General features: G+C 41.3%; 17 protein-coding genes and 1 pseudogene across 24 annotated transcripts; 9 read left to right on the top strand and 9 right to left on the bottom strand.

Moving 5' to 3' along the window:
- Nucleotides 1-8085: 8085 nt before the first annotated feature.
- On the top strand, nucleotides 8086-60996 carry malrd1 (MAM and LDL receptor class A domain containing 1; the record flags this gene model as incomplete). The annotated part of the gene is made up of 33 exons (XM_084566686.1): nucleotides 8086-8263; nucleotides 10769-10900; nucleotides 10981-11069; nucleotides 11151-11315; nucleotides 13438-13534; nucleotides 15017-15148; nucleotides 16614-16766; nucleotides 18583-18688; nucleotides 19233-19600; nucleotides 20123-20568; nucleotides 22788-22875; nucleotides 22967-23146; nucleotides 23240-23396; nucleotides 24965-25121; nucleotides 25209-25319; nucleotides 26816-27029; nucleotides 27133-27380; nucleotides 28254-28542; nucleotides 35074-35319; nucleotides 36676-36833; nucleotides 43321-43501; nucleotides 45658-45786; nucleotides 45919-46080; nucleotides 48155-48312; nucleotides 49599-49800; nucleotides 50338-50616; nucleotides 51338-51463; nucleotides 52975-53041; nucleotides 56666-56757; nucleotides 56884-56980; nucleotides 57062-57122; nucleotides 58157-58264; nucleotides 58363-60996. The coding sequence occupies 33 exons, from the start codon at nucleotides 8086-8088 to the stop codon at nucleotides 58459-58461; spliced, it is 5475 nt and encodes a 1824-aa protein (XP_084422812.1). The 3' UTR covers nucleotides 58462-60996.
- Nucleotides 60997-66977: 5981 nt separating this feature from the next.
- On the top strand, nucleotides 66978-159132 carry plxdc2b (plexin domain containing 2b). The gene is made up of 14 exons (XM_084566369.1): nucleotides 66978-67388; nucleotides 102038-102258; nucleotides 112281-112427; nucleotides 116015-116084; nucleotides 123115-123237; nucleotides 127917-128035; nucleotides 129886-129985; nucleotides 135596-135691; nucleotides 135854-135935; nucleotides 140791-140851; nucleotides 141062-141215; nucleotides 147854-147892; nucleotides 152444-152610; nucleotides 153888-159132. The coding sequence occupies exons 1-14, from the start codon at nucleotides 67295-67297 to the stop codon at nucleotides 154005-154007; spliced, it is 1593 nt and encodes a 530-aa protein (XP_084422495.1). The 5' UTR covers nucleotides 66978-67294; the 3' UTR covers nucleotides 154008-159132.
- A 493-nt stretch (nucleotides 159133-159625) lies between these two features.
- gimap4 (GTPase IMAP family member 4) lies at nucleotides 159626-165140 on the bottom strand (the record flags this gene model as incomplete). 2 transcript variants are annotated; one of them, XM_084566424.1, is made up of 3 exons in its annotated part: nucleotides 164947-165137; nucleotides 163440-164210; nucleotides 159626-162652 (listed from the first exon to the last, which is right to left on the bottom strand). In XM_084566424.1, the coding sequence occupies exons 1-3, from the start codon at nucleotides 164975-164977 to the stop codon at nucleotides 162648-162650; spliced, it is 807 nt and encodes a 268-aa protein (XP_084422550.1). In that variant the 5' UTR covers nucleotides 164978-165137. The 2 variants fall into 2 exon arrangements, with proteins under 2 accessions (XP_084422550.1, XP_084422549.1); XM_084566423.1 differs by lacking the exon at nucleotides 159626-162652 and having other exon boundaries at nucleotides 163432-164210; nucleotides 164947-165140.
- A 1406-nt stretch (nucleotides 165141-166546) lies between these two features.
- On the bottom strand, nucleotides 166547-170014 carry chmp4c (charged multivesicular body protein 4C). The gene is made up of 5 exons (XM_084566249.1): nucleotides 169649-170014; nucleotides 168448-168625; nucleotides 168072-168180; nucleotides 167702-167828; nucleotides 166547-167328 (listed from the first exon to the last, which is right to left on the bottom strand). The coding sequence occupies exons 1-5, from the start codon at nucleotides 169872-169874 to the stop codon at nucleotides 167267-167269; spliced, it is 702 nt and encodes a 233-aa protein (XP_084422375.1). The 5' UTR covers nucleotides 169875-170014; the 3' UTR covers nucleotides 166547-167266.
- A 424-nt stretch (nucleotides 170015-170438) lies between these two features.
- On the top strand, nucleotides 170439-174036 carry zfand1 (zinc finger, AN1-type domain 1). Its single transcript, XM_084565640.1, has 8 exons — nucleotides 170439-170532; nucleotides 171027-171069; nucleotides 172137-172176; nucleotides 172302-172429; nucleotides 172554-172645; nucleotides 172828-172946; nucleotides 173113-173268; nucleotides 173797-174036. Exons 1-8 carry the CDS (start codon nucleotides 170478-170480, stop codon nucleotides 173971-173973), a joined length of 810 nt encoding a protein of 269 aa, XP_084421766.1. The 5' UTR covers nucleotides 170439-170477; the 3' UTR covers nucleotides 173974-174036.
- A 683-nt stretch (nucleotides 174037-174719) lies between these two features.
- On the top strand, nucleotides 174720-179819 carry maf1b (MAF1 homolog, negative regulator of RNA polymerase III b). Its single transcript, XM_084566134.1, has 8 exons — nucleotides 174720-175274; nucleotides 175652-175736; nucleotides 177741-177872; nucleotides 177951-178113; nucleotides 178194-178315; nucleotides 178402-178521; nucleotides 178637-178729; nucleotides 178823-179819. The coding sequence occupies exons 2-8, from the start codon at nucleotides 175654-175656 to the stop codon at nucleotides 178845-178847; spliced, it is 738 nt and encodes a 245-aa protein (XP_084422260.1). The 5' UTR covers nucleotides 174720-175274; nucleotides 175652-175653; the 3' UTR covers nucleotides 178848-179819.
- Nucleotides 179820-181196: 1377 nt separating this feature from the next.
- Nucleotides 181197-187289, bottom strand: arl8 (ADP-ribosylation factor-like 8). Its single transcript, XM_084566135.1, has 6 exons — nucleotides 186900-187289; nucleotides 185060-185120; nucleotides 184830-184977; nucleotides 183099-183182; nucleotides 182758-182909; nucleotides 181197-181351 (listed from the first exon to the last, which is right to left on the bottom strand). The coding sequence occupies exons 1-6, from the start codon at nucleotides 186943-186945 to the stop codon at nucleotides 181303-181305; spliced, it is 540 nt and encodes a 179-aa protein (XP_084422261.1). The 5' UTR covers nucleotides 186946-187289; the 3' UTR covers nucleotides 181197-181302.
- Nucleotides 187290-188364: 1075 nt separating this feature from the next.
- Nucleotides 188365-195836, top strand: nsun6 (NOP2/Sun RNA methyltransferase 6; the record flags this gene model as incomplete). Its single annotated transcript, XM_084566780.1, has 11 exons — nucleotides 188365-188439; nucleotides 188948-189103; nucleotides 189200-189288; nucleotides 189516-189622; nucleotides 189741-189894; nucleotides 190008-190089; nucleotides 190210-190329; nucleotides 190469-190613; nucleotides 190694-190839; nucleotides 192696-192821; nucleotides 192905-195836. The coding sequence occupies 11 exons, from the start codon at nucleotides 188365-188367 to the stop codon at nucleotides 193082-193084; spliced, it is 1380 nt and encodes a 459-aa protein (XP_084422906.1). The 3' UTR covers nucleotides 193085-195836.
- Nucleotides 195837-196060: 224 nt separating this feature from the next.
- LOC311503881 (voltage-dependent L-type calcium channel subunit beta-1-like) lies at nucleotides 196061-257235 on the bottom strand (the record flags this gene model as incomplete). The annotated part of the gene is made up of 14 exons (XM_084566779.1): nucleotides 196061-197404; nucleotides 198610-198792; nucleotides 199276-199371; nucleotides 201113-201264; nucleotides 202708-202817; nucleotides 204181-204239; nucleotides 204339-204419; nucleotides 207255-207388; nucleotides 207670-207746; nucleotides 207849-207985; nucleotides 208083-208205; nucleotides 213920-214039; nucleotides 255335-255427; nucleotides 257152-257235. 14 exons carry the CDS (start codon nucleotides 257233-257235, stop codon nucleotides 196559-196561), a joined length of 2295 nt encoding a protein of 764 aa, XP_084422905.1. The 3' UTR covers nucleotides 196061-196558.
- A 4105-nt stretch (nucleotides 257236-261340) lies between these two features.
- On the bottom strand, nucleotides 261341-268386 carry LOC311503847 (zinc transporter ZIP12-like; the record flags this gene model as incomplete). The annotated part of the gene is made up of 12 exons (XM_084566738.1): nucleotides 261341-261669; nucleotides 262853-263040; nucleotides 263151-263309; nucleotides 263412-263484; nucleotides 264776-264856; nucleotides 265019-265174; nucleotides 265263-265435; nucleotides 265842-266013; nucleotides 266162-266325; nucleotides 267002-267209; nucleotides 267288-267617; nucleotides 268141-268386. The coding sequence occupies 12 exons, from the start codon at nucleotides 268384-268386 to the stop codon at nucleotides 261541-261543; spliced, it is 2079 nt and encodes a 692-aa protein (XP_084422864.1). The 3' UTR covers nucleotides 261341-261540.
- Nucleotides 268387-271490: 3104 nt separating this feature from the next.
- Nucleotides 271491-288017, bottom strand: mrc1a (mannose receptor, C type 1a; the record flags this gene model as incomplete). Its single annotated transcript, XM_084566248.1, is given in 34 exon segments — nucleotides 271491-271723; nucleotides 271804-271836; nucleotides 271916-272074; nucleotides 273046-273162; nucleotides 273264-273416; nucleotides 273511-273676; nucleotides 273763-273995; nucleotides 274585-274690; nucleotides 275188-275357; nucleotides 275490-275598; nucleotides 275749-275888; nucleotides 275973-276073; nucleotides 276169-276233; nucleotides 276351-276514; nucleotides 276896-276934; nucleotides 277045-277189; nucleotides 277283-277364; nucleotides 277454-277569; nucleotides 277650-277849; nucleotides 278363-278511; nucleotides 278697-278812; nucleotides 278911-279027; nucleotides 279112-279269; nucleotides 280279-280458; nucleotides 280556-280696; nucleotides 280787-280900; nucleotides 280981-281136; nucleotides 281650-281823; nucleotides 282522-282923; nucleotide 285510; nucleotides 285513-286048; nucleotides 286672-286795; nucleotides 287488-287560; nucleotides 287746-288017. Coding segments are annotated over 34 exon segments (5244 nt in total).
- A 1892-nt stretch (nucleotides 288018-289909) lies between these two features.
- Nucleotides 289910-296520, top strand: hacd1 (3-hydroxyacyl-CoA dehydratase 1; the record flags this gene model as incomplete). The annotated part of the gene is made up of 7 exons (XM_084566058.1): nucleotides 289910-290028; nucleotides 291964-292081; nucleotides 292179-292197; nucleotides 292310-292398; nucleotides 292610-292731; nucleotides 294627-294805; nucleotides 295019-296520. 7 exons carry the CDS (start codon nucleotides 289910-289912, stop codon nucleotides 295099-295101), a joined length of 729 nt encoding a protein of 242 aa, XP_084422184.1. The 3' UTR covers nucleotides 295102-296520.
- Nucleotides 296514-338235, bottom strand: LOC311503379 (collectin-12-like). The gene is made up of 10 exons (XM_084566057.1): nucleotides 338039-338235; nucleotides 337030-337080; nucleotides 313529-313651; nucleotides 300509-300595; nucleotides 299385-300428; nucleotides 298673-299170; nucleotides 298195-298331; nucleotides 297990-298099; nucleotides 297390-297535; nucleotides 296514-297304 (listed from the first exon to the last, which is right to left on the bottom strand). Exons 1-10 carry the CDS (start codon nucleotides 338043-338045, stop codon nucleotides 297291-297293), a joined length of 2217 nt encoding a protein of 738 aa, XP_084422183.1. The 5' UTR covers nucleotides 338046-338235; the 3' UTR covers nucleotides 296514-297290.
- A 4868-nt stretch (nucleotides 338236-343103) lies between these two features.
- Nucleotides 343104-345688, top strand: LOC311503273 (clusterin-like protein 1; annotated as a pseudogene). Its single transcript has 6 exons — nucleotides 343104-343194; nucleotides 343279-343427; nucleotides 343774-343944; nucleotides 344034-344703; nucleotides 344808-345022; nucleotides 345134-345688. The product of its transcript is annotated as a clusterin-like protein 1 (transcript).
- A 1722-nt stretch (nucleotides 345689-347410) lies between these two features.
- Nucleotides 347411-352148, top strand: tyms (thymidylate synthetase). The gene is made up of 9 exons (XM_084566246.1): nucleotides 347411-347554; nucleotides 348508-348831; nucleotides 349772-349969; nucleotides 350245-350318; nucleotides 350415-350589; nucleotides 351019-351120; nucleotides 351234-351409; nucleotides 351492-351563; nucleotides 351655-352148. The coding sequence occupies exons 2-9, from the start codon at nucleotides 348627-348629 to the stop codon at nucleotides 351790-351792; spliced, it is 1140 nt and encodes a 379-aa protein (XP_084422372.1). The 5' UTR covers nucleotides 347411-347554; nucleotides 348508-348626; the 3' UTR covers nucleotides 351793-352148.
- Nucleotides 352069-356443, bottom strand: enosf1 (enolase superfamily member 1). Of its 2 annotated transcripts, XM_084566244.1 has the most exons (15): nucleotides 356298-356443; nucleotides 356099-356201; nucleotides 355111-355226; nucleotides 354573-354659; nucleotides 354454-354480; nucleotides 354301-354373; nucleotides 354156-354194; nucleotides 353884-353966; nucleotides 353678-353800; nucleotides 353466-353600; nucleotides 353069-353110; nucleotides 352858-352987; nucleotides 352635-352734; nucleotides 352472-352553; nucleotides 352069-352361 (listed from the first exon to the last, which is right to left on the bottom strand). In XM_084566244.1, exons 1-15 carry the CDS (start codon nucleotides 356376-356378, stop codon nucleotides 352269-352271), a joined length of 1314 nt encoding a protein of 437 aa, XP_084422370.1. In that variant the 5' UTR covers nucleotides 356379-356443; the 3' UTR covers nucleotides 352069-352268. The 2 variants fall into 2 exon arrangements, with proteins under 2 accessions (XP_084422370.1, XP_084422371.1); XM_084566245.1 differs by lacking the exons at nucleotides 356099-356201; nucleotides 356298-356443 and having other exon boundaries at nucleotides 354301-354338; nucleotides 355111-355215.
- A 63-nt stretch (nucleotides 356444-356506) lies between these two features.
- Nucleotides 356507-379919, bottom strand: LOC311503496 (tyrosine-protein kinase yes-like). 3 transcript variants are annotated; one of them, XM_084566243.1, is made up of 12 exons: nucleotides 369443-369535; nucleotides 367919-368216; nucleotides 366119-366218; nucleotides 365538-365636; nucleotides 365238-365341; nucleotides 364082-364231; nucleotides 363437-363592; nucleotides 362819-362998; nucleotides 362062-362138; nucleotides 361669-361822; nucleotides 359674-359805; nucleotides 356507-357911 (listed from the first exon to the last, which is right to left on the bottom strand). In XM_084566243.1, exons 1-12 carry the CDS (start codon nucleotides 369515-369517, stop codon nucleotides 357703-357705), a joined length of 1734 nt encoding a protein of 577 aa, XP_084422369.1. In that variant the 5' UTR covers nucleotides 369518-369535; the 3' UTR covers nucleotides 356507-357702. The 3 variants fall into 3 exon arrangements, with proteins under 3 accessions (XP_084422369.1, XP_084422368.1, XP_084422367.1); XM_084566242.1 differs by lacking the exon at nucleotides 369443-369535 and adding an exon at nucleotides 376915-376933 and having other exon boundaries at nucleotides 356508-357911; nucleotides 367919-368229; XM_084566241.1 differs by lacking the exon at nucleotides 369443-369535 and adding an exon at nucleotides 376905-379919 and having other exon boundaries at nucleotides 356509-357911; nucleotides 367919-368229.
- Nucleotides 379920-383192: 3273 nt separating this feature from the next.
- On the top strand, nucleotides 383193-388669 carry adcyap1a (adenylate cyclase activating polypeptide 1a). Of its 3 annotated transcripts, XM_084565791.1 has the most exons (7): nucleotides 383193-383479; nucleotides 383681-383785; nucleotides 384260-384394; nucleotides 384978-385082; nucleotides 385891-386025; nucleotides 386533-386653; nucleotides 388162-388669. In XM_084565791.1, exons 2-7 carry the CDS (start codon nucleotides 383688-383690, stop codon nucleotides 388168-388170), a joined length of 603 nt encoding a protein of 200 aa, XP_084421917.1. In that variant the 5' UTR covers nucleotides 383193-383479; nucleotides 383681-383687; the 3' UTR covers nucleotides 388171-388669. The 3 variants fall into 3 exon arrangements, with proteins under 3 accessions (XP_084421917.1, XP_084421915.1, XP_084421916.1); XM_084565789.1 differs by lacking the exon at nucleotides 388162-388669 and having other exon boundaries at nucleotides 386533-387208; XM_084565790.1 differs by lacking the exon at nucleotides 388162-388669 and having other exon boundaries at nucleotides 383193-383545; nucleotides 386533-387208.
- The last annotated feature ends 53829 nt before the right edge of the window (nucleotides 388670-442498 follow it).

Below are 442498 nucleotides of genomic sequence, written 5' to 3'. Positions count from 1 at the left end.
CATAGCAATGACACTCCTTGATGGCAGCAGCCATCCCCAGCAGGATGCAGCCTGACACGGGTACACACACACACAAAAACAGTTTAGGAACAACTTAGGAACAAAAACATGAAAAACAGCACAAGGTGTTGACCTGGCCTCCAAATTCACTAGATCCCAAACTGATCAAGTATCTGTGCGATGATCCACAGAGGCCCCTCCCCTCAACTTATAGGACCCAAAGCTCTCCCTACTAACAACATTCTGTTGCCAGATACCACAGGACACCCTCAGAAGGACGATATCCATTCTCTAATGAGTTAGAACTGTTTTGGGGACCTACACAATATTAGGCAGGTGGTACAAACACAAAAATGTGACACAAACAAATGTGAGACAGTGAAAAGACAGAACTCAAAAAAGAATAGACATCATTAGTTGCATTGAGTCCATAATGGGAAGCAGATTACCGTATTAATTATTAATAACTGCAACAATGGCTCATGTTTATGGATTTGATGTCTTTAATCTAGCTTTAATTGAATTATTTAACTACTGCATTAAAATATCTTCCATGAAAAAAATCTGCTACCACTCACATTCAGCTTCAGTATGTGTTTCTGTTCAATCTCTTCCCTTTTATTTGAAATCTGTTATGTGTCTTGTTATTTCCACGTTTACACTGTTAGGTGGGCTTCGTGTTAACCGAGTTTTTTAAATTGTGTTTCCCTCCACGGGGGGGATGTGTCAGAATGACACATAAATAGAAAGACAGTGTTAGTATTGGTGAAATAAACACAATATGTTCAACAGACAGTTGGCAATGAAGGCAGAATGGAAGAAAACACTTCTTCTTTTTTACATTGTTTTGCTTTACAACAAATGCTTTGCTTTTTAATCCAACAAAGAAAACCAACACTGGATTATATTGAATTACAGAAAAATCTATAAAAATGCATCTTAAACATATTTTAAGCGCTCTTGCAACCTTATAGCAGCTGTAGAGTCTGTAGTAGGTCAGAAGCCATACGATAGTTGTGGCCTTTCCCTGCTGCGTGAACACACTTTCATCCTTGCAACTTTTCTTACCAATCCCATGTAATTTAATTTGACATGAAATTCCTTCCATACTCATAGGAATACAATATCTTCCCAATTCCCCACCAGTCAATCAGATTCACAGTTATATGTTCCTATTAATGCACCTCCACCCTGAGACAATTACTGTACCCGAGCTGCTGATTAATTTATAGATAAATTCCATTTCCTAGACATGATCTGCAGCCACCACTCTCGTGACGCTTACCCTGTCACATTAGTGTCAGTTACAACTTGTCTGCTTATACATTTGACACTTTCATTTGCATTTTACAAGGATTCTTCCCCGCTGAACCATGACCTACCCCAACCCCCTACACTTCCATCACATATACTGTATGACCTGTACAGGATGTTCCTATCATACACACTGTGGATAAACCAGGTATTATCCTTACTTTAACACGATGCATTTAAAACAGACATTAAAATGCGGAACTGGCTGTCCACTTCTTGAAATTAATTTTCTCTACCAGACCCAAAATTCCCACCATTGTTCCTTTTGTTTTCAGATTTCATTTGTGTGTAATATTTCACTTGCAGTCTGGGAAAAATGCCAGACATTTCTGGTTTGTCCCCAGAAACAGCCGTGCTAATGTTAGTGGAGAGCGAGCGCTTAACCTTTCTGTTCCGAACAGAATAATGCATCATATTCACTAATGCATATTTAAAAATATATGTTCAGATAAAAAAAAATAATGAAAGCAATTTTTTGTTACACATGAAATGTCAAATTACATAGTCAATGGAAGACAGAATTAAATGTCACTTTATTCTTTTGTTTTTTGTGCATGTTGGAAGTAATAAAAAAGATGCACTCAAAAATCCATTACATGCAGTCTTGCAGCCACTGAAACTGATTGGTTACAGTCCCAGATCCAGTCTGACTTGGGGAATTTGTTGTGTAGCATTCCTCAACTCATTCCTCTCATTTCATGTCACCTGTAAATCTGTAAGAGAAATGTGTTCACACTTGAGTAGTATTACCAGTCAGCAACATTATTCAAAAGACATACTGAACTTGTATTACAGTCAATAATAATTTTAAAATAGATCTTATTTCCAAGGATGACCATGTAAAGAGAACAAAAGTGGACCCAGAATTGATCCCTGAGGCACTCCGCCAATTATATTGTAGTGTTTATAATGTGTTTTTTTTGTTGTTGTTGTTGTTGGTTGTTTTTTGTTTTTTTGACCAACGCATCTTAACTCAAGGTCTAAAGCTTTTTCCAGAGAATGAACCTTGTCACTGCATGTGCAGTTTCACATGAATATGTTTACAACATCTCTGCCTAGATGGACCATAAGATGTTGTAGTTGTTATTTTACCTGATAAAGACCCTCATTGATTGATAAGATAAACATGAGTTCAACATGTGCGCTGTTGAGTTGATTCATTGACTCTTATATAAGTTTTGATGTTTTGTCCTATTAAGGCAGCAGTCATTAATCATGTAGTTTAATTGTGTAGCAGTTGTCAGACAAATGCCAAATGCTTTGCGTGTTGACATGTGTAATCACAATCTCTCAATTTCCCAGTTTCCCAAAAAGCTCTATGAATATACAACGTGTCCTCATGTCAGTTCATTATTCACACACATACATGGCAGCTGTGGTCAAGGTTTATGTCAGTTTCCCCTCTAATATCTAAGCTGCTGCACTCCAATATCAAAAAAGATTGAGGTGTCGTATTCCTTTTATTTTGTTATCTTTAATGCCATACTTTTTAGTTAGTTAGTTTGATATTTTGTCAAGAATGCTGAATTTATTGCAGTCTTGTTAATTCAGGTCAGATTTTTAACTTCACCTTATAAAACATCCCCTCCTCTAATGAACCTTCTCTCTCTCTAAGTCATTAATCAAGCTGTAATTATTCAGGTGATTTACTCTGAGGGTTATTGAGCACAGAGAGAAAAGAGGAAAATATGCTTGCTTATTAAATATGCAATATTTACAGATTCATCATCTGGAGCTGCTCATTTACAACAAGCTCATTATGAGTTATATATACACACACATTATATATACACACACACACTGTATACTGTATATATAGCTTTATTGCAATGTTGGAAAGTCAGTTAAAATGACATTTACTCACATATGGATTTTACATATAAAACATCTCAATAAGCTAATAAGGTAGATGTGATACAATAAGCGTAGACTTTATTTAGAGTTTTTTATTTTCTGACGAGTTCTGCTGACCTGAATACAGACACAATACCACCAACAGCATCGAAGCAATCCCTTGTTAGTTTACTAACTAACATTCAGCTAGTGGATTAGTGATTAAGTTATGACATTTTGGCTAATGTCTTTCCCACTAACCTTGCATTTAGAATTTCTTCCATTTGTCTTGTGGAAAACTGTAGCATGTTCAGGGAGTTTACGTATTTTAAGGCAAATGTATGCAAACCAAATTTAGGCTTAAGGTTTATCTAACTGGGCCATCAAGAGCGGCGTGGTGGTGCACTGGTTAACACTGACAGATATAGCTGATCCTTTCCAGTGCAAAAGCTATTAAAATACTGCACATTTAACCACCAAAATATTAGATCAATATTTTTCTATCTTAGTACTTTAACCACGCAGACTGCTGACACCAGTGTAGCCTATCATAATAAGCAACCCAGTCTTAAGCATAGAAATCATACAGCAACAGACTGCAACAGCGAACCACCACAGCTCACACCTGGCTACTACAAAGCCATTAAAACCTGTAGTCCTGTAGGTAGATGGAATACTTCTCCAATCTTCAGAAAGCAGCACAAGTAGTGCACATTCGGTGCGCTCAAGCCAAAGTAATTAGAAAAACTGCCAAAATGAAACTGCCTGATTTGGCAACTCTGCCCCTCAGCAAGGTTCTGGGTTCAAACGTGCCGGCCAGCTGCGACCTTTTTTGGGGTTTGTTCTCCTGCGCCTGTTCTTTGAATGTACTGGCTCCCTCCCTTAAACATGCATGCTGGGTTTACCTGTGATACTGAATAAGCCTTAGATGTGAAGGCTCCAGACAGCCGCAGCCTTTAGAGGATAATTTGTAATAGATAAAGGATGGATAGATAAGTAATCAGCAGTGAGTGTTTTTAAGCAATCCTTTTAGGCATCCTCTCAGTATAAGAAAATGTGGTTTGAAATTTAGCACAAATGTCCTTAAAATGTGTTATAGTAAGTGATGACTGGCTTGAACAAATGCATCAGACCCACATGTCCAATAAAATCCTTCCACTTTTTTCTCTGAAATAATCACTTTGACTTATATGTAATGGAGTATATCAGCAGATCTGAATCATTTCTTTCTAATGATGTAAGATACATCTATAAAAACTGTTTGGTCACCTGCAGGTAGTTTACAATTTTGACATTGCAGCCATAAAACAGTTAACAGACTTCCTCTCAGTTGCCTTGTAAGACATTTTCTCAGTGTTTTGGCAAAGTGCCTCTTAAACACTGACACGTGGTGGCTTTGTAGCGAAAAAAAAAAAAAAAAGAACCTGGCAAATAGGATGCACGAGACTCAGGTGTTTAATGCAGTCTGATTTTCTGGCTCGTGACGCTCATATTAAGCTCATTTGTCAACACTTTGCTGGCATCGCGTCACAGAGCTCTGCAGGACGTTCCTCCTCAAACTGTGTTGATTGGAGGTGCTTAGTAAAGCATCTCCTGCAGGAACACCATTAAGATTAAACCCCAGCTGTTAACGATCACTCAGAAATGAATCACTCGATTCAGGTTGGAAGAAAATTAGCAGGTGCCGCACATCGCCACAGATCGTGTACGAGCGAAAGCAGATTGGCTGCTTTCAAAATGCAATGCAAATGTTCCTCGCTGTCAATGTGTCCTAATTAACCAAGTGTCTGAATGCAGCAGTGTAGGAAATGAAAAACGATTATGAAGATAAATGATCAGACACAACAACTTTGGCTTCTTTTTCTCTCTTGTAGAGAAAGGCTTCTTTTAAAAACAGTCACATAGAACACTTCATACTTCTGCTGAATGGAAATATGTCTGGGAATGTAAAGTTTTTACCTCATTGAAATTCTCAGAGGTTTCGTTGATTGTTTTCCTATTTTTTTTGTTTCAGCTCTGCTTTAAAAGATGATCCAACAGATTTGTTTTATATAATCTGTCTTTCTATTCAGCACAATGCCTTAGCAGGTTTTGGGAAATAATGGATTCTGTAAAGCTTTTGTGAAGGTAACCTTTCCCTCACTATAACGCAAATGAAAGTTTTTGAGGTCAAAGACAATCAATCTGCTAACAAACAGGACCAGGATTGAATCTTTGTTTTAATATGTACAAGACAATGTGTGTGAAACAGATTAGTTCACATCTTTGACAAATAGTTGCACCCCAGCCCCCTGGCAGCCTCAGCAATAAATTGGTCTTGTTGAACTCGCTTATAGAGGAGCTTTGCTTTGACCTCCGTTTCAAATAAAGGTGAAGTGAGAGTTCTTAAGAATTCATAAGCTGTAAAAAAGAAAAAGGAAAGAAATGCATGAACGCATTTAAATTAACGAGGTGAGCTGAGCTGTGGAGGCAAGAATTCATGACAATATGCTTCATTTGCTTAACCTTCTTTTCCAACCATGCTTGTGCTTCAGAGCTAAGTATGTCACAACTGTAATCCAAACTGAGGTATCCTTAAAAATGACAAAACATGACATGAGATCTTGTCCACAGAGGATGAATTTGATTGACCAGACTGATCCCGGGTCTGTTGTTCTCTAGCAACACGTGAGAGGTGTTGTATTCATTGTCTCAGAAACTATCAATCTAAATTGGGTGTAGGCCTTAATGTCGTTTTTTGGGTGAATTGGTTGGTTTCCTTGAAAAATGAAATTAATTCGTCAAGTTTAATGTCTATTTTCTTAAGACAGGGACATGACAAACCGTCATCAACAAATGTCCGACTGTGATTTCACCTCAACTCCCTGTGTCTTCCTAGCCCCAGTTAGATGGGGCTAGGAAGCTAGGAAGAGCTACAAACCTGGTGAACTGAACTGAAAAAATGTTAGGAGTCTGACCAGTACCAAGAGTGTGGGACCTAACAGAAAAACTAGGGCCACAGAGACTCTTTAATAACCCAACACCAGGCAATGGCCAACTGTCAGCTTGGTGTGTCACAGACAATTATTTCAACTTTTTAGATGTAATTTCCACTCGCCTCTAAACATGTACAAAGATGCCTGCCCTAGCTAGCACATCCATCTTTAAGAAGTGTTTGTTAAAGGCCACCTAGGTCTCTCTATACATTCAAAACTACACTCACAGCATTTTAATCAGCCTCAGCTGTTTCTGCTAGCTTGTATTGCTATTTAGCAAACGTTAGCATGCTTAGACACTAAAAGGGTGAACATTATAAATGTTACCTGTTTAGGAATGTTACATCTGTTATTTTGAGCATGTTAGCATGTTGAGAGTCAACCTATCAAACATGTGGACATTAGCTTTGTCTTTGTGAGTCTATTAGCATACTAACGTTAACACTTAGCTTAGGATGCTGATGAGAATCTCAATGCTGTTGGCAATCTTTTCTTTACTGCTGCCCTTTGTTTAATGATATTAATGACGTTTCCTTGTTGAAATCAGCTGGTTGTGGTATGCATCACCATGTCCATGTCGCCTCACCCTGTCACATGTTAAAACTGAAATACTGTGATTATCCGTATTGCCCCAAGCTGACACTGCTATTCAGAAGGGCTTATTGCTGTTTGGTTGTAGAAACAGCAGCTGAACAGGTCACAGTTCAAACCTTCGGCCTTTATACTACATGTCCCTGCATGGTGTACACGCTCACTGCCAATAGGGGTCAATCCAGACGTGATCTTTTCCTTGTTTCGTTGGTTCCTCGTCCCCCAAGGAGCCATCAAGCTCGCCTTTTCTCTCAAGGTTAATTTCATTTGAACTACACTAGCTCTTGTACTGCCTGTACTGCCTGTTGCTTTCTGTTTTAAGGCTCTGTCTTTATTGATTGCTGTGAAATGAAATTATGCCTCACTCTAAAGTGGAGCTGAGCCCTGTTGGGCACAGTTAATGACCCTCTCATAGCAGTTCATATAATCCCCATCTATCTCTTCTCTCCCTTGTCATGTGTTCAATCTATCAGCTTCTAATTAGCTGCAGCTAATATGTCCTATCTTGTTGAGAATTGCTAGTCCTCTGCAGGCTTCTGTCAGTATTAGATCGTTTTTATGCAATAAGATAGGACTGTAAATACTTGCATGTTGTTTAAGTAGTGGCTCCAACACTATAAACAGTATAAATCTATACAGGTGTTTGTATTTAGCCATGCTAGTAACTTTGACATGAGTCGAAATGCTAGCACGGCTTGGTGCATTTAAATCTTTAAAGTTAAAGTTAGCATATTGTAGCACATTACACTTGTATCCACTTGATTAATGAAAGGAATTAATATGATAGTATGTTATTTTAAAATGATTCAGACCTTAGCATAAATTTAGATTTTAGTCTAATTTAAACAAATCTCATTATAATCCCAAATTCTTACATCTTTTTGGAAAATTGGGCATGTTTGCTTTTGTGTTACATTTTGTTGTATTTAATAAAACATGTTTTATGACATTAACTATAATATACTACAGCATGTTCATTGATGAGCTGTACAGGTGAAGGTAATGTGATGTAATCTTCAAAAAGTTTTTAATGCTAATTTAATTTTAATTTAATGTTAAGCGTAAATCTGTTTCAAGAAGACACATCCACCAAACATCTTGCCTTTTGACAGACATGCTCCTTCTTATTGTAATAACAAGACTCTGGACACATGAACAAGCAAAGTGAGCTTGAGTAACAGCCATAAAAGCCATTTATTGCTCTTTACAACTGGCCAACAGCTTGTATAGTCGAAAATAGGACCAATCCAAGTAAACTGTTCACCGACGGGAAAATCTCGACTGGTATTATTCCTGATGTCTTGACGACAAAATGCTTAACTTGGAGGTGAAGAAAAGGTGATTGAAGAGAAGGACAAACAATAACCTGTTGATGGCTTTGCTATTGGACTTGGTGTGGTTGCTGTTGGCCTTTGCTGTGGTTTATAACCCAGTGTCTGCCGGAACCTGTTCAACACAGGAGTTTAGCTGCACTCAAGGGGTTTGTGTGGCTGAAAACTGTGTGTGTGACTTCACTGACGACTGTGGAGATGGCAGCGACGAAGGAAACTGTGAGTATAAATTCAAAACTTAAAACTGATTGTTATAAAGAAGGGTTTAAAAGAAGCACACTGATTACAGAAGCTGGGCGGGAGTGAAACAGAAAGCCACTTATGTGTAAATTATACATGGCTGCAGTCATTCATTTTTGTAAATATGCAAGTGAAATAAACTTTTCCATTGGACTGTAACATTTATAGTAAATTGCCTCTAAACTGTAAGAAGATTAGGACAAGCCTGTGTACAACATATCCACGATCTACCATTATTCAAAACTCTCAAGCCTACAGTTGTGTGTTCCACACGCGCGTGTTCGTTGGGCTGCCTTTAGCTTTGATTACAGCACGAATTTGCTGTGGCATTGTTTTGATAATCTTCTGCAATTAATTTTTACACACACCACATCTCAAAGATTCTCAATGGGGTTAAGGTCTGGACTCTGTGAAGGCAAATCCATGCTCCCTGAACCACTCTTTTACAATTTGAGCCTGATGAATCCTGGCATTGTCATCTTGGAATATGCCCTTGCCATCAGGGAAGAAAAAAATCCATTGATGGAATAACCTGGTCATTCAGTATATTCAGATAGTCAGCTGACCTCATTCTTTGGGCACATAATGTTGCTGAACCTAGACCTGACCAACTGCAGCAACCCCAGATCATAGCACTGCCCCCACAGGCTTGTACAGTAGACAGTAGGCATGATGGGTACATCACTTCATCTGCGTCTCTTCTTACCCTGATGCCCCATCACTCTGGAACAGGGTAAATCTGGACTCATCAGACCACATGACCTTCTTCCATTGCTCCAGAGTCCAATCTGTATGCTCTCTAGCAAATAGAGGCCTTTTTTCTAGTTAGCCTCACTGATTAGTGGTTTTCTTAAGGCTACACAGCTGTTCGTCCCAGTCCCTTGAGTTCCCTTCTCACTGTACGTGTGTAAATGCTCTTACTTTCACTATTAAACATAGCCCTGAGTTCTACTGTTGTTTTTATTCTTCGACGATCATGATCAATCAGGATGTTTTTCCGACCGCATTTCTTCCTCAAAGACGATTGTTCACCACTGTCCTTCCAGTTTTTAATAATGCTTTGGACAGTTCTTAACCAAATTATAGTGGTTTCTACAATCTCCTTAGATGTCTCCTTAGATGCCAATGATTTGACCCTTCTCAAACAGACTAACGTCTTTTCCACGACCATGGGAGACATGGTCGTTTAAGAAATGAGAAGCTACTCATTGCATCAGTTGGGCTTAAATAAATTGTTGTCAGCTGAAAGATAATCAACCATGCAGTAAGTATCCAATAGGAGGCTCGTACCTATTTGCTTAGTTAAATCCAGGTGGTGACTATTTTTTGGCCAGGCAGTGTATTAATCCCATACCTTCCTGCATTATTTAAACATCATTTGACTTCACGCAAATGATCTAAATACCTTTGTTAACAATCCTCGTTAATTAAACAATTATGTGTATTTGTTTTCTGCTTTGGCATAATACTGTAATCACAGTTGTGCAGTTGTGCATACTGTTTTACATTTCTTTACAGTAAAAAACTAAGCTGTTTTGCTTTGAACAAATGTTTATCTATCCTCCAATGAGCCCCTACAGCAACGCTTTTTCTGACATAATTGTTGCTTTTGAAGTCTCCATAAGCCTAAGAGCAGAATGTGTATCTTGGTTCCTTGTTTTCTAGAATAAAAATTTAAGTAGAAAAAGTTAAATATATGAATGTGCTTGAGTGCAAATATACGAGCCAATGCAAAGGATTCACAGGGGACGATGCACATGAATATTTTATACATTCATTCATTCATCTTCTGTAACCGTTTGTCCTCTGAAGTGTTGCAAACAACCATTCACACTCACATGCACACCTACGGCCAATTTAGAATCACCAATGAACCTAACGAACATGTCTTTGGAGTGTGGGAGGAAGCCGGAGTACCCCGGGAGAACCCAGACAGGCACAGGGAGAACAAGCTTATTTTTATAGCATAAAAATACTATAAGAACCACTAATGGCCTTCCACTGAATTGCCTGAGCTAATATTCTGCAGTGTGACATAGCTAGCTAACATGCTTCTTTGTACGCTAGTTAGCTAACATGCTACGGTGTGAAGTAGCTAGCTAACATGGTAGTGTAACTACTAGCTAGCAAACACTGTAGCTGTGAAGATAATTAAACATTTAACAATAAAGGGGCTTACATCTTTTTCTTTGTTACAGACTCATAAATAATGGGGTTTTTTAACACATGGGAACAAATAAATAAATATACGTTGTAAGTAAATTTGTGTGATAGATTAAAACCTTTCATAACAATGCTGTAGTGTTGTGCCCCCTCAGAAAGGTGACTGTATGACAGCCTTGTATGTAATAATTTGTTGCATCAGTGCTAATTCTTCTTTCTTATGCATCCACAGTTTAAACCAAATGTACACAATAATGGTAAAAGGTATCTCAGGGTGAAACAGAAATAAATAATGCGGTGTGTTACTGATTCATGTTGCAGGTTCTACATATCAGAGGTGCGACTTTGAGGAGAGTTTCTGTGACCTGATCCAAAGCTCAGAGACCTCCTCTGAGTGGAATAGAACTACTGAGGTCGCAGGACTCAAACATGACCACACAAACACAACATCAGGTTGGAGTAACAGACATTTCCAAATGGAAACTACATGGATTATGACTGTTTCCTTCATGTCTTCTTCCTCTCTCCCCCAGTACATTTTCTGTCCCTCTCACCTGTCAGAGGACAGAAAACCTCAGCTGACCTGAGTACTCCTGTCTTCCTGCCCAGTGAGACATGCCAGGTATCTGATTATTTTAGCATAAAATAAGCCAAAAACCATGTGAGATCAGTTGATAAGATTCTGTTCATTGTTATTCATCAGATGAGTTTCTACCATTATGTTGGGGCAACACATGGAGATCTTCAGGTCCTGGTTCAGATTCATCCAACGGGTCAGAGCACAGAGGTGTGGAAACACTCCACACACCTGCAGAAGGAAGCATGGCTCAAGACAGTGATTCAGTTGTCCAGCAATCACAGTTTTCAGGTCAGTAGCATCCATACGCTTAATACTGCTGTTTAATATTGTAACAGTGCGTCACATATCACATCAAGGTATCGTGATTGGTCAACAGCATCATGTTAGTGTTTCATTTTCTGTCAGTAGCCACATTCTGTGTCATAATAATGATATTATATATGAATAACAGGTCATTATTATTTCATAACTCCAGATATCTTTCAGCTCATTGTTTTGGTTTTATGGCCCCAAAACTTTACTGTGCTGGTTCCATCTTTCTTATCTGAGGCATTTTCTCACCAAAAACTGCCGCTGTTTTTGGTGAGAAACCTCTAAAAAACAAACCATAGAGACCACAAACAAAATTAACAGAGGCGGAAACAGCTAGAATAGCCGAGAATTTTCCTTAGAAAATAAGAAACTTTGTTAATGAACACTTTTGCCCCACTAACCCCCAACCTACCACCTTTTGATTACAGACCCTGATGATACCAAGTCTCCATTAAGTCCATCTGCCAGACCCAATCAGATTGAACATGACGTTAATAAGAGTTTACTCCTGCTTAGGTAAATGTTCAGTAAAATAATAAAGATCGCAAAGCTACATACTGACCTGGGAGCCCTCTCACTAATAGTGTCAGATAATAGTTGATATTTCACTCTAGTGGTGCAAATAACTTCACACATGTAACTAATCATATTGCTAAAACCAGTGGAGACTGATTGACCTAGTTTATTTGTTACAAGAAACCACCTGAGGTCATCCTTGGAAACTTGGAAAAGGCAGGGAGGTAGCTGGCAGGTGACCCCGTGATCCCGTGATCTCCCAAATGTTGTGACACTCCACTCCATCTTTCTCTTGATATCACAAATCTGTGGCTTTTGGAGCTCCTCATTGTCTGGTTAATTTATTCGTGGACATTGAACTTTATTAGGTCATCAGGAACAAATGATTAGCCTGTGATGTAAACAATGATGGACTGCTGCTTACATTTCAGCATTACTGTATCGTACCTTAATGTGCCATATTTGTTAGTATTTTTATGGCGTTGAATATATAATATAAGGTTCTTGGAAACTAATAAAGTCATTTCAGCAGAACTGAGCTGCACTGCAGGAGCCGTTTATGTGCAGTTAGAGGGTACTGACCCAACTGGACTCTTCAGGGGCCATCTGGAGTCCTATGAAGCCTGCAGTTTGTGTCCTTCCAGTATCTCTTGACAATGTCAATGTGTCACCTTTTCCTCTTCTCTGCCTTCACCATCTGTCACCTGGCTACAGCAGATTCTTTACATGGCTGGCCGGCACTTGGAGTAAAGTGAGCTCTTCTCTCTGCTTTCATTCACTTTCCCCTCCATTAATCCGGTTCCTGTTTCAAAGGCAGTTTAGTTAATTGGGTTATTACTTTCCACCATGATTTAACGTGAGTTAAATGTGTGTCTGTTTGCTTAATGAGCTGCTCTTTCATGTTGAGGTTGTTCTCTGTGTTAAATAGTGACTTTTTTTGATCAGCTTTAGCAAGATTAAACAATATATATAAATATTTAGCCTAAGGCTCGAAACAGAAAATCTAATCTAGCTACGTGATCTAGGACTCGTATGTGACTCTGTGTATAAAAATACCCAAATGTTTCTGACAGTGAGGGGTACATTGTCCGGATCAGATAAACACACTGGTTTGCCAGTGTAATCCTAATCCTAATCTCAATAGTGTTTATTACTTTCATGACCTCAATGTCCAGTTTTGGCTTTAAAAGAAATCCCACCTGAAATGAAGTGTATTTTCACATCAACCATCTTGCCACGATCTAACATTTGTTTAGATCAGTCATAAATGACGGGGTGTAAAACTGCACTGGTGTAGATAAAGCTGGTCTGTGGACTTTGACCTGTGCATCCAAGATATTATTGTGATAACACGCTGATAAGAAAATTTGTGTTTGTAGTATTGCGTCTGAGGTTATGCTGATGTACGTATGTCTGGTACATGACATTATAACTGGACTGGCCCGTAAGAAGGGTTAATATCAGTCTTATGCATGTACACACATATGGAACATACTACGTGCACTCCACTAGCAGCATGGTATTTTAAATATAAGGTGGTGACTGAGTGACATCTCTTCTCTTCTTTCTATTTAACTTCAAGGTGGTGATTCGAGGGGAACTTTCAGCTGACAGCGAATCCTCTGAGGTCCTGGCCATCGATGACTTATCCCTCAGTCCTGGCTGCGTGACTGCGTCTGGTACTGCTACCATTAATAACATCTCGCCACACAGACGGGACAAGTTCACACCTTGACATTTTGAAATATTGCCACACATAAACAGACTGCCACAAACTTGTTTTGAATACTGATGAAAGGGAGGGGATTCATAGCGGAGTAAGTGAATCATTAAAATAGTGCTTACTGAACATTTCTTTGAGCTGAATATGGAGGGATGGGTTTACTTGTGTCTGCTACATTGTGCTGCCAGCTCAATGATGAATATGATACAGCTCAACGTCTTGGCTGGGGGTGTTCGATGAAGCGCCGTTTACTGGGCACTTTGGATAGAAATTTAACAAGTGGCTTTGGTGATTTATAGTTTTATACAGTCACAAGCACGCCATCCTCACAGCTGCTATTATTTATCCAAAGCAGGATGATCTTCCTGCTCTCTGCCCATTAACTTTACATTAAATAAACCTATTTTATTGATTGTCTTGTTTAGACTATACAGCCTGTGGCTTTCAGCGTTCTAGGGCCTTCTTAACCTCAGGGCTAATGTCGCTGATTGAAACCAAAGAACCTCAGTCATATCGTTGTTTTTTTTTATATAGATTTTTAAATTTTTTTTTTCTTTTCTTAATCAGATACCAATAAGAATCTACTTTAAAAAGTAAATGTATACAGGAAACTCCTTCGATGGAGTTTAGCCACTGGTTGTGGTGAAGCATAAATCTGGTCGAAACACATTTATCTGGCCGCCATGTATCCTATAACAGCTTTTTAATAGGGAAATTATGCTTTTGTTTCACAAATTAGTTTTCCCAATTATGTTGTAGTCACAGACATAATTATCTGCTGGTTTGTGCTACTTTCTTTTAGTTTAATGAAGCACCTCATGTAGCACAGAATCTCCTTCTTTATTTTCTTCATGACAGGTCCAAGCAAACCTGCAAAAAACATTTTTTGACATTTTTTTTTAATGGTATAATTCCACAGCATTTTTGACAGGTGATCTGGTGCCTGTGGTCAAGCAGAGTAGAAAAATTCCATTTAAATTGACGTGTAAACAGTCAACATTTCAGCTAACTGTTTAAGTGGCAATCTCAAAGTTTTTAGGCAAAATATTAAATTTTGTTTTTAAGAAGTTAGACAGTAATTGGCCTTTTTCCATCATTCTGAAAGCAACCGTTTTTATTTTATTTTATGACGCAAAAAGTGTCAATGAACAGCAGAGCACAGTGAAAGGAGTTGTTTGCCTCACTGAAAGGTTGGAGGGGTGCGGCCTGTCGTCTGCAGCTCTTCATCTATCAGATCACTATAGCTGCTCCTTCTTGTTCCATTGCTCCCTAAAATATTACAAACTGCTGTCAAAAAATGCCAAAAACTGAAAGTGCCTCTCGCAAGTGATTAGAGCAGTTCCATTAAAATGATAGATAGATAGATAGATAGATAGATAGATAGATAGATAGATTCGGTATTAGAGTATTAATGTCTGATTTTTGATTCCTATTTCAGAGGGCACTGTTTCCCCTCCACCTACCTGCCCTCCCTCATGGTTTGCCTGTGGAGATGGGAAGTGTATTGAGGAGAGCAAAGTGTGTGACTTCACCCCACATTGTCCACATGGAGAGGACGAGGCCAGCTGCCGTAAGAACCTTATTACTAAACCACATTAACACCTTAAGATCCATAGTTGGAGTTTTTCCTTTTGCCTTTACACAAGTTCCTTTGTATTTAATATAAAACCACAGGATGCCTCCAGGTTATGTAAGAGTGACAGTATTATTTTATTTTTATTTGCTGCAGTACAGAGCTGCGAAGTGATACAAGACGTTAGGCCCGATGTGTTTTTCCCCGTCCTTTTGTTACTGAGTAGACAACATGAGACTTTCCTAGATAATGTAACAGCTCTTTGGGTTTAAGTTGCGAAAATTATGTCAACTTTATGTTTGGTCTGTCATTTTGACACCCTGTCTAAACCAAGCATCAACCTCCGGGGCTAAGACATGCAAGTGCCAACAATTTCAGCCACTTGAGGCATGTTTACAACCTGGTACAGCAAATAGTTTTCGTCTATATAGCTAAAATGGATGTGTGATTTTTTTTATTCAGTTATAGAGTTCTCAAAACTTATTCTTAATTTAGGGCATGGCCATTTTGAGCGGGTGCCTTTACAGGTTGCTAGCTTGCCTGCCTTGCCTCACTCTTCACCTCTTTGCCTATTTTGGATTACTTGAGGGTTAGGCAGTGTCAGGCTCTGCTAAGATGGTGATGACCAGAGTGACTGTCACTTTGAGCTTCAGCACTACTCGTCAGGAATCCTCTGAGTGGAGAGTTCCTCCATTTTTGTATAGTCAGTGGTCTAAATACCATAGTACTTCTAGTTATTAGCCTACAGTTAACAATAATTGGATAAAATGCACCTTAAAAGCAGTTCTTAACCTTTTTTCTAAAATGTTTTGGACATTATCCAGATACTTTATGACACAGTCGTTAATCAGAGAGTTTTATTCGGATCTGAGCCATGCTAGTGCTCCATCTGTGACTCACCCAACATTTTCTGAAAAGAATGAGGATTTTACTTATATGAACAGGCATGCCTGAAATACCTGCTCCCTAAGTCTCTGCACAGTCAGACTCGGGCCATAATTTCAAAATGAATGCAAAATTGGCTGAGAATCCACAAGTAAATTGATTTAAACTGCACATTTTATTGTGAGCTTTCTCAGCACTGCAGCCTTCAGCTTTCATTGGATTTTTCGTGCTGAAATGCACTTTCATTGACCCCACTTGTTTTATGCACATAGGGTTATACCGTACCTTGGCTTTTCTTCATCAAAGAATCTCCTTTTATTTAATGGAGTTGTAAATCATTTGGACTGGTGATTTAACCAGGGATTACTGCAGCTCCTCACACTTCATATGCAATATTCCTAAAACGATAAGATAAGATAAGATAAGTTAAGATGAGATAAGATAAGATGAGATAGGTAAAATAAGATAATCTTTTAATTTATCCCACAATGATTTGCACCATGTTGGGCCTGATAATTCATTCATTTACTCTCAGTCTCAACTTTTTTTAACCGTTTCTCTGTCTCTGTTCATTCAGCCTCTGAGTGTGACTTTGAGGCTGGTTCTTGTGGCTGGTACGAGCTCACCCTTGGCGATGGCTTTGACTGGGTGAGGGGCTCATCTGTCGAGGTACCCCCAGAGTATTATGGTCGCCCGCCACCACTGGACCATTCTACTAACGGCACTGAAGGTACGGAAACAAACTCATCAGAAATGTACAATAGCGGTACAAGCAGTCAGTGAAAATAAGAATAGAAATGTGATGAGCCGATAAAGGGATTACACTCTGTCCAGGGATCTTGGTCAGAAATAACTGGAAAAAGATAATATTGTCTACTGATTAAATCACAGTTTAGTCTGCAGAAAATAAGTTGCTGTCTGTGCTTTTTAAAAGATAAGACATTTGTGGAGAAATGCTTCCTCAGCCATTTGACCACCGGAAATAAATCCACATTATACACTTTACCACAATTCATTGAAATGACGACAGTACAATAGTCTCTCCCAGCTCTATGTACCACACCATGTTACTTCATGTTATACTTGATAATGTTCTCCATATCTACCCTCCAGAACAGACCTGACACTTCAAGGCATGGTTTTAACAAGGAGTCTTATTGCAGGCTGACTCCACGCAGGCACCATCTGTTGTTTTTGTTATGTATGTTGTGTGAACACGCTGTGAAAAGATGCTCTGTTAGGCTTTGTTTTGGAGGCTGTGCAGACACAAAACTAAGGCTTTGTGAAATTACACATGTCCTGATGGGAGCATCTGTTTGAAGATGTAAAAATATGACTGTAAGCATCCAAAGTCTTACCTTGTCTGCAGCAGTGTGAAAGCATGTGGTGTTGTTCAAACTGAGCTTATTTGACATATCCAGTGGCTTCATATTCTGCCGTGGAACAGGTGTCATTTTTCCTTTTTGAAAGAGTTTTAATGAGCAGTACAACACAAACATGTCACAGGAATCTTTTAGCATCTGTTTTGCCACACAAAAGCATCTTGTGTCAACCGTTAGCTGCAGTAGCTAGCTAACATAGCCATCATGCTCTTCTTCTTGCTGCAAAATATTAATTTTAATCAAATGACATGTTCAGCTCCCTCTGCTATTCAATGAAACAACACAACTGCAGTCGGTAAGTTCAGTCATGATGAGGAATAAATATCTAGCTAGCTAAACTCTAGCTTAGCAGTAGCACTAGTAGCTTAGCATAGCAGCCATAACTGTCTCCTCGGCTTGTTACCAGTGGAAGTTGGTGCAATTAAACTGCCTTCATATTTCATTTTAATATAAACTTAATTTTGAATTACATTATCATTATGAATTCAACATATATGTATCAAGGGTACATAGAAACCAAGCAAAACAGAGCTAGCGTCACATTTACACTATGAATTATGGATCCTAAATCAAAATCATTTTCTCGGGAAAAGCTGAAAGAAACGATGTTAGTGGATTCAACATTTTTTCCACTTACAATATTATAGGTATTATGTGGCTTAAATTAAATGTTTTCCATGCGTTTAGGACGACATTAAATGCCCTTTTACTGAGCTTTGTTGATTAAGCAGTTGTAATGTTATATTGTCAGGAAACCAGCATGGTTTGAATGATTGTATGAAATGAAATGGTCTTCTAAACATCACAGCTGCATGAATTGTTCATTTGTTGTCTGGCTGCAAGCTAAACTGCCAAGATGCCGTTGCCACAGTAACTTCAGTGGACAGGATGTACGATTTACTTTTTAATACTCGATTATTATAGACTAGACACTGAAATACAAACGTTGAGGGAGAGGAAGATAAAAATGTTCCATCCGGCAGGAAAAACGATGTGGGAGCTGAAGTTGTTCAGCAAATGAACCTCTCCACTTGTCTGCTTTCGTAACAGTTTCAGCTGTTTTTAAAGGTGACTCACTGACCGTCTGGTGGAACATGTTGTTTGTAGAAGTGAAATGAATGCTGAGTATGGTTTGAATACTAATTGTGGTCTCACTCACTGCAGGTCATTTCATGTTTATATTGAAGAACAGCAGCAGTCTGTATCCGAGAGCTGTTCTCCGAGGACCCTGGTTCAAGGAGTCCGCCTCTGGCTGCACCATGACCTTCTGGTGAGAGCCACAGTACATCCTGCCTCCTTTATAAACTCGGATTTCTTTTGTAAGGCTACATCGTTGTTCAACATGAGTCCTTATTATAACTTCAATTACTCCATCTGTAGTTTCACCCACAGCTGTCTCGCCAAGTTTCTGTCTTTCTTAATCTTTCTTAACGCCCATCATTTCATCCTCCGCAGCTCTGCTCTCATAGCACTTCCCTTATTTCCCAGTCACAAACAATGAAAAGATACGCATCTGAATCTGTCATGTTTTGACAGTTTTATTCGCCCTAAAAGTTCGTGTCAGATGACAGATTATATTTTTCCACTCTGTGACTGCCTGAATTCTTCAGGCAGAAATGTGCAGGACGTTTATAAATTTATTTTTTTCTTCAGAGTAGGTAAAAGCCCTGATGCATTAAGTCTAGTAAACATATTCATTATCATATGAGGAATTCGTGATATATAACTTCTGAAGTGACAAAGTAATTTCAAACAGGCTTCACTGGAATATTTCTGTCTGTAAAATTTTCCATCTTTCTCTTTTCCCCCCTTAGGCATTATAACTCAGGCATATCTGTGGGGGCTGCTGACATGTACCTCCGGATCAATGGAGATAACAACAACACTGTCATATGGAGAGCGTTGTATGATCAAGGAACCCGCTGGATCAAGGTCACCGTGCAGCTTGGACGCATCACTCAGCCCTTCCAGATCTCTCTAGCCAAAATCAGCCTGGGCGTGTTTGATGGCTACTCCGCTTTGGACGACGTCACCTTCAAGAACTGTTCGATGCCCCCGGCGGTGGAACAGTGTCCCCCGCACACACATTTCCACTGCGTCCACACAAAGGCATGTGTGGAGCATCTGCAGCTCTGTGACCTTGTGGACGACTGTGGGGACGGATCAGATGAGGAGGGATGTTGTGAGTCTCTACTGTTGAAAAAAACAATACAAAAAGAAGCACTGTCAGTGAAATAGGCTTAAAATGAAAAGTCAAAGTACTCATTGAGATGAATTTATTTACTTTAGTAGAATCCAAGTTTCAAACTGACTCCAGTCCAAAGTGTGATAAATCTGAATGGTTGTGAATTGATTAATTGGGTAGGAAAGAATAAAAACTCTGTTGGTTTCTGGAATCAAAGTTAGTTTACAGGGCTTCAAATCTACAAAGAGTTGTATATAGCCTTTTTGTAGCTCCTCTAGGAGCTGCATGAAATGTGGTTTCATGTGAGTTGGTGTTGCTAACGCAAGAGAATCTTAAATCGAGCAGTCATATTTTCAGATTATTTTATTTTTTACATTTTATTATAGTAACTATACAGTGGTTATATTATAGCTAGTTGTTCCTATGCCTGCTTGAAAATCTTACTCATCAATCAAGTGAAGTTTTATGCTGTTTCCTGACTCCAGTGACATCCAGGTGTTTTTCCTTCATGTCTTACAGCTCCAGAGCTGCAGTGTAACTTTGAACACGGTCTGTGCAACTGGAAGCAGGAACAGAGTGGAGGAGACGTATTTGACTGGACTCGCATCCAAGGCCCGACTCCATCCTTTAATACGGGCCCCTGGAAAGACCACACGTTAGGCACCAGACGCGGCCACTACCTCTACATCGAGTCCTCGGAGCCACAGGAGTTCAAGGACACAGCTGTGCTGCTGAGCCGAGTCTTCCAACCCACCCACCTGCGTGACAAGGATCCATCCAAGTCCCGCCACTACTGTGTTTTCCGCTTCCATTACCACATGTTTGGATCACATGTGTTCTGTCTGGCAGTGTACATGAGGACCACTGCTACGGGCCGTGGTCACATGCTGTGGGTTCGATATGGAGACCAAGGAAACCTATGGCACAGGAAGACTCTCTACCTCAACAGTGCTCGGCCTTTCCAGGTAACTGAGTAAAATAGTCTTCTGCTCCAGTAAATAGGACTCAGTTAGAGAGTTTACATCCACATTAGTGACACAGTTTTGAATTTTATCCTGTGATATGTTGTTTTTTAATTGGATTTTAATTATTACCCACCACTGGCCAACAAATACAAAGCATCAGTTGACATTGTAGCTGCAAACTTAGCAGAGAATGATCAGACACTGGTGAAGGTGTGCAGGGTATATTTTGGTATGTATTACTTTGAAATTAGCAAAAATGTTAATATCTCACTTCACTTGAATTCCCTGACTCATTTGAGCAGTGCTGGAGGAAATATTCAGATCTCTTACCTAAAAGTAGCTAGTGTGGCGTAGCACGTATGAGTCCGTCGACATGCAATTTAGATTTCATTATGGGGCATGTTTCAATTCATACAGAGAAAAAATACCTGTGTATGCAACTGAACAATCAAAGAACAAATTCAACTCCATGGTGCTAAGTGGTGTCATGATATCAGATTTTGGCACAAAGTCTATGAATGAAGTAAGATTCTGACAATTTTAGCTGTATTCAGGCTTTTTCGGTCATTATCAGCCTGTCAGGCTGCAGGAGCCGCCATAATAGTGGTTGGACCTTAATGTTACCCCGCTATAAAGATTTGTGACTGATTCCTTTACTATAAGCAGTATTTTATTGGTGTAGCTGGTTAAATTGGGGCCACACTGTGCGCTTTAGTTTGAAATAAAAATAACTACCTTTGAGGCAAATAAAGTAGAGTAGAAGTAGGCTAAATTGTAAATTAAAAAAATGGATATGACGTACACATATGACAATGTATCTCAAATATCTCAGTGTTATACTCACTGTTATACAGTACTTGTGGATTTATTTACATTGCACACTGGTTAAATCTTAGTTTAAACGCTGTAACATCCCACTGTGAATCATTTGCATTCATTTATTGTGTAATCAAGGATAGACAGGTAGACACGAGCTCCATGTCAGTTCCCCAGCTGGCAACAATGAAACGCTAGTGGAGCATGGACTCTTCATTTAAAAGCGCACTTTAATACGTTTCGTGCTTAACACTAATCACTGAAAAGATGGATGTTCTGTTGTCAGTACTCATGAGTGAGAATGACTTGACAGACCATACGCATCAAAAACAGGAGCTGTGTTTGTCAATTAATTGACTGCAGAAAGGGTAACTGTAAAAAAAAAAAAAAAAAAAAAGATGCTCTGTTGAATTTAATTTGGGCGAAGAGTGATCCACTTACTTTCACAGTTGGCCTGTGGCCATGAAATGACAAAATGGAATGATCTGAATTGAGTTAGTCATTCGTCCCAAGAGTCTTTCAGCTTAAAAAAAACCCCAAAGAACACAGAGTTACATCGCAGCCGAGTATTACAACTGCTGAATTATTTCCAAGACATCCTGTTTGCGTAGGCAGCGAGTGGAAATGGTTGTTTATTGGGAGGATATTTCAGAATGGGTTTGCAAAACACTGCATCTTGAAACACTCACATGCTGCTTCAGATAAACACTACACAAGCTCTCCTTGCCGTCCCTTGTTCTGCAATGAACATGTGCACTGGTCTGATTAATAGAGTAACGCTATCAGCAGAAAACCTTCCCTTACTGTTGAATTTCAAGCAGTTTTTTTAAAGCCTGATATGAGCTTCTCTTTGTTCAGTATTTTGTAATTACAGTCCAATAAACAGATCTGTAAACTGTGATACAACTTTAATAGTACAGTGAGGAAGAAGAAAATACTTTAACACTATGAGAGAAAATCAAAAGGCACACAGAGGTACCTTAGATATCACCATTTTAGTGATGTTCTGTACATAAAAGACTTTAAAAATGATGGCTGCATACCATTATATTGATACAAAGGCACATTGAGTACACTCATATGAATCACTAGAAAGTTTTTATTTAGTATTCACTGTAAATATGTTTTCACATTGTTCACGTGATGTAACCATGATCTGAATATTACTTTAACTGAATTAAATGTGTATCATGTTAAGGAGATTCAACGTGACGTAGTGATACGTTAGTACTGACTACTACAATCTGAACCTCACTTATACATGGTTGATTGGATCATTACCTCACTTGCAGAAAGTACACAAAGGCTTGGTAATACTGCAGCTAAATCTTGACTCCCACACAGTGTGTAGCCTGTGACTATAATCTTGTGTGTCTACTGATGTTTATTTTTCCCATTCCCAGATTTTAATTGAAGGTACAGTTGGAGACGATCTTAACGGAGACATTGCCATTGATGACCTCTCTTTCCTGGACTGTGAACCATATGAAGGTAGATGATCTTTTAAACGAGATGAACTTTTTAGGGCGATGCTGTTTCCTTTGTTGATCTTTTTTCCTTCTTCTGCTGTACATTGCTCTAGGAGAGCTCCCAACAACAAACACCACCACACCTGTAGTGACCACCCCAGCTCCCACGGTTCAGCCCCACAGCTGCCCTGAAGGGGAGTTCGTGTGTGGGGCGCATAAGGAGTGTGTTCCCCTGAGTCAAGTGTGTGACTTCAGGCACGATTGCTCTGATGGATCAGATGAAGCCAACTGCGGTAAAACATCCACAAAGCATTGTCAGTCTCTGCGGTGTCTCTCAGTTCTTTTTTTCTTCTTCTTTGTCACATTCTCCTTTTATTTGCCCGCAGTGAAGGAAAGGTGCGACTTTGAAGGAGGGGATACTTGTGGTTGGACGACTGTCAGCCCCTCTTTGATCCCAGCCCACGCATTTTGTTGGTCGCCTGATCAAGGGGAAAGCATTCATAACGGAGAGCAGTTCCATCGTCCTATTAATGACCACACCCTGTAAGCATCAAGTTTATGTCACAGATTTTAAGCAAACATTTTAAACATCTAATTTTATAATCTGTCTGAGGAAGATGTTGTTTCTCCTAATGACCTCATTGTTTTCTTATGCCTTTGCATGCCCTATTTCACTAGCTTGCTAAACTGTTTTCCTTAGTGGCATCTAGATGCCAAAGGTTGCCTAGCAGAGGTGTTGTTACAATTTATTACCTATCCTAACACTTGAATGCCAAACATTTGGGTACACAACTTTCCATTTCCTAACCACAAGCCGATGAGATCCACTTCAAGACAGCAACTAAAGAAAAATTGCCTTTTTTAAGTGTATCATTGCTGTTATTGTTACTGAATGTGTGTTGGTCCCATCTGTAGCACATACACGATCGCCTAATTGCCCTTATCTATGTTTTACTGACGGGGCGGTGAGAACAGACAATGGCAGCGCACTTTGACCACTGCATTTATGTCATCTCTTCCCTCGGCCAGAATTGCAGACACTTATCTTCCTTTCTTCCGGCCTGCCTGAAACCCTTCCCCTCACTCCTACAGCGGCCTTGACTCGATCGATAAGGAGTGAGTGAAATGGAGATGGGAAGCGATGTCTTATTTAAGCCAAGCGGAGCCGCGCCTCTTATGGGAATTTAATAAAGTGAAGCAATGAGGGTTGGAGCAGACACAGGCATCGTCCTGACGACACAGATGAGACCAGTGAAGGCGATTACAGCACTACTTATCTTACTCTTGCTGCTTGTGCGGCTTAGTTATTGACATGCCGGGCTATAGGCTGGAGAACAGAGATGAATGAGTATCAATATTCATACATTTAGCTATGACGGTTCTGCTGTTTATTTTCTGAATGAACCAGTTGAGTCTTTTGTTCTATAAAGTGTCCAAAAAATGTAAGGGGGAATGTTTTCAGTTCAGTTTGTGTGATGGGACTGGGTGTTACATTCTCTTGAGATTCAGCACAACACTGATCGAAGTGGGGAGAATTGGTTTGTTACAACAGCTAGAGATCAGGAGACGTGCCTCAACCGAAACACACTGATTAGGCTACAACACTACAACACTAGTCACACCGGCGGGGGACAATCCTCCATGTTGCACCCAGGTCCTCCTTTGCAGATCACATAATATCACATATTTCGTCAGAAATAAAACCTGATACATTCAGTTTAGTATCCATATCCTTATTATTCTTATATTTAAGAAACTAAAGAACTAGAGAAAACAAATGCAGCTAAGAGGTTTGAAAATATAGCCCAACCTTGAAAAAGCTCCTTTTCTTTTTTTTTTTTTAATTTAGAGAAAGTGAAATAACTTAAGGATTCAGATACATTTAGTTTCAGTCTATTTGTTGTGTTGTTGCTGATAAGCACCTACAGCATATGCTCTTGTTTAACAATGCACTATACGCCTACAAATCAGACAACAAGTCAGTGCCTGAAGGCCTGCATCAGAGCATGACTAACGTTAAATAAACGGCCTCCAGTACACAAGACGGCCCAACTATTGACATAAGTATTCTTGAAACTCTGATTTCACTGCTCTCTCTATTCCCCTGACAGTAACAGCGCTGTGGGTTGGTACATGTGTGCGGACAGTTCAAACGGCGGCTACGGTCAATTCACCGACCTCGAAACACCTGTCATCTCCTCCACTGGGCCACAGTGCACCCTGATCTTCTGGTACCACATGGTTGGGTTCACTGTGGGATCGCTGCAGGTGAGAAGAGCAGAATAATACAGCTCTAGTCTGTGAACAGGGTCTAGAGCAACGCTGCTATCAGTTTGCTTTCTGTATTGTACGCAGGTGCTGCTGAAGAACTCGAACTTCACTCATGAGGTTTGGGCTCAGACTGGTAACCAAGGCAACAAATGGAGACGAGGAGAGGTGTTTTTGGGGTTATCGAACAACTTCCAGGTGTGTAATTTTGTTTGTATGTTATATAAGCAGATTAAATGCACGCATGAGGACCGGGAGTTCACTGGCTCAGAGAAGGCGGTCAAAGAGGCAAATACATTATTCACTCTTATTAGATAAGAGTGGTGACGTAGATTTGACAGCATGGGAAAGTAGAAGAGATGAGGAACTAAAAATATTGATCCAAATGTCTGTTGTGATCTTCCGTTGAATGTATTACATTGCCTTCACCACCACCTCCGTGTTTTGTTTCCCAGAATTTATATTTATTCAGTGAATCACTAAATTCTGTATACGGACCTTTATATGGACCTATTATTAGAGACTATACTATATACTACTATATTATTAGATATAGTGTATTTTAATTAGAAGCCCTGGGATAGACTGGTGACCTGTCCAGGGTGTACCCCGCCTCTCGCCCCGTGGCCCTTCACAGGACAAGCAGTTACAGAAGGTGAATGAATGAATGAATTAATTTTAATTAGATCCATCTCTGCCTTGTAAACATCTGCACATACCCAAGTCAGTGTTTATACTGGTCCTTTAGAGATCCCCACTTACGGGAATTAAGTTACTTACTGAAGTTAATAAATATTTCATTCCATTCAGTGCACCACCATGTCAGCATCTTTTGGACAAAATACCCTCTTATTGACTCTTCCTTCCCAGCGTGTCTTGTTGAAATGGAGCAGTACATAGATTTTTTTTACTAAAAACAATGTCACATTGTTTGATATTGACTTTATTTGACTAGCTTTTGTTAGCTTTAAATAAATATTTATGCAGAAAAAGTGAAGAAGCTGAGTAAGCAGACAGATCTGCTTTAATGCTTAAAGCAAACAAATGGGACTCTTCATGGTTTGGGGTTTTATATGTCAGAGTAAAGAGCCCCTTTGTCATGATTTGTATCCCATTGTTTTATACTCACTGAAGGATCGCCTCTTTGCTTACACACACATAGGAGTTGCTGAGTGGGATCACTTCACTTACAAGGGTCTCAATCAGACATGTTTACCTGTTGATCAGTGGTCGTCTGACTGTCTGACTCTAATTCATTCTAATGAGTGTGACAGTCAGAGTCTGCTGGGTGCTTGTGATGGTGTCTGTCTGCTGAGGTTATCCCAGGTCACGGTGTCCACACACGCACACACACGCAGAAACCCAGTGTCGGCTCTGGTAATTGCAGTCAAAGCCATCCATTTGACCAGATACCACAGCGTTTGCACATTCTCATTGGTACACATTAACCTTTATCAGACCAGAGAGTCAGATCAGCGCTGATGGGCCTTTTCACATCAAACCTCTTTGAGAGACTACAAGTGCCCTTTTCCTCTATTCCTCTGAACTCTTCATCAGCCTAAAGACCCAGGCACAGATTAACTTGAGTCATTTTAAGACTATCAGCTCTATAGTTGCTATGTCCGATAATATTCTATGTCTAAAATTGTGATTATGTTCAGAAGGATGACCCCAGGTTTGTTGTCCTTTCTCAGGTGGTGTTCAGAGCCAAGCGAGGGATCAGCTACATGGGTGACGTGGTGATAGATGACGTCAGCTTCCTGGACTGTTCCCCTCCTCTTCCTTCAGACGAGCCGTGCACACCTGAGCAGTACGCCTGTGCAAACGGCCACTGCATCCCTCTGGACAACCTGTGTGACTTCATTAACCACTGCGGGGACAACTCAGACGAGAACCCTTACATCTGCCGTGAGGCCTCTTCTGATGTCTGACCTCTGACTCCTGGTGCAAGATTAATTTCCAGATAACCGCATAGTTTGGATTGATTTCTTTCTTTATTGCTGTCTTTCAGAGGGTTTCAGCGGACGCTGCAATTTTGAGTTTGACCTCTGTTCCTGGCGACAGTGTCGAGAGGATGATTTTGATTGGCTGATCAAAGCCGGCAGCACTCCGACACTTGGAACGGGGCCGTCCAATGACCACACCCTGCGAGATCCCTCCGGTCACTACCTCTACCTGGAGAGCTCTTTCCCTCAGGCATTCGGTGACACCGCCCGTATAACAGGACCCCTACTGAGCAGCAGGAGCTCACAATGCAAGGTCAGGTCAAGATCAAATTATACTTTAGGGAGAAAGATCTATCTCTCAGAAGGGAAGTGCATACTTGTAAAACAGTCAAAGGATTCCAATAAGCTTTGAATTTCAAGAAATTCATTCTTAAATTGTGACCTTGTTGTACTTGCATTTACAGCTAAAAAAAATGTGATGTAACTAAACGAGCAATTAGAAACTGAGTGGATGTGAATTAGAAACTGAGTGGATGTGCTTGTGTACGTGCCAGTGTGTGAGTTTGTCCGTCCTCCCAGCTGTCAGACTGATGCTCCACCAGGAATGAGTTTTTGATTGACTGCCCAGTTTGCTCCGCGTGTCGTGTCGGTCTTATCCTACTGCTGACCTGTCAATCAATCTTGCAGTCAGCAAAAAGGCCCCAATTAAAATGAACGGAGGGCTGTGCAGGAGAGGGGAGAGGGGAGAGGGGGGAGGGGGTGCTGTAAGAGGGAGGGAGGAGTTGTGCTGCTGTTGCTCATGAACATGCCTCTGTTTGGAAAGGAAGCAATAAAACATGTCACTGCCTCACTACTACATGATGGAGAAACCCTTTATCTCTCCATGCCTTAATAAAGAGAAGAAGAGACTCATGGGAAAAGCTCACTGATCTCGTAACTGACTGAGTGGATTAAAACTTCATCGCCTTTGTATGGCGTTTGGTTCTTTACCTATTTTGTTGTGGAAATAGGAAACTTGTTAAAATGAGTGATATCAGTGTAGCAAGCAAGAGTATTTCTCAGTAGACACAGAACACATTACTTAGAAATAGTTCTATAAATGTTAATTACACTTGTCACTGTAAGGATAGTAGTTTGTAACTGATACACAAATGAGACGTATGTTTCATTTCCCTTCTTTGCCCAGATGCATTTCTACTATCACATGTCTGGAGACGGTATCGGGACGCTCTGCGTGTTCAGCAAAAGCGAAGGACATCTTGATCTCCTACTGAACCTGACAGGAGATCAGGGCAACTACTGGCAGATGAAGGAAATCCCGCTGAGCGGCTCCAGTGACTTCCAGGTCATGTTTGAGGGCAAGGTGGGCCGAAGTTCAAAAGGCGACATCTGCTTGGATGATATCACCTTCTCTCCGGGGTGTCTGCTCGCCACTTCAGACAGCTTAACGGACAACACTCCTACACCTCCTCCAGGTAACTGGTGTCTTTCTTTTTAAGCCATGCTGAAGGCTTGGCTAGGGATGCAGTGGCCGCCTGTTGGTCAGTAAATGCACGACTTAGGTTTGAAATGGGTTGGACAGGACCAGAAAGTGTTTGACTTGTTGTAACAGCAAGTAAAGCATATGTGTGTTAATAGTGGCTACGTTTCACTCAGTGGAGGTCCTGTTTTCGTGCATGGTGATCATCATGAGTTATGAGTCAGTGGATTACCTAATGGAACCGGGCCGTCATTGTTTCCACCTGTGCTTTTCCAGCAGTGATAGGTTTAAGTCTGTTATGAAGAATGTCTGTTGATAGGCCTATAAAATCCAGTGGTACACTACCAGTGGTGACCTTTGGTAGCTTCAGTACAACATTAACTCAGGTGCAAGATTTCACATGATAAAGACTAAGGCCCTGGTCATACCTGGTACTGACATCTGCCCTGAGTGATCAGATCACAAGTAGCCAGGTTTAAGTAAGTAGTGTTTCAGAACCACAGTCGGCGTTGTTTGTAGAGGTGTGTCACCATGTGGGGACACGATACAAATTCAGACCGTGCACTTACATCTGACCTGGGCAATCCGATCACACCTAGCCACCTTTCAGTGCATGTGTTCAGACCTGGCATTAACAAATGCGTCTCCAGCCACTTCTCCAGATCCAATCTCAGTTTTGCGCTCTGTATGCAAACTTTCAGAAGAAGCTTTTTGTGTGCGCATCCTGACTTGGTCACTTTATTTCTGACTTGACATAAGTTGTTATGCATTGATTTAAGACCTGTTAGTTGTTTTCGAGACCTGCACAAAACTATTATAACCCAGGACGCTTCTTTATGCACCATTATCTCCAGTAATAATGGTAAATGAAGACACCGTTGATTGAGGCTGCTCCAAGTGGCTCCTTGTACATTAACATGACAGGATCAGTAATTAACATGTCAACACATTATTTAATGAGACAGGGTACTCATATTCAGTAATTTAATTTGTTAATTCATATTCATATTAATTTATTATTTAGTTAGTTAACAGCTACAAGGTATTTTAAAAGTCTCTCACCACTGATAAACAGACATCACTTACAGTGCTTTTCCCTTTTTTCTGCCAATCATTTATAACAGCAGTTGTGTTTTTTTCTTTTTCTGAATGTTTGAGGCAAATCTCTGCTGATGCAAGAGCACGCGTGTTGAGTATAGATGGTCAGTAATATGTGACTCAGGACACATTGCGTTCACACTATTAAAGGAATGCAGACACATGTGACCCAGACCAGCTCCAAATGAGGTCAGAGATCAGATCTCAGTGCATCCTGGGGGTGTTCACACCTTTACTTGATGCTGGTCGCTTATGATTAGATTCCCCAGGACGGATGTTAATGTAAGGTCTGAATGGAGCCAAAGACTCTCACTCACTGAAAACACGCATGTTAAGTTATATGTTTATTTATTCCAAACTGGCCTTAGTTATTTTATGGACCCACACAAAGCTTTTATTAAATTAGATTTGATTATAACTCCCAACTCTGGAAATTCCCATACACAGAGTCACTGCTGTGCTGTTTGCACATAGCCTACTCATATTCAGTCATTTAGTTTGTTAATTCTTGTTTGGATTACGTGAAATTTAGTTTATTAACAGCAACAAGAACAGGATATTTTAAAAGGCTGTCTGTGCTAATGAACAGAAAACAGTTAAACTATTTTTGTCTTTTATCGTGAGCATTAAAAAATATTGTATATATATTTTTTTTCACATGAGTGAAACAAAACTTGGTCAAGAGGACGTCAGTTGCCTGGACAGTCTTTAATTTGACTGAGGACACACTTAGTGTTCACACTACTAAGATAATGTGGCCCCCAGTCCGCCTTTAAATGCGGTCTAAGTGATGGGATCTCGAATGTGTCCTCTGTGCCTCCTTAGCTGTGTTCGTATCCTTACTTTAAGATGACCACTCTGGATCAGATCATAACGATGCATGTTAATAGCAGATCTGAACCGGGCCTAAGATGCAACAAGACATTGTCTCTGCCAAACAACAATTACAGCGAAAAGCTTGGCTTGTTTGTACTTGAGCTGTAAGGAAATGCCAGCAAATTTCTCCAAAAGACTGGATACCCAGATGAAGGCCAGGGTGTAGCTGGCACATAGTTGTGATGGCTTCTGAAAGGCACTTTAATAATGTCCTTTTAATTCCACTTTAGAAGGGAGAGGGCTGGCACTGTAGTCCCTTTCTTACTTGTAGTAAATAGCTGTGCTCCTGATTCCCTTAAGCTCTGTTTTTGTATATGGGAATTTTATCGCAATACTTAAAAATGATTGTCTGTGTGATAGGAACTTAGCTGTAGAGCCCCAAGTGCCAAATCAACTTATTTTATGGATTGAGAAAAGATATTACTCTACTAAGATGGAGATTTCTGTGCAGTTTTAATGACTTTCACCATGATAGTTTGCTGTTATGAGCAATCAGAAATGAATAGCTGCTGGGATATTACAGCATCACTTACATTTGGTGGCCGTTTTAGAAACTCATGTCGTATTTGGCTAAAGCTAAAGGCTCTGCCGTTCCAGAAGTCATTACAGTAAATATGCGTCGGCTTTCCTGATAATTGAGTTCACATCTGTTGGTTATTTGTGTTGAATGTTTGGATTGTCGAAGTCTCCTAGTTTTTCATTTCTATTTAAAGAATAGGAGAAGTTTGTATTAAATGTGCAATTACATGAAACACTAGGCGCTGAGTTACTTTGTTTTCTGTGCTCTGAGCAGCTCAACCAGACCAACAGTATGTCTAGATATGCTGGAAATGAATAATAAAATGTTGTTTTCTTTTGACATAAATTATGAACATTGTACGTTACCTGCTGAAGGCAGCCACACTGTCTAAGCACCGACTACAGGGAACCCATCATCGCCTGCATCTCAGCCTTGGGAGCTATTCAGATACTAGAAGTTCCTCTGCATCACTTAAATTTTTCATAAGGGAAACCCTCAAGAGGCAAGAGAAAACAACAAGTAATGATTTATTGCCATTGTCACTGTGGCTATAATTGGCCTATTAAATGAAAGGGCTTTCTGTTGTATCGGATATCTGGCAGACGAGGGACTTTCTGGATTGTCTGTGAGTTAAAAGGGATGAAACCGTGGAGCTGCCTGTCATTTTGACCAAACCTTCTCTTCAGCTGGGGTGTGATGTGTGGGACTTTTCCTCGCAGCTGTCTCTTCCCCTTAACCCTCTCGCTGGTTCGCTGTCTCTTTGCATTTGTCTGTATTAGTGCTTACAGTGAACAGCAAGAGTTGCGCAGAGAGGGAGCATTAATCAGTCACTGGATGTAGTGTGGTCTCGCTAAGATCTAACGCAGGCCTGCACACTAAAGATAATCCTGTTAAAAACATTGAATGTCTGTTCAACAATTTATCTTCTTAATCTTCAGCTCCGTTCGCTGCCTGTTCTGACTTTGTAGAGATTCAGGGGGACAATCTAATGCTTGTTTCTGCCTCGATGATGGTAACAGCATTGGTGACTTCTGAAGCAGAGCCTCGATTCTTAACGTGTATGTCCACAAAAACTCAAATGATGCAAAATTTAAATACTTGTTATTTGAGTGACCTGAGCTGTTTAGTACCTTGATTAAATTATGTGAAGGTAACTTACTTTTGATACTATTTAGGTTACAGTTCCTCTGGACTGTCTGTGCAACAACATGGATATGTTTAGATGTATAAACCTTGAAGTTAATTTAATGTGTGTGCATGTACTGCATATACAGTATGTTTATATGTTTATGCATGAGCTATTGATTGACTGTTTAATCACAGCAGCTGGCAGAGGCATTTCAGTTTATAGAATTACTAGGCCAGACAGAAAAATAATATAGAGAGGGCAAAAATAGGCAGAAGGTGTTATTTTTCTATTCTAAAACAAGACAGAACCATTTTCTGAACACGTCAAGGAGGTGCATGCGAAGCAAGATGGAAATAGACGGGGAAGTGACTAGAGCGTGGAGGTATTTAAAGTTAATCTTGAAGGTTAAGTCAGGGAGCAACAGCGCTGCCGTGACAGTGAAGTAAAGTTCATCCTGCCATTAAAGAGTCTGCAGGGAGAAACCTATTCCACCTGTGTCTTAGCAGCTGACGGCTGCAGAGGACGTACAGTAATACCGATGAGCCCAGAGACAGCAGGAACTGTAATTATGTACTGCAGCCCCACAGGGGCTTTTTCTTCTGCAGCTTCAATCTAAATAATCCCATCACAGTACACGATAGAGCAGAACGCCTGGCTGCTCACATGCTTTGTGTCTGTGGGTGAGCTTTTATCCAGGAGAACGTAACTGAAGGACAATCCATTCAGATAATGTAAATCTCACGGAAAGGCCTGTCATCATATGCTTAACATATTCTGAGACGTCTATGTATGAATGCATGTATATCCTCCATACAGTATACTGTGTGTGTATGTGAACACTGTCGATCAATAGAAGAGAATATATCTTTACTGATGAGGATGTCAGCAAATCCATTAGTCAAACCACTCATCTGTGTCTTTTCTCCTTAAGAGCAGCTGTCATGTTTCTGACAAGTGGATGCAGGATATCGGAAGATTAATTCGAATCAGAAAATAATGCAAAAGCTGATTTATATTTGCACTTAGAAATCTAACTATTGATTATGCTTTACATATTGGTGACATTGATGCTGTGAGCAACACATAAATACAACCCCCAACAAACCCATGTTCAGGACCGCAGAGCTGTTTTGCAAAGTATTGCTTTAGTTTTTCAATGGTTTTGAGAAACAAACATAACCTCAAACAGCGAAGCTTGACATCTCAAAAGCGACAGTTCCCAAATAAGAGCTGCAACAAAGACCGTTTACACTATTACCGGTCTAAAAATACAGCTCTGGAAACAATTTTTTTGTTTGTTTAAAAATTGTCAGAAAACGATGAAAAAAAATCCCCAATGCCAAAGATGTAGACACAAGACCTCCGGGACCTCCAAACGCTTAAATCAATACAGTAGCAAAATACATATTTAAGTCCATTTGTAATGCATTTCTCTCTTCATATTGTTTCTTTGTGTTAAAGTCCCATCAAGTCTAAGGAAAGCCAAAAGGGACTTTTACATGCCCCTCATTCAGCGGCTGCTTTATTATGTTTCAACTGTATAGTCTAATGCACCTCTATGTATAAAAAGCGCTTTATGTTAATATTTCAAAAATATGTAAATCGTGTTTAGTGATCAGGTCATAGTTAAAGGTGATGTAGTGGACTAAATAATATTGAAAATTGTTTTGGTAAATTAAATGCAAAGAAATGTAAATGTATGATAATGTGTCAAATGGCGATGGGCAATAATGATTCCATCGTATTTTAAATGTAACAGGAGTAGATCAGTGTGATTGATCTTTAAATGTTCATCTCCAGCAGCGTTCTTGCACCAGGGGGCAGTATGCCACTCAGGGTGTCAGACCCACGTACTGTACGTGAGGAGAGCGGGTCATTGGTGTGAAGGCCACATTGCACACAGCAGTGCCAGCCCTAAAGCTAGAGTAACAGGTGTAGAGAGACTGCAACTGTTGCAGGAATTTCAGAAATTGGAGCTTTTATTCTAGATGAATCCACGTTGAGCTTCAGTATGCAGCAGAGCCGCCTGGCTCCACGGACAGGATCTGTGGCTTCCTGGCTTCCTATGTTCCTTTGTTGGGGCGCATTGCTTCTGGTCCTGTGCATCTGAAGAGGAACAAAGGATTAGGAAGGACTTATACCCCTTTCTCTCCTTTAATTACAGGGACCACCCCTCTTCATCACGCCTCATCTCCCTTTCTAGCACTCCCCAACGGCCAAGCACTTACCCCACAGGAATGTCTGGCTCCAAAAGAAGCAGATTCCTGCCCCCTACAGCAGCACCACCCAATGATACAGTGATCTGGGCTCACAGCTCTGTGATCCTTTGTCTTTCTAAGCCTCTTAAAGAGACCCCGATGCTGCATGCTCATGGTCCCCCCTCTTTTGAGCTGACTTCTGCAGTAAATACTCACTCTTGTGGTGCTGATTAATCCAGTGAAGCACACATTAGCTGTTTTGTAGCAGGGTCATCAGTATATTGACTATTTATTTCGGTCTGACATTTTATGAAACACACGCCAGCTTCCTTTACTTAAAATATGAAGCCTGTTAGCATAACACAAAAACTGTCCCCTTTAAACCTTTGTTTAATACGTATAAAACTTATTTGTAGGGATATTTCTGGGCCAGGGGCAATGATTTCCTGAAATCTCTTTCTTAAACATGGTTTAAATATATGGAAAAATGCTGATCCTGTTATGCTAAGTTAGCCAGTTTCTGTGTGTAACTTCATATTTAGCATACGGTTGTTCATCAAACTCATCAGACAGAAAGTCTGAATAAGTGTTCTCTGACCTCAGAGAGCCAATGCCAACCTACACTACCCTTCAAGGCAGAACTGTTCCTGTATATACATTTATGCAGCGGCCTAGTTTTATTTTGTGTGTGTGTCTTATATTCAGGGTCCTGTCCCTCCGGCTTCCTGCCTTGTGAAAATGGCAGATGTTTCGCTCCGGGGCAGGGCTGCGACTTCACAGACGATTGTGGCGATGGCACAGACGAAAAGGATTGCGGGACCTCCTGCTCTTTTGAGAACGGCCGCTGCGGCTGGAAGAGCTCCCAGGCTGATAATTTCGATTGGACGCTGGGGACCGGATCTGTCCAAAGCATACGGCCTCCGTTTGATCACACCCTGATGGATGAGAACGGTACGTGTTTGTCACGTTTCCTCTCGACCAATTTAGAATTTGTTGATTAGCTCAGAGTTTCTTGTATTTCTGTGGCGGTTTATCCAGGTCGTGATAAACCTAAAACAAGGCAACTGGACATGACCTCTTTAAACTCCTCACCTTGTATAACAGTCAGAATCTCAACAGAGGCACTAATAATTAAAAAGAAGACACCATCCAGGTTAATCTGAACAGCATCCTCATTTTGCAGGTGATGTAGGTTTCAGCTGAGCACCACCCACACATGTTTTGAAATAAAAACCCAAACTCCTCACCCGTCATTTAAAGAAGCTACTTGGATGAGTGGTGGAACATTTTCTAGAAATCCTGTTGCCTTCATTTTAACTTTGTTTTAGATACTCTCCATTTCCCATTAAAAACAGAATCCCCCTACCGTCTTTGAATTATCATTGTATAATTGAGCGTGTGCACTCTTTTCGTTTTGGATAATCAGAGTGAATGAAACTCCACCAATTTAAAAAGTTTCACCCAGTGAAGTCTGAACCGCTCCCTCGTCTCTCCCCAATGTTTAAATGCATGGCTGAATCACTTAAGAGATAAAATCAATAAGCTGCGTCTCGGCGTGCGAACGTGCTACATGTGAGAATTCAGGTGATTGATGCAGGCCTCAGATTGCTTTATATTAGTGTCCATGGAATAAATCAACACGTGTGCACATAAGACGGTGGTGCTCTTTCTTAGCATCTTGAAGTTAACCCTGACATTTTCAATCCTGATTGATTTGGTTACACTCACTGTGATTGCTACGGTAGGAGGGGGTGATCTCGCTGTGGCTTCTTGTTCCATTGCAACCTGGCAAAAATGAAATATTATCCACTGAAACATGCTGAAAATGAGGGCATAAATATGCTGTCATCCTTTTAACTATATCCAGATACCTGGATTAGCTGTGTGAAAGATTGATTACATGCTGCAGGGTTTTTATAAAGACAAGTGCTGGACTGAATGGCTTTTGGTGAAAACACGCACATCAGAAAAGAATCTCAAGAATCTCTCAACAAAACTTTAAGACATTGGTGTTAAGACTGTTTGATTTACTGTTGAGTCTAATTGACATATATTTGTGGAAAGACAGACACATAAAAGAGCAGCTGTACTCTGTTTGGTTTTGTATTTAATCCATTTTTCTCAGGTTTCCTCCCTACGTCAAGAGTTTCACTGAGGAACTGAGTGGAGCCAAAAGGTGGTGAGAGATTAGGAGACGTGTCAGAGATTTCTCCGCGACCCCTGGGCCTCACTACCCCCTTGCACCCTGTGACCGTCTCAGATGATAATCAGCTCCTCTCTCCTCACTCGTCTCTTCTCTCCCTTCAGGTCATTTTGTCTACCTGGAGGCTACACCAGTGGGGCTGAAAGGTGATAAAGCTCATATTAGGAGCTCCGTCTGGAAAGAGTCCAGCACCATCTGCAAGCTCTCCTTCTGGTACTACATTTCCCGTAAGGCCTCGGGAACCATCCGACTCCTGATCAAGGTGAGCCGCGTGGAGGGGAGTGTTTTGATTCAGATACGCACTCAGTCATGATGAGGATTCATGTCGGCCCATGACAGTCTATAAAAGACGAACTGTCCTCCAGTCAAGAGTGGTTGTCGTGGTTACGCTCAGTCAGAAATAAAGCTTGATCATATTAATTTATGTTAATGTGGACAGTAATCACATCATATTAGCACAGCTGTCTCGTGGTCCCATTAATTTGGTTAAAAGAGCGGTGCGGCTGTCAATCTTTGCCAGTGTTTGAACTGTTGATCATCTGTAGGGGGGGTGGAGCAGAGTGATGGGGGTCACGGTCACTCCCCAGCCAAGAGCGTCCCAACCCCACCATCTGGGCACACTCCGTCCCTGCCAGTTCTCAAGGCCTCTAGCTTGTTAGGCGTTCAGCCATCTACTTTGCGTACGCATGGTTGACTTTCAGGGATTAGGATTTCTGTTTCTAGCTTTCTGCCTTTTAGATTCGGCTGTGACTTACTGAGCCTCCATCCTCTGGTACTTTCAGTTTCACTTAACTTCATCAGGTGTGACTCGAGGTTTACGGTGTAGGCATTGTGCATGAGTAGATTTATTGGCCCACGTGGGGACATGTCGTAAAATACTCCCAGATCAGCCACAGCATTAAAACCACCAACCAGGGAACCATTGATGATCCCATTACAGTGTAATGTTTTTCAAGGAAATGTGGGTCCTGGCTTTTTTGTGGATGTTACTTTGATACGTACCACCACCTGAACATTGTTACAGAGCGAGCACATCACCAGTGCAACTGCAAGATGGTGTTTCTTGTATCCTGGTACCGTATGTTCCCGAGATAAGTGACGCAGCTATCCACGTGATGCAAATGAAATGTGATACATCAGACCAGGCCACCTTCTACCATTGCTCTGTGGGCCAGTTGTGATGCTATCCTGCCCTCTAAAGTGTGATGAACTGTGTGTGCTCTGACACCTCTCTGTCAGAACCAGCATTACCTTTTTTTTTTTAGAAAATTCAGCTAGAGGTACTCATCTGTTGGAGCAGACCACATGGTCCAGCCTTCGCTCCCCGCACGCGTCAATGGGCCTTGGTCACTCATGATCCTTGTCTATCCTTAGACCACCTTTGTTCCGACCACTGCAGACCAGGAACACCCCACAAGTGCTGGAGATGCTCTGTCCCAGTTGTCTAGTTGTCCTGTGCAGGCAAAAGCGTGATATAGTGTAGCTTGTTTTCACTGAGTCACAATGTTAAACTGGTTGTATACATTACCAAGAACACTGGCACTGCCAACGTTATGGATAGAAATATGCATAATTTATGTTTAAATAATGTTGGCTAAAGGTTACGGTGCATGTGCAGCCGTGTTATGAAATAATTTAACCTTTGCAAGAATACAAATTATATTATATATATTTATGTTTTTTCTTATAGATTTGTCATGAGTCGAGTCACATGTATTGCAAATCACAAGTGAATATTATTTATTTTGATCTCATCATGGGATTTATAGACACAAATATACAACATCAGAAACCTTTTCATTTATTTGTGCGACTGAGCTCCAATGGAACATAAATTTACATCACAGCACACGTGCATGTACACGTTACACATACTGATGCTTCATTTAAATTTGCCTATTATACAAATGCGCTGAGCTTTTTATTTCCTGGTGCAGAGAGGAGGCAGCTGATCTTAGATATCATGTGGTGGGTTTTTACCCAGTTTTCAATCAGGTGCTTTGGCTGATAGATTGATTATGTGACTCTCTGAGGGGCAGGACATGATGAATGCGCGTGGGCTGTTTTACATCTGCGCCTCTTTCACATATGGATGAAAAATGTAAAATCTGGCCTTTCAAAGAAGGTCAGCTCCAGACATTAAAATGAGGCGCGGAGTCGTTTACACACAGAGATGCAGACATAGAGGGTGATGAGTTCAGGGGTCATCCTGTGCAATTTAACACATTTAGTGAAGTGTGTGCGGGAGAGAAAGGAGGGAGAACCAGCGTCTGAGCCCAGCTTTATGTTGCTTTAGCTTACCACGGCTCATAAATGACGTTAAGTGCATGTATGACCTACAAGGTTCAAAGACGTTAGCACTTACAGATTATTGCTTTCATTTACATTATACTGTAGCATTTTATAGCTTGACACATACAAACAAACACACACATTTGCACAGCCAAGTCACTCTCTGCGAGCGTCAGAGTGTAAATACAGTTTGTGCCATCTTTAAAGGTTGATTGAAGAACAAATGGAGTTATGTTAATGAAGCTATAGACAATGGGTGGGAGGGAGGGGATCATATTTATCTGGCAAGTGTTTCCCCCTGTGAAGTCTGTTAGGGGCTCAACAGGCCTGTCTATTTATATAACCAGGACTGTAAGTACAGTAAGCTAGGGACTGAATAAAATTGGGGGTCTTAACCAACTGTCCAACTCCCAAATGTACAATGATGTGTCTGCATGCATGTCCTATAGTTGGATTTATACATGAAGCGTGTAACATATGCTGCAGTGGGAGGGCCCGGAGCTTCTCGTGAAGTATAAATTACTTTTCCAAAATGAACTTTTTTCTTGTTCTCGCAGCCCCGGGAGCAAGAACAAATTTCTCGCTTCTCGCGGAGTATATAATAAGCTTCAGTGTGAAAGTGACTAAATCTGCCTACCAGTACCTGAAAGCTCACACATTTTAAGTGTAAAGTGGCATAAAGACACAGCTCATTGTAGTGATTATAGGTGAGGCTAGCCTAGGGTTAACATATTTACAATAACAGACGTAAGAGTGATGTAAATGTCCTACTGTAATTCTCTTCCATGTTTCACAAAATGATGAATTCTTCCCTTTACATACTTCTGTTAAATTAAGGATTTTCTGTAGCTGCAATGACTTTTCTTTCTTTTTGTCTCATCAGTATAAATCTTTCCCCTCATTTTCTTTCTCTTTCCTTGCAAGGACTGTGTTATTGTTTCTAAAGGCAGGGTGTTTGTTTGCCTTACGAGCAGAGGTAATTTGAACAGTCTACCTTTATTACAATTGCTGACATTTTCTCATTTATATAATTATGTATAACTATATAAGTGTTGTTTGTTCACATGTGGCTGTACATCTGGCAGTCAGCCCGACCGATATTTTCCTCCAGTGAATTATAGAATGACAAAGCTAATTATCTGAACATATTCTGGATTGAAGGCATTGTCCTGTAACAAAAACAATATGCTAATATCCCCCCGGTGTTTTTAACTGAGCGGAAGATAAGTAGAAAAAAAAGCAGCGTGAATTGACGGTGAGCTGACAGAAAAACAGCTGCCAGCGGTTCTTTACAATGAAAAAGTCATGAATACAAATTGGATTCCAGCTTAGTGGAACATTCAGTATATGGCTAAAACACTGGGGATTACAAAACTTCAATAAAACAAACATTTTGTTGTGATTACAACTGGGTTTTTCTTTTGGCCTCTTGACTTTCGCTGCAAGGGGATAATAAAATGAAATTATGTAAATGTACATCCACTTCTCTTTGAGAGAACTGAATTTGCGGCTGCGCCGCTTTGACTGCGAGCTCAGGAAATGAAGCTTCACATTGATCGAATAAATGCCTGGACTGATATGCCACCCAGACATCAAATGTGAGCCGTGTATGCCGGTATCTTACACTCGTCAGTCGCTCTAAGGCTGCTTTTATGGATTGAGCCTTTACTCCATGACATAAATCTGGATAAGTCTTGCTGTAACGCTGCCTATTAATCTGTGCGCTACTCTCACAGTAACAAGATTATTTCAAGCCAGGGCTCTACTGGCGTAAAGCGGAGGAGACAGCCTGTGCATGCCTCACCCAAGGGTGCATTTTAATAGGCTTTCAAACTGCAGAGTCGAATGTGACATTGCTCGTCCTCTGGTTTTGAGTACATTAGACCAGGTCTCTTTTCACTGTAGCCAAGCCTCTGGCCACGTATTCCAACTTCAAGTGCAGCAGGTTTGATGTCTTATTTTTGAAAAGCCTACAGTTTCTGGGGTGTTTACTCGTTTACCTCCAGAAAGTTTCACCCCTATGAGACTGATTCCCAAAACGTGAGACATTATAGACTTGCAGTTATGCAGTCACCTTTACAGAGACCAGAGGACGAGGAGGCTGTTATGAATTATTGCAGGGTTACACCATTCTTAAAATTAGACTCATAAACCTCATCAGGGTGGGTAGATAAATCTATACGTTCCACTATTAAACACTAACCAGCCGCGGCTTCTCTGCATTGACCTGAAGCTTAAATAGATTTTTAACTATCACTTTAATCATCACAAGTGAGAAATGAGGTAGAAAGTGTGTGTGCATATTTCTAAAATATCTGAGCAATGGTTCTTTCAATCTCCAGTATATTGCCTCTGCTTGCCAAAAATCCAGGGTGATGTGCTTACTTTACACTTCATTCTTCTTGTTTGCTTTTGCAGATCTGACCCAATCAGGGTCTGTCTCACTGACTTGTGAGCCACAGTCCCAATCATTTTGGTAAAAAAAAAAATATATATATATATAAGAAAGTGAAAGTGTATGCTACCATTGTAAGAGGAGAAGATATCTGGACAGGCAGATGCCAATCAAAAACGCATACTCCATTCCTGATATCTAAAAACAAGTGCCACTTCTTTAGAACTGAAGAAGAGCTTGGAGGACTGGAGAAATGTCTTCAAGAAAACTCAGACAAGTTCAGCTGCCTTTGTTGTAACTTTGTTTTTAGTTAAGCCGTGACCTGGATGACTGAGAATGAACCATGAATGTGACCTATCCAACTATTTGTTGTTTTTTTTTGTTGCAGTGTCTTCTCATGCTGTGTTCACACCATAGACTGTATAAATATGGACAACGTGTCCCCACTTCCTTGCATTGGCCAAACTGACGCTATTTTCCCGGGGATACATCCCATACACTAACATGGAGGAGGTGGAGCTTATGACTTATACTGCAAACAGTCACCAGGGGGAGCTATACTTGCTTTGGCTTCAGTTTTGAGGAGCTGTTCCGCGCATATTTATACAGTGTATGGTTCATACCAGTGGTAAAAACACAACAGACTTATAGTCATTTACAATGGAAGCCGGCGATATGAAACTATGCCTGACACTTAACGCTACGAGTGAACATTAAGCTAGCTTCTGCCTCATTTAGCACTCCAGTGACACGGCCCCCAGTTCATTTATAGATGGATGACGGGCTAATAACAACGCAACTTGCAGATGATGCAGCTAGCCACGCTTGGCTGTTCTGAAACGTCTCTCGTAGTGTGAACAGAGCAATAGCCTTCATTTCTGGTCCCACTACGTCCTTCATGAGCGTTGATGGCAGAAATCCATGAATGGACAGCAATGAGTTAATTGCACAAAAACAACCCCGTGGCGCAAAGTGAAGATTATATTTTATGGAAATTGTTTTCTGGTTTTTCATCAGATTAAAACATGCGGATTGGGTTTAGGTTAGTCACACCTAATTAATTAATTTTCAAACATTAGATGAAGCAGACAGAAGAAATGCAGCGCATGGGACTTTCGCTCATTGGTGGATGAAACTAGAGCAGAAACAATTAATTGTTTCATCAATTTCACCAGAAATATGAATTACAATCCTTTTGTTTTTAAAATGACAAAATAGTCTGTAGATTAAGTGATAATGATTGTAACTACAGTATTGTATGTATTCCTTTTTTTTCAGTCTCTTTTCCTTCTTGGGGAAATCATTTATCTGGATGTCCTTCAGTTTTCTATTCAGTGTTACTGTATGGAGCATGCTGTATTTTACAGTATCTCCTCTGGAGGATTGTTAAAATGTAATAAACCTTCATGTGCTTGTTCCTCATATTCTCAAGACAAAGCATTTTTGTTTTAACGTGATATGTCTTTGTAAATGTCTCACTGATGCTTTTCGCATGACATTAAAGAACCACCGGTGAGATGCTGGCTCATAAAAACTTAAGGCCCACAAAACCCCTGTCAAAGTCACATTGGCTGTCTCAAAGCAGTATTAGCCCTGATTTAGTGCCTGGCTCGTACCATGGGAAAAGACATAGTGGACTTACAGAGGAATACATGTCGGTCTGTCTTTTAATATGTTCCATATGTGGCATGAGAGAAATCCATTACCATACCTCAGGGAGGGCAGGGTTTCAGTCTGAATTGCAGGTCTCAAGGCAGGGAACTTATTACTGCAGTGTTATGCTAATGAGACTTTAATGACTCCTCTTAGATGCCATTCACTGTTTCTCAGCAGCTGTAGCCTGTCCAGAAGCTAATTTCAGCTCATTTTAAGTTGAAGCCCTTCACTCTTGACATGTGAGTCAATAATGCTCAAAGCCTGAAGAGTATATTTTGACAGTAATCGCGGCTGTAGCTTTGAATCCACTTTGAGCCACTTTGAAATGATCTTACAGTCGTGCTCAGTGTTATAACCAGAGCTGTATGTGAAATCCATTTATTGTAATCTCTGCTCTTCTCCACAGACAGAGAACGATTTGTTGGAGGTTTGGAATAAAACGGGGCATCAAGGGAACAACTGGAACCGAGCAGAGGTTCCCTTGAGGAAGCTCAGGAACTTTGAAGTGATATTTGAAGGGATCCGTTCAAGGGACGTGAGCGGAGGAGCTGCCCTGGATGACCTGGAGTACATAGACTGTGCCCCAAGTAGGTGACCTGTATGAACAGTACACTCTTCATGCTTCCATACCAATGACAGCCGCCATAACTATAGGTATTACGTATTCAGGTTGTCTGTCTGTCCGTCCCATCTTACGTGATAGAACAACATGGTGGAAATTCTTCACATTTAGGGCAAACGTTCACTTTGACTCAAAGAAGTGATTACATTTTGGCCGTGAGGAGTCAAAGATCAAGATCACTATGCCGTCATGTGAACTTGATCAATATCTCAAGAATACACCAACTGAGGGAACTTCCAGTTCTTCACAAAAGTTTATTTTGACTCAGGTATCGAAAGGTCAGAGTTTAAACTAGTGACATTCCCATCAGCCACTGCTGTACTACGTGTTTAGTGCTAACTAGCAGATGCTAGCATGCTAACACACTAAGTCTGAAAACCTAGCAGGCATTAGTTCTACTGAGCCCCAGCATATCTTAGTTAGCATGTCGGTGTTAGCTTTTAGCACTAAGCTCACAAACAGATCCTCAGAGAGCTGCTAGCATGGCTGTAGATACCTTGTTATATGACTGGACACATTTTTAATTCAAGTGTCTGCTTATTGTTATATATTTGCTATATTGAACACTATAAACTGTACAAATGATTCCTGGTTCAGCAAGAACTGAAGCCACATTGACTGAATCCTACACTTTCTTACTTGTTACCTCTAAAACAAAAACATACAACCCAGAGCCAACCAACAAACAAAATTTTACACAATAATTCAAGTAGCCTACTGTAAATGAGGTAGGAAGGATCTTTGAATTTCATTGTCCAAAATTGGACTGGGCCTCTGGACTTGAAAGTTTTCTCCCCACCCAGCAAAGTAATCACAGACTCCCTGGGATTCAGCAAACCTCTGCACGTATTTTATATATACTCTCTGTGTGCACATTGGAAGCACAAATCATTCTTATGGCTTCTGTAATTTAAAAGGAGCTTTAATTCTACTACACATTTCATTGACTTATTTACTGCTTGTACCAGCTCATATTAACTCTGGATTAGAAGTCTTACATCCTTAATCTTAGCTTTGAAATTCACTGAACCCATGAATCATTGTCTTTGTTCATATAAGATTATAGTAATAGTTACAAACAGTGTAAACCTTTACCAATTCCAGGTGTTTTAAAGCAATGAATGAATAATTACAGCAGTAACAGTGGCCTAGAAAATACAAACTTATTTGTAAAACATAATGTGGAGCAAGTTTTATTAAATTATTCCTCCAGTAATCTTCATTTAGATATAATTACACTTTTGAAATATTTTATGATATTTCTAACTGGTAGTTTGTGGTATAAAACTGATTCTGTCTCTGGCGCACTCAGAGAAAGAGAGCCAGTTTGTATCGAAGGAACAGGGTTTGATTTTCTGTGTGATGACAGCCGCTGACAGACGCTGTTTGATGTTTATGTCCGAGACAGATGTTCCACATTAAACAGGAGACCTGGCACAAGGCTGGACACCGTGTGGGATGTTTCCCGTCTCTGCCAAGGCCCAGCTCTGACAAAAAAAATGCAAACATCCATACACAGGCAGGCATAAATACTGACCTGCGGACAAGTGGAGACATAGATCAAAACAGACTGAGAGGCCTGTGTGCAAAGACTGACAAGTAGACAAACTGTATTTCCAAAAACCAAATGACAAAGACGCTCAACTTCCATCAGCCTTAAACTACAATATTGATTTTCAGTTTAATCTATGAGGGTTTTAACCGCACCGACCTCCTGGAATAAAATCCAGCTCTTCCCTCGTTTCAGTCATCACTTAATGTCTCTGCCTTTGAAGCTTAACAGTGCACACAGACTCACATAATGTAGTTATACTGTCGACTGTCTCTGATCCACCTCATCTCTTTTCCTTTCTCTCTGTTCTGTCTAACAAGGCGGAGCTGGAGGAGGGAGACTTTGATTTCCATGACAGGCCTTTGTTGGATTTTGTTTACTTTCGACTCTGATGCTCGTGTCCTTTGGTGTAGAGACATAAGAAATAAAGTTATTCATCGGAGCACCTGCTGTAACTCTAGATTTGATGAATCTGAATATAAAAGGAGAGATGGGGCAGCCCTAAAAAGAGTAGAGACATGAATAATAGTCGTCTGTGCCTCACCTCTGTGTCTGTCTGCTTGTTTTAGGCGATGTGGAGCTTGTTAGTTGTCCTGCAGTCACAGACTTTGTGTGTCGCTGCGGCCACTGTATTGAGTCCCACCTGGTGTGCGACAACAAGGCCGACTGTGCTGATGAATCTGACGAGATAGACTGCGGTGAGTCAAAAAAAAAAGAAAAATGGAAATGGCTTTCATCGGCCGCGAGAGTGAGTCTCCCGTATTGCAGAACAGAAAGACAATTTTCAGTCTAGACGTTTCACTCTTTCCTTCCATCTTTCTCTCTTGCAGACCACATGATTGCCTCTCCAGGTGCTTGTAATTTCAACATGGAGGAAGACCAGTGGGAAGAGAGCTGCCAGCTTTCTCAAGACCTTGACGACGACTTTGACTGGAGGATCAGTCAGAAGACAGAGACACCGGGGGCCGGACCTCAAACTGACCACAGTCCAGGTCTGAACCAGAAGTTACATAAACAAAATACTGAACCACTAAGCGAATGTATTTCTTAAAAGTAAATGGTCTTGCCCGCCCACCGTCGACCCTCCAAGTAAGTTTGATGCTGTGCGGGAGCTTTTCCTTTGCTGGGAAAGAAAAACAGTTGTGGGCAGCTTTGGCTCAGTGGGTAGTGCGAGTTGTCCAGTGATTGCAAGGTTGACTCTACTGCTCTAAGTGTGTGAATGGGTGAATGAGAAAAAGCTTTGAGTACCACTGTACTGTACCAAGTGTAGAACATTTCCCAGTGAACACAATTAATGCTGTTTTACTGACCTTTGACCTTTTCTTCACGACCAAAGGAGCATCCACACAGCTGTAAAATTGAACTAAAGGTCTTGTTTATGTTCAAAACTCGCTGTTGGGGTTTGCTTTCTCCCGTGTTTTTAGTGAAACAAATAATAAAGCTGTCAAAAAACAATTTCTCAAAATTAACACCAAACATCTCCAGCGTCCTCTTGACACCCTCCCACGTTTTCAGCGCCTTTGTAATTACAACTTGACAGCAGGGAAATAGGACCTTCTGATAAACATTTGAAGACGGGTTAATAATAGATCCTGATCAAACGGCGCTGGGCTTGTTTATGCTGTATCAAACTTTTATTTGTCTACAGATTAATTGAAAATTGATGGTGCTGAGGTTACAGCAGCCCCCGTCTATAAAAGGGAATATGAACATTCATTTCCACATGACTTTGCCTGTAATTTGCATTCATCAATGCCTCTGCTGTGCGTTGGCCGCTGGAATTGCCTTTGTTAGTTGATGCTGCTTCCTCTGCTTGGTTCGTAAAGCTTGAAAAATGACTCTTGATGGTGAGAGGATGACCCCGATAAACAAAGAATAGCAGCGTGGAAAAAAAATGTAATTATAGTTTTGAATAGTGGGAGTAATTTGAGTGCTTTATTTCGCGGAGCAAAAGATGGCGAGCAGCACAGAGCCATGTCTCCATCTAGTTAGTGTGATAAGTGAATTATTCAGTTTATCATAAGAAAATGTAGTCAGCAATAGTTCTATAACAATGTGCTCATTTTTGCTCTTTTTTTCTGGGTTTTATATGTGCCATTTATATTTTTAAAGCCAGGACTATAGATCTAGAGACATTGCAGCAGAGCTTTTTACTAAACAAGTTATTGGTTTACCATATCTGTAGCCTATCATATCTATAGTGGATGCAATTTGATCCAGAACCATAATATTTGAGCAGGAAGCCATTCCTATGATGTGCAGCATGTTTTCACTAGATGCACAGATGCTGCAGAGCTGATGTTGGAGTGTACGTGTGTCATCATATCATCCACACACGCATACGCTGACTATAAAGTTTAGGACAGCCGTGTTTTTTCATGGGCACCCATTGAACCGGATGTCTTATTTTGAGATATAGCTGTTTCTCCTGCTTGTACTGGCCGCCAGTGAGTTACTGAGTCCATAGCCACTTCTGATCGGCAAAAGGAGTTTATTGATCGGAGAGGTGAGTCCGGACATCGGGCTCTGGGTGGATGATCGATAAATGTAATCATCTGTAACATTCATAGATCGCTGCAACAGGCCAGACCTTGGCAGAGGTCCTTTAGTTACAGTTAAAATGATGGAGCAACATGTGTTCCCAGGAATGAACCTTTATCTGAATGGCTTTATTTTTTATGTTTCGACTCAGAGAAGAAGAATCCAGTGTTATGGGTGGGTGCAGGGTTTACTGAGCACTGTGGATTGTTATGGCCTTAAATCCTTCACTCATGTGGAAAACTCCCACTTTGTTCTGGCTTGTACAGATGCTGTCTCATCTCCAAGCTTTTTTGTAGCATTTGGCCGGAGGCTACAGCATTTCACCACAGCCCTTTTCTACAAATCTCATGTATATTGTAACCATCATAAGAACGTTATTGGATTTCGTTCCTGCAGTGAAGTCAAAATTGGATGGTGGAGAAGGATTTGGTTGTGGATTTTCTTACACTGTCTCATCTCACATAAATGTTACTCATATCTTACATAAATGTCTACGAATGTGTTGTGCTGCATTTCTCTCCAAAGGTGGTGGAGGGAACTTCCTGTACATACACTCAGCCACTCAAAGGGAGGGGGACGTTGCCAAGGTGACTACCAGGAGGCCGTTTCCTGCCAGCATCGGCCTGTGTCACCTGCGCTTCTGGTTCTTCATGCACGGCTCTGAGAGGATGGGAACACTGAAGGTGACCTGATCTCAGCTACATTTCAAGAAATTTACATTTGTTGTAATTTTCTTTAGGTGTTATGAGACATTAAGTTGTTATTTCCCTGCCATCAGACGATCCATCACTGTCAACCTGAATTTGGCTTCGATAGACCGATATAGACAGATACATCTATCCCGTTTTTCTGGGCCAATCACTGCATCGCACTCTGCTTACTGTCAATCCCACAGGAGGACGGGTGTCTTGAAAGCCTTCCTGCCTGTAAATAATCCATCAAAGCCTTCCACCTTACAGACTCAATTATCATATCCGTCTTTTCATGTCTTTTTTAGGCCGCTTTGTTTGCTGGGTTAATTTCAAAACAACAAGGCAATGCTAAAAAAATTAAATAAATAAATAAAAACTAATTAGACAGGAAGTGTACTCCTCATGCAGCCACAGAACAGACACTCAGAAACGTCTTGAAGTGGAATATAGACAAATGATTCAAATTTCAGCACTGTGTCAAAAAAGTATTAAAAGTTGGAAGCAAAACTGATAATTAAAGGCTCAAAAATGTTGCTATTCTATAATATAATACTCTGAAATGGCCTATCTACATAATAACTATGTTTACTTTTAATAAGCCCAGTAGTACTGCATGATGATGAACTTAATGACATTTATATCCCACTTTTGACTAAATCTACAGCGTGTAACATTTGTAATTACACAAACACTGCTGACACACTCGCGTATGATGTATGTCTACACTATAGTCAATATCTTTCAGTTCCCCAATAAGGAAAAGCCACACCACAGGTGTACAGGCCCGCGTCCACCATCAGTACTTTCTGTTCTTGTCCTCGAATTCTTTCTCTCAAGTTTCTTTTTATCTTGAGCATCCCAAACTGGATCCACAGAGCCTTCTAGAGTTGCATTCAAAACTACATTTTTCCATTATTGGCTCCAACATCCTCCTTGGAGTCTGTCTCTTTCGCTACCGTTGCCGCCCTCTTCAGCTCAACAATCGTTGCTGGTTAGTGTAATAGGCATTGCTATTGATGGGCCAATGTAGGAGTGTTGCCAAATACACAAAACTCCAATATACTGACGGATACAGAGAGAGACTTCTTCAACGTCTGATGGTTGGCAATATATTTGCATTATAGTTGGAGCGAGATAATTTAAACATGAAGCACGCTCTGACTTAACCACATACAAAATATAAAATATCAGGATGGCTTTGATATGATAAGAATATTGTAGGTTTTTATTATTTTGATAGAGGTTACCGTGATCAAACTGTCACCTAAACTCAACAGGTCTACACTATTGGACCCAGCGGGACCCGTCTATTGATGTGGGCAGCCACCGGAAACCATGGCAACCAGTGGACATACGCTAATGTCATCCTGTCCAACCCGGCACCTTTCAGAGTGAGCTTCCAGGCGGAGGTGGGTGGAGACATGTGGACAGACATCGCAGTGGATGACATCTCCTACACCGCAGAGTGTTTGGTTGGAGGTAAAGACATTAAAGTTGTTTTCCCCTCTTTGGACTTTCATTTTTTCCTTCTTTCCTGTCTTTCCAGCACCATCCTCATCATTCATTTCTTTTCCTCCAGTCGTCACCTTCTCTTGTTTCCTATTTTTTTTCCCCCACGTTTCCTGTTGTCCAACATTCACCTCTCCACAGTTTCCATATGAACTGTGTGGGCATTCTGGGAGAGAGTAGTGAGTTAATGGAGCCTGTTGCCTTGTGGGTCTAAATAAATTCACTGTGGAGACTGGGTCAATGCCGAGGGACAGCCCAGAGGGCAATGGGGAGGAAAAGGAATTACATTTATATTGTGTTGTTTCCTCACCTGCTCCCCTCTGTTCTCCCTTCACCCCTGAAATGCTGCTTCTACTGACTTCCTGAAGAAACAGTCTTTGTGAGCTAAAACAATCCTTTGAGATTTCCCATGAAGGATGTTTCCTGCGTATAAAGTTAAACCAATAATAGAGGATATGAGGTGTGTTAAGCCTTCTGTGCATGTATCCCTGTGGTTTTTCCTCTCAGAGCCAGTAACTCCACAGCCTCTGACCTGTGGTGCAGACTTGTTCCAGTGTGCCTACTCCTTCCAGTGCATCCCGAAGAGCTGGCTATGCGACGGAGAGCCGGACTGCGCCGACCACTCTGATGAAGAGCAGTGTCCGACCTTAATCCCTGGAACTCTCCCTCCCCAAGGCCTCTGCCCTGCTGCGTATTATCAGTGCTCAAACAATCAGTGCATCGCCTCCATACTGCGCTGCGACGGAGTCCTTGACTGCCCCAATGGAGAGGATGAGTACAGCTGCTGTAAGTTAGCCAGCGGTCTTTGACGTGAGACATGTAAAATATTTTACTAGTTGGGCCACAACAGGTTCGCTGCATTGATCCACCAACAGACACATGCACTGCTGAGTATGAAAGCTTCTCATGAATCCCCTCAAACATGTCGGTGACCAAGCTAAATAGTTCAAAAATTCAGCACCATCATCTTTTTCCAAAAACATAATGGTTACTTTTGGATAATCCACAGACCTCACTGTGAACGGCTTCCACTGGAGCTATTTTCCACTGAGGAAGTAGTCCCTATAAAAACTGCTGACAGAATGTGATGGTGATTATCCAAGGCATGTTTGCAGTGCTTTGTGAATCATTTTCATCTTCTTCCTTGGTTGAAATTTGTTGTTTTAACATGTGCCCCTCGAATAAACTTAATGTCACCGCGTCTTTGATTGAAAGCAGCAGGTCCCTTTTCTTAACAGGAACCAGTTTTTCTGCAAGCACGAGCTGAACTTTTTGAAGTTTGTTGCAGCAACGGGCAGCATATCTACTTAAACAGATCTAAACATGGCATGAGTAATGCGCAGTAGGGAAAGTAAAGAAGTAAACAGAGATTATAGCGGAGATTAGGATCAAAGTATGAAAACAGAAGCATTGAGTTCTGCCATTTACGGTATGCTGATTGTAATCTGTGAATTCAACGCTCGGCCTTTCATCGGTTTTTCTGTCCTTTTTTTTTCTTTTCCACCAGCCTTGCAGCAGTGTGAGCTGGGAGAACTGGTGTGTGAGAGTTCGTCTGGTTGTATCCCACTTGAGAAGCGCTGTGACAACTTTGCCGATTGTCTGCCTTTCCACTCAGATGAGTCCAGCTGCCTTGGTAACACACTCTTAGTTGCCTTACCCTTTTTTTTCCCCATTAACCGTCGTTCAATTTGTAATTTCCAGACATCTCCCAAGATGCACTGACTCTAAAGACTAATGGCTTTAACCTCTCTTTCATCAGTGACGAGACTACTTCTGCATTTCTGATACCACACCTGTTCCATTAGTGGCTGCGTGCTTTTATTTAGCTTCTCTTAAATCTTTTCTTTTTTTTTTTTTTTTAAATAAGTATTTTAACATTACATTTAAATTAACAGATTCCTTTATACATATGTCATACTCTCAGCCAGTTTGTGCTGCCAAGACTTCATTCACATCTTCCCATTTCCAGCCTAAACAGCGACTCTCAGGCTATTTTCAAGTCTGGCTGTTTAGTCTTCAAAGCACACCGCACAGGTTACTGCGAGCTGCCAAAATCCATTAAAACCTCTGCTTTTCTGTGTTTTCAGGAATGAGACCAAACCTCCCATTTAGCCCCTATTCAGTGCCAAGCCATAGTCACTTTATCAAGGGCTGAACGGGACTTGAGAGTTTCGCGATTATGTTTCAGACATGATGATTTTTTAACAGGCAACCCTTACAACCCTGAACCAACTGATGGAGGCAGGAAGAGAAAAAGAGACACACTAGGGTGGTTTAATCTACAGTACTGTGCAACCGTTGGATGCATTTTAGATGTATACGTTCTCATCCGCCGTGCAGTGCTATCAGGGAAACATCTAATCAGCCCTAAATTCATTCTGCAGCATGATAACAAGCCCAAACATGCAACCAGCATCATAAAGAACACCGTTCAGTCCTACAACAGATGGTCTGCTCCTGATCTGAACACGTATGAATCAGTCTGGGGCCACATGAAGAGACAAAAGACACTGAGACAGCCTGAATCCACAGGAGAGATAGGGCAAGTTCTCCAAGATGCTGGAAATAATATACCTGCCAAATATTTAAAAGAAAGGAGAGCTGGCACTTTCTGAATTTTGTGTGTCTTTTACTAATAAATTAAAACAGTACCTAGCATATTTTCTTTTTCCCCTTTCTGCTATTGTTCCTGAAACACTTCCCTCCAGTAGAGTCAGTGATTTTAAGTGCCCAACTGATCCAACTACTACGCTGTTTTTCTTTGTCTGCAGGATCAGCTAGAATCCTCCACTTGCCACTATTTATGTTACTCGTGACCCGTAACGTACAGATAAGATCAGACATCATATTTATAAAGGGTATATCTCAACACATTAACTTTAAAAAGGAGAACAATAGGCAGTATACTAATGCCATGGTGAGCTTCATTGAGAGTTGTGACCAAGACCCAAGCACAGCCCAAAGACTCTTGCCCTGCAAGTGCACAACCAGACATGAAGGCAGGCACAGAAGGATGTAACAAGATAGCAATAGACACCGCTCAACAATGAACTGTTTCCCCAACAACATAATTCACCGATTTCATGGTCTGAGCTGCAGCATGTGTGATTTCCTAATGGTTACTTTCTTCTGCTTCATATGCAGATTGTCCTCCAACGTATTGTCTGGATCACGGCTCCTGCCTCGTAGAGACTCGCGGGCCTGTTTGCACGTAAGATCAGCTTCACCCTGACAGACACAAACATGCGTTTATAGGCAGAATAAAGCACCCATTCACAAACATACACAAACAAAGATGAGTATCATGTCTGTTCCTCCTACTCCCCCTCCTTTCCTTTATCTCTCTTTGTGAGACTTGGAACATGGAAATCCCATCAGTCTTATTTCTCTCCTTGGAAAAGACACGCTCCGTGAAGCATGTGGGAATCTGGGAATCTGCTTATCCCCTGCTGATTAAACACGGTGGTTCTGCCTTCATTTATCCTCCAGCATAGTGTGTCCTGGGAATTTCTGATCAATTCTCCAGGTCAATATTTAAATGCTGTCTCCACTACCAATGGCCATAAAGGGTAGACCACAAAAAGAAGTCATGCATCAGATTAAACTGCTGGTACACTACCGTCTACCCCTCAGAAACACTTTTGAGACGCACACTACACTGACAGTGTTGGAGGTTTTATATTGCGCTCATGAATCTAGTCGTCTGCATCAGCAGTTTGGAATGTCTGCAATGAGATATTTCATTATAAAAGTAAGAATACAATTAAACTTGCTGCTGGATCTGCTAACATCATCATGCTCCAGTGAATCCTCTCAGAGATTCATTTCTCTCCATGCTCTTGTCACAAGGTTCAGTTCTCAAAAACGGTTGATCTGATAGATGGAAAATATGTTCTAACTGCTCAACATGTCAGCAGTGCAGTGTGTGGCAATGTTTTACACGCATGGTATTTTGATTTATGAGAAAACTTGTTTTCATGAACGTTAAATAAAATGATCTGATAAGATACGTGTGTTTATATGCAAGAAACTGGTTCTGCTGCTGCGGACTGTTGAATCTGTGAGAAATATAACAGAAGAAGGAAACGTTTTTCCAACTCAAGATGAACTCGTTCAACAGAAAATCATGACCGAGACAAACTCACATGAGGGTCAACAGCGATTTGTTCATCTTTTCAAACGCTTGTTTGAAGAACCTGTTGTTTTTCTACCTCTATGTTTCGGTCCGTCCAGGAAACTTGTCCCATCTTTGGATGTTTACCCTATACACAAAGAGAAGCAAACAAGAATTTAGATTGTTCTTAGGAGCTAATATCTTCCTCAAAGGTTTACATTGCCCCTCTCAATCCAGTGTGTTCCAGAAAGTAATGATCAGAAACCAGAGTTTACAAAAGTAAAAGTTTTATTTCTCTAAATAAAATTACATAAAAAGAGGCAACAAAAAGATTAGGGCAAGCATTAGCAGCAAAAACCTGGTGCTCTTTTTCAGTTCTTATATCTAAAAAAGCTGAAACAAAGGCAACTGGATTCATCTAAGTAGCTTCGTCAGTTCTTGGATGAGTGGCCAAATGTCTTGAAGAAACACTACAAGTCCAGTCGCCCTTGTTTTGAAAATATGATGACCTGGATGACTGAGAACCTTCACAGACTTTCAGTCCTTATCCACACCCTCTCAGATGTCGACAGTTAAGACGAATTAGACCCATGCACAAACTCTGCAAAGTTCATGAGGATGCAGAGGGCTGTAGTATCTATAAAGTCAAACAATACAGTATCTGCTCTGGAAAACATTGTGTTTATGTCGATCACATCACTTCATTTTAAAACATATTTGCATGAAGGATTAAAATCATTTTATGTGTCACACGCAGATGTCACACATGACTTTACAATTAATTTTCCTTGTCTGGCTTGGAAATATGAACCCGTATCTTTTTATCTTGAATGCGCCATCAAACAAATATTGACTGATCCACCTCGGTTTTCAGGCTAGATGGTAGAATGTACCTGCAGATGCCCTTTCAGACAGAGTAGACGCTGGTGTGGTCTTTACTTTTCAATACCACTAACAGCAAACTGTCTGCTGATGACATGTGGGCAGCACCGCACATCTGTTTAGTTTGTCTCAGATTTCTCAGCCTGCTAGATGCTGTCAATCAAGCACAGACACCGACAACCCTGTCCAGCTGGCAGAGAGGGAAAGGAGCATTTCCTACTGTACATTTAACACAAAAAAATACTTTTCTTCCTTCGACCAGGAATCATTTTTGATTGCTTTTTGTCACAGCAATACATCTTCTCCCTCATGCTCTCATTCTGTCAGCCTCCCTGTGTTTGATTTCCTTGTCCAACGTTCCCCAATGCAGTGCTGCCACCGCTGCCTCCTCTCATTATGTAACAGAACTTTACCACAATCATCCACAACTCGATGTGGTGCGGAGGTCCAGCAGCTGTTCCAGCATTGATAACAGCCCTGCTGTAGCAGAACCCGAGGCCAGCGCTGGGTGGGCACCTCTGGCTCAGCATTTGCATCACGTTCCTCCAATCTGCTGAGCAGGAACCACCAGGGAACCGGGCCAGGAACAGCCCACTGCCACGACTAGACTGTCACACAGTGTGCATGCTGACCTCCTCTGAATGATAATGACTCAGTCGCAGAGAGCTGTGTGTTTCGCATTAGAAGGTCAATGTTGCTCAGAAATCAAGCTGATACTCAACAGATGTTGACTTGGAGCAGGGACTCTGTCTGGAATAAGAGGAACTTCCTTCCTTTCTTTCTCAGAGATGTAGCTCACCAGATGGGCCAAACTATTTGCAATTATTCTGTGTTTCCATGCTGGATGTCCAGCAGATAAATCCTGCACCATTTATCAAGGCAGACAGGGTGTGTATATGTTTTATAGAGATTATGTGCTGGAAGTTATTTATTTTAATGCAGTATTTCATTGTGTTTATTTTGTTTCACCGTTGTAAAGCAGAAAAAGGTCAAAAAAACAACTATATCATACTGTCTGGGTCCCTTTTCACATCCTGCATTGTACAGGCATAGTAACTTCCTAAATCAGTAGTAGTAGTTTTCATGAGGCGTTTCATAAACCACAGTAACTAGTGCATTTGTTGGAGACTATTTTTTTTTATATATATATATATGTAGTGGAAAGATACACTCTAGTTAGTGGTTCATACAGTGTGTGCAGTTTAATATGTGTGTTTTTAATGTAATTTTTTTTTTTTTTAAATAATGATACTTGTCTTGTTACTGTTTTGGACATTTTGTGGGATTTACTGATGAGAAAATGCAGTGTGTATACCAGATGTATACTGTAATAGCTTTTGTTGGTTGCTGACTTTTGAGAAGTGATCCCGACTGTATATAAACATGGATGAATCAGTTCAGTGTGGGTGGTACTGGCTGTGGCCATCGTGGGAGTGCCTGACTTCGTCAAACTCACAGCTAGCTTAAAAATTGTCAAAGAGGGGAGGAGTGTGAATGGAGATGAGGCAGACAGTTAACTACGTATGAGGCTGCTCACTTGTCACTCCGTTATTAATCACACCTTTATTTATGCATACCTTTAAGCCTTGGTGTGATTAAAATAGGTGAGTTATATGAAAATCAGCGTTAAACATTGAACTCTACGGAGACTCACTCACTTTGGTGTTTGCCTCAAGTGGCCGTTTGAGGAACTGCAGCTTCTAGCACTTTTCGCGTTAGCTTCGTATTTCAGCAGCGAAGGCTGCCACTTGTATTCAACCAAAGTTTGATCGTTCTAGGTTTGCCTCTATGCCACCCTACTAAATGTAGTCCTGGCATCATTTCACATGTTTCTTGCAGGTGCTATCCGGGATGGACAGGAAACCGTTGCCAAGTGAGGGAGAAACCATCCCCCTCCACCCCGTCACCCACACCAGAGAACAGAAATCTGGGTAATAAAGAATAACACCTCCTCACTCTATTAAACTGTCTCACATGAATTTAATTACGGTTTCCTTGCATACACTGTTAATGTCTCTGCGGTTAAAGAGAGAATTAAACGTCTCCCTCTTGTTTAGATGCTGTGTATGCTGGCATCGGCATCGGGCTGCTGCTGCTCGTAGCTGGAGTTGCTGTGTGTGTTCTGGCTGTATACAAAGAAAAATGCCACTCAGTGTGAGTTCTTGCCTCAATGACATATGTCTCTGATGTTGTTCACAACAAAGGTGATGATGAGTTTGTTTGCTGGCTCCACAGAAAGCCCGACCCGATGAACTACGGGGTGATGGATAACCTAGACGTTCACTGGAGAGCAGAGGTCAGCGCACAGAAATGTCCGATCAATCATCAGCGAATTTGAGTAGCATCAGCTTCCTAGGCTGTACAAATCTAATTTTTCTAGCATTCGGCTCAGATTTATTCAATCAGCTTGTTTAACATCAGAGGTCAGAAGGTGATCGCCAAGCCTTTCTGCTAAATTAGATCTTTGATTCAGGGCTATTGATTTTGCAGTTTATGTGGCTTTCTTACCTCTGTGCTTTTGAGTGGTATATATATATACATGTTATGTGATCAAATGCAACAGCAAACCATTTAATTTAATGGTTTGCTGTTGCAGTCTGAACAAAAATAAGAGGCTTTAGAAACCACATGCTTTCAGTGCGTGCATTGTTTCCTGCAATTTTGATCTCTACTGGAAATCACTGGAAATTATACACTTACTGCTATTCAATTTGGATAATGGCTCTTCTGTGTCTGTGATGAGTGATATGTATTTCTGAGCATGCGTTTTTATCTGCACTGGCACATCAGTGATTATTAAAAGTCGGAGTGATGCGGAGAGCAACTGTCCTGACTTTGATAATGGAGATTATCCTGGATTTAATGAAGCTGTTTGTGTTGGCTCATGATAATGTACCCATTCTTTAGCAAAATAAGGTTTTTTAATGCTGGCAATTACAAGCTGATCATGTTCCTGTGATATAATTTGCACACACTGTGCATTTACAGGTGTTTCTGTGTATTTTCTATGTGCGTTGGCACGTCTCAACATCTTTGCTTTCACGTGGCCAATGCTGTTGACGCAGCTATAAATAGAGAGGTGTAGGTGTGAACCTGTATCTCCACAATGCCGACAGATCAACACTTCAGCACTTGTTTTGGAGAGCAGTGGTACCAGTCTGTGGTTATCACACCTTTAGAAGACGATGAAATGTTTTATGGAGGTTAGAAGTGTAATTATGGATGCATAACGGGTCAATTTGATTTTAATTGCGTCTGCATTTCATGGGCTCTCACACATTAAAGCTCATCAAATTTTAAGCACATGTACACGTTTGGTTTTTTTTTCAGCTCCCGTCCCTGGATGAAAGGCAGGGCAGTGATCCCAGCATAAAGCCCCAGAGGAGTGATGGTCGTGGGCTTTCTATCAGTGTCTACCCCTGGAAGAAAGAGGAGGAGGTAAGGTGTCTTTACTCAGCCAGCTGGCGTGTACTCTAATTATCTTTAAAGAAGTCTCTGTCTGTCATTTGATGTATGTCTCTTTGTCTCTTTTTCAGAGTTCAAATGGGAAAGATGCCAAGCTGTCCTTCTCTAACCCAATGTACAATTACCCTCCTAATGCTAATGGCGCCAACGCCAACAGCTCTGAAGCATAAAAATGATGGACTTACCTTTTCATTGTCACTTTATATAGCTAGCACTGTAGGAAACTGGAAAAAGGCTTTGGAGTCAAACCTGGTACTTTTAGACCATTTAGCCATTAGGTCGGACCAACGGACGCAACTGACTAAATTGACACAACAGGCGATCTGAATCAAACTCTGTGTGTACACAATGGACCTTATTATGTCACAAGTGAAAGCAGTATTTTAATGTCAGTACTAATTAATAGCAACATTGTTACTTTACCTGTGGACGATTTGATGTTTACATGTCAAAATTGAAATTACATCAGTTGTTAAACACACAATAAATATCAGTAATTTGAGTCCAGGAACACTTATGTAGATTCATCTGCCCTGTGCACTACGCTGCTTTCTTGCTGAGACTTGCATAAATGAGATGATCAATACTACTCTCATATTTGTCTGGTAAATATACGACTGGAGGCTCAACCACTTAGCTTAGCATAAAGACTGGAAAATGGTTAGACTGGCTCTGTCCAGAGGTGACACCATATGACTGCTGCTGTTAATTCACTAATTAACATCTGTTATATCTGCAGTAATGCCACATTAACATGCTGCAGGCTGTAGCTCATATTTACTGCACAGATATGTGTCTGGTGTCTAATCGTTTAAATAGTATAACAGTTGTGTTCAAAATAATAGCTAGGATAAAATTATCTCATATGCTTTAAAATGCCAAAACCGGAAAGATGTGGAAGAAAAGTGTAAACTACTATGTGAATGGATCGAGGAATAACCAAAATGGCCAAAAGACTCGGCTAATGATCAGCTCCAGGAGATCAAAGACGGTCTAAACTTACCTGCGAGTACTGCAACAATTAGAAGACACCTATGTGAAGCCAAGCTATCAGCAAGAAGCCCGTGTAAAGTCCCATTGTTGCGAAAATGTCATGTGCTGAAGAGGTAACAGTTTACCAAAGAACGCAACATTTTGTGGAGTGATGAAAGCACGATTGTTCTTTTTGGGTCTGTCAGATGACACCCAAACACTGAATTCAAGCCACAGTACACTATGAAGCATGATGACACAAGCATCATGATATGGGAATGTTTCAAATTCTTATACTATGGTGTCAGGCCTATTTATCACATACCAGGGATCGTGGATCAGTTTGAATATATCAGAATACTTGGAAGAGATCATGTGGCCTTATTCCAAAGAGAAAATGCCTTTGAAATGAGTGTTTCAACAAGATAACAGACCCAAACACAGCAGTAAGGGACAAGTATCTTGGTTCCAGACCAACAAAATACATGTCATGGAGTGGCCAGCCAATCCCCGAACATTGCTATTATTTTAAACACAACTGTAACAATAAATTTTAACATATAAAGAGAGGCCTTAGTACAAATCCAGTGGAGATGTAACACAGCCAGTGTAGACATTTTTTTTAATTAAGTGCTACGACACAAATTTTCTGAAAATGGTTGAGGGTGGTTTAAAGGTGGTGCTGGCAAAAGCAGAAAACATCAGTTACAGTGAATGGAAATGCTGAACACACAGAACCTCCAAACAGAGTTCATTAGTAATCCCTTTTAATCCTCACAAGTGTAGATAAAATAGCTTCCCTCTGTTTTATTTGCAAATTACAATCCATTACAAGTGTTCCAGCTGCTGTGTGTGGTGTGGTGTGAATTGACTCCCTAACAGTCTCTGTATCAACCAGCGCTGAGCAGGTGGATCATAAACAACACAGTTAAACCAGTCTGTATTAAATTTCATGAGTGTTCAGTTATGGCTCTTTTTAGGTGTGTCGTCATAAATAATTTACTCATATCTGACAGCAGGCGCTTTGATTTACTACATCATTCTGTACTGTATAGAGAGCATGCTAGACATTTCATGTCCAGTATGAGCCTCTCGTTTTTTTCCTGCAAGAGTTATGTGATGAGATTCAGCTTATTAAATATGAAGCTACCTGCCAGTCACTGAAGGGAACACATATTTTGTTTGCTTTGGCCTTGCAAAAGTGAAATTTAAAAAGTACAATTTGTAGTGACTAGTTTTCACTGTGGAACATTTATGGTGCGAAACCAGCGGACATACAAGTGGATAAAAGGTCCACCAGTGTCCAACCAACCGATACTGTATATGTGGACAGGGCTTAACTTTCAGCCGAAGTATATATTTTATACACATAATACAATACCCAATGTTTCATAAAGTCAGTGCGATACTGAGGATGACCTCCTCACACTTTCCGTCACACCGCCATGGCTGTCGACTTATTAAATGTTAATAGCTTGACAAAAATGGTGACGCACCACTCACTTCTTCTTCCCATTTATAATAAATGTCAGGTATTGTTCCAGTCTGAGCTCTTGCATTCTGTCAGAACCCATCAAAACACGCTCCCATCCATCCCTTCATATCTGTTCACATCATGAATCTTTAATTTTTAGACTCCAGATGACCACAATCTCCAGTGTCATTACTGCTTACTCTCGTTCTCCATCACTGCAGAGGCTTTGCTGAGTCTGTAGATGGATTCTGGGTCAGAGATTTATTGGAGGGCCACGGGATCAATTTCAGCCTTTGAGTGGTTCCTTTGTTTTATTGTTTGTGCCCTAACCTTACTCCCTGGCTCCCTGGCTTTTTCTCAGGTACACTCTTCTTCCCTTCAAAGCTAAAAACAACAGCTATGAACTTGGTCTGAACTGAGATAGGGCTGCAATCTGGATTCAGTTTTAATTACACAATGTTGTGCCATAGAAATGTTAAATTTATGTTAAAACTTTATTCAGAGGGACAAACTGATAGCTGGACAGCCTACAGAGAAAGGACAGATAGATAGATAGATAGATAGATAGATATTCATCCCGTGGGATATCCAGAGTTAGCTTTAGCTAGCCAAAGTCAATGTTCAATATACTTGCAGATTTCTAATCTGAATTTTAAAAATCTACACATACAATATATTCTTGTTAAACAGACTCCTTGTGTGTTAGTAAACATGTACTGGTCAATTTATATCTGTTTAAAATGCGCCATTCCTTTTTCCTCAGAGTTTTCCTGCCAATATGGCGGTGTCAACAAAAAAAGTCACGTGACGCCCGGCACTCTAGTCATCGTTCGGTACATTTACATATACTACTTGACAGAGAAACCAAGCGTGGACACTAAATGAGGAAATATCAATCCGAAGATGCCTACAACTACGTTCTGAATGATCACGAACAAAGACTTGACTGACAAAGATTTAACAGATGAGTTTTTTGTTGTGGGAGCAGAGGCGCTGCCTAGCTAGCGGCGAGGCTGGAAAACAAACCTGCATCAGGCTTGGGTTATTGTGAACAGAACCAACGGCTACGTCTTGATAGCTAACTGCGCTAGCATGACCGGGTAAGTAACCAACATCTCCTATTTGTCAGCCATAAAGTTCACTGCATTTATGTTATATAGGCTGTGCGATAGTTATAAAGGTTAGCAATGGAGGCTCTTAGCTATTAGCCTATTACCCAGGCTAACGGCTAAGAGGATGGGGGGTCTGAAGAGTATTTGCATTTTTACCTATTACCTGTTCCTTTTACAGTTATGATAAGGTGTAAAATTTACTTTAAAACAATTTTTCTGTTTCAGCAATGACACTACCTTCATAAGGCAAGGAGCAGCTTTAACCAATTAATTTTATTTAACTCATAAATGAATTAAAATGTGGTGCAAATCATTACAAAAACATTGATCAACAGTCATGTTCTCAAACATCTCTCTGTATTCTACCTTGAATCATGAAAACACCAGCTCAGCCTTTTTATAAGCTCTACATCAATGTTTGTCTCACCCCACTGACATTTGACCTAACACAACAACAATCAGTGGCCTACACAAAAACCTTTCCCACTAACCACATGCGCGCTCAAACAATGCCACCTTCCACTTGCCTTGCCTAGCTTGCACACTCTCACATGATGGCCTGCTGACTGACAATGTGGCGCTATCAATGTTTTTTGTCCTGGACAAACATCTCTCTAGTAGTTTCGTTATTTGTGCTGCTGAATAGCAAATGGGAGAGCTGCTACTCACCACCAGCATTGTGAAGCAACATTAGTCAGCTTTCCTCACCGGAGCTATTGTTGTCATCGTTGTGCTAATCACAGAGCAGAGCCCGTTTAAAGGTCACTGTTTTGTTGGTGTACCTCTCTGCTCTGAGAGGCCCCTGTAATGAAAACGCCTCCGTAGAGTTCAGCCATGACAGCCTGGAAGGACTCCGGTTGACTCTTGCATCATTTGCATAACTGTTCAGCCGTTTCCTAGTCCTCATCCTTAGCTGTCAGCTTGCTATCATAGCAGTCAGTCCAATTTCCTCTTGCCACTGCAGATGGGGTTACCCAACCAGCCCAGTCAGGTCAAGGTGTAATTTACACCCTTTCCTTGGAAAGATAGCCCCGATTTCTCATTCTATCTGGATGAATGCAGGGGAAAATGTCTGTTTCTCCTCTCTGTATTAAGTGGATGACCATCAGTCCTCAGTGAGCTTCCAAAAAACAATCTCCTCTCCAGGTCTCTGAGGAGAGAAGGCACTGCTCCTCTGCCTCTTGTTGTTTTTCAGCTATAAAACTGTTTCATCCACACATTGACTGCCTCCCGTGTTGGACGCTTTATTATGACCTGACAGATCTTGTGAGCCGTGTTTTATACATCTCTCACAACTAATTACGCCCTATTGTGATGTGCGGTAAATATTTGCCTGTCTCAGGCTCCACTGCGTTTCCTCATTGGTGTCTGATGCTTGATTGAGTCTTTTAATGCAAGGCAGAGAAGTCAATATTTGATAAATTATTGCAAAATGAATGAGATTTTTAAGTTTGTTTTTTTGTTATTTTCTTGTGAGAAACCATCAAGACCTTACAGAACGAATAAATGGGGGAGACTGCAGTTAATTGCAGAAAGAAAATACAACGAATTTCTCATGGCAAGTGGATCAGTATATGACTACTGGTTGCTTTCCTATGACTTTGCACTATAGTAAGCCTACCTCTATTTTAAGTTGTTATACTTCTCATCCATTTTTTATCCAGGCTTGTAACTGACAACATGCTATTGAGTTTAACTGTTCAATTTAGAAATGTATAGCAATGGGGACAGAGAGTAAAGAGTGTAAAGTCTGGATCACAAAGACAGTTAAACTTGTGTTTCTGGTTCGCTTGGCTGTGCAAAAGAGAAATCTGTTATACTATTATCAACGTAAGATTTATCAAAAGGTTGCTGTTAAGACATTCATTGGCAAGGAGCAATATTATCATTAACTGATGATCTTCTTTTACCTCTGTTTTGGTCTCCACCACTTCCCGAGGTAAATATCAGACTGTTTGGCATTTTGCCAATAGTTTTTTGTGTGGTACAAAACTGACAGTTAAAAATGACACTCAGGAGCAATCAAAATGAATCAAAACTGTAATAATCCAAGATGTAAAACAAAAAATATAAGCTGAAAGACTAGAACGATAGTATTCATTTATATTTATGACATGAATGCTGTTTACAAGCAGGGAATTAAAATTGACTTGTAGGTTGATTGGTTGCTCTCTGCGTTGACTGCTGGACCAGGAAACCAGCAGCAGGCACAGACGGAGGCATGTCACATAAAAAAAGAAGAAGAAAGACAAACATGAGTGTAAAGATGGTTGTTATTGAACTTTTAAAATAGCTTTAAGTTTGTTTACTCCGCAGACGACGCTGTCCTTTTGATTTGTGCCGTTATTATGAGATTCCTGTTGTGCAGGTTTGCAGCTTTTAAATACAACCGCAGAAGAACAAACATTTTTTTCAGGTTTACACTCAAGGCAAAACTAAATGGTCGTGTGCTTTCAAGTCTCGTTATTACCACAGCAAGACGGAAAAGGTAATAATGAGCTATGCTCTAATGGAACGGCCAACAGAGCGGAGCTTGTTTCTCTGACTGCCACACGGCCTCTTTGTCCAATGTTTATTAAGAGGCCAAGCTGTTCTGCAACTCAACAAGTGGGAACCAACTCTCAGCACGAGCTCCCGCTGGAAAAAGTACATATGCCTCCAGCCAGGCTTTGAAGTCACTGTAAGCCTCCGTCTTCATTTCACTGATTGAGTCACAGACGTTTTGATGCTCTTTAAGGTCGACCCTGTGGAGGCCGAGTGTGGTGTGGTCTGCAGCCAAGCAAAAGTTCACAAAATCTGATCCTGCTTTATGTCACTCTGGAAAGAGTCGGAGAGCGAATGGCTCAGCGAGGCAGTGACAGAGGGTGCTTTGGGTAATTTTCAGAGTGTACTAAGCTTCCTTCTGCATGAGTAGTGGAACAAGGTGATTGGAGCGCGGAGAGCTGAGGCTGTTGAGTCCAAACCACTGTGACGATTGAACGGGAGCGTGTGGAGCATTCATAGTTTAAATGGCCACTGTGAACGTTTCAGGAATAATCCCTGTCTTTTTTTCTCGCTGGGTGGAATTGCTGGTGTTTGCTGTGTCTGATCTGAGCCGCCGAGCCTGCAGAAGAGGCTTGTGTTGATCGAGTCACGCCGAAGGGTGATTGGGATTTACGTGAGAAAATGATGGTGACACATTAGGGACAGGGGCTGTCAGCGGATGTTTATTCGAGTCTCATGATCAGACCAACGTCTCCCAGAGCTATTTTAGAGGGAAGTGAAAGAAACACGTCAAAATTATTTCCCTAAAATATCTCTGCTCATCTGCAACACTGAAGGGCTCGGACAAATACTTGAATTTACAGTGCTCACATCTCAACACTCAGCTGTTCTTGGTTAATTTAGAGACCAGTCAATAGGTTGATATTTTATTGATTCATATGTTACTACCCCTTTCTTTTTATTTTACCAATTTTGCAGTTGTCTTTTAGGAAAGTTATTTTAAAAGGAAGGAAAATCGATTGTCATGAAGACTTTACTGTCTCAGAACGATGTTGATTCAGTTCCACTTAGTCGTCTTTAAAAACAATGGGATAAACGCTTCTGAGTCTGGTGAGGATGATCAAGTTAAAGACTAATTACCGACAAAGCCATAGAGAGGAAATATCTACTTATTGATCTGTTTTCACTCTGGGGCTCGGATTGCACACTGCGAAGACGTTTTAATGACCTTTATTATAATTTTCCCCCAAAAAAATCCCTTTAGCACAGGAAAGCCACACATTAAATGTTCAGAATGCACATGCCAGCCAAGTAAATTACAAAAGAGGTCCTTCATGCAAGAGTTTCCTGAGCCATTACTGTGTGGTGCGGCTCCTGAATTCCCACAGCGAGTGTCTTAATTGGAGCAAGCATGTGGTCCAAGTTATCCTTCCTGTGCAAAACGAGCGCCAGAAAAAAATATTTTTTGGTGAGTCTTCCTGAGAGCTTGGAAAAGAAATGTTCCCTCATACGAGAGCTGTCCAAGTTCCTGCCCTTCAGCGTCTGGCTGCTTCAGACAAAAGTGAAAACGCACAACCAAGAAAGAGATCACCATCATCATCATCCACCATCAGGTCATGCAGGCCTGCACTTTGGTTTAGGATTCTGGCTCCGTTAGAGAGGGACTACGTTATGATTTACATCCATCCACTGACCCACATCTAGTGTTTGGGCTGCTGCAGACTTTGTGGTTTCTCTAACAGCTCAGAAAACATGGCTTTAACAGCTCTATACTTCCATAATATTTTAAAAATTTATGAGAGCTGCGTGTAGACTGAGAAATAGGCTTCGATTTCAGAGAGCCCAGCTGTAAAACATGGATTTTAAAGCGCTCTATGTCTGTGATTGAGGTAGAGAATATTTTTTTGCACAGCGCTGCACTCCTGAATCCAAAAGGAGTCCGTTTGGATTCCTGTTTTTGGTGAGTTTCAGGATCTAACAGACTCCTAATGTAAGTAACACTACTGCAAATAAGCCCATTCGTTCCCATGCAAATACTATATTTATCTTTAACACATTAAAAGAAAATAAGATGTGTTTTGCAGTTATTTTGACTTTTACTAAGTGCAACAAAGAAAAATGAAGGGGTTCATATCATGACCTGCCTTGCACCTGAAGAGGGCGCTCTCACGGTTCATTCACCTGACTGTAGGTGAAAGGTGAGAGATGGGGCACGACTAGAAGTGTACAAATCTTTATTTTTCAGAAAGAGAAGGGGCAAATAAGAAGTGACGAGTCTTAAAAGCTGCCACCAAACTCAACTTGAACCACCTGAAATACCCTTTAGTATGCAGTTCATATAAAACAAACCCCTCTTGAAGGAAAGAAATGCCTTTGTCTGCAGCAGCAGCTCCAAACGCACCTCTGCTCCCGACATTTTTCCACATCACTCAAACTGCTGCTTGTCAGACAAGATGCAGAAAGCGCCCCGAGGCTGAATGTGACTGCCAGCTTGGTGCGTTTGCCCCCTCGGTTTCTTGAGCACACATCCAGGAGAAGAGGAGTCATTGGCTCTGAGGAGTTGATGACGGGGGGGGGGGGAGCGCACTGTCTTTCTCCAGGAGCGCATTAGCCTTCCTCTTTCTCTCTCACACGCACTCCGCACCTCTACGCGGTGGGATGAGAGCACAGTGAGGGACTGAGATGCGCCTTTACGCCGTGAACTTTTTCCCTTTCTCGCATTCATTTGGTTTATTTTGAAGGAGCGCGTTTACTGGCCAGGAGCGCGCAGCGGTGTGGCACACGCTGGAACAAAAAAAAAAAAAAAAAAAAAGGACTCTAACAGCTCAGTGCAGCGCAGGCAGGTTTCCCTTTTAAAAAGCAGAGGCAGGAGAGTTCTCTCGGGGGAGCGGCGCCGGTGCATGAGGAGAGGCGGACTCTGCAAACCAAACGGGGATACTGAGGAGAAATCACAACTTGGATATGGCGGCTACGAAGACGTTCCACCTTCTCGTTGGAGTTGTTTTAGTTTGGCAGTGCGTGGGGAATGTGCAAGGCGAGATCACGGCCGGTGACGGTAAGGAAACGAGCCACCGCGTCTTATTAACGACTCAAGTTGGTTCCAGGAGTCGATGTGCAAAGCGTGCGGCAGAGAATGATGCACGCACAGGTGGAGTGCTGGCGGCGGGTTGCTTCTGCGCCAGAACGACTTTGTTTCCCAGATTGCATTGTTTGTTGCTGCAGAGATCCTCAGTGTGTCGGGTTTAAACAGCACCAGAGGCTCTGTGTGTGTGTGTGTGTGTGAGTATGTGTGTGTGCAAGAGAAAGCGTGGACAGACTCCCCTGAGGCTGTTTCTCTCTTTTATTTTTAGGAATCATTATCCTGAATGAGGCTCTAATTAACATATTTTCACAACTTCTCCAAGGTTCAGTTAATTGCTTTTCCATATTTGCATTAACTGCAGCTGCCTATTCATGTATTGGTAATTCTGCATGAGGGAACCTTGAAAAAATTCCTCTCAACATCCTGTAACGTGCAAGTGTCTTCAGTCTGAAACTTTAAACAGCTCTGTTGCAGCAGGGAAGGTGTGACAGTGCTGGTGCTTCCTCTCCTGTTTCACCTGCATCCTTGATTGGATGAAGACACCGGTGTGAAAGTCTTCCTCATATCAAATCTACTGCCTCCTCGCACAGAAGGTGCACTAAGTTCAAGTTCTGTCCTCACAGGCGAGATCTTGTTTCCCACGGCTGTTATTGCTGGCGGCGGATTTTCATCACGTATCAGATCAGTGGTTTAACAGAAATGCTCTCCCGCTGACACTGGCTGTAAATTAAACTCGCATGTGCGTGAGCGCAGACCACAGGCTTACAGGAAGGTGTGCCTTTGTTTGGGGAGCGGCGCCAGCGGCCGTGTGTGTGTCATGTCATGTCTCACACGTCCTCACAGTCATATCTTTACTGGAATTAGTGTTGCCTGTCTTGTGACGGCTGTCAGATTGACACATCAAGGGAACACCGACGTCCATCTCCTCAGTGTGACTGGTCGCACCATCGCCTGCTTCAGGTGGAAGCACAGTTAAACTGTACACCGATCAGCCACAACATTATGACAACTGAAGTAACATAACATTGACCATCTTGTGACAATGCAGTGTTCTCCTGTGAAACTTTTGGACCTGGCATTTGTGTTGATTTTACTTAGACGTGTACCACCCACACCAAATCCATAGCAATGACACTCCACCCATCCCCAGCAAACACACAAAAACGGTTTAGGAACAAATCAAAAAGCATGAAAAACAGCTCAAGGTGTTGACCTGGCCTCCAAATTCACTAGATCCCAAACTGATCAAGTATCTGCGGGATGATCCACAGAGGCCCCTCCCCTCAAAGGCCCCCACTAACAACAATCTGTTACCAGACACCACAGGACACCCTCAGAAGGCCCATGTCCTCTGATGAGTCACAACTGTTTTGGAGGCACACAGTATTAGGCAGGTGGTCATAATGTTATGCCTGATCTCTGTATGTAGGACAGTATTTTTAGACATCTGGCTGAGGTGCTTCCCTTGTCGTAGACTGACCTCAACTCTGCCGGAAGGAGCAGCCCCTGTCCTTCCTTGCATCGGCCTGTATTATTAGAGCACAGGTGGACTCCTCCACTTCTCTGAGTCCTTTGGGGGACACATAATGCACCATTCACTGCCAGAAAGGCTTCAAGAGTCTCTGAAAGTGCCTCGGCAGCTCCACCAGAGAATGACATATGAGGTCTGGTTGAAGCATTCATTTCCCTTCCTCACATTTATTAGTTAGATGAGCAGTGGAGAACATCTGGGTGAAATTACACAACATCCTGTCAGCTTAGTGCATCATTTTTTGTTTTTTTTTAAGCTTTCACTCTGTGCCTCTGTGATGTTCACACAGCGATACATTCAGCAGTGGCACTCTCTCAAAATTGGGGCTGATTTTGGGGTTCAGCTCGCAATTGGTCGCTTTTCTCACAGTGCGGAAAAGGAGATGTTCCACTAGAGTCTGTGGAGCATGTGCGATAGAGGAATAAGAGCGTGAGAGAGCGAGAGAGTCCTGCCTCGTGTAATGATGTGGTCTGATTTAAAAGCCAGCGCTGAAGGCTGTTAATGTGCTAAGATTGCGGTCGTGTGTGGAATTTCGTTTCGCTGTGGATGCTGGGAGTTTTCTTTTGCAGACTCGCGGAGGCCGATAGAGGGTTAACCCGCTCGCAGGCTGCAGCGATGTGGACGTCCACGGCTCCAACGCGCCGCTCCTCATCCATCATGCTGCCAGCAGCTGCCTCTGCAGTCACACAAGCACACAGCCGCTCATAGAGGCACAGAGGAATGTGAGCTGCAGAGAAACACGCACACTGGCCCTCAAAGAGTTTCATGGATTTTGGATCCGGTTTCATGTTGCTGAAATACCTGCATTCACTGAGCTCCATAGCCAACAAACCCTCTGTAGTGAGTCACATCTGCCGCTCTCTGACACTACAGGTGTCTGACAAACAAAAACACTGATTACACTTAAGAACATGTCCTACCACTGTGACATTGGATGCATTTCCATCCACCTGTTCTTGTGCACATTTTCTGCACATAAAAAGAGGTGAAAGCTAAATTATCATGAAAAAGGTTTCACTGCTTGGCTGAGGTGGGGACTTAAATGTGATATTGCCCTCTTGTTTTCCACATCACATTTGTTTGCTGGAGCTTTTTTTATTGAATTCACTTTTGTGCACCCTCTTAGCAACTGTTTAACCAACTCGATAATAGTGGACTGAACTGCAAATGCATTTTCTGATTTCCTGGAACAAGTGTTTGGATGGAAACATGGCTTTTCAAGACAAATACTGCCACACCTCCCTCTTCCCTTTTGTCATGCTCTGGAGATGATTCCCAGCACAAACTGTCTGCAGACACAAAGTGCGGCTCAGCCTCCTTTAGTGAGGAGATTGTAAGCCTTCTTGGAATCTCACCCCCGCCGTTCCTCCCCCGTCTCTCTGCCTCTTTCTGACATTGCACATTTCAGAACGCACAGAATGAGCTGGCTTCTTTATTGGCCCTCTGAATGACCCGCTGAAAGGAGCTGCCATGAATGGATGACGGGGGCGGGGAGGTATGAGGACGGGGGGTGACAGACAGGGAGGGGTGGCGGCGGTGGCGGTGGCTGAGCTTATTGTGCTGCCCCGTATGCGGCAACAGCGGGCCATGCCATACATCGCAGAAGCAAGGAGGTGGGGAGCCCCCCCCCCCCCCCCCCCCCGCCCCCCCTACCAGCATGCAACAGCAGCACCAGGTTCCTGCATTAGTCACGCCTGGCCCTTGACGCTAAGCTCTCCGCCCCTTTTAGTCCGGGAAGAATCTCAACCTGATGGCTTGAGAGGGCCGGGGCACCACACAGAGTTCAATAGGCTCCGAAACAAAGAGCAAAGAGGCCACTAGTTAATGATGCCCAGTGCAGTTAAGCTCCTCTTCAGGCTTTTTCGTATTGTCTTTCATGTGGTTCAAAAGCTCCTCCACTTCCAATTGTTGCAGTGTTCAGCCTGAGTTATCACATCATCGTGGTTGCGCTAATCACTCCCAGGCATCTTCTCCTCTCCCTCATATTTGTTTAGTTAAATCAGAGCAGCAGAATCCAAAATCATGTCTTGTCAGGCGGGCTTGACAAGGCCAGAGGGAAGAAACTGGTGACGGTTCAAGCAGTGCTGATCTGAATGTCAGTGGTTCGGTGAGGGATGACGAGCATTTTCCGCTCGTGACAAACATCCCTTCTCCACCGATGAGTGCAGTGCCGCCAGTAGACCACAGTCAGGCTGTTATCTGCTCCTCCTGTTGACTCTGCTGAGGGATGCTGCCGCGTGAGACATCATCAGCAAGAGGAGTGGAGCGAGTAAAATGGTTTTTATTTAGGTGGGAGGAGCTGTGTTTTCTTTTGCCTGGGGGGGAAAGTTTGAGGATAGCGAAGAAAAGGAGGAGGCTTAGAAAAACAGGCAGTTCTTTGCAAACCTTCACAGCCTATAGGAGGACAACTATATTAGAATAAAACCTAGGCTCCAACGTGGAGTAAGTAATGATTTACAATATGCATAAAATAAATGGTTTAGTTAAAGGAGAATTGATCCCTACAGCCCATAACATATGAAATTTGGTCTTATAAAGTAGTGGAATGTAGAAAAAATGCCATAAATAGAAGCGTAGTTGAAAATGATGCTGTATCCGAATTTGTCTCTGTGGATTTGTTGTGTTTCTCCTTGCAAATGATGGCGCATAACGACCAGGACGATGTAAACTAGAAAAATATGGTGGCCCAAACTGCTGCAGGGAAAAGGCATCAAAAGACGGCAAAAAGAAAGAATTCAAAAAAGCAACAATGGCAGTTTTCCACCAAGCAATGCTAGCATGCTCCATAAGTGGTGTGTCAGAAATCCAACAAGTCCTGCTGTTGGAAAAAAACATTTTCATCCTCCTGTTTTTATGTTCATTTTACAACTCATCATAAAAACAAAGCGTGCAATGGAAACAGGCTCAGTAAATAAATCGCAATGTACATGGAGCATGGGACTCGGAGCTTAAATGTCACTCAAACTGCCTCTCCACCAAAGAGACAAAAAACTCTCTTTGAGGAGGTTTTCTTAAATGTATTATTTTCCACATGGGTTTCTGTTGTTTGAGGTTTGACTTGCACTCTGGTTCTTCCACTGTACGTGGCACCAGATGGGAAAACTCTTTATCTGAATGCGCTCAACTCCTAATATTGGTATAAAGTGGAAGCAGATGGAAATGTGTCTTAATTCGCATTTTCTTTTGCGCAAATTTAAACCAAATTTCTGGAACTTTAGGATGCAAATTTTACGACTGATCTCCTAAAAGCAGGGAAATGTGACGACTGAAATGAGACAAACGGTTGGACCAAGCTGATGTTGGCAGGCGGCAAATAAAATCTTTTTTAGTCATTCACATCAACTTTGTTTTGAACTGTTTTGCAACTTGCAGTAGCAAATTATGACATCAGGTTTGTGCCATCTGAGGCAAAGAGATGTTGTATTATTACAAGAGTTGACTTTCTTCCAGTTCCCTCTGTAGGATCTACAATCTCACATGGCCCTCCTTCCGGGATCTCAGCCAAACTGAGCTTCGTCCATCAACAAGACAAGCTGCCACTTCTCGTCCATTTTTGTTTTGGCAGTAGAAAACACCCGAATAGGCTTTGGATTGTTGGGTCATTTACTTTGGTATTAGTCATTTTTAAGGCGTATGCTCCTTCCTGAGTGTCTAAGGTTGAAATCTGTGCAAGTTGTTGGAGACAGTTTTGGGTCTAGGTGTACCAAGAGCTTCACTATATCCTGTGGATGATAGATTTCATACTGTGATTTCTGGAGTCTCTTTTCCTTCTTTGGCTGACACCTAAATGTCACTTCTCTGCGGACACTGAACTAGACTGTAACACAGAATATCCATAACATACTTTATATTGACAGTCCTTTCGCTTTGTGGACAATCTTTTTAGATGCATTTGTCCTTTGAAGTTAATCCAACCGTTGTTAATACCATTCACATGCACAGTGTTTCTACTTTTCTACCTTTGACAGCATGCTGAGGACTGCTGGACCGTTGAATCATTGGTGAACACATTTCTCTACTTTGGCTGATTTGATCTTCATTATGCCTGATGTTTTGAGGGACTCGTTGAACTGCAACAGGTATTAGAGGGCAGTGAGGACACACACCAGCAAACTGCTGGTATTTGAAGACAATAACTTCAGGTTCAAATGCAGACGTTTATGTGTTTCATGGCATAAAATGACTGGTTTTATTTCAGCTGTGGGATCTGAACAGGGGTCCCTTTTGACCTTTAAAACGTCTCCAAGAAATAATGATGGGAAACACAGATGTTGTGATTTCATGCTCGATAGAGACAGTGTTCCTTTATTTCTATCAAATGGAACTTACAGAATGACGTAAAAATGAAATTGTCTTTTCATATAATTACTATATTTACAACCAAGCAGTGCCTCTACTACTATGATGAATGAAGAACATTGAAAGAATCATGAAGCATAGGAGAGACACAGTGATTCTTGAAGTCATGCTGAAAATAGATAAGGTGTCCACCGGACACAGGAGCCTGACACCCCCACCCTGCAGCGGGTTTCATATCCTAAACCCAGCAGGAGCGGCGGCCTGGCTTTGTCCTGCAAAAGCAAGTGTCACTCATGGGGTTTATGGCATGCTGCTACATGCCTTCCCTTCTCGCACTGTGTATCTGTCTTCCTCTGTCTGTCCCCATGCAACAGTTTTTACTGTCGTCTTCTTGGTTTTGCTCTTCATTTTTTCAATGCAGACAAGGAATTAAATAGTTGAAGGTGAGCTCAGCATGTTGCTGTTAGGCCTTCTTTTCAAACCTCAGTCCAGATTTAAATTTGGCATTGAAAGCCTAGTTAGACTCTTAGGTGTGTTTATTTAGATTTTAGGGGCTGTTGGAAACGTTTAAGAGGTGTGTCACACTTGGTTAAAATAAAATCTGGCTTTAGTCACATCTCTTGAGTTATGAGTAGGAGTTGTTTTGGTATTGGTGCCAAAACTTCAGTTTTCCATTGACACGATTTTGACTTTTCAAACTGAACTGTTGCGAAAACTCGACCCGGGACTTTCTAGATCTTTCTGGTGAATCAGATCTTTCAGTGACGCGTGATCTTGTGGTTACAGCATGGAAAGTCATGTACACAAAATGTTGGCTGTTCAAGATGCAACATCGGCTGTAAGTCTTGAGAAAACTACTGCGAGGCAGCTGTCAGCATCTAGCTTAACAAGCTAATGAGCAAGAAATGTAATGAAGGAAAGGGAAAAGCAAAGAGACGAGGCAGTTATAAATGTCTACATTTACCTTAGCTATATTAATTAAAAAGGAAAACAAATAAATTACAATAAATCACCAGCCACCAGCCTTCATCATTTTCAGAAAAAGATAGCAGAGTTATGACCACTCGCAAAATTAGACTCGTCAATCTCTATAAACTCCTCCTGTAAACATCTTAAACACAACCCTGATGGCACCGTGATGCTAAATAGTTTGTCGGCTCTAAAATTTGCCGCAAATATTGCCAAGGGCATGAATGCTAAGACATCAGAGTTTAAACTAACAGATTTGGTTTATTTTTGTTAAAACCACTCTGGCCTAAGCCTGTTTAACAGTCACAAAACCTGAAAATGCAAACAAGAGTTCATCTATCTACTATAACCTCTGTCTTACTAGTAACAAGTCTATGTAAACAAAGCAGTCATACTTAGCAGTCATAGCTAGCATGTTGTAATGTCTTGGAGGGGATGCTAACGTTTAGCTTTGACATAATTTTCAATTTGAGTACAGTGTTGTGTAGTGTGTATTAAAAAATCACTTTTAAATCTCCGAAAAGAAGTCAGCTGTAGAATGTCTGTTTTCACCTAACTGAAAGAGCTAGCTTGGTTAGCATAGCTACAATTTATGAAGTATGTCAACACACTAGAGATAATTAATGCAAATTTCTACAAATTATGAGACTGTTTTTGTGCAAGCCTTAGCTCAAGAAGTTGTCGTTTTAAGCCTTATACGAATTTTATATATCGTTTTTAATTGACTGATGTCGCAGCCTTCATGGTGGCAACGGTTGACTGCCACTGACTGTACTTGTGTGATGGATTTGTTGATTTTCTGAGGTTCACTGTGTCAGCAAACACCTTCATCTTTTAGTGAGTGCAATCACATTTGAGGTGACTTCCAACCCAAGCTCAGATTGATGTGTTTATTGGTCTGTTTATCATGTTAATGACGTGTTCACTCCAGGAGCCTTCAATTCCACTTTTATAACATGCTGTTGGTCGCTCCCTGCTCTAAATTAAAGCTGCCCGGTGTAACGTATGGCCTTTGCCATGATTAGCCTGGTACTGCTGTGCACACTTGAGTCTGTTCAAACGATGCTGTGAAGTGCACTCAGTGAACAGTTGAAGACATTGATGTGTTTTTCCTTGCTGTAGGTCCAAACAGCGCTGCCTTTGTTACTCTGCCTGGAAAGTGTCTCCACGTCCCCTGTCCAGAAGTTGCTCTCTCCCCAAACCAAACTCATCCTGACAAAGAACAAATATGCCCCGCAGCAACAGCTTTTCAAAGTGCAACACAGACTACCAGACTCTGACAAGTCAGAGCATTTTTGGGTGAAATAAAAAGGTTTATAGACACTAGTGTACTTCTGTGTGAGAAGACAGAGACTTTGATGACGGCATCAAAGTTGTTTTCTGTTTTCTGCCTTGCATCCGTAATGTGTATTGACAGAACAAATTTTCAGGTTGTGAAAACTTGTTTTTACTGTTGTCATGCGTTCCTCTAGTTAACACATCATTGTTCTAAACACTCCGAGACATGTTTTGGCGCGTCGAATGCCATAATGTGATGTCTTGAAACACTGAACGCCACTGAAGCTCAAACTGACTCAGATTTATCGGCTCTGCAGCCTCAGGGAATTAAAGTTGGACATCGTCATCTGTCTCTGTGCTTGCTGGAAAGAGAACGGTTAACATTGTTCTGCGCCTTGTTTTGCAAATTCCCTCCTCAAATGAGTCATTGAGATTCAACAGAGTCATTTTTGTAGCACATCTGTAAGGGTTTCTTCTAGCGTTGCTGTTCATCACTTAACCCTTCAGACATCAGGCCTGCAAGGAATAGGAGAATAAAGGAAGCCTTCCAAGAAGCCAGCAGAGGTTTCTGGAGGTCAGGGAGATTTTTGTTTGGAGCGCACAGTCTTGGACAAGCTTGTTCTCCAGCTGCCTGACCTCCTACGTTTGCACTGAGCTCATTCTAAATCTGTAAACAAGATGGCCAGTCATTTATAATGGATGTTGCAGCACTTCCATTTGCGTTGTTTATGGGTTTTAAAAAAAGTTCTTGCTTCACATATACTGGTGACTTAACTGAAAGAAAAAACACTGCATAGTACTTGAACCCAACATTTTGGTCCTCAGACCTTCATCAAGCAATACTCATACTAACAAAATGAACCATGTATATTCATTGTACTTGCTACCCCTTCCAACATACATAAACTAAGCTCAAAGGGCTCCTAAGCTGCATATACAAACAAGATACTTACCAAACTACATATACAACAAGAAATATGTTTAAATCTACAAATCTGATCCCTCTTTATCAATTATTTTTCTTGTCCTGACTTGATCTAACACAGAAATGCGAACTTGATTAAACAAAAAGTGAGCCAGACCATACGCATCAACAAGTGGTTCTGGTAAATGGTTTCGTTTGTGCCAGGCGTTCAGGTTTCTGTCTCCATGCCAGTGCTTGCTTTCTAGCTGAGCGTTGCTCCCCGAGCCAGGAACAGCGGTTTTCTATGAGTCTTTGTGGGGATGAATTGCAAGGTGTGAGAGCTGCCTGTGTGTTGTGTGAGCTGGAGAAAGCGGCCATGCTGTGGCCAGGTTATTAGAAGCTCGCAGGTCTTAATCCAGTGGTCCGCCCTGCACCGACTGTGAGTTTACTGTGTTTTCTTATATGTTCAAGCAAGAATGACCTACCTGATATCAAGGGAGGTCTGGGTGTGGTGAAGTGTCTTCATGTTACGATCCACAAGGCAACAACACATCAGTTTAATGACTGCAATAGATCAAAGTCTGGGGTTTGGCTTGGTGAGCACTAAATAATTGGCTGCTGTGCAAGCTTTGGTCTGGCTGCTTTAATAAATACAGGTATTAGTCATGTGTGACTGGGCATGAATATGTTTCAGAATATTTAGCTTGTTCCTTTTCTGTCTTTTCTTCAAAAAAGACAGAGCTGGTGCAGGGAGAAGAAAGAGATCCTGATCTTGGTCAATCCTGTTGAAGTTCTCTGTCACTAGGAGTGTTGAGCTGCTCTTTGTAAGAAATGTATTAGTTATTAATATTTACATTAGGAATGTGTGTATTATAATGCTACCATACATTCACTGTAGACGGCTAACAATGTGTTATCCAAACAAATTGATGAACAACTTATGTGGCAGGATCTTTAGAAAGGAGCCCTAACCACATCATAAAAAGGTAATTGACTCGCATTTAAAGGCCCCAGAATTCACTAATTAGATGACAAGTAAATTAGTGCAAGCAGTTCATTTATGAATGTTTTATTTATACCAATGCTCAAAGGTAATAAATGCGCCCTTCTGTCAAACAGGTGAAACCATGCAATCAGGTGGAGTGACAACAAAAGATTTATGTTCACCCATAGATGTACGGAGGCCCCGAGATGCCAAACTATACACTGGACAGTAACAAAATAGAAAAGCAAGTTTAGGAAATGCAACTGTAACCGTTAGTTAAATTATTATTATTTTTTTAAATACAACATTTTAGAAAGTTCAACATTTAAGAAAAAAATATATGATCTGATTTAAACTTAAAAAGTTTTAAAGGCTAACCACCATTTTCAAGGTTTCAAACCTGGAAAACAAACCAGCAACAGGAGAAACAGTGACCAATTTGAAAGTCTGTCAATGTGTTGGAGAAGCATTGCAAAAAGTACTGCAGATGTGAAGATGGAAAAATCAAATATAAAATGATATTTTCATACAATTTTTTTTTTTCCCCCAGAAATTCAAAACAGTGTGCAGGCTTTCAAAACTTAAATTACATTCATAGCATGATCTTAATCCCATAACGTAGCAACAAGATGCACAATTTTGCAAAACAAAACAGTGTTGATATGTTGTCCTATTTCCATTATTTATTTTGTCTTGTTTAATGTTGTATTTTGCTCCCGTGTGCCTCCATATAAAGACTAAAATAGACTAAAAAATGCCTTTTTCTCTGAACATCCATCCCCAGTTTTGTGTTATTGTCCAGCCCAGTGGTGTTACTGAGAAGTTTATCATTGCACTGGTGTCCCACAGCATCTAAAAGCTGATATGTGTCTCGGCTTCGGGAGGTCCAGCTATTGATTAAATGTCTGGCCAGTTCCCCGTTCAGCTCAAGGCCTCTGGTATCGCACAGTCTAGAAGTGGTCAAGGTGCCAACACACTGTGCATCATTGCAACTGGGACCTGCCCACTGCCAACCCAACTACATCTAAACACATTCATCCAAGTCATAAATAAGGACTTGTTGGAATGTAATTTGACAGCCGTGATGCATTAAATTCTCTCTTCTGTTTTATCTTTGGCTTGGTAGAATGAAACACCCGCTTCCATATTGGATGAGGGTCAAATATGAAAACCAAACCAGTAATATATGCCCTGAAATGGACAAGGAGACAAAATTGAAAATGAGTGCTGGCATTGTGAATATGAATGAGTCACTCAATGTCCTTTTTGTCTGAGCGTACCCCAAATGGCTTGCAGAGGTATAGGTTTTCTGTCCAAGGTTACTTAGTCCTTCAATAATCTGTCATTTCTTCATTGCTGCTAAAGCCAATTGGCACTGATGTTTGTGACATAAAATGATTTTTAATTTGACACATTTTTTTAAAAGTCAGTCTAATCATGGCTTTATGTGTGTGATTTATTAGGTGTTAGATTTTAAGTTTAGGTGTCATTGTGCCAATCAAAGCAAAGATGACAAAAACATTTGAAAGTATTTACAAAGAATAAAAAGCTCAGTTATGAGCCCAAAGTGGTAAAAAGCCAGCACTGACATGGACGTTTTTATATTTCTTTTTATGAAAGACATCCTGTTTTGGGACTTCTTTTGTCTTACCGGATGTTGAGCCACATGCAGGGAGTTTGTGGGAGTGTTTTCTTTGGTGGTTTAGAGGATCAGCTCAGATCAGAGGAGGCAACCAGATCCTGAGATCATACGCTGAGAGAAATGCCGCGTCTTATTTGTCATCGCTGTGAGCAATTAGGACTGAACGGGATGAACTGGAGAGTTTACGGAAAGCTCAGAGCCAGTACATGCTTGCTAAGCATGAGTGAATGTTTGTCTCAAATAAGACTCACAAATGTGGAACTGGAGATTCGCATCAATAACATCAGCTATGTGACTGGAAATTGTACAAGAAAATAACTGAATTTTGCATAAATATTCAGAAACAAGTGTATTTTATTTTTTATTTTTTGCTTTTGCACATTTTCAGTATGTTTAAATAATGCGTAGATAGTATTTGAATGATGGATGTGAATTTTTTATGGTGAGTACTGCTTACTGTAGGTCTCACTTGAGTCATAACATGACATGTCTCCATCTATTTTAATTCAACTTTAAGATCAGAAAAGGAGAGATTAGGTGTAATATGAGTCTCAAACTCTTTCTGCCTGCAGTCAGGTTGCTGCTGATTTCCTGCTTCCTGTTAATGTTCCGTGTCACATGTGATTAGTAGTCGATCCCTAATGATCGGCTGGCTGCTGCTGCCCACAGCGGCCCAGAGTGACCCTGATCAGCTGACTGAGGATGTGTTTTTAATAAGCTGGTGGTCACAGTAATATGCTGCTGAGAACAGAGGACAGTCTGCCTCTTCTCACAGCTCACATCCTCTGCCCGGAGAACAAGAAAACACTGCAGCCGCTGCTTTATGAGCCTTACCTCATGTTCTGTCCTATCTGCTCCTCACTATCTTGCTCTCACCCCCCCGCCCCCATCCAGTCCCGTACTCTCATTTCTCTTTCTGCCCCAGTTTTTTTATGCATGTGAGCTGATTAACAGTCTTCTGCTGCGCCATCCGTCACCTACTTGTGTAGCCTGTCCTTCACCCGCTCCCAGTCAGAAAGGTAGAGTCTGGAAATCAATAACACACAGATAGCGCGCTCAAGTAAGAAGGATGTGAATCAAAATGCTCTAATCACCCCAAGTATTTTTAAATGAGTGTCACAGCCAAAGACAACGTGTCTTGCATGACACAGTAGATCAAATTAACCATATTTTAAATAACAGTAAAGCCTTGGCTCTAAGGTGAATGGAGACCTGAGAAAAGTTTGAAGCCCCTAATCGTTTCAACAATAAAATGTCAGTAAGATGAAATCATGTTTAATTTGGCTGCATACCGTTCACTGATGCACTTTGACCTTTGACCTTTGATTACAACGATTAAACGGGCCACGCTGGAGAAGCGTTTAACAAATAATAAAGGATTTTACAAATCTGAACGTATCATGCCAGCAGCTGTTTTAGTTTTGCTTGCAACAGTTTTGAGGTAAACTGCAGTGTGTCGAGTTGCAGTCCAGTAAATAAGATGTGCCGTCTAGAAATCTGAAGTGTTTATGGGGCACATTTTTAGGAACTCTCTACATAAATCCTGCCATGAATTGAGTCAGGTTCAGTTTGTTTTTTGTTTTTTTCAGCCTTCCTGGCAGTCTACATTCTAGTTACTCCAGTTCCTGAGAGCAGTTTTGAAGCTCAGTGGTGGGTGGCGATGGTCCTTGCCATCTTGGCAGTGACTTCTCCTAACTCCTGGGTAGCTCAAAAGAAGTGGAGTGTGAGTGGAGCTGAGGCAGGCAAGATGATGTCTATGTTGACGGCATGCAGCATGTATGGGCACCCGCCTGTCACTCAGCGTCTTCACCCTAGCCTTGATGAAATTTAAACAGATGATTTACATATATATAAATTCATCTACATGTACTAGTTACAAAGCATTAAAATTTCTATAGAAACTACCAGACTGTTGAAAAGTTTATTTCTGGATCAAGTCACTTTTGGAGCCAGTCTCATGGCTTCATCTTTCAGCCGTGCTTGGTTTACTTGGTTTGATATCAGGTCTCAAAAGGGACACTGTTGAACTGTAGAGGACATTATTTAAACTGCTATCACAAAGTTAGAGGTCTATAATATCACTGTATGTTGTTGGATTAGGAATAGAGTTTACAGCCTGAGGATGAGTTCAGTTCAGGGCTTTATTGGATACTATCCACCACATCACCATGCATGTTGTGACTGCTAAGAAGCAAAACACTGCTTAAATATAGACGAGTCAGACAGTGGGAGAACAGCGGGAGACAGAGCAGGCAGTCAGTCTGATCATATGTCCCCCAACTTGACCCCGACCTTTCCCTCGTGACAAGAAAAGACCTCCATCTGATTCCCTGACTCGGCAGCCTGGTGGCTAAATTCATCTCTGTGTCTGGCTGAGAGGGAGGCAAACGCATTAACACTGTGGTGTCGGCCTTTGGCCAAATAAAGCTCTCTCAACAGAGCCTGGACAAATACCCGACTGAAGGCAAATATAAATATGGACATACAGACACTGGGAAAGGTTTCTAATCGATGAGTAAATACACGTTTGAATAGGCACGTAACCCCCTCAACCTTTTACAACCTTAGTAAAGACTTTCAGTCTGGCCTCGCAAAGTAGTCCCAAAGGAGAAGGAGGCTAACTGATTTAAAGAGGAAGAGGATTTGTTGGGAAGACTCTTCATGATGCCTCATCAAAAAAACTGACAAATGATTAGCACGTGTTCTTCTGCTGAGTGTCAGAAATGCAGTAAAACCAGAAGTGTCGCTGGCTGCTTTTTATCAACTTGTGGTCTGGCAGTTTTCAGTGTTGTCTGTTTTTTTCATTTTGGCATTTGCAGGGAACAGATTCTGAACTTTCAGCAATAAATCTTTGTTTACAGCAGAAAGCCACTGACGGAGAAAAGCTTCGGGGGGGCTTTTAGGATTGTTAAGGTCAGTGGAGCCTCATAAATTTTGTCATTTTCAGAGGAAAAAGTACTCTCTGTCTCTTTCATGGCGTAAATATGCCGTACAATAGACTCATAAAAACATACTTTTTATGAGCTGGCTTTATCAGAAGAGACAAATTTGACAATATGATAATAAATACTTTCTCCTCTCCTTTTCTAAGTGTGTCACTGAAAGTTATTGTGCATGTTTAAAAACATAGGTCACTAGGTCCAAAGTGAACTTAAGAACTTAACTGCAGATGTCAAGTTCGATGTTTTTAAATGCTCACACATGTTATTCTGCAATATCTGCTCACAAATTCGCGTTTTAGCTTGTTCGCTGGAATTAAAAGACTAACAAGCAAGAACCAAAGGCTTAATGTGATTTATTATGCACTGACAATGCATTTGATGTGACATTTAAATGCAAACACGGACGAATTTGGAGCCTTTTGATGCGATTTAAACCAGTAAAAGCGATTAGCTTAACTATTTACTGGCAGATAAAAGCAGCTGTAAACACACTGACCTATTGTACTCCTTTAGGTTTACGATAAGTAATAAAAGTCATGCAAATGTAGAGAAACATTAGCATTCAGTTGGAGCTGGGTTCCTGGAAGTGTCTGAAGTTATTGTCCTACAAATAACTCTTATTTTAGCTCACTTGTGGAAAATATTTCCCTAATAAACAGTCCACTGTGTTTTCAGCTATGCCTGTTGGTGGTTTGGTGCTGAGCAGAAAGTTTTTTAGATTTTTTCAAGCTCTAAAGGCGTACAAAAATTGTGCAGTTGGAGGGTGCCAAAACTGTAAAGCCAAAACAACGATGATGCCCATAGATGAAAGATTTGGGTTTGGTTTTAAAGTTTCATGCGTTGGCGTGGTCTGTTCATGCCTGCATCCCCTCAGGTCGTACCTCAGCTAAATCCTCTCCTCTGCTCTGGGCAACTCTGGGGTTTCTGTGCTTAACCCCCGGGGTGTTTGTGTCCTGTGGCAGATTTGCAGTGACAGGACCCGTTCGAGACATGACAGGCAACACATCCGGCTTGATATGAGGCTACAATCGCGCTGACAGGATGGTAATGAAAAGCCCCGTCTGCCTGACACCCCGACCGTCCTACTCAGTGCCAGGGCTGGAGTGGATAGCGGAGTGATTGACGGTGATAATTTGACCCTGTCTGTCAGGATGACTTTCTTTATGGAGTGTCATCACTTCGAGCACCTGATTGTCTCTGTGGTCAAAAGTATCCGCTCTGATTGCGGGATGTACTTAACCTGTCAAACAGTGTGTGTTTATGAGAGTCTGGTTCTTGAATTTGGGGGATTCCCATCATTTTCATGGAGATTCAGTAGCTTTAAGACGATGAGACTTTCTGGAACTGGTCAGATATTCTAATAAGTAAATTTAACGGCACATTTAGCACTTTCCCGTCGATGAGCCTCCCTCTGTCAGCTGTGTCAAGACCTGGCATTCATAGGGATGGAAACAAAAGAGCAATGCGCATCTGTCCTAAGGGGGAAAAAGAGCTCTGGCCTTGAGAGGACGATAAATACGGACAGAGAGAGTTTTGAGAAGGAATATGAGCTGTGGAGGAACAGCATCAGGGTCTGAGCTCATGGAGCTGAACAGCTGGAGCGTCCCCAGCTTCCTTTCTGCCATCCTGAAGATTCATAAACTTCAGCTGCAAGGCTCCTCCGTGAAACTAATGCTTCATGGCCGTAACTTTTAAAAGGTCACCGGAGAGTGCATATAGACTTTAAATGTTGCATTACAGGAATAGTGGCGCTCACGTTGCTCAATGAGAGGCCAGAGTTCAACCTCAGGGATTCTTATCTTTGTTAGTAGAGTGAGCCTGTTACAGTTTCTCGTGTTTTTCTTGATCTCCCACATCTCCCTCTACTCTCTCAGTCAAATAAACAGAAACAGTTGACACACACGCGTTCACATGGTTGTTGGCAAAAAGAGCCTAGGCTCCACAGCCTCCACCGCTGTCATGAATATCTGAGGCTTTTTATTTAAAAAAAAAAAAAAAGAAAAAAGAAAAAAAAAAGATGAATTTTCTACAGATGTGTTGTTTTTGTCCAACCCTGTTTTTCCACTACTCCCCTCCTCCTCTCTCTCTCTCAATTGCAGATGTGAAGGGTTTTGTTAGTTCTAAACATCAGACTCTCCCTGAGCTCTGGATGATTCAGCTTTGTTGGAATTAATTTATATTTATACTGAATACTAAATAAGTAGTTTTCATGTTGGTTTTTCGAAGCGCAACATCAATGCTCCTTCATCAGGTTGAGGCTAGATTATCTCGTGGATCTGCTGTTTTTTTATGTTCTAAAACTTCCAAATTCATAAAGATTAAAACAGATACGGCTTAAAAACACAAAAGAAAAGTTAGCTTAAAAACATTTGACATTTTGAGACACCTAATTCCTTTCTTACCAAGAGTTTTAATCCAGTCACCACTGTACAGCAAATATGAAACTCCTGCTAGTTAGCTTAGCTAGCTTAGCATAAAAATTGAAAACAGTGAGGAACAGTTGGCTTGGCTGTGGTTTGACAGGGGGTTACAACTCACTATAAAACTACAGTGTGTTGTGTTTGTACTTGCGCTCAGGTAATTATCTAATTAAACAAATTAGATATGTTAATAGTGTCAACTGATTAGCTTTCGAGGTGCTGACGTTTAGCTGTTTTTTACTGATAACCTTAATAAGTATGTTTCTTTCTTTCTTTCTTTCCTTCTTTCTGAGTTTCCATATTCTCATGTGGTGCGGGACAGATTCATCCCGTTTAACTGTCATATGGTGGAAATATTTGTCATTTTTGCATCGGTTCTTAAGATTTTGCAAATATTTCTCGTACAATTTCTCAAAAAATGCGGTTTGGTCATTGTTGCTGCTTCTGTATGTTTGAGCTTCACTGTGCTAAATGAGATATGTTCAGAGTTCAACGCCTGAAGAATGTTTTCAGATTCCTCTGATGATCTCCCCCCTTAGTTTAATATATTTACCTGTGAGGAACAGGTCGTTTTTATGGGAACAAAATGACATATAGTGACTGACTTTATAATGAAGCTTTAGCGCATTATTCATAAGTGAAAATAGTTTCTGTACATCAGGTATTTGGGGGTTTCCCCCTCATCTCTTTAATGTGTAGCCTCTTTCATGAATGTGCTGAAAGTGCATACAGTAAATCACCTGAATGTCAAAGTTTCCATATGTTGAGCCTGTAAGCTAGTTACCTTGAAAGGACAGATGTTAATAAAACTTGACAGTCTGGTGTGAGAATGTGTGTTTGCATGCTTGTCTGCATTTCATTTCACATATGAATGAGTGAAATGGTTTCTGTGTGTGCAATGCCGCGGTACAGCAGTAATCCTCTTATGCAGGTGTATATCGGTTCATGACACAGGATATGGATCAGCCTGGGTTAATGATAATTGCCATGAAATAACTAATTTGCTGCTTGTCACACAGGCGTCAGGGGAAAAGGAGCAGATTTCTGGATGTATTTCAGCACGAGGACAAGCTTGTTAGTCAAGGTCATTTTCCGAGCTCGAGACATGCAGCTGTCTGCGGCGTGTTCCTGCAGGTTTGTGTCTGTGCAGTGACCCAGTTCCCCAGCTGACGGGGTCATAAACACAATGCAGTAGATTGATTACAGGGAGCAACGGCTCAACGCATGACTCTACAGCCTTTATAGACTTTAAAGAGTCTTGGACGTCATCGTGCAGTTTCACACATGCTGCTGTGGAGCAGGTCTATACAAAACCTCCCTTGCCTCATTGTCCTCCAGTGGCCTGTAGAGGATGGGATGTAGAAACGCTCTCATCCGAGACAAATCACCAAATCAAGCTTCTGCGTGTCTACAGCCCCGCTGTGGGTTTATCAGATTTACTGTGTGTTTGATAAAACCTGGTGCAACAAATAGAAGCGCACTCACCCTGCATCCTCCCTCACATGCAGTACATGGCACTTTGAACAATGTTTTTCATTTTAAGTTTTGAAGCCCAGTCAGAGAATGATAGGAAATCAATTAGAGAAAAGGGTATAATCTCACTATCTGCCAAATACTGTGGCTACGTTTGGAGTAGCACCAAACCGAAGTCATGTTGATCTATTGTCTCACTGCCAGCCAGTAATGGCACACTAATGCTGCAATTATTTTCCTTGTCAAACAACTTATTTTTCTCTTTTATTTCAAGGACAGAATTATACTGTGTTTATTATATATATTTTTTGAGGCAGATAAAGTATTGCTAAAAATCGCTGCTGAAACAGCCATCGTTACCTCATGACAATCACCTCCTGCTCACTTTAATTATTTAAGGAAGGAAGAACAGCATGCATCGGGAGTCTACCTCTCTCTCAGGTACATTACTGTATACCCTCCCTGTCTGTCTCAGAGTAATGGAGCTTGTGTTTTCTGCCTGTAAAGGCCCTGGCAGTATCTCTCCTGTGGTTGAATCTTCAGAGACAGGATAGGATCTGCTGCAGGTACGTTGATTCAGACTTTGACTCAGTCCAGCGTTAAATCTCTCAGGGCCTTCCCCCCTCGTGCACAGTGGCTCTGACAGCCCTTCCCTCCCTCCTTCATCATAACCTACCATTGCTACATGCGAATGTGGCCGCTTGTACAAACACCTTTTGACGCTGTGTTGTTCTTTTTAGACTTGCTTTTCATCCAGTTTTCAGACTGAACGGTTAGTTTCTCACATGTTTCCGAGCAGAGCCTATATTTACTCCATCGATGTGTTTGGAAAAAACCTTTTTAAGTTATCGCCACTAGGAGTTTGTCATGTTTTATTCATGTGTTGCCATTTCTTGGTGTTTGAGTGTAAGCATTTGTCCTCCAGGGGTGCACTGGGAAAGGCATTCAGCCCTAGACTTTTCTGTTTTGACCACTCAGACACGTACAGTATGTCAAATGACAACTAAGTCCAGTCCTGATATATGCTCTTATTTATATCCCAAATGATGTTCTTTGGAAAGCAGCAGTAAAAGAAAGACTTTAAGTTAATTTATTGGAGTGCTGGACTTAAACCCTCGGCTATTCTTTTTTTTTTTTCCTGAAAAACATCCTTGAATTCAGTCAGTAATAGACCAAACTGAACAACCTTAGTTTTTACGTCCGCCTAATCGAAACTGTAATTAGAGTAAATAACAGCATTGTTTTCTTGAGCTAATAAACAGTGATGTTATTGAACCTGAGCTAGAATTTCAGCAAGGATACTTTCTGATTAGGGATCAGCAAACAGTATCGTACAATTGCCAAACCCTTGTAATTTCCCTACAAACTAGCATTCATGGGCGTCATCCATGTAACATTTGTATATTTTCATGCAGGAAAAAAAGTCTGTTGATGCTTTTGTTTTGGTGGCACAGACAAGGAGGACGGTTGGAAGGACATTTTTATGTCTAAAGTTTAAATGTTTAGTAATGTTAGTAATTCATGCATGTTTGGACATGGATTAAGTGAACGGGGAGTCAAAGAATCTCCATATCCTGTCTTCATTGGTGTACACTCCCTGATTTTGGTACACCCTGCCTTCAATTGATATGCTCACCACACCTGAATCTGCTTTTTCCAAACTGATGAAACACATAATATAAAGTTGCACCCTGGTTTACCGTATTGCAACATCCACGCTTATCAAACGTAATGGACTTTGGCCTGATATGTACTCATGTGCAGTAGGGAAGGTGTGAAAGCACCCTCAAGCTCACTCAAACCTTTAACATTTGATGACCTGGTTCAGATACAAGGACCTGACCAAAAAAACAAATAATGTACTGCAAGACATGGTTTAAAGCAGTGGTCTACCATTAAAGACATTTCAGATGCCTGTACATTGTCAAATAAGTGGATTTAACTAAAGGTTAGAAGTCCACATAACGGATAAAATATTCTATATTTCACAAAATGATTGTGGGTGGAAGAAATACAGAAACAGATTTGCAAATAATACTCCTGTATATCTGGAAAATTTAGCAATTGTGCTTTAATTTAGGTAAAGGAATACCATTTCATTAAGTAGGAGAAGCTAGCCAAGGCTCTGTCAGTGCTGGAGGCCCCCTAGGTTTGATCAGTGAACCCCAGAGAGGCAGAACATGGGGCCCAGCGCTGGTGGCAGTGTGCCCAGAAGCATGGCATGGAGAGTAGGGGGTGGAGGCAAGCTGTCACACTCGAAACTCCCCAAACAGGAAGATCTTCTAAGGTAGAGTGGGTTCGGGGCACAGCACTCCCATAAAATGTCAACTCACTTACAGTGCTTTTTATTTTATTGTAGGGACTTTAAATTTATATAGATTTCTACAAAATTCTTGCACACCTGAAGTGTGGCTTTGTCCGTAGATCTCACCCTGGGAGGGTTTGTGAGTGTGGGTTGAGATTGCCAAGAAACATCCATCTCCCTTCCCGAAAACACAACCACTGCTCCTCCTCCTTTCCTCTGAAGCAGCTAACCAAGCGCCATCCAGACTGACGACAAAAGCAAGAGACAAACAGGAGGGAAAGTTGGAAGAAATGGTAGAACAAGTGCCTCGTATTTGCATTCAAACTCTGTCTCCTAGCTGTTTGACAGAGGGCACTGACCTGTCTGTTTCTATTAAAGCCAGACTCAGCTGCAAGACAAATGGCGCCATCAGTGCTGAAGTGAACAATTACTCCCGTGTCCTCTACAGGGGTCAAAATTATGTTTGGGTTAGATCAATAGGCATATCTGAGGGATTGATGGTGTAAACTACAAACAGAGAAACACATTAGCTAATTTCACCCTCCATTAACACTGAGAGGGTTTTACCACAAATGCGCGCACCGCTCTGAAAGGACGGTTTCAGCGGGCTGCTGAGGTTATCGACATTAGCGACTGTCTAGTATCCCCAGGGGGAAGAAGCAAGCAGGAGCATGCAGGCTTCTCTCACCTGGGACATTATTGGCCTGGGAGACCAGGAAGTCCTGCGAATTAGACGGTGTCTTATATATAGCGATCTGATTTGTAGTTACAGACTTCAGGGGTTTCCGCATCTGTGGCTGAAATTCAATTCTTCTATACATGTTACAGTCACATGCACACGAGAAAATGATGAAGTCAGTGGAAAACGACAACAGGGCCAAGGATGTGTGTTACAGTATAAAGATTCTCTGATTTTGGGTCCTTAAAGACATGACCAGATGGTGAAATTTACTCCGCATGGACATGGAAACCATTGATTGACCTTTAGAGAGAAAGTTGCTGGCAGTATCTCCCATTTTGTGAAAAAAAAGCAAACCATTAAACATTGCTTGTAGGTACAACTTAAATTAAAATATTAGACATTTACGAAATTAAAAAAGATCATTTTAGCAATTAGTAATTTCTTCTGATGTTGCGTGACTGCAGGGCTAGTAGCTTGTGTAGCTAACTACGAGTTGTTGCTAACTATAGCCTATGAATAGAAAAACCCATCACAGTGTTTAATTTCCTTTATTACTGTATGTTTTACTTTTAAGATTACAATTCAATTTAATAGTTTTATTGGGCAGTGAAATCACTTAGAGCTGGCTGCATTACAAACTGTCCGTTTGTTTGCATGTTAGCTTATTGCTTTATTGGTTATAGGGCTTCATGAAAATATTAGTACCTCTTTATGCAGTAAATTTAAATTTACAGCAGTAATATCTTAGCATCATTATCTCTTGTTTTATAACTAATTTAGTCAGTTTAGAATAAAGCCTATTACTTTTAAACAGAGCAAGTTCTGTTGCCCATTCCAGTCCTCTTCATGCTAAGCTAGGCTAACTGGCCTGTGTCTCCAGCTTGATATTTAACATATAGATATTAGAGTAGCACTGCTTCTCTTCTAACTCTCTACTAAACTCTTTCTAAATATCGGGGTGTTCCTGATAAATAAAAGTTCTGGTTTTCTATATTGGAATAGCTTTTGTTCCCTCAGCAATATGATGATGGTTAAAGGTAAAATTTGTTTTTAAATTCACAAATTTTCTCAGTTGATGCACACATTTGCATTGCTTTAATTTGGTTGCAGTAAAATAAATCAATTTCACAGCTACATTTGGTTTAAATGCTGGTTTGATGGTGTCTCAAGTGTTTCGAGTTGTAATTTACAAAGTCTGTGACACTTATATTCCCGATCTTCCTCCCAGGATATGTATAAATTACTCTGTGTTTCCCATTGTCTGGATGCACCGACTCACACACTCATATGTTAACAGCCTGCAGCTGCACACACGTCTGTCCAGGGTTTGCAACAAGGAGTGATAAAACTAAACGACCTGCTTTCTCCGGCGCTATTTTATTTCAACCCTGGAGACCTTGCCTCAAAACCAGGTGATGTCTGTCTTTCTTATCGTTTCTATTAATGTCTTTGCCAGGATCCTTGAAAAACTGCTAAAATGAATGTGATGGTTAGTCGCCTTACCTCCAAGAAAGCAGTTTAAATCCCAGTGAGAGCACAATTCTTCAAGGAATGACAAGAGAAATTGAAAATGTGGTTATTTAATCGAGTTACTTTCACTGCTATCATATTCATTTTGGTACCGGTACAAGTACAGTGAAAGACTGCACAGAGTAAAATAAATAAATAACAGATAAATTGTATAGTTAGCTAGAAATTGCTGGATCACTTACTGGATTTTCTGAGAGCTGAAATGCAATAGTTATCATTGTAGAATAAGGTCTCAATGCTGAAATGTGATATTTAACTGGTAGAATTTGAATCTAAAATGCAATATCAATATCATTTATAAAAGTGGTTTAGTACTACTAAACAAAACTAAAGTAGTTTAGTACTACGACTACTACTACTACTACTAGGTTTATTGTTTTAGTCATGTTATTTATTTATCTTTTTCTTTTTTCTGTATTTTGTAACCTCAGAAATAGGCAATGAGTAACATTGCCAAGAAACTGAAAGACTGGATGACATGACTACCGTAAAAAGTAGTATAAATGAACAAAAGAAAATATTTGAAAATCTGTATACAACCGTAAACTTATAAACTAAAGTCAGAAATCAGCAAACTGTTGTACAGAGCCGAGATACAAAAAAACACATTGTTTTTAATGTACATTAAAAATAATACAGAATTAAATTAAATTAGAAATTATAGGTCCATTACAGAGATTGCAAGGTAGTAAAAATGGGATGTTGAGATTTTTTTTTTTTTTTAATGGTATATACAATCTGAAAGAGGGTCAGTGAACAATGGTAAAAGCCTTCAGGGCAGAAATCCAAGTAGTACTGTATGTAATGCACTGAGATCCATTGAAAATCGCCACGGGCCATTTAAAAAAAGAAGAATACACAGATTAACACTAACACGAACAGTAGTCAAATAATAAGAAATGGTAGCAAATTTAAATAAATAGATTTTTACGTTTCATAAAAGAAATGAAGCAGAAATCAGATTGAATATTTTTCTCTGCCTAATGTCTGTAATCAGTAGCAGGTAAAGAGGAAATCAGTGTAAAGTGCAAATATTCACCAGGATTTCTAATTGGATTGAAATTTGAATGCCTTCCTGAGAAACACTTTTCTGGATACATAATCCCCTTAAAATTGAATTGTTGGAGGAACTCATCCGTCTGTTGTGCGACATGCTGCTCTGCGGGCCTCATTTTCTGCACAGCAAAACTCCTGGTGAAGTTGTGTTGTAAACAATATTTTATATTGATTTCCTGTGCATGGCTGAGGTCTCCACCGCTGAATGGCAAGAGGCTGAAGCAATTACAGACTCAGTGTGACTTGGATGTGGCTCACAGACTGTCAGCAGATACATGAAGCGGCCTGGGAATGATCCTCTGGTTCTCTTTGTCTCCCTAGGCTCTGTGTATATAGCAGGAGTAGAGAGTCTGAAAATATATATATTTGTTGGTGTGCCTCTGTGGGATGCTGGTGCTGTGGATTTTTGGTGCTTTCAGTGTTTTTGTTGTTGTTGTTGGCTTGTGGGTGTGGGTGCCTGGAGGCTGAAGGTGGGAGGAAATAGGGTTTGCCAAAGTTTTTTTTCTCCACATATTTTTGGCGAACATTAAAAATCTTGGTTAGAATATGTTTACATCTGTTCACTGGGAAATTACCCAAATCTTTGGGAAAACACGTGTAATGCATGTTTTTTAAGAGGTTTTCTGTTACGCACATGTTAAGTATTTATGGCTTCAGCAAATTGGCTTGATTATAAGGAATCTCAAGAGTGGATATGAGTCCTTACTGCTGGAAATTTGACCAACTGTGCAGTTTGACAACCACAGTACGTGTTGTTGGTTGAATCATAATGATGGATGAGACACTGAATTGAGAGTAAAAGATTCATCCCCGGCAAAACTTGGGAAGATTCATATCAGCAGTTACATGAGGAAGCATATTGAAATGAGTGGAGCCCCAGGGACAGGCCTACCTACTGTGAATGTGATATCAAAACAAGATCTGGTAACAGTGTGAGCCGATAGGAGAGGAGACATTTAGTCAGCAAGCAACAACAAAAATATGTAAACACAGTTGCTATTAATCCTAAAAAGCAAATTCTGAACTGTAAAAAAAATTAATGTAGTGTGTGGTGTTGGCAAACCTCATAAAAGGCCTTAAATATTTTATTTTTTAATTTTTTGTGTGCAAATACCTCATTTTAAAGCTAACTTGTGTGAGCGCTGTAGCTATCTGGCTAATTGTTAAAATCGTAGCAAGCTAACGCTGATTAATCCCAATTAACTTTCTCTGAGCTTCTATCTAATTTCTCCCATGGCATTTTGTGGTCAGGACAATACATCACTTTTAGATCGAACAGTTAAAAGAAAAATAAGTTAGATATCTCAACAAACTAGCTAGCTACAAGAAAGCTTAAGTTGCCTAGCTGAGCAAGCTAGTTAGCTACCTACCACAACACACCACAAAGCATATCTTGGTCAAGCAGCAACCCAGCAAGATTTACTGTTCCTCTTCTCCTTTTTCTTCCATTCATGCACACTGCCTGTCTTTCCCTCCCTCTCCTTCCTTGTTGATAGTGTAATAGTGTTATGTGGATCAGTTTGACTAAAATCATCCTGGATTAGAAGGTCTTTCTCCACCTTTAGTTTAGTCGATACATTTTTCGAACCACTCAGTTGTACAATCAGGTCATGTCACCAGGTTAAACTTCAATAATTTTTTTTTGAAGTTACTGAATATCATCATAGTCCATATTAGAAGAATAAATGATAACATTATGATTATTACTGGTCCCCTAACTGTGGGAAATGGCAGGTCCGTTGGGCTAAAAGTTGGACCTGTCTGCATGTGTTTACACAGCACTCAGCTCTGAGAACATTGGCGTGTGGAGAGGTTTGGCAGGATGGAGGGCTGAGAGGCTCGGTGATGCTGATGGATTAGCAGGAAGGATGAAGACGGGCACAAGGGCCCCATCGGGCCTCGCCTGGAGCCCTCTGCGTAGAGAAAAAGTGGACAAAACATGGTTAAAGCACTCACACTGGCACTCAATCAATCGCCAGTGCAGGACGACACAAATACATCCACACAAACAGAAGACTTTCTCACACTACAGGGAATCAGTCTTCAGTTACAAGGTTGTTGCTTACCAGCAGGCGTGAAAATTCTCACAGATGAACATTATTTGTGACCTTCAGATTGATAGCTTTTAGAGAGATGAAAATGTACTAATACTAGTGCTAATGCTGACCAGTATGTATAAAATCACCATAATTTAGCACTGGAAGCTGCAGTGGCTGTAGAGTCTTGGAGTGTAATTTTCTGTGTATAATGTGGAGTAAACATAGCAATTGTTGGACTTAAATACATAAAATAAGTCAGATATGGTGCCTCTAACAAAACCATTTTGTTGCAAGTAATATATGAAAGTAAACCAACATTCCATCTTGGATGGCTCGTGACCTCTCAATAGAAATATAAGCGTGACTGTAAATATTTGCCTGACTGACTTTGACAACATGTCTTCCACGAACATGGCAAAGAGAAGTGACCTTTTTGTTTGGTTTCATTGAACCTGTAACCATTTGACTGACACATTTGGGTCAGGACAGAAGCTTTACACCGTATTAATCACACCTCTGATTAAACAATTGGTCCAAATGATTTGATTATTTATTGCAAAACTATGGAAAATGCATGTGAACATTTCCAAGATGGCCTCTCCAGATTGCTCGTTTTGTCTGACCAATGGTACAGAAGAACAAAATACTGGGTTTGACAGTGATGTAAAACACATGAAGGTGTTGCTGCTCTTTTTGCATCATGGACTGTACATAAAGATGGATGAAGTATTGGGGACGTTACCCATAGTTTTTGTTTTGAAGCTTAATGTGGTGGCTTTGACTGTCACCAATCTTAGCAGTCTCGGACTGCTGAGCTATGTCTAAGCTATGTCAAAGCCTTACATTCACATAACTTTAAGCCTTGACATGATTCATATTATAATTACCCCCAGTACAGCTGTCATGAAATCAGCTATAGAGACCATAGCTATTAAGTCAGACATTTTATCATGGAGGTTGATGAGGATCGACTGACTTTTGGAGCCAGTCTCAAGTGGTCATTTGATGAAGTGTTGCCTTCTGTTCTTAACCCCAGACACTTGGCCTCGTACCCAGTGACTCTACCCCATCTACAGTACTTTAGATACGCTCTGTACCATAAAAAACTAGTACTGTTCATCCCTTGGTTTGAAATATCGGTTCACGTGGCATAACTAACGTAGAGGTCAGTCTGTAGTGACTGACAGGTAGTGTTAGAGATTAATGATTGTTGTTGGTGCTGTCATGCAGAACAGTGACGATGGTCCCTGGTGCCCTATGGATCAACTATTTACATCTCAAGTCAGATGATGACCTATGACCTTTTTTGATTTATGCTAATTATCTGTTATTTTATTTTGGTGTCTGACTGAAGTACTTTAGCTTCCAGATGCTCAATACTGAGCAGCTGAAAATGTACTAGGTGACATTTATCGGTCAAAGTAAGAAAAGCGCTAATGTACACAGCACAATTAAAGATGGCTGAATTCCATTTGTTTCCATTTCAGGGTCTTGTTACTTTGCTCGTTGCTACTGAGACACTTAAACAGGACATAGCAATTGTCAATGTTAATATTTAGACCTGTGGCAGCGTCTGTTTGTGTTGTCCTTTAAACCAGTCAGGATCTTGTCTTAAATACTGCAGGAGTTTAAGGAGGTGGGCCTAAAATGTGAGTCTCTGAGACTGAAGTGATGGAGATATCAGCTCTTGGAAGAGGCTCGTAATGTTTTGAAGGTTATTCAACAAAAAGAGTGATTATTATGTTGATTATCCTCAGTTGCTAGGTGTGTTTCTGTCCACAGAAACTCAGCTGAAGAGTGTGTAAACCCGCAGGATGAAGTCTTTTGTTTGTGATGCGGCATGTCGGCATGAAAGTGCAGGCTTTTGTCCTGCTTATCCCTCTCTATTCACCTGTTCCGATGTGACCGTTTCCAATTTTAAGGTCTGTTAAGCAGGTACTAAGAGGACCGTGGGATCAGTGAGAGGTCTGATTTTGTGTTTTCATGGGGAGATTTAGGCAGAGTGAGAGCTGCTGAGATTTTTCTCAGCAGGGATTTCAGCCACTGACCTGTAAGAATACAGTAATATTAACAGAGGTAATGGTCTGCACTGGAGGGAGGAAGAATAATCTGTTACAGGAGGTCCAGTGTCCAGTGATACATTACCTGCCAGGTCCAGGCTCTCTCATGATGGAGTAATTCAAGGCCTCGGGGTGCCTGAGACGTCCTACTCATTCTCAAAGCTGAAAAGTGGAATGAGAGCCAACAGCAGCGCTTCATCGTCCTGCAGTCTATCACTCAATCTCCTGAAATATGAGACAGACCCTGCGCCTGACTGGAATCCTGAATTCCTGTGTGACTCAAGAAGCACTCTACTGTTTGTAATCCTGCTGCCTGCAGCCCTCCGTGCCTGTCAGTTTGTGTCTTTGCCAAAGCATTTTTGTATACACTTCCTGCACTGACCAACGGCGGAGCCAAGACAACCACCAATTACACGAAGAAAGCCACGGTGGTGACAGCAGACTCCACGATGGTTGACTCCAGCACTTTAAACCCTGTGTTTTGGGGTTTGATACTGTGTGCTCGTGTATGTTTCTGGGTGCGTTGTGGCTTAGCCCGCTTGGATTTTCTGTTTGGTTGTCTTGAGCAGATGCTCGGAGGGCAAATTAGCAATTCTCCACAAAGCCTCTTGAAAAATCGCTTATGTTCCTCAGGGTTAAATCTTTGATTAAAAATCTCAAGACATAAAGCAGGACTACCTCCTAATGCCACCTTGGTTGAATTCCCTCTGGCTTCCATGCTTCCTCTAATGTGCAGTCCTGACACCTGTCCTCTTCACGGACGCCTCCTTTCTTTTCTGCAGAGTGTTATTAACACTTTCAGATTTCAAAGGTTGGCTTTTATTTATAGCCTATATCTCCTTTTTCATCACTTGCACTCTTTGTGGTCATCTCCCTATTCTTGAGTTGCCAGAATCCATCCTGATAAAGTTTATTGTGATGGACACAACAAGCATCAGAAAACATCCATTCAGAATTCACAGGATATGTTTCCTCTGAAACAAGCCTTCAGGCCTGCACCCAGTGGTTTGTAGTGACTGTTTACTGAAGAGAGACATCAGCATTGCTATATAATATCTCCAAGGTGATATCTCCAGCCAGCGGGTCATGAGAAAAAGACAGAGGTTATCATTTGCGTCTCTATCTGGGGTTCCAATCTGAGAAAGATTGAAAAGATGTGACTAATTGTTTGCAAAACAAATCTGTGGTGAAGTAAAGCATCCGTGACAGGCAGGACGCTCACTCAGTGCTTCTCACCAGAGGGAAAGCCACGGTGATAAATCCGTTTTAGGAGCTTTTCTGCAAGAAGAATGGTTCTTTTGTAAATCTGCATACTGCTGCACAATTCCATTTCATGTCTGAACGCGCCTCTCGCCCTGATCATCTCAGATTTAGATCAATTTAGGTGCTCGTCGCTTTGCGAGCTGCGTTTGAAAGTGAATATGGTCTGCAGGTGCTGCCTGTCTGTCTACCTGTGTTTAACTTTCTCCTGCCGTCAGCTTTTTGACTTTTATGTGTTTGCTTAATGACAGGCTGTGTCTTTGAGGGAGGATATGTAAAATGCAAGATGTGGCAGGCCAGTAAAGCACGCTTTGCTCTGCATAATAATTTCAGGCAGTTGCATGTCAAGGCTTTCTGTATTTTGAAAGGTTGGAGTCCTTGGTATTTAAATAATTACGTTTATATGAAAGTTGACTTCCATATAATCCGTAATCTATTGTCAGAGATAGAGAGGCTTGTGTAATTCATCATGAGATCAAACCAGCAGCCACCTCCTATTAAACCCACTTTATTAGCTCATCAGTCATGTTCAAATGTCTCAGGTTATCAGTCTCAGCCTCTTTATTTTAGTGTCGCTTTGTCAGGGGTTTTCATGTTTGGTTCCCATACTCCTGCTCCATGATTAATCTGAACATCGTTTGGTTTGTGATTGGCCATAAAGTCTGATACTTCTGATCAGTGGTAGCTCTAACTGTATAAAGACGGGCTGAAAACATTTGCAGACAGTTCGCAAACTGTGAGTTATGAAAAATTCAAAGCCCTGTACAGTTGTCACAAACGATTTTTTTTTTCTTCCTAGGTTGTAAACATGTTTATTTCTGGTCATTTGAGGAACTGTAGTTTTGTTGCGCTTCAGCCTTGGCTTAATTTTTCAGCTGTGGAATTTGCCTTTAGGTGCAGATGTATGCCTTTGTTAACAAATACATGGTTTACCACACAGATGTCATGTAACGATGCTGTTTATCAGACAACAATTTGGAGATTCAGAGGCATTATTTCTCCTGTGCACGCCCCAACCCAATGAAAAAGCTCATTCTCTCTGACCTCTTTACGGAGCCTCAGATGGGGTGTTTTCTTCTGGAGATTAATAACAGGCCTGTGATCTGATGAAATACTTGAAGGGTTAGTTCAATAAAAAAGTTTTTGTTTTGGGGTGGAGGGAGAAAATTTCACGGCCCAACTCTCAGACTGACTGACTCTGAAGACTCTGGCTCTGGTTAGGCAGTGTTTAAAAATCAATTCTTTTGGTCAAGTTTTTCTGAACCTTTCAGTTTGCTGCTCCCACCATGTTCTTGTAAAATGTCAGTGTGATAAATAGTGATGGAGTATATCTCCTGTCAAATGTTCCCAAGGAATCATTAGTAATGAAAAGAACAAGGCTTTCTGAATGGAGTAAAAAATGACCATGTTCTGTGTCTTGATGTGAAGCAAGAATTTGTTGTGTGCTGTTCTAACAACAGGTCCTTTCTTTGCACAAATTACATTATTTTAAAAATAAAACTCAGCGTGAATTCAATCAGGAATATTATTTTAATCCTCACTCATTTTCAGCCCTTTAATCGACTGACTCTGGGAGTTTCTGGTTTAGCCAATCCAATATTCCCTCGATCTCAATCAGCCAATCTTGTCTTTGCTGTCAAATTTATATATGTTTCTCCTCTGCTGCTGCTGCCAGATACCATTTCAAAGCTACCGCAGCCCTCCTTCATCCCGTTCACCTTCATTCTTCACATCCAGGGTCCATGTGGAGCTCATCAGTGTCGTCTCTTTATCCCGTGCAGTACTCAATCATTGTTTTCCTCTACGAACAGTGTCTAGACCTGGGGGATTTCCTATCCTAAGCACAGCCTTACTCACCAAACACAAGTGCAAGTTATTAAATTAAATCTTTACCGTTCACTCAGAAAAACGTCTCTCCTGATTGAACGAGCACGCACACAGTTCCAGAGAGTCAGGGCTTCTGCAATAGTTACATTAACTTAATCCATGTCGGGCCTGGTGAGTCTGTGTGTACAGAGTCAGCGCTGGATGAAGTTCCTGCAGAGTGCTTGGCAGGGTCTGCTGGTACGCTGATAAAGCAGCTTTTAGTGGCCACTAAATTAAGCACTCTGACACTCAGAGATAAAAAAAAAAATAAAAAACCCTAAGAAGTCGTTGACGGATGTGACTTTTTTATCCTTCTCTGCTGGAATTATGCACACCACTAGCATGCACAAATGCAAAGAAGCATTCCAGGTCGTCCACTCGCCAGTCATGTGTGACGGCCCCCTGTCAGCAGCAGTGAGTCAGGTGAGAACCGAGAGAAAAGGGAGGAAAACAGGCAGAAACTGAATGAAAGAAGGGGTGCCGACAGCACCTTTATTCCGAGGCTTTATGGCCGACTTAAAGTCCTTGAAAGGTTTTAGGTGGAACCAAATTACAGTCCCCTTGGTGTTTGTGAATCAGAAGTGTTGACAGGCGTGAGTCCGGCCAACGAGGCTGCTCGACAGAGTCAGGGTGAAGGTATGCGGGGGCTTTCACAGGCACTGAAAGAAACGCAGACGGGAAAGATTTCCGTTCACACAAAAGCAGAAGAACAGTCTCACCCCGAAGAGACGCTTCGACCTGCTGGAGTTTTTTATAAGTGCCCCTCAGGGGTCTGCCCTCAGCGCCCTCCTAAACAACTTGACAAAAGACCCCAACTTTCCCCTGGAGAATAAGATATTCTGTCATCCCTGCATCTCAGAGGTGGAGGAGAAATGCAGGTGCATGTGCTCCTTTAAAGGGTGAGTCACCATGACTGTTCTCAAAGGAACATGCTGGGAAAAGAGCAGCCATTTATCCCAGGCCCCTATTTTGCGGTCATGGTGAAAGTATCCACTGTTTGCCAGCTTTCCACCGTATATTGAAGAGCTGACAAGGATCCTTTAGAGGATAGAAATAGACGTTTATGCGTTAGTGGAACAGTATGTGTGCCTCCTGGATTAGTGTATATAACTGTTGTTGACAGGAAGGAGACGGCGATACTTTGTTCGAATGTGACTAATGACCATTAGGGATAGAGAGAGTGTCAGGAAGCATTAGAGGTATGCTGAGAACGAGACAGTGAGTGAATATTTGGCCGAAAGAACTACTGCAGAGACTAAACAACAAGTCTGAAATGATGCACAGGGGAAGAAAGCTTGATTTTGCCTAATTTTTTTTGGGGGGGAGGGGGGATCCATCTGGAGTTTGGATTGATTATGGTGGCTTTAACAACCTTTTAGGAACCATTACATCAGTCCAGCCAAGTTAAAAGTTTGGGCAATTTTATAAGTTTTGCTGAAATAGATTAAATTTCTGATAAATGGTGCACTTTTAAATTTCCGTATGGATGTTAAAATTAAGTCTGTGACAACACGGCTCTTTAACATTAGTGAACAAAAGCAGTCATCCTTGTTTAATTCTCTGCCTTCATCTCTTGAAGTCTTCCAGTGTACATCAACACCTACCTACGAGGACATTGGTCCCATTGCTCTTTGCTTTGCCAGCACTCATTATAAAGTAAATCTGTCAGCCTCCTCTTTTGGGGCAAATTAGCATCTTAACCCTCTTCACTTGCCTCTCTCCTCCCCTTCGGAGAACCTCTGGTCAGAGGCCCAGGGAGAGGAAGGTGGCAAGGAGAACGAAATGTGAGCGTGAGAGAGGAGAAAAGAGTGGAAACACAGTCTGCTAGTTAAACCTAGTGGCCTCTGTCTCATAAAAAGAGAACCAACATAGAGTAATAGTAGAGGAATCAGCAGTTCTCTTTGTCCTAAAGTCAAAACTATTTGCATAGCTGCAACAGCATGCAAGCACTTTGTGGACTTTGTGTTTGAATGGGTGCTATGATAATGAAGTTTATTACTAATTGTCTCTCAGTGCTTAATCCTATTAGGGTCATCGGGGTGCAGTTTATCCAGGCATGCTGAGCATTAGCCTGAAGGCAGGGAAACAAGTCCGCAGTCCATCACAGGACTATCAGATAAACACATCTCTTATTTTTGTACTTGACTTATTTTCATCTCCTGTTTGCATTCTTTAAACTGTCTGCTGCTGCAATGCTGCAAATTTCCCCACTTTGTGATAAAAGGTTATCCTAGTTTATGTTCAAAACTGCAGTTCTTCAAATGGCCACTGGAGGCTGGCTCCAGAAGTGAGTCAGTCCTCATAGACCTCCATGTTAAAAAGTCCAACTTTACATCAGAAATAAACATGTTTACAGTTTATGTCTAAAGCCAATTTAACCATTCCTAATGAAAGCAGGCTTAAAGTTTTACATAACTGAGAGCATGGTGGCTAGGTCCGTGCCTAATTAACCACTAGATGGGCAGAATCAAGCTCTACCAAGATGGCGGCTACCAGAGACAACACGCTGAGCTTCAAAACCTCTCCTCATGAATCCATCATGGAGAGTGGTGTTTAAATGCAGTCAGTGATGTCCTGTCATGAAATGATAAGCTGTGACTACTGTGTGCGTGCACAAGACAAACAAACTCTACTCATTAAAAACCGCTCCATGTTGCTGCTAGAGGTCGAAACTCCACAGACAACCTTCAAGTTACGCCAACAAAATCTGAAAGTAAATCTTTTCGGCCATCTGTTGAAGTTTCTTTGTGAAAAGAAACGTGGTGTGAATGTTTATTGGTATAAAATACGATCTGCATTGTCAGTGGCTGTGAATGCCTGAACTGAAAAGAGTGATTGAAATCGGCAAAGTAATTTGCGACTTCAATTTCCTAGAAGGAAAAAGGGTCTTTTCAGTTGAAGAAGCTTATAATGACACAGCACATTTCTCCTCAGATCCAGGAGCCCGTCTCATTCTTGGTTAATCAAGTCAGTGTTTACATTAACACCATTTTTCACCTGTCACCAGCGCCTCATTTGAGACTCAGGGATGTGGATGATTGTCTGTGACTACTGGTCTGCATGATGGCTGCTGAGTCACTCCTAATGTGCATCTTTTTCATGCAGAGAGATTTTTCCCTAAAGCACAAAAAAAGATCCACACAGACAGTGAGTTATGAGGAAGGGGCACGAGATTAATGGCTTGACCAATCCCTGTCTCTGTTATATGACTGTTACTTTAGTGAAAGTAAATATATTATTGTGCCATGTAATTATTTTAGCTATGCAACCCTACAATTTGTAAAACACAACAACATTTATTTGCGACACAAGTTCAATGTATGTGGTTATATGTTGTACAACTATTGATGGTCTGATTTTCCCCTTTCCTGTTTCCTTCAGGGGTCTCTTACTCCTACGTGCTGGGGCAGGCGGGGGATGAGGATGCAGGAGTGGACGTGAAGCTGTACAGTCACCGGTGGAGGAGATGGCTTCCCCCTAAACCTCGTAACATGGACAGTAACAGGGCCAGTCAGGAGCAGGACCAGGACTCTGAACCGGAGCCCGATGGCTTCCCAGGCCTGCTGTCAGCAGAGGAGACCGACAACAGCTCCCAGATAGAGGTACGTAGAGCTCATTGTGGATTATGTGCATCTGATTCCCAGAACCAGTGTAGGGACTGAAGTGGATTATGCTAGAAGAGAGACAGCATATAAACAGTATACAGTATTTCCATCACAGGATCTTACATACTTCATCTACTCATTAGAGGCGTCTTCTTTATGTTTTAGTGACATTTAAAGATCATCAAACAGACTTAGATGTTAGCAAAAAGCAGTGAAGTATACCGATCAGCCACAACGTTATGACCACTGACAGGTGGAGTAAATAACATTGACCATCTTGTGACAATCCAATGTTCTGCTGGGAAACATCTGAATCTGGCATTTGTGTAGATGTAACTTAGACATGTAGCACCCACCTAGACCAGACCAGACCAGACCAGACACCCCCACCCCATAGCAATGACACTCCTTGATGGCAGCAGCCATCCCCAGCAGGATGCAGCCTGACACAGGCACACACACAAAAACGGTTTAGGAACAACTAAAAAAAAACATGAAGAACAGCACAAGGTGTTGGCCTGGCCTCCAAATTCACTAGATTCCAAATTGATCAAGTATCTGTGGGATGATACACAGAGGCCCCTCCCCTCAACCCATAGGACCCAATGGAAGCTGAAATTCTTAGTTCAAGTTCAATTTTAATGGGGGAAAGTTGGTCTGGAGTCTCTCCATTGGGAGTTGTTTATACCTCGGGCCAATCAGATCATTTCTTCTTTTCTTGGCTTTTTTGGAGTGGACCACTCTGTTGTAAACCAGATAAACAGCACATGTCATGCCACAGCATTAAAAGAAGTGAAACATTTTCTGTTAAATCATATGTTAATAAAAATTGGAAAATAAGGAAAATAATTGGGATTTTTTAACGTCAACCTCAAACCTCACTGTCTGGTAAAAAGACAAAACAAAAAAAAACAAAAAACAGTATGAAGCAAATGAATCAACATCATCTTCTTTTGAGCTGTTCCTAAAAATACTGCTTGGTCGCTTACCTCCCTGGAGCAATTATAAATCTCCTCAGAAGACTGGATGTTTAGTAATGAAAAAGAAGATGAGGAGGGGCCTCAGGATTAATATTTTATATCACATTAAGCTCAGCCCTCAGGTGTTCATCTTCTTCTGTGAGGGGCTGGAGCCTTTTAAATTTGACCTCCGAGAGACCAGAACAGGAAATTAACCCAACCTCCTACAGTACGCTGAGGACAGGTTGGTTTTGCTGGGGATTAATAACCACAGTCAACCTGTATTTGTGTCTATGTAAATGAAAGGCATCGCCCGTGTCCGCTGTTATGGCGCCTTGCCTTGCGAACGGCATCGAGACGTTCAGTCATAATGATGGCGGCCGCCCGGGTTTAGACGGCTCGTTAAGTTTTCCTGTGGCTTCTAATCATCTCAGGTTCACAGCGAGGAGGGAGGAGGCTTTGATCGTCAGCTGTAAGCGTTCACGCACACACTTCAGACTTCACATGCGCACACAACTGTAAACACACATGGACTAGAGCATGAACACCACTTCAAACGTGACATCCGCACACACACTCTCATGCCTGCATACCAGAGCACGGACACACAAACACGTCCCCCCTCGTTGTTTTCGCTCTCTCGGGCTCATTTGTTGTTGCAGAATGGAAAAGCAGTCCACAGCACAAACATCCCGTCATTACCCAACGCACACGGCCCTCCCCCTGCCACCAGCACTTTATTGCCAAGAGAAAAGCCTTCATATTCAGAGGGCATAAACAGTAGATGCTGAGCTGAAATCTCCCACCCCGCAGTGAGCCGAATGGATTCAAGAAACCGTCTTCTCCACGCTGAACGAGCTTTAAATGAGGAGAGCGGATGATAGACGAGGGAGAGTGTGTCCTCTTGAAAGAAAAATCTGCTCTTTGACACTTTAGCCGTATATTGTCACTCCGCGATGGCAAACACATTCCAGGAGTTATTTTCTGGCACACCTGCTCGCCATCGACCTGCTGTATCTGTTCCATTCATTTTCAACTGGATTTCCTGTGAGAACAAATGTGAATCAAAACCTTAAAGGTCTCAAGTGTAAATTACACTTTAGTCTGCAGAGCATACTTTGTCGTCATTAATTTATCTCTGTGGTCAGCATGTCTCTGTGGCGCAATCGGTCAGCGCGTTCGGCTGTTAACTGAAAGGATGGTGGTTCGAGCCCACCCAGGGACGACAGACTTTTGAGTGGGAGCATGTGGAAATGAAACTAAGGGCTTTGAATACCCCTACCTCCACGGTTCAACTGCCTTTGAACAAGGCACTTAACTCTTGAAACTGCACGGATAGCTACCCACTACTCCTTGGGTACATGAATAGGTTTCATGTAAAGAACAAATTTCCCTAGTGTAGCATAAAATAAGGAATAGAGTTTAGATGATTTTGCTCAATTACAGCAAAGCTTCACTAACACAAATGTCTTTTTTTAAAAGAATAAGTTTAATATTGTTTAATATCGTGTCTGTCTGCTCTGTATGAAGATACCGCTTCATAGGAGCCAAGAGTGGAAGGGGTAGGTGGACCTGGCTACACAAAAGCTCTGGCTAGATTTTCCAGGCCTTTAAGCTAAGCTAACTCGTTAAACAGGCGTGAACACAGGAAGAGGTGTGGCGTCAAGAGGCCATGAAATATTAGCAGCTCTGTCCTGACGTTTCCAACCAACAAGCAGCAATGAAATGTCAGCGTGTTGTGACGATAATATGAAAAAAAATAAAATAAAATCTACTCAATACAAAGTGGGCAGATACAAAGTTAAACTAAACTCAACTTTGAGGCAATGTGATTGAGGTGATGACCGGTGGGAGTGATTGATATATTTGATTGACATATGACGCGAATAAATAGTTGTCCAAAGGGTTGCCACAGGGAAACACCGTCCATGACTTTGGTTCCTTCCGCCGTGTTCACCATGCTGATAGCTGAGGCTAAGTGGTGGCAGTGATGGCAAGAAGAGCTAGCTGCATACACTAGCAAACATTATTATGTTCTGCTTGTTTCAGTCAGATATAACAGCGTTACCTAGGCAACCAGAGCCTGGAACGTCCACTAGCAGCCAGCTGTCAGCTACAAAGCGATGGTCGACGAGCAAAATGCTTTATATGTTGAAAGGGATGAACTCTTTGCAAGAACGCAAATGATCATATCCGCAAAACTGTCAAGCTATTCCTTTAAAAGCCGATAGGCCTTCCTGTCTTATCCTAGATGCCAGTTATTTAATAATGTTGACTGAATGTGTCATAGATAATCACTGTTTGCTTTCAATCCCATAAATCAGGTGTCACATGTCAAGGCATTTCCGTCTTTGTCTTGGGTCTGTCTATGTTTGGGTTAACTGGTGCCACGGCGCAGGTTCCCAACAATAGCTCTATCTCACCTCGGCATACAGGTTTAAAACTGTGGCTCTAACAGCAGACTGTCTGACGCCCCGCGTGACTGTTACTCACTATACCAGCTCTCCGGATCATTAACCCAGATTAAACAGCTTCTCCGCTAAAGGTGTCTTCAGGTCACCGCGAGGAAGAGTAACAGGCTGGAGGAAGCTGTGTGGGAACTCGTCGGTGAACCGAGGCCAAGGTCTTATCAGTGTTGCTCTTATTCAGCGCGGTTTCTGCTGCTGCAGAGGTGCTGTCATTAATGGCTTGTGGCTGCTAACTGTTTGGCTTTTATGTGTCTCCTAGTTACCCTTCCTCTTTTCAGGAGCTCATGTGTATTTTAAGTTCTTCAGAAAAATAAGGCCTAGAGGAAGCTTGCAGGATACTCTCAGGTTGAAACTAAAATATTTCATTAAATGAAACATGTTTTATTGTATTCAGAGAACATTTGGAAGGTTTTCATTGGGTCCTAATGCAGGATGGTGTTTTTTTTTTAATTAGCAAATGTGAGTGCATAAAGAAACAGTTGATGTTATCTAAATGAAACCACTTTATAGAGCTAAAGGAGGCAATAAAGTATGTGAGACAATCTCCACAGTCAGAGGCGTAAAGCTTTTTTCTAAAGTATCATCGATACTAAGTGTTGCTCCTGCAGATTTTTTTGACTTGAGGACAGCTCAGTGGTTCAGCAAGATGTATTCCTTTATCTATTGTCCTTTGTCACTCAAATAAGTCAAATATGCAGAGTGCTGGTAGATTAAACACACAAAATGTTTATTGTTCATTGAGATGAAATGCATTACAACCTTTCTACTTTTACACCACTTCAAAACCACCTAAACATCATGTCAGCATACCAGGCAGACCAAAGTCAAGCCAATTTTGATTACAGAAAACTGCCTCATTGGGACTTCACTAACTACAATGAGTAAACTTCTTCTGGGAAAGCGGATGAGAAATAATCCTTCTTCCACACAGAGCGCAAAAGAAGAATCAAGCTACTTGCAGCTGTCAGGTGGCACCATTTCAAGTCTTATCTTTATGACTTAGTCTTATCTCTACGAAGGGTAAAACAAACCGCACACACACACGGACGACGTGCAGCAGCCACTCAGATGACAGACTGCGCAGACTACTCATTTTTTAAATCCGGCGTCGTATTCCAAGAACACATGTGAAGCCATGAAAGACACACAACTCCTCACGTTCCCTCCGCAACGTACATTTTACAGTGTCGTTTTTCACGCCTTGATCTTCATGCCTACACTGAACTGTAGTCAGCGCTGATGATTTAACCGGTGCCAGGCGTGTCAGGTTGCCAGTAAAAGCGCAAAAGCAGTATACGAGTGTTCGGGGGGCTGTATCCATCCTGCTGTTGCTGTTGTGTTTGTTTAGCTACTTTGATGTGTAGTAATAAGGGTGTGGTTTATGGCAGAGAGTTGTTATTGGATGTGTGGGACTCTGCAGCCCAGGAAACTCTTCAGGGGTTACATGCTTCACTGCATTCACTGTGTATTTGGTGTGAGGATTCACACAATGTGGCGGAAAGCTCGCTAATTCTGATTACCTAATTCCCAGTGCTACGTTTGTCCTCATTGCACGCCATGTTCAAAACCTGAACTAAATGTTTTGTTTTGTGTCTCAGTTTGTCACATCTCCTCTAAGAGGATAATGTGTTGCTGTGTAGGAAATGCTCCTCAGATGAACCCTTCTAACTGCCTGCAGTGAGGTTGTGCACTTTTCCCAGCCGGCCCGCCATCGCGTCGGTTTATATTTCATTTCAGATGAACAAAGACAGCTGATGTTGTGAGTCTGTGAATAATATAGTAATAGTGCAGCCACATCTGACAGTTTGCAAACCACATTCATGAGCTGTGCTCTACAACCACAGATGAGAGTTCACTTAAATTATTCATTAGATGCCTGGATTCACCTCAGAGCGAGTACTGGATTCATTCTCCAATATTTCCATCGCTTTTTTAATTTTTTTTTCATCTGATATTTATTAGGAGTTTCTAAATTGATCCACCCTTTCTTGAGCTGTTGTACACAGTAGAGGATCTGAATTAGGTCCCTTTTTGACCCTGAGACTCCAACTGAACTTAAGAAACACAGGCAAACCAAGAAAATGCCTTTATCAGTTTGTCCACACATCCTCAACATATAGAAGGATATGTAATAATTTGTATTATCTAGCCTGGTGTAGCCAGACTCAGTTCCAGTAAGAGCCTGGTAACACACACAGGACTTGGTTTTCATCCTTGGGTGTGTTCCAATCAATACAGAGGAACAATAGCTCTGCATGTAAATAGATAGTCTTACAATCAGTCGGAGCCAAACACACTCAGTTTCACATGTCGTTCTATGTGTACTCTTCTGTCGTTCAATGTGTCAGTGTGATTTCTGAGCCTCCTGAGTATCCTTCAGCATGAGTCACAGATCCTCCATCACACAATGTACACTGTGTACAAATACAAATACTTTGGTAGAGGATATATTTTGACTTGGGTCATGTTGTTTCAGACTGAACCAGACAAGTTGCCGTCATCGGAAATGACAATAGCAACATTTGAACCGGCTAGCGAGCATGCTAGCATTTTGTGGTACTGAATCATTATAGACTACCAAATTAACCCGGTAAACATACTTAGATAGAGGTACTGTACATATATACACAGGTATATTACTTGACTTCTTTTTAAATTGTGCTGTGTATTAATCGCTCCAGCTACAACATCTGCATCTTCCTTCCTGCAGCCCTCATTTTAAAACTTTGAGGCTGATATGAGGTTACCTTAACATTCGTAACATTCGTTTACCTTACAGTGCAAACGAAGTTATGCCATCAAATCTGAAAACCATTTGATATATGGTCTTATCGTCTCAGTCTTTTGGACTGTTGGTTGACAAGCCAAAACCTTAGAAGACGTCATCTCCGGGTCTTTTTCCAATTTCTTGAAAATGTATAGAAATAGTTTAGTGATTAATTGAGAAAATAATCTAAATATGAATGTATCTAGTTATACTCTGTTTTGTTTGGTCATGTCTTCTTGAGTTTTGGAATATTTTCCAAATGTAAACATTCAGAGTCCAGCATTTGTATTCATGAAGACCCCTGGTTCAGTTTCCATTCTTCTGTTAAAGGGAATCTAAAATATTCTCTGTGCAGCACAGACCAGTATGTTAATGCTTCACCACTATTACCGCCAAGCTGGTGCGACTGGCAGGAGACGGAGCGCAGCAGCGAATAATGGATGGCGGGCATTATCAGCTGAAGAAGAGCTGCACACATGAGCGATGGTGTCCTTTAAATGGTTTTTCAGACGGGCTTCGTCGTGACTTAACTGTGCAGGATGGCGTTGTGTCTTAAGAGAGTCGGCTGACAAGCATTTTAATCCCAACATACTGAAATATTTATCCAAGGTTTCGAGCTCTCCTCGAGCAGCATTGAGGGGATTACAGTTTTTACTGTACTTTTCTTTATTTTCTGAAATACCCAAGTGAATCACATCCACAGCTACTTCTTCTGAACACAATTTAAAAAAATAATAATTCAAACATCACATTTCAATTCAACCCAGAATAATCTCATAAAGGCAAAGCGCTACATACCTCTATTCCATTCTCTCGCTTTTTATATAGAGCTGTTCAGAAAATATGTTGGCACAAGATATTCAGGTCTCAGTGTAATGCAATATTTATGTAGTGGGCAGCTTGAGTAAATGTCTCAGACAGAGATGGGAGTGAAACTGGGATGGTTTTTGTACTGTGTAACCCTGAATGGAGCTTTTCTGCAGTTTGTTTTTGAGCACTGGAGACACAAAGTGGTCCATTATCAGCTGCAGTTTGTGTTTTCTCCATTTAGATGCAGCGTTTGAGTTCATAAAGGAGAGAACTACAGCTGAGTGGCAGGGTTTCAGTCCTCCTATCCGGCCATATGTTTTTACCCTCCTCTGAACTTTGCAGTGCAGCCTCTCCACTTCTGTAGCATCTGTGTGGATCAGCTGGAACTAATCCTCCCAGAGTTTTGTATTTTATTAAAAATAAAAAAGGCAGGATACAGCGAAGATATATGTAGATAAAAATACATCCACAATATACTGTAGATGAAATGTGTGGTTTGCAAGGTGGAATTTAAAAAAATAGGTTTTCCACTTGAAATCAGTCTTGTTTTGAAAGATCCGAACTCATTGGATGGATTTTTGAGGTGCACATCGTTTTCTGCATCCTCTCATCAGAAATCTCGCTGCGTCCTCGCAAGACGGGTTTTGTGCGGCGAGTCTCGCAACGAGATTAGTCCACTTGTGAGGGAGATCCAGAACGGTCACGGCACTGAGAGCACCGTCAGACATGAAAGCTGAATGAATTTAAAAAGTATAACAACAGAGAAGAGCTGAACAAAAGCGAAGCCATGCCTAAAATGTGAAACTGGAAACTAAATACCACAAATGTCTGGAACAACGACGACATTAGTTTTGTGTCAATCTCTTTCATAATTCAGTAAAATGGTTTAGCAACTGAAATATCTCTAAATGAATTGATTATTGAATGGAATCGAGTCAAACTGGGACCTAATGAAACCTGATGTACTAGGTTTACATCAAAATACACAATAACTATAGCTCACCTGCATTGGCGCAGGTGTGATTCCTGTCTCTCACCCCATTACATCTTGTCTCTGTCCTCCAGAACCATCAAATAAAGGCATTAAAGGCAAAAAGAATATTTTGTGAGTGAGACATTGATTTTCGCCTAAAAAACCACAATAGGTTTCTCGATATCAAATACGCTGGCTGTCATTATTTCCCAGCATGTGTTTGACAGTTCGGGGGTGCGTATGTGGGTGACTCCGCACTCACCGTACCATCAAGTGAAAAGAGGCTCTTGAGGCTTAGACTTGTCAAAATGTCACCCATGACTTAGCCCACCCCTGGACAGCTTTCATGAAAAAGTACGTGAATGATACCTCAACATTTAATGAATACAGCTGCTCTGCGTGGTTGAAGTGCTCGGTGGGCCAAGGGGCAAGCGTTTGGAAGAATTTTGATTTAAAATGTACTGTTTTTTAAATGTAATTGAGCCGAGGTGCTGTGCGATCTTTGGCTTGGGACCAGCATGTTCTATTTGCCCGTAAGGGCCAAGCTAGCGCGGTAGCACATTTCACACCATGTTTGTATTTTCACACATAGATATCCAGCATTACACTTCACTTGCTGGCACATTTTGTGACTGATTTGAAGAAACACAACCTTCCTCCCACAACCCTCCAGCCGAGCTCTCTCTATATGTGTGTATTTTTGTCTGTTTCTTTGGTCAGACTCCATGTATTCTGTTTGTTGTGCTCCTGAGAAGCCCTCACAGCTTCGTGTCCACCTACACCCGGCTGGACGATGGCAACCTGCCCGCCTTCCCCTTCACTCTTCCCCCCGAGGCAGAGAACTGCCAGCTGGCTTCTTTCACCTCTGAGGCCTGAATCTCCCTCGGCCCCTCTCTGTGAGACCAAAATCATCTTGTGCTGATTAGCAGGAAACTTTACAGCCCCGCATTTATGCCTACTCCTTTTACAAGTGGCCCCGTTTTCTATTCTGAAAGTAATGTGCTGAATAAGGCTGCCTGGAAGTGCCTCTTTCCCCTCGCTCTCATATGATTTGTCTGCACTTTAGGCTGTGATGAAAAGCTTCTGGCAATGTTTGTTCAAATCTACAAATTAATCAAATGTACTACCTACATTACTGAACTCTTTGGAACTCTGATATTCATCACTCCCACAGAGGCTTTGCTAAAACTGAAACATTATCTCCTTTTGTCTTATATTTCAAGCTGAATATTGAGAAGAGATATTAGATTATAACTCTCCAGGGGAAATATGAATCCTTCAAGCTAAACGAACCGAACAGGGAGGGATTGTGCTTTAATTAATGTTTATCTCATGGCCTTTTGACAACCAAGGCACTGTAGTAGCTCTGAGTAATACCACCAATATATCAAAGTATCAACGGAGCCGTGTGAGTTCCTATTAGTCAGATCACAGTCAAAAGCAGCGTACACTTCCCTGACTCCGTCCAGAAAAACATTGTCAGTGTTTTAGATAAAGGAAGCAGCTGTGAGGTTTCTCATTAGACCCAGAGGGGAAGAGACGGCACGCGCATTCTTCCTAATTCCACACAGGAAACAATAAAATCAGACAGCCCTCTCCCACATGGCTTATTAAAGTCCGTGACTGTGTCTGTTATAAAAGGATTGACTTTGCAGTCGGCTTTTTAAGACTGGAAGAAGTTGATTGGCTTCTTGGTTATTTGCTTTGATTAGGAGACGTTAAAACCAGTGCATCTGCTGATCATGTTTTAATAGAAAGAGTTGAATTAAAGGATATTTCTGCTGCAGCCAAATTAAACTGACTCTTGCTTTTTGTCTTTCCATGTTTAGAGCTAATAGTGAACTGTAGAATATCTCTTTATGAATACTTGCTTTCATTACTCTTGTAATAATAAGAGCAGAAACTCCAGAGCATCAGCATAATATCCTCTCTCTCCTTCAAGCTGTATTACATGACTCTAAATAACATTTGTTGCGCTGCGCCTCTCCCATTGAGCCAATTGTGTAGACTCACATTATACGCTTTGTTTTGTCATTCTTTAGGAGGACACAGATCACAACTACTACACGTCTAAAACATACGGCCCGTCGGATCCAATGAGCAAGGACTTGTGGGTAAATACTGACCAGATGGAGAAGGACAAAGTGAAGATCCACGGGATTCTCTCCAACACACACAGACAAGCAGCGGTGAGTCAACAAACGGCATGAGAGGAGATTTACTGTCCGCAGGAGACTTGGTTTGGATGTCTATCTTGGCAGATTTTAAGACACAAAGGTTTAGTTACTTAAAATGGTTGAATTACTTTTCCAGAGTATTAAAAATACACAGATTTCATTAAAATTTAAAAGCCTGTTAGGTGCAAGAGATTTGACTTCACATTCTTAGTGAGTGTTGGCTTCTTTAAGTTACATATTGAACCTTGACTGGTCTCCAAACTAGTTGTAATGTCACAAAACCCCCTGCCTGTGTTAAACTCTAATTCCAGAGAGCAAAGAGAAACGAATTCAACTTCAGTTTTCTGTCACTGGACGTGCACCATTCTGCTAGGGATGTCGTAATACCAAAAAAGTCAATCTGATGGATGTGACTTAGTGTATAAATGTAATGTATTGAGTTGTGAGAAAACCGCTGCTAGGCAACTGTCAGCAACTAGAAGCCACCAAAGCTAACAGTAACAGACAATAGGAAATGCAGCGGTATAATGAAAACTAGTTTGTGAATACATCAAGTACACAACCCAGTTTAAAAGCAGCAAATCACTGCATTAGCCTAGACAAGCTAATATTAGCCTTTTTGTGGTGGTGAGGTGCTGATATAGGTTTGAGGTATTTCCTCCTTTAGATGAAAATAGTTGTCTTTTGATCGTCATTTGATCACGTGACTCAGACGCAAAATATCTAATACGTTCTGTTACTGAACCTTTTGCTGCTTCTTGCGTGCAACCACCATTGGACATATTATTCATTATCTTTACGATCTACGTTACCTCCTTAAAGATACCACAGAATGTAAAAAAAGTAGTCTATCACTAGGTTTTCAGAGTTTCATCAGTGACTTGATACAGAAGTGTCAGACGTCTCTCATTTCTGCACAGTGAATGTCAGTAGGAAGTAACGATAGCTATGATTTAACTGAGAATTTAATGTGGCGCTCCACTGCATTGACAGTGTTTATCTAATCAGACAGTTCACTTGATGTAGTAGAAACACAAACACTTCTTGTATTTGTGTGCCTGAGTGCATGTGTATACACACACTGCAAAAGAAATCAGATCAGTCGTCGGCTACTAGAGCTGAGTATCGCTGCTGATTTCCTTAATTGGTTTGTTTACAATTCACAAGGTCCCATGGCCAGTCAGTATCAATTCATTTTGAGATAAATCAGTTTCTAAATAAGTTTACTTAGTTATGAAAGGGATTTTCACAAGATTAATGTTTTCATTGGTTCCAGAGATTTGTGGTGATTTCCCCAGTATTTTCCCTCTTGTTTCACATCTTGCATATGGCTTTGCTTTTGTGCAGCTCTTCTCTGTCATCATTCTTTTTTTGCTTTGGATCTCCCTCAAAACAACTAATCGCGTTGCACGTTCTCGCAGGATTGATTGCACAAAATCAGTCTTGTGAAACCGCAGTGAGATGTCTACCGAGAATCAATCCAAAGACTTTAGGATATCGGGTCTTTCAAATCAAGATCGATATGAATGAGAAAATAGTTTTTTTTCTACCCAGCCCTATTCACGCACACTAGCCGGTTAGTTTTGGCACTGAAGTGTGTTAAAAATTTAAAAATGAAAGTTAAAACCAGGTACTGTATGTTTTCATACTAATCAAGTGAGGCATAAATGTATTCAACTACATGCTCACAGTCAAACTTTAATCCACGAACCCCAGGGAGAGGTTGTAGTTCTTGTCACTATTCAGACAGCTCTGAATGGACCTCAGTGCTATTCTTTATTTTTTATATATTATTGTAAAAGCACTATTATTGAAAACAGCATTTAAACTGTTTAAAAGTTCCTCTGCAGTGAAGCTGGAAAGCTTCCTTCCCTCCACCTCAGCACAAGCAGGTGACCCATGTGAGCTGCATACTGATAAAGTCACACAAGACAGCAGTAGATGGACTGGAAAAACAGAACAGCAAATAAAGTACCCAGGGTAAACAATAGCTGGCGAGGAGATAGAATAAGATTCCACATTGTGCATTCTGCTCCTCAGTCTTCAGTCATTTAATGATGGATTGGACCGTACAATTTAAGACAAGCTATTCATTTTAGCTTCAGACTGTCCTGGCTAAGAGGCGAGGCATTTTATTTTCCAAACAGTCTAAGAGGTAAAGTTGGAGGTTTCTCAGAGTTGGGCTTAGTCTGAGAAAATCAATATGTGTATTCAGCCAAGGCAATTTGGAGTCAAAATCAGACATGGGTTGTGGCACAAGGAGAAGTGAAACCCACCTGTGCTTAACTGATCTGTGACAACGCGTCAGCAGACTAACTTTTTAAACAAATAGAGTTTAATAGGATGGCAGTTATAGTCCTGAGAACCTACATTAAAATCTGCAAGAGCTTGCTTCCTTTTGGCTCCACTGCCTACCAGTGCTTTGGCAAAGACACTGAAAGAAATTGGCTAATAAGGTCATAAAACAAAACACGGCCACAGAGGTCAACTTCATCACAGGATTGCAGCGAAGTTAAGCTCTGGATTGGCTGTACAATCTGTGAGATTCATCATGGTTTGCCACAGGATTACTCCCCCCTGAATAATCTAGGAGCTTGTAAAATAGCTGCATATTTACTGAGGACTGTCGATCTCCATAACATTTTCTGGCAGTGACCGTGGCATGTTCATTCCAGGGATAAAATAACGATTACTGAATAAAGCCATGGATTGTGGTAATTATTGTGGTTATTTCAGAATGCTGTGTTTATTTAAAGATCATTTTATTATGTGTTCGTGCATGTGAAAGTATATGTTTCTACCAGGAATAGAAAACAGATGAAGCTAATGCTAAGTCAAAATTAAGTCAAAACATTGGCATATAACATGGAAAGTCTTTTATGCTCCATCCAAGTGATAACATCAACTGTGAGACATGAGAGCACTGCTGCTAAGCAACCGGTGGAGTCTACAAGCCACCAAGGCTAACCGTTTAGCATGCTAACAACCAGGAAATTTAATGTAGGAAATGCAAAGGCATAATAGGATGAAACTGTTAGTAAAATAAACATTTTCCTCTGACATATTATAAAATTGAAAAACTAAATATGCTTACTGCTAAGAAATGTCTTGTTACAATGCTCCAGATTTACCCATTTCAACATTTCTTGTAAAAGCAACCCCATTTTAAGGCAGCAATAGTAACAATACAGGTGTTCAGCGGGTATAGGGTTACCATTAGTATTTTACAGTAACATTAGCATAAAGTTTTACAGGCATGTGACCTTAAACCACAGACATATTAAAACTTTGACAACAGAGCATGTTAGCACAGTACCAACATTTTACTCTCTCATAAAATGTTTACATAATTCTTGAACAACTGTGTGACAAAGGCCAGAATTTGTTTTAAATTTCTTAGATTTATGTATGTCCTGTATTTCTTCTCTGAAATGACCAGTGGTTATCCCACAAACTAAACCAGACGGAACACAAAATTAGTATTTTCTTTCCACATTTTTCTTCTGATCTAAATCTTCAGGTTGCTTTTAGATGAAACAGACCCGTTTTGATTATTTATCTTCCTGACTAGAGTCATCTGTCTGTTCTTCCCCTCACAGAGAGTTAATCTGTCCTTCGATTTCCCTTTTTATGGACATTTCCTGCGTGAAATCACTGTGGCGACTGGTGGTAAGTGAACACTGTTCTTTGGCTCTCTCAGTGGTAGTTACTAGTGTTATTGCTGGACATATGTATGTGCTCGGCATATTAGACTGTACACAGACAGTTTTTATTGCTGTTGGGGTTAAGAGGGAATGTGGTGAGATTTGTAAAAGGAGTCTGGAATACAGAGGCATTTATGAAATGGAAGAGAAAACAACTGTGTGTGTACACAGTGCATATATGTGTACCTATATTTTGTGTACCTGCAAATGTGTCATCCCTGAATTTAGGATCAAACAATGAATTATTTCTTCAGATGTTGTTTCTGGAAATCTAAATCAAACGATTCATGGTTAAAAAGCATCGTCTGGCAAAAAAAACCACAGTGCAAAACCACCATCAACACTCTGCCAGCCAAGTAGTCAGCTTGATACAAGACCATTTACAGCTCTCACCTCCGCTGGATAGTCTGCTAGACGGGGGGATAAAAAAACAAACCACTCCCAACACTCCAGCACCAGACTTAACTGGAGGAGAAACCAGACCAGTGGGTTTGGACTGGAAACAGGAGTCGCTCTGCCAAGTGGCACAGCACACCCCGATAGGCACGGATAAGGAGGTAGGGGTATCTGAAGATGTGTGGGTGAGACACGTGACACAGCAGACGTGTTCGCCAGAGTGTGCAAAGCAATTTTCCACTTGAGTCTTGACGGCGAAACCGCAACACCCCAACCGGCTATTATCACATCAAACACCAAAGCCCTGCTCTTACCCAACTATTTCAGAGACGTGCTGCGTTTAACTGCCACCAGAATAATAAAGAAATAATCTGTTGTGTCTCTTATCGTCATTATTATCACTGTCTCGTTTCCAACCTTGATTGCTGAAAGCTGAGTTGGCTCTAGAAACGTTCTGGTTGCTGTTAAGGAGGAATGGACGGGCGCAGACACTATGAGGAGATAACCAGAATTTGCATATTTTAAGACAGAGATGGAGAGGCAAGCCCGAGGAGGAGAGGGGAAACTGAGGAGGAGGAGGCAGCTATCTGACTCTCACAGGCCTCAGGGGCTTTGTCTCCAAGACGCCCTCCTCATATTACTCCATTTCAGCCCTATCAGTCAGCTCGTCTTCCGCTCACCACCACTGTACCATCGTTTCTCGCTGCCTTCATTTCTTTCAGCAAGTCACTGTTTTCACTTCAGCAAGTATTTTTCCTTTTCTCTTCCTACGCTGAAACTCTGCAGGAGAAGATAATTCCTTAACCAACTGAGACAAAGCAGCAGCAGAGTCACAGTTACATTCACTTCTTTATTTTCAGGGTTAGTTTCTCTCTAAACAGTGAAGCAGCCAATCCTCAAACACATGAAGAATCTGTGCAACAAGGTTGCATTGGCCTCCAGCCCTGTCAAACACCTCACGTCCACTTCCACCTTAGTAGTTGTTTACCCTCTGACTCTGATAGACTACGTTTTGGAAATCTGTGTCTCTAATGATACAGGTTTAACAAAATGTGTCTAACATGCAAGGGTAGGAGGCCAGGACTCATCTTCACCAGATGCCATAACCACTTCAGCTGGCCCCTTCCAACACGAAGGAACAACATCCCTACTTCAAGCTCTTGAGCTCCTCACCCTATTTATAGGCTAATCATAAATGTACGTATCAGTGTATCAGTTAAGAAGCTGCATTGTCTTGCTTGGAAAAGGGAAACCAAAGACCCACATTTGACACAGCTTTCACCCTGTTGGCCCACCATCTGCAGGAACAAGCACTGGGGATGAGTACAGTCAAGGAACTTATATAAGTTGGGTCCTGTCATAGCTTCTACGGAAAGAATAAAGCAAATAGATGATTTTAAAGGGTTTTTTTTTAAGGAAGAGGCTAAACATGAACTCTTTCCTGCCTTTGTAAATCCTTACATCGTTTTTCTAAGCAGTGAGGACGGTACATCTGATAAACAACACACTGCCGTGAACTGACAGTCAGAAAAGACAGAGCCTAGTTCTTGTCGAAATCTGTGTGAGTAAACTCAACAGTGATTGTCAGCGACCACTGCCAGCTGTGTCGACAGTGATCCAGCTGTGGCATTATACTGTACCAGCTGTCACCCTGTACTGGCATAACACAGTAGACTTACAGAAACACCTCAACAGTCTTATCAGATCACAGATAGCATATGTGTTTTTCCACAAACATTAATGCCAAAGTTATATCAAACACAGTATGTAAGATTTGTGGATCATGTTTATTCCATTGGTCCAATGTTACCAACCTGAGTTTTTTAAGCATGCTGACACATTAAGCTGACACATTGCTGGCGATGGGCTGTCTGTGGGCCTAGTTTTAGCCTAGTTTGTCCAGCACAACATGAGTCTGAGCATCCAGCTCTGCCTGACAGTTTGTAGCTCTTCCTAGACTCCTAGCTACTCCCTTTTAGAATAATGAATACAGACTACCACCACCTGCTGATATTTCACACAGGCATAAAAGGTACATGCCAGCTAGCCTTTGGCTGTAGTCTTTGTGCTGTGTTCAAGTGCAACGTATTGGTCCAGACACGGGGAACGTGAGGTGACGTTACAGTTAGCCATCGTTGACGGTTGTTCTTTGATCCGTACCTTAAGCAAAATGCATCTGAGATGCTACAAGATAATTTGCCAGATGTGTCTGTTGCTCATTCACCAATATTATTTATAATACTTAAAAATATGTTCTGTAAAACATAATTTGGATAAAAACCATGTTATAGTAGGTCTGTGTTTAAAAGCCTTTTAAATGTGTGTGTGGGTACACATCCTGTTCTCGACTCAAACCAGCTGTGATAAACAGAGAATATCCTGTAAATCAAACACAGCTCGGTACGCAGGAACACAGACCTTGTTTAAACACAATGTCCAATAAAGTGAAGATTTAGTCTGTTGGGTCCACTAATTCCTGCTTGTGTTTTTCTTGGACATACACAGTCCAAGTCCTTTTGGATAGGAGCACACATAAACAGAACTAAAGAAATCTCTGACGCTATTCCACCTTCCTAAACTCATCCTACCTCCTCTCCAACACTTCATCCCTCCCCTATCCACTATCCATCTCCTTCTGCCAAAAGTGACAACCAAAAGTAATGACTTGCCTTTCTATTGAGTGCCCTCAGCTCTCACCTTTTTAGTGTATTGAGTGGCTGTCTGATTTTCTTTGGACTGTCAGAAAAGTCAGATTGTGTTTTCAGCTCTGAAGCAGAGGCAACACAAAAGTAAAGCCCTTCAACTCTGGGTTTTATGTTTCCAGACAAGTGTGTGTTTTGTTTGGGGATTTCTTGTCTCTTAAGAAGTTGAAAGTGAAGGCAGGAGAAAGGAGATGGGAGAACATGCTTGAGCTGAATGCTGGGTAAATATGAGATGAGATGGAATGCATGTTGGGTTGGAGAAAGTCAGATAAAAAAACTTCCATTGTGTTTATGTTTCCCTTAATTTATACAGGTAGACTCAACAACCCTGCCTCTTTATGTTCTATCCTCTTTACACCCATACACCATGACATAACACTGAACACTCCTGTCTGCTGTGCTGTAAGGATATTATCAGAGGGAAACAGACAGCCTGGCTCTGTACACAAACAGAGTAAAATTTTGAGGTACTTCACTTGAGTTTTTGTTTTCATTGCACATACTTCTACTCATTTATATGCAAACATACATGCAAAATACACCAGGTTTCATGATTTCTTTCAGGAATTCTTTTATAGTTTTAAGCTGTAGTTATTTTGAGCTTTAGTCTTATACAGACACAAAGAGATCACACTTCTTATTTTGGCTCATTTCATGATTTTGTTCTGATAACTACAACACTAAGAAATAAGGTTTATTCGTGAGAGCACATGCAAAACTTAGCTTCGGATTAAAACTCTTCATTTCAAGATCACATGTTATGCCTTTGTCTGTTTTCCTACAAAAACCTAAATGACGTATCTCAGAATAAAGTGTGTTAAAGTGAGGTTTACAGATGTGGGAGGCAGATTTAGTTACCGACACACAGAGCCGGGCTAGCGGATCCCCATTGTTTCCAGGCTATCAGCTAAGCTAAGGTTGCTGGTTGTTGCTTCTTAGTTAGCATACATACAGTAGATGAGTAGTTACGTCGCCTGTGTCTGGGCCAAAAAAGTTGCACTTGAATACATCACAATGGCTATAGCTAATGGCCAGCTGGTACATATGATCTGCAGTCATCTTAAGGGGGTAACCAGAAACGCGACAATTAGCTGTAAGGCTAGGAAGATAGGAAGAGCTACAAACCATCGTACAGAGCCAGCCTCTACTGAATCATGCTGACCAGTTGATAGAGTTTATTCATATAGATCTCTCTGTTTTTTCTGACTTACTACCTGTCTACCTTTAGGAGCACAAACAGAGTCAGGCTAGCTGTTTCACTGACTTCCCTCCAAATAGTTGAGTTAAGCTAACTAGCTGCTAGTGCTTAGTGCTTGTGTTTACCACACACACAAATGGTATTGCTCCTTCCATCTAATGCTTGACTAGAAAATGAACAAGCATATTACCCAACATGTCAAACTACTATTTAAGACTGGTTGCTACTTATTAATGTCAATTTATCTACTGTGCATGATACACCAAGTCCTAATAATATATTTTGGAGTTTTTTCTTATCACCTAGTAGTAGTGGTTATTTACAGACATTAATTTAATAGATATTATTTATTACATTTTTTGCCCTTGTTGTCCTGACAGCTTGGATATTATTATAGATTGATCGTGTCTTTACCAGAACCTGTAAAAACACTATAAGTTAGAACCTGGGTGTTGAGTCCATGGAAATATGTCAAACCCTTGCACACATTTTTATGGGGATAAAACCAACTGCAACCATGGCAAGTCTGCAGGACTGCATCTTTTTCCTCATTCACTCCTCTTCCTGGTGGAGTTCAGGACTTAAATAAAGTCATATCTTCTCTCTCCCTCCTCTTGCTCACGGTGCTGTCAGCACACCATATAGAAGTAGTTCCGAGCGGGGAGGTCTTTGGGAAAGATTGATTCCCCTCATGGTATGCTCTGCTTGTGGTTTCCAAAGTGATAGATGTGTTTTTACAGCCCTCCCAGCATATGAGGAGACATATGGTGACATGAAATGGGGTTTTATAAGCCTGCCCTCAATGAAAAATTTTCCCCAAAATCCTCTTTTCCTTCTGCCTAAACTCCTCAGGCAGATACTTTACTCACAGTATTTCTCTTGAGCTTCAGACACAAAGCAATCTTTTCACATTTCTTATTTTGCCTATTGGTTCTAAGTTGTATAGATTCTGGGAGGTGGATTTCGTTACCAATAGACAGATTCAGGTTAGCTGATTGCCGTTGTTTTCAGGCTTCTGGTTGTAGCCTCGGTATTATTTAGGGTCAATGTTAAACTGCATACACACTTGAAGATTTGCACAACCTTCAGATTTTATTATCAACATTAGCAGACTTTTCCTGTCCATAAAATACCCTTTTTTATTATTATTATTATGATCTCTGGTCAGGAGAAGCGACACAGAGGAGCCAAACGATCTGTGAGACTCAAAGTTCAAAATAAATAACCGAAGTGAAAGTGGTGGCAGCTAACGATGATGCTAAGTGAAAGAGAGTGAAAGAGATAGTGTGGGTGGAGCTTTTAAGGGCGTTAAAAGGATGACCAACAGGTGCCAAAGGGTACACCAAAAGATAACAACCAGTCCAGCACTGACAATGCACACAGACCCATTTCTGTCTCACATGTTGGTACTTTTTGGCCTACCAAATTAATTTATGTGAGATCTAAGAATTGCTCTTATGGCCCCCTCACCTTGGAGCCATTTTCCTTGGAAGGAAAAAAATTGCCACTGCACCTTCCTCTGTGCATGTCAAACGTAGAAGGAAACCTCAGAATCTAGTATGGGAACGCCCTGTGGATCCCTCAGAAGAAGCTAGAAATCATTGCTGGTAAGAGAGATGTCTGGACCACCTTGCCTAACCTACAGCCACCCTGACCTGGCCCCTGGACAAAAATGGATTTTCCCAATTTTCAATACAGCAAAAGTGGTAACTTTCACCTCTTGTCTGTGGTATAGGCCACGCGAGTTGTTAAAAGTGTGTACTTATCCAAGATACTGTCACTGTTAATGTGTTGCTCATTCTTCAAACTGCTGTTCAGGTAAATTACTTTGGATACTTTGAAAGATTGTTTCACCCAATACCCAGTGTGCCCTTTGTTCTAATTAAAACAGGATTTTAAAGCTTCATGTTTCTTTGGATGTTTCTGCAATCCAGGCAAAGTCAGAGTAAGAACAAAAAGTCTGAATAAATCTTTAAATAGCCGCTGACTTTGCTAAACTTTGTTGTCAGCGGGGAAATTAAGACTCCTGGATTCTGTTGTCATCAGTGTAGGTTTTTTATGCAAAGACCGTTCCCTCATGATGAATAGTGGGCGTTTTCTCTCTTTTCTGGCATCCATTAATAACCATGTTTACAGGCTGCTAAATGATGCAGCTCTAGTTTGTGTTGCTGGAGCACGTCGCTCTCTTTGGAGCACTCTATTTGTGCCTCGTTGAGGAGACGAATTATTTGGAAAAGTTAACAAAATCCCTTTTTTGTTGTCATGGACTCTTCGTTGCTGTCTTTGATTGATGATGACGAGAGGTAGAGGTGTAGGAATAGACAGTTAGGCCTGTGCTTATTATATAAGTGCTCACTCAGCAAATCTTCCTTTAAAGCCCCTCTGATTTGCCCTTCTGTTTGTGATAATGTTAATTATTGCTAGCTTAAGCTGCCTGCAGCAAGAGGCCAGAGACAGAGTGAGAAGTGATTGTCGGTTAATGAGGAGGTTTTAGCTTTGCACTGGAGGGCAGACGTGTTGTCTTCCTGAAAGATACTGTATCAGATAACAGCTTTGTGGGGTGTGGAAAGTTAGGAACGAGAGAAGATTGTTGCTTAAGGGTAAATCTGACTTATAAGTGATGATGAACAATGTGAGAAGTGTCTAAGCAAGTCTCTTGGAGAGTAATTTGCAGTGTGTTTTCTTGTTTTTTCCTTCAGGGTTCATCTACACTGGTGACGTGGTCCATCGAATGCTAACAGCTACACAGTACATCGCTCCCCTAATGGCCAACTTTGACCCAAGTGTCTCCAGGAACTCGACTGTCATCTATTTTGACAACGGTAACCACACTCAAATATCTTTTGACAGCAGGGACGTGTAGGAGTTATTTACTCTGTCGTGCTCAGGTTTCAGAAAACTTTGAGGTAAAGACCTCCAGAAATTACTGAGGGTAGAAGTATGAACAGCCTGTGTTGGGTTTGGGTGGGGTCCTTAGTGATGAAAGCAGCTCTCCTGTGGACTCTATGTTTATAGATGCTCTGTAGAGAGGGGAGAGGAGTCCTGGTGATCCTCTCAGCAGTCTTCACCACTCTCTGCAGGTGTTTTCAGTCCATGGGTGTAATGCCGCTGTACCACACAGTGATGCAACTGGTCAACATGCTCTGAGATAGATAACTATATTCTAAATACTTTAATGCATCTGGGTATATCATTCCCAAACAATAAGAAGCACTGCATGATTTTTGCATAAACGTAATAACCTTTGATTTGGTTTTCATTTTTAGAAAATGACCAAAAACAAACCTTTATGACTATTCTTTGATTCATTAAGAAACTAAATATATCACAATACAGTATGTGTAAACACAGCTGCGATATAAAATTATATTTACCAGGTTCACACAGAAGGGTGATTATTGTACATAAAGTAAAAACTTTGCGGAGTTCAAGTGCAACTTTTTCCTGACACAGTCGCCGTTCGTTCCTTTAATATTGGTTTGTTGCATCTCTACCGTTAGTCAGTTATTTTCTTTCTTTCATTTCTTTGTAATAAAATGTTTTTTTTTTATGAAACTCTTCTCAACCTCTGTAACAGCCTCCTAAAATCCCCTCCCTTTATACTGAATTGATGCCCTTCCTCACGCTCTGCACCTTTCCACTACCGTCTGTGATGGTTGTTATCCATCATGTCTGTCATCGCTGTCTAATCCCTCCGAAGCGGAGTGACTGACCAAGTGTGTGACCTTCTGCAGTGGAGCTCATCAGACTTTAACCAAACTGGCAGCCGATCGATTCTCAGCCCGACTGCTCCTCAACACACTGTCCATCAGTCAGTGTCCTGCCATTAAAGCATAAGAGCTGTATGTTGTGCAGGGCTGCAGAGAAGTCAGTGTCTCCATTGAAAAGGAGAAAACAATTTTTTCTTTTTTGTCAGCGTTCATAGCAGAGACTTATTCTACACAAACACGACTGTGGGGTTTGTGTGACAATTCAGTGACAGTGTGAAACTCGCAAAAACAGAACTTACACTTGTTTTTCTTTGTTAATTAAAATCCGCTAAATAAAGAAGGATGGGTCAAAACTTGCCGTTGTCAGGTCCTATCCCAAAACTGTTCTGCACCTGACAGACTGTGAATTTGACTGTCGTCGCCAGTGGGACCGTGGTGACAGCACTGTGGTAAAAAACACTTCCTTGTCTTTTTCACACAACTGTAGAAACAAGCTCCTTTTAATCCATTGTTCATTTATAAATATCAGAGTTAGCTTCTAGTGGAAAAAGTCCTCTTTATTGCATTAAGAAGGGTGCAGTTTAACAAGCCCAAGTTTGATCCACACCAGGAACAGGATGATGTTATGAAAAAATAAATAAAAAAAATCAAATTTTCCCAGAAGACATGTCAAAGTCTGCAAAACACAGGATGGAATAATCAAATTACAGTGAGAACAGCACAGTTTCTTGTAGCTGCTTTGGTTTCCTGCACCTGGTATGATGACTCCATTTACACGTCTCACATCTTGGGCACATCCTCCTATCCAATCACTAAATAGTAGGTGTGATTGTATCCGAGAGGGATTTATGGCGGGTTGAATTCCAGCTGAATTCTAGCCAGATGTTGAAAAGGTGTAAATGCATCCATCTTGCCAAGATGAAATCTCCTTCCAACTGTGACTACATGAATCACACATGGACTGACAAGCTGTTTTGAAGTGAGCCGTTGGGAACGTCTGGCTCAGCCTAAATCCTGGTTTGTTTAAAAACTGGTAAAAAAGGGGGAGCATGAGCTGAGCTGGGGGGGCAGGGGAACACCTAGTTGAACAACTAGTGGCCTGTTAAGGTACCCACCTGTCACCCAAAGTGGCCACATCCTTAATTATACCCAACTTTGTAATTAGATCTAACTTAAGTTAAATAAAAGTTATATAAAAATTCACCTGCCTACAATTGCCAAGAATGGAAAAATTACCTAAGGAGACCAAAACAGTTTTAGTACCAGGCTGTAAACACGTTTATTTCTGCTGTATAGTTAGACATTTTAAAATGGATGTCTTAAGCCAGCCTCAAGTGGTCATTTGTGGAACTGCACGTATGGATAATGTTGATAGATGCTAGCTAGCTCTAATCAGTGGATCATAAGTGAGCTGAACAACTTTCTAGAAATATCAGTGCTGTTATTGCCTTTATAGGACAGCTTAAGTGCTGACGTTATTCTTAATCTAGCATTTTTATCAGTTACCAAACAGCTTCTGGTGCATTGTGCATGTATATATGGCTACATACAAACAAAAGTGGCTTTTATGTGGATGCAAGAAAATAGAAGTTGCTTTTCTGTTTGTTTACATCCTATAATTTTGTTACTCTTCTCTGCTATATTGCTTCTCTATGCACACAATCAATCACTCTGGGATGTTATTTGTAACTATTGACATTGGGCTGTATAAATAAAATACTTACAGTTTGGACATTTTAGGCATGTTGTACACACCCTCAAAGCTTTTTAAAAATGACTTTCAGTCAGTGGACACTGCCCTGGTGTAATAGGATTGGATTTGTTTTGATTGTTTGGAGTTCTAGCTACATGTTCAGCTTGTAAGAGGAAATAGAAACAAGGCCAGCGTGTACTCCCTCCACACCTCGTCACACACTCTGTATTTTTAGCCAGGAAGTCCCAGATAGCACGGCAGCCTCCCCTCCTGAGCTCTGTGCATTTTAAGCAGACTTATATTAGGTTTAACTTGAGTTGACTGTAAGCCCGCTGTGCCCTGAGTTAGCGTCAATTTAATACTGACTTTATAGTTCATTGTGCTTTCCCCTCTTCTCTGTGTGCCTTGTGACTGGCCTTTAACCCTGCAGTTATGAAAATATTAGTCACATGATATTAAACCTCAACAAAATCAGAGCCTAACTTATTGAAACTCCTCGTGAAACATCCATTTCCAGCACTAGAGGCCCTTCATACAACACATGTGAATAATTACAGAGTTTCCTGTACAACTAGTCAGCAGAAAAGCAAACTCCTGTAGTTACTTTGGATGAAAGCTTTCTGGGTGTGTGACGGAAAAATTGATTGGTTGTGTTAAAAAAACTTTATTACCCTGGCAAACAGCCAAATGACTAAATCTGAGGGGGGATGGCTTTCACATCAATACGTACTCCAAAGTCCACAGCAAATCAAAACAGTGTTAAAGGTAGTGCGAGTCGTCCTGTCTGGAGGGTCACGTGCTAATTTAGTGCTTCCCCAGAATTAAGGCGTCACCTTACGACGACTCGTTGTGGTGAATTGTGATTTAAAGTTGCAGCGTTGAGAATTATATTACAGTAAGCTGCACAATAATTATTTAGTCACGGATTCCTTAATTTATTCAGAGATCTTTATGATACCTGGCAGAGTTTATACATAAAACTGAACCAGGATCAGACCTGGGTAACTACAGCAGTAACTTCACATTAAGATGCAGTCAGGGCTTCGACTAATGATGATCACTTAATCTGCTGATTCAATCTCTATTGATTATCTTTTCAGGTATCGACTGTTTTCTAAGTAGACAATTAATCCTTTGGTTAACGACTAACTAATTAACAGCACTTTCCCTAATAAACGTCCGTTCAATCATGATCATGATGTGAATGAATGAAGAACCCATTTCAATCTAACCAAATTATTTACCAAAAAGTTTATTTGGTGTAGTCAGGAAAGATGATTTACTATATTCTATCATTAATCAGCATACATAGAGCTAAGAATGATTTAACTTCAGTGACTTGTGCAGCTGTATTATCCTGTAGAGGGTCACCGTTCCCATTCACACACACTCTTACAGCCAATATAATGTCACCAATTCACCTAACATGCATGTCTATATCAGAAGAAACACAGCAGACACAAGGTGAACATGGAAACTCCTAAATCAATCTGACTAATTATTTCAGCTCTAAACCCAGGGGGCTCAGTTTTATGTGATCAAGTTGTACACCTTGCTGAAAAAAAAGCCCCAGATCTGGATTTATTTGTGTAACTCGAACATTGCTTTGGGAGAGTTGTTTGAATCTAACTTTCCAGTTATTGTTACACCCTGTTGAAGCTCTGTCAGTGACTCTCTCAGCCAGAGGAGCTGGAGACATTTAATCCCTACCTTCAAGAAAAGTCATTTGCAGCTCTGTCATATGATACATTCTTGCTCGGTGTGAAACATTTTCAGTGTTGTGAAAATTGCCCGAGCTACATGAGCCTTGATTTGCTTTTGTCAAAAGCTTCAGTTTTGATGTTGTTTCATCCTTTTCCAGTGATGTGCTTCGGTGCCCGTCGCCTCACACCCCCAAGAGGAAATTAAATCTCTTTCAAGAAATAATCCAAAATATGTCACCTTACAAACATCACTGTTAAACTGATGACTTCTTGTTCACAGTCTTTGCTGAGTTAGAAGATTATTTCACGCTAGATGGAAAACAAACTACATACAGACACTCACTGATTCTGTGGAGTCCTGCCTGTGGTAAGGAATGTGTTGCTTTCTCTTTAAGGTACTGCTCTGGTGGTGCAGTGGGACCACGTCCACCTACAGGACAACTACAACCTGGGCAGCTTCACCTTCCAGGCCACGTTGCACAACACTGGCAGGATCGTGTTCGCATACAAAGAGGTGAGGACTCATTTATCCAAACAGTTTTTTTCTGTTACCACTGACAGTGTTTATTATTCTGAATCATGAATGTGTGTGGTTTCTATTGTTGTGTCATATTTACCACTCAAATAAATCCAGACTGCTACACAGGCATCTTGCTGTCTTATGTTGTTTTAAAAAGCTCTGGATGGTTTATCTCACTTTTGCCAGAGTCCAATCTTTCATTTTCATTTTAAATTAAGTTTATGTTCTTCTGAAACGCCTTGTTTTTATATTAGATGTTGTGCTTATGTCTTTTATGTCTTATAAAGCACTTGTTATCGCCATAAAACCTCGTACTGTGCATCAACAAAAGTATTACAACTGAGGAATCGGAGAGAATAGTCCATCTTCTCCAGGTATTTAAAGACCACCATGCTGATGAATGGCTGTTTAGCATTAAAACTGGAGTGTAGTCTTTGTGGTGTGTTTAAGTGCAGTTTAAGTGCAGCTTTTTGAATATGGTCGGCTGCCCTCTCAATCACACTTGAGGAACTGCACGGTTCCCGGTGTCTCAAGAGCACACAATATCTGCAAGGACTCCTCATGCCCCGGTCACTCCCTGTTTGAACTGCTGCCATCAGGCAAAAGATTCAGGGCAATTAAAACAAGGACTAACAGATTCAATAGCCCACATATAATAGCCACAATGAACACACAGCATGAGCACTGAATTTGCACAGTATCAGTATAATCACTGTTATATGCAACATCCACATTGAACAATGTAAATAGCAATGTGCAATAATGGGACATGTGCAATTCCAACCCGACATGAATTTATAAACGTATGTTGGATGAGAGTCTGTTGTGTTTATTCAACTTTTGACTTTTTTATGCTGCTTCTCATAGAGTTTGTATGTAGCACTGATGGGTCTAACTTTGCAATTTTGTTGTTTTCCACAACAATGATAATAAAGGGCATTCTGATTCAGATTCTTTTTGGCCCAGACACGAGGCGACATGAGGTAGTTCTTTGATTGTCGGTTTGGCGTGTCTACACATTTAAATCATCACAGTATGTACAGTACAAAAGAAAATGTGACTCACTGTACACCTCTGTTTCCCTGCTGTTTATAACAGAAATGTCATTTTTAATACTTTGTTTTTAGCCCCATAATAAACTTACAAGACAGCGACGCTATCATAAAAATAATGAGAAAATATCACCTAATGCTATCCGAGTGTTTCCTTCTGCTTGATTTGGTCATCACATAATGATGTTTTGGGTCACCGCATGTCCCGAAGGTGTCTGTTAATCCCACATACCACAAAAATGTATTAAGAAAACAACTTGCTTGAACAGAAAGAATTAGAGGGTAATGAAAAATATCACCCAACAGAGACTGCTGTTGGAGTGTGAAAATAAAAAAACAAACTAATGATCTGTGATAATTGCAGTGGTTATAACAGCGGGGCGGCTCCTTTTATGACTGTGGCTCCTTATGTAATTTGTTATTTTCACGCGTTAAAGGAAGTGATCGGAAGGCTGCTGTTTTTTCTTCACATAAGTGTTTCATTACACTTCTATTATTCATTTAAAATAGCCAACCTAATCATTACACATCATCTGAACTTTTATTGGCTTGAGAGGTTTGTTTGGTGCATCTAAAGCTTTTGCCTCGGAGATAAGTCAGTCCTCTCAAAGCTTTTGCTCATTACTTTCCCATCTGTGATGTTTATGCTATGCTCCAAAGATAGCCATATGCTAACTGAAGTTGCATATCGCCTCAGAAGATTCCTACAGCATTGTCAGGCTGTCCTGTTTGTGTACGTCCCTGAAGGCTCCTTATGGTCCTGGTAATTGATTTCCCCTTTTTCTATTACAGATCCCTATTGAGGTGTCTCAGATCAGCTCTGTCAATCACCCGGTGAAGGTGGGCCTGTCCGATGCCTTTGTGGTGGTCCACAAGATCCAGCAAATACCTAGTGAGTCTGAAACACACATTTCTGGTTTAAATTTGCTAACTTTCACACACAGAAAGTCAGAATTAATCAACGACTCAGGATTTCTCAGCATGTGATCTATACATGGGGCTTAAAGTGATTGCAGGGCAATGTCTTCGTTTTATGCGTTTTGAAAACTAAAAACAGAACAGCAACCTTCTGCGTGGGTTCTCTCTGGGTACTCCAGCTTCCTCTGATTCTAAATTGGCTGTAGATGTGCATGTGAATGGTTGTCTGTCTCTCTGTGTTAGCCCTGCGATAGCCCCCACGACCCTTCCGCGGTTACAGAAAATGAATGAATGAACCTTGCTAACTAGCTTATTTGCTATCTATGTTCCTAATCTTGCAGATTGGTCTGCTGACCACCAATCAATGGGCTCCCAGCTCATTTCTTGTTCATGTCATGCTCGCTAATGAAGTTGGGACTTGACAAAGGGTAGGACTCCTTGGGTGGGCGGACAGCAAACCAATCAAAAGCTTAGGATGCTAATTGGGACATGCAGCTATGACACAGCATCGCGTTTGAAGCTCATATCATATCCATATCATTTTAAATCCACTCAGCGGGAAAACAAAACAGTGATACTTGCTGCTAAAGTTAGCTAGCAACAGTTGTCATTTTAACTAACGAAACAGACTGTAGTTAGCCAGCGTTGTCATGGTGAAGAACATTCTAGAATGGAAAGCTTGACGAGCATAGCAACTGTAACCAAGGGGGGTGTGGCTTAGCACAAATAGATTGAAAAATCAATTTTCATTTACCGTTTAATCTGTGCCATAGCTCTGAGTTCAGCCATAGTTTGCTGTGCTTTAGCTCCAGCCGTCACCACCTCCTCTCCAACACTGCCCCACCTCTCTCAGAGGGCAGTCGGCTCAGCTCCAGATCTGCCTCTCCTCTTTGCCTTTGGGTTCCTGCAATTTAGGCCCATTAAATTAAAAGCAAATGCGAGCAAAGGGGGAGACTCTTCAAACCTTTTTATCCGGAGTCAGACTCTCTCTCTCTCGCTCTCGTGGGCTCTGACTCAAGGACTGCCACAATAATGAGTTGTCAAATATGATTTATTCAGTAATTTAAACCGTGTTTTGATTGCGTGTGTGAAACTTGGACAGCATTTATTTGTCAAAGTTAATATCTCGTGTTTTTTTTGTTATTTGCTTGCCATGTTTATGTTCTGTGTAATATGTAGTGGTTGTTTTTTAGTGTAAGAATTAGGAGTCTGTATTTCTGTCTTATCTAAATGCCTTAGTATCTCTTTTCAGAGCATTGTTGTTGGCAGTTAGAGATTTTAGTATCGAACCTGTCTGCGCAGTCGTCCCAGACTTCATAAACCGAGCTGTCTTTGATGCCCCTAGCACAGCATGATGAAACCAGTGTGTGTTTGGTTGTGGACTGATGAAATCGTGAATGGAAGCAGATTGAGACGAAGGTGTCGTGCCAAACATGAATGATGTCTCTGAGGAGTGTGTGTTCTCGTCTTTTTACGGCCGACCTTCTTTTTGCTGCACTGCATCTAAAATAATCACTGATCCACTAAAACGTTTTAAGGGAGAGATCAAACAGTTGAAACCGAACCTCTCCAGACGCAAACGATTAATATTTGCCTTGCCCCCATTTGTATGTCACATTAAAGGACTGTATAGATTTACTGCTTAATTCTTCATGATTTGGGAAACACTGAGACTTATGTTTTGGACAAAGTAGCATTTTCATACAGTCAATAATCTGCTTAAGCTAGCTAGCTAATTAAGTTCAACATTAAATTAACATTAAATTCATGAAACCTCTGTTTCTAGGTCGTATTCTAATGTTCCTGTCTGTGTCATTTTAAAACAATAATCTTGTAAAATGTACACAACAGCAATTGCCATCTTAAGCCACATGCAAAGTGATTAGCTTGACGGCTCTTCGTAGCTAACAGTTAGTCACTGGTGGATGTTCCAAGCATTGGTTGCCTTTTTGTATATTTCCCGCCCCAAATGTTTCATAGTAAAACACGCAGAACATTAAAAAAATTAAATAAAAAGCTGGGTTCACACTTTGTTTGACCTTCCATGCCCGCTATAAGCATGGTAAATTTGGTGGTTGGAACCAATGTTGTGGACAGTACTTTACAGGAACTGTATCAGCTGCTACCGTTGCTTGCCGGTTCAACTTTGTACCAGCCCACTTTGTGCTGCCAAAGGGTTTTTTCTGCCCTTCATTGCTACAATTCCCTGAATTTTCATTGTACGATCTTATCTTGTTAATATAACATTAGCTGGGGTTGCACGTGTCTCCAGACATAATGAAGGGTAGGACACATGTTAGCTTAAACTCTCATAGCGTCTTATGCTAGGTACTAGATATCCAAACTGTTGCGGGCTACTTTAAGGCAAGATTAAAGCAAGATTGTTTTGGATTTTGAAAAAAAAAGGCACCATGCTCCCTTCAGTCACCATAAACAACAACAAACTCAACTGGCAGCAGCTGGAACAAACAAGGCTTTGTTTTCTCGCCGTACAACGAGCAGTTGATATTTGCAAAGTGCACCGGTTCATGTACATGTCAGAAGGAAAAGGGCAGCCTTTGCATCTTGCACGTCAGTCTTGGCAAGAGTTTGTGGGGAAAGCAAAGCAAAGGAGGCTTCATGTGCAATCAGAGGTGTTTTGTAATGATAGTCATTATGTCAATGTAAACGACAGAGAATGGTCTTTTAATGGGGTAGTACTGACGAATGGATAGTTACTAACCTTTAGAAAAAGAAAGAATCAGCAGTTTTCATGATAACATAGCATGTCATTGCAGCTAATTCGTCCGTATGGATGCAGCTAGTTTGTCATCTCAAGTCGCCCTTTGTTTTTGCATACAGTAAAAATGTAGTCTGTAAAAGGTACTGCTGAGGGGACAACTCTTACAGAGAGAAAAAAAAATCAAAGTCCTGTCCTGATCTAATCCTGATCTAATTTCAAGGGTATCATCTTAATGAATGAAGACTATTTTGACAGGTCTTTCACAACCGTGTCCGGTCGGTTTAATAAATACATTCTAACTTCTGGTCTGTGGACTACACCAAGCCTTAATCATGAGAGTGGGAAAAAAAACAGACAGGAAGAAGCTACAGGCTGTACCATGAAGAAGTGTTTCACTCCTTTAAGTGTCTCTGCAGCCAATTAGTGCATAGAAACCATGGCAACCAGAGGGACATTTTTAACCCACTGTAGCGTCGCGAGTTTAAAAGCTCAAATAAAGCATCTCACTCTGCCTCCAGGCAGATCAGTCCACAGCCCATCCAGTAAAGACAGAGATGAGGGAGAGGATTTGTGGGTGTCCTGCGGCCAAGTTGTGCAATTAACGGGACAGGTCCAAGAACACGTGAAGTCCCAGGCTTTAATATCCTTTCCTAATGTTAGATTGTACATTATCAGTCACACTGAGTTATTCTTAAAATGAAGCTGAAACCACCTCCACTCTTTTCATATCTTCTTGCCCGTACCTCGGTTAATTATCTCGATTCTGAGCAGGAAGACGCCAAGACTGGAGCTGTTAATTATGTGCGGTATACGGTTTTCTTTAATTAATGCTCAATAATATTCCTCTAATTTACAAATGCAGCTAAGCCCTAAGCTAAGAAGAAAGATTGTAGTTAAATATAGAGTCTAATCACGGACTTAAAGAAATCGATTGAACACATCATAATATTTAGTGTCGGCACAACATTTAGACATGCTGCTAAGAGGATGCTGCCTTTATTTTTTAGCTCAAGGTCTTGACATTACATTTCCATCTTATATAGATGGATTAGCAGTAAGTAGGAACATTTTAAAGGCTTAATAGGGTGATATTTTTTTATTATCTTGCATGGCTGTTTGAAGATGGGTTAACTGACCCTGTAAGTAACTGATGGCACACTTTTGCAAACCTCCTCTTGAACAACAGGCTCATTAAGCATTGTTTTTATGTTGTGGCTAAGACCAGGCTATAATTGATCTGATTTGCAGCTTCCTTCTACCTAAGAATCAAAGAGCAACGAGGCTGTACAGTCTGCCCACACGTCAGCTGCCTCAGGCTGGGGAACTGACCTTCCTGTGGCCCCCACCGTGTCATTAGGCACCTGATAATCCCTTTGCTGGAGGCAAGAGGAAGTCAGTCACCGGGGGAGCAGAGGAGGGGAAAGGAAGGGTGGTCTTATTCTCAGGTCGAGCAGAGCTGGCTCACATTTGCTGCTTTGATCAGTCGTCCTGTGGGTAATCAAACCAAGCAGGGAAAACAATGTCCAATCACGTGAGGAGAACAACAGTGTAGCAGCACAGTCAGCAAATCCCAAAGCTCTTATCTGTCAATCAAGTGAAAAGAGGACCATTGTACAGAGAAATTAGTCTATTTGTTTCCAATGGAAGTATGAGTTTCTTTTTCCTCTGATTAACTTATAGTGTTGTGTTCATGTTATTGTGATGCAAATGTTTTGTGAAAAAAAGGTGTCTACCTAAACAGTATTTAGGAGAAAGAGATGGAGACGAATATGTATACAAATACTGGAGTATCTAAACATGAAGCTACATGATTTGCTTATCTTATCTTGGCTTAGCAACACATAACCCCTCCAAAGCCACAAGTTGCTTCTGTACATGTTTTTGTATAGATGAAACAAGATGACACGTATTAGCAAGAGTCAGCTTTGGAGGTGTTTGTATTCAGACTTTTTCACCTTCACCAGGTCAGATGTTTCCCCTGCTTCCCATCTTTATGCCAAACTAAGCCAACTGTTTCTTTATTTAACAGACAGACACAAGAGTGGTATTGATCTCCTCCTTCTAGCGAACAAGCTTAAATGTCCAACTATTGCTGTAACCTTGAAACAGTTTTGCTGTTGGAAAATATTGTATGATGATTCCAACTTTCAGTGAATTGCTTTCTGTTTAAGTTACATGGCATAGTTTTTGGTATTGAATTTCAATTTTGCAGCTCATTTGTCCAAGTAAAAGTGGTATAAAGTGCTGTAATGTATTGAGCGATGTCAAATGTAGATTTACTGTTTCGTTCCTTGAAGGGCTGCCCAGAAAGTCACATAAAAATCCAATAAGAGTTTAAGATAATCGCTAATTTAACAGCAGGGAGTCGTTATTATCAGATCGGAGAGAAACGTGTTGTACAAAAGGCGTATTTTATCTCTTTTTCGTGCTTTTTGTCTGGTAGCGAAGATGCATGGCCTCAGCAAAAGCAAGCTTGCCATTCCACGCTGCTCCATGTGAGTTATAGGGGCCAGAATGCAATGAGAGTCAATGATGTATCTAATCAATCGCTCTATCTTACCCCGGCTGATGACTTGCCGTTACAGATGACTGGAGAGGCAGCGTTTCAACAGGGTCAGATTGATATCAGCTCCCGGAGGAAATTGCTACCGTCCATTGCCAAGTCTTGGTCTGACACTTTGGGAACAATAGCGAGGGGGGAAATAAAGTGCTGTGGTAGCATCCTTTATGACCCGGTTCTGCCTCCCGCTCTCTTTCCACTTTCTGCAGGGACCACACGTCCCAGTTTTTATCAGAGGGTGGAAGATTTGTGACGGCACCTTTCGCTCTCTCACTCTGTCTCATCCTTCTTCCAAAATATAGATGTAAGGCGGAGGACTATCTACGAGTACCACCGCGTGGAGCTAACGAAGACGAAGATCACCAATTCTACAGCCGTGGAAATGATGCCTTTACCCAGTAAGAAAAATTTATTGTAACGGCTTTTGGTTCAGTCAGTACATACTTCCGAATGGATTCCTTATCATTATGTTGGATGTAGACCTTTTCTTTGGCTGTGTGCCTAATAGGCTATTGATTGTGTAAATTGTCTGACCCGTTTTGACCTTTCCTCCTCCGCAGCTTGTCTCCAGTTCACCAGCTGTAGCGCCTGCATCTCTTCACAGATCAACTTCAACTGCAGCTGGTGTCATCGACTCAACAGGTTGGACTTTAATTTACAAAAAAACTCATCGTTACTCTTCTTTCCCACCTTCACTCCCTGCATATCTTCACACCCATTGTCTCCAAGTCTCCATAAACTCTGGATGGAGATGATTATTCATCCTCTTATTTCATATTTCACATCATATATTTCATCATTTATTTGATACTATGCCACTTCTGATGTCAGAATAATAGCCCAGTCAGAACAAAAATGGCTCATGTAATCCCCTCAGTCATAACAAACTGGCCCAGTCAGAAGGAATCAGATTGAGAGGGGTGAAGTACACCTAATAACCATGGGGTTAATGTCCATGTAAACATGCTCCAAGTCAAATTGAGAATTCAGTTCAAGTTCCTCCTGATCACGTTTTTTGAATTAAATGAATCACTATTACCATCACAAGAGTTTTCTTTAGCGCAGAGAAAGTAGTCGTACTGTTTATACTCACTCCGACATTCATTCAGCTCACACCTATTCTTTCAAACCCCTTCTCCACTTTTTACCTTACCCTTCCCGTCTCCCTGCACTTCAAACAAAAGTAAATATTTGAGCTGCTAAAGAAGTGTAAGCATTCCTCTCCCGACTCGTGAAATGTGAGATGTGCTGGGTTTTGTTTTATCTGAGAGAAAAGTTACAAAGACAGAGAGGAGGAATAAATTATGTATGGAGCGTAAAGTTTATCATTCATACAAGTTAAGGAAGTTTCAACTTTCATGTCAATAGATGTTTACTGTCCTGATGTTTTTTTTTTTTGAGGTTGTTGCCATGGTTTATTCAGTCTGACCAAGGAGTCATTATCATACATAACTACTGTATGTTGCTGCATGATTTCCTTACGCATAAAATATTCATCTGCCACTCTTTTATTTTGAATTCATAATTTATTCTGAGTAACGTGTTTGACTGGAGAAATGCAGTCTGCTCAGGCCCCTGGGATTTGTTATTTGTTTGGGTTTGACTTCCCCTCTGCTTTGCCTTTAACAGAGACATACTAATTTACAGTTCAGTGACGTGAAAAAAGTGCTTTTCCATTCGGCAATTTATGGACACCACTGTATGCCTGTAGCAGTGATCTCATTAAGCTGCTTTTTAATTAGCTTTCTGACTGTGTTTATATCTTAGTTTTCAGCCTCAGTCTGCCCTTTATGTCCTTCAGCCACTTCCTTTGAAAACGGGCACTAATTAAAAACCATGGCGGCCTCTCTGGCTCCAGGGTTAATGAAAGGTGCTGACATTTTAAGAGAGTAACCCTAATGAACTCCTCAAGTGCTGAGAAGGTGAGAGCGCAGCACCTCTTTCATGCTAAGTTTAAATTTAAATCGGTGTGATTGTTGCTGATGTGCAAAGCTGCTGCTGAAGCAGGTTAATAAAGCTTGACAGTGGAGCGTCAGTGGGACAAGCTTCAGAGCATCTGACGGTTGACGTGGTAAGAGCAGGTTTAGGGAATTGTTCCCCGAAAACACACAGCTGGTGTGCATCACAAATGGCTGTTAAGGAGGCCAAATATACAATTTTAATGAGCTTTAGTCTGACAGAAAATTGTTCCTTAGCAATGTGTGAACAGCATATTTGTAGTGGCTGATTACCGCTGAGTTTCAACTTAGAGTTAAGTCCTCAGCTTAAAACCAGCGTGCATGAATCTGCCACTGACCTCCAATGTGCATCTCCTATAGTTAACATACTGCTCACGCTGCACTAAACATCTGATACTGAGTGAAGCCTACTACTGCTGGCTGCTGCTTTTTTGACCCCACAAATCATCATAAATTACTTCAGAACGTGGTTTAAAAAACATGCTCCAGTCTCATATTAATAACTGCTCCTGACAGAGACTGTGCAACAGAGATTCTCCCACACGGATGAGCAACAACCTGCTTAACGTTAGAGTCATACAGAGATATGAATAATCAGGTTATATTCTGTATCAGAACAGGATTAAGGCCAAGCAAGAAATCCAGTATAACAGGGACTTGTGAGCAATAAATGACAGATTACATTGACAGTATGACACTTTGTGAATATGAATACAATTAAAACTGAATACATATTGTTATATAAAGACAGTCCTGTCCCCATGAAACAGCTAATAGAGATTATTTGCTTCTGCATATTTATGTGTTTTTTCCCCCCAAAAAAGCCCCATCTGCTCTGATTGGTCAGCTCCAGTGGTCTGACTAGGCTCAGCCCGAACATGTTTGAGCTGAGACATAAAAATCAGAGAGAGCGTTTCATTGGATGCAAAATTAGTACACGCCTCCGTGTGCAGGATGAGTCATCAGTTTTTAGAAATCATTTTCAGGGAAATTACAACCTCTAAAATATCATTATTATTACCTACAAAATGGCTTTTTGTTGGACCAGATATTGACCCATAGAGCAAGATATACATAAATATACTTATGAAGACTTTAATTTAAAAATGCTCTTAAAAAAACAGATTTTGTATGTTGAAATAAATAAGAAACACTCTTGAAATCAGATGATTTGCATTGGAATCCATTTGACATACTTTTGGTCCCATTTATAGACAAAACAGACGTGATAAGAGGGAGATTTGGTGGCACCTATTCTGGTAGTGGTATGGCAGGATGTCTCTCTGAGCAACTGGTGTATTAGTTTTTTTTTTTTTGCAGTCAAACACACTGACTTGTCACTTGTCTTAATACATTTCCACATAGATCCACACAACCGCAGTGTGCAGCAAAGTTGGAAACCTATTAAACGCTTTTAATGTGAAGCAGCAGCAGTAACTTTGATTTGGAAGTAGGAGGGAGAACAATAAACTGTGAGGCTGATCAATAAGATAAAATTCCCTAATGCATTATCGTCTGTGAATGTATCCAGGGTAATTATTAAATCTACAGAGCAGAGAGGTAAGTACAAATTGTAAATACACTGGCTGGTGTTTACCAAAAGATGCTGATGGTAAATAGTTTGAAAAGGATTTGCTCCAATGAATTATAACTCGAATACTAGAATAAAGCAAGCTGAGTAACTCGTGGTTTCCAAAAATGAGTGAGAAATGGAAACCGGCTAATGTAATCTATCTGTCCCGCTGTGACTGTCGAAAACCTGAAAAGAAATATTCTCCCTCATGGTCTCATTTATATTCAAATGAAGCCCCTCGGCCCATTTCTAATTAAAACCACTGTGGCTCACTGCGTTAGATGGCCACTAGCTGAGATGGATGCCATTGAAAAGAAACAAAACGGGAGCTGCCTATAGGGACAGGTTAGACCAGACCTGCTCTGTGATATTGCGTCTCATTGTGCTTCCTCCGCTGCCCTCTCGGGGGGAAAGTAGTCGGGGAAAAGTGGGGGATTAAGTGGAGGAATCTGTCTCGCCTGATTGAACAGATGGACTGATTTTTTTTTTCTTGGGGGGTGGGATAAAAGGAATGAGATGATTAGAGAGGTAGAAAGATGAAAACAGACTTTCAAATAAAGCCATTACCATAACAATATGTTCAGTGGAGGAAGGGGGCCTGCTGGGGATGTCTGAGACGCTACTGAACTCGTACCGTTGTTGCAGATGCCAATGCATTAAGAGTCGGTCAGTCATCTTTTTAAACACATCGCAGCGTGAGTGGGTTTACTGCTTTGCATATTAACTTTTCCTTCCAGACAGGAAACAAGAATAATGTTGAAATCATCGGTGGGCGAGTTCTAATTTTGATCCGTTTTACAGCAGAGAGGATTAGTAGCTGCCGCCTCAATCGCTGTCTGCCTTTTGAGGTTATTAGAAGCCTCGGACCGTGATACAGTTATCCCAAGGCCCCATGACCCATTGAACTTCCCCCTCACACATCCCACATCTCCATACTGTACAAAGCCGCTCCCTCCTTAAGCTCTTTGAATCCAGACCTCAGAGGGTGGCCGAGGGTGGGAGGTGCTGATGCTTGTTTCGCAGCTTGATTCAGAGTGGAAAACCTTGAAGTATTCTTGAGCGCATTTCAAATTAAACCACAAAATTGTTGAAGGACCACTTGACCCGTTTTTACAAATAAGCATCAGCGTACTCATCGCAGTAAGGAGCGCTCCCCTGCTTGGAAAACATTTGTTTAATGTCCTTTGTGGCTCGGGACAAGCTTTTTAAAGGGCTTGAGAAATTTAGAAGCCCGACGGCCTGGTTCCAGCCGAGGACGTTTGAGGCATATTATTCTCTTTCTTTTTCCTTTTCTCTAAACTGTCATGCTTTATATGAAGTTGTGTTGAAATTTGTTTTTACCAGTCAAGGGCAGTCAAACCAAACCCATAGCTTTGTAGCAGACGTTCCAGGGTCTGGTTGCCTAGGTATCTCTCTCATATGTTTCCCACCACAATTGTTTTTTACCAGCAGAACATAAAATAGTACAAATGTTCACCTGACACTCTGAGCCTGCTACTAGCATGAATTTGGTGTTAGGAACCAAAGTTAAGGACGATGTTTCCTTGCAGTAAACATTTGGGGAACTCTGTGTGTGTGTGTCATATGTCAATCGACTGTATCAGTAGCTCACATTGCGCCTCAATTGCATTACCCCAGTGTTGAGATTAGTTCACTTTGGTGTCCGTCACTTTTCATTTTTCATTTCTGTTCTGATATTCATGATTCCCAGAGGATCAGTCCAGGTTGGCCATCCTGAGTTATCTTCTAGCGCCACCATGAATCCATGGTTGTCAGCTTCTCAACAGCCATGGATGTTAAACTTGTGTCAGGATTAAGTTTGGCGATCCCATAATTTTCTCATCGTGTTTCAGTACAATCATGGATAACTAGCATGTCAGTAGACATAATAATCCCCCACCTTTCCAGAAACAAACTCCTGGACTACTTTATTTGACTGATGATTGTGCTTTTCCTCCGCTCTCAGATGTTCCAGCGGCTTTGACCGCCATCGCCAGGACTGGGTGGACAACAGCTGCCCAGATGAGGTGAGTGTTAAGATAAATCATATACTAGGTAGCCAGGAAAAGTTTCACCATCCTGCTTGCTAATGGTGTATTGCTTTTGAAACTGCCCGGATGATGAATGATCATTGCTGCAGTTCGCAGGGACAGCCCTCTTATTTCCTTGCACAAACACGTTTCTTCTTTTGAGACTGCACACACAAGCATTATAAAGCACTTGTCATCTTTTTGTAGACCAAGGACAAGATGTGTGATATCGGCGACACTACGTATAGTTACCCCTTCACCACCAGCATCGTCGCCAAAACAACGTCCAAAAGCAAAGAGGCCACTGCAGGCAGGGACGCTCCGTCCACCTCCCATCCTCCCACCAGCATCCCCACTGAAGGTAAACTAGAAAACACTATGCTTTCTTTCAAGTAATAATGAACACTCTGTTCTGGCAAGATGTTGAATGAAGTGTATTGGTTTTGATGTGTTTTCTGTTCTACAACATGCACAAGACACTTCTCTGGTTGGGAGCATGCATAAATATGTACTGTCATCCTCCACTTAAGCTAGAAAAATGAATTCCAGATGGCACACAGTGGAGTAAAGCACTGCAGCTGTGTTTGTAGCAACTTTTTAAAAGATTGAATTAGGACAAATCTCACTAGTCTGAAATAAATGCGCCAGACAAAACCTGTACATATTTCATTCAGCTCCGCCTGCTCCCTCGTCTGTCTTTTATTCCTGAAAATGTCCTTTTCAGACAGATCTGTCCATGTTTGAAATTCTCATCCTGCTGTTCTTCATTTTAATTATTTATCAGGTTACTTAGGAGGCTTTCACATTTATTACTTCACTGTGAAGACCAATTTCATTTTTGAAGGCCAAACGTTTAATAGGAAATTAGGCAGAGAGCTGGCTTTTGTCACAGCAAGTGGAAAAGGACTCCAGAGTTTAATGAAATTGGCTCAATCGGATCGAGATATTGAGGATTTCTGAAGCCCGCTTCTCTTTATTACCTGTAGCTACTGTCTCACTTTCAAGGTTAACTTTCATATCTGAGGCCTTGCTCTACTGGTGAGTTAAAACGAAATTACATTTTGTACAAATAGATGAACCAGAGAAAGGAAAATTCCTCAGGTGGTGGTCAATGTTTTCCAAGTTTCCCCAAAAGGTAGCTACACTATATTACCAAAAGTATTCGCTCACCTGCCTTTACTCATTCTATGAACTGAAGTGCCATCCCATTCCTAACTCATAGAATTCAATATGATGTCGGTCCACCTTTTGCAGCTATTACAGCTTCAACTCTTCTGGGAAGACTGTCCACAAGGTTGAGGAGAGTGTTTATAGGAATTTTTGACCATTCTTCCAAAAGCGCATTGGTGAGGTCACACACTGATGTTGGTCGAGAAGGCCTGGCTCTCAGTCTCCGCTCTAATTCATCCCAAAGGTGTTCTATCGGGTTCAGGTCAGGACTCTGTGCAGGCCAGTCAAGTTCATCCACACCAGACTCTGTCATCCACGTCTTTATGGACCTTGCTTTGTGCACTGGTGCACAGTCATGTTGGAAGAGGAAGGGGCCCGCTCCAAACTGTTCCCACAAGGTTGGGAGCATGGAATTGTCCAAAATGTTTTGGTATCCTGAAGCATTCAATGTTCCTTTCACTGGAACTAAGGGGCCAAGCCCAGCTCCTGAAAAACAACCCCATACCATAATTCCTCCTCCACCAAATTTCACAGTTGGCACAATGCAATCTGAAATGTACCGTTCTCCTGGCAACCTCCAAACCCAGACTCGTCCATCAGATTGCCAGATGGAAAAGCGTGATTCATCACTCCAGAGAACGCGTCTCCACTGCTCTAGAGGCCAGTGGCGGCGTGCTTTACACCATTGCATCCGACGCCTTGCATTGCACTTGGTGATGTGTGGCTTGGCTGCAGCTGCTCGGCCATGGAAACCCATTCCATGAAGCTCTCTGCGTACTGTACTTGGGCTAATCTGAAGGTCGCATGAAGTTTGTAGCTCTGTAGCAATTGACTGTGCAGAAAGTCGGCGACCTCTTTGCACTATGCGCTTCAGCATCCGCTGACCCCTCTCCGTCACTTTACGTGGCCTACCACTTCGTGGCTGAGTTGCTGTTTTTCCCAAACGCTTCCATTTTGTTATAATAGAGCTGACAGTTGACTGTGGAATATTTAGGAGCGAGGAAATTTCACGACTGGATTTGTTGCACAAGTGGCATCCTATGACAGTTCCACGCTGGAATTCACTGAGCTCCTGAGAGCGGCCCATTCTTTCACAAATGTCTTGTTTCACAGTCTGCATGCCTGAGTGCTTGAATTTATACACCTGGGGCCAGGCCAAGTGATTAGAACACCTGATTCTGATCATTTGAATGGGTGAGCGAATACTTTTGGTAATATAGTGTATGTACAGCCAAGTTAATATTTCTCCAGTTAGACATTTCCAAAGATCCTATAAAGGGAACAACGAAGCACTGTGGATATAAGCTTATAAAAATAATAAACATTACAAATAAAATAATCAACAATAGCTGGCAATATAGATTAAAACACAAAACTATAAACATTCCATTAGCAACTCATTAGCCTCAGACAGCTACACGTTTCAAGGAGGTTTGTTTCTGCTTGATTTCCACCGTGTTACTGTTGCTTGAATCATTCCCAGATTTCATAGCTGTTCGTGGCGTGGGCCAGTGTCATAATAACAATGCTTGTTGTGTGTTAATTGTCAAAGTCAAAGACGTTTGTGGCGTTAAAAGCAATTTGCCTTATTAAATATATGTGGTTATATTCCTTAAAGTGCAAAAACTTTCCAGTTTGGATGTCCAATAACCTAAATATATTGAAATCCTGCACTCAAAAATATCACTTTGGCTTATTGACAACAAGAAAAATATTAGATAACACCAGCATTGACCTTAAAAGTTCCAAGAGGTATAGATGAAACGTACAAAACAAAGCGTAAAAATGACACAGAATATCCCAAATAATGAAGATAATCCTTGTATATATAAAATGTGTGATATATTTCATCTAATTATGTGTTTCTTTTCAATTAAGTTGTGTGAAAGCAGCGAAGGTCAAAGAGGTCGTGCTCCTTTGATATTGCACCGTAAAGTATTGAGCACATGATTCGCTGCACCCCAGCGGGAGAATAACCCGAGCCATACTGCAGCATAATCTCTGAGATATCTAATGCAAATCCTCTTTGAACGCAGCGCACACAATTCTTTTGCTGATGATGGCGAAATGGCCAAGGTGTCCTCTAAAGTTGGTTTACTTTCATTTCCACCGTCGCCGGAGAAGCCAGAGTTATGAGTTGAATTTGTCGTGCCAATTTTCAGCTCATTTCCCTTTATGTGACCGTTGGGCAATTTATTTAAGTAAACAGGCAATTTATATTAATCAGCTCCGTATGTGGTTGTTTGGAGTCTAAACGATAATAAGGGCCCGCTTGCCTCCACAAGTGAGGTAATGTCATGCCAGTGTATTTGTCATTATATGAGGCATTGTGCATATAAACAACACTACAAGCACACGTCGCACTTTACTCAGCGTCCTTTTTCATTTTCTCCCTGTGTTATTTGTTTGTAATGTCTGGGACGCACAGCGAGCAAATGGACAACCAATCGTTTCAGGCGTCCACTGTCGTCCTTGTGATGAATGAATGTCCTTCGTCCTTTTAAGAACATGAGACCCCATGTACTGTATGTGGAGGAGGTGAGCCTCTGAAGGACATAGTACAGATTAAGATGTAGGTATTTATATTTGTGTGCTGTCTAGTCATTGGTGTGACTAAGGAACTGAGCCACTACTGTCAGAGTTGAAGCTAATAAATGTTGTACAACGGGTACTTTTACTGAAATCACTGCAATGTGCCAGCTGCCTGTTGCCAATAGTCTTTTTTTTCTCAAGACCACAACATTAAAACCACTGACAGGAGAAGTAAATAACATTGACCATCTTGTGACAATTCAATGTTCTGCTGGGAAACTTTTGGACCTGGCATTCATGTGGATGTTACTTAGACATGTACCACCCACCTACACCAGACCAGGCACCCCCACCCCATAGCAATGACACTCCTAGATGGCAGCAGCCATCCCCAGCAGGATGCAGCCTGACACATGCACACACACAAAAACGGTTTAGGAACAACTGAAAAAACATGAAAAACAGCACAAGGTGTTGACCTGGCCTCCAAATTCAATAGATCCCAAACTGATCAAGTATCTGTGGGATGATCCACAGAGGCCCCTCCCCTCAACCCATAGGACCCACTAACAACATTCTGTTGCCAGACACCACAGGACACCCTCAGAAGGCCCATGTCCATTCTCTGATGAGGAGCCACAAAGGAGACCTACACGATATTAGGAAGGTGGTCATTATGTTATGCCTGATCAGTGTATGTTGTTGATCCAAACCAGAAGCAGACAGTACAGTATATCCATCTCATTAGTGTTGCGGCTCAGGACGCACTGCAAACAATCTTTCTTAAATGTTCCTCCGCTGGGTCTTTTGGTCTTGAATTGGATGCTGAACATTAAATGTGATTACACTTTCTTGGGTCATTGTATCGACAGCTGAACCCTCAAAGGATTTTTAAACTAGTCGGTTTCCTTTAGCAATTTCCTGATGTGATTATATTTTTGTGCAGTTTGTGTCCATGTTTTTCTCATCCCGTCTGTCTCTTTTATTTTATTCCTCTGCAAAGCTTTATTACTTACTACTTTAATCTTGGCTTTCATTTTATTATTATTCCAGCAACCAAATCCTTAAAAGTAGACTTGAAAATTAGATTTTTTTCGTCTATACAGCCAGAGGTACACTCTTTTGTTGTGCTGGACCGCAGAGTCTACAGTCTACATATGTTGTTTTCCCTCTATTGTTGAGATTTTTTAAGGCTTTATACATTCAGGTCTGAGCTTTCCCATTATTTCGTTTTCACAAAATGGCATTTACTCCCACTGCTTGCTCAGACAGAGGCAGACCTTTTCTCCGTCGCACCCCTATTAATCATGTTGTGGGGGTTGAGTTTAAATGGGCCGTCCGTCGTGGTGGGGGTGCTCTGTGTGCCGCTGCGATGCGGATAGAAGCAGCGAGCTCGGGGAGGAGTGTGAAAACTGTACAGCTGTGAGGCAAAACACGACGAGCAGTCCTGCAGATCAAACCGGGGCGCGTGAGAACAACAACACGATGATCTGAGGAATAAAATGTGTGGTCTGTGTGTGTTAGTGCCCGGGAGGTCAGGAGGCTTCACTGTGGTATTTGTTTTTGTTATAGCTGATTTTGTGACACGTCTGTTCAGCTGCAAGGGTCAAAGGTGAGGTTAGAGTATATGCAGGTGTCCTACAGCTGGACGAGGGAGGGGACTAAAAGATGACAGACTGTGTGGGAGGAAGTGTTGTTTGGATGTGAGAGCTGGAAACGTCTCAGCTCTCAGGCTTGACTTAAATTCTTAATATGTCAGATTTATGGGTTCTACTGTATGTCACCTGTAAAATAAACTCAGGTGTGACAGGTACGTTACAGACACACCATGGCTACATATACTGGACTCAGACTAGAGGAAGTTGAGCCACACATTCCCAGTTCACAATAATCTGGAGAATTCTTTTCTCTGTACCAGCCCAGATTAGATTATTTTGCTATAAGAAGGTTTCCAGATCCACTTTTAAAGCTCCTGAACCTCTCGTCTCGTAATTTCACTAGTTTAACAACAGCCAGTGAGACCACAGAGATACGGAGCAGCTGATGGTTGTGTCAAGCAGCGGTAAACACTAAAAGCTACCTTGAGCTGTTATACTATTGTTATACACCCTTGCGTTGTCCACGTCTCTCAAACCATTTTCTTATCCACACTTTCTGTTTTTCTCACAACAAATTATTACAACTTTACAGCAACTTCTTCTTTTGGTTTCTTTGGAAACCATCTTGAAGACGCATTACTGCCACCTACTGGACGGGGTCGTTGATCGGTAGATTAACAGTCTCCCTTATGTTTGCATCCATGTCGTCGTGAGATTACATCCTTGATCTCCCAGTGATAATCTACATTGTATCCAATCTCACAATGTCCTAAATTTGAGATTAGCAAGAAGAATAGTTAAAGTTTCTCCTTAAGTGTGTGATTTGATCTGATTTTTAAAATGGGGCAAGATTTTACCACTCACCTTTATTCAAGCTGATCTTTGCAGTGATCTGTTTTTAAGCCATGATAGCAGCATTGCCATATATGTATGGAAGTGACTCTTGGTATCTACAAAATTATTTTTCATACCTTTGTTTCATGGACTTCTTATTTTTATCTGGATATCAGAAATCTCCACATTAACTGCATTCAGTATTTATCATCTGATTCATGTTTAAAACATTGTCTTGTTTTTAATATTTTCTGTGCAACCAAACTTCTGCACATACATGTAAGAATAAATGAGAATAAAATGGAACATATGACATGATATCTGACAGAAACTTCTAGCACGTATATTTTTGCGTTGCGTGTGATCAGATCATAATCCATATTCATGGTCCTCACTCTTTTACTTGTACAGAACTTTGCGCGGTCGATTACCGAATTTCTAATGATTGATTTGCTCCTTTTTTGAAACTCAAATACCAAATCCCTTTGAAATCAATCATTCAGTGGAAAATAGTGGTGCCGTGTGTCTGCCAAAATTTGCATAATATGAATCTTATGATGTGTGTAAATGCCAGCTACCCTTCAAGGAGAAGTGGGTCACGCTACATTTCCATATTTCACATGTATAGTTAACCCCAGACTGCTTTTATGTGCTGAATTATGGATGCTGAGCCAATATATTGGAGGCATTCATTTTTAATAAGATTTTAAGTGTAGTAAAGAAAGACGGTTCACTAATGAAAGAAGCTTGATCTCTTCTGGGACCTTCAAGCCGTCGTTTGTATTGTCACAGCTTCAAAAACAAACTACAAAGAGAAATATTGATTATTATGTCTGACGCTCTTTCTCTCTTTGTCTTCTCACAGATGATACCAAGATCGCTCTGCATCTCAGAGACAACCAGGGTAGGTCCTTGTTTTTCACTGCTTCTGCTGCTGCTGCCTCTTCCATGTTGTTTATAGTGCTCTGTTTGTTTCCCTGTTGGCTTCCTGGTTTGATTTTACTACTGATGTACTGGTCCCTGATTGCTTTTTTATCTTTTTGGCCGACACGCGGCTCAATCAGCCGATAAACTTTATCCAACAGCTGACTATAATGCTTTACTGTCCTCTGTGGGTTGCAGCGATCAATTATATGTCTGGAATGGTGTGAGGGAAAGCAACAGAGGGTAGAGGCTGCGTGCCTAAAATTTATACTATAGTTGTATTTAAGCAATATGTACTCTGATGTAAAAGCCCTTTTTACAAATATGTGATACATTAACATGAATCATGTCAGAAACATACGATTCTTTGTTTTGATTTGGGAAACAATCTCACCATGTTGATCACATGACGTTCTTCAGCAGATGGAGTTGCCCGTGCGTTGTGGAATTGCAAATTAGATTGACTCAAGGTACAGACATAACAAGTGTCATCAAAACAGCAGCGAAAGTCGACTTTGACTCACGTCACCTAAGTGTGGACGCTTGAAGGCTGCAAAGACTACAGCCCTCAACCATTCATTCATTCATTTTTAGACATAGAACGCGTTATTTAAGAAAAAATAATAATAATACATGACCATGACAGTTTCTAGCTACTAAAACTTTTTTCCTAATTTTATTTAAATTGTTCCCACCTACAAAACAAAAGCATGATGTCCTTTCAGTTTAAATTTGAGCTAAATTGGCATTCACAAACATTCATCCCAGCAACTGCAGCAAAAGAAAAAGACGTTTATACGGGAAAAAATCACGAGTTGTGTAGGTAATGTTAATGCACCACAGTGTGAGACTGAGGCTGCAGTGTCTTTAACACTGATTAGTGTATCACGACTACTCTGACAGTGACTTCTCTTTGACAGTGCTACAGGGTTCAGGATTTCTTTCTGTATTCTTTAACTGCTAATGTATCCAACACATCCAAACTTTGAAATGACTTCCATCAGTTTCAGGAGATAGCCTCTCAAATGTTTCATTTCCTGCTCGAGAGGAATTGTAAATCCGCGGCTTCCATCACACTTTCATTACAAAAACGCTGCATGCCTCCCATCACTCCAGCGCTGTTACGTTGGCGCCTGGCGCTCTGATGATATCTCTCTGCAGTTCTTTCATGCGTCTAACCCTTCAACAGCACGTTCCTGGGAATAATGTGATTCAAGGTGAAAGAGGAATTGTGAGGAAAGCATGAAATTATACTGTTTGTTGCCTTGTTTATTTTAAAGATAATCATTTGAACTGAGAGATTTATAATGGTGTGAATAATCAGACAGTGCTTACAGTCTAAATGATCTCTCTAGATGATCGAGCATGTTTAACTCTCATCTCAGCCCGTTACTCTAACGTGACTTCTAACCTTGACTGTGAAATGATGATTAAAGCTTCGGTAAATGCTCAAACAAGGAACAACAGGACTGAACCGCCCTCTCTCAAGTGTTGCTTCTCGGCACCACCACTCCTCAGCACATATTCACAAAGGTGTTGAATTATAGGTCTGCTCAGTTTGTATTGTTGCTTTCCTGAAACCCATTAGCCATGTGAGAACAGTTGTATTCCTCAGTCTGAAGAAGAACAGCTTGGCCAGGTTTCCACTGGTCTCATTTGTCCTCCTTCTGAAAAGCTCTAATGGATTTTATCGCTGTCTAAGAGCTCCGCTGCCCATTAGTGCTCAGTCAGTGTCCTCAGGTTCAAGCTGTCACGAGGACAGAGCTAATGAGGAATGAATTCAGTCCGACGGAGCCACGTCTCCGTATCCGTCTGACGGCTTTGAGCTACAGTGATAATTATTCAGCATTAGTTTAATTATACACCGAAGAATATTTTAGCCTTGCCAGCACCGGTTTGTCTCAGCAGTAGTAATTTATATGATAAAGATGCCAAATATTTACCAGCTATTAAAAGGTGAGAAATAGGAAATAAACTTTAAATAAATAGCCTGTCGTAGCCAGACTCAGTTCTTATAATTATTTGGTTCTGATCATGCTCCATTTGGATTTCATTATGGGGCGTATTTCAACACATACAGAGAAAAAAAATACCTCCTCAAGCTACAACCACTAAGAGCAACAAAGAATGTGACATTAAGCTTTCACGACAAAAGCCTTCATCGCTATTAACAGTTTATCTTTACTCTTCTGTCCATCACCACATACAGGCAGCTCAGACTATGTGATTGGCAGATTGTAGCTTGAGCACAATAGTAAATGAGATCTCTTTGTGTTTTAGACTCGTTGATTGAACAAAACAGACAATTTGAGGTCTTCACCTTGGACTCGCCCCCTATCTTTCTGTTGATTCTTTAGAAAAGATGGTGTTTCCTCTGTGATGATGTTCCTCTAATGCGACCAAATGTCAACCTGACGCATTTATGAATTTATGATTTTAAGTGAAATGTCTCAGTAGTTTCTGTCATCGTGGATCATCTTTATTCACACATCTCTATTTTGCATGTCATGCTAATTTTAGCTAAAGCTAGCCGGCTACTAAGCTAAACTAAGAAAACATTATAAATTCTAATAACCAGCGTGTTAGGATGCTGGTAGTGCGACTGTTGGTTGTCATCAAATTGCAGTTTTGTCCTTTTTGTCGAGTTGTTAAACTGTCACACTGTGATAAAACATAAATGAACAACCTCCTATGGCCCGGCGTACGTGATATTTTGAGACCTTTATCTGTGCTGTCTCATTGGTTTAGTCCCGAGGAAGCTGTCAGTATCCGAGCGCTGAGCTCCTCCGGAGGCTTTGGACAGAGCCGTCTCTGCTTGCACCCCGCTGGTTGATTTCTCTTTGTCCCCACATCTCCCCTCAGCCACATGCCCCCTGCTAACCTCCAACACCCCAGACTAACAGCCTGTCGCATCGTTTGGCCGTCCAGCTGAATCAAGAGATGGCTCTTGAATGGTCGAGCTGTGATGGATAAACACAGGGGGAAAGTGCTTCCTCAGAAAACCGACAAACAGACTCTGCTGATTAAAAGCACAAAAGCAAGAATGTCATAATATCATTATCTCCGCCTGGCTGTCTCTGAAAGTAGGGCTCCTGACTGTCTGTGATGGAATCTGACTCTTGCGTTATTTAAAACAAAATGAAAACTGTTCGCTCAGTCAGTTGTTCTGCCTCAGCACAGCAAATTATCCAATAAATTGTATTTCCATTTCCAGTTATGGTGTGCACATTGTGGCCACACCGACTTACAGAAGTGCACACGTCCACAGTGACTGCCCACACACACCGAACGGGTTTGATTACCGCCCGGTTATTCTCTGTGCTGGAAATCAATGAGGCAGGGAGCCAGGGGAGAGGCCGGTTGGCTGACAAGCTCAGTGGTGGCTATAGCCGCTAATTAAAGCCAGGGTGGAGCCTGGGGAGAAGACAGCTATGCGAGTAGAGATCAGCTACAGGATGGATGCAGAGTCCTCGCCGTTGTTGGTTTCCTGATCACTTCGTCGTGATCATTGTCTCTCTCCTGGGACATGAGGACACTGTTTGTCTTTGTACTTGGTCCTCATGTTCTTGTGTTTTCTTCTGGCTGATATATTGCAGGTGAAATGTTGTAGTTTCCCCTAAAGACGAAAACAGAGATTCCCAGCACTAGGTTTACAGGGCATCGTTACCATTGTCACAAGAACTCTGAAAGCACCTGCTGAGTCGACATTGAGGTTCAAATATGAATCTGATGAAGTGTGGACTTCCAAGGCCCGTTGAAGGACAGACTTATTATGTAGCCGCTACATATGGCCTCTTCAGTTTGCTGTGCCACAAGTGGGGGCTACGATAGGACTTTTATCAGCGTCTATAGACCTGCTGTCAGGACTATACACTGCTAACCTTGGCGTGGGATTAATTCTTACTCATAACTGCAGGAGAGGAGAACTGCTTAGGAATACCTAAGCAGAATTCATGGCTAAAGCCCCAATTTAATCCTGATCCTTGAATCAGCTCTTTAAGTGAAATAAATTATATTTAAATCATCAGAAACACCTTTAGATACAGTGGAAATTGACTTTTTTTCAAACATACACGGCTAAATGAGATTTGCAGCTAAATGTGACTAAAATGAAATGCTTTTTTTTCTTTTTTTTTTTTTAAATGTGGTGACATCTAACAAAGATTTAAGGCATATTTGTGGATGTTGAAAAGGAGTGGGTTGATGAACGATGAGTGCCCCCTGCTGGTCGCCAACAAAAGTGCAGAAAACTCTAAAAAGCATTTAAAGCAAAGCAATAATTAACCCAGTAGCCACAACACACTAAAATCATAAAAATACTCACTATATCTCAGTATTAAAGACTGTCACAGCTTTTGTATTTTGTCTGTAAAGAGTTTCAGTCATACAGGTCATGGTATCTGAAACAAAGGCAACTGGACTAGAAGATGTGTCACCACTAGTCTAAGAGGTTTCTTCATGACTAGAGGGGAGTTAGGAACATCTGCTGGTCGCATAAAACTTTTTTTTATTTTTTATTTATATTTTTTAGTGATGCCAGCTGACAGTGCTGTGGACAGGGCGCCAGGCTCACATCCTCTGCACACCGGTCTGATCCTGGGCATCCTGCTGGTGATGCTCATCATGATAGCCGGCGTGCTGATCACCGTCTATGTCTACCATCACCCGACATCTGCAGCCAGCCTCTTCCTCATCGAGGTGAGCAGCGACACAACCACCTGACACAAGTGCTTTTTAGCGTTATAGTCCATGACATCTGGAGGAATTTGTATTCAAAAGAAAATCTAAACAGAAAACTGAGAATAAATTTTTAATCCACTGAGCTAGACCACAGCCTTCTGGATGAATTCTTTATTGTATATATGTTCTGTATTTGAGACATTTTAAAAACTAAATCTATAATACTTTTTTTTCCTTTTGTTTTTGAGCACAAACCAGTCCAACATCCATATGTTTTCTCAGCCTAATTTCTCCAAATATGCAGACGGCTATGATTTTCCAGACTCTGTTATTAAGTCAGGAATGCGTACAAACCGTTTAGTTTCATGGCGATACATTTTTCTCACCCTTTCAGACATTCCAGCGTAAGAATGAAGAGATGTCTGAACAGATGAATTAAAACACATGTAGCTCGTGTCTTTCCTCAGTCCTTGACTCGTATAAATAAGATTTTCAGGTGGAGAGGATGAAACTTAGTGCGCACAATCTGTGAACGAGTGGTGGTGAATTCACAGAAGAAGAGTAGGTGCTGTTTCAAGTGTCATTCACTGAGAGAGGGGTAATAACATCTAATACATACAAATGACAACCTCTCAAATTCAACCTAGTTCTTGTTGTCAGTAGTACAAAGTCATTGTCGCTCACACGAACTTCCTGATGTGGGTTTTTCCGTGTATGAAAATGAATCAAGAATCTGCACACTGTACAGTAACTTTTATAAACGTATATATTTTAGCAAATAAAACAACTGAGCACTGCACCCGTTAGTGAACTTCACTGAAACAGGAGAAGAAGAGTGCTTGTTCAGGACTATTTCAAACCTCAGATTTATACTAATCTGGTTCCTTAAGAGTCACAACTTAATTTCAAGGGCTTGAAAGATTTATTTGATGGATGTGGAAAACAATTTCTTTTACACAAAATTATGCTTTTTGCACATTATTCAGATTTTTTGAAATTATTTTGTGTGGTTTTACTGCTCAGGCCTTAGAAAATGATCTAGAATTACAGCTTTAGTGAACATTTATGGCAACAATCATCCAGACTGGTTATACATATGCATTTTTTATTTTTTTTTAAGGAAGGAATATAGGAAGATTTTAGGGACTACTCTCAGTGGCAGTGAATTAATTCACATTTGATTCTCTGGTGTGTATTTACGGGACAGCCACTCAGTTTAAAGCATATAGCAGTTTATAATAATTAGGGACTGGTTGAACCTTGATGACATTGAGACTTCTTGGCCGACATTGCAGAGACGCCCGAGCAGGTGGCCGGCCATGAAGTTTCGCAGAGGGTCAGGTCACCCAGCCTACGCCGAGGTGGAGCCGGTGGGCCAGGAGAAGGAGGGTTTCATCGAGTCCGAGCAGTGCTGAGGGAGGAGGGGGCGTCCGCATCCCCCCCCCCCCCCCCCCCCGACCTCCCGTTCTATGCCGGCCCTCCTTCTTCCTTCTCCAGGGGGACTTCTCACCGGGAGCCTCCAGGATCTGCTTATTGGTGGAGGAGCTCAGTGTACACAAAGACTTGTTAAGACTGTGGCATCGGCTCATTGCGTGCTTGATTAGACTGGATACAGCAGCCGGTGACATGAGGAAGTGAGATAACCCTGAAAACTGATCCCAGACAAACCTGTTGTTCAGCTCCTGTTGGCATGGAACTGATCTGCCGGGGACAGAGAGAGGGAGGGAACTGGATTGACGTCATCGCCTCCGTCGGCATTGGTTAAGAGTGTGTACGGCTGCTATCATGTTGCCATGGAGGGACTGTACAGCCTGACTGCCTAGACTGAATACTGGCGTGTCTGTGGGGGAGCAGGGTGAATTATACAATATATATTTTCAGAAACAATATGTGAACAGAGATTTCCACTTTATTGTCGGTGGGGTTATACAGTATAGGCCTTTGTATATCCATCAGGTTTTGACTCGATTTCCTTTTTCTTTCATTTTGATGTTTTCACAGGTTTTGGCACATTTATCTGTACAGACCGTCGGTATTGCTTTTCAATACCATAGCAGGCTTCATTGACTTTTCCACAGCCCACTCTGCACAGAGGGGTTATATGACGTGAGCTGAACTCCTGTCCCTGTAATCAGTCACAGCTTGGAGTGAAGCTCTGAACATTCGGCATCGTTGTTGTTTTTTGTGATGTCTGGCTGATTTCATTTTCTGAAAATGAAGCGCGAGATGTTTTTTAGTTCACTGAGAGCCTTTCCTCAGTGTTTTTTTTATTTTTTTTTGAATGGGTGATGGGCACGCTCTATCCTTCTCTTTATTATGTTATATTTTTGCGTTGGTTTCATTAATGCCGTGCCATTTTGTCCCTGACTAGAGTTTGCACAATTTTTTTCAAGCACATTTTCTTCTTTTCCATTTGACATGTGGTACTAATGCAAGATTACAAGACAGGCGCTTGTGAGTGTGAATATATTTTCTGAAGTGTAAGTGATTTGTGTGCGTGAATACAGAAGAGCAGTTTACAGTAGTGATTGGATACCCGCCTGGTTTATGGGTGCACATGTTTGAGCTGGCTCTGCACAGTGGATTCTTATTGATTTTCTTCAGAGGTGTCAGGATACAGTTTGTGTGAGTCAGAAAACACACTGGTCTGATTGGGTTCTATTTTTCTTTTATTGATTTTACAGCGTAGTTTCCTTTTTTTGTCACGTTGCCAAGCATAACCAGATCTACGTCCACGTTTAACAATTATCAGTGTCAGCGAAATAATGTACATACCAAGGCCAAAACATTTGCAGATTCAGGTAACTCATGGCAAACATTTGTAGTATATCAGTGCTAGTACTAGAGAACTTTTATTTTTTATGAGTGGCCTTTTTTTCTCTACTTTTTTACTTAAATGTGAATACTGTTTCAGTTGTTGCTGTCACAGATCAATACACGATTCAAACGCTCATTTCTACTGTTCAATATTTTGACATGTAATGGCGTTTTACACCAATGAGACTCACATATAGACTCATTTTAGAGACACTAATCATCCACAATCCAGGAATTCTACTGTTAAATAAATTGTGCAATATTACACCGCTACCGTTCAGTTCTGTGATGAACAAGCAGAAAAATCAACTGGATTATTTTTCCATTTACAACTTGTCGCCATCACATTGAGACCAAAGACTAATCAGGATTTGAGTGAGATATATTTTCAGACATTTACCTCAACCTCCCCTCACTGCTCAGCTGCCATCAGCCATGTAGACGTAGCTGTACTGGTTTACTATAGTCATTTTAATCTCCAATAAAACTGTTACTAGCCATGATAACAGGTGGCCATTTCCTAAACCCCTCCCCCTAACAGCAACTCTCCAGTCGTAGCTTTGCCACCATAATTAGGCAGGACCAACAAGTTAGCTTTTGGATACATTTAAAAATTCAGGAGGGCGCAGTCTGACTACCGTGAAGTAAGCTGCAATCGTTAGCATGTGTGTCTAACTAACTGCAATCACCAAATTATTTCAAATTATTAGCTAACCTTATTAGCCAACAGCGGGCCAAATAGGCTTTTGATAATTAACAAGATAATGCCTCAAAAATGTCGTTTAAAAGCACTCAACACTGAGTGAATGAATATACTACCCAAAGACAAAATCATCTCAACAATGGAACGAAATTCAACCAACTAAATGAAAAAAAAAAAAGATTTTAAATTGTTTCACCAAGCTATGTTTCTGAAAACTAAGATGGCCACCTATCAGTAACCACATAGTTAAAATTTAGCTTTAATAATATTTCGCCTCCATTACCCAAATATATCCTAATACTCGTTTGCACGTTTGCAAATCAGTCATCCCTCATGCTGAAGCATCTTCTCTTGTGTTTTTATTTGCAATAATTGGACCGCGTTAGCCTCAGTCTTTTATCGCAACAGGTACGTTTGCATCCATCATGTACACATGATGTCTACTGGAAACATTAAAATGTCAATTGGAAACAGCTCTTTAAATCAGCTAATGTTAGCCTTTTACTGTCTAGCTAGCTAGGCAGAGCTAATTTTAAACTGTAAGCTACAGTTCCTATCATCTCTCTGACAGCTTTAGCCTCAGTCTTTTAGTATTATGCACGTTTTTATCTGTCATGTACACATGCAGCATTTAATTCAGCTGGAAACATTAAAAAGTCAACCAGAGGCAATGTTTTAAATCAGTTCAATCATTTAACGCTAGCCTTATACTTAGCTAGCTAAACAGTGCTAATAAAATAGGCTAGTGACTGTTCTCATCTTCTCTCTGAAGGCTTTAGCCTCAGTTCTTCAGTATAACATATATGTATGCATTCATCACGCTTTTAATATTAAAAAAAAAAAAAAAGGCCTTTTAAATAAGTTCAGTTATCTAACATCAGCCTTATACTTAGCTAGCAAGGCATAGCTACTAAAATCGGCTAGCAACATTTTAGGCGGGGAAATTGTGAGTATCCCGCTTTCATCTTTCACTCTGTAAGTAAGTAGGCATCGTTGTTTGTTTGTTTTTTCATAGTAAAGTTTTGGTGGTAAACTTGTCGTTGCAACCTGCTGACATGAAGATCTAGTCGGAAACTTGACATGCATAGCGACAGTCACTAGGAGGCGGGGTTTAGCTTCTGGGTTAACTTTTCATCTTCTAAACAATACTTCACACCCAAAGATGCACATATGAGTCATGTATGAACACCAAATTAAGGACTCACTTGCTGTTTTAATCCGTCACACATACATACATATGTCCATAAATGCACTGATACGGTCTCACTGGTCTCAACCAGAGCACAAACCCCCGCTTTTCAAAGCCTCTTTAATGAACACTTTACACAACCATGTTTAAAATGCAGGAGAGAAAAAAAAATGGTTCAGTTTGAAAAGATGAGTGGTTTCTCCATGACTACAGACATATATTTTTTGATATTGATAGACCGATCCCTGTGGAGAAATGCAACATGTGCTTGTTGTAGCGGCCGGTGACTGAATTTGAGCTAAGATCATAGGAACAGGAGGTCGTCTAGCCGCGACACTCGCTTCACTGGACTAAAGGCTTTCGCTCCCACTTTAATTCAAGTGTAATGTTAGACGATTAAAGCAGCAGTGGTGTTTTTGAGATAGCCTACCGCTTTGTGCTGTTCTTTATTCTCTGGTGAGCTGAGTTAAACGATGTTAAGTCAAATGCAGGAGCTCAGCGTAAAGATTTTTCCTCCAGCTGTGACCCTGTTTAATCTTATCATGACACTTCATAGCACACAATAAAATCATAGCTGTCTGTAATTTCTGTAACTACTGTTGTTTTGATTACATTTGAAATAATAAACAATGTTGTTAAAAATGATCACACGTGTGCAGATTTGTGAATGGCTCCTCCGTGCTGTAGTGCTTTTAATCATTTAAGCCTACATTTTGGAATACCATCAACTCATATAATCACATATTTTGTTAATTAATCAACGTTTTTATGACTTCAAAGCATATTTAATGGGATTAAAATCATGCAATAATTCAAAACTTCAAAAATTGCTTTGAAACTTATTTGTTTCCCTCTTCACTGTTGTATGATATTAATCTCATATTTTTAGAACAAAGCAACTGATCAACTTGTCTCCAAGCATGGGATCAATATCATGCCATAATGAGAAACTGCAAAAATAATAAATAAAACTCGTGTCTAGAAGCTTATCAAATTAAACAACATGGAGAGAATAAGCTTTTAGGCTTACACCATGCTTTAGAAGTCTTAAAACAAATCTCTGAAATCTTTCTTTTATATTTGAGTTTTCCCAAATGTTTCTTCATCGTACTCAGCATGTTATTAATGACATGTTTTCACAGCAAAGAAACACTGAGCAGCTGTGAAAGCTGACTAAAGCTCAAATGCCACCATAACTAATTTAAAAATGTGTGGCCAAACTTTAATTTGTAGGAAAGCCAGTGTTTGACTGCGGTCAGTGACCATGAAATCTTCCCCTCTACACCTCTGTTTTATAACCACAGTAGTCTTCTCTAAATCGTCTTTTGGCCCCGGACGAGAATATGACAGTGAAAAACGCTGTTTGTGAGAAATCCTTGGGTCAGATTGAGGATGTGCTTCTCTGCAGATTGAGGAGTAGATGGTGTAGTACAGAGAGAAAGCTGAGTAAACAAGACCGCAGAAGGGAGACGGAGCAGAGCTTAGCAAGCACAAAAAGCAAAATTAAGGCATGGAGGAGTTTTAGAAAGTAGGCAGAGCTTTCAAAATAAGACTGGCTCAGCAAGCAAAGAAGGAAAAGAATTTAAATAATTATGTCTGGCAATGGAAGTGGTGCTCTAAATCAAAGAGAGATTAAGGAATTAATGAAGTGCGCTGCCCAAACAGAAGCATGTTTTACTTATTACAGTAATAAGTGGGCGTTAATAGCTGGACGGTCAGCTGTTACATTCCCCAAATCAAGTTAATGACTCTGTTGTAGACAAGGTCACGACAGTGCTGTGAATCACGCTGCTGTTTCTGAGCTGATGTTTTACTCCCATCTAGTGGTCAAACTGAGAATACAACTGCTGAACAGGAAGGAAACAAATGAGTCTCAAATCAGCCTTAGAATAACTTTGTGATCACAGTTGGCTTCTCATACGATCTCCTCCTTAATGTCATCAATAAATGTGCAATTATTTGATTCACTTTTCATTTTGTAAGCAAATATTCTCTAGTTTCTGCTTTGTAAATGTGAAGATTTGCTGCTTTTATTTGCCTTGTGTGAAAAAAGTTTAATATTTAACATTTAAAAACGAACCTACAAGAATAATTGAAATCTCTTTCTTCTATCTAACCCTCGTGCTACCTTTGGGGTCTCTGGGACCCCAAGTGAATGGACAGACAGAGAGAGATTATGCAAGAGGGTAGCACGAGGGTTAAGGATAGAATACAACTTTACCATGAAGGTTGTGTCTTGTGTTTGCGTGTGTGACAAATCTAATTCTCAAGAAAGTGAGTCTTCATTTGTTACACAATTCCAAGAAAGTGCCAGCAGACTCACAGTAGATCAAAATATAGACATTTATTTGGACCTAACAGACAACAAAGACAGTGCAGCTCTCAATAGAATAAAGCCATTTCATTTTAATCGAGGCAGAGGATGTAAATATCACGGGCTTGTAAGATACAAAGGCCATAGCACAAAGCCCAGGGAGGCGACTCTTCTTCATTCATGAATTTCTTAAGAGTCACCCGATTCACATGCTGGACTTAGAAAGGCATCACAGGAATGAGAGAAAAACAAACAAACAGGATCTATGCATTATGAAACACGCCTACAGGGGTGAGTTATATTAGGCTTCATGCCTTAGAGCTGTTTCTGTCCTATATTTATCCCTTAGCTCTATACTTCTTGTCTTTCCCTTTACATAAGTGACATTGAACTAAGTATGACCCACATCTGTAGCAGTGTTTGTGATAATGACTCTTCCTGTTTACGACAGATCTGTTTACAGTCTCTGGTTTCAGCTTCAGATGCCACCGAACATGTTAGCGTCGTTGTCCCAAACTTGGTTTAACAGTCATAGTGCATATCGGGAGTGTACAGCGCCGAGTTTGATAAACAAAAACAAAACATGCAAAACAGTCTACAGCACCTACGACATATGGCTCTGGTTCTCCTGTCTGATTTCACGCCTCTCGGGGCCTTGCTGGTTTTCCATGCAGCCACTTTGGTCACCAGTGAGGAAACGTCCAGATTGAATGGCAAGAATTAAAACTAGCAAAGAGTGAGGACTTATGGGATATTGACAAAGAATTAAGGAAGTAAAGGCATAAATTTACAACTTTACAAGTCTAATAAAAAATCCTCATTTACACCCAGATCAAATCAAACATAATCTAGCAGTATCTAAGGATGTGGCAGAGGGACATGTTCAAAACAACCTTTCAGTGCCTTTTGCAGCTAATGGCCCCATATACACAGAAATCCTAACAGAGGTAGGACTGAAGTGATCCAACTGGGTCACACAGCTATGATCAATAACAGTATGTTGACTATTGTTTGTGTATATTTGAACCCCCTGATTCATCTAGAGGTCGGTACAGGGCACAAAGAGGAGTGATCCTATGAAAGGCATTTACTGCTCATGGAAGAATGAAGCGTCTGTCCAGAGCAGCTGACTGTTCTTTATTTATTCTCCACTAGCAAGAGCCTCCATTGCCTTAAAAAGGTACTAAATGAGTCCTAGCCGCCTATAGAAGAGCCCTTGAAGAGCAAAAGTCTTGTAGAATATGCAGGAAGCTAAAACTGCTTCTTGTTACTTTTCAACAAAGCTTCGTCCTTATAACATCTAAGAGGCTAATTAAAGCACTTCTATGATGAATTATCTGCTAGCTAACTCATAAGTTTGTGTGTGCTTTAATCGGTGAAATATTTCAAGTGCATTTGCATTAAAAACAAGCCCCGTAATCGTCCACACGCACTTTGCTCTACAGCACAACTAGTGGTCACAAAACTCAACAAGGCACCTTTAATGTTCAAGTGTATTTAAATTTTTTTGCGATAAAGGCACTCAAGCACCGACCCTATGAGAAAGGCATGGCAGCACCGATGCCACCTTGAAATGATTTTGTGTTGAATGAATGACACTATGTGGTCGTGTTGACGGCCTCGCAACTGGAAATTTCCAGAGAGGCAACAGTTCACGAGTGGTGATGTTTTCAGAAACGATGGAAGTGAATGGTAATTTATTTGTACAGAGATTTCTATGGTTTTTAATATGCATGAGTAAAATGTTAATATTCCCATCTGCCTCATTCTTTCACTACGTCTTTACATTTTCAAGTTGACCACTAGTGTTCTCATGACTTACGGCTGATTTTAACCTTTAACAAGTGTTATGTGTACACAACTTCCCATGACATAACCACTAGCTCATGATTTCCATTTGCAGGCATCATCAGTTCAGTGAGAGGCTCATAAAGGAGGACAACTCAATACCCAGATCCTTGTGTACTGACATAACATCTTTTCCTAAATGGAAATATCAGACTCGCTTCATGAGGGGCCACACTAACGTTCACCCAAGAGGATTTTTAACCTTTTTTATTCTCTGTTCACTTGAAGCATGTGCGAAGGCATGTGCTACTGGGGCTACACTTTAGAAAAACAATTTGGTTCATAAAAAAAAATAATAATAAAATAGAATAAAAACAAAGAGATAAAAAAGAAGATATTTAAATAGAAAACATCAAAATCAAATAAAACAGCATTAAAATCCCTCAAACTGTCAAACATAGATATTTAATTTGAAGAAAAGACGTCTAAATTATAACAGGTATTATAGAATATTTGTGATTTAATCCAACTAGTTAATTATGTGAATATTGATTAACAGATTAATTCTTTCCCTAAAATATGTCCCTCTGCCAGAGTAACATAAACATCTGAAAAGTCTGCTTAAATGAAATAAAACTGCTGCTTTATGGAAACGCACAACATTTTGAACTGTACACACATAACTGTAACAAACACTGCAGCGCGATAAAAGCATCTACAATTTGGTCACGAGATAAAGGGAATCATTTGAAAAGCAGTTCCCTCAACATATTATTAGGGTAACATCTTAACATTTTAGTAGTGCAGTTCAGCCAAAGAGTGTACACGCCAGTTTAAAGCATGATGACGGCTACTTTCTATGCGTAACAACTTGTGCTTCTGTGTTTTAAATAACAGCCTTTCCATCACACAACCCTCAAGATGCTTTTAAAAACCGACAAACGCTTTCCAAATATCATAAAAAGGGACAATAAATCTTTGGACAGCTTGTAAATATGGGGAGTTTGTTTTAAAATGCCTCCTATAGCACAGTGAGGTGTGCATCATAATTAATGCAGACACAACTGATTAAAATAATAAATAAAATCAATCACACTGGTTTGTACAATCAGTAACGTTACAGGTTTTTTTTTTTTTTTTACTTTTTACCATTTTCTGTCACATAAGCAGCTTCGCCATCTGAACAGTAAGGAACAGGCTCCGTTAGTCGTAGGTAAGACGGTCCGTCAGCCAAGAGTGCCTTTTTAATCTAGAACAAAACAAGCAGCGCAATATTAATTTACAAATCTCAAGCACTATCATGATATATCACTGATACTACACTGATGTGGCAGAGGAGGAAATGAATCTTGCATCTAGGTTAGTTTATCTCGGGTTGAGGAACAAATGAGGAAATTGCATATCTGGAAATGCAAGATGTTGAAATGCACGGGCCGCAATCACTGCTGAAATCAAAGTCACATGCATACCAGAAAGCAGTGAAGTGGTGAAGCAAGTAGCCCAGCTTTAAAGGCCTGATGACGTAGCATTTTTACTTCCTTGAGGCAGCTATAATCATTAAACAGAGCAGTGACTGTGTCTAACGTGAGCAGAGAGGCATTATCTGCTCGTGTTTTTACATCCCGCACCCTCAGTGTCCAGCAGCTGTTTTTAGTGGAAACCTCTAAGAAACCACATCGTACACACAACCCGAAGCATCCAGACAAGGTTAGAAACTAGCTGGTGGACATAGTAAAGCATTCAGAAGCTTCAGAGCCAGACATCTCCTTTAGGGTGTAGTGGAGACAAACACAAAATTTAAAGGGCAGTAAATACTGGACTTAGATCCACCAGGTGGACAAACTCACAACAAGAAACGACAGCGTTGCACTAATTGCTGGATTCATAATTATTTTGTATTTTATGTTTCAGCTGCTCTATACAGGTGATCAAGTGAGTACTATTAATATGGAAATATAAATTATAGCTGCTTTTATGTCTCAAATGAACACTTCATGGTACTTCCCTATCTGAGCCAAGATAAACAAATCACTCACTGGAAAGCGGCTCCACCTCCATGGCTTTTGATAAACCCAGTCCAGAGCCTTGTTTGGGCCGGGCCCCGAGCTCCCGCACATCTCTGGCTGGATTCTGGTTCTCATCCAGAGGTTTCTTTTCAGGTTCCACCTCCTCTGGATTGTAGTGGCCACCCTCCTCTACCACAATCTTCTCCACCTTCTCCATTAAGCGTCCCACTTGGGGATGCTCCCCAAATATGCAGTTGTTAATAACAAAGTACCTTCGGTGGCATTTTTCCAGCACCCACTGCAGCTCTTTACCCTCCCTGCGAATGTACCTCTCGATAGAAATCTTCCGAAGCACCTCCGCCCAGGTGAACACCACGATCGTGTGCCTCCACACTTTCTCCCCAAAGAGACTCACGTGCTCCTCAATGCGACTGCGGTCCACCTCTGTGAACATGCCGACAGGAATGACCAGCAGGAAGGCATGCGGACCCGGAGGGCACAGGGAGGCTCCTCTAACGATCTCCTGCTTGTAGGACGGTGGCGTGTCCTGGGCGGAGAACCAGCCTGGAGTGTCCACCACCGTCACCTGCCGCCCCTCCACCTCCGTCTCCCTCTTGACACAGAATTCAGCCGCTCGCTCCAAGCGAAACTCCTCCCGGCCGATGATGGTGTTGCCCGTCAAGCTCTTCCCCGGCCACCTCCAGCCCACCACCACCAGACGAACCTCAGGCAGGCGGTTGTCTACTTTGGCTGAAGCTTCTGCCTTTCTGGTCTCCCCTTCTGGTCCAGGAGCATCTGTGGCTGCAGTCAGAGCATGGATTAAGGTCAGCGTTAGTATGCAGTATGTAGTAAAACATCTAATAGTTCAACAGTTTGAAGATGTAGATACCTTAAATAACACGATTAATGCTTCCATATTGTGTTTTTATTTATTTTTTTATGATTTGTGGAGCCAAAATGTCGATAACAATTTCTGACATAAGGTTACACAAGGTGATACATTTAATTTAATCTCTATGGAAGCTATAGACCATTAAGGTGTCACAATTTGATCTTAAACTATTCTAAGTAAATAAAAAGCGTTAAAAAGGTTAGACGAAACCAAAAGGGAAAGTATATCGAAATTAAATTCTTGTCTTTCTACATTTACAAGCCTTACATGCACTGCATCTTTAACAATAACGATGTATTTGCATGATAATTAAGATAATTTACTTTTTTTTTTTTAATCCATAATTTTAGCTACTTAGTGACGTAAGTCACAATTAAGAAAAAAACTACGCTTCCCAAGTACGTATCCATAACGCCTGGCCTAAGTTACATGATAACTACTAGTTTATAACAGTGAAAAATAAATAAATAATATCTGCTCTTAGTCTTTTATTTGACTACGTGTGAAACGTGTCAAAATCCGGTTCAGTTGTTTCGCCTGGAAACTCTCTGCTAACTTTATGCTAATTGTCTTAGCCCGGGTTAACACCCCGTATAGCTAATAAGCAACGATATTTTTAACGAGATAATAAATATAGGGGCTCACCTGCCGTCTGAAGTGATTTATCTGCGTCCATAGTCTGTTTTATTCCGGACTGTGGTCTTATGTTAAATCGTATTTGTCTTTGGGAGGGTTGCTCTCCGGACGACTTCCTACTGATGACAAAAGTTTCCGGACAACCGGTCCCTTGTCAGAATCTTCTTCTTCTTCGTTTGTTTTAATGGCGGTTGTCAAACCGACTTAAAGGCGCAGTACCGCCACCACCAGGACTGGAGCGTAGAAACAGCGACTAAACCGAAAACTGCCAAAAAACTCAGTACTGTACAAGATGAGAAATGATAAGCCTTTATTTATCCCAAATAGGGGATATTTGCAGTGTTGTCTAATTTTTGTACAGCTTAAAATGAGTATGACTTTTGTCTAAAAAGGCATCAGGACTTGTAGAGTTTTTTGAGAAGAAGTTTCAGAATCAGAATACTTTATTAATCCTTCTAGGAATTTTTTTTTGTTGCTGTTGCTCCCATAAAGTGACAGTTGCTAGTTGACAGAGCAAATACAATAGAATAAAAGTAGTACAAAATATATAAAAAATTAAAGTAAGATGCATTCAAAAAAGAAAATGAAACAATATTGCACAAGTATTCACAATATACAGAGGTAAAAGATTGCAAATAAATAAATTAAAAGCATCTGAAGTGTTAATAGTGTTAAAAGTGACTAACACTCAGCGGGAGGAGTTATAAAGTTTGATGGCCACAGGCAGGAACGACCTTCTGTGGCATTTTGTGTTGCATTTGGGTAGAAAGGTACTCCTTAGACTGGCCAGTGTGTTGTGGAGTGGGTGAGATGAGTTGTCCAGGATGGTTTCACCTCTCATCCGAGTAGCTTCTTCAGTTCTAAGGGACTGGTGGGAAGTTTGAAGTTTAAATAGGAAACTCTGTGGGTAACAGAAACTAGATTGATGTGTAAACAACCAGAAACTGGTGCAGCTCATTTCCATTAACCATTAACGTTTAGATATACTTACCTATCGTTGAGGGGGGACTGTTTGTCCCTGTCCTCCTCACTATGAATGGTGGTGTGAATGGGACTGAAACTTCTTGGGGACCAAAGTTAAAACTGTATTGTAAATTGATGGCAGGCTAAATCTCAGTACAACTCCTCTGTTTAGAGAAATTTTTTCCAATCTGACATAGACGGCTTCCTTTACTCCTCTTTCAAACCATCGTGTCCTTTGTCCCTCAGGTGTAGGTGGACAGCTGATTCGTTCCCCAATGAGCTGGCTCTCCTGTGTTGGTACATACGTTTGTGGATGGGTTATTTAGTTTCTCCATTGTACAAGTCTGTACAATCTTCACGGCACTGAACAGCGTACACCACATTACTCTGTTTCTGCATGGGTATTTAGGGCGGACCTAAAGACCTACAGACTTTTTTCTTATGACATCTCAGATGTTTCAAGTAGTTATTTTCTGAGTGCAGCCCTTTATTAATAACCAGCTTTCACTTATGGCTCAGCTCTGGATAGTACAAATAAACTCTGTAATAAGGCAAAACAGTTAACAACCATTGTAACGTACATGTATCCTTCAGTTATCACTTAGCTTGCTAGTACAGTATAGACGTATTAATATAAAGTAATTCACTGGCATTCTGTTAAAACACGGGTCTATCACTGTTGGTTTACATAGCTATTCTGTACATTTGCATGCTTCTCAGTTAAAACTAAGAACCAGTGCCTTTATATGGACCTGTCATGGGCGAGCTTTGAACATTTAAATATAGAGGAAATCAAAAATGAGAATATTCACAGCCTAAAACCTGCATGTAACTACAATAATATGAAACACAAAAAGCAAACTGTGGCATGATAATATATAATAAGAAAAGCAGTAAACCAATAGCGTGAAACAACACATAGGACTGTTTTATTGATGAACAGGAGTAAAGCAATATATTAACAACTTTAATGCAAAATTTGAAATTATTTACAGCTTCATAAAATACCGTTCTGTCTCTATGAGATCAGTCGTATCCTTGTTACACTTCCAGTGGGCCTTGAAAAGTAGCGCATCCTGTACAGACCAGTAATGAAGAATGATTCATCTAAAAATAAAGAAAATAAAAGGCACAAGGGAACATAAATCTGAAAAAAAACAATTTTTTGATTCCTTCACTTATAATTTATTGATAAACATAACCAGTAATTTGACATTACAAGCTGATAAGCAGAACATTTTATTTAAAAAAATGATAATGTACAATAACCTTCATTTTCCCAAAACCTTACAAAAACTTTAGACAGTTCTGTGTGATAATTCTCCATCTTCTCCAATCTCCAAGCTCATTTTCAATCTTAATGCACTTAAGTTGCCCACGATGCCAGCATACGCATGTCGTCATCTTCTTCAGCCCTTTTCTTGGTCGCTGTAAAAAGACAAAGAGAGACAGAAAATGTTAACAATCAATGCTGTCATATTATGTCACTTATTAACAGTTATTAAGGTTGCAGCTACTTAGTAATTTTATTATTTTATTCAGGAACTGACAATTTATCTTAAAATATGTGATATTAAGATCAACCACAATACCTTCCTGTCATTAAAAAATATATATAATGGGTATGCATCTTTCACAATGTCTACATTTTAAATGATGCAAACTGTGCATTAAATAAAGATAAATTAAATAAAGATAAAAATAAGCAGAAAATGGTGTTTTAATTGACTATTATTAACTGCGGTATTTGGTATCTTGTGTGCTTTAATGTTTTAGGTCCATGCAGCGTTTATTGGCTTACTTGTGCGGTGACTGGGCCGAGATGAGGGCAGTTTGGAGCTGGGAACGCTCGGTAGTCCGCCCATACTCTTCATGCTGTCCTCGAGGTCCTGCTGCTCCAGCTCCTCCAGCTCTGCCAGCAGCTCATCCTAACAAAACAATAAACAGGAGAGAGATTAGCAGGTGACACGCAGGAAGTGCCAAACATATTTCAAAATCTGTGCCAGGAAAAACAAAAAGAAAGAAAGAAAGAAAGCCACAAAATTAAAGATGAATAAAAATTATCAAGATAAGATAAGATAGGACTTTATTCATCCCCGTGGGGAAATTAGGGTGTTACAGCGGCAGGAAACAACAGTGCAAGATGCAAAAAGATACAAAAAAATATCAACCTCATCAAACGTCTCGCCGAAAGGCCTTGAGATGGCTTCACTGATCTCCTGGGCCACGTCCTGCTGCTCTGTGATATCCTGCATCAGATCGTCTATCTTGTCAACGTCCCTGAGGTAGAAGAAAGAACGATAAAATAGATTTAAGATTACAGCAAAGGTTTGCGTTTTTTTCCTTATCTACCGAAACCATAGTCTTTTTTTTTTCTTACATGCTATTAAAAAAAATTTCATCAGGGTTACAGCTACAGTTTAGAATGATTTATTATCAGTTATTAATCATTTTGCCAATCCAATAGGAAATATATCTACATATATGAACCCAATCCGGCCTTGATTTTTAGGAGAAAGTAAAAAAAGGTTTCAAACAGCTTCTTACATGTTCTCGTGGACCTTCTTCATGGCCTTGGCAGCATAGCCCATATTCTTCAGCACCTCCGTGTTGGTGTGCGAGTTCTCCAGAGCTTCTCTCTGAAACTCGATGGTGGACAGCGTGCCGTCGATCTGGGTCAGCTGCTGCTCCAAGCGCTTCTTCTTCTTCAAGGCCTGCAGGGCAGCTGATACAAAAGGTTGCAGAAGTGACCGGTGTGCATTTCTTTCCGAATTAGACATCTTTTCTCATCTGGACGACAAGCGCTGGGCGTGCACATACAGAAGATAAACAGTTCCTCCCTTTTCATGGTGATGTTTATTTTTAGTCTAATCCAACAAGCAACGCAGCCAAGAAAACACCTCACACTGGGGAGCACAGTGGCTTCCTTGCACAGAGAGTGAAACTTTCTAGTTAAATTAAATGCTACCCTTTTTGTTACAAATTGGACTCTCTGTTGTTGCTCACTGGAATAAACCTTAAAAACAACCACCGTAGGTCACTAATCTTATAGCTAGGGGCCTCAAACCCCTTTCGGCAGATCTTTCAGTGTGGATGCTGACATCTACAACCTGTAGACAAGGCGTTTGTTAAAACAGGTCTGTATTATGGAAATGCAGGTCTAAAAGTGTATAAGCGACAAATACATGAAATAATAAGTTTTTGTGTGTTACGGTTGCATTGTATTTAATTAAAGTTCCCATAAACCCCATTTTCCTTACAGACGAGTACTTCACATGCTACCCCAGTAATTTTACATGTTAGCCTGAAATTTGGTACATTTGTGGTCACAAAGATTGAAACCAGGAAATGTAAAAGAGTGTTAAAGTTCACAAAAAAAGTATGTTCACAGTAAAACAGGGAAAAAAAATACATATTTGTCTTCCAAAAGAAGAATATTCAGTGTCCTACACTTTATTCAACCATTAAATTTACTGGTACAAGTGTCCTTTTCACTTCAAGCCAGCAGCTACTCGTCTGTGTTGTTTACATGAGAAATTACTGAGCAATAAATAGAGGTATGGAAAAAATAAAATGGAAACAATCCCGACATGAAATATGCAAAATATGTTTAGTTGATTTTTCAAATACTTCTGATGAGTTTTATCTTTAAGTTCCACTGCACAAGATAAAAAGTAAACTCTATCAGTGCCCTTTGGCTCGGAGAAACAGGTGCATGTATTCCTCAGACTAATAAAAACAAACATACCCTTCTTATTTTTTGTGCCATGTCTCTTGGCTGTCGCTAGTTCTTGCTCTATCCTTTTTTCCAGGTACTCCTGTTTCTTCGTCAACATTTCCTCCGTTTCCCGGAGTCTGTGGATGGCCTCCTGCGGTGAAGGCCCTCCCTTCGACCGGTGGTGTTTGGACTTTGACGAGCTCGAAGAGCCCGAGCTGCTAGAGCTGCCCTTGAAAAGTTTCGAGATTTTGCTCATTTTTTAGCAGCTTTTAAAATAAGCTGCGCGGAAAACAAAAAAAGCAAAGTTCCTCCGTCAAGGTCCGAAGACAACCGTCCAACTTCAGCGTTTCTACGGGCGGGTGTGTTGAGAGCAGATTTTCCAGCTCGACGGCTTTGTGCTTTCAGTTCAAACCAGCCAGTGAACGCACCTTTCACCACACCTGTCCTCTCACTATTACCTGCGTGACGTCTGGATACCAAACGCCCTGCCAGGCCTCTCTTTGTGCTTAAGACAATAAACGAATAAAGTTTTTCAGTCATTTGTCAAATTGCAGCAGCGTTTAAACTTGCAATTTCTATGTTTATTTTGTCAAAATAGCCGTGTTGATAAAACGTAAAAACGTGTAAACTTGTAGCTGATGAAAAAGTTATAAAAAAATAAATCAAAATAAACAAACTTAGATAACTTAGAAGTTGAGAAAATATCATCACACATACAAACAGTTTAAAGCAATGCAAGAAAATATATAATGTTAAAAAATAATAATAATAATAATAATAATAATAAATCTGAGTCACGTGACTTCAGTTTGGGGGTCAAAGTTCGTGTTGACATGATCCGCACACTCACGGCTAGCTAATGGCTGAATTAAACATTGGGAAACATTGTCAGATCGATTCCTGCCATCAGAAAGGTCTGCAATTTCATCTTTCATCTTATAATAAGCAAAGACATTGACGAGCGACATTATTCTGCGTTTTTTTTTTCCTAATAACGAGCTCGCAGGTTCTCTTTTTAGCATAGTTAGCCTGTCAGCTAGCTGGTAGACGTTAGCTTCTTTTGACTGTTAGCTCGCTGCGTTAGCTAGCAAGCTAATCATTAACTGCAAAGACCTTGTGTGCCATTACACTTATCATTAGATAAAACCGGACGACTTCTCACGTAGATAGCATATAAACCAGGATGTGAGTATGTGTTAAGATAGATAAAAAAAGAAAGTGAATTGAATTGAATGAAAGTAATAGCTGCATGTGCCAACAGCACTGAGTAACTGTATTATTATTATAACTGCTGTTTAGTAGTTGATCTGTCATTGTGAATCTTAATAAAGAGTTTAGACAAGTAAAGAAACTTGGAGGTGTGTAGTTTGTTGCTGAATCATTTCATACTCTGACATTTTTCTTACAGATTTTCTTCCATTTGTTTGTGATTCTTGCAGTGGTGTTTTCTGGTAAGAAACACAGCTACTAAACATGTCCTGACCCTTCACTCAAATTAATGTAATATGTAATCTACATTGTAAAAAAATAGTAAATTAAAGATTCATCTGCAAGGTACTGGAACCTGGTTGATATCTGAGCACGGCTAACGTTTATTCAGTTCAATTCAGTTTTATTTATGTGGTGTAAATAACAATACGAATCGTTCCACAGGTTACTGACTGATGTCTCATTACAAGTATGGTAGACAGTGCCTATAAATAATCACTTCTTTGGCTTTTATTGCTTTTATAAATAGAAAATAACAACTTTTTGACAAAAAAGAAAAAAAAATGTCTACTGTGAAGGTGAAAATAGATTTCTACAGAGTAATGTCAGTGAATTAAAAATTGTGTGGATAGGTCTCAGTCAGGCCTGCACATCTGGACTATGCAGTTTTTATTCTATTATTCTTTGTAAAACTGTGAGCCAAAAAGCCTAATAATAATAATTCATCACATATCACAGAGCTTTAACCAAATGCAAACTGGTCTAATTAAAAATACTTGTCTATGTTGTTCCAAAAAATCAATAATCTGCCTATATACAATATTATCAGGACATTCAAACTTAAAATTTGATATTGAGATCAGCAACAGATAGTTAACATAAAATACAACTCATTTTTGTAATTGAACTCTTACTGTTATTGTAGTTCAGACAAAACTACAGAATACTTTTTTTTTTTTTTTGAGTATTTATTATTTTTTGTCTTTTGTGAAACATTAAACGTCTCTGCGAGGAGGTATCACGTTGGGATTTAGAATGCTATGATGGGCATTTAAAGTTTTCCTGATATTTTATAAACCAGCTTATTGAGAAATTATTTTTCTGATTAACTTATAAAATAAACTTTAGTCGCAGCACATTTGTTCTGAAATACTACAAGTAAAGCATGAAGGAGTTTAAACAAGAAATACTCTTCAGTACAGTGTGCACAGTGAGCAAATATAGTGCATTGCTTAACTCAGATCAGTCCAGATGTACTTATCATGTCCCTCATAAGGAAGCATTTTGTTTTTTCTTTTGTCTCTTACAGCCTTGGACACAGAACCAGAGAAGCCCACTCGTGTCCAGAGGTAGGCCAACATGTGCTTAATGTCTTTTTTTTGATAAGATTAGAAACACTACTTGTATATATTCCTCCATTATTTTATTGAGAGATTGTCTCTGTGGTTTTTGCTCATGACCATTTACTTTTTAGGAGCTGGTAAAAAGGGAATCCCGGCCTGCGGGCGGCAGTACTAGTTATCCATGTTCATTTGAAGACTGCAAGGGGAAAGAATTGTTACCGGTGATATGTCCGCAGTGTGAAAAACATTTCTGTTTAGCGTAGGTTTACCTTTTTTTCCTCTTTTTCGTTACCATCTTTGTTGAGCTGTGCTGTGCTTGTATAGTATGTTACTATTTCACCAGTGAAACAGATAAACTGTATTTCCTCTGTTTTGCTTTACAGCCATCGTCATCAAGATGATCACAACTGCGAGAAGCTGGAGGTCCAAAAACCTCGAATGGCCGCCACCAAAGAGCTGGTGCAGAAGATTGTGGGTCAGTACAGTAGTTTATACAGTATCTTGACGAACTGCCAACAGACAGAATTCCTTCTGTCATTCCTTGTTTGGCCACATGGGATCAGTATGCAACAACATGTTTCTGTCCTAAGTATTGTACACCTGTTTAACCTACTTACATGTGAATTATGTTTGTGTTTCTCTCTTGTGACTGCTCAGGGTCAAAGGATGGATCCAAAAGTAAAGGGCGCAGAGGAGCAAAGAACAGTGCAACTGCAGCTAAAGTAGCACTCATGAAACTCAAGTTGCATGCTGCAGGAGACAAGGGACTCCCGCAGGTAACCCCCACCCAGCTGTCATGGCCTTTATACTAACTCTTAATTATTATAAAATAATATAATATAAAATAATGCTTTTCGTAGTAATGTAAGCATATGTAGCACGTCACCTGTTATGGACCTTTATGATTTTGTCTTACCATTTGTCTTTTTTTGGGCTTTCCAGACGGAGAGAACATATTTTCAGGTGTATCTTCCTAAAGAGGCCAAAGACTCCAGCCAGCCCATGTTCTTCTGTTCCAAGTGGAGTGTGGGTAAAGTGGTGGATTATGCAGCGTCTCTTGCCAGCCTCAAGAACAACAATAATGTTCTGACAGCTAAGGTAACGGGCAGCAAAAGAGGGGAGATGAGTTAACGATCACAGTAAACACCATAAGCGTATTTACAACATATATTTAAGTTCATCTGCTAACCCCCCCCCCTCTCTATATGTCCTTCTTTCTTTTACCTGCTTAAAATATGTTAAAATACAAGAGCTGTCAATAGTAGAGCTCTACTGTTTGCAAACACTTTCACCCACATCAAAAAGAGAGACCTCTGCTGACAGGAAGCTGGGTTAACCAGTTTTGCATTGCGATGTTTGCTCTGGGGACAAGCTGTGACTGTAGTATGAGCACCAAATAATGTTGCAGTGCCTGCTTCCTCTTTTTGTATTTTCTTCATGTAGTTTGTTGACAGTAATGTGTAAAAGTCATAGTGACGGTGTCCTCATGAACCAGGCTCATCTGCTTCCTCCTGAAAATCATGTAGTAGTTATTATAAGTAAAGTAAAGTTCAAATATAGCATAATTTATATATATATATATATATATATATATATATCTTAACAATTTGTCCTCTCCCCTTACAGAAGCTGCGGCTATGCCATCCTCAGACGGGTGAGGCTCTCCGGATGGATGACACCCTGCTCTCTCTGCTGTCTCACCCAGAATCTCCCCTGTATAACGGGGGTAATGTGATACTGGAGTACCTGGACAATGAGTGCACAGGCCTGGAGGACGTTTCTGTCTATATTGCACAGTCTTGACCAATCAATTCCATGTTCTGCTTGGATGATTTCAGTGTGAATTTGTATTTATGTCAATAAAATTCAGTCTTTCTAATTGTTTGTGTTGGATTATGCAAGTTGGTGGTACATACAGAGCAACACAGCATCCTGAGCCATGTATTGTATCACTATATATTCAAGAATTGTTGCTGATTCATAATAGTGGTCGACCCAGGTGGGACTTGAACCCACAATCCCCAGCTCCGGAGGCTGATGCCTTATCCATTAGGCCACTGGGCCACTTTGACAGTATTATTTTATTTTATTCACAGCATACATACTACTGCTATACACTTTAACAATAACTAGATAGATAGGTACAAAGGTACTTTGCTGTTGCAATTCCAAGCTAACTGAACCAATAAAAATCTGGAGAAATTTGGGAGTAATCACAATATTGGACCAATTAATAAGAAGTAAAATAAAACTAGTAATAATACTTTTTTTCCCCCAAAAAAGAGGCTCATACATTTATTATTAGTAATGGTTAGGTGACTGTCAGTGAGCTGTAAATATAAATATCTCAAATATACATAAAAATAATTAAATGTCCTTGTTTTAAACAGTTGAGGTGTCTGGTTACAGAGGGCTGCTGAGAAGATTTAACCAATCATTACCGTTATCATTTAGATTGACAAGTGCCAACAGCCAATCAGGAGAGAGGATAAATAGCGGTGGGCGGACCCACCAGCTAAGAGGTATATAAATGAAAAGGGGCTGGGCTTCACCGTACAGTAGATTCCGTTGTTTTCATGAGAATAGATGCGTTGATGTAGTGTTGATCGACGATTTGCTCCAATCTTAAACCGTTATTTTATATTGATAGTCCAAGTAGCTCGTTGCTGCTTCTCTGATCGAGTCGCTCTGAAAACGGCGACTTGATCCAGCTAATACAGATCGCTTTGTGAAATCAGGTCGAAAGGGATGCCGCTACAGACAGACTCCGACGGACGCCAACAGTCTCTGGATTTAATCTCATCGCATTTAATCGGGAAGAGCAGCTTTTCTATAAATTTAAAAGGCCTCAGAATAAGCCACCCTCGACCGAGTGCTTTTGTAAGATGCTTAAGCTCAAGTGCGAATTAATATCTCGGCTGTGAAGCGACGGTAGGAGCGTCAACTGTCAGAAAGCTAACGGCTAACTCGGCTAGCTGGTCAACACAACAAAGCGCAGCTCGCTAATCTCTGGTAAACTGCTCGGTGAAGAGGCCGGGTGTCTAAAGATACAGCCCACCGAGTGACTTCCGAACCCGCTGGTTTCTGTCTGAAAATATTGCTCGGTGAGTAAATTGTGTCTGAACCAGGAAGACGATTCGTCAACTTGGTTTGAGGAAGGTGGGGGAGGGGTGGTAGTTTCTGTTAGAGGGGGGGGGAATTATGTTTTGGTGTAAAATGTGTCCTCAGGGGGCGCTGTAGCCCCACAATTAATCATATTTACCCCACTGTTTATCTGTCTGCTGCTAGTTTTATTACCTCTTTACTGACTTTATACGGTTGTAGTAACACATGCCTTCAGCTAACGTGTTTAAATACTAAGTAACACCTCATTTACAAGATGTTTACCTAGTATGGAGGCATTTCAAGGTTGATAAAATACCACTCAGGCTCTAATGTGACTTTTAGCTGAATGTATTTTTGTTTGGTCTTTTGCCGACAGCAATGAAACTGTTGGAAAACTCCAGCTTTGAAGCCCTCAGCTCCAGGCTGTGCGTTGAGACGGGGGAGTCTCGCATCCTTGGCAGGTGAGCGTCTAAAAACCCTACATCACAACATCTCTTCATGTTTATTGTCTTTTTTTTTTAAAACAGGAATTCAGAGTCATCTTCATACCAGCTAATAGGAAGATGTTTGGGTGCGTGTTGTGAAGATCTGCTGCACTTGAACGCCACAGGACATGTTCAGGCATGATTTATTTTTTTGACAGTGCATCCATCCTGAGTGATCAGATTGCAAGTGGCCAGCTTTAAATACAGGTGTGAACAAACCTGTGAGGATTCATCGAGGACGCACTCGCGATCCGATCGCTTGGGACGTGACCTGGGCCGCTTGTGACCAAATTTCTTTAGTAACCAATGTGCCTAATCAGCTCGCACCATCTTGCGTAACGTCCAGTGCACACAGGCAACAAAAAGTGATCCATTAGTTTCGGTAGCTATTAAAATGTCCCCTAAACCTGTCATTGTTTTATTATAGGTAGTGGTTTGAGATTTTATTTCCACACACATTTACACGTTTATGATCCAGTCTCTCAGGACTCCAGATACCAGCTCTGAACAGACTTGAGCTGTAGCACTTTTAAAAACACTCGCGACACATCAGGCCGCCTCTGGAGATGAATTTGTCTTAATAGTTTTAGTGGCTCTTATGCCGAAGTCGAAGCGCAAAGAGGCTTGGCAGGTTCAGAGATCACAGACGCTGTCGTAAAACGGGGTAGTAGAGCAAACTATCTGCATGTTACGCAATCTCACGATAACACATTTCCTCACTGGAGGGTCTACTTTCAGAGCCTGCGCTGAAAGTTAATAGATAACTGACGGGACCTGTTTGTGCCCGAACACACCGTTGAGTATTAGTGCGCTTTAGGTTATGTAAAGCTTTTAGTGTGGCCTGCGGATACAGTGACAGTGTTGTTACATAAAGGGCGGTGGGTTGTGGAGCTATGCGGCCCGGTCTGAGTGCAGGGTTTGGAGTGTGGGAGGTGAAACTGAGCTCAAGCGCTGGTTGTGACCCAGAGTGACGCAGATCACGGTGTCCTCTCACACCGCTCTGTGGTTATTTTGGAGGCTGCTGTGAAGCGTTGTTGGCTCGTACTGCGTGTAGATATACGGGTACATAGTGATACTGTGTGATGGCTGCTTAGTGGATTAGAGAGACGGGACCGTGGCTAAGAACTCGCTTACCAGACTTTTGTTGTTTCCTGCACACACACGTTAAATAGCAGTGTTTATTCATTAGTATTTAAAAGTATTGGATGCAGAAATAGATCAACACAGAAACACAAATATGTAAAATTAGAGTTGTGTACCGGTGTAAAAATAATTTTGTGTGCAGTGTCCCTACAGCGATCCGGTTCCCCCCACAGTGTTTTGTCGGCAGCTCAGCTGTGTTGGGTGTGAAATACCGGAGAAGCGGCTATTTCCACCAAGGCGTCCTCTGGTGCCCCTAAAATTAGACCGCCACGGTCAGCCAGGGTCTCGATAGTTAGCCCGTCCTAGGTTACACAGCGTTTGCTCTTGCGTAACCTCTTGGTTGGTAGGGGGAAAGTAAACAACTGCACACCAGCCTGTTCCACTAGGATGACAGTATCAGTGGCGTCTGACCTAGAAACATGAAGGAGCACGCAGGAAATGTCAGACTCGTCAGGTGTTGGAGCAGATATGGCCTCCAGTGGAAAGACGTGTGCTGTCTTATGTGTTGTTTGCCTTGCAGTGAGGTTTTTGGCATCACTGCCCCTTTTATTCCCTTCAGTTGAAGAAATGTTTGTCACATAATCATACTTGTTGAAGTAATTGTTTCCTGCAGCTGTAATACTCGTGTTGTTTGAAAAGAAAGAGGTTTGACGTGGTCTAAACTATCAGAAATGAACATTCCCCGCCCGGTGTGGCTCTGATTGGTTATGTAATGGTTTGTTTAAAGCCTCACAGACTATTTAGTGTCATTTTAAAAGGTTCAGCCAACATTTGTACTCAGCTTAGACTCTGCCATAATTGTGTTTACATGTTGACTCCCCCCCCCCCCCCCCCCAGGATCGAGAGCTACTCCTGTAAGATGGCAGGAGACGATAAACACATGTTCAAGCAGTTCTGCCAGGAGGGGGAGCCGCACGTCCTGGAGGCCCTCTCCCCCCCTCAGTCCGCCAGCGCCACCAGCCCTTCACAGTGAGTACCGGCGTCCGGCGCAAGTCTGGAATTAACACGCAGGACTGTTTTTCGTTAATCCTTGCTCGTCTGGTTCAGGCTGGGGAAGAGCAGCGAGGACGGAGAAAACCCTCTGAGTGACAAGTGTTGCAGGAAGACTCTTTTCTACCTCATCACCACGCTCAACGAGTCCTTCAGGCCCGACTACGACTTCAGCGCGGCGCGGGCCCACGAGTTCAGCCGAGAGCCCAGCCTCAACTGGGTCAGTGTGTCGCTCCACGGCAGAGTCCGGCCTCTGGTCCGGAAAAGAACGCGCAATAATTTGACTTGATTTCTCTCCAGGTGGCAAACGCGGTGAACAGCAGCTTGTTCTCGGCCGTGGGGGAGGACTTCAACTCTCTCGGGCCCGAGCTGTGGAACGCCATCGACCAGGAGATCAACCTGCAGGGCTGTGACATTTACAGGTATGTGCTGAGCTGATTTACTCGGCAGCAAATTGCTTGTGGTGTTGAGTAAAAGGTTAAATTTTAATTTTAACTTCTGTCCATAGCTACAACCCAGATCTGGACTCCGACCCTTTTGGAGAAGAGGGGAGCCTTTGGTCCTTTAACTACTTCTTCTACAACAAGAAGCTGAAGAGGATTGTATTCTTCACGTGTCGCTCCGTCAGGTCAGCAGCGTCAACGCGGAGACTAGTTTAGAATTTGTTATATACTCAGTATTTAAACTGGTGAATTTGTTGTTTGTTGATCTGAAAGTAACATCTGATAACTTGATGTCTGCAGTGTTTTGAGTGGCTATGGACGTGGTTGCCTCGACAACGAGCTTGACATGGAGCTGGATGATGAAGAAGAAATGGATGGCTTCACTGAAGACAGGTTAGTTAGACTGCTTTCCTCACTTTAATGTATTTATTTACATTAATTATTTTGTGTAGGGATGTTAGTCACGTACTTGTTCTCTTTTCCCAGGTGCCCCAGGGCTCTGTGTGTGTAAGCGTTGGACACGCCGCGGCCAAAGAGCATCTAGGCTTTTCCTCCTCCCATTCTTTGCTCCATCTTCCTTTTTTTTTTTTCTTATTCTATTTGTGGGATGTTGCTGCCTCGTCCAAAGTCATTTTCACACTTTAGACTAATGCATGTCGGATGCCTGCGGGCGATGGTGCCGTGCGGTGCTGGACATTTTATGAAGACTCCCCCCCCGCGGTAACGCCTAAACCTTCGTTCGTTCGCTGGTTTGATTTTCAAAGACCCTGAGCTCCAAACAGCACACACATGGGCTTCTCCAAGTTTCCAAAGAGACCACCTCATGGACGCTTGGACGTGCGAGTTCGGTTTCTTGCAAATGATGTCACAAAGAGGAGCCCAGACAACACCAGCATCAGTTTATAATATTCCCCCATGCGGGACGGGGCTGGGTATATTTTAAAAAAAGAAAGAGAGAGACTGACGGATCAGCTGAGAGCTCATCTGTTCCCAATTGTTTGCTCCTTTTGTGTTGTTTCTTATTTTTCAATGTGTGACAGTAACGTTACTGTGAGAGCGTTTGTTTGACATCTAAAGACATTTATTACTGACACTGATTGAAGCGATGTCCTGTACTCAACAGACAGGAGCTGGTGGACAAGGAAGATTGTTCCTTGCGCCTGGGTTGCAGCTTAGAAAACATATCAGCTTTTATCAGACTATTATTTCATCGTCTAAATCCAGTATTTTTTTTTTTGTCCCATTAACATTATCCCTGAATGTTTGTCTTGCCAGTGTTTTTCTTTGCTCATTACCTCAGTGCAAAGGCTTAATTGAAAAGTGAATGTATAGTACAGTTTAGAGGAAAAACATCTTTTTAGTAGCTGAGAAGCTCCCCTTTCCGTTCCTTTAAAATTGGAGTTTTGTGTCTTTTATCAGCCGCTCTGTGCTTCGTTTGATCGACCAATATATTACAGATGTGAATAAACTGGTGTTTGGATCAGAGCAGTTTGGTTCTTGACTTTGATGAAAGCAATAAATCTCCTTTTCGGGGGCCCAAAACTTCAAAACAAACCTTTTTATTGAAAACAAAACTCAAGTACAGTACATGACGCAGACGAGACGCCACCACACAGTATATGATCAGTTCTCAAGGTAAAAGCTGTAAACCCTTTTAACGCTGCACAGAGTCCGGTGGCTTTGCGCTCCTTGGTCAACTTCCTGTTTGTTTGAAAGGAACCTCTGAGACCCAGAGACGCGGCCAAAATGGACGCCGGCTTTTTCATCGCCATTCAGACTCCAGGAAACTCATGCACCTCCCTCCTCCTAATTGGCCACTATGGACCTCGTAAAATGAATACGAGGTTTCAAAGTGACATGTGCATAGATCTGTTAGCAAGGGATTCTTATACCAGGGTTAAAAAAAATGGAAATGAGGGTAAAAATAATATTCAATTAAATGCATGCCGTCCTCCAGACACCCACAACAGCTCAGTTAAGGCTGAGGATCATAAGATAGCCAATACAATATCACCTTTATGCTACTAAACCACCTCGTAAGTGTGAGTGGCAGATGAGTAACAACTTTCCATAGATGAGTGGCACCTCTTGGATGGATGATTATTCTGATCCCTTTGTTTAAAAAGTACAAAAAGAGAAACATGGCTCCAAAATGGCTGCCAAAAACGAATATAATAAGGATCTTTGACCATCTGTTAATACAAAACAGGCCTAACTTGCACCAATGTTACACTAAAAAGCGAGTCTATGAAGCAAACTTAAATAATTCATAATGCATCAATTAGAAAACATAGTGTTTACATTTAAAATACTGTTATTAAAACAATGTCGTAAGAGTTAGATGAAGGGAAATGTAGCATGCCAACACTCATTTGGCTCAATATAATACAAGTACAGGCTCACAGTTATTAAAAATAGCATTTCGTACTTTACCACATTTTAATTCGGCACCTGTCGTGTTAAGTGTGTAGCTTATGAAACTGAAATTATACGTAACAGGCATCAACAGCTGGAAAATAAATCATGAGAACATTAATTGTGCAGTTTAACAAAATCTAGGTGTCACCCCTCTAGTTAAAAACCTTTACAATACTGCTTTTAATCCCTTTGTCAAATTTCACCTGAACAAACGTAAACAGAGGCAGAAAATAGCACGTTTATGGCATGATGATATGTACGTAGTGTAAAAGATGAAAATCCAATCACCTTTGAAGTCATCTTCTGTCCTCTATTGTGAAAGTTGTCCCTTAATTATTTCTGGTTTCCACTGATCAGGAGAAGCACCAGCTCCATTGTAACATTTATTTCTGTGGACGTGCGTCGGTGCTGCCGTCCTGTGCCGTCCAAGTTCGTCGTTTAAAAAAAAAAAAAAAAAGAAAAGTAACAACAGGCCGATAGGGACAAAGCTGTCGAGCCACCTCGGGGAGTGGTGCGGGTAGTCAGGCCGTTGGTGGCAGAGGAAGGGGCTATCTGAGTCCAGCTCTGGAGGTCATCCACTCAAGGCCTTGGCATAAACTAGGGAAGATAAAAAGACACTTTAATATCACGTAGAAAGTCTTTTACACAATCATATCAGACAAATGTTAAAATGTCCAACAAGTTTACAGCCTGCCACCAACAAAGAGTTTAGATCTCTGAAGCTAATTTAATGACTATACCCGTTTAAATTACATTAATGCTTAAAGTTATGAATAATTAGTGGCTGCTTTGAAAGATATGTGGACACCATCACAGATTACTCTGGGCGTTTTTTTTCAATGCGTGTTCTTGTCTGTAGTTGTGTCCTTGTGAAACATCATGTACACTTCCAATTTAAAGTAAACATCTGACCAAGTATGGTCCAAATGTCCGCATGTGTTCCTTCTATCGAGTACGCATCGACAGATAACTTGTGTGGACTTTTGACAGCCACGTATCCCAGAATGCATTTCACAAGCCCCATCACATATGCTGCTGTTCCACCTACAGAATGACCGTACTGCGTCCTCCCGTCTATACTTGAGGTTCTTGTACTTGTGGTTCATGTACTTGGTACTGATAAACGCCTAATGCTATGACGGCCGCATACACTCTGCTTCAGGACACCTATGTGTGACATCATGGAGGGTCTGTACGTCTTTGTACGGTTCATGAGGGAAACCAGGAGGGTCAATGTGTCCTAAAACATATTAAAGAGTTTCCTGCACTCCCAGCAATTTCGGTTTATTAGTGTGTTACATCGCCAGTCAGATTGTATAAGCTTTATTAATCAAAAGATTCTTGTAGGCTTTTCAGGATCAAATTCCTTGAGGCGTTTAATCTGTGGCCGTTTTTATGTTTATTGTTAAGGCAGCAGTCTACTAGTAATGGAAAGAGCCACGGTCCTCTGAAGCCTGTGGTACAGTGACATCTGGTGGTTTGTAGAACTAATAGCAGATCTAATTCATCCAGTTTAAATCTCAAACGTGTTAACATATTTAAAACAGATGTGCTACTGTAAATTCAGAAAGGATTTAAGGAAAATATTTTTTTGACAAGAAATCTGTCAAAACCTTCAAATCTTCTTTCTTATTATAAAACGCATACTTTAAGTATGACTTGTATATAAACTACAGCTACAAAGCTTATTGAAACAGCAGTGAAACAAGCCTCTGTGCCTCATATGAACTTTATGCAACATTATATTATAAATCAATTCAAGCTGGCACTAAGTAAATAGAGAAGCTAATGGTGAGAAAACATCTGCAAGCGCTGTTTTTTTTTCTTCTTTTGAGCATGGGAAACTTGAAGAAGATCAATTAGAAACATGTGTATGTTCAGTGGGATTCTGGGTCTGTCTGGTGGGATCATGATGCCATTCCATCATCTAATCCTTCAATTAATTAAAACCGCGCGAACCACGTTGCTCTGTTTCAGTGCGTTTTAAGGAACGTATGTCTTACCCCTCTCCTGTAAGCGCACAGCAGGACTGTATGTGCCAGGGGTGGTCTTTGATGGAGCTCAGGGTGAGGTATTTGGAGATCTCTGCTGCAGACATGCAGTCCTTCATATCCTGCTTATTGGCAAATATCAACACAGCTGCTTTCCGCAGGTCCTGAGGGAGAGAAGAGAGAACAATGAAACCATTACCCTGCTCTCTGGCACCTTTTGAACCACAAGCTCTAAACAATGTGACCGAGTGGAAAGGGCTAACCATGGTGGAAAATCAATGTTCAGTACAAACACAGACTCAGTTCAGTTTCCTTACGGCCGCACTGGGAAGAGTTAGGATGAGAAGTTTTACCTCATGAGCCAGCATCCTGTAGAGCTCCTCTTTAGAGATGGCCAGCCTCTCTCTGTCGGTGCTGTCCACCACCAGAATGATGAACTGAAGAGCAGGAGGCAGACATCACACTCTTTAGCAAAAGACATATACAGCAATGAAATGCAACACAGCTGGTGGTCATTTCCAGGCCAAGGCCCTCACAATGGGCCGTGGTGACTGCTATGCTAATGGCCTCTTTTAAATGAGAAAGAGTTGCACTGCGTGACAAAAGACTAAAGACATGCTCATTTTGAGGAGATGTGACGGCGGAGAGACAGACACCACTAAAACCAAAGTAACGACTCAAGAAGAAGACGACGACGCCGTTTCTGAAAGGGTCGACGTGGATGTGACCAGATCAAAAGCGGGGTCTGGGAACAATAACAACGAGCCACAGATCAGAAACCAAGTTCCCCATTTTTGTAATGCAAATATGTTGGAATAGTTTAACTTGCATTACATTTCTATAAATTATACTGGGAAACACTCATCAAAGCGAACCCTGCCCCAACAACAATGTAGGACTGTAACTTTTTATTGATTTTAAAAGGACAAAAAGGGGACAAAGGTTTTCCTTCTCTGTGGTTGTTTTCGTAAGCTTCCCGGTTCAGTAGGTCCTATTTTAACAGTCATGCTCTAAATCCACCTTCATGACTGTTGTAATGTTCAGCTAATGTTGAAATAGCGTAGCCTAAACTAAAATCAGGTTGTCAAAATGAGAGAAACATGTGTCGGTATGACACAGTACAATTTAATGGTTCTACAAACCACAGCCTCAGTTAATTTAAACAAACACTGAAAACCAAAACCTTCATGGAAATAACATTTAGCGCAGGGCTGTTATATGTGAATGCATTTGTTTTCATTAGTGCAAAAATATCTGATTCATTATCAGAAAGGCAGCATCATGATAACTGTAAAAGTGGAACAAGTGCAACTATAACAATTAATCTGTGGCGACACCTGATCAATATAGATACATGATTTATGGCCAAATAAAGTCATAGAAAATATACCAGAAAGGAAAATATCAGATCAGTTAAAACAAGAGCATGTTTGTTAAAAAAAGAAACTGTAATTTGATTATCTAACTAAAGATCACAGCCCTAAAATGTCAAAAATGACTCCTCAAAATATCCTTAATAATTCTTTAGTTGGTACAATATCAAAAAGAGGTGAAAAATGACTTCTAGAAGGAATTAAATCCTTCTAGATATCGATTGATCTGTAGTTGGTTAATTAACACCATAAGAAATAGAAATGCTTATAATCTTGGTGTTTTTCATTGATCAAAGGACAGAAACAAATAATCAGTTAGTTATAAAAGAAACTAAATATCTGCAGGGAACAAGAGATGAAGAACCAGGTTCTGAACGTGTAGCGTGTCCAAATGAAAGTCAACCCCTTGCTGACTATCCATGACATGTGGAGGGATTGTGTTCCGTTTGTGTAGTTTTGTATGGGGCGCTCTGTAAGATCTCCCGCACATCTGCCTCTCTTGTTCTCCTCTTTGCTGCAGAGTCCTGTTGCTGCTGACCCTAGCTTTGCCTTTCAGACAGGCCGCTTTGTGAAGAAGGTGACCTCTGACTGGGCCGGCCCCTGCCGCCGTCTGCGCTCTGAACAAACACGCCAGCTGCCGTGCTCTGGCAAAAAAAAACCTCTGCTGGATGACACTCATCTACTAGAACGTAGTAAAGATGTGTTTCATACCTCTGTGTTGGAGTAGTAGGTGTTCCAGGAGGACCTGAGGGACTCCTGTCCTCCTATGTCCCACATCAGGAAGTGCGTATTCTTTACCACAATTTCTTCCACGTTGCTTCCGATGGTGGGTGACGTGTGGACCACCTCGTTCATCAGGCTTTATGAAACAGAACCGTTAAGTGAGTTTAAAAGATTAAATATGAAGGATGTTTAAGAAATGTGACTATAAAATCACTTACAACTGGTAGAGGATAGTGGTTTTCCCTGCATTGTCTAGTCCCACGATGATCACCTTGTGCTCTGCAAAACAAACACATAACGGTGAGATTTTTTAGGATCAACAGGCAAAAAGCACTAGGAGGCCATGTAAAGTCTGTCTATACAATGGATTCATAGCGGCATAGCAGAATCATAAACTTCCTTCCTTCCTCAACTCTTCCTGACCTCGTGAACATATTTTGTTCGACTTTTCATAAAACCAGCAAGAAAAACAACGAGGGCTCTGAGGCGGCCGTGAAGCAGGCAAACACACCACAGACAGAATCAGAGCCCACACGTACACGCTAAAAAAATATCCCAGGCTAGGGTTTCGACTGTTCTGCCCCTCCGTGGCCTCTGGCTGCTGGGGAGGAAGGAAGTCTGGTCAGAGGCCTCGCTGTTCTGACGGCCGCAATGAACTACACAGACATTTAGAGGACGCCGCATGTGAATTGCTTCCTTAAAAAAAGAGCTATCCTGTGATGATGACGACGGCACGACTATGGACCAGCATTCATCATCAAATCCAAATGTGAACTACTCTAAAAAAAAAAAAACACTTGTATAAACAAGGTCAGAAAAGTGTTGCTCACACAAACAAGCCCCAAGCTTGTGTGGAGGATAAATACACTAATTATTTCAGATTTTTCAGGCAATAAAAATGAAAAGCAGAACGACACAGTCCTTCTTGTCTGGTCAGTTTCTAATAATCCAATTACACCGCTTTAGTGTAGTCCAGACCTTTCATTTAGAATATGCCGTAATCTCTTTAAGCAGGTGTAACTTTACACTGGGAGTGGCGTAATCCAGACTAAGGCAACGGGGCGTAGGTGTCTTTGTAGAGGCACGCAGCAAGAAGATGCAGGTCAACCGTAGGACTGACTTTTATTTTACTCCACATGGTAACAGTTCACACTAGAGAAAACAAACTTCTAATATAACAGTCATGCACTAAATATTATCCTGTATTTGTTTAAAATAAAAAATAACAGAGAGAGCAGTTCACTGCGTTTTTATTATGGAGGCTGTGCTTTGTTGGACTATTGAAATGTTTTGTGCCGTACCATCACGTTTCTGTTATTTTTACAATCCTATTTTAGTCAGTGGGCCAGGCTACATAACAGAAACACTTTTTTTGGGGTTTATTTAAATCCAGTTTAACAGCACCACAGACTACATCCTCCAAAATGATCACACAGTCACCAGCCATAAAGGAGGATGTAATGCAGGACCTTTCACTAGTGTACCTAATGAACTGGCAAGTGAATGTATAATAAGAAAACCACTCTTGCACCAGTAAAAATTTAGGAAGACTCACCACCTTTGTAGTCATACAACTAGGAGAAAGACACATGTTGTTGTTGTTGTTTTTGCTCCAGTGTTTTATGTAGACACTCGGAGCAAAGTTGTCATGTGAAACAAACCACTCATCATTATTTGCAGTAAACAGCTGCTCAGAAAGTCAAGGAAAAGTTATGCAATGTGTCCTGGAAAGTGAGCTGAAGCTGATAAAGCTAAAGCTGATTGACAACTTGATGAATACGCTCCTGTCGGCTCACGGTGTCTTAAGGTAATCATGTTGGTCGATAAACAGACCGACTACTGCAGAAGCTGGCCGTAACCAAGTGTCCTTTAGACGGTTGTTATGGAGCACAAGTGAAACAAAGGCTGGCAGCTGAAGTCAAAGAGACGTGTGGCGAGATAATTCTCCCCCATCTGTTATTGATGCTCACTTTATGCTAACGCGCTAACAGTTCACGTTATCCCCGCTCGAGCGGTTAGCGGGGCTGCGTTTAGCGAGCCGTGACAATGTCTACCCACCTTGGTTACAAAAGAAGCTCCACAGTTTGGCAAATATGAGGCCCATTGTTCAGGTTGATAGCGATGTCCGTCCGTCAGGCACCGAGCTTCTCCACTCTCTCGTCCGCACCGTGCAGTCCGTGGCTGGCTGCGGCTAACTAACATTAGCTGGATGATCTCTTGTCCGCAAAACACCTCACCGACCCGTTCAGCGCGGACTCCATGCGCTCCGGTAACATCTAAAACGAAGCTAATGTGAGGAGGAAAACGGTAACGCGGTGACTTATCAGAGAGCTGGCGTTAAGTCTCCCTAAAAATCGTACAAACACGGGTCGGTCAGGGCAGCGCTGTGTTGACTCTGCTGGTAACGGCTTCGCTCCCTCTGCCCCGTTAGCTGCTGCTGGCAGTGGTTTGGAGAGAAAAGCGACCCTGACTGTTCAGTTACCTTCCGGCTGCGTGATGACGTCAACGCGTGGCCGTTTGACTTTTATTTTTATTTTTATTTTTATTTTTATTTACTTGTATTAGTTTGATTTTAGCTTTAAAGTGATTTTCAGTTTATTATCTTTATTTTTAAAAGGCATATAATTTGGTTTGGATTTAAAAAAATTTTTTATTGTTATTAATAGAACAAGTCTTAATTTATTTTATATTTAGTTTCTATGTGCTCAGTTTTTATACAGAAAAATGCGCAATTGTTCGTAGATAAAGCGAATTATTCATTAAATTTAAAAAAAAGTTCAAACCTAACGTGTGTCATGTGACCAAGCTGACGTATGCGGAAGTAGTAGCGTGGTGAGCATGCCAAAACAACCGGATCGTATCCATCCCTGCATTCAGTAGATCGTGAGTAACTGGAGAGAAATAAAATGAATTTTACTCTGAAATTACACCAAGGTTAGAACATTATCGCATCGGCCGATTAATTAGATATGAATGTCAGGAGCGGACTTGTTGAAAAGAACAGACTGGCTAGAGTAATAATGTTAGTTTACCAAGCTGCTGTTTATCTTCATTTAATTGAATAAATAGTGCAATGATTTGTATGTTATTGCATTGTTGTTGTTTTTTTTTTTGTATAGGCACAAGTATGAGCCAATGAAACATACCACAGCATTTGTTCTGTAGGCAGATATCAAGTCTCAATCACTGCATGGTCCTTTAAAATACTGGACACTCAATAAGATGTCCAAAGACAAACAATTATACAGTGTAATTAATGGAAAAACTAGAAGTCACTGGGTCTTTTTCTGCTTTTTTGTGTATCTGCTCCAGTTTTAAATTATGCAGTTTGAGTTGGCTTGGAAAGTATTATTAAAGTCATTATATAAAGCAAACACAGCAGACAATTTCGTCTTTGATTATCAACCAGAATGATCAGTGACATATTTGCAAGTTTATTCTCAGTCTCACCACATCTTAAATCTGTTTAATGCTCATTTGCTTTTCTTTGCATAGACTGACGTCCTGCTGACAAACAGAAGAAATGTCAGTATTTCCAAGAATTTCTCTAAAGCCTGAAGTGACTGAATACCTAAAGAGCGTCTTCTTAAACAAGGAGGTAAGACTTTCTGTAAGGTTCTTCCAGATTTCTTCTGGAGACTTACCAAAACACATCTTAGAAGCAGCACGAGCTAAAAGATTTTCCTCAAAAACAATCCCAACCACCAAAAATGTTCATACCATTTAATTTTATGTAACTACCGCACAAAAAAGTCTGGGAGGTCTAATTATGTATGTTTGTGCGTCAGTGTAGAGAGGAAACTTCACAGTAACATGTACACCAGTCATAACATTATGACCGGCTATTTTGCTTCACCCCTTTTTTTTTTTTAACTTAACAATTGGCCGTCTTTGTTTAACTTTCCAATCACACTGGGTTACTAAATTGAAAGAGAGAATCTATAGAGAGCATATCAGACTCTTTTTTTAGCTGCCACTTGAGCCATTCTTCATATTTTTCCCTCCAATGTCCCAGTAGTGTCTGTTTGTAAAAGTGATGGATAGATCTTTAAAGCACCTTCCAGTCATTGTCCTCTGCGTCTTCATCCTGGTTGTGATGCATTCAGGTATTAGCAGCTGTTGATCATCAGCAGGCAGAGCGTCGTTTCCTGAATCTACTCACATGTCTGTCTCACCCTCCTTCGTACACTTGTGTGCGAGCCAGCACTCACCTCGCTCCCCTGGAAGACATCAGGGCGAAGCTGGAGGAAGAGCTGAAGAAGGTCAGTCTTGTAGCAGAGTGAAACACAGGGAGCGTGAAAGTTTCTGTTTTAAGTGCAACTCATAATCACTCAGTATGCCGTTTGTCACTGGAGCAGCAGATGTGCAGCTCGTCAGCAGATGAAGTTCAGATTCTTCCTCACCCGCAAATTACAGATGTGCTGCTTCTTCCTGTCGACGGGCCGAGGTATGTGAGGAATGCTGGAACAACGTCAGACAAATCTGAATCTGCTCGCTGGAGCTCCCTCTGAGCTTCCAAAGACCAAAAGTTAAACAGAGTTGTCAAATTTCAGTTTTGAACATATTTATGCAGAAGCACGACTATACCTGCCAGCACACAATCAAACGTAAAGAAAATGAAGAAAGAGGTTTTGAATATTTGTGCAAGCATGTGTCTATACTGTGTACTGTCAGACCTGTGAAGCAGCTCAGCTCAGAGGTGGTGGTGGGAGCTCAGTGTGGCAGTGCCGTCCTGAGAGGAGCTCACGTCTTCGCCCCAGGGATCCTCGCCAGCCCCAAGTGTAAGCGCAGTATCACTGGGGTTCAGGTCCCAGCCCCAGATCATTACATCGTACATATCAATTTTACTTTGTTCATCATCTGCCACGAACGGCCCCTGCTCTGTGTTCTCATTCTCAGACATGAAGGCGGGCGATGTCGTGTCTGTCTTCTCTGACTTGGAGGGCAGGTGCACCCGAGGAGCCACGAACTTCCAGGGGAACAAGGTGTTCGTGGGAAATGGAGTCGCTGGAATGGACCGCTCTAGCATCTTCTGCGCAGGTGAATCTCCCAGGTGCGTATAGTGCTCTGTGTTTTGCTGGAAGAATACTACAATGGGCACAACCAGTTAAAAGTAGGGATCATCCTTCCTGGAGTCAAATAGTGATGGTGACCGTGTGCTTTCAGGGGTATAGGTGTTCGGATGGTGGAGCCACTTTACCAGAGTCCTTCCTTTGATGGCGTTCTTCCCAGCCTGGCCTTCCTGCAGGTATTCCTACAGATTCATTTAGTAGTTGAGACAAAGCTATTATTAAATAGAGCTGCAGCCTCTTATTACTGTCTATGAGCCTTCTCCTCAAGTCTCTTCGTAAACTGATTTAATGAGCAGAACCTCCCCTCTGTGGTTGTGGGACACGTTCTCGGGCCTCGTCCTGGAGAGCGAATCCTGGATATGTGTGCTGCACCTGGAGGGAAGACCTGCCACATCGCTGCACTCATGAGGGATCAGGTAAATACTTCTCTTTTACAGATGTAATCATAGTTAATATTCAAGATATTCTTCTAAATCTCCATCACATATATATTAATAGTTCAATAATTGCTGTAAAGTAGGACTTCATTTTTAGTCTGAAATCATCTTTACTCAGGGAGAAGTTGTGGCCTTGGAAAAGGTTCGAAATAAGATCGACCGCGTTCGTCAAAATGCACAGACGTTGCATTTGAAAAGCGTCAAAGCTTATTGCTTTAACAGCATTCAGGCTGTGAGCAGTGACCCAGCACAGGAAACTGAAGGTACAATACATAGTTAGTGCGTCTTTCTGTCTCATATCTATAGTAAATATCTAGCAGCTGTGTTTCTCTACACATCCCAGGTCCTCCCTTCCCTCCCGAGAGCTTCGACCGGGTTCTCCTGGACGCTCCCTGTAGCGGCCTCGGGCAGAGACCCAACATGGGCAGCACCTGGAGCCTCAAGGAGATCTGTTCCTACCAGCCGCTGCAGCGCAAGTTGTTTCACGCTGTAGGTTTTTTTTTTCTCCCCCACACACTGATAAACCAGTTTTCACATCCTCTTTTAATCTTTTAATAGCAGCAGTTTGTCTCGTCTCATTGCATTGAGAGTAACTGATGTTGGCCAGTAGGTGGCAGCATTGGACACATATTACACTGCAGCTTCAGTTCACATCTTAGAAGGAGAATCCTCCTCAAAAGAAATGTAGTTATTCTGCTGGTGTTTTTCTAACAAGTTAATTTAAAACTGTGACAGATTGATTTAAAAAAAAAAACGGATTATTTTGATGTAGCACAGAGTACTATGATGTAGCACAGATACAGCAAAAACTCTCACTAGATTTATGACAAATATCCTTTGTTGTTGTGTTGTGTGTTTTAGAGAAAAGAAGTTGGTCTAAGAAATATTTCTACAGGACGCTTTCAGTGAGAGCTGCTCTCATATTGTTAGGGTGAATTTTTGCTCCTTTAAGTATGGCTACCAGACGGACGGTGATGCAGAGGACATCATTCAACCCGGTGACAAGTAGTCTCCATCAGTGTCCACCAGCGTTTCCTCAAGGTTGTTTGGAGGATGTATGCGCTCGTATACTACACATGCAGACAGCCTCTCTACGGGGTGACAGTCAAACCTGTGATTTGTTTGGCCACTTGGGGGCCCCACACACAACATAGATATACCTTTTATATGGTGAACATGTTTTGGAGACAATAGACTCAGCAAAAGTAGGACTCATTTGGAGTTCAGTTTCGACATTCCCTTTCTCTTTTATCTCTCTATTGATCTCTTGAACGCCAGATAGAGATAGTGGACTCTTTAGCTGCCAAATACTGCCACCACTTCCCAGTGGACACTTGTGGTATTGCAATTCAAACAAACTGTTGACAGGACACCTTAAACCAGAGGTCTTCAACAGGGGGTCCGCGGACCGCAGGGGGGTCGCGAATTTTTTCCCCCATAAATTTAAATGTCTTTAAATACACAGATACATAAGTAGGGGGTCCCTGCTCTATCTCTCCATCAGTTTGGGGGTCCTCGGCCTGGAAAACGTTGAAGACTCCTGCCTTAAACTATAAACAAGTTTTCACTTTTACTCTATTATGTTGTTTTTGTCATGCCTTACAAAAGATATTTATTGTTATGATGTTATGTCAATGTAGAGTTCACGCACTGAGCGAAAACATGAGTGCAGGGCCATCGCCGGAAACATTAATAAGTTAAAATGCAGGGGTTTTTGGTCAGGTGAGTGATTTTCATTTAGCTGAGCAAGCGCCATCTTTGTTCTAGTTGATAGATTTATTAACAGCTCCTTTTAAACAACCGGTCCAAGTTTTCTAGTCTCTTATTTTTGTCTCTGGAGTAGTTTCGTTATTTTACGCCAAACCATAACCAGCTCAATACTGCCCCCTGAGGCTGGAGGCTGCGCTGCAAATGTCCATTGCTTCTCAATAGCAGTTCGTGGTGTTATTCCCTCAGCGACCACAAGAGGCAACGATGAGCCCATTCCACACTTGACAAGCGACAACAATTTTGAGATTTATTCTTTATCTGAAGTGTTTTCAAATGCATATTTTCCCCCTTTTAAAACAGGGGAAATATATCTTATATACAGTTTATGTAATCTTTTAAAATGTATTGCATGGCTGCAGTGAGCTTATTTTTTTTTTATTAGAGATTGAGGCTGAACACTAGGTTTTAAAGCTTGGCCTCTAGACAGCAGCGAGACTGAACTAAAAACATTAAAGTGGTAAGCCGGATGAACAAAACATCGAGCTGAAAACCCTTTCAGATGTTCACATTGTGTAATATGACTATAAAAATGTAATGCCCGTAGCTGCTTTAATAAAAACCTCTTGCATCTGCAGGCGGTGCGGTTGTTGAGGAAAGGCGGCGTTTTAGTGTACAGCACCTGCACAGTGACTTTAGCTGAGAATGAGGAGCAAGTAGCCTGGGCTCTTGAAACCTTCCCCTGCCTCACACTCACGCCACAGGTAAAACTTCACATTTACAGACTCTGAAACATCTACAGAGACACAAAGGAATACCACAGAGTCACACTCTTGTTCTTTCTCAGGAGCCTCACATCGGAGCAGAAGGCATGCTGGGAGCCGGCCTGTCACCTGAGCAGCTGAGCCTCCTCCAGAGGTTCAGTCCTGAGCTGAGCTGGGACCAGACGGAGGCCACAGCCCCTCTCCCCTGCAGAGCCGACAGGGACACCATCGGCTTTTTTATTGCCAAGTTCCTGAAAAACTGACCAGAGGGCTTCTTGTATCGCACAGCCCTCAGACGAGACTGCAAGACGGGAACAATAGTGTTTATGTTACGACACTCTGTGTGCTTTGATGGGCCGGTGTTGACAAAGGGCTCGCTGCGCTGTTTACAGCATCTGCCTCTTAACAGCTGCTCTCTAAAACTGCGGGCCATATAGGGATAAGCTTTATAAACACAGAGGGCAGGAGATGGAGAGGGAGAGGGAGGAAGGGGGCACGTGGGGATGGAGGCTGAACGAGTATTGGCAAATGCAGCAGTGCTAGTGTCTCCATAACAACAGTGACGACACAGCTGCCATGGTGACAGTGGATTCGCTGGATCTGGGAGATCAGGAAGTAGCAGAAGGAGGTCATGAGAGGTATTAACAATTTAGTTCTTCAGAAGAGCTGGAGACTTCTGGGACGTCCAATTAGAGAGAGAGACGTGACGCCGGTGTCTGTCTGATGCAGAGCATCTATCGGCAGGAAATTACACTGGGTTTTTCAAAATAAAAGTATATTTGAAGGAAGCTTTTGGTCTCCTCATGTTTAATATAAAGTCCCTACTATTAAGGATATATAATCACCGTATAAATAATTAATCAAGGCTTTGCAGTGCTCCTAAAAGCAGCCATAAGCAGATATGAGGTATATGAAAAACACAAGTAATTCTATGGAGACATATGTCTGCACTTTAAACCCTGTTCTAGTTTATGACAGCTGCAGCAATAAATATATGAAACAGTCACTCAAAAGACTATCTTCATTTCAAGAAAAAGCGCATTTCCTTTATTCCCTTTTGAGAACTGGTTAAACTTTTTAGTCTTATATCGTCTTATTTCATAAAATAATTACAGGGCTCGGCAGGAGGCGTTGATTTGTTAAGAAATACCATGATAAATAACATGTTTTAAAGCGTTTCTTAAATGTTTATGGTGGTGCCACTGATTTCTTCGGTGCATTTTGAAGTGTGGCTGTCCACTTAATCTGCACTCTGTTCTGTAATTTAAATATTTATGACTGCAGTGCACAAACATCTGGCCCGTGCTCCTGTCGTGCAGCATTATGAGGACCTTCACAATGACCTCAGCTCAATCCCTCTTCCAGGGAATACCATGTAACCTTTATCAGTCCGGGCACACATCTGTCTGCTCTGCACTTCACCTCCCTGTGATCTGTGTATTTTACTGTAACGTGTGGGCAGACGGTTGATAAAAAATAAATAAATAAAAGGCTGCTTGACTCGCTGCTACATTAAAATTCTGAGATCTAATCATCTCTGCTTGTTTGTCTATTTTGGAGGCAGCTGTGTGCAGAGAAGCAGCTTCCTCTTTTAGATGCATCCCCTCAGTATTGTCATTCATGTCGATGTTGTCATGACGACTCAGGAGGCAGGCCGGTGAGTCTACCTCAATTTTTCAGCAGAGTTTCAGATGACTATTTATAGACGCTGCTTCGCTCCTCTGTCTGGGTCCTCTTACAAAGCACACATCAAAATCTTCCCGCTGTGTCCGTCCTTTGTTGCCAACTTTATTCTTCATATCTATGCATAATGTACATACACATGTACACCAATACAAAATCTGCAGTGCTACCAATGTAGCATAGAAATGGAGTAGGTTTTATAGTTAAAATTATTAGGAACGAGAGGGGGTGGTGTAAACAGAGAGAGCACATGGACTCCAACCCAAGATCAATTTAGATTTTTCCAATACTATTGATTCATGAGCAAGTGGAGGCTCTTAAATCATTCAAAACTCCATCACTTTGCATTTAACAGATCTTGTGCATTGGTCAGACAAAGAGATCTATGTTTATCTGGTAAACATGTGGAATTATTTGTTTCGCAAATGCATCTTTTAATTTAATTTTTTTTGTGTGTGTGTGAAGAACATACGGAACAAAAAAATCCTAAAATGAACATTCTGTGTATTGAGAAGTGGGAGTTAAAGTGGGAATTAAACAACATTCATTAGAAAAGGGGTCAGACTCAATAAAAGATGAACCTTGATGGAGTTTTGGTAGTAGACCTACAGCCAAGTTGCAACGTCATATCAAATCGCCTTCACTTGAAACCAACGTGAATCAGTAAAAGTGCAGAATAAAAGATGTACCAATGTTATAAAATGTTTCTGGACCCATACAAAGAACAGTACTGCATGTCAGAGAGGAAGTTACTGTAGAACTCGTTTGTCTTGTAAGGCAAGACTAAGGTGCGCCTCGACGGAGGCAGAAATATGTTAAAACCAAACGTCTGAAACCATGGACGCAGAGTAAAACAGGAACTAAGCAGTAAATGATGGACATAAAATGAAATGAGTGGTTTGGCACTTTGGGAAATAAGCAAATAGCTAGGCCTCTCGTTGAGAGTTTGATATGAAGCAATAGCTAGCAGCCGGCTAGCTAAAGTTAGCTAAAGCACCAAGAAACAACACAACCTATTTAGTTTTTTATGACATATGGTAATTAGTGACATTTTAAAAGTGCCGGTAGGTGTTTTTTACCTGGACACAGTAAAATGAGCTGTTTCTCCCCTTATTTCCAGTCTTTGTGCAAAGCTAAGCTAACCTGCTGCTAGCTATTTACTTCATATGACTTGTACAGGTATGAGAGCGGTATTAATCATCTCGCCCGTATTCAGTTTATTAGGCACACCTACCTAAAACTAAATCAGTCTGACACACCAGTCCTGCACTAAAACATTAAGATTGTAGTGTTTGTTTCTTTGAGGTCTTTGTCATTTTCGAGGCTGTCGTATGAGGTGCTGTTGAGCTGTTATTTATAACAAAAAGTGCTTCTGTTTCTTAGCTTACCCATAATATTATAAATAGGTCGGGTAAAAACAAAAGAAACACATTATTAATGCAGTACAGCTCAACAGAATCACAAACCACATCCTCCAAAATGATCGTAAATCTAAAACAGCAAAATCTGAACATTATAACTTTCACGAAGAAAAGACTGAATGCAGTACTGTTGTTTTAGGCTGCATTAGCTGCAGGCGTTATTTCCCAAACTGGCAAACTATTCTGCAAATACAGCATCAAACTATGTTGGTTGGTCTGCAGTCAACCCTCGCAGTAGTCTGAAGGAACAAATTATTCAAGTGGTAGCAAGCAATTAAAAATTAATAATATTAATAATAATTATAGAAACAATAAAAATAATAATGCTAATCACAGAAAGCACAGCTCAGAACAGAAAATAATTCTGCTTTCGTGTCATGCTTTATCAAACACAGGTTTAAAATATGCATATCTGAGAATATTCATGCATATCCACACATAAACGACGTCTATGCATAGATACACACATACATATACTTTACATATTTATATTTGTATCTATGTAATCAAAATCCTGCCATTGAAAAAGATGCAACAGCATTTACAAACAAGTGTACATAAATAGGACGCTGTGGTTTCAGGGCATAGCAGCACGATGGGAGAACGGATGAGCTTCGGGAGGGGTTTGGTCTGTCACTGGTGGATGTACGAGTCTCTGGCCCATTCCCCTGCCTCACCCCTCTTTTTAGGAACCACCTCCCCCTCCCGGTCTCTCTCTCTGTCCCGGTCGTAGTAGTGGTGGTGGTGGTCTCGTGCCGGCCGGTGGTGGTGGTGGGAGCGCTGCTTGTTCCGTTCGTTATGGTCCTGTTCGCGCTCTTTTGAGCGGTGGTGTCCCGTGCCGTGGCCGCCCTCATCCGCCCCGCTGCGGTGATGGTGGTGGTGGTGATGGTGGTTGTGGTCCCTGTGGGGCAGCGGCTCGTAGCGTTGTTGCTGCTGGGGGTGCCCCTCCCCTAGATCCTCTTCATCGTCGTCCTCCACCTCCTCCTCCTCCTCCTCCTCCTCCTCCTCCTCCTCCTCTTCCTCCTCTTCCTCCTCTTCTTCTTGGTGGAGGAGCTGAGTGCGCGGCTCGATATAAGCCGAGTCCCTGCTTTCTCTGCTTTCTCTGCTTTCTCTGCTTTCTCGGCTCTCTCGGCTCTCTCGGCTCTCTCTGCTCTCTCGGCTCTCGGGGGTCTCAGAGTCCAAAGTCTCCTGGCGGGAGAGGCCCCTGGCTCTATTGCTGCTGTGGTGGTGGTGGTGATGGTGGTTGTGTTGCTCAGTCCTAGTAGAAGATGACCGGTGGTGGATGTGCTGGGCTCTCCTGGAGGACTCTGTCCTAAGGGGCCTCTCCTCCTCATCGCCCTCCCCCTCAGCCTCTGCGTCGGCGTCTCCCTGGTCCAGGCTCTGGTGGTGGTGGTGGTGGTGGTGATGGTGCTGGTAATCCTCTTTGGAGCCCTTCCTCTCCACTAGCGCTTTATCTCCTCTCTGCTCTGTACTGTTGCCCTGAGGTTAGTGACACACGTCAGTCAGTAAAATAACCAACAAACTATGAAACTTCACTGCAAACAAACACAAACTAACACTGTTCTTTCTGCTGCATACTGTACACTTAAAACCACCAATACCACGCTTGAACACACACGCTTGCTTGTCAAATCCACTGGTGGCTGACTCTAGAGAAAGAATTCAAGAAGCAAGTTGCACTCCTTAGTTTCAATCTTCATCACACAGCCTCGACACACTTACCACACCATCAAATACATGTCAAGTTCACTCCTGCTCCTCATCAATATCAGCGTTTTCCTCATTCTCAGCCTTACATTGTGATGGCAGTGGATGGAGAGAGGGTAGAGGTAAGGGGTTATAGCATTTACAGACCACTCAAATGACCAGTAAAGGTGTCGGTAGTCATTAAATCACTCATTAAATCTACAAAAATGACAATTTAGCCCAGAAGACAGGTTACAGAGTGCTGACATCTTAAAAAGACCCCACTCCTTTATTATCCCTTAACCTCATCCACATGTTTATCATATCGTGTTCTTCATGTTCACATTATGACTTCAGTTCCAGACGACTCATAAACGGATTAAAGTCAGTTCTAGTTGTTATATTATTGCACCTTCTCATGTTTTCTTATTTTTTGCATTTGATGTTAAGGAATTATGGGCTATTATTAAATACTGGCACCTCTCTGGGGTGCTAATAACCACCAACAATAAAGCCGGCATTTATGTTGTTAGCAGACCCCTCCTATGGTCCTGTTTGCGCCAGTTCTAAACTCTACTAATTATATTGTATGATTTCTTTGATGTAGCAGCAGAATATTCGCCCTTTTCGTTATGATTTCAACCTTTTTTCTATAATCTCTCTATGGCTATATATGACGTAAATCAGATTGTTGTTAATTTAGACAGCATTTACAAGTAGAGATATCCTGTGAATCAAGCGTTTACGTATAATGTATACTTTATGTATACAGCTCTAAGTAAAATAGAAGGATTATTTAAAAACCTAACCAATATGGAAGATGTAAGGGCCACATGATCTAAACTGGTCCTCTGAGGCATTTTTACGTTCTTCAAAGTTTAATAAACAAGTGCCATGATATAATTCTGCCTTTCTAACCCTCCAACACTGTCTCCATGACTTCCTTCCCCGCCCGTCTCATAACCTCTGTTGGTCCAGAGTCTGCTCAGCACATGTACCTGAACACCGGAGACCGGGGTCGGGCTGGAGGGCAGGGCGGCTGTGGGCAGCTTTGTTAGCTGTGGGTTGGGAGGGTTGCTGCTGGTTGGGTGGGTGCTTTTCCAGTAGGCCTCCAGATAATCAGCCATATGCTCACATGCATCCTCCAGCTGGTTCTCGTCGAGGATGATGTCAAACATTTCCTGAGAAAGGGGAGAGGGTCCAGTCCGAGTTAAAGGAAATGAAACAGAGACGAGACAAAGGTTAAAAAAAAAAAAACAGACACTGCCTGTTGTGGATTTTCACAATAAAAGACAATAAAGGACCAACAATTATTTAAAATGAAAATGATCCATAAAGAATTCATACCAATTTTCATATTTACAAAATGTCAGAGCTATGCATGAAATAACCCACAGAAAAAAATCTGAACCAGCAATTCTCTAAAGATATCGACTGCTATTTGAATTAAATTAGGCTGACACTTTCACAAGCCCAGGGTGCTTGCTTCATTTTCTAAAATAATAACTAAGCAGATTACCGATGAACAGAAATAGAACTGGCAGGAATAATACAGAAAAAAGACTTCAGATACGCTCCAATCCGCAGCCAAAAAGGACAAAACTCTCTTTTTTTACACACTGGATTCAAGGCAGCAGTTATTTGGGCCCACAGTGGAGACTTACAGGAGGGCACTGAGCCAGCTTGTCGGCAGCCACCATCTGGACATTGAGGTGTTTGGCCTGAGACTTGCCTCTGGACTTGATGAGCCGCTGCAGCACCTGGAGGCAAATGAAGACAGAACGCAACAAGGTCATGGCTGCTTTTAACAAATCTAAATTAAGGCTTTGTGTGGGTAGTACTCGAGACTGTGAACGTTAGCTTAATACGTTAATAACACATCATAACAGTCCTTATAGAGTAAAATGTTGAGGTCTGTACTTTGAGTATTTTCTATTTGATGCTACTTTATGTTTCTGAACTTCAGAGGGAAGTTTATCTGACATTTATGTAGATTTATCTGACAGCAATAGTTACAAGTTACTTTTAACATTAAGATTTTACATTAAAAAGCGTATGATGAGCTGAAAAAAAAATGTAATGCACTTTTAAAGATTAAACCAGTAGTAGTTTTGGCTCCTGATCCCTTAAAATACAGGCACACCAAACCGACAGCAAACAAGCAACAAAGGAAGACTGTGATGTCGTCTCACATCATCAGTGTGTGGACCAAGATTTGCACTTGAACACATCACAAAGACTACAACCGACAGTCGACAAGAATGTATGTACTGCGTTAAAGTAAATAACTCTTCATACCAGCAGGTGGCAGTTGTCTGTATTCATCATTCAAAAGGGGAAATCTAAAGAGCTACTATTAGCTGGGAGGCTAGGAAGACCATCGGACCGCTATACGGAGCTGGCCTCTCCTGGGTCATACTGATCCGCTGTCTACAGGTTATTCATTCACGATGATCATGTTGATGGGAAAATATTCCTGTATTTGAATGCTCAGATTACAACGTAAAGAGAGAAAAAGCCATCTGTGCCCTTTGAACTTTGTCGTTTTGTTTACTTTCGTCACATCTGTTTTCCTCCTCGTGCGCTGGTTCGCTAAGTTTATCAGACAGATCTCTCTCATGGACTCGTTCCACCACCAATTTAACATAATGAAACAGCTGAATAGCTGACGACAGGAACAAATGCTCTGATATGATTTCTGTTTGTTTCTGTTTATATCTTCATCATCGTCAATTAGGAAAAAGATCCCAGTTGTGGCATTTGGAGCGAGCTCATGTTTTTTTAAAGGAGCCCTCATTGAAAACTAATGTTTTAAAAACAGAACAAACCTTTAAAGGACTTTATCCAAAAGTAGGTGACGATTCCTAAACCTTTCGTTCAATCTAGATGTGGACACCCTCAACAAAACAGTCAGCACAGCACCCAAACATATATGGACCCAACTCTACTAAAGTAAGTAAAAATATTGTCATTTTCCCTTTAAGGTTAGCTGAATATAAAGTGGCAGTAGAGCGTAATTGAGGGGACAGGTGATAAAAACAATTTATTTATTCCCTGGCGAGTGTGAATCACTCGCTCACACTTTGATTTAAAGCTTGCATCACATGCTTCTCTAGATATGTTTTATCACATTTTCCGTGTTACCTAAACGCCTGTGTTTTTTTATTGATCACTGAATCATGCGGCTTTTTTATTTATTTTTTTTACACTTGTTGAAGGTCAGAGGGATGAATCAGTCCTCTCTCGCATTCTCCCGCTCTCAAACGAGCAGTCACGTCTGACATGCTGGATTTAAAATTGCAGCCAGGGAGCAGCTCAGTTACAGGAAGACAATGCAAGCAGTGACAAGTCACAACGACAAGCCAGACACAAATAAACCAGTGGAGATGACTAATGCGTCTATGGGAGTAGAAGGAACATCGCTGTCTTTATTTTCCATCACGTCATACGTATACAAGACATTTGCGTTTGTTTCTCCTTTGTTCATCAAACCGATCTCACCTTGGGAGAGGTGATCTTGACGTAGACAATGATGGGGGCGAGGGACGTTTTCCCCAGCTGTGACGGGTGGTTGATGGTGTCGGCGTCCAGGACCACCAGCTGTAACGTCCGGGCCAGTTCGAAAATCCGCTCGATTTCACTCTGGACTTCAGCTGGAGGGAAAAACAGAGGTTTGGATTTATGGTGATTATCATTTTGCAGAGTACAAGTAAAGAGCCAATGAAATTCACTCAGCATCTTATTTACATAAAGTGCAGGTACGTACAGAGGTGACAGGGCTAAGCAGTGCTTTGTCCTTTACTATCTACATAGTTGGAGAAGTTAGTATAGTTGTTATGTACAGAATGTGAAATGGTAACAGATGGCTTTTTGATGATTTGTCGCACTACACCCAGTATTTGCTGATATACCCCCTCATGATTCCAGCCTTAACACTGCAAGCATGGCTAAAAGATGATCACTAAATGTAATTAAATCCATATTTTTATGGCTGCATGCTGTTCAGGGGTTCAGTCCGCTCCATGTTCTTCCTTTATGAGTCAATCAATCGTATGACTGTACTGCAGCACTGATTTCAGCTCATCTTTCTGCTTCATTAAATATTCAAGACATCGTGACTTTAAGGACAAGGCACGAAGACTAAAAACTCTGTGAGGAGTTACGAGACATACGATGTTACCTCTAACAAATACTGACTGGAACATCACACACCCCCAGCTCCTACAGTCGACAAGAAAGATCCTGTGACTATCAGAGATAAGCCAAGGCCGAGCATCATGACTACCAGTCACAACAGAGTCTGAAATGAAGTGATAACATGAAAATATTCCAGCCTAAGAGCTCAGTCTGATTTCCTTCTAAAATATGCCAAAGCAGTGAGATAATTTCACCGGCGTAAATCTCCTGAAATAATTTATTATGTCATTAAGTAAAACAAAGTCATGTTTGATTCAAGCAATTTCTTGAAATATACAGATTTATCTTACAAGCAATAGGAAACATTTTGATGTCTTGTTTTTTTTTTAGATGCCACAGAGCACAGGATCACTTATTAATGTGGATATTTTTGGCAGCTTTACGACTAAACAGACCCACATATCGAGTTACAAATATATCTCCGTCTTAATGTATTCTTACAGAATACTGTAGAGCTTTTTTTTCTGAGACAGTGACTGCGGTGGCTCTCAGTAATGATATAAAAGGACGTATAATAAATGTTTTGCTTACATTAAGCACGTCGTCATCTGCTGCGGCTGCTGACTAATGATTATAGTGATACGTAGCACAGATTAGCCTTGTCACCTCCGTTTGACTCAGGAATCTGTTTCCTTCTAATCACATCTAAACCCCAATCAGCCTCAGTCAAATCAGAGCCGTTCTTGAACTTGTTATCGTGTGTTTATGCTCTATCTTTCATTCCTACCAAAAAGAAACCGGCCAAGGCCACTCAGGGCCGTCAGGAGTTATCGTTACCATTGTCAAGACTTTCTTTAATCGTTTCCTTCCTTTTCCACGTAAGCTGGTCTCCTTGAAAACATTATGAATCAAAACACCAGATGTTCCCAGGGCGTTGTGGAGATTTCTAACTAACTTACCCAAGTTTGAGCGTGTGTTGGAGCGTTCGATGATGGCGTGCTTGCTGGGGTTGTTCAGGACTGAGCGTTTGGCAAGAGAGATGTCAGCCGTGACACGAGTGATTGATATCCTGACACAAGAGAGGAATAACTGATGAATAGTATGATAGGAGACGAAGATTATATTTGCTGCAGTTATTCTCTATTTTTTAAGCACATTTTTTTGGAAAGACGGTCTGCACTCACTCAACATTTAATCTGGCCCTAATATAAGATTCCCCTTGATTTCTGCTTCAGTAAAGACAGACAAACGTCTTCCACAGAGCCACAGAGGTTTCTTTTTTCATTTTTCACTGCGACCCAAATGAAACCTACATTCATTCATTCATTCATCTTCTGTAACTGCTTGTCCTGTGAAGGGTTGCGGGGGGGCAGGAGCCTATCTCAGCTGTGATCGGGCGAGAGGCGGGGTACACCCTGGACAGGTCACCAGTCTATCACGGGGCTAACACAGAGAGACAGACAACCATTCACACTCACATGCACACCTACGGCCAATTTAGAACCACCAATTAACCTAATGAGCATGTCTTTGGACAATGGGAGGAAGTCGGAGTACCCGGAGAGAACCCACGCAGACACAGGGAGAACATGCAAACTCCACACAGAAAGGCCCCAGTTGGCCCATGGATTTGAACCCAGAAACTTTCTTAAATCTATATTAAAAAGTCAAACACCAATCTCAAGATAAAGTCAACCTTCTTGTGCTTCTTACTGTCATTAGAACTGCTCATCCAATGTTTGAATTCAGAACCCTCCTCCCTCCACAGCCTCACAAAATTGGATTTGGGAGGGATGTGTCCAATCGTTTCTTAACTTTTCCACCTTTTTTTTTCTCCAGCAGCTGAGTATTTGCTCTATTTACACAAACTGTTTTATGTACTGAACATGAAACCCCCAATTTGAGTTTATGCCACTGATTCTTCTGACATTATTTTTTAACACCAGCATTTTACTGAGATTAACAAAATACTTTAGAGAAGCAAAGTAGTCGACTCGATAAATAATTTTAATCTAAACATCTGGATTCTGCATAACACCAACAAGAGATAAAAGTACTACTGTGAGGGAGTGAACTGTGTATCTGAGAACGTTACACAGTGTTTTAAGATGTTTATCCTTCGTGTAAATTTGATTTAAATAAAATTAACCTAATGCTGTGCAACTCCATGTCCCCTCTGCTCTGGATGGGAGGATGGACTGTGAGTAAGGAGTATCCTGCTCTGCTCTAGGACCCACTATGGCCTATTAAGGACATGGAGAGGGCCTATTTAAAGCAGCAGCACACATCTCCAGGCCAAACAAGCTTGTTACACACTCCCTGCGCTAACCTCGGGGGACAGATAAATACCAGCCTATAGACTTGGAGAGGGGAAGTATGAGGAAGGAAGCAGGACGAGAGCTTGTACTTTTAAAAGGTCACAGGGAACTTACCTTCCCTCAAATCTGTGTTTCAAAAAGTCAAACAGCGCTTTTTGCATCATGTCTGTAACCTGTTGACAGAAGATTCAGGACAGTTAAAGACCTCAGTTTTTTGATAACAAAGAAAAACAATCAGCTGCTGTGTTTGAAACGTTGGAGCTTCGACGCACCTCGTAGCCCTTCAGCGACGGTCCAACCAGAACCACGGGCCGCATAGAAGGCACAACGTCGTACGGAGGAATGTGTTCCGTCTTTATAGAAGAAGAGAAGAAGAAAAACAGTTACACATTTATGGGGACAAAGTAAACACTCTGCATCACAAATCACTTGAGGGGTTGGAACAACACAGAACTAGACGGTTTAAAAGCGCTGGAACATTGTGAACCATGAGACGCGACGTCTCATCTGGCCCGACTAAACACAAACACTTTGGTTTATAAGAGTTTTGGCAGTTTGCCTCATGAATATTAATGCCACCAGGTTGTTGATATTTCAAAGCAGGTTTCAGTATTTTATGACAGATTAAGTCTCTCGTCTCATGGTTCTGATGTCACTGAGTAAAAAGGAAACCAAATCATAAGGAACATTAGTCAGTGTGGAGAAAGAAGACACAGAAGATCAACAGAAGCTACAACCAAAAGAGCTTGGAGAATCAGAATAGTTAGAAAAACTTGCTTGCTGCTGTCGGGACAAAGTGGGAGCTTGCATAGTGGAAGAGCAGTTTTAAATTAACATTTAGATTCATCGTAATAGTCTATTGAATACTGAATGGTTAAGAGGCTGCCTTAGGTCTTAATAACTTAAAACTAACAATAGATTACAATCATTAAACATTTGGTTATAATGGGACATTAGTAATTCCACAACAAATTTGTGTGATTATATTAAAACCACTTTTTGTTGGTGTTTTTAGCAACACAGTGACACAGCGGGAATTGAGTTGTGGTACCTATACTCAGTATCAGTACATACAGAGTTATTTACGCCCTTTTTAGGTAAAAACTGAGTAAAACAAAATAGTATTTGCAAGATTTTTTAAATGCCTGCAACAGCAAATTGAGTATATGTGAGTCAGGTGTGCTTGCTGGACATTCGTCCTTCAATCAAAAATGTACCTTTACCGTTCTACATATGGCAGTATGTGCAGTATGTGCAAGGTTTGACACTGTTACCCTGAAATCACGGTTTAATACCTTTACATTTATTTATGTGGTGAAAGTCTGGAGGCTAATTATGATTCAATATGCAACTTACACAAATTAAGCAGGAGATATCTCATGTTGTGCAGCTGAACTAAAGAAAAACTGTATTTTTCTGTGAGCGATTTTGTGCCAAATAATTATTGGAAGCATAGTATTTTATATCATTTATCAACTATTCGTACATGTTCATCAATTCTAATTGAGATAATTATATCAATAAAGTTAAAGTCCGATGTAAAAATATCTAACTTGGTCACTTATAATCTTTCTGTTGCTTCACTGGTTGTCGTTTTTGTGCTATCTGTGTATTTAAACTGCTGGTACCTTCTTTGAGGAAATGTATTTCTATATGAATTTAACATGGAGGCAGTGAACCTGATGCAGCTGTGTGTCCCAGGCATCTGGTAGAGCAGCGTGTTTGAAGGATGTGTGGATAAGTCAGCACACTGGGGAAAAACGAAAGTACTTTCTCTTTCTTTTTTTTTAATCAGTGTGTGATCTATGCTGAAGCTGGGTTGGAGGGCAGACAGCTGGGAAACAGAAAGAGGGTTTACTTTTACATTCTGCTACTCAATTTTCTCCATCACCCCTTATTTGTCATGAAGTTTGAGCTTCTGTGTTATCTTAATGCTGCACAGTGCTTCCGCGAATTTATTTTGAATTTTTTGTTACAGTCTATTGCCCCCTCTCAACTTGCAAACATTTTCTTTCTGCCTAATCTTGCTGTCGTCACTGAGCTTCCCCTGGGATGTTGTGGGAACTGATGCACACTGCTGCTGACTAACATGAGGGTATTAATGAACAATGCGGTTCCGCTCAAATACTCTTGGTAGTTAAACCCTGGATTACGTGGTCATTGCAATCATGGGAAACAAGATTTTGTATAAATTGGCAATATTTAAACTCATTTTGAATCATGGAAAAGTATTCATTTGAATGTTGAGATGACTAATAACAGATTCAGTCCTTGAACAAGCCACATCTGTTTCAACACTTTGAGAATATATAGTTGATTCACAGTCATATGCAGGCTTAAAGGAATAGTTTGACATTTTAAGAAATAAAAGCTTAGCAGCTTTTCTGCTAAGTGTTAGATGAGAAGATTGATACAACTCTCAGTGTCTGCTCAATACAAAGCAGGAAGGAGCCTGTTAGCCTAACTTAGCAACAAGGTTATAAACAGCTAGCCTGGCTCTCTCCAAAAAAAACTAAATTGAAAAAATGAAAAACAAAACTGAAGTCTAAAAAAGGACGAGCTGCAGTTTTATGAGGAGTTATATGCCCAATTAATTCTTGACTCTTTGGTGGATTTTGTTATCTTTGGACAGAACCAGACTGGCTGTTTTCCTCCTTCCAGTTTTTATGCTAAGGTCTCCTTACTCGAGCTTCACATTAATGAACCATGCAACTGTGATACCGATTTCCTCACCTAACTCTCCACAAGAAAGTAAATAAGAGTATATACCCAGTGTTGGTAAAAAGCTGTTCACACTGCTCAATGCTCTCACTGAATCAGCATCACATGTTCATTTCACAACCACATAAAAAGTCATAACACAGAGGTTTGCAGGATCAGTGAGTAGGGTGAGAGGTGAGTACAGAGACGATGGAGAGTTTGTACAGTTCAGACCACAGAGGTCGTCTCCAGATCCTACTGCATACCAAGACTTACCGACTTCTGCTTCTGCTTAGCTGTGGTGAGACGGAAGAGGAAAGAGAGAGAGGTTAAGAACAGGCATGCATGCTAATAGCGGCGAGGGACATGGACAACGGTGTAGACAAATAGTACGGACGCTGAGTGAGGCCGAGCAGCCACAGGCATTTTAGTCAGAGCTGTGCGGACGGACAGAGAAGAATAGAGGGTGGGGGAAGTCCTGAGTTTACCTTCTTAAAGAAAGGCATTCGTTTCTCTTTTGCTAGGGGTGACATGACAGTGTTTGGACTGGCTTTAGGGGAGCGCAGGTTGACTGGAAGCTCATTGTCCTCAGGGTCTAAGCCTGTGGCGTCAATGTCAATGGCTACCCACACAGACAGACAAGAGCATCATCACATGGAGGTGAACACAGGAGAGCACAGGTAACGGGCTATGTTTTACACTTGACATTAGCACAGAATGTAGTTACTTCACAGAGAGTAAATGAAACAAGTAAAAGTACAATTACACCAATCAATCCTGTCTAGTAATGTTAAAAAAAATCTATTACATCTTACCTTCACCTTGATTTCAGTGGTTAAATGTTGGTTTTAAACGACCAAAGAATCTATCAAGTACAAAGTTTTAAAATGTGAAGCTACTCACCAGACGAAGGAGGAGTAGATTTCCGTGAGTTAGGAACCACTTCACCTAAACTAGACGATGAGTTTGCTCCCAGTTTACTGAAACAAAGCATTTTTTTTTGTCATGTGAGATCAACAAAATCTAACAAAAGAAATCAACAGGGACTTTAGATGAGGCAAAGCCAGAGCAAAGGTTTTCACCTGGAGTGGAACTTTCCCTGTTTGGCTCTCTGCTCCTGGAGGATTCGAGTGTTTTCAAGCTTCACTGGACTGGGGATGAAACCGATTTCACAGCCTTCTTTCACTAGGCGTCCTATCCACCAGTCATTGTTGAATTTCTACACAATATAGTTCAAGACAGTTAACCTGAGGCATCCTTATTCTTCATCAACACCATCTTAACTACGAGCCCAAAAACGAAAGTTAGCAGCTCACCTCTTTGACATGGAGGAAGTCTTTAGCGTCAAAGGAGACGGCCATGCCAGGCACAGGGACATCATCATCGTGACTCGGGCTGTAGTTGACATTTGTACGGACAGCAAATGCAACTGGTTTGGTCTACCAGAGGGAACAAAATGATGAAAAATAGGAAAAGAGATTGATGACTCAAAAAAAACAAAAAAAAAAAAACACGTATTTGTCATAGTTAGTCAGATAAAGCAAAAAAACTGTATAAGGCCTCAATGGGAGATGAGAGCAGATCCTAAAATGTTTAATCTTTTTGCACATCACTGGTGAGCTGTGATTCTTGTCTTTGTACGAGGTATAAAAATAACCCTGGGAGTGAGATACAAGCAGGCTCTGACTCATCCAGACTTAGTTTATTCTTTTAAGTGATCTGGCAACTGTGCTATCTCTCTGCTACATGCTGAAACTCTTACCTGTTACAATTTGCAATGATGCAACATGTTAGCATCTGTAGCAATCACTGCTTGACCACCATTAGTAGAACAAGACTCTAGCACTTACTAGTAGCACAAACAGCCCTTGTGTAAATGGTTCATAAATCAATCTGACAATCTTTACAATGGCGGAATCAATACTGACCTTCCTATACAATTACTGCTGCCCTTCTAATTTAGGACGGACTATCATTCACTGAGATAATAATGCATAAAGCTAATGAAATGTTTCCTGCACCTCCGCAGGCTGTGATAACGCTGCTAACCGTTCACATACTGTGTGAAGCAGCATTTTCTTTTTTAGACACTGATAGGAGAGCAGTTCTCCTCTGGCCACGGTGACACGTTACATTTCTACAAAAACTAATCTGGATAAAATTTAATACGGTCACGTCATAATAAAAATGTTACAGTATGCTCAGAGATCAACTTTAAACTAGTTTCAGGATTTGTGTCGCGAGGCTAGAATATCCACTTAAGACACACATCCCTGTAAGAGTTACATAAAATGCTTTTGGACATAATCTTGGAGCGGCAGTCTGGCGGCAGTGACCGCAACAGTTGGCAACATGGTCATGCCCCCAAACAGATTACACATTCGCTCTGCCTTTGACAGAGTGACGAGCATCGCTGAAAGTCTGCTGTAAAGCTGAAATGAATGCACAGGGATGTAGCTTAGAGTAATCTCCCAGCATAGACTCGCACACTAAATATTTACCTGTAGATGAAAGAGAGCGGGATGAGTGAAAATGTGTGTAACATTCAACTGGAGGCCAGAATGATCCCACTAGATCAGAGCTTTCATGCTGTAACGGAGCTGGACTTTATTCTGAACAATGCTTTCACAGTGCATTTAAATCTGTCCTGTTGCAAACTGATTTTCTCAAAGCTACTCAAAAAGAAATTTCTACTCTAACAAAACGTATTCAATGAGAACTTATAATATAAGCAAGAGGAAAAGCTGCATTTATAAATTTTTCAGCCTTGTGTGGATACTCAAACTCATTAACAACTTGAAAAACATCACATATTATTACAGTACTTACAGCCTGACACAGGCAGACTCAATTCTTATCAGAATTTAAGTCTGATAACACGATACTTGGATTTCATTATGGGTCGTGTTTTATAACTAATCAGAGCAACACATTTTGTGGTGTATGCTTCTCAGAAAATGCTTTAATCACTGTTAACCGTTCGTCTTTTAGATTAAATTCATTATTAGTATTTTTTACAATAACTCTTCAATGGCAGCCATTTTGTTTCTAAGAGGACGTGTGTCCTTATGTCAGTGTCGACTTGGCAGATCTTCACAGGACAAAAATTCCCCTACTAAAACGCTGTGGGGGCGGGGGAGCCTCAGGCTGGCTTTCAGGCAACAGTACTGAGAAATCTCTTTTGACTCTATTTTGGTCTCCACCATCACCTCTTTAGCTGCTACATTCTCCACTAAGGTCACTTGCTACTTACTTATTTCGTCTGTCTGTTGCTTGATTCATGGCATTTAGCGGCAAAACCTTCTGCTCCAAACAAACAACTGAACGACACAGTTAGTGACTAGCTGATGGATATAGTGGAGCGAGACCAAAAGCGAAGCTAAACAGAAAGTGAGACTTACATTTGACCAGGGACTTTTAAATGGATAGTGAAACATAATCTTGCTTCATATCTGCTAAAAAAGGCTAAAAACAATGTAAAATATGTCAATATTACGTTAATACCTTAATGCTGCTAACATTCACTGCTGCTTTAAAAGTCTCTGTATCAGATTCAATTATTTTTAAAGATGAGCATATTCCCATTCATTCAAAATTATTATTATTATAGAACTGGAGGCTCTGCACCGAGAGTGTAATTCAGCAGCAGACTTCAAGAGGGGCTTTACAGATGACAGTGGTCTTCATCATGGTTTTCTCTGTCCACTAATGCCTTACTGAAACACAACAGGTGTGAAATGATGATGAAGGATGAGCGATTATGTAAATAATACATTAGAGAAATCCTCCTGGAATCATTTTCCTCATGCCGACAGCGATGTAAATATTCAATGGAGTGGAGGTTGTGAGCTGGTGTATGTGTGTGTGCGACATTGAGGAGATCATGCAGTCTAGTGTGTGCAGTGCCGGGACCTGTAGAGGACACAGAGTCCTTGGTGTTTGAGTGTACTGAGTCACATGGCTCTGTGAAGGTATGAGGTCCATTAGTGTACATGTATATACGCTCTCTCAATTGTCTCATTGACTGCCGCCTCTTTTCGCCCTCCCAGCTGGGTTGCTTGCCTTCATCCATCATGGTTTGCTGTCAGATGAAGCTTTCTATAGGCTTAATGACGTTTTACAGATCTATAGGAAATCATGCACACGCCTGCCAGGCCACCTTTTATCACAGGTGACTACAAGATTTGTACATAATGGCACCTTTACACTGCTGTACAGTATCTCTTCATCTCCTGACCGAGCTCATGCTGCTCTGTTTCTTCTTACATAACACAGGCCTTCATTATGGATGCCATATAGACTGCAGCGAGTGAGGGAGAAGGACAGAGGCGGAGGGTTAGAGACTGGGTAAGACGTAAGGGAGGAGGGGGAGAGAGGACGAGGAGAACGAGAATGAGAGGACATGGCCAAAATAGAGGACGAGGCAAGGCAAAGGAGAAGAGACAGATGTAAAAGAAGAAGAAGGAATAAGTCAAACTATAACCAATGAGAAGGTATGCCGCTATGGACAAAGAGCGCTATGGACAACAGCCAATTAACAACCCACGACGTTCCTCACAATATCACATCGTGCCATGCATATTTCATTGGATAAGACCTCCCAGTCCTCTCTGTGCTTATGTTGGCTGACTGAACACCTGCCATTGCTGTTGGTGAATTGCCATGTAACATGCCACAGACTTTCCATTAGCAGCACAGGAAGGACCTCACGCTATAAATCAGGATTCCCACATTGTTTCACCTTGAATGTTGAGGATCGATTTGAAATAAATTCTCCCTCTGTGCACCGACCTCAGGCAGTACAGAGCGCCTGTATAATGTTTTATTATATGGTATGGCCACAACCTTCGTTCATTTAGTGTGGGAAAATATTTCAATAATTATCCAAGGTCGCTTGAGTATATTATACCGGACTAAACCACTGCAGCTGCCAGTTATTGCTTGCTATTTTGCCTGGAGCATATATAGTAGTAGTGAGATGTTTTTAGATTAAATCATTTGACTTGTAATGTGTGTTCACTAACTCCAAAAGTCAAATAGTTATTCATATAGCATCCATTATTACTGGTGAAGCAGAGCTTCATGAGTACTATACTACCTAAACCTCAAGTGACCATAGAGTTTCATTTTCTCTAATCATTACTGGAGCTGTGACAATGTAGAAATGACACCAATTACCTACTTTATAATCATAATCAACAAAAATACTGGAAATACTGATCAGTCTTCGGCCACTCTGAGGCAACGGAAACGAGCTGTCAAAACATTTGACCCCTTATCTTTCTGCTTTTAGCTCAGTTTTGTTCTCCAAAAATACATAAATCACTTCAGCTGTTAAATGCTCGACCTTGTGCTCACCAGCTAGTCTCTAACTGGTGTTGTTTGCTGTTTGATGCTGAGCAGATTGTAAACAGCGACAGGAACAGTGAAAAAGGATCCTGCTACAATTAAGAACATCATGAAAGCAGAGGGTGAATCCAAACTGTGAAACTGTAGCGTGTAAAACTGAAACAATGAGACGACAGACGCTGAAAAGTTCAGTAGAGATGAGAAGAATAACTCGAAGAGCCGGTGACAAAAAACTGAGATGACCTTTGACTTTAATGGTAACTGGTCCTGAAAGTATCAAAAGCAACAGTTTCTGTGAATGAAGAACGCGTTGTCTAACTCCACAAAAAAGAATAAATCTCACTAAAGGGAAGTGGTTGTGAATTACTGTCCATAAAGGCTCACAGTCAGAGAGTCTGCACTTCCTCTGACCCCGGCCTGCTCTCTCTCTGGTGGCCAGACCACGGAGAGGCTATTTTCTACTAGTCATCTGTCATGTAAAATGCCAGCAGGGGTAATCTACGCCAGGTTATCTATAAAGCCAACTTATCTTTTTAATTAGTGAGCCAGAGAGGGTGACTCTGGAAAATAACAACATAGATCTGCTGGAATGATCTGTCTTTGCCAGCTAGGCTGAGACACAGCGCAGGAGGAAAATGTCTGCTGAAATGGATGGATAGCCGAAAGCTTAAGGCTTACAGCTAATGTGTGAACTAGCTCTTATAGACACTAAACACCCTACAAAAGGCAATAAATCAATTTTTCTGACACTTACTTGAATTAATATGCAAAAATAGAACACCACTAGTTATCCAATGAGCTGTAAAGCCGGAAGAGAACAGAATGTGCACTGAAGATAGCAGAATTATTTCGCAGATCAAAGGCATAAATCTTAACAGTGCCAGCGATTTGAGTGATTGTGTGGAAGCAAGCTCTGATTGCAATTCCTGTCGCGCAAAGGCAAGCCTGCTCTGTCATGTGTGTGTTTGTTTATATACTGCTAATTGTGGCCCAGAGCGGAGCAGAGCAGTCGAGGCTTTGGCTCTGATAAACAGTGACGCTGAGCCCTCAGAGGCCCCTAACCTCTCACATCAGTGGCCCCGACCAGGCCTTTTACTCATGTGAGAAACCAGCTGAAATCAGCTCTTATAGTCCTCAAGTTCATCTAGTAGCATTGTCTGCAAACCTACCCAATGATTAGTTGAACACCCTATCAATAACTATTATCACTTTAATGACAAAGACTAGAAAAGGTAACCTTGAAGGGGAAAAAGTAAGAAATATATGCTTAAAGTCAAGTGGCATCCACTTAAAAATCTGACTGGTGCCCCCCAACCAGACTGAGAATGAGTTAGCTAAGCGGCATGTCGTTCTGAGCGTAGGAAAAACATCAGGGGCTAAGAAAAGAAACCAACTAGGAAGCAGACTCAGCTTTCCAACAACAAACAGACCCGTGTAAAGTTTATGCTACAATTTGAGTGATGCCTACCATCATTCATTCAAGCATAATAAACCAGTTTTTCCTCTGTACAACAAACATTTGTATCACTATATCTGTGGGGACATTCGCTGGCATAATGCATTACCCTTAACCATCACAATTATATGCATGACCCTGAACTAAACTTAAAACACGTATTTCATAAAACACCTGCAAAGCCATTTCCCCCAATATCTCAGTTGTGTATTTCATGTGGATGTACATCAGCTTGCAGTTTTCAATTGCTCCTGAGTCTCCACTTGGTATAACATTCAAAGTTCTCCTGACACACCCTTCAGAGGTTAGCATTGGTGATTTTTGAACTGCTGGGTTTAGGATACCAACCTTGGCCTTGTCAAGCTGTGCCTGAGCCTGTCGCTCTGCCTCTCTGCGCACTGCCTCCTTATCCTCCTCCAGGGACACATCGGAGTCTGATGGACGGCTGGTGTAGGAGTCGGCCGAACCCTGCAAAGCCATAAAAAGCAGCATTTCAGCGACACACGACTCTCAACCCCATCCATTCGGATTCGCACTTTAAAAACAACAGGTGTTATCAGCTGCGAAGCGGTGGTTCTCCACGGCATCTCAAAGATATTTGGAGAAAGTTTACTTGTATTGCCCTCACTCTTCTGAGAAATGTTAAACTTTGGAGGTTGTGCAACTCACAAATGTGAAAACACCCCCACACAGATTGAGGTGTTAAACTCTAATCATCATAGGAATCTCAGTTTATTTCATTAACTAATAAACATAAAGGCTCGTACATGTAATTCTGTTACCTATCACAACATGAAGAAATAACATGTGCTGGCTGAACCTATAGTAAATCATGGACAAGGATGCCAAAGGACACAAACTGTCTTTCACACAATCAAATCACCAGCAGCTCTTTGTCTATCCTTAGCCCTCTCTCAGCTGCTCGCCTGCAGATTTGTTGTGATCCTTCTGTGACAAACACTGGGGAAGATGTTGAGGAACACCAGGTCCCAGAACGGCTCTGTGTGATATGTGGTTGTGACAGATCTACTCATAAACATGCAGACTCACACATACCAGGATTTCTACCTTGCACACACTGTTGAGCACAGTGCATTGGTGCACACCATTACATTCACGTCAGATATGTTGTCAAAAATAAACACATATCATAAATAATTGCTGAAGTAGATGAAGTAATGCTTCCGTGTTACTGCCATATACGTATAGTATAATGTGTATGTTGACTTTTACACCACTCTTCCCAGTAACTACAAAAAAGCTGAACTTGAAGGGGAATAATACACATTTAGAAAAGGTGCTCTTCAAGCCCTGTTAGGCTACATATCTACTGTTTATTAATAACTACACTGAAAGCAATAGAACATATTCATTTACAATACAATACATTTAAATACGTGATTTAAAACTAGCGTAACCTCAGCTAATCACGACCTGAGATGGTGTTTACCACCATTCTGGTAGGATAAGATAGTTAGCATAATAGTTAGCATGATTGTTTTTATTGTCTCTGAGTAGCTTGAACTACTGTTGTTTTTTGTTTGTTTTTTATGTGCAGCGTCTAAATTTCTGAGACATCCTTAAAAATAAAGACTATATTTGAGTGGGGTAAAGTCAATTTTGCTTCAGCCACAACTAGCTTTGGCTAGCCCACAAGCTAGCTTGCTAGCTCTTGTGCTGTGGCTGTTAATTTAATTTAATTTAATTTAATTTAATTCAATTTGATTTAACTTCATTTCATTTCATTTTCATCTTCAATAAATTATGCAGTTAATCTATATACTGTATTTTGGCTTTGTGACCAAAACAACAAATAAAGTCTTGCAAAAAAGAGTTTAACGATTTAATATGAGGATGTTGAAATGATTATTAACACGAGAAAATAACAGAATTACTTCACGTTATCACAAATCAGTTGAATAAAGCCAGTAATCACAAAAACAGGGTTTTTGACTAAGTGGACTGAGTCTCATCTTATACCTGCACACTACTATGACACACACACACACAAGTGCTTTCATTCATCCCACTGCACCATTACACTCTGCTGTCTGAGTTAAAAATAGCCTCCCTCACTCTGTGCCTGATTAGAATTACCCAGCCATCACATAGGTACAAAGGAGGATCAAACCTCTCCCTCCTCTCCACTTACGCTACCTGACTTATGTACAGAGACAACACAAGTTCTGCAGATAATACAAGGTTATTCATATTTATGTCCTCCATCTTAAACAAAGCCCTGCTGCTCAGCAGTCGCCCCTGTGTCTCTCATCCTTCCTACTTTGTACCTGAGATGAATAGCTCATTTGAAAGCCAGCTCATTAACTAACCATGAGCTGCATTTGCTGTCATTGCATGATCATATTCAACCTCCCAAAGGCTTTTAAAACATAAACAAACACCTAAACCGCTGTTATGTTTTTGTGATTTTTCAAAATCTGCTCAACATATCAGGATAACATATAAAGAAGTCTTAAATTGGCTATTGACTGCACATTAAGCTCTTATGGGAGGTATTTGGCCTTGAAAGAGCAGGTGAAGATACCTGTCCTGCTATGATTATTGCATCTTGTAATAGTTGAAGATGGAGTGCGATCGAGAACACTGTCCCAGTGGGTCAGAGGGAGGTGATATGGAGCTCTGCCCAGAATCTGACAGCCATAACCGATAACAACGCACGACTTCTAATCATCACCACGCAATACACAGCCGTGCCACACTGACACCAAGCACACTCACTGATGATGGATGCACTAGAGAAGCACAGACTTAATGCACAAGACACCAGTGCATGCATTAACAAAAACTTTCATGTTGTAAACACACTAAAAAAAATTTTTAAAAATCCCCTTACACAGGCATCGGAGCTTTTGACACGACCTCCTTTGGCTCGTTTCAGCAAGCGGATCCAGGTGGCCTTCATCAGCCACACTGGTCATTCAGTGTCCTGAGCCACTGCCCCCCCCTGCTACTACTACAACTACACTTAACTGCACTGCTGTGGTCACCTTTGCACCAGCGCTACAACTACCTTCACTGCTTTGGCTACAGGTACATTCAATACTGTGGCTACATCGACAGCTGGTCCCTGTTACACCTTGGCTGTGAATGCTACCTTCATCTCTGGATAAATGAAAAGCTTCAGAGTCAGAGCTCCTTGTTTTGCTGCAGCTCCAGCTAGCTCTGCTACTGTCTGTAGAGCCACAGCTCCTGCTCCCCCTGCTGCTGCTGCTGTTGCCAAAGATGGGGAATCCACAGGAGCTCTCTGCCCCGCGCATAATCTCAGCAGCTCTCTCCCCGTCTGCCCCAGTCTCCTTGATAGCCGGAGCGCTCAGTCTGCCGCTGCAGGTGCTGAGGCTGACTCCCAGTATGAGTCAGGTGGCAGTGATGCTTCTCATCCTCTTCTTCAAGCTTGGGCTCCAGCCTTGTTGTCCTCCTCTGCTGTAGGATGCCCTGCGCTGCTCCACAGGCGATGGGTAGCGGTTTATCTACATGAGTCCCAGTGTGGCTGCATGTGACCAACTCTCCTTCAAATGCTAATGAAGCTGCTGGTGGCGCCTTTAAGGTGCTGCAAGCTCTCCCTTTCTCACTCTCTCTGTGTCTGAGCCTGTCAGTGTTTGTCCTGTTCACTCCCTTTCACAAGCTCTCCTGTGCTACTTCAGTGATTCTGCCTCTCTATCTCTGTCTCTACCCACCCCTCCTTCTCCTCCTCCTCCGTCACTCCCCTCATTTTTTTCCTCAGTTACCCCTTGCAGTCAATCCATCTGCTCATTGCGTCTCTGCAGCGATCAGCGCTGGGCAACGCATGTGCTATATGGACACAGTTTTCTTTTTTCTCCATGCAATACTCTACAATCCTTGCACACATTAATCATGTATCACTATGTATGCCTGCAGTTCTCCTAAGTATTCTTGCATTAGTTCTCAAAAATGTCTTTTCACTTGGAAGCAAAAAAATAAATGTGTCCATTTTAAGTTTTATCAACCAGTTTATCAGTAATTCAGGAAATGAAGGCAACAAAATGAGCAAAGTTGAAATCTATTTAAACAACATTACCATCAAGGACGGGAAGTGCTTGAAGCTGCAGCTGAAATAGACACACGGCACTCAAGGAGGCTCTTCTGTTATATTAACCTTTTACCGTAAATGCAAAATTGTGTCCCTAAACCAAAAGTAGCAACCTAAAACCAAGGATCCACAGTTCACACTGATGGGATGGAAAGAGAAAAGCGTCAGATCTTTCCAGTGTTTCACATTTTTTGCTTAATCAGTGACTTAAACATATGATTAGACTTCCTGTCTCTAGGCTATTAGATTAGCCAGCTTATCGTTTCAGTCCGTGGCGCACATGAAAACTCCCTTCAAGTAAAATATTTAAACTAGATCTGAAACTATTCACAAACTAGTCGGCTGACAGAAAATGTACGACCAAAAATGCAGAAATTTGTTAGCAGGTATCCAGTCTAAATGTGGACATTTTCTTGATCATATCTTTGGATTTTAAACATTTGTTTAAGCAAATCAACTAAGCTGAAGATAGCAGCACTGACATTTTATAGAAGAAAAAGAAAGTAAAGCAAGAAAATATAATACATTTACAGTTCAATCTTCAAAAATACATTTGTTCTATATGTGTGCAGGTGAGACACAAAGAAAGTCTGATAAAAATATTTAGTCAAATAGTTAAATATTATTTTTAAAACCATCTCCTCTTTGCTTGGGAGTCGGAAGCTGAGAATTTGAGCTGAATTAAATCCTCGCCTGTCAGACCAGAGCTGCTTCATTACACGTGAGCAAAGCCACACAGGACAAACGAGAATAATTACGTCGTTAATTAAAATTTTACTTAGGTTAAACTGCAGAAGATTAATTGAGAATGTTTCTTTATTTGAACTGCAAACACAATGCTCCTCCTATATCACGTTGTGTGAGGTCACAGGGGTCGGGGGTCAATTGAAGGGCCCAGAGGTTGAAATGGGCTGCCTGGCTGATGACCAGCAGCGACTCCCCAAGGAGCAGTAACTGTAGATCAAAGGATGACATGCTAATCACTGGTTCTTATCATAGCCAATCACCGACAGGGCTCCATCTGCTCGAGGTCTACACATGCACTGAATGACACGAAGGAAAAGGCTCCGAGAGAACAATGTGATTTTAGCTCATTAAGACCAATTAGCCTAACGAGGAAGGCGATTACCTGAGGTAGATTATGTTTTGAATATAGATAGATGGTAATGGTGGATAAGAGAAAATTATAACCTGATCTAATTATTGAGGAGGCCACTGGATAATCAGACGCTAACAGTAATCAAATTCTTTCATCACCACTATAACAGCAGTTCAGAAAACATCAACAGTAGACTAAGCCATAGTGTTGTGAAATTGTGAAATGGTCACATATGTTTGAATACGGTGGGTGGATGCTAGCCGCCGGAGCTCTAAGGGCAGGGCACAGATGCTCTGAACGTGGCTGGTGGAGCTGTGAATGCTGCACTCTGATGGCAACTTTGACAAAAACTTGCACGGACAGATCGAGCCTCGGGCTGCCTGACACGACCGACCTTTAGACCTGCTGCCGTGCTGATACTGACAGCACTGTGTCTCCCACACACAGGTCACTAATAATAATCTAACAGCAGTATGATGTCGCGTTGATCCACGAGGAGGGATACTCTTGGCCTACGCAAGCAGACTAAATATCATAGCCCCGTTAGAAATGTCAGGAACTCAGTGTTCTGGTGAAAGACATCTCAGCAAGATTGGTTCTTGGAAACCAGTGCTTTTTGTGCCAGCATTTTCTCTCTAGCATGATCCGTAAATCACACAACCACATTTGTCAAATGAAGCGCTGATATCAGACAATCTAGTAGCATGTTGGTCCTTAGCACAATGCTTTCCTGAATGAACTGGGACAAAATTTGGTAGACACATTTATGGTTCCCAGAAGACTTTGTCAGATTACCTCCTGACATTTTATCTGGGGCCAACATGAGGTTAATTTGTGGGATTTTTGTTTCCAACGGGATGAACTTGACTGACTTTGGCGATGCTCTCACATTTCATCTCGCGCCATCATCAAGTCAAAATTATAATTTGCCTAAATTTTGTTTTCAACCAAATATTTGGACATGATGGGATTGGACAAAATGATTACCAGCTAAACAACTGCAAGAAAGCTAACATTACCATTTATCACAAGTACTGCAAAACAGAGCTTTTAATGTGGACGCCTGAAGGCAAACGTTATTTTTATTATTACCGTAGTAACTTTAAGCATGGAAACAAGATATCTGTAAAGATTCTCAGTAATCCAGGTTAATATATATCCAAAAACAGAGGCAAAAGAAAGGAAACTGGAGTTGTTGCTCATGCAAGTAGCTTTCTTCAGTTCTACATGACTTCATGTTCATGTTCAGTTGCCTTTATTTTAGCTTTGATTTGGAGACGGCAAGGGTTAGGCAAACTAAACTGACTCGTTTAGGAAACACAGTTCACTCTGACACATAAACAGCAAACGACTTCTTGGTTTGGGGCTAAAAGTTGACGTTCCAATATCAATCCTCGTTCACTGGTAACTTGGAAGATGGAATAGAGCAGCGGTATAGAGATGATGGAGGGAATCTAAAGGGCAATGATCCCTTGGCATCTATCCCGCCTTTATTGATTCATTTAGAAACAGGTCCTCGCTTCAAGGCCACCAATGAAATCTAATGCAGCGGTGGTACAGTGATCATTACATTAGAACATACAAATCACAGTGGTAATGGCCGCAGTGAAAGAGGACGCTGAGTCAGCTGATTCTGCCTATATCCATATGTGACAGAATCACCTCTATGATGAAGCCATTACACCGAGGAATCTCTTCACGATCTGAAAGCTTCCATTCAAAGCCACTGCTACTACTTCTCTATATGTGACCACAATAATAGAGAAATGAGAGGTACTCTATGCTCTCTCAATTACTCTTCACTCTCTAACTTGTACCTTGTCCTTGTAGCTTCCCAAAATGTCCAGTTTGCATTTAATTTCACCATTTCCCATTCCTTTCTATTTCTTACCTCTCAGGTTTCCTCTGGCGTTGACCCTTTTGCTATGTGAAATATGTAAATGTTTTGATATGTGGAATCAGTGCATTTTCCACTAGTCCACAGAGCAACTGGTAGTAGCTAATGACATTCTACGGCCTGAATTGACCAAACCCTGAATAATACATCAGAGACTGATGCAGCCTGCAGCTAACTTACTAACGTAATGGTGTAGAAATGTATGTTTAGTAGCACTCATCGGCATTTATGAGTCAGCAAAGTTTGTTAGTCTTAAAAACCAAAGTGAAAGCCATAAAGCCTGCCAGTAAAGGGACTAAAAGTATGGCGTAGGACTCAAAGAATAATTATGTCATGAAGAATCAACAGTTTATTGTACAGTCTGTTAACTTTACCCACAAGTAACACCAGCCTAAACTTTAATATTCAGCAAGCGTTCATTTTAAAACTCCGAAAAAATAACAAACAGTCAAATTTCTAAAATTAATGAGGCAGTGTGGTCAGACTCCACAGTATCCCTCACGTACCGTATCATGATTGAAGAATGAACGTTAATGCTCGTGCCAAGCCATCTACAGCTCTGGCTGACGGACTGTAGCTGACTGCAGCGGGCTGACAATGGGCTGAGTGAGCGTGCTTGCAGTTTCAAGCTTGGCATGACTCATTCTTGGCTGGAACCAAAGCCTCTTTTCCCAGCCATCTGTCCATCACTGCCACTTCACTCAGCGCAACACAAAGTCAATTAAATCATCGTTCCACAAACAGCGTCAGACAGAGACAATGGGAGCAGACATGACAGCCGAGTGTGAGAGATGTGTGATGGCTACAAGAAATGATTACTAATACTCAACACAGAGCAGAGGACAGAATACCAACTGGGCAAGAAAGGTAAAGAGAAACAGATTGTCAGTACATCTGTGAAAGAAAGAGAAAGTGTGCAGGAGAGAAATGAGGAGAGAGACAGAAAGGGGGGGGGAGGAGTAATGATCTCTCTGGCGTGGCAAAAGAGGGATTGGCCGCATGGATGTGAAGGTGACACCGGCAGGCCTATGAAAAAAGTGTTTACCCAGCATTCCACGTGCCAGTGCATTAGATAAGTGCATCATCCCATCGAGGTGATGGACCAACTGGCTGTCAGTCACATGACTGTGGCTGCACTCTAAGTCTACCTAGAAACGTAGTAAAAAGCCACGTGTCAAGACGACTTGAGTACAAAAGAGCCACACCTCTATTATTATGACCTAAATATAATAACTTATTACACTGTGCAGGCATAAAGGTTGTGACACATCAAGAACGTCGGCCATTTGCTGGTGTTGGGACATTGCAGAGGAACCAAACAGTTCAAAGCTCAAAGGTCACACAGAAGGCTGTTCTCACTTTACATCTTCATCTCATCTGAACAATCAAATAAACATATAATTACGCAACAACATGATTATCTAGAATGAATAAACTGTAAACAAAGTGATCAGGATGATTTAGGAGCCTCTCAGCTAATTGTAGCTCTTCTGGTTTCCCAGTAAAATGATTTCCTATCACGCAGGCATATAAAGTAGGTGCCAGCTGGCTGTTGGCTGTAGTCTTTGTGGTGTGTTCAAGTGCAACTTTTTGGTCCAGACACAAGGAACGTGAGACTTCACAGTTCGCATTCGTTTCTGGTGGTTCTTTGATGTCAGTTTCTTGTGCCTGTGTCTTAATGCTTAGCATGCTACAGCTGAAGATGATTTATTATCAATATTGCAGTTATGTGACCATAAACTGTAAAATGTTGACCAGCTGGAAGACGATCAATGCCAGTAATTCCATTCTCTAACTATGAAGAGTGTCCAAACTGAATTACATTGATATTATTCCAATAGTTATTAAGATATCTCATCATAAAATAAACTATGGTGGCTAGGCAGTGCCAAAGAAATGAGAAATCATCTTCTGGGGAATAGGAATTTCTGTACAACATTTCATGGCCATTTTTCCAATTTCAGAATATTTTAGTCTGGACCAAAATGACGGACAAACAAACATGGCTGTCATTAGAGCCTAAAATAGGATGAAGTTAAGAATAATAAAATAAGAAAAACCTTTATTTGTCCCGCAATGGAGAAATTGCAGAAGTGGGGAAGCTCACACATATAATAGCATTCTGGTACGAAATATTGTGATAAACTAAACGTTATTAATCAACCATAAACCGATAGTGATTCAGACTTTTTAGGCGTCATTCTGCACCATGTGACTCACAAATAAGCATTTACAGTTTGGATGTTTGCTTCAATTCTGCTTAATTGTTACTGTGACAGTCGTTCAAAAACAAAAAAAATAAATCCAGTAACACTACAGAAGGACAAATGCAGGGTGACTGGTTCACTACAATGCCAAATGATGTTCTGATCCTTCTCCTCCAGTAAATATTACCTGCAACCAGCAGCAAAAGCCCCCTGAGACGCACTACTCTCATTAACGGTGAATCCCCTCACAGCGAGATCCAACTGCTTCAGGTTCCTCTCAGGAACACAGGACCATAATAGGATGATGACGGGTCAAGGGGATACAGTAGGAAAGATGGGGGCTGCTCTGTGCTGCTATTTCTTGCTTGCGTCATCAATATTCTGGCAGTTTCTTGGTGTACGAAGCAGGCAGCGGATGATTGATGAGAACTGGCTCAGAGAGCAGAACGAGCTGCTAACCATCTTCAGTGGGGCAAAACAAACCATTCCTGCAGCTGGGACTGTGCAGGAGTAAAACGATTTCAGCCTCATTTATTTTTATTCCTACATGCATAAATTGTATTCTCTGGGCCAATTTCTGGCAAAATGTGTGATTTATGAAAAACTGGTCTCGTTGCCAAAGGGGTATTTCCCTAATATTTCTGTGATAAGTAAAACAGAAATCGTCCTCTAAGTGTATCTGGGGGAAGAAAGCCCACACAGGCAATTTATATTCACTGCTGCAGTACAGATCCTCTCTCTACATAAAAATGTATATATGCTAATGACTGAGGGTTGGGAGATATGGTTGAAAGCTCCAGAGCTCATAAGTAGAGCACTGATGTTTATTTTTTCTTCAGTAAATTTGGAAAGTATCCATACCGTTTCTGTGATGGCTTATTTAGCTTAAGGGTCATGACACACCAAGCCAAGTGTGCCCTGCGCCGCTGGCACAATTCGGACCCCTGTTACTGACATTTCAGACAATGTAGCGTGTTGAATTGGCGGCGAAACAAGTTGATCAGAAAAATCTCTCTGATTGGCTTTTCAGCTTGATGAACCAGTGCACAGGAAGAAAAACTGATGAGGGTAAGCATCCTCATCCAATTGTATACACAAATATTTTCACAGCAACATGATCATCTAGAATAAATGAACTGTAGACCAACTGATCGGCATGATTCAGGAGACGCCAGCTCTTTACGGCGGTAATAAAGCTCTTCATAACTTCATAGCCTCCAAGCTAATAGTAGCTATTCCAATTTCACTGTTTTACGACAAATACAGACTACTACCACTACTACCATACAGACTACTACTTCCTATCCTGCAGACGCGAAACATATCTGCAAGCTGGACATCGGCTGTAGTCTTTGCGATGTGTACGACACGACATGACACCATCATTTGTTGCTGCTAGTTCTTTGATGACAGTTTGGTGTGTCTGTACCTTCCAACATGAAAGTTGAGCTGGTTTCAGCTTTTTTTGACACAGTGATGTGTCAGCCGATCAAATGCGTTTACGTCACCCATTGTCGTGTTATACTCATTCATTCATCTTCCATAACCGCTTATTCCTGTGATGGGTCGCGGGGTCTGCTGGAGCCTATCCCAGGAGAGACAGACAACCATTCACACTCACCTGCACACCTACGGCCAATTTAGAATCACCAGTTAACCTAATGAGCATGTCTTTGGCTAGCGGGAGGAAGCCGGAGTACCCGGAGAGAACCTTCTTTGTCCTGTTTATATACATTCGATCCAGTTTGACAGTGGTGTCACTGGCAAGTTGTAGATTATGTCGCCTGTCGTGCAAAAGCATTCAATCGCCTAAAAATGTTCTTTTACAAAATATCCGTTTACCACACATGCTAAACATAGTGTTACTTTGTCATTTTCTTTCAGTTCACATGTCTGGCCCGTGTTTTGTCCCCTAAGCAACGCTCGATAATCAGCCATGTTGAGCCACCTATCCACAGCTCTCAGTGACAGACTGATATTCACACTGCGACACCACTTAAACACACAGTCTGAGAAGATACAGTATGTGCTGCTTGAGCCAAGTCAAGTGGATGCAGCTGCAGAGACCAGTGGGTTCATTCAGTCACATGAACACACTCCTTATATAATCAAACAAGTGCTTCTGTGTGTGTGTGAACAACTGGTTTTCGCGATATAAATGAAGAGCAACCAGGTATAGTAAGAGACGCTAGTGAGCGACACAAACACAAAACGGCTTCTAAGACACACATGAACTCAGACATGTGACACTGACACTGAATAATTCATGATTAAATGACTTTAATTAGTCTTGACCACTTATACAGTTAGTTTTACTCCAGACTAGTTTAAGGTTAACCCCTTCAGTTTTCCCCTTAAGTGCATATAAGACTGCATCTTATTGATTTAATATATATTCTACATTATCTTGTTTCAACTTAAAATCGAGAAGAAATAATGAAATAACTCAACTCATAACTCATCCTGGATGTTGACGTTCTTTCCCTCTCTCTATTTGTTACCCACCGTCTCGGCTTTCCCACTTTAAGCTAGCAGTGGTCATGCAGTGGTGCTCGCAAATTCATTCCCATATGAGCCTCTTTGTCTCAAAACAGCACGCTGCAAGAGAGTTAGCGTGAGCATCTTGAGAAAGAGCCTCACTAACTAAAAGCGACAAGGAAGAGAAACAGGAACCGAATGATTTTGCCCTTTTAAATCCTGCACTAATAACCTCCATTCGCCTGCAGTTCAAGTCCTTCCTCATTGTTTAAGGGGCAGACAGGCTCAGAAAAGTTTCAGAGGATACAGTCCGAGGTGCAGCAAAAAAATGTTTATACAAACTCACCAGATCTGATTCTTCACTGCCAGAGTGATACATTTCTGCCCTATTGACTGTGTGCTGTTCAGCCTGGCTCGGAGAAAATCTCCTCAGCTGCTGCCCATCTTCTCTTCAAGCACACAAACTCATACCAGCCCGACTGCTTCGCTCCTACAAATCCCCTTGCTCCAGCTGCAAAGGGGAACCGCTTTGCCTCTGTCGCCCACTCAGAGAAAGTTGGAGACAGAGGAGAAAGTTAGCTCCTCTCAGCCCGTCTTTTGGCCTACTTTCGTCCCTGAGAGGCAGAGAAAAAGACAAGCGGCTTTCCCACGCTGGGAGAGCACTCCTTCAGAGCACCGCGACCGTCCTCCAGCCCCAAAAACAAGCCCCTCTGCCCCACTCCCCTCCCACACACACTCTCTGTCACACACACACACACACACACACACAGCTAGTTAGGAAGTAAGATCTCCGGCCAACGGGGACGGCCTGAAAATTCCAGAAAGCACCAAAAGCAGCTGCAGAAGCTTTTTATGTCTGTGTGCGAGTGTGTGATCTGGGAAGTTTACATGTGTTCCACTTTGCCTTCAAGAGGTTGCACTCGGCAGAGAGGGAGGCTAAAGGATCTGAACTCACTGTACAGTCTCAACACATGTTGCTGAGACCGAAACGTCAGGAAGTAATTATCTTCACTACATCGACAAAATGCCATATTTGCTTTCATCATCGACGAGACGAAAGCCATTGAAATTTTCCGTTCGGTCATTTGATCGCACGTAATCCTGCTCGTGTTTAGCTTTACATGCCAAAGTAGGACAAAAGCAAGTCTCGCTGTAAGAACAATAGTACATAGCACACTTCAAACTCTTACATCTATAAAATTATAGCTATATAAAAGTTGGTTAAGTAATCCAGTGACAGATTGCAGCTGGTATGCATCAAGAAACTGTAAAACTGTAGTGGTTACTTGAAAGAAACTCACAGCAGATCCATCTCTTTATGACCTGACATCAGAGACACTGGAGCTGTGAAGTGTGCTTTGTAATCACGCTGCTGTTACGTCAGAGCTCATGTAAATGTTGAATAATCTAATTGTGGTAAAACATGAGTCAAAACATGAGTTAGAAGCTTAGTCATGGGTTAACAAAATGAAACCATAACTAATGTAAAATGTCTTGTTATAAAACAGGAGCAGCAACAGAGGAATGCAGCTTAGTCACTGGAAAAAACATTTAAACGTTACTCAGTGGGACAGATGAAGATTGAATAAGCAGTTGTGCAATTTTATGTCCAACCTATAAGGTCATACGAGCTCTGAGCTTTATTTGACACTCTGGTAAAACCCAGATTTGTATTTTTTTTTTTTTTCAGTGGGGAGAAAATGTTTTCTGGGCAGCCCAGTCTAAATCCTAGATTATATTGTGTTTGATCGGGGTTAACCCCTTTCTGGGGATTATCATCCAGGGTGTGTGTTCTGCACGTGACGAACTGTGAGATAGTCATCTCACCATGACAATGGTTTCAAATCCTGTTGCGCTCATTTGGAAAGGGACTATGCTGTCTAAAACAAAATCATCAAGTATTTTACATACTATTTATATTGTGTCTGTTTGTATGAAATGTGTAATATACTGTAAAGCAAGTTTTATTTCCCTTATCACTGTATAATACAATGAAAAGTGAAGATTTATGTGTAAAAGTGCTGTCTTGTGTACATGCTAAATTTGAAGGTACAGTCAGCAACTGGTTAGCTTAACATGGGAACAAAATCTGCCAGTGTTTATTTCATCTGTTTAATCTGTGCAAAAACACACATTGAATTGAACAAATGACATGTTGTTTTTTTCAGTGCTAGATAGAAAATGTTACTTATAGTTTTTTCCAGCTAAGCTAACAAGCTTCTGTCTCCAGTTTCATATTTAACAAACATAGGTATTGATGTTCTAACCTATCGATGTCAAGAAAGGGAATAAACTGATTTTTCAAAAGCTGAGCCCGATTAGAGAGGGTAGCCTCAGCCCACCTGCGATCGCTAAGACTACAATCATACAACTAAACAGTTTCCCTGATGTGGAATAGGCTGCAGTGTGCCTCCAGAGAACATCTTGTCTGGCAGCAGCAGTGTGGCTCACCATACACATTAATAAAACAATGATTTCTACATGTAGCCTTGATGCTCGACCAAACTGAACATTGTGTTCGTATCCAGAACACTAGTACATGAACCGCAGAGCATTAAATGACACTGATGCTCTATTCTTGATTTGAGTGTTTCCTGATTTCCTGAAATCCAAATTTCTATTCACAAAACAGTTTGCAAGAGCGTATTGTAGGGAATGTCAGAACTTTTACTCAATTGCTCTGTGAATACAAACTGAATCATGGTTAAACACTGTACCAGTATAGTATCAATTACTCCCTAAATCGCAGCAAAATATACATGTGAAAGCACCGTTAGACTGTATGTTTGGAGTTGCTGTTTTGCAACAGAATGAATGTGGGACAGATGAGATGCCTCCTTACACAGTCTGTCACAGTTTGTAGTTTAATAGTTTGTAGTTTAATCCAAGCCCTCTTGTGGAAACATGGGGTCAAGGTAAATGAAGGTGAAAAGGAGAATCCAATTAAGTTCAGCCCTGGAGCAAAAAAACCTCAGCATGCTGAGTGTGATGACATCTGATCAGGAAGTGTGATGTGGTGTCTCTATATATATATCACATAAAAATTACTTTTGTATGTGAAGTCTGTCACACAACGCCCGAAAGTTAAAGCGATAAATCATGTAGTGAGATATGATGAGGATCAGGACACATATTGTAAAATCAAAGAGAATAGTGATTTCAAGATAACTGAAACAATGAAGATAAATGATCATCTGTGGCTCATTCTTACAAAGCTATAGCCCAGATTTGTAGCTTTATTTCACAATAATACGAATATAATACAATATAATGGCATTCTTCACTGCTAAAAGCAATTATCAACTCTCTCCAAATGAGCTCTCTAAATGGGATTTGACAGATCAATGTCTTCCAGTTCTGCCAGAGCTGGGAAATGAGTGCCGGCATTGCATTTGGCTTATCGATCGGTATACATGCACACAATGACGTCAGCAGACATTCACTCTGACAAGCACACAAAGGCCAACAAGGATAGCTTACAAAACCACCATACAGTAATTGGACCACAAGGGGGAATCAATATAACATCCCTATGTGTTTCACTCTGAAGAAAAGAAAGCTGGTGCTACCAGTTGGTTCCTTTTATTGACTAGTTATTAAAGACCTTACACTGTATGAAGGCTCTAACATGTTATTCCAGGCATTTAAATAACAGTGTATTCAATGAATTTATGACTGATTTGTTGCTGTATGTATTAGAATAAGAAAAAAAATCAACTGTTCTGAAACTGACTAATTTCCTGCTTTTATTCGTTGTATTTCAAAATTCCTTTAAGTTTGTATGTTTTAGTCTCACAGTTGAGAAGCTGTAAAGAAGAAAACAGAAAGAAAGAACTAGCAGCCAATGGGGTGACAATAGACAATAATGAATTTCAGCAAGTTGTACAGAGGATGGGTGGAAAAACCTTTGGCAATGCAAAGTGAGCTGGTACAAAGTTCAACTAATCTCAGCTTTGAGGCAACAACCAATGGGAGCGTCAGTATATAATTTCTATCTTTTAATTAATACTTAATACTGCGGACTTTTGTACATTCCTCGGCTTCTGTTATATTTAAAATCAGACATTTTATATATTCTCTGTGCATGTTGTATATATTCTGTTTATTTCTTCTTTCTCTCTATTGCACCAAACACCAAGACAAAATCCTTCTATGTGTGAGCACACCAACAACTACATGTAATTTATTAAGTGTGGTCTCTACATTTAATTATTTTTAGAGGACCTCTCCCTCCATGAGAACAGTGCAGAGTCATGTTTAACCTTCCAGCTGATCCTAAAACCCATCTTCAGTCTCAAGGGAAAGACCCCAAAGAGTCATTTACAGTCAGCAGGCAGCTCAGTGTACATTGTCCAGCTTTGGAAAGCAGTGCAGGAATCACACTGTTTGTGCACACTCTTTGAGGACATGCTCTCGAGGCATCAGGCCAGTCTACTGCCAAATCAGGAGTGGACACAGGTGTCATTCAGTTTCATGCTAGTGTGACTTCACAGTGGCCACCACTCACCATTAAAGTAAACAGGCCAAAACAAAACCTCTCAACACTGCCAAACAGCAGTGATAAAACACCTCGGCTCATGACTTGATCTGCATTACATCAATACAACATCATAACACTGGAGACATAATAACACAGAGACAAGAGATACCGACGACTATGGATTGATTTTGACTGAGGCATATCGCCAGCGACAGACACAGTATCCAGCAGCATCAACAGAGTTTTCTTTTCTGTCAAATATGCTATTGTAAGAGTCTATACAAATGATGTTTAGTGATCTTAAAAAACCCACTAATGCCCTAAAATACACTACAATTAGATCACTGAGGAAATGTCAAAAAGGCCCCTCCAAAAGGGTTTTTCTTTGCCAAGAATGCTATTACACAAATGAAACTTTCCAAGAGGCCTTCAAGTGCCGCTGCATAAATCTTTCACGATCCCTGGAAAAATACCCCCCAGTAGATCTATCACTGAATGTGATGTTATTTTCTTACCCTACTTTTAGGAGAATGGATAAAACAAGTGAGGTACTGCATTCAGATGACCCTGTAACCCTCTGTGATCAGAAACATTCATTTGTTCTTGTTTAAGTTTGTAAAGGTTTGTATTAAAACGCAAAACTTTCTGTGAACGTACATGAATGTGTCTGTAGCTAACATGTCTCTAAATGCTCTCAGCTGTTTTATTTTGAAGTGAATGAACAGTTTCAGGATTTTCTTTGTTTTTGTTTTGTTTTTTGTTTGTGAGGATCTGAAAAGTCATGTAGTAAGATGAGCCAATTGATACTCCTCTCATGCCTAATGATAAATATGAAGTTGCAGCCAGAAAAGGAAAAAGTAAGCAGAGCACAAATAATGGATACAGGGGACAGCTAGTTTAGAAAACAAATCCCTTGCAGTTTCTCTAATAAAGAAGTTACATAATGTCTCTTTAATAGAAACAAAAAAGGAGGAAAATAAAGAAGGAAAGCTCATTTTGTCACATTTAGACAGAGCCAGGCTTGATGTTTCATACATTTACAGTCTTTATGCTAAGCTAACTGCTATTGACTATAGTTTTATATTAAATGTGCTGATGCAACAAGAGTAGTATCGATTTTCTAATTTAACACTTGAGCATTTGAGAAAACATATTTCTCAGATTGTCTATTCCTTTAAAGTGTCCAGAGTCCAGTTTGCTCTGACACAGGTATAGAGCTAGAGGGGTGGCTGCCGTCCCGGAAAGCCCATTGGTCGATAAGAGAAAGAAGCACGGGGAGGGAGGGCTATAAAAATTTGAGAAAGCATTTGGATGTAAAATTAGTACACGCCCCCGAGTGCAGGATGAGTCATGAACACATTTAAAGCATTTACCAGAAAGAGACAAACTCTCTAAAATACCATTAACTTGTTTTGTATGTGTAAAAATGTAAGGGTAGTGAAATACCATTAATGAAGTACAAAACCTAAAAAAAGAGCAATACTGCTTAAATCTAAAGATGGATGGTACTGATGCTGATGCAAATTACCCAGATAAGACTGGAGAAGCCATGCTGGGCCCGATGTGACTGTGATTCACATCTAATGAAACCCCCAGGGCCGGCAGCCAGCATCTGACTGAGGTAACCTAGCTACAGCACATGCCAGGCCACTTGAGTCCTGGGACCATCTCTAATTACAGACAACGAGAGAAAGGAAAGGAGGGGGGAAAAGAGGCAGAGACACAGGGAGGAAAAGAGAAGAATGAGGAAAAAATAGATGGAGGTAGAGGAAGAAACAGAGAGAAGGAGAGGTAGAAGCCACAGCTGTTCTGTTTCCTGTTGCCTCTCGGAGCAACTCCAGAGTTTGGCTGCTGTTTCCTCCTCTCACCTAAAGGCATCCCACTAGCATGTATACAAAACCTGAGAATAGCACTGAACCTGCGCACATATTATACAAATGAGGCTCCGCATCTGTTCTTAAAATACATTTCTTAGCTCAAGATTTCTTTCCGAAGCAAAACAATGTCAACTAAAACTCAAGCTTACCCATCCAAAGATGTGTTTAGTCCGCGGAGACAAAGGAAGCCTGTCAAGCATGCTCAAGGGAATGAAGATCATGAGCTCGGAAGTTTCTGGACAGCTAAGAGAAGCGAACACTTGTGACTTCTGAAGCGCTGACATGTACAACCGTGTTCAACGTTTGGCGGCTGCAGTGCAGTGTGTGGTGCTAACTGAGTCACTTCACGCTCGCTGAACACATCAACACATCGGCTGTTCCACATGGAGTCATAGGAAAAAACTCTTCAGCCAGCAAAGTGGGACCGTTGTGACCAATACAGTCACGCACAGGTCAGGAACACACAGGCAGAGTGTAACACACTCACGCCATGTACGCAAACACGCTAACTGTGTATGCGCTCAACACAATGGACATAGAGACACTACAAGTGGTTTGAGCTCCAGCTGGTAATTAAATATCAGGGTTTTAGGTTACGTATAAACATTTGTTCACACATAGGGTAGAGTCATCCAATCCAGAAAATGTATCTGATTAACAGTATTGATAAAATGATTACCACTGGGCACCTTTTCTGAAGCCAGTTTTTTGTGACAGCCTTTTTACTTGTTACCAGAAATAGCTTGAGGATCTTTAGTATCATCCTTTCATCACCTTTTAATATTAGTGACACTGAGCAGCACATTAACATTTGTCTCTGAGGCTCCTATCCGTCCTCATCCAATCATGATCCGACACTTTTAACCAATCACTTGTAGGCTGTCAAATTCAAAAGAGGTTTTCTGTCTCTCTGCCGTTATTCAGATCCATGAGGTTTTGCAGTCCACGTCCACCTCCACCAAAACCTTCAGATCACAAGTTTCCCTCTTATAAATTTGCTGCATCCTCAGAATTTACCCACCACCAGAAGATTATGACTTTCCTTCATATTGGAAGCACATAAATCAGAGGACTACTTTCCATGCCAGTCTTGTTCATCCTAGTAAGTGCCCAGCACTATTTTATTCCTCCTGTCTAAAATTAATTTTTTGTTCTATATACTCTTGTTTTAAAAAAATCTCCTGTTAAAAAATGTACATAATCAACAGATGAGATTACAACATTATGGTTTATTTGGAGTCCTGTTTCTGTTCAAATAGCAACTATAGGAACAATATTCTCTTTTTGTTAGCGCAGCTTTGGTCTCTACCAGTTCCTGAAGGAAATTATGTTTCTTGTTTTTTTAAATTCTAAAAATAAAGAGGCTTGCAGTGAAGCTAAAATACAAGAGTTCCATTATAAATCATCCTTCTGATGCATTGAGTTTTCTCTCACACAACAGAAACATTCAGTCCATTCTCATCCATTTCTGCACACTTTAACATTAGCATAGCCACTTTTGAGTGTACATGTTTGATCAGTTTTATGGCGATCATCTACTGTGTTGTTAAATGCTCCTCTGTAGCCTGTGTATCTCTACGGTCAGAAAGGCAAAAATCCACACTGCATACAATAACACCAACAAGGGTGATTGCTGTCCACTTGATCCCCCGACTCACTTTGTAATGATTGCTTCCCTCAGTAAGGAGATTTAAATCTGCTTCAGCCTTTCAACCAATACAGGATTTAGAACAGAAGAAATGACATGAAACGTGGTTAGAGGCTGAGCAAGGCTGTTCTTTATACTCTGCAGAGATGCTGCGAACTGTGACGAGTCTCCTAGAATAAGATTCATCTGAAAATGAGAGAGCCCAAAGAAACACACGACAAAGAGGAGTAGGGGGTAAAAACAAAAGGCAGATGCAAATGCCATCACGTGGATGTGGTTCTGGATTAAAAAGTCAGACGAGCACTAAAGGATAATCTGCAAATTATCTCAGACAGACAGGTTGAAAGGGGAGGCAATACAAACAAGGTTTGTGCAATTAATGTTCTTAAAATGTTCCTCTGTAACATGTAAAAGATAATTGTGTAAAACCATGGGGATTCCCAACCTGGAGGTCAAGACCTTCCAGTACAAATTAGAGAAAATGATTACGAAGGTAAGAAATTAGAAAAAAATAAATATATTTGATTTTTTTATTTTTATTTTTTTGCAGAATTTCCTTAAATCTTTCTTGTAAATTACTGAAAAATATGACATTTGTATGTTGATGCCACTATTTCCTTTTACTTAAAATAGTTTGCTGTGTAAAATATTTTGTTTTCATTTGATATAAATTCATAAATCTACTGAACTGATTTGATAGGTTTCAATAGTTAAACATTAAAATGCAGTGTTTCTGAGAAAACTATGATACAACATATATTATATATTTATGTTATATTAATAGAAAAAAAAGATAACTTGATTTAATTCAATTCCCGTGTAATGTTTTACAGTGTAGAGGTTTTTTTTTTTTATCCCTATGGACCAATGGTTTTATGACTGAGTTCACATTTTGTTGATGTCACGCACTCATATGAAAACACGCATGTAAGCATGAGCACATGGACACATTTCCCTGCCACCTTGTTTCACCATTTCTCAGCTGACAGTAACTTCAAAAGACAAATGTAGTTATGTGCCAACAAAGTAAATGAAAAAGAAGACTGTTGCCTAGAACACATGCATGCAGAATAGGGCAGTAACTAATGACCAATATTATCACTGTTTTATTTTAGTCTGTTTAACCTTTGATGTAGATATGATGCAATGTAGAAAACAGTGAAAAATATTTTTCAGTTCCTCAGAGTACAGCATCTGTCTAAAAGACAAGCTTATACAACGAGATAAAACGGAGAAAAGCAGAAAATTCACACAGAATTTAGCATTTCAAAAAGGATTAATGAATTATCAGCATTGTCAAACTTCCTTTAACACTTAAAAAAACATATAATACAATAACACAAGAAAAACTAATAATCTTTTTGAAGCAGACATCACTTTGGAGGGAGGAATCAGTCAAAAGCTTTGGAGATGGCGCCGCACGATACATGAAATGACAAAGATTAAATCACCCTGCCCTACATTATCTGAATCAGTTTTCAAATGTAGGATTTAGCCGCATGAACCGACTAGTTCACTGTTTAAATTATCTGCACATGGAAAGAGAAAGATGACCCTGCAGTTTGTCTTTCACCTACACACGAGCCTGGTGAGCATCAGTTCCTGTCTGCAGGATTAAAAGGCAGACAGACACAGTCCCACAACAAACCATCATTAAAAACCGACCTTAATTTATAGTATACAAAGTGCAATTACAGCAGTATAGGCCCGTTCTAACAGACCTCACAGATGCTCTTGATGTTATCACAAACAAAACTGCACAAAGACTTCACAAACACAGAGAAAAGCCAATGGCAAAGCTTTCAGAAAACAATCCAGTGCTACAACTAATAGTACAAGCTTTGGATGAAGTAAGCTGTTGATTCAGAAAACAAGGACAGGTTGTATATTATTTTTTTTTTACCTTTGGCTTCTTAGACATGCTCGTTCTCCCACAATGCCCGGGACACCTGTGTCGCCTCTCCGCTCCACAGCGACTGTAATGAATTATGCAAATCCCCTGGTTTTTGTTCAGAGTACCATGACCCAGGGGTGCAAGCAGCTGACGCCTGGCATAAAAAAAGCCAACCTCTCTGCCTCAGTCAAAAGGGATAACACTGACTGCTGCTCTTAAACACAACCGGTGTCACTGCTGAGGTGAAATCTAGAGGAGAGGAAATGAGATGTGGTCATCCTTGAGAGCTCATCCAACAGCAAGTGTCATGCCTCATGTGGAGTGAAGCCCGCTGAAGAGTCTCTCTAAGGCAGATCACACGCACACACACACTGACACAGGCATGAGTGGACACACAAACACAGTCAAGTGTTTAAGCTGTGCGGTGTCATGGTTAGCGCTGAAGTGTTTTTCTTTAGCTGGCTGCGCACTAAGCTTTAATTCGATACTGTGACATCTGTTGCACGGTCCACTCAGCTATGTGCCACTATACAAGGCTGACACACACACACACACACACACACACACCACATACACAAACCTTAAAGCTCCAGAAACACTATCAACAGTTAGCAGTGATAGTCAGCCTTAGTGTCACTGATGAGTCTGTGATGCTGAGTGGCTCGGCTGCAGAGGCACAGCTGACCGCTGTAGTAAAACATGTGACCTCCTGCAGCTGTACAGCCATTGCCAGACAGACAGTCAGGCAGTAACAGCACCATCTGGAGTCCTAATCCGCCTGGCACTGCCCACCCCTCTGATTATGAATGCGGCCCTCAAAGTCATTAAGCTTATAGGATAGACAAGCGGATACCTGGGCTCAGTGCACCGCTAAGTCTACAATGTCTGCAGAAAAAATAATGTTTGCAAAAGGTCTGGTAAGCATTTAAAAAGAAAGAAACAAAAAAGGTTTTCATTTCAGGTGGCAGAGCTTTTCTCCCTCTGGTTGCAGGGAGTATGCAGGTCAGTACCAGTCAGATTACGTCTAAAATCCAAATTTACTCTTACCAGCCAAAGTTTACTCAGAATGCAATGTCCAATACACATTTATAAACAGCCCCACATCTCTGACTGGCTAGACTATAAGTAAACTCTACAATCATATCAGAAGTGAGCTGCCAGTGAGCTGGAGTATATGTTTCATGTATAAAAAAATATTTTAGTTATTGTAGTAATCCTGATAATTTATCTTGACATCTGTTTCTTCTCAGGACTGCCAAGTAATTTGATATGTATATTTAAGGTCTAGAAGATGATTGCTTAGGATTTTTGTTGACTTTTCATCTAAAGCTGCAATCAGGTAAAAATAAATCCAGACACACAAACCATGAAAACATTGTGTTCTAAAAATGAATAGCTGGTAATCCATGTGATACATATTTCGATAAATATTTATGATTCCCAAAGGATTCTCCTTAAGGTTTTGATGACTGACCGCCTCAAATGAAAGAAACATTTAAATCTAACAGACTTCCATAGTAAACAATCATGATCCCAGAGGATAAACCTATCTTGATTTGGGACACTGGATAAGCTTAGCAAAGATAAACTTTGTGAACACAGTGTCTTAAGGGACATACACACAAGAAGTGACAAGACAGCATGGATTGTTAATGAAACTCAGCGAGTTGTAGAGTTGACAAAACCTCTGGTGACACCAAGTAGGCTGATACAAGATGAAATGATCTCAACTTTGAGACGAGATCCAATGGGAGCATCTGATACAGCTGACTGACGTATGATGCAAGCACAAAGTTGGGTTTTATGCAAGGAAACACCATCCATGACTTTGCTCCCTACCACCTAAATCACCACGGCGACAGCAGACTTGGAGCATCCGGTGAACCCAGATGGAGCGGTGATGGCAAAAGGAGCCAGCTTCATCCATACATACAGTGGCAATATTTTTTACGTTCTGCTTGTTTCACTCAGAAACTTTTGTGGTGGGACATATACATCTGTCAGCTACAAAAGGATTTATGAAAAGTGAATCTGTGTGTATATGGTTGGGGTTTTAGTCTTAATCAAAGGCAGATAGCTTTTAAATTTACTGAACATGCACCGGACTAGAACATTTTTATTTTAAATAAACCTCTGGTCTTTTATTGACTACCAGGAAATAAATATAACGGTGGTAACTCCCAGGCTCTGATGCATATGAATCTTAAATGATAATAAAAGAGGTTACAAAACACAAATAAACAAATATGCCTCAGCAAAGTCGAATTTGACGTTTACTGTTTTAGTATATTCACTTTATTCTGTTGTTAATAAAACCTATTTCACAATAAATAAAAAGCGATCAAGGGCATCAAGGTGACATTATTTCACCAGCACTTTACTCAACTCTCCAGCTCTGTCTGTGCAGGCAAGGTTCAGTGTGAGGACACAGAGCAGGGCTGCAGGAGCAGCAGCATGGCATATGCGCCATATGGATGGGTTGAGGGAAAGTGGAGCAGTGTTTCCCTCCGGAGGAAAACACATAAGTGCATCTCTATTTATGCACACGTGCACAAGGACAATACACTGGACAAAAAAAAGCTAAGTATTCATAAACATGAACGTTTGTTTAGGAGAGGACAACATATGGTGTATATGGTCGAAAATTCAGCCCCAGGTTCATCACACCATCACTGTGTCACTTGCTCTTGATGTATAGTAACCCCACCGATAGACTTCATAAATTGCATGAATAGATGTTAAACTGGGTGGCAGGAGGTCATACGACAGCAGAATCAGAAAGAGAAAATGTGCGGGAAGTGGATTCAGTAGTAAACCGTAACTCCATCTCATACTCTCTTCTCCCTGCCCCACCCCCATTCTCCCAAGTAGCTGATTTCATCCTCGCAAAGCCACTCTCACTCTAATCTCCCCTGATCCGTCTACACTGGCAAAGAATCAGATATCAAACTCACACACGTTAAAAAACCTGGGGCATCATGACAGAAATCGTTTACAGTACCCACTGTGTCTGTTACTATACCTCAAACAGGTATGCATGTTCTTTGAGACTGAGCCCTGAGTCTGTTATTTCAACTCATCACCACTGGTCGTATGCCTTGTGACACAGGCAGAGTTGGCAGACTCATAACAAGATTTCATAAAGTGGGCATGTAGTAGCTTGTTGTTATATAATACCTAAATCTCTAAGCCTCTCTTTGGAAGAGTCACTGGGCACAGGAGCATCAAAAATCAATAAAAATACACGTTAATAGTCTTTACATAATCTGTTAAACCAGAAGATCTTATCCATAGTGATGCAAAATTTCACAGCTGTTTTGATGAAACCACAGAATAGTCAAAGCACGAATGAAAGAGTAGCTCAAGAGTAGAGATAACTGCACCAACACACCTCACTTACCCATGAGACATTTTTATTCTTGGGTTGTTTGATCATGGCAACGGGAGCGAGCCAGCAACGTGGCGAGAGGAGCCCCCTCCTCAGCAGGTTTCAGCCCCACAGCCTGTTGCGTGGGCAGGTCTGAGTGGGATCAGGGGTGGTGGCCGGGGGCACATCGCGCTGAGCCATAGGTCGTCATCTGCCCGGCAAATCTGCGAGCCCAAAACGGCTGCTCTGACTGAATCCAGCATCTGTCAGGGGGATCACACGGCACCACACGCAGGGAAGGAACGATGGCCAAGTTTTCAGGCTCCTTCACGAGGCGAAAGATTCAGGAAACTCCAGCAAACTCAAGAGGCTCGTCCTCCTGACAGCAAACAGTGACCTGATAGACTGATTATGTATTCACGCTGACTATGAATATGAAACATCCCAGCAGGTTTAACCCCGCCCTGCTGAGCCGCAGCGTGCACCCAATCGCGGAGCAGATCTTTGTGGCCAGCTCCCGAGGGTGAGCTTATAGAAGTATTAGGATGAACATACTGAGACTCTGGAGGAGAGCACGGAGCTCTGCACTGGCTGGCAGGTCACAGGCACGTCAACTTATTACAGAGTAAATAAAACAGGGAGCAGTACAAGTGAAACTTAAAGTAGTTGACCTTCTCTTCATCTGCTGTTGTCGCCTTGTCCCCTCTTTTCTGTTTTATCTCTTCCTCTCCACCTACTTAAAGCCACTTTCCTTCCTCTACGCTCTTCCCTCTCTCCCTCCATCTCTCTGGGGGACGTCTTCTCGCCCGGGTGGTACCTGTTGTCATGGCACCTCTTTGCTAAGAGACAAACAGTAAGAAAGGCTAAATGACTCTCTCCTCCCAGTCACTGCTCTATGACCCAGAATTAAATCAACTCTCTCTTACAACAATTCACCCACTAAATGCTGCGCTGACCTTCTCCTCTCTGCAGCCTCACTCGCTCTTGTGTCTTTTTTACACCATCTCTTCTGTCGGTTTGTACAAGCTGATCCAGATTACTTGCAAAAAAATCAATGGAGAGTTCTGAGGTTATAAAAGCTGATCTGAGCGGCTGCACTTTGCTTTAAACTGACAACCAGAACAACAACCAGAGCTGAAACAAAAAAAAAAATCATGTGAACAGATATAAATAACTGAAAGGTGCTTAAAGTAGTAAAAGGAGGCAAATGTTGTGATCACATGGTGTTATCATTACTTCAAATAGGCCTAAGATTCATTGTTCTGTAGTTGATAAGCCTAAAAACACACCCAAATAAACTGGCACTGCAGATAACAATTGATTTTATTACAGACATAACTACTTTAGTCTGTGAAAAGAGCTCTAACGAAAAGCCTTAAAGCTGAAAATTTTTAGTTCACTGGTATTTATGTCAAAGAAAACTGATCTGAGAAGCTGGGATCAGAAGTTTTTTTAGCATGTTTTCTCTGAAAGACAATTCATTTTGTTTTCACTGATTTACCACTTAATCTACATATCTGCTCTCTCTCACTCTCACACTCACGTATATGTACATATTTTTTTTGTTCGGAAGACTCCAGGTGCCAACTCATTAAAATCCCGAGTGCTAACCACCAACTAACAAACATATAATTAAAACTCATGTTACGGTTCCAGGAGTTTCAGGCTTAAAAGCAAGACTTTACACAGCTCTTGATCCATTTTTAACGTCTGTCGCTCTAATTAATTGTCTCTAGTATCCATATGGGCCAGCAGCCCTCCTCTGGTGCACAAGGTTGTCTGCATCTCTCTGCTGTTAATTGGCCTCAGAGAACATCTGCTCCAGTTTTAACCGATGCTCGCTTTGGTCTGGGTGCCCTGCTCGTCTGAGGTGCCAATTTAACGGGTGTGAGCTGAGTCCACAACTCCTCCATCATGCTAATGTCAACACCATTGTCAGTTTTTCTGCAGATTTCACAATATCTGTGTGTCCTTACTAAAAGGACGTGACGCCAAGCACAGTCAGCACAAAATTAGAGACAGTGAAACATAAAGATGAGAACATGAACTAATTAAAGTGTGACTCAAACCTTGTATTTTATAAAAAACAAATAAATACTGCAGCTGAACCAACAGCAGAGGATCTTGAAGACAGCTTTCTAAAGGCGTAGGCTGTAGTATAACGTAACAAAGCTAATAAATGGAATTACTGAACAGACTGTGCCAGAAATTGCAAGCCTCACAAAAATTGATGACGCCATTCAAGCCCTCTAAGCAGCAGCTTTCCACTGATAGCAGTGAACCAACCAACATGACGTAGTGGAGGGAGAGACTTGGCTAAATTAACAAGATGGAGCAAATTACTTCATATATATCTCATGCAGCCGATTATAAATCCACGCAGTAACTGACGTTTATAATAGTAGCAGTACAGTACAGTATATTTTCCCAAACGTTTTGGAAAAATATGGAGGAATATTGAAGTAAAACAGGATACAGTACAAGTCAAAGAAAGAAAGATATTGACTGTATTGCTGGGGGAATTTTACATACATAATCTTTTTTGATTACTGACAAATATGATTTATCGTAATATTAGACTGAAGATATTAGACTGAATTCCCTCATCACCTTCACATAATGCTGTATAATTTGTAGTTTGTGAGCTGCATCTTTCCGCCCATGACTTCACTGTTTCCAGACCACGGGTATGAGTTTTAAAACTCAGACTGTCAGTCGTAACTGAACCAGGGTCAGTGCACCAAGAGTCAGTGTTTCCAGGCTGGAGCCGTGCTATACTTTACATAGGTTTCCACAGATATATAACACACTTTCCAGCCCAGTGTTGAGGTGATAGATTATGTAAAAGCAGTAAAAACCCACCTAAATCCGAGACATTCCTGAGGGCCTCTGTGGTCAATTAGCTGTTCAGTTTCCGGACATTTCCATATTCTCTGGAAAATGAAAGAATGCACAATTGATGCCAAGGAAACCCTGCTCCAGTCTACTCTACGCTGGCTTCACTTTCCTCCCTGGGCGTGCATCCCAGTGCCTGGAAAACTGGGAATTCCAGGTCATGCTTTTGTCATGGGAGCTTAGCTCACCACTAGACACACAGAAACCGAACAGTTTCTGGGAAAAATTAAACTTACATGTGTAATTGGTTACTATGTGGCTCTAGCAGGTCAAAGTTTTCACTTATTTTCTGAATAAAATGGCACAAAAAGGTCGCCATCCAAGCTTTTTTTTATAATCGCCAATAAAACGTTCATAAGTTTCAAGTAAAAGGAGGCGAAAAAATTTTAAAAAATCAGCGTAGGGAATAAAACTCCATGAAAAAGTAAAAACTCACCCACAAATCACAGAGGTGACCAGTTTTATCACAGAACTTATGGCTTTGGAGAAATATAGGACGTCATAGGCTGCGTAATTTTTACCTTTCAAATTACGAACATTGTCGATTCCTGTGGGATTAAGATCACACACCTTAAAATGAACATTCATTCATTCTCTGTAACAGTTTATCCCAATGAGCAAACACAGAGAGACAGACAACCATTCATACGCAGGTGAGAACCCACGCAGGGAGAACATGCAAACTCCGCACAGAACGGCCCCAGACGGCCAGCGGATTTCCTGTGAGGTATCAGTGCTAACCACCACACCACTGTGCCGCCCTAAAGTGAACATAATAAACCTTATATATTCTAAACATAAGCATTTTACCATTTTGTTGGTGAACATGAATGTTAACAGGTAGCTCCCACTCTTCACCATATACACCTGAAAAGGTTTACCAACTTTAACACAAACGTTCTTTGGTGTTACTTAACAGCCTCAGATTGTACTGGCTACCGCTGCTGTGTCGTGCCAGGCAGGAAGGCATAGAAAACAAAAGAGGGAATGGAGTAGGTCCTGCTGTCTTCAATTAGCCGAGTTTCCGTGAGGAGTGTCTGGGACTGGCTACTCAGTCTGTCAGACGGAGTCCCATCCGGCCGGGCCTCCGTTCTCCACATTCCATCCAGAGCTGAATTGTGTTCCGCCCCATTTCAGACGTAAAACGGCGGTTTGGTGCTCCATATTGGAAACATGTGGGAGGAGTGTCATAGAAAGACCGGCGTGTCACGGCAGCTGGGGTCCTCTCAAGTTCAGCACTGGACTGCCCTCTGCCAAAACCCCAGATTTCAGCGGTTCTCACATTAATTTCAAAATGTGTACTTTGTGCACGGTCATTAAACATAAACACATGTTGCCAGCGATACTCCGCCACAGTGAGAGGTTTGTTTCCATTCAAACACCTCACACACGGGGCTTAGATGCTCCGGTGTGGCGTTTCAACAGCTGGTCTTACACTAATCCACTCATCAGTTAAATTAAAGCTTACTCAGTTGTACAGTAAATGTTGATCCAGCCTTCTGCTGCGTGCGTCACACAAAACCAGATTGTGTAACCAAACTACCAAAGTCTGCACAGTGCCACTCGCATTTTCTTTCTTCACTATAATATCTGGAATATTAAGTTCAGATGCTGGATTCATCAAAGTCCACATATCTAGACAAAATACGTCATTATGGATTCACGTCTTGGTTTTTTTTCAAAGACGTCTGTGAATGAAACAAGCTGAATTTGGAGGACTGGTATACCACTTGCTGCTCACAGTATCCTCAATTACACTCCCTTCATTTTTTCCCTGGCATTTTCAGGTGATCCTCATTAATACCAGTGATAGTGATAAGTCTTAAAATGTTTTACTTCACAAATTACTTAAAGAATAATGAGGTTTGATCCACATGAGGTCACGGTCTCATTTAGGTGATACGTGTTCAAAAGAAACCTTATCTGATGTTGTGAAATCACAATGTGCAGCCTCCTTTTAGTGGCAAAGAAAATGATAACTTTGTCCTGGCTTAAACCACACCCACCTACCCTACATCAATGGAAAGATAGACTAATGACAGTGTACTTGATGGAAAGAATAACAGCAAAACTCCAGGTGAAAATGGACTTATTCTTAAACCGTTGGGCCCCTGTGATTGCTTATTTTAGACTATCAGTGTGAGATAGCCCAAGACTTACTTTATGGTGAAAATGGCTAAAACTAACACTTGTCATCTGAAGTATTTTCCCCTTTGATTTGTTTATTTATTTTATTCTTACTGGGTGATTCCTCTCTACCAGATGCCATGGATTATTATAAAAAAAAAAGTTTTTTTTTTTAACATGCTTGCCAAATTGTAAATATTTCCCCTTTGATAAAGGGTACTGTGTACTGGTTTGTTTTGATGTTTGTTTGAATGGCCTTATGAGGCAGTTGTGTACAATTTGAACATGCATAAGTATAAATAAAAACACTTTGTTCAAAAGAAAAAAGAAATCACAATGTGCATAACGCCGTAAAGTGATATTTTCATTATTAATTAAAGATATTTAAAGATTTTTTAACAATTACTTATTGATTTTCCAACATTCATATGTTGGAAAATCTTAAAAACAATTATTTAAACAATTGTCAAATGCTCTAAAACCAAAAGATATTTCATTTACAATCACAATGCTCTTACCACAAAATTGCAAAGACACAATTTACCTTTCGGTGAAAAAATAAATAAATGAAACGCCTTAAGCTTACCACAGTTGCTGCTCTGTTAATCAAATAATTGTTTCATCTGTAGCTACCCTACATACAAACTTTGCTTGTGGTTGTCTACACATTTTGCATTGAACACAAATAACCTCAATCTGTTAGAAAGCTTTTTATGTCCTCAAATATCACTTTACTCACTCTGAGGCTGTCCTGTCCTCAGAACATTTTGTTCCAAAGACCAGTGAGTTACTGTCTTGAATATGGAGATGACTCATTTTAGACAAAACTCTTCCTCATGAAAACTTTATCTTTATAAGCCTTGACTAAGTTTAGGGATTTTGTGTCTGTGTGGAATATTCAGAGTATGTGTATGCGCTTGTGTTTGAACGAGAGTGTAACGTGGCCATCTAGTGGTAGACTTGAATTAGAAAAGACTATCTCTAGCTGCAGTATAGATCATTGTGTGGAAGAGAGAAAAACACCCTTGTTTTTTGCATTGTAATGGAGACTGCAGAAAGACAGGAATATGTTCTACACAACGCAGGAGCACAGAAACTAGACACAGCAGAAAGACAGACTTAAAATTGCAAAGGTTAGCGTGGAAAGAAAAGCATGTATAATCAAATATCCCATATCAGAGACGTACCTGTTAGCAGAAAAAACACCCACATTTTCCTCTCACTGCATTTCACTAAGCTGAACAGTCACAGTTCATATATCAAAATGATACACAGCTACTGATTCCACACACCAGCTCACAAAATACACCAGCAAAGCCCAATGAAGTCGAGCTGTCAGCTGAGCATGTTCCTGCAGTGTGAATCCAGAGTATTCGAAAACATTACCAACTCAGCTCTGTGTCCTGGAATAATATGAAATTAAAGATTCATCACGTCTGGCTGCATGCACAATGAGAACAGAGCTCTGCAGTACACTGGTGGGGCAGGGTAATATTTCAGCTAAACCGTGGAGCATTCAGGACTGTTTCAGGATAGAGATCTACAGTAGCAGGGAACAGTGATCAACATCAACAGAGAAAGCTGGCAGGCGTCCACTGACTGTTCAGACTGGTGCTTTGAAGCAGCACTGACATTTTCAGTAAAGTTGTGCATGTATGGGAACACCGGCATGAATAATCTCCAACAGTATAAACCATGATGAAGCAGTTAGAATAAAATACATTAATCACTTTAGTCTTCACATGCTGACTTTACAGGCTTCTTAATCTCTCACTCGCACACACAGTCTGTCCTCTAACCCTTGTTATAAATCAGCATCAGAGCCTTTAACTCACATATGGAAGCTCTGCTCTCCGGCGATGGCCCAGCCCACAGCACGGCATGAAGGGGACCAAGGAGGGGAGGAACAGACGGCCGTCTCACAGACTCCCTGTCAGGCAGCAGCATCTACTCAGCCTCGGTCCATGCCTCCCCACTTGGGCCCACAGGGTTGTGGACCACCAAAAGACGCAGAGGAGACAATGAGGATAAGCAAGATCCTTGGCGGAGGAGTGAGCAGAGGGGGCAGAGGACCGTCGTATCCACACCAGCCCCCTACTCCTGTCCACCCCTCCCCACGTGTGCACCTATATCCCCTGACTCAGAAACTCTTGAGGATTCAAAAAGTCAGGTTCTGATACTCCCCCGTCCTCCTCATCCTCTGTCCATCGCCAGACTGTTCCAGCAGAGTATCCACCAGCTGACAGCGAGGTGCACGTCCCAACTATTTTCCCCACCCCGAAATCTGTACACGCTCTGACAGATCCTCTGTGCTGCCAAATCCTCTGCAGTGCTGCTGAACTGTGGCAGGGACGTACAGTTGCAGGCTGGCACACTGGTTCAGCTGCTTGTGGATTTAGACGCACTCATCATCACACACAAGTTCCTTCTCAGCATGGGGAGGAGGTGGAGTTCTGAGTGTCCTTTACTGACCGCTGTCCCTTGCTTCGTAATGGAGGACATTGCCTCTATATTCCCCGCCTCCCTTCTTTCATCCAAGGTTCAGTCTGCTTTAATAGCTTGACGCACACTCACTCTGGTTTTTCTGACTTGTGTCTTCCTTTCTTCCTCAGCTTTTATTGCCTGTCCTCTCTTTAACTTTATTCTCTCGTGAGTCAGTCCTCATTTGCATTGCAATACCCTTCACACTTTCCCTGGGTGAGTGATTAGGACAGATGCTGAGACAGCTACTGGTTGCAGGAGAGACTACACTGTGCTTTCACGTTATAGAAACAGTGTGTGTGTGTGTGTGTCTTGTGCGGAGAGCGGCGTAGCAGCACAACTCTGCCTGTGGTGCAGAGAGAAGTCTCTCGCACAGTTCAAACATGCCAAAGCGACAAATATCAATGCAGGGCTGGTCTGATCGTTTCTTTCCCTCTTCTCATCACACACCTCCTCCCCACTCTCGTTCTTCCCCACAGCATTCAGGTGATTGACTCTAGAATGACATGCAGCTTCACTGCTGCGTGGTAACTGCTGCGTCAGCCATAAAGGCACATTTTCTCTTTATGCCTCAGTGTTTATGCGAAGTGGTGGCGAAGCAGAGGTAACATTTAGACAGCAGGATTTTGTATCGCACCAGGCAACATGGGCAGCTAATCATCAGTGCCAGACATCTGCATATGATGAATGATTATTTTTTTAAGGTTATTAATTGATTAAATTATTAAATTATGATTAATAGCATGAATGCATGAAATTTTTCAAATTTTTAATACTCTTATCAACATGGCAGCAGACAAATATGCTTGTTTTATGAAAATGCCTCTTATTATTATTACAGCAATCCAAAACAATGAAAAATAATAAGAAGAGAATAACCTCAAGCTGTGGTTGCCTGATCATCAAGTGGTATTTGAGACTCGTACTCCAGAGGTAACTCAGTTCACATCAACAGTAAATACGAACTTTGTTCTTACATAAAGAACAATCTGGGGGGACGTTTGAGCTGAACCTGTCATTCAAAATATCCTAAACTTTATCCTTTTCTGATCAAGAAGGTGGGTTGTGTGCTGCATCGCTTCCTGATTCTCAAACTAAGGGCCGGGTCGAGGATCATCATCAAGAATGCGAAGGAATTAGCTATTTATTACGGTGTCAACCTTTTACTCTGCACGTTTTATGAGCGTTAATAGAAAACATGTTTGTTTGTTCAGCTACAAACTTAAAATAGTGTCTTAGAAATAATGACAAGATTAAGAAAAATGACAATATGCATTGTTTGTGAAGACTTTCAGTCACTGTCGTAAAGCCACACGCAACCTCATGCTTGACAATGTGCTACGCCCCGTGCAGAGCTGATTTGGATGCTGAAGACACCATTTGTCACTATCAGCGTTGTTATTTTAAGATGCCGTAGATTGTTGTCTGTCAGGAGAATAACAACATGATTTTCTGCTGTCAGATAGCTGCTGTGTCAAGATAAAAACTCACTCTGTTTTCTGTCTGCACAAACCAGAAGTAATACTCATTGTTTTCGCCAAGCAGCTAGCGACTGCCTTTAAAAATTATATCTGGTATTTAACCCAGAATGTTTAGTAGAGTTTGGAAGATACCTAACAAATAACTAAGCTAGAATTAGGGTTGGGTTCTGGCGGTCTTTTTAAGAATTGTAAAAAAAATAATAACTATGTATTTATTTAGTAATAATGCAGTATGTCAACTACATTTTTGGTGTCAAGTTATAAATAGTTTTTGCTAATTCCAATTTTGTGGAATACACTTATATGAATCACGTGACAAGAAGACCACTCTTATATCTGTGTAATAAATATAAAGTCACAGCCAGCAGGTTAGAGTAAAGACAATTTGAAAGAGACCTTTTTCCACACTTATACTTTTTGCACAGTGAAAATAAAAAAAGTTTGCAGAGCCAGACAAGCATTTATTCCATTATTTCCAGACCTTTTAACTGTCTGTTTAAATTTAGACTTTATACTGAGTATAGCAATGTTTTGGTGAATACACAGAGTATTCCTGGACACACAGACCCCATACAGACAGTGTGAAGATTGCTTTATGGCTTTGTGCTCATCAGTGATGCTGTCAGTATCTATAATATATCTCCTGACAAACACTCAGTCCAACATAAACCTGGCATCGTTTTTTATCAGCAGTGACGCTTCTTTAGTTTACTGCCAATATTTCACAAGCTGACATGTGTCTGTCGTGACGGAAAGCCATCATTATAAACAGGGAGCCGTGCACCTTAAAGTGAGAGAGGAATCCTATCTATCAGTTAATGTGTCAGAGGCTGTCCCCCTTTGAGAAGTAACCATCACTCAGTAGCTGATGGCAGGACTAACATGGCAGAGGAACACGTCTGCTCAAAAAATTCTTCCTGTTTAATTTAGGTTCATGAAGTGATTCCTGCATGCACCTTCTAAGCTACACCTGAGGTACCTTAATCAAGAAGCTACACTTAATGACTGCTTTCATACTGTTTCATACTTTAAGGTTGCGATCATGCAAGTAATGCAAGAATGAAAGATGTCTATTCTCCCACCAGGTTTCCATCACTTTCGACAAGAGTCTCAATCACTCACAATGGAGGCAAGAGTGAATGTTCAAGTCAAGGAGCAAGGAGCTCATCAAATCAACCCTTATTAATCTTATGATTTTAATCTTATGCTTGAGAGATAGAGAGAGGAGAGAGAGAGGAAGAATACTTGAGCACAGCATCTCAACTATGAGGCATCCTTTGTTTTGTATGATAGCAAACCTAATATAATTTGGTTTTGAACTGTATCTAATGAATTTGAAGATGTCACAGTTTTCTCAGTTTATACTGCTAACAATCAAAGCATTAATTAAAAAAAGACCTGGCAAAGTAACAAACAAGCACTGCCTAAAGCCACTGTAGGAGCCAAAATGATTATGTGTCTCTTCAATTACTGAGACTGCATTTTTGTTTGAGTCAACCCCATCTAGTGGCTGTGCTGGGAGATAAACACAGGTAATGTTACCCTGGAAGGTGTGGCCGGAGCAGGAAGAGACAGTCTATTATCCCGCATCCTCAAGTCCAAGGCAGCTCCTGTATTGTTTATTACAATCCTTAATTTATGTTTGCAATCCTTAATATGAACATCTGAGCATTGTATTCATTCATGTTTCAAACAAACAGCGCTTCATATTATAGACATCTGCATGTGGAACTTGGATTATTTTGGATGTGGAGAGTCAGACATTCTTTCTTAGCCAAAATGATTGTTATCAGGAGAAGAAATAACAAATACAACCATATTTAAAACTGAGTAATAACAGAATAAAATTGCTTCACAATTTGTGTGCAACTCCAGTCGCTGCTAAAACATGATGATATAACCACTACAAACTGATCAGCGTCACTTTTTACCTCCCTCTAACATGCTGCAACCACAGTGTCTGATATGACTGCGAAACTCTCATGAGTGATAAGTGGTGACCTTATTCAGCAGGGGGTAGGTGCATCAACATCAACATACGGCCAAATTAATTTAGCCTTTGCTGTAACACAGCAGGGTTGGGCAAGGGGGGAGGCTGAGTAACTTGGATTCACGTCAACTGTGGAGCCAAGAATGCTCCACTAAACGCTCCTAAAGCAAAACCTTTAATATCCTTGATACAGCGTGTGCTTCTTTTCTTGTTCATGTGCATGTCACTTAAAGCAAAAATCAAACAGCAAATTCCCCTTATGAGGCTTAAGAATCACCGTGAAACCTCATATATGCTCACTTGTCAGTTCATCAGGTACACTAATGAAATCAAATATAACTGTCCTGCACTAAATTCACCTGTATGCGTGTTATAATGTTCAGTTTGTGTTCAACCAGTGTCACAAAGGTGGCCATTCAACTGTATAATCATTTCGGAGGATGTAGTTTGTGGTGCTGTTAACCTGGATTGAACTAGGTCGTCAGAATAATAGGAGCATGTGTCGGTACAACACAATACAATGCACAATACAATAGTTCTACAAATCACAGCCTCTAAGATGAAAGCACAGATGAATCAACAGCTCTCTCAGGTATTTTAAACAAATGCTCAATAGCAAAATTACAGTTTAGTGCAGTACTGGTACATTAGTATACATTTGTTTTCACTGGTGTACCTAATGAACTGGCAAGTGAGTGTAGATTTTACAACATGATTTGCTCACTGTTTCTCAGATACTTTAGGTGAAAATTTCACAATAATACATTTTGCCACTAGATAGCAGTGTGGTGCCACTCCACATTTTCACATAAGTACAGTATTTTAGCCTGGTCCACATAACTGCAGTCTGATGCCAGAGATTACACATGGCTTACTTTTGGAAAAGCTTTGACATTTTTAGCTCAGAGCTCAGAAAATGTCTGCAGGGTTAACATTACTCCACCAAGATTTCCAGTGGCAGCCGCTCCATATCACCACAAAGCATATGTAACATATCCATTACGTAAAAAGATATGGGTCGCCAGACTTGATAAGAATCAGAACCACAACAAGCTTTCTGCGTCATCCATTTTCTCCGCTAAGCAGGAAAAATGATCGAGGGAATGATGACAAGGAAAAATGGGCGCAATTAAAGAGAGAAGGGGAAGGGGTTTCCTTTCCTCATATGTGCTCAGACAGCCTTTCATCACCAAATCCATTTCTGCAGCCTGAATGTACAGACAGAGAGGGTCAAACTGCTGCAATGTACCATGGAAAAGTTACTGCAGTGGGCAACACTTATATAGAGAAAGGGGTGAAAAAGACTGAAGGAGGTGGGCAACACAGACGGGAAGCAGGAAGCTTGATGTAACCATTTACATAAACATAATGAGTGTGGGAAGAAGCAGGAATTTAATTATGATAAAATGCGGTATGAGCTAAAGCAGCTTGAAATACTGTACATTAAATCTTGTTTTTTTCTTAACTGTATATTGTTTTTGCCTCTCCAGTTGAGGAGGTGTTCTTTCATTATGATGGACAAGAGATTACTTTTTAAATCAGATTTATTGACAATAATTCAAAATATAGAATAACGCAGGCCTTGTTGTTTAAAAAGTTCCTAATTTATAATTATTTTCACGTTACTTGATACTCATTTATTATATAAATGCCTGTCAACATAGTCTCTTTGCTTTTGTTCGTTTTTACTTATCAACTATCTTTTTGTATTGTGTATGTCAGCTTTACCCAGATGCATGTTTTAATTAATCTGTTTGCTTCTGATTCTTTCCTCTCTTTCCTTGCCCTCTTTTTCTCCTTTGAGCTCTAGAGAAATTTTTCCCATTCAGGACAACTGTACAGGATATGTTACTACATAACATGGACATTTAGATAATACTAATGCTCAAACATATAAATATTTAAGAACGTGGCCTGTAACTTTGAGTTACAGGTACAAGTCCTAACAGTTGCTAGCTACCTCCCTACTTTATCTCCACTCCCTCTCCATCTCTTTTTTGAAATAGGTATCCACCGAGATGGCGACGGACAGAGCAGCCACACTGAGCTACAAAGCCACTCTTCAGAAAATCACAGACGGTTCATTTGTCTTTATAGACGGTCACTTGTCCCACCTCCCTATTTTTTTTTTAATCTCTGTACCAAACCAGCCTCTAGCTGATGGGTTTTGCGCATGATTTCTTCCTGATTTTTTACTCATCACTGATTCCTTCAAAACATCTTGAGACAATTTTGATTGTGACTGGTAATATATAAATATAACTGAAATGTCACCTGTCAGTTACCTGTCAAGATTCCATTTTTGGTGAACATGTCTAAAACCATCTCTACCTGGTGTAAATATTATACATCTAATCTCTCTGAGCCTGAGGGCTTCCTGAGTTTATCTGACAGCTTCTCAGTTAGGAATGAAAGAAAAAAAGGACGTGATAAGGGGTTCATCATTAGAGGTTTCATATCTTGAAATAACCTGACAGAAGAAATTATCCTTATTAAGTCAGTGTCTTTTTCATTTCACTACTTAGAAAAACTTTTAAAGATCTGCTTTTAAGCCATCCATCCACTTGTGTTTAATCCTGTTGTTTGTTCTGTGCTTTGTTTCTCACTCTCTGTAAAGTACTTTGTTAACTCTGTTTTTAGAGACGCGCTATATAAAGAAAGTTTATTATTATTCAGGGTCACGGGGGGACTGGATCGTTTCCCAGGGTGCTTTAAGCAAAAGCAGATACTCTGAACACAGTGCCAGTCTACAGAGGGACAATCACTCATGTTTGTCACCTTTCGGCAGTTTTGAGTTTTGAAAATAAAATATTCAAGCCTCTGTTTTGTGAGTATGGTAAGACAAAAAACAAGAAAAGATAGCACACAAAAAGCTATGTCTATTGTTATGAGGGTGACATGCTGTTGAAGAGGGTAGTTTATACTTCTTAGTCTTTCATGAACACTACTCCATGGTGGTGCGTATAACCCATAAGACTTCTGGGTTTACCTTCTGGCAGAAGTACATGGATCAGTATTCATCTATACACATTTCTCAGCATTTAAAACAGAATAGCTTACAGGAACCATTTAAAGAAACAGGCATATTAGGAAATATACTTAATTGCTTTCTCACCGAGAGTTAGATTACAAGACTGATACAATTGTTCAACTTACTAAAGGTATGGACACGCTAAACTGACATCAAAGACCCACGACAAGAAGGTTGTCTGTGATGGTGCCTCACATCGCTTGTGTCTGGGTGAAAAAGTTGCACTTGAACATACCACAACACACGTTCTGCGACTGCATGAAATAAAACAACTCTTCATACTACTAGGTGGTGGTAGTGTGAATTGATCCAAAAACGTATTTGTGAGATGAAAATGGAAAAAGTAAGAAGAGTCTTCTCATGTGCTCTTTATCATTGTTTCGTTTACTGTAGTTTCTTCCACTTCTTGTGCACTGGTTCTCTAAGATTAACAGCCAACAAGGCTGATTTTGTTGACCAATGAACTCTGTCACAGATTTAATAAACTGAATTGCTATAAAAGCCAACAACAGGGGTCTGTGAAGTCCCAATGGTGAGAGACACACTGCCAAAATGAGGGCCACCAATACTCGTAGATCGTTGATTGTTAGGAATCAGGTGGTGAGAAAAGTCTAGCACATCTAAAGCAACATATTTATTGGCTATAGCATCTATAGCAATTTATATAATCGCCACAAAAACTGCAGTATAGAATTGTTAAAATTGTTAATTTGCCATTTAAGGGGTGGAAGGAGTGTGTGGGTTGGTGATGTTTAACAGTTTTGGTCTGTTGTCTGAAAACTGCTCAGTGGGAAGGAACAGTCAGACGTCTCCCATGTCAACATGTTGTTTGTATACTCATTTTTATTTTATTTTTTTACTGAGTCTAAGCTAATGCTGTTTTAGGTAACTGACCAGTGGGTTCATTATTTTTGCAAAAAAAAAAAAGCTAATGAAATAATTAACAAAATATTATTTTAAGTATGAGGTGGGGTTTCATTAACCAGATTCTGAATCATCTGTTTTTCTATATGAGAAATGTGTTGACATAAATGTCTGGACTATAAAAGGTAATACATGCAGGGTGCGCAAGCCAAGAAGTATGTGATCCTTATCGCTGCACTGTTTAATAGACTCTCTAAATCCCTCAGTGTTTCCGCAGAAACAGATGAACACTGCAGATGATTTGTTTGCTTACAGAACCAGACCACCTCCACATAAATAAAAATAAACCATCCACCTGACAATGTTGAAGTTTGCTTGTAAATCTATGACAGTTCTGCCCTTCTTTCTTCTCAATGGACCGCTGAGCTCCAGTTGGACACTGACCTCGCTACTCCCACGGCTGAGCAGTCTGGCCTGGCCTGGAGCTCCATCCTTCCCAGCCTCCTCCATACTCCCCCCGGGCATCAGGCCACGACCACACGGAATGTCTCCCATCCTTTCTCTTGCAACCTACTCTCTGTCTGGCCTCTGCCCTCTCCAACTGTACGAGCCTGAGCAATTTTGATATGTAGGAACCGTTAATATGCTGTTCCTGGAAGTCTGTCTTGACGCTTGGAGCTGTATTAGATCGATCAGTGACCCTGATGAGTTGTTTAAGACGCCCACTACAAGAATGAAAGAACTATGAGGCATAAAAACAACAGGTCAGACACGAGGCTGAGCAAAAGAAAATATACAACATCTTGTGTTTACACAGCTGTTTACAATGGAGACAGGATACAAGACAGATTGATGAATACTGAGCAGTTTCATACTTTCACGGGCTGGTGTTAGTTTGGCATTTTAAATACTCAATCTTCTATGAAAGTGAAAATAATCACAGAATGACTGAGCACGAGTGAGAGGAAAATTAGGTCAGATGAAAACTGCTGTTATGATAACACAACTGAATAACAGTATTTACATTACTATCCAAACAGAGGAGAAGTTACTGGAAGGTCTGCTATTTCTGGGGCCATCTTGTAGCAAGTATCTAAAAGAGGATATTTCTTCTAGGCATACAAGGTCCTCACTGACCCTTAAACACATCACTCCTCTACTTTCCACATCCCACTTCTTTCTCTCCTCTATGTTGGATGCGGTGTTATGGTTCAGATCAACGATCATCTTCCAACTAAGTGGTAACTGTAGGGAAAGTCCTCATTTGGGGACAAGACTGTGGGAAAAGGCATGATATCCCAAGGGTGGCGGGAAAATAAGGCAATGTCTCACTAAGCAGCTCCCAATGACCTATAGCAGCTCATTGAAAAATTCTCTGTGGCCATAACACAACAGCAGAATAGGAGGTGCCTTTTTGCTCTGATCTCCTCCAGTCACTCTGCCAAAGTTAAGGCGATCTACGCCTCCTCCAAAAAAGGCAGAAACATTTAGGCATGAGTGCACATCCTTAACCCGGCCCGTCCTGTCCCTTTGCAGGTTTGTTCAACAAAGACCAGACTTGTTAAGAGTCTTCCTCGCAGTGTCTGCTTTATACCAGGCCACATCGTTGCTGCTGCACTCAACGCACTGAGGATGCAGCTTCTACTTATAACATACTGTACCCAGAAGTGTTTACAGAGGGCTTTCACAGCAATGCACATCTTATCCATGATGGATGATGATGACGACTGAGGTTGAGCTCTTATGCCAGTTTGAATTTATGCTTGAATATTTACAAAAACTCAGACACACGCACAAGTGTTACATTCCAAAGTGAAGGAATTGTAGCCATGATATTCTTGTATGGCGATTCGATTAAATTAGAACTGCCTTCCTTACCTGACGAACAAGGCTGTTGGTTGTGGTGTCGGAGGAGGTGCTGCCATCTGAGCCTTTGAATCGACCTTTTCTCCGAGCTCCTTTGCCTTGAGACTGTTGAGCCAAAAAGGACAAAGTGAAATTGTTAATGAAGTTGACGTCTAACCCTGAAGCATTCTTGAAAGACTATACGGGTATTACAGCTTCTCTGGTTCATACTAGCTACCAAGAAATCTCTTACCAGTACAGTTTTAAGAGATAATAATGAACAAAACTCACATGTGCAAAAATGCATATAAATTCTGTAAAAAAAAAAAAATTAAGCAAATACCAAAAATGGCACATTGCACGAATCCAAAGAAACATCTTCAAATGTTACAGCAGTCCCAATGATATTCATTGTTTACAGTGACATAGACCGGACAACAGCAACAAATACTACATTTAGAAGTCAATTAGTTGATTAATTGTTTATGTAATATAATTATCTGATTCAACTCTAATTTCAATGTTAAAGCCTTTATCTTTATCATTGCATAGACACCGTTTCCTTGCTGAGATATGATGGAGGAATGATAACATTTTTACACTGATAAGACTAACTGCATAGGAATCCAGTTGATTTGTCACACTGGTGAAGCTTCATTTGAGCTTCAGACGAATTTTAAAATGCTGTTTCTGTCATTTAATAAACCTGAAGCTGTGAAGAGCTCTCAACTGTTTAAGGGTTTATATGTGAATATAGTTTGACAACAGATGTATACACAAATCTGTCAGGAGTTTCTCTATTAGTTAAATTGCTACACTTTGTGGTGTTTTATTCAAAGTGTAATATTATGACAAGTGTCACAAGATGATGGTCATTATGTGGGTGGTCTTGCGAGCTGATAAGATGGAGGGCTGGAAAAGTAATGCACAAGTGCTCATACAGCATGTGTTGCCAATAGCAACTGATAACCAGAAATGCATTTCAAATCGGGGTTTTATCCCAGCCCGTTCCCCCAAGACATGTCAATCACGAATATACAGTAAAAAGAGAGTAAAAAGAACAAGTTGATCGTACAATAGAGCAGTTTGTGCTGTAAAGAGAGAAATAACAGCATACGTGCACTTTATTAAGTGAAAAATAGCATTCAATAGCTATTTTACCTGGAGGTATTTTATTATTTTCATACCAGTGGCAAAAGGCAAACTTAGTTCACTTCTGTTAGCAAATAACAGTTCCACTAGAAAAGCATTGTATTATTTTATCTGACTGCTACTTTAAGGATGGATTTTTTTTATTTTTATTTTTTTTTACTGAAATTATTAAACATATTCATACTCACTAACACTGCGTCAATTCATGTCAATTCATGTGGCATGTCAAATATATATCTAGCTTCATATTTTATATTATTTGTATTATACTTTTGCAAGTATAGTCGTGAGTGTGCTAATGATATAATGGCGTTTTATATTAAATTTTTACGTTTAAATTTAATTGCTTGTTTGTCTAAAAACACCTGTCTTAATATACATTAAATAAACAATGAAGAAGAAATAAATTAAAATATGGCTCTAACCTTACAGTAAATATTGACTCACTCAGACAAAAAGACCATAAATTTTTTTTATTTTTTTTTTAAAAGTCAACCGTTAAAAATTCAAAATTACGCACGCGACGCTGTGCCAGAGGCTTACGTAATCAGAACTTTATTTAAGCTAGCTGTAGCCACCAATGGGCGAGAGGGAAGGGGACAGGTGAGCTAGTTTTGACCCCGTTAGCGTGGTAACTTTCGAGAACTGGCTGGAGAGCAAGCCGTTAAATGAAAGTTATTTAAATTAAATGAACTTACTTGTGACATCGGGTGTTCCAGGGAGTCCATGTGTTTGTCCGGAGGGGTTGCTGCTCTAGTCTTTGGTGTGTTATTGACGACCATTACACCGTCTGAGAAAGGTAAATAATCACCCAAACCTCTCGGCTGGCGCGGAGGTTCCAGCTGTGTCTAGGACCGAAGCTAAAGCGCATTTTTACGCAGCTATGCTAAGGAGTTGAATGTTGACAGAAACGAGGCGCTGCTGCTCAGTTGGCACCGCCAATCTTCAAGTTTGAGACAGGAAAGTTAAAGGAGGAGCTTACGCGGAAGAGGGTAGCAGTTTGTTCCTCAAAGTTCAGATGGTGATGATGATGATGATGTGAATTCTCGGATGTTATAGCCTTCAGCATCACAGAGTCTAATCATCAGTGCGCTCCTACCCACACTGACTGAGAGCTCTCCTGATCCGTGCGCCCTCATCCAACGCCAACACCTCTGCCTCCTCACTGCTACATGAATAACAGCATCCTAGCTGAGAATCAATACACTTACTCGACAAAACATTATGTACACTTCTTAAAAACCCCTGCACTAAATCTTAGCTGCATGACTGTTATCATGTCGAGTTTATGTTGAAACGATGTAAAAAAGTAATTTATCTGTATGATCATTCTGAAGGATGTAGTTTCTGGTGCTGTTAAACTGGATCTATTATTTATCCTAGCTCACTCACTAAAATGGGTTTGTCAAAATATAGGAACATGTCTCTGTACAACACAATACACCCATCAGGCATAACATTATGACCACTTGCCTAATACTGTGTCTCCCTTGTGCCTGTAAAACAGTTGTGACCTCTGAGGGTGTCCTGTAGTGTCCACAGGATGTTGTTAGTGGGGGCCTTTGGGTCCTATTGGTTGAAGGGAGAGGCCTCTGTGGGTCATCCCACAGGTACTTGATCAGTTTGGGATCTAGTGAATTTGGAGGCCAGGATTTTAGTTGTTCCTAAACCGTTTTTGTGTGTGTGTATCTGTGTCAGGCTACATCCTGCTGAGGATGGATGCTGCCATCAAGGAGCATCATTGCAGTGGGATGGGAGTGCCTGGTCTGGTCTAGGTGGGTGGTGCATGTCAAAGTTTCCCAGCAGAACATTGTAATGTGATTTACTTCTCCTGTCAGTGGTTTTAATTGTGTGGCTGATCAGTGTACAGTGCAATAGTACAACGAAACACAACCTCCAAAATAAACACTAAGTTGAATCAATCGCTCTCTGTCATTTTAAACAAATGCTGTATACTATAACCTTCATGAAGCTGAGATTTAGTGCAGGACTGTTTTTAGTGTACTTAATGAACTGACAATTAAATGTACGAGTATGATTGAAGAGCATAAATAACGCAGAAGTCCTCTGCTGACCTACAGAAGTGATTTTGAAACAAAATTATGCATTAAGGCAAGACAGGTTTTTAACCAAAGACTGAAGTGTGAATGTTAATGTCAAACAAATAAATGTAACATATTTTGTATTTTGTTTTCTGATTTATTTTTTACAAGAAACTGATTGTTCACTCTATTAAATGTAAAACAACTTCCAGACATCTTATTCAATGTCACACTTGTTCAACCAATATTTTATATTTTTTTTCAACCACTATAATATCAAAAGAATTGCAGCAAATTTTTAAATCATCTCTGAATAAGCTGCACAGCCACAGTTCTTATTCATTATTGCCCTCTAGTGGTTTCATGGCCATTTGCATTTTAAAGGATTCTTCCATTCATTTTTAAACCTCATTCATGTCAGTACAGCAGTGAGCTTGTGATAACAGCTGAACTGTTGTGTGTGGTAGTACTATTGAATTGTGTTATGTTGTACAGACACATGTTTCTATTATTTTACAACCCCAGTTTTATATTGTGCACTAGGCTAAATAACGGAAACACTTTAATGTTTAATTCAATATACAGCTCCACACACTACATTTTACAAAATGACCATATTGTTGAGTTATCGCATTTCTAATGCTGTTTCAACATAAACTGAACATTATAAGAGTCATCAGGCTTTAGAGAAGGGCTTTTGTATTAGAATGCATTTGAACGACTTTCAGTGAAAAAGTCTCTAAAGCAGGGGTGTCAAACATACAGCCCGCGTGCCAAAACCGGGCCACCAGATGGTCCAGTCTGGCCCACGGGAAGAATTTGTGTACAGCAACAAAAACATAGAAGACATTAACTTCAAAGTTTCAATAAAACTAACTCACTCATTCATTCATCCTCTACAACTGCTTGTCCTTTAGAGGGTTGCAGGGGGCTGGAGCTAGTCCCAGCTGTCATTGGGCGAGAGGCGGCGTACACCCCGGCCAGGTCGCCAGTTTATCGCAGGGCTACATCATTTTACATTCCTTAATTAAATGTAGTTGATTCAATGTAAACATAATTGTATCCTGATGTACTTACACTTCTTTGTACTAAAACAAAGGGAAAAGTTGTCTTTATTTATAGGTTTTATGCTATTATTTTACTGGTCCAGGCCTCTTGAGATCAAATTGGGCTCTATTTTTTTTATGTTGTTTTATCTTATTATTATTATGTTTGTCTGCTGTATTTTTCTTATACTTTTGGTTCCTGGCACATTTAATCCTTGTTAAATTACACAAGCATAGCGTTGATCCAGTGTAACAACAATAACAGGTGCAAAGGATTATTTCCAGTAAGATCTGGTTGAATCAAAGGGAAAACATTTTTATATTTCCTGTTCTGTTTCTCTCTCTCTGCTTTTCCCATTGTCTGTGTGCTCTGCTGCCCTGATGACCCTACAGCTGAACTCTTCTTCTATGCTGAGCAAGTGAGGATACTCCGTGTTCACACCGCCGTGGCCCAGATAAAAGCCCTTCCTTCCTCCATCCTGGCAGCAGTTGCCTTGAAAAGACGCACACATGCCAAAAAATGCCTTTTCGGTGCTAAAGTGCAGATTTACACACAAAGCTTTCCTGGAAATACCAGAGGGGTTGGCAGTTCTAAAATATCAGCAAAATTGCTCAAATAAGAGAAAATGCACTGGGCTTCCTGCTATTGTTTGAACATTGCTCGGGAAGTCGCAGTGAATTGTGTCAGCTTTTTTCTGACATGATAGCCAAATAATCTGAGGACACTGTCAACAGAACTGACTTTGCAGTCTGATAATAAGCCTAGGATGGCAAATTAACATAATCGCCATGCAAACTGTGCAATGAGACTAATCCCTAGCACAAATAAGGCAAGTGTTGAAACATGTTGACGCTGAAAGCACCACAATTAAAAGCTGATTAAAAAAAGCCCACTCACTGTGTCAGTATCCAATTTAATGTACAAATAAGTTGATTTGTTTCATTTATCTCATTGTGTTCATCCCTTCTTCCTCCACCTCCTTCTGCAGGCCCACTCGGACGGGTGAAGAGCGTGTGCGCTGTGTGGGTCGGATCGCTGCAGAGTTTCTGTCTTGTACCGCATTAGTCATCCAGGTTGGTGGATGAAGAGAACAAGTAGCTCAGGTGGGTGGCAGTGCCCTCATATTGGATCGCAGAGAGGCCTCAAAAACAAAGAACAATGCCTCTGAGAGGAGAAGCAGAAACAACGCTTCAGAAATAACTGCATTTGAGAGCAGCTTATGCCTGACAAACAGACTTTAGTCTTTTCTTTGTACCTAATATTAGATTTTCCCATTAAGCCAATTAATCAGGTTTTGTTTTTTGTTTTTTTTAAGTAGTCCAGATGTAGGTCAATTCTATGACTTTGATAATTTCTCTAATAATTCCACATTTGTCCTCAGTTTCCTTGATGTAAAAAGGGGATGTTGACTTTTAAAGACTTGGCATCTACCTGGCTGGGAGGAATTCATTTAATACAGATTAAGGGGGAAATCCTTTGAAAATGTTTAAAGCCTTTAAAATATGATGAAAATATTACATAATATTAAATAATACAAAAATAAGGAGATGAATCCAAAGCAGATTTATAACACTTTATATTTTTCTTTTGAAATATGATGTCAGAATGAAATGATTTGATTGTCTCAGGCAACATGACTATTTGACAACAGATATGCACAATCTCTCCTGCTGCCGCCAAATAAGGTAAAAAGGTCAATTTAGACATTTAAATTCCAGATACAGGCACTCATTATACCTAACATACAAAAATAAATCATCAAGTATAAAAAGGAGAGGCTTCGTAACGCTATACATAACATATATTTCTGGTCCAGTGCTAAGACTACAACTTGAAAACAATTACTCGCTGTTAAAATATACTGGTTACACATGCTAACACTGGCACATGTCACAAGCAGGAGATGACTATGAAAAAGGCAATGAACATTTCAAAAAACACTAGAACAAGTCAACGTTGGCTTCGACTCAGCCCGGTGTGATGGGATGTATGCTGCATTTAGAATTTGAGTTCATGTTCAAAGAGCGCAAGCAACAAAAGGCAAGCCCAACCCATCAGGAGGCCGAGGTTCTGGAGGAGAAACATGAGACACGGTCTGTCAGTCTTCACTCGACTCATCTCTGGAAGCTGATGAAAGAGAGTAAACAGAAACCTTCAGAAGTCTGAAAGAAATATGGTATAAGCTGTTGTACTGCCAAGTAATCCCATGAGAAAACCCACCATCAGCCCTGTATTAGTCCATCTCAGTACCTTCCAGCTTTCTTCCTTTCTGTGTCAGCCACAAGCCCACTGGTTCCGACTAAAGATGGGAATCTTAAACTAGAAAATGTTCATACTGACGCCATGCTACCAGCTCTCAGCCACGCTAATCGTTGTGCTAATATACTGATGTTCAGCAGACAGGGCAAATGTTTACCAGGGAAAATGTTCACCACCAACATTTGCCGATTAGCCCAGAACAAAGCGTGGAGCTGACACTGATGGGAATATCATTATGTTTGCAGCAATTGGGTCATAAACCACAGTACAGAGAACATTTTATATTTAGTCTTTGATGGTGAAATGTATGAACATTTCACCATCAAAACAACACATGTAAAAACAGAAAAGGTCTGGATCATCAAAGTCAGTAAGCATCATTCTCTCGGGAGCACGGATATCTAAATTTATAAACTGAACTACGAATAAAGTATAAACTTTCCGCAGTTGTTGAAATGTTTCATTGGCGCTGCTATCCTTTTTGCAGCGCTTGCACGGCTAAAAATGGGATATTGACATTGGCCTCAATATACTGTTGAATGACACTGACCCACGGTGTACCACATGCAGACCACACTGACAGCAGTTTGCAAAATTTAATTTATTTTCTCAGCGGCAGCAAAGCACAGAACATCACCCTGCAAAGACTCTTGCAGGTTAAGACTAATTTACTCTGAAAGACTCACTATACGGACCGAAAACCGTTGCTAGCGTAGCATCATTAAGGCTAAAACCAATCAATAAGGAAGTACTCTCTGGGTTAACCGGCAAAATTTTTTTCCAAACAAAGGGTGATGACTACAAGAAGGGTTGGTTCTGTCCATTAATTAGCTTTTTTTATGTTCTGCTTGTTTCACTGGCAACCATTTGGGGTGGGAAATATACAAGAGGGTTACCTAGGTAACCACAGTCTGGGACGTCCACTGAGACCAACTAAAGCTGGCCACTGTAATTTCTGGCAAATGTTAATCATTTGCATTTATTGGAGACTAGATTTTGTTGACTCTACAAAATAGATATTTATTCTTTATATGTAAGGAGACTGCCTTACCATTTCCACCAGTGACAAGTAGAGAAAAATCCCAGCAGTGACAGAGAAGATCCACTGCTGTACTTCTGTCTCAGAGGAAACAAAGAGTCCGATGTAGAGCCCCATGAAGGCCGTCAGGGCGCTGAGAAAGTTCATCAGCACAGCAGTCTTCACTGACAGGCCAGAGCTGAGCAACACTGCAAAGTCTCCTTGGAGACAAAAAGCAGAGAAGATAAGTTGGTCAGTAAAGCACAGTGTTTTCTGGCCTCAGCCAACAAACAGCTAAACTCTTCCAAATGTAAGCACAATGACCCCTCACCCATCTCATGCGGGATCTCGTGGCACAGGATGGCCACAGTGGTTGCCATGCCAGTCTCTGCCGAAGAAGAGAAAGCCGCCCCAACAACCAGGCCATCGGCAAAGTTATGAAGACTGTCTCCCACAATTACCATCACAGCCAGCAGAGGAACCCCTTGTCCTGGGAACACAAAGAGAGTCTGTGTCGTTGAAGCTCATCCACAGACTGTGGCAATCACTCTGTCGTGCCTGGCGACTAATTATAAAGTGCAGCTTAGCTTACTCTGATGTGAAGGGCTCCTAGTGATTACATGTTCAGGAGATATTTCTGTACACTCCAAGTCATCAACTGGTCCCTGCAGGATAGAGACAATAATTGCAGCTCAGATTCTTAAATGTTCTTAACCTTTGATTGAGCTCTGAAGTTAAATGAAAGGTGCTGAATGAGACAGGATGAGTCTAAACCAGATAATTTGATGTATCCAAAATGTTCTAGTTCTGAAGTATGCATTCAACTGTGTGTACACAATTCAACACGAGCATCAAGTGCTTTCTGAATGGTTTAATGCTTCTCATTCTCCAACATCCTACATGCTCTGTGTCTTTACTTGCTCCCACACAACTCCTCATTTCCTGTTATATAAGAACACTGCTGGAAGGATTTAAGTGAATTTCCATCAATATTTTACATGGATTCCATATTTGTGCTGAAAGATTTTTGATTGACAAGGATGGGTCCAAATTATGCCATGCCTTGCCGTCCTAACAGCTCCCTCTAAAGCAACCATGTAAATTACTGATTTTTTGATGCTGGTTGGCGAAGCACTTGCTTGTTGGACTTTAGTATATTTATTGCTGCGTCAGGCAGCAAATTATCAGGTGCAATAAGTCAGCTGGGCTCCTTAAAACCAGCTTGAGTAGCCTGGGTAGTAGTGGAATAAATGCAAATACCATTAATTTCAAGATGTCTGCAGATATTTTTAGTCATCCAGTTTTGTTTTTTGGTATATCCAAAAAGACTGAGACATCAATTACCAGCCTCTAACAACATGACACTTAAAGCTTTTGACAAAAAGTTTTACCCCCTTCACACGTAGAGTCTGGAGTTGCTGGCCATTAATGGGTCATTCGATTGCCACTAATTGTGGAAACCATGGACACCACCCAGGTAAACCTGAACAACATCATCTAAATGCAGGTGCATGTCAGGTTTGTGAGTTCCACCACCCTCAGATGTTCCTGATTAAATAAAAAAAAATAACTAAACTCCCCACCAGTCATTTGTAGTTGAAGAAGCTACTTGGACATCGTCAAGAAAACTCAACATGTTTACTTGGCTCAATTTAAGCTTTTGTTTTTTGATTCAGTATTATTCTCAATAAAAAGTAACTGTAACAGCATCCACTCTTAAATAGTTAATGGTGTTGTAGATTAATTTCAAATAAACACATGAAGAGATCAATCAACATCATGTGACAGTGTTTTGACATTTTGCTGTTCACTTTCCAAGGACGGCCTGGTCATGGTCCCTATGGTGTGTCTATCACTAAGTAAATAATCAGGACGTTGACTGGAATCGGCATTGTCTGCCAAGGACACGTTCACAAAAACAGATAACAATCCAGTGTGGGTTGTGATGATACTCACCAGCTGTATAGTGGAGATGGACTTGCCCCTCTGTGACTGACCACTGCAGTTCAGCTGTAAGGGAAGGTCACTGGAGTGACCCTGCAGACAAAAGAAAGTCATGAGACCACTGCTGCTCAACATGCACAGTCATGACGAACGTGTTTGTTTTTGCAAATCGCTGACATGTTCTAATTTGACTAGATAAAGAAAATCAGACGCAACCTCCATGTGAAACAAAAAGGAAAAAAAAGCAGCTCTTACATGGCCGTGTGAAGGAACTAAAAAGGAGAATATTCTTTCAATTAGGAAAAAGCCGTAAATCCCAGCGATAATGCCCAGAATCTTCCACAGATACTCTTTGTCTTCAATATAGTGCTCATCATCAGGACTGTGAGTGATGTCATGGAGGCCGAGGATCTGCAGAAAAGAAAGGAAACTATTTATTTCACACTGAAGATGCGTTTGGTTGATTGAAGTGTATTTGGTGCTTTGGTCTTGTATGTACCTGTGGTATGAGGTGCAAGAGAGCATCTCCTGAGAGTGTTCCTACTGCCAGACCTACAAACAGCTGTAGGACGAGTGAGAAGGTCTCCTGGCAGGAGTTGAAGAAGATCAGGCAGATACCAAACATGGAGCCCACCGTGATGAGCAGGACGGCAGCTGTGCTGTAGCCATACTCTGCAGGGAGGAAAATATTACAAACACTCTGTGAAGGTCACTTTTAAAAGGGATCAATTAAAAGAAACAAAAACATGATAGAGTACGTAGAGTGTAATTAACAAAAATAATTAAATTAAAATCCAATCTATTTTTAGAAACAATTATTTAAAGGGGGACAGTTTGCTCAATTGACCACCAAGTTGAAATATTTATTATTACAAATATTTAAACAAAAGCACACCAAAACTAATTACCTAGTTGTAATTTTCCTTGTTTAATACTTAAATTTGCATTTTAAATCTAAATCGATTACGCAGAATGTACGATTAACGAAAAAAGTCCTTCTCAAAAACAGTTTTATTGAAGTTACTGCATATCAATGAGGGTGTGTTGTGGAGAGAAACAATGAAGTGAAATGTCTTACTCTCGAGAGCAGTGGGCAGAGATGCTCTTGCTTTGTGCTCTGCAGTCTCGCAGGCATTGCCTAGCAACTGCTGAATGATGGCGGGGCAAATTTGTCTGAAGTGCTCCTTGGAAATTGGCAAATGAGGATCCAGAGCAAAAATATCCACCAACTGATTGGCTGAAAAACATACCTGATTGGATTCAAAGGAAAAGACAAATTTGGAGACGAGTGGGAGGCTTTACAAAACTCCTGTATCTTTACAGTCAGAGCATGTAGTTTTGTGATTTTCACAAGATATTTTTCATCTATGTCGAATATACTGTATTTCTGAACCTCACCTGTGACCAGTCTCTGCTTAATCCCTCAGTTTCATGGTTGCAGCCATCCAGCGAATGTACGGTCACCTTCTTTGAGCTTCCTGTGATGCTCCGCCTCTTCCTGTTGTGAGAGTGCATCGCTGCTTCCCGCCCTACTCCCAGCTGATGAAGCAACGCCTCCAAGTCTAATCAGAGAATCGCATCATAGCATCAGGTCAGATTCATCCAAGTTCGTCAGTGTTTCAAGTCAGTGTTTGTAGTCAAGTGTTTGTTCATGGCATTAAAGACTAGGGCTAAGTAGAAAAAAATGGGACATACTATCATTTTTAAAATTCAGTACCATTATTTAAGGATTATGTTTCATGAACTACAATCAGAATAAAACAAAGCTGTTACTTATAGTGGTAAATCTGCAGAGAATTATTAGCAGCTCTTCTTGGCTTTACATGTTTTAAATCTACCTTTACCTCTTCTTTATAGACACAGTTAGCAAACAGCTGGTTTGCATTTTGGCTGTTGGCTAGCGGCTAAACATCCAGATATTTTTCTCGGGACAGGTGGAGACCCAATATGGAGCTCAAAATTAGTGCATGTTGCTCCACTATGATGTTACTTAGACTTGTGCCAGCCACCTAGACCAGACCAGACACCCCCACCCCAGAGCAATGACATTCCTTGATGGCAGTAGCCATCCCAAGCAGGATGCAGCCTGACACAGGCACACACACAAAAACGGTGTAGGAGTTAGTTTCTCATTTAACTTTGAAAGTGATTTCATTGTTGTATTCACATCCCTGGAAACCCAAGAAACTGGGCACAGATTCAAATAACACACATACATATCACGTGTTGTAAGCTCACCTATAATCTGCAGATCACTTGTGCGATTAAGAGACTGAAAAATAAAGTCTGTAAAGAAGGCTGGGGATGGGAGATTCCTCCGTCTGAAACAGTGATCCTGCAGGATGTGGCTGATAATGGCTGCAGCCAGTCTGGGCACAGAAGACACCTCCGCACCCGGATCTCCCTTGATGTCAGCATCTTCTAGGAGACGAGTGGCATCTATACACTGTGAATTAAATATACATGCGTACGTATGTTAGCACCAGATGGATCTGTCAGATACTAAAGTAAAGCCAGTACTTACTTGTAAATCAGAGTAGGCATCCTGATTGGAGGGGTCGTAGTGCTGGTTGATGAGCTGCAGTATACTTTCAGTCTCACTGGATGACAGGTAGCCATTATCCTCAGCTGGATGTAGATTGGTGAGGGCCAGAACATAGAACTGAAAGTTCTCAGATGAGGAGGAGGACGAGGTGGAAACGGAGGAATGGGAGGCGGTATTAGAAACGCACAGATCTTGCAAGTTAATTATGTAGTACAGCAGGACAGTTGAGATCCGGTGGTAGTCTTCTTCTGAGAGGTAGGCCTTTGCGTCATCCTCTAGCACAGAGTGGGCTACATCTGGTGTCAGGCACTGTAGCAGGAAAAATAGAACAATTTACACTTTAAAGATAGAAATTTGCACATGACCAGGTCATAAGATATGTGTGAGGTAAGCTTAATAAAAAGGTCTATTCTCTCCCCCCTCACAAACTGTAGAAGATTGGGAAACTCAATTCCCTGCTCATATAAAGAAAGTGTAGATTATTAAGTGAACAGAGAGGGAATGTAAAAAAATGTCTCTTCATTTGTTTATAAAAATCTTACTGTCAAGTCTTCACATACACAAACTCCCATTGTCGGTCCACCTGCACAAACATGGGTAGTACCTCTAAACCCTCTCTATGGAGTTTATTGTGTCAAATGGATGGATGTCTAAAGCCACTCAGCATGAATGCCCCATAGAGGTCAAGGACTTAAGCCTCAACATTCATGTTCGCATTCCAACCATAACAAGCATGTTTCCTGGACTGTGAGATGAACCCATAAGAAGTGCTTCCATAGTGGATGTTAAAGTTATTGCTCAGTTTATGATTCACACATTGAGACAAATGTACCTTCTCGCACTTGTCCTGAGAGGTGCCGGTCTGCTCGGCACAGTTCACCGCATGGAGCAGCGTGGCGATCAGGACACTCGTTCTGTTTTTCTGGAGCTGCGGCTCATCGTACTTCCCCAGGGGCAGATCCAGAGCCCTGAGAACCTCTGGCAGGAACCCCTGATCCTGCCCTCTCACCTCCAGCGCCGTCCACAGCAAGCAAAGACGCAGCAGCAGCAAACATAAAGCACTGCTCCTGAAGTGCATGTTCTTTCCAGTGCTGTCCGACTCTCTCAAGCTCCCAAGACTGGCTTAGGGACCGAGACAACAGGGAGGTGATAGACAGAAAGCATAGACAAGAAAACTGAAAGAATCAAGGCGAACAAGGAAAGCACCTTAAAAAGAAGAGCGCCGATGTGTTCTTGCTGGGGGAGGCGTTAATAATAGGCACGACTGATCTGATGGGGGACAGGAGGGCTCGGTGGGCACCCTTCAGCTGAACCAGCCCTTACAGTGCTGAATGGTCAAGCCAAAGCCTGGGCCCCTCAGTCCACAACAAAAGGATTAGTGCAGGCAAGTGAGAGAGAGCACAGGGGCAGGGAGAAAGGGGCATGAAGGGGGAGACTGTAGAGAAAATAATTACTATTGAGAAAAATTAGGGAGAACCTAAATGCTTAATGTGAAGCAATGTAAACATCTGCAACAAAGTGGGTCTTCTGAAGCGAAGACCAAGTCAAACTGAGGTGGCTTGAAACAATTAACACCTCTTTAGTTTCAGTGAGTTTATAACACCGTTTATAATAATCTGTAAATCTACCAGTTTCCTGATGTGGCATCAACTGTTGTGGTGAGTGCATATGTTGACTAAAAAGCCCGTCCATGACATAAAGCATCAGTGCTCTCAAATCTAAGGCTTTCTCATCGCGCATGATCTCTGAGTCATCGAGGATCAAACATTCGGAGCAAAACATTGCCAAGCTTCCCAGGCATCCTCCCACACTGGACACCCCGCAGGTCGCATCAACGCAGCAACAAGAGGGCAAAATTACTGAAACATGCTCAACACTACAGTAACACCTGAGATAGAGGAGATTAAAAAAAGCTTACCGGATGAACCAGGCCTACCGTTCTCCCCTCTGCCCCTCGCAGCGGCTGTGACTCGCTTTGTTTTCCTCCTAGGATACAGGTTTTCCTCGTAGCATAAACAGAGGATCGAGTGCTTGTTTGGGGAGAATCCTCGGGCATTGGTGCTGTTAGTAAAACCCAGAAGTAAGAGTTGAGTAAGCTCCCGAGGATTAGCTGCGACAGCCTTAGAGGACTGTGGTTGCCATGGAGAGCGCTGTCTCATTTTCAAGAATGGGGTGACGGGGGTGGCCAGCCTCTGGTAGATGTAATTGAATAGCTGGCAGGGTAATCCAAAAAAAAAATTAAATAAATAAATCACTTACAGATTTACACCAGACACAGACTGCTTTGTTGGAGTCAGACCTGATTGTCTTTCAAGGTTTTTAATAGATTCAAAACCAAAATATCCTGTTAAAAATATGATGGTCTTTTGTCAACATTTTAAATTTCCATTATATACAGTATATATATCTTTGAATTGGTCAAAACTCCAGCAACACGTGTAGCACATGGAGCAAATATAAAACAACTCGATGACCCTGTTGAAGGCGATGAGCTGAAACACATCGTTCTAATAAAGTTGTTCAATATACTACAAGCATTTGACCACTTCATATTTCTATCCCTCCTCCAATCACCCAGGAAGTAGGTGAAGTTGCACCAGAAATACTCAATATGTTGATGTTCTGTATTTAATTTGGTCATATGGCTCACATTTTCATCCACAGCAGATAGCATAAGAATTTAAATTAATGCCACCAGATTTGGTACATTCCTATGTGTCTTGCAAAAGACACGTGAACACGGTCAGATAAGCTCATCAAAGTTGTCTTGATTACACTGGTGATAGCCTGTCACTTCCTTGCGTAAATGGCTGGCCAGACCAAAGTTAAAACAAGGAAGGAAGCTAGCTCAGACTCATCCTCTGGGGACCATGAATGTACAAATGCACATGCTAACATATCATTACCATTGTGTGCATGTTAACATTTAGTTCAGCTTAAGCTTCGGACACACTACACAACTTTCACAGTCTTTACAGATTTTGAAAAGACTAGGAGTACTCAGTAACAGACTGGCTTCAGCAGATTTTTGTATGACGACCGAAAGACTTGGGGTCACACATTTAACAACTGCACCTGATGACGGATCACAGACTACATGATTTGTCAAACCAATTAAAGCACACTGAACGCATGAAACCCTCGCACAAACTCTCTCAAGTGCAACAGTTGTTTTATGCACTGCAACCAACATTAAATAGGAACTTGTGCTCCTGCCACAACTTGATTAATCTCTCCTCTAGTTCTGTGGTCCAGGTTTGCTTTGTCACCACTCTCCTGCTCTCGCTGTTTGCCATCATTGTTTTGATATTCCCGTTACTTCCTGTCATCTTCTGGTGCTGTTTCCTGTGCCCAACCCTCTCTTTTTCATTGGCTGTTCACACAACCCGATTCAGACGTGTTTGATTGGCTGCGTCTGAGGTCGGCTCTGTTCCCCTCATACACTTGCAGATTTGCATCTTCGCCCCTTCACACACTTTTTGTGCATACTACCCATGCAGACTGTCCCCAACTAGTGCAGACTGGTGCAGACTTTGCCCAACTTGGATTTGTGGGTAAAATCTGGCAAAAAACTTGTAGTGTGACCTCAGCTTTAACAACTCATATGATCCATTATGATCAAAACCCTTCTCTGTTTATCTGTATTATATTATTCACTTTGATATATCACAGCTTGCTGCAACTAAAATTATTTCCATGTTTTTAGTCTTTTAAAAAATGAGGAGGAAAAAAAGGAAAATACATTTTTAGTTGTATCTTCATTTATTTGGCATTTATTTACAACATCATCAGCCTGAAACAAGGTGATGGAAAGTCCATGGAGAGTAATAACAAGTAACCCAGTTGTGAAAGATCTTTCAGCCTGCGTAAAAAAAAAAACAACCTTTTTGATATTAACAAATAAATGTTCTTGGTTATGTCGCTTCGTAAAATATTAAAAAAATAATCTGTAAACATTTCACAAATCACATCATGTTAAATATGTTCCTGATGATTGTTTATTCATATTCTCTCAAATTAACTTCTTCCAGTGCCTGCATGAATTATTATATAATAATTACGATAATCAATGTTTTTGATAAAGTCCTGAAACTGAAAAAAAAACACTACTCTCCAAAAGAAAGTGTGCAACCAAACTCTCTGATGGTGTGCTTTTCATAGATCCACTGATCACACGTCTTTCTATGATTGCTCGTTCTGCTCTATGTTGGCCACCAGGCCCTTGGTGTCTACAGGGGCTCGGATCGGATTGTTGAAGTATAACTTGTTGTCAAAGGTGCTTTCTCCCAGGACAGGGGTGGGTATCCTTTTACGGAAGAGGAAGAAGGCTCCGAGTCCAACTACGGCTATTACAATCAGTACTATAGCCACGGTGATGCCAGCAGAGCCATGCGAAGCTTCTTTAACAACTTGGGCTAAGGAGGCAAACATACAGAAGTATTCACAATGATATAAACAAAGCTGTGTATTTTCTAGAAAAAGTCCATTAACTTACCAACAGATGGAGGCTTCTCTGTAGGAACAATAACTGAAAAAAAAAAAAAAAAGATGATAAATAGTCATGCAAAGGTCAAAATTAAATACAATTTTCAGCTGGTGAAATTTACCTTTTGCTGTTTTGCAGATGTAAGACTTATATCTTGTGCAGCTGCTTGAACTCCACAGTCCACTGTCAGAGTTGATGTCCACACATGAGTATGACTTTGGCATACCTGTTTTCCAGCTGGTAAAGTCCACGGCGGTGTTATCGATCCACATCCACTCACCTGAAACAGAGTTGAGTTACTGACCAAACTAGCACACTCAAGACACAATTAACTTCAGCTTTTATATTGTTTAAAAGTTATTATTTTTCTCATGTCTAGATTAGGAATATTTTTTTAAAGTGCAGCCTCTGTAGGCTTTAGGGTCATGTTATTAAATGATTTCTGTGAAGATTCAGTCATGGTATATCCAAAAAACAAAGCTAAAACAAAGGCAACTGGACTTGTTGTGTGGTTCAAGATTGGTGTTTTTAGTAAAAATAATTCCATAGACTAGAAAAGCATACCAGAAATATCCCACAATAGTTTTATCTAATAAATAATAATGGCACTGACAGGCGCTTATCAGCTTTTTCACTTGACCAGTAATTATGGCCATAATTTTATGGCAGATTTCTGCAATTTTGAATCTACAAATACAAAGTGTGCCTATACTCTATTTTACACTGTAACTGTGTGCAATATGAACTATGTCCTAAACTGTATAGAACATTTATTTGCAGACAATATAAAGTACAAGAGAACAACACATCAGACGTCAATCAAGCTAAAACTTTATTATATTTTAAAATTTTACTCCTACTTCAGAGAAAAAAGTTTATTTTTATTTTTCTAGTTGCTGTTTGTCCTGTGCAGGCTTTTTAAAGCTGTCTAACTATCACTGACAATTTGTTTTAGTTTTTTTTCTAGCTGCCCTCACTTTCCCTTTATGTATTTCACAGTGGGAGAATACTGTACATCAACTGCACACTGCACAGAAATGAAAGCTTTTTCCGAATTTTTATTATAGATTTGAACACATTTGTCTCTTTATGTCCAGGTTGGTCACTCAACATAAACCCTGATCATAAGACGCATTGATTTTTATTTCTTTGTTGGAAAAACATCATACTGTCAACCTTTATTACCAACATTTTAGTCCCCAGACATTTAAGTGATCAACAGTATGCAGAATATTTTAGTTTAATGCTCACCTTCATGGGTCTTGTACAGGCCAATCCAGAAGTCTTTAGCACCGTCCTGTAGAGCCTCAAGGTTCTGTTGTATGAACCGACCCTCAGCAGGGTCCTGAATACTCACTAGAGAAGCACCTGACAAGCATAGCCATAATAACATAATGTTACTGTTTATACACACGGATACAGCATATCGTCATTCATTAGTTCATCAGCTGGAATTCTTCATAACGTACCCATTTTCATACATTCAACTGAGGCATGGGCCCAGTTGTCCTGCATTGCGCTGAGGAAGGAATAACAATGGCCTCTGAAAGGAATCCAGGTTCTTAGCCTTTTTGATTCTGGACAGTTGCCAGGATGCTGTGGGGGCTCAGTGGGAGCTACGTCTGAAAAAGAGGCGGGAGACTGAGTCACATTTTTGTTGGCAAACATTATCATTTACGTATCAAATGCAAGAGAAGTATGAGAGTATTGTCTGACCTGGTGACCTTTTGCAAAGGGAATAATAGGTATTGGTACATGGTGCAGTCTTCCACGTTTTATCCACATCTATATACACACAGCCATAGTTGTTTTTAGGCTCCTTTGTGCCCCATTTGGTGTACGACAGAAGCCAATTATCAACCCACTTGTAGCGACCATTTGTCTGTGAAAGAGATATAATTGATGAAAGTTTCTGCAGAGCAAGAATTTGAAATGGTCTTTTAAACAGGTGACAGGTAGACGCTTTACCACATTGCTGTTGAGGCCAATCCACACTGGCTCGTTGTGCTTGGAAATCTGCAAGATGACGTATGCCTGAGTTATAGGGTTCAGGATACTGGCCAGATCGGCATCATCTGCTTGGCACTGCCTCCGAGCCTCATCCCATCTCATCTTCTGGGCCACCAGTTTGTAGGAGTCATTGCCAAGCTTGTGGAAGGTCTTTGGTAACACAGTGGTGGGTTTGACTACGATCTGCGAGTCTGGACAGACAAGAACATTATTTGGTGTTCACAACTACAACGTCACAACACAACTAATGGGCTTATAATTAGTCTGCTCACCACCAATCAGAGGGCCCCTACCCTTTGTCAAGTCCCGACTTCCAATGGTACAGTTGCTAGACTAGATAAACTACAGCAATATGGAGATCCATTCCCATAGAAAAATGCTGAAATACTGCATTGAAATCTGTAATAGTGATTTTTCAAACATGTAAAAAATGTACAGTCAACAAGTGTGGCTACATGGATGAAATCACCATACATAAAAACAACAAACTGGTGAAAAGGTTAGTCATTTTTCCATGTCTGCCAGCGTTAGCAGAATGGCTAACAATAGCTTCCTTGCCTCCATGTTAATTCTAGATGGTATTAGTACAGTTTTTCAGCGTTTTCCCATGGGAATGGACCCTGTCATGGCTCATTTATGTCCAACATAGCAACAGTAACATAGGAAGTCGGCACCTGACAAACGGTGGGAGCTCTATGGTGGGTGGTGAGCAGACCAATGAAAAGGCCAACAAAGGGTAAATTCTGTCAGCATGCTTCATAATCACATGGCCTTGCTCACCAATGTTTCTTTTACAGATGAAACCATATTTTGAGTGACAATCTTCCACCTTCCAGTATCCTGAGGATTTGGCAGTGTTGCCAGTGATGATCACACAGTCAAAAGCCTATCAGAAAGAAAAAGCTAAGTCATTTCCCATGAGTTGTAGCAACTTTCTCACAGTTCTTTTATTTTCTGATGGTATGCAGACGTGTTCACCCAAATCTTATGTAGCATCAGTAACTAATTATAACAAAAGAAAATAGGACATGCGCAAATTGATAAATACCCCATAACAGCTAATGCAGTCAAAGACACCCCCCCCCCCCCCCCCCAAGTCAAATCTGATTTTGGCCTTTAAATATTACTCTTCTCCATATTTCCTCTGTTGTTAGATGATAAGTGGAAGTTGGTCTGGGTTGGGGCTTGCTTTATAATATTAAATATCTTAACATGGCCCAAACGGTGCTTATTGGCAGAGCTGATTGGATGTCTAATGTCTGTTCCTCTCTCCAAGCCATTTGCTGCCACACTAGTTGCTCTAATTAAATATGTTTACTGATAGTGATAGACAGACATGCGGACATAAATAGCTCTGGATGAAGACGCTAAAGTTGAAATAACCTCTTCCATAAAATAGCGTCCGTCAGGCACTGACAGTGGGTGCCCTTTGGCCCAGTTGGTGTATCCAATGCGTTTGCCGTCTGTCCACACAAAGTGCATCTCCCAGTTGACGTCATTCATGCCAATCCACAAATCTTCATTGTAGTACAACATCTGCGTTGTTAGGAATGCTACAGAGGAAGAACAAAAAAATAAATAAAATCTCACTTAAACTGCATTTGAAATGGAAGATTTTCAGACAAACACTAATGAAAGTGGCTTTTGGTCATTACCAGCATAAGCAATCTCGCTATGGCACTGACCTTGCTCTTTCTCGTTGGTGATGGAAACTAGGTTTCCTCCCTGAGTTATGCAGTGTGATCTGGCGTCATGCCAGTTCATTTTGTCATTCCCAGAGACAAATTTGTAGCACTGTGTAAACAAGAAGAATACAGTGCATTACATAACAAATGGACAGTCAATAACCAGAATCTTTTCAATCCGGGTCATATTATGAGATTACATTTATTGTAACAGATTTACGTAGAGTAATCTTTAAGGCACATAGTCATACATAATTACCTTTCCGTGGAAAGATACCCACTCTGGTGCACATCCTCCTTTAGGAGCTGTTGTTGGGGCCATTGTTGTATTGATAAAACTACTGCTTCGTTTGCAGATAGAGGGTAGCTCCATTCCACAGTTAATGTCATTCCAGTATCCTTAATATTCAGAATTGTTATTAAAAAAACAGTTAATATTTATCAAAGCAACACACACACGGAGTGTCACCATATCAGACTCACCCATGCTTTTGTACATAGTCACGCAGTTTTCATCATTGTTTGCAAAGTTGGGCTCATTGTGTTCCCATGCAGTGTAAGTTATGGGGCTCCCATCCAGCCAACTGAAAAAGTAGAAAAGGAACAACACATCACAAATCATAACTTCACGGAGCGTCAAATTGACAGAATGTTTTCCTTAATGTTCTGTTTAATTTACCTAAATGATTTATCCAAATTCACTATCATGCCAATGTAGTACTGTCCTTCTGTACCTTTCAATATCTGATTGAACATAAAGAAAAGAGAGAATTTACATATGTTTGCATACTCAGGATTTAAAAAAAAATAAATAAAAAAAACATGCAAAAGTTTGTTTGGTAATAAAATCCTTCTTCTTGCCTGTTTCCAAAGGAACTTCCTCTCGCTTTCCCCTGTGATGACCACAAGTTCACCAAAGTTTTTTTTGCAGTAGTCCCTGGCAGATTCCATATCCATCTTATCATTGTTGATTAAATAGTGTGTGTCATTGTATATGAGCCATCCATCGTCTGTGGTGTTGTATACTTAGAAGAGAAGAAAACCGACCTTAGCCATGCTGATATAGCAGCTCTGTGGTGCTATACTTGCTCACAATGACAATGCTAGCTAGCTAATGGACACAATCTTAAGTCATTGTGTAAGTATAACAACTTGTATCCCTGATGGGAATGTTATTAGTTTAGCAAGAATGAAGTTGGCAAAAAGTCTGAAGATGTTACCCTAAGCATCAGTGAATTATTAAGCTTTATCTGTCAGGAAACACATTTCTGAACAAAGTGTTACTGCAATCCATTTAATAGTAGTTGAAATAGTTCAGTCAACAATATATAGCTTAGTAAATCCATGACATGAAAACAAAGAAATATAAAAGCTATTCTGGAGGACAGACCAGGACCGAAACATACCTTCTTCAACTATGACTGGCTCAGGTTGCGGAGTCACACCTGAAAATATAAGAACAATGAGAATCACAAATCTAAACAGATGGAACCAGCCTTGATTTAACCTCACCAGTTTGGGTAAATAGCTCCAAAATGGAAGCAGTCAGTGTTACCTTTGCGTATCTGGCAAATCCAGTTATTGTAGGCCTCACAGTGCCGGTCATTCCAATGCCGCTGATAGTAAAAATTGACTTCTGCACAGTGTTCGTTGTCATTATAGTTGTTTGGTTCCCCGTAGCCCCAGTTCTCATAGGCAAACTAAGCAACAGTTTAAAGAAACACACATAATTAGGCCAAGGAAAATATGGTAAAAAGTAAAGCTTTTTGATATTCAAGTGAAGTGCTACATACAGGCGACTCATCACTCCAGACAAAACCTTCAGTGGTACCCAGGTAGGTGAGACCTATCCACATGGCTTCCGAGGTATACACCCTTTATGAAAACAAGCACTGATTACTTGAATATTCATTCTCCTAATATACATCATGACATATGCAAGCTGTTAATGCAAGCTAACATACTCTGAATAGTTCAGGTCCTCTGCACTGTGTAAGCTTATCAAGTCCCCACCGACGGCCTTGCAGAAGTCACGCGCTCCTTGCCAAGTCTTCTTAAGGGCATTTGATTTCTTGTAAACCTTCGAAATGAGTCAAAAAGGAAAGTGTGTGTTTTTTGTTCTGTTTGTATTTCACAGTTGAATTCTATTAGTTTTCCTACTTTGTAGCACATGTTCCTTTTGGGAATTGGGGTCCACCCAGTTGCGCAGGTCAGGGCTGGGGTGGAGGGAGGGACTGTTGTCATTTGCACTCCCTCTGCCTGTTTCTTGCAGATATACTTCTCCTTATTGCTGCAGCTGACAACATCCCACAATCCGGCAAAAGTCCCGGTTGTCAAGGCAACGCATCCTTGTTTTCTATCTTTTATGTAACACACAAACAGAGAGAGCAAAAATGCTTTATTACAGAGACAAGGCTAAATGCTAACAGCAACTTGCTAACATGCTGCCAGGTCTGTGAGAGTGTAAGTTTTGCAGTAATTATGCCATAAAACAGAGATTTTGGATGATGCTAAATATGGGAATTTAAAAAAATCACCAAAATAAGTTTGGTGATTTTTTTTGCAGTCCCAGACAAAAGTGTCTCTGCTAAATTCCTGTCAATATGGTCAATAGCTTGCATTGCATGCTAGCAACATTTTCCATGTTGCTAGCGTGCGTCAAATAAAAAAGCAAAACAAAAAAGACAACAAAATGCTAAAATACTATTACACTGTGTAAACATAACACTCTTAATACATTTATTATATTATATTCTAGTTATTCTGTCACTCATCAATCAATATGTTAGATCTCAGGATGACTAGCAGCCAATGTGTGGGAAGCTAATGGGGGTATGTGAAATGCTCATTCAGCTAAAGAGTGTAAGCTCTACCTGGCATGCCCACATTGAAATGAGTGAAGGTGGCCTTTTTTCCGGTTGTCCACTTGAAATTGGTTTTGTCTGCTGTGTTGGAAAAACCTGTCCAGAAATACTTCTCGGGTCTCAAACCCACCAAACTGACCAGGAAAGCATTCTCATATCTGAACGAAAACAAACAAAAAAAAAATAAAAATCAAAGGATTACTCCATAATAAAGCTTTGGACTAGTTAAGCTTAATTTATTTGCATCAAAAATTATATTAAAACAGAAGCTAGTTGTTGTAAAACTTTGAAAATAGTCATTAATGGTATTTGGGGGAAAGTTATTCCTACAATATAAGTATACCTATCAGCCACATCCACCAGGTTAGCACCAGCCTCCGAGCATGCCTGCTTTGCCTCATCAAAGGTTTTTGTCTCAGCTCCAATGTTATAACAGTATGAACCGAACCTTATGGATCCCTAAAAAAAAAAAAAAACAAGGATACTGTGATAATAAATCTGACAGAGGCTTTGTTTTTATAATTACACTCATATTGAAAGGAAAGGACATCACTCACGAGCTTGCATCCTGGGTTGGTTTCCTCTTGGGTGCCTTCAGCTAGTTTAGTGGAGGCCTTCTTTTTACACATATACCCAAATGTCTTCTCACACATGTGATCGGCCCATTTCCCACTCTGCATGAGAGACATTCAAACAGTTAGCGGAACTAAAATCCCCATAAAAAATGTGTCTCTATTTTGGTATTTTGACGGTTTTACCTTTCCTCGGATGAGGACACAGTCTTCCTGGAAGTTAGTAGCGTGTGAGGGCTCATCACTCTGCCAGTTGGTGAAGGTGACGTGGGAGTGATCAGACCATTCAAACAGCATCTGGTTCCTCTGGTCATTCAAGCCAATCCAGAGCACATCTGTCGGTACTGAAGGTTGAAACACGCGGTCAGTTGGATATATTTTGATCTCATCTAAGAATAGTCTTCAAAGTGGCTGCAATCCATATTTTTACATAATGTTAAACTGACAGGCGGTTAAAGCGATTGCCTGTCATGATGACTTGTTTTTGGCGAAAAGGCTCAAAAACATACAAAACACATCAGACAGACAGCTTCAGGTGACCACTGTTAGGTGAAAGCAGGAGAGGATAAAGACAGTAACACAACAACCAAATAATTTCAAGAAATCGGAGTAGAAGGGAAAATCAGCTGTTTCAGTTTTGGCTTGTAAACTCTCATGTCAAAAGAAGAGCTAATGAAGAGGCCTCACTGTCTTAAGATGAACCTATATCAAAACCTCTGGATTGTCACATATTTCTCAGATGAGACTGTGGGGACCAAAATCAGAGCAAGCTAAAAGAGTTAAAACATGCTATATGTTCCTTAGATGGCCAGACACACAATGACGCCAATGTTGGTTTGTAATGGTTCCATGAATACTAAGCTACTGTCTGATTCGAGGTTTGTCAGAGGTCATGTCCATGTTCACGGCTTGTTTCCACTGCCCCCTAATGACTAAAGACAAGCAGACAGGGATTCTGGTAAATATACTTATTCACACTCTTGCCAAGAGTTAGAGAGCAGCTCAATACCGCTCTCATGTCTGTACTGTTAATATAGCACTACAGCCAGTTAGCTTAGCACAAATACTGGACACAATAACCAGGACACTGCCTCCAGCCAAAATATATTCCGGCATGCAATTCTATGAATTGTAGAGATGCTGTTTTAAAGTTGGACTGTGTCTCCTTACTTCAAAACTTTGTCCTAAGCTAATTAGCAGCTGTCTATAGCTTCATATTTACCGTACAGACATGGCATTGATCTCCAACTCTCCAACCTTTCATCTATTGTGTTAACATGTTTGCCTTTTAAATCATTTTAGCACTGATTATTGTTCTTTTTGAAACGGCAGTGATCAAAATTATACACTTACAGTATCCAGATCGAGATAAGATGAAGCTCTGCTCTTCTATATTGTGTATGCTGGCCAAATCTCCTCCCTCTTTGCGGCATGCGGTCAAAGCATCTCTCCACATCTTTTTATTCCTGTCCAGGTAGTAACAGCTTCCTGAATAGGGAACCCAGTGACTAGGGCAGAAGCTTGGCCCGAGAACTGCGGATAGAGAAAAGAAGAGCTAAAACATATTCATTTGTAGGTGTGTCCTATGAATAGTGAACCACATTCAAATAATTTTAATTGGCACTCTTACTTGGTGGCGGGGGAAGGCTGGTAGAGTTTCCTTTACGACAAATGTAGCCAAGCTTCTTGGTGCAGGCGCTACTCTCCCATTTTGAGGCTTTTGCAGCATTTAGGGTTGCACAGCTGAGGCCGGGCTCTGATGAGGGATGACCTGTTGGAAACATTTATTAATTTATAATGAGAAGATCGTGTTGAGTTGTTGTAAAAATTATATATCTTACAATGCCATGTCTTTACTAACCCGGGGCCCAGTTTAAATATCTGAATGGGTTGCCATTGCTCCACTGCCAACCACTCTCAAAGTCCAAGCTGTTCAGCCCAATCCACAGAGACGTCCCCAAATGACTTGTCAACCCTGTGTCAATGCATGCAATATAAAGCAGTTAATTTTAAATAAAATAATATTGGGAAGCTGACATAAGGTCAACTTCTTACCTGAGATGTATGATTGCTCATGTAGCTCTACAATGCTGAGTAGGTCAGCTCCCTGCTGCTGGCAGCTCTTCCTGGCCTGATGCCAGGTCAACACTGACTGTGCGTTCCTCTGATACTGGACCCCTGTGACTGGATCAGTGTCCCAGCCGGGGGTTCCTACAATATGGAGAAGACAGTACAAGTTATAAATGTGTGTGAAAGGATTCACGGTAGGATGCTGTAGTGTATGTGTTGCTATATTGTTAAAACAGGGATTCGATTAGACTTAGAAACATCTTGTTCTACACGTTCCTTATCTAGGCCTGATGTTGTTTCATAAAAACTATGGTAAAGTGAGATGTCTGTTTTTATTGTTCTTTTCCTGCCCTGTTTTAGAGGAGCATCAGCAAAGAAAGGGAAGACAGACCTGTGAAAATAGGAAAACAAGGACAGCGCTGTGTTGACAGCTCATGAGAGGAAGTGGTAGGGTTGTTCTGCTTCATGTGACAAGGGAAGAAGAGGTCAGAAGCCAGAGCTGTAACCTCATAAAGAGATAGTGTACAGCACAATTATTTTGTGTTGTGGTTTAGTAGAAGTCATTGTGTAGTAGTGCTAGTGCTGGCCCCTGACTTGTTTCTCAAAATCCCTGGCAACAGAATATTTTGACCAGGTCTTGTTACTCACGCTTACCTGTGGTTGGACAAAATCCCCACTTCTTCTGTGTATCATAATCTTTCTCTGTGGCACACCACAATTGACCGTCTGGACGGCCGTCCTTTGTGCATTCAGCATACCACTTTTGTTGGAACTTAAATGGGAACTGACAAGGGCTCCCGAAAGCATTGCCCCCCAGTGTGAAAATCTCTGAGGAAACACAGATTGTGGATTTAAAGAACAAAAAGTACAAAAAGTACAAAAAGTACAAATGTACGTGGACACATAGTTCTTGCAGCACCATGTGATTCCTAATCATGAGATTTAATTTCCTACTGCTGGATATAACTGTCTCAACTTTTCAAGATCTTGGAGCCTGAGATTTGCTTCCGTTCAGCCTCGTTTACTTCTGCATGGGTCCAGTTTAGAGATGCCAGCTCAGCGCTTAGGCCCAAACTTGGAAAACAATTTCTTAATGAAAGAACGCTGTTATCTAAACTATCAAACTATCTAAAACTATGATAGAACCATCTGCAATATCAGCTGCACCATTCTAGACATCCCAACATTGATGAATAATGTTAAATCAATTGTTGTGTTGGGATAATTGCTAAATCCCAACACAACTTGAACGATGTGAAGAAGACAGTGGGGCAAGACGAAGTCTAAATTGAATCTAAATGGCCTGGCACATTTTGTTGTTTGTATATATTGTAATTGTAATTTGATTGAAGTATATGCAGGCCACAGTGATACACAGTGATACTTCAAAGTCATATTTTCTTCTGTCATTGGAAACACAAATATGCACATTATTTCCAAGCTTCTTAGAAAGCAGAAACCTACTCTGGTTAAATTCTGTAAACACTATTATATCTTTAATGATTGCATAACTAGCGAGCTCTTACCTTGGTACCCCTTTGAACAAAGATCAAGCTTTGTGCCAAATATCCTCCAGCGACTCCAGACCCCTGAGCCTTTGTAGATCATTACGTTCCTCTCATTGCGGTTGCCCCAGTTTAAGTGCAGGTCTTGGTCTTTTAGGCCAAAGAGGGTGTCATTCTTGCACTGCCAATGCTGGAGGTCGCTGTTCTCGTCACATTCAAAGAGGAGCACCTTCACCCAGTCCGATATCGATGTGGCGCCCAGACACAGCTTGAGGGACAGACTGAGGAGGCGCGACTTTGAGGCCCAACGAAACTGCTGCTCTTTGGCATGAGGATTGCAAGTGGCCAGCGTTACTGAGGAGGCAGTCTCCACCTTTATGCACTTGTTGTGGTCTTGGTTGAAAATAACGAAGGCGCTGCTATCTGGAACAGAACAGAAAGTTTTAACAACGCATCAATTTCAGTTTATTGCAGTCAATAATATATTTTTTTAAAGCGTATGGGGTACGTACCTATATCAGCGGCAATGCAGAAGATTTGCAGGAGACAGAGGACTGCAGCAAAATTTGAACAAGGTGACATTGTCCCTAGTGCGGTTTGCATTCAGTGGTGGATGATGCTGTAGGAGAGTTTTCCAGTCATGAGAGTCAGGGACTGGTGTGTCCAGAGGTATGTGGCTTAGAGTAACACTGAGATAGAGACATGGTGGTTTTCTCTCTTAATCACACTGATGGACATCCTGTCACATGGGTAGTTACAGCTGGTCAAACGACTGCCACCTCCAAGGGCTTTCGCAGATATTTGGCAGCGGAAAGCAGGAAGTGGGAAACGAATAAATGTCTTCTTATAGTGTCAGGTGGGATAATAAAAACAAAAATAATGAAGAGCAGGATGATCCATTCTTGAAATTAATAATGTTTGGATTTTTAAATTTTTAAAAAATTAAGAAACAGTTCTTAATTTGCTAATGAACCCAGGCAACAGATGTTATTCAGTAAGACTGACTTTGAGGAAGATTTAGATTTAGATGTATGTTTGTTGTGATCACCAGAGCAAATGAGGTTTAAATAAGTTTTGCAGCTTTGCTGACGTGAAGGGTTTTTGTGGGACTGAACCCCCCCCCCAAGATGTCTGCAAGACTTCTGATGAAGAGTGCCGTGATGATAATAGTCAAAGAGGAGGACAGGAGGAAATCCTGCTTCCTATTGAAGGAAATGAGTGGCAATCTGACCAGTTTGGTTGAATACTGCAAAGCTGCTCAGTAATTCTGCTCAGAACAACAGATGAAGATATGGATAAGTTGGCCTGTACCTGTGAAATACCTTTCCCTTGTACAGACAGTGATGAAATAACCATTTACATAGATCATGGATTCTAATTTAAAGCTGCATTAACTGATTTGTTGGCCACTTGGGGGCAGCAGATCAACCTGTAAACACAACAACTCCAATTTTGACAGTGCACTGTACTAAATAAATACTCTACTGTATTCCCCAGTTAGCAAATAGGGTAGAATTAATTGAATTGAGATTGCATGAGTTAAAGCAAAAGTATTGAAAGACACACCAAGTTTCAGAAAACTGAATACCAGCATTTATAGCTCAGTAGATGAGAAACATACATTGGTGATCCATAGATTAATATGCCATATTTCAAGTGCTTTAGATTATTCATGTGTGCACTGCAAAGCCTTCATCACATTTATCTGTTTTATTTTGAAATTACACGCCACGTGTATCAGTGTTGGTTGTGCTTCTTGTGTTTTATGCTGTCACCTCACAACTTGTGACCTTAATGAAAATTTCCCATTACAAGGTTGTGAACACGTTCACATGGACTTTTCTTGTCAACACCTTTATTTACAGACAGTTCTCATGCCTTCCGCTCCATTGCTGGCCTTGTATTTGAGATGAGAATGTTTTGGAGAAAAATTACAGGAAAGTGTTCCTCTGGGGATGTGATTGCCCAGAAACGAGGTGAATTCCAGTGGAAAGGTCCAAACAGAAGTCAAAAACAAACAGACACTGGGTGTACTCGGAGGTCCTGACGGCAATAAATCCCAGAAACAGTCAAAACTGATTTTTAATGACTTTCTTTATTGATCTTACCAAAATAAATGTATCAGTGATACAAACTCACACATGTTTTTCTTTTGTGTATATTAACTTAGCAAAGAAAAACCTCAAATAAACAACATGTATTTATGTTTTTACATTTTCACTGCACATTATGATGGAGTAAAAAAGAGAAAACTCTCAAGAGACATTAAAGGTACATTCCCAAAGTGCTATTCTTGGTGAGGGTGGTGGGGGATTGGGGCTTAAAAAAAAGTTTGAACATACAGGTGATAATATTTAAGACGACAGTCTTTTGACACATAATTTCCATTGCCTACGAGCTCCCTTTTGGCCTGTGAAAAGTACCATGCATGCATTTTAACAAACTATGTCTTCTGTGATTAAACCAGCTGCTCTTAAATCCATCACCAAGTTCGAGCAGCAATAGCTTAACTGTTAGATTATTTCAAGATCAGCGACTAAAACTCATCATATTGGTAGACTGCCTCATTTAACCCTCACACTAAACACCATATAGTAGCAAGCTAAATGTTGCTTAGTTAGTGCAGCTACAAAGTAGTTGTACCTGGCAGTTCCTAGGTGTAAGTATTTAGTTGCAAATAACCTCTTTTTGTCCATATCATTTGAACTTAGCAATCTTTTTTGTTTTTTAGTGCTTATTACTCAAATTTATGAAGGGCTGGTGCAACTACCTCAAATTTGTGTCAACCCTTTACTCCAACCACCTCTTTTACTGTTTATAATGGAAGTGCTGGTCTCAAAAGAACATCCTCTCTGTGTTGAAGATCCTCAGCTTGGTCATGAAGTTGAAATAGATGAAGGCCAGACAGACCAGCAGGTTCTTCATCACATAGAGGATGGGCGTGACGAAGCCGAAGAAGGCAATGAGGCCAACGCGTACAAAGAAGAAGGGTAAGTCCTGCAGGGCCACCCCTAGTGAGGAAAGCAGTGGGCTGTGGGGCATGACCACCACACGCAGGCAGGACAGGTAGCTGAAGATATAGATGGGGAACACCCAACCTGAGTAGTAGACTAGAGGATGTCCTGCCACTCTCACCATCTCCACCGTGTCCATCCAGAACATGAAGCTGTCCACAAATACATCAGCTCGGGCGTCGCTGGCACACAGGAACCTCAGAGGCCCCGTGTAGGCATACGGAGAGAGGCGGTACGCCGTGGTGCTCGCTGACCGTGAGCTCAATCCAGAGATACTAAACGGCCTCCCAGGGTTGCCTGGCATCCCTGGGACTGTCCCGTTGGTTTCCGGTCGAGCTCCTGCTCCATTCTGGTTCCTGTCATTGAGCTGGTTTGCTCCAGGTTGCATGGGAGTGGGCACTCCTTGGCTGGACACAGCTGGCCCCGGCACAGCTGGCCCCGGAACAGCTGGAGTGATAGGAGTTACCGGTGATACCTGCTCCACATGTGTGAGGACAGTGGAGGGGATTTCAGCGTCTCTTTCCATGTCATTAGCTGGAGAAAGGGAAAGAAAGACAAACAAGATTACAAAAAGCAAAGACAGCATGTTGCTCATCTTCAGTAGTATTTTTAATTAACCAAACATGACAGGAATTTATTCATTCATTCATTCATTCATTCATCTTCTGTAACCGCTTGTTCCTGTGAAGGGTCGCGGGGGGTGCTGGAGCCTATCCCATGACAGGAATTTGAATTTAGATTTTATTTTGCACATTGTTTGGCTAAAGTGTTGAGAAATCTGCAGGCCAAGGTCTCATGAACATGCAGCCAATGTCTCATCATGAGCCAGAGGACTGTTGGAGTGCATAAACAGTGATTCGGCCTCTATCCTCGGAAAAAACACTTTGAATTTGTTTTGTCATGTCAGCAATGTGTTTGGAAAAGTGAGATGGGCTAACAAATTTCCTGCACATATCCTCAGTAGAGCTGATTTTTTTCAACTCTGGGCAAAGATCCAAAGAACAAGAAGTTCAAACTGGGTCTCCAAATAGTTCTGGATAAATGCTGTATGTGTTGTCTCCAAGCTGCTATAATGTGACACCAGGCTGGTGTCACTATAGAAGATGGAAGGGGAAAGTTTAGGATGTACAAATCTGTGTTCAGAGAGCGGCGCTCACCCTGGCCTGTCAGTCTGCAGTGGCGTATCCTCTCCACAACGTCAATAGAGATGAGTGAGAACAGCACCAGTGATACAGGGAGCTCCGTGAACATATCATGTTTTATGTTGTTATTGATCTGAACCTGGAAAAACATCAAAATCATGAGCTGAACATACATTTGACCTTAGTATGAATCCACCAATTTACTTAAACTATATTGAACCTTTCGGATAAATCACTTGCAGCCCTGCCATTTGCCTGACTCAGGACTTCATGCCAACATGACAGAGAACAAAGCAGACAAGCTGATCATCTTAGCAGAAATTTACGGCCCTTATGGAAAGGACAATAGATAAGGAAGGGCCAAAAGGTCAACTTGGACTGAAAGTGCCACATAAAACAGCAAATAGGGTCTGGGCTGCAGCCAGGCAGGAAAAGAAAATGTGCCTCATGGACAGATGACTTGACAAGGGCAGCGTGGACAGGAAGAGGAACCAAGCTGCTTATCAGTAGCTCCTTAACCATAAGGCTGGATAGTCCTCCCTTGAGAACCAAAGGGTTTCTCACTAATCATCACCTTTTTTCTACTTATAGAAGCTTCACACAGTGATCCCACTTCCACTTTCCCACTCTCATTTTGGGCCCAAATGTAAAGTTTTCGAAGCCATTTTCAAGTTCCAAGCAACTCCTTTGCAACATAAACCACATCAAACCAAAATATCTACAAAGGATCTACATTCAGGTCTTCAAATATTGAAGCACGCAGGTTAAAGTTAATGATTAGTGTACAGATAGTGAACTGAAGCAACAAGTGAGAAACAATCTGCATTGTACCTCAGAGCTGGCGATGAGAAAGGCAAAGCAGGGTAACGTGGACAGGATCACATATACGAGGGCCACAGGTCTCCTGAGAGAAAGACAAATGAAAGGAAGGAATTGGACATGCTTACTCATGATATTCACCAGCCCAGTGCTGTTAAAACCAGCAACAGGCCTGTCCAGACTCTGAGCCACCACTGCAATGAGATCCTGAATCTCCATGTCTGGCTCTGCAGGCTCCTGACATCAGTTCAGAGGCAGGAGGACACTCACCACTTCTTCCTCCCGATGAGAAACTTCTTCTTCACGAAGACCATATACTTCAGGGGAACCCAGACTAGCAGGGCAGTGGAGGTGACATAAGCAACGGAGGAGGCCACAATCAACCAGTAGGCCGTGTGGCCGTCGCCGGGCGGTTGCGCCTCAGTTTTGACTTTTGCCACAATGACGGCAAACCTCTGCATGACGATGAAGAGCGGCACGCATAGGCCTGCAAACTGCAGCACCTCACACAGGGCAAACTTCAGCGTCCTCCCCGAGCCCATCCTGCGGCAGTTCACGAAAAGAAGGGAGGGAGACGGGGCTGTTGTCGCAGTGAGGCGACCCCTGTCCCTCTGAGGGCTGGTCAGGCCTCGGACTGCTGCATTGTCTGCCTCCACTAGCATTTTCCACACACCACAGCCCTGGCTCTCTGCTCACCCAACTGCTTACACTGCAGTAGGCATTGTGTGCCTTGGTGTGACGGTGATGTGACTAGACTTTTTTTATTCAGAATGCAAACAAAGTTGGTCTAACTGTGCTCCCTGAAGGATATGCATGATCCACAGACTTCACACTGGGATGATTAGAGTAAAAACAGAGTGTCAGACGGTGTCTTTGGAGCTAAATCTTAACACAACACTTTGATTATCGATTATATTCTGACTGAGCATTCCCTAAATGCAGGACACACATGTGGAGTTGATAACTCCCTCAGTAAAATGAACCTCTAAGGACTAATAACTGTAACCTAAGAAACGCTCTTGAAAACACACCGTCCCTTTTCATATCTGTCTATCGCCATCTAGTGGTAAAACTGGAAAATGTCAGTGGCTGCACATATACTTTGAATGTGTTTTAGTTTTAGTTGCTTTCTACCATCACAACACGTTCTTGTTCCTCAGATTTATGTGTTTGGTGTGTTTTTATGACAGTCATGTGAGACCTTTTCCTCAAAAAGCCAGCGGAGGGGCTTATAGCAATGAAAAGCACTAGTAAAGTGGTTTTATCACTGGCCTCAGACACCTGAACACCTGATCAAGTAACTGGATCAGGATTGGAAGGTCTGGACTATATTCAGTGCCGTCTTTAGTCTACACACATTTCTGCACTGGTCATTAAGAGAGCTAATTTTAGATTATACATCGATGCATTTTCTCAGGCAGTACACGTTGATACCTGAGCATAAGATCCAAGACCGCAGCTCTGATCGGACATCTAATCTCGCTGCACCGCACCTGCTTCTTCCTATTAATGTAACCTGGAGGCAAGTAAAAGCACATTCATTTCAGCCAGGTAAAAGGCCCGCCGTGCTGGCAAGAAAAGCAAAGAACCTCTGCAGATTTCACACCTGAACAAATGCTGTGTTCACACTACCTGCAAAAGAAGCAACATGCTCTAAGTTATTCTGCTGATTTGGAGCTACAAACTGATGACCGTGAAACCAATCAACCGGTCAGTTTTAAATGGATGTGGCTCAGCAGAGCGGGTTGTCCATGAACCAGAAGGTTAGCAGTTTAATCCCTGGCACATGCTCAGTAGGGTCAAGGAGCACTTTTTGTGAAATTTATCAGTCTTTGTGTGAATGTGGGAATCCAAAAATGCAGACGGAGCACTTTCATTCTGCACAAGGAGCTGAGGTTTAAAAAAAAAATAATTCATACTTGAGAATTAGTGCAGGTACTCCTCTTACTCTCCTGTTGGTGTGTGTATCAGGCGGCTGTGATAGATTATCACATTTATGTAATACTAACAATGAATTTGTATCCACAAATATTAATAAAATGGTCTTTATCAGCTCTCGAACCTTTCATTTTTCAGGCTTCAGTTTTCCATGACTCCATATTTGAATCTTGATACTTTATTCTTGCACAAGTCCAGTTTAATGCAAGTCAATTCAACTGAGAGAATATATGACATCAGTTTGAAATCACAAGCGGGGGTCTCATAAGCATGGCAAGGGGCCCCTGAGTAGCTTACACAGGAGCTACGGCCCTTCCTCAGCACTGATGAATTACGAGTCCCTGGCCCGCCGGCAGGCCACGCACTTGTCGCACTAGTCCCGCGAGAGAGGGGGGATCCGTGGGCGTATAGATGGATGGATGACCCCGCCGCTCCCCTCCCTACCAGCCCCAGCTGTCAGCTCCCTTCCTGACTTCCCCACCCTGCCCCCGGTACCATGGCGTCCAGCGAGGAGGACGGCACGGTTGAGGAGAAGGAAAACAACAACAAGAAGAGAACGAAAAGCGCCCTCGCTACCGCATGGCTCACTTTCTACAACATCGCCATGACCGCCGGGTACGTGCGCAATTCCGCCCGTGTCGCCTATTAATAAGAAACGCCGATAAGTTAGCCGCTCCCTAACAAACCAGTAAGCGTGTGTTGCCGTTTATAGGACTGTGTGTCTCCGTGTCAAGCAGAAAGTGCCTGTTCAGCTCGCCGAATTTAGCGCGTCGCCCTCTCGCCAGCGGAGCCGGAGAAAACTGGAGCGATCGGTGTGATAGTGGGAAGGAAATTTGAAAAGATTCGGTGCGGCTGTTAGAAAATGAATGAATGGGGTTTGGGTGAAGTGACAGGCTGATCGCTGCAGCCGTGTCCAAATAGGGCTGGCTGCATGGTGTCAGCGTCAAGGCCCACCGTGCGTCCGACAGTTGCAGTGATAAGTATAGACGGAGCGCGCTGACACTGGAGCTCCGGTCTGGGACAGTGAACTGCTCAATGGGCAGATTTTTAATAACAACACAACATTTGTTCGGTCAAAAGAGACTTCGAGGTTTAGATGAGAAACACTTGAGAATCTGTGCTCGAGTATAACAGAGCTGTCAGATCACTGCACCAGTAAACGTGTTTCCAATCTGGCGCAGTGCCTCTGGTGTTGATCCCAACTTTATTTACAACTCTATGAAGATATACAGTATATTTAAATAACATTATGACTCTGGTGTCTCTGTTAACATGTGGGGAAACTGTCATGCTGTCACTGCTACACCACACGTGTTCAAAGCCCACCTGCAGCTCCCAACATACAGGGACTGATTGACCCTTTTCCTCTCATCTTGACCCAAACACATTAATCTGTCACTTGCCAATGATTTGAACAGAAGTCTAAGTCTGAATGATCACATTTAAATATGAAAGACATTAACTTTTCCCTCACTTTGGTAATTAAAAACATGTAGAACATGGTTTATAGTACACGCAAGAAACTTCTAATTTGTTTTTCTGGATGTTTTCTCATGCCAGCCCAAATCTAAAGCATCCAAACGGGCTGTAAACAAACCAAGTGTCATTACCAGTGACTCTATAAACAGCTCTATGAGATAAACTTTAACGAGTCCAGTATGAGTATGCAGATTTATTCATGTGTCTATAAGTAGAAGAATATGAGGTTTATAGGCTCTAAAACCGATGCATTCTCATTCTTTTGCGTCTTTTCTTGCAACAAGTTTTAAACTTGCAGCATCTGAAATGTGGAATTTTGTGGAATTTGGTCCATGTAATGCGTCACAGTCCTTTGTTTTTTTTCAAGCCGTCCCCAGACGGTGGGCTTAATTTAAGAGGACGTGCTGGAGCGGCTGAATACTCTCATCACATACTGTTTAAACTTGCAGCATGTAACAGATGACACTTCTTCACATTTTAGATCTAAATCTTCTTTTAATGTGTGAGGCTAAAGTACCGGAGTGTAAACCTCGCTAACATAGCAAACAGATGTGCTGAGCAGAGTCGCTGTATTTTATTTCGATACAGCAAAATGATGGGTTGGTTATTTATACTCGTCTTACTATATTTCCACAACCTACACGAAGTTGCCGACTTATGGGGAGGACCCAGTTTGACTCAGCTGGGATGCATCCTTGTGTTTGGATCTCTCTCTGCTTGACAGGCTGTGTGATGGTACAATTTCTGAACTGCATCTTTTTCTGTCTCATGTTCTGTAATGAAAAGTCCTTGTACTGGCACACATCGGACAACAGATGCGCTGATATATAGCCAGTATTGGCCATGTTTTTATGTCACTTCTCCCTTCCCAGTCTCCCCTAAACTTTTTTTTTAACCTGACGATTTACACACTCCTAACAGACAGGTGCAGAGATACTGATTAAGATTGTGTTTTTTATTTTGTTTGGACACGCCGAAGCATCTTTGGTGCCTTTTTACTCTGAATCCATTAAGAAAAAAAGGCTTCTATCTTTTCCAGCATCTTAGCTAACTCTTATTGTTTTCCTGCAGGTGGCTGGTTTTGGCCATGGCAATGATGCGCTTCTACATCCAGAAAGGCACACACAAGGGTCTGTACAGAAGTATAGCAAGGACACTCAAGTTTTTCCAGACCTTTGCGTTAGTTGAGGTGAGATGTGACCTGTCTGAACACGACTGATAATTCACGAGTGTAATTCTTGGAAAGGGAAATTAACTAACAAAAATGTTTGTGTCGTGTCTGACAGGTGGGACACTGTGCCATTGGTACGTGATGATTTTGCTTGATTTGTGCTGAAATTAAAAACCATTTCCTTATGTTTAAACATCTGTCTAAATGTCTAATGTTTGTTTATGTATTTATATATTTTTGCTGCAGGGATCGTGAGGACTTCTGTGATTGTAACTGGTGTTCAAGTGTGTTCGCGGATTTTCATGGTTTGGTTTGTCACCAACGGCATCAGACAGGTGGATATAACATTAACTCTGCTACAGTTCACACAAGCAAATGAGAAATGGCACAGTTTCTTTATTGGTTAATGTTCTCAGTGGCTGATATTGATAATATTCAGTAATCTAAGATACATTTGCACAAAATCTGGAACAAAATCAGCATTTGACGCATGAAAACGCTGCTTAACTATACAACTATATAACCTTTTTTCTGACTTAAACAAAGATCCAGAATGAAGAAAGCGTAATCCTATTCCTGGTTGTGTGGACGGTGACAGAGATTACCAGATATTCCTACTACACATTCAACCTGCTCAACCACCTGCCGTACTTCATCAAATGGGCCAGGTGGAGATGCCGTTAGCCGAGGCTGGGTCTGACTTGGGTTGTTGTTAACCGTGTCTCAGCATGATTTGGCCAATTTCAACCTCTGGCATGCTGCCCCTCGCCGGGCCGGTCTGGCTTTCCATCAGGACGTGTGTGTGTTTATTGATCAGCTCCTCATTAGCCATCCACGGTGGTTGAACTAACTGCTAACACTGCGCGCTGATCAGACTGGCTCATGTCTGGCTGAGTATATCCTTTTAATTTCACAGCCTTACCCACTAAAGATGAAATTGAGCCTTTTCACATAATCATCGTTGAGAGCGTCTCAGCACTAGAGTGACATAATGCCTGTCTTCTACTATAAGGAGAGCTCCTGTGACGTGGCTGCCTGCCCTCACAGAAGCTCACCTGTAATTGGAGTCATTGGGACGAACGTCAGCTATACACATGGACAGATGAGAGGTCTATTTCATCTGCAGGGTGGCAAAGTAGTACACATTAACTCATTAACTAGCTGAGTCGTTCCTCTGTCCACAGCTAACAGAAGCTTACCCTACTGCCACTTCTTATGCTATATGATCTTCTGGGCTCCATCTAGCTCAGTGCCAGCTATTCTTTTGTTTCTGGTCTTGATTCCTGCGCACTGAGTGGCGCTCTCCTCCCCGCCCCTCACCCTTTGCGTCTTTCTTTAAGCATGGAGGAGACGCCAGGCCCCCAGAGAGGGGCTCATGTTCAGCTGCTCCTGTTTTTAAGACCATCTGTTTTGGTCATGGAATGTTCACCCAACATTTCTCTCACATCCGCTGAGACGCTCCCCCGGGCCTTCGCTGTGGTCTTGACTAAATACAGGATCCCTATAGTCCTGAGTCATGGATACTACAGTATGTCATAGTAGAGAGAGACCCGCTGTCACAAGTTGACAGGACTGGTTGTGGCAGAAGTTAACAGCCAGGGCTCTCTTCTCTTCAGCCACACTTTTTTTTTTTCAGACATTCACATGGAAATCCTAAATTTCTTTTTAGAGCCATCCTGCACTGAGCTACTTCTATTAATCTGCTGAGTAATCCTATCCACACATTTCGAAACACTGGCTGAGAAACACTGACACTGAGACGCTGGCTGTGCGTGCAGAATTAACAAAATGCATCCGTCGTCAGAGCAGTTAGCATTTCTTGCAGCTATTTAGTTGCTGACAGTCGTCTGAGGCCCAGATTGCAGCTGCAACCTGCCCCTGCAGCACCACAGCGTTGTGCCAAGTCAAATCCTTTTTCACTGGGGATCCCTGGCTCTCTGTTCCAAGAATTAGTCATGACCCTTCATCAGTACTACATCTCTTATCTGGTTACTCCAGAGCAGCTGTTCACTGTATGTCCTCAGAAAGCACAATGGATTTGTTTAACAGTAAGGGGTTGGCTTAGTTTTTGTTGACTGTGAGTCCTCGTTTTATTGTCATTGTCTCATATCTTCTTAATGCTGGTGTGTTCAGGGACAATCTTTGCAAATCACATAGAACTACAAGCAGCTTCTGCTAATAATTGTGCCGGTTTGATATTTCTGCTGTGGAAAGGAGATATTTTTGTTGGTTCTTCATGAACTGGTAGACAAATCACTGTTTGGTTGCCAGCCTTTATAGCTCCAGTTCACTGGACTAGTTGAGTAAATAAAAAGAGTGATTTCAGCTGCAAGCTTGTGCATGAAGCTACTTTGAGGTTTGAAAAGTCTTCAAATCCAGCGGCCAATGGTTTAAAACTCCAAAACACTAAATCAGCTCATTGTTGAACTCACTTCAAAGTGTGTGTGTGTCTCCGCAGTAGTGCGTTTTAACCATGCACGTGAGTGTGTTAACATCCTCTTACAGACAGTTGTGTGTGTCTATCTGGATCTGAAGAGGTCCTGCTCTCTCCTTCTCTCTGCAGATACAACTTCTTCATCGTCCTGTACCCGGTGGGAGTCATTGGGGAGCTGCTCACCATTTATGCCGCTCTGCCGTTTGTACGCAGATCTGGAATGTACTCCATGAGGCTGCCCAACAAGTATAACGTGTCGTTTGACTACTACTACTGCCTCATCATCATCATGCTGTCCTACATCCCACGTAAGACCGACTGCAGTCCTACACCAGGCACTCCGAAGATACAATGCAACATGCTCTATAAGCCTCACTTCATCACAAGTTTTTTTTAATTTCAACTGTGAAGTCCTTATTTTACTCTAATTGGTTCCAATAAGCCATTAAAGCTGGAGTATGACCAGACATGACCAGATATTTGGCGAGTCACCGACCCTGTATTCTTTGTCTCTCTCGCAGTGTTTCCTCAGCTCTACTTCCACATGCTGCGGCAGAGGAGAAGGGTGCTTCACGGGGAGGTCATAGTGGAGAAGGACGACTAGACAAGCGCCACCTCACACGCCTTCGTTTGAAGCCAGCCCGCCTCCACGTCACCCCCCCAACCCCGCCGCCACGTCTCACCTTTAGCATCACCGGCCGTTAACATTCTTCAACCGCACGGGACCCGAAGAGCCGCACAGCTGACGACCTGACCTGCCTTGACGAGAGCTACAACCACCAGAAGTGTGAAAAAACCAAGGGTGTTCCTCAGCACTGAGAAGCAATTAATTTATTCCTGCCTGAATGGAAATATTGGAAACATGTTTACAGTCCCAGTGCTGCCGGAGCTTGAGACAGACGCCCGGCCGAGAGATCCTTTATTCACCCACCAGCCTTACAGCGTCTTGTTGCACTGAAGCTCTGCAGCCTGAGAGGAACGAGCACTGAGCCACAACACTGCACCCTAAAGGAGAAAGAGGCAAGTGCAAAAGTAAAACATGGATGGAAAATTGTAAGTTGTGTCTCCTGAGTTGTCCCCTCTTCATCCTCCAGCGCACCGATTTGGTAGATTCTTTTAAAAGTGTGTCGCACGAAAGATTTTATACATAAAAAGTAGTGTGGCTGTACAAAAACCAAGGTTTCAAACAAGAGAATATTCATAGTTCTATCATACCTCAACAATAAATCTCCATTTAGACAATATGCTGCTTCTTTTGTGTATGTTTGTTTTACCTTACGTGTAAATGATGCAATGTGAATCGAGCGGTTATTATTAAAAAGCATATTTCTTAATTTATTCACAAACTGTAGAGCAAGCACAGCTCAAACTTAACATTGTGTCTGCTTCGCCCAGCTCCTGCATTGTTTTGTGTTGTTTTGATGTTTACTATGTCAAATTAATTTACAAGAGTGCATCTTAAACTAATTTGAGTCTTCGCAGAAGCTTTTTTTTTTTTTTTCTTCCTGTAGGCCGCCGTAGGTGAGGCTACAATTCAAATTTATGTGAGCACTCGTAGTCTTCAGTCTGTGTCTAGTTTTGTTTTTTAAAGAACCTGGTGTCCATGTTGATAGAAAGGTAGTTAGACTCCCCCCTACTAAAGGTGCTATTGTCAGATCATTTCAATCTTCTGTGCAGCTGAAGGAGTGACTGTGACTGGAGTTGACCTAAAGCAGGAAAACAGGATGTGAAATGACTGAGAGGAAATGTTGCCCGTGGTTATCGAAGAAAATCAGTACTTTATGCTTACAATCTGGGTTAGAGAGGAGAAAAAATAAATAAATAAAAAGCTCAATGTCGAATTCAGTGGGAAAGTTATTTTTCCAAGGACAAAAAAGAAACAATAGAAATGTGAAAAAAAAAAAACTTTTTGTGCAAAATCAATAAACTAAATTCTACAATACTGAGTTTTGTGATCGACTTCACGCTAGGTCTCTTTGTTTGCATGAGAATGTAGAAATCAGCCAACAACCCTTAGGTTTTACAGTTTATTTTTCTTCAGTTATTTGTAGCCGTGTTTTTTTTTTTTTTTTACATGAAATACCTGAGTGCAGAAAAAGGCACAGATTATTAACGTGTCTGTAATAGTGAAACATAAATCATACATAAAGTACTAAACTGTAAACTCGTTTACCAAGACTCCAGCTGATCGTGACATCTTCTTCTTACGTGTAAATGCTTTACTTTGTTCCTGATAAGTGTTACATAGACATTCATGTGGTTAGATAACGGTTTCCTTGAAGATAGCATATCAGCGACTTTATGTTTTTTTGCGCATCATTTTGCACCTTTTATTCTCTTTTAAAAGACAGTTACATGTACAAAAGCATAACGGTAAGTCCACTTGGCTTCATAGAATTTATATTTTCCTACAAAACTTGCATAATGAAATATACATTCAGATATTCAGTTGTACGTGGAGTACAGATTTATAAAATGCATTTAAAAAAGAACGTAACAAATATTCCTATAAATCATTTGGTGATTTGGTAATTAAAAAAAAAATAGATAAAAACATTGATTCTTCTTCTTTGGTTGCCCTGCTGTATTGCACTTGCTGGTAATGATGGACTGGCTTCACTTTGGAAGAGAAAGGCATCTCATCGGCATCGGAGAGACATTTGCTGCTGGGCTCATTTAAAAGAAATTGTCCCTTTGCGCTCTCCGTACGGACTGTCCATGTGCTGAGTTTGTGGACCAGAGCCACGTGGGTGAAGTCTAGCTGCTCACTGTGCACTCGCTCTCAACACATCGCTATAATGCACTTGCTGTGGAAGAAAGAGACATTAAGACACTTCTGAGGAAATGATTAAGCCGCCTGTAAGACTTGGGACGAGGCAGAAATATACTTACAGGTCTCCATGCCCTTCTCACAGATGTAGCTTATGAGATCTTCACAGAAGAAATCGTTCCATAACCCTTCATGGATGAGACCTGCACAGTCTTCTCCCTCTTCATTGCCATGGCCCCAGTTGTCAGGCTGACCAGGCTTCCACTTTCTGCAGGCAGACAACAGGGGGCGATATCACATTGGATTTACAGTGTTTCATCTATGGGTCAATTTTCCATGTATTTTCCATGTAATGTTTCCGTTTCAGTTTCATTTAATGCTTGAATAGAATGACTTATCACTGGACAACTCTATACAAACAAAAGGTGAATACTTTAAAAGTATTTGTTCTCACTGAATGGCCAAAAGGATTTGAGGAGAGGAGTTCTACACGCATATCAGAGCAGCCAAAAACTATTGGAAAGTTGGGATTTTCTCAGAAACCTGATCGTTTATCCGGTGTTGTTTCATGTACTTGAAGACCTACAGCTACATCTGTAGATGGTATTATTATTGGAAAGCTGTATTTTCATGAAAAAAAAACAACAAAAAAAAAAACAATATCCATCCTGAGAACAGAAAATTTTCCCAATGATGGAGGATGTTTCTGATCTGATACTGACGTGAAAGCAGGTTCAGTTCCATCCAGCCAGCGCCATTTGTTCTCCTCCTGCTTGTCGGTCAGACCCATCCAGAAGTAACCCTTTCCAGAGATCTGCTTCGTCAGCCATTTCTGAGATGACATGAGGACAGAAGGGAGAACTCAGTTGCAACTTACACTTACTACAGAGCAACGATGCACTTTAGATAACAAGATTTATAACTCACCTGTTCCTCCATATCACTGATGATCAGTAACGCAGAAGACTTCGATTCACACGTTGTTTTAGCATCATCGAAACTGTGAAGGTCTTTGGAGAAAAAGTAGCACTTGTCTCCGTAGTTTAGCCATTCAGATGGGCATCCTGCAACAAATTATTTAATTTGATTAATCACATGGCACCATTTTATTAGTGAACAATGCTGCTTTCTTGCAGAGAGCAGAAGCTGGTCATCTTAGCTAACAGCTAACCTAGCTAACCACATGTCGTCATATTGACACGTTAGCTCTAGAGGGGCAGGTGGACTTTTGTCAAGTTTGGACAGCACCAGGCTCAATGTTGCCCCCGTTTATGCTAAACTGAGCTAACCCGATGCTAGCGGTAGCTTGAGTGCTGCATCATAGTAGTTAGTAATAGCTAGTAAGTAGTTTACTACTGTAAATGTATCCACACCAATTCATGATCCTCAAAAACTAGAATCATACCTGGGGCCCACAGTGTAGGAGCCACTGCCTCATCATGCAGAGATACAGGTCCAAAAGGAATCATTGAATGCTGCATTGGCATTCCTGGTAGACCTGGTGGTCCTACTGGCCCTTGAGGCCCTACAGGTCCTGGCAGTCCCCTGGGTCCTTGCTCACCAGCTGGTCCAATTGGGCCACGAATACCTGGTGGGCCCTGTGCCCCCTGAGGTCCAGGCTGTCCATCTCTTCCTGGCAGACCGGCACTACCTGGCTCTCCTTTACTTCCTGGCGGTCCAGCCCTACCTCCTGACCCTCGGGAGCCCTTGGACCCGGGGCTCCCAGGAACGCCTGGGAGGCCCTTTAAGCCTGGAAGACCTGGTGGTCCTGGACTGCCCTGCTCTCCTCTGGGACCTCTTATCCCTGGAGCTCCCTTTTCTCCTTTCTCTCCCTTTTGGCCCGTCTGACCTGGTGGTCCCTGAGATCCTTTGTCCCCTCTTGGCCCTCTGGGGCCGGGAGGGCCTGGAATGTAAAACGTGTAATAAGTCTGTGAAGCAAACTTTAAAGCATTTGAAGAAGAAATGCCAATGCTGAGTGTTAATGTAAACCAAGAGGCCAGCTACTTGTTAGCTTAGCGTAGTGCTAAGCTAAGTGTCTACTGGCATCAAGCTTATCTTTTAACTCTTTGCGAGAAAGTCTAACTTTAAAACAGATATTTCTCTAAGACGTCTCTCACCTTGTAAAATAGTGAAGTTGGTTATGAGTTGCGAGTGCTTGGTGTCCACTAGCTTCATCTCTTCCATGACAATAGAGAGGCTGGTGACCTCCTTGTCCAAACGTGCTGCCAGCTCTTCCTGCTGGGACCTCAGACCGGTTGTGTCTGTCCTCATATCTGTCACACTGCTGTTGAGGTTTAAGAGGAAGTCTGAGTGTCGTCCAACTGTCTCAGAACAAGTGCGTAAATCGTTCAGGTTAAGGTTGATGGCACCCAGAAGCTGCGTGGTGAAGCTGATGTTGCCAGTCACGCGGTCCATGCTCTGCTCCAGCTCATCCAGCCGCACCTCCAGCCGGTCAAACTTTGTGGACGTGAGGTTGCCGAAGTCCCTCTGCTGGTCCATTATCTCCCTCAGGGTCTGGTCATGAGCATTAGCCAGGCTGCTGGTGTTCTGGAGCTGGCTGGTCATGAAAGCGAGCTGTGACCCCACATCCTCCAGGCTGTCGTTGTTGGCCTTAGCTAGAGCTGAGGTATTACTGGCCATGATCTGAAGGTTATCCACTTTACTACGCAGCCACTCTGTATCAGAGCGCGTCTGTCGGGCCGTCTGGTCGAGACTCTGAAAGTCGTTACGCATTTTCTGGATAGCCTGGCTGGTGTCGTCCACTGAGCGCTGCAGAGTGGCGATGAGGCCTCTCTGCTGAGCCTGAGTGAGGTTGAGGCTGCTGATGCTAAGCAGCGCCTGATTTTGGAGTTTTACCTGCTGCTGGAGTTCTCTCTGCAACCTGGTTGTGTCGTCCTGCAGACCCCTAATGATGCTGCCGTAAGACTGTAGGGTGCCATTTACAGAGCGCAAGGTGGCTGTGTTGGTGTTCAGCACTCCCTGAATGGATCCCTGGCTACCCTGGATGTCTGAGCCAATGTTCTGCAGCTGATTCAGCTTAACTTGATCGCTGTGGATGCGTTCTTCCACCGCAGACAGCTGCCTCTGGAGAGTCCAGATGTTGTTCTTAAAAGCCTGGATTTCTGTGGTGGTATTCTCTGACTTCTCCCCGGTTTGATCATCTGAAGTTATAGATTTGCACAATAAATTACAAAAATGTCTTAGTGTCCCATTACTGCTTAATTTGAAACTAGATACATACCTAGCTTTTTCAAATCAGTCTCAACAGCAATTATCTTTCCTCCATAGCTTGCAATACCTTCAGACACACTGTCGACTCTTTGAACCACTGTAAAAAAAACAGGACAGGTAGGACGAAGGTTAGTGTCATAGTCTCATCACAGTGGCTCCGTCTTTTATTAACACACCAAATAGGGATGACCGAACTGCCTGCAACCACAGACATCATATATAAAAAGGATCAGAGAGGGAACCAATTGGACGTCTGCGAAACGTACTATAAGAAATTTGTCTACATGTCTTGAAGGCATCTAATAATGGTGGAGTCCATTAATCTAATCTCTTGGTTTAGACCAGATTTAGTCCATGACAGAGGTAAGGAAGCAGCGGAAGTTGTAGTAGATCTGCTTTTAGGTGAGAGACATTAAGAGAGACACAGAGGGAGAGATAAAGACAACTTAGCAAAGATGGAGTGGGTGGTCTATGACAGAGACTTGAGGATGGAGGAGCATGGGAGGACACTGGCGAGGGCCCTGGGGGACAGGAAGTGACCTTGTGGGGGTCTTTAGTAAACAGCCGGATCAAAGACAACCCACTGGAGACAGACACAGTGGCAGAGAGGCTCTTCACGCCCCCACAGGCGACACCAGCGTTCATTTCCTCTGGAATGTGTCTGGGATTCCAGGGCAGCAGCCCACTTCTACCACCGGCCTCGCCAGGGGGACACATCCTCTAACTGGGAACGACACAGGCTCCTCTGCTGGGAAGCTGCAACCTGGCTTTCTACTCCAGCAGTTAAGACAACAGTGAAGTCGGAAGGCTTTCACTTCTCACCACAAACACAAAGAAGAGCTGTAAATACGTCCACCTCTCCAAATGATGGCACAGGTAAAGTCATCTTATTAGTGGTCCAACGAGCACAACTGCTTGAGTGAAGAGCATTCTGATTTAACTTTGTATGATTCTTAAATGTGCTTCATCAGTATGTGAAGCTACAGCCAACATTCATGTTTCCATTCTTAATGCTAAGCTAATGACTGTAGCCTCACTTTAAACAGCCAGACATGACAGTGGTTTTGGTCATTCAATGTAACTCTGCCAAAAAATGGTTAAGCATATGTCAAAACAAAAAGTCTTTTTCTCCCGAGAAAACAATGTTTAGATGTATGGGAAAAAATAAAGTTTGATCTATTTAGTAAAGCTGTTTTTTGTCTCCTTATTAAATATCCTACAAACCCATCTAAAGTTGTCTTGCAGAGCAAACTAATTAAAAAAACCTAAGAAACTATAAAAATATCCTCAGAATAACACATTATTTTTAGTTGTGAGGGAAAATGGTCAGTTGGACGGGAAATGTTGCACACAGAAAAATAAATGGGACAAATTTCCAGACACAGCATATGCAGGCTAGCTCTAAAGAGCACTGAAAACACAGACACACTTACATATACACTAACCTGGAAACTGAAACTAACACAAGCAGAGACTCCTGGACCTTTTCCACATGTTCTATTCATGTACTGGCATCCAGGAGGACCGTTGCATCACACTGCGGTGGTAAAATTAACCATAAAACGCACAAGTCGAAAATGCAAAGGGGGCTAAAGAGGAAAGCAGTACTTTGGCTTATAAATCCGAATGTTGTAGAAGTATGTTCTTTTTGTACCCAGTTTGAACTCCTTCCAGAGTGGGGTGGGTGGTTCCTTAAACTGTGTGATGACTATATCCAGGCTGTCTTGTAAAAACTTCCTTATATAACATATTAATGAAGCGAGTGAACTATAAACTCTGTAATTTCATTGTTTTGTTATTTTTTATGAGGCATGGGCCAAAAAGCTCAAGGCTTAACGCACGGCTCAATGTTTTGATTTGTTTTTGTAAAAATATGTTTTATCAGAAGAATAAGGATGTACACCGATCAGGCATAACATTATGACCACCTTCCTAATGTTGTGTAGGTCTCCCTTGTGCCTCCAAAACAGTTGGGACTCAGAATGGAGATGGGATTTCTAAAGGTTGTCCTGCACTGTAAACCCAGATTTTGTTTCTAATTAAACATCTGAGTGATCATTACTTATTCTTTTATGTTTTGTAAAAACCTGCTATCATTACTAAACAACATTCGTTCTTTGGACTATTTAGCTGAAAGATTCATTGCACTAATCATGTTTAGTAAAGATAACTTGGTATGTTAACTTTCATATGAAAAGGGAGGGGCCTAATTCAAAAACCTGCCGGGTCACGTGACAAGGCCAGCGTAACTGTGCGTCCACACGGTGGCGGTGCTCTACACTTGGCGGGACGGCGGGACGAGCGGCTGCAGACTTAACGCTGGAAACAACCTACTCCGAGAGGAACGGTTAGTATGTAAAATAACTATTGTTATCTTTGTGGGAACTTTGAATAGGTACACAAAAGCTTGGAGACGACTTGTTGACGCAGCTTTTTTTTCCTGTGTAAGGTTAACGTTACTGTTCGAACCTGTGCATGGTGTAAATAGGCTAACACTAGCTAATGTCCACTCAAAATTGTGTCGGCTAAATGTCAAAGTTAGCTTAGTGAACAGTCTGAGGACGGCTCACACACTGCAGGTTTGCGCGACTGTGTCATTAATATTACCGTCATTTTACTCGGTAGAAAAGCCGTTCAATCGCTGTCGGGGCGACTTGTTGAGGCGGCTTTTTTTTTTTTTTTTCTTTTTTCTTGTGTAAGGTTACTGTTCGAACCTGTGCATGGTGTAAATAGGCTAACACTAGCTAATGTCCACTCAAAATTGTGTCGGCTAAATGTCAAAGTTAGCTTAGTGTTAACAGTCTGAGGGCGGCTCACACACTGCAGGTTTGCGCGACTGTGTCATTATTATTACCGTCATTTTATGCGGTAGAAAAGCCGTTCAATCGCTGGCGACAGAGTTTAGCAGGCACTGTGGAAGTGTTTATGTTGTTCATACCGCGCATTTATCCACTTGACCGCTCTCTTTTTCCCTCTCACTCACTCTCTCACACATGCTTGTTTACATGCGGTTTTCCCTGTAACACAGACGTCGTTCGGTTCTATTACTTATTGTATTCAACAGTGACATTGCTGAGCTGAAAGTTTTTTTGTTCTCTATTTTTCCAGATCAATGTGGTGTGAAGATGCTGTGGAAGTGTAAGTATTGTGAGTTTATGTGTGAGAAAAGGGGTTACCTTTTAAAACATTATAGGTTAAAACACGGAAACCATGGTAGAACTGTCCCATTTCCCTGCTTACACCAACAATGTGTGTGCACATTCAACTCCATTAATGCACTTAAGGTCCACCTAGCAAAGATTCACCAGAGAACCCAGGGTGCACAACTGAGTGAAACTGCCCAAGTAACCTTTCACTGTCAGTCATGTGATTTTTCTGCACCTTGCACAGAAGCAGTCTTTCTCACTCACCTGCGCAGTACACACTTAAAGGTAAATCACAGAGTACAGTGTCCATATAATGGCTGCAACTTTCACACTAATGTGTATTCCACATTTAATGCGCACAAAAGTAAGGAGCACAGAACACACAACTGGAGAATGTTCAGGCCAGAAATAGTCTCTGTTAGTGTAATTAATGAAATGGCCCAAGAAGAACATGAGCCTCCAAATGACACCTCTGAATCAGAAGACAGTGAGGATTCTACCAATGAAGATCTTCATGATCTAGAGAAACAGCTAGAGCACAACCTAGCAGCTCTGTTTTTAAAGATGCAAACGGTCCTACACATTCCAGAAAGTACAGTACAAGAAGTCATCCAACAGCTGTTACAGATGTGTGAACTATCCCAGCCACTGCTGCATAATGCAGTCAATGACATTCTGAAACAACACACAGATGTCGATGATTCAGTCGTGGAAGAGTTAGTCAGGGCTGCTGCAAAGAGCAATGTGATCATGAAATTCTGTGGCAAGGATGGCCCCTTATCAACAACTAAAAGGAGAGCAGCATATGTGAATAAAAACTTCACAGAGGTTAAACCAGTGGAGTACATGATTGAAAGAGGTAAAAAGTCTTGTGCTATATATGTTCCTTTGCATCCAATGCTACAGAAGATGTTGAATAGGGCAGACATTTTGGATAAAGCTCTTCCCGTCCAAAAGCATATGCAATATGAGTACAGTTCATACAGAGATGGCTCTTACTGTAATGACAATGACCTCCTTAAAGGGGAGGAATTCAAAATCGCTGTTGGACTTTATATAGATGATTTTGAAGTGTCCAATCCTTTAGGAACATCTAGAAAGAAGCACAAAATGAGTGCAGTGTATTGGGTGATAGCTAATGTACCATCGAAATACAGATCCACACTCCACTCCATTCAGCTTGCTGTTTTGTGTAAAGCCTCTGATGTAAAAGAATTTGGCTACGCTAAAATTCTCCGCCCTCTTATTCAAGATCTGGCTTCTTTGGAACAACATGGTGTGTATGTTGAAAAGTTAGGAGAATGTGTTAAAGGTACAGTTTTATATGTGGCTGCTGATAACCTGGCTGCTCATTCTCTGGCAGGATTCTTCGAAAGTTTTACGGTGGACAGATTCTGCAGGTTCTGTATGGTGACAAGAAACGAGATGCAAGCCAAGGAGGTAAGTTCAGGTGCTTTTGAACCCCGCACTATAGACACTCACAACCAGCAGGTACATGAGGTAAAGCAGGATCCAACTATGGCCAAACGTTATGGTGTAAAAGGAGAGTGTGTATTGACTGACGGTCTGGAGCACTTTCATGTTGTTCGTGGGTACCCCCCTGACATCCTCCATGACCTTTTGGAGGGCATTGTCCCTGTTGAGTTATCCCTCTGTATTTCAGACATGATTTCTAAGAAGTATTTCACCATAGAAACACTTAACCATGCCATGAAAACTTTTGAATATGCTTTTCATGACAAAACTGACCAGCCCCAGCCAATTGCCCATGGCTTCTCTACTAAAGGGACCATAGGTGGCAATGGCCATGAGAACTGGGCCCTACTCAGGCTGCTCCCACTTATCATTGGCCATAAAGTCCCTGAAGGAGACAATGCTTGGAATATTCTGCTGCTCCTCAAAGATATTGTTGAGTTGGCTGTAGCTACAAAACACACTGAAGAGTCTGTACACTTCCTTGACTGCAAAGTGACAGAACACAGAGACTTGTTGCAAATAACCTTCCCAGATTTTAGATTACGGCCAAAACACCACTATGTCGAGCATTACCCTGAAATGATCAAGGCATTTGGTCCCCTTTCAGATGTTTGGACAATGCGGTTTGAAGGAAAACATAAATTCTTCAAGCGAGTCATTCGTAATGCCCACAACTTCAAAAATGTAGCTCTTACATTGGCTGTTAAGCATCAGAAAATGATGGCTTACTACTTGGACACAAGTTCATTTTTCAAGCCTTCAGTTGAAATGGATAAGGTCACTATCACATCAATCACATCATATCCTGAGAATGTCCAACAGGTCTTCTGCCAGAGAGTTCCTCAGCTTACATCAGTTCTTGTGGCATCATCAGTCTATGTAGATGGAATCAGATATTGTGCAGACATGATAGTCTCTGTCGGTTCATGCTCTGGCCTCCCTTCATTTAGGCAGATCAAACAGGTAGTGGCACTTAACACTGAGATCCTGTTTGTTTGCAATGAGATGACTGCGTGGTACCATGAACATTTGAGATCTTTCGAACTCATCTGTGACAGCAGTAACCCCTCTCAGTGTGTGGTGCAACTGAAAGAGCTGAATGATGTCTTCCCTCTTACAGGATACAGATATGGTGATAATTTAGTAGTGACCCTCAGGCGTTATATTCTGTGTTAAGACAGCACGTGAAGACAACACACACAGACAACGACAACACACAGACAACAGACAACGACAACACACACAGACATAGACAACGACAACAGACACAGACAACAGACAACGACAACACACACAGACATAGACAACGACAACACACACAGACACAGACAACAGACAACGACAACACACACAGACATAGACAACGACAACACACACAGACACAGACAACAGACAACGACAACACACAGACAATGACAACACACACAGACACAATGACAACACACACAGACACAGACAACGACAACACACAGACAATGACAACACACACAGACACAATGACAACACACACAGACAACAGACAACGACAACACACAGACAACGACAACACACACAGACAATGACAACACACACAGACAACAGACAACGACAACACACAGACAACGACAACACACAGACAACACACAGACATCGACAACACACACACAGACAACAACAACACACACAGACAACACACACAGACAACAACAGACACACACAGACATCGACAACACACACGGACAACACACACACAGACAACACACACACAGACAACACACACAGACAACACACACAGACACAGACAACAGACACAGACAACACACACAGACAACAACAGACACAGACAACAACAGACACAGACAACACACACAGACAACACACACAGACATCGACAACACACACGGACAACACACACGGACAACACCCAGCTTTTAATGATTTACCACTTTAATTTCAGGGGACATTTTTGTCTTGTGATTTTTGAGAATTCCCAAGATTTTGTTTTTCAGAATAGTACTCAAAGTTTAGTTCATAAAATGGTGATCTTTGTGATGGACAAAGCAATGGCTCAGAAATTAACTGTCCTTTTGGATATGTATATTTCTAATGACCTAATTATTGTTTCTATTCCCAAGATGACTGCAAACCAGAAGATGACCTTGAGGGTTATTCTAACAGAGGCGGACATAAGAAAAGTCATCCTAAATACAAGACCGTCGACAGTCGAGGATTTAAAAAGCCAGCTTAAAGAATCACTGGGACTTAATCATAACTTCAGTCTTCAATACCAAGATCCGGATTTCAATAATGAACTATGCAATCTGACAGATACTGAAGAACTTCCAGAGAGACCAACAGTCAAAGTCATCCCTGTCCTTGAGCTGGTTTCTGTCTTATCTGATGAAGTCTTCAGTGACACACCCAGTACAGCAGAAACAGAGATACTCTCACACTCACCTCTGGAGCGACAGAAACAGTGGCCAGAATTTTTCGATATCCCAAACTTTTCTGTTGATGTGCAGTATAGACTCAGGCAAGCAGATCTGCTTTTTATGAGTGAGGGTATATACCTTAAAGTATCAAAAGAACTAAAACACGAGATACTTGAAAGATTGGCAGAGGCCATGTATTGCTACACAGCGTACCCAACTGCTGCTCAGTTCGAAAGTGTTGCATTAGCATTGATAAGCAAGCACCCCTGTCTCCAGGAGCGAGGCTCAACCACTCGTTGTTGTGGTTGGAAAAATAGCTTAAAACATAAAATGGCAAATTATAGAACAAAGCGTAGGCAATCAGGAAGCCTTGATGTTGCAGTAAACTCAGGTAAGCGGGGAAGGCATTCAGCCGAAGGACAACCAGTTAACAAGCGCATCAAGAAGGCGAAGAAAGGTGAAATAAACTACTTGCCCAACTTTCCGGATGGATGTGATCAGGCTGCCCTGGAGGGAGCCTGCAAAGACTTGGTTGATGAAATGCAGAAGAGAACACCAAATGGACTTCTTGTGAAACAGAAGATGGACCAGACATTTGCACTGAGAAGAAAAGAGGTAGTGGAGTCGGAACCTGCCATAAGCACGATGGTGAAACGCTGGCCTGCCCTCTTTACTGAAGATCAGGTATGTTCAAGAAAGAGAGGAAAACTAATAACTATATTTCTATTATTGTATAATGTGTCCAGATGTATATTTGTTGTGTCCTCTTTAAGGAAAACAATAGTATTTTTTTTACACTTGAGTTACTGGTCTGCTGCTGGTTAGTTCGTATTATTGACTTAGATGTTAGTAAAGGGTTTTAAATTTGCACCATAACACTCCCACAAACTAAGCAGCAGCTGCAGCAGAGTAGCAGCTCCTGTGTCTTGAGGTGAAATTACAGTTTTTTCCAATGTAGTCTGGTGTATTTAAAGAGAGCAAGATGGCTTAACTGCCTTGTATAGTTCAGTTGATGCAAGTTCTTATTTTTTATTTTTTTTTTGTTCAAGTTCTTAGTTTGTGGGGGTTTTTTTGTTCTCTGTATTTCTCAGGTGTTCATGGAGTTCAGCAGGATCGTGGGCAAGAACCTCAAGCAGGAATTTTATGAGAGCATTGATCGGCACAGTCCTCGTCTTCTTGAGTTATTTGGATCCAAGAGAGGGAATGTTGGACAGTTGTTGACACAGATTTCTCAACAGACCAAGGTTGGTCCATACACATTATGTACTTATATCACAGTCCTACTCTATTAGTTGTGTAATTCTATCCAAACATTTCTTGGCTGGTTAAGCTTTCTTATAGATCATTATTTGTTTTTCATTTTAGCTATCTAACTTGTGTTATTGTGTTTATTCCCCAAAAGACTACAGAGCCAACTGCGATCCGGACACAGGTGCTCAGAGGGCTTCCTATCATCCTTGGGGACAACCCCACAAACTTCTTCAAAGCATGTTTTGTAAGTAAGCTCTTGCTTTCTTAATGTTTTCACCATTATTTTTTTTTTACCATGACACTCTTATAGTGTTTTAGAGAAATCTAATTTGATGATTGTTCTCTTCTGTTATTCTTTATTAAGGACACTGATGATGAATCCTTTCATGACCTGGACATTGGGATAATTCTCATTGAACGTGAAGGTGCTGTGCTCGCATCTTCCCAGCATCTCAGTCCAACCTCGTTGAAAATCATCATTGAGGGAGAAGTTGTCATGGACAACATTCGAGATCTGCCAAAAGCCATGTGCATTCTGTTTGGACTCACATATGCACTCCATCTGAACTACCCCAAGACTATGAAGCTCACATTTCAGTTCATCCAACAGGTATTGCTCTCGTTGGGCCACACTGACCTAAAGCCAAAGCTACAGACTTTGAAAAATCAGCTTGCAATGTAAAGAGACGTCAAGTCTACTGTAAGAAGCTATTGACTACTTTTTTAATTTTTTTTTTTCTTTTTTTTTTGCCACACCAGCAATAATACTTTCTGACCTGTAGGGTAAACATTTTTATTTTACATTTTTATTTTCTGTTAAACAAGCCAACAATCAGACACACGTACAACACCCACACATTCACAAACAACACTGACACACATACACACCTGCACACACTTAAATGCTGTAGGAAGCACGCTGAAAGATGTCACTTCTGTGAAAATTAAAAATGTTGTTGTTAAAGTTTTAGCAGAAAGACACAAGACACAATTGTTTCAGTTCATGTGGCATCATCAGTCTTTGTAGATGGACTTAGATATTTGAGTGGTGGTTTCTTGTGATTTTTTATTTTTTTTTTGATGGATTTTTACCACTTAAATCTCAGGGGACATCCACAGTTTTTTCTTGTGAATTTGAGACACATTTAACACCTGCAATGCACACTCAACACACAAGGTGCTGTAGGAAGCACGCTGAAAGATGTCACTTCTGTGAAAATTAAAAAATGTTGTTAAAGTTTTAGCAGAAAGACACAAGACACAATTGTTTCAGTTCATGTGGCATCATCAGTCTTTGTAGATGGAATTAGATATTTGAGTGGTGGTTTCTTGTGATTTGTTTTTGTTTTTTTTGATGGATTTTTACCACTTAAATCTCAGGGGACATCCACATTTTTTTCTTGTAAATTTGAGACACATTCAACACCAACACACATAATTGTTTCAATGATTAAGAATGACCGTTTTCAGATTAATCTTTTTTGGTTGATCATGTTGAGGTTGACCTGATGTTAAGTTTGTCCTAACAACTTTGGCTGTGTTTTGCCATTTTTCTTAAATAAAATGCAATGGAGCATTTAAAGGTGTTTCTTCATTTCCATCCACTTTAATTGAAACATTTCATACAAAAAATAAAAAATAAATTAGAGGAAAATACAGTGATTGTAATAAATTATGAGTATATTAGCTAATTTTATCTTAATGATTTTCAGTACACACTACTAATAAATATAAATATAAACTTAAGGTTCTATGTTAATACAACTTGACATGTTTAGTTTTAGCTTGTGTAAAAAGTCAGAATTTCATGTTAATACAATTCACCATTTTTAGTTTTAGCTTGTGTAAAAAGTTAGAGTTCCATGTTAATACAACTCGACTTGTTTAGTTTCAGCTTGTGTAAAAAGTCAGAATTTCATGTTAATACAATTCGCCATTTTTAGTTTTAGCTTGTGTAAAAAGTTAGAGTTCCATGTTAATACAACTCGACTTGTTTAGTTTCAGCTTGTGAAAAAACTAAAGTGGTATAGGGCAACGGGTTTCCACGCGATTTGCGAGTTAAGTCAACTAATTCGGGTTAAGAGTGTGTGGTGTCTGGCAACAGGATTCTTGTTAGTGGGGGTCTTTGGGTCCTATGGGTTGAGGGGAGGGGCCTCTGTGGATCAGGCTCGTTCCAGTGCATCCTACAGCTACTTGATCAGTTTGGGATCTAGTGAATTTGGAGGCCAGGTCAACACTTTGTGCTGTTTTTCCATGTTTTTTTAGCTCTTCCTAAACCATTTGTGTGTGTGTGTGTGTCTGTGTCAGGCTGCATCCTGCTGGGGATGGCTGCTGCCATCAAGGCGTGTCATTGCTATGGGGTGGGGGTGCCTGGTCTGGTCTAGGTGGGTGGTACATGTCTAAGTAACATCCACACATCTGAGTTGCATCGCACTACTGAAGCTAGCACAACATTAGCTAGCGTGGTGGTTATATCACTACATAAGTTCTCTGATTACATTAAATTTGATTCTATTGAGCAGAAAAACTTTAAACAACTAACACATCCAAACAGGTACAGTGTGCTTTGTCTCACTTGTGTACTAAAATCACTACAGCTTGCTAACATTAGCTAGCATTTGCCACCATAAGCTAGTGGATACACCAGGCCACATTAGACTGCAGCTGCATAACCATGACTAAAACCCATGGATGTATTAAAATGTTTTGGTTTATTACTTATAAATTCAAGCACAAAGGAGTATGATATTGAATTTATTCAATTCAACAATAATCAAGGATTTGCTGTTTGTGTTTTTGATTTGCTTATGCTGCACTGCAACGTTTCAAATAAGCAGCTAAATCGTCCATTGTCTTACAGTCTTTGCGGAAAATAATGAGACTCAAAATCCTCAGATGCCTTAGAATTACCTCATTTTACTTTTGCCAGTCATGAAAACAAGTTGCAGCCCAGCTATACTTCTGAGGTTAAACTGCATCAAAACAAAGGAGCCACAAAGAGGACGTCCCGGTGGGTCAGTGATGGAGGACAGAGAGAAGCACACATGTTAAGTGCATAGAGCTCTCTGGGTCTCACTGCATAACCATCTGGAGCTGGGAGTGTGTTTAGGCTGAGCTGTGGTTCCCTTGACAGAGCAGCGCTTCAGTGCCAGTAAAAACCCAATTTCAGTGGGTTCTGCTGGAGTTGCACTGAGTTCACTCACTTCTCATCTGGGATCGATTAAGCCCGCATGAAAACATGCAGCGTGGAACAAGAGAGACTGACCAAGCTCAGAGAGTAAGGGGACATCATTGTTCGAGTACTCAACACTCACAGATAACCTTTGAACATTTTAACTTCACGCCATTTTCACCAATTGAAAATAAGAAGGGGACATAAAACAGTCACATGTGGGAATGTTTAGCAAAATTATGGCAGGAACATTCAGAGTTCATTCGTCCGAAAGACGGCGGGACCGCTTCCCGAACTGGAAAAAATGAGAAAAGCCAACCAGGAAGTTGAGCTCTAAAAAGCCTGAAGAACTTCTCCGGAGGTGTGAGCTTTAGGGGTGTTGGTAAAATAAACTGAGAGAAGGCTGGGGGTGGAGGCACAGAGGCTAAAGCACAGTCAGATAAAGTTGAGATTTAAAGGGTCTGTTCATTCAAATTACAAAGAAATACTTTGTACAGTATAGAGAACTTACTTCTTGTCGTTTGTTGTCGTGCAGACAGTTTTTGAGAGATGAATAAAAACATATAGAGATACCTGACATCAGCATATCCAATTTTAATTTGCAAACACAGACAAACATGTCAGTAGAAAGGAGTAAATATCTTTTGTGCAATGTACTTTACATTTTTCAATGCTCTGTACGCTGCAAACAACCGCAACTGTACAGGGAAATCTCAGATACTCCCAAAATATGGGCAATTAAAACCAGTTGTATTAAAGGAGCACGTTTGTTTTTCTGAGATACACTTTTAACATCTGATAAATATGAAGATACAGCCTGCACCTGGTTGGTTAAGTAAATAAAGACATTTTAAGTGGGGTTAGGTGCTTCACTATAGCTGCATATCCACTCCTTCAGGTACTAGGAACCTACTCAGTGTATTTCTACCAAATATTGGTTCCTTGATAAAAGTTCCTAGGACTAAAAGTTTCAGACACAGTTCCTTCCTGGAGTCTTGTCATGAGAGTGAGGTCGCCAGGCTAGTGAAACATGAAATTTGTCCCTTACATACATGCTTTGTTAATTAAATAATAAACAGACAATGTAACCACAGCGCAGACTTAGCGGTCTGTTAGCTAGCAGACGCACTGAGTGTGTCCCCTTCTATGTGCTTTGTGTTATGTCCCTCCCGTCTCCCCTTTTCCTTATCATCTGTGTATTTTTATAAAGCCCCGGAATTGATGAAAATGTATTGCTCAAGTTCAGCTCCCCAAATAGCATCTATGTCTCTGCAAAAAAGTCAACAAGCATTATTTACCTAAATGTAAACCCAGTGAAATGAAGTGTGAATGTAGCAACTCTTTATTTGTGTCTACGAGTGACGTCTGAGAGTAAAACTAAGAGGTATTGCCATAGATGGTGGCACACTGAAGGCCACTTGAGAGCGGTACATGTTACTTGCTGTACGCTCCGTGAACAACAACGGTCTTTGCAGCATGAGGAGAAACCTAATGATACGTTTGGATGCCCACTCTTTTAACAATATGCCAGGGAATCATTTTTGAAAGCAAATAGGTCAGTAACCTTGTCTCACCTTTATATCCAAGTACAGCAACAGCGATGGTGAGGAGAGTACACAGCACATAGAGCAGAGCTATGGAGGTCTTCAGCGCCCATTCATTCTTACACTTAGTGCACTGGGTGCCCTCCTGAATCCCTGTGGGAAAACAACGAAGAAGAATACCACATTATCGTTCACATTCTGCGGCATATTGAGCATTTGTCCCTAGCAGAATGATCTAAAATGGACATGTTGGTGGGGTTTGCTGTTAGCTAGGGGTCCCACATCTGGACAAACAGCCCTGGAGTCTACATTAAAAGAGTCCAGCAGGTCCCTCAGGGACCGGGTGATGAAGGGGCAGGGGACACAAAAACAATCCCCCCCACTGACTTGTTTACACATCAGTTTGCTGAGTGAAAACCAGAGTATCGGGAAAATAAACATGTTGCTGTCTCTTTTTCAGAGAGATTCCTTCCCAGTGAACTGAAGGTAAACCATGCTTGGTGTCTTTCTGCTGCGTCAGGACTGTGGAGTGAAACTAAAAGGCTCTTAGCTAGTCGGTACACTTGTGGAATATTCCTGTCCGAGGATATTTTTTTATGACAGATGAGTGGAGAAATCCATAGTGCTGACGGGAACACAGCTGTGTTTCATTTTCAGTTCAGGAAGTGTGTGTGGAAAGGGTTGAGAGTACGGTGTGCAAGTGTGTGTATATGGAGGGGGGGGTTCTGGTTTTCATGCACCTGGAACGAAGCTCACTTCACATGCTTGGATATGAAGTCCTCATTCAGATTAACGGGAGACAGTCACCATCATACATCAAGAACCCTTCAGCGGCAAAGATTTCACCACACATCTAGTTCAAGTGCGTTTTATATGCTGAGGTAATGCTGAAATAAATTAGAAATGCCCCGCCGATTGGCTCGTCAGGGTCTCACTGGGAGTTTAGATGCCAAAGTTAACAACATGGCTTGTTCTTATGGGTGTGAAGGGATTGTTAATGATCGGAGTTTAACACCAAGTCCAGCTGGATGGGAGGTGGAGAATCCAGCCAGCCTGAGAGAACGTGAGTTTTACTGTGAAGAGCAAGTCGTGCAAAAAAAAAAAAAAAAAAACTGAAATGGGGTTTTTAAACATAGCTCTTCCATGTGTTTGATTCTTTGCCAGCTCAAATGACACCACCACCATGCAGGCTGAATTAGACACCTACTTTAGTTCATCAGCCAAGAACTGCACTCAGTGTGTTCCTGAAAAGGACAGAGAGAGAAACCCAATACCCTAACATGACATCTCTGGAAAAAGCAAAGAGACTTAAAAACAGTGTACTTTAAGGCCCAGCCATGCAAAATTGAAATCAGACAACAATATGTAACTTAGGCTAACAGTGACGTCACCTAGCATCACTCGTCTGGACCAGAAAGCTGCCCTTGAACACACCATGATGACTACAGCCAAAGGCTAGCTAGTATGCACGTATGCTAGCTTCTTCTGCACTGTGTGAGAGCAAATAACTCTCCATACCAGCAGGTGGCAGTAGTCGTACTGTCACTTAAAAGGGAAAACAGGAAGACCAAGGACTAGCTAGGAAGAAGCAACTGGTCTATGGTTTATTCAGTCTAGAGCATGTCGTTGTGAAAGTTTTGTGCATTTGAATCTTCAGATGGGATGAACATAAAATCCGTCCATGTGTGTCCTCTTGATTTCACCATTTGCTTAATTCAGTCACTTCGGTTATCATCTATTGGTCACTAAGCTGAACCAATGACAGCCATCCAACATGATCTATCAGTTGAAAATCCACCAAAAGGAGCCTGACTAGCGCCAGTGTTATAAAACATCAACTCCATCAACACATAGTCAACACAGACAGTCAGCTTGGTGTATCACGGCCTGGCCAGACAGGCTGATTTTAGATCGTTTATAAATAATTCATAAGGAATCGGACTAAATAGTGTGTTAAGATCTTAATTTGTGTTAGAAATCTACCACTTGTTGATATTTAGTTTGTATGATTTTGTATATTTTAGGCTTCCAATGGAGTCTAAAATACACTAGCACTATAATAACATGCAGATGCTTGAAAGTCTGTCCTGATGGCGTGTTTCCAAGAATGACAACGTAGAAGTCTATAAATCTGATGAAACTCTTTCACGACATCTTTGAGCTAAATCAACCGTTTGTGTTGAGTGTTAGAGATTCTTTGCCAAAATATCCCCGTTTTTTAAAACAACCGGTTCATTATGTGGGGAAAGTTTAAAGGCATGATATGAATCAAAGAAATGAGGGGAAACAGTGCAAACTGCAAACATTTGTTTTATATTATGGCACCACACACCTGAGGGTGACCTCAGCTTTCAGAGCTCCAAACTATATCTGATGGTCACGTCCAGGTCTCGATAGCCTCCTTATGTGCCTTGGAAATCACACCTCCAGTTGTGGGTGTGGAGGGAGTCAGTCAGCAGGAAGTGATTACCACAGCTGGGTTGCCGAAGTCTTCCCTCGCCACTATGTACGCAGAGGAGTGCACTCTGGGAATACAGCCACGAGAAGTGATTGCGTTTCTGCATCATTCATAACCTGTGACATGTTTGAAGTGTCAGCTCATGCATGCCCTCGCCATAAAGCGAGCATATCAGCTCATCGGCTCGCGGTAATCAGAGTGCTGCAGCACAAAGCCGCTGCTCCAATCCAAACACGCCGACAGCGTGTTTACAAATCCGCTGCGCCGAAATGATACCAAAACACTTGGTGAGGATGTAAACTATTGCACAGCTAAAAGTGTTTTCCATTTCAGTGCTCGCCTGATTGATGATCTTCAGATGCTCTGTGGATAAGTGGAGGATTTTGAGTTGGACATCTAGCATGACACAAAACACGTGGCTGATTTCAGTTTCACAGCTCCTCTGCAGGCGGCATTGTGTCATGGTGGTTAGCACTGATGCCTCACAGCAAGATGGTTTGCATGTTCTCTCCGGGTACTCCATCTTCCTCCCACTGTCCAAAATCATGCTTGTTAGGTTCATTGGTGATTCTAAATTGGTCCTAGGTGTGTATGTGAGTGTGAATGGTTGCCCTGCGATAGACTGGTGACCTGTCCAGGGTGTACCCCACCTCATCGCCCGATGACAGCTGGGATAGACTCCAGCACCCCTGCGACCCTTCACAGAACAAGCAGTTACAGAAGATATATGGACGAGATGAAAGAGCTCCTCTATGAGAACAGTGTCGACACACCAGTGGCCTGTGTGACCCTGTCAGGGGCCGGGACCTGCTTGATGTTCATTTCCCAGTGGGTCACTTCCTGGATGAGCAGGACAAATAAGGAAAGAGGCAGATGCTGGACTTAACTGCAGAGTGAGATAATATTGGTGCTTTGGTCAATCATCCGCGTTTCCTGTCTTTGTATACATGTGCATCATCGGCATAGATGATGACATCAGAGCTTTTTACCATTCATTTATCAAACAGAGCAAACTTCTGCAGATTGCAGTTTAAGTGGAATGTGCCGAGTGACTTCATGTGACCATCTGGAAGATTTCTAGCTCAATACATGTCTTTTATAGTCCCACTATGATTCCCAAGTGTTGCAACACTTTTACATTTACATTATTATGAACTGAGTGTCAGGGGTGACTTACCCTGGGAAAAAATGCAGTGTTAAGTCATTGCTAAGGTAATCTCTATAAACAAATACGTGGATATGATCTCTTTCCGCTGCAGCTTCACATTAAAAGCACATTCATTATGAACTGAAGTGAATGAAATGAAAAATCCAAATATAACACAATTATACTTTTTTTAAAAACCTAAGATAAAGAGACTTGAAGCAATCTCTTACTAATTTTTTAAATAATTGCATAGTTCATTTCCTTATTACTTCTAATCTAGCTAATGTTGGCTGATATCCCTGCTAGTAATAAAAGTACTAGTACTTGAGCTTGAAGACTGAATATCAGGAATAATCAGGCTCATGATCAGCAGATGATGACACATGGCTGTTTTGACTGTAAATTAATTTTAAATCCACTACAAAGACATTTCTCTTACACGGAATAACATTGCTACATTGTCCTCAGCTGACTGTTTACATGACAAATAGCCAGAATGACGGGTTCACACATTCTCAAATATCAGTCTCCCTAACAAAGCCCAGATGCACAAGATCCCTCGATAAAATATCCTAAGGTGTGTAGCACATGTGTGTAATAGTTTCAGGCCAGCTAATGAAGTTAAAAAATCTTCTGCAGTTACAAATTTCTCTGCAAATGCTCAGAACAGGAGACGGTGGAAAAACAAATGCGAACACCGAGCTCCTTGTTCACAGTTCACCATCGGGGACTCAGTTTGGCTGCTCGTCATTAAAGCGGACACTGACTCTTCGTCTTTCCCCTTCGTCTGCACAGTTGGAACGTACAGACCGCAACCACAAAGACAACTATCATCCAGGATGCTCAGACCACAGGCTGACAACAACACTTTTACTGCGCACAGCAAAACAAAAACGATGCTCTGAACACAAAAGGGGACTTTCCAAAACAAGTGGGGGTTCTCAATGGATTCACTTTGTTACTGTGTGCTTTGGTGAAACAAAGTTACCCATTGTTTCTTTAAAGCCTCAGTGCTGGAATGATATCCAGACAGCGTCCACCTTGGTGATAATAGCCTCCAAGCCGTCATCTTTCAGCAGCCTCATGTCCTGAAATGCAGGACTAATCTTGTTCATCTTAATGTGGCCCCTGAAATGGCACAACAATGTCTCTCACAAGGCCATAGTGAAGCACAGCTGACACACGGACCGTGTTCATTAAAAGACATGTTTATTTACTGTAAATAGCAGCAGGGACGCTATAGTAACGGATGAGAACACAAAGCTGTGAGCTGAGGTCACACAAGCTGTGATTTGGATCCCTGCCTTGCCTGACACACTCTCGAGCCTTTTCCGGGAACCAGAGTGCAGATCTACTCCAAGAGGGCAATCAGTGAATTATACCTGGCACCAAAGGCGAAGCGAGGAGTTCAAGACAAACTTCAGCAATGGAGGCCCTCAGAGCTTAGTAAAAGTAGAAATACCAGAAGAACACAATAATCCAAAATTAGGTCCTATATATTTAAAATTATGGGGTATTAAGAAGTATTCATTGTGAAGAAGAAGATATTTAGAGAACCAGCACTTTCCAATAGGGCAGCTGTTTTAATATGAAAGTTTTTACAGTGCAACAATGCTGTTTTACAGACCTTTTTTAGAAATGTCAGAGATAGTGTTTGTTGTTGTTGTAATACTACAACTGGACACTTTGACAAACAGCATCAATGACAAAGACCTGATGACAGACCTGCTCCTCATGTGGCCATTACTCCATAACGTCATCACGCTACTTCCTTTCTTGCTCCTAGTGGTCAAATCTTGTAAGGATTTGTGGGGGCAAATCAAACTTATATCACAAAGCCCTTTAGCTGGCTGTAGGATCGAACGTTTATTACGCAATAAGCTCACAAATACAAAAAAAAGATCAGCTCAATAAGTATCAATCAGTAAATCCTACTGAGCTTCCACACTCCACCCTTACTTGCCTAGTTTTAACTGTAAAACCTGAACCTACACTAAACGTGCTAAAAGAAAACTTTCTCATGACTATCACAAAAGAAATATTTAACACCAATATGTGCATTTTAATGATGTCTGACTTCAGTGTCCCCCTGTGGTAGCTTCAAAAAGACGCAGATAAAACACATGCTCGTTCTCTCCTCCCTGCAGATCCTATTCAGCTCAAATGATAAAATAAATATATTTTGTTCTCACTGTTAAAAGCCTGTTTGTTTTCTATTGTTTTTTGGGGCCATCTGTCCTCCATTACGCGAACAGAAATAAGACGTTTTACAAGATCTCCGATACACTGCAATCTAAGCCAAGTTGTTTTACAGTCAGGAGGGAGATGATGGCCCAATGAATGAGTCATACGCAGCTCAGCTTTCTCAGTGGCATGGTGAGGAAGGTGGCCTGCACTGAATCATGCGCTGAACACACAGTGTGTGTGTGTGTTTGTGTGTGAACGAGCGCACCGGTCCATGAATTCTACTGTTTGTGGACATAAATCAGTGACTTTCAGGTACTTATTGCTGCAGCTTTTGGTTCCTCTATTATCAGCCTGTGATGGTTGACGCATTCCAGGAGTGGGTTGTGATGTTGTAAATTCAGCTGGTGAAGTTTTACTGCACAATTTCCTGGAGTGCATCAGGTGTAAACTTGTTGCACTGAACTTTGTAAGTTGATGCTGGAAAGAGAGGTGTGAATGTGATTTTCCAGCAGAGAAAATCTGATTTTATGTAAACGTCTGCAAAGAATCACTGACAGCTCTTGTAACAGCACTTTGGTGCAGACTTTCCTCTGGAGGAACATGCAAGGCAAATGCTGTGCATCCATCCTGAACAGCCTCCACAGACAAAGAACACATCTTTCTTGCTGTGGAGGTCCTGGCTGCATGCATACTCCACCTAATATCTGAGTGTTTAACAGCGTGGAGAATATATTCTGTCCCACAGCATGACCCCTGGGCTCACTTCAAGGCCGTACCTGCCAATGACGCAATCAGAGGAAGTGCTGAATTAAGGCCAGAGGGTTCTGAGTTCAGGGATGGCTCTGGGGCCCTGCAGGAAACCGACACCATCTCGGCTTCGTGTGTGGCCTGATTTAGGCTCCATCCCTTTTATTACATGTGATGGAAACCATACGCCTCTATCACATGAGACAGGCAGGCATAATGCTCATGGCTGTAAGTAAACGAGGAAAAAATGAGACGAGGGGTAAAGACAATCACGCAAGGCCAAGCTCAGTCACAAAAGTTTTAATTTGGAGAAAAGACGAAATGTGAGAAAATACGAGGGGGAAGCAAAATGATTTAAAGGTTTGAGTGGAGGAGAGAAGGCACTGATGGATGAACTGTAAAAGCCAGTAACCCCTCACACTCACCCACCATGAGCCAAGAAGCTCCCAGGGACGGTGACAGGAGCCAGATTGTCCACGTAAAACTGGAGGAGAAGAAGAAAGTCGTGCCTCTCTGACGGGATATATCTCAATGTGCTTTGTTTTACATCCAACAAAAGACGCAGTCAAATTCTGAGGCAACTGAGATTACAGCATTCGATTAGCCCTCGCAGGCTCCAAATATCTACTGCCTTGTTGTGGGGGAGCAAGGCAGAACTTCTTTTTCACATATGAGCTAATGCATCTGTCAGCTTGGTCTCCAGGCATTTACAATTAAAACAGACACAGCACAACCACCGCCTGTGTATAAGAATGGCTGATCTTTCCGTGGCATTACCCTGAATAGTGGATTTGAAGCTTAGTGTGGTGGCTCCGGCTGTCGCCATCTTGGATCTCAGCAGCGCCCGACTCCGCCTAACAACCCACCGCTAATTTAAAGCGGTGGAGAGAAAATGGAGCTGTGGCGGCTGGGGTGATGGCTAGGCAGACAGCTAGCAACCTGAGACGGATTCAAATTGTCACTCAAAGCCGCCACCTCTTAATTATGTATAAATTGAGTTATATAAAAATTCACCCCCGTGAAGCTGAATGGAGAAATAAGCTTTAGAGACCAAAACCATTTTGGTTCCAGTCTGTAAACATTGTAAAGTTGGACATATTAATATGAAGGTCTATGGATATGGACTGATTCGATTTCAGAGCCAGCCTCAAATGGCACATTGCGATAATCTTCACTGCAAAATTAACCAAATAAACTCCCTTCATTCTAACGTATCAGAACAACCTCTTATGGAAAATGTGCAGTCCAACCTGCTCACTCCTTATCCGACCATATTGTCGTCTCACCAACTGATAGTAAAGGTAGAGAAATAAATGTTCCTAAATGGTTTTCAGATGAGCTGCGGTCAGACAGGCATGCAGGCTGCGGCAGCATCCATAACCTCTTCTGCCCCGCCTCCTCCTGCCAGCCCAGAGGCCCCCACTCGGTTCTGCACAGACTCAGCGCTCGCTGCAGTTACACAAACAGGTCGTCTTTCCAGAAAATTTCATCAACAATGGAGTGGGGAGTGGGAATGGACTTGCTCAGCTCGGGGATTTGGGGCCCACGGAGTGACTTTGGTTTTAGTTACAAAGCAAAACATCAGAGCTTAAGCACTCCAAATGCTGCAGCTCTCTAGTAACGAGTGTGTGTTTCTTTTTGTCTGTGTGTGTGTGTGTGGCCCTCTGGTTAATGACCATCTCGTTAGCATCCAAAATTTGATAGCCTGCCTACGCTCAGCTTTGAAAGAAATATAAAACCATCAGCAAAAAGAAAAGTGAGTTCAAAGTGAGAAGGCAGGAAAGCCGGACAAGAAAAACAAAAGCAACACTGTATCCAATGAAAAAAAAGATTCAAAGGCGGTTTGTCGTCAGTTCAGTGCCATTTATCTGCAAGAAATCACCACGCACAGCAGTATCTGAACTTGCATCGTACCACCTTTCAGAAGAAAATGCATCGCACGAAAAAATCGAGAATCTGTAATTCGCGTTCAGTCAGCACTTTCAGTATTTAACAAGTTCCTGCAGAGGCGACTTTGAGCTGCAAAGACCTGGAACTCAATTTTCTGCCTCCAAAACCTCGCCTGATTGATGTTATCCGTCCCAGACCAGGTCTCCTGCTGGTCGCTTCAGGTGCCAGTCAAAATGTGAAACCCACTACAAAGACCCCCAGTGCCGACGGAGCGCTGGCAAGTACTTCAGAGAAAAACAAACAGCTAAATGTCACCGGTCGGAGAAACCTAGAAATAAAATAAATAGCATGACGTTCTCCGTCTGATGAGCAGCTGGGATAATAAACCACAAAACGGTATTTGTGGCATGTCCTTTTCTGACTGGCGGTTTTTGTTGGTACTTTTGGAAATTCGCATGGGAAATAAACCCCATCTTAGAAAGCCCATTTAGTCCTCCAACAACGTTTAAAACTGACCTTGGTCTAGGCTTCTTTTCACTATTCATTTTCTTCTTTCTTTGCTCATTATTGTAGCTTAGTTTTGGGGAGTCTGGTTTGGATGAAGAATTCACTTTGTGTTGAAAAACCTTTTATCTACCAGCAAATTAATCTCATACCTGAACATTTGAGAGCTTTCTGGGTACTGTTTGGCGTTTGAGAAGGGATGACTGAACGCATCTACGCGGGCTTTGGTTTGCATGGTAGACTGGCGACCTGTCCAGGGTGTACCCCGCCTCTCGCCCGATGACAGCTGGGATAGGCTCACAGATAGCCTTCACAGGTCAAGCGGTTACAGAAGAAAATGAAGAAGATGGTTTGCATGCCGTCTGCCATGCATCATATCCTGTTGACGAGCATGCTACCATGTTGTGTTACCTTAAACAAAGTCATTGTAGCAGTTTTAAATTGTTAACAGAGTGTAAACTGTGTGATCGTAGATGTCATCTCATAACTCAAACTCTGTTATTGCATGCTACTAGTTTGACTGTAAGATGAGGAAGCCTTGGCATGGATATCGCCATATCCGCAAGGTACTACAGAAGCTCCTAAACATTGGCTGTTACCCCCAGGGGTTCAATCATCCTGCTATAAAGCCTCAAACAGTATTCTATTAGTCGTGAACATATAATGGTACAAATACAGTAGTGAATTCCCAATAATGGACACCTCAAAACTGTTTTGACCTCTGGTAGAGCTGGGGTTCCTTGTTTATGTTATGAATTGCATGATTTTGCTGAAAGGTACTAAATGTAAAAATAAAAATTGTCTTGGTGAAACTAGAAAAAAATTCTGCGAAAGGATTTCTTGAACAAAGTAGAAGATGAAATGATCACACCGAGCTGTGGCTGCGCATCCCCTTTGAGCTGCATCCAGCGAAAAGTTAAAATGAGGCAAAACCAAACTAAATTCACCCAAAATAATATAATCCATACCAGCAATGTCATCACGATGTCCCATCTCGGTTCAATATGAGATGTTCAAAGCACCGCATTTGTGATATGACGGATGAGTCAGAGACTGATGAACAACAGCAGAGTATTACTGACCAATTATCAAACAGCTCCATATGCCGGCAAACTCGCAAACGGAAATAAACAAGGATCAAAAGTGTTATGTTGCGCTTCATGTCCTTCTAAAACGCTGTCTAACGTGTAAATGTACTCAGCTAAACTTCCTGTTCTGCTGAGCGGCAGCCAGACCAAACCTTGAAGGAGTAAAAAAGAGCCATGTGGATATTTGGGATACTTGACAAGAACTGAACTGGTTGAGAAACTCTCTGCAGGATATTCTTTTTTTTTTTTTTTTACAGCTGTGTCCACATCAGCCAACCTCTTCACCACGTTGGCCACATCCACCATTGACTCCACCACACGTACACACTCCAATCTTCACTGACCCACACCTTGTGTTCCCTGAAAGCAGGTGGAGGAACAAGTTTCCTCTCCGTCACATCTGTCCAGACTGACATTTTCTATCCCGCCCGATGGTTTCTGCTGGCTGCCACTGGTGTCGCTTGAGGGCTACGTCTGTACAACATTATGGTCATCGCGGAATAAGCCGCTCTGTGATTTCAGGGTTTCAAGTAATAAGAAGCTCTATCATTTGACAGCGGCTTTGAGAGCACATGGTGGCCTGTGTAAAAGACGACTACGCCTGTGGTCTGTGTGCTGTCAGGTGGTTAAAAAGAGCTTAGTTTTACATCACCTCGCAATTTTGATTGAAATTTGGGAAATATCATAAATGGGTAAGAAATAAATGGTGTTTTTTTATTATCTTCTAGTTGAGCATTTCTTTAAATGCACGATTATTTTATATAGTATGAGCAAGTACAAAAACACTGGGAGTTTTCCAGAGTGGAAAATTTCAGAATGGAAACAAAGACGTTACGATCACATGTATAATCTTCTCACCATAATAACACATTTTTTAAGCAAGAAAACCAGAAAATTCAACATTTTTCCTCCAAATGCTGAGAAAAGTCCAGTATCAACACGATAAAATACAACGAAGAGCATGACTGAAGGCCGGTGGGAAACAATGGAAATGCCTTCTGTTAAGGCTGCATCATGGGTGTTGCAGTTTCTTCTGGGTGGCCCACCACATCTGCGGTCAGACGAGGGGGTGTGGTAACGTCAATCTGACTGACTTCAAGCCATCCCGGTCAGGCAGAAGAGCCGCATTTTTTCTGCTAAATCTTGTTTAGACAGACACGCACGCTCCAGACACGAAGGTGGCACGCTCTTCTGCCGGCGAGCAGCCGAGATAGAGAATCAGCAGACAGGAAGAGCCGTCTGACATCTGGGTTGTGAATCAGGAGGAGGCGATACCACTTACTGAAAGCAGTAATCAACACCAGACAGTGGCTTTAAATTACTTTACACGACTGTTTGTTTAGAGTAATTTAGAAGAAGTGCCAGAGAGGAAACTCTGAATCTTTGATGCTCAGGCATCCTCACAGACCAAAGTGATAATTGTGTTACTCCAAACAACAAGATCTGATTACCAAAAGCACTTTGTAGTCAATTTACTGGACCTTTATGACGTATTCTTACAGTTCAAGCAACGGGTATACAGAGAAAGGATATCTGTTAGAAAGTTATAGGATGTTATCATGAAACCAAGTGGAGTTTTTACTGCGTCTCTAAAGAAAGAATTTAGACTGATGAATGAGATGAATTATTAGTCTCTGTACGGAAATCTTGGCTGGAGTTTCAGGTGAAATGTTATTCCACTCATACCACAACACAAATGACACTTATCTCCTGCGCGACGCACACACAGTAATACAAACTTAGTGGCCACCAGTAGCTATACAACCTCCATGATAAACGTAAGACCAAATTAAATACGCTAGCCTGGATGATGTCCATTAAAGCTGACCTCTCTGAGCACGGCGGGTACGCGCGGCACTCAGAGAGGTCAGTTTTTTTACCTGCAATTTGCTACTGCTAGTTTTTTGCAACATGGCTGAAATTTTTTCCGATTCCGAGGTTGTGGACTTTGTTTATGATGGACGTCCTTACCATTTTGAGCCAGAGTATACGGATGAGGAGCTCGTTAAAAGGAGGATGCGGAGGCCGAGAGAGGAACAGCTGGCCAAAGAACAACAAACCGCAGCACATCCGCGAATAGATAACAGGTAACTCCAGACTCAACAGGGAATAGCACTCCATGTATTATAACAAAATATTGGTGAAATTAATGAGTTTCGCGGCAGATAATGCGTTATTTAGAGGCTGCGTTTCGGTGCCCCAGTCACTCCTACTATATAGATACGCTCGGATCTAAATATCGTCCAAACGACTCCAAATGGCACCAAAGTTATATGGGTGAGTAAACGATCGTATTTTATGCCAGAAATAAGGTCCAAGTTGTAAAAAACGGTAATTCTCCTTTAAATTCCAACATTTCCACGGACTCCCATCACGAACAAGAGCACCAGCTGTTTGAGCAAATGTCCCACAAATACAAATGTTTAATTTAACATGCCAAAGGTCTCAACGATTTCTCTTCTGAATATTTTTAGTGTGTCATATAAAGAAAGTAACTATGTCCAGTTGTCCCTCAGCTTATCTACAGTAGCTTTGGCATGCGGCGCAGTGATGGTTTGGATGGGATTGGAGTTTTGAGGCTCTTTTTGTGTTCCCTCTGTTCTGGAGGCAGGTCAGAGTTATTGTAAGATTAATAGAAAGTTACTCAGCCACAGGCAGGCCATGCAGCCATGGGTTGCATAAAAAGGGCAGAGAAGAGAATTGGCAGTTTGTGGGGAGTGCCGCCGGCCATGAAAAAGTCACGGTACACTGAAGACTAAAATTGAGACCTGCTGCTGCTATTTTTATTATTTTTTTATTTTTTTATAAAACGAAGTCAGCCACTTAGCATTATTAACATACATATCTAACAGCAGATATAGCAGTGTAACAAACCTCATATATGGCAGGAATCTGAAACTCTGAATCTAAAGCTTTTCAGGCGTATTCAAGTGATTTGTTCAGCTCTATCTATAAAGTCCTGCTGCTGTGTATCTGGGAAAAACTATAGGTAGGAAGTCATATGTCTGTGAAGGTTCTCAGTCATCCAGGTCATGGTATATCCAACAAAGGTTCAAAAAAGGCAACTGGACTTGTAGAGTTTTTTGAGAAGGCGTTTCACCACTCATCCCAGTAGCTTCTTCAGTTCAGTAGGAAGTCATATCTGTAAGCCTTTACTGATCAAACTGAACACTTAACATATAGACTTTCCAATCACAGGCTATTGGGAGCAACGTTAACACAACATCTGCATGTTCAGAGATGCTTTACCACAAAGCGGAACCAAAGTGCACCCAGCCGTAGTCTGCGGGATAACAGAAAGGTATTGTAGCTTATTCTTTTTTAATTAAACATGCACGCACGATAAACGCTGTAGAAAAAAAAAGTGCCAGAACATAAATTTAGTGAATTCCATCTGTCGGCACTCTTAGCCACATATGGAAAATGTGATAGTCATTACGAATCTGACAGGGTTTTGGAGCTGAACACCGTTCCTGTACGCTTCAACTCCCTTCTGCAAACCAGGAAGCTGTGGGTTGATTTTGGCAAACCCCGCTGTCGTTTCTTTTTTTTTTTTTTTCTCCTTTCATTAACATTTTGGACTGTGAGTAACGGATTTAGGCTGCTTTATTGCTTACACTCAAAGAGGAGATATTAGAATCCCCAACTTCATTGTAAAAGTGTGCCTGTGTGTTCTGCTGCCGGAGGTGTTGGAGAAATCTCGGTGGTGGAGGACGCAAGAGACTCACACACATAAAACTCAGTAAAAATATAAAAATCTGTTTGTGTTGCAAAAGTGAGATGTGTGTGTTATTTTAGGGTTGAACACGCACATGCTGGAGGGAACACAAATGTACTGTAAAATGTAATGTACAAGAGGGTTTCTTGCAGAACAAAGAACTGCAGCTCGCCAAAATCAAACATGAGCTTATTCATGGGAGGCGTTAAAGGAACACAGGTGTCCTGGAAAGCTTCTCTCTTGCTCTGCCATTCTTTTATTTCGTTTCTAAATCAATGTCTCAGGCCTCCCTGTTTGAACAGCCCTGAAAAGCACTCGCCACGCTGAACTTCAGAAACCCTACCCTGACATCTGTTTGTGGGTCACGTCAAGGACACCGGGCTTATTATGGTGTGTGAGAGCTAGAGGAGGAGCACGGAGGGGTTTGCTGCTTTTCCTCACTCTCAAAGGTGAGTCAGAAAAGTCACTGACACTCGGATGATCACAGGCCAGATTGAAAATAGCAGCTAACTACCAGCACATGTGTTGTTCTGGCAAAAACATCACTGATCGACGCCTGGTCTTCACATTCAGCGCCTGGAGTCACGTTACTCCACGTTGGAATGTATGTACGGTGTCCTTGAGTGCCAAGAAAGGCGCCTATAAATAAAATGCATTATTATTATTATTACTGCTGTTTTATTCCGCCTAATGAAGGCATAACAGGGAGAGAAAGAGAGGGAGGGGGGTGGAAAGTTTGGACCAAAACTTCAAGGATCTCTCAGAAGTGACTGATGTTAAAACCATCAATTTTCTCTACCTGATGTCTAGTGGCGAAAGATATCCTTAGATATTTGACTTAAAACAACACTGCACCTATTTCACATGTCAGAGTCAATTAACAAGCCGTGAGGGTTATAACGTCTTCTGTGGCTCTGGTGGAGCTTTGTCAAGTTTTTCATCAGGTGTCAAGGATTGGATTTCAACAGAATGTCAGGTTAGAAAAGATGAAGGTATTAACCAGACAGGCGGACATGATATGGAAGAGCCAACGTGGGTTCCTGACACAGGTCAAAGTCCGATTGGCTTAAATTAACAGATGAATAATGTGGCGTCTGGTCCGTGAATAGCATTTTTAATCCTCGCGTGATCAATTTGACAATGATACAGTCAAGAGTTGCTAACAGGGTGAGCTTTCCCTTCATTTCAACCACTCCCAGGAGACATGAAAACAGTATAAAAGATGTGATCAAGTTGCATTATGGGAAGTGTGGAGACACTTTCAAAAAATACTTGACGCGATGAACCGTTTTTCTGTCAGCATCTATCGCAAGCTGAGACAAACCAAAAATCAGACAACAAACAATACGCCGAGTAGGAAACTCAACAAGCCACAGTCTGAGGATGTGTGGGAGGTTGCAGGTTGGTGGACGATTCCTGTCATCTTTTTAAGGCTGCGACACGCCAAGACATGGAGATTTTCTGGTGTCTTGCTTTGGTGAGAGTCTGTGGCCCTACGTGTTGGCGCTAGCTGGACATGTTGAATGGGCGGCAGAATTGAGTGGGTGACTGGGTATTTAACTCAAAAATATTATTTCAAAGAGCACATTATTTCCAAAAAAACATAAACTGTATAGACGGTGAATAAACAGTCACTATGGTCAACCCTAAAATACGTACACATAGCTCCTAGTTGTTCCTAACAAGATGCTGATTGTCCTACACTTCTGTGGACCATAACAGTGGCCTAGCTTTGAGAAGCCTATAGATGGACTATTGCGTGATCTTGTGATCCTACAAATCCAGCTGCCATGCAAGGTGAAAAATAACGAACAAAAGTCCCAACACCAGCTCCATTAACCGATTTTCTCAATGATCTGTTTATGTCAACCCCAAGGAATCACCTGACTCTTTATCTGCTAAATGCTCCAACTGTACAGGTGATATGTCTGTCTAGTGCTGAACAAGTAGCTTACAGTTTACAGGAGCTTACTTGCAGCATTAAAGCAGCTGACTGATGATGAGAGTGATCTAACCGAGACAGAAGTGGTAGAGCAGTGGGGTATAAAACCAAACAAAGATGCTAAAATGCTCTGTAAAGCTAAGAGGAATCGGGAGATAACTCTCTGTGGATGTGTCACTATGGGCTACACCTTTCACATTACACGCAATCATTTGATAAATAAAAAAAATATCACAGTCTGAAATAATATTTTAAAATAACAACTTGTGAAGCTAATAGTAACCTTATATACAGTACAGGCTGGGCTTGGTTGTCTGGAAGGAATCTACTGTTAAAAAAAAACTCAAGGCAAAAGAAAAATGATGTGTTCATAAAATTCCTCTGCGTCTATGTCTCATTTTTTTGGCGGCCTTTCTTTACATTCAGACAGTTCAGTAGGAATCCAGGCTGAAAGGATTGAATTATAAATGGTAAATGGCCTTGTTTTTATATAGCGCTTTTCTACCTATTGGTACTCAAAGCGCTTTACAGTCAGAGACACATCCACCCGTTCGCTCACACAAGCACTCACACATTCACACACCAGTGCCACGCACTGGGAGCAACTGGGGGTTCAGTGTCTTGCTCAAGGACACTTCGGCATGTGGCACATTCCGGGGATCGAACCGCTAACCCTCTGGTTCGTGGACAACCCGCTCTACCTACTGAGCCACAGCCGCCCCCTGTGAGTAAAACAGAGATAACACCGTGTGTAAACGTCTGGGAGTGAAAAATGGTGCAGATAAAGTTCATTTTAAATTGTGTATATGCTCTAATGTCAAGAAGGTGTGTAGTCTGTGCTCCAGCTATACGTTTACAGCTGGATCTTGTTCTCCTCTTCATTATCTACTACAATCACACACCCACAAACGCTTATCTCCTCAAACAGCTCCTCTATTTTCCCTACGAAGCCATCCATCCTCTTCCTGCTCTCCACTTTCAGCCGGCTGCGTCTCCTCCACCTTCTCCCACTTGCTTTTCCCTCCCTTCCCATCTCCCGGGATGAAGGCGCCCTCTGCTCTCCCTGCTCATTCAGCATTTATGCCTTATCTCTCCCCCCAGTCCCCCAAAACCAGTTACGAGGAAACCCCTCGCCTCTGGTCTGTATATCATCTTTTTGTTTGTTTTTACTCTCCTCTCCTGGCATGAAAAAAATGAAATGGAGTCTGACAAGTGACAGTGAGAAGCTGCTCAAAAAGCCGCCGGATGACATCTGACTTTATTTTTTAAAACCACGTTATACTTTACTGTTTGATGGTGTCTACATTTTTCTTTCTCTCAGTCGTCCAAACACACACTTTTGATTCTCCTTTTTGTCCTCCCCACTGTGGGATAAATAAAGGTTTATCTTATCATATCTTATCGGGCTTTGAGGAGTTTTCAGGACTCTTCTAAAGCTTTATCAAGACAAGACAAAGCATTATTTATGAACTGAAGCTATTACACATGTATGGGAGCAAAAGCCCAAAACAGAAACGCAATACTAAACAGACAAAAGAAAGAGAATAACAGCAACGCCTCCATTTATGCTGGATGAGCAGGTGTTGTTACAAATTACAAATAATTAAGATCAGGTCTTAAAGTGGAACTACTGTTTTTTTACAACTTGGACCTTATTTCTGGCATAACATACAATCGTTTACTCACCCATATAACTTTGGTGTAATTTGTAGTCAGTCGGGAGATATTTAGATCTGCGTATATCCATATAGTGGGAGTGACTGGGGCACCGAAACGCAGCCTCTAAATAACGCATTATCTGCTGCGAAACTCGTTCATTTCACCAATATTTTGTTACTGTACACTAGTGCTATTCCCCGTTGAGTCCGGAGTTACCTGTTATCATCAGTTTACAACTGCTATTTTTTTGCAAAATGGCTGAATAGTTTTTCGATTCTGAGGTTGTGGACGAACGACAGCAGTAGCAAATTACAGGTAAACAAGTAGACCGTTGCGGATGCGCGCGACTCTCAGAGATGACATCATCCAGGTCAGAAGACATCATCCGGGGTCTGTAGGTCAATCTACAGACTCCGGATGATGATAACAGGTAACTCCGGACTCAACAGGGAATAACACTAGTGTACAATAACAAAATATTGGTGAAATGAACGAGTTTCTCAGCAGATAATGCCTTATTTAGAGGCTGCGTTTCGGTGCCCCAGTCACTCCCACTTTATGGATATACACAGATCTAAATATCTCCCGACTGACTACAGATTACACAAAAGATGTATGGTAAGTAAATGATCATGTTTTATGCCAGAAATAAGGTCCAGGTTGTAAAAAAACAGTAGCTCCCCTTTAAAGAGGCACAGTGTGATGTGTGCTGAAAAATGACTCAAAGGGAATTTAGGTCCTTGAAATTGCTTCCTGTTTTCCTAGTGAACCAGTCCACTCTGGATATGCAATTTTACCATAAAGATTGAAATACAAAACTTCTGTGATGTCTGCTCTTGTCTTAAAACACGACCCAATTTTGACTTCCTGATTTTTACAAGACAAGCGCTTGAAAGTCAAAGAAAAAGCCCCGGTGGTTTATAGCTCTGTCTGCCCCAGTATAGCAGGTGACTTCTTTTAAGTGTTTTCCCATATCTGTCTGCTCTCTGCAGCAGGTGTTAACCCGCCACATGCTCATGTTGGGTTTATGGAACCTCAGCAAGAGTTCAGTTCAGCAAATAGGGTCACTTAACTTAAACCTACTTTAAATGATTTTTGGCCTCTTGGGAGCAGTGGAAACTATAAACAGAATATTAACACGTTTTTAGTCAGATGGGATACCATTACCACTCGTTGAAGATAAAGTTGAAGTTAAATTGAATCTAATCAACTTTTTAAGCTCTAAATTCACCATCGTATGAAGGAAATATTTATCTTTTTAGCTGCTGAAGCCTCCAACACTATATGCTCCCCATCTAGTCTTTACATGGACACCTCTACTCCGATAGTAATCAAAATACTTGTCTGATCAGAATAAAAATGCTCCATGCAATCACCTCAAGAGGAGCCATCTTTCGTGGTTGGAAGGTAATTTTCAGATTGAGAGCGGTAAACCTTTGTTAATCTGTTCAATATTCAGCGTGCATGTAAACCATTAAGTTGGAAACTAATCAGAATGAATTCAAACAGGTTGAAGTAATGTTGTCCATTTGTGTAAACGGAGCTGTTAGCGATGCAGAGATGATGGGAAACCGCACGCAGAGTCATTAGATCCACTGATGATAAAACAATGTGGATCAGAGCACCCTCATTGACAATACGCATATTTAGGTAGCGTGAAATATGAATAGTGAACTGGTGGACTATGAGCATCGAATGCAAAGACAGAAGCACACTCGGAGGAAAGCAAGGCTCACATGTGCTTACCCACACACATAATAAATGTGTTTGTAATGGCAGGAGATTCTCAAGGCCAAAGGAAAATCTTGACAGCGAGACTGGCAGACAGTGAAAAATGAATCATGCGCTTCACCAAAGTATTAAGTGATCAAAAGCTGTCATGCAACTTTAATAAAAAGACTCAGAGAATCCCACAGAAACTATAAAAATGCAGAAACCACAGCAAAGAGCAGAAAAATCCTCATCAGGCATTCTGACAAATGCTCTGCGAAGTATCCAATGACAGAATGTATTAAAAGTGTCTGTGCCTGACAAACGCTGTTGCTAAAATAACAGTGTTTGATTCCTTGTAAACCAGGATGGATGAGGTGACGAGCAAAGTGTCGTACTGACAGCAGCTGGAGGTGGCTGTGAAGGCAGGGAATGCACTTTCGCCAGAAAAACCCACCGGGGCAAACCGTGCCACGGTTGTGCTGACACAGCTGGTTCCAGGCACGGACACCCCAACACTGTTCTCGGCTCAAGGAATGTTCCCGGTCTTGCCGGAGTAACCATAACAAGTGCAGGAAATAGATTAGTGGACTCCGGGTTCCACACCAGCCGCAAACCTCCCGAACCTGGCCTCTCCAAACCCACATGTGTGTGAACGGGAGACCCAGCAGCAGAGGGAGTAAGACCCCGTCCAGACATCATCTCCGGAGGATGTGCTCGCATTGTAATTAATCCTCAACCTGTGACATTCAGAGCATTGCATGTTTAATTTTACAGGAAATCTTGCAATTTATCTTTTTGGTATATTTACTTTACCTTAACTTGTCCGCTTAATCTGTTTTCTTTCATCTCATACATCATTTTAACCGACTGCTATGAATTTACCTTTCGTCTGTAGGCCACTTTAGTCTAATATTACACTTATGTGTGTATTTTATACGACTAAGCCACGTATAATGATCAGGGATCCCTAAACTCAATGGGCACCATTGGGTGCCATTAGCATTGTGCTAAAATGTAGTACCATTATGAGCATTTTCATTCAAACAGTGATGGGCCTAAGCTGTAGATTACATACATGATAACAGCCATAAAGATTAGTTACTGTTAATGCTATTAACTTATTATGGCTAGTTTTTGCTTTTGAAATTAGAATTTTTGGAGAAATTCGGGTTCTGCAACAATTTCATAAACTAGAAAAATCTCAATGTGATGTTAGCTTGACTTCAGCTGCTAACATCCACTAGATTCACACAAGCCCAGTAATATAAAGTAGACCATAGTGGATATCCTATGTGCAGAACAGCTGGTGATGGAACCCCGGTGACACGGAGACTATATAGTTTTCTTTTAATCAACGGTGTGTTTTTAGCGACTGGAGGGTTCACGGTTTGAGTCAGGCCAGGGGCGGCTGCTGACTTCCATTGACCGATGATTATACCAGCCCTAATGGGTCCGTAAGAGTTCAGCCAAAGCACAGGTAGGTTTTGTTGTTATACTGATGGCCTTCTTATGTCAGCCCCCCACAGAAAAATAAATATGTTCAAACCTTGAGCACTGTGGAAGCAATTCCGGCCTGGCTTCATCTTGGCAGGGAGGGAGATGGGATTACCATATGAACTCACTCAGAGTATGGACTGCTGTGTGTGTGCGCGCATTTTCACTTGTATACAAACGAGTGGAAAAAGACCTTCTAGATGTGTATGCGTGTAAATATACATGATGCACGCATGCCTTTTGGATGACGCTTGTATAAGAAAGTAAATCAGAAACAGTTCACTCTGTTTAAAAGTGTGCGTCTACATAAGTGCGTGTGTTTGCGTAGGTGTTTGCCCATTGGGCTTTTTCTGGCCTTCAGAAGATGGAATCGTTGCTTTGGATGTCGGCAAAAATACAAACACCCTACCAAACGTACTTTTAAAGACTTTTCAACACATGGTCACTATGGTTCACTTGTCCCTGCGCTGACGTAACACGTTATACGTTTTAATTGAAACCTCACAAATGTTCTTTACAGAGAGGCTGAAGGCCCGTCTGACTTCACTGGTGTGTCTCAGAAAAGTAAAGAAACTGAATGAAGGCTGTGTCAGCTGCTTTACTGTATTCTATTGCAAAACAGGGATGAATGCGTCAGATGTTGGAATCTGAGGAATTGGAGGAGCGTTTGTTGAGCAACCATCTGGGAGTTTAAAGCCAACAATCAAACCATGAGGTAGTTTATTGCTCCTTTATCTTTAAAGCTCGTGCATCCTGCAATCTTTCCTGAAAGGATGCAGTGTTTTCAACAAATATCTACAAACACACGCAAATATATCTGTCTTTCAAGCCTCTGCAAGATGATGACAAGACGTGATGGAAGCCAGCGCCTCCCTGGAAAACTTTTGTAGTTTTTTATAAAATGCTACGTGCATTATGAATAATGTATAAAGGGGAAAGAAAAACAAATGCCCACTGGCACTGAGGCTCTCTTTCATGTTCACGTCGTAAAACCAGCAGGATTAAGTGTTCTGTCTTTCTGCATTAAGTCATCCCCTCGCTGATTTTAGTGGTGACTTTATAAACTGGACGCAGATTCACACACCACTCGCAGCTTTGACATGTCACAGCAATTTAAACACTATCAGTCTCCTGGGAGACGGCGAGGAATTCAATCAAAACATGTAGGGAGGAAATAACTGTTTGTTTCCCCAGAGTACTGACATTATAGCGCTAATAGTGGAAGAATGAGGGCTTGTGATGGTTTGCATGAGTGCAGCTCTATTGCACAACAAAGCCTCTGGAGGGGTGAGGCAGACCCTTGGAGCCGGCCCCTCCAAACAGCTGCCGTGTCCCTGAGAGGACCGATAGCGCTCAGCTAAGAGTTCAGCCGCTCTCTCTTCCTACTCCTCCACATGTCAAGAGTGCATTTGAATAAAGTTAAAAGTGAGCGGGATTTGGGCTCCCCTCCCCACGGCTCTCTAATGTGGTCCATGAGCGGGACTTGCACGCGCTCACAGAGAAAGACAAACAGGATGCCTCAACTCTGGTGACTGGGATGAAAGAGATTGTGTTCTGACACAGTTTGAAATCGTCTCGGCTTGTGCTGAGTTAAACTGCCTACTCCGCTGCCATCCCGTCTACTCTCACGGACCTCGGCCGAAGTGCGTGCGAATGAGTCATACTGTAGGAACACCCTGGATAAAGAAACACAGACGCTCCAAATCAATGCTGAATTAACAGAACAGTGATGGAGCACGTGCGCCGTCCCCGAGGAGAATAGTAATGATGTGTTTGAGAGCGTGTGACTGAGAGTTTGCCCCGTGGTGCCACTTTTTAATTCTTTTCCAAAAGAATGATTAAAAAGTCAAGCATGCACTTGATGGCCAACATTGTGCTGCGACAGCATTCCTGCAGTAACTGAGAACAAAACGGACAGCGAATCTTGCAAATAAAAAAGGAACAAAATGAGTGAAGTGAGTGCATTCATGTTAGGGCTCGCGAGGAGGAAAAGATGGACCAGAGATGCTCATTTTCAAGGTTCAGTGCAGCCCAATTACAACAAAACATATTTTTCCACTTTACAGGAAGTATTAGTCATGGAAATTACAGTATTTGTTTGGCAGAAAAAAAAACACATGAACATCTGACAGTGGGATCTGTGGATTATCCAAACTATGACTTTTTTTCTGGAAAGACGTGTCACTGTTGACCAGGTATGTACTGTTGTCTGCGGTTACAGTGAGCAGTCTTTAGAGGGCAGGAATGGTCCATATTTGAGGATATACAAGCACTTGAGGGAAATACCTCAATGAACCTGGGAATATAAAACCCAAACTATCTTCACTGCTAGATGCCACAAGAGATAAGTTCAATAATCTGTTTGTTTGTGATATGGCTGAACGGATCCATTGAGCTTTTCATCCTTATCTTTCTGGTCACTGCAAGTGTATAAGCCTGCTGGGAAAACTTATGAAAACAGCAGACTGCATGCTTTAAGCTTCACAACCGTGCCGCCCACAAACACACTTGCACACAAACAAATTCGTGGGAACTCTGTGCACGTATCGCGCCACAGCAGGCGGATACGAGTTGACTGCAAATTCAGTTTGAGCCACCACGGTTTTGAAGCCCTCCGCGCGTTTGAGCGACTCGCTTTAAGTGGATAAAGTCGCGTTTCTGAAAACTTCTTGATCTGGCGAGCTCTGTCAGCAGCCGTTGGGCCTGCGGTGAGCCGGACCTCACAGGCCGTCTGCCGCATTTACGTTCAAGCCAAATCCTGCAAAGCCATTGGATGTCAGGACAGATGTGTGTACTGACATGAGAATAGATTCAATTAGAGCAACAAGCTCGTAAATATAAAGGTAGGTCTGGGCAGAAGAGAAAGGGAAGCCCACACACTTAGCGCGTTTAGTTAAAGCTATTTTATTTACAAAACAATAAAAGTTTTATGATTACACCTTTAAAAAAAAAAGAAAAAAAGGAAAAGGTCACTTCACACTTACCGAACCTCTTGTATCCAAACGACTGTACATCCTCCTCGTCTGCAAAGTCGTCTGCGTGACATAACCAGAAACATATGACACAAATAGGTCAAGCTCACGCTACTGGGGGTACACCGTGTTTAAAGCAGTTGGTAGGACTCCATAAACTAAATAAAACAGACAGAAACACTACAGGGCAGCTGCACAGAGCCAAGATTTCATAATGTTATACAATGAATACAATGTTTAGCAAATCAGAGGCCGCCAGCAAGGATTTAGGTTGGAGGTAGAGGAGTATCATCTCTAGTCTCTGTGTGTGTGTGGAGATAGGAGGTCCACAGAACTGTAAAAGCCACAGGCTGCGGTTTCTCTGGGTTGTTGACAGTAAACCCTAATTACACTCTTCTACAGTACACTGAAGAATGGAGCAGAGCACAGAGAACATCATCGGTAATGGTAAACAGATGGGGGCAGTGCGGGTGAGGGAGAGAGACAGGAGAGACATGGAAGGATGAGCTGTGTTTGCTGGTGTGGGGTCAGAGAGGGTTAGGCCGGATGAAGAGACCAAGTGGATCACACATTCCTGAGTCATCTTACAAATCAGTTTCTCTCAAAATGACTCAAATGACTTTAAAGTTGATTGTTATTATTGTTATTGTAAATTTGCAACTTGCCAGAGCACAAACTCTGATGAAACTCTGCAGGTGGAGTTCAGCAATATCCTTCTACTTGCCGTGCACTGCATCTAAATTTGAGATGTGGGACTTTTCATTCTTACATCAGGAGTTTAGCAAATTATGCAAACGTTAATGTGTTTTATTTTGTTTGAATGGGATGCAACTGGTGGAGGAAAGAATTCAGAGTATTTCACAACTTCTGCACCGCAGTCCCGTAATGTCATCCAGATGTGACTCAATGACCACAATGACTGCGCACAGATGAACAAACTCAAGAGTGTAATATCTTAAACGTAAATACAAACCATGCACTCAGCTATCAGCTCCACGCTGCTATGGGCTGGAGTACGTACCTTTCATGGCGTTTTATAACTCGTTGAGGACTGTAGAAGAGATGAGGACCCCCGTCACTTTCTGCGCATCTCAGCATCCAGAGCAAAGGTGTAAAGTTGTTCCAACGGAGAAGCACTTGATTTAGCACTTTGATTAAAGAAACAAAAAGGCTACAGGTCTGCGTTCATGTTCGGTTTTCAGTTTAAAATCCCATCGTCTCTGTTGTGCTGCTCGCTGCGGCTCGGACGAGTCTTTGTGATGGTCCTGAAGCCGTGTCTTGCAGCGCAGCGCTGGAGGAGGAGAGCTGAGCGAGCCGGTGTTAACTTACACTGACGGATAATGTGCGCTTCCGGTGCTGCTTTCAGAATAAAATGTTTTGTTGCTGAGCGAAAGGGTGTATTCAAAAATAATTCTTTTTCAAACTTTTTGAAGCATTTATATATATATATATGGTGGAGATATGAGTATGCAACACCACACAAACTCTGTAAAACTTTGTATGAAGCTGGAGTAGGGAGTGGTTAGCTCAGGGCTGGAACCAAGAGCACAGCTAGCTTAATCTGGATCTGTCAAAGACATTAAAATACACATAGCAGAGCTACAGCTCACTTTTTAACATTTTTCTAACACCATCTTTCCTTTATTTACTTTACTCAAAAGTTTAAATTTGAATGTTTAGCCAGGCACAGTAACTTCCTGAAGTAATTGATGTTGCTAGTCACCCAGTGAACGACCGAAAATGTCCCCTTTCATTTTCTTTAATGGGCACAAAAACATTAAAATTTAGATTTTTGTGCATATTAAAACAATTGAACTTGTGAACCTGTGGTTTCAATATGGGATGCTGTGAAAACACCACTGCTGGGCAACTGTTAGCTCCCAGAAGTCACTGAGGCTAACATAGGCTAACTTAATGTCTGGTATAAAATGACATAAAGAGAGGAATATCAGTGTTTTCCTCAGACTTACAATACCATTATAAGGAAAGTTTTACAATATAATGAATATATATTCACTCATCCTCCACCTCCACCATTTCTGAAAACATCAACACACACATCACAATTCATGAACTTTGACCTTAACAGGCATTTATATGTACTTTTCTCATTAAACGTGGAATAAAGCATTATAGAGTAAAGTATTCATATTAATTCACTTATTAAGCATGTATTATTAGTATACCATCATATATAGCTCATTTAGTGATGAACACCATCCAGCATTTTTTTTTCACAACGCAACTCATTTTTTTATTATTATTGCATGTAAACCCTCTATAAAGTTTATTATTTATAAATTATTAATAAAGCTGTAGTTAGATTTTATAAGTGAATATAGGAAGCTGTACCTGTGCTTTTCTCATTTGTCATCTTTTATTTTGATAGCTAACGCGTCCTATTTCCGTCGTCGTCTCAACCTTCTCCCTAACTTTTCTGGATAACTTGACACCACAACTAATTCGCCGTGGCCACATCTGTGCTGCACAGTTTTTGGGAGTGACTGTCCCGTCGCCTCCTGCTGTGTCTCCTCCTTTGGGGATAGAGGAGGTGCGGGACGCTTTCAACGCTGCAGACCCCGGGAAGTCGTGCAGCGCTGCAGTAATCCAGCCGGAGATCAGATTAAGTTACTGGGGGTTGATGGCAATCGCGTCCCAGGGTGAAAGTCTGGTACCCATTACAGATAATTTCAAAGGTTTGTGGAGGTGGAGGGGAGCGAGCGCGGAAACGGCGACATTTCTCTGCAGTTCCTGTTTTTACATATTTACATCTCATGTTCTTCAAGGGTGAAAAATCACTTTCATATTCATATTATACTCCAATAGCCTTTCTGTGGTACTCTATATGAGGTTAATCATAAGGTTTGGGGAGTATTTTATTATCAGAGTTATCACAAGAACCCTTCCTTCCTGTAATGCACTGGAAAAATAACATCATCATTAAACAAACAAACAAAAAAATCAAGGAAAAACACAAGATGATTTGTGAAATTTTGATTAAAAAATGTCACGATATAATTTTAGAGATAAGATTGTAACAAAATAAAGTTATATAAAGTTCTCTACAAGAATGACATGAAAAGTTGATCTTTTTTTCTTTGATAAACAACACTGCTCTTAATTTTACCAAGTCACTGATAGCATCTCTCCATTTGTTTATTTTTGCTCTTACTATAATTTATTTTGCTCAGAATCCTTCCAGTGACAGCTAGTATTGGCCACAGTTTACCAAAATTGGACTGTAAAATTCACCGGCGGCCATTTTTTCCTTTAACTCTTCCAGGTGCTGTGATAATTCCAACACTTCCTGTGTCCGTAATCTCTCCAGCCTGCAGATGCAGATCACTGATCAAAGCTAGAAATGCAGCTGCATCCTCCGGGCCTGATGAGGAAGATCAAAGAAATTAAACAGAGCCACTCTCGTGTCTTCAGAGTGCAAGTTAGTGTCACTGAGTTACATGCGGCGGCCTTGATGCTAATCTTTCTGCGCTGGCCCTGTTCAAACCAACTGATCTGCAGGAACAGACACAGATAACACAGCGTGCCTCAGCTCTGAAATCCTCAGAGCTCAAAAAGAAAGCGACGCAGACCTCGAACTCTGATCTGTTTTTCTTCGTTCTTTTGATAACACAGCCTTCAAACCCGGGCTCAGCGCTAATAGCTCCAGTTTGACCCAGTCTGCCACATATTAGATTCCAGAGCAGCCTGAGATGATAAAGCGACTAATTACTTGTTTTCCTAAAGGCTTCAAAACTGTTATTTTACTGTCGACTATAATTGGAGCAGCAGGCTGGTATTAGGCCTCAGATAGAGATCGTGGCGAGCTGATAAAAAGCAGCTGAGGGTCAGGTATCTTACAGGCAGGCTCCTGCTGGTCCTCATTCAGGGGTTGGGACCTCATTTGCTGGGTCAAGGCTTTCAGCAGTGGGCTCAGATTAACAGAAGGCTTATACAGAGCACGGGAATTCCACATTTACCACGCTGCTGCCATGTTTAGATGTCGCGATAACAACAATGGCAACTCAGAAGATACTGTATGAATACTTTTTTTTTGGGTGACTTTAGCCAGGAGCATGCAGGATGTCTTTATTTAAAGCAGTAACAGTGGATATTTTCAAGTCTTTGTGGCAGCAGAGACAATCTCTAGTAAAGCTAACATATTATCACCTTATGAAGTTAAAATGGTGAATGTGAAACTGTGGCCTCTTCACATTCAGATCATCATCGTACTGTGGTTAGCAATATTGCCTGGAATCAAACCTGCAGGGAGTAAAATCAAAACGATGAGCTGAAAGATGCTAAAATTCTCAGCAAAAGGAAGAATTTCAGAGTTGTGTGGTCACTGCATGGGGGACGCGTGATTCATAGCCAATTAATAACTTTAATTATTTTATGTATTAAAACGACAGATGGCAAACCACAGGCATACAAGACAAGTACAGATGTTTCCACGAGGGTAGCTGCCACAGAATCCCCAGTCATCAGATGCCAACATAATTTATTGGAAAATTTGCCTGTCCAACGTGTTACACAGCGCTCTCCACCATTACCATTAAAACTCAAATGGAGGAACATAGTTTTGAAACAACTCTATTAGAGAGTTGTAGAGTCTGTGTTGAAGAGCTGATCCGGATGCTCATGGTGACTCAGAAATATACACTACAATTAACCGTCTGTATTTTCAGGTTACACTCAAAATCCTACACCTGAGGAGCCTCTCAACTTCACAATTAAAGGTTGTTATTATTACCTTTTTTTTTTTTTTAACAATTTACTAATATTAGTACATTTTACACTAGCTCTAACCTGTCACAGTACACCCAGTTCAGTTGTTTGAAAGTGTTTTGTTTTCCCTTAACTAATACGGTGCAGAAACGACAAGTTAGGCTGCATTATTAGACATAATAACGCAACATATTTTCAGACTTCAACTATAGAAATGAATGAAAACAAATGACTGACTGGAATGGAAGAGAAAACACACACACAAAAAAAAGAAACATATGCAATATACATGCTTTATAAGCTGCACATGTTCAGTCGTCCTGCTCCTGCTGTGGCCTGCAATGCAGAGCTTAGCCTATGATTGAGACCATGCCAGTGAATGCCAGGTCCCTGCAGGAGGCCCAGGCTTACTGTCAGGCTGATGGAGATTAGAGCATAAAGTTTTACCTGAGGAGGGCTCTGGACTATGTAAGAGACAATTAAGTGAGCGAGATAGACCTAAACAACGGAGCATGTCATGTTTATGTTGCGCATCAAAGCCAGTCTTAAGCGGATCTACGGGTACGCTGCGCGCATAAGGCTTAATAACCAATAATGCAAACACAGTAATAGGATCTGTGCTGCTGAGTAGATCCATAAAAATAGAACAACCCTTTGAGGAAGCAGACTCTCTCAGTCTCATCCCTCCAACAGCACAACCTGCTGCTTTTGTTCTGGAGTTGGATGTGTTCGTAGTTTGCAAGGTAAATGCTGTTTTTTGTTTGTTTTGAATAGACTCTCACAGTTACACATCACACAGTGTGTAACAACAGGCTTGTATGGGATATTTTTTCATAGGTAGCTACAAGGTAGATTTTTAGAAATGTGTGCCAACCTGAAGACGTAATGTTGTGTGTGCAACGCCGCATATTTACTTTGAATGTGCCCAGTGCATTCAGGGGCAGTTTATGCTGACTCAGATCATTTTTCTAGTTTATTTTATTTGACTATTAGATGAACTGTGTGCAACAGCAGCAGAACGTCCATGATCCACCAGTACAGGTGCTACAAAAGGGAAGCCCAAACTATTTATTAAGAAAGTTAAAATTAAAAAAGTAGTAATTCAGGCTTTTGTAGTTTTGTTAGTTCAGTTTACTTGCTTGACATTGTTGTGATCATATATGCTAATATATTAATATATTTTTCCTGTGGGGTTATTAGTTCCACTTAAAGCATTTTTATATTGTTCTAAATTAAATTGCTTAAGAAATAGCACCACCTTGTGGCAAGTTCCTGCCTCTTTCATTTATAGACAGAGCTTCTATTTCACTTTATATGAGATAAACAATAAACTTTGCACCTTTTCCAGAACTAAAGACATCATGAGGAGGCTTCTGGTTCTGATTCTCTACGTCACTGCGGCCGTACTCTGCGCTGCTGACTCTCCTCCTGTGAGTGAGGAAACCCTGAAAAGTAAGGACTTCACTAACAGACACGAACACATCAGAAATAACGGTTAAGGAGAAATTGAGCACGGTGTTTTAATTCTGCGTGCAGAGCTGTCTGCAGCCGGAGAGCGGTATGTCGACGGGGAAATTAAGCGCACTTTGCTCGGGGTGAAGCAGGTGAAGGAAATGATGGAGAAAAAAGAAGAGAAGCACAGACACCTGATGGACGCCCTGAGACACAGCAGCGACAAGAAGAAGGTGTGAATTGTGCAGCTTCCTCTCCCAGCATCAGTATTGTGATTGAACTGTTCCTTGCCTGTCTTTGTGCTTTATTCTGAAACCCACTGCATATTTTCTGCCTCATAAAGCCACAAAGAGAAACCTCAAAGCAGACAGTGAATAATGAATGTGGGAGTAGGGCTGGTTAAGTGAGCTGGGGGTGTAGTTTTACTGCAGTCAAGATAAATGAACTGTCTGCAGATTAATATATTTTCTTAGTCATCTCAGAATGAAAAGCAGGGCTCTGTGGCAGGGGCCCAAATCTCATGTTATCCTCTCTGGCTTATTAAGAGGCAAAGTATCTTCTGTTTTGTGGTTCCTTCAGGGGGCGATGCAGTTGGCAAAGGAAACGGAGCAGAAACTCGAGGAAGCTGAACAGCAATGTCTAGATTTAACCAAATCCGCCTTCGGGGAGTGTCGACCTTGCCTGGAAGATTCTTGTAAGGCCTTCTATACTTCTACATGTCGCCGTGGCTTCACCTCTTTCTCTTTCAAGGTCTGACTTGAGCACATTCCCACCAACGCGTCACAGAAAGAATTAAGACATGTAAACATATTTCTACAAATCTCTCTCTCTCTGTTAAGGTAGAGGAGTTTTTTAGGAAAATGGCCGCCCAGTTGGAAGCTACGGAGCACGTTTACAGTCAAAACCAGGAGAATTCAGGGGGAGCCCCATCGGTTGAGAACCAGGTCCCAGAGGATAAAGCCAGTCTGGAGCTGCTGCAGGCGGACGCATTGTTCAGCCAGCTGCAGTCAAACATCAGCCTCTTGTACAACCGCAGCGTCACTCTAGCCAAGAAGATGCAGCAGGTGTTTGGTCGCTCGTTTCTGTCCGCCTTCACCACGGAGCTCCAGCCTAACTCGGCGTCAGCCACACACGACGGGTCAAGCGCTGGCTTCTTCAGGACGGTGGGTTTGGATCACGTCCTGGATTCAGTATACGACTTTGGGAGGAACGTGCTGCAGGAGTTTAGCTCCACGGCGGCCGATGTGTTCGACGAGATACAAGAAGCAGAGGAGTATTTGCAACAGTCAAGCAGAGGTATTTGTGCTGCACTATATATAAAAATGCTGTAGAATGTTTGTTCACTGTATGTGCACCTATGTTACTTTGTGTTCATCTACAAAGATACAGTATCGCTGTTTGGAGGACAGGCTCCGGGTGGATATTTGTGCAGACAACTCCGCAGACAAGTATCAGAGTGCTGGCAGCTTCAAGACCTGTGTGAGACATGCAAAGATTATCTGTTAAAAGGTAAACCTCTTAATATTCAGCCTGAATTAGATGTAGCTGAACAGTTTTTCTATTGCTGAGTCCATGCTGCACATCTGGATTGATGCCGGCTTCTCTACCTGCAGAGTGTCCCAGTGTGCAGCAGCTGCACACTGAGATGGAGGAGATGCACTTGCTGCTGAACGCGTCCTGTCAGCAGTACGACGACAGACTACAGCTGGTCCAGAGACACACGGCGGACACTCAGAGATGGCTCAGCAACATGGTTGACAAATACGGCTGGGTCAGCCAGCTGTCCACCAGCACAGCGGGCCCGCACGACATCTTCAGCGTGATCGCGGTTTGTCAGACTCTATGCTCAGTCTTTAATTTGGGAGGGTTGCTGAGTACCATTTTAAGCATTGTTGATAAAACACTAAGGAGAATTATTACGTTTAATGCATTTTTTCAGGTGAACACGCAGCAGATGAAGAATAACAAAGCTAAAGCAGACAGCAGTGTAGTTGTCTCCATCCTGGACTCAGCCCCAATAACCGTATCAGTCCCAGCAGATCTGGAGGTGGATGACCCTGCCTTCATTGAACATGTCGCTCAGGAGGCTCTGACGCTCCATAAACAGCAGATGAGAGGTATCGATCCCACCAATGTGGGGCTTTGCATTATTCTGCTGTCACTATAACCAAATTAAATTTGAAACTAGTTTAGACTATAATATTGGCATTATATTTAAAAGACTGGATGGTACAAGATGGTGAAGTTAATATGAATTGAAATGTTTCTTTTCTACACAGGAGTGGAATAACGTGACTACCCCCAAACAGCTTCTTCCGATGCCGAGTAAAGTTTTCTTACACGGTTAAAATAATCTTTATAAAACTTGAAAATGCACCACATAGACCTCTGATACTTCACACGCACAGCTTGTATTCCTCTTGTTCATGTACAGTATGTTGATTAGTCTGTTACACATTTCTCCAATTAAACTGTTCACAATGCTCAAACAGTCCTCATGTGTTTTTGTCATTCCAAAATTGATTTTTAGTTATTTATGAAATACTTCATTCATTATCATTCATTTTTCTTTTCCAGTTACACTTACAATGATCAGCCATAACATTATGACTAATGTTAATATTGTGTAGGTCCCCCTTTTCTCCTTTTGCCCACCATTGTCTCCGCTAAACCTCTGAAGGTGTGCTGTGGTATCTGGCCTCAAGACGTTAGCAGCAGATCCTTTAAATACTGCGAGTTGCGAGTTGAGGCCTCCATGAATTGGATTGGTTTGTCTAGCATGCCCCACGGAAGCTGGATTGGATTGAGATCTGGGGAATTTGGAGGTCAAGTCAACGCCTTGAACTCATTGTTCTGTTCCTCAAACTACTCCTGAGCCGTCTTTGTTTTGTGGAAGGGCACATTATCCCGCTGAAAGAGGCCACTGCCATCAGAGAACATCGTTTCCATGAATGGGTGTGCATCTGTCTCCCAGCAGAACCTTGTCCAAAATATCCCACTGTCTGTTTAGCTGGTTCACCACATTTCTGTCCTCGGACGACTTTTGATAGTTAGTGACCACTGCAGACTGGGAACACCTGCAGCAGTTTTGGAGATGCTCTGCTGCTAAGTCATTCACTATGGATACAGTGCTTACCACTGACAGCCACGATAACGAGATAATTAGCGTTTATTAACGTCACCTGTCACTGGTCATAATGTTATGGCAGTCTAATTTCACTTGGTAATGACTATATTTCAGTAGTATACTCATGTAATGTCGAGGACCAGAACGTAGTTGGAACATTTAAAAACACCAGCCATCTTTGAAAGAAAAAAAAACAAAAAAACATTTAGAAATGAATGATAAACTACTTAATATATTTTAAAGTTGTCCTCTGTACCAGATATATCATATCAATCGGGAGTAGGGTTGCCAACCGTATCTTGAAAAACGGAATCGTCCCGTATTGAGCTGAAACGGGAGGCACTTTGTCCCGTAATACCGTGAGAATCAAAAACAGTGTGCAAAATGTCAATGGAATGAATGAACAACAGGGCGCTTTATATGAAAATATACGGTAAACTTATTACCTCCTGCTCTGTGACCAATGAGATGACAACTGGAATTCCGCTCATCTCATTGGTCGAGATAATGTTGCTTGCGAAGAAGATACCGGAAGACAACACTATCTGTTTGCACTTTTCTTATTACACTATTACAAGAGGAATGTTCTGCTTTCTATTGTTTTCTATTAACTTATACAGTTTTAAGTTGAGCAGGAAAGGTTTCTGATTAAGAAAGATATTTATTTTATTCTGTTAATTTTGTTCTTTAGTATTAAAAATAAATTGTTGAATAATACTTTGTTTTCCATGTGTTCACATCACTCAAAAATATGCATCTAATTCAGTTCGGGTTTGAGTCAAATTGTTAAAAAAAAAAAAATCGTTTCACACACACAAATAAGGGCTAAAAAAAAAATCACCACGCCAGGAAGGGGGACGGCAATCGGTCGGCCGGTCCTGCCAATGAGGTGTCCCTTATTTATTTTTCAGGAAGTTGTCAATCCTAATCGGGAGGACGATGGGATGGTACAGCCACGTATCCCAGGATGCATTTCGAATCGTCCTGTGTGCTCACGTCCTCAAGAGTCCGTACTTTAGAGTGGGCCTTGTCAAAGTCCGAACTACCAAGTACGCATGTCTGAAGCCTGCGTACTGCACACGAGAGTGACGGGTTTCCGGTATTTATAAAGGAACTACGCAGAAATCCCCTTTAAAGAGTTTCAAATCTATTTCAGACAAGTAAATAAAATTGGTCTTATCAGAAAAGTGTGCCAACCGGAATAATGGATCTGAAGGGTTACTGCAGACTTAAGTAAGTTACTTTACGTTTTGTACGATATTTATAGCGACGTCACTTTGACTTTGCTAGGACAACAGTCAGGCTAGCGTCAGCTGTATACTAGGTGTAGCTAGCCGATAGTAGTTTTGATCCTAGAAGCATAATTAGGTAAAAATCTGAATAAACTTAATCCGTCTAATTAAAAAGTTAGTGTGGTGGCTCACTGACTGCAAGGTCAGAAAGAAGCAGCAGCCAAAGAAAAGTTAAAACAAGTCAGTAAAATTAACGTTTCTGTAATATGATCATATTATTCTGTAGAGTGACAGGCTGGATTTTTCTTCAGCTCTGTGTGCAGCGCTCAAATTGTCATTGAATGTTTGAATTGTCCATTGTTAAGTCAGCTGATCAAACGTTGTTGATAATAAATACATGTACACTTAGTGTTTGAAAACATCAATACATAAAGCTGCTTGTATTCGTCATGTGCAGTCTATGGCACATACAAGGAAATAGGTAGTATCTTTCTCATTGGCTCAGTAAACACACCATTTTTATGTATAATATTTGTCTTCTGTAGTATAATAGGGACTGGAATGTTGTGCTGATGCAACGACTCAAGCTTTCTAATATTATTGTGGACACCACTTTCCAGAAAGTCTGAATAAAAGGACATGACCAGAAAACATGTCCATAATCAACCAAAGTTTCTCCACATTCCTCGGAGCAGCAGAGTGGAGAATCAAAGAAGACGACCATGTCTTCTAGGCATTCAGACATGTCTAATTGTCTTATCCATTGTTGTTTAACATAGTCTGTAGTTTCCTGATACAATTAGAAGATAGAAGATATTTAGTGCTGTATTGTAAATATCTGTAAAAATATCTTTTTTTTTACCTTACCCCTTTGACTGATATAAGGTGACAAGCCTGTAACACACCGTCTGAATCTACTATCCTATAATGCTGGTGTAAATCTCTTATATGCAGACCATGTTTATTTGTCTCCACTCATACTCCCGAGACCTAAAACGGATACCCAACATCGACAGCGTCATCAAACAGGCCAGCTCAAGAAGCTCTCCCTGCCTCAGCAGCTGTAGTTCCATATGGCAATAATCCAGTCTGTTCTTTGTGCATCCATCACTGCCTGCTTTGGAATAACCGCAAAACGGGAGAGGAACAGACTGCAACAAACTGTCAGGACTATAGAAAAGATCATTGTTGCCAGGATTTACACACATCATGAGTCAAGAAATGGACAAGACACATCACTGCAGACCTGTCCTGATGGACGCAGACTCCTCCCCTCTGGTAGGAACACAATACTGTATGCCAAATACACACGTGAAAATGAATGCATTCTGATATAAAAGTCACTGCACTAAATCTTCTTGAAGGTTATGGTATTCAGCATTTATTTAAAATAACCAAGACACCGATTCAACTGAGTTTTAATTTTGAAGGCTGTGCTATTCAGTGCACAACTGTTATATTCAATATTGAGTGTTTATTGCTCACATTTTCACCTACAATATTAGGTTATCAAGAGAGCACAGTGATGGGTTGTAACTTGTTAAATTCCTTGTGTGCGAACATGGTGAAATAAAGCTGTTTCTGATTCTTACTTTGTGGTGATAAATGTACCCACTGCTTCATTCTCTTCCTGGTTTATCGAGTAAGGATAACTCTATGGTCTCCAGTCTGATTATGTAAAAAGGATTACAGGTTGACATGGCTTTCAGGTTACATGATCTGACAGACTTGTGAAGTAGACAAGCATTTGGACGATTTTAACCGTTGTGTTCGGCGCACTTTTCGATGGTGCCGCGCATTTATTTTTGATGGTGCCGCGCATTTATTTTAGACGGTGGCCCAGAGAGCTCAGCGCACAGCAATTTTTAAAACGCGCATACAAAAAAAGATAAAACGCGCTAATTAGGAAAAAGTCCAAATAAGTTCGTCAGCAGGCACGCTGCAAGTACTCACAACACGACGAAAATGCAATAAAGATACTTACAAAGACAGTTTCTGTATAGGCTTGTTTATTGTGTATGTCAATGTATGTGTCTTCAAGTTGAAGTGTGTTGAGCTCTTTCGGCCACCGTCAGTCCACTCTCTACCTTTTAAAAGATTCGAGCAGAAGGCGGTCGCGTTCAGATAGCGCGAAATCTAAACTGTCTTACATCGCCTGCTCCAGGGTCCTGACTTTAGTGAACAAAAATGCCCGCGGTTTCTGACATTTTTACTGTAGAGGCGGCCAGAGAGGTCCCCGAGGAGAAGCAGAAAAAGCCAGACGAGAAGGTGGAGAAGAAATTTGGTATTTTCAGCGATGAGCGCGGCTACCTGGATCAGATTGAGTACATCATGGAGAACGGGAAGAGGAAAGGAGACCGAACCGGGACAGGAGTCATCTCAGTGTTTGGATCTCAGGCCAGATATAATCTGCGAGGTACACTTTAGTTTGGTGTTATACATTTACTTATAGAGCTTAAATGAAAAAATGTACAACACACAAAATTACTCTTTGTACACTACAATGTTATTATACATTGTAAAAATGTTTTACTGGAAATTAATCTAACATATCTGCAAAAATGTAACAAATTGCAGTACTATAAAATGTGTTTTTATTACATTTGCAATAACATTTGCAGTAACATCTTGTGCAAAGGCAGCTTGTGATTTTGCAGCAATGTCAAATATCCTTTTTGTGTGTATTTGTAGACCAGTTTCCCTTGCTGACGACCAAGAGAGTGTTTTGGAAAGGGATCCTTGAAGAGCTGCTGTGGTTCGTCAAAGTGAGAATAGTTTTTAAACTTGTCACTGTGCACCACTGACATGATGCACATGATGAATTAAGTGCTGATATTTTATTTTTTTCTGATGCGTCCTAGGGATCAACAAATGCCAAGGAGCTATCAGAGAAAGGTGTGAAGATCTGGGATGCCAACGGGTCTCGGGGCTTTCTGGACAACCTCGGCTTTACGGAGAGGGAAGAGGGTGACCTGGGGCCTGTGTATGGCTTCCAGTGGAGGCACTTTGGTGCAGAGTACAAAAACATGCATGCAGGTATACAATGTCACACTTTACTCACTACTCTCTGCACTGAAAAAGACTAATACTGCTGTATTACTGAACCAGCTGCAACCTAATTTTCTATAGCCGTCAAATTCTATTTCAAGGGACCATCCAGCCATTCAGATTACAGAACAAAACGTTTTTTCTTTCTTAACTCTTGTAATGCACGTCACCATAATGAACATAATGTAAATATAGTTTTGTTTGTGGTACACAAAGCAGTGAAAAGTGAACCGTCTGCATGTCTAGATGCCTCCCTTTGGACTTCAAATATGAATTTGCTTGTTTGCCTGTTGGCTCATTTGGAAAAGCTGCTGGCTAACATTTCGTGGAGACAAACAACCGCCTGTGTTCAAGCATGCAACAGATAAGAGATGAGAATTTATCTTAACTTGCCTTTTTCATCCCTTCTCTGGACAGATTACACAGGACAAGGTGTCGACCAGCTGCAGACAGTCATCGACACCATCAAGAAGAATCCAGAGGACAGACGGATCATCATGTGTGCTTGGAACCCCAAAGGTGAGGCAGGAAGTAACCTTTACGTAAACCACCATAACTGGTGCTCCTTTGAGTCCTATTTAGTGAAGGATTATCATTTAAAATCAAACCTGTATCACCCTTTGTTCCTCCAGACCTGCCCCTCATGGCTCTGCCTCCCTGCCACGCCCTCTGTCAGTTCTACGTGTGCGATGGGGAGCTGTCCTGTCAGCTGTACCAGCGCTCAGGTGACATGGGCCTGGGAGTGCCTTTCAACATCGCCAGCTATGCACTTCTTACCTACATGATCGCACACATTACAGGACTCAAGGTATGAGCACCCTCATCAAACTCTTTATCTACTGTATTTTGTCGAGCAGGGTCCATCCGCTCACTGCCTTGTGTTTTTTCAGCCTGGCGACTTTGTTCACACTCTGGGAGACGCTCACATTTACATCAATCATATTGAACCTCTCAAAGTGCAGGTGAGTTACTTAAATATATGTATATCTTTTAAATATCTTGATGTTCTTTGTCATTTCAAACTTGGACTAACTCTTCTGTCTAAATGTGCAGCTTCAGCGGGAGATTCGACCCTTCCCTAAACTGAAGATCTTGAGAAAAGTGGAGAGCATTGACGATTTTCGTGCAGAGGACTTTGAGATCTGTGACTACAATCCACATCCCTCCATTAAGATGCAGATGGCTGTGTGAAGCCAGCCACGGAGGAATCCAGTATGTTCTTAAGCATAGCTATATCTGCTGTACATGTACATATTTTATGAGTTCACTTTATCGAAATCAGAATTCCTCTTTTTGTACTTTAAATGGTGCTTAAATACTGGCGACAAACACTGATCTGTCCCATGGGCTTGCTCGAATATTACTTTACTATTTTCTGCGTTTTAGTTGATAAATTATCTAATTTTGTAAATAAAGATGTTTTAAGTGAACTGGAGTTGTGCAGAAATATTATGGACACACAGCAGAAACTTGGTGGCATTTATTTATTTGTAAGCAACTTTAGTAATGACATCTAGCTGGAGAAACCAGGTTTGCATGTAAACCAGTTCAGTGTCATCGTGCATTCTTCTTCTTCAATCCCAGCTTGGTTTACTTTTATCATATAAAAAGGTTTCACAGATCTTTACCCAGTCTAATTATACATTTAGCAGTGAAAGAGGCAGTCCTTATTTCTTCACATGGCGCTTCCATACTTCTCCTTCAGGGTACTGGTGTCTCGTCACAGATGACTCCACCATTTCACAAGAATAACCTGCATCCTGAAGACAAAAATAACCATATACTCAGACACCATCTAAAGCGGTAATTTAAAAAAATGTGCAGTTTCATTTTCAAGATAGATGCAGAGTAACTGAAACCCGTTTCTTACCTTCGGAGGCATGTAGTGGGCGTCTTTAATCACCACCGGGCAAGTGAAGTGCTCGTGGAGGTGGTCGACATATTCACACATTCTAAGGGGAATAAATGAAAGTCGGAGTAAGGATGTAATCAGGAAAGAGCTCCAACTGGAAACTAAAATAAACTACTGTCACCGGTTGCTGAGATCCGCAGACACACAGATGTAGTCGAACAAAATTAGGTGCTGGACGAGCTCACACAGGCCGACTCCTCCGGCATGAGGACACACAGGTACTGAGGACAAAGAAGTGCATGTACAATCAAACCAACGTTTTTTATTTTTTTTACATTTTGCACAGTTTAAAAAATGGTAACGCTGTGAATGAAGTAAGAAATGTTACCACTCTTAACTTTCACCTTGAAACTTGTGAGCCATCAGCAGCACAGCCAGGTTCTCGTTGACGCTCCCCAGCCGACAACTGTCGATCTGGACAAACTGCAGCGCAGACGCCTGGAGGAACTGCTTAAACATCACCCTGTTGTGACACTGGAGAGGAAACTGGATTAAGCCCCAACTAAAATGTGATCCACCAATGAAATGTGCATAGGACTAAACTTGAGATCTGACCTGCTCCCCTGTTGCCACTCCAATCCCGAGTGGAGCCAAGGCCTGCAGCAACAAAGTCGAGAATTACTGAATGAGTCTATGGCCTCCTGACCTGGGGTTACATATATAAAAACTTTATTATTATATAGATAGTTAAGTGACTACATCAAGCAGCAAAACAACCAAAGAGAAAAAACTTGCTTAAAACAGTAAGAACCAATAAAACAAGGTGACAAAACAACTTTGAAGAATGCAAAACCGACACAAATCAACCACAACAACAGGCTGAAACAACTTTAGGGAGACGTAATACAACCACAAAGACAGATACGTCTACAAAGATGAGCAGAACAACTACAGAGAGGCACAAAATAATTCCTCTGTACCCAGGCTGTTTAATAACTGAATCATTGTTCACCTTAGAAATAGCAGCATGACCCAAGATGTCGTCTGGAGATGTGGGCTCCTCAATCCATAGAGGTTTGAACTCAGCCAAACTGGACACCCAGCTGATGGCCTCGGCTACATCCCATCTCTGGTTGGCATCGATCATCTAACACACAAAAAAAAAAATCACTTTAATGTTATTTCTAATTATAAATACAGTAGTAGGGCTAAACTGAACCTTACCAACTTGTTATTTGGTCCAATCATTTCCCTAATCAGGCGGCATCTGCGTACGTCGTCTTCTAGATCAGCGCCAACCTTCACCTTAAACTTGGTCCAACCACTTTTAAGTGCATCTGTGCAGAGCTTAAGAAACAAAGCTACCATTAAAAAAAACATTTGTGTAAGTAGAGATCCAGTATGCCATGTGTGTGTTCTAACCCAGAGACCTGTTTGAGCAGCTGGTCTGAGTATCCGAGCCAAGCACAGGAGGTGGTGTAGGCAGGATAACCCTCGCTCAGCATCTGAGTCTCTAGCAGGTGAGAATTATTATTATTAATAGTATTATTATTATTATCCAGTATTAAATATTTGAGGTGTTTAAATGAACCAAAGTGGCATTAAATAGGCTAATTGCACTCCAGGTAGTTTCTAAAGAGGTAATTTGATTCTGCAAAATCTCCAACAGCCATGTAATTAATTTTTTCTTCAGTGTGCTCACCTCTCTGCTGCTTGCCCTCCTGTGCTTTCACAAGAATGTCTGAATAAGGAAGAGAAGCAGTTAGAGGTTGCCGTTTTGTTTTTTTCTTGGATTTCTTTTGTCCAGCTTTACTCGACATACTGTATACATCATGAACCAGTCTCACCCAGAGCTTCCTCCTCAGTCAGCGCGTCGGTTATGTACCTAAAGTCGATGCATGACACAATCTGCTTTGGATCCTGAATCAACACATAGAAGACATTTCCCCTGGGATCGCCTCCTGGACATAAATCGATGGTACAAATCATCTATGACTCACCATGTCAACCAGCAGCTTCCACAGCGGCTAGAGCAAAAGGATGACAACGGCGGCCGTGAGTCATGAGGTGTCATGCTTGTTTAAGAAGAAATGGTGTTTAATTCATCTGGAGGTCCCACCTTGCCCTCGGCCCTCGCCCACAGGTCCCACACAGCATTCAGGACTGCAGCCGTGGCCAAGTGGATCACTCCTTTCTCTGGGCCGAGCTGCGTCATACAAGGTAACAGATGTCACCCTTAGCATAACCTTAGTATATTTAACACAGTATACAAGTAGTATTACCAAACTGCAGTGTATTAAAACGGGCATTCAAACAATTTGGGTCAAACTAGGATCTTGGAGATAAGATAAGATAATCTTCATTTATCCCACAGTGGGGATAAATACAGTTCATTCATGTCACAGGTCTTTATTTGTATATCTAGATAAGCTGTGAACAGGAAAATCTGGATGCAAATGTCTGTCAGTCAGGGAAAAAGTGAAAATTAAAATAATGTACTACAAAAAAACCTATGTCTTCATTTAGTCCTCAATAAGATATGATAGAAATACTATCATATTAGATAGTAGATAACTCAGATTCTCTCTCTGTGGTGATGGTTCCTATCAGTTTTACATGTTGTTTATTACAGATTAAGATCAGCTGCTTGCTTTTACCCATCTCATCTGTCCATCACTGGTCAGGAGGCGGTAAAACCCGCGGAAGTTGCCCACTATCTCCTGCAGAGATTTCCCCACAACCAGTCCTGCAAGGGCCTCGACAGCACACGCCACTGCAGGGTTATCAATCAACAACAAAAACAGGCTTTAAGAGGGTCAAAGCTTCCAGAGAGTCCTACCAAATACCAGCACTGGAACAAAAGCAACACAAATCTATTGACTGACTATACCACACGATGGCGGTGTAGGGTTTGAATACAATATATATACAGTCAATGGTTTGGACACGAGCAAAAGACTACAGAAATGTTGCCTTCAGGTACAGTCGGAAATAAGACAACGTCTAGCGCTTGGCAGTTCATTAAGTATGTTAGTCAAAAGAATACATAACAATAACAGTCCTGCACTAAATCTTAGCTTCATAGATGTTATGGTATTCAGCATATGTTTAAAATAACAGAGCTGTTGATTCATTTGCGTTTTCATTTTGGAGGCTGCGGTTTGTCGTACTATGGACAGTTTGGATAGTGAATACATTTTTGGCAGTTTTTTCTTTTTTGTATATACTTTATATTGTTCTATTCTTTCTTACACTGTTTTAACATAAACTGTACATTATAAAAAGCATGAAGGGAGCTTTAGTACAGGACTGTTATGTTAAACTGCATTTGTTTTCACTAGTTTACCCAATAAACTGGCAGGTAGGTGAACAGCCTTTATCTTTAATCTGTATTATCTTTAATTAAATGCTTTTACTTCAGTTGTACAAACAATGAGAGCAATGAATCGTCTTGGTCATAAAGAGTTGCTTAATAAAATAGACGAAACAAATGCTTACATCTAATTAGTTACGTGCCAACATCTTTTAAATTCCGATTTTATTAGGAGCACTTGAACGCAGCAGGAAGTTGGCGTTGCCGTGGTGGGCTTGCTCGTGAAACTACGTTTTGTTTCGGAAGTGCGTGTGCTTCACGGGGACTCTTACCGATCTCGGTGCCTTTTCCTAAAGTGAACGTGAGGCCGAAGCCCCTCAGTCCAGAGTCCGTGTCCAGGACGACATATGCAGCCGAATAATCCGGGTCGGTGTGCTGCAGCGTGGGGGAGAGAAAGGCCTCATGTTTTCGTCTACTTTTAAGTGCAAATGTTAGCGAACACGAGATTATGTTCCTGCAGAAACTTCTTACCATCGCGTCTGAGCCGTGCTGCTCCAGAGACGTCGGGAATCTCACATCCCTCACTGTCAAATTAATAATTTTGTGCAACATCTCTGCACTCGGATTAAATGTTGTCTTGTGAGTTTCCTCTTTAGTGACCTGCACATGATGATCCCACCCACTTCACCCTACCATTGGCTTAAACATTACCTACAGATGACACTTAAAGAGACATGTAAAATCACGTTTTTATTGTACAAATTCCCCACACAAGCCTCCACGCATTCCTGTAGGGTTTATCATATAAAATGAGGATTTCAGAATATGCAAAGCCCTTCTTAAAAAGCTCTGTCGTCAATTGGTATGATTCCCATAATAATACTGTCCCGATGAGTCCACGCAGGAACAAAATGCAAAGAGCAAAAGTCACTGCCGTACAAACAAATTGCCCAAAGGGTTCTTCTGCAGTCACATTTCGGAATAAACTGGCTAAGAAAAAATGGTTGTTTCCAACTTATATGGTTGCTTTGTTCACTTTAAAAGTCCTCCTTCATGCTTGGCCTGCAGCAAATTTGTCTGCATAAAGTCATTCTGGCTTGGCAAGAAGCCACAAGTCCACAAGTTTCACCACTGTTTTTCAAACCAGTCACACATTATACAGACTGGCTTAATGTAAGCATGTGATTACAGTGATGATATTATAACCAGGGCAGGGAGGGACACCAAGGGTTATACGTTTTTATCAAAATCTAAAGTCTTCTGGATGACGATGGACAGTGAGGAATGTCTTCGAATGAAGCTATAAAACAATGTCCATGTGATATGAATACATTTATATGATAATACATTTTTAGAGGAATATTAAAAAAAAGAAGAAAAACCCAGAGCACAGCCGCACAAGCTGCACTGTAGCTGATGAAATGCAAATAAAGTTAAGCTGTGTAGGATTTGCTGCTAAACGGACTGTGATAATAACCATCAACCCCCTGAGAACTACTCATAACTAGGAAAATATATTACATTTCTCAATAATTAATTAGTTTGATGCATAATTTACTAATACAGCACAATTTGGAGGCAAATGAGCGTCAGATTTCCACATAAAAGGCCGGCTGTTCTCGACAGTAGGTTTTTCTTTTGTGAAGCTTATTCACAGCTTATTTCACAGAAATATAATACTGTGGTCATGAGTAAGAATCCCACACAGTATATGAAGCGTATAAAAAACATATCTCAAATGAATATGTTTCTTTTTATACATGACTGAATTCACACAGCTAAGACTTGTGTAGTACCATAAGTGAAAACAAATATGGAAATACAAGAAGTGTAAATGGACGCTGGAATGAGAAAACAAAAAATACGAAAATTGGAGAGCAAGTAGTGGTTTGCGTGACTGACACAGTTTCCAGTCGACTTTCCGCAGCAGGCCTGGCTATAGGTTCTCTCCAGGTTGGTACTGTGGCTCTGTGGCGGTGAAGTAGTCCTCCAGGAAGGACTGCAGGTACTCGAAAGTGGGCCTCTCGTCCGGATCCTTCTTCCAGCACAGCTTCATCATCTCGTGCAGGGACTCGGGGCAACCCTGGGGGCAGGGCATGCGGTAGCCTCGCTCCACCTGCTCCAGCACCTCCCGGTTCACCATACCTGAGGAGGAGAATGGATGGAAGCGACGGTAAGAGCTTCTAATCACACATACAGAGATAAGAGCGAGAGAAAAACCAGACTGCATCACCAAAATCAAAACAACAGATGGACGCCAGGATTGAAATTATAACCAATTCCCTTTCTTTTAATTGTCAAACTTTGGCTGCAATTTTTACTTTGTCTTGATACTTTTTATTGAATCAATTTGGTTATTGTAAAATAAAGTCTCAAACATATTCAATTCATAATTATATTCAACAAAAAATTTTAGAGTCCAGAAAATGTTGCCTTGAAAAACGGTCATGGGACGTCCATCATTCTGGGACAAACGGTTATTATGGTTATTTCCCTTCTTACTGAATTTTAGACGAGTAGACTGAAACCCCACGCCTGTCCGTTAGCTTAGCTTAGCTTAGTTTAGCTTAGCTTAGGATAAAGGCAGCACTGTTCAAATGTGACAAAAACAGCAACAAATATTTGTTTAATGGCTACAAAAGCTGGTGATGACAAGGCTCCAAAAAGTTAGTGCTCCCAACCAAAAAGCAAACCTCAACTTTTAGTTTTGTCTGAATGGATCGTATAAGACCATTTAAAGGTATTAGTAATCAGATTCTGTTACTTTCAAGTGGTGGTGTCAGTCCATTGGGAAGAGTCTGTGACCCTAGTTTTTCAGGTGTGTCCTGCTCTGTTGCAACTAAAGAGACCCCCTTTGGAGGCTTTTAATTCAAATTAGCACGCTAAATCGATGGCAGAGCAAGACAGCGAGATCAGCTTTAAGAACCTGTGCACAGGAACAGAAACGTAACTAAACAAAACGATGAAAGAGGGCACACACAGAGGGTTATTCTCTTTTACATCTTCATTTCATGTGAACATCCAAATAAATAACATGGTCATCCAGAATAAATAAACTCCACCAAGTGATCACCATAACTCAGGTCAGAACCGTTTGATGGTTCCTAGCTTTTCCAGTTTCCCCGTTAGAACGAATGAATGCCATCTCCAGGTATGAAGAGTTATTTCCTTTCTAGCATGTGCAGAACATCTGTGCCAGCTGGTCCCTGGCTGCAGTCCTTGAAGTGTGTTCAAGTGCAACTTCCTGTCCAGACACAGGCGACGTGAGGCGACATCACAGCCAGCCTTGCTGCCGGCGGTTATTGTTTTTGTCGGTTTGGTGTGTCTGTATCTTTAGACAGAGCTTTATGCTAAGCTAAGCTAAGCTAAGCTAATGGGAAACGGACTGTAGCTTCACATTTACTGTACCGACACGAGAGCAATATTGATCATCATCTAGCTCTTGTCATCAACTTATTCCTTAACTGATTAAGAAAATGATTATTTGTCATTGAACTAGTCCATTAATTGTTTGAGATCTACATCAGATATAAAACAGAGCTGAGTGAATGTAGCTGAGCTGCTGCAGGCGCTGCTCCCCAGGGCAGTATCAGCCTGGCAGATGGTTATAAACAAGAGTGGTGTTCAATCTCCTGATCGTCCCCCCACCAGATGGTCTCATCTAATCTCAAATGTGTGTGTGTGTATATGTGTGTGTGTGGATGTCAGAATTCCCCCTGCAGAGGCATAAACAACCAGCCCAGACAGTGTCGGACAGCTTCACTTCATCCTCCGTCATTAACAAGCACGGCAGCTTGACGTCTAACTGACAGACTGAAGGCTGATAACTCCGACCGTGAATCACCCCTCTCTGTTTTACTTACAGGTGTGTGTACCAGCATGTGTTAGTGCCGACCCTGTCACTTACCTGGGTAGGGCACTCTGCCTTTGGTGACGAGCTCAGTGAGCAGGATGCCAAAGGACCAGACGTCGGACTTGATGGTGAAGCGACCGTACAGTGCAGCCTCAGGGGCCGTCCATTTAATGGGGAACTTGGCTCCTGTGTTGGATGGAGAGAAGATAGATGAGGACATATGAGAACACATAGCTTCATTTCTTAATTTCTGGCTTTATTTCCAGTAAGTGGCAATGCCCAGTGACTCACATTATGTTAATTACAAGACTAAGGAATAGTAGTTTTGTGATGAGGTTCAGGCAGACTTACAAATGCACCTCAGAAAAATGCTGAGAACTCTCATATTTAAAATAATTTTTATTATATTAATGGATAAGAATGAGTATTTTAAAGTTGCGTCATCCTCTCTGTGAGACTGAGCATGACATAAATGATATTTATTCATAGTCATTTTAAAGCAATAAATCAGTAATGGAAAATAAAAGCACATGACGCAGCTATACCGCTAAAGGGTTAGTTAACCAAAATGACAAAATCATGCTGTCTAACCATGTAGACATTTTTGGGTTTATAATTATTCTCCAGCTGCCATGATTTTGTTGCTGATCAAGCGAGCCCCTGTCCACCGGTGACCAAGGCTAATGTGCTGCAAATGCTACATTGTTGGGTTTTGTTTTTGTCTTAATAAAATGTTTTAAATTTTTAACTTAATGACGTCACAATCAATTTCACTGCGTTCTCATAGAGGTGATCTGAAAATCAAGGTACTACAGAGTGAGGTTTGCTCTCTAGCCAGGTTAGCCACGTAGCATACAAACACAGCAGCGACTCCATGTACAGGTAAAAGTTGTACAGGGCTGCGTGCATGTCAGATTCAATCAGACACAAACAAGCTAAAAAAGGCTGATTTTACACTTCAAATGGAATGCACCATTAGCCCCTGATGTTAGCATGACATTAGCATTTGGCTTAGTCATCACTAACATAAGCGTCTTGTAATATCGTTGGTCTGCCTCTTGATTAAGGTATGTCAACTTTTGGTTAGCCAGTATGGTTTCCACTGTCTCACAAATGGTTCCAGTTCAAACTTAAAAAGCAAACTGTTGTCTTCAACCACTGATTTAATGTTCTGAAGCTAAACACCAAGGCCCATGCTGTGGTGGGAGCTCAGACATAACATTAAAACCACTGACCAAGTGAATAACACTGACCATCTTGTGACAATTCAATGTCCTGCTGGGAAACCTTTGGACCTGGCATTCATGTAGATGTTACTTAGACATGTACCACCCACCTAGACCAGACCAGCCACCCCCAACCCCACAGCAATGACACTCCATGACGGCAGCAGCCATCCCCAGCAGGATGCAGCCTGACACAGGCACACACACAAAAACAGTTTAGGATCAACTAAAAAAACATGAAGAACAGCACAAGGTGTTGACCTGGCCTCCAAATTCACTAGATCCCAAACTGATCAAGTATCTGTGGGATGATCCACAGAGGCCCCTCCCATCAACCCATAGGAACCAAAGGCCCCCACTAACAACATTCTGATGCCAGACACCACAGGACACCCTCAAAAGGCCCATGTCCATTCTCTGATGAGTCACAACTGTTTTGGAGGCACAAGGGAGACCTACACAATATTATGTTATGCCTGATCGGTGTATATCTCAAAAAACGAGGCAAATAAAAGTAAATTATTATTATCATGGACAGATACCAGTAGAGGAAAGTGAGAAATATTTTTTTTGGCTATCTGGGTTAACCAATCTCTAAGCAGCAGACATGACAGAGAGATAAATCCTCCCAGCGTGCTAAACGCGCAACTAATCAGAGCGACTAGAAGCATCTGGTTTCCACTATTAACCTAATTCACCATGCATGATAGGGAGAACAGGGAGTCATCCTCGTTTTGAGGTCACTGCTCTGTCCATTTGTACCCAGATACCTCATTCACCTGTGACTCACACAGTCTATCCATTAGTGTGAGCATGCACCAACCTTGCCTCGCCGTGTACTCGTTGTCCTCTATCAACCTGGCCAGACCAAAGTCCGCGATCTTGCAGACCAGGTTCTCACCCACGAGGATGTTGGCAGCTCGCAGGTCCCTGTGAATGTAGTTCATCCTCTCGATGAAAGCCATGCCGTCCGCAATCTGAGAACGAAACATTAGACGGCTCCTTCAGTGAATAATTTCTCGCTTGTTACTCTGGACGTCTGTCAGACATAAAACAGCTGATCCAAAGCGAGAGAACAAAAGCAGAGCGGGCAAAATCTGGGAGAGAGAGATGTTCACCTGAGGCTCTGCTTTAAAAAAAAAATAAATGAGAGGCTAAAAATAGAGCTCTAAACTTAACAATTCACTGACTCAAATTCTGCAGGTATTGGTCTCACCTTTGCAGCCATGTCCACCAGCAAGACAAGCTTCAAGAATTTGCCATCACCTTCTTTGAGGAAATCAAGCAAGCTTCCTATAAGAACAATAAATGTGACAAAGCATGATGTTATACTGTAGGAGGAATACATGTCAGCAAGCTGCATACAAATATCCTTCAACAGTATGTAAATATGTTAAATTACACTGAATAATACATTAAGCTTGAGTTTAATCCATGTCTATCAGCGCTACAGTTATGGAGAAGCTGTGGAATATATTTAAACGGTTGCTCTATTAAATCACAACGCACAGTGCATCAACAGCATATGTCATAGAGTTAACATTTACACGCACAAAACTCTAATTACTCATAAAACCCTGAAAAAAGAGTATTGCAGCTGAAGCTATTAAAAAAACACACCCACAAAACTACTGCAGTTTTCAATTAACCATTCCAGTTTCAAGCTTCAGGGAACCACAAGGGACTTTCAAGGACTTTCAATCTGTGCAGCATATTAATTAAAGCGTCCATAAAATTTACATTTTTTCCTTCAAGGAAATCGCCATGCGTCAATCTGACAGCCTGAAAAGAGGTTGGTGTTGTTTTGCTTTTCTTTAAAAATAGACCTCGTCAGTGTCAAGTAACAGGAAACAGCTGAGTTCTGTTATTCACCAGGGATGAAAGCTCTCCCCAAATCTGTTTAATTGCTATCCAAATATGCCAGAGTGCAGCTTTTTAATAAGTTGTCAGGTACAGCATGTGTGTGCAGGTACCTTTGGCCATGTACTCTGTGACGATGTAGATGGGTTCCTCGGAAACCACCGCGTAAAGAGGCACCAGTTTGTCGTGCCTCAGCTTCTTCATGATCTGAGCCTCTTGGAGGAAGGCCTCAGGTGACATAGTTCCCGGTTTCAGCGTCTTTATGGCCACCTTTGTGGTGCCATTCCATGTGCCTGCAGAGACAAAGACGGGGAGAGAAACGCCCACAGGCCACAGGGGTAATCAGTGTTGTTAATGGGCTGGGAGCAAGACAATATCATTAATTAGGTCTTGTAATTGCTCAGACATGTGCTGTCATGCGTGCACTCCTTTCAAAAATATCCCCAGGATGAGCGGATGAGAGCTCACAGTTTGCAAACTAGCAAATAAATTGTCGTCCGGAGTGAGACGATCTCTGGAGATAAAGAGGATACAACAAACAGAGGAAGCAACTGCAGGAAGTGGATAGCTCCCAAGTTTGGACAAAGAAAGACACAATAAATATAGATGCGTCGTGTTTGCATTTCCTGTATAAACCTGGGTTTATTTTCCAGTTCCCTCATATAGATAGTTACGACCAAACTATTTGTGACGCCACAAGACGTGTTCCTGTGTCTCATTTTGGCTCTTACCCATCCAGACCTCTCCAAAGCAGCCCTGGCCCAGTTTGAGCTCCAGTTGCAGGGACTCCCGGGGAATCTCCCAGGCATCCTTAGCGAGCCCCTGGGTTTGAGGCTTGACGGTGGGGCAAACCGTGGTCAGCTTGTGGCAAAGCCCGTCTGCGTGCTCTGCGATAAAGACAGGGAGAGAGATGAAAGCGCTACATCCCACCCAGCGGTTCAACGCGCACCCACGAAACTCCGGACCGGCAGGAAGTTTTGAGCCAGTCTGCTTCATGCATCAGCTCGTTCCATTTGATGTGGAGGGATCGAGACACTCTCATACTAACTCTGATAAAATATAAATGAGATGAAGTGGCTTCTTAACACACCAAAGCCTTCTCTAGAGTCAAACTGAAATGAAGTGGGATCACAGAGACTTAACCTCAGGCTGAAGAAGAGGTGGGAGGCTCAAAATCATAACCGCACCATCAGTTGTTATTAAAATTAATGGCCACTCATCTCCCTTGGTAACGCTAAGGTGGCACAGCAAACTGCACGGCGCGGAGCAGCGGGTGTGACTAAAGAGTAATTTTCAGGATAATTCCTCGAGGTGCGACGGAGGACTGGGATGAATAATGAATGAGATGAGAGTGGGGGGCGCTGCAGACGACCAACCTGTGTAGTGTTTGACGAGCTTCTGCAACGTGTCAAACTGTGCTCGCGTAGTGATGTAGTATCCCCCGTTGTCGAGCTTGCGAATCTTGTAGTGTTTCACATTGTCACCTTTGGTTTCGTCCCAGTCTCGTATGGAGAGAGAATAAGCACCTGGAGGAGACGGGGGAAATGTTCTTCATCCATTTGAACACGAGTGTTTGCAATTTAAAACACGGCTTTTAGAGTTGCAAAGTGGAATGAGATGCTGGTTTCGCATATTTTATTACTGCACATTTCTACTTCCCTCAACAGTCCTTCTGAACAGGGAAGAGTCTCCTCATTTATTTCAGAGAATTTATGTTTCTTCCAGCAGCTTGTAAGGTTGAGCAACGGCTTTTTTAACTTTCCATTTTGTGAGGTACTATTTAGTGAGTTATTTTGTGCAGACTTCTTAAAGACCAGGTAGTAGAATGACTTTTTGGATGGCAATATTCTTTGTCTAGTGAAAAATATACAGACAACTGAATGGAGTAGTATTCATTTTCATTTAGCGCTGTGACCTGGTAACGTTTTTAATTCATATTTGATATATTTGATACTTTGGCTCAGTACCTGCAAAACGAATGCCATCTGTACTTATTAATAAGCAAATTATAGCATGCTAACAGGCTAAATTTCAGCGGAGCACCTTGGAGATGTTATAACTGATAAACATAATCGAGTTTGTTGCTGTTAGCTTGTTAGCGCGAGTCCCACTGTGCTTAAATACAGCCTGCCTGTCAGCGCACATTCTGGCTCCTTTAATTCCTTCTTTCTGCAGTCTACTAAAAACAAAGTGTAGTTCTCTCTGGACTTTCTAAACTTGACAGTGATTTTAAAGTGATTTTTAGCTCACCAATGTACTGCAGTGCTAACAACATTAGCGGGGTGTTGACATTTTGAGCTTTTAATGATTTTTCTTGTATGAAAAAGGGGAATTGTTGTAGACTTGTTTTTACGCAATTTTAACCAGTTTCTCATCTTTTGTAATGATGTTTAAATCAGGAAGGTTTTGTTTCCCTCCAAGACTTTAATAGGAGGATAGCATTGTTCATGGAGAAATTTAAGAGGACTTTAATTTCGGTGTGTTTAAAAATATCTCCTTCCACTTTGCTACTCTGTTTCTGAAGATCATCACCTTTAGTCGTTTCACTTTCTCGCACCAGGAAAGTTCCTCGATGATTCCCCGGGTTCAGCAGCAACCTCTCGGCATCTTTGCGCCCCATTTTGCCAAAGTACCACCTGTGAAGGGACGGCACGTTGAAGCTGAAAGCTGCTACTTGCTTTGAAAATCGAAGTCATATTTTGAAGCTAATGTTAATGTTGTGCTGTGTGCTTCGAGCCGCGTGATGTGAGATCATGCTGCTGCCATTAGTCTCCTGGCGCAGTCGCCGTAGATAGAGTAACAAGGTTATGAGAAGCAGCAACAAGGTCTTACTCTTCAGCCTGGATGGAGTCAGCAGGGGCCACGTAATTGCTCGGGATGTAGCCTTTCTTCCCTGTGTTGATGGAGCGAGCCTCCCACCAGTCTCCCTCTCTGCAGGGGCAAAGTGACACAGGAGAGTTGACACAAACTTGTTCATTTAACTGTCAGCCAAGGACTCGTATATCGCAGTACGACTGATACCAGGAATGAAATGGCGGTTAATAATTTACAGGCACCATTTGAAGGGTTTCAAAGTAGGTAACAGTAATTTTTATTTGTTCTGCTAAATCTCCAGATTTGAAAAAAAAATGGTCTTTAAAATGCCACTGTCACAATGGGAATTAAATGAGACCAGTCTATTTTACATTACAATGCTTTAATCCCACTGCAGGAGCAAAAAAATCCACAGTGCTGTGCTGAAAGCCAGCATCAAGAAACAAATAGCAATCTAACTCATTCATGAGGGCAGACACACTCGGAACAGGTGCAGCCGAGCATCACCGAGTGAAAGAAAGGAATCGTAATCACTGCGCTGCTCGTGAGGAAACATTTCAAATCGAAGAAACTGAGAAACAGACTGGAGAGATTCTTACGTGTTGTTGATGATCTGGAAGCGATCTCCCTTTTTAAACGTTAGATCATCCGATGTTCTGGCTTCATAGTCATACAAGGCCACAAAGAATGTAACACCGCCTAAAAAAACATAAAAACAAACACGACATTTAATAATGAATGAAAACATGGCAGGCCATTCAAGAGAACTGCTTATCAGGTGTCCTGATACGGATACTGCTATTAATATTGAGACTGACACCGTGCTCATTCGTTAAACACCACAAATAAAACCTCAAACGACACCAATATATGGCAAAGCAGTACGACAATACTCACAGAATCTGGGGTTACAATATTTAACCAACAATAGTGCGCGCGTAGGCAGCAGGAGTCGGTGGGCGTAATGCACATCTAAGCTGGTCTGCAAACCACAAATAGATCCAAAAGGAGAGGAGGGTAGGCGGCATTAAGCAGGTTAACTGCCTGTTAACAAAGGTTTTTTTGGCTCAGGTTGTTGCCAATGCCACGTCAGTCGGACGTAAAATATTTTTAACCTTTTTAAACATAGCCTACTCCTGCCTGGAAAACATTGAACTGCAGCCTAACTATCCATGCTGACCTGCTGGACCTGCATGTACCACATGCCATTAGCATGTAGCATGATGCTACAGTCGCCCCAATGTAAGTACTTGTACATCGGGACATCTCACCATTTTTGCTGGTAATGGTACTTTTGTGTTTGTGTGTGACTCTGTAAAGGCCATTTTAGGTAGATACATCTGTCTCACCGAGGTCTGTACTGTTTTTTGTCGAAGTACTCTGACTGCATAGACTGTGGAAGAAGAGTTGGTATATCAAACCATTTTTTCAATAGGATATTCTTGCCATACTTCAGTAATTAATCATCGTTCTGTCCCATGCCAACATCCTGTTCAACACTGTGCGCACTGTGAAGCCACACTCCCAGACAGATGACTTTCATATACCCACCGCTGACAACAATGCTGTCAACAGTAATCCCATTATCACCTGCAGAAAGCAAATGTCATGACAGCGCCACCTTCATCCCCCTCTGAGAGCAGATAATCCAACATGGAGGAGGATTACCACCCAAATCCCACCTATCCCATAAAACGACTCTCTGCTCTCAGGATCGCTGTAAGCTGCACGATCACAGCTGATAGCAGGAACCGTGTTAACGCTAACAACTCAGAATAACAATGATGGGAATTAGCCGTGACACTGAAGAGCCAGACTGACATACTGACTTTTATCCCCTTTGCCGTTCACTGTAACACAAACCATTTATGCTTTGTGTTAAAACCAAACCATTTATGCTTTTGTGTTATTGATGACAACTGTGATTTAGATTTCTTAATTGGATTTTTTTCTATATTTAATGCAGATATTTTCCATTTATTTCACTGTAATATAAAAATCTAATTTATGTAACTTCGGTGAATGTAGTCCATTGATCTTAGTGTGGCTATGAAGCATTACCACACAACAAAAATGACAAAACTTTGATGAAAGACGTGCAAGATTAAGGAATCAGTGATCAGTAATGCTCATGGTCTGGGGACCACAAAGGAGCAAAAGTGGTGACAGATGGTCACTGTCATCCCTCGGGCCAAAAAACAATGGATTACGTATTAGTAGTTCAAGTCTTTGCAACTTGATTACAATACAGTAAAATTACTATCTAGAAGATTTTAAAGAATCCTTTGAAAAGCGGCAGCAAAGCTAATGGGATGAAACACAGAATTTCAATGGTGTCCATGCTGACTGAAGAGCACAGTGGGTTGAAGAATTACTTTACACTGTAATACACTACTCACTTGAGACAGCACCAGAGAAGGAGTTGGACACAGGACCAGAGAAGGAGGAGGACGCTCCTCCAAAGGGGGTCATGGCGGATGAGGCGCCCCCAAACGGTGTGAGGGTGTGGTTGAAATTCACAGCCGCAGAACCTGATGAAGACGAGGCAGCTTGATTCGGCTGCAGCTGGGTGGGATCTGGCCCATAGTGACCTACGTGAGGCGTGGTGGCGGCGGGATTGGCTTCTGACGTCGGCGAATTCTCTGCCTGATACTTCATCGTGGCGCCTTTGTCATCTTTGCTCTTGACGCAGCCCATCGTCGTGCACTGCCTGGACAGACGCAACAAGAAGACATCAGCTTAATGCAACATAAAGTAAAGGGCTAAGTGAGGAGAGGGATTATTGTTTGCAACATAAGACCTGTAGCTGTAGGCATATTTCATGTTATGAAATGAAAATCTAATGACCTGATATTATCATGTGAATCATTTTGTTGTTGTTACAGCCGCTAAGACTATAAGCCCTGTGGCAACCGGGACATATGGGTAAACACCAAATCCGCTTTGAATCACTCATGACTCAACATGGCCAGATTTAATTGTGTATTCATGTTATGAGGTAAATCAAGTGCAAACCGATGGGACAAATACTTGACTGTCATTTTTATTGTTGGAATCTATAATCTTTAGAAAGAGATGAAACATTACATGTTACCTAATGCCACCCTCCCTTAAGCAGATAAAATAGGTTGAGCTTTTCAGTAGCACCTGCATGAAGTTAAAAGTCATGTTGACATATAACTTCAATATGACATGGAATGGCAATGGTGACTAATATACAACAAGAGAAACCACGAGTGCAAGGAGACACAGACAGACACAAAATTATCAAAGACAATGAAACGAGACACAAAGGAAAACATAAAGTGAGCACAAAGAGACGTAAAACAATCATATAACACAAAAAAGAGACAAAATGTGGCTACAAAATGACCACAAGAAGAGAGAAACGAGAGATACAAGAGACACAAAGTGGACGAAAAGAAACTTGAAAGTAACGCAAAGATTTGGTAAAGTGGCACAAATGGAACAAGCAAATACAAAAGATTCACGAAATGATCAACATATATAAGCCAAGAGACACGAAACAACCACAAAAAGACTCAGAACACCTACCAAGAGAAACAAAATGGCCCGCAAGACACACGAAACAACCGCAAAGAAACACAAAACAGCTGCAAAGCTACAAAGAATGACTTCAAAGTCACATAAATCAAACACGGAGAGACACAAAATGACCACAAAAACTCAAAGCAATTAGAATCCGATAAACAACTGCACAAAATGACCACAAAGAGACATAAAACTTCTGCAAGAACCACCACAGCAGACATAAATACTAAAGCACTACAAAGAGATACTGAATGACTACAAACAGTCCGAGAGTGAACAACTCAGGGTCATTTTTGTGTGTCTTTCTCCGTGATCAGTAAGAGGATCACAGAGCCTTTTACATGTCTCTAACCAGGGATCCATCATTTCACAATCTGTCCATGCGTCAGTCTGACCACGCTGGAGGATTTAAAACATCGGTGTGTCTCCATCTGCATGGTTGCCATTCCTCTTTCTAGCGTAATTTAGAGGGAGTCACACTGAGACGTTCTTTTGTGAGGTGAAGGCCCGGAAAATGTGGAGACAATCAGACACGCTCGTAAAGAAGTCTGAGCACGGGGAGACCAGAACGGTTTCATTCGCCAAGAACAATGGCTGCACAAGGAGCTGAACCCCGCTAACAGGCGTTGGCGCTTCACAAGACGGTCAAACAAAAGACGATTGAAGTGAAACAGTTTTATCAAGAGACGAGAAGATGTTTGGTATGAAAGCAGACTAAACAGTGCTACTGAGCAGCACATGGCGGCACAGCTGGTGACAGCAGTGACAAGGACGGCAGTCTGCTGAATTACAGGGTGACAATCATGCAATCATCAGTTAAAGAGGAGCTACTGGAGCGGTAATACATCTTTCTCTGATTTTAGAACAGTGGCCTTGATGTTTGGGATGTGGGAGGGATTTTTCCTCATCCTAGAGGGAGGTGCATAATCAAGAGTTCATCGAGTTCCCCAGCTGAACTGCCAAGGAAATCAACAAAACGGGGACAAACCGCAGAAACCTTCCAAAGATTCAGGGCACTCTGCTCAAATGAAACTGAACAACTGGTTAAATTGCAGGTTGCAACTTTTGCTGAGCACTAATCGAAGCCCCTACAAACCCGTTAAGAGTGGTCAATCGCTTCAGAGACGTTTCAGAGCGAAACAGATTTCTTAAATAATAAAAAAAAAAGGAATATGCCAATAAATTTAATCCCAGATATCAGATCTGCAGCCAACATGTTGGGAATGTTGGCAAGTAAAAGAGACCTTCTTTTCCCCCAAGCCAACCTTTCCTTTAACCTCGAGACGAAAACTCTGTGTCATGGAAAGCAGAGGGCTTCACGCAGCGGTCGACTATGGTGGGCTTGTATTTCAATATCAGACAGATGAGAGCATGGCTTGTCAGGTCAGCAGTGAACTCACCACGCTGTAAAACACTGGCTGGTGTCCCAGGAATATCTGCCCTATTAGTTTTTTCCTTTCCAAAAATGAGACATCAGCCGTTTCTTAATTCCAAAGTCATAAATGCACTAAAAAAGCTTTTAGATTTCAAACCAGAACCCATCTCTACTCTATATGCTTTATTGTTTTTATCAGCATAGTGAATTTGAACCTAAGTTGTAAGTAGTGTTTCCTTGTGGTAAATATCTGGAGAACTCTTTGCTTGCTTCAGTCTGGTTGGAAAATAATCAGTTAATTGATTTTATAATAGAACAATGAATGATTTAAATAAATGTTTTTAGCTTATTGACAGGGCACTGAGTCTTAACAAGTACACAATTTCACACTGGAGATGGTGCTATGGAGCGCATCTGTCGACAGAGGGTGTGTCCCTACACACCTGCGCCCTGGTCGTATTAAAACATGAAATATAATCTCCCCGCCTTTGCAACACTCACTGACAACCTTCAAATCTAGGCCAAAAACACACCTTTTTAAAAAAGCTTACTCCATTTAACCCGTTGTCACTTTATCTTATGATATTTTCTGCACTGCTGTTTTTTGTAAGGTGACAACTGTGCAACACACACACACACCGAACAGGCATAACATTATGACCACCTTCCTAATATTGTGTAGGTCTCCCTTGTGTCTCCAAAACAGTTGTGACTCATCAGAGAATGGACATGGGCCACCATGAGGGTGTCCTGTGGGGTCTGGCAACAGAATGTTGTTAGTGGGGGGTGCCTGGTCTGGTCTAGGTGGGTTGTACATGTCTAAGTAACATCCACATGAATGCCAGGTTCAAACGTTTCTCAGCAGATCATTGTATTGTCACAAGACGGTCAATGTTATTTACTTCTCCTGTCAGTGGTTTTAATGTTGTGGCTGATCGGTGTATATATATTTTGTGTACTGGTCTATTTATTGGCAATTCTCTTCTTTTTAATCTTTGTGTACAATGAAATGTTTTAGCTGGATTGCCTTCTTTGCACTGAATGAAATTTCATACAGTTTTGATGGCACTGTTGTATAATGACAATAAAAATTCAGATTCTGATCATATCTATCGTAGTTAACTGCAAGATGAGCTAAAACTGCACTGCAGCATACTGAAGTAGTACCTGACTGACCTTTCTTTAAAACACAATATCTAGGACTCACAGTTCCTTTCTAATGCAGGGTGATAAGTGCAGCATTGCGGGGCCAAATAAGAAGTCTTATTAGCGGCTGTGTGGCACAAAGAAAATGGTTTAGATTTAATGTGGAGTGGACAGCGGATTGGCTGAATGAGAGGGGGCAACCAGGCACAAAGCGCCAGTTCTACCAGCTTGAGCTAGTAGGAGGATTATGAGGACAGCTGATTTACCCTAAGAGGATAATAACCGAAAACAAGAAAGAGGAGTGACCACCAGGTCCTACAGCTGAAACAGTGAGGACCCCCAACTCTGGAGTCATTTAGGCCTGTAGCGGCGTTCAGCATTTGTTCGTGTGCTTTTCACATGAGCAGCCTTGAGAGGACTCTCAGTTGGAGAGGTGCTCAAGGACTCTTGGCTGTGATGATACAATGCGGACTGGCTTTACCCGCAGCCTCCGAATCAGCTCAGCTAACTCTCCATCAATCGGCTAAATCAGCCAGCTATCACATAATGACACCGCTGGCTTTGCCTACGCGTGCAAGCAATGCAGACTGCAGCATCAAAGTGGGAAAGAAGCAAGTCTGAATGAGGGTAAAAACTGATGCAATGAAAACAGTGACGTGTCTGAAGAAGTTCCACATTCACAGGGACTGCGCAGCCAGACTTTGCTGGTGTGGATCTGAAATGTCAAAATATCCCATTGATTTTTGCATTCAAGTCCATTCAGCTCAACACAAGCTCATTCCTGAACAGCAGAGCCGTGAATCCGCAAGGAAAATCTGCCTTGCTTCTAATTATAGAAGCTGATTTGAACGTCCCCCTCCCCTCAGGACGATAACATGACCTATAACAGCAGATTGCACGCAAACACCAGAAGTCTCCCAGTTGCACCAGTTAGAGCCATTAAGAAACAATGAGAGAGGAAGGTGAAGAGTTTGAATGGGGAGGTTTACATGTCAACGCATGTACGCCGAGGCTGCTTCACTATCTGATCGGACAGCTGTGGTGCTATTGTCTTAGCACTGATCTGTCCTCCCAGCGAGCTTCACATTTCACTGAATCGAAGCAATTCAGTCCTTCTCTCTCTCACTGCCGAATTTCTCCCCGTTTCTGCAATGGAACTGTCTCTTAAGTGACAGAGACTAGACAACATCTTTGTTTAACATTCCTCTTCCTGCCATGTCAGGTTGCCCGCTGAGCTACTGTAAACCTGACAGCTGATAGCGGATTCAGCGTCTTGCTCAAGGACACCTCGACAGGGCGGAAACTTGCTCAGACCTGCTTTCATTCGAAAGCCTTTAGACTCTTCTAAAGATAGTCTCGTGTTTGGTGCTACGCGCGGTCGCTGTCAAGAATTACAGGAAATACATAATAAACAAAAATGTATTTGTGGACATCTGAGCTGGCTCCAGATGTTCCCCTGGGGAGACCAAGACTTCCACGAATATGTGGGGTTAACGGAGGAGCACAGATGTTTAAAAGGTTGTGGCCTTTAACCTTTGGTCTTTCACCTTTTTTTTGCGTCCTCAAGCTATGAAATCATTCTTTAAATATTCTCGTTTTACAGCGATAATTCAAACCTGACGACCTCTTATCAAGCACACTCCAACAGTTTCCTTCCCCCTCTCCGTCCACAGTGTGATAATTCCTCAAAGGCTCCACGAAATGCTGATAAGGAGGACAGTTCAGTTTTTTTTTTCTCTCCCTCGCACTCTCTGATAATACTGAAGACGTCTGAGTACCACAGCAGCCGTGGTTCAGAATTTTAATAAAGAAGGCTGCGGAGAAAAAAAGTTTAGCCGAGTAAACTGAAAGTGCGGCCGATGTTGCCACTTGAACTCCAAACCTTCTGTATACACAACTTCCAATGTCGTAACCATGAACTCACAAGTTCCATTTACTGTAAGAGGAGAAACGTTCACAGAAACGTGGCAGAGGAAGACAAACAAGCCAGACCAAAACTCAAACGTTGCAGCACGTCCACCATCACAAGCGCGCAAAACTATAAGTTTGAGCTGACATTATTTATGATTGACATGCATATGCTGATGAATATTATGTCACGGACCCCCTGATTAGTTTCCTTCGCTCTTGCTTGTCAAGCAAATGCTGGAAAACAGCTATCGACTTGTTATTTAAACTTCTGCAGCAAAAAAATCATCTGGTGTATAGCCTCCATGTTGTTTATGAGCACTCAGAAATATGACTTCCAAACTGGGGAATAAAAATCAGCTTCATTAAAACATTGAAACACCCACAAATTTGTGCCAATCCATTGAACACTCAAGTCTGGAAAAAGAAACTTTCGGTTTGTCCGGCCTACACTGACATCCTTACAGCCATGCTGCTAATGTGAATGTCATGTAGCATTACCTTTGAACTGAAGACATGATATGTTATTAGATCTCATCCAGATCGTGAATCTGACTAAAGTGCTGTTTTTAAAATCTTTCCTCTGCATATCATGCATTATAAATTAACTAAAGTCTGAATCGCAAATATATTTAAGTCTCGCTACTTCAAACAGGTTCCACTCCTTTGAGGTTTCGACTATCTGGACTCTTGTGAAGTTAATATTTGGCTGGATGAGAGCCTGGAGCTGAGGGCCAGTACGATGGAGGAGTTTCTCCATCCATCAGCCAGCAGTCTGACTGAAACCCTGCCCAGCGTCTTGCTGGACAGCTGTAGAAGGGGAGGGTCTGCGGAGCTTTACTGGGCCTCAGATCTGCAACAGATGCTGCCTCCAAACCGTCCGCCGCATTCCTCTGATGCCAAAGGGTTAAAACTGGGTCTGAAGAAATGTCATGTGATGACGAGGATGCCTCAGAGCATCGAGGGAAACATCAATAAGTGGTTTATAATGAGATTTACACTGCGGTGGGTGTAGTGTTCTGATGCAAGCATGCTGACAGTAAACTGATCTGGAGGCTTCCAGCACTCTCTGAGAGATTACAGCTGGTAGGATACAGCTTGAAGATTTTTCTTCGAAATTAATACTTGACCGGTTTACTTGAAATACAGCTGCTCGATCATTCCTCTCCCTCTGGTGTGAGCACTTTAGTCCTGAGGAAGACTCAGACTCTTAACTTGACAAGTGTGCAAACACAGCACACTGAACGGCTCACAGTTGCGCCCGTGTCAGTTACTGTGCTGCCAGAGATCACACATTTTTGAGAATAACAGGTCTCTTGGGAATACCTGAATGGGTAAGTGTGAGCTATTTAGGGAATCAGAGTGCATCTGCAATCATCCATTTGTCAGCATATAACAGGGCCGGGTGTTTGAAGTGTCAACATCTAATAAAGCGACTGTAAAGCGCATGTGATAGTCTGGATCAGAGCTCTCTGGTAGAATATATTCAAAGATCCTCGAAGAACTTACATGTGGATTTTGACACAAGGAAGGAGGAAGGTCTGATACGACGTCTGCTCATGAAGCATTTTGTTTTTCAGTGCTGGTGTCACACATGATAAATGTATTGTGAGGACCGGCCTTCCCCACATAGCAGAGATTCTTCGTCAATTTAATTTCAAATTTCAGCCTCTCCGGTATCAGTTATTTTCTTTCAGTGCCTGGTATTATGTTACGCTGGCAAGGAAAACCAATCGATGAGTCTGTTGAGCCAAAACATCGAGAATACAGCCTTCAGATTTAAAGAAACCTCATGAACATGGCTCCAACTTTTATGATCATTTTCACTATTAATTAAACTGCCTGTTATTTGATTTGTAACAGGCAGTTTAAGTATGCAAAATTAAAAAGGCTAAAAAAGAACCATCAATCAGTTCATTGATTATTAGTCAGTGTAGCTCTACTAATAACCTTAAAGGTACAGACACAACAAACTGAAACCAAAGAGCTACCGTCAACGAAGGCCGACTGGGACGTCACCTCATCAAAAAGTCACGCTTGAACACACCACAAAACCATGGTCAGCAGTTAGCTAGCACATACACCTCCGTGAAATAAAAGAACTCTTCAAAGAAGCTGGATCTGACTAGCTGCAACGGCACTGGACACAACAGCAAAACCAGACTCACAGAAGGCCAGACACCCTTAACTACTTAGACAACTGCATGGATCTGCACAACGACATGCTCCTCAGGTGGCCTCACGCATGAATTGGCAAGTCATCGTTCTGACTTCGGTGTGATCATGTGCTTTAAGAGTAAGAATGTGGACACCACAAACAAGACGTGTACTGTCTTTGCTCAGAGCGTTTGCTGAAAACTTGCTGATAGATAAAACATACGCTTATTAACCATGAAAACGTTCCTCGCCTCCAGACCTTCCACAGGAATCTCGTAGGAATGAAAGAACACGTCACAATCTCACAGCAGCAGTTTGTTCATGTCGACAGGCTGGTGCTACATATGAGTAGCTTTAGAAAAAGTGGTATTCCCCTGTAACTCACTTCACTTCAGCCCTTATAAGGATCACAGCCCAGCTATGATTCAGTAAGAGATGTGCAAATGTGCAGAGCTGTTCAGGATATGACATGCTACCTAGTCACCTTCAACTCTGATAGTTTACTCAAAAGAGGAGCGTTCAATGCGGAAATAAATCACACTATAATAATAATGATGATGAAATAAATTCTGACTTGGTTGACTATGAATTCACCTAAAGGGTCCAAACCTCCTCCTCTACCTCCTCCTCCTCCTCCTCCTTAACCCCATCCTGATCTCACAATCATCTGAATCAGCATGAGTCAAAACACTGAGGTAGACATTTAAAACGATGAGGTGGCTCATCCGCCTCATACATTTCTTAATAAACTTTTAAATCAAATAACAACAAGATAAGAATCAGTGATAAATAGTAATGTGTCTGACCTATATATATATATATTCATATATTTTTCCAGATTACCACTGCAATCCTTAAATATCAACTTTACCAACATGTTTATGACAATTAAACCACATAATGACAACTAATCCACACATTCACATCGCTGCAGCGATCACACTGTAGCTTTACTGTCCTACTTTTCTGCAATCCGATATGGTTGCACTAATATTCCTCTGGGACTTAAGGCGCATGCTGTCTATTCACTGATATCTGCGTGTGAAACATTAAATCATTCCTACACAGCGATGGTTTGCTGAGGAAAAACTGCAATTAATATAATAACACAAACCTACAGGCAGGGTTTGTGTTATTATAGCACAGCTTCATTCCTTTGTTGATGACAGGTCAGACATCCCAGCAGCTGCGTTTCGGCCCATCTTTATCTGATCCTGACCACTTTCTTTTCTTTTCTTTTGATTTACCTTCACAAACCTGCGTCCTTCTTTGGATGTTTTCCTTCCTCCGTTTTCCTTGAATCAGATCAGAGGATTTTTTTTTTTGATTTTTTTTTTTAAATAAAATAAAATCCGAGTTATTCCAACCGGGTCCGAGCCGCCTTCATCCTCACTTCATCCATCCGGCAGAGCTTTTAAGTTAAATCAAAGCAAATGTTGCAGTCTTGAAGATGGAGATGGAGGAGACGGTCATTGTCGCCAGAGCGCACAGGTCAGAGAGGAGGAATCCTGCAGAGGCATGGCAGGCTTTTAAAAGAAGGAGAGGAAGAAGAAGGAGAGGAGGAGGGAGAAGAAGAAGAAGAAGAAGTGGGATCCTGAAGTATCCCAGCGCTTTGTAGCCTCTCTACTTCCTACTACTAAACTTCCATCAACCCCCACACAACAACATGGCCGACCCTGCCTGCGGGACTGGAGCCACACAGCTGGAGATAGAGACGCGGATCCGTCCGGCGCAGCTGGCCTGAGGAGAGCCGGTGCATGAGGCGGTCAGTGAGGGAGAGCCGCAGAAGAAGAAGAAAAAATAATGATGATCGTGGGGAGAAAAATGGTGCGAGGGGAGAATAAGAGCGGAGAACGGCCAGTGGAGGATGGTTTCATGGAGAAAAAGGAGGACTCTATCTTTTTAAATCATAAATGCAGGTCTGTGGCTCCCCCTGCTGGTTGTACAGCTGTAACTGCAACTGAGGGGAGCCTCATTTAAAGGGATAGTCTTTAGTTTTTTTTTTAGGTGAGGTACTTTTCTGTAATGGTTGTATCAATAGAGTAGGTGGTGGTCAGCAAAGCTTCCAGAAAGAAGCCGTTACACTGCTTTCTTCAAAGCCACCAGACTCCATTGACAAAAATTATCATTTTAGCCCCACCGAACAGGGCAGTTGTTGGTGTACCACAGCTTATATCAGTTAGTTTGTTTGTGTTATTGTGTGACTTGAGTGAGTTAACATGTTAGTTTGGACCTGATTTAATGCATTCAAATGCCAAAATCACACATAGTTAGGGCAGTAGCTGTTGTGCTTTCTAAAGTCGAATTACAGTTTTTCTCAGTGGAGTCTGGTGGTCCTGAAGAGCTCGAATTACAAGTGGCATTTCCACATGGAAAAGGCTGACAGTAAGGTTAAGCAGTAATAATATTCTATATATTGTGTTAACATTATAACAGATATTGATTTTTTTTAAGTAGATTCTCGTTTAAGGGTCTAAAATATGTTTATTGTAAGTCATTGCTTAGCTTCTGTGGTGTAAATCCTGTCTGTTTCTCCAAACTGGAAACAAGATGACCACCACCTACTGTAGGAAATACATCGACTGTGGATATAAGTACCTCATACAACCCCAACTCAAAACAAATGAACGATCCCTTTATTTATCTGGTTAAATTTACATCACACATTAACAATCACAAGTTAATTTAGCTTTTATTTGAAAGCCTTTGGTTTTTGTGTGATTAACAGTTAATTTATTATGAGTGTGTTTGCTGACCTGAGTTGCTGTGTAAATGTATCCATGCAGGGACAAATAAAGTTGTATTGAAGTGAACTGGACTCAGATTTTTGCTTAAGCAGAAACAAATCACTTCATTTTTCTTGATATATCCTTACATTTAATAATATTCTAGTTATGTTTGTGCTGATGTTTTGATTTTCACCAGGACCTAAAGGGTCACTCCACCAAATTTAGACATTGTAGGTGTCAACAATAATTTAAATGGAAAACCCATTTCACTCCAGTATGTGCATTACTTAATGAAGGACTACCAAGAATACAACGGCAGTGGTTCCTGATGTAGAAAAAAATAACTTTTAGGGACAACATGGACTGATATAATGGCTTCAGGTCGCATGTAAAACAGTGATAATGGTCAAAATATATTGTGCACTGAAGTGGAATTATGGTCCATATAATTTGACTTTCATTCATTCACCTTCTTGTTAGTGTGAAGGGTCACGGGGGTCTGCTGGAGCCTATCCCAACTGTCATCGGGCGAGAGGCGGGGTACACCCTGGACAGGTCGCCAGTCTATCGCAGAGCTAACACAGAGAGACAGACAACCATTCACACTCACATGCACACCTACGGCCAATTTAGAATCACCAATTAACCTAACGAGCATGTCTTTGGATGGTGGGAGGAAGCCGGAGTGCTTGGAGAGAACCCACGCAGACACAGGGAGAACATGCAAACTCCACACAGAAAGGCCCAGACGGCTGCGAGGCATCAGTGCTAACCACCTCGCCACTGTGATGCCCTATAATTTGACTTTTTTGATTATAATTTATGAAAAAAAAACAAAAAACTGTCAAAATGAAAACAGAAGCACAGTGGTGGCAGCATCATGCTGTGTGAATACTTACTTCTCAGCAGTAAGTACTGCATATCTTGTTAAGGTAGAGGGTAAAATGAATGCAGCTAAGCCTAGAGAAATCCTGGAGAACAAAAGTTACACATGCATGGTTTAAGGACAACGAGGTGAACGTTGTAGAGTGTCAGAGTCAAAGCCCCAACCTCTCTAATCCTCACGATAGATCTTGAGCAGTTTTGTGAAAAAGAATAGGAAAATTGTCCAGATGTGCAAGCCTGATTTAGACCTAGCCACAAAGGCTGTGGTGTGAATCCTTACAATCATTTATTTTACATAAAGAGAATGTACAACCCCACTTCAAGTCTTCTCCCTAAGATTTTATGATTTATTTTATGAGATCCTGTTTTTTTTTGATCCCATAAAGAAGCCAAATACCAGCATATGTCCCCACAACACGAGTAAGACGCGCACACACCTTCCAGATTAGATCGACAGAAGCCTCGTTCTGTCAACACTTGTCATCGTAAAAGCGAGGTCCTTGAGCCATGAAACAGTAGCCTCAATAAAACTCTCTAAACATGACAAGCAGGTAGGTGCTATAAAAAGCTAACAGTGTTAAAATTAGAATGAGTCATATGTTCTTCCCCTGTCTTGTTTGGCGTGATAAAGCTCCGCCACACACACCTCGTGCTTGCTTGGAGAAGATATTAAACGAGGAAGCTCCTGTTTGCAGACACATCCGAGCAAACAGAAGCATATTTTCTTGTCTCTTTTGTCGGTATTAGATGAGTTACAGTAACGGGATGATGTGATGACTTACTGTATATGGGTTTATGCTCTTTACAGCTTATTTAAAAATAAAGATGGGAAATGTAATGATTGGCCCAAAAAGGAACGAAAAAATGATCACAAACAATGTAATGGTTGTTCAGGGCAGGAGGTTTATTAATATTCTACCATGATTCTTACAGGAAGGCGCTTAAAATGTGTGGTGAGTCAGCCATGAGGAGATTACTTGATAAATATTTTGTCTTCTCAGTAATTAGATTTAGACATATCCTGGCAACATCAGCCTAAATGCTTATTTAACATTGTTAGGAGATGATCAAAGCTGAATGAGTAATCACCATTTTTACAGTGATTGAAGTTCAATATCAGTATTCAATATGATTATCTTATAATTGTCCTAATTGTGTTAATTAAGCAGCTAAGGGTCCAGACAGCGGCAGACTCTAAACCATTGTAGTTAGGGGAAACAGAGTGAGTTGTAGCTTAATTCCACTTGACAAACCTTTTAGGACCCCTGAGACGCCACAGTGCGCTTTCGTCTGGTAACCACTGGGGTGCAGTGCTTGCTCAGAGCACAAGGAGGACACTGCTTATACATGTGGCATCCTAATAGATTGGGGTTTTTCCTCCTCAGCGTCTGAAGAATTCAAAGTGCAAAGTTGTCATTTTTTTTACAGTAAGAAAATCGTCACATGACGAAGAACATCGACTGGTCTGAATCACCCACTAAAGAGTCAGCACATGGCCCTGAGGCCTGTGTGGAGGGATGACGCAGAAAACTCTGAAGAGGAGCAGAGATAAAGTAGCAAACCAAAAGTTTACAGCAGCTCAGTGGCAGGGCAGTTGTTACTGTCACCTCACGGCAGGTGAGGGTTGTGAGTCTGAACCTGCGGCTGGAGACTTTCTGTGTGGTGTTTGCGTGTTCTCCCTTGTGCTTGTGCGGATTTTCTCCAGGTGCTCTGGTTTCTTCCCACAATCCAAAGACATGCTTGTTAAGTAAACTGGTGCTGTACGGTTGTTTGTATCTGGTTGGATGGTGAACAGTCCACGGTGTACCACGCCTCTTGCCTAGTGACAGCTGAGAAATGGTCCATTCCCCCATGACCCATCATACAGTACTTAATTTATCTGAGATTAAAATTTCACCCTCATCTAAAACATGTGTCTGGCTGGGGGTCCTTGTCACATTTCAGATATTGATGAAACAGTTTGCTGTATCACCTCTAAACTTCAAATTCATATAACACTAAATTTTATATAGTGGACACACATGGCAGAACGATTTCATTTAAATAACTTATTTTCAGGTCCTAAAGAGGTCAACATAGCAGATATTTACCAAAAAAGTAACAATTAGACAAAATTTCAGCAAAGCTTTGTTTTTTGTTCTTCTTCTCATTCAGGGGGTTAAGTTGAGAACCACTAGATCAAACCTCTTCATATCAAACAGTTCCACACTTACAGAATGACAGACTAATGCTGTATTAATAGTGATGTGATAATAGACCAGACTGAGGAGCTTTACCTTTGCCGATAATACTACGTTCCCACCACTGGATTCAGGTTATTTGGTTATTTGTTGATGATTTGTTGATGATTTCCACTGTGGCATCAAGGAAGAAGAAGTTAAAAAGACTCAACTACACAACACAATACAATAACTTGTGACTGTTAGTCATAGTTCAGCACTGGACAGCTCCACAATAGCCAAGACGTCATCTAAAGTCCATTCATCATCTGTAACCACTTGTCCTGTGAAGGGTCTTGGGGAGCCTATCTGTCACTGAGCGAGAGGCAGGGTACATCCTGGACAGGTCTCCAGTCTATCACAGGACTAACACAGAGAGACAGACAACCATTCACACTCACATGCACACCTACGGCCAATTTAGAATCACGAGTTAACCTAACAAGCATGTCTTTGGACAGTGGGAGGAAGCCGGAGTACCCGGACAGAACCCACGCAGACACAGGGAGAACATGCAAACTCCACACAGAGAGGATCCATGGATTCGAACCCGGGACCTTCTCACTGTGAGGTATCAGTGCTAACCACCTCGCCACGGTGCCGCCCCATCTTAAGTTCAGTAATGTAAAATGTAGTATCCCGTCTTCATTCATGGTGTCCAATAAAAACCAAAGATGGTCTGAAGAAGTCTGGAGATTTTTAATTTTTAGATAAAATAGTCTCTCTACAGCTTGAGTTGGTGATTTTCTATATTACAGACTGGCTGTAACCAAACTTGCGCTACGATGGTAGCTGATCTGTTAGTACTAAAAATCAGGTGAGGCTCCAGTTAGAAGAGAAAACAGCTGACGGAAGCCGATGTTGTATATCTATCTACACGGCATGAGACAGCATTTTAAAGCACAAAGGAAAACAGGACTTAAACTGATTCAAGATTACATCCAGGTTAAAATCTTCCTTGATGGGGGAGCTTGGGGTTAGAGAAGCAGTGCTGGAACGATGAGGTCACTGGATTCACTCCCTCTATGCCCATGACCGAGGGGCCTTGAGCAAGCACCTAAACATCCCAAACTATGCTTCTCTGGCTGCCCACTACTCTAAGCGTGCTCATTTGGATGGGTTTAATGCAGAGCACAAATTCCTTGTATTTCATATATAGATGGTCGATGAAGTCTGAAATTCCAGGCATACTGAAAAACCTGGTTGTGTAGGTGATCTCTGATCTTAACAGGGTGAGGCAAGTGAGAAGCAGGAAATTTAAAAAATAAAAAACAATTGATAGATGGTCATAATTTAAAACAGCCTTTTCTGAAACATCTATCTATTGCATCAGAAACTTTTTTTTCTAGAAGGAAGAGTAAAAGTCTAAATTCAGCTCGGAGCGGATTTCAGCACTGGACAGCTCCCTCACCTCCCACCAGGCTTCAGATGAGCCGTCATGTGATCTATTTATGGCGTGACGTCAAATGTTGACATTAATTCACAGTTTAATTAATGATAATGTTTGAATCCATTCCCTTTTTTTTTTTTATGACTTGGCTCGGGGTCTTTCATTGACGCGGAAGAAGGATGCACTCCAATGGGACAGGGGGGGCGATGACGCAGCCGCCCACCTCCCCTCTCCACTCGCCCCCTCCCTCACCTACGTGACAAATGAAAAAGGCATGCCTTTCGGAATGATGGATAAAAAACCAAAGGGAGCTAAGTTTGCAGGACGCAGGAAAGTTTTCCGCAGACAAATGTTTGGCGCTCTCTCGTCCAGCCCATGACCGACAACACGTAACAAAAACCCCGAGAACTGAGCTGCGAGCGCACGGAGGGCTGCACACTCGGCGCAAGCAGGACAGCACTGAAGAGGCGCTTCACTGAGGGAGTAGAGGAAGAAGAGCGGAAGGGAGAGAGAGAGAGAGAGAGAGAGAGAGAGACCGAGATAGAGATCCTATCTCACTCTCCCAGTTGAGGTCTTCAGCGCTCATTGTCTCGTAACTGGTAAGAGGAGGCACTTTTCGGGATTTTTACGCTGCGTAAAAGTGGAGAGAGTTTGTAGAAAGTCAGGTGTGGCAGTTTTATTTTCTTATAGAAACTAAGAGGTGTTAAAGTAATGACAAGAAATCTGAATCTACCCTCATTGTAAGTCGTGTAATTATACACCTGTTCACTTATTTAATGTCGTTTCTTTTTCTTTTGCAGCAGGACAATGTCCAGTAAAGCGACTTTAGCACTACTCATCTATGGAATCATTATGCATTACAGCGTCCACTGCTCACCTGTGGGGCTTAGCTTTCCCAGTGTTAGGTACGTACTCTCTTCCATGTTTTCACTTTTCAGATGGTGAAGTCTATTTTCTGTGCTTTTTAAAAAGAGAGGTTTTCATTAGTGCGCTGAGCAGTAGCAGCCTAAAGATCAGATCTGCTTTACAGTTTGTTATGTCAGTGAGTGTAATAGCCGATTGGATTACTGGATAACAGCATCTGACAGCCAATCCATAGGACTGAGAAACATTCTCCAGGGAGCGGCTGTAATGTAATTTAGGCTCCTGTGGCAGTGCAGTGTCTCAATCGGTTCTGCAGCCATTCATTTATGTGATTAGATGATTAATAGAAAACGATTTGGTGAAAGGTTTACGCGCTGATTTTTTTCTTTTTCTTTTTAGAGACAAACACTTAAAATAGTTGGCAGCAAGTCAAATTTCGGCATAGATTTTTCTTTTTCTTCTTAATTTACCATAAAAAAGTTGTAACAAACTCTCTCCTATTCCTTTTCATTCAGACTCGACAGTGAGGTTTATGATGAGGACGGCAATTCTTTACCGTCCCTGGATTATGACACAGACCAAATGGATGTGAGAAGCTCTCCGTCTGTCGCCGACGACGTCTACACTTTGTTCTACCCGCCGGAGAAAAGGTGACTATCATCGCCGCTTTACGCAAACTTTCTTCTCCCCCATCTGAACCGTGTAGACATCCGTGTTGAACACCTCATTGCTTTAGTCTTATCTCTGTCCATGTATGTCGTGCGTTTATGTGTGCGTACCGTCGAAATGTTGTAACTTCGAAGTGAGAGTTTTTATTTTATTCCATTTGTTTTTGAAGGAAATTAGTCTTGTCTGTTTTCTTTTAATGTAAATTAAGGGAACTTCATCGATACAAATCACGATTTCTTTGAAACGGATGGACTCGGTGAACAATTTGCAAGAAAAGATTGGACAAACAAACAACTTAAAATCGTGTTTTTTTTTCTGTAAATATGCGAAAGGCTCTGCAAAAACCGACCTGCATTTTGAAGCCGAATAGCCTGGGAAAATAATGAAAGAAAAAACACAAATTAATTTAAATAATGCTAATCAGAATAAGTTTACACTTTATAAGAAGAAAAAAAAAAGACTAAATTAGAGATGATCGACTTCAGATGGGTATATTTTTTTGACATTGTTGCCTCTTGCGCTGGGTGTGTGGTGATTTTACTGTGTGGCTATCTATCATCCCAGAACGGAAAGGCATGCAGACGGCATGTTTAATAAAGCCTACAGGAAAGCGCTGGGTCAGTTATCAGCAAGGAAATACCTTCATTCTCTGATGGCAAAACGTGTAGGGTAAGAGCATCTTCTTGGTTGTCACCTATTCCTTCTTTAAAATATATATATTTGATGTTTTCTGTCCTTTGTGCGTTTGGGTTTCTTTTGACAGACCTTTTTAAAAGCTCATAATTCACGCTGTTATACGTACTGTAAATGTCTCTGTCCCATTTTGTCTCTGCGTGCTGCTAAATCTGAACGAGCCCTTTATTAATAGTCGAGGGGAGCACAAAGGGGCACTTGATTGATTTGGGACGTGCCATTTTATCTGAGCTCTCTGCTGCTTTAAGGCGCAGATGGAGGAATTAAGGCGCACAGGTTTAAATTTATTTCCATATGAATAATTTATAGGACTGGGTCCCAGTGGATGGAAGGAGGGGGGTAGCAGTATACTCCAGCATCCGGAGCAGGCCCATCACTTTTACATATGTGTGTAAAATTGCCCTGGGGTGGGTTAAGAGTTAAGCAGAATATGAATATATCTTCAAAATAAAAGCCTTTGAAAGACTATTTTCCAAGGTTCTTAATGCAAAAGCTTTCTGGGAAAAAAAAGGCTTTGTTACTAAATCTGGTGATTCCCATTAAAATGCTCCAAAAGGAGGACACAGATTGGGTTTAAACACACACCACTCCAGGCTGCACTGTCCTGAACAAAATGGGGAATCTGATTATCCAATGATGCTCCCTTTAAGATGGTGGCACAGTCCAAGTGTCCAAGCCCTTCAGCTCAGCTCCACAGGCTACACATGCACATGAGGGGAGGGTCTTGTGAATGCACATGTACCAACGCAATGGTGGTGAGACCTGCCTCTTGTCTCTCTCGCAGCGGGGGGAAGGTGCTGGACGACAGCTCAGAGCCCCTGTCCAAGCGACACTCAGACGGGATCTTCACAGACAGCTACAGCCGCTACCGAAAGCAAATGGCAGTCAAGAAATACCTGGCGGCGGTCCTTGGGAAAAGGTATAGACAGAGAATTAGAAACAAAGGACGGCGGCTGGCATATTTGTAGCATCCTCCTCACCCCTCCTGAACAAAAACAAAAAAAAACCTTAAGTGTTTGCAGCCCCAGATGAAGTCATTTTGAGATCTGACTAATCAGTGGATCAATTTTGTGTTCTTAAACATGTATTTATGTATGAAGTAAGCCATTAAAATGAATATTTTGATAATAATATTGTTTTTTATTTTGTACTTAAAGCAGTTGAGGACGCACATATCTACTTTGTGGACCAATTTTTGTTCATTTTAAAGAATAGCCTCTATTTATGTATTCATTGATTTACTTTTTTTAGACTTATTTATTGAGGGGACACAAGTGTTTGACATGATATGCTCCAACAGCCCTGTCTTTTAAACATTAAGCGAAGAAATGCGGTTGAAAATAAATAGTTTAAAAGACAATCAATGTATTGAATGCTGCTTTTTGTTAAGTGACATTAAGAGTTTAGTTGTCTTTATTCACAACAGCCTTGAAGACATAGGTATTCACCATATCCTACAAGAGATAGACTTTGATGCCCTCCCGGACGGGGATGAGTTTGAGGCTTTTTTGGGAGACTGGCTGAAACAGTTCTCTCACGAATTTCCGGTGAGTTTTGGGCCCTTTCCTGAGGCCGCGTCCTTGCAGGGGCTTCTCATGCCCCTCCCCTTTTCTTCTCACCTTCAACTCTTGTGATCTTGCTTCAAACACTCAAACCCAAACTCTTCTTCCACCTCATCTGTGCTCCTGTCTCTCTAGAGTCTCAAAGATTTTAATTCCTGTACAGCCACGAGCGTACTGGCTGAATTTGGAGAGACTTTGATCAGACTGATATGTTATTGTCGATTGAGCCAAAAAAATAATAATTCTAACCAAAAATAAAAAAAACACTGGGTTAAACCAGATGAGCACTGCTGGCTTTAAAAACTATCGAAATGCCAGTTTTCGGTATCTTTTACCAAATCAAAAAATCCCAAATCTGAACTGAGGACCAGAGTACTTTTGAGGTTTTTCTCGCCCTTTTTTCTTCCGCAGTGTTTACAAAGTGAGCTTTCACCTTTGACTCATGTAAAGTGCCAATCTTGTGTTTCTATCAACTGTGTTTGAATTCTGCTCAAGGTTTTCCTCTAGTCTCTCTGCCCATATAATAAGTATCACTGACATCTCAAGCACCATCAGGCAAATTAAAAAAATACAGAAAAAAAAAAAAAAAAAGCAATGATACTTGTTACATGGTGACTTATTCATCGGTTTGTTCTCACTGAGAGACGTGCGAGGCAGTTTGAACTTTTGTGTTTGAACCTTCTGGGTCTATTGTGCTTCCCTTTTTCTGTCATGTGAACCAATGTAAAAAAAAAAAAAAAAAAAACTACAATAGATTGCATGATTAAAGTAATTGCACTAGCCACCGCATCTGTGCAGACGACTCCAACTAGATGGTTTTGCTTGTTTTCTGACTACTACAAACATACATGCCTGTCATTTCTGGATGTTGTTTTGTGTTCTGTACTCCTCACTTACATTTCCTACACAAGCTGTACGTTGAACCTCCATTGATGAATCACTCTGAATGTACTTTACCGCTGGCAAGAATTGCTCAGTCTAATGTCATGATTTAAAGGTTCTGTTATACTTAGACGACTGGAGGTTTGTCTTTTGTGATCTGCTGTTGAGTTGTACGTGAAGACAAATCATTAAAGTGGTCATTTTCTATGATCTATATATCTGCACTGTGGCACAAAAGGCTGCCATAATTAATTCAATCTAAAGAAGAGGGAGGGTGAGAACATAAGAGGAAAACGCAGTCACCAAGAGAACGCAAATCAGGACAAGAAGGGTGGGCCGAATGATGAAGAACGTGCTCATGTGAGAAGCTGAGGGATCAGAAAAAAATTGACCATCCGGCAACACTCAACAGTTCACATTACATAAATTACACCAGTGGCTGTAGTTCTCACTTTACGGTTCCCCAGTCTGTACACTTCTCACCAAATTTATGAGGCAGGGATTCAAATTTTTGGGGCGAGCTGATCCTTAGCTTAGGTCATTGCCAGGGTGAAGTTCTTCGATCTGTGTTTACTGTATCAATCTCTCTTTAATTTTGCATTCCCCTCTAGGATTTGTGACGCAGGAAGCAGTTTGCGGCTGTGGTGCCTTGCATCGACTTTAAAATCGCCATGAATCACAGATGGCTATTTAGTGGCCCTACAATGCTGCACATCATCAGCTTACATTTCATCCTTTTGTTGTTGTTGTTTTTTTTTTTGTGTTGCACTGATGTTTGATAGGATCTTTAGTACCATTCAGCTTGGGCGTCAAGCCTTCTCGCTTGCATTGCTTTCTGTTGCACTTTGTTTTTAGAGCTCTAGATGTAGATTTTTGTGAAAGCAAAGGGAAAGAGCAGCTGCTCTCCATGAAACATTATGTGTATGATAATAAAAGCGCCAATAGCCTTACTAAAATAATCTTCAAAGATATATATATATATGTATATATATATATATTTATTGTGTGGAAAGTGAATATTAGATTACTACTTCAAATGACGATCTGCAAGGGTCAAGTCAATAAATGTTTAAAAAAAAACGTGTTGTAAGATTTCTATGAATAAATTTTTGTAAACAACAAAAATTTCGTCTAATCTTTGAAGGCAATATCACCAGAAGTATTTAGTCACATTTAAGAGAATAAAAACTTCTGTATTCTAACAGTGGAAACAGACCCTCCCTCATCAGTGTTAATGGGATATAACAGAACAGGGGAACAATTTGGCAGCAAAAAAAACTATAAACTACATACACTGTCAAGCAAAGACGCTCGTCAAACACACCTCATGCAATAAAAAATGATAAGAAGTGTCCGTTAGTTTTTCCTCATCAACGTGGGCGTCGCGTGTTGTTGTTGTGTGGACGGTCAATAACTTCAAGATGTTGCAAAATGAATCAGAAACAAAGGAAAGCTGGTGGAATGGAGACCAAATGATCCAAGTCTCTGCCCTATTTTCATGGTGACTCAGTCGGTTTGGCGGAGGAACAGTGACACCAGTTGGCCGGGTGTCTACCTCCCCTCGGGACAGCATGAGTAAAGGGACGTGGGAGGGATCACCCAGCCCGCGCCACACACTGCCTCGCTGCACTTTACACCTCTCCGGGACTTCAGCAGTCGCCACCAAAGGCCTGCAGGACTGGTGGAACAGTTGGCCAGTCTCAACACTGGTACACACGCTCTGTGCCAAGCACAACGATGTGAGGCAAAAGAGCTGGGGTGGACTGGTTTCAGCTAAGCATGCACAGAAATTAGGCTGTGCATGCTTATTGTATCCACTCGTTTTAAGGTAGAAATGCACATTTTTATATCTACTCCTTCATCAGTCAAGAGCCTAGAGTAGACTGCTGCTATGAAAGAGACTGCCTCCCAACACATTTCACATAACTGAAATAAATCTGGGAAATTAATGTTTTCTCTGTAGTAAATCAAGTACTTTTCAAGCCGTAATGTAATTATATAAAACAAGCCAAGCAAAAGAGAATATTTCATCCTTTTACCAACCTATATTAATGCTTTAAGTTTGACATTGTTTATATATATTTTATATATATAAATATATATATATATATATTATATTGTTTACACAGGATTATATAGGACAAGGGATAGTTAGATATGTTAGCATACATTGTCCACATCTTTACAATCTTGCTTCTGTCTTTTATGCATATTTTTTTGTCACAGCAGAGATTTCTGCCTGTTTCTTGAATTAAACAAGCAAAAATGTAGAAACATTACAGTCAACTGAGAGCATAACTAATAGTAGCCACTGTAATAAGTTGGCTACTTTAAAGCAACACTATGTAATTTTGGCTCAGCAGCAGAAACAGCGGCCCCTGTGGTCACAACTGGTAAATGCAATTCCTATTGAAATGTAGCCTAGCAGTCGCTCAGTTGCTTTTGCAAAAAATGCAATATTATCCTTTCAACACAAAAAAGCAATATGACTGTCCGCAACAACAGGCAACTCAGTGTTATGTGTCCTTCGTCTAAATGAAACTCCTTAATTCCCACAGCGCTAGTTTACTTTGAACCATTCCCCTGCTATTAAATCACAGCTATGAACAGAAAGGAAAGAAAAACGCAAATCCCACGACAAGCTGTCAATTCAAAGTCAGTGTTGTCAGTGTTAAAGGTTTCATTGTGAGGTGAGTACAGCTAGCTAGTGGATAAATCCTTTGTTAACGTTGACTGTCTTCAGTTAATGATGAAAAACTAGTGAGATGAATACTTTGCAGTCAAACAACAAGCTTATCTATCTATCTATCTATCTATCTATCTATCTATCTATCAAGCTGAAGACCTGCTGACAGTGACAGATTCAGTGCTGTAAAGCATTATGTATTTCTGAATAAAAAAAAGTTCCGTGTAAAATATAATGCTCGAGTAAGCATTTGGTGGCACAGAGTGGCCATGTAACAGATCCCATTCTCCCTATTGCCAGTCACTGTGCCATATGATGTGTTGCTTTAATTAGCTAACTAGCGGCCTGACAAATGTTGGGACGCACTGTTCAGTAGATTTTCTTGGTAGTTTCCATCTTTTTGGTATTCATATTCCTCCTTTATTGCCCCATACAGAAAGACAAAAGATTAAGAAGATTCTTAGTTTGGAAATGTTCAACTTCCTTATTTGTTTTAATTTATTAGTTACATGCGCAGCTTTCCTGCCATTGAAAGTCAAAATCTGCTGGAAATGGATTATTGGTGGCGTACCAACTTTAGATGTACAGTTTGTATTTTGTTTTTACACAACAACAGCTGGACATTAAAAATCCAAGTTGACCTAGTTCTGCTCACTCTGAATAACTCTTGGCAAAGAGATCTAAATTGTGACATTGGGGAAGATGTGTGGGAAAACACAATAACAAATATAGGGTGGTTCATCAGAGACGTCCGAGGTAAATTCACACATTGTAAAATTATTCACAGGTATTATTATACACCAGTTAGGCTCCATAAAATGGGCTTGATACAGAACAGCCTGTGTTCTAAGTATGCGTAGGCAGGTACCTTCTTGCACTCATTGTGGGAGTGCTCATTGTTTTTTCCTTCCTGGAGAGAGGTTATAGGAAAATTGGGTGAATGGCTTGGAAAGGCTCTACCAGAATCCTCCCAACTCTGCCTACTGAAAAAAGCATTCAAAAGCAGAATTCGGTTTAGCGCTGACGGTCTTCATCACTGCAGCTAGAATCATTCTTCACCCCTGGAAGAGTCAGACTCGACCAGAATTTACTGACTGGTTTAAGCTGATGACGGATAATGCCTCCTATGAATTGATGATAGCAAGGTTGAATGATAACAAAGGGAAGTTTTACCAGGTCTGGGGCCGTTTTCTGAATCATATAAGAAGGGAATAGGTGCTTATATCATGCGAGGAGAGGACGACTTGTGTGTGTGTGTATTAGTATTGGGTGATGTGCTGCTCTGTTTATAGGCTGGGGTTTGTGTGTATGTATATTTATATGTATATGCATATCTTGTTTTCATTATGTGTATTTTTGTTTAATATGGTTGATTTGTTTGTGCTCAAGTTTGATGTCTTCTGTACGAAAAAAAAATCCAAGTTGCACGTCTATTTTTTTTTTTTACAGTGAGATGATAATCAGTGCAATATATCGATTAAAATAAAGTGAAATGTTTGTGCCTCCTGCTCAAACTCCCTCACTGTGGATGCAGCGGGTGGCATTTGGAAAACCACCACCCACCCTGTCGTCATCCACCCTCTTCCCTTTCTCCAGCTTTTTATACTTGTCTGTCACTCTCAATTACATCTAATGACCTTAAATAGATCCCCATATTTCATAATATCTGATAATAGGTCACCAGAGAGCAGGACCTTTTCCAGACGTTGAAGGCTTGTCTGCACACCCCCGCTCTCCAGTTCTGCCCTCTGTAGTGCCTGAAATCTCTTTAAAGGGCTTCAATTACAATCACATCACTTGCGGCTATGAGTAGTTGCAGCATCACATCACCATGTGCGGTTTGGGATGTTAGACTGAGCAACCACACAAAGCCTGTCATGTCCCTGCCTGCTCCCCTGTGTGCGTAATAACCCCCTCTCAGACATGAAGGCAGGGCTTTGATTTTGTGGCTATGGCATAGGCTCTCAGCGGAGCGCACAGAGAATATGATCAATGGGAGTGATCTGATTCCTCCGGCCCGTGCAAGACCCTTTCTTAACCCTGCTAACCCAATCAGCCAGAGTTACCAAGCAACCAGTCCCAGGAGGATATGATGGGAGTGGGTGGGGTGCCGGTGGCCTTCCTGAGTACCAAAAGATCACAGTGGATATATTTCACTCAAATGGCTTCGGTCTCAGCTATGTTGTCTTCCACAGGCGAAAATGGCAAGTTGCAGGGAGGGGCTGATAAATAGGCTCTCATACAGGAAAACAGGTTGAGTAATATGTAGTGATTTATAAAAGTGCACCGACAGCCACACAAAGTGTAACTAATGCTTTCATAAATTAATCACACAGACAAAACACACAGAAAGAGGAAGTGCCTGAAAACCAGTCACAAAATTAAGACTTTGATGAACAAGACTAAGAGTCTGCAGCCAAGCTAGAGGATATATTTGTCTCATCTGAAGGAAGAAGTCAAATAATCTTGTGTTTCACAAGAAAATAAAGGTCTACAGCCAAGCTAGCAGCTGTGTGTGGCTCTGCTCAGGAAGAGCAGTGTTTAGCTTTATATGCTAACAACAGCATGCTAACATGCTCACTTTAACAAAGCGGTTTGGATTGTTAGCATGCTAACGTTGTCTAATTAGCTCATAAAACAGCTGCCTTTAGTTCTGTTGGCATTTGTCGGTGAACAAAGTCTTGATTTTGGCTCAATGAACTAGACAGATTAGGATTTATGGTCTAGTAGAGATATTTAAACGGAAACTTGATAGAATATTGGAAATAATCAACATCAGTACAGCAGCAATATAGCTAAGAGTTGCTGAAATGCTTTAGTCTGTTGAATCTGCCAGAAATATAACAGAAGGTGATTTTTTGCCTCAAATTAATTGATAAGACTGAATTCATTCAATAGAAGAAGATGACCAAGATAGACCTAGCATTTTGATGTCGCTAACCACATTGAAAATCTTGTTTGAACAACTCGGATGTTTTGCTATCTCCATGAATGTATCCCTCCAGGAAGCTTCTCACATCACATGATGTTCACTCCCTCTGGAGCAAAAATGTCCGGAAAGAATTCATTACATCCAGAGAGAAATGATCGGATCAAGAGCTAAACTGGTTATCAGGAACTAATATTTTCCTGTGAAGCGAAATATCAAAGCTTTGCACCACCCCTCAAGATCCTTTTGAAAATTTATTCTGATTGGAACGGCGGAGGTGATTACATGAGAATGAGAATTTCAGCTTTGTTAAGTTTTGGTCACATGAATTCAAGCTGCCAAACTATTTTTTTTTTAAGCTAAATCTCTCTGTATATATATATAAAAAACAAACTCTATATGCATGCTTTTGGATAAAAGATTACAGACAGAACAGCTCAACACTTCTTCTATTTAGGTCGAAATCAACTTTGCACCGGCAAACTGCTCCCTAAAATACTGTCTCTCTCAACTCCTACTCCACATCCTAAACTCTGCGCTTCAACCCAGGATACCCCCTGCTCCTCTGGGAGGCCGTGTGAGTGACAGCTTTCTGGAGGGGGAATCCACATGGAGCCCTTTCATCAGTGCCGCCCCCTGGGTCCTGCTTGACTGACTGCGGCACAGTGCAAAAGTTCAGTCATTATGGAAAGCTATTGCTGTGTTTGCATTGGTGAATGGTGTCCTGTTTTTAATGCCAGGCGTCTCACAAAATAGAAAATTGTTATGTGGGTGGACAGAATCCGACCTTCATCTTCTTTCTCTGAAAGGAGGAGACATTTTGTCATGTGTCTGACGCATTTGTTATTGGATTGAAAGAACACTACTGAATTCAAGAATAATTCACAAGTTAAAGTTAACAAACAATAGAACTGATTTTAATTAGCTAGTTTGCTGAATTCTAACTTATTCACATGTGAGAAGAGAAACCATTTAAAGTTAATGAAATTCAGCGAGTTGAATGTGTGCGAAAATGTGTGAACAAACTGTGAGCAAACTTTTAACTGTGAGAAGTGGGCAGGTACAAAGTTGAATTAATCTCAACTTTGAGGTGACGACCAATGGGAGCAAAAGGTCACAAAGGTCAACAAAGAAACACAATTTCATACCTTCAACTTTTTTTTATATCCGACCACTTTCAAAGCAGAAAGTCTGATACATGGTGAAGGTGAAAAAGCTTTCAGGCCAAACACGGACAAGATTCTTTCAGACCTTCTACAACATGACGCAATTTAACTTTAGAAAAAAAGAAAATAACACATTCCTTTTGTCTTGAAAATGGTAAGCTGAATTCGCAGCAACAAAAGACAACCTTGGCAAAGTCAGTGCATTCAGGAGCTTTGCAGCTACGCGCTCTGCGTCTTTGCTTCCTACCACCGTATTAACAGTTGATTGATAGCAAGCTTGGAGAGTTGAGTGGACGCAATGGAACGGCATTGTATTTTCTTTTCAAATATAGATGATGATAAAAACAGCTAGCTCCTTCCATACACTGGCAATGTTTTTACGTTCTGTTTGTTTCACACTGAAATATTCGGACTGGGATTTATACAAGAAGGTTAACTAAGCAACCAGAGCCTGGAACATCTGTTAGCAGCTACAAGGCCATGGGTGACGAGTGAAGCGCTTTAAATGTGGCTTTCTATGCGAACAGGGCTGCATGCTGCATGTATGCTTTTTCCGCATTTGCATTTATGAATTAATCTCCTCTCTCTTCTCCTTCTTTTTCTGTTTCTACACGGCCAGCATTAAGCAGAGGGTCCTCCACATATGAGCTGCTCAAGGTTTCTTACTGCTAAAAGGAAGTTTTTTGTTTCCACTTTTGCTTTAGTGCTGGTAGTTTCAGACTCTGGGTCCTGTAAAGCCTCCTGTGACAATCTGAATTGCTATTGACCAACTGACAACTGAATTTAGGCAACAAATCATTTGACTAATGTTATAGCCCTGTTACGGCGATAGTACAGTATTTTTGTCTTGAAGCTACAGATCCTCCTTATTTCTTACCTTTAGCATTGTTTTTTTTTTTGCATTCGTTCACATTCAACGCAGAAAATCAGATTCCTGTGAAGGCGAAAAGGCTTTCAGGATGAACGCGGAGAAGATTCTTTCAGCGCTTCTTCAACGTGACGCACGTTCCTTTCTTCGCACAAATGAAAAGTTCAATTCGCCGCAACAAAAGGCAACCTTGGTCAGTACATTCAGGAGTTTTAAAGACACAGTCAGTGTGGTGTGCTCGGTAGATGTTATTGTTGTGACATTATTATAAGTATATAACACACTGCGTCGTGTACAGCCCACGTTCAGTTTTCACCCTCTCTGACATTTCACATCCTCTTTAGGAGAAATTACTTTCTTTCGACTTTTTGTGTAACTGTCCACCAGTCTCTGACGTCAGCTCTCTGAAAGTTTTTAACCACTCTTCTGTAGAAAATCACCAGGCACATGAATAATGTTTCTTCCCTTCCAAGACCAGAGATGAAGTTAAATCCCCAAAGTTTATATCCACTCACATACTTTTTTTTTTTTTTAAATTACATTACAAATAGTGTTCTAGTGATTGTGGTATGTTTAGATTTGGCAATATTTCTACTTCACTGTTAGCTTATTCATTTGTAGAATAACACAACTATTAAACAAAATCTCTGTTAAGATTTAACAGATTGTATCTGGTTTGTTTTGGGAACGTACCGTCTGACTGGTGAATCTGTGACATTTGATAAAGGCCGAGCAGGTGGTCATTTATTTGCAGTAGTCTCAGTTACAGAGCGCTTGTGTTTGTGTGTGTTTTGTGTCTCTTCGTCTCTGCTCTGCGTGCAGCGTACAGGGAATAGAGAGCACCGACAGCAGTTCACAGCATACCTAGTTAAGTGGTTGCGATGTCTGCTTTTCATCCCACCTGCTTGTAGTATTGAGTTCTGGATGCATGGAGTATTTTTACTGCTAACAACCGTATCTGCAAGAGGCAGATACACATCTAAATCAAGGATTCACAATATTTTTAAATATCCAGCCCGCTTCTCGTGTTTCTCCTCCACCTTTCCTCCCTCTTTCTCTCTGTGGACACTGAGCAGTACATCAGAGCCCAATTAGTGTTCTCCTGCCTCGGACGTCATGGCACTCTGGGTTCAGAGGACAGAGGTTGGGGAGCATGTTCCTGGATTTGGGCTTAACGCTGTACTCATTACTGGGCTTGTCAGATGACCCCTGATGTCATTTTCTACTGTAGGTAGAAAAGCTAAACTGGACTCATACACATTCATATCGCAGTGCCATTAATATGCATCTATTGTCGTCACACTATCGATCTGTCCATTAGCAGACCGTATTCCCTCATGAAATCATCGCTGAGAGGGACATTGGTTGTAACTCTGCAAGCATACAGGACAAAGAAGGTCACAGACACTTTGGGAGGTCTGGCAGATATGTGCACAATTAAGATTACACTTTTCTCTGTACCTTACACTGTGTTCCATGCTGGGAGGTCATACATAAAAAAGAAAGAAAACAAGGCTATAAACTGTCTTGTTGTGGTACTTTTCATGTCTAGATGCTCATCATTCATCTGACACCAGTGAGATGGTGGTAATAAATCAGCTCAGCTGCTTGCTCTAAATCCTGCTAAAGATAGAAGTAGTGTTACTTCATCTCACTTGCGCTGACGTGGACATACCTGTCTTGTGTTGCTGCAAGCAGAAATAAATCATTCAGTACCAGAATAGAGCATCCAGTCATGCCTTAAAAAACAACATCAGATACTTACGTAAACTCAGTTTTTTTTGGGCCTTATTCTTTTGTTCATTTGTTGCCCCGAACATATTTTTATCTCAGCAATACATGAGGAAAAGCATTTATTTTAGAAAAGGATGCAAAACAGACGCAAAAGACACATCAGGCTGGTATTTGTTAGCATTTATAATGAGGGTTAATGTGAAAAAAAGCTTTAATATCAATTTGAAATACCAACAGATTAGATAAATTGTGAGTTATTACCCCGTCACACTTAAGATATGTCTTGCAATACACTTGTTTGCCTTAAATTGTCAGATCTCCTGTATGTTTCTTGTTGGGTGTGTCTGACTCTGTGTTTTTCTCACTGGGGGTTGGTCTGGAGCCATTTACCTGCACACCTGCAAGCAATGGAGCCTCATCAGCCATCTACTCCCCTTGTCCATAAAATCCTGGTTCAGTCCTCCACTCGTCGCCAGATCATCTGCTTACCTTTGTGGTATAGTGCCGTGGCTCAAGTCTTTAGTCGTAAATACTACTGTTGCATTTACTTAATTTGGTCTTCCCTGTCTTCAGCTCTTGGATCATCTACTGGAATCCTCGCCCTGCTCCACCAGTCCGCCAGCCTTCCTCCCTGCATTTCCACCCCTACGTTCCCTGGATTCCCCACAAACCTGGTTCTGGTCCATCTCCGTCGACCTGCAAATCTGCTCCCACCTGCTTCCTCTGTCTTGACAATAAACCGGTTAAATCACCATAACCACTGGGCCTTGGTTTGTGACTGAATTAGTGTCCAATTCCTATCGGCAGGCGTGACATAAATTTCCATCAGGGTGCACGGGAACAAGGCAACGTGGGACAAAAAAAAAAAAATACCTCCACAAGTACACACAAAAATTGGGAGCTATCACCATGACAATTCAGCAAGTTCCATGTGTTGATGAAACCTCCCCAGTACATGGCTTAAAGACCTGAAAAAGCTAGCTGATGGCTTTAATCTGTGCCCCACAGGCCAGATGATAATGGGATATGAAGGTAGACAAAAAATAAATACATCAAAATTATATATTTAAATGACATTTTTAAAAAATATTTTTAGAGGAAAGTAAAGTTAGCCTCTGGGTTGCCTCTATTTGTACAATTGTATCGTGACATTTGTTTTAAGGAGCCATTGTGTAGGATACACAGAGATCTATTAGCAGAAATGGGATGCAGTATTTGTAATCATGTTTTCATTAGTGTGTAACTACAAATCACTGTGTTTTTGTTAGCTTATAATAAGTCCTTCATATCTACATAGGTAACAAGTTATTCCACCATGTAAGCACCATCATGTTAACCCACAAGGAACACAACAAACACTGGATGCAGGAAGGGTCTTTTGTGGTTTTGTATTATAGTGGCTGACTCAGTTCTCCAATTTGCTTGGAAAGGGAGAGGTGATGTGAGGGGTATTCAGTTGCAACACGTAATCTCACTGCTAGATGCCACTAAATCTTACACATTTAAACCTAGATTAAGTTTGTTGGATTGAGTGCCACGCGACGAGCCATAAATACAACGCTGACACATTATCACCTTGTGAAAATCTTTTCACACCTTCAGACAGGTGTAGCATTAGTTTGGAGTTGTTCTTCTAACTACCTGGCAAATTTGGCTCCAATATTCACTCTCATTTTAACTCTGCTGGGTCTCCACTGCCACTACTAGTGACCTAGCTAGTAGTAAGAGACCAGCTCTGTACTATACTTTGGGGCCCTCTAGCTTCCTAGCCTCCCAGTCAATAGTAGCTCTTCTGGTTTGCCCTTTGAAATGATATATACAGACTGCTGCCACCGGCTGGCATGAACAGTTATTTCCTTTCACGCAGATGCAAGTGCATGTCACAGTTGAGCTGGTTTGCGGTGTGTTCAAGTGCAATTTTGGAGTGTATGACAAATGGAAGCAGTGGAAGATCCTCAAAAGTGAAACCAAAGCAAGTAGAGCTCCCCCTGTCCGCCGGCTACAGTATAGGTCATAAGCTCCGCCTCCTCCATGTTAGTGGATGGGACTTGGGCCAAACTAAAACACTAAACGACACTTTTTCAAGGATGTTTTCTGTCATTTTATTTACATATGTATGTTCAAGTGCTGCTGGTTCTTCCGAGACAGTTTAAAAGCTACACTTGTGATAACCTACTTCTTGTTTTATTGATTCACATTTACGTAGTTCATGCAATATTGTTTCCTCTAGAGAGAAGCTGGAAATGGTCAGATCTGCATTATTTCTACGATGAGTCCATTCATTCCTTTTGCTCAGGCTGGCACGCTCAGGCTGGCATTTTCAAGAAATGCTCCCGCTATTCATCTTTATTAGAGGGTTCCTCCATCAGTCTTCCTGCTTCCCAGAGTGACTGGCAGACTAACAAGATTTCTTGGAATCTTTTAACCCTTTTAAATGGCTACCATCGCAATGACACATAAATAAATAGGTGATGAATAAGAAAGGTAATTAGATATGACTCAAGTAGAAACATATTTCTAAGTCATCTGAGCAATAGCTGCACCACAATTACAATCGGCTTTGTGGAAAAAATTAATTTCCTGTCATACATGATTAGACAGCTTGTTCTTAATGTTATCCTGTTCATGGTTAAGCAAATGAGTCATTCATACCTATTTGGATTTTACATATCATTAACGCCCCTTTGCAGTGTATTTGAGCATTTAACTGAGCTGTTTTCTTCCCCCAGGCTTTTGGAGTAAATTTCACGAAAGAATTTCTCGTCTATTTAAATATCAACTTGCTTTTTCGATGCACTTACATAATGAGTCAGTGGGTTAATGACCAAAACAGAGCTAATTTACACCTGACCGCTAATCTGCACCTCAGCAACCTTTGTCAATTAAATATCCGCAATTACACTGGTGGTCACTGACTGAAGATAACCTTTGGATGTTTCATTAAAGGCAGCTACTTTCTGAATGAGTGTGCGATCATTCTTCTCCGCTTCCCATTTCATATGTATCTTTAATATCTCCAGTCACTAAAATAGAGGCTCTATCTTTAGCCGTTCACAGTTCATCTTTGCAGACAGTGACTGCTCCTGAAATAAAGTCTCCTCAGATCCCTCCTGAGGAAATGCTGCCGGGAGGAAGTGTTGATGAAGCAGCAGGGAGCGAATGAAAAGAACTGAACGCTCTCAGTAGCTGAAAAGTATTGACACAGTCATTTTGTAGCTGATAAATAAACCAAAAGTAAGATTTGATTTAACCAGACAGCCATGAATAAGTTTGCCACACAGCTGCTGGAGATGTCAAAGATGTCTGATGATGGAAGGCGTTGTATTCCTAACATAAAATATATGGTTTCCTTCAGGTTTAAGGTCTTGAAAAATGCATGGTGCTCGTTTATTTGTCCCCTGCAAACACTGACAAATCTCTGCTGAGCAACAAACAACCCTCTATGTCAGAATCAGCACCATTACTGTCTAAAAGTGAGTCGCACTGTTAAGCTCAGAGCTTATTAAAAAAGACTGAGCACACCATATCTGCCGTCAGCCCTGGATCATTCAGCAAGGCCTTTTTCTTAGTGTTCGGGAACACGTGGAGTGGCAGTGCTCTTGGGTGTCGTCCTGTGTATGTTGAGCTCTTACTTATGTCCCTTTCTTCTACTTGAACAAGTCTAATTATGTCATATATTTCTCCAACAACATCATCAGCACCACAGCAACTTAATGGGATGCACAAAAGAGATGTTTCTTAGACAGATGATCATATAAGATGAAAGAGAAATGGCATGAAGAAAGTTATTTGCAGCGGGCTTTTGACTGGAGACAAAAACATAATAAAGGAGTGTTTCTATTAATCATGTCACTGGCAACTCATAGATCTTAATTGTTTTTACTGAGATTTTCTTCAGATTTTCTTCGATCCTGGAAAAAGGTCCTCAACATCTTGAACAAAACCAAAATTTGATAGTCCTACAGTACGTATAAGGTGTACAATGTACTTGTGTGTTTGTTAATTCAGAAAAAAAAATGGCCAGTATTACGTATCTGTGAGTCGCAAGCGCACTTCTTGGATTACAAGTTCTAGGCCAAATTAGAGTCCATGTGCTCATAAGTGTTTCCAATCGTTGTAATCAATGTGTCGTTCGCTGCCCTCATTTTGTCACAGTCAGATTTTCACAACACTTGTTGAGAGTTGCTCATCAGGCTGGAAAAGGTTACAAAAGCAATAAGAGCTTGTCAACAAATCCACAGTCAGACAGACTGGAGGAGATTGAAGACGACTGTTCAACAAAGATCAACCCAAAAGCAAGACGCAGAATAATCCGGAAGGTTATAAAAGGAGCCCAGGATAATTTCTTAGCAGCTAAAGGCCTCTTTGACATTGACTAATGTTAATGTCCATGAATCCACCATCAGGAGACCATTGAACAATCATGGTGTGCATGGCATGGAACATGGAACCAGTACACTACTGGGAAAATGTTTTGTGGACAGATGAGAAAGATGGGTAGAATTATTTGACTTAAATGAGAAGTTCATGTGTGGAGATGAAACAACACTGAACTCCAACATCAGAACCTCATCTGGACAATGAAAAATGGGTCTGTTTTGCTGCATCTGGGCCAGGACGGCTTGACATCATTGATGGACCAATGAAATCTGAATTATACCATTAGACGTCGCCCCAAATATGTGTCACCTTGAGATTAGTTCAATGTGGTAGTTGCTCACTTCACATTGTCAAAAGTTTGTTGAATTTCATTAAAATCTCACGGACTCTTGTTGCTGATCTCATCCTGTGTAGGCATTTTCAAAAAACATAAAGTCCAAACCAACATGTACATGAAACCAACTGCTTTCTCAGCGCTCGTAAAAAGATCCTGGACTTGTTAGACTGATACCGTTGGGTCTGGTGGGCTCTTGGGGAGACGTTTTTATTTGTGCACAGTGACGCTTGAACTCACCTGAACTCAGAATGTCATCGGCTCATGTACCCCAAGGCCAAGGCTACACAGTCCAACAAAAACCTACCTGCAAAGGAAATGATTCCCCTCAGCCAGCGTTTAACCACCAGCTGTCAAGTTGGCCTGTAGTGTAACTTACACAGCATTATAAAAGCTCAAAAAAGAACAATTGAAAAAAAAAAATACGATTAAAAGGCTGTATTGAAGAGCTCACTGTAATTATGTCTAAACCCTTTCTTGATGCAAGGTTTAACTAAGAGGATACATCACCAGGATATGAGTTTCCTCCTTCTGTTTTGTAGGAATGAGGACTTTGCTCATTATTGGCCCATTCAATGCAAGGCTCTTTTAGTGTCAAAGGAAATTTGTCTCACCATTACAAGAAGTAATTGGCCGAGGCTCTCTCTGTAATTTACTCCCAGCCAGCGCTGCGTTGCTTTATGGTGAATAATTGCTCCTGTCTGGCTCACTACTGTTACGGGCAACGTGAGTGGGGAGTCCCTGCAGCTGAGAGGACGATGATCCTCAATCCACAGGGCTCAAACTCTCATCTGTTTTCATCCGCGGTTATGTCTCATTTGGAGTGTAATAACCTTTTTTTTCTTTTTTCCTTTTTAGAAATTTCACTTATTTATGTTGTTTGGAAATGCTCGCTGATATATGAGAATGCAGGGATAATTACTGTTTGTTTATAATACAAGGATATTATCTCCTTATAAAACTTGAATTAAAATGTATTCTTGAAGACTAAATCACACCGAAACCTCCTGGTGACAAACAATGAAGAGGAATGATTCGCAGTCTCATTTAATGCCCACGGTGTGTTTAGAAGAAACTCACAGCACTATGGATAATGCAGGCGCACAGACATTTTAATAATACGGAGCTCTGGTGCTTTTTTCCCCCCGACAGAGCCTTGGATGTCCTTACTTTATACTGATGAGCTGATGGGAGTCTTGCCATTCCTGAGTGGAAAATGTATTAGTGGAAGAACTCTTGTCTGTTCATCATTAATCAACATTACAGTAAATCACAAACTCATATAATATTTGAACCCAAAATTTTGTTTTTCATTTTCAGTGTTCATGCTCATTACATTCAGCCTCTTAAGAAAAAAGGACAGTATTATTAAAAGAATATCTGACTGTAACTAGTATTCAATGTGCCTTTGAAAAAATATAGCTGGTTGCTGATAGGAATTAAACTGGCCCAATTATTTTAGGCTTCTGTTTCAGTAATCATGCATAAATGAAGACAAATCACAATTAGTACATCGGAGACATCATGCAGATATAAAACAGACCTGTATATACAAAATATTAGCTAACCTACAATGCAATTATATCATATATTATCAGTTTATATGATAAATAGGCTAATTATTTAAATAAAAAGTGGTCAGAATGTCTTCATGGATGCTAAAACTTTGCCTGTTATTAAGCTGTAAGTTTGGGGAATGCACACATTAATAACAGCTTAGCTTAGCTTAGCTTAGCATGGAGGCTAACAGCGAACCAAAGGGTAATGTAGGTAAAATGCAAGGGCAAATGGGGCATTCACATTATGAGTGATTTTGTCAGTATGGCCAGCTACGTTGTCGCTGTTATAACGCTGGTCAGTGCTGGCTCATTTAAAAGTCGACTGGTGCAACAAGCACTTACTTTTTGGTGTCATTGGAGTGTTGAAAAAAGTTATGCATGGAAATTCAGTATGGAAGAGATTGAAAGCTGAAGCCAGCTCAACTTGGATAGCGCCTCACACCCCTAACACAGCGACAAGTGTCAGTTTGACATTTCAGAGCGCTGGCTTCTATTGAAAATGGATTCCGTTTTTTTGCTCTATCGCCCATAGTGTGAATGCAGCTATAATGAAAAGGTGAGGCGGCTGGGAATATCAACCTATTACCACGTCAGCGCCGTGATTTTTGTGCGAGTGACTATTCATGGTGGAATCATGAGCTCACAAGTTCCATATAAAGGCAGCACATTACTCATTAACTCTGGTGTCTGTACGAATTAATAGCAAACAACTCCTCGTATCAAAGCAAAGCTAGTTGCTTCCTTTTGTTTGTAGCCTTTATGCTAATTTGAGCTAACCGGGTTTATGCGCTAGATGAATTTAAATGATTCCACTATTGTATTAAATTATAATCACTGGGAGAAAATATCAAATTTGCCTTCAAAACATTTGCAATTAATTAATAATCTGTGGTTATTTTGTGTAACCAGTGGCTATGGTGGCCAGTGCTAGCTAATTCAGCTTGACGTTGCTGTGTAAATAAGACTCACAGTCAGTTAAGTGACTTTATGACTATTCTTTATCACTAGCGGTGCTTTAGGATTATTTATGCTTGACTGCTCACTTAACAGACAATGTTCCAGGTATTTTCTGACTATTATAATTGTTTCAAAAGTGCCAAACTGTCCTGTTATTTTGCATGGTAGTAGCTCACCCAGCTGCGGGCCTGAGATTAAACAGGTCCTCATGGACATATTGATGGCCTTGGCTCAGATTGGAGTCCTTCACTGTCTGCTAGCGGTGTCCTGGTTATACATGCCTCACAAATTTTTAGCTTAGGTGCCGGATTTAAATAAAAATGCCATAAATGATTTAGCGATAAAAATGTTCCCTCGTCCTTCTCTGTGCAAAATCATTTGCCAGGCTCTTTAGAATGAGGTTTACTTTGTATGTGACCTTGCTGCTTCTCAGAAAGAGCACAGTGAAGCTTCATCCACAGGAAGAGGTCTGCGAAGATGCGGTCTTTGGAACGGCTTTGTGTTTTGATTTAAAAAACACATAAATTATTTATTAGTGGCGGACACTGCACCGCCTCCTCATCTATACTTCCGTTAATTTAATGGATTTATGCTTAATGTTCCATGTTGTTTTTGAGGTTTCCTGTCACTCTGGTGTGTATACTGACAAATCAGAAGGTCAAATGTGAAGGCCACAAACTGTCTACATAGCAAGACCTTGTTTCTAAACTGTGACTGGCAGTTTTTGGCAGACTTGTTAGTGTCGAAAAAAAAGTTCGTTTTGCAATGCTAACCACATGCAATGGGCGCCCGCCTGAGACGTGGCATTCAGTATCGAGAGAACTCCTCCAGACAATTACTGTTCCCCGGCTCATTAGTCTGGCTCTCATTGTTAAATTTAAAAGACTCGCTTAAAATCTTTGAATCTGAGGAGGTCAAAGAATTTTACAAATGGGAGATTTGCAAATTGTGTAAATGCGACATCAAATTATGCCGCTTTGTCGTCCTCCGGGGTAATTAGCCCAAATTATGTTAATAGAAGACTTCATCTGATTTCCAAGAGATTTAATTACACATGCGGCTAATTGGGCAAAGATCTACCCTGGAAACGGTAACATGCTAAATATTTTCTTCTTCCCTAAAACTTAAAGACAGAGAGGATTTGCAGGGATGTGAGGTGCATGTATAGCTTGTTCTAAATGCAAATCAAGAATGACAAAAGCACTTGACACTTTCATGAGCAACATACTTGTTCGCATGCTCGATGGGTTTACGGTGTCTTCCGGCGATGCCTCGATAACACTTATAGATCGGGTGCTCGCGGAGCTGCACAGGATCTGTTGAATTGTCCTGATGGAGATGGAGGATGGAGAGGAGCGAGTGTGCGAGGAGGGCCATGACAGTGAAAGGGGCCGGGTAATTTGCACATGTCCATTCATTACCTTCATTAAAGTTTGAGGGCCAGACACATGCTCGCCGTCTCATTCATGCTGTCAATCACAGCAATGATAGGGCCATCAGTTAATTTCCCTTCTCCAATCAGAGTCTAGTTCATGGTTTCATTATGCAGCAAGTGTGAACATATTCAGACCATGAGCGGCATGTCTGCAGGACTATTTAATTCCTCTGTTGAATCAGTAACCCGATGACAGTCACAGTGAACACTGACTCAAGAAAGTCATCATATCATCATGATGCTGTTTGTATGGCATGTTAACCTTAATTACTTTGTTCAGTAAATGTTATTCTAAACTTGAAAATGTCATAACCAAGCTAAATATTTGCTGACTGAGAGCGAATGGAATATTCCTGCTCAGTGCAGACAACCAAGAAAACACTACAGTTTCTTTCACTTGCGAATTAACATAATACAATTTGTATTTACAATAGCAGATCTGATTTGCATGTCCTGTTTATCATTCTCCACTGTCTGCACAAGACAAGCCAGTAAACAATCTGGTGCTTTGAGCTCATGTCAGCATACTAACACGCTCAGAGTTTACAGAAATGGGCCTGTTTCATGAAACTTTCAGCGTTCAAGCTGTGACTTTCAACATCTTCTCTCATGTTCGCTTTGAACACATCTATTGCAACACCTTCTCATATACAGCACATGTATGAGGAGAAGACTCCTCATGTGTGTGTGTTAGCATGATAACATTTGATAATTAGTACTAAATATAAAAAAAAAAGCAGATGAGGCCGATATAGATATAAATGTCATTAGTTTTGCAGGTGGCAATAGAAGAAAAGGTAATATAATTACTGCGCCAGTGAAAAAGTTGGGTGCCCTAAATCAGTACGATTCTTCCTCTGTGGACTATGAGTGTCTGTGTAGTCCATGGGCTGTTTCTCAATTGGGGCAAAGGCAAAAAGCCACAGCAAAGAGAAAGAGGAAGCGATTTTGTGTGCCGCGGTCAACCACAGTGTTTCTGTCAGTGACTGACACTGTTGGCGACGTTTTAACCTTGTGCCTCTCAATACAGTTGAATCAGCGTAAATCGGTGTTCCATGTGGCACTGCTGGCCTGCACATTTGAGGCAATTTCAATTTGGCTGCAAATCACACGGACGATTCTCATAGACTTGGAACTGCAGACGCTGAAATGCAATCTGAATGGGTTTCAGGTGGCTTTGCACTAAAATGCTTTTGTCATACGTGACAGCCAATCAGAGCAGCAATGTTTGTGACATTAAGCGTTAAGGCATTCCTTCCTCATTATCTTAGATATTAGATATCATAGGATGTGATAATGGACTTTCCAACAGCCACAACTGTGTTTATAAAGAGATGATGTGTATGCTACACTTCTGTCCATCACCGCATAAAGTCCACCCATGCGATTTGAGTGGCATGGCAGATGTTTGTTAGAACGTAATCAGTACCCAGTAGATGTGGTCCAGACCAACTTTCTGCCAAAAAATATTTGTAGGCAGAAGTTGGTCTGGCCCCCAGGCTAGTGAAACACAGGAGCATTCACCATGCTTTCTGCAGGGAGGGAAGTGAGGAGCATGCCTGATTTCACTGTGAGTGATCATTTAGCTGCTCCAAAAAAAGAGAAGTTAAAAAACAGTTAGTGGCATAATTTAAACAGCAGATAATAGAATTAGGTGCAATGGTTGCATTGTATTCAATCACTGGACATTATCAACCCCAGTGCCACACTCGGTGACTTATGAGTGGTGTACTGAATCTGTCAGTTTATTTTTCGTTAATACTAAAGTAGTTGTCTTTCCATCCAGTGGAGCTGGACTGATAAATGACAGCCTTCAATGGTTACCGGTGCCATTGCCACCTCAGTTGGCCGTCATAGCAACATTGCCCTCCCTGAGAGATTTGGCAGGAGCCAGCGGTGCAGTCTTTTCAGTAGTTGTTAAAATGTTTCAGCCTGGACCAAACCAACATCACCATCTCAGATTCTAGTGACACGGATTCTTAAGCAAATAGAGAATGTGCAAAAGACCTAAATGTTAAATGTTTTTTCCACCAGTTAAACCCACCCAGCGTCAAACACAGCAGACTTCCTCTGCCTAACACACAGTTTTTACACTTTTCAATGATTTGTGACATTTGTGGTGTTAAACTCCACTCCCTCACACTGCTTCAGCAGGAGAAGCATCAAATAAAGGGAATCAATAAGATCTGAAATCACTATTTCCATGCAAATTTAAAAGACAAATAAAGGAAACACTGAAGAGACTCTGAACAGAGGACTTAAAAAGGTCATTGCAGAACTCAAAAAATGACGCAGCCTCTGTCTTTTTGTCCTCCTCCCGTTTGATGGATATTTTTAGAGAATGAAAGACTTCTCAGTTTTGCTGTGTGTCAGACAGGAACCAGATAATTAGAAGCAACAGTGCAACATCGCTCGTGATCACGTGAAGGGGATCAAAGATCTTTCTGCTGAGTGTTGTGTGTTCGCTCGGTTGATACTCCCTCCATGAATGCCTGGAGAACATACATAGACACCGTGTTTTATTAATGACATTAAACACACATTAAACACACGGTGCTGCAGTGATTCGTGTGTTTGTTGGCCTTGGATGTCAGGCGCTGAGCTTGATTGGAATTAAGACTCTGCTGGAAGACCCACAGTGACGTCCACGGGAGGCTAATTGGTCTTTGGCATTTGGCACATTGTCGGTTGAAGGGAACAGATACATATCCCCATGTGCTTTGACTTGCAGAGCAGCGTGAGAGGAGGACTATATTTCGTGCATTCCTACTAGTGCAATTAGAGGACACGAGATATATACACACAGTCTTATTAAGGCAGCCTTTGTTAACCATTATCACATCCAATAACTGACTACTTTGTTGGAATTTGTATAGTCCTGAAAAGATAGATTGTTGCTGGCAGGAGCTTCACACCAAGAAAACCTGGTTAATAGTCTTAAATATGAATGCACAAAGGGAGGATGTTAATTACACTTGTGTTTTAGTTCTTTTTCTTCCTAAACCAAAGTCCAATCCTCATTTTTTATTTTTATTTTTGTTTTTGCGTGTCCAGCTGGTATTTTTTTTTTATTTAATCCACCATACCGAAAACAATATTTCAGTGTCAACTCCGCTGTGCTTTGTGTTCAGCTCTTTTCCGACGCTAAATGAGCCGACAGAAGCAAACATCCTGTGGGCTGTGTACGTTCTCTCACAATGCACATACCGCACATGGGATTTCAGAGCTGTTCGGCTTTGACCTTCTGGCATTTCTGGAGGCAGAGCAGAACAGATCAGCTCTCCGTGCAGCCTCCCTGCTGGGCAACAAGGATCTCACTGAGTCATGTGTGTGTACTGTAGTTTCCTCGCTGTCACCAGTTTCCACAGAGCCTGTCGTCTTCAATCGGCTCAGTGCGACCGGGATCATTAAATGCATGGTAACTGAGTGGCAAAGATCAGGTAGCAATACTCGAGTTACGTGTGAGAAAACTGTCTAGTGCGGCTATAAATCACAGGAAAAGGAAATATCCCATGGTTTTTTTTTTTTTTGTTAACGTTGAGCTTTGATTTATCAATGCAGAGTCAGTACGTAGGCTCACACTACACTGCGGGTGTAATAATAAATAACTCGCTAATTGGTAGCAGCACAATGTTATGTGTTCTGCTCAGGCCTGCAGGCACCCATCCGAGCACCACTTCTTTGTATGGAGACACTGGGGACATGCATGCTTTTATGATCCTTCAATATTAAGACCGGATTTGACTTCAGTTCTGAAACCCCTCACACAGTATTTCATCTGAAGTTGCCTTATTTCATCACAGAACTTGTCAATACATTTGTTAAGGCCTTTTCTTGGGATGATTTCATCATTTACTCTAAATCTCATCTCTCAAATTTAGAGAAGTGACAAGACGGACACCTTACGAGTTTTTATGTTGCATTTTGTTCAGTTTTCTTTTACGCTCTGATGCAACACTGAGAGTTTTTTGGTGATTTGTTTTCTTTCGTTCTTTTAAATGGTAAAAAAAAAAAAGTAAAAAACAGTATAGAGTCCATCATTGTGGGCTTTCCATTCAGAAACTATTAACTATATGACATACTGACATTTGTCTTGTTAAAAAATAACTTTAAGCGTCAAGAGTTGCGTTTGCTTTTAAATTGCGGTGCCAGGGGACGCCTCATTATGCACGAAGAGGAACAGATGAGTTAAGATGGATGTCAACCTGCTCTCTCAAAAGTTCAAATGTCGCCATCTTTAATTAACAGACCTTGAGATTAATGCACATCACACCACCTGCTGGAAAAAACGTAATACGGGCAAACTGTCTGCTTCCTCTTACACATAAGCAACAAAGAGATGCCGGAAGTGTAATTTTCTGGGATCATAAATTTACTTGGTGAATGCTCCTGCATTTCACTCCATCTGCCCTTTGGATGAGTGCTACATTTAAGGTCATAAAAAGAAGATTACACATTAGAAAAATAAAAACATGGCTCAAGGATCAAGGGTCGCTCGTAGGAAACACTTACTGGAGTATTTTGAATAGAAACTGACACAAAGGCTGAGCCCTTCTAATAATTAGCCATCACATTAAAATGTATCAAAAACAGTTCCCCTGTGATCGTTAATGCTTTCCTTGGTTAAGCATTTCGTTTCATTAAGCCGTGTCCACCTGCCACATTTTCCAGCTCATTAGCAGCTTGTTACTTCGACCTGCTACTTAGGCCTGCAGTAAGCGTAACACAATGGCCTCGAGGGAGAACAGGTGACCAGTCGTCTCTGCAGTGAAGGTGTTGTTGCTTATGGATGAATAACAAGTAGCATATAATTGCATCCTTTCCATTTTAAGATTGCAATGTTACTTAGCCCTCAACACAGCTGTTCAATATCTCAAGTATCTCTAAGAGTAAAAAAAAAAAAATGTGTTCAACTCCAACTCTCTAGAGTTTAAGACTAAGCCCTACCTGTATATATATATTTAATATCCATCATTACTATTCATGCCTTCTCCTGTGCCGGCTAACCTCTTATTCAGTGTCAGGCCATGAGATTCAACACTTTACGCTTCTAAAAGAAGACAATGGAAGCAACCAATTAGTTGGCACTAGATGAGAGTAGTAATACAGAAGTAGATGGCAGTGATTTCCATCAAGGCTGAGCGTTAAAAGAATAAAAGATGCAGCTCAGTCAATTAACATGCATTCACAGGAGCGATGACAGCATCATCCCACGTAACCCACACACGCTCATCCATTCAGTCAAGGTCTGCCGCTTTCCATTGATCTAACCAATGAAGAATGTTGTGCATTATAGGGCTGCACATTTATTGTTGTTAATCTCCGCTGAACGGATGTATTGCAGCAGCGAACTGCAGAAAAAACACTGTGGGTAAATAAAGTGAATAGGTGTGTGTAGGAGGGGTTGCTGGGCTCTGGCTGCGTGTGTGTATGTAACTGGATGGCTTGAGGTTCACAAAGAAATAGTTTTGAAGAAAAGAAACTTACATCTGCCTTACAAAGTCTGAAATGCCATGACTACATACACAAGTTGTTAGGTTGGTGAACTGCAAGAACAGTTGAATGATGCTTAAAGAATGTAAAAGGAAATCCTACAGACAAAAAGTATTTTTTCGGTTTTCTTGTCCATTTTAAGTAGTTTCTACAGAGATATGAATGTTTCTGTTCGGTCTTCTGCTCTGGACAGGAGAGCTGTAATGGAGTTAACAACTTTGTCACATGTTTCATTGCTCTGATTTGTATTAGGTCTTTCAGATTGTGTCCAAAAACATTTTAGTCTTAGCAATCTAAAATAAACCTGGAGGCTTTGTGTATTCTCTGGCAAACTGAATGATTTTACTAGCATAATTATTTTACTATTTTACTGCTCACTATGCATAGTTTAAAATCATGGAAATGTGACAATTGTATTTAAAAATGTATATTTCAATAACAAAAATCAGCCAACAGGTGGAAAAAAATGTGCGACTTGCAGATTTAAGTTACATTAGCTTTAGTGACATTAGCAATTTTCATTTTAACGATTTTAGTGATTTTAACAACTTTAGCTTTAGTGACTTAAGCTTTAGCGACATCTGTGGCCTTAGCTTTGGCCACATAAGTGACTTTAATGACTTAACTTTGGCAACTTTAGTGACTTTTTAGCTTCAGTTCACTAAAGGGTGGCTGTGGCTCAGTAGGTAGAGCGGGTTGTCCACGAACCAAAGGGTTAGCAGTTTGATCGCCGGAATGTGCCACATGCCAAAGTGTCCTTGAGCAAGACACTGAACCCCCAGTTGCTCCCAGTGCGTGGCACTAGTGTGTGAATGAGTGTGTGCTTGGATAGATGTGTCTGAGACTGTAAGGCGCTTTGAGTACCAATAGGTAGAAAAGCTCTATATACAAGCAAGGCCATTTACCATTTAAAGCCAGCTGCCGTTCTATTATCTGGCTCACAGACTGTAGAAGAAAATGGACGACACACGTCCACTTCCTTCCGTTGGTAAAACTGAGGTTAGTGAGAATCGAGTGAGGTTAGTCTATGTAGTTTTGCCCAAGAGTGGACATCCACTAGACTCACCCGTGTTTGGTTAATACTGTTAATACTAAGCAGTTTAAAGGGAGACTCATAGGCTCAATATGCACAATTCATTTTCAGTGCTGAGAGAATATTTCAGTGGAAGTTGTTTAAGAATGAGAAGCTTCTCATTGCATCAGCTGGGCTTAAATAACTTGTTGCCATCTGAAAGATAATCACCCATGCAGTAATTATCCAAAAGGAGACTCATACCTATTTGCTTAGTTAAATCCAGGTAAGCCCCTTTTAATCTTTGTTATAAAGTGTATAGTTTGTGTCCAAGTCATTATGTAAAAATTCTTTCGTCAAATAGAGATATTGCTTCATGAATTGACAGAATACGTTTGGACAAAATTCTCTTCAACTTGAGCTGATTAAACACTTGCAAACCATGCGGACGGACATCTGATGACAGAAAGCAATGTGAAGGTGTAATTAATGTTAGCAGTAGGAAACATGATTAAAAGCAAACCGGTTCCATCGACGGTCTTTAAATTAAGTCGGGCGATCACTGAGATGGAGCTCAGGTGTGTTTACTGATCATTAAAAAGCAACAGCTGAGCTCCCTGATCGAGACCGGAGCCGCAGTGAATACCAACGTTGTCCTGTTCCATGAATGTGATTGTCCTGGAATCTGATCAACGGCACCAGAGAAAGCCAGGCTAATGTTACCAAGGGAGAGTACTTGTAATTAAATAATAGGAAAAAATATATAACCGTCTGAAGTCACACTGGGCGATCAATATTGCACACCAGACGTATTTGGGGAACTCTGAACTTTTGGTTTCTATGGACACAAATATTCATCCCCCTGTTAATAAAACATTGATTATGAAATGGTGGGTATGAATGCCAACAGTCATCATCACAAGAAGGCAAAGGACATCATATAAAACTGGCTAAACAGGATTCTGCCCAAATCGATAGAAACTCAGGGTCAGCCTTTGTTGGCATTGTTGTGAATGAAAAATGTCACTGTGCATATGCTGTGTGAGTCAGAAAGCAGGCTCCCAGTGGATTCTAATGGAGGACTGAATTATATCCCGAAGTCCAACTGAGCAGGTGTTTCTGTACTAAGTTGGACAGGAAATGACCTTAGACGCACGCAGATGACTCCCTAAAGTACTGTCGCGCTCAGGGGCCTTTGATGCATCCTGCATCACAGCTGACTTCACTGTATTTTAGGGACAAAATCCGTGTGCGAGATCAAAGTCTGTGGTATAATGTAACTTGAACAAGATGCGGTGTCTGAGTGGCATAGCTCTGCACTTTCACACGAGCATTGTGTTACTGCGGAAATAAAAAGTAGGCTAAACTTCAAAAGACACTGCATCACCTAAAATTGAAGGCATAATATATTCTGCAAGAAATGGTTCCGGCCATGAATTGTTCATGTGTCTTGAAAACTGCAGTTCCTCAAATGGCCACTTAGGGATCAAAAGCAAATCAACCCTTATAGACGTCTATGTTAAAATGCCCACATTTAAAGCAGAAATAACAGCCTGATACAATAAACCCCAGCTGTAAAGGAGGTGGATGTTTATAACTAACCCACTTATTTTGTATTAAGGCTTAAGGTTGTATTACAGTTTGCTAGTTGTCTCTCTAAAGGCGCTTTTATAATACTGCAGGACCTAGACGCCGTAACTTACGCACGCAGCCTGCGCCGGGAAGCGATTTATTCTTGTGTGCTTGCCAGTCGGGTTCATTTTTGTTTCTACTTCCCGCTCCACTTTGCAGACATGGGGACTTGTGACTTGGTGACTTGGACTCGAGTCGACTCGAGTCGCTATTTTTATGACTTGTGACTTGACTTGACAAAAACTAAAATACTTGAGACTTGACTCGGACTTGGAAGTTAAAGACTCGGGACTTGACTTGACTTGCGACAGGATGACTTGAATGACTTGCGTTATTCACATCATGTTTTCAGTTTGAATATAAAATATATAAATTATTTTCAAAAATAAAGTTGATTACCCAGCTGGAGCGCAGGCTGAGAATAGCGTCATGACTCATGACTGGCTCACGACACTATCATCAGTCATTTGTCATTTACTGACAGTTACTTATATCACTTTAAGATCAGATTCTGCAGGTAAAATTACAATAATAAGGTGACTTGACTTGGACTTGACTTGACCTACTACAGGACTTGACTTGACTTGACTTGACATAGCCTGTGACTTGACTTGAATTGACTTGCCCAAGAAAAAAATACTTGGGACTTACTTGAGACTTGAAGGTTAAGACTTGAGACTTACTTGAGACTTCCACATGTGTGACTTGGTCCCATCTCTGCCACTTTCCACTTCCGGCTTCACTTTCAACAATGGCGACTGAAACTTTCACCAAAATTTCGCTGAAATTTTACCGAAATTCGGCCGAACACGAGTCAGACAAATGTTTGTATCTCCGAACCTCCTCAGTTAACCTTTCCACCAGACCAATCACAGCTCTTGCGTTCTGCGTCGCCTTTGCCATTTCTTGGGAGATGCACATCAGTTACGGCGTTAGGGTCTGCACCCTGTCTGCGTAGAGGTCTGTGCTGTTGCTGTAGCTTCTGCGCCAACTTAACGCAGAAGTCTAAACCGCCCATAAGCATCATTTGCTCACCTCAGCTCCACTAATGCTTCACCTCTGCCAACATGGTGGCTGCTGGAGCCATCACGCTGAGCTTCAAATTCCCTGGTTCAGGAAACCTATGCCTGACGTCACTCAGAATTGCTCTATATTTACAATCAGTCCATGGTTGAGACTGAAAGTTAATCCCTGACCGTCATTAGTAAGTCTATTCAGTAGCTATTTTAGAGCTTCCAGTCCCATCCCAGAATCATCACGAAAGCCATAAGGTAGAATTTGTGGTCAGATTTAAACAGATTCATTTGGGATTAGACTAGTGAACAGCTATGGTCAGTATACGTGTGCACAGACCTTTTATGCTTTGTGGATGAATTTATAAAAGAAAAATACATAAACCCATGACTTACTAGAGGTATTGTCCCCGAACGTTATAAATAAACATATGTAAAAATGTGTACGTGTCCAGCAACAATGTGCCAGTATATCCAACAAAGAGACGTGAGATCATTAAAAAAACATGAGCAAGAAAATGAATGACTGGTTTACATGAAAAATTGATGAATCCTGGGATCAGAAAAATTTCCATTTCATATCTAAAATTATTGGAATTTCACCCTCAAAAATAATTGTGATCTTATTAATAAAAGGATTTTCTCTTTTGATATCAGAGCTCTTAAACTGGTATTAGGTGTTAATGAACAGGCTGCTTGTTAGTGCTTTCACAATGACACAATGAACCTGTTGTGTGCTGAGAGGAATGTCTCCGAGAAACACGCAACCTCCCTCAGCTTCATCTGGAAGTATCGGTGTGTTACCATAGAAACCCTGAGCTACTTTCTGCAGGAATGAAAACATCTCCGAGAGCAGAAACACAACATAAACAAGTCCTTACAAATCTAACAAAAAGAAAAGTTATAGCACTTACAACGGTTCAGGGACTCTTCCCCTTGTACTTGACTGCAAAGGAAAAAAAAAGACACATTTTGCATTTCACATCATCCTCCTTGTCAAATCAAAGGCTGCTAACTGAATTTCTCGCTCACGGTTGTGTTTAAATTGGAGCTGTTAACAACCTTATCACATGCTGTTAAAGCTTATAACACTTAATTTCTCTTCTTAATTCTATTTTCATCTAGCTTGGCACCCCTCCTCTCTCTAAAGGAGAAAGTCAGATAACACTGCTCTGGTCCAATATACTGTAGTGCACAGTGGTCACTGTGGTTGGGAGGTGGTCAGGGTGGATGGATGGGTTAGCAAAACATTGTGGCCCTGAACTGAGAATAGCTGTTCTTCTTAAATTAAATTAAAGAGGCTTCCAGAGGGTAACGGCATACTTTGTCTTGATTCAATAAATTAAATCACATAAGAAATTCAAGGGCATCATAATAACAGCAGAAAATCATGTTGTTTCTTTTATTGTCCAAGTTTCTATTGTGATGTATAAGTGTATTTCAGGGCATGTTACGTTGTGACATACCTGTTGGGTGTGGTCAGGGATGAAACCCACTTGAAACCAGAGACAGTTCATTAATGGGATGAGGTACTTCAGTCATTTCATGCACAAGTGTCAGAAGGATTTTGCCACGCCCCTGGCCATATAAGGGAATACAGGTACAGTGAACACGAACAGGTATTTTAAAATATCTTTTAGTGTAGGCTCAGGGTTGGGGTTAGTCACCATCCTAAATATTGGACCCACTTTTCACAAGCCACAATTCTTATGAACATTATGATATGAAAATGTTTAGACAGGCAAATCAGGAGGACATTGACGTTGTTTGAGACATGTCTATGTCTCAGCACACTCTTGTGAAGTTTGGAAACACAGATATGCTGAATTTAGCAAAAAATAATTTTTTTTACAAAGTAATATTTAATCTATGTTTCCCTTTATCCCGAATTATTATATTTATTGTATTGTTTCCCTACTCATGCTATCTTGAAACAATGACCGTGACTATTTAAGCATTAACGTTAGCCAGACTACATTAGCGTTTTAAGCTAACGCTAACAAACATTTGTGAGTGTCTCTTCGACACTAATTATGACTGTTAGTTGTGTAACTATATAACGCTAGCTTAAAAAAAACATACATATTTCCTTCATTGACATTCACAACACTTCTGGCAACACCCACTCAGTGGAGTTTGTGAATTAGAGCATCTTTGCTGAAACTTTCTCCTGAGATCAAACTGTTGCAAATCTCCCTTGAACCACCTCTAGCTTTCTCTACTCAGATTTTAAGAAGCAGTTTAACTGATAAAGTTAAAAATAATAGTTTTGTGTAATACACACATTTTAAGTGTACTTATTTTTGTGGTGCTCTTTCAGCTTCTATTTATTTCCTGTTTAACATCCTGGAAGGGCAAACCTGATGGAAATTATTTTTTTGCAAGTTGAAAAAAGCCTAGCTATACAGTATATATTTTCTAGGTTCTGCTGACATGCGTTGATGAGTGCCCACGTCACGTTCATCTCCAGCGTAGAAATCTAGACGTCCTTGCACAGATTCATCCTATAATTCCCTCTTCATACTGCCAGAGGCCAACAATCTGACCTCCAGCTGAATGTACTTTATTTGTGCTTCCTGTTTGAGGGCTTTGAAGAGAGTTGTCTGGAGAACGCCCCTCATTCATTATTCATGAGGCGAGCTCCCCATTGATTCAGCTGCTGTTTAATCTCAGCCGGGGCACGATATTTTCCCACGTCAAAGTCACCGTCACCACTCCCTCTGCTTCAGCTGTCGCAGAGAATTACCTGCTCCACCCCTCGTCGAGTGAGGTGAGTTCAGGGATATGGTGGAAGACACTTTTCTTAACAAGTGAGACTTTCACTGCCTGGAACAACTTCGGCAACTTATGCTAGAGAGATAGTTTGAGGAAGACATTGTCATTTTTTTCTTTCTGTGACTTCTTAAATATCAAATCATTTTAATTTTTGTTTAAAAAGTAATAAAGATTTTAGAGTCAAAATTGTACGTCTTGGATCATTTAACTATGTTAATATTTAGAATTAGCACAAAAAGGAGCTCGTATGTGTAATCAATGTTAGCTATTGATTTACACAGATCTCACTGACATTTCTATCATATCTATGACTATATATCCACTTCCTCTTTTAAGTATGAGAAAATCAGTCTATAAGCTGTGAAGCAGTCAGAATTAACATCTAATCTGTTACTCCTCTCAGTTTGCGGCACTTTAAAATGGCTTTCAGGTGACTGTGGCTGTTTGGGTCGCTCTCACTGCTGTTTTTTAACCCCTGCACCAGACATATTTTTTTGTGTTACAAGAACTGTACACTGAACACAGCCTCGTCAGCACCAAATGCTGGCTAAACAGACACAACTGATTGCTTGTTATACGTATTGGAGCATTCAGCTGCTAATGAGCCAAATGCAGCTAAAAGTGTGTGCATGTATTTTAAATTTGGGGAGGAGGACAGAAAATTTATGAAAATGCACTGGGTGTTTAAACCATGAACTATTTTTTACATAATTAAAATAGCTGACGTGACTTTATATCCAGAAAATATCATTTCTAGCGATGTCCTGTGTCGGAAGAATAATTTAATTTCTGGCCCTGAAACCTTGTTCAAACTTTCAATAACACAGGATAAAATGTCGCCTTTGTGTCGCTGAATGAAGTGATTGAAATGAATCACAGGACCTTTAAGAAATGTACTTTTTTCACTCAAATGCTTTCTACGAGCCCAACAAGACGCAGACAGTTGCCTTGACAGTGTGGTGGTCACATATTCATCCAGTCACAGCGAATGCAGTCATAACAGCTTCATCGACCACCTACAGCTTGGCTAATTGGCAAAGGCTCGGGTCCTTGAATATTTTATATCAGACATTAGTTATAGGATCAAAATGAGCTTCTATTTGCCTATAATGACCCCCAAAAGGTTAAGGAATGGCTCACTACTGAGGGTGCGCTCACACAGCTAATGACATCCACAGGGCCATCAGCAGCTTGGTGCAGTGGTCACTGTCAAACCACAGCGGTGAGAAGACACTCTACGGACCACAATGTATTGATTATTTTCAGGTAAAATCTGTAATTTCTCTTATTTAAGTTTCAGTCAGAATATCACAGTATTTATGTAGTCAGACTGAATATTTAGCGCCACAATTTGTACTAGTGCATTCAACATCAAAAGAAAAACTACTGATGATGCAGATTTATAGGATTATTATTCATTACTGCATAGGAGACATTTTCAAATTGTAACTGACCTGAATGCAGATGTTTTTAATAATTTATGTACAACCAATGTCATAATTATATGACGGCAATAACTATCAAACCACTGGGGGTTAAAACTTGCATTACTGCATTACTGTGGTTACATGGGGCCGGTGCAAAAAGCTGTGAAAAAAACAACAAAACCAAAAAACACATATTTTTGTAAACCATAAAACATTAAAAAACATTGTAAAACATTAGTATTCATTATGTATAGTTTTTTTTAGGGGATCAGACTAATTTATGCTAAGCTTTTACTCTGATAGTACTGTGAGAAGTGTCTAGCTCTTTAGATACTGAAGGTTAGATCATGAATACAGACTGCGGGAGCGCACACAGTTCTAGTCATATTACAATGGTATGGGTAGCTCTGCCCCTCACAGTGAACAAAGAAAAACTCACGTGGATGTTTCTGAAAACGCCATCATATCCACGTCATCTGCAGGTTAGCAGCTTGTTACAAATTGGGCCGCAGCAAAATGTGCCTGCAGCCGGAGTTTGTTAACTTCCCGTACCAAGCACAGATCGGCATAGACTTCATCTGTGGACATGTGTGCCCTTGTAATGTTTAATGATTATCAAAAAGTGGAGAAAAGCAAATCTTTTTCCTCAAAACAAGATGTTTTTCCGGTGCATACTGTCTGCAAAGTCACAAATTTTGGACTGCAATTAGGTGTCCTCAGAAGGTCAGCACAGCCTTGTGGACGAGGGCAGATGAAGAAATTAAACTCATACAAACCCCCGAGGACTTGCAGATGTGAAAAGCAAGTGCTAGCTTAAAGTGTTCTTCAGCTATAACCTCGTAATTGGAAGTTTTCAATTAGAACCACATTCACGATGGTTTGGATACGTTAGAAATGACTGTTGCAGTGTTACAGTTTAGTTGCATTGAGATTACCCAGTCATTTGCTTGCTAACCGTTAGCCTCTGTGGCTTTTAGATGCTAACAGTTGCCTAGCGGTGGTGTTCTCATGACTTACAGTTGATGTCACCATTTGAATGCTGAGTATTTTGTGCCTGCAGCTTCCCATGTCGTAACGAGGAGCGCCATTTGAAGGCGGCATTAATGGTTGGGGTGGCTAGCATAGAGTTGATTTATGAGAGCTTAATGCTATGACTGAACCACAGAACTGGCTGAAAGACGTTAAAAACAGGAGAGTCCGTTTCATTCATTGTCGACAGGAAAATATCAAACAGCTTTAAGTAAAGCACATGAGTAAATGCACTTGCTTTTCAACACTGATAAAGTTGTGTGCTCATACAGCAGATCAAACAAGCAAAGATATCCACAGTTTATTGAGTTTTCAATGACTCTCAAACAAACCACACATGGTGCAGGAGGTTCATTTATTACAAACAGGAAATTTGAAGGTGTTCTCATGTTCACTTAATTTTCTGTGGAGCCAAATTAGGCAAACACTGTGCAGCCAACCACTGTAATATAAATTTAACTGCTGCAGTTAGTGTCAACGACAATGAACAAGGGTTTCCACAAAAAGGGTGCATTAGTCATGGTGGCAGTCACAAGGTCTCCTTAAGGTATGGAGGACATGACTGATAACAAACTCATGATCACATCTTTGTGAAATCAGACACTGCCTTTAGTTCTGAAGTGCAAGACGATTCCAAACTCCTCATGCGTCATTCACATCCAAATATAGTTTACACAAATACGCAGTTATGGAGAGAGTATTCTGTTAGTGCTGCCTCTGGCATTTCAAAGGAGATGAAAGAGGCGCATGGCAGAAATGTCAATGTTTACTAAATATTTCATCTGTCTGACGTGACCACCGAATAGTCTCGTATAAACTCTCAGGAGTGAAGTGTACAACCAAATTAGCAGTCAGATTTCCATTTCAAAAGCTATTGCAGTTATGCATCTAAGGACTTGGACAAAAGTACAGGCAAACGGGGCATGAAACAAGTCTCTGTGTTGCTTCTTTGTGACTGATCTGCCGTGTAATTATGCAGTGATATGAACTGAAAACCCGTTCACATCACTTCGATCCCAACATGTGACACTGTGTAAAAAATGTGAATGAAACAGGTTTTATATTAATCTAATGCATTTGAGTTCACACCTGACTCTTCACTGCATTAACACACTAATCACTTATCTCACTTTTTATGGTGTTTGAAGGCATTTAACTCCTTTAAGTAAGGGTTTTTGGAATAATCCCTCAGGAACGATGTCCCCCACTCCTCATTTTTGTTTATTTCATTGTAAAATACAGTCGTTGTACTGTTGATTGTGAATTACGAGAAAGTAGCTACTTGAGATTCAATCCGTGTTTTCTGTGAGTGACGACTGAGTGTAGTTTTGTTTCATTCCTGTTGATCTTCATGAACTCTGCCCCGATTGTTGAGTCACTCCAGCATCAAGTTCAGGACTGTATTTAACACGTGTCTCTGTGCCTCGTGTCCATTTGGTGGAAGCTTTTTAAATACTTAATAAGTAGGATGAGTGACTTTCCGCAGCTCACGAAACATTAGCGCCACAGTATTGATCTCTTGCGGTCTCACGCGCAGAGTGATGTTCAAGATAGTAATCGTTTTGTCCGACACCACTCAAAAGTAGCCGGGGATTCAATGAGTATTGATTTAATATTAAAGTGCAAAATAAATATCAAGCGTGTCACTGATTATTTGACTTAACTGATGCAGTTATGTCTGCGTTTATATGATGCTCAATGGCTTCTTAAAACATCTGCGTCAGTGCAATAGCTTGTATTCAGTCGCTCCGTGACAGATTGAAACAATATGAGCTTTTAATAGTGCAATGGTGAACATGCTTACAAATATGTCCTTATTTATGACCCTTTCAATGGGTAAGTTAACAGCAGGATAAGTAGACACTGTCACATTGTTTCGAACAATTGTTTTTTTGCAGTGTAACTCAGATAATAATACCACCAGTAACCAGTAGATTGTCGCCATTTATCAGCTTAGCAGCTATAGACAAAAAGACAACTACTTTGGTAATAATGGAACATAAATACATGTTATTTTTAAAAAACAAAACAAGCAGTGATATTTAAATACATTTAAAAAACATTTACAATTCAACAGTTTATTCCTTTATTTATTTATTAGTTAGTTATATTGAACTCTTGCTTCTCTCTCTTTCAGAGCAGAGCAATGATCAGTTATCCTCTCATTCACGGTTACTTGCCTCTCTATGGAAAGCATGGACAGTGGAGTGACAGATCAGGGTTCCTGGTCCAGAGGAATGTCTTCATGGTTTATGGCAGCTTTGGCAGATCCCGCCATTTAGAAGAAACAGGTTATGAACGATGAAAGCATGTTCGCATTGCAGTGCATGCATTTGGGGAAAAAAAAACCTTGATTCTTATGAGAGTCATTGAGAATGAATCTTGGTGATTTGTAGCTGGCCCACCAAAATCTTTGGTGGTGATCTTCTTAATGCTGATTGGACTGTGTGCAGAGGAAAATGCATCTACTAAGTGGACAAACAATGTGGCTGAATCTGGACCTTTGTTTGAGCGTTGCCCTGCTGTAAGAAACCAACCCAATCACCTGATGATGATGAAGTCCAATGTTAGTATGAGATCCCCCGCTTTGCCGTGGATCAACTCCTGACAGAAGTTGCTACACAATGATCACCAGCTGGTCAGTAGAATTTAATGAGAGGCCTAAGCCAGAGCAGAGCTGTAACATTCGAGACCCATAAAACCTTCATCTCTAACTTCTTTAAGGTTTGTCACCTTTGCATAGTTATTTAATTGTTAAAGGTAATGTTGAGTCAAAAACTCTCGTTATATTTATTTTCTGTGAGAGGATTTTCAGGCACAGACACTTCTTCGAGCAACATTTGACATGCCCCTGTTGCCACTCCTGCAACACTGGTTGTGACTTTTCAGTTAAGCAGACCTTACAGAGTGTGTGTGTGCGGAGTATCAGACACATAACCCTAACCCTAACCCTGTGGAAGCAGAGGACACAGTCAGGTGAAAGGATAAGGAGCTGAGATATACTCTGAGCAGAGGCCGTCAGAGCCGACCTTACAGCAGGAAAACCTGCCGAGGAAGAGAAGCAGCCTCTGCAGCGCTCAGTCCGAGAACCTGACAGTAGTCGGGGGAGTTTATTTTAGTTTGTTTTTTAATGTCAGGAGCCGAATGCGACTGAGCCCGGATGTTTTTAATTGCACTCACCACATCGGTTAAGCTTTAATTACTTTACTGCGAGGCTCATTGTGCTGCTTTGTTGCTTCATCTTTCAGCGAGGTGTTAGATTCAAAGATATGCTAATGCTTCGGTGTGGTCTGAAATAAAACCTCTGCTCAGCTTCATGAATAAATGCTAAATGGCCTAGTTATGCCTCAGACTCGGGATAATAGTGATGCATTTTAAGACACTGTAGCCATGGGAGATCTTTACTACTTTCAAACAGCTCATGACTCTGACTCACATATATTCACACATAATAGCGTACGCGGTAGCATCCTCTGCTCTGTGCTCTCCAAAGATGGACCGTCTTCATAATCCCACTGTTTGCATGTATGAGCATGTCTCTGTCTGAGCACAAGAGAGAGTCGCAGCTCGCCCAAATCTCATTGATTGTCCACACGAGTCTCTCAATGAAGAAGCAATTTGTTTTTGTTTTTCTACATATGCAGCGAAGTAGAAAAGTGTGCTGAGAAGATGAGGAATATTAAGATGTGATTAAAAGAGACGCAATTAGGATTCAGGACATGAGTGCCAATGAGCATAAAGGGATGACAAGATATTCTAATTCATGTGTTTCTTGTGTCGCTCTTACTTTTCTGGTTATTTCGCTGCTTCTGAGTGTCCAGTGGCATTGTGCATGTCCGTCACACTAACGTAATTGAAGAGCAGTTTGTATGACTGTGTGTCCTCAACACAATAAAATAAATAACTTTTTTAGAAGAATAAAGACAGGGTCAAGAAAAAGAGGAAGAAGAAATATAAATATACAAAACAGAGGTAGTGATAGAAGAATTAGAAGACCAGACCATTTCAAAAAAGAAAATGAAATAAAAGGAGCCTCGTTGTCTCCAAGTGGTGGTGGCCGACATGACTCGCTAGATTAACAAGAGCTCACAAATCAAACTGTCAGCTAATGAAAACTTGTAGGTGTCTATGTATCTAGACGCCTATAACACATTTATATCTATTTGATTTCAGATTACAGGAATCTAATCTAATCTAGTACCTTTAAAAGTACATTGTTTTCATTTTGTTCTTATCTTGTTCAAACACTTAAAGTTAACCGCCCACCTGCACACACACAGAGAATATGTACACTTTGTTTCCCACTCATCCTGTTTGATGAAGCTCGTCAACGCTTTGTTTCTCTGTCTTGTTAGTTCAACATGTGTGTAACTGCACATATCACCTTCACACCTCTGCATGCATTTGTTTGCTCTCTCGCCATGTGCTGGCGAGTAGGTGGAAAGCGCAAATGTCACCGACAATATGGTGCACAAATACATATGCTGTGATATAACGCCAACCGAATGCTATACAACAACAGAGATGCAGGAAAAATACCAGTATTTTTCATCGTGACTGCGTTGAGGCATACTCACCATTCAGCTCATCTTGGACCAGACATTCTTGGCATGGTGCTCTTAGTGTGATCGAAAAGAAAAAAAAAAACAGAATGACGTCTTCAGTGCTGCTCAGTACACTTTTTAAAACACCTTTCTCCTGCCAATTTCTCCTCTGGTTCTCTGCTCTTGGGTTGTTAACGCACACATTCGAGTGATGCACCTGGGGGAGAACAGAGGAGATGGGATTAATAAGGTCTGGAGCCTGTTGTTGACCTCAAGCTGGAGATTCAGAACATGTGAAATGGGAAAGGAAGCCCCCCCACTTGTGGTTGAAACCAGGGCTGCCAGAGCAGGAAACAAGAAAACATTCATACTTTGTTAACGCAACTGAGGTTTGTGTTATTTGTCTTTATTTTTAGATTCACACACGTAACAAAATCTTGTTGACACTTTTTGTCTCATTTGAGCATCCTGAGCATCCCACAGAAGACAAATAATCCTTTAAATGGGATTGACGTAATTGCCTACCAAAAGGGAAGAAAGTATCAAAGTTGTAAAAAATGAAAAAAGAAATTCAACACATAGCTGGTCTATTGTTGTTTGGTAGGAGAGAGCGTCAGATGCTGCCTGACCATCTAACAAACTCTGGTTAAAGGTTAGCCGTCATTCAAGTGAAGTTTTCCTTAAACTTTTTCCAGATTTAACCCAACGCCTCTTCAAATCATATCCATACTGGACAATTATGCACCTCACAGGTTTTATTGTGTCGTATGCTTGAGATAAAAGAGAAACGTGTGGAGGCTGGGGTGGTGGATGGGTGCGTAGAGCAAATCAGAAGTTTTATAAGAAGTTAAAAAGTTTTGGAAAACAACAAAATAAGGCTGAGATGGGTGCAGAAAACTTTGTGAAGACTAATTGAGCCACTGGCCAATGAGCGTGAAGCAGCAACCAGCAGTTGGCTAGTTTAGCTTAGCATAGATAGGCCTACTAGAAACAGAGGGAAGCAGCTAGCGTGATTTAAGATCGCTTAATTTACAATTTATATCTTACAAACCAAAAGTGACTAACTAATGTTAATGTGCAGCCACTGTTTCAGAAAATTTAATATTTGCTTCTCCAACATAAAAAAATATTTCATTAGTATTTTGTCATTTCACTGTGGATGGAAAGCTTTACAATTGCCTGGAAAACATTAGCATGGTCCTCTTATTTTAGCGTGTATAGTCTTAGTCACCGTCTCTCCCACTTTGTCACTGTTTCCTGGCAGACTGATCACGATGGTCTCGTGGACATCTTGAAGCATCTCATCTTACTTCACACATTCACTCCACCTCATTTAAACCTCCTGCTACCCTCCCACATCTTTAGCTCTCTTTGTAGTGGCACTGTCACCCTGCTGCCTCTCTCCTCTCTTTGGCAGGATGAGTGCTTTCTCCGTGTCCCCTCTTTAAAGCTCCAGATGCCCAACAAGACGGAGACAGCTGTTCATGTGGGTCTGTAATCTTAAATCAAGCTTTGTAGGCATTTGTTGCAGCAGCAGTGTTTTCAGGTGACACAGTTTATCAAGCACACTTTCTTTTTGTTCTCTTCTACATTGGGTTTGTGTTTCATTCAGATCATTTGAGCATTCATAATGTTGCTGACAACTGCATTGTGTGAGCTGAAGCTAAATTTAGAGTGTTAATTAACCAGGCTCTCACTCCTGCTCTGGTTGTTCTTGCAGTCTGATTTGTTTGTGTCACCCGGAGCAGACGCTTCCTTCACGCTCCCGGTGATCTCGTGCAGTTGAATACGTGAATGCCTGTAATAAAATTAAGATTTCTAAGAAATCAAAATATGTGTCTTATAATTACTTATTTCATGAAAGCGACAGCATTTATTATGAACTGAATTCAAGACAGTTTGTCTTGTCCACCTTTTAATTAAACTTCCCTTCTTGTTCATTGTTTTTACATACTGATATGCTGATTAATTGTTGCCTAGCAACACTGTGTCCTAGCCATCTGGTGGCTAGGCATACAGTCAGTGTCTCATATCCCATCACAGCCACTCAACTATCTGAAATCCAGATAATCCTCTAAAATATCAGTGCCGCAGTCTGACATTTGTTGTAGTTGAGTGTCCTCGGCAGAAAATTGGATAAAACTGTTCTCAGTTTAAAGCGACAGTTTTTAATGTTTGTCTCCCCCTTCTGGCCACGATAGTAACTGCATAGAGACTGTTGACACATAAGTACGACACATGACTATAGCCAAGAGGAAAAGCCACAACAACAGTCATTTTTGTTCATCTACTGTCTACCAGCATATCTTTCCTTCATACCTGCACTTTAAAGCTGCTGTCATTCTGGTACTCCATACGCAGGCCGTCCATTGCGCAGCCCTCCTTGGCATCTCTACCTCTCCATGGTCATCCCAGAAGTCTTCATCAGAGGTCTCCTTCAGCCACCTGCCAACTTCTTCCACCACCACCAGCGTCCAGACTCTAGGGGGCGCTGTCCCTACCTACCTGCGAAGTCTGAGATTCAGTTCTTTCTAAACTATTCCCGAGCTCATTCATGTTTCTTCAGCTGTTTGATATCTCCTTATTGAACTGTAGCTGGCCACCACTGGGTCCTTGTTGACATTGCCCATTGTATTGTGAACATTTAAGTTTTGAGTGTGTTATTACAAAAAATCTTCAGTGCAATAGCTAGTTTGTTTTGGTGGTATTAGATTCAATGACATATTTTGTATGTATTTTCTTTTTCTAAGGGTTAACTCTGAGTGGATAAAATATACTGTTTTAATTCTTTTTTCATTTTTATTATTGTGCATTTTTTCACTTCAGTGATTATTGTCAAGTGAAACCTTTATTTTTTTTAATGGAGGTGGAGCTATGCTCAGAAAATATCTGTCCACAGAGATCAAAAGAGGCCAAAATGATTAAAATCACCTACATTGGAGATGCACACAAGAGACAGGAACCCCTTGATGCTATATTTTGGCTCAACATCATCATCAGTATGTGTGTAATCTTCAGGATTTTCCTCTTTCCCTACCTGTTTCCATGTGTTGTGCTTTCTGCAGCTGTGGTGTTGTTGTTCATGCATGCGTGAGCTCAACAGTATCTTTTCACTTCCAAGTCACACCTGCATAGATGTAGAGGCTTTGTGCAGCTGAAAAATGCAGTCAATGTACCCTATATGATGGATAGTCCTTCTACTCTTTGGGCTTTAAATTAATCCAAATATACCGTTTCCCTATGCTCTTTAAATCAGTTTTCACTGCGCTACAGTGAGCCACAAGATGTGCTTTGTTACTACTTGATCTCCATTTCCTCCCAGGGGATACCGATCGGATAGAGCTATGTCTGTCTCCATCTCTGCGTGCATGTTAGCAGCATCTGTTCCATCGCTGCTGGTTTATTGGTTGATGAATAAACAAACAGTTACCGGATTAGTCTTGGCTGTGTTATATTGACAACAAATCTAGCAACCCCTGAGACGCTTGTTATCATCTGTCAATGGTGTACTGTTATGGGAATCATTCATTAAAGTGCCCATATACAGGACCGTTGTGAACCGGTTTACTACAGGTTAACTACTGCACTCATGATGAAAGGAGGCTTTTCAGGCTTCCTTTCTCAATGACAAGATATTTTGACAACTGGAGAATTGATTTTTTTTCCGTTGCAGTCTTGAATTTCATGACTTTAACTCAAGACGTGTGTCCTGTAGGCTTTTAAAGCTTTTGTAATGGTTTTAACTTTGCAGAATCACATAATGTCCTTGACAAATTTAAAAGACCACAGGTTGTTGTCATGATGGAAACCTCCTCATTAACAGCGAAAGGCTGTTTTATGCAGACAGCAAGTGAAACCACAAAGAGGAGCATACTGATATGGACTGGAACCAATTAAAGTAAATTCATGAGTCACACAGTATTTCTCTACTTGTAATGGGTCACACTCACATCACAGTATCAGAACTTTTCACTCAACTGAAAATAACTAAAATAACTAATTCTTCAGTTACCGACAAATACCACAAATGTCATCAACTTAAAATGTTTGGAAATCATTCAAAGAGCTATGATGGATGTGCATTTAATGACACCTATGTAAGTCACCGCTGACCATAAACTTTAACTTCCTGAGTCATAACCACATTGGCTGTGTTCACATAGACACTAGTATTCCTCCAATAATCAGACTAATCAGTCAGTTAGAACAACAATGACTCATGTAATCAGCTCAGCTAGGACAGACTGGTCTGATCAGAAGGACTTTTGGATTCAGAGGGGTGGTGTAGACCTGTGATAATACATTCAAAGGAAAATATTAGTTAACCATCTAACTCATTTTAGTTCAGGGGCTACAAAACAGTTGATAAATTAGGAACAGTGGTTACCTTTATTGATCTGATCTAAGTGCTTCATCCAATATCCAAAACCTTCTGCTGTATTTCTGTCAGATTTTACTTTCCACAGCTGGTAGAATCACTTTGACCACTATATAGAACATCTATATTGTGAGTGATGTTCTGGGGCATATAAATGCATATATATGTTTTCAGATTATTTTATTTAGTGTTCCTTTAAACAATAAAGTTAATATATATATTAACATAGTTGATATGTTGGAGAAGGATTAATGGACCTGCCCCCTTTAATGTTATGGCTCAGCATCCTGTACAGTACCCCAGTACAGTACATTAGGAGTTAAATTCAAGTATATTGGAACAAGTCAGCCCGCCTAATAAATCTCACTTTAACCTTAAACCAAGTTTTAATTTGATGTTTTACATAATGGGGACTTGATTTTTGGAGCTGGGCCTCAACAAGTTGACTGCGTAAACAGATTTGCGTCGCCACAACACGAGTGTCTCACACACACAAAAGCATAAATGCATTGTTAAGGCGTTATTTATGGACTCTCTGAATCCTCAGGAGATTCGGGTGGGGGGGTTCACTGTCAGTTTCGTTCTGTTCATAGATGTTCATTAGAATCCAGTTGCCATGTTTTGACGTGTTTTTGTTTTCTGCATTTAACGAGCACAATTAAAATGTATTCAGTGATTCAATGCTATTGTCTCTGCGGTCCTTTAAAGTGTTTTGGCCAAAAATACTAATTAGTGTCAGATTTCCACTGTAGATTAATTTACTCTTTTTTTTCTCCCCCCACACAGACGAGCTCAGGTCCCTCTAATGAGGCCTGTCTAGCTCTGGAGGATGAGAGAGAGGAGGAAATACAGGTGGCAGCTTTCTAATTATGTCCCTAGTGGATGACTACATTACCCAGGTACCCCAGGCTTCTGACAGGCAGGTGGGTGTATTGGAGGTGGGATGAACGACAGTCTTAATGAGTCCTTTCCAAGGTATTCCATTGAGAAATATCATGGAAAAGAGACCACTGTTTCCCCGCTGTTAATTACAGTAGAAGTTTTATCAGGATGACGTACTTTAGTCATCTCTGCTCAGCTGAACTGAAAGAGTTTGGAAGTATTTATTTTGCAGCAACCTCCACGGCTGAAAAATGAAGGCAACACGAAATGGTAAAAGTTGCAGTTCCTCAAATGTCCACTTGAGGCTGGTTTCTAGAGTGAGTCAGTCCCCACACACTTCCATGTTAAAATGTCCAGCTTTACAACAGAAACAAACATGTTTACAGCCTGATTAAAAAAAAAAAAAGTATCAGTCTCTATGGCTGACTTTCTACAACTCAATTTCGCTAGCTGTCAATCTCAGCATCTTCTAGTCTTTAAACTGCCAACATGGCGACCATTACCACCCACACTGAGCTTCAAAACTCCCATGGGTGAGGAGTGTTTGTCCATCTTTATATACAGTCAGTGGTGTGGACGAATATATTTGTTTAGCATGTGTTCATGCTGGAAAGGTTGTAACAGATGGCATCCAAAAATACAAAACCGTAATTCATATTTAATTTCACAGCAAACTAAAATAATTTCAATTCTAGTTCAGCCTTTAGGTTACATTATTTAATATAGTCCTTGACTGGTGTCAGTTTACAGTGTATTTATCCACTGTTTGACTGTAATCTCTCTATTTTCCCTTCATTCCTCCAACCCTGGACTCTCCTCATGTTTGAGTAAACAGTAGTTGTCATTTTGAAGCGGTCACTGGAGCAGGGATTCTTGGCAGTGATTTGTGTGGAGGGAGTCAGGTCCCATCTGTTCCCTGTCCATGGGGGACATTGGGCTAGCCAGCCAGTCTCCACCACCGCAACCCTCCTCCCTCCCATCTCCACTCCTCCTTAACACCCAGAGAGAGGATAATGAGAACAGGGAGTGGGCGCGCCGCACATCACAGGGCGGCGCGCGCGTCTGAGCTCCCGCCTCGCCACGTCTCGTCCAGTCACCCGTCATATAGGCTCAGGGCCTCAGCTGGTCGCATGCGATCGGAGCTTAAGAGGTATTCTTCAGTTGCAGATGAGCATCCCGGTGACTGGTGCTGATGTCTGTGGCTGGTGATGCTTGATCTTCAGACATATATGATAGCACATAAAGGTTCAATGCACCCAAATGACTGCCCTTTTCTTTACCAACCTATATTTTTGAGTAAAGACACCTTTGAATCTTACTTGCTCTCCTGGGGCTGTGCTATTGAGTCCTTTTGCAGTTGGTTATCACAAGAGTATCATAAAAACAATGCTGTCCTAATGATAGCTGGACCAGATTAGGAAACAGTCACATGTGCTGCTTTGGAGGGATGTGATGTGTGAAATATTTAACATCTTTGTTTACTGGTTGGGGAACCAAAGCAAAACTTCAATTTCAAAACTAAATTCAGAGAAAACTTAGTGAAGCTCGTTCACAGTTAAACCCTTGGTAGTAGAGATGCAGTTAAGCACAAACTTAGCTTCAAACATTTAATTAAAAATATTTAATCAAAAGGGGAATCTGGCAAAAGATGAAGCAGCTCTTGAATTTAGATTTTTCGTTATTTTTATCCACTTCTTCAGAGCCATTGATGTCAAACTCTCTTCCCTGTAAGTGTTATCATTTTTCTCTGTAATAGAGAATCAATCAGTTGTTTCTCCCCTGAGATCTGCTTGGACGAGCCTCTCTGTAAACACTGTCTGAATTGTGACTAACAGGCCACCGTGATTTGTGTTTCGCCCCTCCCAGATGACGTCTTTCATTACCTCCCTGCTTCTCCCAGGCCCTCGGAGCTCTGTCAAACGTTAATTCTCTACTCGGAGTTAGACTGAGCATTAAGTCATTTATTTCACTCTGTTCAGACAAACACTTTGCGGCAGCTCTCATTGTCTGGCACGGTCGTGGCCCGCGGTGATCCAGCCAGAGCCTGAGGCTTAGAATTTCACGATTTAACAGTGTGACCAGATGTTACAGTGACCGTCTGCCGGTCGTGGTGTAATGGATGAGCTCTGGCATCGCTGAGGATGCTGAGACTCACTCGGGGACACACCCACACATGTTCACATGCAGAGGAAAACTCCTGATGGGCTCTCACTGTCTGAAAATAAAATTCTCCTCTCTTCACACATAACTGAGACCTACATGTGTGACTGAATGCCTGGGATGCCTTCTGAATTCTTGTAATCATAATATCATATTCATTTCACCCTCTGCATTATCTTTAAAAAGGTCAGCTTAAAAATATCTCCCTCTGTTCTACTCTACATTCATTTTTCCAAGTTTGGATGATTGTTTGCTCTAGCCTGATCAAGTAAAAAAAAAGGAACAGCCAGAAAACACTCTGATTCATTCCTCGAGGGCGGGATGAAATGACACTTTATAGATGGTGAAGATGGTTCTTTTAGGATTTGGGAAAGACTATCATCAGAACACTGATTCAGACAGAAAATGGATTCTGGTCAGTCTGGCACAGAGACTCCTAGCAGACTCTTATTCCAATAAATACAACATGAGAGAGCTGAAAGGAGGACATTTGCACTTTGGAATTAGCTCTGATTTTTAGACATCAATAAATAAGAGAGAGCATCTCCTTTAACACTTCATGTGAAATTAAGGCATTCATGCATTTGTCCTGTCAGTAAGACAGATTCCAAACTAAAACTTAGTTGGACTGTATTCTCATGTAAGATGATTTGTTTAAGAGGCTGTCTAGAAAAAGTTGGATCATCTGTGGTGGGTCGACCATACATATGCTGAGAACAGACGGCTCATGTTCTACATTCTATGTGCTGCAGATATGTATAGCCTGTATAAAGACAGGTGGACACTCAGCGCATTGGAAGATGGGATAGTGTAGTCAGGTTAAAAAATACCGTATTTCCCCAGAGCCTTTCTGTATACTGTAGTTAAAGGTCTAAAAAAGTTGACAATGAAATCCACCAGCAAATTATTGTTTTGCTGCCTCCTTCTCTCTATTAGCGCAGGGCATTGGGTGAAGTTGTTAACTGACTGCTGTCAAGAGGATATGGACCATTGCTCTGCTAGCGTTAGCGGATGCCTTTTCACATGAGTGTGCATTACTTTTGTTGTATTCCAGGCTGACTTACATATTTTACATGTCACGTTAGTGTGGGCTTCATCTCAAGTGAAGTATTTCCACACACTTGATGATGAAGTATCGATTATATTTTGGATTTGATGTTGCGAGTTCAGATTTCACCTTTCAGCGTCACCTTTTTCTTTAAGTGATGTGTTTACCCAAACACATCTCTCCTTCATAGTATTTTGTAAAAGCATGCTGTTCAAGTTTTAATTAAGCTTCATGAATCTAGCCTGTAAGATTAAGAACACACCATCGTGGCTTTCTTTTGTTGGAGAATTTCATCAATTATGCAACCAGCTCAGTGTGAAAGAGGTGTAAATTTGTTTTTCTGCCAGTGTGAGAGCTGCTCAGGGTTAATTCATTTACACTGTGTGTCACACGCCCGCATCATCCTACACGCCTGCTCACCTGCACGCACAGTAAAGTATGTAAACAAGCCCTGAGGTCAGCAGACACATAGGATAAACGGAGGAGCGCTTGAGTCACTCTCCACCTCCAGTCTCCCCGCGTCCTGCTGCTCCTTCATACCTGATGGGGACACCTGACTGTTTGATGTGTGTGACAGTGGTACCGAGAACAGCACACCCTGCAGTTCTGATCTGGTCTAATCATGGACCCACTGCGGTGCTCTCCCGCCGATCCACATCCTGTCACCTGCAGGGGAAAAGGTCAGTACAGGTAACATCACAGCTCGCAAGGCAGGTAACTCACGATTATTCGTACCTTCCCAAGCAAACATGGCTGCAGCTCCGTGCATGTTTCCAGTCCACGCCTTCACACGAAGTGAACGCTGCGGGCTTAAAGCCAGCGCTGAAGTGCATTGAATTTCAGCTTGAAAGAGGAGTTTGGTAGGAAGCTAATGGAAAGAGAGGAGAATTAGAGAAGTAATCAATGAAACATTAGTTTAAAAAAAAACACTGAAACACAAACTATACTAAATATACCAAACTAAATAAGATTAAAAATCGCAAAAGTACAATAACAGACACACAGTGTAGAACTTAAAAATAGATTACAAGCATCTATGGACATTTTTAGGGTGTCTACTGTTTCAAATGTCTTTAACATTTATCATTCAGAGCCTTGGTTCAAAATCAGTCCATCCATCCCAGCTCCTTTATCCCCGGCTAGTTAAACTGATATCAAACTATTGGACAAGAAATATCCACCATGGGTCAAGGAATCCTCACAATTACGTGCTGGATCTGAATGTATCTGCCGTATATTTGAAAATGTTCATCCCTACAAACGTGTCATTTCAGACTTCCACAGCATATTCGTCCTTTTCTTCACTGAATGTATGCTGATCCTGCAGCACACGTGCCTATGAATTTCCATTCATCTCTCTCCTTACCCCTTTGCTTTAGCTAATTATGCAGGTAATAGCTGAAGTGACAACAGAGCAGACCCTGCAGCTGTACATCCTTTTTTTTCTCTACAGCTCTCATCTGCTCTCGTTGAGGATATCCGGGTGCTTCTAGGCAAGCTATTGTGAAAAGTGGTGTGCCCTGGGGATCCTTATTTGTCATGCCTGGAGCGCCTCCAGAAGAGGCGACTGAAAAACCGAGCAGATCCTTTCAGGACCTTACTGAACTCCTCACCTTCTCATGCAGATGAGGGCAAAAAGCAGAGAGCTGGTGGTAAACACGTCCCCATCCACATCCAGAGAGCAGCTCTGTCCGCATCATTTAACAGATGCATACAGCTGATACATCTCACCAGCCTTCAGTTTAATGATCGATTTAGATTATAACCAGAAGATTATAATCTAGGGTTAGGGTAGTTTGGTATCAAAGGAGTAATTATTTGATATTATTTAGTTCATTGCTATTAATGCATTGTTTTTAATGTTAAATCTTTGTGACTTCACCTGCAGTTCTTTCCCTCATCTTCTGTCTCCTTCATATCAGGTACTTCTCAGCGTAATGCAGAGACTTTATTCAGACAGACTCCCCTTTCTCCTGAGATAAATAAACCAACTCACACTGCTTTTGACTCTCAGATGCACTTAAATCATTTGCCATTCTATTCTATTGTCCTTCCATGTCCCTATAAATGTCCTCATAATGAGAGTTAATGGCACAATTGCAGCACTGATCAAGGAGGGGAACTTGTTTTTAATCCACTTTCAAATGTAGGCGCTATTGTTAAATAAAAGGAAGGTCTTTATCTTGCATCTGTCTTCATGACAAAAGAAATTGAACTCAATTTGACTAACACCCCTGCGACAAAGATGCAGAAAACAGAACGTGTCTGTTTGCTACAATAGCACCTCTGCCACTTTATGCGTTCGAGTGAAAAGAAAATAACTCAGGAGACTGTTTGAGAGTTAATTCAGCCAAACTGTAAAAAAGAAATTCCTTACAATACACCATCATAAACATGTTTTATGGTAAGGAATATTCATTGTTATCAGTTTCTGGTAATAACAAGTCACTTGATCAGTATGGTCGCCACATAAGCCACTGAAATCTCAAACCCTCATTTACAGAAAAACAAACACAAAAAGATGACAGAATCAAGAGACTGAGATTGAGACTGAGGCGGTAAAATATGGGGAGAGGGTGGACGAGAAGAGTCCAGCGCGGCCGAAGATACTGATACCGTGGCAGCTCTCCAAGAGGAAATGGCGTGAGAGGTTTAATTCACAGACCCTCCTCACAATAGATATAGGAGCTATGAGATCTGGAGAAAATGAGACACCTTAAGATAAGATAAAAATTTGCCCGTGCTCACGGGACTAGTTTTACATATGCTAACATTTTGACTTGTAAATCCTGGTTTGTCCATGTGTGCAAGACAACTGTTGCGTTTCGGTTTTCTGAAAGGTTTTGGTTTGAGTGTGATTCAGTCCGTAATTGTTGTCGCTTCCCTGTCGAAGTTTCATTTTATTTTAAGCTTTGAAGGCTGTTAAGTGCACCTTTGGTTCAGGAAGTGACCTCTTAATAATGATAATAACTATAATTTTAGTTTTATCTGCCTCCAAATATGCCTCGAAATCACATTTAAGTCATAAAAGTCTGTTGTCGGATGAACTTATAATGAACACAACACATGAGCAAACACATTTGTTCTATAATAAAGCCATAGTGCATTTTATTGCCATCAAGCAGCCAAGCTTATCGATGTCTTTTTGATCATTTCCACTGTGCTCTTCATGCCACAAGCCGTCCGTCAAAAATCAATTAATTTGTCAGAGGTTATTGGCCTGTCAGTGCACGGCATTTTAATAAAGCTGAAGGGTTTTGATAAGACCTCGCTTTAATTGGCAGCGAGCGAGCGATAAAGCCGCCTTTATTTATTTCCTCCCTTTATTTGGTCTCCTGCTGTCGAGGATTCTCCAGTGCAGATTGATCACAGTATTAAAGATGCGTACTTGAAGCCCTCCTGAAATAATACGAAGAGTCTCGGCTCTTATTTGAACTACTCCCTCTGGGTTTTTAGAAAAGGACAGCGGCGTCCCAATGCTAGGACTGGTCTTCCCTTGTATGTGTCGTCTCTGTCATGCTGGTATTCGGAGCTGACACGTCTCCTTTCCATCAAAGCGGCACATCTGGCCCTCCTGGAGCTGTAGTCAAATGTCACCCAGAGCCCCCCGCAGAGTGATGCCAGCCCAGTGTTGGGTTACACCACCAAACAGTGAAGCATTTGAGTGTCATTCGTGTGTCACTGCCCACTGTGATGCCCATGGGTAACTCTTATAAACAGTTATCGTGGTGCAAACAGGTTCTGGTGTTCATCTGTTGAGTGAACAAACATCAGTTTTGAGATTTTAAATGATCAGTGTTGAGTAAAGGAGTCAGACTAATGGTGTGCACTGACACAGATATACGTTTATAATGTGTGATGAATATTAAAACCATGAATATACCCAATAAATGAATGAATGATTTTCTCTTTTTATTGCCTTTAAATTAAATGTTGAAATCTCTGGGCATCTCAAGAAACTGTCTGCAAATAAGGCTGACTATGATTTTGCCTCATGCTACCTGTGTCAGTATCAAAATGTTGCACTTGAACACACCACAAAGACTACAGTCAACGGCAAGCTAGCACATATGTTCTGCACCTGTGTGAAAGGAAATAACTCTTCACACCAGCAGGTGGCAGTAGTTTGTATTTGTCATTCAAAAGGTGAAAGTGGAAGAGCTACTATTAGCTCATAGGCTAGGAAGCTAGGAAGAGCAACAAACCACTGGCAGAACTGGCTTCTCCTCAGTCATGTCGATCAGTTGGTCATAGGATTTATTTTGATCTGTTAGCAGATAATGGGATATAGTATTAATAATCGTGCTTTTGTTTGGGTGTAATTACCTTTAACTACAAAGCATTGTGTTTTTGTTAGCTTAGAATGAGCCCTTTATCTCTACAGAGGAAGCCAGTCCTCTTCCAAGGAGTTGAGCAGAGAATAGACAAACCAAACTCTGACTTTATTTAGGGCATAGTTCTTTGTTGTTGTTTTTTTTACCACCATAGGTTCACCTGTACATGTTTGTAAAAGGAGGAGCGACAAAAGATGGGGTATTGAGTTGGTTGTAATTCGCAGCCTCACAGCTAGATGTCCCTAACCCTTAAACACTGGTCCTTTAAGAGGTGTGCCTCTATATTGGTGTTTTTGCTCCATCTGTACTCATATTCACATCATCAATACAGCTGTACCACGGGATCTGTGGCTTTAGAGGTTTGTCAAGTCTTAAAAAATAACTTCAGTAACGGTGGGAATTATCAAGACAAGAAAGCCCAACAGACGGAGGTTCAGATTGAATTTGTGTTTCAGAGCTTGGCCCATACAAGTGACTGAAAGTCTATATACTTTTGCTTCTACTGCCTTTTCCCGTGATTATTTAAAAAAAAATCTGTCTCTTCTGACTCACTCAACTTTATGGAAATAAAGTACTCCTCTGACTCTGAAAGTGACAGCAGATGACAACTTTTATTTCACAGAGCTCCCATTACCAAAGCTGAGTCATTCTCTAAAGCGGCTTAAATCCTCTACATTCCCTTTAAACCAATGCGTAGCTACTGTCAGCGTTTCCCAACCTTTCTGACTTGTGACCTTTTGAAGTGGCCAAAATCAATATTTTTCTCATAGACATGGAAAGGGTGGCTTGTTGGGATGAAACTGCAGACTATTATCAGCTCTTCGTGCCTTTATAGAAACTTTCAGCACAGTTCTTTTATTGTTCGTTGCTCTCATAGCATCATTGTCAGTGGCAGCTGTTTTTAGCAGGTTGCAGGTTAGTCTTACAGGGATTTGTGTCATCAAAGGGATACCCTCAAAACATTACAGAAAATGTTCTATTATATCCACTTATCAGTCAGGCACAAACATCTCCCACACACTTTCCCAGGGGTGCAGATATTCTGATAGCACTTTTTCTTTTCTCCCTGTCTTCTCATCTGCTTCAACAGTAGCAGATTTATTTGTCATTTCTGCTGCTGTCCACGTAGCTCATTTCTCTGAAGCTCCGAAGAAACGGTCCACATGAAGAGCTTTTACACATCAAGGCTGGTAAATGCCTCGGGATAAAAATACACACAAGCCCTCTTCATCCCTTCAATGTTTCATTCACCTCTACCTCTGTTTTTTTTTACACCCATACAGGCTTGATTGAGTAGTTCTCAGACTGGCCTTGACAGGTTAAGTAGGGCACGAGACGTGGCTCTCTGCAGGTCCCGGCCTGCTGCTAACTCACATTATCGGATACATCTGTTTGAGGACTTTTCTTTAAAGGCTGATAAGTCATGCTGTCATGGCCACTTTTCTCTGGCTCCAGTCTTCTCTTGTACATGAAAGATCATGGAGATCTTTGGCTTTGGCTGCAGCGCCCGCAAAATGTGTACTGAGCAAAACCGCTTGTTTGTTCGCTGTTCAAACTGACTCTGACATATTTGCTTAGTGAATGCCACATTTTGCAATTCATGATAATGTAAGGCATTATGAAATCCCACGCAGTGCTGTGGTGTTTCCTCTGGGCTAATGGTTTACTCATTTGATGCAGGAGGCTCTTGCCTCGTTCGGACATTTATTGGATAAAATGTATTGCTTTATATTTTTATAATTTGAATACACCAAAGGATATACAGTGATGTTGCACTAACTACTGTTTATGTAATTAAGATTTGGGTATTTTTTGGACTCTGTGACTGGAAGCGAATATTTTTATTGGCGCCGTTCATTTTGTGTAATAAAGAAGTTCTGCTCAAAGTTAATCAGCAACTTGTTTCAATCAGTGGAACTGTTCAAATCTTAACTGGCATTTTAGTGGCTAGAGTGCTAAAAACAGAAGAAATTACATTATTTTCCACAGAATGTGAAGATTGGTACATGTTTTAATCTGCATGTACTTTTAAAGGAAGGAACAGCTACAAACCATTCTCAAAACTTCAGCTGACTTCTCCTGAATCATGCTGATCATTTCATCCACATTTTATTCATTTTAAATCACATTGTTGAGAAAATATCTGTAAATGTGTCAAACATGTCAAATATAAAACCACTCTGTCTGCGGAATAAACTCATTTAGATTTGATTATTTTTAACTGATGGTTTTGGGGACGGCTGTTTGCCATCTTACCCAGAGTTTGATGACGGTTCAGTTTTGTTAGGCAGAAAGAGTTCCCAGACAGAAGAACTATTTACTCCAAAATCATCTTATTTACTTGTACTGGCTGTTCTAGTACTGCAGGATTTAGCTGGTTTTATTGTGAATGTGTGTTTTCTGTTGCTTTAAATTGCCAGTGGTTGGTTAAATCCCTCTGAACATCAGCTTGTTAAACCCTTCGTGTTGGTTTTCAAACACCATTTAAATATGTAACACATGACTTGTTGATCTCACGGTTTGGCGGGGGGCTTCAGGGAGAACTAACACATTGTTTCTTTCTGAAAGACAGGATCTCAAATTTCTTATTTATTAATAACCATAAAACAATGTTGTTTTTGTTTGTAGTGAAGAAATAAAATCCTGGCAATGCAAACTACAGTTTTCAGTAGTGTGTGTATAAATTACACAGTATTTGATAAATAGTCCTTAGTGTCTAAAGGTCATTAGTGAAGTCCCTAACAGAGCCACTATGGTATTAATAACTTGCTCAGGGTCACAAGCACAGAGTCAATGACGGATGGAGGAATTAGTTGAGCATTAATGCAGGGACACAACACCCAGATCCCTGACTGGTCTGAGGGGAGAAGAAGAGCTGCATCCCATCATCTTGCATGAGCGGGGCACACTGGGTCTACACTTGACTGTCTGCGCACCGAAATGGAGACAGGTGTTGGAGGTGTGTGCCTGCGTGGCGTTTGAGGGCAGTTGTCTCTGTTGGACAAGACATTATTTGAGGCGGGCGTAAATGCCAAAGCGGCCCAGAAGGTGCCTAATTAAGCCGCTCGCTGGCTGTGAAGAGAGCTTAGTGGTCAAACCATTATATTGTCACCTTTCACTTCATCTCCTCCTTGGTGAAGGAGCAGGCCTGTAATGATTACCGAAATGTTATGGATGAGTCCTTGAGGAAGGCCTCTGCTATATTTGCATCAGCGCAAGTCGTGTATCGACAGGGTTTGTCCAGAGAGGGGAGGTTCAGGCACGTCAAGGAAAAAAAATCACAAGTTTTGGGCCAACCGAGATGCTGTCGTCCTAACTTTATAACAAGCTGTCCAAGGTGTCTGTGCTTTTAAAGGCGCTCTGTCTGACACTGTACCTGTCACTTTCACCTCCGTATCAAACCAAACCACTGACATAAAAAAGTATGGAGCAGGAACTGATGATATTTTTTATGCCAGATGTACCCAACAGCTCCACCTTAGTTATATGTTTTATTAAGCTTTCAGGCAACATGGGTGAAGAAGCTCAATGAAATGAAAGGGCAAATTAAATTTTAACATTGCTGAAGTTAAACTGGAGCAATTTTTTCTTAAAATTTGATCCATGCAACAGGTTTGGATGCCCTCGACCTCTGCTCGCACGTCTCGGTTGACTACCAGCGAAGTGAATCACCACATCAAAGGAAATATAATAAGCTCTCCAAAATGATGGCAAGCAATTAATCCTCAGAGGAACGTCAGATCTGAAAGGCGGAGCTGAATACTAAATGAAAACCATGAGGCTGAACCTGTTTGCTTGTTTTCAGACAAGTGCCCACTGCAACGAGGTGATATCTAAGGTCAAGCAGGCCTCCGTGGATTCTTGCGTTTTATGAGCATGTGTCCCTCTGTGTTGTGAGCAGATAGTAGCTTACAGATAACAGCTTAACTGCGTGGTTTATATTAGCTAAAGGTGAATTAAACTGTCCAAAAACATTTGGCTGCGGATCGCTGTCAGAATTTATAAGCTTCTCAAAATGAAAATGAACACAATTAGATGACATTAAACACGTTCTGGTGTAATGAGAAATCATGCCACTGAGCAAATTCAGTTCCTGCTTATTCATGAAAGCCTGGCTCCGAGCCGACTCCTGTCTGACTCATCTAATTATTTCTGTAAACTACTTAGCGCAAACCAAGTCCTTCATTAATGTGGCTTTGATTGTTCAGAGCTCCCGAGGATAGATTTGTTTTATGTAAATGACTTATTGTGCGTTCAGAGTCACAACGGCAGTCACCATAGCCATGTGTTTTAATGTCGTTACCTTTTCAGTATTAATTGTTGTTGGTTTATGAGCAGATACAAAAGCTCTTTGTTGCTCTGAAGCGTAGGAGATTTGAGAAAGTGGTCAAGGTGATAGCTCATCTAATGTAGCCATTTTTTTAATTTCTCCAGTTTGAATCAGTTTAAAAAGAAATATTACACATTTCAAACCTAAGTTTTGTGTTAACTCGCAATATGTTTTGCACATAAGAGAGATATAATATTATGTAGTTGTCATGGTGATATCCAAAAACGTTAAAGAAAGGCAACTGGACTTGTCCTGTTTCTTGAAGTCGCCACTCATGCAAGAAACTTTAAAAGTCCAAGTGCCTTTCTTGAACATTTTTGGATATACCATGACCTGGATGAGTGAGAGCCTTAACAGACATGTTACTAGGTAATGGGTGTCACATCAACTGGACTGTGCATTGCGTATTCCTGAACTCCAGTGGTGTATCAGTGTCTTAGTAACACAACAGGTTTGTGGGTTCATATGGCGTCATCTGTGTTTGGATCAAAAAGTTGCACTTGAACAAAGACTACAGCCAACAGCTAGCTGGAACACATGTTCTTCACCTACAAGAAAGGAAATAACTTTTTAAACCAGCAGGTGGCAGTAGTCTGTTTTCATCATTCAAGTGAGAAACCACAAAGGCTAGCTTAGGTTAGCTGTGAGGCTAGGAAGTTAGGAAGAGCCACTAACTAGCATAGAGCAGGACCCTCCTGAATCATGCTGATCAGTTTACTCACTCTACATGATCATGTTCATGTCAAAATATCTGTGTATTTAATTGTTCAGATGGAGATGGCTTCACTCAGCACAGCTAGGTGGAGCAGATTGCTACTGTTGATCCCTAACAACGGTATTGGT

Source organism: Chelon labrosus, assembly GCF_963514085.1.
Source record: "Chelon labrosus genome assembly, chromosome: 18".
NCBI classification, from domain to species: Eukaryota; Metazoa; Chordata; class Actinopteri; order Mugiliformes; family Mugilidae; genus Chelon; species Chelon labrosus.
This window is presented reverse-complemented; position numbering and strand designations above follow the sequence as displayed.

What these genes read in the sequence shown, in the direction of transcription:
- plxdc2b (XM_084566369.1), top strand. Translation starts at nt 67,295, where the DNA reads ATGGCGGCTACGAAGACGTTCCACCTTCTCGTTGGAGTTGTTTTAGTT. An exon ending in ACAACAGCTCCCAGATAGAG is followed by an intron (nt 102,259 to 112,280) that starts GTACGTAGAGCT and finishes GTCATTCTTTAG; the next exon opens with GAGGACACAGATCACAACTA. An exon ending in ACACACACAGACAAGCAGCG is followed by an intron (nt 112,428 to 116,014) that starts GTGAGTCAACAA and finishes TTCCCCTCACAG; the next exon opens with AGAGTTAATCTGTCCTTCGA.
- chmp4c (XM_084566249.1), bottom strand. Translation starts at nt 169,874, where the DNA reads ATGAGCAAAATCTCGAAACTTTTCAAGGGCAGCTCTAGCAGCTCGGGC. An exon ending in AAGAAGGTCCACGAGAACAT is followed by an intron (nt 168,181 to 168,447) that starts GTAAGAAGCTGT and finishes CTTCTACCTCAG; the next exon opens with GGACGTTGACAAGATAGACG. An exon ending in TCGGCCCAGTCACCGCACAA is followed by an intron (nt 167,329 to 167,701) that starts GTAAGCCAATAA and finishes GTCTTTTTACAG; the next exon opens with CGACCAAGAAAAGGGCTGAA.
- zfand1 (XM_084565640.1), top strand. Translation starts at nt 170,478, where the DNA reads ATGGCTGAATTAAACATTGGGAAACATTGTCAGATCGATTCCTGCCAT. An exon ending in AAGCCCACTCGTGTCCAGAG is followed by an intron (nt 172,177 to 172,301) that starts GTAGGCCAACAT and finishes TTTACTTTTTAG; the next exon opens with GAGCTGGTAAAAAGGGAATC. An exon ending in GAAAAACATTTCTGTTTAGC is followed by an intron (nt 172,430 to 172,553) that starts GTAGGTTTACCT and finishes TTTGCTTTACAG; the next exon opens with CCATCGTCATCAAGATGATC.
- maf1b (XM_084566134.1), top strand. Translation starts at nt 175,654, where the DNA reads ATGAAACTGTTGGAAAACTCCAGCTTTGAAGCCCTCAGCTCCAGGCTG. An exon ending in GAGAGCCCAGCCTCAACTGG is followed by an intron (nt 178,114 to 178,193) that starts GTCAGTGTGTCG and finishes ATTTCTCTCCAG; the next exon opens with GTGGCAAACGCGGTGAACAG. An exon ending in CAGGGCTGTGACATTTACAG is followed by an intron (nt 178,316 to 178,401) that starts GTATGTGCTGAG and finishes TTCTGTCCATAG; the next exon opens with CTACAACCCAGATCTGGACT.
- arl8 (XM_084566135.1), bottom strand. Translation starts at nt 186,945, where the DNA reads ATGGGCCTCATATTTGCCAAACTGTGGAGCTTCTTTTGTAACCAAG. An exon ending in ACCACTATCCTCTACCAGTT is followed by an intron (nt 184,978 to 185,059) that starts GTAAGTGATTTT and finishes TGTTTCATAAAG; the next exon opens with CCTGATGAACGAGGTGGTCC. An exon ending in ACAGGATGCTGGCTCATGAG is followed by an intron (nt 182,910 to 183,098) that starts GTAAAACTTCTC and finishes TCTCTCCCTCAG; the next exon opens with GACCTGCGGAAAGCAGCTGT.
- LOC311503379 (XM_084566057.1), bottom strand. An exon ending in GACTGATTTGAAAAAGCTAG is followed by an intron (nt 300,429 to 300,508) that starts GTATGTATCTAG and finishes CTATAACTTCAG; the next exon opens with ATGATCAAACCGGGGAGAAG. An exon ending in GGAACTGAACCTGCTTTCAC is followed by an intron (nt 297,536 to 297,989) that starts GTCAGTATCAGA and finishes GTCTGCCTGCAG; the next exon opens with AAAGTGGAAGCCTGGTCAGC.
- tyms (XM_084566246.1), top strand. Translation starts at nt 348,627, where the DNA reads ATGGCAATAATCCAGTCTGTTCTTTGTGCATCCATCACTGCCTGCTTT. An exon ending in GGCCAGATATAATCTGCGAG is followed by an intron (nt 349,970 to 350,244) that starts GTACACTTTAGT and finishes GTGTATTTGTAG; the next exon opens with ACCAGTTTCCCTTGCTGACG. An exon ending in GTGTGCTTGGAACCCCAAAG is followed by an intron (nt 351,121 to 351,233) that starts GTGAGGCAGGAA and finishes TTGTTCCTCCAG; the next exon opens with ACCTGCCCCTCATGGCTCTG.
- enosf1 (XM_084566244.1), bottom strand. Translation starts at nt 356,378, where the DNA reads ATGTTGCACAAAATTATTAATTTGACAGTGAGGGATGTGAGATTCCCG. An exon ending in TTGGACCAAATAACAAGTTG is followed by an intron (nt 353,601 to 353,677) that starts GTAAGGTTCAGT and finishes TTTGTGTGTTAG; the next exon opens with ATGATCGATGCCAACCAGAG. An exon ending in GATGGCTCACAAGTTTCAAG is followed by an intron (nt 352,735 to 352,857) that starts GTGAAAGTTAAG and finishes CTTTGTCCTCAG; the next exon opens with TACCTGTGTGTCCTCATGCC.
- LOC311503496 (XM_084566243.1), bottom strand. Translation starts at nt 369,517, where the DNA reads ATGGCAACCATGCAGATGGAGACACACCGATGTTTTAAATCCTCCAGC. An exon ending in GACTCCATCCAGGCTGAAGA is followed by an intron (nt 365,342 to 365,537) that starts GTAAGACCTTGT and finishes GTCCCTTCACAG; the next exon opens with GTGGTACTTTGGCAAAATGG. An exon ending in TGGTGGACATGGCTGCAAAG is followed by an intron (nt 361,823 to 362,061) that starts GTGAGACCAATA and finishes TTTCGTTCTCAG; the next exon opens with ATTGCGGACGGCATGGCTTT.
- adcyap1a (XM_084565789.1), top strand. Translation starts at nt 383,688, where the DNA reads ATGTCCAGTAAAGCGACTTTAGCACTACTCATCTATGGAATCATTATG. An exon ending in TTCTACCCGCCGGAGAAAAG is followed by an intron (nt 384,395 to 384,977) that starts GTGACTATCATC and finishes CTATCATCCCAG; the next exon opens with AACGGAAAGGCATGCAGACG. An exon ending in GCGGCGGTCCTTGGGAAAAG is followed by an intron (nt 386,026 to 386,532) that starts GTATAGACAGAG and finishes TATTCACAACAG; the next exon opens with CCTTGAAGACATAGGTATTC.